Genomic DNA, 576716 nt, shown 5'->3' on the forward strand with positions numbered 1-576716 from the left:
TAGGTTTGAGCACTCTTTGAGTATTTGATATTGCAGTTTCATACATCCCCATCACACACCATGTCGGAGTCCATAATACTTATGTATTAACTTCTTTTTGGATGTTCCTGTTCCTACCAAAGTCAATTCACTCCTATTGACTTGCCTGGAAATTAGACATCAGACTGAGTGCAAAGCCAGTGGATGTAATGAGAGAACATGCAGCGGGAAGGTGATGTCCTTGATACTCTCTTCAGTTAGCAATGATTTTTAAAGTGCAGCATTAAGGAAAGACATACTTGATAGCTGAAAGCTCAGAACAGAAATGGAGCATCAGCACTTGGGTCGGATGAGAGCGTAAGAAAGAAATGATAAGAAATCAAGGCACAAGTATAATGATTCACACTGGATTACGAAGCAGTCTCACTGCCCAGAGAGCTTCCACCTGCTAACGAAGAACCCTCTTACGCCAAGATTCAGAGTGGAAAGACTGATTGCTTCACTCTGATCAGGGTGTCAGGGGCAGACAATTGGTGCTACAAAAAGCAATGGCAGCCTTTTTTACTTTGCTGTTTAATGCCACAGAAACACACTGCCCGAGCACTTGTAGGGAGAGGCACTAAAGGGAGATCATCCATCAGCAGCCCTGTCCCTCCCATAAGGCCACAAGGGTTTCTGCTGCCCCACTGACCATATAATTTAGTCTAGTGCTCATTTTGTGGCTGCATTTAAACCACTTGGGGCCTGACACTAAACCTACTTCTCCTGTAAGGACTAAGCAAGATGGTGGAGGCTTAGGATAACTCCAAAAGCCTTCCTTACTCCGTAAACTGCTATAAACTGTTATACAGATCAAGCAGAGCAGGGAACAGTGGAGGGGTGTAAAATTAAAAGGCCAGGAGACAGTGAAAAGGCTGATGCAGTTAGGAATGCTTCAGTATTCCTGGTTTCCTGGGGTGTTGATGAAGGACGACGGCATCAGTGGCTGAAATAGAAATATTTTTAGCGGTGCTAAGGTAGCATGCCAATGACTTGGAAATTGTGGATTAAAAAAGTAAGATGTGTATACTCTTTATAATTCATTATTATTAATCTTTAGCACTCTTGGAGGTGGTTTATTAGCATTAATACCATCATAAGAGTGTGCCTATGGGAGCATAATCCTCTTTTTGCTGAACTAAAAGGCAACAACGTCCTCTAAACTCAGCGGTGACATGATCTAGACCTACAGAAAGTGGTCATCTGCACCAAAGTGCAAGACTTTGGAACCTATTGGATTATTTTAGATCTCCAGAGGGGGATTATTTAATTTCAGAGATCCCTTTGATGCGTCAGTTTGGAGATTTGAAAGGGCAATATTTTCATATACCTCTTCTGATGCTGAGCATCTGCAGTGGTGAGCTAATCCGACCAAATCCTTCTGAAAGTTCTTGTTGAGGAACCCATAGAAGATGGGATTGACACACGTTGAGATCATGGCCACGAGGTGGCATATTGTAAATGCTAGATTATGATTACAGCTCATTAGTGCCTCGTAGTTCCAGTCAAAAACAACATTGAACACATTGAGAGGCAACCAGCAAGCTGCAAAAGTCGCAACAATTGATATCAACATCACGTTAATCCTTTTGTTTTCACTCAGTCTGTTCTCATTCTCTCTCATCCTGTCTATTTTCCCGTGTCTCCTTCGAAGACATACAAATATCCTGAGATAGCAGATAAATATAAACCCCAGGGGGAAGCAGTACTGGAAAACCAGCAGACTAGTGGTAAAAATGAGTCTTTCTGTAACTGATGGCCATGCTTCAATACAAGCAACTTTGTTCTTGTAGAAATCACTATGGAAAGACAAGTGTTTGAAGGGTTCATCAGTTAATTGGTGAAATACTAAAAAAGGAATGGATATTACAAGGGAAAACCCCCAGATGAAAAGAATTCCCCAGTAAGCATGTGAAACATTAGGCTTCCAGCCACGGGGGTTCACAATTAACTGATATCTCTCAATAGCAATCAGTACAAGTGAGAAAATGGAGACTGTGACAGATACACTTTGTATGAAGGAACTTATTTTACACATAGCTTCCCCAAATATCCAGTAGTCCATTAAGGTATATGCAACTGTGACAGGAATACACATGATACAGATCAAGACATCTGATAAAGAGAGGTTAGCAATCAAAATATTGGTGACGTTTTGAGCTTCTTTCCTTCTTTTTATTATAACAATCAGGCAAAGATTTCCAAAAAGCCCCACTATTGTAACTAATGTGTAGGCTGTAATAAGCAAGGATTCTGCAAGGAAGGAGGGCTGGCATGTATCAAAATTCAAGAACTGAGAATAGCTGATGTTGGAGATGGTCTGATTAGCCAGAATCTTGCTGGGGTCCTGAATGGCTTTATCCATCATGAAGCATTTCCCGTCCTGTGAACAAAACCTAGTATTATTTAGAATGTACTTTGTATGAAGCTTTCCAAGGCGATGATTAACGTGTCTCTTGTTGCAGTTGATGCCCTTTTCTTGTTAGTTAGTTTAGTTTAGTTAGTTTTCAGCAAATCTAATTACAGCACTGGAGAAGCCAGTGGTTGGGTATTAGTGGTTTTGTGCATATAGATGAGTGGAGGTTGATGCAGGTTCTGCACTGACAGTGTTACTGATTGTGACATATAGAAACAGCAATGATAGCTCTGATTAAACTTGTGTGAACATTTTGATACAAATCCTCTTTTACAACTGTCGACAAACTTTGCTTTTCAAAAGACAATATTTGAAGATCTGTGTCAGCCAAAGACTTAGCAAGGTTTAAGGAATTCCAATGAGGATAATCTGTTGCTTTTCCATTATCAAGAAAGAAGAATTGGGTTCTGCCATCATGTTGCTGGCTTAGGCATCACACTTATATTGTCTCTAGAACTAGAAAGTGATGTGAGCTAAAATCCCAACTCCCTCTGGCTTAATCAAAATGACGTCTGATTTAGCTTATGGGATATTCAACACCCCAATGAATTACATATTTAAAGGAGTCTCCTGTTCTGCTTGTGTATTACAGGTAGTATGTCCTCTTTCCTCAATGTAATCTGAGAAACATGTAAAGCAAACAGGTATCACATCAGCTACACACACAATTATTGCCATATCAGTAGCTGCCAAAGGCTGTCTCATTTCCCTGCACACCATTCACTGTTGTACAAGTTTGACATATGAGACCCCCAACATTTCCTGCAAGGTGTACTCAGGAGACACACGGTTGATTCCTCTTTCAGTTCACACTTGAACATGTGTCAAGCAACAATTCTGATATTAGTACAATTCTGTTGTTATGAAACTACTATTAATGGGAAGAATTAGGTTCAGCAGAGTATCTCAGTGGGTTTCAATTTCTCACTGAGGAAAGAAGTTACTCTTAAATGAAAGGCTCACCAGCTTTCTGGCCAGAAAGAGGTTGTTTCCAACCTGGGAAAGGAAAAAAGAAGGGTGTAAAGCATTACTTTTGAAATTGAAACAAGGGATAAGTATGTTCTATACATCCGCCTTTCAAAACTCAACTGTAACTCACCTTAATTCCTTTTTGAAGTAGGAATTACTGGGAAACTAGCTGGCAGGAGCTCATTCTTCACCCCTAGTAATTAATAAATGCCATAGTGTTGAGAGCCTGTGGAGAAAGGAGGAGGAAGAAGCAATAGGAATGCAATAGGAATGCACAAAAAGAAGGGGTAGGTGGATGTTTTATTATTACTAGAAATAATCTGCTTAGGTGTAGAAGATTTATCAACCTTTTAATAGAAATTATTAATTATTTCTAATTATTTTATCTAATTAATTTAATATATTATTAAATTAATCTATTGATTTTAATAGATTAATAGATCAGGGGACTGAAGCACCTCCCATATGAAGATAGGCTGAGGAAGTTGGGGCTGTTCAACCTGGAGAAGAGAAGGCTGCGTGGAGACCTCATAGCAGCCTTCCAGTATCTGAAGGGGGCCTATAGGGATGCTGGGGAGGGACTCCTCATTAGGGACTGTAGTGACAGGACAAGGGGTAACGGGTTAAAACTGAAACAGGGGAAGTTTAGATTGGATATAAGGAGGAAATTCTTTCCTGTGAGGGTGGTGAGGCACTGGAATGGGTTGCCCAGGGAGGCTGTGAATGCTCCATCCCTGGCAGTGTTCAAGGCCAGGTTGGACGAAGGCTTGGGTGAGATGGTTTAGTGTGAGGTGTCCCTGCCCATGGCAGGGGGGTTGGAACTTGATGATCTCAAGGTCCTTTCCAACCCAAACTATTCTGTGATTCTATGATTCTGTGATTAATTAATAGTAATTAAATTCCTTATTTAATCACTAAGGAATAAAAGATGTTTGGTTGCTTGCATGAGGTTAAACACCAAATCCAGGGTTAAACTGGCAACTATGATTCTCTAACCATTTACCCCCAGGCATTGAAAGAATATTCCAGCCAGAGTTATATCCTGGACTGCTTTATCCTGATACTTTTGCAAAAGAAGTATCCAAACCAACACAAGCAACTTTGGAGCATCTATTACCACTCTCATTCTGATTGAAATATACTTTTTAAGTAGAGTAGTCATGTTGAGGTGAGAAGTGGCTGTAGATTTACATGTGGTTTACATGTGGACCTGATGTTCCCTGATGTGACTTTGTGGTCAGGGGCAAACATTAAGCCTAAGTCCCCCTAAATAACCCACTCATCATGGCCACAGCTATATTGAGGGCATGGCACAAAACCTGTACAGACATGCTGCAAAAGCTGTTGAAGTCCAGTGCCTTAGAGAAACTTTGTAGTCCCTTGCAGGTGCCCCTGCTCCAATAGGACAAGCACAAGAGCTATGTACCCTACAGCATGTCCACCAGCTTGCAAAACCTCTCCTCCTAATGAATCCGTAAGAAATGAAAGGGACTCTGAAGCCAGCACAGTCACAGCCTGGAGAAACCAATGCTGTGGCTGGGCAACAGCATCTTCAGGTGATACTTATCCTATAATCCACTTTTCCCTGGAGCAGCACTAATTGCCTGGCTGGACCTATCAGCAGACAGAAGGATGCATGTGCTGGAAGGATAAGAGGTCGACTAGTGGTAAATGTCACCCTGATGAGCTTTACAGCCACTTCAGATGTGTGAGGGTCTAAAATCTGGCTGCTTTATCCCAAGGGAGATCTTTCTTTTTGGTATTCACCTGACTTGCACAGATCTGAGCCCTGCCCTTTGACGAAAGATCAGGTGTCAGCAGGGGACCTGGCTTGGAAGCAAGACAGCTTCAAAGACAAGCTCTGCTCTTCCCTGCTTTCTATGAGAGCAGGAGAAGCTGTGGGGACCCAAAGGACACGAGGCTGAGCCAGGTTTGTAATATTTTATGCACTATTTGCTATGCCTGCTTATTTATCTCTGGTTGCATAAGACGGTTTGATGGGAAGTGCTGAGTGTCCTCTCCCAATAACTCAGTGTGGGTGTGGGGCTTCTTTGGCACTTTCCATCGTTAGGGAAATGGTAGGTAGAGCTGCCTTCTGATCAGTTCAACCAGTGGATCAGCTTTAGGCACACTCATCATCTACACTGTCTCAGCAAAAAGCTCAATTTCATGTCACTGTTTGGTTTGTGCTGTGAGCTAAAAGTGTAGCTTTAGTACATGTCATCCTGCAAGGCAATTTAAACATTTCTTTGGTAATAAAACTATAACACTTGTCCTGTTTAAAAATCTGGAGTATTCACAGCATTAGGTAAATAAGTTACACAAGTACTTACTGCAGCATGATGAACTATATTGTAATACATACTGGCATTGGTTTAAGCTATTAAATATTAGTGGAATCAGTATCCTTGAACCACAACTACAGCTGATATCAGAGCCGGATTGTTTAATAAGAGAACCAATTACTTCCATCCATAATCCATGCATTTGGATAAAGATTCCTTACTATACTAAGAGTATATGATGAGGAAATGATAAAATTAACCTACTTGTTTCATTCCTCTGGATGCAGAAACATTACTGAAACATGCATAAGCAAAAGGAAGTTAAAAACAGTGTCTAAAATTCAAATGAGTTTTTAAAGTCTTTCTTTGCTAAGTATTTCCTTACCTATGTTAAAGATGCATAGCCCCATCCCTTCAGAGTGGCCAGTGAATATTTCAGTTGCAAACATCATCTGTTTATTCAGTTCCAAAGTGGTGCACAGATAAAATGTGGAGGAGATTTTCTATTCAGTTTTAAATACAGGATGTACAGACTACGACAATCCTTCAAAAGCTGTATTTCAGTAACTTTTGCCACAGTTGCATGGATTTTCTGACTTCTTACCTGATGCAAAATTCAAGTCAAATCCACACTGCCTTTAACAATTGATCTTTTCCCGTTTTGAGTTGATTACCAAGCCAGCACACACATCTCCTTTGTGCTTGAAAGAATCTGAAGCAAAGCCATCTGCTGCTAAAGCAATACTTAAACTCTCCTTTCTTCTCTTCCTGAAACAATCCACACTTCCACTATTTCCAGCTGCGACTGAATCCACCGGTCTGTTGGGAGGCTGCTGAGGAATAAACCAGGCTCTGGAATCCAGGAAGAGGCGAACAGCAATGAGCAGGGAGGAGAAAGGACCAGGAGTCACGGGGATGGATTTTCCTCCACCGTGTGGCTTCCCTCCACCCTGTCAAACACCTTATCTTGCAATTTCATTTTCAATTATCTTATCTGCTCCGCAGTGCAAATGTTTTCCCTGTGCTGGATTTCATACGTAAACATCTGCAGATGGCTTATTGCTTTCTTAACTGAGGGAGATAGGAAAACACAGTAAGCTGCCTGGAAAGGCATAATAAATGTATTATTTGCTCTATTGCAATTAAGATAAACGTATTTTCATTATAAATTGCTATTTTAGCTTATACTCCAGAGATATAAAAATCTTCCTGAAAAGCGAAGCATTGAATATTACACTAGCACATACTGAAAAGGGGCTTTATTATTATCAGTTTTTCCAGTAAAAGCCCAGTACAGCTTTTATAGTCCCTTGTTTATAAAAAGCAGCATTTAACATTTCCTTATTAAATATTTAGAGTGAATGTTTATGGGACAGGAAAGGAACTGTTTTATTCTTAGGATGTGCTATTTGGTACATTGCGTTTAAACTTTTGAATTCCTACCTGGGTCCTCTTAACCCCCAGTATCTCAGTCTCATATGAACCACCCTGTGGCTCTCCAGTACTAGGAAAGGTAGAAAATAGTCCAGAGTTAGAATGTGTTTGTGTAGGACAGACTCAGGAAAACTAGATGAGAATTCCCTATTAAATTAGAGAAGTAGGAACCTGCAGACAAAGCGTTTGAGAGTACTTGAGTCTGCCTCACTGGGTCTTGGGTGTTTTTTGATGGGATGATTTTGAAAAGCAGTAGGATTTGGGGGATGAATGAGACTGATGCTGTATCTAAAGTGCAGGTAAGAGCTTATTACCCCAAAATATTGTTAGTTGTCATGCTATTGTATTTGTAGAATATAGAGGTGGAGGGAGCCTCTGAGATCAGATGAACCTCCCGCTTCTAGGATGTTTGTATCTATTCATGCTGTGTTTGTCTAAAGTGTTTTTAAACATCTGTGGTAATCTGAAATTAGGTATTCAAGTGCCTGATTTAAATGTTAGGAAGACATTGCCCCTAAAATTTCCTTTGCTTTAGGCCATTGCTTTATATTCAGAAAATCTAACCAAAATGCTACAATCCAGCAATGTGAATGGACTTTCCTAATACATTTCTAGCACTTGCTGGTTTTGATTATGTCAAAAATACTGGAACAACAAAGCTTTTCCAATGTGCTTCAGAATTTCTGCTTCTGGTTGCAGTGTAACCCAGGAAGTTAATCAGGACCTAAACGTGCAACATCTTAGGTACACATCAGAACCAGCCATAAAAATGTGTTATCTGTTTATAAAGGAAATAAATTGGGAAAATTAGAAGATGTTCTGATTCTATTTATAAATGTCAAACAAAGGGCAGGCTGTTTATTTATAGACTTCTGTTTCTAATATAACACTGCATGCAGTCCTCCTTCTGTGGGAAGACTGAAGTGTTTAACATGTGAACCCCTTGGTTTTACAGGCATGTCAATGTGCTGCGTTCTGTGGCTTTAATTCTGTTGTAACCTGGTGTGAATTAGGCCACATCTGACATCAGAGGCTTGTGGGTGTAGCTGCTCTTGGTCTGTTTATGCCTGATGTCAAAGGTATGTATGCAAAGTGGAATCTATAGCCAGGTAGGAAGGGATCAGGGTATATTGTTTTCAGGTAAATGCTGTAGTGCCTGTTTGTAAAACAGGCTGATGGCCAGCAGAATTGTGTTTGCTTTATATAAATGATGAGGTTATTTCTAAATTGCTCAGTATTAAATGATGAAAAAATAGCCTTTATCAGTAGACTCTGATAACCGACTGGGAGGCAGGACTGCAGCTGCAATGGGAAGCAAACTTTATACGTAACCTGATAACAAAAAGTTAAAATATGTTGCAGATAAGGCTGCAATTGGCTTGGCAATGTCCAGTGTAAATTTAGAAACTCTGCCTTTGTGGGATTTCAGTAGTTCAGAGATGGCTCGACCACAGGAAATGGTAGCAGTTGTGGTATGATTTTTTAAGAGTTTTATTAGGGATTTCTATCGCAGTTTGCAAAGCAAACAAGTGAATAGGAAACCTCAAAACAGTGTGCTGATTGTCGCTATACTGAATGCCAATCATGAAATTGATTATCACCTTAGCACAATCATTGCAATAAAAGCCTGATCCTAAAAGCTTGCCAGGCATGATATTCATATAGAAATCAATTGGAACATCTTTTACAAGCATCTGGTTGTACAGCAGCTCGAGGCATGACCTCTGCTTGTGTAAATGTTCCCAAGCCAGTTTTAAACCAGGTAGCAATTAACCGTTACAAGCACAGAGCTCGGGGCACTATCATCTAAACCAGCCAGCTGATAGTAAACAGGGTTCACATCTCATCTTGGTTGCAGTGGAGGTGTGCTATCACTCTGGCTTCCAGGCTCCGGCATACAGACTGTGGGCAGTGTGGAAAGTCAGGGTAAGTGATGGTGTACTTTAAGTTTGTAACTTTTGTTGTGTTGGCAGCAGCCTGTTGGTGAAAAAATTCTCTAAGATGCAAGTCCTTTTGCTTTGGCATTTACATGATTCCTTGCTGAGCAGGAATCGTTGCTGATGGCTGGCTACTCTTGGCACAGCTCCCTTCTTCAGAAAGCAAGGTTTAGTAGAGATGTATACATATGATTTCTCAGCTTCCTAGGTGTAAGAGTTCTTTAATAGCAGTTTGGCTAAGAGCTGGCTCAGTGACCCTTAACATCTGTGAAGGATCTGGAATAGTTCTTCCTCATAACTACTATTCTTTATAGCACTTCAAAGAGGCACAGAGAAAGAAGCAAGAATAATTGGGAATCTCTTACGTTAGTGTCAGATGTGCTAGATGGTGTCAATAAAGTAAGATAATATGTTATGATGGAGGAAAACCACATCCCTTTCTCACATTCCTGTTTGATGGAGAGATCAACTCCCTATTAAGTGTCTTCAGTAAATGGGTTATAATTTGACCAAACTAGCAATATCTGAATGCCAGCTATGTACACACAGTAAATTTTTCTCCAAAGATCACATGGATGAAGAAGGATTGATATCTGTGTGTAAGTGGGTGCACTGCTCCATAATTTGGAAGTTTTTTTCCTAATTGGAAAAGATAACAAAAATCACTTGGTTTCACTACCTGGAGCTTAATTTTCACTCCATGGTATTGCATAGCTCTAAAGAACAGCTTTGCAATATCCTTAAGGCTTTATTCTGGTCCATATATCTCAATTTAGGTCATTCCTACAATGAAAAGTCAACTGTTTGAAAATGTGCTTTAACTTTAAATGAGTTACTTATAACAGCATATTCATTTAAAACATTATATTATGCTATGAGATTTCAGCTGGCACACAGTTGAGATGAAGATTGATACACTCTGGCTGGAAGGTTAGCATCTTTATTTCTGGAGTCAGCCAAGTTACTTTTCTTACTGAAAACTAGATAAGATGTGAGTAATTGTAATAGGAGTGTGACAGCATTAATTCATATTGTATAATAGTTTCCACTGTCCAAACCCTGATTCAATCCTTTGTAGCTCTCTAGAACTTCTCCAGCTGATGTTTCCCAGGAGTGATCTCTGCCAAAGAATGAATTATTTCAATAGCTCATAGATTTTGGAGAAATATGATAATTTGTATCTCTTATTTTTTATTCTACAGTCTTTTTCCAACAACACAGTGAGCACCAAACCCTGCTCTTCTCATGACACAGCATCTTTCACTGTCCTAATGGTTAGTGAAGGAATATTTAACTAATCAAAAGGGTTTTCCTGTTAATCTCAGTCTGTTTCAATTTCCCTTCGTGTTTCAAACTGTAATGACAGTTTTGATTTTCTGAATGAAAAATATGAATTCTAGATTGCTGTTTTGTATCTAGAAAGCCTGGCTTTTATGCACCTAGTTCTAAAACTTCTTGAATAGCAGGGATATCTTACAGCTAGTTTCAGGTACTTCATAGCATAACTCTTCTTGCTGTTTGCAAACAAAGCTAAATATCAGTCATGCAGCAGCACCACAAAAAAAAACCAAAACAAACAGCCCACCCTACAGAGGCTCTGTGGAACAAAAAATAGATGGGACCTAGGAATAAACAAGGGAAAAAAAGCAACTAGATTTTAAGTGGAAAATATATAAAGCAAGATTTGCAGATGAAAAAATACCAGAGCATGGCTGAGATCATTGCTGGCTCCAGGTCTTCCTTTGGCAAAACTTATGATCCTGGTCTGCCTTGGACTAAGATACAGTGAAAGATGTACCCTCTCACATCTGTCCCAGCATTGTGTGCCCCTTTGATCCTTTACAAGAAGCTTGACTTTTGAGATGCAGTTTTGCTGTCTTACTTTCATCCTATCACTGCAAATTATGACCTGATCTTATATGAACTTTTAGGGAAGAGAAGAAAGGAAATCATCAATTATGACAGAAAAGTGAAGAGATGAAAGAGGAAAAGAGAAATTGAGCTTCAGAGAGGAGAGGAGAGAGGCAGGATTTAAGGGAAAACCGTACCGTAAATCCAAAGAAAGAGATGTGAATTCAGTTCTCTGATGTCTTTCTTCTTCACCCTTCACAAAGGTGTGCTCCTCTCTTTCAGCACACTCCCCCTACAAAGGGCTCAGGGAAGGCTTTGTTCAGTAAGATGATCTTTTGAAACTACTTACTGAGAAATAGCTCCTGTGAGTTGTTCTGTAGTTACTCTTTTTCCTGCAGAATATCTTACATTGTATTAAGCAAATAAAAGAAAGGGGTAATGGTTTATTCCTCATCTGAATTTGCACTAGGTAGAAATCTTTATCCTGAAGAGTCTCATATTCAAACTTTAGGTAGCAAAGGACTATCTAGTTTCCTCTCAGTGCATGTTCAATCTTTTTCAATTAAAAGCCTCTCCCAGCCAGTGCTAATTCATGATAGCCTCAAAAGTGAGATCACGGGTTGGTGTTTATGTGGATACAAGTGCAATCGGCAGAACAGAGAGAAAGATAAACCTATTGCCAAAAAAGCAAGAGCTCTCTCAAGGATTGTTTTATCTCTTTTAAGTTCTTCAGACTTTTAGCTAAAGCCAGGGGCCAGGATGGGGAAGTCGGTGGTGCTGCTGCATGTTTTATTGAATATGTCTTCCTATGAATTGCAAAATCACTCTCTGCCTGAGGGGATGATTTAGGTAGGAGGGAGGCTTCTACAAGTCTAGTAATAGCTGTTTGAAATGATGAGATTAAAAATCCTTGCCTGAAATTGTGTGGATCTCGGAGTGATCTGGATAATTATGGTTGAATCTGCTCTATTTCCAGCCATTTCCACCTGTGTATATTTAGAAAAATCAAGATGAAATCTATATCAATGATAATGTTATTACAGACTGTTGAAAGGTAAAACCAGACCTAAATCTAGAGCATTGCACTATACTAACAAAACATACAAGAAGTCCAGTTGATAAACTTTAATTGTTTTGAAAGAGTGAGTCAATACTTGATTATGGAAGCCAGCCACACTGATATAGAGTAGATTAGAGAGGTTGAAGCAAATTAAAAGCATATGACTTTGTGTTTATACAAGGGTTTAGGTAATTAAAATATTACTTCCTTAATAATTGATTTTGTATCAGCTTTTACTAAACAGTATATGATATAACAGGAAAGGGACAGTATATGATATCCCCTGGAAAGGGACTGTTCAGCTGCCTGTTTTATGATCTCTTGAGCAGTAATGCCCTCCTGTGGACTCTAGGTAGTATGATTTCTGCTGGAATAATTGGAATATTTTATGCATAAAAATGATGTGGGTTTCCTCCCAATACTCCAACGCCAACTAAGGTATCCCTAGAAGCCATTTAACACCATGTATTATTTGGCCAGAGCCTCTTATTTGAGAAACACATTTTCTTTAGGTGATCACACAGGTGGAGCTTTTACCTGTGTTAGAAACTTAAACTGCTTATACAATGAGTTTTTATTCTGTAGGTTGCTATCACAATGGAAACAATATAATGCTGTGACTGCCCTGTCAGGAGGGAAAGGCATGTATTTCCTTTTCAATGGTGTGTGCCTGAGATATTTTAAATACATATTATGAATTTACTCGTATGTAGTTAAAAGTAGATTGAATATGTGGTGGAGAAACTGCTGTAGCTGTTGGAGTGTTGTCTGTTTTAGCAGACTTGTCACATCCCACATGCCCAGTGTGAGACTCATTCTTTGGTTCTGCACTCACGCTGCAGTACCCGTTATAGCCCACTCTTGCAGCGGCTCACGCAGCTGTAGAGGGAAAAGGCACATTTCAGGAGCACGTAAAGGCACATAGTTCATAGAAACGTGTACAACAACGACCTGGCATGCTGACTGGGTGAATGAATCCAACAGAAACTGGAGAGGATTGGTTGGAGGCTCTGTGGTGGCTCAGGTGAGCTGCTATGAAGGTCTGTGGGATATATGCAGGAGAAACTCCTGTTTAGCTGTCTGGGAAGCCCTGCATTGCTGAAGCCTGGTGGTATGTGCCAGGGCACATGTACATGTGCAGTGAGCTTGGCCCTTTGAGTGTGGGGACTGAACGCGATTTTCAGTGAGTACATGAACTACATGAGGTCACTTACACGGTAGCTGGGAAGGGGTAGTGGACAGGAGGACACCAGGTCAAGCAGACCTTGGCTGTTCTGTAGAATCAGAGGAGACATTTCTATCTGCAAGACATGGGTATATGTATTTTAGAGGTGTTTTCCTTTCATTAAATCAACCAGTCAGAGCTCAAACAGAAAAGGGAGTAGTTGGGCTATGTTTTATACTTTTATTGTGCCAGTGTTTTGCTCACATCTTTAAGACCCTCATCTTCTGCTGAAAGTAGTGACTTTCTTTGATCTCTTCCCTGCCCTACTTGTCTGTCTTGCATTCAGGGAGAGAAAGTGAGTCATAAAGAAGTGTTCTGTTCTCTCTGCTACCCACTGAGGCCAGAATTAGCTCCTCTTAATGTTTCTTCCTTTTCGCTGTAAATTATTAAGTGTCTGTAAAACTCTCATGGGTTATTTTCACTATGAAACAGATATTAATTTATCTTGGGAAGGGCCACACCGTTTTTTACAATAAATGGCAGGCAAAATGTAGTTTTGTATTTCCTGTAATTGTGTGGAGCTTGCAGGTGGCCTCTGGTAGGGAGGTCTTTGGGTCCTTTTTAATAGAGTGGGATTTGTTTGTTTTAAACCCACAAATATTCCAGTGCCATTATGGACATATTATCTTCTCTAAAAGTAGATAAAATTATCATGTCCACGCATGGAGATAAATGGATCTAAACACATGACATCTTTCCCTGTAAGTGGCTGTCACACACAGACATTTAATATTCTTGTCATATTAATAAGTTACTCTTAATACCTGGCTATAAAAGAATTCAATATAAGAAAAATCAGATTACTCTACTGCAAGCATTAATCCTAGTGGTTAATGGTAATCACAGCTTCTTAGCCTGAAGCATGAAAGCTTGGCCAGCTGATAGAAATGAGTACAGATTCCACCAGCAGTGTTAATCTCTGGTATTGACACCACCTGAAGAGGAATAAAGAAGAATTTTTGTGCTGAAATGTTCAGTCTCTCTGGACTTCACCTGGGGCTGTAGTTAACTACCCTTGCAGTGCAGCCAACGTTACGCTTGTGTCTGTGTCTGTGAGTCTCTAAGGGTGCCTTTCCACAGGAGATGATCTGATCCATGGGGGTGTTGCAGTTTTGCTTCCTTTCCATTCTGCCAGCACCAGCACTCGTGGGATCATGCAAAAAGCTGCTGCAGAAAGCTGAGGCAGCTGAACCTGAGCCCTTCTTCGTGATAAAGTATTTTTGGCTGTCTCGGTTCCCTGAAGTGCATCCCTGTGTGATGCACACATCCCTGCTTGTGAAGCACAAGCATCAGGGCTGGCACACGGGAGAAGGGCGGCAATGCCAGCACAGTCAGTTCAGGCAACTGTGGAGCTACATCCCGAAACAAATCCATAACAATCGGGTCGGAAGGGTCAGAATATTCAGTCCAGGGGGTCTGACAATCATCTTTTATTAACCCATTCCCCAAACCCTCTGAACCTTGAACACTGCCAGGGATGGGGCAGCCACAGCTCCTCTGGTCACCCTGTGCCAGCGCCTCAGCACCCTCACAGGGAAGAGCTTCTGCCTAAGAGCTCATCTCAGTCTCCCCTCTGGCAGGTTGAAGCCGTTCCCCTTGGCCTGTCCCTACAGGCCCTTGTTCAAAGCCCACCCCCAATGTATTTGATTATGTGGTTATCTTTTCAAACAGTGTCTAAATAGAAACTTATCTCATCGTGGCCATAATGAACAAAGGAAGAAGCTACCTGAGGAGGCTGTGAAATTGCCTTCGCTGAGGGGTTTAGAAGCAGGTTAGACAATGCCCTGTGACGAGGACTCCGTTAACATGAGCTTCAGGCACCATGTGGTGCAGGAGCCCCTTCAAGGAAAGAAAAAATCACCACAAAAACGTTCTTTTCTCCTAGATAATTTCCAACATAAACCTCAGCGGGTGTAAGACCAAAACAAATCCTGTTTCTGGGGGAGGAAAAACAATCACTGTGATGAAAATGGTGCCGCGGTCTTCAAGCTCTGCTTAAGGTACTATTAAAGTGTATACATGTAAAAGGAAATGCATTTCACTACTAGTCACATTAGGAGGTATTTAGAGAAAATACCTCATTTTTGGAGCTATGGAGAGATTTAAGGGTGAGAGGAGGAGGCAGTGCTGGGGTTGGAAACAGTAGCAGGGAAAGCCAAAGAAGCTGCCTGAGGCAACAGACTGGGTGCTGAGGGATTGAGCCAGCTTGTGCCCAGGCAGCCAGGACCGCCAGCGGCATCCTGGTGTGTACCAGCACCAGTGCGGCAGCAGGGTCAGGGCAGGGATGGTGCCCCTGTGCTGGGCACTGGTGAGGCTGCACCTTGAATCCTGTGCTCAGTTCTGGGCCCCTCACTGCGAGATAGACTTTGAGGTGCTGGAGCGGGGCCAGAGAAGGGAATGGAGCTGGTGCAGGGCCTGGAGCACAAGTGTGATGGGGAAGGGCTGAGGGAGCTGGGGGTTCAGTCTGGGGAAGAGAAGGCTTAGGGGGAACCTGATCGCTCCCTGCAACTGCCTGAGAGGAGGATGGAGCCAGGAGGGGTCAATCTCTGCTCCCAAGGAACAACTGAGTGGTAGAACGAGAGGAAATGGACCTCAAGCTGCATCAGGGCAGGGTTAGACTGGAAATTAGGCAGTTTCTTCAGTGAAGGACAGCACTGAAAACCATGTGGATGTGGTGCTTAGTGGCACTGGTTAGTGGTGGACTTGATACCTTGAAGGTCTTTTCTGACCGCATTGATTCTATGTTGGAAAGCGGGACACGGGCACAAATGAGTGAAGAGCGGCCAACCAACGCTAGGAGGGAGCAGACAGCAGCTGGACAAAACCGGGTGGATAAAACCCCCGACGAGAGGCGTCGCTGCCCGTCAGGAACGTACGGCCCTGGGATGCCGCGCTGCTGGGGAAGGTGCGAGGCAGGGGCGGAGAAGGGAACGCGGCCGGCAGGGGCGGAGAAGGGAACGCGGCCATGAGGTAAGAACAGCGCTGGGGCCGGGACCGGGGCAGCGCTGTAACGCCGTTCCGTGAGGCGGCGGGTAACGGCCAGCGTTTCAAACGGCAAGAGTTTCAAACGGCCAGCGCTTCAAACGGCCAGCGTTTCAAACGGCCAGCGTTTCAAACGCTCCCGCGCTAGCCGCCCGCGGACCACCCCCCCCCCCCAACAACCACCCGCTGGGCGGGGCCGCGGGGGAGAAAAGCGCGCGGCGGAGCCGGAGCGCGCCCATTGGCTGACGTCCGCGGGCAGGACGCGCTGGCGCAGCCCCCGCCCCGCCCCTCCTTTCGGCTCGCACAGGAGGTACCGGCCGCCACATCGCGATCCTATTGGCTGCCCGCCTCGTCCGTCACGGTCCAACCCCCGGGCTTTTTGCCGACGCGCGGCGGAGGTCGCGCCCTCTGATTAGCGGTCGAGCTCGTCGATCGCTGCCGAAGGCCCCGCCCCTGAAAGGTGAGTGGAGGACGGCTCCGGCTGCGCGCTCTGATTGGCTGTGCGGGCGCGGGGGGCGTGCGCGGCGGCAGCCGGGTGGGCGGGGCTCCCAGCGGCCCCTTTGTGTGGGCACCAGTGGCCGGCCGAGCTGTGGAGGAGCAGCCGCCGCCATTTTGTGCGTGTCTGTGTTTTGCCCCCTCCCCACCCCCCGTCCCGGAGGAGCGGCGGCAGCCGGGACGCCCCTGTCTCTTCTGCTGGTCAGGTGAGGCGAAGCGAAGGCGTTGGAGCCAGGCGGAGGGAGTCATCGCCGGCGGCTGCCGCAGCCGTGAGGTAGCGCCGTTTGCAGTAAGCGAGGGGGACGAAGCGGCAAGACGGAGAAGGGGGGGAAAAAACCGTCAGAGCTGCCCCCCGACAGGAGGAGGAGTCTCGGCGCCAGGCCCAGGCGCAGCCCCGGCACCGGCGGCAGCATGGAGAACTCGCAGCTATGCAAGCTGTTCATTGGCGGCCTCAACGTGCAGACCACGGAGGCCGGGCTGCGGGAGCACTTCGCGGCCTACGGCACCCTCACCGACTGCGTGGTCGTGCTCAACCCGCAGACCAAGCGCTCCCGCTGCTTCGGCTTCGTCACCTACTCGGCGGTAGAGGAGGCCGATGCCGCCATGGCCGCGTCGCCCCACGCGGTGGACGGGAACGCGGTGGAGCTGAAGCGGGCCGTGTCCCGGGAGGACTCGGCCAAACCGGGGGCTCACGCTAAGGTGAAGAAGCTCTTTGTGGGCGGCCTCAAAGGGGACGTAGGCGAAGGGGACCTGGTGCAGCATTTCAGCCAGTTCGGCCCGGTGGAGAAGGCGGAGATTATCGCCGACAAACAGAGCGGGAAAAAGCGCGGCTTCGGCTTCGTCTATTTCCAGAACCACGATGCCGCCGACAAGGCGGCCGTGGTCAAGTTCCACCCGATCCAGGGCCACCGAGTGGAGGTGAAGAAGGCTGTGCCCAAGGAGGACATCCAGTCGGGCGGGGGAGGCGGCGGTTCTAGGCCTTCCCGGGGCGGCAGAGGCGGAGGAAGGGGCCGGGGCGGCGGCGGATCCGGCAACCGGGATCACAACGGTCTTTCCAAAGGCGGCGGCGGTTACAATAGCTACGGCGGTTACGGTGGAGGAGGAGGTGGCGGCGGTGGCGGTTACGGCTCCTATGGCAGCGGTTCCTACGGCGGTGGCGGCGGAGGGGGAGGCGGCGACTACGGCAACGGGTACGGCGGGTTCGGCAGCTACAGCCAGCATCAGTCCTCCTACGGCCCCATGAAGAGCGGCGGAGGAGGTGGAGGAGGGGGCGGCAGCTGGGGGGGCCGCAGTAACAGTGGACCGTACAGAGGAGGCTATGGTGGGGGAGGCTACGGGGGCGGCTCTTTCTGAGCTGGAGCGCCTATACCCATTGGGGGTGGCGTGGAAAGCCTTCCCTTTGATACGGGGCAGCTTCTAAATGGTTTCTCCCCTCGTTCGCCGAAGGGCATCTCCTTTTAAATGTCTCCCAGCTGTGGGAGCAGCTCCTAAATGCCCCCTGAGGGTCGCCTCTGCTGCCTGTGCCACTTCTTTCTCTCTGAAGATGGACTGGGCCACACATACACATACTTTGTGTTACAGTCATTGATGGACTCTATTTTTTTATTATTACTTGGACCTTGGTCGTTTTTATACTAGCAACGAAAAATGTCTTGTTTTAATTTGTTTTGGTTTTTTTTTTGGGATGGGGGGGGGGACGTACCGGGTGGGAGTTGTTTTGTTGATCTGGAGTAAAAACTGGGAAGGGTTATGGGGGAATTTCCTTTGTTATAAGGACTCGATACCTGGCTCCTACATTTTTTTCTACAAAACCTACTCGGATCCCATGACTGAAATTAACATTTCTGTAAAGGAGGAAAAAAAAAATCGTTTTTACGTTTTTTATTTTTTAAATAAATCACTGTGTTCATTGACCTTTACATGTCTAATTATTTTTCCTAGGATCCATTCCGTACGGTTTGAAGGCTTTTGTAGGTTTGAAGCAAGCGTTCCTCTGATTTCAAAGCTCTGTGTACCTAGAGTAAATATTTTCTTGCCAGTAAAGGTCCTAACTGACTTTTTTGCTACCCCCTGCTAGTGGATTCATTGGCTTTCAGGCGCTCGACAGAGAAATTTTTGAAGTACTAACCCGTGGATGTCCGTTTTTAAATCCCTTGTTCTCCCCCCGTTTGTGTGCATCCACCATCTTGTACTGGGCGGTTTGACGTGCTGACATGGTTGGTCAAGTTTTTCTATAGGACTTTTTTCCATCAACGTATGTACTGTGTAGTTTTGAAGAAATAGTTTGTGTTAAGCATGTGCTTCATTCATATGAAATGTTCCGAATTTCCTATTGCTTAGTTTCAGGTCCTCTTCTCGGTTTGTCTGTGTATGATTCCTTCCAGGAAAGGGTCGACATTTATCCCGTCTTAAACGCGTACTTGTTTTCATAGTACCGGGTTAACAGACTTTTCACTCTGAACTATTGTCCTTCGTTAAAGTTCCCCAGGAATCTTTCGCAGCACCATCTACCGACAGGATGGCAGCCCCCTTGCTGCAGGCTTCGTTACAGCAGGAGGAAAAGTGGTTTGCTAACGATTGTACTAGACTTTGGAAAGGTATTTCATGCCACTAGATGACTGGTGTCGAATGCAGTGACATCCGCATGTGAATAAAGATGGGCTCCATGAGTACAAACTGGAAAAGGAATGGATTTGCAATGCCTGCCTCAGCACCTATTCTTTTCTTTCCTTCGATTTTTAATAATGACAATTGCCCATGTTTCAAAATGGTAATCTAAACTATGTGGGCAAAGTGCTGTGATAAGTGAGCCAGCAAAGTGTACCAGCAATGTAGGTGCCCGTTGTAAAGCAAAAACTCTCTGTGTAGTCTGCTTGATTAACAAATGTATATTTGTAGCCCTTTCACGCAATAGAATTGGAAGTTTGTTGTTTATTAAAAAGCATAATGTTTTAGGGGAAAACTGCCTTCCTGCATAGAAATAGAGAATAGCAAACGTTTATGGGTTTATGGATATCAAATAAAGATTTGAATTCCTTATATACTTGAGTGAGAGTATGTATGATACGGGGCACGGACTCAAAAACTACGAAGTTATTTTGCCTTCAGGTTTCTAAGCACTTAGTCTTTAATGCTGATGTTTTTTGGGACTGCATCTTAAAAGCTGATTGTTTTGCTTTGTTCCAGATAATGCAAGATACTAGGCATGTAATTCCCACTGATTCCAGTGGACAATTCAAATTCTAGGGATTTGTGCTTCTGGGCTGAAGGATTTAACGTGGAATGTCAAGGTACTGTCAGTCTTTGATGTCAGTCTGACTGATGCTGATTTTGGTTGAAGTTAGTCTTTCTGTTGCTATTAGGAGTAAAACTAGCATCATCTTGATTACCTGTGTAAGCTTAAATAAGCAGGGCAACCTTTTGGTATCGGGGTTTAAACCAAGATCTGTTTCTTCTTGAGTCTGATCATTTGTGTTTCTTACAGTGAAACCGGTTTGCTTTGGCTTTGCTTTTATAAATACGTTCCAAGGAACTTGCAGGTTGCAATTATATTGTTATATTTTTATCTTGAAAGCTTGTTTTGCTTCTGTGAACCAGTTATCACTGATAGGTTGTTGAAAATGCAAGTGGTTTCAGAGAATTGTTTGTAAAACACTGCAGGTGCCAGCTCTTGTCGGTGGGCAGCTTCAGGTGCTTGGTTTTATTTCAGTTCACTGGGCTTTTTACTTTACCTTTGGACTTTAAAACTATGTTGGACAGTCATCCTTGGACTTGAAGCATGTCTTGTTGTAGCTGAAGCGAACTGTGGAGTTCTAGGTCTTGTGTTGTTTTGGGCAAACCATTTGGTCCCTTGCAGTGGTGAATTGTTTTCACCTTATAAAGGGCGAGCTTGGTTTTGAATGAGATAGATGCACTTATGTGATGTGGCTTGTCATTAGACTTGGGAAGGTAAAGATTTGTCACCAGCTTTGTTATTCTCACGTGTTATATGCCATGAAAGAATATGTTGGTACTAGAAATAAGTAGGTTTTTAAAAAAATGGCTTTATGTGTAAAATCTGATAGTTTGGCCAAGCTATAGCTTGCGTTTGATAACTGTTGTACTGAAGCATGCTGTCTGATGTTCTGTCTGTATGTGATAATCCTCTTGTAGGACTAATGTCTTCCTGAATGCAAGTAGGTCCCAGAAATTGCACCTATGTTAGGCGGTTTGCTACCTAATTTCTCCCTCAAAAGATTGTTATCTGTTTAACAGTGTTGTGGTGAGTGCCTTGATTAGCTGGGACTTGCTGTGCTCTGACCTCTTGTGTCTTGGGAGCAAGAAGTTCTTTGTGACAATACAGGTAACATTGGAAAGGCTCATTAAATGCCTGTTAAGTAATGGCTAGAATGTACCATGGAATATATAAAGAGATACAGATTTATACTGGATAGCATTAAAGACACAGGGGCTTTAAGACTCAGTGGATATAAACCTGTTTCTAGTACAGTTCTTAATAAACAGAAGAGATTGCTGATAAAGCCTTGCTTACGTATTTAATGGTATTAAGTAACTTTCTGACCTCTGAGTGGATTTGTCTGCGTAGAGGTGCACAGGAAGAACTAAGGTGAAATAAAGTATATAGATGGCATGTAAATAAGTCTGGGACTGTGTACTAGGATGGTCGTGGAGGTAGAAATAATGTAATGTTAGTTGCTGTTTGGCAGTTTGTAGTTTAGTTTTGAAGTATGTGAAATGAGCTCAGTAATTTAATTACCTTCTGTTCAGGAATGAACGCTGGGTTGTGGTTTCACCTGGGAGAAATAGGAAGTGAGAGCAACTAATTTACTTTCAGCAGTTAATAATGAGAGTAGAAGTGCAGCAGTTTTCTTAAAGCACAGTTTTCCTTTTATAATCTGTGAGCAAGAGGAAATTCCCCAAACCAAAGCTTTTCAGAGACTGTATTATTGTAGTTTTATCTTGTGAGTTGTGATGCGCACAATTGTTTAACAGTAATGGGTGTTCATGTCTACTGTTAATTTGTTCTTGATTCTGCTCTTTGTGTGACTTGTAAATTTTATTTGGCTAATGAAACTAGCCTAACATCCAGTTTTAATCATCCCGATGACTACTGCATTACAAAGAAACATGCTGAACACACCTGTACATGTAGTGAATTGATACCAGTACAGATCAGTGGCTGCACCTCTCCCTTGTTTTAATGTTAGGGGATGAGAAGGTAGTTCAGAACAGCAGTAACAGCTCAAACAGCTTCAACCACAGTCAATCTCAGTGGGTCACTGTATTACAGTTGTGGCAGACTTGCAAAATAAGCTGTGCCTTACCCTGCAGGCTTGTGCGGACAGTCTTCACCCTTCAGAATTGAGCAAGCTGTAGGGTTTGTTTTGGGTGTTGAAATAGTTGTCAGTGGTGCAGCTGCAGTGCTGGCTCTACGAACAGGAGTTCAGACCTGCGGGAGGCTAGCGTGGTGTGAAGCAGCGGTGCTGACCGGAGCGGTGCTTGATCTGTGCTGTCAGACACTTTGTGTTTAGACTTCACCATCAGTGAAGCTGAAATACTGGAGATGGTTAAAGATGTAATTCAGGTCCTCAGATGCTTTATGGTGTTCTTCCTCCTCCCCCTTGGATCCCCTTCTCTAAAGCAAATTTTGCTTTCATTTAGCATTGCAAGACCTAAGTGCATAGTATAGGGCAGAACATTGGTTTATTATCCTGTCCCGTCAGCTGATGCTATTGTCACACTCTATTGGCATTCCTGTTGCTGCTGGAAAGGGTTTGAGCCCGAGTGGTGCTGGGGACCCCAACCTCCCCTTCAAGTCTGAAAATAGAGCAGATTCTTTGTAATACATACCTCAATGTTCTTCCTGAAATACAAGGTTGGTTTAAATTGTTAATCTCTGTAAATTAAAACTGAAGGGCACGTTCCTGATAGGCACACAATGCATGTGAATGTGGTGTGCTTTGTGAGAATGGGATTTGGCTCCTACAGTCTGTGAGATGCTGGTTTTCTATCAGAAGGCAGCTTATCCAAACTGTTTAAAAGGGGTTGTTTGTCCTGTTGTAGCTATTATGGATCAGTGTTTATCACATAACCAACAGTTTGTACCACATTTATGTGGCATGCCTTGTTATGGACCTCTAGTTCCTATGCAATTTAATATGAAGATGGCACTTCCAGTAAGTTTTTTCAGACACCTTGGATTAATATTAGGTGCTTGCAAGTGTAACCCCCCAAAATACACTCTCACCTTAGCCAGAGGTGTGATGTACAAAACGACAGGTTGTTTAATATTTGTGGCATAACTGATGCTGTGATCTGGTGTGTGCACCCCTTAAAGATGAGCTTTCTGCTTGTTACTTGTTTCTTATTTCTTAAATGAATAAAACAGTTCCATTCCTGCTTCTCTTGGAAAGGTGTTTCACAATGCAAGCACACTGCAAGGAGTTCAGAGCCAGCCTCAACAAGCACTATTTGCTTTTGTTAATGGGCTTTTCCTAGGTCTCATGTTGAAGCATTACTACTCTGTTTCTTCTGGTATGTGTGTGTGTGCGTGTATGTGCACACATACCTTCACTTCCATTTCAATGATCATTTATTTGTACTGTAACAAAAGTACTATAATTGATGGGTGTCAGATGTGAATTTCTTATACCGAGATGAAAGTCTCTGCTATATATCTTTACCTAGGAATTTTCTATCATTTACCTCTATCCTAGGACTTGGAAAGGGCTGATGGAGTTGGGTGCGTTCTTCCTTGATGTTCCTTTGACTAATCCTAGTCTTTCTGCCACCTTTTCTTCTAGAACTCCTCCTTTTCTGTTATATGTATCTATAAAGGGACGGAAATACATCATCACATTTGAACTGATACCTCTTTTTTCATATGGCTCCAAAACTTTTAATAATATCTATATTCCCCTTAAAAACATGGGAAAATAGGTAGTGAGAACACTGAAAGAGCAAGGGCTGCAAAGTTGTAGTTTGGTACAGAAGAAACATTCTTCAGATTCTTGTATTTCCCATAGTTCTCCTATATACTGAATAGTCTGAATAGTTGAAAAGATGGAACTCCTCAGATCTAGGCTGTAGCAAAAAAAAAGGCAGAAAAAATAAAGTTCAAGCACTGTTCTCTGCCCTTGATTTAACGTTTGCAGTAGGAGCCCTGAGCTAAAAGGTGCAACAGTGTTTTCCCAAGTACCTTCTCAGTGTCACTTGTTTTTTTGGTTAAAAGTCTGCTAGGCAAAGCTGTGGTGTTGCCTAGTGCTGTTACAGAGAGCATCAAGCTTAGAGCATGGGCTATTCTCAGATTGTCAGCCGTCCAAGTCACCAAAGCTCCTTAACTTTGAAAACTAGGTGTCAGGCCCAGTCAGACTAATAATGCCATCTGTGTGAGGCAGCTGGATATTAACCCTCTTAGCTTGATGCATACAGTTCCATTCCCGAATGCTTTCACAAATGGAAAATACACAGATTTGGAAGGAACAGCTCTTCCTCAAAAAAAAACCTCCATCAAAAATCCCAAACTCCACTTGCTATATATAGTTTTGATACATATTCCATTCATTAAACTACTATTAATAGTTACTCTCCATGTGTAATGCAGTAAGGAATTGATGCCAATTTAAAAAGGGATTTAGTTTCTCTCTGGAAATGTGTCAAGATGCGCATTTCCTCACTACCATCAAAGTACAAATCACTGATGAACATTGCAGAACAATTCCTTAGAAGCAGAAAGGGTCTGAAAATACTTCAGTTATTCAAATGCTACTGTATAGCATGGATTTCCCAAGTAGTTTGTCTCGCAGAAACCCTGTTTTCATTGGGAATGCTGTTTTGAAGTGAAAGACATCTGAAAATATGGTGTTAGTCTGTAACCTAGACAATAGAAAGGATAGATGTCATCTCAGTCTCTTCTTTGTTTCTGTAAGTCTTGCTTTCTGTTCATTTACAATGGGCTTTTGCTCTCCACAAGATGCTGAAGGGAGCACAGTCACTGCAGGCACTGTCTGGGAAGAAGGAAGATCAGGAGTCCAGTCCCTGTTTCCAGCATAGACTTGGATTAAAGCAATGCTGGATGAAATGTGCAAGTAGGGCTTGGGACTGCAAACTTTTTACTTGTTCTCTTTTTCTGTGGATCAATATCTTGTTTTCTTCACTTCACGCTAACAGTTTCAGTGGAAAGCCTCCCTCTCCCAACCACACACCCTGATGAACAAATTACAACAACATGGGCAGGGCATGGCCCTGGGGGGGAGGCTGTGCTTACCTGGCTGTTGGATATAATCACAGCCCTGTCAGCTCTCTTTTGAAACAGTTTATTCCCATTTCATGCTCCAGATCCTCTCCCTCCTCAAAAGGGATGTCCTCTGGATTTGGGCTCACTGACTGCTACCTGGCTGGGTTGCAGAGTGGTGAATCAACCTCACTAGGTAACAAATTTGGCCAAAGTCCATCACTGTGTGGTTTCATTTGGGCTTCCTTAATTGTATCCTTTCCACCACTGTTGGAATAATGATGCTCCATTTACTGGAGGGAGCTGCTCCGAGTCCTGCCTTATTACAAGTTCAGGACTTCTCCCCTGGAGATCACTACAGGATAGGGTGGTTGTAGCTGTAACGGCTAATGCTTCTTCCATAGGGTATTTAGCAAAGTGTGTTCTGCCAGCCCAGTAAGGCTCACTTTCTACTGTTATTTGCATGGAGATATATGTATCCTCCTGAAAAAGAGATCCCCAGGGGGTTTCAAGCCTTTGCAGGAAGTAACCATGAACGACTCACTGTGCCTTTTCCCCTTTAGGCCCACTGGTCCGTTATTTTCTTCAATTTTAATTGCAGGCAAGTGATTTTTTTCTGTAATTATATCATTTAGAAGTTGCTATTGGAGTTTTCTTTTACACACCCAGCACCAGGTAGAATCTGGGCTCCTGCTTTACTTTTAACGCCTCTTCGAGGCATGAGCTTGGTGGTGGATCCATACCATGTGTGTTTTGGAAATGTTAGGTTTGTATGTAGCTGGTGGCAACAGGGAGCTCTTGTTTTTGGTGTGCTGGAAGGGAGTTGGGAAACGTCACCTTTGGAGGGAAGACTGGGAAAGGAAGAGCTGGGCTTCTTCCAAAGGCCAGAGGTGTTGCAATGAGCTAGTGCCACATGCTCTGTGATGCCTTCTCAAAGTGTGTTTTCTTCCCCCCTCTACAGGGTGCGCTTCTGTGTGGAGAGAAAGGGAAAGCTGAGCTTTGAAAAGCACACCCCAAAAGTCCAGTAAGTGAAGAGAAACCCGAGCTGAGCCCCTGATGTACAGTTCCCACTCTGAATATGCGATGAAGATTGAGGAGAAAAGGGTGTTTGCCCAGAAAATACCAAGCAGGATAATGAAGGACAACCTGTTACCTGCAAGGAGGACTTGCTGCATGAGCCAGCTTTTCTGCTCGGGTAAAATGTGAGTGCAGAAACTATCTTGCCTGAATTTTTGTGTGGCAGCTGTGTGATTTACTCATTTGCCTTAATGTTGCAGCATGTAGTGTTGCGATACCATGGTGATGGACGGTGTTTCTTTTGCAGAGAACAAAACGTGGAATGTTTTAAAAGATTTGAAGAAGAGAGTGAGGCAATGAGTGTACAAGGAGTAATAGTAAAGAGGCTTGGACTGAGGTGGCGAGATCCTGTGTGGGAATAGGTTGGTTTATGCTGGTCTCTCAGAGTAACACTATAGAGATATTAAGCCATACAACATCTTTATGAAGCATATGGATAGTTGCCCCTTATTATAGAAGGTAATAGTGGAAGCATTAAGAGATATAAAGAATCACATTAAAATGATATTTCAACACTTAAGCAATGCAAAATGTCCCACTTTTTGGACCATAACCTAAACTTTTTCTCAAGTCCATGTGTTGAGCCTATAACAAGAGCTGTACGCTTCCAGGAGGTGCAAAATGGGAGGCAAAACTGAGGACTCATGAGGCAGAGGGAGTTGGGAGTATTTAAGGCATCCAAGCACCAGCCTTTGCCATTGTTCCAGTGCCCACAGCAGTTGGTTCCACAGCTTTCTTCCTGAATGTTAATTTTGCCTTTTGAGAAATTCCAAACCATAAAATCTCTCATCAAGTTTCTGATGAAAACGTAGTATGAGTGCAGGTCAGGAAGTCTGTGCTGCTGACGTGGCTGGCTGCGGGTGATATCAATTGCTTGTGCTACAGAGTAAGAGGAGGAGCAGGAAAACCATCCTCAGCTGCTCTGTCACTGATGTGTAGGTGAGCAGTAGGATAGCTGGGGTGAAGATGGCCAGGTGGTGTTATTCTAAAGGTGGTAACGTTATGGAATTTGGGGTAAACCCATTATTTTTATAGGAAAGGTGCTGTATGTTGGAGACTAAAGGAAAATGTGTTTCACAAACTCCAGCAGACGTGTGGAAGTGGAACATGTACCAGCAGAGGGCAACAGCCCCAGAGGCTGGAGGTGCTGCTAGCTTCTGCAGCATCTCGGCCTGCAGAGCTGGGCCCTGGTGGGGTAGAGTGGGGGCTCCAGCCCACTCCCCTCTACAAACCACACACTTCAGAAAGCAGTGCTTCGGTGGAGTCTCTTACCTCTTAAGCTTCAGCTGCCAGAACATCACTGATCCCAGCTCTGGGAAGATCCCTACCTACAAGGTCTCTTTGAGCTTCCTTCTGAGCCTTGTAGTAACTTGAATCCCTGTGAGTTGCTTCAGTAGCTAAACTTTAGCTGCTGTTTTGATTTTGTGAAGTGAAAGCAATATGGCATGCTCTAAATCCTAGCAGTGGTTGGGCAGCAGATACCCTCAGGACTTCTCTGCCAAGGCACCTTGTGCTCTGGGTCTGCTGGGAGACAGAGCAGTACCCGAGTACCACCTAAAAGTGACTCCAGTTAGCCACCAAGATACCAAGACATCTATTTCAGTTGATACTTTTCACTGGTTTTCTTACATTAATTGCTTTAGCGGAGCTTTCCCCAGAAAACATTGTCTAACTAGAGATCTATCTAAATGAATATTTATTCATTAGAATCACAGAACAAGTTTAGTTGGAAGAGACTCCTGGAGGTAATCTGGTTCAAACACCCCTCAAAGCAGGACCAACTTCAAGGTTACATCAGGCTGGTCACTCAAAGATGTATTTTTCTGGTTACTGCTGAAGCGGGTGAGGTTGACAGTGTGTTGCCTGAGTGCATCGGTGCTCTTCACAGAATAAAGTCCTCAGAAACACTCGATGTGCTTTACTTACAACCTCAGGGTTAAACCAGACTTCAGGCTAGGAGATAGTTTTGGATCAGATTGGCAAGGATTGTTTAAATTCCTTCCTTTACTGGCATTTTTATTGAAGAAATTCCTTGCAGTTGTAGGGACATTGGCAGTGCTTTGATCTCTCCTCTCCCTGCAGCTTGTAGAATTGGGGTTTGGTCTTTCACTGTAGATCTGAAGGTTGTCACAGGAGTCTGGAAGGGTTTTGGTGGGCCAAGGGCTGGTGGTACTGGCTGGAAGGGGCATTCTGTGCACCTTTCCACTCTGAGCATTGGTTCAATGGCTGTCAGTGATTGAAGGCAGAGTAGATGTAGGAGGAATTTGGGCTGCTCGGGACTAGGCGTTTTTGAAAGAGACTGGAAAAATTCCACCCATCAGGTGTTACTAATTCCTTTTAGTTGGATGCTTTTCCAAGATACCAATCCTTGCATTTAAAAACAAACAAGGAATTTTTGCACTGGGGTTGTTACACAGTCATGATGAGTTTGCAATAATCTCTGATTACTGAAAGATGCTTTTGTCCTATTCCAGCAAGGAATATTGACTGGTTTGCTCATCTGACCCTGGGATTTACCTTTCCATGGCTGCTGTTGCCATTTATACAGTCCACTGGCACATGTGCTGGTGGGGTGAAGCATGTGCTGGTTGTGTCAGGACCTGCTCTTGTATCTGGACTTATGTATCCTGGAGGGCTTACTCATTGGAAACAAGCTCTAGTCCTCGTTTTCTAGGTGAATTCTATTATTTTTAATAGTTTTTCTTTGGTTGGAACACTTGTGCTTTGCAGTTTTGCATGTTGTGCATCAAGAGATGACTGAATGGACACTGGGGAACTACTTGGGGATCTGGACATCTTAAACTGATTGTTTAACAGGATTCCCAAAAGGAAAATGCAGTAATTTAGGCTGAATTCTGATGGATTACACAGAAGGACAGCAAGATTTTTATCAACTGGGGAACTGGAAGCTAGATCCTACTTTCCGCAGTGGGACTAGGGAAACCTTGGTGTGGTTGGGACCTTCAGCAGGTCCAAGCATCACCAGGCCTCTCCTGCTGCTGCCCTGTGCATGGGCTTGACTGGAGATTTTCAGTCTGCTAAAATCCTATCCAAGGCCTGAAATCATTAGGGGCCATTCAGCTCATCCACCATCTCCACAGAGGCTAGCTCTTGAGTTGAGGAGGAGACAGCACTGATTTAAGGATGAGGATCAACAGCAGAAAGATGGATGGATGGGTCTGGAGAACAAGTGTGATGAGGAACGGCTGTGGGAACTGTTGGTGTTTAGCCTGGTGAAAAGAGGGCCTCTTCAATTACCTGAAAGGAGCTTGTAGTGAGGTGGAGTTGGTCTCTTCTCCCAAGTAACAAGTGATAGGACAAGAGGAAACAGCCTTAAGCTGCGCCAGGGGAGGTTTAGATTGGATAGTAGGAAAAATGTCTTCACTGAGATGCTGCTTAGGTATTGGAACATAGGTATTGGAAGAGGCTGCCCAGGGCAGTGGTGGAGTCACCATCCCTGGAAGTGTTCAAAAAGTGTGTAGATGAGCTCCTTAGTGCCATGGGTTAGTGATGGCCTTGGCAGCGCTGGGGAGCGGTTGGACTTGATGATCTTAAAGATCTTTTCCAACCCGGTTGATTCTATGGATGGATGGATGTGTGCTGGAAGGACCAGAGCTGCTTCCCCCCGGGTGTCAGCTCTGTCCCGCGGCGCTGCCCGCTGTGTTCCCGCTCTGTCCCTCGCTAGAAGGGCTCGGGGCGGTGCTTTGACCCGTTTTGTCCCCCGCTGCCGCAGCCGGGGTCGTGCCCGCGGCGTTAAGCGGAGCCGGGGCCGGGAGGGCGCTCTGGGGGCCGGGCCGGGCGGTGCGGAGCGGAGCAGAGCGTCCTGCCCTGTCCTCCCTCCCTTCCCTCCGCCGCTGCCGTTGCTCGGAGACGGTCGCAGCTCACCGGGGGAGGCGGCTGCGCGGCGGCGGGGGGCGGTGCGGCTGCAGCGGCGCTGGTGGCGGTGGCTGCGGCGGGGAGCGCCGGGATCGCAGCGCTCCGCTCCCGCAGTAAGCGGCCCGGGGCGGGGCGGCCGCTCGCAGCCATGCGGGGCCCGGAGCGCTGAGCCTGCCCCGCCGCCCGCCCCGGCCCCGGCCCCGGCCCTGGCCCCTCCGCGCCGCACGATGGAGGAGGAGAGGTGGGTACCGCGGCGGGGCTTTGTGTCCGCGGCTCGGAGGGGAGCCGTTCCCTGGGGATGGGGATGGAGCTCCCAGGGACGCGGCTTGCGGGGATACCCCCCCCATCTCCGACCCACTCCTGCCCGCTTGCAGAAGCACCTTCAGCGATGCGCGCTGCCCTTCCATGGCTGGATGTTGCACTGTCATGGTGACAGGCTGCTTCGAACCGTATCCGCACAGCGGAGGAGCGGAGAGGAGAGGTTTTCCCTTTGGATGTGTTAGATGGGAATAACGAGATGGGTGAGAGGCTGCTCGGGGGCTGTTTGCGGTCTGGTGCGCTGCAGGGTCGACAGGACATGCCTCGCAAAGGCTTGTATCTGCTTTGCGTGTACCTGGAACTGACTTGGGCATTCAGCTGGGGATGTTCCCATTGATATTTGCTGCGGGTTTAAGTCATGAATGAAACCGGGTAACGTCTGTGGAGCCTTCAGGGATCGATTTACCTGTCTGTGTACGTGGAGGCTGTCCGCGGGTGCTACAACAGGCAGGAGGGGATCCCGTGTCTCCCTCGCATGGGAGCTGGGCCACGTAGACTTTATTCCCTGCAAGGCAGCTGTTTTGCTCCAAAAGCTGTATGCGGAAGGGCTCGCAGAGTCTACCTGATGTGTAAAAGAGGTTATTGTTATTCATGGACTTCATAGATGCCAGAGGGACATTGGGTGTTTCGGCTCTGCCTTCATTCTTCCTCCCCTCTGTCGGGCAGCCTTTCTCTCGCTTATACAGCGTCAAACTAAACATGAAGCTGGCTGGGGTTTGGGATTTTGGTGTTTCTTTACAAAACAGGATATGCCGAGTGCTTCCTTTTGTGCTGGTGACCTTACAGGGGGTGGGGGAACAGAGAGGGGGGCTCGACCTGCTGGTAGTGCTAATGGCCAGGGCTTGGCAGAAGTTTTGTTTAAATATGATCCATTGGAAAATCAAACAGGGGTCAACCTCCAAATTCTGGGAATGTTCCCTCTGCTGAAGGAAAACACTGGCAGCAGCCAGTGGGAGCTGCTTTGCAAGCCCCGAAGGGCAGTTTTCTACCCTTATGTGACCCAAAGGTTGGAATTGTTTGTGTATTTCATGTGCAAAACAAAGCTTTCAGCCTGCCGTGTCCCTCTTTAAATGACACTGTAGGGCTTCGGCTTCCCGTAAGGGTGTGAATGGCATCTCTGGATATTAATCCAGATAGCAATTAATTTCAAGTAATAGCTTGTCATGCTTGATACTAGCCCATGGAATGGATTTTCCTTCCTTTATACATATATAAATGAGCCTAGTGTTTGAGGAAGTGGAGCAAGGCTGTTTTGATGCCCCAGGTTGGGATCATCCCTGGCACTATTACTTATTACCTTTATATTCTGGTTACCAGCAATGGTCTTATTTTGACTGGAGGCCTTTAGCTGGGAAAAAGTCATTGGGAAAGTACCTGGACTGTTTTGCTTCATCCTTTTTCCCCAGACCATCTGTTTTTAGGACAGGAAGGACCATCCCCATCAGCACATTCTCTGCCTCTGGAAGTGAGGAATGATTACCCAAATTGCTGCTTGCATTTCTAGTTTTCAGGAAGGGGAAGGCGGCCCTGAACTGGTTGTGGGCAGTAGTAATGTGGCTGGAAATACTCACCTGCTTTGTGGTGCGAAAGGGCACGTTGTGTGGCTCTGTGCTGGGGCTGCTTTGTCTGCTCTGAGCAAGCCTGGGAGGAGGAGGTGTTAAAATGACCTTGATGTGTGAGCACCGTGGGTTGGTTTTGTTGTTTTGTACCTTTGCTTCATATTTCAACTCAGATGTGTGTCATGCAGATTAAACCTCAAATTTTGCTCTGTGGCGTTCACAACAGCACAGTTCCCTCTGGTTTTTAATGTTGCTGCTTTGCCCATTTTTGTAGCGGGTGAGGAACACGTTGTTGATGCTCACATCACCTCTGACACTGGTCCTGAGCCTGCCCGGACTCAAATATCCTGATAACCTGCACATCCGAGTGGTTCAGTGGTATCATGTGCCCATGTCACTGCACATGGGCAGCAGCAGCAGCTGGGGACAAGGGGAATTTAACCTAAAACATCCACATTTGGCAAGAAATAATTTCAGAATCCTGTTTTCCATTTACTGTGCTGATGGGGGCTTTCATTTTATGGAGAAATTACAGAAGGTGTGTAATCAGACTCTGATTCTGAATGTGCAAGATGTATTGGAGCTTCAATAGGAAAACAACCGTGGAATGCTGGTTTTTGGGGTTAAAAAATCAAAGTGCTTGTAATTTTAACTTTGAGAAATACAATATTTGGCCTTGAAAGCAAATGGTATTCTTGTATTTGAGTTATTCTGTGTTGTTTCCATTACTAGTCAGCAAAGCCTTTTCTCCTCAGTAGTTCCTGAGGTCTGTTTTTCCCCTGAGGTCTCCTTTGATATGAATATCCTTTTTGGGGGCTGTTGTGTACCAATTGTGTGTTTTTCTTAGCTGATCTCTCCATGTTGATGGAGGCACTGAAAAAAGTCAACAAAATAAGCAAATAATATTGCTATTAAAAAGCCCATAATCCTTTCCATTCTGCTTCCTCCCATATTTTTAATGAGAATATGTTTCTCTGAAATCCTTCCCAAATCCATCTCAGGCTTTGGATTCCTTCAGTCATGTTTTTTTTACTGTCTCTGTTTATACCTAAAGGGAAATGCAGAAACTGAGATTTTTAGGAAGAAGCCATTACACTGACACCTCTTACTGTGTCTGCCTGACTTGAGAAATAGAACTGTTGGGCACAATATATTTGCACCATGATTTTGGCCATGGATTCTAAACAGAGGGTTGTGCCAGTTAAGGTAAAATGATTTTTCATGTGCAAATACTAAATATTTTAGTCTCCATTTATTTTAGTAGAAGCATTTAAGTTTTGATCGCTAGTAGATGCTATTGGGCGTCTATCAAATTTATAGATCAAAGCTATGTCAAACCTCTCAGATACTGAACATTAACATTTTAAGGGTGATCATTGTAACATATCCCACAAAGAAGCTCCATTTGCTTCGAGAATTTACAGTCAACATGTCACTTTTAAGTCCACACAAGGAGATGAATTGCCTGTGAGGTGTTGGATTGCTTGTCATGAGAGAGGGCAGGTCACTGAGCCCTGACAGTGTGATGGGACCTGTGATGGGACAGGAGAGCAGATCCCAGCCTGTGCCGTGCAGTCAAGAGATGAGAGCAGCTCTCAGAGACCTCCCCAGTGCTGCTGATTGGCATGAGGCTGAGCTGGACATGCTCCACCATCTCTCCAGTGTAAGAAGGACTGAAGGAGAGCACGTCTGAGATCTTCCCCTTCTTTAGGGTGAACTCCTGGCTTGCATAAAGCCAGTGGTAGGATTGGTTTTGTCAGAGCTGGGATTTTTGTTCCTGGGGTTTACTAGCTCCGTGCACAGCGATAATCTTGCCAGGGGACAGTTTAGCTCTAAGGAAGGCTTTTATTCTTTCACGTAATCTACAAAGACATCTGTAATTACTGCTGGTAACTAAGGCAACCCAATTTTATAGCTGGTACATGCGTGCAGCACAGCCACGGGTTATGGGGTTTAAAATACCTTTCTGCTGGTTGGTATGTGGCCATGCTCAGGCAGGAGCTGTGAGCTGAGCCCTGCTAGTGGGTGTTGGAGAGGAGGAACATGGTTTGAGCAGTGATTAGCTTCTCTGGCTTAGCTGGGGCCTCTCAAATCAGGGTTCTTCCTGGGGGACAGCGTTGAAAGGCTGTGCAGGAGGTGGCGGTGGGGTTGGTGCTCTTTGAAAGGCAGAGCCTCTTTGCTTATTTTAGGAGAATCCTGCTGTGTCCCTAATGAGGATGTTCATCTAGCCCAGGGAAATGAAATCATTTGTCCATTTGCTCAGTGCATGGCCTCAGATAGCCCAGGAATAGAACAAATAGCTGGTGGCAGCTTGCTTGAGCGTCCTGCTGGTGCGGTAGGACGTCAGCCAGGCAAATGTGAAGGTGCTGGGGGAAAAGTCTCCTTGGTCATGGGGTGCAGGAGCTCTGGTCCAGCACATCTGGGTGTTGTCAGCTGGTACCTTTGATCAGAGGACCCTTTTCCTCCTTTGCTTTGCTCCATTAATATAATAACAGCATAATAACTGTAATAATTCTTAGTGTTGTGGGGGAGAACCCCTGTGCAATGCACTGGTTCGGTCTTCTCAGAGGTAGTTTTTGCTTTTGCAGGTTGAATTTTTCTTGGAGCATTTGGGTTCTTGCATTTCGCCATTGGAAATATGTTGGTGATCTCTGACAGTGCGGGCTTGGGGGTGTGAAATCTTTCTCCCAGATATACTCATCCTCTGCCCATTACTGGAAGGCAGCTCTGTGGAAGCTGAGTCAACTCAGAGATGAGTTAAAGGCTCTTGGCCATTGGTTTTTCAGATGTGTTTTTTATGAGTCATATGGAAAAAGACCTCTAAATAGCTTAACTTGGGGTTTTCTTAACAAAGTTCTTAACCAGACAATCCGCAGTATTTTCTTATGGTGAGCCTGTGGTGGAGTGGGGAATCCACCCTGCTAATAGAGCTGAGCCTGTCTCTGGTAGGAGGCTTTTTAGGAAGAACTGTTTGATCTTTCTCAGGAATTCTGAAACGAGGTTTTTGCTTTTAAAATACACAAACATTGGTGTAAACTGGACAGATGTTGGTGGAGTGGGGGCTTTATGAAGGCTTGTTGATCTGACATTTACTTTGGTGTTCACTGAAACTTACCATGTCCGTTGAATTGCATCTTTTGCCAGTGGTAAAGTTTGGACCTAATCATTGGTCCCTGGCACTGGAGGGCTAATAAATACATAAATCTCAGCGGTATGCTTTCCACTGTTAAGGAATCCCTGTGATTTTTGTGCATCATTTGATGATGGATCCTGTAGGTCTGTCTTTGATTGTGATGGCAGCAGTGTTTGGTGGCGGAGGGGCTGTCCCGCCTGCAGTGATGGGTAGAGCTGTCACAGCTGCTGCCTTTCGCTTTCACTTTCCTATTTTGGGTTTCTTTCTGTTTTGGTTGTTTTGTTTGCTTCCTGTGCGTGCTTTGGCTTTGGAGACTGAAAGCTCAATGAAGTCACTTGTGCTTCCACAGCTTCATCTTTCACCCCTTGGCTCCGGTATGCTGTAAGGGTATACACTGGGGTGTTTAACGCTGTGGTCAAACTTCACTTGGTCTGAGATTTCAACCAGGGCTTTTGATAGATCCAACACTGAGGTGTACCTGAATTTGGGGTGTCCCTGGAGCAAGGAGACTCTTTCACTGTGATGTGCAGACCTGAGTGCTGCTGCTGCTGCTCTGTGCTTATGAATGCTGCTGGCCATACATACGGCACAGAATGAGTTCGGCTTTCCTCAGTGATAGAAGAGCTGGTTGTGTCATTGCCTGGTGCAGTCCCTTGAATACTGAACATTTATCACGAGGTACTCTTCTTCCTGAGGTTTTTTCCCTTTCAATCCAGCCATGCTACACTAATTGGATGACGATTATAACAGAGCCTGGGAAGTTGTCTCCCGCACTGGGACATGTGCTGAGTGATGCTGTGCTCAGCCTTGCGGCTTCACTTACCACTGAAAATACTTCACTTGCTCAGCAAAGTGAAAGAATTGGACTTGGCTGGTGGTTGGCATTAACCTTTGTGTCGGGCACAAAGCTGGAGGCCACTCAGTCTGCAGGCGTGTATTCAAGCTGCGTGCAGCTTTGCTGCTATTCAGTGGCTTGCTTCTAAGGAGGAGGACAGTGCAACCCGCTGAGGACAGCTAGGGGCAAAGAGCTTTGTGTGGTCTCAGGGGACACGGTGCTGGTCATGGGGTCTAGTGTTCAGCAAGGGCTTCACACCCTGTGAAGGTGTAAATTGTGAATAATTGTGTGTTTTTCAAAGGAAAAATGGATAGATACACATGTGCATGCATAGAGGCTGGAAGGCTGTTCTGGGGGAAGATTCTTCCACACCTCTCTGGCTTTGAATCCTTCTTCAGACATCATCTTCTGGTCACTGGTAGAACCATGGCGCTGGGCTGCCCAGGCTGTTGGTTTAACCTGATTCAGCCTTTTTTTTACTGTGATACAAGCCCAGCCAAAAAGGTGGTAGGGGGGAAGGGACAGATGTGAAGCTGAGGGAGACTGTATTGGAAGGGGTTACCTCCTGAGGTCTGCCTTTGCCTGAGGTCTGCTTTTGAGATGGACAGCCTTGCTTGGCTTGCCTTGTTTGTGTTTGCCTGCTGGCAGGTTGGAGGGGTGAGCTGTGGGTTCAAGCAGAGCAGGGACCTGGCTCTAAATGCTGCTGTTTTCATAGGCAGAAACCTTTAGCTCTGAGTGATTTCTCACACTTAGATCAGGGAGGTAGAGATATTGACCCGATGTCAATTCCATATAAAGAGCCAGTGCTCCCAACAAAGCAATGAGGACACGTATGTGCCTTAGGCACCTGTTGGCCTGGTTAAGCACAGCGCATAACTGGGTGCCTCTGGTTTGACATTACCTATATAACTGGTGGTTCTGGTAGGCAGGTCTGGTTTAATGATTCCTTCTATACATTTTAGTGGCACTAAACAGACCTGTTTCTAAAATGGAAATGGAATGTGGCTCTGTAATGCTTGGGAAGCTGTGCAGGGAGTTTTAATGGTCCTTTTCTACTTGCCTCTATAGAGGACGATACAAGTCATGTATTGTGTGCTGGCATTTTTCAGATGGGACTTTAAAGACTAGACTTCTCTTTCTCTGTATGGATGTTAAAGTATCCGTGGTACCCTGGTAGTTCCCAGTGCTGAAGTCTCTTTCTATTCAGTGAGGTAATTATGTCCTGGCTTGAATTTCAACTTATACTGCTTTCCTGGCCTGAAGCCTGTGAGGCTGGGCTTTGTCCTCAAGTGTTTGGCACTTTCTCCTTTTCTTCCCTGCTGACTGAAATGTGGGCTGGGTTGGCTTTTGATATCCATACAGAAGTAGCTGTGTTTTGTGATGCTCTTCATATGGTGAACCTGAGCTGACTAACAAACATCCGAGGAACTCTGTGTATAACACCCTGTGCTGCAGTTTTATGATACTTCTTTTTTTTTAAGTGTCACTGAATCAAACTTTCTGCTCCTTTTTTTTGTCCGTGTTTTCAGCGTTAAGCAGAGTTCCCGATCCTCCGAGACAGCTGAAGATGAAAAGGGCCAGTGCACAGTGACAGTCAACCCCTCTCACATGAGAAAAGCATTCAAGGTCATGAATGAATTGCGAAGGTATACTTTTGACTTAATGGACACCCTCTTTGGCTTAGCAGAAATGTGTTGATTGGGACAGAAAGGCTCCTGGGAGACTTAAAAGCAAATATTCTGTGCCATCTTTGTCACTAATGGTTGCAGGCAGGCAATTAACCAACAAGTAGGAAGAGACAGCTAAAATATAGTGGTGGGTTGTTCTTCCCAATCTCAGACCTCTCTATCAGCAGAAGGTAGCCAGCTATGGCTCAAAAACATTAGCTGAGCAATAGCTTTCATTTGCAGATGACAATTCATTTAGTCTTTTCCATTACTTACAGCAAATTCAGCTGTAAAGGATGTTCTTAGCTAATGGTCTGAAAACCAATAATAGCACATTACAAACATTAAGACACCTCCGCGTAATTACAGACCAAAGATTATGAATGTTCTTACTCTCTTTAACTGGCAGCGTCGCTCAGTCTGGGCTCAGCACTCCAAAAGAGGGGGTGTAAAAAAGGCAACAACTCAGGAGGAATGTCAGCTCTCACCTGCAGGTTGAAAACCCCTGATACTGGTTAAAAGAGAGCACCTTTGGTCTCTGCACAGCTACATGGGCACAGGGGGATGGAGCTGAAGAGCATCAGCAAGCAGAGTCTTCAAGATCCACTGTTACCGCATCAGCAGTGTGGTTGGTGGCATTGGTTGAACCTGAGCTGTGTCTTGGCTGTTGTTATCCCATGCACCACCTAGAAGTTCAGTGGGCATTTCTCAGACTAGTTCATTTGAGTCCTTTACCATTCAAATAGAGACTTAGAAACACAAGTTTTAAAGAATTCCTGTGGGAAGTACGTGTCATACACATGGATGTATGTGCTCCCACACGATCCAGGTGGTATGATGAAAGCAGATAACATCCTTTACTCTTCCTGCATGCTCAAAGTATTTGAGCTGTAAGAACCACCTCTCTTCTGTGGATTAAGTAGTTTCCCCATATATATGGTCTCTGGTGTGGAGAAGGCTTAGGAATGTCTTCTTCCACAGATGCCTGACAGTGATTCTTGGTTGCATAGGAACAGAAAATGGAAATAACCTTCCCTTGTAACAATTGCATGGAGTGGAGTATGACATTTCTTGTTAAATTAACATCCCTCTAGTCCTTTCTTGGTCCTAAAAGCAAAGGATCTGAAAATAGAGGTTTGTGCAGCTATATTCAGGAATCTATTGTGCTGCTTTTATTCCTTTGTTAATGGAAGTGTAGTGGGAATAGCTGGAGAGGGTCAATATTTCCTAGTGCCTGTAGTTAACCAGATCTTGTGCAATACAGCAGTGGTAAAACATGTCTATTGTATGTGTGTTGAGGTTGTGATCCATTAAGCTGCCAACCGTGTTAACAGCTACCTTGAATAATAGTGCCTCCATTCACATGCATGCAGAAATCTCATACAGAGGGTCTAGGAAAACCTTGCTAAGCCTTTAATCTCTTTGCTATATAGTATCATAGAACTGTTTAGGTTGGAAAAGACCTTTAGGATAGTTGAGTCCAATTGTTAACCCAGCACTGCCAAATCCACCACTTAAACCATGTCCCCATGTGCTACTTGTGTTGCTCACTTGAAATTTTTAGCTTTCAAATGTAGATGAAATTAATTTCGTGAGTGGTGCTTTAGATAACTGTAGTCCAAAGAGGAATTGGGCAGAGCACTGTTTGCATAAGCTGAAGGAAATGAGGAAGCCTCCATTAAGAGGTTGTTAAAGGGCTCCCCTCATTGTCATGACCCCTTCCAAACTGGGGTGAATGTAGAGCACAGACTGCCAGTTCCTACTTTCTTCCTGTTTTTCAACTATAACCCTCCATTTCACATATGTTTTATTCATGTATTCCAGTATATGGAGAAGAGGAAACATACCAAGTCCATTAGAAGCTCTGTGTTTATTTGATACACAGTTTCCTAAAGACAAAGTGCAGTGTGGTGATAAGCATTTCTGAAGAGAAGGCAACATCTAGATTCACAGACCCTGCTCCTTTTTCAGGCTTGACATTTGAAAAGAACACCCTCATTTTGCATTTGTATGCTCACACATCTTAAACCAACTTATGGGGAGGCTGAGCACTTCGAGCTGTTGGCATCTCCAGAGCCCTGTGCAAACATTAACTAATGAATCCTCAAAGGACATACGTGGGGTAGCAGAAAAGGTCAGTAGTTAATGAAGTGACTTTTCCAAAGCTGCACAAGGAGTCGCTGGGGGAGCTCAGAACTTTTTTGGTTTCTGTTTGGAAACCAGTTCTTTATCCCAGTGACTCTTTAATCCCAGACTAATTCATGTGGTAAACCAAGTCCTCAGGCCCATGGATAAACACCAGTGACTGACATCTCCTCACTGAGGCAGCCTCTGCAGTGGCTGGTGCCAGGAGATGTTTTGGTGGTCATGTTCTTCAGGGACAAACATGTAAGGAAGTACAGAAATACCTCAGTGTTCCCACTCTATCTTTCTCCTATGGAAGGATGAAAGCACTTGCATGGATGTTTCTTGTCTTATAGATCTAGTAGAGCATGGCTTCATATAGTGCCCCAAACTCTTAGGCTTTTCTGTGTCTTCTCCAAGCCGCACTTGTTTGAGGGGTGGAAGGAGCCCCTTCCCCATCCATTCTTTGGGCAGCATATATAGTTTGGCTTCCAGATTGATTTATTTTGTTCTGGGAAAAGCAGAGCCACAGGCAGGGCTGCAGACTAAAAGATTCATGCTTTGCTTTGTGTGCAGACACTGATAAGACCTGATAGCTGAAGGATTAGGGGACCTTCTACTGGGATTTGGCAGAAGCTCAGGTGCCTTGTCTGTAACAGCAGGTCTTCTGCTTGCTTTTTCAGGCTGCACTGATGTAGCTTTCTGCCTGACCAGCAGTTCTGAAATGACCTTTGTCTTTCCTGGTGTTCTTCCAGCAAACGGCTCCTGTGTGACGTGGTGATTGTGGCTGAAACTGTGGAGATGGAAGCGCACCGCGTGGTGCTTGCGGCCTGCAGCCCTTACTTCTGTGCGATGTTTACAGGTACTCTTCTTGACACCACACACTGTACCCGGGTTTAATGGGCCATTGCAAATGCAGGGGCTTCTGGCTGTGTCTCTGACAGGAGCTGAGCACGGGCAGTAGGCATGGCCTGCAGGGAAGGGGTTTTCTTAAGGAAGAAGTAGTATATGGTTAGGTCTGCAGCTTGCTGCCCTCGCTGGGTGATGCTGGTCATCCTTGACTAATTCCTTGAGGCATGGTGCATGGGTGTGGGGTGAGTAGGTAGCATGTGAGTCACAGCAAGGTTACTATGAGGTTTGGCCCACTGCTTTTGGGGTTGGTTTTTCCCTCCTTAACAAGACCTTGGGTCATGAAAACTCATCATTAACATCAAGCACGTGTGCAGTGCCCTAAATGCTCATGGTGCACATCAAAGGAGTAGCTGGCACAGGAGTTGTAGTTTGAAGGCTCAGCGTTGCTGATGCTGATTTGCAGTCACAGATGTTTAATCTCCCATGGCACTGTTTGCTGTTGCCCGAAATAACACCGTTGTTCTCTGGATCCCAGTGTGTTTTGGCAGCCTGATCTATTTTGGTAGCGCAACTTCAGTGTGAAGGGAAGAAGAGGACAAAATTCTTGCTCTGATCGCCTGATCCCTATAGCAGGTTACTTTGGAGGCAGTGCCCAGATGTGAGGCAGTGAGAAAAGCCATGCTAGTCCCAAAGCAGGGCAGGGACCAGCTTATTTAAATCATTCTAGCATTCTAGCATCCTTCTGTTGCACTCCTTTCCAGGAGCTGACTTAACCAAATACAAAGAAATGCTTGTACGCTCCATGGGATGGTTGTTACCATGAGGTTTGAGTTTTGTCCCTGTTTCATGTCCCTTTGCCTGTGGTCTGGGAGTTCCTTCTTCCTTTTAAAAAGCCTTGTGATTAGCTAGACCTTGGTTTATTTGCTTTGCTGGATGCAGAGCACAGTGTTTTGGGTGCTGAGGTGCTGGCACAGGGTGCCCAGAGAAGCTGTGGCTGCCCCATCCCTGGCAGTGTTCAAGGCCAGGTTGGACACAGGGGCTTGGAGCAACCTGCTCTAGTGGAAGGTGTCCCTGCCTGTGACAGGGGGTTGGAACTGGAGGAGCTTTAAGGTCCCTTAAAGCAAATGCTGCTCAGAGGTGACTGTTGGTGCACGGCACCTTGAGGAAGACCTGCGAGTGCTTGTGATGCTCCTTCCTGATGAGAAGTTTAGGAAAGAAAAGTGATTGTCAAACCCCTCTGCTCCTTAGAGGTCACCCTATAGGGAAGGTGGTGGTGTGGGGCTGCTTGTGTTTCCATGCAGGAATTCTCCGGGCTGTGTAATCCCTCACGCTGTGAGTTAAACAGTAATCAGCTAACCACCATCATGTGGCTGGCTCTGCAGCAGCCCTGGGCTGGGTGACAGCTGGTCCCTGGGGGCTGTGGGTCACACAAAGACCAGTTCTCCCTTTGCTTTTGGTCTGGTCCCAGGTTTCTAAGGTGCTAATCTCTCTGTTGTAAAGACAGAATGCATGATGTTCTTCCAGTTGTGTGGTGGTTCACTCTCTGGAGGGGGATATTATAAAGTCACAGCTTGAGTAGTGGTTGGTTGTCAGGCCTTGGTTGTTTGGAGTTTGTTTCTGCACATCAGCCAAGCAAAACAGTGGCTTGGGGCAGCCACACCACATGGGTGTTTGCAGGATGGGCAGGAGCTGCTTGTGCACACTCTGTCTGCACCAGAGGAGCCAGTTTGTGGGGGCACATGGAGCTGGAGGGCCCCTGGCAATGCCAACAGCAGCATGGTAGTGAGTGATCAGTGTAAAGCTGTGAACAGTGAGAAACAGACTGAGACCTTCAGCTCATCCCTCTTTGCCTGATGCTTGCTCTATGTGCCCTGTCCCTGTAAGTGGCCTGACTTGGGACTCATAACCTTGGGGGTCTTTCCTAAACTATCTAGTGTCCTTTGGTCAGCTAGTCCACTTTGAAATAGCTTTGGGAAGTCTGATAAGCAGGCACATGTTCCATTTGTATCTTAGACTGCTGAAGGAGAGATAGCACCCAGCACTTCCTCATTGAGTGTCCCTTCCCATACAAGCTTTCTAAGAGCATTTTGGATGGTGGCAGCTCCTCATTGGCACCATTCTCTGGGGATGATTTGGGACAGTAATTTCTGTCCATTTAGAAGAAAACCCAGTCATTTCAGAAAGGAGAACAGATACTTCAGTGGTGCTGCCAGGACTGCTCCTGCGAGATACCCAGGGGAGCTTCAGCAGTGCTGAAGAAGGAAGCAGAAATCTCCCTTGTAGGTCTTGTGTGCTGCTTCGGAGCGCTCGTGCCATGCATGAGAGCCTGTGGTTTTGTTATCCAGTGCACTCGTGTGCTCCTTCAGCATATCTCTGACTTGGGGAACAACAAAAGCTGTAGAAAGCAGGGAAGCCTCTCTGGTGCACAGTCCGTAGGAGGCAGGGCAGGCTGCTGTGCAGAGTAAACAAGGCACTGTGGGCTGCTGTGGTTTTGACTGTGGTTTATCTTGTGACAAGGCAGGAGAGCTCTGCGCACTCCCTGCCCTCATGAGCAGAGGGGAATGGAGAAAGCACTGCAGGGTGTTGAGGGTGATGCATGGAAGGCCTTGTCTTTACAAGGGGCTGGTGTTTGCAGTCTGTCCCCTAAAGAGGGTCTGTTTGGAGCCACTCTGCCTGTTTACCTGCTTTGCTCCCTCCTACCCTGCTCCTTGTGTCTGCCTGACTGCAGCAGTGTGGGGTCAGGGTCTGTGCAGTGCCTGGTGCAGGGCAGCCCTTATGTATGAGATGGTGCTAGTGCCTTGAATTACTCTGTAATTAAGGTGTCAGGTAAGGTTTGAGTCTTGAGGTGAGACATCCTGCAGGGTGGGTTTTGTGGGCTTTAAAGTGTGGGTGCTTTTTCCTGAAGGGGTGTAGGATAAGATGCCCAAATGGACCCACCATTTCGCTGCCCTCAGCCATGCTTCAGAGGCTGCATTTGCCTTGGGTCTGTGTCTGGAGAAGGGTCAGCTTGTTGCCTGCTCCTCTTGTGCACCGACCCCTACCTTGATTCACTTCTGTCTTCAGGTTCTTCCTTACTCCACAGCATTACCTTGGGTGATATGGTTTAGTGTGAGGTGTCCCTGCCCATGGCAGGGGGGTTGGAACTTGATGATCTTAAGGTCCTTTCCAACCCTAACTATTCTATGATTCTATGATTACAGACATGCCCAGAACAGCTCCCTCAGACAAGTGGCAGGCACTTGATCACACCAGTGTGGCTGGAGGGGCTGGATCCTATCCAACCATGAAGCCCAGCACATGAGACTCCCTTTCCTCATGGTGTGCAGGGCTGTTACCAGAGCAGAGGAGGCTGTTAGCATGCAGGGCCAGCAGCTTGCTGGTGGGTGTGGGAGCCCACACAGCCTTTATTTTTGTTGCCTGTATCACATGAACACTGCAAAGACAGATGATGTTATCGGATCGGTCCCTCCAGGCTGTTTCTGTGTTGGGCTCTGCATGCTCCAAGCCTGCCCTTGGCCCCCGGGGTCCTGGTGACGGGGCTCCAACTACTCCATGTGTCCCAAGGTGGGTGCTCCACAGGCATCTCCAGCTCTGTGGGGGCTGATGGGGACTAGCCTGTTCTCAGAAGCCCCCTCTCATCTCTGGAGATGTTTGGGGTTTTTTTGGGGAGGAAGGAAGGGAGTGAAGGCGATGACATTTTATCAACTAGGGTCCTACCTGCTTTGAAGGCCTCCCAGATGTAGGTCACTGATCCCTTTGTACTTGTGCATTGGTATTCATGAACTTCTCTGGATAACTTTTTACTGTTTAATTTTAAAAATTGAATTTGGGGCAAATATTATTTGAGTCAACATTTCCCTTGGGATGTTGTTGGCTCTGCTAATACTTATGCTCTTGACCCCACTCCTGTTATTTACCTCCTTATTGGCATAAGTGAAGCCTGCAAAGGTCAGTTTCCAGGATCCAGATTTTGCTCAAGCTTGGACCCCCTTTAGCATCTGACTGCTGTGCACTTAATGTGCCATGGCCACGTCTTGTCACACACTGTGCTGAGATGTAGGCTGTAATTGCCTCTCCCATCGGCTGCAGGAACTACTTTTCCTCTTAATCCCACAACAGCAGTGAGTCACCAGGTTTCTTAGAGCAGTGATTATTCATGCCCAGGGTTAAGAGTTGACATTGCTTCGTGCTCTCCTTTGTTTAGCTTTGTTCTTTCACTTACCCATTTCTTTCTGCTTGGGAGTTGGTTCTTTCTTTTCTGTGGTTCCTCAAGATCTCGGTGATTAAAACCTGGGTGAGGTCACTGTGTGCGTGGATGCTGGAGAAGCCCTGCTGAGCTCCTTCTCCTCCTCCACACAGTTTGCTTTTGTTCCTGTGACGTGCTCCTGTTACGCATGGGGTATGTGTGTATGGTGCCTGCACTGCGCATTGACCGTAACAGCAATGGGGAAGGTGTGCATAAAGCACGGGTTCATGTAGAGGCTTTTACACAGATCTGGGTTTTACTTGTATATTCATAGGGGAAATTATTGCTCTAGTTCTGTGCTAATTACATATTTTAAGTTATATATTTGGAGGAACGGTGCAGTTTGGCTCCAAAGGTTGCTTTGCTTCTGAGGTGTGAGGTTGGGAAGGCGAGAGGTGAGAAATACAGCTTCCTGCAGAGATGCTTTGCGTGGGGTGTAGCTGTGTGGACAGGTTACAGCAGGGTAGATTAGGAGAGGAGCTTGCAGTGCACTGCGTGTAACCACTAGCATGTGTGCTTGGTGCTCTTTCTAAAGAGAGCCTAATGCTGCCTTGCTTTTGTTGTAGGGTATACCTCAAAGCACCCTAATTTAGCTGTTGCAGCTTACTTATCTACCCATCTTATCTACCCATCCATATATATTAAATATATAAAAAAATATATCTATATATATTAAAAGCCCTTCTAAGATTTGCCCACACTCTCTTTGACTCTGTCTCTGTGCTGAGATGTGGTTGAGGGTTTTGGTCGTACTGGGAGTTTTTTAGTCCCTATGTGTGTTTGAATGCAGGTGAGCCATGGCAGGTTTTTTTCTGGTAAGAAATAGAGCTCGTTGCATTTATTGACTTATTTTACACTAGTGTCTTCAAATGTTGAGGTGCTTTTTAGGTAGCATTAGGAGGGTTCTGGGAATCTCATTGGCTGTCCTATGATGGTCATAGATAGTGCCAGTGTCTTTTAGTCAGATACCGGGACAATGTGCTGGATGTGTGGGGAAGCATAGTTCTGCATAGAGGTCCTGCAAAGCAAGCTATAACTGTCTTTTTGCAATGAATTTCAGGAGACATGTCTGAAAGTAAAGCCAAGAAGATTGAGATAAAAGATGTTGATGGGCAGACCCTGCGGAAGCTCATTGACTACATCTACACTGCCGAGATCGAGGTCACAGAGGAGAACGTGCAGGTAGGTCTGGTTCAGCATGGAGACCGAAGTGTAAAGCTTGAAACTCAAAGACACAGGTCCTTTTGGGGGTGAGTGATCTCTTCAGCTGTAGAAAGTAGAAGGCTGAGCTTGGAAAGAGCTACTTCAAGCCTCTGTTTAGTCTTGAGGCACTTTGCTGCTTTCCCCACGCTTAAGTCATGTTGCATTTAGCTTTTGTATTGAGCTTTTATAACAAGAGCAGGCATTTGCCTTCCAAGAAGCTGTGCTGACTTGTGGGTCAGTCTGTCGAAGGTCAGAACACACTCAAACAAGCAGTGAGTCAAATGCTGTTTTAAGGTCATGGCAGAGGAATCTGGCTGTTAGTTTTTGAATCCTTCTGGGTAGTTTGAGTTGTTTGGCAGAGCTTTGAGTCAACCACACTGTTCAGATGAGGCATTCTTCCTTTTTTCTTTGGTGTATGTGTGTGTACTCAGTCTTGAATTTCTTTGAGGTAAATATTTGTCCAGAAGTGGAAAGAGTAATTGAAAGGCAGCCTACAGATAAAGTGGGGTGCTCAGGAAGAGAACGTTTTGCTGCATCACGTGGCTGTGGCTGCTGGTAAAGCTTTTTCTTTGACTCTGCTTGTATTTGTGGTAAGAAAACGGCTGTGTACTTAGGCACTGATTTCTGGAAGGGGTGCTGGGTGCTCGTGTGGGGATGTGCTTTTTGGTTGGTCTTCTTTGTTTGCAAGTGGCAGTTTGGATCTCTGTGACTTGGATGTTGGTCAGTGTCAGTGATGCTGGAGAGATGAACAATATTGCATTCTGTTGACCTAATTAACATGGCAAAATTAGACTGGCTCTGCTCGAAATGAGGTTGTTGCTGTGGATGGGACATGCTCTTCTGCTCTAGTCCTCTAGGGAGGGTTCAGGTTCTTGCTGATCTGTTGCTCCTCCTGCAGAATTTGGACAAAACCCTCCGCTATGTCCACTCTGCAGCCTAAGCCCTGGGCCATCTTTCATGACCTAACTCTGTTGGTGCTTTTCTTGCCCCTTCCACCCTCCAGTTTTATAAACTTGGCTTTCTGGCACGCTCTTAACCTGACAGTTATCACATTGGAAGAACTGTAGCCTCTGTTTGCCCTATGATGAGGCTGAGGACGAGCAGCAAGGAGACTTTCAGGGTGCCATTACATCAAAGAAGCTGAGGTTCATACACAGCTGTGTGGGTCGCTTGGACTAGCTTTCTGCTGTGTAGCCCATGCTTAATTACAGTGTGTAGCCAGGGTCATCAGGAGCTGAGATACATTACTTTGATGGGAAACTGGGATAGAGTTCCTTGGACCTCTGGGATCTTCCATTACTGGAGGAAAAATGTCATTTACACACTCTGAAACTGGTCTATTTTTCTGTGGGAAACGTGCAGACTATATCCATGTGCTTTCTGAAACGTACGCTTCCTTCCATGCTGCTGGTTGTTAGGTGGCCCAGGAGCACCCACACAGCACGTGGGGTGTGCCATCTGCTGAGCTGGCCCCAGTTGGTTTGCTGAATGAAGCTCACTTGAAGTGACTGCACGTGCTCTGGCTGCTTTCCCATGGGAGCATTTCAGTGCTTGAGTGCAGCTTTACCTGGTATAAGCAGTGCTGTGTGAGCTGGAGCAGGCTGCAGAGCCCAGTCCTGCTCTGTGCTGGCAGCATCCCTCTGCCCAGAAGGTCTTTGAAGCAGTCCAGATGTTACCTCTGCTGAACAACTGGAAAGCTATCTATCTTAGTAAAACCTAACCAAAGCCTGCCTTCTGTTTCTTAGGGGTTGCAAAGAGTTAAAGCAAGAGTCCTGTCTATATTCTGGCTTTCATCTCTCAGACAGTAAGATAAAACAATGTGAGTTTGGTGGATACTAAGGTTTGGGCATAACATTTTTTGCCCAATAAGTAAAGTAGGTCCTTTTACTGCAGGATTTATTTAAATGACTACTCTGTGAGTAACTTTTTAGGCTGGAGGTAAATTAATCCCTGGGAGCTAAGAGATGAAGCTGATCTCATGCAAGATTAACTGACTAGTTTAAATTTTATGAAGTGTTAAAAATGTCCATGCTGCAGATGTTTGATGGAATTTAATATATTTTTGGTGATGAAACCAATAGTTTAAAGAGAAATTTCCATCCTGTCTCTGGGTGGTTTACCCCTGAACAGAATTCCATACTGGAAAGATGCCTCTGTAGTGCCTGTCTGCATTGCTTCAGCAATGCTGGAGCATGGCGAGACTTTGTTTTCTGAGCAGGTATCTCTTGAGGTCTGCTGTTGCCGTGTCATGCACACTGATTTCTAGCAGGGCAAGGGTGCATTTTTAAAGGGACTCTTCAGGCTTCCTCAGCAGCTGCAAGAATGAGTTTCTGGATGTAGGTGCCAGGTAATTTCATTGTAGAAACTACAAGAAAAAAGATTGCTAAATGGCATTAGCTGAACAGATGCAGCCGAGCTACCCAGACATGTGAATGCATAAAAGACAGTATCTTGTCAAGGGAGCAAACCAGAACGAAAGCAGAATTGAAATGAGAAAAAGATGAGCAGTGAAGGAACAAGGAGTGCAGCAATGAGTGTTCCCAAGCGTGCTCCAGTGCTGAGCAGCGCCCAGCACTTCGCAAGAAGCCTTTTTGCGGTATTTTTGTTGTTTCTTTTCTAATAGAAACCTAGGGTATTTTTTGCTTTTATAAGCCTGAAACGGTGCTCAGGAAGTGAGACTCTTTCTCTAAGCATGTATTTTTGTAGCTGATTGTAATTTCATTGCACAAAGCTTGCTTTTTGTTTTTAAGTAAGGAAGGATGTGTGTACAAGGGGCCAAGCTGACCAGTCAGTTCCAGTCATCGTCTGGGTAGTGAATTACTGGAGGGGTTCATGCAATTCCTCCTCAACAGGATGCCCCAAGTGTGAATGTAAAGGGGGATTTTCAGTCCACCTTGGCTCCTTGAAGGAGAGCACTGAGCCCACGTGGCAGCAGATACCCCCTTCTAACCCCATTAGGGGTATGTGGGTGAGAAACCTGCTTTTTATGCATTGGAACCTCATTTTTAGAGTGGGATTTCAAGGCAGTATAGATTGCAGTAGTAGGAGGGCTGAGGGATGATGAGTGAGAGAGAAGCTTCTGTGCCGAGCAGTGTTTTGCCTCTGAACACACATTTGGGATTTAACTTCCCACGTGTTTGGAAGGTGTGGAGCAGAGGAAGGACTTCTGTCTTCCATTGCAGTCGTGGTGTAGCCTCAGAAAAACTCTTCCTGGGATTTCTTTTGCTGCTGCCTTCTGTTGCTCCTCTTCCGTTGCACCTCACATCAAGGCTGGTTGTAAAGATTCAGATGAGTGACAAAAAGATGTCATTCATTTGAAGGTGGAGCTGGATGAATTTATTTGGAAGACAGTTGTGCAGGGAGGAAAACTGAAGGGAGCAACTTGGGGAAGTTCACAGATGCTCATGTGCAGCCCTGGTTGGCTTTGATGGAAACAGTACACACATGCTCCTGCTCCCTACCTGTATTGTGTAGCTGGCTCTTGTCACGTACTTGTCCCTTGAACTTTTCGGTTAGGTCTTGATTTTGCAGCTGAACTGGCTGTATTGCTGCTTGCTTTCCAATGCTCCTATCAAACCTGCCAGCTCAGTGAGTAGCTGAGTGAAGGGGAGGTTTGTGAGGAGCCCCCTTGTCCTGTGAAGACACTTGTATCTCTGGGTGTAGACAGTGAATACTCTCCTCAGGGTGTCCCATCCCTCCTTACTGTTAGCCCTTAATTACCTGCAGGCAGCCTGAGAATTATCCTCCCAGTTAAGAGAGACACTACCATTGGGGTTGTAATGATTCCTTGGGAAAAGGCCTGATTAACCTGATTCCACAGTGAAATCCTTAGGAATGAGGTGCAGCATACCACGTGTGTGATGTGTCCTTGTGTATTACCACAACTGGAGACATGGCTTATATAGATGGAATGAAATCTGAAATCAGTTGTCTGTAGGATATTGAAACTGTCAGCTCTGCAGACATAGTAATTGTGATGAAAAATGGCTTGAGAAAGGAGGAAAAAGCTTTGCTAGAAGCTGTAGCATTTCCTTTTCAGAAGTGTACTTCTGCACCTCAGCTTTCCCTAGGGACTTGGGACTTCACAACAAGGAAGGAGAGTGTCTGTGGCAGATGGAGTTTGGATGATAAAGCGGATAAGTGAGTCAGTTCACTCCAAAAGCTGCAACTATAGTAGGTGCAAGCCCAGGATGAGGTAGAGTGCCTTCCAGCTCAGCTATAGGAGGTGCAATAAATTGTCCTCCCTGGAGAAAAAGCTCTTTGCCATGCATCGTCCTCCTGGACTGCTGGAGAGCTCTGGTCAACAGCAGCACTGACTTCTCCGAGGTGTTACAGCAGTTGGTTTGGGCTGGCCTAGACCTGTGGAAAGTCTTTTAAATTGGATTGCCCTAAGAGAAAGATGAGGAGAAACTTGTGGATGTGGCACCAGAGGATTGTGCTGTGTCTGAGGGATGTGTCTTCAGTTTTATCTCACTGTTAACCAAGCGATGGTCTGTCTGCTCTCTGTGGTGAAGATGGAGAAGGCAGATCAGGAGGAAGTTGCTAGTGGCTCCCCTGTTTTCTCTCTCACCTCTGTATCCCTTTTCCTTCTCATGCCTGCTCCTGGGGAGGTTTTGGTCCCTGGTCTGTCACACATGCCTCTGCCTGGACTGTTTCACCCCAGGTGGAACAATTAAGAAGCAGCATTGTTGTTTACCCTCTGCACTGCCTGGTAGCAGCTGGGGAGCGATACAGCCCAATTGCCTTCCTTGCACTGAAAAGCCACACCACAGTAATGTGTCATTTTCTCTCTGCTGCTTGTACAGTTCAGAGCTGTTCATTTGAAACTGAGTATTTAACCTGCTCTGCAAACACAAATTGTGCTTGTTTCTCTGGTCACAGATTCCCTTGGGAAGGTGCTTGGGAGCTGTTTGGACAGATGTGCAGTCCCAGCTGTGGCCCTGGATGTGCTGCTGACATTACAGCCACTACTTTGATTTGCCTTCCAATTTGACTAGATTTTCAAAGCTGCTTTTAAGCTTTAATACATCCCCTACCTTGGGGATGCTCCCAAGGCAAGGATGCTCCTTTCCCAGTTTCGCATAGGAGGAATGGTGCGGGTTAACTTTTGGCTAAGGTTACCTGGAACTAACTCCAGTCTGAAATCCAGCATTAATGCCCTGCCTATTGAATAAACTTTATAGCAACTCAGAGCACTTTTGGATGAAAGATGTTTGTAGTTCAGAGACACCAAAGGTTCATGAAAGCATTTGTTTGCACAGCCAGTGTTGTGTCAAACTTGAGATTGGTACAGTCTGTAGGTGTGAGAGCACAGTGGGTGAACTAGATGGTTATGGGAAATATATTTATATATATATTCATATATATATATACACACACACCCCATAGATATGGTTCTGGACATAACTTATTTAGCAAAGAAGTCAATCTCAGTAGTAATAGCAGATAATTTTGGCATCGTATCAGAAGCTGATTGGGTTTTGGTGCAGGTGCTGATCTGGTAGAGAAGCCAGCTCCCTGTAAATCATGAACAGCAGCTGGAGTTCAAATATTAAGAGCCAAATCCAGACCCAAGTGAGTAACTTTCCGGGATATTCATGGCGTTGCAGTTTGGTCCTGCTGCATGTTTAGGCAGGGCATTTCCTCTTGTTATTTCTAAAGGAAACAGACTTTGTGCTAGAGGATATCCTTTGCTTGCTTTTCGCCTTCCCTGGTAAAAACAAGAGGAGTGGTGAGATGTTCAGCTGGGAAGTAAGAAAGAGAAGATCCACTCATCTCTCAATGAGCTATTTATATAGCCTACTTCTGAAAAGTAATACATGATAATACCCTTTCCTAATAACTGCAGTGGTGTAAGGCTCCTCCTATGCTGCCCTCTCAAGCCAGCATGAGGCTGTAATAGCAGCACTAGGATGTCCAAGGGGCTATAGCATGTGGGTATTAGTGATGGTGGTGAGTACCATCACAGCTGCCTGGTTTAGAAGCAATATCCCAAAACACTCGATGTAAGCAGCCTCCTGGATTTGCAGGCATGAGCCCTGGATGGACAGGGTTTGCATGGGGGAAGCTCTGCCTGGTGTGTGGCCAGAGATGGTTTGCAGGGAGCCTGACTTCTTCATCCACAGCCCTTATACAGCTCAAGTGCTCACCTTTCTGCTGATATAGAGATGGTTCAGGTAGATAGAAAGTGGTTCACAGCTAGGTTTCAAGACTACTAGAGCATTGCTATCTTGATTTGATCAAACCCACACACTAATCTCCCTGTGGCATCAAGTGGCTCTGGCCCAAACAGGCTCCCAGATTAATTGATTTCTCTTCTGGTTTTATTGCTGCCCCTTGGGGTGGCTGCTTGGCAGCAGGCAGACACTGTACAACTGCTCTGGAGCTGGAATGAGTCAGGGGCCGAGGAAGGACTTGGGGCAGGTTGTGAGCATCCTGCCTTGATGCGGAACGGCGCTGTGGGGCAGGTGAGCAGGGGCAGGGAAGGGGGTCTCTTTTTCCCTTCCCTGCCATGGAGACCCAGGAGGTGAATGCTCGTAACCTGCTTGTTTTGTTTAACAGACACTTGAGTCAGGAATAATTTTCCAGATATCTGTGCTCAGATGGTGAGCACAGATGCCCAGTTGGAAGGACATGTGTGAAACAGCCAGAGCCATGGAAGAGCTGGGATAAGACACGTCTGCAGTTGCTGTACGACATAAGAGGAAGTAGCTGATGTCACAGGCTGTAACATCCCGACCAACTCTATTTTCTACTTCCTGCCCTGCTCACTGACCTCAAAGGTGTTTTTTTTCCAGCAGATATCACATTCCTGATGCACTTCTGGCTCCCTTTTTGGCACTCAGTTTTGTAGATACAAAGCAGTACCTCATTTACAGATGCAGTCATGAGCCACAAGTGTCACAGCGTTTACTGTGAGTGAAAAAGATGACTGTTGATTTGAATAGCTGGCCCCTGAAAGCTTTGCTGTCACCAAAACCTACTTGAGCTTCTGTGAACTCTCTCTCTTACGTAGCAGTTTGGGCACCCTGCTCACAAGCCAATATGGTTTTGTTGGAAATAAGAAAGTTGAAGGTTTTGAGGAGTGCTGGGCTGCTCTGGGCTTTGAATGAGATGGTAATGCATCAAATATATATTATAATATCTATGTGCAGGACCTGCTTGCAGCAAAGCCAGAAATTCAGGTGCATCCATGTTTTCTTACATCTTGTTCTCTCTTTACCTGCCTTGAGGTCTCATGGGGAGAAGATGTGAGAAGAGCTCTGCTTTTAGCCCAGCTGGGATAGCTGTTTCCATCTCTCAGAGCATGGATGGGGATCTTTTGCATATGGATACTGTGAAGACTTTAACCTTCCTTGTACCCTGCAGAGATGTGTCCCCATCTGACAGGGAATTGCATCTAATTTGTGCTATCTGTGAATCAAGCTTTCTTTGTTGCTAACTCATTCCCCTTTCTTGCCTCTGCAGGTTTTGTTGCCAGCTGCTAGTTTATTGCAATTGATGGACGTCAGGAAAAACTGCTGTGATTTTCTTCAGTCCCAGCTGCATCCCACAAACTGCCTTGGAATCCGAGCTTTTGCCGATGTGCACGCGTGCACCGAACTGCTGCAGCAGGCGAATGCCTATGCAGGTGAGGGGAGGGTCATCTGTTTATTAAGTTAAACCTGCTTCTAGGTACAACAGCTTGTAGGTTGAGCAGGAGCAGCACATCCTGGTTGGTTTCTTCATGCTTCTGCTATGAGGACAGGGAAAGGAATTCTTTATTGGGTTGTAGACTTGTAGCTTTCTGTGGTGCTGCAAGTTATGGAATGTGGTTTGGTCACATGGGAGCACCTAAGGAGGTAAAAACCCCACTGATCCTCTGGATCCCAGCCCACAAAATAGTTCCCTAATATGTTCCTAGTAAGCTCTTTGGCTGCCTGTTCAACAGCAATGTTGGCATGCTGGTGTCCTCCCTGTGAGAAAAGTAGGCAGTGCTGGGGATTTGTGCATTCTAGGAGTAAATGGCATTGGGCAGAGTGAAATCCCACCTGGAGCACTCAGCTAAAATTTCCCTGTAGTGTGAGCCTCTGATCTGTGGAGCAATGGGCACTTACCCCAGGGGGTGGATAGGCTCTTGTTTCCTTGAGAGTGGATGTGCTTGTCTGCAGTAAGTATGTGCAGGCAGTGGCTTTCAGCATTTCTCCTCTGTTGTAAATACAAAGCTCTTCCAAGCAGCCCCATGCTCTTAATTCCCAGCGCTTCCCAGTCTCCTCTGGCAGAGCTGCCCTTGACCTCTGCTTGGGAGAAGCTGGTTTGTTTTCTGCTTTTCTGTCTATTTGAATAGGGAAAAATACACCTGCAGTCCCCAAGCACCTGCAGCATGTTTCTTGGTCCAGTTTTGTCCTTAATGGGACCATAAGTAGGCTCAGTGGAATAAAAACGTGCCCACCGAGTCCTCCCTTATTCTGCTGCAAATAAAAGTAAAACCTTTTCAACTGCTCAGGCTGTATTATCCCCTGGAGGAAAAGGTACCCTGGAAGGAATGGTTAATTGTATAAAGGCTTGCTTGTAATATCTCATTATCCTTCCTTCCAGGCCCTGTTTAATCTTTAACCCAACAAGCAGCGCATTCACTGTATATTTATTTGGTTGTTTGGCAATTAGAAAGTCTGCTTTGTTGTTTTATTGGCCTTCATGAGTCCCAGTTAGTACAACAGCCCATGTAATGTTAATGGAACTCCATTAATAAAAATGCCATTAAAATTCTTTTCACTGTTGTTTATGTAACAGAGTTAAACCAAGACAGAAGTCCCCACGCTCAAGGGTCCATGTGTGCCTGAGCTCAGTGTCTTGAGAAATGCTTAGTTCTGGCCACTGGATAACTTGACGAGGTGGAGGAGCCTTCTCGATGCAGGCACAAGTTACTGTATTAAAATCAGTAAATATTTTTACTTGCTTCCAACTAATAACAAGAGATCAGTCTTTCTACTGCCAGATGCTGGTCCAGAATGAATAGGAGATTGTGTCCAGAAGTCAGAGTGCATCCAGCTTGCTGTGTGGGGAGCATTTCCTGCTTCTCAAACACTTAAGGCCAGAAGACTTCGTTAGGTCTTATTTCCAGCCTAATAGAGTGTTACACATCATCCAGATACTGCTATTTTTAGTCAGAGCCTTTGGCTTAGCTGTGATGTGTTGGCCTCCATCTGACCAAGTGGGGTTCATGGTTGGTGCCCTCAGTACCAGCGCTGGTGAGGAGTTGTTCAGGTGTGATCTCCAAAGAGCTCCTCTCATGCCAGCTTGTGTCCCTGTGGTGCTGCTTTTTGGCAGGCTAAAGACTTTGCAGATGTAAAAACTAGAGGCAGATCTTGCTGCTGAGGGAGCTGTTTGGATAAATGAGCCTGAGCCTCTTGAAAGCTGAAGGATTAAAGCTTTAGTAAAGCATTTTCAGACAGTGTGTCTGAGATTCATATTTCTGTATTTCAACCGAAGATAAATGCGACTCAGCTAACGGCAGGTGAGATTAAATTGGCATGTATATGTAACACATTCTTGCAGAGCTAAAACTGACTGCAACTGCCTAACAGTGATTTTTTTTTTTTTTTTTTACCTGGAAATTGCTTTTTAGAAGCAATTCTTTCCTAGTGCCCTGTGGCTAGATGGGAAGCTTGCCAGACTTGATGAGTCTTTTTGGCCCTATATTGAAATCAGTCATAGTTCTCCCAGTTTGGGATTATAAGCAGTGATGTGTATTTTGTGGCTCCCAAAGTTAGAGCATGTAGGGATTTAGAAGCCAAAAGGGAGAAAAAGGGATCTGTTCAGTTGCAGACTTCAGTGGAAAGCAAGAGATGCTGGGGAAGATGGGTGCTGGGGGTTTGGAGCAGGAGAAAGGTTGAATTTACACATTTGGGGAAAGAAGTTAAAGGTGGAAGGAGAGAGATACTGATCCCATACTGATTTAGCGGGATACCCTTGGATCTTTCACTATTTGCTGCTGAGTGTAAGCACCAAACTTTGGCTAATTCATGTTAAAGATGGCCTTTCCTTTGAATACCTACAAATACAAGGACCTGGAGTCTCTCATCCAGGTTTGAGCAGGTCTAGTTCTGTTTAACTCATTGAAGTGGGCAAGAACTGAATTTCAATGTGGCCGGGTTATGTGCCACTTCAGAAAGGCATCATCTCTTCTCAACTACCACTTCTAAATCCTATTTGTCACTTTGCAAAGGTACTTGGAAGGTACTTGGTGGCTTTGCAGAAAGCTCAGTTCCCATCTCGTGTCATTTGTGAAAGTGTCTCCTGGGGCTTGTGTTACTTGCAATAACATCCCATTTCTTTAACCTGCTCTGAGGCTGTTTAGTGTTTCTGTGCCACCATGCAGCTGCAGCAGCGTGTTGCTTGTCTCTGGTGCTCAGAGCTGTGACAGCAGCAGCTCTCTGAATGCTGTAATCCTTCAGTTGACTTGGAACATGGATTTCATTATAATTTTCTGTTCCCACTTCTCGTTTGTTGAACAGAGCAGCACTTCCCTGAGGTGATGCTGGGAGAAGAATTTCTTAGCCTTAGTCTGGACCAGGTTTGCAGTTTAATATCAAGTGACAAGCTCACAGTCTCCTCTGAAGAAAAGGTACAGTAAATTGTATAGCAACACTCAATGTAAGAATGCCTGAATGCTTCTAGATCTTACACCAGGAACTGTTCTCATGTTATGCTCTTTAGGGGCTATTTTCCAACAGACTGCATGGAAAGGAAAACTAAAAATAATGTGAATCCTAAACCCACATAAAAATGACCTTCACTTGGTTGTTCTTTGCAGGAAGTAATGATTTTCAGATCCATATCACTTCCAAAAGCCCTGGGGGCCAGAGCAGAATACCTTCCCTCTCTGGAAAACTAGGAACCTCCCATCTGCTCTTGTGTAAATCTCTTGTTACCTGCTGTAAAACCCCCCCAGAGGGTGAATTTCATTAGGTCAGGGAGCAATATTGGCTTCTGTTGCATGTCAGGCAAACTAAAGGAGGCCAACCAAGAGGGAAGGAAGGAAACATTTTCTAGCATCATCACTATTTTTAATGGCAGATGGGAGAAATAGGGCACAGTTTGATGTTATTTTGTGGTTGAAACGTTCAGCACACCTTGGGTAGCCTGTAGTTCTGGGAAGGAGGGTGATCAGTGGTTACAGCACTTGGTGAACACCGGGTCCACCCCCTTTCTTTTCAGTGGGCTTCTTGCATGACCTGTAGCAGGTTTGTGGTAGAGATGTGTGCCTCAAGCCCTTCAGCTCACCTCCAAATTGTCACTGTGAGGAGATGGACTCTTGTGGGAGGCTACAGGAGAGCTTGAGGATTATGGGGCTTGTAACTTCAGGACCCTTGTTGGATGCCTGTGGGATGAGGCTGGCCCTGTGTGTACTTGATAGTGTGTGCACCCATCCTGCTCAGCCCCTCTGGGAGCAGGCAAGAAGATGCTTGGACCCATAGGGACCACAAAGCTTGCCAGAAAACCCACACTACATGAGGGCAAGTGCAGTGATGCTTCATTCACATCCTGAGCCAGCAAAGTCAGGGCCTTCAGGAGTGTATTTCAACTGGTGTATGTCGTGGTGGGATGCTGTGAGGTGCCACAGAGGCAGGGCCAAAAAGGGAAAAAACAAATGGCATGAACTCAGAGCAGAATCGTTTTGCATGAGCTAAGCAAGCTGCAAAGGGAAGTGCAAGTTTGGTAACCAGTCTTCCCAGTGCTGTGCAGCATTGTTAAAAAGCTTTTATTGGCCTTGTGCCCAGAGAAATCAAAGTACCTACTCCCTCATCTGAGCTTTATGCAATCAAACCCAGTATTTCTTTAGCTGATTGTAAAAGCTAAGAATGCAAGGCGCAGGAAGGAAATGTAAGCATAAAGCTTCATGTTCAGAATAACAGATATGAATAACAGGAGGGAGGCAGAGAATGGGGTTGGAACATAAACATGAAATATGTGCTGGAGTCCAAAGAAGTGCTGAAAATTGAGGGCAGAATCATAGGATGCTGTTTTATTTTAGCTTCACAAGAGACAAGCAGTTTCCCTGACCTTTATTCTTCCTATCTGCTAGTGTATGGTATATATTATAAAAATTAAATGGGTATATCTATAAAGGTGTATGTGTGTGTGTATATCTATGCATATACACATATCTATGTATATACATGTGATGGATAGGCAACTATTTTAAGCAACAAGATGTACGTGGATAAATACTTCAAACACCTGAGAGCTAAATTGCCACAGCCAGATTCCACAAGAGGCTTTCTGGTTCCTGTCCTTACCATGTCTCTCACATGTGCTGCAGCTTGCGAGCCAGAGCGTTGCCATCTCTGGGTCACTGGGAAGTGCTATAGCTGAGTCCTGCCAGGGCCAGAAGGCAACAAGGCCACAGAAGGAAGTATTGCCCTTAAAATGCTTTAAGCCTTCTGTGCCCAAGAGCTTGTGTGTTCTCCCCTTCCTCTGCTACCCTCAACTAATACCAATTGGCCTGATAACATATATTCCTTATCTGCACAAATTTTGGCATACTTGTATCCCTAGTCCATCAGAACTACAAAAATTCTCTGCTACCACAGCAAAATGATTTAGTGTGAGGTGTCCCTGCCCATGGCAGGGGGGTTGGAACTAGATGATCTTAAGGTCCTTTCTAACCCTACCTATTCTATGATTCTATGATTCAATCCATGTTAATTGTGAAACGATGACATTTCCCTGTTACTCAAAGGTTACTCTCCTTTCTCTCCCCCTTGCTGTTGCCAGCCTCTGCAGCTGCACAGGCCCTTTCAGCCCAGGGCACAGGTCTATTTTGGTGCCTGCCTGCTCTTTTTGCTCTAGCTGAGTACTTTGAAGACAGCTTTATCGGTGCTTTCTGCACCTGACCTAATTGGCTCTTTCATTATAGCAGCGTACACAAGCAAGGAAAAACTACAGAAAATGGTGTTTATTCCTATTTGTTAATGGTGTGTGAAAAGGAAGGACTTCAGACCTTGGGAAAGGGCTCCTGCCAACTGAGTACAGTGAGAAAAGACATTTTTAAAAGGGTTGGGATATTTGGATTGGGGATTTAACACAGACTCCTGCAATTGACTCGTTGTCTCATGCTGTAGAAGCTGATGCACAGTTTAGTCCTCCTGGGATTATCTAACAGCTGGATTTTTGGCTGAAGAGACTGGGACAACATCTGGCCTTGCTGTTTGCTTACGTATTGTGCAGAAAGGGGGTATTCCAGGCTTTTAAGTTTCCATAGAGTGGAAAATCTGCTTCTCCTAAGTTTGGGACTGCTCCTGCATCCAGGCAGGTGCCAGCCACTAACCCAGCCCATGCCTCTTAATGAAGCCAGGTGGGAAGCTGCTTCCTCCCATCCCAGCCTGGCAGCAAGTCTTGCACGGCTGGAAAACCCCATGTCCTAGGGGAGCAGCAGCTGCTTCGGGTCTGCAGTGGGCACAGCAGTAGTGGAAACAGATGTGGCCTTTAAATAGACATGTTGCTGTCTTGGATTAAGATTTTCTCCACCCCTTCTCATAAACTTAGGAATTGGAGCCAATGGAAGGTGCCAGAATCTGATTTTTTACAAATCTGTGTTATTTTTAGCCGGGTGACATCAGTGTGTGCCTAACCCAGGAGCAGCCTCCAGCACTGAGAAAAAAGTTTATTCCTTGTGCACATTTGCTTTACTTTCCTTTAAGACTTGTTCCATGTCATCCTGGTCGGTAACTGGGTACATCCCAGTCCTGTGCCCTGTTCTGTGGCTCAGCATTTGTGCAGAAGAGGTTAATGAAAAGCCTGTTTGCTGACTGAACATTGGCTTTTATGCTCCTTCCACACTGATCTGCAATTAAAAATCTCACAACGATGTGGTTTCTACTTTAAATGCCTCATAGCCAAAGTGAAATGGTTTGTTTGTTTTCATTTTAGAATAGGTTCTGCGGTAGTTATTTTCCTCTGCAATTGCTGGGGTTTGATTACACAGATCCCTGTTGCTCATCGCAGTGTCCTGAATTCCAAACAGTTCAGCAGGAGCATTTGTTGGCATAGGAAATGAGGCTGGTGCTTTACTGCTTCTTTATAGTATAGCCTAAGAGGAAGAAACCCCTTTCTGCTCAGCCTCTCCTTTGTGGGAGGATGCTGCCTCCTGCAGACTACATTTGCCAGCAGCAACTGGGGACCAGGAGATCGTGCCCTCAGTTCTGGGTGATTTTGTCAAGTTAGTGACCTTGGACCAAACAAAATGGTTTCTTGGGGAGGGATGGGAGGGATGGAAAGAAAGGGGAAAAATACCTGTGCATGTTGGCCTGATCTGTCAACCAGAGGGAAGCTGAACCAAGGGCGCTTGCTGAGTGTGCTGGGGTTGAAGAGCCAGCAATGCTTTTTGGGGGTGCTACAGGAGTGGGCTGTGCTCAGCCCCCCATCAGTAACCAGGTAGTGAGAGCACATGGTGAGGGAATTTTGCCTCTTGATATGAGTTAAAGGTTAGAATTTAATTCTCTATGGGGAAACCCCAGTGCAATGATCCAGATCCTGTTGTGCAGCATCAAGGCTGCACCAGCCCCTCTCCTTGCCTTGCTGGATGTTTTAGGAAGCCTTTCCTGCTCCCAGTGACGTTTTTAGGCCTTTCTTCTGGAAGGAGTGAGGCTCATAGTTACATAAACACATGCATATTCATGCAGGAGCCCATGTAGGACACTTCTGGCTGTTCACTGCACAGGGCTCTGCATGGCTTCTGCTGCATGGGGCTGTTCATGGTCATGGACTCCAAGTTTGGATGCTTATCTGAACCGGTTGGATCTGGGAGTACAACTACATTTTGGTTCAGACCAGAACTCCAGCATGCCCTTGTTTCCTGCATATTTTTAGCAGTGAAATGCATCCAGCCCAGAGGCAGGGGCTTTTCTGTGCATGGAGAACTTGTCCTGGAGGCTTCTTGGGTGTTGGGTAGGGGGACAAAACTGGTGCAGTGATTAAATGTGATGGCGAGTGTAGTGTTTTACCGTGTGGCCAGACTCCTTTGGGAAGGGAGCTCTCTGTTATCAGGAGTAATTGTTGTGGCTGATTTAATGAGAAATGTCCAGTGCAAATGTCAACAGGCTCATTAAGTTTCCTGGCTGCCTTCCAGTACTAATGTCCAAGAGGTATATGATTGTCCTGGACACACGCTTAACTTTGAGAGTGGTGCAGCACATCAAGATATGAAGTTGCTGATTAATACACATGGTCAGCTCACCCCTTCACTGCTGTGGTGCTTGTGCTCTGTTCATAGTCATGACTTTTTCATCTGTTTGATAGAGATCTTGCACCTCCTTTGCTTGATAACTTAAAATCTCAACGCTTCTGGGTTTGGGTAGGTGACTGTGCAGCTGGTTCTCTCTTCTCTGTTTAATTGTGCTTTATCTGTGTAGGTCTTTGAAGCAGTTATTTCTTGGATAAACTATGAGAAGGAATCTCGCTTAGAACACATGGCTAAACTGATGGAGCACGTTCGCCTGCCCCTTTTGCCCAGAGATTATCTCGTACAGGTTAGTCTAATAACTCTAATACTTGCACTTGAGCTGCGTGGTAACTCTTCAATCAATGGCTTGGTGTTTGTGTCTGAGATGGGTAATTTGGCATGTCGCTGAGTCAGTAAACAGAGGAATAAAAGGAAAACTGGGTGAACTCTGAAATCAGTGTGTGTGTGCAGAAACCTTGTAGTAAATGTGACCTGTGCTCTGCCAGGCAGTGCTGAGAGTGGAGCTCCTGCCTCTCTTGGTAGAAGCATTTAGAAGATAATATCTTGGGATTCTGCACCAAGCTGGTGCTGTTACTTGAGCAGTTTTTCCCCTAATGCACAGGTAAATTTAGCTTTATCAAAACACATTTTGTGATAATTTTGGCTTAAGATGTGTTCTGTGCTTAGAGATGGGTTGTGTTAGTGGCAGGTGAGATGCTCACTGATGTAGTTGGACTTAGAGATTGTTCTTGGCAAGTTAATTCCTGGGATCTGGGCCTTAATAATGAGCTGCAAATCCCCAAAGAAGGGGTTGGCGTACAGGCTCTTTGGCTACTGTGCTTTTATCATGTGTCTAAACAGCCAATAGAGTTGAAATAAAATGAACCCACTGTGGGGTTTTTTTCTTTCCTCAATATGTTCTGATAGAGTAAAAGATATTGCCTCTCCTTAGAAATTCTGGCTCAAATAAAAGAAATTACCTGGTTTTGTACCCAGATTCCTGGTGAATTCTGCTCTGCAGGGATAAATGTTTGGCAAAGGGTGGTAAAATTGAGGGAACATTGCTGCTTGTGAGTGATACTGAAGCTTGGATTTACTGCTTGTGTTTCTTTGGGAAGAGGTGGAAGTCTCCTTGTGACCTGTGCCACCAGGTACTTCAGTTTAAATGATCTTTCATGTGTGTGAATGTTCTCAGACAGTTGAAGAAGAAGCTTTAATCAAGAATAACAATACCTGTAAAGACTTCCTTATCGAAGCCATGAAATATCATTTGCTTCCTCTGGATCAAAGGCAACTGATCAAGAATCCCAGAACAAAGCCGAGGACTCCCGTTAGCCTGCCAAAGGTAAGATGGGTTTGTTGCTTTCTGTCACCTCACACTGTTACTGGTGGCATTTTCTGTCTTTGAAAGGAGCTGGCATTCTTACATCTCACTAACTCCATGATAATCCTTTGAAGTGTTTTACTCCCTCTTCTGGTACTGCCTGTGCCCACCGAGGATACATAATTGAGTTGGATGAACTGAGTTAAAGCCTCAGGAGAAGCAATATCTCTGCTCCCAGGGGCAAAGGGCTGCTCCTCAAACATGTTGTCAGCTACAGCTGGTTTTGTGAGTAGCTTGAGAATCACTGACCCGTGGAGTGGCAGCGGGCAGCTGCCTGTAGTGCTCAAAGGGTTTCTGCTGGCTTGTAAGCACTATTGTGGAGCCCTGCTGAGGAGGGTCACGGTAGGTGTCTTTCCTTTTCCTGTATCCATAATCAGAAGCCAGGAAAGCAGGAAACAACAGCACCCAGACCTGTGGGCAGGAAGTCTGAAGCAGATTTTAATAGACTCAAAGCAGCTACTGAATAAATAATCCTTGTTATTTATTCCCTGCAATGACTCTGCACGTGTGTGATGCTCTGTCCACTGCTTTATTAGTGAATTAAAAATGACAACAGAAGCTGTTTTCCCTGTGCCCCAGACATAAACACAGTTTGGCACAGTGTCCGTCAACAGACTGTTGCTGGAGTTATTAATAAGCATTTTGGAGATTGTAAGACATCAAAACCACAGTGGGTTTGTGAGATAGTGTGTGAGATCTGTGCAATGAGGGGCTGTTAAGATGTTTAGATGTTGGACTGTCCATTGAGAAATTGTCCTTCTGCAGAGTGTGTTGGCATGCTTTTTCTGCTGTCTGCTTGCTGGTGCTGAGAGGAAGTTGGTAGAACATAGCTTTGGGGTATCATGAAGGGCTGTTGTGACCCTTGTTGAAGGACTAAAGTAGCTAAGAATAAAGCAAACAGTGAACCAATGAGTTCAGAGGTTCTCAACATCTACAGCATGACCTACAAGTACAAACTCAAACCTTCTGCAGGTCTCCCTTCTTTTTAGCTGTAAAGAAAGAGAAGGTGATGATCTTCAGTAATCCTGTTACTGAGAGACTTTCATGTGGTCTGTTGGTCCTGCTGGTGAGGGATTAGCATTAATTCTGTAATCATGCAAAGCTTTCCATGGAAGGCTGTTACACAACTCGGAGTCAGGCTGCTAATTTAGACTCACTTTGCTTCCTAATGTCATGTTCTCATCGTTGTAGATCAAAGAGCTGCTATTTTCAGGCTCTTCACATGCTTCAAATTGCTGTCTAGCTCTGTGCTTTACAACAGCCCAGACTGGAGTTGAGCTTGTTACCCGGGTGATCTCAAGTGACAATCTTTTATCCCCTCAGCTACTCACAGCTGCCTCGCAGAGGTTAAAGCCAGTTTCCCATCTACTCTTTGACTATATCTAAAGCCCTGTTATCTTGCTTCTAGCTCATTGGCCTGGTAAAAACCAGACTGTCTTGAGCAGTGTTTGCTCCTCCTGATGTGCTGAGATAAGGGGAGCAAATGCTCCCTCTTGATAGCCATGGAGGGTTGAAGGAAACAGGGCTGTTCAGAACAAAGTGCAGGTCAGTCTGTTTGTAGGTGCAGGTGATTTGGATGTGTGGTTGGTTGGTTTGCAGTGCCCAGCTGGGGCTCAGCAGTGATGCTGAGTGCAGGTTCCTGGGACCACTGCAAGTCAGCAATTCCATGGGGAGTTTGTCCCTGTCATGCAGACAGGGCAGATTTGGGAAGAACCACACTGCGTACTGTCCACATCTTCTCACTTTTCCAGTGTCCCCATTTGCCAGTGAGGGAATGGAGTCTGGGGCTGGGTGAACCTTTGGCCTGACCAGAGCAGTTCTTTCATTCCAGAGATGGTCTTTGGTCACCTTCACATAGATCTTCTCTGTTTATAATGAATTTGGGACTTAATTACTGGGTTTGCATCAGTACATATTGCAACCAGAAGCCTTAATGAAGCTGACAAATTACTTCCTTCAGCAGCCCAGCACCCTGGGTGTTAATAGTCCTGGTGATTCCCTGGAGTGTCATCTCCCTGCAGGTGGCAATACAGCTGTCAGGCTTTATTTGCTAAGTGGCATCGATTGTTTTTAGCACCACCATAGAGGTAATGACTAAACACTGTGCTGGCTGTGGGAATTACACTGGGATCTGCTTCACTTATAAATACTTATGCAGGGAACCTTGCATGTACCATGGTGCCAAAGCGGTTTTGTGTTTCCTGGGGAAATAGTGCACGTTGCCCCCATTGGAAATGGTAAAGAAGGTTTAATGGGGCTGCTGTATTTAGTGTGCATTAAATTGGAGATAGCTTTTTCCCTCTTGGAATACAAGTGACTGAAATAGGTATTGCTGCAGAAGCTTGTAGTAGGCCTGCAGCATGTTTTTAGCTTCTTGTCTTCCCTCTCCAGGTGATGATTGTAGTGGGTGGGCAAGCACCCAAAGCCATTCGCAGTGTGGAGTGCTATGATTTTGAGGAGGAGCGGTGGGATCAGGTTGCTGAGCTTCCCTCCCGGAGATGCAGAGCAGGTAATGAGAACTTTTGCTGCAACCTTCTTTGTTTTTCGTTGTGCAGCTCTTCAGCACTGGATACAGGTCCCTCAGTCATCCCTCAACCAGCTTTCCTTGCTGGTTTCCTAGTGAAAATCAAAGGAGCTGAGTCAGTCCCTCCGAGTGCTGAGGAGTGGGTGATGGAGATTTGTAAGTTGAGAGTGCTCCCCTGAAGACATCTGACAGGGCTGCGAATGTGGATCACCATCTGGTGTTCCCTGTGCCCCAGAAAATTACTCATTCAGGTGTGAAATGCATCTGTGCCTTATGATGCCATTTATTTATGTGCATTTCACCTTCTATATGACACATATGTTTGATCATACTAGGTTCCAATGCTCTTAACCTGCAGAAGAGGCCAAGGATGTGCCATGGTTCTGCTTCTCCTCCTTTCTTACGCACTCCGACAGAGGTCTGATGACACTCACTTCCCAAACTGTTTGTAAAACCTCTGTAAAGTCCTTCTCCTCTTTTCTCAGGTGTGGTGTTTATGGCTGGCAATGTTTATGCTGTCGGGGGCTTCAATGGCTCTTTAAGGGTACGGACGGTTGACGTGTACGATGGCGTGAAGGACCAGTGGACATCCATAGCCAGCATGCAGGAAAGACGAAGCACCTTAGGCGCAGCCGTGCTCAATGATCTCCTGTATGCAGTGGGCGGCTTTGATGGCAGCACTGGTAGGTGATGGGGCAAAAACCAGGCAGTGCCTGACCTGACAAATGTGTTCAGAGACCCCTGCAGAGCCTTAGTGAGATTCCTGCCCCCTTCCTCTATGATTTGTAGAGAAAGAGCCAGGGATTGGGTTTACTGCATGTTGTAACTAACCACGTGCGTGTTCTGACCCATCAGTAGTTGGCAGGGAATCTCACTCTAGTGTTCTTCTTTAGTGATACAGCTTCTTCAGTCTCATTCTCTGTGTGAATATGCTTTTTATGGACTGAAAGGGGATTTTTTCCTTGTTTTAGTTATATTTTTCATAGCAACACGTATAAAATGCCAGCGTGGCACCTTGTGGGGTATGTGTGGCTGGGATTTTTCTTGGCATAACTGCATGTTTAAATTCACACCTCTGCCTCTGCTCTAGAGCTTTGCCACTTGGTTAAGCCCTAAATTATCTCAGCTGGTGATGAGTACAATTGCAACAGGGTTTGGGGGTAGTTTCTAAACCTCTGCATGGACATTTTGTAATGCTTGAAAGGATGGAGGACTTCTGGGCTTGGTATCTGAACTCTGCTCCATCTTGGTGTCCCCAGCACATTGCAGGGGCCATGGGGTAACTATTTCCAGCTGCTGAAGTGGCGTTGACACATTGGTGCCAGCCTGAAAGACAAGGGATTAGAGAATTGGGTTACAGGAGTGTGGGGGGAATTAGGGGCTTGGGAGGAGGTGGAAGGCAGATGAAAGTGCAACACCAATCTTTTTTTCTTCTCTTTTTTTTTAATTAGAAAACCTGTGTATCCCCTTTTTAACTAGGTCTGGCATCAGTTGAGGCCTATAGCTATAAAACCAATGAGTGGTTTTTTGTGGCTCCCATGAACACAAGAAGAAGCAGTGTTGGAGTTGGAGTTGTGGAGGGTAAGAAAATCAGCAGCCATGTCCATCAAGCAAATGTTACTGTCTCAAAGGGAAGCCTGAAAGGTTGAGTGCAATAGGAGGGGACTGCAGGGACTGTTCTCTAGACTTGTTGGTAAAGATTTATTTTATATGATGTAATTGCTGCAGCTTTTCCCATTCTCTTCTTTATCTTAATGAAAAATCATGTGTACCTTTCCAAGAGCCTCAGACCCATATCAGCCCAGCCCATGCCTCCTGTGAATGCCATTAGGTGTGTGCAGGATTCTTTCAATCCATATTCTTCCTGGGCAGCTTCTGGCTGGTGAAGGCCAGTGGTCGCGTGTAGTGTATGTTGGTGCCATCAGGAAAGAATAGGTTTAAATAGAAACCTTTTCTTCCTTTAGCACAATTGCTTCTGAAGCAAGTGAAAGGGGTTTTCGACCTTGTCTTTAACATGGCATATACCAGTTTGCAATTAGTACAGTGCAGAGCAGCTGCTGGCAAGAGCCTTGTTATAAACTGCAGTTTGAAGTGGTTTGGTTTGACCTGTTTGTATGGGGAATACCTGAAGTGTGCTTATGTGTATATGTGAGAAGAAGGAGGGAGATAAAGTCAGAGTAAATAGTGGTGGTTGTGCTAAATTTACATGTTTATTTCACAAGCATCTCCTTCAAAACTGGCCCATGAGTGAAGTGCTGGGCTGCTGGGAGTCAGTGGGATTTGCTGAAGGGATTTGAATGAGAACAAATACCATGTGTGCTCGTGAGAGATGCTTTTCTATGGACACTTTTTCTACTGGAAACATGAAATCCTTTCCCTTTGCTTTGTTTGAAAGAGCAAATAAGCGTTGCACATGTTGGAGTCCATGAGAAAAAATAATGAGAGCATGTGATGGGGAGAAGAGTTGATCATGTTGTAGGGAACAAGCTGCAGCTTGTTCATCTGAATGTGATAAAGATAGATCTGATATCTGTGGGTACTGAAAACATCTAATGCTTGATGTCAGCCAGGGAGCTTTATCTTGTCTTGCCTGGTCTGGCACTCTTGCCTTGATTCATTAACTAACGCCAGGTGGGTTGAACCAACAGCACAAATAAGAGTTTGAAATGTTTTAAGAGGCAGGAAGATGCAGAAGGAGCACAGTCACAAACCTGATCCTTGCAGACCTCTCCTAGTGATCACAGTGTGAGGAGGCTGTAAGTGGATCCGAGGGAGAAAGAAAAGAGCTGGCCTCTTCTTGGAGCTTGTAAACACCAAGGAAACAGGAGGATGCAAAAGTGTAGGACTGTAGATGATAACTGCTGGTGGGAGTCTTGTGTGTATGCAAAGAATTGCATAGCTCATTTGTGGCCAGGCTCTGCTGATGTGGGTTGAAAATTGGTCTTATTCGTGGGTTTTGTACAAAAAATGGTGTTAGAATTTTCCTGCCTATTTGTTGAACTTTGTTAATGGCTGTTTGTTGTAATGAGGCCTGGTTTTGAACCAGAACGCCTTTGTGCTAGGTACTGTGATAAAGAAGCACAGAGAAACTCCTCTGCCCAAGGAGTTTACTGCCTAAATGCAAAACAAGCTGATAGACGATACAGGGAGGCAAGGTGAGAGTATCAGAAAGGCCTGTGAAAAGAGAACATGGTGAAGCATCAGCCTTGTTTCATATATGGCGTAGTAGTTCCATAATACCTGATGGAGACCAGAGAAGCACGTTAGTTGTATATTATTCAGCTTTCCTTGAGCTGAGGGTAGGGAGGGACAAATACCCCATGCTGTGAGGGTTATCTTCTGTGTTGTGATCACTTGGCACAAGTGCACCAGCTGGCCTCAGTTGTGCTAGCAGCATTGGTTGCTTTGGATTTGGCCCAGGTTCTTCAAGATCACGTCTAGGTTTCCATGCAGGTATTAGATTAACATATGAGGCTGTTGCATGTTTATTGCTCATGTGATACAGTCATTAATGTACAGTATCGACCTTTGACAGCACATCTTGCCTGAGCAGGAGGAAATGCTCGATCAGCTTTGATGTTACCTCTTCTCCTGGGCCAACAAGTCATTTGGAAAACCCTCTGGGCTTTTGGCTTCTAATTAAGCTGTTGTGTTGTTTCTTTGTCTTAGTTGACAGCTTTAATAGATTTAAATACAGTCATGTGAGTCTACTTCAGATCCTTCCGCTAGGATGTTCCCCAGGCATCCCAGCAGGTTTAGGCATGTGTCCCAGGGCTTCTGTCAACCAGGATCTGTCCTCACCTGGAGCTGTGAGGCGTGATGGTAACATACATCAGTTGTAGCTGTAGTGCTGATGCCAACGTGTGTCTCTTCCAGGGAAGCTCTATGCCGTGGGGGGATACGACGGAGCATCCCGTCAGTGCCTTAGTACCGTCGAGCAGTACAACCCGGCCACCAACGAATGGACCTACGTAGCTGACATGAGCACTCGGCGCAGCGGGGCAGGTACTGGCTCCAAGATGTGTTCTTAAAGGCAGATGATCACTGGGTTCTCCTCTGCTCATGGAAAGGAATGAGAAGGGTGTTTCGGCATTGCAGGGCTGGCAAGTGCAACCTGTTATTACCATCCTTTTCCCATGAGAGGAAAAACCATAACTGCTTGGAAGATGTGTGCTGCTCTCCTGACTTGGTTAAAATCTTGCCAAATTGAAATGAATTTCTCGATTAATGAAATGATGTTCAGTGTTTCCAAGTAGCCTTGCTAACAGGTGCAGCTCACTTACAAGCTAAAAATCAGCTTTCCAAATTGCCAGCTGCATGCTCAGCTGGGGACTGGAAAGCCAAGCTGCACCTCCTTCTCTGCTGTCGTTTAGGGGATGTCAGGTGGGTTTTCCCTTTGGATCTTCTCTGCAAGCATCCGGTGGGTGCTTTGCAGCACAAAGCACATCTGCACTGGGTGGTGTGCTGGTCTAGCCAAGGTAACAGAAATAATCTCAGGTTGTCCCTGCTGAGCTAGTTTTTAGTGTACCTTTTGCTGGCAAGAATTGGTTATTAAAGGAAAGGACAGGTTAAAAAAGAGTTATATTCTAATCTTGATGGTTTCTTATTTACTATGTGACGTTAGACTAGGTAAGCTCTAGTCCTTTCTGTGGCTGTTCCTGTCTGAAAGAGATAAAAACTTTTATCCATTGCATTTAAAATGATCTTCAGACATGTACGGTCCTGTAGCTCAGTGTGTGCAGAGGGTCCTTCCTGATGCCAAGGCTTGGAGTTCTCATTGTACAGTACCTAAAGCGGCAGTTGCCAGAAGATGGCCAAGCCTGGGGGCTGAGATGACCCTGCAGGTTAAGCTGTGGTGGGAATTCCTTTCTGAACTGGGCAGCTGGGAGGCTGCTCTCCACACATGGTCTTTCTTTCCTCACTCTAATACCTTTTCCATAACTCCAGGAGAGGCAAATACGATCACACACTGCTGGTTTGAATTCAGTTGAAGAGGTTTTTAGTATTTGCTCGATGCTTAAACCAAGCTCAGTGTTAGCTTATAGGAGAACACAATGAATATCTCGTGTTGTTGACAGCGTGTTGAAGCACAGCAAAACAGCTTGTGCCTGTAAATGGATTTTAGTGAACTGTCATTGTTTGAAACACTGAGTGCTGCTTTGCAAGTACATCCCCATGTGGCAAGTCCAGTATTAGGGAATTTGTACTCACCTGCCAAATAGCCTTGCAATTCTCTGTTTCCAACCTGAAAGCTGAGCTCCTCAGGTTGTGGTTGTCACCCAGATGCCCCTCCAGCAGTCTGTGGGGAGGGGACAGCCCGGTGCCACTCATTCCCAGTGATGCTGCAGCACGTGTCTATTGTACCCCTCCATCGCTGAACCCGTGCTCAGTGTTGGCATTGCCATCCCGATGCTGACATCTAGTGGAGGTGAGGACGGGTGTCCTCAGTTCTCTGGAGTGATCCCAAACCTGGAATTAGGAATCAGGCTAAAAGCAAAGGGCTGCATGGCAGAAAAGAGCAGGCAGGTGGAAACAAGGTGGGGTGGGATGCAGTGGTCAGGGATGCAAAGGGAAGAAAGAACGAGTCAGTCCGAAGAGGTTGAACAAAGGAAGTGTTGTGGGACTAGGCCTGATCTCAGGTAACATCTACCTGAGAAGGGGCACAGCCCTGGAAGACAGGACATCTGCCAGGGGTTACTGTGCAGGTCTGCTATGGTGGCAGTCATGAGTGGGGAGTTGACCACATGCTGGGTGATCTTGAGGTGCATGAGGCCCATGTTTTGGATATGCCTTGGAGAGGCCAAGGCGATACCCAATAGAAGAACCAGGGCTGTGCAACCCTTTGCCCTGTACACTTGGCTAATGCTGGGCTCTGCTTGGCAGGTGTTGGTGTTCTCAGTGGGCTGCTGTATGCTACCGGGGGGCACGATGGTCCCTTAGTAAGGAAGAGCGTGGAAGTCTATGATCCAGGAACAAACACGTGGAAGCAAGTAGCAGACATGAATATGTGTAGAAGAAATGCAGGTAACCACAATAAGCTGTTCTGTGGTGTTTGGTTCAGTTATCTGTGTGGGTTTTGATGTGACTAATGTGCTAGTGACGTAAGTGATCAGTGTTGTAAGCGATGAAAGTGGAAGATGAGGGATCTGCTGGGGGATGAATCAGAACATAGCAGGTGATGTGCTGTGGGAGATGAGTTAGCCCGTATCTAACCATCTGCACTCTGCTTTGAGGTGTGTGTGCGGTGAATGGGCTCCTCTACGTGGTGGGAGGAGATGATGGGTCCTGCAATTTGGCCTCGGTGGAATACTACAACCCCATCACGGACAAGTGGACGTTATTACCAACCAGCATGAGCACGGGGAGAAGTTATGCAGGTAAATAGTCAGTGGGAGAGCTGGTAATGGCTGGGGTCATTCATAAACTTGAGAGCTGTCCCTCTTGAAGCTTTGATCTTACATTTTGGTATGGTTTATGTTGTTTTCAGAAGAGGAAGCTTTCATAGAGATAGTAGACACCTCTCTGCAGGCTTGTTGTTGGTCTTCGGCTTTGCAGGAGGACCTTAACCACATCACAACCCAGGAGCTTCTCCTGTGATAACTGTGTCTGTCTGTCCATCCTTACAACAGGTGTGGCTGTGATTCACAAACCCTTGTGACACACAATCAAGCCAGTGCGAGAAGCAGAAGTGAAGTGGATCCAGCTGGGCGGTGTTGGGAAGACGACTGATCTCTGACTTGACCCATCTCATTGCTGTTAACGTCTTAGCATGACCACTGATAGGTTCCAAACATCATCTGCTCTGCGGTGGATCACGTAGCAAAGCGAAAATCCCTCTGGGGACATGTTCCATGCTAGACACGAGGTGTTGCTTGTTATCTGTGGTGCAATCAACTGTTCTTCTCAATGGCTAGTGTCCTGAGATAGACACCGTGCTTGAACTGCAGGCACTGAGTTTCTTGTGTGAAACAAAACTGCTACGATCGGGCACGTGAGTAAAAATGAACATTCTGGGTTTCTTCACTACTGATGCTCCGTGCACAATATCTTGTTGAACTACTTACTGTGCCTGGAGGGTGGACTTCACTACTGGGAGCGGAAGCTTCTGAGTACCAGCTGAGAAAAGCAGTCAGCAGAAATGAACTGGAACAGGGTGCTCTGGCTTGAGTGTGCCGCTGTCTCAGTCATACGTTTGTATATGCCCCTGGACTACTGTATGTATCCCTGAAATGCTTGTCGTGTGGTGGAAATAAATACCATGTGATTTTTCTACTTGCCATGAATGCTGTTTGCTGTACGTGGTGGGACCTGCTGGGCAGTGCCTTCCCTGGGGCTGAACCACACAAAACTTGGCAACCCCACAAAACCCGTGCTGCTCTGATGGGGTTTATTGCTCCTGTGAAACAAATGTTGCTTGGATAAGAAAGTATTCCCAACCCATGTATTTCAGCTGTGCTGAAAGCCCCAGTTCTAGCTCTGTCCAGCATCTCAATGCCATTTCATAATAGAGCATTTAAATGTTAAAAGAAATACCTTATGGTGCCATTAATGTAAAGACATTGCATACAGTGAGAGCCCTCTGTCACCCAAGCAGGGATTAATGAGCCAAGCAAAATACCTGCAGTGTTTTAATGCTTCCAGAGATGGAGATTAACTAATCACTGTCACTGTAATTGCTATTTTTATCTTGCCCATACTGAAGGTGTTCCTCTATTAGTATGAAGAATTTGTAAGATTATTGATACCAGACAAATCTAAATCCAGCTGTAAGGCAGCTATCTTACCTCCCAGATTCTTAGAGCTTTCTGTTTGAGATATTTGACTTTAAAATACATTTCTGTGTCATCTTGTGAGCTTTGGCATGCTTCAGCAAACAGGGGTGGACTCCCAAAAGACTCCCCAGCTAAAGGGACCTAATGGATATTTTCTCTCCTCTTTTCTTGTTGATCTTTTGTTTTCAGCTGAGGCTTTTTGTAGTGGGCAGCTGGCCTGCAGGGCCAAATCTGTCTCTGTTAGTGCTGAGCCCCAGCACCTACAAGTGATGTTCTGCTGGTTTCTTTCTCCATAGATCTGCTATCAGCAGGATTCCATGTGGCCTTCTACAGGAAAAGAGAAAAATACTGATTTATTTTGGAGGGATCTAAGGCTGCATCACCTTGTGCAGCTTTTGCAGAGGAGTGGGTTACTTCTGTAAATAAATACACTTTTAGTTGACATGGTCCTTGTAAGATGGGTGCCTGTGGAGGAAACAGCACCTGCTTTGCTGTGTCAGCTCCCACAGAGGGGGCTGACCTTCATGGGGAGCATTAGGTATCATCCATCTGCTCCTGTTTGGATGCTCTTGTTGCTACAAACAAAAGCAAACTGTCCAAAGAAATGGCAGTTTTATTCTTGATGTCTTCCCTTCCATTGTATGTCAGCTCAGAGGTCTTGAAAATAATAATAATTAAAGAAAATTAGTCTCTTCTGTAATACCCTTTAAATTTTGCTTTGGATTCTACACTCTGCAGTGGAATGTGCCAAAGCAGTAGTGTGACATGCTGCTCTTTTACGAGGTGGAGCTTGCTGTAAAAGCTGTTGAGGCTGGTAGGAACGTGTCCCTGACTGCAGCTGCCTTCAGGTCGGAGTCCTGAGATGCATCTTTACAGTGACATAACAAGGTGATGCCTTGTTTTTGGGCTGACTCAAATTCACTGCCCCAAAAGCAAACACCAAAAGGTGTTTCCATTTCATGCAGCCCACTGGAATAGAGGCTAAAATGAGACAGGCAAAATGTTTTGGTCAGAGTTAGCCTCTCTTAGTCTGACATGACAAGGGTCAAGGGCAGTCATGCATTTGGGCACACATGGCCCTCATATAGGGAATGTAAACCTGAATAGTTACTCTATAGCCCAACTACAGCTCAGTAGTTTGGAAGTTACCAGCTAACCTTCTCACAGTTGTGGCATCATGGGAGCAAAGGCAAATATCCAGAGGCTAAGAGATAAAAGCTTGCAGTTAGTACTAGAGAGATGCAAGTCTGAAATCTGCCCTATTTGTCAGGTGTGAAAGGTGGATGTGCTGCTGAAGGCTGGATAATTTCCCCCAGTGCTGTACATCTCTTTATAAGCCTTCCTTGCCTATAAGGAAAAAAGGGTTTTGGTGTTTTTCTGCTATTGTAAGATGGCATTTTCTGCCCATTGCTGGCCTAGACCTGTGGCTTGCTGGACAGGGCTGGGCTCAGAGCCCTTGCTAAGGGTGATCGAGGCTGTTCCTGGCTGCAGCTAGTTCTTGATGGCAAATGACACGTTTCTTCCTCTCCTTCACAAACGTTGCAGTGTTATGCAAGTCAAGTGACCTCGTTTTCCAGCTATGCAATACGAACAACCATAACTTGTGATGAACCAGCTGTTATCCCCTCCCCTCCTTGAGATGCTTTTTGAATTTGTCTGTCTTTGGCGTGTGGTTTCATGTTTGTATTGTTACTTCTGAGCACCTGAGCCAGCTCCTTTACAGATTGCCTTTTTCTAGGACTGAAAACGCAGCATTAGTGATAACAAATCTCACTGTAAATATTTTTATAAGACAATTTGAAATAACTTTTTGATTGCTTTTTATGGTCATCAACGACGCTTCCGTTCAATCCTGGATCCAGTTCTTACACCCAGTGCAGTTTTTGCTGGACGTGATGGAGGTATGAATCTGTTTTCTGCACAGCAAATCACATGTTGTAACTAAGAGCTGGGATAGCTCTGATGTTGATGTTAGAAGGACAGCATTGGGCTTGACATTGTAGGATAAATTGAACTCCATTACCTCGGCCACCTGTAAGCTCTTAGGTTATCAGTTATTTTACCACCATTTCAATGCTCTGATTTAATTTTCTCGTGCCATGTGATTGTTTCCTGGTCAGCTTGGTGGACAAGCTGTCTTTTGGTGGTTTGGTTTCTCAGCTCCAGTGCGGTGCTGCTGGAGGATGGAGGATGCCACGCACACAACAGTGATTGTGCAACCCCTCTCCCAGGGTGCCAAAACCAGTGTAACTATTGCAGGAGGTGTTGTAAAAGCTTTATAAACCAAGCTCAGGCTCCTTCCCCTCAGTGGTCCTTTGTGAATATGAAGGCTTTCCTCAGCTCTCTCCTGATGCTGGGTCTTTTTGGGGGTCACCATGTGCTGATCCCCTGTGGGATCCCAGCCTTGGTTTTCCCAAAGCTGACTTTGCTCTTGAGGAGGAAGCATCCCCAGGGATGTGCCCCCACAAAACCAACAGCATCCATGAGGGGATGCATACCACTGGGTTTGCAATCCAGCCTCGTGTGTTAAAGCAGGACAGATTCGCTTCAAGTGATCTGTTTAAACGAGTTTGAATCAAGTCCATCTTTTCCATTTGTGCCTAATAGATAAATTGGGGGTGATTAAAACCATTTTTCGGTTCCTTCAGTTAAGCCAAATCCTTTTTTTGTCCAGATGTGTACAGCACTGTAATTACCATAAATACACTTGGCAGCATTTGCATGGCACCACCATGAGAGCTTAGTCCTGTTCTCTCGTTCGCAGTGTTTGGAGACCAAACTCCTTAATACCCAGCGAGGTGTGATGTTTGTCAAGCTAACGTGATGGTTCAACAGATAAATACAGCTTCTTTTAACCTTTGGGATCTGTTACTAATAAACTGTATCAAAAGCAGTTGCCCCCTTAGCTTAACATCATGCCCCCAAATCACATTCCCATGAGCGTAAGTTGTTGCTCAAAGCTACGGTGTTTGGGAGTGTGCTCGACAGGATAGGCTGGAAATAAGTTAATTCACTCCTTTTCTCTGCCTTCATCTTTGTTTATGGGTCTATAAATTATTTTCCTCTACAATGACAATAAATATTGAGAGATTTTATTTGTATATTTTCTGTATGAAACCCTCTGAAGGGTAATGAATGATTGTGAAATGATTTACCTGGGTGTGAAATCTTTGCTCCTGTAAAGCAGACTCGGTGGGTTCAGTTCCTGACACTATAACAGAATGAATTGACTGTTTTAAGCTTATTTTCTTAATTAAAGACTTTTTTTGCATGAGTGTGAAGGACCAAGGACTCTGCAAAGCAATTCTTGTGACAACTCTCTTGTCCAGTGCGACGAATGACTCGAGAGCCAGTCTTCACTGACATATTTATATTAGCAAAGGAAATCATGTTGTAGTTCCCCATTCTTTAATTTGAATAAAAACTGGACTAATGAAATCTGTCTGGGTTTGTCATGGTTTTGTCAGCTTCATCCTTCCCCTTGCCTCTTTTTCCCCACCTCTTTAATAGAATCATAGAATCATAGAATAGTTTGGGTTGGAAAGGACCTTAAGATTGTCCAGTTCCAACCCCCCTGCCATGGGCAGGGACACCTCACACTAAACCATCTCACCCAGGGCCTCGTCCAACCTGGTCTTGAGCACTGCCAGGGATGGAGCATTCACAACCTCCCTGGGCAACCCATTCCAGTGCCTCAGCACCCTCACAGGAAAGAATTTCCTCCTTAGATCCAATCTAAACTTCCCCTGTTTCAGTTTTAACCCGTTACCCCTTGTCCTGTCACTGCAGTCCCTAATGAAGAGTCCCTCCCCAGCATCCCTATAGGCCCCCTTCAGATACTGGAAGGCTGCTCTGAGGTCTCCACGCAGCCTTCTCTTCTCCAGGCTGAACAGCCCCAACTTCCTCAGCCTGTCTTCATACAGGAGGTGCTCCAGTCCCCTGATCATCCTCGTGGCCTCCTCTGGACTTGTTCCAACAGTTCCATGTCCTTTTTATGCTGAGGACACCAGAACTGCACACAATGCTCCAGGTGAGGTCTCACAAGAGCAGAGCAGAGGGGCAGGATCACCTCCTTCGACCTGCTGGTCATGCTCCTTTGGATGCAGCCCAGGATACGGTTGGCTTTCTGGGCAGCAAGTACAAACACTGGATTTACTTGGTGTCCTTTGGAGTCGGACAGCAGGACTCACACATGCTGATGCTGGAGGAGATGCTGCCCTGGTGTTCTCCTGGTGTCTGTGATGCTCCTTTCCCAAGGGAAGTTTAAGGCCATTTGGCTGCTGGGATGCAGGAGAAGAGTGTTTCTCTTCGGGATGGAAAAGCCCTTGGTTAGGGGCAGCAATGGCAGAAGAGAGAAAACATGAAAAAGAAGCCCCATGGGCTCGATATTTCTTAATAACACCATAAAGTAACACATTTCCTGCACCACTGCGAAGATGAACACACTTAACCAGTAACACTTCTTTTTGTCTTACGCTTACCCCTCACAGTGATTAATGGCATTGCTTCATATAATGTTATTCTGCGCCATAAACAAGCACAGAATCACTTGACTACTCAGTGACACGGAATATGCTGAGGAATTTGCCAAAGTGATTAATGTTAACGTTCTTGTTCAGCAAATTGAATGAGATTTAATTGGCACAGCTGCTGAAGCTCGGTGCGTTTGATTTGTCCTTGATTTACAAACTATGTGATCGTGAGCCTTCTCCTCTTCCTTTCATTGCCAACCGCCGCAGCCTCCGCTAAGCATCCTGCTCAGTGAATTACAGGTCTTAAAACATTAAGTGTCTCTGTTTTCAATCAGTCAAACTCCTGAAGAGGCCCTTTAAATGATGCACAATGCCTGTCCCAAAGACCTGATCTGCTTCTTTAGAGCATAAGAGGTTTAAATGTTGTTTTCAATGTCCTTCTTGTACTTCTTTGCATTATACTCTTTCTAGAATGTTCTCTCACCCAGTGGTGAGTTTGTCTCACTGGCTGAATGCTGAAATACAATTTAAATCATGTTCTTGAAGTCAGAGTTGTTTTGGGGCAGAAATTCCTTTATTTAAGACTTTATTGGTACTTATTTAAGACTTTACGTGATACTTGGTAAGGATCTTTAAGCACAAGCAGTTTCTGCTGCTGAGTCCCTGCCTTCTGCACAGGCAACACCAGAAAGGCTGTACTGGCTTATAAGACATTGTAATTGCATTAGAGCCCAATGTATGTGCCGCTGGCTTCTTTCCTCTCTAATTTTCCCCTGGGAAAGAGCATCTCTGTTCCTCATCTTGCTCCATGCAGCTCAGCTTCCCTGAATCTACCTAAAGGAATTACTGGGCCCTGGTTTTCTGACAGAGGAGCAGGGGAAGGCACACACAGGCAGCAAATTTTGGTTCAATTTACTCGCAACCAAATCTCCTCCTGGTGCCCCATTCCTGTAATTTTCCCACCTGGAATGTTTTGCCTACTGTGTGTATTGTAAAACAGAGCTCAGGTGTGGATCATAGCATCACAGAATGGTTTGGCTTGGAAATGACCTTAAGATCATCCAGTTCCAACTCCCAAAGGAATGAGACGAAGCTTCCAGCTTTGCAAGGGCTCCTGTGCTTGCAAAGTCACCTTGCTGATGTGTGTGGGAGCTCAGCCAGTGCCCTTCCAGCTGGAGCTATGGGCACCTCAGCCAGATTAGAGCTCAGGTCTTGGTGACTGGGAAACATTGGATGCAGTCCCCATCCAACCTGGCTGGAGCCCTTGCCAAGTTACCCTGGGACTGGGTTTTGTGTTCATGACAGGTTTGCTGTTTTCTGATGGAAACTGCAGTATTTGTAGAGCTGCAGCCTTCCAGACAGCTCCAATTTAATGCAGAATTGATAATGCTGCTTACCTGCGAAAGGCAAGGTTAATAAGCTATCCATCTGCATGTTACCGGGTTACTTTTAAGTGCAATAACATATATAAAGCATGTAATCACACGTGCTTTAATGTGTTGCTGTAGCTGTTGCATCCCAGGGCATGCATCATGCGCCAGCGTTAGGGCTTTGACCCAGTGCCCAGAAATCCCCAAGGCAGCTGCATGGACCTAAAGTGTTCACAGACCTTGGTTAGTGGAAAAAATGCTGTTGATGAGCTGCAGCTAATCTGTGGATTAATGGAAAACAGCCTGGGACATGGAATTTGTGGTTACCTGGAAAGGGGATCCTGATAAAATCACTCCAGGAGCGGTAGATTTTGTCTAAATGGACTTTCCAAGCTCAGGCCAGGTTTGAGGGTTTAAATGGCTGGGGGCTCTTACACTAAACGAGTTTCCAAGGTTTTAGGACCTCTCTCTACCACCTGATGTTGTAAATATTTTCTCAGTCCTAACCCATGTGTATCTAATTAGACACAAACCCACACCAAGCAGGGGTGGTCAGCCCCTTAAGGGGAGACCTGAGAGCAGCTCCAGTGCCTAAAGGGGCTGCAGGAAACCTGGAGAGGGGCTTTGGACAAGGGCCTGTAGGGACAGGCCAAGGGGAATGGCTTTAACCTGCCAGAGGGGAGACTGAGATGAGCTCTTAGGCAGAAGCTCTTCCCTGTGAGGGTGCTGAGGCGCTGGCACAGGGTGCCCAGAGAAGCTGTGGCTGCCCCATCCCTGGCAGTGTTCAAGGGCAGGTTGGATGGGGTCGGAGCACCCTGCTCTAGTGGAAGGTGTCTCTGGATGGGCTTTAAGGTCCCTTCAACCCAAACCATTGAGCGACGATTCTATTTCACGCTTAGTTAATCCCAGTGTTTATCAATATACAGGTTGACACAAACTCCAAGAACAAAAGATCGCATCATCGCTGTGAAAGGGGCCATTCAGCATGATGTGAAGACAGAGCCTTGGAGCATTGGTCCTGTAACTTGGGATGGCTGCAGCTATAACTGCCCCTGTGGTTATTGGGACCAAGCAGGGACTGCGGTTGCTTTGCTTAGGGAGCTACCTTAAAAATAAAAGGGTGGGTGGGGGGGAACCAGGTGAAGGCAAATTACTGAAACCACGAACACCTGGTTGATGCCTTCACCTTAATTGTGACCAACGGCTCCGGCTGCAGGTGCTGACCGCTTCACTTGCACCCGTTTTCACCCCTCTTTCCCTGGCTGCTCTCTGCGGGGCAGTTTGACTGCTTCATCCGGGTTAACTTTAGCTTTTTCTTGGTAAGGAATGCATTTTACTCCTTGCTGGTCCCAGCTCTCCTTTAGGGGAGCAGTTTCTGTGCAAGCCGCTGTGGTGGAAGTCATGGAGAGCAGTGCGGAGCGTGAAGGGGATGCACCAGAGCGGGCGTTGTGCTGCCTGTGGCTAGAGGAGAGGACGTGTAAAGTGGGGATGAAGCCGCAGGAGACGTGGTACGTACAAAAGGGCTGCGAGCTCTTAGCACGGGGTAATGCGGGGTTCACGGGTGGCTTGTTGCTTGGGTAAGAGTGAATGCAAGCCCCTCTCGGTGCAAATGAGGTGTCAGGCACTGTGCAGAGGGTGGGGGTATTTGTGCAAGGTCACAAGTCTTAGGTTTTCTCTGCTGCGCTTTCCCTCTACATCCCTAATAACTTATGCTGGGAGAATAAGCATTGGGACTACTTTAAGCATGGAGGATGTTTTCCCCCAGGGAGGTGACGCATGGAGGATACACAACCACAGACCCTCTCTTTGCTTAACCTGGCCTTGGAGCTGTGTGTTTTCCTGAATGGCTATTTTGCATTTAACTGCTTCCAGCGCTTAACACGCTTGTTTATAGCAAAACATTGCACCTCCTGTGCTGAGTGGAGCAACACAGGGCTCCCTGCTGTAATCTTGGTGGTGCTGAAGCATTGACTGCAGCCACGATGCTGCTGCTGAGGGGCTCCAGCTTGTTTGCAGGTGGGAGCCTTGGCTCTGGTTCCCATGGGGCTGTCCCAGCGTGGGTGATGTATTGGTGTTATAGCACTCTGTTTGCTGACACAGGGTTTCTGAGTACGTAGTCCTGAATGATACATCAAGAGATGCTGCTCTTCCGCTTGGCTTCCAGGGTGCTATTTGTTATTACCTTTGTTCTTTCCCCCTGCTTCAGCACTTCCTCTTTGTTCCCTGTGTGCACATGGAGTCAGTGGTGCCCAGCCCTGCAGCTGGGACGGCATTGTGGCTCCAAAGGGGTGTCACCACACTAGTGACAGAGGGGATTCAGGGCTGATGTCCTTGTTCACAGGCCCCTAGGCTATAGGAAACAAGTGTCAGCCTAAGAGGTGATGCAGCAAAAGGCAGAGGTAGGGAAGCGCAGCTGAGAGCAGAGATGCTATCTTCACAGGAGGATATATAGCGATTATAAGAGATTTATCAGGTTGCCACTTGTGCAGGGAGGAGAGGGAGGATAATTCCCATCTGGGTTGTGAAAAATGATTCTTTCCTTAAGACCAAAGTCAATTTATCTTTTTCCTAGGCTGAAGGTGGCATTGAACTTCAGGAGCTATAAAGCGTGTAGGCATCGAACTTGCACAGAAAACAAACCTTAAACCCTTATCCTTGAGCAGACCTGAATTTGGGAAGGGGGATCTGTGTGGGTCTTTTAGGTGCAAGAAAGATGCTTCAGTTGGTTCCTGGAGCAAAGGCAAGCTTCTGATGCTAACAAGTGACAAAGTACTTTGCCTGCCCCTAAGTCCATGGTCAAACCAGTACCTTAATGCTTGCAGTCTGCAGTGTGAATCCATAGTTTTCAGCAGAAGCGCTGTGACCCAAACCCGCACCATGAATAAGTGTTAGCAGAAAACACTGCAGTGAAGATAGCTGCTCCTGTGATGAAGAGCTCTCCTGGGCTGACACACAGGGTAATACACAGCAAATGGTGTCTGCAAGGCATGCATCTGGTTAGAGTCCGTGGGGAGCACTGGGTACCGCTATCTTCCTCTCCTCCCTGCTCCCCTGAGTGTGAACATTACTGGGTAATGGCTCATTGGAGTTTTAGTAAATAGGTGCTTTCTGGAATACCGATTTTTGCCGTTTCCAAAGGCTGAGAGAAATAATTGCCCATTCCCAGCTCAGCTGTGCTCTGGAATGCCATCTACCGTTCATTGCCAATTTGTTATGATTGCACCTTAAATTCATGAGGAAGGTTATGGGTAGAAGGTCTTGTGATGCATTAATCTGTGTGTGAATTAGATGAGTATGTGCAATTATGAAGCAGCCCAAGCATTGAGCAGTATAACAGAAGGGAGAAACACAGACCTGTTAATTGTGGTAGTAACTGCAGGGGGGAGTAAAGCAGGTGAATTTGCTCATCTTTGATAGCTTCGAGGAGCAGGCAGTACCATGGATGCACACAGTCCCAGCTGTAAGGGGGTGTTGAAGTCCTCTGAATAGTAGATGTAGCCTAAAATGAACGCTGGTAGAGGGGAAGTGGGGATTCTCATAGTGAGATTTTCACTTCTCCTGTTGCTCTTCCTAAGTTTCAGGCTTGTAATAATGTCTGGTTTTGGGGAATTTGGTGGTTTAATGAATATGCTTTATTGTCTTGAGTTCTGAAATGAAGAAATAGGGTTTTTTTTTGCTTCAATAAAAACAGACAGGAGTTGCTTGGTTTCCAGTGCCCTCCAGCACTTAGGGAAGCTTTGGTCTCTATCACAGTGACTTTAACATTGCAACTGTTAATTTCTCCTATGCAGCAACCACTTAAGAATAATTAACCCAAACTATCTGCCTCTGTTTTCTGTGTGTTTAATGACTGTGGATTGGTATGTTTGATAGCTGTTAATATGGCAAGCAAATAGAAAGTCCTAAAAATGAACAGTATAAAGTCGAAAACAGCATCAGCTTCCTCCTGACTCCAGCAGCAGAAATAAAGGCTTCCCTTTGCCACAGCTGGTGCCTATCCAGGGATAACGCAGGTTTTCCCAGGTGTGTGCCTGAAGATATTGGATATAATCAGAAACCTTCCCCAGGACTTTCTCTCCGTGCTTTTATTGTAATCCCTATGCGTGTTTTTCCCCTTACCCGGTTAATTCCGCAGTTACTGGTGCGTGCAGTGATTTGTGTCGGCGCAGGGTAAGGGTCTGTTTCCTCTCATGCTCTCAGGGCGCAACCATCCCCAGTCAGAGGGAGAATCACTTCGGCACGAAACCTCTTTGCATCAGTGGCAGGGGATGGAAGCTGTGCCGGTGACCCCATGGGTTTGAGCGTTCGGATGTGCCATGCAGAGCCGCAGACTCTGGGGGTCAGCACAGCCAAATAAATGAGCTCAAGCCTGGCTGGCAAGAGCCATTGGCAACAGGGTGTCCCCCTGGAAATAGCGTTATAATACATAAAATAGAGTACAGGAGCGCTGCTCAAACAGTGCGGCTTCAGAACACAGGCTCCTGTGCTCCGTTTGCACATAGATTGGGATAAAAGGTGCTGTAATACAAACCTTTCCTGCTCTGTTTTTAGCTTCAGCCGTAGCTGAGCCTCTCATTTGATGGCATGCGTTAAAAATAACCTGTGGACAAGAAGCTGGAGTACTTAAAGTGCATTTTTTAAGCCATGTAGTTTGTCATCTCTCTTCTGGTGTGAGGAGCCTGATGGGGCAGGGAGCTGAGACACAGCTGATGGGATGGGGAGCCTTTGAATTGATCTTGGGGGCAAAACCTGTGCACTGGGAGGGTTATAGCCTTGGTTAAGCTAATAGTGACTACCTGTGAACTCTTAGGGTGCCATTTACCCCTCTTTACAGTCTGATTCTCTGCTAAGTGTTAATCCAAAACTCAAAGCAGAAGTTATCCCTTATTGATGGGGGTGGAAACGGGGAGCATGAGGCTGCCTTCTTATCTGCAGGACTGAATCCTGCCAAAGGTTGTGGTGTCCCTTGGGTGCAGGGGACAAGGACCTGGACACTCGGGGGCAGTGGTTGATCCGTGACCCTGTGCTGGAGCAGCAAAATGGGATTGAGCCCCCAAAGGTGCAGGCACTGGAAGATGTTGGTCATAGGGACCTGCAGGGAACCTGCTGGTCTGAACAGGGTTTGGGGGCCCTCCTTCTCCTGTTGTGTGTGTCATCTGCACAAGGTTTTATGATGAATGTATCTAGTGTGTATATAAAGGGATATTAGCTGCTTTGAAGGGAGATGGGAGGTGAAAGATGCACACCCCACCGGTCCTTACGGTGCCTTGAAGGAGAAGGGTTTGGCTTCTGAAATCCGCATCTTTTTGCAGTTAGCTCATTTTATAATTGCCATTTAAACAAACCAGAGACAGGTTCCTCTAATTTTGCTCTCCCTAGACAATACCTTTCTCCTTCAGTTTGGCCTCCTGCTTTTAATGAGAGATTGCCTGGATTCGATGCCAAGTAAACGTAAAAGCAACAGGCAAACCCAAGATGGGATACTTGATAAATGTTACCATTACGTTGATTTAGAACTGATTGAGCCCTTTCACTTGTGTATTTTTCCCTTGCCATTTTTATTCTTACGAAGCTACAACTGATTCCCCAAATCTCATGATTTATGGATGGGATTATTAATGGAACATGATCTCTCCGTGGTGTCTTGAGGGAATTACAAACTTCTTGAAGCTCTTTTTGCCCTTTGGGGAAGGCAAGCAGCTTGACTTGGGCAAGCCAATGTGGAATGAAATGTAACTTGCTCTGTTTGATCACCTTAAAATACCCTCTAAGCTGTTTGGGGCATTTGAGTTTCAGATTTGGACAGACTAACAGCTGACAATTTGTCTCATAACCTTTGCTAGATCCAGCTTTAATTAACTGACATTTTAATGGTCCCTAAGTGGTCACTGGCTTCAATTTAATTTAATTTGCTGGGCATGATTCTGCTCCTATCAAGCCCGTAGCCAAGCTCGTGTTCTCATCCCTGCTGCAGCAGTGCCAGCTGGCTATCAGTCACTCACAGGTGTCGTTAAGAGCTGGTCCAAAGCCCAGGTGTAAGCAGTGTAAGGATGGTGGGAGGCTTCACAAGTTCTCTATGTGAATCTGTAAATAATTGGGAAGTTAGGATTTATTTCTTAAAGGCAAATTCCCTGTTGGAGTTGTGTCAGGTATAGGATGGTGCCTGGAGGGGTGCCTGCTGTGGGGATGGGGACTCTGATGCACATCAGCACACTCGTCCCTAACTCCGTTTAATATTACCCCAAACCAGTGATGAAAACCCACAAAAAGACACTAAGAACGTTCTGGTTTGTAACTGTGCAAATGTCTGAGGTTGGCTTTCTAAAGGGACACAGGGGAAAATCATCATATCCCGGTGCTGAGGCACCTTTGAGCTGCTCAATCCTTGCTGTGTTGAGGGGATCCGTCTTCAGAAATAAATATTGTTTGAATATTCTCTCTTCTCTAAACCACGTGTGATAAAGTAATAACTACAAATCTCCCTTTTGTTACATATATTTTTGGTTCCACTTTGCACCCTGTATCTGAGCTCCAACCCTGGAAGACAGGCCAGAGAAATACTCGCACCCTCTTTTCTAGAGCAAATCATATTTGTCCTGTTGAATGAAGCTGTCTGTAGCTTAAAAGTACACAAGAGATGTGCAGAGCATAAGCTGTACAAATGTTAGCACTTGAGTTTGAGCCTCTATTAAATATGGCTACATGCATTTGCATGTGTATTTACTGAATTCCTTCCTTTCACCCAATATATTCAGTATGCCAGGGGAACGCTTCCCTTGCTGGCAGGTCAGCTGCATCGCTTCTCACCCACAAGTGGTGCATCAATCTCTATGGGTTGCCAAAGATGTTGGTTTACTAAGGAGCTGAAATGCTGTGTTTATACCCTAAAATTAGCAATCTAGGGAAAGGAATCCCTGTGTTTGATAACTCAGCTGGTCACTGGGGCTCGAGCTGGAATGTGTAAAGTTGGTTTTATAACCTGTATACTTGCTCTTCATGGCCAGAGTACAGAAATGTTCTATAATGCTGTGAACTGGTTTGATACGGTCATATAGTGCCTTTTTGTTCTGATGGTGCTGTATGGGAGTTTATACTGCAGTAGGTCCAGACTATCCATTTTCACACTGTAATTCCTTAAGGGCATGGTTAGCATCTGGGTGAAGTTTACCTCTGTCTTGGGAGGGTGGAGAATCCTGTCTCAACCGTGTTCTGCAAGCAGGTGCTATTCAGTGTTTTAAAGATAAATGGTGTCACACCCCATTTTAATCTCATAGCTATAATGAATGGTAATTTGGTGATCTTACCCTGGGAGCCTTGGGAAGACTGAGCCAACCTGGATGTGATGACTTTGCTGTGTCTGGATTCATCACCTGAGTCACTCAGAGATGGTTTCTTTTGAGCTTGTGACCTTGACAGCTGGTTTCCATCCTTCTCTTCCCTGCTGTGTGATTGACTCATCTCTCAGCCTCCTTCCACAGGGGTTTAGGGTTTATCTAACCCAGCAGGAATGGAACTGGGATACAGAGGAATCGCAAACAACCTGGCAGCATAAGGCCCTGCCAAGAACAACTATGGAATAAAGAAGACAAGTCTGATTACAACCCCCTAATGCTTATAGGGCTAACCCTTGCAAATAGGAGGATTAGTGAGCTCAGCTACTGACAGGTAGTGATTCAGCAAGTGAAACTCTTATCCCAGGGGCAAGACCAACTCCAGCAGCAGATCCAGATGTGCAGGCAGGAGGAGGATGCTCATCCAGCCATGCCCTGACAAAGCCCCCTCAGGGTCTGCCTCAAGGCCATTCCCTATGCTCAGCATGCACTGAAATGACAATGAAATAATTAAGTGTTAGTTTTCTTCCTTTAAATTGAACTGTTACCTCTATGCATCAAGGATTTAAAGGAACAAAATATCTTCTCGATCCTTTTGGTGCAATGTTGCTGCCACAAACCTGCCAGCAGAGGATGGGAAACACTCTGCCAATGTTGTGAACTCTGCCAATATCCTGAATGCTGCTAAATGTTGGCTCTAACCATGCAGTGTTTTAGCACACAGAGCCTGAAATTAATGAGTCTGATGATAATGAAGGTATAACTGAACAAGATGAGCATGAGGCTCAGAGGCTAATCATCAAGTAATTCAAGTGGGGCTGCAATTATAAGATTAAGGCTTGTGTGATAACATTGTTTACCTTTCTATAAACCAAAATCCAATACTTAATAAAGCAACAACAAATTAAGTTAGAGGAGAGTAAAATATAAAGGGTTCCCCCTCCCCGCTCCTCATCTCTCACAAGGCAGGTAAATGTAGCTGTATTTGTTGTTCAGAGAAGCCTGGCATTTCTGCAACCTGAAATACAGAAGAAAGATGCTGGAGACCCTTAGGGGATGTGGGGATCTCTCCAAGGCTGATGAATGCATGGTCTCTAGTGGTTGTATTACCTCTTGTGCAGGGCACAACAGGCAGCCGTGGTGGAGAACCCAGGCAGGAGCTTCCTGGATTTTAGTAAAGCCAGGAATGTCTTCACTGATGGCAACTTAACCCCAGTGCACTGGAGTGAAGCATTGCAAACGCAGTCCTGCTCTCTGTATTCTCTGCCTGTACCCAGGAGCTTCTGTAAGCAGCAGGTCTTGGAAATGAAAGAATTTCTTGGTCACTGTCATTCATCTGCAGGCTCGCTCACATGTACGAGGAGGTTTTTATTCCTGGTGTTACCTAGCTTCTGCTGGTTGATAGGCAAATGGCTCGTCTGACCTGTACTGGCACAGTAAATCACATCTCAAAGCAGGTGACAGGTAAATCCAGAGGCTTTTTGAAGGCTGGAGGAGATCCTTGAGGTCGGCACATCCCACATTCTCCAGCTCTTTTGGCCCTGTGAAAAAGGCAAAGTTAAAGCAGCAAATTCCCAGCTGTGCCCTGGCTCCTGCTCCCTTCCCTCCGAGCCAGTGCTGCTCCATGCTGTGCTCTGCACCATTGCCCTCTTCAGCCCCCCAGACGGGGCGCCAGGAGTGCTCAGAGAGGACCAGGGCAGCCTGGGGACCCCTGGCCATGTAGCTCTCGGGGGGAGAGTGGGTGCCTTTTGCTTGCAGCTATGCTGTAAGCGTCAAAGCCTGGCTTGCTGCAGTGATGCTAGGCTATGGTCCTAACTCTGGTACCCACTGCTACATGGGCTGGAGCTGTAGATAAGGAAGGCTTGGGCAGGAGTGATGCAGGTCATGCTCTGTGGGCTTCAGAGGAAGCACATCTGAGTTCAGATGGTCCATGGATGCTTTAGGGTGGGTAGTGAGTGTGGGTATCTTGCCAGGTAGAGACCTGACATATGTAAAGAACATAAAGGATGAGTGTTTTGCAGGTTGGAGCACATAATTAATGACTGATGGAGCAATAGGCTATTTCATATGATAGAGGAAAGAGTTTTTAGCAAGGCTGCTTGATCTGTGTGTGCACCTCCTGGTCATTCTCTCTGCCAGCACGCTTTCAGAGCAGATCATCCCAAATATGCCAGATGCTGTCATGCTTCACAGCACTGGTCACCCTGGTGAGGAAGATGGAGTGAGAGAGACAGGGACCAGCTCATTTTGCCTGAAGGGAGGTCATAGTCATACATTGAAGGGAAGGAAGAAAGACCAGACTTAGACAGATGAGGTCAATACACAGAAAAAGATGCGAGGAGAACATCTAGGTGTATGTGAAACATTTCCAAGGGATATAAAGGAGGAAAAAGAGAGATAGGGTGGTGCAAGCAATATCCTGTCTGTTTCTGAAAGAAACCAAAAGTAGGGCAAGAGCGAAGGTGTCTGAAAGCAGTGAGTTTGTGAGAGAAAGACTCAGCAAAAGAGAAGAAATTGAGTCATGCAACATAAAAGGTAGTGGTCTGGAAGCAGCTGCCTCAATGTGGGCTGTCCCTGGAAGCACTGGGGATGCAGGTTTGGTACCTGAGCTGTGAATGAGGAGGAAATCTCCATGCAGTTTCAATTCCTAAGAGCTCACGCTTCAGCTAATTTCACAGCGGTGGGAGAGCCATTTAGGGTGTAATGGAAATACAGTTCTGCAGGCTGGCAGTTCCGAGGTTCGGAATACAGTCACCGTGCCTGTGACACAGGGTTAGTCAAGGGTTATTTTGCCTCGAGACTGAAACCATCAGGAGACTGAGGGATTTCCCACCACAAGATGGCATCAATCATGCAGCGAAGGAAGGAAAGCTTAAAGAAAGGAGCTGGGGCTGGAGGCAGAGTGGGTTCGGAATAAAAACAACGTCTTAAAATTAACAGCAGGCTGGTACAAAACAAGCATTTGTCACACAAGCGTCTCTTGGAAAATTGTATTATCGAGGAGCGTAGTTTGGATGCATGAAATGCAATTACCGCTCACCAGATTAGCCCGTGCAGCTGCTGAGTGGCATGAACAACATCATGCTTGCAAATGCTTCTCTGCTGTCTGTGCGTGCCAGATCGAAGCGGGTTTATGTTTCCCTCATTGGCCTCCTAAAGCCTATCAGTTGTTTGCTGTAAGCTAACAACAATATTTACCCTTCTCTAATACTCATCTAATGCGTTCCAAAGGTCTTTAGTGCAGTTTGTTTTATGGAAGTCCTCGTTTAGGTGCTTGATGCTTCGCATATATATGTGGGTTTCTTTTCCAATCCTTTTTCCGAGCTTCCTTTGGACTCTGTGTGGCCTTGTAAAGTTTGTGCAAAGTACAAATCCACCTAAACAGTCGCGTTGCCTCATAAATCTCTGTGAACAGTCACCCCCTGAACTGAGATTTATGTTAATCGAGGTCATTTTGCAGTTACTATTGCAAATCTAGTAGTCATCTACTAGTAACCCCAGTATACCTGGGTACTTCTTGGTCTTTTCTTAGAGATGTCAAGTTGTGTTTTTTATGTTGGTTTGGCTTTGATTAAGAAAGGTTCCTAAAATCCACTTTTGCACTCTACATATGTGTTATTTTCTAAGAGGAAGAGGCTCTCTACAGCATCCCAGTATGGCCACGCTCTACACAAAGAGCTAAAAATATCTCATTCCTTCTGCTCTTAATGATTTATATCTCCCTCTTTTTTTGCTGATTTGGTTTTAAAAGCAACAGTTATCAAAATGTCATGCTAGAGACTAACTCGCCATGTGTCAAGATTACAGCCAGGCGTTTGGAGATTTATCAAGTGCTAACCGTAGGTTCTCCTTCGTTGTGTTTTACAACTTAGAGCTGCCGAAGGCTTCTTTCTTTCAACTGTTGTGTTTCTTTGGCTTTCATAGGACTCACAGAACTAATGTCTTGTTTTCTTCTTTCAACAAAAAGTAACGGGCTTTAAAGTCTTTACTGTGTGCTTGTGATAGAATAGGAGTGTAAGATAGTGAATGGTAGTAGCCCTTCCAGTCTAATCAGCCAACATCTATGGCCCAAGCAAAGTATAAAGCAGTGCTGAGCTTCTGTTTGGTTGCATGCTCTTTTGTTCCTCTTGCAGCTATCCGTTTATTTCTGAAGCATAAGTGCTTTGTGAGCACACATTATAACAATGATGGTTGTGCTTGATCTTGCATGTACTTCACGCATGGAAACTCCCCTGAAGTCGATGGGTATTTGAGCTAGCAGGCTTCCAAGCCTGGCCTGCAATTGCTATTGACAGCAACATTCAGACTCTTAAAAGACAAACCCAAAAGATATGGCTTGGCTTGATCTATGTCTTCAACGTGGCTGATACCGGAGAGTTAAAGAAGATTAGACTGAGGCAGAGATGAGGAAGGGCTCTTTCAGAGCAGCCTCTCTCTACAACAGCTACGCCCTGGCTCCTTAGTTCTATCTCGATGGGCTCTGCCAGATTTGCTAGGTTAGCTCTTCCAAAGAGCCAGGAGGTGACTGCTTCCACAGAGCAGCCCTGATGTTAATGGAGGAGGGAGTTATGTTTGTACTCTGAGAGCAGCCAGGGCTGAGACATCGGGAGGGGATTTTCTGCTATCCCCATCATGTTTTAGCTCTTTGCTTTTTCAAGTGGAGGGAGCATCAAAGCAGTGACCATGTCTGTGCCTTGAGAACTGCCTGCTGTAACCCTTGCCCTTTTCCCACTAGGACTTGATTAGCTGTCCCACAACAGACATCATGGGGTATCATGGTATCATCTGCATTTCCCTGCAGTGAGCTTTACGCCAGGTATTCCAGGTCATATCATTCCCAAATAGTGATGGTTTTGGCTCTTCACTGGCAGGGCAGGATTGTGCCATGCTAGGGAAAACCAGGTCTTTCTCACCTCCATCAGCACAGTGGCTGGGGAGTTATTGTCCAGTTTTCCCTCTTTCTGCGGAATCTGAGGGGGGTTTAGAGTTATGGATGCTTCTGTTAACCTGCAGTTGTGAATCCCCCATGGTGTTGTCTGGGTTTCAGTATGCTGGCCAGTAGCGCTTACTTGGGAGAAGAGAATGTTCATTTCTGCTGTCTGTTCTCTTTCCTGCAAGCAGAAACCTTGCTTTTAATTTTGCACTGCCCCAGGAGGCAGGTCTTTGTCTTTTGGTCTCAGAATTATTTGACAACTCGTGTTTCCAGCTTTCTGTTTGAAATGTGCTGGGAGTAGTCCTGTGATTTTGCCTTCAATAATACCTTCCTTTCATAATCCGTTTTAACTTCTTAATCATGAAGGTGTAGCGTATCTTTATAGACTTTCTCCCTCCACGTGTCCACTCAATGGATTTTTACCCTTCTTAGTTCAAGGCACTTTTTAATTAATCCTTCATCAGTTTATTTGGAACATTGATTCCTTCTGCTTTTTCAGAAAAGGAGATAAGAAAAGAAGAAAAGCAAACCATAGAATTGCAACCTTGGCTCCTCTGGCATCGAAGTCCTGGCATCTCTGGCAGGAAACCCTCAGGTCTCCAGAGCCTGGTGTCTGACAGCAGCTCCTCCAGCAGCTTTGCACATGTTTTACACATACTTTAGGAGAGATTTTGCTTTATTTCTGCAGGATTACAGCTATTGCACAACCTTGTGTTTCATGGCATGGCAACTCATTGGGTTTTAGTGGAATGCTTTACTAGTGCCGGTAGTGAAGGCAGAGTGCAAAGGCTCGTGCCCCTGACCCTGTGTATAGCTTTATGTGTCCCTTCTGATTAAGAAGCACTTGATGGAGAATGTGTCTCAACATCTACCATGGGTTTTCTGGCAGTGTAGAGCCTTCACCTGCCAATCCCCTACTCTAAGAAATGCATTTTTGTATTTACTTCATGCAATTCTCACATTGGGACTGAGCATGGTATAAAGCAGGGCAGGGAATTTGGCTCTTCCCTCTTTCAGTGTTCAGCCTCTCTTATTTTAACTCCACTTGCATAGCTACACCCTCATACATAGTGTATCCCTAAAACTGTACGCAGGCTTGAGCTGGCTGAATGTGGTCCCCTGAGTTAGAATCAATGGTACTTGCAACCTAATAATCTAATGAGCTTGTCCCCCTGTATGGAAGATGCTGGGGGTATGGGAATGAACCTCCTCCAGTCTTGGGGAAGTGAATCAGCACATTCAGAGTAGTGGGAGGATTTCTGGAAGTGTTTCTGGGTTTCAGAGAGGAAGAGAAGAGGCATCATTAAGCTTCAACAGTGCAGTCTGAGCACTGTCATGTGCAGGGAAAGCAAAGAGGCATCTGGATGCTGAGGGAGAGGATCCAGGGTCAGAGTCCAAGCAAGGCAGAAGCCCAGGTTTGAAACCAGAGGAACCACATGGAGCTGCTTATCTAGAAATGAAAGTAATACTGAATCAGCTGTAATTCTAAGGATTTGAACCCAAGTGTAATTAAAAGTTCAGTTGGATTCAGACAGAGGTTTTTGGGCTGGCATGTTGCTATAGCGTGTTGTTTGCATTGCAATCCTGTATTCAGTGAACATCATCTGCAGTCATCATAATACCTGCAATTCTTTAATGTTTTTAACAATCACAAACACGCCTTTAAAGCCTTCAGAGCCAGGGTTTTGTGTTCTGCAGTGCTGTACCCTGATGCTGCTCTTTGGGTGTGATGAGGGTAGCATGGATGGTGTAGGTACCACGGTCACCAAGCAGCACACCCAGAAGCTCCCTCAGAAACTGGAGGAGAAGGGCTAACGGATCCATCTCTGCTAACCCCTCGCTAGCACCCTGTTTTGCTGAAGAGAGTGTTGCTCTGGTAGAATTGCTGTGATGTTTTCCTCTGTCACATGGGGAAGGAAAGCTTTTTCATCTAACAAGAGGATGTTTCCTTGCTAATCAGCAAGGGGCTGGGTCAGCCTCTAAATTCTTGGTACTGACTTAGAGAGAGAGATAGGCATATGTTTGTGATGATTCTATGCCAGCATCATTTAGTAATGGGATTGTTGGCAATAGCTGTTATTGGGAATTTTCCCTGTATTAATTTAAACTGAGATTCATCAAATGAAATTCAACCGAAGGACGAGGCACTCTGAGTTCAGCACCTTTCCTCTCCTTCCTTTGCCCCTGCTCCCAGTCCCACATATAACCTGTCTCTGAGGTCCAAGATCAGCTACCCTGCTGCAGCACAGCAAAACCTTCTCTGTTTGTGAGAACAAAAGCTGCAGCAAGCCCCGAGCAGTCCCCTCAGACTGGCAGCATGCACACAACAGGAAACAGATGCTGGTATTTTTTGTAAACCCAAAACCTAATTATGCTTGGAGCAGTCCCACAGGTCTGGGGGAGAAAAAAACCCAACCTGATTTATGGATTCCAGTCATTGCTGCTGGGTTTTAAAGCAGCAGGATATGTTTTCCAGTGATGCTCCCTCTCCTTGACCTTAGGAAAGCAGGCAGGAGCATTACCTGAGGAGGAATGGTGGTGTGTTTGGTGCCTTCCCACTTCAGGGTTGTGTGTTGGGGCTCTCCATATCACCAGTGGGAAGCTGAATTCTCATTAAGGCATAAAACAGGGACCCTGGTGTTTAGAAGACATGAAGGTGTGGATCAACAGGTTCATTTAGTAAATGGTTAGGGCTGATAAAGTGGCTTCTGAAGTGCTTTCAAGGATATCTGTCATATTGCAACGTCAGACTCCGATGTGAGTCTGCACAGCTGCTTGTTTTTGCTGTTTCTTAGCAGGTACGTCTTGTTTTCATTTATACTGAACAGATACTTTATTCTTATCACAGTATCAGCCCTGCAAGCCTGCATTGCTGGACAGCCTTGACCCTTTCTGATCCAGGCTTCCAGGGACTCAGATCTGGATCTGATGCATGTAAAGAATGCAGCTGTGCTCTATGGTGTTGGACAACGGAGAGATGTGACAGCCTGTAGAAAAGCTCATTTGAGTTGTATTTGCAACATACATTAGCAATAAGTAGAAATTAAAATAGAATCATAGAATGGTCCCTTCTGGGAGGAGATGAGGTAAAGGAATGTGGAAATAGGGCTCCCTGGGGTAGCTGGGGGGTGTCCCTGTGCGCTGGGGAGCTCTGTAAGCTACCAGGATGGCCTGGGCAACTCGTCCAGCACAGGGAGGGTGCACCCGGAGGCCTGACAACAGCTTTTGACATCAGGTCTTTTGGCAGAAACATCTATTCCTTTGGAGGGATTTCAGGCCCATGGTAGCTGAAGTCACACTAGTGACTACTTACTAGAAGAATTGACTGAGGCAGGGACTTGGGTTTCAGAGAGTGATGCGAGTTTGTAGAGCTCTGGCTGGGGTTAATGGATGCTCCATGCTGATTGAAAACCTGCTTGCTGGGGGCTTGTTTGCCTGGGTGAGCTGTGTGCATTCAGCTATATCTGCAGTATAGCAAACTGTGGTTTGGATGAGAGCATGCTTTTGAAGTGAGTCCTCCAATTGTCCCCACTTCTTGTGCCTTGGTTTGCACTGCAGAGGTGTCTCTGAGTGCACAGAGCAGATTCTTCCAAACGAACCCCACTGGAGTGTGTAGAGGGAATATGGTCCAATGCTAATGTGTATTTGGACAAGGGCCTGTGGCATCTGTAGTTTGGCCATTAGCCCCCAGGACCAGCAGTCTGGTGCTGCACATCCCACCATGGAACACTGCATTAGGTACAGCCTTGGCACGGCTGCAGGAAAGCTAATGCTGAGAAAACAGTTGGACAGAACAGGATCAGTCTTTCGAGTACCCTGCCATGATTTGTTACAGCTAAGTCCTTTCAGCAAATCCTTAAGGTTTTCAGCAGCCATAAGCTTTTTATAGCAAATCAGATTTTTGCACCCATCTGCTTGACTGGTTATAACATACATCTCTCAGGCTGGCTTGTTACGTCTTGTCGGTATTAAAAAGAAAACCCACAATGTGCAGTGGAGTATTCATCTGCATCTGCTTTTGATGACTTATGCCTCTTGCAGATGAACACAAATAGCCAGGAAAATCAGTTTGCATGTGAAATCCCAAAGACAAAAGACTCGAGCACAACAAAGCAACAGGTTAGAATGTTGAAAACGTCAAAGCAGGCTGACCAGAATTGCTGCTCCTAGTCAAGCATTCTGGTGCACTGAAGAACAGATGGAAATTGATAGTAAGCTGCCTGGTTTTTAGGGGTGCCAGGCATCCACCAGTCTTGTCAGGGTGATGTGCCGGACTTTCAGCATCTGTATGCAGCAGTATTGATCTGAGCCTTCACTGAGGGATAAGGAGTGTTAATTAATTTTCCTCATTTCCTCTGAAGCCAGCTAATTAAAGAAATGTCTTCTTGATGGTGATTTTGGCAAGCTAAATCTGTGGTTTGTGTGCTGTGAACATGAGGAGAACAGTTTGCCATCAAGGGTTGCAGGCAGTGGCAGTGCATAGGTACTCACTCAGCAGTGCTCTGCTTACTGCTCCCTCCTACTTGGTTATTGACATTTACATTGCTTCTGTGCCTTGTAGGTATTTTGGATGGATTCAGTGTTCACAGCTACAAAGGGTCTGAAGCCTTTTTTGCCATCAGAATCTAGCAGCATAGCTGCAGTACAGTCACATCAGATTTAGGAGATCTCAACACTGGTGCGAGATAAAGCCCAGACATAGACATATAACATAGAGCCCCAAACAGATTTGCTGCTAAGTCCCACTGTGTTCCACAAACATACAGATTTCTCCAGTTTAAGGTACAGAAAGGATACATCTGCCTTTCTGACCAGTGCAGTGCAAATTGGGAAGAGCCTGGGTTTGGTTTGCTGTGGCTTGGTTAAACTATGTGCCTCATCTGCAGGTGATAGTTGATATTAACATCTCCTCCAGCATGTGTGTGAGTTTTGGACCATTTGAAGTGGAAAACTTCTGATGCTCCACTGCAGTTTATTGAAAAACCCTATTTCCATGAGGCAATGAAATCAACTAAATGAAGGATTCATGTTAAAACCTCTTTCTTCTCCGTCCCCATCATTGTCTAAGAGGGAAATTTGGAGGAATTTGAGCAAAACATGGTCTAGAAGTGTATGGCTTTGGGCTAGCTGCCAGCAGCCATGCTTCAAAGCTCATCACCTGTAGGCTGAATAAACACTAAAGAGGGAGACTGCCACATAGAACGTGTTATCTTTGAAGGGGGAATACACGTTGCAGCATAACCTGCTCCTTCCACAGGGCCTTTCAGGCTGCTCGGCTGTTATGAGCTTTTTATATCAAGTCAAATTTCTTCACCCATCTGCTTGTCTGCTTATGAAAATGTATCCCTCTGGTGCACTTGTTACATTTCATTACTGTTAAGTAAAATAAAAAGTCAACATACCTTGCCCATTGGTTTAGTCATCTGTATCCGTTCCCGATGAACTGCATCGCCTATAAAAGGAACACAGATGCTCTGGATGTAAATATCACCCCTTGTTACAGCTTCCAGGCCTCTAATAACAAAATCAACTTCATTAATGATGAGGATAAAGGTAACGCACACCAAATGGAACAGCCACACTGGGCAGCTTTCCAAGTGGAAATATGATGGATACGTGATGCAGATGTTGTCTTTCATGAACAATTAAATTTCCCTTGATTGCACCCTCTTGAGAAGGAAGACTAGAGAAAGAATCAATGTTATTAATAGTCAGCTTTGTTTCTGGTTGCTTAAGTGCCTTTACTAAGGTAAGATTCAGTAAAAGAATGGAAATGTTAGGCAGAACCTTGCTTAGGCCTCGGGTATTTTGTATATCAAATCTTGCGCTGTAACAATCACTCGCACTCCCTTTGTAATGCTGTTGGGTTGGTCTTCTCCTCAAGGCAGGGGGGAAGTGGCACAACAGCCCTGATCTCCAGGGACAGCTCAATAGCCTGGCCTAATTTTATCTCATTGTTGTTAAGGTCTTAAAAATTAAGAGTGCGTTTGACTGCGCTGCACATAAACAGTCAGCCCCAGTGGGGAAGTTTAAAATGTCCACTGCATCGTATTAGCGGTCATCTGAGTAGTGCTCAGTGCTCTCTGATCCCTGATCTGCAGCCTCCTGAATGTAATTCAGTTTGTACACGTGCAGGCGCATAGAGGCAGAGGGAATTGTAAGAGGCTCTTAGCCTCAGGTTCATCATGTGTTAAAAACCAGCTCTTATTTGTTGTAAAGACAATGTCTAGAGTCTGGTACAGTATCATGCCAAGGAATAACACATAGCTAGAAAAACTCTACCTTAGATTAAATACTAATCCCATCCCCTTTCCTTTTTCTTTTCTCTATCCTTGTTTCTAATCATTTTGGGGGTTTCCAGGCTCACTTGCTCAAGGTTAAAAGGGCTCCATTCCATTCTGGCTTGCTTTCTGTACCTTTCCATCAGCTTAATGGTTCTTGGTTTTCTTTTCTTTCTTTTGCTTGAATTTCCTTAGCTGGTTGATGGCTAAAGTGGATTAAGAAGGCACTAATACCCACTCGCACTGGCTTCAGAGCCCACTTTATGTGATTGTGTTCATCGTCCTTACTCTTTCTTGTCATCTTATTTGGAAATGGTGCTCTCTCCATCCAGAGCTGGTTTGCAGCTAATCAGCTGCCATGCTTCTGTGGTTGGTAAAGTGATTCCTATGGGTATTTAGTTTGAAAAGCATAGTGGTTTTCCTTCAGTAGAGGGGATACTGTGTGAATGCAAGATGATGCTGCATATTCCTTATCTTGTAAGGAAAAGCCTATCAAAAGGAGCATGACCAGCAGGTAGAAGGAGGTGATCCTGCCCCTCTGCTCTGCTCTTGTGAGACCTCACCTGGAGCATTGTGTGCAGTTCTGGTGTCCTCAACATAAAAAGGACATGGAACTGTTGGAACAAGTCCAGAGGAGGCCACGAGGATGATCAGGGACTGGAGCACCTCCTGTATGAAGACAGGCTGAGGAAGTTGGGGCTGTTCAGCCTGGAGAAGAGAAGGCTGCATGGAGACCTCAGAGCAGCCTTCCAGTATCTGAAGGGAGCCTGCAGATATGCTGGAGAGGGACTCTTCATTAGAGACTGTAGTGACAGGACAAGGGGTAATGGGTTCCAACTTAAACAGGGGAAGTTTAGATTGGATGTAAGGAGGAAATTCTTTCCTGTGAGGGTGGTGAGGCACTGGAATGGATTCCCCAAGGAAGTTGTGAATGCTCCATCCCTGGCAGTGCTCAAGACCAGGTTAGACAGAGCCTTGGGTGATGTGGTTTAGTGCAGGATTTCCCTGCCCATGGCAGGGGGGTTGGAACTGGATGATCTTAAGGTCCTTTCCAACCCTAACTATCTATGATCCCATGTGCATGATCCAGGCATTTAGGTGCTGCTCATGGGACACTGAGTTTATAGCTGGATTTATAGTAAGGTTCTTAGCCAAGTCTGTGGGCAGCACCTCACACCTTATAACCAGGCAGCACTAAAAGTCAGTACTACAATATGTAAACTTACCCACCCTCCCCTAAAAGACCCCAGTTTTTCATTCAAATAGGTCTACCACGATAACATAATAAAACCATGGCCTCTTCATAAGCAGGTGATGCTGCAGTCCTGCTCTGTGATGTATTCTGGTACAGTTGCTCTCTTTCTGCAGGGGATATCTTAGAAAGCTCTGACTGCTCTGTCTGTTTATTTATAGGATCAGGCTTAATGTAGTGTGCATGAAGAAAATGTTTATTTATAGGATTGTGACTAATGTAGTGTGTGCATTCTACATCAGTAAACATTAATGAATATCCCTCTGCGTGAGGCTGAATAAGCGCCTTGACTGTCGCACCGCTCCCACATGAGAAGGCTTGGGTGCTGCAGCGGTGACATGAGGCAATTCTGGCTCCATCACAGGACCGCATGTACCATACCCATTAGGGAGGCCAGGAGCCAATGTTCCCATCACGAATAACGACTTGGCATACTGAAATGTTTATTGAGATTAGCCAGGGGTGACATTAAACCTGGGGGATGGCACTGAGAGAACAGAACCCCTTTTTTCCATGCAGAGCCCTTCAGATTTAAGATATTTTCAAGTGCTTGATAAATAATTGAAATCCTGAGCGTTTGGGGACTAAGTCACCAATTCTAGCAGTTGTTATGTAATGAGGTGGAAAACAGTGAAAGATCTGAAAGATGCATCATAAACAATGATAACGTAGCATAGCCACCCAGTCCCTCCACCTCAACCCAGTCCTTGCTGTATTTGCCTATGGGCAGCAGATGACCGGAATCTGTGCTGTGTGTGCAGAGCCCAAAGGGGCAGCTGAGAACAAGAATTCACCATGTTTTCTAGGCACAAGGGTCCTACTTGTGGCTCCTCGCCTCTGAAGACCTTGAAGCACTTGCTTAAGAGCAAGTGTAACCTCTTTGACAGAGTAAAGAACTGCAGTATGAACTGCAAGAGCCAAGTCAGCATCATGGTGTTCTTGTTTTTAACTATTTATTGTAACCTACCTGCTTTGCCATTTATCTGCTTTCATTTCCTCTGCTAGTGGCTGCAGTGTGTTTAAAACCAGATGTGCTAGGATGTGCTTCCATGGGATGTCCAGCATGTGCAAAGGCTGCAGGCCAAGAGTAACTGCTCTCTACCCTGGGAAACACTTGGGAGGTGTGAAGGCACTGCTCACCTCCAGTTTCAGAGATTTGAAAGGTTTTTCTCCCATCCTTCTTGCAGTTCCTCTCTGGGTACACTGAGGTATGCATGCAGGATAACCTAGCCATGAAAGATGCAAAAAACCCACAAAAATTTGCTCAAAAAATGAAAACGAGATGTGAAAAATAACCACAAAACAAAGAAAACTCATCATGATGTATCTCCAGGCAACAAGCTTTTCCTGCAGGTGCTTTTTAGTCTGGTTGAAGAGCAAGCCCAAGGGAGTTGCCTCTTTGGATCTGGATCCTGCTTGGAAAGGTTATGTTTTCTGGTGCAAGAACCCAAAAGGAGAGAAAGTGGCAATGTTTGTCCTTCATGGTCTTTACAATACAGTGAACTCTTTGATCCTTCCTGAGAAGGGTGGCCAGAAGCATCAGCTTTTGGGGCAGTTTTATTTCAGTGCCGTTGAGCAGGGCATCACTTGCCACAGCTCTGTGTAACACCAGTGTTAGCAGATGTAGAGCGTGCATACAGAGCTGGTTTGCCAAGCCTTTTACAGCATCTTTGTTTTGGCAGTGCAGGAAAAAGAAATTACAAAAGGTGCAGAGACCTGCATGGGAATGTGAATAAAACACCACAGAGCACAGTTACATTCTTCACTTGCATCAGATCCAGAGAACCACAATAAGGCACAAAGGTCTCATCCGAAACGGCATCCCCCTGAGCTCAGCACCCCCCTGTTATCACAGTGCAATGTAAATGCCTGTGCAGGATTGGCACCTGAAGGCTGCCAGCCCCCAGGCAGGAGCTGCTGTCGGAGCTCTTCCTCAGCTTTCTTTTGCCCTGACAGCTCCTTGGCTGTCCTACATGTTTGAGCTCCTTAAGCAGGTCTGTGCACAGCTCCTGCAAGTTCATCTCGATGCAGGAGCAGCTCTGCACGCTTCCCTTGTCTGCTTGGGCTGTCGTGCACGGGCTCTGTGCTGGTAGGATGTGCAGTGATAGCGTGAAACCTGCTGACAGTCCTGCCTCCGAACCACGTCATGCAGGTGATGAACAAGCTTTCCCAGTAACGCTTCACTGTGCTTGCCGGGCTGTCTGCACAGAGAGAGGTGGGGAAAGAGAGGGCAATAGGGACTGATCTTGGAAGACAGGGACACGTGCTGTGTTTGACATACTGAACTGATGTATTCGTGCAGCAGATAGTGGCTGAGGGAACCCCATCAGATCCTCTCCGGCTTAAAGGGAGAAGCATCTTTGTCTGTAGGTTGTATGTGACCTTGGGGTACCACCTGCAAAGGTGTCTGCACGGCAGATGCAGTCTGTGGTGATAGATGCATCCTTTTACGGGGCTTTAAGCCGTACCTTGCTCTGCCTTGTTCCTGCTTCTTCCTTGCTCCCTCCCAACCTGTTGCATTATTGCTAAACCCTCCCAGGTATGGAATGGTGAAGGGCCTTGCTCTGCAGCCGGTTCTCCTGGCACTTCCTTCCTTCAGAGCCCTGGAATTTAAAGGGGACAGATTGTGCTGGGAAAGTAGTTCTTGTCCCTGGCCACGGTCTGGGAGCTAAGATGGGGAGCTTCCTGCAGGCAACTTTATTGGATAACCCGGCAAGAGCAAAAGCTCCCAGGCAGGGAGTGGGCTGCTTGGGAGCCCCACAAGAGCTCCTTCCTGGGCTTCTGTGGAACGTCACCATGCTGCCTGCTTCCCCATTAATATTTGATCAAGCAGTAGAAGGAAGTTTCCCTTTGAAGTTATAGCAAATCAGCTTCTGATTATGGCATTAAAATAACGGCAGTTTTGCTTGGAGGGGGGAAAAGGAGGCAGGCAGCACGGCTGTAAATACTGTATTGGAGCAGTTAATCGCTTTAGGAATAAGCAAGTGCTACCAAGTAGAAATTTACTTTCTGTGGCCCCTAAAGCTGACCCTGCAACAGCTCTGATCTTGCTAGTTCCTTCTTTCACCCTTTCGGATCCTAATACAAAGCCTTGAGGGAGCACTTCGGGTACCAAATACTGTGGTACCATAAAAAAGAACGTTTTCAGGATGGTGTTAGCTGGGAACAGAGGCAGGTACAAACATCCTGGGCTTACACCTAACTTTTTCCATCAGTTACTGTAATATGAGAAAATGTGCATGTATCTTTGTTGTGTAGTTACTGCTGGTCAGGCTAAAAGCTTGTCTGGGAGAAAAATCTCTTTCCTAGTGGACATTAAGGAAAGCACTTTGTCTGGTAGGCATAATAAAAGCTGACCAGCAGAGAGTGTTGTAAAGATGAAAAGTGCTGTAAATGTGTCACTACCTGTTATATGGTTTATATGAGAGATTTGTAGCCGTTGAGACAAGGTGCCCATAGGAAGTACATTGGGAATTTGGGAAAGGGGATTGCACTTACAAGAGGATTGGACATCCAGATCCCGGTGTAATCCTTCCCATGAAACACTTTGCTGAAATCTCTGTTATCAGCAGCAAGGCAGTACAATCTAAATGCAGGTACATTTGATCTATAGGGTTATCTCTGTTTCTATGATCAAAACAGGTCTCAGCAAGGCAGTTCAGGTGTAATCACAGAGAGGGAGTCAGGAAACCTCTTTTCACTCTCTGGATCAGTGCAAACGTCATTACCAAGACTAAGCATAAGTTTGACTTATTTGCTTGAATAGGCAGAAAAATACTTAGAATTACTTTCATAAAAATGAGTAGTCCAGGCAGTGTTTTGCAACGAAATCTCTTTTGATGGCTTTGGCTGAACAGAAAACTTCATGCTGATCAGCTGATGGCAAGTTTAATTTCATCTCATTTCCCCTCGGGAGGCCTTGTCTGCCCCATTTCATTCTCTGCAATTTGTTCATTTGGGAAGGACTCCTTTTTGTCATTGTTTTTTCTGACTACATGCTTGTGGAGCTGCTGGCATGACCTCGAGTGGATCTGTCACTAATGACTATCTCATAAACTGCTAATGAAGACATGGTCTGAGCAGGCACTGGAAAGTGCATGGGTGCCTCAGACACAGTGCTGTTCTCCTGCTCCTTTACTCAGCCCAAGTGAGACCTCTGCTCTATCCTGGCTGTCTTCAGCATCATTCTGGGGAGAAAAAACAATGTCATTATGCAGATTTCACATATATCTTCAAAGGCCTCTGATGTTTAGAGTTAAAACCTTGGCCTGTCTTATCCCTTCTTATATCTATAATAAATTATAATACCCATAATAAAAACGAAGAAGGTAATCCTTGAAGTTAATAGCTTAAGGAATCCATAATAATTCTAGATGCCACAATTTGCTTTCTGCTTTCAGATTTGGCTTAGTAAACTGTGTACCTTCAGCTTCTCTGCTAAAAAATAGCCAGAAGATCCCCTTTGAAGTGATGGGCTCTTTTATGGCTTTTTATCTGCTAATAGTATTTATAATCTAATGGAGAACAACTTTCCAAATCTGTTTGAAATATTTCCAAGCTGCTTATCATGATGGAGCATTATCAGCCAGCACTAATCCACATTAGCCAAGGGTTGGATTTCAATTAATAGTTGCAATATTTAAGTTTATTTAGCTAAAGCGTTTGCATTGGTGTGGCATTCAGAAAGCCAGCAAGCAGCTGTATAGATTTCTTCTTGTAACTTTGAACCAATTTTGTAAATTGTGTATAAAAATTAGCCTTTTTATATATATTTTATTTTAAAGTTTTTAAATCCAGGAGGCTCTGAAGAGAAACAAGGCAAATATTTCCTTGGTACCCAATCTTCTTCTGTTTCCTTTTCAAACCTTGATAGAAAGAAATAGCATGAAATCCCTGTACTGCCTTGTGTGTTCATGGTCAGACTTGCCCTGGTGGTAACAAACCTAAGCCAGGCAGAAGTGACAACGTGCAGATCAGAAAGTACATTTCACAACTGCCATCGGGCTGAGTTCAAAGCAGTTCCTTTCACCGTTTCATCCTCTAAATTACTTGAACAGGATTCCCTCAGCCTCCTGGCCTCTCCGTGCATATTGCACGAGTGCCCCGCAGTATGAAACACAAATAAACATCAAAGCAGGGAAAGAATTTGACTTCCTCATCTTTTTGCATGTGTCTCTTCTATACATGTGTGTATATATATAATTCCTGAAGTAGCCTGTGGCTCATATTAAAGTGCCAGTGTTTGAAATGAAGTGACAGTGATTTTTCTTCCTGGAAAAATAGGAAACTTCTAAAGTGACGTGCTCAGATCCTCAAGCCTAAAAAGCATACAATAAAAGAGTGGAGACCTCCTTCCATGGAACAAGCCTGAGCTAAAAAGGAAGATTTTCATAGTTTTACAGTTTTTCTTCATCTTTCTGCTATGGGCAGGACCTTAACAGCTTCCCTGGGGAGCAGATGGATGAGAGGGAGAAGTGCCTGTAGGTCTTTTGCAGTTGTCTGCCTTTTCCCTCTCACACTCTTAATTTTGGGTGGTATCTTTACGTCCCACCAGTACCTGATGCAGGACCTGGGCAATATTTCTTCTTTCAGGGTGGTCGTGGTTTGGAAACAGGCAGCAGTGGGATAAGAGGGAATGTTTCATTCCAAGGGGGTATCCGCAAGTGGTGTTTTTACAGAAATGGTGCTTTAAAAGGAAAACATAGAGGAAAACTGGGGAAAAAAGTGCCCTCCTATGCTGAGAGGCTGTGAGGGTTTGGAGCAAGGGTGAGCACAGCAGGGGTTATTCCAGCCTTCCCTCTCGCTAGGCTCACTCCCCATTAACCCACTCACTCTTGCTCCTGGCATCATTATAGAGGGTTTGAGATGTGAGGGGTGGTTATTGTGCATTTGTGCACTGCAGGAAAAATGGAGAGCATTAGGTACCATGTTGCCTCCTGAGGTGCCCAAAGTAGTTATTAGGCAATTGCTGTGGAAAAGGGACTTCTTGGTAAGTTTCTCCTGAGTGGAAGAGCCACGGGGTTGCATTTGTTCCCCATGGGAAGCCAGCAATCAGTTGCTGAGGTTGTTTTTTGCCTTTGGATACATTTGGTCTGTGTTTGCATTTCTCTGTCACCATTTCAGTCCATGTATTTCACAGAATCCTAGAATGGTTTGGGTCGGAAGGGGCCTTAAAGTTCATCCAGTCCCAACCTGTGCCATGGGCAGGGACACCTTCCACTAGAGCAGCTTGCTCCAAGCCCCATCCAACCTGGCCTTGAACTCTGCCTGGGATGGGGCGGCCACAGCTTTGTCTTCTAGGGTTGTGAGTGTGTGAGAAAGCCCAAGTGCCTGTGAACCATCCGTGTCCATTTACCTGGTGCCTGCCAAGCAGTGTGTCCTATTGTTCACTGCCAGATGCGCATCTCACCTCTTGCTACTTCTTGTGTGTCCCCACAGCCCAGTTTGAAACCTTCTAATGTAGAAGGATGAGCCTGGGACTGACCCCGAGCTCTGTTAGCACTTGAGCGGAGATGGGATGTGGCACCCTGTCACTCCATCTCCTACCCTGGATAATCCAGGCTGGCTGCAGCAGGGTGCAAAGCCTCTGGCTCACCCGCAGACAGACAGTGATGGTGTCAGCATGAACGCTGCTGCTTCAGCATCCGCTCAGATCCCGTCGCTTAATGGCCATCACATTTGTCTAATGCTGCTCAGGGGTGTGTGTTTGCTTGCCCATCACTTTGATCATCAGCGAAATGACACCTCAAAAGCATGCAACTCTCCCACAAAGGCACCTTGAGAAGGGGGCACTCAGTGAGCCATCATGCTCCTCACAGTCCCATTTTCACTTGCTTGTCTGCTGCAGTGGTTTGGGCTATGCCCTTCTGTGGCAGGACACAGACCTGACCCGAGGCTTTGTATCCCTGCCGGCTCACACGTATCCCCTCCTTCGCTCCACGCACAGCTCCTGACTAGCAACAGCTTCGATGTTTTCTGGCTAGGGTAGCACAGAGTCATCTAACTCTAGGTGTTTCATTACTTGAATTGCCCTGGGGAAATACAGTGCTTAATGGCTTTGTGTCACTTGGTCTAGTGGTCTCCTCTTGGGCTGTGTAACGTGACTTATAGAAACGGTGTTGAATTTGCAGCCTACTACAGTTTTTCCTTGTCCTGCTGGGGCTTGCTCTTTCCATTGCTCACCAGTTTGCAGGAGGCACCAAGCTGCTGCTCTGGCGAGGAGGATGGAGCCATTCTAGCAGCACGAGTTACTGGCCCTGTCCTCCTCCTTCCCTCCCACCTTCCTACACGACAGAGTACATGGCTGCTTCCCACAAGCAACTACAAGTCATTGCAGTGTAACAGCTCTGGTAAAGAACAGCTTGTGATACTCTGCTTTTCAGCTTAGCTTATTTGCTTGTTTACTCACTAATATTTTAGCTTCAGCAACTCTCAATGATATCTCGGTTATTGGCAGGAATGAGCAGGATTTGACTCATTGGCTTTCCAGAATAAGCTTGTTTGCTTTTGTATATGTTATCTGTGTGTGTATGTGTATGTATATATATATATATGTATATAAAATCTGAATTTAAAGAACCAACCATTTATAACAAATTTATATAGCATAATGCAAGCTATGTGGTCAGTCTAAAGTCAGCATATATCTTTATGCAAACTCAACCAGAGGACTCCCTCCAGAGGTCCTTTGTTCCCTGTAGATGGTAGATACCTTCAGGCCCAGATATCTGCAGGAGAAACTGTCAGAAGCATCATCTGACATTTGCTGATTGACATACTCCAAATGCCCAGGTTATTCTGCCCTCAAAGTCCATTCAACCAGTAAAAGGCAATTATGACTCCAGTCCAACTCCTGTTGGCACGAGCAGAGCTGAGAAGGGAGGTTCATCCGGAGGGGGTAAGGATGGAGCAGCTCATACTCAGCCTTCCCTGGGTGCTGCCAAAGGCTGATGGCTCCTCTGTGACAGTGGGTAGTGCTTACCCAGTAAAGCTGTTCATCACAGAGCGGTGCTGAGGGCTGTTCCCCCTTTCTCTTAGCCCTGTAGCCATCCTCCTTTTCTCTCCATAGATGTGTCCTCTCATGTACCCTTTGAGAGCACACTGGTTCTCTCCAGTGGAGGACTATGGGTTCTGCCTCCATCTGCAGCCCACTACAGCAGTCACCTTCCTATACAGTTTAGTTTCATCTTATACTACTGAGAACATGTTGTTACGTGAACTTCTTTTCCAAATACACTCTAGAAACAGTGATTTCTAGGAATCCAGAGACCGTCATGGGTTTGCTGTGCCTCATGCAATGCACAATGCTGGTGGGATTCAGTTAGGGAAATTATGAAAGCTGCAAAGAATGGTTCAGCTAAAATGAAGGTGTTCTCTTGGTAGCATTGTGTGTTCCTCACAGCTTTGTATGCTAGTTATAGCAATATATTTGGCAACACAGATTAAATACACTCTCCTTGCAAGACTCAGATTTGGAGCTGGAAAAACCAAGGTATCTGCACGTCTGGGTGCAGCTGCACATTGAATGCTGAGATTGCATTTGTGTGTGGGTTTCTTGAATTCTTTTAGGGGAAATCCAACCTTTTATGTTCAAGTTGTCTTTGTGTATTCCAAGGATGCCATTTCTCTCTGAATTTGCAGTTTGAAAACAGAAGCTTTCAACCCTTATTTGATTGCTTCTACAGTGGCTTTGAGTCCACCTCTTGTTTTCTCCTCCACTCCACTCACCACCTGGGTATGGCAGCCCTGCTCCCGGGGGTGTTTTCAGCTGAGCCATGGGCAAGCAAAGGCAGTTTACCTGTGACTGAAGCTAATGTGGCTCTGGGAGCAAGGGAGTCCCTTTGCATCCAGGGTTGCTACAACTACTACAGCCATGCTCCTTCTGCTGCCTCTAATCCTGGCAGACAGTGAGGGGGATGGAAGAATGGGTGGAGGTGTGAGTTGTAAATCAGCGGGGCATCCTACAGGCTGTCACCTTGGGCTCACAGCATGTGTGAGGAGCGATAAGGACATTCCTTTCCCAGTCACAGTACTTCTTTTTACTTCTGGTTTGATTTAACCTGAAAATGTGCAAAGGGATCTGCAGGCTTAAAAGGTGGGAGGGCAATGTTGGTCCACGCTGCTGTTTTATGCTGAGCTGGGTGGTTTCAACAGCCAGAATCCCTACACCAATCTCTAGGGGTTTGGGGAGTTCACAAAGAGTAAAGATTAGAGATTTCATACCTGCTTAGGAGAACCTTTGCCATCAAAAGCCAAAGGGAATTATGGTCCTCAGTGTAGAAAAATTCCACTCTGAATCAGATCTAGATTTTTGGCTGTGACCATGCCATTAATAAAAATTAAAACCGAGGGAAGCTTTTTTTCTCCTTTGCATCTCTTATATAAAATTCCTACACAATTTCTTCTTTAATAATAATAAACTTTTTTACTCCAGAGATTTCTCAAGGCTCTGGTCTAGTTACCAGCTTCAGACTTTAGTGAGGTTCAAATCTTGTGCTGAGCTCCTCATCCTAAACAAGTCTATTGTCAGCCATCACTCAAGCCCCTGATTTCTCCCTTGACTTAAAAATTACACACACAGCCCTCATACCCCCCCATTTCTTTTAGCACGCTTTGCACTTTTCATCTCATTTTCTGGTTCTCTTGAGCTTTAAGAGTATTCTGGGAAATAACAAGAGAAAAGACAAAGAGTTGATTTAGTGCTCAGGAAACATCAGAGGGAGATTTGTGCATGTGATTAGAATTTATTCTCTCCTTATGTAGCCGAGGGTTTGATGTAATAGCTAAGAACATACATGGCAGAAGCTGCTGAAGAAGCCTTTTCAATGTTGACAGATTATGAATTTCAAATTAGCAACTGCAAGACATAGCTCAAGCATTTTTAATAGGGTGGAGAGGGATTTCTTACCAGTGTAGGTATGACTGCAGTCAATAGGTACAAATCCATGGCATATGGTTGCAAGGAATTCTAGGTGTGACAGAAACATCCCAAGAAAGGCAATGGGGAGAAGTGTTTGGGAAAAGGAGAGATTATTCAGCAATTAAAGAATTTTCCCCTCTTGTTTTGTTTGGCATAAACCCCATTCTGCTTGGGCTGGGAGCAGTGAGTGGCTACAGCACCATAAAGCTGAGTTCTGGCTTGGGTCAGCGACCCCTGAAGCATCTTCTGGGCTCCTGTCTATGAGACAGGGAGGTTGGAAAAGCTGAGCTGCTTTGATGTCCAGATTGCGGCGTGCGAGTGTTGTTATTACATTGGGAAGGAAAGACCTCATTAGTCTACCATGAACCAAATCAAAGACACAGAAGAAAGGAAGTCAGTCAAGGGTGATGGGAATTAGAAAGAGAAGCAAAACCCTGGGTATTTGGAAGAGGAAGGCATCTCTGTTTGAACAGACAGCCTTGTAAGAAAGTGATATAAAAATAATGTGCTTCCTAACATGACATTGCAACAACATAAGGTTGGAATAAATCTTGAGATGACTTATTGGAGAGAATATAGAGTAAAGCTTGATCCAATTGTTTGTGTATAACAAATGAAAGAACATGTAGGAAAATGGAGTTGTGTTGTAGAAAAAGTATGTTACAGAAGGAAAACAGACATGTGGTTCCAGTTCAGCAAAGCCTGTAAGTGATGCTTTCATCTCTCTTGCTGCTGAACACAAGGGGACTTTGTAATGAGGTAGCAGGAAAGAAGGTGCAGAGTCAGACCTTAGACCTGCTGAAAATTGAGGAGTTGGATGGATCAAAGGGACTGAAGATGCCCAAGGGACACAGTCACTTCTCACTGGCTTCAGTGGAGACCAAGCAGCTGTGGCTCATGTGCCAGCTCCAGCACCTTCCAGGGTTTGCACCTGGGCAAGCACTTAGTGATTCCCAAAGGGAGATGAGAGCAAGTAACACGTCACTGCCTTCTAAGTTATACTATTGAAGCATACCTGAATTGGCTAACAAATGAGAACCTCAAAAGTATTTTGAAAAGTGCTGTTGATTCTTGGTTTTGATGGCAATGATAGCAGCAGAATCTGAGCAGTTAATCAAACACACTGAAGTGAGATACTGTTAGCAAAGTACAGTGGTGTTGTGTCAAGATTTATGTATGGTAGGGAAAAAACAAAAGAGAGAGAGAGTATAGCAAGGCAGATGAACTGTCAGACCTAAAACGTGTCGTCATTGTGGAAGCAGCTGAGAAAAGTCAATAGAAGACAATTGACTTTAGATAAATTGCCAAAAACATGTCAGCACTTGAGGTTAAGAGAAAGGTCTCTTAACAATGGAAATGTATCGTTTGCCTCGATGAAAGTCTGTTAAGATTATTAGTAATGCATTGATAGGAAGTTTATAGAGCAGCTTTGAAAATGAATGATGAAAGGGAAATGGCAAGGAGCAGCCCTGCCAGAGGTAGAAGAGCTACTGTTCTGTAGCAAAATGACCTCTGACAGGGAGGGAAAAATGGAAAGCAAGGAAAGGAAATAGATTTTTCTTGATTTCTACCTTTTTATGATCACAAAATGCTTTGACATGGAGCGCAACGTCTTATAAATGTGTAATTCCTAAAACAGAGAAACCACTATGAGAGTTGAGGTATACAAATGACTACTCTGGCAAATATAGTGCTTGTAGGTCCAAAGACTCATTTTGCAGTCTTTGCTCATAGTGGTGGCTGTTTATTCATGTGAATTGTCAATTTGCTTATTTCCACGTGCTATGAAAAGAGCGAGAAGAAAAACTGAGTTTTAGAATGTTTTCATTCAATCAGCCCTGGGGTGCTGCAATGCACTACAGGGATCCAGGAGCAGCATACAGAAATCTTGGGTGGCTGAGGTTTGGGAGGTTGTGGGTACACATCAAATCAGAGCCCTCTTTAACTCTTCAGAAACCAGTTTTGGGAGGATGCCCTTCGTGGCATTCACTGCTTCTGCCAAGCAGTGCTGAAAGCAGGATTTGATGTTAAAATGGTCCAGACAGTTGTGTGGGTGCTGTGAATACATTGGGTTGGTGGAGGGAGAGTTGAAACAATTGTTCTGCTTTGAAAAGAACTATGGAAAGGGTGTAAGTACTCTTATACCAGTGCCTGAGCTTCAACAGCAGCAGGAAAGCTCCTTATAGGCAGGTTCTTCTTATGCTTTCCTCTGTAATACAGAGATGGGGTGCTAACCTGAGGAGACAGCCTGTGTCTATCAACATGCTGATCCTGGTATCCACAGTTGCTTGGGTTTAAATTCCTTGAAGCTAATAAAGTGGGATATCGGGTTTGCTTTGCATCCATTTGAAGGAGATCTGCGTGCAGAGTGAAATATGACGGTCGAAGGACTTTAGCTTGGTATGATTTATTTAACTCATGAAAAATGCAAGGAGATTGAATTATATTGGCACTATATATCATAGTGCTGGGTGAAAAATTAAGATGGATTAGTGGAATTTAAGTGACTAGTTTCTCACTTAACTTGCATTATGATTAGCCCAGCAGTGTGCTCTGCCATGAACATGAACAAGGAAGCAGCAGGCAGGTTGCCCAAGCGCTTTAGGAACTCCAGACTAAACGGAGTTCCTAAAGCTCCAGACTAAGTAAAATATGCAGAGATGTGTGGCTGTTACAGAGTCAGGACTTGTCTGTGTTTGGTGATATCAGACTGGATAGAGTGGCAGGAAAAATTAAGAACGAGGGTTTCCAGTAGGGAGAAGAGCGTTTGGGAAACTTCAAGGGTTTTGTTCAAGCCTGAGGAACAAAGGTGAGACAAATTGCAGGATAAGAGGAAACTTAAAGAGTGTTCTCTGAAATACTGTAATTTGTCAGTAACAGCAGAAGGGCAGGGACAATTCCAGTAATCAGCAAGAGAGGAAGAATTCTTAAGGAAACCATCAAGAGCCCTGTTCCTGCAAAGGTTTTCTGCTTAATAATAAAAATCAGGGAAGAAAAATGAAGTAATTAGCAGGCATTGTGTTTAAGGTTATTTTCTAATCCTAATTTTCAGATCTATATTTTTATTCGTTTTTTAAGTACTTTCGTGTCCCTCTCCTAAAGGGCAATATGCTTGAATAAAGATAATTTGAATCTGTATTAATTGCATTCTAGGATTTTTTTAACCAATGTTTTCCTATGCAACTTTTCATGAAACATGTTTTAATTCCCAATTCAAGTCTTCAATTTGTAATTTAATATTATAGTCCATTAGCTTTACAATACCTAATTTTGTCCTCACTCCTTGTGCCATGTTTGACTCAGTGGATGCAGTTTCAGGTTTCTATGCACGGTGAAGTGATGACAGAATGGTGTAGCTCCCAGTAAAGCACGGCGGGATGGTGCTGTGCTTTGTCTCTCTGGGCTTTTCACCTGGTGCTTGCAACATGCTCACACTGCAGAGCATCAAGGCCAGGTTTTAAAGGAGTTCTTGAAAACGTCACATAAGATGCAACTGAAAGAATTACTGATTCAAAGGTTATGGGTAGGAAAGAGCGGTCCAAGAGAAAACTACATCATGTTTGAAATGTAGACTAAGTGGCTTAAGAGGGCAAAATTTAATTAAATGCCTGGAGCCAGCCTGAACTGTCGGGAATAAATCTAAATTAAATATGATTACAAAGTGATCTAATAGAATGAGATAAGTTATAAATAAATTAGACCTAGCTTGCGTGACAGCAACAAATCAACAGAAAGTCCTTGGGTGTAGATCAGTCCTGGTACATTTTTATGACACAGATCAAAATAGGATGCGAATTCCTGACTGTGCAGCAGAAAGGAGCCTATAAACATGATTGACAAATCTGCCAACAAAAGTTGAGTCTGTGCAGGGCAGAGATGGATCGTGCAGAGGTTTCTCTGTAACGTTGCTGAGTGGTTATAAAGTATTATAGGCTGGGTTGCTGCTCTGCTTCGTGTAATAGTAGAAACGGTGGTAGATTTAAATGGAGAAGATACAGATATTTGATGTCTTCCCATAGCACACTTCATGGGTTTACCTTATTTTCTGCCAGGGAAACATGGCTTGTGACGGTGAAGATAAGCTGGGAGAAGTAGTCTACTAATTGGAATACCCTTTGTGATTAAGCCAGGTCACAATTAACAGCGTAATCCAAGGATCTGATCACTGATAAAACCATTTTACAGCATGTTTGTGTGTTACGAGAAGCAAACTCTAATTAACTTGTAGCTGTTGCTTGAGTAGAGCCAATAAATAAATTAAGATGAGGTTGGCTGCTTAGCAAATTGTATCAGCAGAAAGACAAACCGAATCAAAAGACACCTCTTCGATGACAAACATCAGTGTTATTACAGCTGGCAAGAGCCCATTCTTCCCCAATTACAACAGCCTCAAAGAGGATTCCAAGTCTCCTGTTATAAAAGAAATAAGCTTAGAAAAGGGAATATTGGTACGCAACAAAACACACCAATTCTTGTTTTTTGGCATATTTGCCTTTGAATACTTGTGTGTTGTTTATTATTCCTTTTAGCACAGTGACATACGGTGCGTTTAGGGGAGAGAAGCATGTAGAAAGCAGACCCAAGGGAAAAAGTAGCAGTGAAATCAAATCTGGCTCTATCAGTTGGTGTTTTGAAAGGAAAGGATGAACACAGGAAATGGCAGGAGTGTCAGGAGGCAGGTGAGGCTGCCCATGGAGTAGCAGTCTCATGGGATAACAGCGTGTGACTGTCTGATGCTGTATGGCAGAATTTGATGGTAACAGACCAGTTACTCCTGAACAGACGTCAGCATCAAAAAGTAGCATTTTTGCTAAAGTCTTCTTGGTGGGCTTTGAAGGAAGCCAGAGGCAGGGTAGCCTGGAGTGCTGAGTGCTTCAAAATCATCCTTCAGTGTCAGGAGCAAGGGGTGTTGCAGGGCTGCAGACTCTCTTTAGTGGTACCACGTGTTGTGCAATGGAAGAGAGGATCTTGTTCTCTGTTAGCAAAGGGAAGCTAAAAGTGTTTCTGAGATAAAGATGGAATCTGTTTTGAAGGTGGAAGAAAAAAATATAATCCCCTTTCTTTGGTCTGGAAATGTCACGTTGCTCATGGGAATCTGTACCATGGCCCTTAGGGCAGTGTAGAGGTGCCTGTCACCTTCTTACCACTCCCAATATCCCAATCTGGGTGGTTTTCTTAGCCTGAGCAGTACAGCACAGTTATTCATCAATTCACTGTGATGAATTAGAGAGTTGATGGGGAGAACCAGACCCTACCTTTCTCTCTAAACTTCATCATAAACAAGGTCAGATTTGTTGTGAAATCATGGTTCTTACAGCCTGCATTTCATTAATGAACATACAACCTATTGCAGCAGCTGATGATCAGCAAAATAAGACTGTCATGAGCTGCCTCTTTCTTTTGGGTAAAAGCATGATGTTGCCTTTTTATTTTCTAGTCCTTATCTTGCTTTTTTTAGTACAGTGTGAACAGATGCTGGCATGGAAAAACATGACGGTATCCTGAATCAGCAGTCATAGGTTTAAGAATGAATTGGACTTCTGTGGGAAATTTATGAGGCTTAGAAACAGAATTATAATGTTGGTGGATAAAATATAGAGGAATATAACCTTGCACAGGGAAGATGAAGCAGTCTTCTTCCTGCTCTTATGCCTACTTTTCAAAGTTGACTCTGTACAATCTCAAACAACAATTTCCTGGCCATCCTTTCAGTTATTATTGCTCTTATTTAAGACCTATCTCCATTTTGCTCTGCCCCTGCCTCTCCCATGCCCTCAGCAACTGGATGTTCTTGTGGCAGTGTTGCAGGAATAACATCCATAGCTGTCTTTAGTGGTAGAGGCTAGTGAGAGATGAGCATTTTCCAATGAGGGTTATAACTCGGTGTCTTCTGCAGGAGGACAGGAGGGGAGTCAAGAGAGCTGGAGTCAGCAGCTGCTGTGTTGTTTCCCTTCCCTAAGACTAGCTGATGCTTTGATCTGAGCAGGAAGAAGTATCTTTGGAGAAAAGGCTTCACAAATCACACCCCTATAGCATTAAGTAGGTTGTAGCCTTGGGACCTGAATTTATCCAATAAGTGTGACTTGATTTGTGCTTTTCTTGCTCAGCTCCTCTTATTTTAAACACCAGGCTCAGCCCTGAGTAGGTCAATGCTGCTTTGCTGGGGGGTTATGCTCTAGCCATGTGGCTGAGCATGATGGTGGGATGCCCTGCAGGAAATACAGGTGGAAGCATCTCTCTGGACCAGCGGGAGGTGCAGGGCTGGCCCCAGGCAGAGCTCACTGATATCAGTGCTTTATAGCAGCCACTGCTTCTGATATAATCCTGTTCTCTCTCGCCTGCAAACTCTAGAGCCAAGCTGAGCAAATAGCTCATTTATCTGACAAATGCAGCCTTTTTCTCTGTATGAGTGTCCTCAAGTCAGCCGCAATTTGAATTTACGCTGCGGCTGGCTGTTAGATGGGTGAAATTTGGAACTGGAGCTGTGGTTTGGTGGTTGCTGGCAGGAGCACAGCCTCTGCTGCTCAGCCGCTCCAGTTCCTTTGCTACCGTGGGGCTGCAGATTTAGAGCTCGCTTTAGGAGCTGGGTGAGTGCATTTTCAGGAATATTTGATTAAATCTCAGTTACATGAACACCTGAGGAGAGAAGGTACAGAAGGGCCACAAACGCAGTCAATACCAGCTCATTCAAACAAACATTTCCTGAGCCACCTGGGGACCTTTGTTATTGCTTTTGTATTGGAATCCCTCTCCTGACGCAGCCTTATTTGTTAAAGATATCCATACATGAAAAGTGCACTGCAAATACACTGGGTCAGATTTAGAGCTGACTTTGCTGCCCTGCTTCATCTGGGGATTTGTCCTCTTTGAAGTTAGAGGGCAGCTGTTCCTGGTCCGAATGCAGCAAAACACATTCATAGGTTGGATGTTAAATGAATTTACTTACAGGGCATTAGTCATTCCCACCATCTCTAGTAACTAATGCCCCTGGTCCAGTTAACTATCCTTAATTCAAACCCAGAGAAAAGCCAGGATAAGTAATTGTTTGTTGTTGTCATCTTAATTTTGGAGCTCAGCTCAATCTGTTTGCTTGTCTCATAGATCTAATAATTACTTTATTTGATATCCTTGCCCTGGTCTGTAATCATTCTGTAGTTTCATTAAAGAGAACAGGATATCAAGATAAATCAGTCATCCTTTTCTCCTCATCAAGGGGCAAGTTCTTTCTCCTGCAGAGGAAGAAGTTCTTTATCACTCAGAATCATAGAATCATAGAATAGTTTGGGTTGGAAAGGACCTTAAGATCATCCAGCTCCAACCCCCCTGCCATGGGCAGGGACACCTCACACTAAACCATCTCACCCAAGGCCTCGTCCAGCCTGGTCTTGAACACTGCCAGGGATGGAGCATTCACAGTCTCCCTGGGCAACCTATTCCAGTGCCTCACCACCCTAACAGGAAAGAATTTCCTCCTTATATCCAATCTGAACTTCCCATGTTTAAGTTTTAACTTACTTCAGTTTATTTTCATTTAACTTCATTACATCTTGGGTTCCCACTGAACTGCCATCAACTCCCTTGGCTTGGGTGCAGAAGTTGGCGTATTGGGCAGTGCTGGGTTTACAGTTGGGCTTGATGATCTTAAAGGTCTTTTCCAATCTAAGCGATTCTACGATCCTAAGAAACTGCTGCACGTGTTGTCAGAAGAAGCTGTAGCTGCTGCCTCCCCTAAAAATAGCAATATTTTGCTGTGGTAGAGCCCTGACCCTTTATAAACCAAAGGGCACAGTCAGAGCCTTGTGCACCCTGCTCTTACTGGTGCTGGAGGGAAGGGTGCTCAGTTACTGCCATTGCCCACCTCCAACAGGGCTGTGGCTGCTGGTGTTGCTCAGTGCTGGCCAAGACTTGGCAGCAACTCTAATTTTGGGCTTGATTTCCATTTTTATTACTGCTGCACTTAAAAAAGAATGAAGAAGTCGTTTCGATCAGTGTTCACATCCACGTCTCCAGTGTTAGCCATGACCTAACATGCCATGTTTTGCTGTTGCAGCACCCAGGTGAAATTGCATTTCTTAATAAGGAAACTCAGCTACACAGAGTTTGGAAGGTGCTCTACAGAAATGTAATAACTGCTTGTTCACCTGTCAAAGTCGAAAGCAAGCTCGGCTGTTGCTTTGAGCACAGTTTTTGCTGCTGCGGCACCATATTAGACTTGGATTTAATATGAAATAAATAAGAATTCATGAAAAAGGCAGCTCCTTTTTACAGCGTTAAATGGGTTTTGAATACTGCACTGAACTGACAGAAACGGCACTGAAGGCAGTGATTGCACAGGCTGTAGACCTTTAGACTGCGTTTGAAAAGGATTTAAATGCAGTCTAAAGTTGGCTTTCAAATAGGGGTGTGTTTTCCTACCCTTTCCTGCCCCACACTCCCCCCCCCCCCAAAATCATGAATATAAACTCAAGTACCTTGGGAAAGTTTTGGCATAAACACACGTAAATTTAGAACCTCTTTAAAGGGATATTCTCAAGTATGTTGCTTTAAATAGCTTTCAACATCTTTGTTCGCTTCTCTCGCTTGCACAATTTGCAGAAGTGCAAAACCATAATCCTGATTGACCCTTAAAGGCTTTTCCCATTTAGCAAACGTCGGGTTTTGTGTGTTTCTACTAGAGCTTGAAATTAGCAGAACCGTGCTGATAATTAAAACATAAATGATCATAGCAGTAGGCTTTTCATATGTAGATCACTTGATATAAACATCTCAGTAGCCACTACGTATCATTTGTATTTGCAGATCAAAATGGAGGGAAACTTGCTTAATTCAGGTTTTTTATTGGTTAAGGAAAAAAAACCCACGATAAAAGATGCATAAATCAGTGGGATGAAATACTTGGGTCCTTTTTTCCATTGGAATTATTGCCTTTCTGCTGGTGACTCTCTTGGCAAGGGTTTGGGGAGGAGAGGGTAGGCAGCACCTCTCTCCTGCTGCCAGTATTAGATTGGGATGGTAAAGCAGAAGAATGGGAAGAGGCTGCTCTCACCCTTGGCACCCCATGGAAAGGCTTCACATCAGCTGTCCTGGTGCTGTCACTTCACAGCATTCCTGCTGCGTGCCGAGCACAAATACCTTTTACTTTTCCAGCATGAACATTTGTACCTGCCTTGCTGCCTCCCTGCGCTCTTGCCAGCATGAGAGACTCTGCCCTGGCCAGGCAGGATAACTTCTGCTGGTTTCTAAGGCAACCATCACCAGCGCATCCATTCGGACACATTTCAGGGAGCAGAAAGAAATCGAGCCCACACCCAAACTCCTCCTGCTTTTCCAGATCTGGGTATCAGAACATCATGCAGTAGTGTGTGTGTGCACACACATCTCTGTTGTTTGAGCATCTTCAGGAGACCACTCCACATGTGTGTAGTGGTGTCTTAAAGATACTCAGAGAGAGGGGAAAGTAAATATACTGAAAATAGGCATTATCGGTTAAAAAGTGAACAAAAATGAAGTTTTTAGGCATGTGGACAGACAGCTTGTCATCATCCACTGAATAACTCAGCTTGTCAGTATGAACTGAGAGCATCACCTTCAGGCAGATTGTCACCATCCACTGAATAACTCGGCGTGTCAGTATGATCTGAGAGCATCACCCTCCCTATAACTAGGGAAAAACCCATGATGGGATGAGGAGTTCCAGAGCTGAATCCTTTTATTTGCTTTGTACAGGAAACTGCACCTTTGGGTGCTCATAAGTAGCATTGGCTCCACCTGTGTTCAGAGACATGCACTTGCATACAGGCTGTGTGGGGTGGGCACATTGTGTCCAAGTGACACCATTGAGGGTTGTGTGAGATTATGAACTTCAAGATTAAGAGGTTGAAGTTTTTAAGAGTAATGCTTAAGCAGCAACAGCTCTCAGGTTTGATCAGGAATCAGTTTTAGGATGAATTTAAGCCAAGGAGGTGTGAAACCTGATGCTAAAAGAGTGGATGATTTCTTGGTACATGTGCCTGTATCCAGAGATACGGCAGAGGCACAACCACAGAGATGCAGATGGCATTGCTTTGTAGGGTCCCTGCTGGAGATTTTAGGTGTGAGTCAGGTTGGGAATGATGTTCGCTCTGCTTTGGCAGTTCATTGCAGTGAGAAGCATTAAAGTTTTGTACGTAAAAATTTAAGTGACTCAATGAGCCCATTAAAATTAAAAGAAAAAGAATTTAGTTTAACAAAGCAATCTTTATTCAAAATAAGTGAGCTAAGGTGACCTTCTGTCCTGTTGTTTTGCTTCATTTCTTTAGGAAGAAAGTACTTGACTGCTTTTTATAGTGGAAGATGACAATACATAAAACTTCCCAACGACTCTTCCAGAAACACAAGCATTGGAGGAGTAAAGAAAGGAAAGAAAAAATCTACTGGGTTGTGAGTGCCCTGCTGCTTTCTGAGGCAAGCAGTGAGATTCTTGGCTGTAAGCAATAAGGTTTTACCCTCTTTTGCAGCCATCCTGCTGCTCGATGTGTTGTACCCCAATGACAAGCAGAGCACTGCAGGGCAGGCGAGCTGGAGCCTGGCTGCTCTCCCATGGCCATAGTCCAAAGTCAGCGGGTGCCTTCAATGGAGCATATGGGCAAGGGGTGAGTGTGTGACAGTCCCTTGTCTGGAGGGAGAGCTGGTGCTGCTGGCACGGTTGGCTTCAATGAGGGGCTGGATGAACTCACTGCATGCCGCAAGGACTGTGTGTGCCGCTGGGGAAGGTCACCGGGGATGAAGCCCTGTATTGGTTGTACCCTTGTACCTCGAATAGAGGTTAAAGGAAACATTTTGTACCATATGAAGTGAATATTGATTTCCCAAAGCCAGCTGGGAACTGCACTAAAGCTACGATTTCTTTTACTGAGATAGTGTCACTTTTTTGTCCTTTGGAAATCTGATTTTAAGGGCCATGGTGCTTATTTAAGCAAGCTCTCTGCAGTCTTTAGTGGTTAAGTGGTTAGCTTTCCATTTTTGTGAGCGATTGAAATAAGAGTATAATTTTAATGTTCCCTGTTGCACCACCCACCAGTTCTGTGTCTATAAGATTTCATTATCTTTAATGATAGAATAAAAAAAAAAGCCCAAACCCTAAGTGCGATAATGCGGTGATGGTAGAAAGGGAGTAACTCAAAGCAGCTCTGAGCACTCCTGTTGTTAATGCACTCCATATGACGCCTTGTCTTTAGTAATTCAGACAGCAAACTTGCAAGATTCATTTGATCTATTTTGATACCTCAAAGACCAGTATTACAGGACTCTGTGTGCAGACCTCTGCGGATGGGGATAATTCTGGCTTTCACTTGCTATGCTTGCATACACTGACATAATAGGTATGTATGTCAATAAGCAGATACGTGGTTGAGAAGATCAAATGACTGTGATTGAGCTCTTGCAGAAAATGCTAGGCTAAATAGCATGGATGTAGGTCTTCAAAAAGACAGGGAGGTACCACAAGTGTATACAGTGGTATAAATTAAGAGCTATAGACCCGATCTTACCCCAGGCTATTAACCAGAAGTGATGCCTCTGATTCATAACTTACCAGGGCACAAATGCTGACTTCTTCTTTCTCAATACATGGTTTATTCAGCAGTCCAAGGCGACTACAAAGTTATCGCATTCTCTCATGCATCTCCTTGCAGATAAGGCTTTGTCATTACTGATATTCAATACTTGATACAGCCTTGCCTTGAAATTGTCTGGCCCTGTCACAGAACCCTCACAGCTCTCCTTGCGCTGTGACCATTCTCTAAAGAAGATGATCATCTGTAGTTTATTTTTACAACGGAATTATTGTGAGTGGGGATCACAGTTTTGCAGGGCTGATTTAACTTGTTTTCTTGTTTCAAGGACAGATATAATCCTATATTTACAAAGTAATTACATGGTCCTTCATGTCTAATACTTGGTCTGTTTGTGGAAGCTATCCATCAAATTGTTAAATGAATGGTTACCCTTTACAACTTCGTGTAGCAGGTAAAGAGTCCTCCAGACTTGTGCAGTACTAAATACAGCTTTATCCCAATAGCAGATGCTGTTTAAAGTCACCAAAAGTTTTGCTATATTTTATATATATATATATATATATATATATATATATATATATATAATACACACATACTTATACACATAATTATTCTCTCTATTGTTTTTCTTTGAAATCAGTTCCGGTGCATAAGTATTAACTGGACTTTGAGCTTTCTCAATAACTGATGTACTGAGGAAGGTTACGTCTAAAACCAGGGACTAGAAAACAATGGTTTTACAACCCCCTGAAGTAGCCCCATCACTCGTGCCTGTCCCGAAAAGCCCAAAGCTTTGGCCAACTGTTTAGAACATTCAAAATAATGATAACGATTTTTCATTCATTTAGCAAAAAGAGGGAGAAAATGGATGAGGGAAACTGAAGTGACCTTTTGCGGCAAGCAGGAATGTGCCAATATTGAAACACAATTATCTGGAGTGCCTGTGGGTACCAGCTTCCTGTTGATAACCTGTGGTGCTAATTATCTGCAAGAATTCAGGGCAGATATTTGTGACTTGAATTAATTGGCTCTCGGGAAAGACAGAGCTTGCAGAGGCTATCGACAAGGAGCAACACAGAATAGCAAGATGGAAAAGATGCTTGTGATGAAGGTGAGGCCTTTTGGTTCTGGTTTCCATCATTCTCCTCTACATGTGTGGTTGTGCTGCAGCCCGAGTGGCTCAGCCAGTCTGTGAGATACCGCGTTTTGTTGCTCTCCTTTAACCTTTCCAGGGATTAGAAATGTGATTTGGCAGCTTTTTCACCTTTCTGTCCCTCCGTAGCCTTGCAGACCTGTGGGGCAGAGGCAAGGTGGCCAGTTAATCAAAATACAATGTACTGAAAAGGTCAAAACAGTAGAAAAGACTCAATATATTTTCTAGAATGGGAGGCATTAATATTCTGTGTCTTCATAGACCGCGGTGTAATGTCAAGGACTGCAACAGCTGAGCAGAAAATAGGAAAAAGGCGATAGATTCCCTTGACAAAGGTTTTAATTAGAATGAATAATGGTATTAAATTAACTAGTGGGTGTTTTGCATGTCTCAGTTTGGAAGATACACAGAGCTATGTGGAGTGGCTCAGAGGATACTTTGTTTTGCAAAAACCCCAATAATTTGCACAGTGCATAAAATCAGCACCTTTGCTTTTGGAGAAAGAAGTGCCCACTGATTTTAGTGGGATGAGGTGCCCAATGCAATTCTATGCCTAAGCCTTCCTTGCTCATCTTCTATAGCTGAGCTAATCTGCACGTACCCTGGTGAAGAAATAAATTGGTGTTAGAGTTTAAAAGAGATTAGAGGGGATCCGGTTTTGCATAGAGCTTGGTGCCTACTGGGGTGTTAAGAAGCCAGCAAACTTTTGTGAGGGCTTGAATCCTGCTGCCCCTGAGCCCTGGAAGATGATGCTTAATCCAGGGAAACTTGCAAAGCTGATCTTCATTGCCATGCCCAAAAAGCAGCTTGGTTACTTCCACATAGCCACTGAAGGTGTGCTTTAAGCTTTAGAAAGGCTCTGTTTCCCACAGCTCGGACCCTGTGAGGATAGCCAATATCCACACACCGTGATGGCAAACCGAGGGTACTTACTAAGGTACCTCCATCTGCTTAGTTAATGCAACCTGACCATGTCCTTAGCGATATTCCCAAGGTCACACAGCCAGCCCAAGCCAGGACAAGGCTGAGGGTGTGCTGATGCACTCTTTCTGACCTGTGGCTCCTCCAAAGAGGTGTGTTTTGGCTCCCATTCTCCCAAGGAGCCTCTTTTCCCCTCTCAGGGACTCAGCTGGTTGAGCAGCAGCACTCAGGCAGGCAGCCTGACCTTTTCTCCTGCCCTGGTGACAGATGTTCCCTGCAGACATGTCAGAATAGGTTCTTTTTACTTCCTGTCTCCTTTTCAGGGTGTCTTTTTATTGATTAATCCAGGCAGGTAAATCTGAGCCTAAAGTAATTACTTTCTCTTTGTTTCATAAGGTCCTTGGGCCCAATATATTTTAAATGGCTTTCCTCCCCTTTAATGGCTATCAAATGGTGTCCATCATTTCTCTTCAGTGACACTGTTGGCTGGTTACAGCTGGTTCAGACAATTCTGGGCAAACAGGCCTTTTAAAGACAATTAACATTCAAAAAGGTCAGTTATCCTTGCAGGTCTGCATGCTGATGCTCAGCTGTGAGTAAGCGAGTTTAGCTACTCTTTATTATAAGCGCAGCCAAATCCATTTGTAACAATCCCACACAGGTATGGCTTTCACTGCACAGTGTATGGGCACTGAGCTTTTGATTCTTATTCCATCTCTTCCACCACCAAACTGCTCAGTTACTTGGTGCCTGTAGACTGCTTACAAATCTCAGCTTCTCCTTCTGCCTCCTGCCTGCCCACCCCAGCACTCACCTCCTCAGTGTAATATTTGCATTTCCTTGTCCCCTGACAGCATAGAAGAATGTTTAATTAGAGCTTTTGGAGCTCTAAGATATGAATCTACTCCCTTGCTCATCTTGGCCTACCTCCATGCTCCTTGATGAAAAGCACTTGCTCCTGTCCTGCACATTTATCAGCTCCTTCCAGCTGTGATTTATAGGGAACACGTACCCAAAGGAAATGTCTTTGAAGGTCAGGTGGGAAGAGCTGTTTCAGCTTGTCAGCGTAAGCAATAGTTAATACATGACTTCCACATGCTTTCCAACGTGTGTGTGTGTGTATATATGTACACACATATACAATATATTTTATGTATACATACATGTGCATATCAATATATAGGCATGAGTACCATCATTAATCCATTAAGGTGTGAAAGATGCATCGGTGCTTTCCGGACCTGGAGCTGCTGTGAGGGGAGTTGTGTGTGTTCTTGTGATACAGCTTCTTTACCAGAATATATTTAAGCAATTGCAAGGCCTGGAGATGGTGATCAGATGGTAGGGGAGTTTTGCAGATACTGTCTTTCTATTTTGGCAGAAGAAAATGGTCTGGTCTATTTTATTGCACTTTTAAATGAGATTGAGACAGATAAAGATTTAACCCAAACTGCTGAGGTGAAAGAGTCCCAAGGCTGACTATGGACAAAGCAGCTTTCCTGGAGAATGAGTGCTTGTATAGTTGTGTGTCTGAAAGTGCCCATTAGAAAAGCAAATGAAAGCACTTTCTGAATGCATGTCCTCCTACAGACTGAACCTGAATTGGGGATTTTCTTTCTTGAGAAAGCTGTGTCTGAAAACAGATGTGGTTTTCAGCTCTAGCTGCAAGGGTAGTTCATTAACACTGAACTTCTGAGCTCCATTATTCCAGTGTTACATGTTCATCTGCCAGATATTTGTCAAAGCAGGCTTCCCTGTGGACAAGAAAAGCAAAGGGAAAATGCAATTGTTAACAAGGATCACAGGTTCTGGCCAGCAGTTAGGTATCACCATGTCTGCCCTGTCTTTGAATTCCTTACCTTTTGGTGCTTCGCTTTTGTTAATTCTCATCATTCTGCATCCATACATATCATGGCATGCATCAGCAGAGGCATCTTGGGAACAAGCAAACCTTGTGGAGGTAATGGGTATATCAGGAGTGAGCAGCTTACTGATAGTCAAATGGCTGTAATCATGATTCTTAATACCTGGGTTTCTGGGTTTGGGTGGTATGTAAATGATAAAATGAGGGACAAAAAAGTTTTTGACCAAAACAAGCCCTTTATCTCTTCTACTTCTGTCACTTTTGAGAAGATGAAGCCACATCCTGCCCCACCATGGGTGCTGAAACCACAGCCCTGAGGTCAGCCCCCAGCCTGCAGCTCAGCATGGGGCTTTGGCAACTTTTTCTATTGGGGTTGTGAAGAAATGCTGCCTCTGCTGAAGCTGCATGCCTTGCCAGATCATAGCACAGGGCTCGAGGGGTTTCGATTTTGGGGCATCCAGGTGGTCCCAGCAATGGTGAGTGTCACAGGGAGGGATGGTCGTTTGAGAAAGAGATGTGGGATTTGTTTTACTTCACACGACAGAGCAAACCCATGGAAACACGCAATCTCAGCCCATTTATACCCGCTGTCTTTATTTAAACTCCTGCGAGAGGTGATCATTCAAAGCTGCTCAATTGCACTGATGACTTTGGGGAAGTCACTGCCGGCACCAGCCTGGACACTGCCGGACAATATGTTACAGCAGGAGTAGGTGTCAGTTCTCCAGTTTCGTTACTGCTGATGGTTATTACTGTCTCGTAGGAACCTCCCTCCCACTGATGGCTAACCGATGAGCTTGGCATTGCTCCGGAAGAAGCTGTAGGTCAGGAGTAAAACTGCAACAATTAGCACGTTTGCCTTTTGCGCCAAATATCGCAGCGTTATTTCCCCACCTCCTCCCCAAATAGTCTGCTTATTGAATTGTTACTTTTCTGACACCAACAGATGGTTCCTCGTGGCTGGCATCTGTAATATTTGGGAACAGATTGATGAAATTGGTAATGACCGGTTTCTGCAGCAGATGGCTTATAGGCAGGTTTTGGTGTAAACTGACAACTCTGCTTTTAAGGAGAAGTTCCCAATGAACTCACACATTACAGCTACGATTACAACGTTATTTAGACCCTGAAAAATGGATCTAAGCTTAGCATAAGTGCAGTGTAGTGTCTAAGACAAAGGTTAACAAAGACTGATTAGATAATTAGCATGGCTTTATTAGCTTTTCATCACAGCTGCACAATGTTCATACATAAACACGCCCTGCCTAAAACTGCAGCGATGATGTTTTAATATTTATTATGGAGATAGGCGAGAACTCAGTTTATGCTAGAAAATATAGCGGCCTAAGGTCTGCAAACCTCATCTAACAGAAAACTGCACAGCAAAACCATAGCACAGCATGAGCGAGCCCCATGCTGTGGTGGGATGCAAACAGGCTGCCTGCAGCAGTGGCCTTTCAAACCTGCTCGCACCCGTGTAAGTGCAGCACTATTGCACTTCCCAGTGTAGACAGGCCTGGGGTGTTGCTGTGGCTACAGAATTGCTCTTGTGTGTTGGTCCTCTGCTCACCAACAAGGCTCTCCACAGCCTTTCAGACAGCTGGGATGCGCCCATCTTGCCTTTTTGGATAGCAAATGTAAGAACATCCTTGTGGTGTGGTGGGGCTGCTGCTTTGACAAGGGATTTTGTAGCTTCCATGTCATGAAAGGAGTCCAGGTTTTCAGCACCTTGGCATCTGAGATGGTGCTTGCTGAGCCCTCCAACATCTCTGTGCAGTGCAATGCCAGGCTGGGGTAGCTCCTGGGTTTGATGGCATCATCTCATGTCCTGTGTCAGAGCGTATGCTCTTTTGCTTTGATCACCTATGCTTTGGGTGAAGATTGATTTACTTCACTTGTGCTCCTGTCTCGTCGGTTTATCACCCGTGCTTTAGCTGGCCACAGAGAATGGCTTTGGGCAGACTGTTGGCTAAGATTAGTGCCAAAGCCCCAAAGCACAGGCAGAGAGAGTGCTGCTCTTAATATGAGCTAGTTTGGAAAGGCATCATTCAAGTGACACGTGCAGGAGAACAGCAATGCCCAGCACACTTGTGTTGGAGATCTTTCCCATGCCTGGCACATTGCTTCATCCTCTCCAAAACTGCTGAGCCATTTGCTGTCCTCCCTGTGTTTGTCGCCAATCACTGCAACAACTCAAGGACTTTTGACGCTGGGAAACAAATATTCAGAGCTTGCTTGGACACCTCAATCTGTGCTGAAGCCCTGAGGTCAAACGTGCTGGAACTGTGAGGCCAGTCAATGAAGATGCATGCAGTGCACACTCCTCGTAAACTCACCTGCCTAAAGAAGTCCCATCAGGGTTGCCTTGGGTAGATAGGCACAGGGATGACTCTTCAGAAGGACTGTATTTGCATCTTCACTGGTAAAGTTGTTGATTGCTACCCTGATGTTTTTCTGCAATGAGAGAAGTGAGGTATCATAGGGGGTACAACCACAGGAGGAATTCAGCTTTCTCTTGGTACATTTGGCACCGTGGGTAGATTTTGTTTATTCCCTGCAACTGTATTTTTAAATCCAAGCACTCTTCCTGTAGGCAAAATTGGAATAGTTTAACTAAAATGGGTGAAAAGCCAAATAAAACTGTAGCAAGATCCCTTAGGGAATAGCAGTTTAACTGAAATCAGTTCCTTTGGTTGAATTGGACAAAGAGACTTTAAGACTGAGCTGCATTAATTTAAGCAGGTAGTTCTGGAAATACGTGTTTTGTTGGTGTTTTACAATGCAGAAGCGCAGTTAAAACCCTCTGAGCTCTCTGTCCTGCAGAGCTGAGCATCTTTACTCTTCTTCCCAAGAGAAATCACTTTTAATTTGTTTCTTCCTAATTTTCTTCCTTTTTTGAATAGAAAAATGTGTTCTCCAAGCAGCTGCAGAGGTTCAGGTGGCTGGGGATGGTGTTAGGGTCTCGCAGGGATAAAGCCCCAAAACTCCTTTTTTTCTGAGTGGCAATTTCTCAGAGCTTGCCTTAAAATCTCAGCTCTGGTTTTAATACAGGTGTTGTGATTGATGTGCAGTTTTCATCGGGTTTGAGTAAATCTGAGGACTTGATATCAACCTGAAATTGCATTGGTAAACACAGAATTGGATTTGGCTGCAGCTCTTTGCACCCACGATCAGATTGTGGGAAATAGTTGTCCACCAACTGAAAATGCAACATTAAAATTCCTGAAGCCCTTTAATCCTTTTTGTTCTTATTTTCTTTCCCTGATATGAGGTTCCTTCAGCGTAGGAAAGCCAAACCCCTGCGCAATACAAACGTAACAAACTGCTAAGGTTGGTTTATTTTACATAAATGCTGCTTTCACCGTCTTCCCTAGATTACTTTCAGTGCAAATCACTGCTGCTTGAATGTGCAGTGCTTATAATGATTCAAAAGCTATTATGGCTTCTGCTCCAAGGGATGATCTACTTCTGTAGCAATGCCCAGAGAAATGTTCTGCTTCCTAATTGTTGCTCAAAGGCAGCTAATTTGCTCTTTTTCTGGTGTCAGGAAAAATGAGGCATGCTTGCTTTGGTTTTTTATTTATCTGGATTACTTGGGCTAAGCAGAGATAGGGATAGGGTGATTGGTAAGAACGGAAGGATCTGCAGGTCTTAGCTGCAGGCTTCTCCCTTAGCATCCCTGTGCTGTCATTGGGGATATTTGGGGTCTCTTCTTATAGTGAAAGGAAGGCTGGGGCATTTCTGCCCTGCTGTTTGCAGCTCAGAGGCTTGGGTTCGGGTCTGGGTCCATCCTCCTAAGCATGAGAAGTTCCATCCTGGGACTGCTGGAGTTTACTCCTGTTGTTATTCTTTCTTACGGGTTCTGGCTTCCCACACGCTCGGGAAGGTGTTTTTAGCACTCATTTACCCTTGGTGGTGTTTGCTGAGATGTATTCCTGGTGCTAAAGACAAGTCTTTCCCCAGTCCAGTATCTTTTTGATCAGGCTTTAAGCAAGTCTTGTTTTATCTGAGCTACTGTGTGTCTCAGCATCTCCCCACTACTGATCAGACACTGCAGTTGTGGTGAGTGACCTACCGCACATCATCACCACAGAATGAGGAGACATTTGCTGCCAGTGAGCTATGAGGCAGCTTGTTCTTCAGTTTGATGGAGGTAAGATAATCCCATACAAGCATGAACTGGAAACCAACCAGGATACTGAGTGTATTCTTATTTTCATTGTAAAGATGGGAGAACACCCATGGTATTTGACAAGGTTTATGAGCCAATGATCTAATATCATCTTTGTGGTATAGGATTAAATGCTGACTAAGGTGCTTCTTCTTCTTCCCTTGTTTTAAGTGCACAGTTCTTTCTGTCCCTATCACATGTCAGGCTCCCAGGCAATGGGAACTCATGCCAAGAGGCAGTGGAAAACTCGGGTTGATTTTTAGGAAGAACAAAGGAACTTCTGCCAGTAATCACCTCCTGGTGTAGAAATAAAGGAAATCAAAGGCTTGCCTGGAGCATCAGTGAGGATTTTCCACACTTGGTCTTTTAAAGGAAAAATACAGTGAAAAAAGGCACAGGGAAAACATACTAGGAAACTTTCAGAAATAAAATATGGGCTGAAACCTGTGGCTTATGCACAGTGTTATCGGGTCTTGGGTAGCCTTGTGATCATATAGGTACAGGTAGTGGCATGCATTTATCACACACTGATACATCCCAATGAAGTTTTGTGTGGGTGCTCTCTCCCCACAGTCACTGGTACCACAGGAGGTTTGAGTCACAGCAAAATACCAACAGGAAAGTGCATAAACTCTACCACATCAGAAACTGGAGCTTCAATAAAAACTTGAGGCTTGCTGCTGTAATGAATATTGAACTGTATTCTGGGCTCCTAATAGACACTGTAAAAGGGGGCATATTAAAAGGGCAGCCAGTTCCTATTACATTCAGCAGATTCAGGGACTGTTTTCTGGCTATTGCAATGAATAAGAAAAATGAAATATTCATTCTATTTTCCTATTTGCTTTCTCTAACCTCCCGAGTTCCCAGGGCGCTGTGGAACTGACGTGCATCTCTGAGTGATAGTGGCAAGAAAGCAGCTGAAAGTCATTTTTGAATTGCTCTAAGTGTAAGATTTACAATTGGAGAAACCCTGTGAGGAGCACTGGTTTTGTTAGTGAAGGAATTTATGGGTTTAATATGCAAATGGTAAGTAGCAGCCCAGCAAAATAGAGTGGATCTCAACAGGAAGCTTGCCTACATTTGACTGCAGGCTGAGGTCCCAGGCAGATCGCATTTGGGCTTGTAACACCACGGTGGAGGAACTCACATCACCAAAGGTTTTAGGGACAAATTTCTTGCTGGAAGAAGCTGGCATTGTGGAATATGTTGCTAGAGTGGCAGTTCCAGTGTAAAAGTTCAAGAGACATTGGGTGGGAGCCAGCTTTTCGGTGTTTATTAGTAGAGCACTGATTTCTTTCCGCCTCTGTAATTGTCTGGGTAGGAACCAGCCATCTCCTGGGATGTTTATTCCAGTAGAAAATGTGTTCACATCCAGAGCCAAAAGGACTTGGGTAATAACAACTTATCCTGGTAATTCTGATTTCTGTTTTTCAGATACTGCTGGCACACAGCTGCTGAAGGGGCAGGAAAAAAAGACACTTTTTCCTCCCCAGTGCCTGTGACATGCACAATCAATAGATGCTATTGGCTGCACTTAGAGTGTGTCAAAAAGGGATTTGCTTTAGAACTATTGGGGCAGTGGTGCTTAATAAGCAGTTGATTATTAAGGGAGGTTACTGATGAGTAACAGCTATTAGGTATCTATGCAAATCTTGATCTGTGTGTGAAATGTGATTCACAAGCACTGAAATCTTTCTTTAAAGCCCTCACTTTAAAGCCTCAGTTGCACCTTTCAGGGTTGTACCAAGGCACCCAGCCATCCTTTCAGCACTCCCTGGTTAGTGTTTGCCACCGGCTGATGGATGCTGTCCTGCAAGAGTTAAAAGGACCTTTGAGGGACAAGTCCTGGCTACAAGGGATGTAGCAGGGCTCTGCCCCTTTTCCAATCACCAGTTCCCATGTGCTCTCACTCATCTGCACTCTATGGCACTTGCAGGTGGGGCTCTGGGAGAGATAGCAAACTGGTGTGCAAAAACTGCCTTTCAGATTTGGATAAATGCAGATGTTGTGTTTGGGACATACAAATAAGGGTTCTCTGGCTGATGCTGACGAATGGCTGCAGCAGGTTGCTGCTCCACAAAGCTTAGTCCCCCCCATGTTCCACTGCTGATGGCTGAAAACATGGGCGAGCACCACAGAAACACCCGGGTGTTCACTGCCCACCCCTCGTGAAGGTTACATGGGCTCAACATCGTGTTGGCATTGACCTCCTTTAGGTGCCCTTCATCCTCTTCCGTTCCTCACATCCTATTGCTTCCTCCAGTGGAGTTGCTCCTCACTGCCCTCTCCTGTCTCCACCTGCATCTTGGCTTTATTTGGTTTATGTATCTATATTTTACTGGTTTGGCTCCATCATTTTATCTTTTGGGACTGCATTTAGTACTGTTTTGCTTCTTTCATGTTCCCTGTGTCTTGAATTGCTCAGTATATCACCAAATACCATCCCGTCACTCTTTACCGTACTCATTTACTGCTGCTTCAGGCTGTGGCTCCATCTAAACAAGCAGGTGGATAAATTACCTGGAGGGCTCACATTGCACCTCCCATGATCCATGGACAGTGCTGCAAGTCATGTTTTCTGTGGATGTGGAATGATCTTTTCCCACTATGGGCTGTGGGATAATAAAGGAGGTGCTTACAACAGAGTGGGCTTAAGGTGACAGGAAACAGGGAGTGATTTACGCACTCTGCTTTTATTTGTAACTTGTCACTTCTCTTCTGGGGAAAAAGAAGAGTGTTTTGAAATCCATTTCTGGATCGTGGAGTGAAGGGTCCAACCCAAGTTTTGACTTAATGATCCCATGACCTGACACAATGTGACAAGAAGAGCAAAATGACAAATTACCCTTTAAAATGTGTGCAAGTGTCACTGAGTGTAAATTGGGCACAGAAATTGATTTCATGGTATTTGCCTCCTACTTCGAGCTAACAGCCTGAGCAACTTATTCAATAGAGTGTGTGTAATTTGAGGCACCTACATCTCTCCCCAGACGTGCAAAGTACCCAGTGTATTTTGTACACAGCAGCCCTACATCCTCGCTTTTGGGAACTAGCATGTTGCTGCTGCCCATGACCAGCACCATTATCAAAACAGGGCAAAAATGCGTATTTACCCTTGACAAAATTTGCATCACTGTGTCCATTTTCAAAAAAAACCCCGAAGATTCATGGAAAACATTTATTTTTTAAAGGTTTTCAGGTGGAAGCAGTAATTTTTATGGTGTAATACTCTAGGGTTCAGACCTGGCATCCAGGCGATGGTTGCATCAAGGTGAAGCAGCTAAGAAAATTCTAACACCTGCATTTCCAGAACTATGTATTTTTCCTTTCTTGATCTCAGCACCTGAAATAATTTGACTCTGAGATTCCAGAAAACAGGAAGCACCATCCTCAGTCACACACCTCCTCTGCTTGTGTGCCTACCCAGTAGGTGATACTGAACTAGAAAAGACTTTAGGGCTTTGCTGTGTAGTTACCTTCAAGCACAGATGATGTTTGTGTTGTGGTGTTACAGCAATCACAGCAGAGCAGCAGCTTTAATTGCCAGGCTCTCTGTGAAGCGTGCCATAACTCCCTGGGCAGAATCTGATGTCGTGGCAAATGTGAATAGGTTGTCTTAAGTAGATAAAGTAGGTTATACGTTTTTAAAAGGCAAAGGGGGTTTTCATTTGCTAAACAGTTTTCCTGTTTTCAGCCATGTAAGAGGATTTTCATCATGCAAACTGGATCCTAAAACACCAGCCCCTCACATTCCGAATTTATCTCTGTAACCATAATAAAATCTTCGTTTTTGCTCCATTTAACACAGCAGGTTTAAACAGCTATTTAGAATGACAAGGATAAATCTCAGTTCGCTATTCATAAAATAGGTCAAATGTATTAAAAAAAGACCCTGCTTTAATGTGACTTAATCACCAGATACTAACTTTGTGTTATGAAATACTCAGATTTCTTTGGAGGAGAGCAGCTTAGGAGTGAAAACTTCTACAGCAGTGCTGCCTCACCCGTGGTACTCAGAGTGACAAGCACAGATGACTGCAGACACATCTTTGTCCTTTCTGTGTGACCTACAGAAGCTCTCTTATGTTCCTGAAATAAATTATCTGGGGCAGAAACAGATGGTTTTGGGGTTTGGGGTCACAACTTGTGGCTCTCACTGTACCTGGGGGTTGTTCCATTGCACTGATGCAGCCAAGAGCTGTCAGTGCCAGAGACCTGCAGCACTTTCCTCTAGCTGTGTCTAAGCAGGTGCTTAATTCAGAGCATCTCATTGATTCTATGCAGATCTGAAAAACACTTGTGCAATAAAGTACATCACACTGTTGGCTCAAACAAGAGCTCACGCCTGGCTCCGAGAGGCATCAAAATCACAGTCACATGGAGTAAGCTGACAGCAGTTTCAGCTGAATATGTGTGATATTGCTATTTAGGAAGTAAATTTATCCATTCTGTTTTGGAAATATAGCAAGTGCACCAAGAGCAGCTATTTGCCCTTCGCCTGAAATGCAATGAAGCACTGTCACTGTTTGCTGGATGGTCGTTCTTGTTTTCTTTTGTTTTAAAGAACTTCATTCTACATTTGAGTTCTGGGGATGCAGTGATCCCCTTCATCAACAGCACAGCCTCCCCATCCCATAGCTACAGCTGTAGGAACCTTATCGTTGAATGCACTTGTTACCCAGCGTCCAAGGGTTGTGCTTGGGATGAGGTGCTGGGAAGTCACAGGGATGGGCTGAGATAAATGAGCGTGAACATGGCAATTGAATTTCCAGCCGCCTTCACAGTTGTGGACATGCACAAATGGAACTGATGGAGTTTCTTTTGCCTGCTAAAGGAAGCATGAAACGCATTATTTTATGCCCAAAGTTTTTAGCAGAGCCATGAGGGACTTCTAATTAGGGAGCTAATGTGCACTTTGCCAGTGATTAGGTAAACACATTTTTGTGTTATTTATAATAGCTTCCATCACACGGATTCAACTCATTACAAAAGCTTCCCTTGTAGAAGCCATTTACAATTGTAATTCCAATTATTTTTTGATAACTCAGACACATTTTTCCTCCTATTCATCAGCAAGCAGAAAGTTAATCCATTCATTACCACACTGAATGGCTGATTTGAAACCAACCATGGATTACAAAGGCTGAAGGTGAAAAAACCAGGACGTTGCTGTGCAGGAAGTTGGGAGGGGGAAAATAGCTGTAAAAATACCCCAACACCACATTACTGTAAAGTATCAATCATTGAAGAAACTCAGTGGTCCATCTGCAGCTTGAACACTCTGGTGTTGAATGAGCTCTTTTGCAATGGAAGTAGCAGAAAGTCAGGGTCGTGTTTGCCCAAAATATCCTCCCCGAAATTTCTGCAGCTTAAAGAAACCTGTTCGATGGGCATAAACCAGGTAATGTCAAACCCCCATTGACTCGTGTCGAGGCTAAAATGAACTTGGATACAAAGAAAAGTCATAGCTTGTGTTTGAAAACACTGGGTGCAGTGAAATACAAACAGCCCGCTGGTCTATTTTGCTCTCTCCACACTCTGCCATGGGATGGGGCTGCTGTTTCCCAGCCCATGGCTGGCTGGGACCATGAGCTCCTGCCTGGGACGTGCAGGGCAGGAGGTAGAATCATAGAATAGTTAGGGTTGGAAAGGACCTTAAGAGCATCCAGTTCCAACCCCCCTGCCATGGGCAGGGACACCTCACACTAAACCATGGCACCCAAGGCTCTGTCCAAGATGTCCTTGGCTGTTTCCCTCTTGGAACAGAAATGCTTTTGGTCGAGTTGGTTTTGCACCAATCTGAAGGGAAGTAGGGAGAGCACCCTAAGGATGCTGGAGGATGGCACTCATTGCCATTGCATCCCAGAGGCATACCCCAAATTCCACAGCAGTCTGTTGGAAAGTATAGGCATCTGTCATGGGATAGCACTGCCTTTAAAAATATTAGCTTTAACACAAAACATTAAAGGAGCAAAGGTTCAAGGTCCTTCATAAGCACTGCGGGATGACAGCAAATCTTCTGATCCAAAAACTACAGGTTAGTCCTCCCTGCTGGGCACCTCCTTAAGTTATGCGCCTTCAGTAGAGCTGCACTGATTTACAGCTTAGCCAAGGAGCAAATGCATTTCTTTTAACCTAAAAGGCCTTTTATTTTTAATGTATCCAATCTAGGAATTAAACATCCTATCTGATCTCCCATTTGTAATTTTATTACCCAGCGCTGTAAAACACATACAGCCTTTTCCCCCTAAAAGTGATTATGCTCTTTGTTATGCAGTCATCTCAAATCCTACCAAATTCGCTTCCAGCTCCCAGTTTAGTATACCAAACTCCACATTTAGAGCCCTATAAAACTACTTTCTTGAATTCAGTGTGAAAGGCTTTGATTTCAGTACATAAATACTTAAGGAATGTATTCTTATTACCTCTTCTCCAAATAGTTATTTAAATACATTTTTTGGAAGACAGTTTCAGCCCTCATAAATGAATTGCTGCCTAAAAATGGGTTTGACAAGCCACGAATGCCTCATTTAGGTCAGAAGATGCAAAATGTTTTAGTTTTGAAATACACCTTGCAAGGCAGCCGTGTGTCTTTTGAAGATGCAAATCCAGAAGGTCCATCTCAGCCTGGTTTTCTTAGCTGGGCAAAGCTGACAAGTGACATTTGGGAACCATCTGTCCTGACACCTTGGAAAAGGCTTTGCAGGGAGCAAGGCAGAGGCAGGGATGAAGAAGGGGGATGTGAAGGATGTTACCTGTGAACACAGTGGGGGCATATTTGACCTTTCGGTCCTTTAAAGACATAGCCTTTAATCTGGCTGTCCTTTTATTGCAGCCACTGTTACCAACACTACTGATGTGCTCCAAATACATGCTCAGCAAGGAAAAATGAGAGGACAACAAAGTGTGAGCGCTCAGCTGCTTCTCTGAGGGCACCAAACTCATTCAGCAGCCTTCACCTTTCCTGCACATAAGAAATGCTTCAATGACCACCTATTGTCTTACCCTCCTGAACCCTTTTGGGTACCCCCGCCTCTCCTAGCTGGCTCTTTCTAAATCAGTCTGAAGATGAGTGCCCGGTTATTGGTACTGTGCTGTTGTGTTAACTGCAGCTTTTGCTGAGACAGACCCTGATTTGCTTTCAGCAGCTTAACAGTCAGACACAGTTGCTTTAGACCTGGTTAACACAAATCCTCCCTTGCAGCCTTGCTGGACTGAACAAATCAGATCATGGGGACAGGATGCTCCGAGGCTGTAAGGGTTCAATGACAAAAACATGGTGGAAAGTTGGTCTAGGAGGTGCAGCGGAGAAACCACAGTGAATTTCTGCTGAATATTGGGCCTCAGAGCCCAGGGATGAAAAGATTTCCTCTAGGCCTAGGTCACTGCTGAGCTGGCACTGCTGTATATATTGTTCCGTTCCCATCAGACTACTTGCTCCTTTCCTGCCATGTCTCTGAAACCAAGCCTCTGAGCTGAAGCAGGGGCTCATTTTTCTTCCTTTCTTCTTTGCTCACCCTGCTCTGGTGGTGGGATGAAACTAAAACCGGGAGGGAGATCAGCTCTGTCACAGCTTGGGGGTGCAGACCGGTAACTTCAGGTTGGATGCTGCTGGGTATTGCCTGGGGATTCTAGGATCATGACAGATTTCATGGTAGAGAGCCAGAGCTCAGACTGGCTCATCCCTGGCAGCTTAATGAGCATGGAGAGGAGGCAAAAAGTAGATCAGCACAGCTGAAGTGTTTTCCAGCATATCCTCTGCATTGAGCTATGGTCTGGAGCGCTATAAAGCAATGGATGCATTAAAGTATTGTGATGGCTTACAAAGGCGTGGGTAGCAGCACTTGCCAAGCTCTGGGCCTGGGATGGAGACCACTAAGAGAGCAAATACCAGCAAATGTGTTTGTCATCTCTTCAGCTTTTTGGAGAGCCACATCCACAGGAAAGGCCAGGCTGCCTTAGTAAATGAACAAACACAGGTAACAAGTCCTGAAGCAAAGCACGTTGGATGACTTCCGTGGAGGAGGTTAGGAGGGTTTGTGCTTTTCTGCACTCATCGCTGCAGAGCTGATCCTCCTGCCTGAGCATGGAAACCTGTAAAGCTCCAAAAGCTAAATCTAGACAGCAGGAAAAAGATGTTCCCTGCTGTTAATAAGCAAAGGGACCAAGGAGGCTGGAGCAGAGGGAATGCACTTAACAGCCCCACCTGACCAGGCAGCCTCCTCATGGCAGCACTTTGTTGGGAAGCATCGATTTGCTTCACAACCAAACCCAGTGATTTGCAGGCAGGGTTCTTTCATCCTCATTGTAAAGATGATTACTCTGAAGGGAGCACCGTGTCTGGGGTCTGCCAGAGCCAGCGAGGCTCAACGACCCTTTCAGCCCACTGGGGTTGCTGTGCTGGCCCCCAAAGTGACCCAGAAATGCTGGTAGGGAAATAGCACTGTGGGAGCACATATAATTTTAAGATTCTAAGACTCCCATGGGAGGAGCAAACTGCACCGAGAGCTGAACCAATGTGGACTTGATGAGCAGGTCAGCAAATGCTGCCATGTGCCATGGAATGAGCACATCGCCTATATGAGAGTGCAAGTTTCCATAGGAAAAAGCTTTGCAACTCTTTCTTCTCTGCCCTAGACTCACTGCATCTTCAGATTCTCTGCAAACATGAAAACAAACCACGGCGTCAAAAAAAATCACGCATTAGAAACAAATTATGGTCTCTAAATGCATCTTGGCGATGTAATTGATACACCGAGAGGATGTGAACTAATTGAAAAAGCAGGGGGGGACATGCAGGATAAATGGCTAAAATAGAAAGCAATGAACACGTGTAAATAAGAGCCACAATCGATAAATATAAATTATGGTGTGACAAACTGTAAATAATCAGAGCATTTCGGGCCTGAAATGCGATCCTTCTTCAGGGAGAACTTGGGTTAGTAAATCTGCAAAAGCCTTAGAGAAGGAAAGATGAGGTTATCAGGGCTCTTTGAACTGACAGATACGATGGATTAGCCCCTGGATTCATTACTCACAGACTTCACCAGCAGCGTGGAAGTAAGATGCGTTACCAGCCCACTTCCCACCTCCATCCCAATGAACAATTGATCCTGGCAGGAGTGATGCCACCAGCCTTTCTCTCACCACTACAGATAGATTAAAAAATAGGGATGGCATTTATCTTCCCTAATTTAGCCATGTAGACGAGGCTTTTGATGGTTAACTCTTGTCTCTTGATTCACTCCACTTTCCCCCTCTGTCCCTGATGTCTCAGAAAGCCTTGTGATATTCGGAAGTAAGTGGTCTCTGTTCCTAGCTTTGTCTGCAGGTGCATGCTTTCGAGGCAGTTTTTGCCCAGCATGTAGAATTTTAACCCTTCTCTTTGTTTGCAGGTCCTAAATCCTTTCCAGATTCCTGGGATTAAATTCTTATCAAGACCAGCCTATGCCAAGACACCAGTGCAAACAGGACTGCAGCCTGGATTAGGGATGAGGCTCATCCAGCCACTGCTGCAGAGCTTATAAAGCAGTCAGGTATCAGTGCTGAAAATGGACCCAGCAGTGTGGGAGGAGATTTGGAGTGGATGATGGCAGCAGTTTACACCCTGAACTCCTGGGTGACTCCTGACTTCTGAAAACCAAGGTGAGGGATGACACTTAGACCTTCATTTGCTGCCCCAGAATGTGGTTGCTTTGTCTTAGGATGGCTTTATGTCATGGCACAGAGCACAGCAGGAAGGCCCCTGCTCACCCGCCCTCCATGGGTGGACTAAATCCCTGCATGTTTGGTGAATCCCAGAGTAGTTTGGGTTGAAGGGATCTTAAAGCTCATCCATGGGCAGGGACACCTTCCACTAGAGCAGCTTGCTCCAAGCCCGTGTCCAACCTGGCCTTGAACACTGCCAGGGATGGGGCAGCCACAGCTTCTCTGGGCACCCTGTGCCAGCGCCTCAGCACTCTCACAATAAAGAATTTCTTCCTCATATCTAATCTAAATCTCCCCTCTACCACTTTAAAGCCATAGCCCCTTGTCCTGTTGCTCCCTGTCCTTGTAAAAAGCCCCTCTCCAGCTTTCTTGTCAGCCCCTTTAAGTACTGGGAGCTTCTCTAAGGTCTCCAGAGCCTTCTCTAGCAACAGCCCCAGCTGCTGTGGGTTTATGTCTAATTAGATATAAGTGGGTTTGTTTTCTAGGCAAAGATTGCCCCCCTCCACCTTGCTGCTGCTTGCAGACTGTATCACATGCTCCATATTTAGGAGCAATAAGAAGAAAAGCAATGACATTAAAATACAAACTGTTGTGGTGGCTATTCCCACAGATAATCCTATCCCCTTCAGTAGCATGGAATCTATCACTTTATGCCTTACCTCAGCTGTGACTGCTCCTGCGAAGAGACGTAGGTCACATCGTGTTGAACGCAGTGCCTTTGAGAAGAGCTCACGGTGCAGTGTTCAGGTAACAGGAGGGAAGAAGGGTGGCTTTGCCACTTCATTTTATAGCCATGCTGGCACTCACACGTGGCCAAAAGTGGTAGAAAATGTCCCTAACTAAAGCTGTCTGCGGGGTTGCAACCGCTCTGGGTGATGTGATGGCTGGGGTGTGAAGCAGGAGAGGCAGCCTTGGAGTTCACAAATGCAAGGAACTGCTGCTAGGGAAAGGGAAAAAGGGGGACAAGTTTCGAAGCTTGGAGCACAGGTGAAGACAAGGCTCACCCACCACATCCTGCATCTTTCCAGCAGCCCCATTAAGTTAATGCTGTGCCATAACTTGCACCGCAGAGCCTGGGGGAGATGGAGCAGCCGAAGAGTCCTGACTTTATCACAACCATACAAGCAATGGGCTGGGACATAGCCGTGCTCTCTGGTTTAAGAGAGGATTTCATGAGACTCAATTAGCAGTGTTATTAATTAATCAATTATGTAAAGCAGATGAGCAATCAGATCCCCCATTCTGCAGTGATTCAGCTCATTGTTAAAACTTAATTAACACCCAGGCTTGGGGACAAAATAAGGATAAAATAAAGGCAGAAAAAAACCAAACCCTACGGAAGAACCCATCAGGGGAGAATGATTTCAGCTGAGGATGGAAACTGGGCTTGAGACCAGTCAGGACGACAGCCCCGCTCTGAGAGGGTATCAGAGTTATAGTGGGTACTTTGACAACCAGCCCCATGTTTGTCTGTACCACTGCATCCAGCTGAGCCAAATTGTGCTCCTGCTTGCCAACATAAATCTATGGCAATTTCACCTGTATAACAGAACAGTGCCCACCTTCCAAAGCTGGCCGATGGCTTACGTGACGAGAGGAGTTCAGCAGATGTATTTAGTTGCACACCATCTCTTCCAGCTGTAGCAGTAAGAGTGGAGGTGAGTGCAGCATTAGTGTCATTCACAGCCACAAAAGCTTGTTGTAGTGTTGGATTCTTATGTCACTGGTACCAAAAGCAATGGGAATATCGATCTTTTGCAACAGCCCTTTGTAACTCCAAGTATCGCAGTAGCCTACATTAATCTGTGAAAACCTACATCTTGTTACAGTCTCAGCTTTCTTTAGTTTTACTTTAGGCTAGTAGTTATTTAGGTCAATTCTTTGCCAGATGTGATAAATTGAGACATCATCTGTGATGGAGCAAAGCTGTGTCTGCATGCTCCTAGTTGTAAGACGCTTACTTAAATAGATTTGCATTAACAGGATTTGTGCTATTCAGCATAGAAAACTCAGTGTCAGAAACCTGCAAGTCTCTCAGAACCTGAAAACAATGTCAGAGGTAATATGTTAACAAAGCATACAGCAGTCTGCTTCTGGACCTCTTTAAAAATATGCTCTGGGGGTGATTTTCCCCCATGTTTAAGGGCCAGATTGCAAATGCATTGCCTGGGAACGGAAATAGAGTCATGCTCCAGCAATGATTTTTATTGAGTTAACTATAGATGAGAAAAGGCAGTTGTTAGTACCTGGCAAAGACCCTGCATTCTTTACAAACTCTCTCTGCCCAACCCTTTAGTGTGGAATTGCAGGAATTTATAGTGAAACATGAAAGATGCTGATACTCAAGACCAGTAGCTGCCAGATACAGTATTTCTTCCTAAATCTGTTGTCAGCAGAGGGGTTTCTTGCACAGCTACAGCTGGGAGGGTGGCTTCATAGCCATCGAATGCACACAATTAGAGCTTTTTACATACTTCTGCCCCATTACCAGGCTGATACAGTGCTGGCAAAACCTGACTGTGCTCCTGGCCGTGCTCTTCCCTTCCTCCAGAGTGCCACAAAGTGGGTTTTTTGGTCCTAGTTTTCATGGATTCATTTCAAACAGTTACTAGATATGGCACACAGGGGACAGGGCCAGCCCAGCTTGTAGCAGGAACCAGCCTCTGCAGTTTATGGCTTGTGATGGGCTGATCCTGAACTGCTCAAATCAGTGGGAATTTTCCACTGAGGAATAGCAGGCTCTAGCCTGAAAGCAGTGGGTAGGGGTGCTGTGCCCATGCGCAGCGGGTCTGTCCCTCTGTTTTGCAGCTCACCTAAATATATATGTTTCACCATTTCCTCTTGCTTTTTTCCCCCCAACACTGCCTAAAGCCTGCTCTTCGCTCTGCCTCCTCCTCTGAAATAGATGGTCTAGTTTCAAAGATGGGAGTGCTCAGAAAGTCAAAAGCTTATTAATAGCTCTCAGCCTCCTTTTTAATCTATTCAAAAAGCCATAGAGTGTGCAAAGCTGTTGTGACATGACTTCTCTTTTTAATATCTCACCCTTTGACTGCCAGTAGTTAAGGAAAAATGAAACTAATCATCAGTGAAGGCTGTAATGCTGCTGCCTTACAGCTGGTGTGGAGCCCAGTGGGAAGTTTTATGGGAGACTCTATAAGATTCACTGTGTGTATGTGTTTGTGGATCTCACAGTGGAGGCTTTGCAGACCAAACCCAGGCAGTACAGTCATCAGCAAAATGGTGTCAGTAAGGTAAGGAAAACATTTACATACAGCAGGAAAAAAAGCCTATTTGCAAAAGGTTAATCTTGTAATTTTGTCATCTGTGCCCCTTTCAATATTGCCCTTCAATATTGCCCATACAGAGGAAATGACACTTTTAACTCTGTAATTAGAACTGTACTAATGTTGGCTGTTTAAATTAGCTAATAATATTAAAGAGGAGCTCTAATTTAATAATAGAGACATAAACCCATGTATTTCTGCGTGAGGATGGCTTCCCACCTATTATATTCAGTATAATTTTGTCTTCATTTATACTGTAGATAATGGCCACTGCAGAATGGGGCTGTGTTTACAGCATTGGACACCTTCAGAAGAGACAGGAAAACATCACACTTTGCAAACTGAGGAGGAAACAAAACTTAAGGCTCCCCCCCCAGCCAGTTCCTTAAGAATCAATCTGAATGTGATCTGAAAAGTTCTGATTTTGGTACAGTTATTACTTTCCATTTGGAAAATAAAAATGCATCTTCTTAAGAGACTTCACAGTAACCTTGCAGATGATAGCTGCCGTTGGGCAGAGGTATAAGGTATAAACCAAGTACAGAAGACCATCCATTTCCATGTACGTTGATGCAAGGCTCTGCAGCGTGCTTGATCCCCAAAGTGTAATAAAATACAGGACAGGCAATAAGGAGTCACAGACAAATTAAAATTTATTGAGACAGACGAAAATGCAACTATTCCAGACTACAGTTAAGCATTTACAGTTAACCAAAGATAGCCAAATGCTCACATTCCACTGAACTCCTTATGGAAAAAGCATTCAGAATTTACTATGCAATTCTACTTACTATGGTAGTCTACATCCATCTACAGTAGGGACATCAAACTGAAACACGTAATATTTGGATCTCTCCTTACAGATCTACACATTTAACAGTAACGGACATCAACAGCATTGAGAAAAGTATAAAAAGACCAAAACCCACCTACTGTAGAAAGGGCTTTTTGATGTATAGTAACTGTACAAAGCGGTCTATGTATGAAAGGAACTTGAATGGCATACAGAAGGGACTGCAGGAAAAGCCAACCAATGTAGGAAGCTAAGCTGGATCTGGTGGTCTGCATCAAGAGGTGACCTCAGATCTACGTCATCTGCTGCTTGAGGGGAAAAATGCTACAAAACTTCTAATATCAAAATATTCCCATGCCAGAAATGTACACTGAAACTAACAGACTAGGCTGGAGAGGCAAAGAGAAGCATTCACTAACAAACAGTGTTGCTTTAAATAGAAACTTTACATTTTTAATATAAACTGTAGAATAAATATTAAATAAACATTTCAAATGGATTAAAATAATAGCAGAGAATAGGTTAAAGAAAAAGGCAAAGAAAAGGAAGAGGATTCTTTGTGTTCACAGCAAAGACAGTAATGACCCAAAAAAAACCCAACTGTGCTGAAATCTGAACTGTAGATTTTGATTTAACAATAGTTAAAAGAAACCTAAAGCAATACCTAACAGTATTTCATAGTCTCTAATATGAAAAGAAAACGAGATTAAAAATTGGTTTGTGTCTCTAAAAGAATGGGACAACTCTGCTTTCATTTCTCACAATGAGCAAATGCTTGGAAGGTTAATGACTTGATGCAGATGGGAAGTCTTGCTTTGCAGAAAGCAAAAGCAAAAGCAAGGAATTAAATTAAGCTGGAAGCAAATTAAATCCTTTACAAAGCATGAAGAATGAAAGGGGCCTCATCTGGAAGAGCACTGGCTCTTGGTAGAATTGCTGGTTTCTTTTGAAGGAATAAAACATTGTCTTAATGCAGCTTCCCCAATGGGACACACACATACACACATGTGTATAAATGTATATCTACACACACATATACACACACAGATGCATCTATAGGCTGCAGATCCTGCAACCACTGCAGGATGCCAGTGGATCACAGAAGGGTTTTGCTATATAGCCTTGTAATATGTGGGAACTTGCTCTTAAAGCAATCTATAGTCCGAGCTGCCCTCCCAAGCATGGCAGCTCATCCGCCCTGCTCCAGCCTAAGACCCTTTACACCCTGTGGTTTGACACTACTCTCTTTAAACTCTTTGTAGTTGTACCCAACTGAGCTACTCAATAAAATGGTATTTTTCCAGTGCTGGCCCTGATGCAGAACACTTGCACAACTGAGGCAGGTAACTGAATGATTACTTGGCCTGGGGCACTGTCCTGCATCTGGGCCAGGGGGCTTAAAACATACTTGTGTGTGTGTGTTTGCCTCTGTATAAAGGGAAATGAGCTACCAGAGAGCAGCTGAACCACCCAAGGCATCTCTCGCCTGCACGGCGCTGTTTGACTGGATGCACAGCATTGAGTTGGTGAGTTTGAGAGACAGTAATTGTGTTACAGTTTTAACATAAAGACATAAACCCTTCCAGCTCTGATTTGGAATAGTTGCATGTGAGAGATTACAGGTAGGAGAGGCTCAGTGGTGTTGAGAAATGGATGGTGGTGGCATGGCTGCTCATGTAAGCTGAAGAATGGCCACATTCACTTTTAAAGGGTTATTTAACAGCTTTTCTTTAAGCATCTTGCACGTTTGCCTGTGACACAGATGGGCTGCAATCCTGGACCCTAGAGCTGCCTGCAAGGGCTTGGTTAGACAGGCTTTACCCTGGTGAGGGGCTGGCTGAAGGGATTTACTGTGTGGTCTTTGAAGTAAGGCATAGCTTCAGGATAAGCTGTTGCAAAGGGACACAGGACTGCAGAAAACAGTTGTGTGGAGAAGAAGTCCAGGCAGGAGGATGAGCATAATGCTACCGATTGTGGACTTCAGTTCTGTGTCAGGGGGAAACAGCAACCCTGTGCCTTAGGCAGGTCCTGCACAGGACAGCAGAGCTGTACCCAGAGTACGGGTTTAAGTAATAGAATACCAGAAGGCAACCAGCCAAGATGTTTGAGAAGCGACTGATGGAGTTCAAACGCTTCTCACAGAAACACACTACTTAGGGAAGCAGAAATGTTGGTTATATCTGATTTTGAAATAAATTATCAAAAGTGATAGGAAACCCACAGGGATCTGAGCAGGGCAGATCGCAGGCCACTTGCGAATGGCTGTGATGGCAGATTTTTGGGAGGATGCAGGGGCATGACACAACAGTGAACAAATTCCTCATGATTTTACACATCCTTCTGCATTAACAACAATTATGCGGGCTTGCTCTCTGCTCTGGGGTCATTGATCTAGATAAATAGGAAATGAAAGAGGAGAAACCAACTGAGCCCCTGGAACACATGGTGTCTGAAAGGAGTTCCTCTTTGTAGTGCTCTTCTGACCACGTCTGAAAGCAGACATCCTACACAGAGGGCTGAGGACCACAGCTCTTGGGCCAGTGTGTGCCTAAAACATTGTCTTCTGCCAAACACATGGTATTTTCCTGCTTTTGAGTGAATATGTAACCAGCCAAGTGTTGGCTCCATACTGTCCCCACCTCTAACCAACACTAACTCAGAGGGAAAAGGTAAATCAATCTGATTAGTTCTCTGTGTAATAAGCATGTTTTCAATTCTGCAAAATAGCTCTTAGGCAAATCAAAAGCACTGCTAAAATACTTACATCTTGCCACTTAATGCAAGAGTGGGGTTAAGGTAGCTCCTTCTGTCTCTGAAAACAGCAAAAAGAACACAAGGTCACCACAGTACATTACTGCGTCAGAACTGCAATGGGAAAGGACACAGAGAAGAATTTAATGTCAATATGCTGTGATATAACTGAAGAGCTATGAATATGTGACATGCTGAAGGGATCACAGGTTGTATTTTTAATAGTCTTTCACGTGTGTTTATTACAAGTGTGCAGCTTGTCACACTGAGCACAGGGTTATGCTTTTGAAACATGATCACCTAAAGTTGCCTTTTAAAACAGGCCAAATAAATATTAACTATTGAAATTAAAGAAATGACAGCTTATTACTTTTGATGGTTAGTGCCTGTGACAGCTTTATAACACTGGAATGAGGCACTGCTAACAGAAAATGAAGAACAGGCAGATCTATAGCATGTGAGCAGGAAGCAGAGGCTGCCTGCGCGATGTTAGTGCCACTCTTAGCGCAAATGAGTTTGGACGGAAGCTGAGGAACAGATATGGAGGTGGTTATGATGCTACAAATTCACAAAGCACTCTAAAGGAAAGGCAGATGGACTCGTTCCCTGCCTGTAGGGCTTGGCCCATTACAGCTGCAGGCTCTCAGCATCTCTTATGATCAAAGCTGTGTTCCTTAATCAAATAAAGTGTTAGTGAGCTGGTCTATGCTCTGGTGGGTGCTTTGCCTGTTGGACTCATTCTAAGAGAATGTAAAGAAGAGAAAATCCCAACAGTAGGTTTCTTTCTGGATTAAATCCCTGGTGCTGGGCTGCCAGAAGTCACTATCCAAAGCGACTTCCTCTTTACTGGAATGTAACAAACATGGACTAGAAAATGAGGCACCTACATTTCAGAAAAGAAAAACAAGTGTTTCTGATACGATCCAGGCAACAATTTATGACCCAAATTCCTTAACATGAGAAGGGTTTCTAAGCTTTGTACTGGTTCATTGAGCCCCTTCTGCAATTCTTTTTTTCACAGGATCTATCTCATAAGCTGTGCAAGTGAGGATTAAGACATGAAATGTTTTTGAAACAAAACTCATTGCCCCTGTGGATAGAACAAAAATGCCCCAAACCAAGTGAACAAAAGCTGTATTCCAAACAGTCCTTGCTGGGGAAAAAAAAGCTGTCTCCTAAATTAAATAGACTATACAAAATTAAACTCAGTGGAGAGGGAATATTTGTGCCAGGTACTCTCAGATACAATTGCAGAGATATGATATGACTTGCAATATTGTGCAAAACGTGAGTCCTCATTATGATGGGCACTACCATATATAACCAATTTCATCATCCTTATCATCGTCTTCATCTTCATCGTCTTCATTAGCTGCTCTTACATGAACCTTCACTTTCCCTTCTTTGCCTTTCTTTGCTGCTTCAGGCTCCTCTTCCAAATCATCCAACAATACAACAGATCCACCACTGCCAAAATCCCCTGAGGTTTCTTGTTCTTCTTCTGAAACAGGTGAGCAGGAAAGGTCATTCCCTCACATGATACCACATCCCTTGTTCATTACTACCCTTGTCATCCAAGCCACTATCACTTGCAACATTACTTGTAAAATTCATTGGTTTAAGTATTCATGAAACAACCTCTGAATTTAAGTTTTCATCCTGAATTGGGGATATTCACTCTGAAACATACTTGCATACAAAAACATGTATTGCCCTCCTCTTATAGACTTGACTGGAGAGCCTCAGTTTCCATACATGCAGGCCAGAAAATCATTGCTCATTTGTAAGTACTCTCATCCCATTGCAACTCTATAAACCAGGCTAAAAATATCCCACAGAATGATTCCATTTGACTGCAGAAACCAAGCTCTGCAAATGTAGCTTTTGAGCCTAACATCTGTGGTGTGATTCTGGGCATCTCAGACCTCGTAGGTTCCCCTTTCTGCAGCCACAACCATCGCTGAAGCACTGAAGGAATGCAGCTGAGCTCTTGCCTGCCTAGGTGTAAGAGCTAACGGGCGCTCTCACATGTGTAAATAACAGTGCCCTGACAGCCATTTTATTGGGCTTGGTTATTAATTTATAAAACTGTACACATTTAGGCCTTCCTTTGTCTGGAAAGACATTAATCAAGCCCCAGTAAATGTGCAATCCACAGTACACAGAACAATATATCTAATAACCGTGCCTAGCAATTCCTTAGCCTTAATTTTAGTACTTTCTTACATTCTGCAGGCTGGTAGGACAAATCTCAGGGGTTCTTTCCTGTTAACTTCTGCTGCACCCCCCAGCCCAAAGGACCAGTACGTATATACAGCCCCACTTGTAGTCTGAATAGGAAAACACAGGAGTACTTTGAACACAGGTAGTCATGTTTCCCTGTTGTCACTTTTGTTATCGTACTCCATTGTACAGCAATGGCAGGGCTTACAACAACAGTGTTAATTCCTTTGTTATCTGAGGCAAGCACATCACTACTCACCACAACTGACTGTCCCTTGCTTTCTTGAGCCAGCTATCTCATTCCCATACTTATCGACGCACCAGCATTGCCCTGTGCTGCCATGGCACTGAGTGGCTTTGTAATAACCTTCTTCATTGCACCGTGGGATGAAAGCACCTGAATAAAACATAAGGTATAATCAGTCAGGCAAGCCTCTGTAGGAGCAAGCAGGTATGTAGAGTATTATAAACTTGTCACTTATTTACAAGAAGATCTTTACAATGTTGGTAAGAAAAATACAGTGATTATCTGGTGCCTAAAAGAGGGCAGAAATTATATATGATTAAGTGTTTTCAGCTGCTCTGGCCACTGCACAGTACATAAATGTTTGTGCAGGGTGATGGCACATGGTACTAGAGATGGCTTCAGTCTGCCCCTGAATGATTGATATTCCCAAAGGGCCCCTTTCAGATTTAGCTCCTGGTTTTAAACTTTTCTTCCCTAATGGATTATTACCCTGACTTCATCAATTCTGCATTTCCCTTCCATTTGTGCTTCTTCAGTGTTTATCATATAAGTCTTTCCACAACACTGTAATTATCCCTGGAAGGTATCTGCCATCTGCTTGCTATTCATGTTAATCTCAAGCACAACTTCTGCCTTACTGAGAGCTCCTATGTATAAAAGGAGAAGTAATGCATATGCTTTACAGAGAGGGACAACAGGATATGAAATCAGTAAGTCTTTGGATTTGAAGCCCAAGATTTGTCTCACAATAAAACAAATATAGTTCAGCCTTGTAGAGTATGGTTCATCCTGGTTTCTGCAGATAGAGAAGCTCTCAGGAGAAACCTGTTTTATTGTTCCCACCATTTTTAGCAGATACAGCAAATGTACTCCAATATGAAAAGCCCTCTTGTCTGTCGAGATGAGTTAGCTTTATGCCCAGGGGAGGTCAGTACAGTCATTTCCCCTTCTTTGCCAATTGCTTCAATTTGAAACATGGCAGAACCCCACCCCTGCCCCCAAATCTCTTGTCTCAAATGATTTTGGAGAAAGTATTTTTCTCCTTTGTCAAATATAACAGTGATTCACCAGTGTAACAGTAAGTTTTTAACTAGTTCCATGCGTATAAGCATCTCTTCAGACACTTTATGTGTCAAAGAGGCTGTTTCTGCTACGTTTCTCATAGAAAAAAATGAATGAGGAGGTGCTGCCCAAATGTCATGAAATTTCCTATATAAAAGCCATAAAGTGGAAGTCAGTCAATCTCATATACACACACACATATCCATATAACATGAATCCATGAATTTCCAAACTCATCACAATACAGATCTCATCTAATGCTTGAATACCACTAATGTAGGCCTGGAAGATGAGAACAGAAACCTTTGGACATCTGCAGAAGTCTCTGAGCATTGGATCAGTTTTGGAGAGCATTTTATATCCATTATTGAGAGTATTTCAAGTAACTTCAAAGCATGAACTTATAGCAGGTTTGCTTATAGGTACCATAGTTATGTTCATCCTGATGACTACCGAAGACTCGCTATCACTACTGACAAAAAAATGGATCTAATAACACGTACACATATTTGCCTTTGCAGGTTTTTGTAAGTTAATGTGCACTGTTCAATCCTTTATCTCAATATTGATTGAGAAAGGCTTCTTCTCATATTTATGCTCATGTCCTCTCTCTGTTGAGCTCTCCAGGTGTTTATCACTATACACAACCTCTGGAGAAGTGCTTAGGTGCTGATATGGAGATGGTGCATGCCAGCATGGCTGTCCCTGGGTCACTAGAGCTACCCGGAGCATCTTGTCCAGGGAGGAATCAAAGGGGGGAACCTCAGTGGCATTACAGGGCAAGCAGGGAACGGCCTCTGCACTTTAAACCGTCTCATGCTTTCTCTTTTCCTTGGGCAATGCAACCTTTCACCTGCTTTGAAACAGGCCTTTTTCGCATAGTTTCACTGTGTTTCTTGTAAGGTATTAAAATGTTCCACACTGCCTGTAAAAGCCATAGATTTAAAAATAAATTATGGCCCAGGCTCCCTGCCAACATAACTGTGTGTGGAAAGGATTCACACTTTGGGTCACAGCGAAGAGTCGAAGGCATTTTTTCCTTCTGCATGGCAAATTTGTGCCAATTTGTATTTAACAATGAAGCTTTCAGTATTTAGCTACGCATACTAATGTCACAGTATTTGCCAGTCATTAGAGAAAAGATTACAGCATGTACTCTCCAATGTGTCAGGTGCAGGTGATAATCTGGTGAGGATAGAGAGTCACTGGGAGCAAGTGCTGTATAGTGTGATTTGTCCTGTAAATCCTACACAAATCAGCCCCTGTGTTCATTAGAAATAAACTCTGGGTGCAGGTTTTGCTATTCTGGAGCACAGCATCCGGACAACCCATTTAGTAGGAATACTTCACCCCATAATTTGGTTTGGCATCAGAGGACATATGCAGGCTTCGGAAGGAAAAAGAAGTTTTCCTCTCCAGAGGTTCTTGCACAGGTAGTGCTTCTCCACAAGCATGGAGAGGACTGCTGGGCTGGTGGACCAGTTCTACTATTAAGCACTGCAAAACGTTAGTCACTCCCCACTGAACTGCCTCAGGGTAGTGAATCCTACTTCCCCCATCTCAGCCTCATGGAGTATTTAATTCCATGCAAACTTGAACAGCACCGCTGTATCTACATCCTCTTTCTGGTCCGGACCCACATCTCTTATTTTCTTGCATCATTTCCTTATCTGTATAATACTTCGCTTCCTCACAGAACATGGGGAGAATAATTACATGCTAAAGATAGCGAGGCACACAGGTAAAAGCCTGACAGAATTAAGTGCTAGCCAGCACACAGCTCCTTGTATTAGCTATTCTATTAGCTGAATTCACAGGCCTGATAGAGAAGAAAATAGTGATGGGAGCAGAGATTCATCACCTTAGTGATGTGGGAGAAGCATTATCAGGCTGCACAGTTGTATGCTCTAGAAGTACACTCTGCAGTTAATTGTACTCTAGATAAACCTGGTAGGAAAAGATGAATAGTGCTGTTTACTTTTTAATTCAGTCCCCTGGGATGCTAGGCTCTATTTGAAAGCCTCCACATTAAATGCATCTAATGGCAATGGCTTTGAAGTACTTCGGTGCAACTGCCCTGTGTTTTGGAAAAATAGAGAGAGAACAAAATATCAAAAGTTGTCATTTTTATCAATGGATACAAGTTAACAGAAATCTTCTTCCTTTGCACTGCCCAGCCTGTAAATGCTGTGCTCTGTATGTCAGGAAAGAGAAGAATTAGGATATATTAATCTCTCTTTCAATCTTTCTTGTTGCTACAAGCCTGTTTTGAGTCACGTGTATGTTTTGGTTTCCATCTGTATGATTTTTCAGTCACTGAAGACAAAAGACAATGTTTTCCGCTGCATAAATAGCTATGAGATCAGATTAAAGTCTCACAGGCAGTGCCATTATGCAGCCAGACTTTCAAGGTAGGTGAAGCAAAGCGTTCCTCTCTATATTGTAATTTTCTAGCTTGTGGAACAACCTTATGCCTGACACTTCTTGATTTGTTGAGCTTTCCCACCTTCATCCGTCATCTTTTTTAATACAGTTAACAAGAAGTTATTTGTGGTAAGGGACCATTCTCACTGCTTTTACTTTGTCATTTTACTCCTGATATTGTGATCAGATACCACTGACGTGTGCTACAACCGCCTGAATGTTCCACTACCTGCAATATAGCCATCATTCTTCCTCGCACACCGGAACAAACCACTTATGTTTCAGCCCAGATGACATTTATTGCATATAGCAAATAACAGAAAAGCATTAAATAAATACGGGTTTGCCAAAGCTATCTGTTAAGAACTGGCCTTCTTACTCTTTTAGGTGGCTTTGAAAATCATGACACCCATGAGACAGAGAACATCGTGACTTCCATGCACTCAAACACAAATGCAAAGTACTTACTGAACGGAACACACATACAACTGAGCAATCAATCCTCCCTTCCCTCCCACAGCTATGAACAGCAGGAGCTGTAAGTCTGAAACATCTTAATCTTTATGTGAACTTGCTATGAAAGCATGATGGAATGAAACCATAGTCCCTGTAGCCTTTGGGTGTGTTTATGTATTACTTTAAATCAATGAATCCAGGTTGGGATTGTTCATAAGGTACTGCAGGTTTTGCCAAAGATGAGCTTTGCAGAAGCTCTCTTTGCAGGGTCAGTGTCAGATTAAAATCAGAGTAACCAGAGAAGCAGGCTGCAACCTGAGCAGCACTGCAGCAGAGCTGACATGCATGCTCCATGCTGCAGTAAGTGATGCTGTAAGACCCTGACGTGGGTCCTCAATGATGAGCTTGAAGCCTGGGTCTGAGGTAAGCCAGGCTCTTCAAGGATGAAATGCAGAGCTTTCTGGGAGCAGAAACAGTGATCTGTACTGGTATGCCTCATGTGATTTAGGTACACAACTGCACAAGGACAGAAGTTTCCATAAGATAGCACCACATAAACACTAGGCTACATAACACTGTGTGATTTCAGACTATGGAGTTAGCTACCTTGAATTTACTCACTTCAGCAACCTGATTTTTTTAGCAATTAAATGGGAAAATGCCGTGTGGGGATTTAACCTAATTTTAGATATCCATCAGAGCCGTGTAAGTTATGAATCAATTCAGGCTCCCAACAGTCAAGAGACAGGGGAGGCCATTATCACATCCTGCAGCATGAAGCATCCTGCAGGGCTGCCTAAAAAGAGATGATACAAATTCCCGTTTTCAAATACATGGGATATGCTGAAATATTTGTAAGGGTGAGTAGGCAAAACTGAACCCCAAGGAAATGCATGCACTGCATCAGAGCTGCAAGAAAACACAAACCCATTGTCTGTGCACCGTGGCACCTTCAGCCTCCCTTCCAACATGGAAGGCTTGAGTACCAAGCAGTCTCTGTACTTACCCTGACCTCTGAGGTGATGAAGGCAGTATTAAGCCCTGTGCAGACCAGGTTTGCATTTCTGGAGAGCTGTAAAGTAGTGCTGAACTCGTTGCCATGCTGACACCTGTTCTGTATGTTGCTATCTCATTATCTGTTTAATTTCATAGTGTCAGGCCTATACTCCATGGTGCATATTCCCGACTCAAAACATTAGTCTCTAATTGAAAAACCATTACTGCATATAAAGTTACAATAATCACAGACGTTTTAATCAGTTGAGTAAATGAATAGGAAGTAATCGAACTTACCCAACAGACTCTTCCCTCTACTTAGCTTTTGAATTCTATTCATTTCATTCTGGCAAGGAAGACCTAAAATATAATGTATAAGAATCAATTTCCAGATGGCACGGGGCAGGCTCTGCAATGACTGGCTTCACTACTGATAGGGAATGTCGACTGCTGTACACCTGGGAACGAAAGCAGCCCATATGCTGGCACTGCACTGCAAAACAAATTTATGTCATTAGCTCCACTAATTAAAAAAGAAAAAGAAGGCAACACACTGTAGTTGACAATCGTGTTTGGGGCCATTTTCATTGTGAAGCCCATTTTTCCTCCAAGCTAATATAATGTCAGCTCTTTAATTTATGATTTGCTAATGATGTCTGCATAAAAAAGTAAGTTCTTGAGGTTTTTATCAGCAACAGGGCTTGTTACTAGACTGTGGGCACTGGTGCTTACTGCTTCTTTGACTGAATGATCAAGGGATATTAATATCGCTCATCTGTGACATTAAACACTGTTACACACTGCCCTTTCACACCAGTGCTGGAGAAAAGAGCTGTTCAATGCACTTGATTGCTAATTACCAAACTATCCCTACCAGCAGGTCAATCCAACCTGAAACACAGGCCGACCCAAACAACTTCTCTTTGCCCTGCCAATCGCACAACTCACCGCCTGGCTTCTGGAAGCAGTAGCACCACTCGTTGTTCGAAAGCTTTCCATCCTTGAAGGAGTCACAGGAGTTGAAGAGAGGCTTGACACATGGCTCGTACTTATCCAGATAAATGGCACTGATCTCCGAGGGATCCAGCAGCAGGTCATAGTTCATGTCAAGTTTGTTGAACATCCAGCCTAAGGAATCCTTGCAGATTGGTAGTATGCTGGTGTCAAATCCTGTAAGAAGACAGGCACACGTCCCCGGCTGAACCCCAGCATGCTCACTGCACAAGAATCATTGCGAAGCTGAAGCCTCTATCATACATTTTTGGCTGCACTCTGAACATTGACCTGACTTGCCCGAAGCAGAACAAAAGCCTAAGACTGAACTGATTGCATTGAATTTAAAACCCAAGCACAGCCACAGCCCAGAGCACCGCTCACACGCGTTTCAGGAGCAGCGGGGTGGGAGGGCTGAGCTCCACAACCCATCACTGTAATTCAAAGTTATTTCTACTTAAAAAGTCTCATTTTTCTTCCAGTCCTCATTCCAAGTTGGCCTTGTTCCAAGAAGCTGAAATGTGATGAGAAAAGGCTTCATCCCCTATAGTTTCAAGCTAGACTACAGGCTCATTGTGGTTTAAATCCTGCTTCCCAGACCTAGTTCTAGTTCCCGGACAAAATTCTTTCTTGCTGTGCTCTCACCTTCCACCTCTCATCCCAGCTTGTCACTCTTCAAAGCCTTGCGTCCCATGGTGGACAACAAAATGCTTTGGTCTGGGTTATGAGCTATGTGGGGAAGAGAAGGGGTGAAGCATCTCTTTTGCTTGCACCACTCTGGAGAATGGCACTTCAGCTGCTCATGCTCTTGTATGCCATACCAGCACTACCCCTTCTGACAGCCTCCAGAATTGTACAGCATTACAGGATTCTGCTCTTCCAGTGCTTTGGAAACCATCATCATCATTAATTTCAATAGCCCAGATCCTTAAAAGACTGCACCAGCAGCAGTTATCAAAGAAAGACAATGTTATATATACAGATACCTACAATGTATATGAGGTATGTGTGCCAGTATTCTGCAGTCTCCACAAAACCAGTGGCATTGCCTTCTTTCATGAACATTATAAATCCATACTGCCACTGTATTTTAAAATGCTTGGTACAAACATGGGCTAGTTTGCAGGTTATCTATGATGCAAGAAAGTATATTTGTAATGCAGAGCTGATAAATAAGGATAATGGTTTCACCAAGGACATGGAAACATGCATACACTGCCTGGGGATTAAGAGGGACAGAGGTACCTGAACCATGCACCCTGGGCCCCCTGCACTCACTCTGTTCCAGCTGCCTGTGCACTGCTCATTCTGCTATGGGCCACGTGGAGCAGCCTGATGGGCTTTTTCCTTTTGCTGCATCTTTCATTGAACGAGGTCAAGCTTGGCCTTATTTGCTGCACGTGTCAAGTCCCATTTCAGGATGTTGCTTTGTTAAAGTGAAACATAAGATGCTGCTGGAATCATGCTGACAGTTTGCCCAAGCTCTGCAGCCTACCTGCTATTTTAAGTATTAACCCAAAGGAGGGCAGTGCTTTATGCTGGAAGCAGTGTTTTTTGTATGCAGCTGAAGGTTGTCAGTGACATGGAGGAACAATCAGAAGAGTTAACTAATGGGAAGGTTTATGTCATTCATAATACATGTTGCTCTAAGAAAGGAAGAAGGTAACACCGTTTGCTTGCAGCTAGAGGCAGCTGGGGCAGGAAAGAGAATTCATGCTGAACATTTCATCACATTTTTGTGCTCTTATCTCCTCTAATGTTATCTAATTGAGTTTGAGCACAGTGAGAAAGAAAAAGGCCATGTGAATAGACACAAGGAGGAAGCCTGCTTCCCTTGCTGAAGCAATTAGGACTATTGACTTCAATTATTTTATTCATCTGAAGAACGCAAGCAGGATTTGGTCACTGTGCAATCTTTTGTGAGTGAAAGATTTCATCCTTTACTTTGCCTTTACAAAGCACCAAGGAGCAGGGCATGCAGTCCTGCCTTGTGCTGGTATATGCTCTGCCTGATTCCCCACCACGGGGCAGGTTATAAGTAGTAATCAAACAGGCAGGCGTGGATCATTCAATTGCACGGTGGAGCTGGGATCGGTACATGCTTCAGCTATCCCAGTTTAACAGCTTCCAGGGGAAAACCAGCTGTGCTCCACTGGCTGCTCTTTTCCTGCACAGATCCCCTCTCCAGTGATGGTCTTTACGCCCTGTCCTGGCATTTGCTGCTTCTAAGGTGAATGACTACAAGGTGTGCTGTTCAAGTTGAGTACAGTATGTGTTGTTCAGCCCTGTCTTCAAAGGTCACCTCCTAACTGGCAAGTATCAGCACAGGGAGGAGGAGATCCTCGCATGAACTTGCCCCTGACAGTGTCTGTGGATTGTTTCCGAGTCCTGTTTTCCTCCCTGCTGAGAAGTCTTTACCTGTGTGTACAACATGCATTCAGGATACATCACCAGCATGCCCTCTGCACTGATCTGCCTGATCAGTGACCGATGGGACTACGAAGCTGCTCTGTGACACACCATCAGGGCTTGAATGCAAGAGATGACCATGAAAGGTCACTTATAAAGACAGTTATTTACATTAGTTGAAGAGCTTTTGATTGTAATTTCTTATAAACAAGGAAGCTTTCACTGGTGTGACCAAAGTTCCAGATCAGGTTTATTAAGAGGCTGAGTTATTAGTGTGGTCTGGAAGTCTTTAAATAGTACAGTGGTAGGTGTTATGGAAAGCACTTAGCTAGATGGCTGTATCAGTGAAAAGGTTAATTCTTTAGTTGTCCCTTAATATGTGGCTAAAGGTGAATAGCAGTATCTATCTTGACTTCATATTGTCTCCTGGTAAAAGCTACTGCCTGTAAAGAGCCTTTTGCAAGACTGCATCTGCAGTGGAAGAGCAGCAATCCTGAATGCTCTCGGCGCCCAGCAACAGCAATGAAAGCAAAGTGTGCCCTGAGTGTGCAACACAGGCTTTGACTTACTGTGTAACCAGGGCAGCTGATAGAATGTGGTTCTTGGAGCTCACCTTCCCCAGGAGGTCACTGTGCTCCCATCAACTCGGCAAGGCCAATTAGTTTTGAATGAATTAACTCCTATGTAGAGGCTTTTGATATACTTGCCTATAAACATGATGCAATATGCTGGATGAAATAAACCACATACTGTAGTGTAATGAATTATGTGCTATAGTCTGGACTCCTGGCAAAACAGACCTGGAATAACAGTAACCTCAGTGAGAACTTTTCTGCATCTTTCTGAGCATCAGCTCAGTGCTGCAGTGCCTACGGGGAGCAGCAGGAGAGTGCTGCAGGCTCCACATCCCCCCTGCTCTTGGCTGCTTGGCAGAGGATGCCAAAACAGATGCCAGTGTAAGTTGTGGTGGTGGTTGCTCTTGTTTGGACACCTGCTTACAAGGACCTGGACTGACACCATCATGCTCCTCATCCTGACAGCTGTTCAGCCTCCTAACAACTTCCATCCACAGCAGATCTGGAAGGAAATCAAGCCGGTGACCTACATGTAAAAGTCTCATATGCGATTAACACATAAAATGCTCCACCTCCTCTAAATTAAAATGGAATTAAATTAAAAAGAGTCTTTAAGTGGAAATCCTAATTAAAAATAAACACATCTTCCAGCACACAAAATTATTTTCCCCCTTCAAGAGCTGACTTAGATGAGCCAGCTTTCTTTCATTGAAGTGTATTACAATTAAATTAACAGGGGAATAATTAACCTGATTTCCCCCATCGCTTAAAATAGAAGAAGGAGGAGAAGAAATGTTCCCCAGAAAAAAAATCCTTTATATTGCACAGATCTCCAGTAAAAGAAAAACAACTCCCACTCCAACCAAAGAGACTATCTAGATAAAATAAGGGAATGTTAGGAATTACCAACAGGCTCAGGAGCAATTTGAATCTGATCTTACTCCCTAATTAGTTTTATTATTTCCTTATGTCAAAGCATGTCCCTGAGATGCTTCTATTATTTACTGAGGAGATTTCAATTGTACAAAGCCTGCAGAAAACTAAGTTCCTGGCCTGTGGCGCTTTGCTGGGATCCGGGAGATAGCTCATTGAAGGAAGGTTTGAGATTTCAAGCACAATGACTTGTCCTCATCCTTTTCCTTTCAGGAGAGTAAAAAAGAAGAAAAGAGTGAACTTTTCAATTCACCTGGGGGCGAACTTAATAAACTCAAAAAGCTTATTTACACTCACAGTAACATCTTGAAAATTTAATGTAGCATAAAGAAATCTCTGCTGGAACACCTTCTCTAGACAGCTGATGTGTCCAAGGCATCATAGTCATCGCATCCCACCATCTGTTCCTTTTACTGCCACAGGGGCATATCCAAAATGGATTATTTTGAGGATGTGCGTGCCTTTTAAGACTCTACGGGCATAACCAAACCAAGTTCAGTTTAATGACGTGATCAGCCCTGGTGAGAAGAGCAACACACGCAGAGCAATAAAAAAGGGCAGTGTGTACATCAGAGCTTATTTCCAGAGCTGTGTGTGTCCTTTTTGCCAGGATTCACATAAATTCCTTTTTTCAGCTTGGCTTTGTGAACTTTACTTTGAATTCTGAGCCCTGTTTAAGATGTCTTTCATTGTTAGAAATGTTTAAAGCTAGAAGAAGCCAAACACTGCTGTCCTTACCCTGTATTTTCAGTGCTACCAGAGAGACCTGGAGCTGCAGAATTTGGCGCATGCAGAGTAATTCATGCATACAGTTGCAAACTCTTCAAAAGAAAACCATGCCCAAGTTTTGTGGCATTCAAAACTGATTTAACCATCTTCACTCACAAAGTTTCATTCTTTTTAACTGACACCTAAGAAAATGTGCCAAACTAAGTCAACAGTCTAAAAATGAACATTGTCAAGATCAAGTGTTTAAGAGCATCAAGGCAGCCTTTCATATAAAAGCTGCCAGGAATCAAACTAAACTAAAAAGAGATAACACTTCCTCTGTGAATCAGAGCAAACACTGTGGAATTACCAGGAATGTTTTTCTCACTGAAATTGCTTCAGCAAAAAAGCTCAGACCCAACACCTTTAGGAACTGAATTCAGTCTTTGGCCTTTGGTAAGGTCCTCAGGAGCTCCTCACAGGTCATCTGCATGAAAAACACATTCTTTTGACAACCTGATAAAATGAGATTTCACGTGGTTCTGGGCCTGAACGACAAAGTTTTAAGTCTCTGCTGTTTCCTGCCATGAGGTCTGAATTCACGTCTTGAAGCTGTGTTTAGCTGTACATCCAGTTGAATTTTTGCACTACGGTTTGGCTTCCTCTGCACAATAATATACCTTTTCGAAGCAGCATTTAAGGAATAAGTAGGACATAGGGTTTTATAGATACTGGCTTTGTTGTAAATACTATGGAAAATAAATAAGGGACATGTGAAGAAGATCCATTTGCACAGAACATGGCTTGTTTCACCACACAGTTTTAAGATACCATTACTTGGCATTAATGAGGATTGACTACAGTTTTGAGCAATATAGCCTGTGGTATATTCTGTCTCTTTAGGAAGAGGTAATCTTAGAAGTAGCACAAAAGCAGAGTGGCTGTCTAGACATGGATCAAGAGCAAATGCCCATCCTGTTGTGCTGAGCCTGCCCTACCGCACCTTTAGCCTCTCCAGGCTCAGGCTAGAGGGGAACCAGGCAGTGGGGTCAAAAAAGCTGTAAAAGGGAGCAGTTGGCTGAATCCTTTAAATTCTGTGGTTTTGGACCCTGGCTTTAGTCAGCTTGTACCAGAGAATCAGGGCAGAGAGGTGAAGGGGAGTCACACACCTAGACAGAACTTGTGCATCTTACTTTGCAGCTCAAGAGACCACGTATTTTGGGACATACTATTTAAGATGATTAATGAATCCTCACAGAAAACAAAGTCTCATCTGCTCTCTGATGAACATGACCTCTTTTGATGCTGTTAGCTGAATCTTTCTGAATCTGTCCCTCCCTGGTGGGTAAACGACATCAAAATGAGTCATGTTGGCTTAACCCACAGAGAGTAAATGTCCTCTAAAATGTTCATTTTCTTCCTTCTTAAAAAAAACCCAACAACCAACCAAACTCAAAACATCAAAGGAAGCAAAGATGGTGTTATTAAATACCTGGGACACAACAGATTCTACCTTTCCACACTGGTTAACTATTCCACCTCCGTGGCTGTGATGTGGATGCTTTTATTATTCTTTCTCTTTTATAAAGGGCTAGCAGGAAATTGCAAAATAAAATCAAAGTGAATCTTTTCCGACATTAACATCATTTTCCCTATGCTTGTATGGCATGTTTTTGGCTCATGCCACTGACACTGGGTTAGAAAATGCTTGGCCATAAACCGAGGAGGTAAGCATATGCCACTGTCTGTCCCCAAGAAATGATTTGGATGCAGCCACATTGGCATGGAGGGTGATGGAGTTTAACTGTACAGACACGAACTAGTTAACCTCAGGGCTTAAGAAAAGTCCCTGAGCAGGTTTATTTACTAGCACAGCTGTGACCTCCATGGCCCTCAGACACAGTTATCTGCCTGATTAACTTGTAAAGGTCTCTTTGTCTCAAACTGCCAATTTTTAGAGCAGTTTGGGCCAGAAAGAGTACAGAATGACTGCATCTCAGATAGAAAAGGATGCAGCTATTTATCCACAGGATCAGGTCTCCGGCATACCTGCTCCCTTACTGGAACCTGCTTGACCTGACATTGTGGCACTAACAGCTGTGCTCAGCTCAATGCTCTCTCAGGCTGGAAAGCTGCCTCCAACACTCAGTGTTCAAAGGGAAAGGTGTTTTCTTACTGCCTTGCGCTGTCTCGGAGCTCGTTGGTTTGATGACACGATTTGCATCCTCATGGAGAGCACCAAACCAGTCTTTTAGTCGGGAAGCGAGATTCCTCAGTTCTTTGTCTGTGCAAGCTAGAAAAAGAACAAAGCACGAGGCTGAGTCAAGAGCAGCAGCAAAAGAAACCCCTTTCTTCAGATAGGCTGTTAGGAAAATACTGTTTATGGTTGTACAGTTCTTCTCATTAAGAGCTCTGAAGTAAAAGAAAAGGTTAGGGAAAAGATGAAAGTTAAAGAGAAAATGTAAGTCATTATGCATTATAAGTCGTACTCAAGTACTTCCTCGGTAGCTGATGCGATTTGTGGTGAAAGAAGCGACACAGAGAGCTACCCGCAGGTTCTCAATTAGAGCTATGTGGCTGTTTAACTTAAATGTTTTCACCTTTTAGGATTTCAGAGAAAAATATCAGTCAAGCAGATGGGGAGGAGGGACAAGCTTGCCTAGGCACACTACTTGAACAAGATGCTAGGGATTATTTATAACCACATTTGGCTTAGTAGAAGGCTATTATCACAGTCATAGGAAACACATATACTTATTTATATATGTGAAGAAGAAAACTGTTGTGTTGCTCTAGTTCTACTGCAAATGAGACTTTGCCACCTCTGAAGGTTGTCAATTCCATTTTGTTAGCTAGGTGAAACATTTTTCTTATACATTTTTATTGAGGAATACCTAATTTTCCCAGAAATTTCTGCCAAGACAATAACATCCAAAGCAAATAGTTTTAAAGAAGAAAACTGAATTAGTCACCAGTTTCTGTCAGAAAAAATATTCTTGTTTCTATATCATGTTTAGTACTTAAAATCCACATGCTCAATTCTTTCATCCCTGCTCTGCACTCATTCCACATTTTAAATGACACTTCTTGGAATATAGAGCAAGATATTATGCCATAGAGGCAGACATCCTTCACAGGGCAAGCCACAATATGTCTTCTCCAATTCACTGCACATTCTAATATTCCTCCTTCCACCTTATTGAAGAACAATCGAGTCCCACAGCTTGTCTTCCCCAGTCAAACTCACTGCTCCAATGACTGCAATGGACCCACTGATATCTTATGGCTGTGGGGAGTATTTGTTCTCACAGGAGTTTTTTTTGGGGGGATTCTGAAGTTGAAAACAGGATGTTAGGGCTTTTTCTAAGTGGACAGGTTTTTAGCATTTGGTGGGGAGAAAGATTTTCCCATTTTTCTGTAAGGCTGAGTTTGACAGGTTTTCCTATTAAAAACATGAAAATCCCACTGAGTCGATATAGCGAAAGATCAGGTCTTTAAGAAAAAAACAACAATTAATGTAAAATAACTGGAAGACAATACAATATTAACGGTAAAGTGGCTTACATTACCAAAAAAGCTTATCTCTTGATTTTCTCAACATATTTCATTCGTTTTAAACTATCTTTGCAAGTTAAGACAAGAGTGACAGGGTTTTTAAGCCCAGTTTCAGTAAGGAACATCTTATACCGCTGTTGTTCCTTGGCTGTTATTCACAAAGCCTTTTATCAGAGAAAAATCACAACAGAAGCAATAGGAGAGCAAATTCCATCCTCTTGCCTCTAACAATATCCCATCGGTATATGCTGCCTGAAGGAGCGAGGGGATAGGAAAACTCATTTTAAAAGGAATATCCTAATTCTAGACAGGCACAAATGATTTCTTCTTTTGTAGATTTAGATCCATAAAGATGTTTCTATCATGCACTAATTTCAACATGAGTTGGGTACCCAAATACATGTTAGAAGTGATGAAGATACTCTATTACATGGGAAGGGAGATGCTGTTCCTGCATCCCCTGTTGAACTGTCAGTAACCGGTTTTCACCAGGCATATTTTTTGCCACAATATGATTATTAGGCACTTACAGCAACCTGAGACCATGACAATCTTCTTTTCAGTACCTGTCTTCACAAGTGTTTCCTGGTAAGGATCAATTATGTTATTGCCTTTCACAATTAAAAGCAGGCAGAATCTTTCTTTCTGCCAAGTAGCTGTCTTGTCCTTTGAAAATCAGCTTTGCAAAGGAGAAGAAGAAAAATATGGCACATAACAAGTAGGTGTTGCTCAGCCAATACCTCATCTGTGACAGAGTACCCCTATGCTCAGAGTATTTCACAAATGTATCTCCAGTCACAGCCACGCAGAAACACAGCTTTGACTACTGATTATGTATGGAGTGGGTGAAAAAGAGGATTCAGCTGTCCAAGAAAGAAATGAGCAACATCATAGTTTTATTGTGCAAACCTGATACTTATTAAATATTCATTGTAGCACACGACAACTTTAGGAAGCCGAAGCTGGACTATGAACATCCATCCCTGCGCCTTCCAGACACCCTCATCGTGCCTTCTCTGCAGGTATACTGAGCTTCACAGTCAACAAATCTCAGGGAAATGAAATAGTACTAAAGAAAGCACCCTGTAGGGCTGTTTTCCTTGCTCAGATTTGTGTACTGACAAACAGACACCTCTAGACACCACAGAAACCTAAGTTGAGTCAAATGCTCGGAGCAATTCCATCCTGCCAGTGCAGATACCAGGCAGGAGCATGGAGCACACCCTCGCCTCCTCTCCCAGCCTCAGCATCACACAGAATGGCATTCCCCGTGAAAAACTAACATCTCTAAAAGGAATTTCACTAAGCAGTCATCTGGTTTCAACTGCATCGCCTGAGGTAATTTGAATCCATGCTTTTGAACTGCAGCAGAAAACAGGATTGAGTGCACAGCGTGGGCGGAACAGAAGTAGATTAATTAATGGTAAATCAGACTTGAATTGATTTCTCTGTACAGTCCAGCCAATCAAACATGTCAGGATCTGTAAAATGCCATTTATAATGAAGACATTATATTTTTTCACTTGTCTGTAGTGCTAGCTGCGTGGAGAACCAGCTTTTACCACACACATTCCTACTTACATCAATTCTCTGCTGTTACACAAGTGCTGCAATCCACAACCTACATCAGCTCAGTTATACCCTACGGCTGCTCAGACACAGCACCCCTACATTCTCCTGTCATTCCCTAATTATATTCCTCTTGCTTTTGATGGAGCAAAAACCAGCTTTCAGCCTCTTCTGTGCTGTAGCTTCCTCAAAGACTGCCTCATCCACTCACTCTAAGGGCAGCCTTTAGAAGTGGACCTTGCCAACTTGACAGTAAGCCCAGAACTGGAGTTTTCTGCATGCTGGAAGGTATTTTTGTGAATAACTGAGATATTCTTTAAGCATACTGCTTAAGGACGATTCAACAGTGGGTATTCTGTTGAGGTTCTCTCTCAGGACCACATTCTTCTTCACAAGAATAACTGCTTTTTCATGAGTAAAACGGGAACCAAGTGTGCTGTTAATCTGCAGTGAATAATACATGTCTTCATGAGACTTCCAGAATTTAATGCAAACTTCAGTTAAATTTCTGTTCAAGCATTTCATGCCCTCAATCTTACTTCTTCCTGCACTTTAAAATAAAGGAAGTATCATTTTACATTTTCTGTATTCAATTTCATTTTAATGCTACCACGCATGGTTAAAAAGATTCTGCCTCTTGGCTCTCTACCAACAGAACTGCATTCTATCTTATTGATTTTATTTGAACATCTTCAAAAGTCTCTGAAGTTGAGAATTTGTTTGGGACACATTATTTTAGCCACTTCAAAGCGGGTTGACATTCAGAGAGCATGAGTTTAATACAGACAGAGTGAGGCCCAGCCTCCAGCTGGGTATCCAGGAACCAGAGCACTTAATGATTTATTTCTGGTGGTAGAGCCCATTACTTACATATCAAACAATTAGGAAGCATAGCTCTGAGGAGCCCCACATCTAAGATCCTCATATATAATTTGCATTAGTATAAGTTATAAAGCATCTTTAAGAACCCTCTTCATGAAAAATGCACTGCAAATGTACCTCTTTGCTATTAATAGACTTTTCAAGTAACATTTCTTACATGAGAAGAATAGGGATGTAGAAGGAATAGATAGGATAATGGGTCTCTTGCTATGTGAAGATCCATAAGGAGAGGATACCTAAGTTGCAAACAATATGGATAGTGATATGACTTGAAGCACTTATTAAAAAATCTAGAATGAAGAGAAGCACCAAGGGAGGAACATCTCCATAGTCCCTCTCTAGCAATTGGGATGTTTAGTCAATTGCCCACAACCATTTAAAACTCCAGTGCTGTGAAAAAGACACAAATGCAAACATATGCAAGTATGCATCTTCACTTCTGTATGTATTTTCCCCAAGATAAGAGAATCTGCCTTAATTTCCTATATCTTTTTAAAAAGGGAAACCCACAAGATTTTATCATTGTTACATTATCTATGTTACCTGTCATGTTCTGCCTCAGCAGCCTTCTGATACCAGGTCCCTACTTAATATTAATTCCTAGATCTTTCACTGCTGATGTGCTTCAATGAAATTCATTCACAGCCCACAGCTTCCCTGCAGGTCAGTACTGCTGCTGTTAGGAACGGGGATGGTGAGGCAGGTTTGCTAGGTAGCATCCAGCTCATCAACCTGATCGCAGTGCACAGTGCCCTACATCTGATGTGGCGGTGGTACCACAAGCAGTAGCAGAATCTGTCACTTCTCTGAGCCGTGGCAATTTGAATGCAGGAGGAAGATCTATTTGCGGCTGGCTTCAGCCAGCATCCTCAGATCTGAACCCGCAGATGTTACGAATCATCTTGCAGAAATGATTTAACAGTGAGCCCTGAAAGTACAGATTTATTCCCAAGCGTGAAGCAATTGGTCCAACAGTTATTTGTTCCTAACAAACTGAAAGCACTGTTGCTAAATACCTATTTCCACCAAGCAGAAAACATTAATCTGACCTAATGGAAAGCCATTAGCATGCTGTAAAGGCTCAGGTTGTTATAGGCGTGATTCCATTATGGCCTTTTTAAGCCATACAGATACTAATCTATAACACTGGTGGTGAAAATTAACAGTAATATTTAATTTTGCTCTTTCAAAGAGGGACTTTCAAAAGTGCTCAGTGCCAGAACCCAACATTAAAACTGAACTTACCTGTAAACACATAAGATTAAATCAATATTGAAAGTTTTCTCACAGGGCCAGGATGGATGGGGCTTGGAGCAACCTGGTCTAGTGAAAGGTGTCCCTGCCTGTAGCCGGGGGTTGGAGCTTTAAATTCCTTTCCAACCCAAACTATTCCATGATTTTATGATCCCATCTTTACTCCAGCCTAGCAAAACAATACTGTAAAATCTCAGTTGCTAACAAAAAAGCTTTATAACTCCTACTGCAGTTAACTGCAAACAAACTTAGTACTGAGGAAGTACATTACTGCATTAATGTTTCACTTACTGCCACAATGTTCTGGTTCTGTGTGACAAGCAAGGAGCCCATACTGTACAGTAAAAAGTTACAGTGATGTATTACACTGCATTTCACAATAAGCAAGCTATGCAACCAGATTCACAGTGTAACACGTTTCATGTCATTTGACTTATCTATCTAGCATTTATCTGTTGACTTATCATAACCACTGCTATTATAATAATTCTTACAAATAGTACTACATTACCGCCAATTACATGTGGAGAGATTGGTTCTATGGGTTCAGATTATTGTTGTTCAATACTAAATAGTCTCTGAGGTAGATATTGAGGAGCAAATTCCCTATAACCTGAATGCCCAAGTGGAGCATGTGAACGGTTCAGCTGTTTCTGTACAGACTTGGAGCAGTAGGAGGGAGTGGATGCATTAATGGAAACTAGCCCTGCTTACTGCTGGGCTTGCACAGAAAACCAGCTGTATTTGTAAGACATATTAGTTGTAACAATCAGTTCAGTCATTTGTCCTGTGAGCCTGGAGGACAAATCCATTTAGTTTTGATTAAAATGTGATATAGCACAAACCTCCATGACATTGCCCAACAGCGATGTTATATTCCCCCAGCTAAAAAAAGGACAGGCATAGTTTCGACAATTCAGAAGGGAAAGAAGCCTCATTTTTGTATTTCTGAAGAGTAACATGACAGTTATAGGGTAAAACACACATTTAAAAACACCACAATAACACTATTATACAAAGTTTGACGTAAATGTATCATAGCATTGGAGCTGACAGGAGATAATGCTTATCTTTTGTACTAAGTTTTACATTATTCTTTGTGTGAAAAGAAAATGTAGCAATTTCAACAATGCTTTTTCTGACAAGCATCACTACATTTCCTCCCTTGTAGGTAAGTCAACAACTTATTTCACCCTGCTGTAATTGTGTCCATGTGTGTGGATTATCACAATGGGTTTTAAAACTAAAGTACAACAACGTAGCAGCCTTCAGGCTTCAGGGAATGGGTCTGCTCCCAGTCACGCAAAATAGAAAGTGTGTTCTAAAAACTGCTGCTGCAGGAGCTGATTTGAAAGTAAATGTGGAGATAAATTCAGCGCTGTGCTAACCCCCACTTCAAATGCAACTACACACACATGGACAGAAACATACACGTGTATACGTGACTTGTAGAGGACACCAAGTGTTTTATACGTGATATTTTGGTGATGCAATTGTGGTGATCACCACCTCCACAAATATTTCACCATTCTTGGCTGGAAGGGACAATGCTTTAATCTGTTTTGTTCACTGGGGCCTTGGGCAACTTCTTATAACAATAAAAGCATGAAGTATGATGCCAATAATCGTTTGAAGTTAGAAAGGAACGGATTGTTTACTGTAAGGAAAGGAACTGCATTCCAAACATGCCTGCCTGGTTCGATAAATTAACGGCTTTCGTTTAAAATCCCTCCTATAGTCACCAACATTTCACAACAAACTTCTGTGTGGGTCTATTTGTCGTACTGCATTTCCAGCTTTCACTGGCTATTCTTCTACAGGGCTGACACCTATGCTGATAAGCACCCCTGATCCTTCTGGCACTTGTTTTGCCTCACCTTATAAATACAGCAGCAGATGCCAAGATCCTGCAATTCAGACTTTGAGATGATTACAGGAGCAGCTGAGGGATTGGGAAGATGAAATTGGCTTTGATCAGAAGCTTCCTTAAAATGGTACATTTAAAACACAAAGCTCAGCTAAAACTGTATAAACAAAGATTGAGAGCTACAAAGCTCACTCTCTAAAGCTGTAGGCAAAGTGTACGTCTGCTTTCATTGTACTTAACACTAGTCCCTTTTCTGCTCTGGAAAGTACATCTTAGCCAGGTGTTTAAGAAGCCTTGAGGTTTATTTAAAGACATCCAAACTGTATTGATGCTGGGGGTCTGCTGGAAGGATTGTGGGAATAACACCCCTTGTGGTATTTTGTCCATGTCAGGTACAAATTCAGATGTTATCTCCTGCATGGTTCTTTGCCTCCCAAAATTCCTTTGCAAGCTCACCCTAATGTTCCCATTCAAGTTGGGTCGCATCATCTGAAAGGGGAAAGAGACAGAGTTGTATCAACTGGAAACTAAACCAGAGGAAATAAAAATGTCTGAATGGACTTTTCCATGCTGTGCTCCGGATGGAAAAGTCTTGGTAGAATCGTCATCTCTCCTCTTGCCTCCCTTCCTGTCCTCTCTACTCTGTACAGATGTCCTCGACTTGGCACACACACGTATGCACCCAGTCTTCTACCTTTAGCCGTGGCTTGTCAAGCACTGGGCAGTCATGCAAGAGGGCTGAGTTCTTCGAAAAACACTCATTTGATTTTACAGCACTGTTTAAAGCAGACCCACAGCTCACAATCTATGGTAGGTTTTCAGAGATACATGTCTTTGCTGCTAAGAGCTTAGCAGATATTGTACTATTAGGCATTTGAAATACTAAACAAACTAAGCTGGAGAAACAAAATTCATTGGGGTTAAAATGAGGGAACTGACATTTTTAGGCAAACCATAGTGTGTACATTTGAGTTTTGCCGGAATTGTTGCCTACAGACAACCTGCTGAACCTTCCCACATCCAGGAGGTTGTTTTGCTCCACTTTCTAGAGCTGATCAAAGAGATAGCTTAGATTCTGATCTTCAGTAAAACTGTTCTGAATTACAGCAGTTAGAAATAACTTGAGCTGTTGATATTAAGGGCGACTGCTCGTTTCTATGAAGAAAATGGCCCTGAGCTTGGAAGAGCAAAACTCAGGTAGCAGGATTAGTAATTTGACAGTATTTGAGAAGATATGGGCAGAGCTATTTATGTTCAGTCAGAGCAGGAAAGCAACAGCCAAGAATATAAAATAAAAGATTATATGTCGAGAAAAAAGTAAGAACACAAGATGATTTCACAGAATGCCTACGGTAAAGCGTAAGCACACGAATGCTTCTCAAAAAATAAGTTGAAAATACGGCTATATATGAAAACAAATGTAAGAGACTTCAATTTTTTATAGTTCCTTGTGCAATCACAGATGGATTTAAGCTGAATTAGGAAAAATAGCCCCAATGGCTGTAGACCATTTTTGTAAAGCGTCATAGTAAACAGGTATCTATTATTATCTGGCACTATTCTTCTAAAATACATGAGGTTTTGAGTGGTTCATAGGATAAAGCTGCTTTTTTTACATAGTCTGTTCTTTTAACACTGCTCCATCTCTGTAAGCTGCTTCAAATCTACTACTGATGAGCTCCCAGATGGCTATTGGGTTTTTTACTTGTTGTAATGAGAAAAGGTAATATTTTTTGGACTAGCAAGACCTAAATGCCAGTGTGTGCTGGACAGGTAGATGCCTATTCTGGAGGTAAATTTTGGGCTAGCCACCCTTACAGTAATGATCACTGCTGTCACCTGAAGAAACTAAGTGCAGAACATGGTAGAGAAATGCAAAATCAGCACTCTTATTATGCAGCTTATATGCATCTATCACAGAGCATTTCCAGAAGGCCAGCGAGCACAATGACTGATCTGCTTTCCCACAGGAAAAAAAAGACCCCACATCCTTCTCAGAGTCCCTGCTGTGATTTAGGATACTGCCTAAAAGCTGCAAGAGGGACCGAGGAATTTATTAGGACTCTTTCTGCCAGGACCTGGTACTCCATCATACAAAGAAAAAGGGGGAAGCAATTGAATTGATTCACTTCATTTTTTCCAGAGTCCACCATCTTTCTTCACTTCCTTGGGGACCGTTGAAAAGTGATAGATAAATCCAATTTGCCCATGCTTGAGCAGGATGGAGAGAGAGATACTCGTGAGTCAGCATATGCCAGCAGAAACTGTTTTTCCCCCTCATTAACTTTTTTGCACATCAGCTGGTCTTTATTTTATGCTGTGTATAACCTTGTGCTTATTTTCTATGTTCCCTACTGAACGTTATCACATCTGATATCACCAGGGCTTCATTAATGTAAAATGTTGTCATGTGGTGAGTTATTCTTAAATGAGAAAACATAAGAGAACCCTAGAAGAGAAAATGAGGAGCTGCTGGACCACATGGGGCTAGAAGTATTTGAAGATGTCCCACGGCAATCCTTCCAGCAAATTGTTGGGGAAACTGACTGAAATGTGCTAAGAAAGTGCAAATGAGACAACACAGCTCCCCAATGGATTGCAAAGATCCCTTGGAAGGAAATCAGAACCATCTCTGCACTACTGCACCTTGCAAAATCAAGTTATGCACAAATACCAGCGTAGTTACACAGCATTCAGGGCAATGAGACAATCAAGTGAGGGAGTCATTTTAGTACAGAAGTACAACGTATTTTGAGAACCAAATTTGAATGGATTTAAGATCTGAATAGGATTTTACTGGAAGCAGCTTTACACCAGTGCAGTGCCATTAACTTCACAGGAGTGAATAGCTATCAATACCTTAGCAAGCACACTTGTCTCGGTTGGTTCATGGATGCTCAAATGCATCACACTGACAAAGGCATTTGGAAATACGCTTCTCACAGTAGATGCCACTGCAGGTGAAAGAGATGCATCACAAGCAGGGGTTTGGCTTCTGTTTAGACAATTGTCTGCTGTGGTGTGAGCAAAAGGGGCTGTGAAAACACACCAAATAATGGGCCCATAGCTGGGTGTGAAATGAGGAAGAACTGCCTCCTTTACAGAACCAGTGGTCAGAATTTGCTTTGGATTTAAGCTGGCAGAGGCATGGAGAGGCTCAGTTTTTAACAAGCTTTGGTGCATTTGCCTGAGGTAGTTACTGATGCTTCAGCCATTATCACCTCTGCTTCTGGACTGAAGAACTGGGGAGATGCTAAAGCACAAAGCAAACTTCTACAGGATTAAGAAGAGGACAGCTAAGCTGAGCTGGGTGTCGGGGAAGGCTACAGATATCAAAGTCTCAAAACCCCACTGGCTGTTGTTTACCTACCGTGACATGTACCTCCTAGAGCCACAAAACTTCATTTAACAGTGTAAAGAAAACTATGAGATGAACATACTAATGACCAGCTGGCCACTTAGATGCTGCGGGAATCAATAACTTCAAAAAGTATGGAATGAGTAGCACAAACCTCCTCCTAATGTGTACTTTGCAGAAATGTCAATTCTTCTCTCAGCCCTTCATGAGCGTTTCTGTATTTGAAGACTTTTAGAGGGAGGATTGAGTTTTGTGCACTCAAGGATATGATTAATTGAAAAGGTCCTGATTTTGTTTTTAAATATTTGCACTATTAAAATATTTAACATTAAAAAAAAAGAAAGCAGCAAGCGAGATCAAAACCACCCTGTGGCATTATGAAAACTGTGAGCTTAGCAATTCGGAACAAGACAAAAACGGATTGTGTGAAAGGAATTTGTTGGGGTTTATTGTTAAATGACAGACTTGGAACTGCAGTTTAGAGAGGTTTGAAAGTGGCCACCCAAACAGGGTGTATTGCACTTGTAAGCCTTTGTAGAAGCAATTGTTATCATCTCCCCAGAGCACAGACAAGTCTGCGAGCAAAAAAGCAAAGCCAAGGAGAAAAGGCTGGCTGGGAAGCAGACCTCCTTTCCCAGGCTTATACGCTTACTTGCTGATGCCTTAAGCCAAAGTGAAAACAATCTGAATCTAATTTAAACTTTAGTCATTCTGCAGGAAATTAAAGAGCTGGAACTGTACCTGCTGAAAGAACGGGCGAGGAAAGAGCAATGTCCTGGGCAAGGGCCAGCAGCACTCGTTTGGATGAAGACCTAGTGTGGTTCTTCCAGACCCATCACCTGTCAGGCCTCATAAGTGCTCTTCAGAAGAATTATTTAATCAGAGCAGCCATGGATCAATGCTCCCAAAGTGTTTGCAATTAAGTAATTCTGTAACAGGTCCAGCACGGCATCCTGTAGAACTGAGGATTTGGAGCTCCACAGAAAATCCTACGCTGTGCAAACATCAGCAGCTTTCCACTGGCAGCTTTTTAATTGGGAACACTGAGGCCATGCTTTTGACAGGCTTCTCTTACACAGTACAGAGGCATCAATAGGAATTCATCCTTTAGTTACCCCAGTATCTTGCGTAGGTTTTTTCATTATCAGGCTGTCCAGTTAGTTTCTCCTATTTCAATATGTTTAGACCACACTATTAAAAATAGACTATAGGCCTGATCCTGCTTTCCCAAGGTTCTGAATTTACTTGGGTACAACTGAAAGTTGAGCCTGATTTCTCCAGGTGCAGTATACTGAAAAGACTTTTTGAATATATTATTCAGTCTCCCTCCAAAAGCAGCTTTGTGAATTTAGAATTCATTGTTCCTTTGATGCTCTTTAAAGACACAAGGATGTATTTTCACACTCTGGCCCTTCTAATTTTATTTATTTTTAATTCAGTACCGAAATTTAATGTACTTATGGATATAATACTAAAACCTATACCTGAAGCTGGATAAAGTTATCTATTAGGTCATTTAAGACTATTCTGAGTTATTTGATTTGAGGAAGCCTTAATGTTTCCCTTGTTGCTCATTTAAAAAAAAAACACTTGAGCAGGTACACAGCACTTGTAATGGGCATTAACTGAACAGTGATTTGAAGAGTAAATCTGTGGAGGCTGGAGCTCCCTAACCGGAATAAACATCTTAACAGTGACGCCAAACTACCCATTTTGTTTCTAAACACTGCCCAAGTAAAACACAACAATTATGTTCTCTATCAAATAACAAAATTTGCTTTCTTCATCTTTTCTTGTTTATAATTTCCTTCTGGCTAGCAGAAACAGTGCTGCACTGCTGGTGCTTTCACATCTTTGTTTTCAAGGCTTGGGCACCAAGGGATGCTTTTCATCTACGGAGGCAAAAGTAATTTTATTCTTGATTTCTTATCAAAAGATAAGCAGTAACAAACATGCAAAAGATTTATACAAATATGTTTTAGGAGTGTTAATATAAACCTTTATAATAATGGAGTTTCAAGGGGTAGTTCTGGGTCATATCTAGAAAAAAAGTCCTATTGAGAGATTAAGGTACCGAATTTGTTTTTTTCCCCAATAAATAGGTGTGAGAGAAAAATGCTTTGAAGGAGTTTGAGGAGAAGATGTTTGCTCAGTGGTGATGGAGGCTGGCTCACTTTTGTGGGGAGAGAGGGAAGAAATGAAACCCAGGGTAGTATGTTCTCCTGCCCTAGGGCTGTAAGCTACAGTCCTATCCATTAGAGAGGTAATTATTTACAGTCATACAGACTTGTCTTAGGTATTCTCTTTTAGCAGAAATGCCGATGTGTATTTCAACAACGAAACACAACAAAACAAACAGGATCTGAGCAAAAAAATCTGCTGATGTACTTCAGTGGTACAAACACAACTATTTAAGTATCAACATTATTTGTAATCAAAAAGTCCTGCCTTAAACTTGGCTAAACTCTGGCAGAAAGCAGACATGAATGATCTGCTGGTACACAGCTTGATAGTTTGATTACTGTTTTATCAGGACTGCTAAACAGTATGTCTTTTGTTCCATGGTGAAGGTGAACTGCATTGAAAGAATTACATTCTATATAGATAGAGTAGACTAGTTGAGATTTACTCTCACATAGATTGGAACAGCGCAGATTTCAGTTCACTGAATAGTATTTTCTTGGCTAATTGGTTGTAAAATGGGTTTGGAAGTCAACCCAACATTTTTAAAGCTACTGCAGTCAAGAGACAGTGAGTTTGTGCTCTTCTAACAGAGCCGTCCAGTGTGAGAAATGAAAACATACCCTTTTATAAGGTGTAAAGTTCTCAACTATTTGTACAAACATAACTTCCTGAAATGTTTTGTTCATTTGCTATGGCTGTAACTAAACACAAAGGAAACGCATTGACAACGTCATGAAAATCTGACAGAAGTCCCTGAGAATTGTTTATCTTATCATGTCCCTGAAACCTTCATGACAGCAACAGGAGACTGGACTGAAGTATCTATGTAACAACAGGTGAAGGACACACGCATTCACTCTTCTGCATAGCAGCCAGAATCACAGAGCTACCCCCATACAAGAAATAATGTGAGAGAAGCCTCCTTCAGTTGTCCTAAAGGCAGGCAGTAAAGAGTAAAAAACACCCTTGGATTCACATCTACCTGGCTGTATAAAGCGCTGCTGAAAGCCCAATTATTTTGATGGATACTGAGGAGAGACAAAAAAATAAGGACTTATGTAAATTTCAGTGAAAGAACTCAACGTATTTCTAAAAGCACCTCAGGAATTTACAGTAAATAATACTTTCAAAGGAAATGGTAATCATTCTGCAGTGAAAGCTTCTGGTCTTACCATCTTTACTTCAGATCGTATTAGTACTGTGCATCATTACAAGAATGTGTTCTTTGAAGCATGTGTACTCTATCTTCCTTCTATTCATCATAAATACCCTCTCTCTGAAAGTACACTCTGCCACTGTGCACACATTTTTCTTTCCAAGATTTAATTCATTTCCTAAAGAAATGTCACACAGAAATCAATCTTGCCAGTACAAGTTCACAAGGTCTGATTCATTTAACAAATGATTTCTTGACAACTGTGAGATAGAAGGTAATGGAATGTTGTTATTAAGAGCAACGTTACACACTTCCAACAGTGTATATAGAGAAGGTATATATGGAGGATGTTGATATTCGTTCATGAGCAAGTGATACATTGAGAGAAGAAAGAAGAGACTTTCCATGGTTAACGGTTGGCTTCTGGCTTCTATTCCAGCTCCCTCTTTGTACTCACAGCTAATGTTATTGCATAAATCCTGACCCTTACTGCTGCTGGTTTCACTGAAAACAACAGCATGCAGAAAAAGAGAGAAGAAAACAAGTGTCCTGTTACAGAAAAGGTAATTTTGATTGGTTTCCAAATGTAACTGGTTCTTCAGAGAAAATGTGAAAGTTCAACCAACACTGGGTACGTAGCAGCAGACCACAGCTGTGTAGTTAAGCTGGGAAATATCTAAGCAATGTTACACATGGGGATGAAATACTTCTCCTTTCCCTTCTTTCCTTTCTCTTTTTCAGTCAGTGCCAAAGCAAGATGTGTTTGCAGCTCTCCAGGCTGAACACACTTTGGATTTCTTCAATGGTGTAGATATAGATCCTTTTTATTGTCTGCTAAACAAGACGTGGAGGAAAGAACCGATTGCCTGCACTCCACATTTATCTATATATACCACAAGAATGGTGGGATCCTAGGGTGTCTCGTAAAAATAAAGAAGATTCCCCCTGAGCTGTCTTCTGCTCTCATATTCATCATGACTTGAGTGATCGAATGTGACCTTCAGCATGATGAGTACTTTGGTGTCCCCAAGTCAGGTGTTAAATCATCCAACTTTTATTTCAGTGCCTCCTGGAAGAGAACCCAAGCCCTAATGTCAGATTCTTGGCCCACTGGGACTCCTGCAAAAGACTGTTTTAACTCTTAGAAAGCAGCAATGAACCACCACTGTGCTGACTTAGAAAGCAAGCTCTGAATGAGGTCTGTCCCACCAGACTAGTCCCCAAGGGACTTCGACCCTCTGCCATATTCCTGAATCCCAGCACTGCATAGCTGAGAAGGCGGCACCTCTGACTAACCCCTCATGCTAAATGCTACGCAAACACAGGGAAAACCAGCTCATGCCTGGAAAAGTTCATGCTCAGATTTTCTTTTGGAGAAGTAAAACAAATCCTCGTTCCTTCTTTGTATTCCTGAAGGAATCGTCTGACAAAGAGCAGGAAAAGAAATTATTTCTACAGATTTGTAAAGTGCAAGAAGTGAGGAACATTTGACATGTGTCATTAAACACAGATAATACAGAAAACTTTCTGAAAACATAAAGTGGAATAGGATACAATATTTGCACAGGACTCCATACAAAAAGGGAAGGCGAGATTAAAATCTGCTCCCAGACAGATAACTTAAACCCAGAGCAATACATTCATTCCCTCTTAGTAATCAGTCTGAAAATAGGATGATTTAACCGAGACCCTCAAAACCTCTGTAACACAAAAGCAGGAAAACCTGTTGGATTCAATTGCACTGTATTGCACTGTCAAAACTGTAAAATGAAAATGCTAACTCAAGCTACAAGGCCTTTTGACTGTGTAAAAGGATTTCAGAAGTAATTAAAAAAATCTCAAGCACCCATATTTAATGAAACCAAGGCTATATATTTTCCTGTGTCAGAGCTATGTGGAAAGGAAAACCCAGGAGGATGCGAACACTGACACTGATGCACTGACAGCCAACAGTCACAAGGGAGCAGCACAAAGCATTAGTCTAAGGAATTGCTCACGGTACAGAGGTGGAGGTGATGCATCATCCTTCATCAGGACACAGCTGGAAGCGTGGAGGCAACATAACTTACCACACTGAAGTACTTAGTGGGGAGTAAGTTCAGTGCTGGGGTAGCCTGTGCTAACGTCTGTAAGCCAGAGAGCAAAAGTGCAATAAAAAGAAAGGAGCTTTTTGGGGATTTACTGCAGACATGAGAGATGTGTTATATGAGCCAACATCAGGGCGCAATAAGAGCAGGTGAATGTCTGGTAGGGTCATGGAGGGGAACCTTATGTCTGGCAGTGCCTCACAGCTTGCAAATTGGTTGCTCAGTTCCTGAGCTGACCTGCTTTTGAACAAGAAATGATTGTTTCCCCCTTTCAGTACCCTCTACACGCACTTTTTAAAAGCAGCAAGAGGAAAAGGATACACCGAGATTCTCTACACTCCATGTATACAGTAGGATGCAGTATGACTGTGTGCACAGTAACTTGAAATTCCTGAAAGCAAGTAAATCCATATTCTAGAAAATAAATGTAAAGATCAACAGGTCAAGGAAGATGAATAAATGAAGCAGCACTCACAGAGGTGAACTGAGATCTGCCCGATAGCTGTGGCTGAACACTCAGAGGTTTTTCAAGAGCTGGATTTTTTGGCTATTGTAAGAGGAAATTCAGTTATCCAGGGCTCAGAGACCCTTTTTCACCTAGTTGCTTCTGTGGGAGTTGTGTTTGTTGTATATTCACATCTTTTGTTGTATCTCAGAATAAAACATTCAATAGCTGCCGACTTGAATTCTAAAGAGCATTGTTCTATTTGTTTAGAAAATGGAAACGATACCAGCTTTTCTCTCCCCTTGCTCTCACCATTAGATCACTTTCCAGCAGTTTGGTACACTTTACTCAATTAAACAAATGGATCTTTTGTTAACTGGTGTTGCGTGGGCAAATGCTGCAGATGTGCCCAATTATGGCACTGCCCCTGTCATCAGAATAGATGTGCAAAACTCTGTTGAACAAAAGCCCTGTAGCATAGGAATCACTATGATGTCTCTCTTTTAAAAGGTAAAATAGTTTTTCATTACTTACTACAGTTCTCCAATGCCAGTGACCTCCCCACTGTCTGGAAACTCACTGAACCTCCTGGCTTGTGCCTTGGGTACCATCACAAAGCACCATCAGGATTTCCTCACCAGCTCAACATCCACATCAGTAAAGCCAGATTCATTCATTTCAATGGCCTGTGCCCAGCTGCCATCGATGCCAATTGCTTTTCCTCTATTTCTTCATCTCTCAGCTACCTTCAGTGCAGCTTTCTCAAGAATCTTGTTCTCCCGTGGCTCTGCCTCCCATGTTTTTCTGCCTGTTTTCTACTTGTCCCATTCATGCTCTCTGCAGTAATTTGGTTGAAGTCCTCTGTCCTTGCCCTTCCCATCCTCCACTAACACATACTCAGTGCAGTTTCCAACACATGAAGTGGAAGACTGAGAGATTGACTTTTTCCCCATCAAACTGAAATTTTTGTCCATGTTTCATACAACTCCTCACAAACGCCAGCTTGCCAGCTAAAGATTCCCACAGGCACAACTGATCTCATTGGTGCTTTCTAGTGGTCAGACTCCTTTGATGGTTATCTTCTCCCACCCTCTTTCTGTTACCTTTAAGTGGGGCTGTGGCTTTTCCCAGGGCTATCTCCAACTTCAGCTTTGCTCAAATTGTTTGCAAAGTCAGCAAACAATGGTTTAAAACGTGACTTTTCCAATCTCAGATGTAAGCAGCTTTCAGCAGCCTTCCTCCTGACCATTCTCACACCCTTTGCTCTGTCCCCTCTGAGTCCCACCATCTCTTCTTCATATCCTTTCAGAAAGCTTCTGTCAAGATAATTTTGCTCTGTTTCAGGAGCCCTTCCAGTTTCTATTTTACTTCTAATCATACCTCTACAAAGCCATCATTGACTTCTCTCTGTTAATGATGACAGCCTTTATTACCCCATTGCTAAATTTTGAAACACATATCTTCAACTTTTCTTGTCATACCTGTCAGAAACTCTGTAAAGACCTGCAAAGTCATGTTCAGAACACTTCTTAAAACTCAACTTTAACACGACGCTTACACAAGCCCAGACAAATACATGGCAACAAGGCTCTGAGGCACTGACTATAGGACAGCCCATACTGCTGACCTGTACTGTCACATCTTCTTCTTTGCTTTATGACAGTTGTAAACTTTTTGCTTAGAAACCATCTTTTTATTCTGCTTACATGAAACGGGCATAGCAAATACCTGATTCCTTTACTACCTTAAGCAAGTACATTGTTAAAAGAAAGTGATCTTAAAATACAGAACTTTATAACCCCTTCCAGATGTTCAAAGTATTTTGCAAAGGATAGAAAAAGAACACCATGGAATCATAGAATTTGGCACAGTGTCAGAAAGAAGCTCGCTAATTGGGATGGATGATGAGGAGATAAAGAGAAAATCCAACATTGATGGCATAATTTATTTCACTGTGAATCTGGGAAAAGCCCTAGTGGTATCAGTGAAGTTATTCCATATTTGTTTAACTGGGAGGCTGCACAGGATGGAATTCAGCCATCTGTGCTTGGCCCATCTGTACTTTACTGTACTTTTGCTGTCAAACTTTGAAGGCATTACAAGACATGCCAAGGCATACAGAATGGTAGATGACAGCACATCAATTAAGATCTGTCTCAGTTTGTCTACAGACACATTTCAAATCAAAATCACTAACTAAAACTTCCAAAGAACTCCTTGAAATTATCCCCTCATTCCTATAGTGTACATGTATTTCTACTCTTCCAATGGAAAGACATACTACCATCAGTCAATAGTTTTACATAAAAATAAGGAAATAAATAGTGCTTTAGTTAACAGAAGTAACAGAGACTTCTTTGCTTCAGATTTGTTTCCTGTGTCTCAACAGCCTAAGCCCTTAACTCTCCTATGCCACGTGTGCCGAAGCCATCCCCAAATTCCCCCTGGAATACTTCCCGTCCCACAAAACCACATGAAGCACTTGCAGGGACTTTGCTGCTGTGTGACCAGTAACAGGCCAGGCAGCCCAAGCAACTGCTGAGCCTTTCCCTTGGGTCTCTCTTTTCAGCTGATCCCTCAAGTTTGAGGAATCACAGTATCTACTACTCTGAGTTGACTTATAATGGAGAGCAGCAAACAGTGGTTGTTAACAATGCCTCCAATATATCTCAATGCAATAAAAGAAACTAGTTCTCAATACAGAAAATTCCTCTCTGTGGGCTTGTTTATTTTGATATTGGGAAAAACTGTGTTGAAGCCATTAAAGTGTAGGTGTTGAAGCTTCTTCCCCCCTCTGTGATTGCTGTGAAGAAACAGCACTTCTGCATTTAATAAGACACAGGGACAGCATGTGCAGAAGTGCTTGCAGGTTTTTGCCATTGGATGTGACCTCCTTTTGTAGAATCTTAGAGTTGGAAAAGACTTTTACATTCATCGTGTCCAACTGTTAACCCAGCACTGCCAAATCCACCACTAGACCATGTCCCCAAGTGCCACATCTTCGTGTCTTCTAAATACCTCCAGGGATGGTGACTCCTGGGCAGCCTGTTCTAACGCTTGAAAACCTTTTCGGTGAAGGTATTTTTCCTCATATCCAGTCTAAACCTCCCCTGGCACAACTTGAGACCATGTCCTCTTGTCCTGTCGTTTGTCACTTGGGAAACAAGAACAACCACCACCTTGCTATAACCTCCTGCTGTTAGTTTGTTGACTCTCAGATACATCAATGAAGGCAGCTGCAATGAATTCCTGTCTATATATTCAGAAAACACTGCAGTTAAGTATGAGTGGTCTGACACAAAGCCGTAGCAGCAGAGAAGTATGTCTACACTGCAAGGAAAGTAGTAAAACTCACTTAGCCATGAATTAACACACAATGAACAACTGACAATAATTATTTCAATACAGTGCTCCTGACCTGCTTCACCACTTCCTTCCTTTTTCTCTAATCGTATTTTTTAGAAGGTTGTGCACTTGATTTCTTAACCACAGAGGCACTTTGTAGTTTGCATTTTCCATTAATTCCCTATATAATAGTAAGTATCACTTCCCTCTGAGACAGAATTGTAAATGATTGGCGCTTTATTTTCTAATGATGGGAATGCAGACCCTGTGACTTGGGGCTCAGCGGCGCTCAGCACATCTCATGGACCTTTACTCTGATAAGACTGCTACAGAATGAGAGAATTCAGTGAAGTGTGGTGGGTGTAATTAAAATTGTGTTATGCTGCTGATCCACAGGCAGATAAATTCTATGAGCATTAAATTGCATGGGTTTGTTAGACAAAATTGGCTGTTCTTTTCCCTGTAAAAAACGACATCAATTTAAAGATGGTGAAACTATAAAATTTGAAATGAATTACAGTAGCTCACAAGTTTCTCAGGATAAACAGAGGTCTACGTACATCTCTACCGAGCGACTTAACACTTTATGCACAGCGCAGTGAAGCAGTTTAATAACAATCGTGAGCTGAAGGGATCTACATGACTGGTGGCATATTAATCCACTTTGTTCTATCCAGTCTAAACTTCTTAATGGAAAACACAGAGATTTTCTGGGAACAAATGTCACGGGTTTAAATCAAAACATTATGTTTGTGATTTTGTTATTTGCCATTCTTTGAAACAAATGTGACTAGGTGAAAATAAGCCTGGCATCAAATGTCATGGATGTGTTTGCTCTGACTGGAAAGAAAATTTCTGGCTATCTTCCGTGTGTCGTAATGGCCATATTTCATCATCGTTAGGACTCTGATCACAATATGCTCTACATGGAATATTATAAATCAAGAGCCCTGTTGACTTGTCACATGGGCTAGCAAGTTCAAGGAGAATGGCCTTTTTGGAAAAGTTACCCTTTATCGCGTTTATCAGTCTGTGAAAATCAGAGTAAAAAGTCATCTGTTACAGTCTTGTCTTTGTCTAACAAGATATTAACACATACTCTTTCACAGACAACAGCAATTACTCACAGGGCTGTAGAGATAATGGGAAGAAACTAATTGAAGGCTTTACACATGCAAGGAAATTCTTGCATTAAAATCAGATAAACTTGCACCAGGTTTTAAGCTGAAGCCACACAGTGAGTTTTTACTTAATGGGCATGACTTCATGCTGAAAAGAACATTAGCTCATACTGCGGAGTATTCTTCCCAGACTTACCTGTGAACACTGTTAATAAAGTGAATAATGTTTACTATATGATCTTTTCCTCAAGTTATTCATGTAGTTAAGATGAAGAATAAGATATAATGAAGATTTTATAAATAGGACGAAATACCAGGGCTGAAGAGTTGGAGTACCTCATACCTAAAAGGGAAGCAGATGGACATATCCTAGAGAGAATATATTTAGGAATTACTGAGCTTATGATCAGGTAGTTGGGATGAAACAAATGGATGTGGGGAAAGAACCAATCCGTATGTGCTCAGGGAGTTTGCTGGTTATGAATTTAACTCTTTGGGCGCACACGACAGATTCCGAGTATGGGAAGAGGGCAATTTTTCGCCAGACTAGGTGGCCCTGGAGCTGGGAAAGCAGCATGTGAACTGTGGAGAGAGGACAGAGGAGCGTACTGATACACAGAACTGAAGGGTGACAGGGAAGAGAGAGAGACCGAGTTGCATGGGGGGACAGAAGCACAGCTCAGGAAGGGAGATATAATAAAAGGGATGAGAAGACACAGGCTTTCTTCCTGTTTTCGTTTCATTGCCATGCCACACATTGCCTCAGATCTCATTCTCACATTGATTTTCCAACTCAAATAATCAGCTGCATCTTTATGTATAATGTCAGCAGTTCTTGAAAGAGTCCACTGAAATCCTCCATTTCCTTTTTAATTTAGACTCCCAAAGTTCCAGGAGCTAACAGTACGGAAAGATGGCACTTTAATTTTGGTAATATCAAGCAATCACATTTTTCACTTCCAAAGTTGTAACTCTGGCAACTTTTTTGTCCTTTCTTGAATATGAGAACACAAATGGGTACTTAATGCTGAAATCTGAATGCCTACCTTATCTTTTTTTGTACTGTTTTTCAGCTAAGCAGCAAATCTTGGAGGAAAGCTTCCATTCAATTCTTTCTGTTGTTCCCATTTATTTGTCTTCTGGCAGATACCTGCCAGTTCCTTAAGTATGTCATTCATTACTAGGCTTTTAAGAATCTCTTCTGCAAATCTATGTTTTTATTTTACTCTCTCTTCCCAGAATTCTTGCAGAGTATCAGTAAGAGCTTATTTACACATGAATTTATTTATGGACAGGAAAGAACACATCTGCTTCCTTCCAGAATGATTCCACATGCAGAAAAATCCAAGGCTGTATTATATTCTCAAGGAATTTGCACAAAGTTAGCAGAATAAAGTGGTTAAAAAGTGCTTTGGGGAAAAGTACCTTCATATCTTGTCTAGAACTAGGCTACATACAAACTGCATACATTTACATTCTATTCTAAAGCATGGTCGAAGCCAGGCTCAAAGTTATTGTGCTTTTTCCAAGTGCATGGACACCAACACACAGAGCCCATCAGCAGAGGAAATGAGCACTGAAGTCACTCAGGGAGCGCAACACAGAAGGAAATCTGGTTTTGCTTTGCTTGGTTTTCACCTCCAAGTCCAATTAGGAGGAGTTGTGCTGGTGGTACTTTAGAGTGATGAAGCTATTGGTTTGGCTTCTTTAAATTGACATACTGAAGCTCTTTGCTCCTTCCTGTAATTGCTGGTGTGCCAAGCACAAACTAAGACGAGAGCCAGTTCCTACCTGGGGAGTGCTCACTCCTCAAGCTGAGCGTGAACATGTCGTGAATGCTGAGAACATGAAGCAGCACAAGCCTGCAATGTTGCAGGGGTAGGTTTAGTGTAGAAAGTAATGTTTGAATCGTTTCCCATTCTTGCTACAATCATTAACATAAAATCAATTTATGTTGTGACATTTTCAGTTCTCATTATTATCTCTGTCACAAGAGGGAGGTTTTTAATCCTCCATAAAGTCTTTAAGAGACAGCCAAATAATATGCAGCAAATGCATTATACAGTTTCTAATATGACCTTTTCATGGGCTTTCAGTTTGACTGCCTGGTCACTCCTGTTCTTTAGCTGCCTCAGTAATCTGAGAGGAACAGGTGGAATGGTAAATAGTCAAAGTACTGAATCTTTAAAAGGTTAGCTTCATACTGCAAGTGACTCTTTTATAGGTTATATATACTGTGTGCATTCATATTCTGCAACCAGGTAAAAAGCAAGGAAGAAAAGCAAATGACAGACTATGACTGTTCTCATGGCAGTGATAGAAAATATTCAGGAAAGGAGTATGATGGCTGTGTGATAGGTACTGATTTTATTCTGCCAATAGTTCTCTATTTATGCAGTGGGCAACCATCTACTCCTTTGGAGATGTGGGAAACTTTAGACACCCGTCACCCTTAAAAGGTCTGAGAACCTCAAATAGAGCAGGATTCTGAAATGGAAAGCATATTATGACCCAATGTTAATCTTCTTCTTGCCATTGTGGTTTGGGACTTTTTGAGGGGTTTTCCTGTATGAAACTTTAAAAGTAATCAAAAGTGAACCTGCGTAAAGTAAGTGGCAGGTAACCCTCTTCTCTCATTCTTCAAACCATGGCACGTTCCATGCAAAGGGATCCAAGGGCGTGAAAGAAAAGAGGGGATTGCAAGTGCTGAGAGAAAACAGGGAGAAGCCAATATGTCCACTCAGAGAGCATGGAGCAAATGTGGAAGACACGACCCATCATCTGAGTTTATTGAATTAAAACTAGAGAATCTCCTTTTGACTCTCTGATGCTGCCCTGATATTACTTTCCCATAGCCAAGCACAAGATTTCCCCTGGATAAAGGAATGGGGAGACCACCTGAGAAAGGAGATCAGCTCCTGGAATGATTTTTGTACCAGTAGCAATACATTTTTCCTAAGAAGGGCTAGACAAAGAGTGTAGAGTACCATGTGTAGTGAAAACATACGCCCACAGTGCAAGAGAGGAGAAAACTCTACTTTAATGGGATTTTAGAGGGAATCCCATTATCCAGAGAGCAGCAGAGCTCTGGCTAGAAGGGGCCTTTGGGTGAGCAAGGAAGAGGTCACCTAATGAGGCACTGCTGAGCTTGTCAGAGCCTGGGTTCGAAGTTTCTGTGACGCTCTAATGGTGCATCCTAGTTATTCCTCCTAACAAAGGGGGAATAGGGGTTTTCAAGTAGTTGAAACTCATAAGCAAGTTAACTTCCTGCTCATATGCCTAGGAAGACTTTCAGAAGAGGGGGAAAACCCACAACCAACACACAGAAAAGCTCCTCTCTGTTCCCTACTAAAATGGCAATAATCTCTATTGCTTTGTAGCCTGCAAAGCAATAAAGAGCTGCTAAGATTAATTAAACTCTGAAGGGAGGCTGAAGGGTTTAATCAATCACCAGTCCTGTTTGTTGCCACTATACCACTCATTGAGATTATTATATAGCAATCTGAATTACAAAGCAAGGCATTTGTAACATAAGAAGGGCACTGCTAGTCAATTTTTGGATATCTGGTTGCAGGTATTGAGGACCTGCTTCTTCACAGTATCTGAGAGTTCACTTCATGCTGACCATCCACTGCACTCGTGGGTGCTCAGCACTTCTGCAAATGAGGCCTCAGAGTTTCAAATCAGGAACCTGGAAAATTAGAAGCAGCAGCTAGCGACCCTTCATGAACAATCTGGCTTAGGAAGATGGGCAGCATTACAGAGGGAATCAGCGCCAGGAACCGCACAGGAATTAATTTCTCCAGGGCAGCACACATCAGCTGCTCTGCCTACGTGACTCTTCTTTTCCCCTTAATGCTCTTCGCCCTTTGTAATTTGCTGCCTCTTGTGCTCTGCAGCTTTGGAGGACTGCAACATATTCTTTGGAGAAATAACTGGTGTCTCCTCTACTATGCAACCTGACATATGGCCAAACCAGGAACGCTCTGCACTGAGTGAGAAAATGATGCTATGGAATAAATAGTAGACAAATATGTAATTAAAAACTGTATCATACTGAATACAGGAAAAGGGTTGAATTAATATAATAGGAATTAATCCCATGTGAAAGATGGGCTCAGCAACCTCTCTCACTTTCAGGTGTACTTTGAAAACCAGTTATCTGGGACTGATTTCAATCATCAAAGGTTCTAAAACCACATTCAGGAAGCTTCAAAAGACACTTTCCTTCAAACAACTGAAAACATGATCTTGCATAATTCCCAGGCTGGTGACATTCAGGTGTGAGAAGAGAAGAGAAACATGATTATAAAACCTTGATTTCATGCACAAACCCTGTATTTGTTAATAGCATGTTTGCTCTTGGGTTCTAATAGTGCTTAAAATGTATCTTTAGGGCAGCTTGGGGAACACCCCCCAAATTATACATAATTCCAGTTTTCTAAGAAGGCCATTTACAGAATCCTAAGTGTATATAATAGCAATGTGATGGGTCACACTTCCTATGCATTGGTGCAAACTGAACTGCTTTAAGCTCCTGTTTTGTCAGATTTCACTTTATTTCTGTTGAAAGGAACTGAGGCCATCAAAGTGTGAATACTCCAGGACAGGTCTACCATGGATCTAAATCATGACTTTAATGTGGATTTAAAGATTGTCCAGAGGCATTAGAGCAACTGGCAACTCCCCCGTCTCGAGAACAACACTGAAAATAGGTATTTCATACAAATGCTGATTTTTGACCTCTGACAGACTTATGTGTATAGTAGAAGTCACTAATACTGAGAGAATTAAAGCCTATTTGCAGTGAAACAATCATGAAAAGACAGGAAGAAGAGTTTTCTATAACGATACTACCACTTTCTTTATACCACATATGTTAAGCAATCAAAGCACTTCAGTAAAAAAACCCATTCATTTCCTTTCATAATATGGTCAGGCATAATTTCTAGCACACAGAAGTGAGAATTGTCACTACAGCTTTTTGGAATCGTTTATCATGTGCTTCAACAGAGAGTAGCAAACTATTTCAGGAATAATCTGAATCACTGGTGTGGTTGATGCAGGAGCTGGTTGTGTCTCCTTGATATGGAAGGATGACCTGTCACAACACTGACGATGCACAGAGCAACTATGAACTATCCTTAGATTACTCCAGTGCTGAAGAAGAGAAATGGACGTTTGCTTTCATGCCCTCTTGCTGGAGCTAGCTCCATTTTGCCAAGTGACAAGGGCATGTTCTGAGACCTAGGGAGACAAACAAGTGCCTGGGGGACAGCATGCTAGGGAATAAAAGGAGATGGGATGGTCATACCGGTTGCATTTAGCCTAATGCTCTGTGATGACTGCCAATGCCCAGTGCCATTCAAGAGAATGCACAAGCCGTATCTCTCCAGAATGTTCTTCTAGCTTCCCACGATTTTATTGCTATTTAGAGCAGAGATAGATTAAAAACGTGAACAAGAGGCTAAAATGCAGATGCAATGTCTCTGATGTATGGCAGGAACTGCAAAACCTTCATGAGCATGTAGAGTTACACAAAAGCAAAGTCACTGCTGAAAGTAAATAAGACCATGGGAAGTTACTGCGCTCCTGGGGAAAAAAAAGATGACTGCTATTATTATTGTTATTATTTGGCGCAGAGTTTCTGTGCTGGAAAATGGAGTTTGGAGATGATCAAAATAATTTACAAATTGGGATTGACAAGCTGAAGCACTGAAATGTTGAAATTAAGCTCGTTCATTTCAAAGTGATGACTCGGCCTCAGAAACTGTCAGATTTCATTTTTAAAGAGGTTTTTTTAAAAGGTCTTTTTACTTTACCGCGAAGCATTGCACTCGAATCCTGCCTCTCCAGTCCAGCCAGTAAACTGAGAAATCAATTACTTGCACAGTACTGGTCTGGGGGAAACAGGCCAGAAGAGAAGACAAACATATACAAGAATCAGTGAGGAATCAAATGGAGAGGGAGAACAAATAAACATGTGGTTTAACTATAGGGCTGACAGAGCCTTACAAAAAGCTGAGTGCTATTCCTCATTTGAATTCAGAAATGAATGGGGAAAGACAGGAGAAGAAACTTTGCTGAAAGTGGAAAAATCTGGCAAGCATCACGGCCACGTCCAGAACCCAAGTACTTTGACTTGGCAAAAGGGAAGATGGTCTCTGCATGCAATATTAACACGTCTCAGCAGAAGACAGCCATTTAAGAAAGCGAGGGGGAACTTGGTCTCCAAAAGCTGGAAAGAAATGAAAAGCATGCACATGGCACAACAGGCCCTGAAGGAAGCGTCTACACAAAAGACCTGAGCAGAATTTGGAAGAGAGCCTTCTGGCAGCCCAACTGCAATGTCTTTCCATGGAGGAAAGTAATTGTTTTGGAAGGAAGCTGAGTCCTGCAAGTAAAGCAAGAGCTTTAAACCTCTGCTGGAGGCTTCCTGAAGTGTGTTATATGAATCACAGAAACTGTGTGGGCATTTATTTACCTGTGCATAAAAACCAACCCCTAAGGCAATGTGAGGTTGAATCCATTAACACCAGCAAAGTGCCTTAAGAACTTAAATAAAGGGTTTTTGATGGCAGAAAGTGTCAAAATGCCCACAATGGGCATATTGGTTAGTATGTAATAGAAACCCGAGGACATGGATTAGGAATGTATTCAAATGCATAGACTATGCTTACTTACATTAAGCTTATACAGGTTATTTGAGAAGAGTAATGAGGGAGCAAGCACTGCACACTAAATGTAATTTGTCAAGGACACGTAGCTAGGCCATATGGCATCTCTCCAACCCAACTTCTTTATGCAAAACAAATAATTTGCATACATTTGCATGTTACTAACATGAGAAAAGACTTATTAATGACATCTCACTAAGATTACATTTATTATCCTAAATTAGCGGTGAGTGACTATCCTCCTGCCTTATCTCTCTGTGTAGGCATTTACAAAGCACTTACACTGTGGCATCAATGCCACTCTTCATACTTGCTGTGATGCCTGGAATAGGTATTTAAAACTGTCATCTGTGAAATAAAGCAAGTTAAGTTTAGCTTTGTGCCTGCGTATTCTGAAGGAGGAAGTGAAGTCATTTGCAGAAGCCCAAGGCTTTCTGTTCTGTTAAAATACATTTCCTGAAAGTATCTACAACTGTTACACTATTCTAATGCCCTACAGCATTAAGACCAGCATTTGCAATAGAATGTGTACACCCAGCTCCAGTCTAAGTTTGAAACCAGACTTTTACAGCCAGTCCAACAACTTGCCCGTAAAACCATCCCACTGCCTGGATCTCTTCTGGCTATTTTCTTCTCCTCTTATTCGTTGTGACCTACAGCTAAGGACGTTTTTCACACTGCAGACCCATGGAAAAGACTCTCATAATCTTGTTAAAGGCTGGCATACTTGACTTGCAATACAGAATCCTGCATTTGTCTCCTCAGGGAAATAAACAGTTTTAAAGAGCCTTTGGATTTCTAAAATGACTTGAACAAATACAATGGCCACAAGTAGTAACCAGTGAATCGGTTTTCTGCTTCTCACAAAAATGTCTACAGTGAGGATTTTATGTGCCCTTACACTAACTCATCTACTGCTTTATTTTTTCATTGCTCACAAGTTCTCAAGGGAATCCAATTTCTCTTTCAAGCAGCAGCGACTTAAGTCAAAGCATCCAATTGCTAGAGGAGGGTTTACTTTACCTCTCATCACTGAAACCCTGCTGTGGAATACAATCTGTTTGCAGAGGAGCAAAGAGGTGAAGGACAAAAACAAATGGCAATTACTCAAAGACTGTGAAGAGCTTGGAGGCTGGTATTCTCTCGCATATGAATTAGGGTAAGAAAATACACTGGTCAAAATGTTGCCAAGGAAAACGCTCTATCACAGAGCATGGTGAAATTTGTCTTCCTGTCATCTAGAATTTGAAGCTGCAATATAATAGTATAGAATATTTGTATTTATGGCTGCTTTTTGAGAAAGACTGCATCAGTTTGTTAACTGTCCTTTAGGACAGACATTGGGCAAGGACAGGATAATATATTCACAGTTTGCACTGATAATTCCATTATTTCATGACTAAAAACTTTCTTGCTGCTCTCAATCCCTTGCCAGTGAAATAAGCTTCTGAACTTCCCCCTTGACCACAGAACCATAGAATAGTTAGGGTTGGAAAGGACCTCAAGATCACCCAGTTCCAACCCCACTGTCATGGGCAGGGACACCTCCCACTAAACCATGGCACCCCAAACTGATTTTCAATTTAAATTCACACCACACCTTTCTTAGTGATTCCACCAGTCCAAAATATAACACAGTTCATCCATACCCATGTTCCCAATCAGGCAAGGTGTTTGAAACCTGATGGCTTTTTGCAGTAAAATAAGAAAACAATCCCTCTTTAGAGTAAGGAGCTCTTGCAGAAGCTACTCTGGGTCATTCACTAGTTCTTAGAGCATGACACACAAGTCCAGGCTTGCTTAATGCATAAAATGCTTTAATGTAATTCAGTTTCCCAGGGTCAGGAGGAGGAGTTTATTTCGGAACCCCAGGTCTTAACAGCAGTGTCATGCAACATGAAATAGCACCACCACATATGAAGATGCTCTGAATTTCCTCTGGAATGCAAAGACCTGCCAATGAATCTGCTTCTCAGAAGCTTAATATATTGTTTTCACTTGCATGTCCTTTATTGTCACTCTTTTATACCTGTACTTCTATTGCACAGAGCATCTTTCCTTTATTGAGGGCTGCAGTTAATCAGGTGGTTCCATAAAACACCACATAAATTCTGTTTTATGAATTCTTTGTCATCAGAATGTAGCCAAATGCCTTGTACCCCAGGACTCAGCAGTAACACATCACCTTTGCACAGCCTTGCAAAACTGGGGTGGAAATTACAGCAGCCCAAGAACAGAAAACTCCTCACTCACCCTTACTATGGTAGCATCAGTAATGAAAGAATAGAATCTAGTGATGTTTAACAGGTCTTAAAAAGAGACAGTGAGAAAGAGAGAGAAAGAAACCCAGGCTGGGTACATGAGTGGATAAACGTTTGCAAGGTTGCCTTTGCAACGTAAGAACCTCGACAGTGTGAAATGCTGCCATGAGCTCTCATTTTCCAAATCTCCTACAAGTAGCAAATGTCTCCCCGCTGCCTCAAATTTCTCATTCATTTTACACCCCAAAATATAGAACTAAAAGAAAATCTAAAATTACCTGCAAAAATACACTCTTTTTAAAATTAATGCATACTGAACAAATTGACACAAAGCTACACTTACGCTATCATTTAAATTACTATACCAGCCTAATGCCTTCTCTGAAGTGGTTGCAACACATCTTTTCAGTAGTGCTGTAGCATTAACAGTTAGGAGATGGGACTTTGTTTTTGTACCAAGCACAAAGTGACAGGAGCAGTTTAGCTCTAGAATGAGGCAGAGAAAAGCTCTCCCTCTCCTGTTTCATCTTGAAATCATCTCTGATGAACATCTGCGACCCAAATTTACAAAAGGCTCCAGATGAGGTCTTACCAATGCCCTGCAAAGCATTAGAAATATTTCTGGAACTACTCCTCCTGATGTAACTGATGATTATTTAAGTCTTTTCACAGCTCATAGATGCTCAGAGTTATTCTGTGACCAGCTAGCACACTAAGGTCATTTGCTCCTTCAGACATTCCTAACCAAAAAGCTCTTGGATTAAAGCAGATGCTCATATTATTAGACCCCAAGTGTATAATTACACACTTTGTGCTAATGAACTTCTTCCCATCTGTATTGACCCAGTTCTCAAGGACATCCAATTGAGAACACAAAAAGGAACTTGTTTAAAGAAATGTGAAATATTGCCCAGTGTTTCTGCAACCAACTTGGTTTCATAAAAACAGAAATGGAACAAATAATACTTCCTCCCACTTGTTTCTTTATTGAAAATCTATTTTAATTATTCACTGCCTTCTGGGTAACTGCATACTCAAGTGTACTTACTGTATATGCTGTATAGCAGTCACTGTATGTCTTTCCTCCTCATACATTCAAAAATACCAAAACACTTGAAAAATATATTTGCTAATAAAAACAAACTTCACATTAAAAATTCTGATTCGAGGGTTTATTTTATGGTGGAGAATTTCTTGCTTGCTTATGGGATTTTACTAGATGGAGGAAAGTTATTCATAGACAAGCTTCATTTAACAATCTTAAATGTATAAGGTGAAGATTGGTATGATTTTCGGATGCCCAGAATGATAGTGTCAATATGTGAAATGAAAGGAAAGCCCAATGTATACTGCACAACACTGTTTAGATTTGTGCTTTTGCCAATTTCCCTTGAACTAATCCTTCTCTGCCCACCAACTATGTAATTTAGAGGTAAAGTGCTTCCTCTATGAGCCACTTCTTTCAATGCTTCTGCAGCTCAACAGGCTCAGAAGAAAGAACTGCAAATGAGGGGCTTTGCAAAGTTACACAGGCCAATTTCATAGTACTTTTGGAACTGGAATCCACTTTTTCTGGATGGGATCAGCTAGAAATAAACACTGGGTGTGATGCATCCCATAATGTTAACAAAAGATGTATTATGATTGAGAAATACTTTGGAATTCCTTTGTCATAGCAAGTTATCACAGAGATCAACAACAATGTACCATAGTTGTTTGGAAGATCATGTTGTAGACAGTTATATATGCTTTTTTCTCACTTTACAGTCCCAAATGAAACCTAATTGTGGTTGTTTCAACTAAAATGCTCAGGGAACCATTTTCCAGATCAGACTCCTCCTCCTTTTTTTCATTTTAGATTCTCCAAGAATATTTGCAACCTTTTCAAGAACTGAAAGGCTAAATCTGGATTTCAACCATGAAGGATCAATGAAGCATTCAGAACATGCAACTCAGTGCCTGAAATCACTGCGCCATGATTTTATTTTACCCAGTTTTCATTTTTCCCATTGGCAGGGATTGCCTGATAAGTGAGTACTTGCTGTTATAGAGCATACTTACAATTTAGGCAATAAGAGAATCTGCCTCTTGTCTGTGCCTGATAACTCCTAGGCCCTGACTATTGTAAACAAACTGAGAAACAAGACATGATGATATGTAAAAATACCTTCAGACAAGCAAGACAGAGCCAAGGTCATAATTTATCAAACCCAAGATTATAGTGATACCATTGACTAAAGTAGATTCTCATAAAGGAAACTGTTTTGCCCATAAACATACCCTTCTAAGCAGTTAGTCATTAAATTGTCTCACTTTGGGGAACAGATATTAGAAAACTAATTAAAACTAAGTTGGAAAATCATCATACAGTAAACAACTTGCTTGGACGTAAACTTCACTGCTTTCTACGTTACTATTAATTAGAAATCTTATAAAAGCATGTCTGAATGCTTGAAGGAAACTAGGGCTTTATAATTCAGCTCCAAATACAGATCTAACAGTCCCAAGCTCTCCAGAGAGGCTGGATACCTGCAGGGAAGGTTAAACTGCAATTCTGAGTGACCCATCACAGTCTTCAGAGTCTGAGCCTGTATCTGAAAAAACAACTGAATAACTATATGTATGTTTTAACATTTGGAACATAAAGATCCGTGGTGGTTGCCTGAAGCTTCTCTAACAGTGCCATTCAATTTTTTGTTGCAGGATATTTTAGTAAGTGTTTTCTCAGTGGATGATGGACTCTGGTCCCACAGACTTGAGCCAAATTGTTCATATTTTAGTAACCCAAATGCAGATCCTGATACTCATTCTAGTCCATCTCATCTGCTTTACAGGAAGCAGAGAACATTAATGTTGGTTTTATTTACACACACTCTATTAAATTGAATTATAAAAAATTGCAATTCTTCCAAGGAAAATGAATGTAGAAACGTCCCTGTTGGGCAGTGAAAGCTGCAATGTATGTAAGTATATATTTGGAATGAGGTGGTTCCATCTCCATTCTTGTGCACTAATAAACAGGGACTTTGAAACAGAAAAAAATCCAAACTAATTTGACACAACACTATAAAAAGTAATGAACTCACTGGAAAAATCATCTTGTCTTTAGTCCATACCCATTTACACCATTGTAAACTCAGAATAATTTTGCCAAAGGCAACTAGCCCAACATTGCTGATGGAATGATTCCAGATTCGGGCGAGTAACCAAAGATGGAATTTAGTCCCTAAGATACCGAGGGAAAAATAAACCAACAAACCAAACAACCACAAAAAGGTGTATTTGTAATTTCAGAAGTCTTATTTTCTCCTGTATTTTATTGAAAAGTTTGGGTTTCTTTTTCCCCTCACACTAAGGGTGTTTTACCTTAACACTGCAGTGATAAGCACTGTAATTTATTCCAGTGTCAGGTTCCTGGAAACTTTATTAACTTGTATTCTATGTCAGGGAAATATTCCCCCAAATGCAGAAATCAATATCCATGAGAAAAAAAAAAAACACACTACACGCAACCACTCTTATTTATTTGTTTCGGTTTATGATGAGAGAGATTTTAGTGCTCTAATTATCATTATCAGCACACAAAGACCTGCTGTTACTAGACAGTGTTTCTATTAACACAGTGTGCCACTTCAATAGCTTTCTGTTGGCAATCCAAAATCAAATTACTTCTTGTCTGAAAATTGTTACTTGCTGGCACTAAGTGTTTACCGTGTCTCTCATCTTCTAACCTTTTTTTTTTTTTGGTTAGAAAGAAAATCAATAGCCAATTTAATTTTTTGTTTAGTAAGTGTTTATGAAACTCTTGAGTACCACTGCACCAAGTACTCCCTAACTGCATTTTCTGGGTCTATACACACACCCGGGTGGCATCTGTACCCTTTGAGTATCAAAGCAGGAAGTTACCTGCAGGGGCAGTGACACAGGTCATGCCCATACTGCCCTTGGCCATGTGCCCAGCTCAGATTTGGGTTTGCTGAGTCAGGTGACTCAAATGGGGTTGTCCAGGCTGGAAACATCAGCTCTTCTCTATCTCACCCCAGTTCTGTGACTGCTGAGCATTGGGCTTGCCAACTACCCCACTTTGCTGAGTATGGCTCTGCAAGGCAACCACTACCAGCACTGGTCTAACTCCTTCCTCCACAGCTTCGTGCATGCCCCATGCTGGACCAGACCTTGCCTGCTGCAGCCCTAGAACCTCTGTATTGAACACAATGTGGAAGCGAGCAACCCGCAGCTGATGGCTTATATAGATGGGACCCACCAAATCAATTTGCTTATGTTTCCAGGGTTGTTTAGGTGGTGGGCAAGGGGTGAAACCCATGTCCACTGCTCAGCCTGAAGTAACGGTGCAGCTATAAGTGCTTATGAAAGCACAAGGACATGCCTCAGCCACAGAGAGCTGCCAGACAAGTAGCACAGCCTGAAGTTTTCTTTCATAAGATTTCAAAAGGATTTTAAAAAATGTCTACTGTTTTTAATATAATTACACCTTGGCACAGTTATTTTTATGCAGTTCCTGTCTCCTGATGCTGTCTGGGATTAGTCGTTATTTAGTGGGGATGAAGAGTTATGTCTCATGTCCTGGTTCAACCTCCAAAAAATTATGACAGGAATTCTGGCTCAACGTTATCCTATTGACGTTACCTTGTTAAAGAGATGCATTAAATGAAAGTGCAAATCCTCCTGACAGTGATGTTCCTACTACAGTCAACATCGCTTCAGGAAGTACCTGAAAGATGCAAAGTACGCTGCTTCTACCACTGCCTTTTCCTCTTTGCTGTCACTTTTGCCTCTAAAACAGAAGGCTGTTACATTTTGGAGCCTGCTGTAATTTGATCAAATCTAAGGAAGATCATGCAGAAGAAGTGACAGCTAGTCAATGGATAGTATCATCCCTAACTTGTTATCTGTCTGGGATGAGCTATGATCAATGTTTCTGTGCTAACCTTAGAGCCAGACCAAAATGCAAAATCACTTCCACAGGGGACAATTCTTTCTCCTTTCCCAGTTCATGTCAAAGCAGATACACCCGGGTGCTTTGTATGTGTAATCGTTGGAAGTAAAAAACTATTTTGATTTATACTCTCAGTAAAAAAAACACATTCAAGTATCAGGTTCTGAATTTACTCTTCAACCAAACAAGCCTTTTTGGGCAGGCAATTCTCCTGTATAGCACAGCAACTTTTGAGTTGATCTCCATGATTCCAGATGCCTCCTTGCTGCCTTCGGGGAAGTACCATACTTTAAAGAAGTGATACCTACTTATCATTAGGACAGATGTTGTTCGCCCTTATTTGCCAAAACTACCCTAGAAGATTCTGCAAGTGATTTATCTGCAAGGGTTTTGCAGTCCCTGAAACTGTTCTACATGATGACTTGTTAATTGTACACCATGGAAATTCCCTTCACCTCACTTCTGCAATAACAGCAAAGTCATTAAAAAATTTTGGATGTTTTTGAGGGTAAATTGCATTGATTAAAGATGTTTCACTGAATTTGAAGGAGAGCAGTAACTACTATTGATCACCTCATTATACTTAGCTAGCCTAGAAATCAATGCAAAGAAGATGTATGATTTGATGGGAATGTAAGTGATATAATTTCAGAGCGATATAAATAGAAGCAGTTTTAATGTTTCCAATTCAGCAACATCTATTGCTCAGCCATAAATGCTTTGGGATGATCAGCTTTTGCAAAACGGACCAGAAAGAGCCTTATATGCACTGAGCTCACGGAGAACTTCCTGCCCAGGTAATGAGTTATGAGCACCAAGCTTTGCTAAGGAGCACTCTATAGTTTGTGGACATGGTTAACTATTAACTACACAGCCACACCAACATTTCCTTCAGCAAAGAAGGAAAAGGCCTCTCAATCAAACCTCTTGAAACGGCATCACCATCTTTCTGAGCTACAGTAAAAGGATTTGCATTTAATGGGTGTTTCCCGGGCTCTTTCAAGGCTAGCTCTGCATATGAGTCTAGATAAAACACACCTTGACAGACATAGCAGATGCTATCAGGATGAAGCAGTGTAGGAATACAAAAACCAATCAGGAGAAACTGGTGGACCAAAGGAAGATGCATGTGAGGTCAAGCAGCAGAACAAAACGTCTCCAGCTACCATCACCTCACTCCTTCTTCAGGCCCTGGCAAGATCTTCATTTTGATGCTTCAGTATTGAAGCTTTTTGCTTTTGCTTCTGATAGGAGTAAGTGATGGTGATAGCATCAACGAAGAGCAAAGGTGTTTGTTCTTGCCTGCTTCTCGCTTTCTTTTAATCAAATATTAATTGGGTGCAGCCACTTCACTACTCACAGCCAGTCTCTAGCAGAAATGAAGAAAGCTAATCTTTCATCCTTTCAGGAAAGGAATAATAAAATGATCTGCTTGTGTGAAAACTTGCAGGCAAAAGAACAGTAATAAGAATTGTAATAATAATTAATTACAGATATTTACATAATAGATTTATTTGGGTGAGGGCATTTCCTCATGTAACAAATTGAAAGACTGAATTGCAGTTTTCACACAGAAAGTTTTGGATCCAAAATATCAGATCCTGCATAGTTTAGAGCTAGTAAGCCTACTCTTTCTCTTTACAGATGAAGTCCAGAAAAGGATCGTGTCAGTGTCCAGAACACACATCACTGCATTCAATGATCTTATATCTGCTCTGCATTGGAAGTTACTCTTTGGTTTGAACCAACACAGTTTCTCCTCTGTAAAACAGCAGAAAACCCCTCCTAGTTTTAATAAGGTATAATAAAAGCTTTGAAACTTTCAGCAGTCTTAATTTTTGAATGATTTTATTTTACCATTCCCAGAGTTCAAGACTCAAATAAATGGTTTAAAAATCTACCTGGAAATTCAGTATCAGGAGGAGTCTTTTTTTCAAAGCTAAAGCCACAACATGAAACATTTCCTGGCAAATCAAACCCAGGAACCAATTTCGACTTTACCATGTTCATGACTCACACTTCATCTTCATAAACTTTAAAATGATGTGCTCTGTAGTCATGAAAACCTGTGAATAGCAATTTGAAACTGAAATATTTGCTGAAAGTAGGCTTCAAAGAAAGACTTAGTTCCAAGACTTTAAATTCTTTTAGTTGTCAGTCATTCGAGGCACAAGAAGCAATACAATTCATTTGGGAAACATTTCTTTAAATGAGCTTCATGCGTTGAGTGCTGTTGTTATAAAGGAATGGAACATTACATCTTCTTATCCATCACACCCAATAGGGCTGGTAGATAAATGCTACAATTCATACCTTAAACTATACCCCAAACAAGGTAGATTCTTGCTAGAGCTTGCCAAGACCTGTTCCTGTAAGTTAAAAATGTTTTCTTGGTTCCCTTTAGAAATTTAAACAACACTCAGTGTAATGGAATATATTTGCTTCTGACTATTGACCTTACATCCCCTTATCAAGATAATGGCACTTTCTTAGAAGTTGCCCTTGGGTGTTTCTGCAAGGTCAAAAAGACACAATACACAGATAGGGATAAACCTGCTTTGAACTACTGCATCCACTCATGCTCCAGTAGTCCTGCAACCCTGATGGCAACAAATGAAGACTAATACGTTGGGAGCATAGGGCTCAGCTTCTTAGAAAACACAAAAAGTGGGTATGGTCAGAAAGAGCACGCGGCCACTGACAAACGTTTTGCATCCTGCCTGAGCTACCAAGCTGCTAACCCAGGTACAAACAAGAGTCAGGCAGGCATAGGGGAAGCTGACAGAACCACATTATTGCAACTATAAATTCACATTTGCCAGGAGATGCTCCAGTCATTGCCCAATGCTGTCTTTTTAACAGAATCAACTGCATATTCAAGGGAAAAGATCTCTTTCCTTGCCAACAGGTTCTGAAGACTAAAAGTGGCTGTTCTTCATCTGAAGTCCTTTCTTTATGAAGGGATTTTAGAAGCTTCAGCTAGTGTCAAAGTAAGTCCTGCTTGATGAGAACTCTAGTTAATGCTGCAGAGCTTTTGTAAAGAGGTACCTGAAAACCACCAGCAGACAGAACTTTATGTCTTAAATAACTTCTATCACTTAGATGCCACTAAGAGTCCCTTACCAGTCCTTTTCTTTTGTTGAAATTACAGCTTTATTCATTTTATAATATTAGATAAAAGGGCACGTATGTTCTGAAAGGGCAGCTAACCTCAGGGCAGATTACAGCTCAACCTTTTTCTCTGAGTAACCAAGCTGAAAATCAGCAGTTATCATGGAAGCATATTGTAAAGCTGGGATACTGCTGTGAATAATGAAGCATATCAAGTGTTTTGATAAACCTAAGGAGTCTAAATGGGCCTCAAAAAGCAAAGAGAAAAAGCATTAGGACTTGTCTTCTTTTCCAAAATCTTCTATTAGTACCCTCATGGAGTCTTTGTTTTCTACCTCTTAGACCCTGACTCAAAATTCCATTTAAGAAAATGAAGAACGCAATCCTGCCATCTCTTCAAAGATTTAACTTTATGGTAGACAGATTTTATTGTTCTTAGTTACCACTAAAGGTAATAATTGTGGTGCAGTTTTCTTTTGCTCGCATTTGTGTTATTTTATTAATGTTTCCCTAGCACCAGCTAGCATTATAAAAGGAATTCCAGTTTTTAAACATGATTGTTAGTCTTGATTTTCATCCTCAAAGCAGAGATGTTTTTGGGGAAGCCTAAGGAGGAGGAAGAAATACAACTTGGACACTGCAGTCTATTGTCACCTCTGAACACATAGGCTTAGACGGCTTTTCTTTGATGCTGCTGCCAATTTTATTCACAAGCATATAAAAAAAAAGGTCACAACATTTAGAGTTACAGAACTCTGGAAATTAAATGTTCCTTTACATTTTTAATTTCTGGAAGTAATTTATCATGGAATAATATTTGAATATGACTGAGTGACTGTACAAAGATTAAAGCAAACTACCTTCAAATTGGAAGTTCACAACCACACACATTTAACCTTGTTGTATAACAGGCGTAAAAAGTTTATGTGGTAGCTCCTAGAGCTGCATTTCCATTTTGCTGGAAGCATTTGCACTGTAATTCTCCTTAGTATTTTTCCACTGATATGTCTGTATAAGGCATGAGGCTTAGCTCTCTACCATTTTCTATTTCAGATTACGCTATATCTGAATGGATTTCACAAACCTGGCAACTAAAGAAGGAGCAGAAAGCAAGTCCCAACAGTCTACACAACCCTTTCATACCATGTTTTATATGAGATATCAAACTATGGATTTTTATACCAATCTGGCAATATTAACAATACTACCATACTGTAAGAGGAAAATAGAACAATTTTGTGTGAAGACTCGAGAAAACACTAAGGTACCAAGCAACCACAGGGCTAGTCAGAAGCTCCAGGTGGATAGGTCTGGAGATCCGATGACGGGGACATCACCCACGTGCTGCTACTACCAGGCTTCAGGGACTGCCTGCCATGCTCTCGTACACCACACACGTCCCCTCAGATACTAGCCAGGCTTATTTCTCCAAAGCCCGGTGATGCTACTTGTTGAGCAAATAAAGGAATCTGGCAAAAGGCAGTGCTATGGAATTTGTGTTCAGTGATTAGAATTCATAATTCTCCCATAAATATAAGGAAAGCTGGCTGGCTTCCAGACTGTAAAGGGCAGACACACACAACACCAAATCCCTTCTCAGGTGCTGCTTAAACTGCACCTGGGTGAAATTTATACTGGCATATAGAAATACTCATGTTTTCTCCTGGGAGCTCTTCTTTAAAAGCCTGACAAACTCTGAAATATTCAGTTTGAGACTCCATTAAACAGTGGGTCAAGTGAAGAGACAATGTCTGAAGAAGGGAGACTGAGGAAAGAAGTTAAAGGAAGTCTTTAACTGAGACATCACTGGCACATTCAAAAACCCAAAAGAATATTTAAGATAAAGCAACTTAGAAAGCCTGTTTGCTATTGATTTATTCTCAATACCAAACTCTTTTGTGAGCATTTCAGCACCTAATCCCAGAAAGAAACAGCGATAAAGCAAACTATTATAATGCTATTATGGTTTTGCACATACACGTATATGCACACACACAATCACTCCCAGGCCCACACAAGTATTTTGTTTATAACACTGTAGTCCGTCTCATGAGCAGTTGCTCACATACACTCTATGCAGGAGATGACTGGCCTCTCCAGCATTTTGAATGTTTCCATATATACACAATTTCCCTATTTCCCAGGTGACTGTGCTCCTCCAAGGGGGCAGAATGCTTTCTTCATGCTACACTGAAGACAGCAGAATTAAGGCATTTAATATCCTTATACCAGGGCAATGCCAGGAGCAGCAGTAGCTCAAGTTTGGCCTCTTGAAAAAGCCTTCAGGAAAGCTGCTCCCCAGATCAACCAATCCATTAAATTAATGCCTTGTTGGCTGGAGTTAAAGCTTTGAATCAAGCAAAACAAAAGCCTGGGTTTCAGAATATGTATTCCCTATCAAATTGCATTCATCAAGATAAGGGTTATTAGAAGCTTTTTTCTCTTGTGTGAATGAAATTGCAAGCTTAAAATGTCACTGAAGATTTATTAATCTGATACGCTTTCTGATAAGGGCAAAGAGATAGAAAGGGCAGAGGAAAAGAAATATTTCCTCTAGCTTGATACGGGCTACAAGAAATAGAAAATATGAATAAGGCAATTTATCAGTGGGCATACTGTAACTGAAAGAGTCAAGCCACATAAAGCAATATTACAGTTACGTATTGATTTCTGAACTTTGCCATCTAAAATACTTCATCTAAGTTTGATAGTTATGCAGAAAAATATCTGTGGTTTGCAAAAAAATGGAGTAAACCTGAATTTTCAAAGTCTAGGCTATAGAATCACTTCTTGTGTTAGAAAGTAAATGGAGATCTAACATGCAAACTGTTGCTGGGCTAGAGAATACAGTGCGTGGATCACCACCAGCAGCAGCATCACCAGTGTTTTCAGTTGAAGTGACAGGGCCTGAACTAACCAGAGGAAGTGTTGTTTAAACTTTGGCTTTCTGTTTCTGTGCCTGTTGCCATCAGAACACGTCCATAGCGGGGAGGAGTGCGAGCTAAGAGGTTCTCAACTATTTTGGGTCAAACAGACCATTGCTAAAGCTTCATCTTTTTTATACTCCATGGGATGCACAAAGCAAATACCTTTCATTGCTTAACACGAAAGAGCAAACCCCGTGTCACTGCTTTGGCTTTGTGATCTACTAAAACACACAGGAGCCCAGCAGCTGAGTTAACCCTCTTAGCACTCCTCCTAAGAAAGGCGTGACAACCCTGAACTTAAAGCAAGCTAGTGCTCCCTTTGCCCCAGATGCTCTCACCAGCACATCTGCACTCGTATTAAGAAACCACATCCATGAGTAACACCTCTTCTCTTCCAAAGGGCTTTCCCCATAGCAGGGTGGTAACACTTAGACAGAATCTGGCTGGGACACTTGCCCTGATGCTGGACTTGTAGTCAGCCTCTTTTGCAAGGACTAATTCCCTTTAGATGAGGTCACTCTGGGACAGCTTGTGCTTACTTCCTTGGGAAAGACCTGAGGGACTGAATTACCTCACCAGGCTTTCAGACATAAATAGAGAACTCACCAGAGAGCTGGCAGGGAAAATGGCCATTTGTGTTGAGACTCCAGCCTTCAGGTTTATATAACGTTGTTTGCAATGGGTTTGTTATTGAAACAATATCCTATATAAATACACATAAGTATTTAATATATATTTGACTTCTAATGATAAAATTAATAAAGATTAAAATGATAATTCAGATCCCACGTAATATACATGTGTGCCTTCAAACGGCTTCCTAGTTAACATGCAGACTATTGATGACTCTTTTTACCCTAAGAAGAGATGAGCCATCAAGTAGCATTTTTCCTTTCCTGTCTTCTTTGATGATGATTCAATATTTTCATTCAAAATATTTTCACTCAGAAATGAGATCATTAGCCAGAACTCAGGTTTCCTACGAGACTACCAAGTGGGTGTTAATTTTACAGCAGTTAAGATGTTTGAAAGCACTATGTGTTTAGGAAAGGATTAGTTGTACCTTCAGTTTTTCTCAGATGTGTTACATATAAAATCTTCTAGTTAAGAAACGTCTTCTGTTTTTCTAAGAACATAGCAGGAACCAAATAATCTGCTATAATTCCATTAGCAGCTTAACTCACCAGCCTTCTCTGTCTTGTGTTTCGAACTTTCAGGTGCTGGAAGGCAGGGGCAGGGCCCTTCGCATCGAGCTGTGATGGTTTTGCCAGTAGTACATGCATGAAACTCCAACTTGCACTAGAGTCGTTAAAAAAGCAAGAAGACATTTTGAATTAGGACCAGACATAAAAGCAGCAGCTGTGGATGAAATGAGAAATTGCATTTAGCAGTAATGACATTGGACAGATTGCAAAACTTCAGTCTATTGAAATGCCATTGTTTTTATTATTACAGATAACAATAATAGCTACTTCCTATGCAGAGTTTTGCGTGGCACTTGTAAATGTTCCTTGTAAAGTGGTGTTATTTCCTGCTTAAATATATGGAATCTACAGCACTAAAAATTAAAACAAATTCTTGCAGGTCACTTACAAGATCAGTGGCACAGCTGGGAAGAACATACAAGCCTCCAGAATCCCATGTGTTTCCTATGCTGCCTTCCTGTGTTTCAGGTGTGAAATCATGCTACCATTACTGATTTATTAGTTTGGCCTGTTGAGGAGCTGGGAGCAATGGGCTGTGTCCAAATACCATCCATGAAAAGAACACCAATCCTCACCATAGTGAGAAGCAAATCAGCTCATCAGTTGATGAGAGGTCCTTCAACATGTTAGCTTCTCTGAACAAGGGGGAAATCTTAAATGACTCCTACCAATAAACTGCTTTAACAGTTAACAGCACCACTCCTAAAAACAGCCATTCACCTTGCAGTCAACTCCAGAAATACAACCAAATTGTAAAATAAAACTGAAGAGTGAAGATTAAACCACAAGCAGTATAGTTCCCTATAGCTGCGTCTTGTAACTTTGAACCACAGAATTGTTCAAGTTGGAAAAGACTTTTAAGATCATCAAGTCCAACTGTTAACCCATCACAGCCAGGCTCACCACTAAACCATGTCCCCAGCGCCACATCTCCACTTCTCTAAATACCTCCAAGGGATTGTGACTCCACCGCTTCCCTGGGCAGTCTCTTCTAATGCCTGAGAACCCTTTTGGTGAAGAAACGTTTCCTAACATCCAATCTAAACCTCCTCTGGTGCAACCCGAGAACATTTCCTTCAGTGCCCTTCCTTGCCCACCGCTGCCCCATGCACTGTTTCCCACCATGTGGTGATGCTCCCAGTCACTGGTGCTCCCAATGGCTTCTTTTACACATGTGAGAGGCTGTCTTGGCTTGCTCCTGGCCCTGCCCAGGTCCTGTCGACCACTATGACTTGAACTGGGGCCTTCTGACACCACCCTTTGCTCCCCTGAGGTTCTCTTGGTTTGGGAAACCCCTCTGTGCACCATGCCGGAGCACTCACTGCTGATCATGCTGGCACTGGAGCCGCTCATCTCAGTGACCTGTTATTTTCCCTTCCCTAAAAGCTCAGCAGATGGGATTTACAGCACCTCTTGACAGTCACCACATTCAAACCATTTAGGGCAGCAGGACATGTGCAGTATTGGACAGATGAGACAACTCAGGAGAATTTACATTACAAAAGCATGCTGGTTAAAAGCCCTGATTTATAACATACCGACTGCTCACAGCCTTTGCTGTTTGCATTACATGTATTTTAGTGCTGACTTCCCTCTAACAGCTTTGAGCCTGTGTAAGTTGTCCTCTCTGCAGTTAGGGCCCCAAGGACGTTTTCCCCAGAGCCAACCCAGCAGCGGGGCTGCTGGAGACCAGACTAACGTGCTAATAAAATGGAGTAAAAGAAAACAGCACATGGAAGCAGGAACAAAACTGTGTGTGTGAGGCGTTCTCCTTGGCTTGATACCTGATGAGCTGAATTCCTTTAGGATTTCTGTCATCTTCAAGCACTGATTTTACCAGATCAGCATCCAAGGGCTCTTAGTGCAAGGGGGAGTTTTGCCTGCAGTGCTAAGGCTGGCACTCCTCCCTGCAGACTGCCTCCTGCCAGGGGAAACTGGAAACGCTGGGCTGTAAAATCCCTTTGATAAGGCTGAGTTTTGCTGTACATTAATTCTTGATCAATTAAAAGTAGGCCAGCATGCTTACACAGTGTGACACAACATGCTCCGAAACATGCAGCTTGTTTGAAGGCTGAAGGACACACAGTGTCAGGAGATGGCGTTATCCAGTGAGGATGCAGTGTGGGCAACTGGAGCTTGTCTAGCAACAGCCACTGATGAAAATCACAGCATCATCTTCTGTTATTTTGATACAGTGGAAGCCAAGAGAACAGAACGGGATGTTGTGACAAGATAAATGCCTCCTGCTTTGAAAGTACTGCAAATATCTTGGCTTTGCCTCTGTTTGTTTTTGTTAAAAGGGATCATCTTTGCCCAGGCTTTAATCTAGCAGCAGGAGACCATTATCCTGTGCCTACATCTGTTGACATTATCTCCTGGCCATTCTGCAGTTCAATGCACCAGAGTGGCTGCATCCTCTGTGCGATGTTCTGCCCTTCTGATTTAGGAAATGCACGGCCACCCACAAAGACATGCAAAGCTTAGCTTGCACTTTGCACTAATTTCTTGCAAGACTGAAGGGAATATAAATACTTATTATTCATCAGTTTAATACATAAATACACTCTGCACAAAACATAAATGCAAGGGAAAGCACATCAGAAGGAAAGGAAAACAGAAAGGACAACACTATCTGAGTGCACAGTCCTGATGGCAATGCCTCTTTCTGCAGCGTACTCTGATAGTCAATATGTTATTGAGAACACAGGCATAAATCTTCTTGCAGCTGAAGCTGATAATTTAATCCTTCAAAGAACATCAATTAGTTCATATTTTATTATGTATAATAAATGTAAATTATGTATCTAAGCATTAAGAATTATACTTCGTATACTTCAAATATCACCCTTTAAGATGGTAAGGCCTATTTCAAGCCTGGTTTTATGTGCACTTAAGGAAGAGCTTTATACTTAGAAGCAGCAAGGCAAGTTTTGCCTCAGCTTTATGAGTAGTAAAGCTGGCAACCAAAAAGCTCAAAATAAACCAAAAAAGAAACTGCTTTAAAAGGGCTACTTCTATCACCTGAGTGTGCAGAGCAAGGAAGGCTAAACTTGAAGATCACAACAGTACAATCACATGAGTAAACTTACATCTGTGATTAGCCACATTATTTATATTACCACCGTGCTTGTTTAAGGTGTTGGGTGTTAGTTTGTGTATGTATAGAACTGGGATGGCAGATCAGTGTTGGCGGAGAAAGATTAAAGAATTCCATTGTTTTAAATATTACATTTGGATAGTACTCATTACTTTTCAACACCTAATCACTGTATGTAACTTTTCCCCTTCCCTAAAGAAAAACAGGAAGTATATTTTCCATGTGATGGTATTCTTACTTGCTGTAATAACCTGTATGAATTGCTCAACTTTGGATTTAATGACACTGCCCAAGTCAAACTAAGTGATAGAGTCAGAATGGCCACAGATGATGTCTTGTGGAGCAATAATGAAGTTTTCGGACTGCTCAGCCACTGCATCTGCAGTCTAAAAGGAGCCTGCTGGCTTTTTCCAGACCATGAACACTGCATTTCCACTTCTGTGGAGAAAACCTACGTGCCCTCTTTCCTTTTGCCATCGTCACCTCCTTCTCACATGGAAATAAGATACAGTACTAGACAAAACATTAAATGAAGCTATGATCCAACATAAAGTCTTCCGCATCAAAGGGACATTGCAGGTGTTGCAGGTATGAATGATGAAGCTCCTTTTAGCAGTTCTACAGTGGGAAGCACTCACAGTTTGGGGCCGGACCATCTAATTTCAGGGGACTCATCTCATTGCTGGTATCAATGTATGTGCCTTGACTCTCTGCTGAGCTTTCCTCATAGCAGGACTCCCTGGGTCCTGCCAAGCCTCATATTTCTCTGCTACCTCCCTGATGTCTGAGCTGTGTTTGTTGACTATGAACCCCAAGGCCCACATAAACATCTCTAAACTGTTTTACTGCAAATGGAAAAGGAGCTCTGTTATTTGTTGCTAAACACATATGGAGATCAATAAAATATATGAGGGGAGAAACGGTTGAACATATTCATGGAAAATTCATAAATTAATTTATTCAACTAAGATGTGGGGAATTATGGCAGAGTGTGTTTTGGCTCAAGTGTTCCCTTGAGAATCCACTACTGGTATAATGATTCCCTCTTTATTGTCAGTGCATCTACAGCAGTGTGTTTTGCATAAGCATTCACATCTGAGGGAGGAAGAAAATAGCTACATAAAATTTATTCTGAGCTATTTTATTCTTGTCTGTCAGTCTCCATTCTGGAGTCCCTGCTAGAGAATAATCTGGGTATTTTCTTAATGATGGAATAAAACATTGTATCTTTCTCTGTCTTTATAATGGTTTTCAACTTTCGGCAGCCGGGTTTTGACTCACCTGCACATAAGTAATATTGTTGAGTAAGTTCCTGTAGCCTTTTACACACCTGACTAATGAATGTCTACGTGGACAGCTCAGTACAGTCTCCAGACCATATTAGTACCTTGCAGAGCTTTGAATCCTGACACAAGGTTCTCACATATTTGGTTCAAATGCATCAAGTAAGGCAGCAGTGGGGTGAAAGATTGGTGGGAGCATGTAGGAATTAGAGCACAATATACATGATGAAGATGAAGTACCATGACGTCTCCTTCTCATAAGACTGAAAATTGCAATAGGAGGTTAATTTTTATAGCAAGCTAATTAAAACCTATGTTAAAACCCTGAAATGTTACATCTTACTAATAACAGTGGCTCTAAAACTCTGTTGATGAGCAGTGTTCTTGCCTGGAAGACACTGCATCTTCTTTAGCACCCTGCAGCTTTTTACATTCCCACCAAGAATTAGTTCAGTGCAGTTTGTTTTACGGTGCATCTTTTGTTCACTCACAATATGTCTCTTCTAAACTCCACATGCAAATAACAAAAGCTCATTATTTTCTACCTTATCTTTCACTCAGTACCTGCCACCGGCAGAAGCTAAAACTTTCTGAAATTACAGCATATGTGTGTGTGTATATATATATATATATATATGACAGTTTCCTCATGTCAGAAGTTTTTGTACCTATCTGTCTCAGCAGATAATTAGAACCCATTGGAATTCAGGCACCTGTTTGAGAGGGGTTGGCTGTTTACAAGCTTTAGAGCAGTGCATGCCACCGCTTCCTTAGCTAGAACTCTTGCCAGCATTTTCTTTACATGCCTCTGTTCAGTTTTCATTAGAAGGAAAATGCCATATCTGGGACACGCTCACACCAAGAGAAAGGTTCTGTTTCTTTCCTTCAAATCCCTGAAGAAATGTTTCATGGCCCATTCCTGTTGCATCCATACATTAAAGGTTTAATGGGAATGCTCTGAACTTTTTAGGCTCTGTAAAACCTGAAAACATCTGCTCAGATAAGCTTCCTACAGCAGGGCTTCCTGCCCTGCATGTGCTCTGCTCCAGGATGGGACTGGCTTGTGTTACTGCAATGAAGGGGAGGATGGAGAATAAAATTGTTGTTTTCTATTAGAATAGTTACTAGATGAACATACAGCACTTTGTCTTTGCAATAAAAGCTGTACAAAGATAGCTTAAAAACCTGGCGCTCTAATAAGGAGCTTTGTTCTCCTTCTGAGAACACATAGCTGGTGCTGATATGAATGGGAGTTATGCATGCATACCAGTGGCAGAATAAAGTCTAATTAACACAAACAAGCTACTGTGTAAATACATATTTAGCCAGTTCTAAAATGCAGGCTAGCTGCAGCTTTGAAGCAGATGTTATAGCTGATTGGCTTTGAAATTCCCCTTTCTGCAAGAAATGACACAAAGGACCTTCTATCTCAGGTAAACAACAAATACTCAAGCAAACCTCTCCTTGCACACTTAGATGATGGGCTAGTGGGCTCATAATGTGACAGAGAACAGCTCCCAGGTGTGGGGTCAAGAAGAGACAGGTTCCAAGGCATCGCTGTTAAAGAGGTTGAACAGGTTTATGCAGCTGAATGCAGTAACACCAAAAGGTCTCACACAGCAAACCTCGGAGGGCCACAAACTGCTCTGTGCTCCATGGCTCTGCCCTCTGAAATCCTGCAGCTCTGATGAGGGACAGCTGCAGGACTTTGCTCTCAGGGCAAATTTAACCCCAGAGCAGAAGGAAAACATGAGACCCAAGTGATCTTTAAACATCTCTCTTTAAGTCAGTAGGTCACATCCTTTACATTGTCAACTGCAGAGGTCACATCATTTATACTGGCAACTGCAGATGCTCCAAGCACATAGATCAGGTCCCTAAAATTCAGCTTCTGGATTTTAGGATTTTGAAATTAACACCACTTCTTTAACTTTCAGCTCCCCCTTTTTTTGTTAGGTCTCAGCTGTATGCAGTCAATGAGTTACGTGGGTTTGACTCTTATACCAGAAGTTTAAACTGACTTGTCAATTCCAGAGCAACTGGAAAGACAGAAGGTTCATCTTCCAGGAAAAGGCACTCGGATCCTGGCCTGGGCTTCAGGAAAGAGCAAACTGAGTTGCAAAAGGCAGCTACCCTGCAATTCAGGATGCCATTAATTGCATTATTATGTGGCTCCACACTATAATTAGAACTGTGCACTCCTCAAAAAATAGGTTTCAATTTCTTGATGGGAGAAGAGCAGTAGGGGCTCCTTGTTTTCATCAGTTAAAGTCAAAGAGTTGTTTTAGAATAACAAAAAGCCTGAATGCTCAGGAGAGGGTCAGCTCTGCTCATAAGAAGAGTTCATGCCTCTTCCTCGCCTTGACATTAGCATGAGAGATCCTTACAAGAGAGGAGGTGACCATGGGGTACAAATCCTACATGCCACAGCCAGAAGAAGCAGTAGTAAAGCTGCCCAAAGAAAGAACTACAGACTTACAGAGGGGAAAGAAAAACCCCAAGTATTAAAAGCACCACTTCTCAAACTGTCTGATAGCTGACGAGTTAGTACAGGGGCTGCCTGTAGGCATGTTGAACCATTCCAGGGTTTGAATGGCAGGACTGCAAACCAAGGAAATTACCATGTAGTCATGCTACTGCAAACTGCCCTTATGGACACAGCAAAAAATCAGCTTATTTGGGGACTTGTAGACAGAGCACTGAAGGACAAAATGCTGTTTTAATACAAAACAAATTGCCCTGAGAAATAGCTGGCAATCAGATGCCATTAATTGCATCAGCTAGATGATATGGCATGTAAGGTCACAGCACTGGATACAGAAGGCAGAGGACATTCAAGGGACCATATAGTAATGCGATGTAATAGTGAAATAGGCAAACAAACAAGAAAACAGTTCTAGGCACCTAAATCTAGCATGTCATAGAGATATTAAATTTGGTTTCAGAAACAAATTTAGGTGCCAGTCTGGAAATACTTAGGCCAAGGTGTGTGGTGGGCATATCTCAGTTGGTTTATCATCTTGTAAGAAATTCAGGTGCTTATTGGGTCCAGACAGCGCTGGAACTTGACACAGAAGAGTCAATTTGTAAGCGGAAACAATCGTGCAATGCTGATTTCAGCTTTTCCTTTGCAGGCTGAAGAGACCAAGTGAAGTTAAAAGGTAAATGGAGACAAAGCACTTCTATCCCTATGAACGGACAGGGAAATAAAGACACCCATCCCTCCTCCTCCCTAAGATTTAACACAAAGTACCAGACTGTTAAATCTGCCGACCACCCTGCACATAAGGTAAGCACACCCTTGTCCTCTCCTCAACAGAGCCACTGAATTCTGGATTTGGTGACTCTATAGATAGATTTTGAGTACCAAGGCCATACCCACTCTCTGGACTGTGCCAGCTGGTTCCTTGAGCATCAGTGCAGGAGCTGGCGTGCCAAGGTGATGATGTAAAGTCACCCATTGCCAAGGTGTAGCTCTGGGTCCCAGGCAGCCCAGTTCCACAGCCTCCTCCTGCGTGCAGAGGACTCACTGCCACAGGTCGGCACTAACTTGAGTATCTCAGCAGTGCGCTTTATTGCAGGGCATAACCATGCACTATGCCTGGTAATTACTGCTAAGAACTGCCTTTAGAGGTGCTAATTCCTGAAGAATCAGAATGCAAATGCAAATGGAGGCAGCAATGCTGGCTTATTTAAAAAAAAGCAAAATATTAAAGATGTATCTTATAGCCCAGATTCTACATTCACATCCAGCAGCATTTCCTGTTGCTAAATGCCTCCTCCTTTTAATTCCTGCAGGATCTGCATGATAGCTCACTAATGATGTCTACTTTCTAGCTGCATCCAGTACACTAGCCTGCCACATCCCAAGATGTGGACCTTAAAAATCACTTTCCTACTGCGTGTTTTCTTTCATTTCTATATACATATTATTATTGCTTTTGTCTCTATGAAATCATTCTCTATTCTAACCCTTCTTAATTATGAGCTGAGATTTCATAACTAATAGCATTATTGAAAGTGGAAAGAAAAACTTGATTTTTTTTTAATAGACCAGAGCCATCTTAGCTTAAAAGTAAAGAAAATCACAGGGAAACAATTGGAGTTTTGGAATGATCGATGTTGCTTGAAACGTACTTGCCATGTAATTGAGATGCGTTCCCATTCTGCAGCCATTTACTGATCACATGAGAACAATGATTTGTCATTTTTACTTGCTTCAAATTACTAAAGGCAGTTTAATACCTCTCATGGAGATGACACATTAGATAACGTGAACATAATCAAGAGGTAACGATCTGTGTCTCTATGCACAGACAGATACTCCAGCTACCAACAAAACAACTGTCTACGTATGGCAGATTGAAGGCAATGCAAGACATTCAGATCCCCAGGCACAGGGTTTCCACCCAGACAATGATATTTCAAACAGCAATTTAACTACACCATACAACTGTATTCATCTAGATTTCAGATGAGGCAATGCTCCATCTACTCAGCCATTCTCATATCCATCTGTCCATACCTGGGCAAAAAGCAGCATCTGGTGACCACTATAAACGGGAGGCATGCTCCCTTCAGGCTTTTATGCAATTGGTATGATGGCAATATCTTAGCACCTCAAAAACCTCTCAGCCAAATCTCCCCAGTCAGTCAGTAACTGCAGTCAAATGCCTTCTGTTTGGAGATCATCCAGCCCAAACCCCCTGCTAAAGCAGGTTCACCTAGAACATGTTGCACAGGATCACATGCAGGTAGGTTTTGAGCATTTTCAGAGGAGAATCCATGACCTCTCTGGGCAGCCTGTTCCAGTGCTGTCACCCTCAAAGTTTCATGTTCAGATGGAACTACATATGGAATATTCATCATGTTCAGATGGAACTTCCTGTGTTTCAGTTTGTGCTTGTTGCCCATTATCCTGCCATTGGGTACCACTGAAAAGAGAATTCAATCTAGCAAGGGGCCATACTAAGTGCACCTTACCCTTCCTCATCGCATCCATGCATACTCTGACAGCAGACCTATATTCCTCAGTGTATGTCCCGTTTTCCATGTCCTCTAAACTTCCTTCCTCCGTTTGAGTTTGATGTATGAAATGTACAGCATCAAGTAAACTTTCAGATCTCAGAGGTTTTGTCTGTTATTTTGTATTAGTACTTACACTTCGGACTTGCTCCGCCTCTAAACAGCATCCTGCAGTACCACTGCTCTGGTTGCTCCCCGAATAGCAACAAGATTTAAGTGCTAAGAATGCCAATTTATCTTTTAATTGACTTCTCAGGATTTTTGTGAAGAATAAATCAAAACAAAAGCCAAACTGAAATCCCCAATGCTAAGAAGCACTGAAACAAAACATTTGGCAGTCACTAGCAAAGAAGCTTTAGGATGTGTTTCGGAGCATAACAACCAATGAAGAGTAAGCTGGCTTAACCTTTGAAGTTAAAGCTTTCAGCAACGCTTCTGATTTCTAAAGATGACAATAGAAACAATATGAAATATTTTAAAAGGAAAAAAAACAACCCCCAGGCCTAGTTCTATGCTCAGTGAATGGACTCGCTGTGAAATACACCCATACAAAGAAAGCAGAATTAGTCTGTTGCTCAGAAATCAAGTAACCACAGCTAATCCTTTTGCAGTATTACCCTGGTTTGGCCTTTAATAAATCTGCTTTAAATTAAAGATGTACCCAAGCCAAGAAGCAGCTCCTTTGATGTTTTAAATGGCTCAAATAAGCTGTTTGCTGGTAAAAGCTCAAAATATGAATTCTGAAACTGAAAAAAAAAAGCTAAGAGGCTGGCACCTCTCAGGAAGGTCAGAGCATTTAGGATCACAGCCTTTAAGCACCTCAAGTATTGGTGCATCTTCTGCCCATGCATAAAGAGAAAAGATCCTGGAATATAAACCTCTTGCAAGCCAGATTCCCCAAAGCAGCTAATCCCCCTGGTTTACAACCCTTATATCCCATTGCCTGGATATGGGAACAAGGACTGTTACATTTTAACTGAATGCAGACATGGAGCTTGGAATAAAGTAACTAAATTAGCGCAAACGACATTTTTATTTAAGCTTGTGTAATTACCTACGAGCTGACACAATAAACTCGAAGATTATCTTGTTTCCTCTTCCTGTCAAGAGCACAACTTTCAGCGCTTGAACTTTGGTTCATCATGTAACTGATTTTTCTCCTATTTTGACTCTGGCTGCACAAATGAGGATTTTAGAAATAACATCGGCTTTACACATAAAACATACAACAGCCAAGCTGAACTAAAGACAAACATAATGAGGTTGCCCTCAGTGCAAAGGTAACTGTAGACAGACAAGCGTATGCAATTGATGGGGGTTTAAGTTCCGTCCATCACATGCCAATTTATTTGATTTGGCAGTCACAAGTACGATCCTAATCAAGTTGGAAAAGGAGCCCTGGGATTACCATCATCAAGACTGGTAGCCTTCCCCAAAAGAACAGATACTGTGCTTGCAATCCTTCCTTACTGCTGACTTCTCTTGCAAGGTTGTTCTCTTGCTCAGTGAAAAGCATTCACTGCAGAGGGTAAATCATCAACCAGCTACAGGCGGCTCAGACTTAGTTGCTTCATGCTTTGATCATCTTGTTCAATGGAAGTTGTTGCAGCTTTAGAGGAAGGCCTGGCAAATTGTTGGACTTCTTTATAAGCTATATAAATATCCAGATGTTTGCAGGTGTCATGGTTAAGTGCAAGGAAACCACACGCTTCACTGTCCTGACTCACTCAACATGGGTAATGATGGGATAAAGCCACTTAGCCATAAACCACAGCACCCACCATCGTCAAGATGCAACCATGACATTTGCCTCCATTTTCACTTTTCCCCTCTGCCTTTCTCAGCCATATAACCTCAACCTTACAGAGTCTGAACCAGGCAGATGTACAAATCCTCTTCCCTTCAGAGTACAAAGGGCAGAACACCCCTGATCCAAAACACATTCAGCCCAGAGGCACCTGCCCTCTAGGTCCTGCTGCAGTATGAATTCATAGACAGCAGTGAATATTCCCAAAGGGGAAATTGCTTAAAGCATTTTTAATTACATTCACTGTAAAACAAATAAATACCTCAGCTTAAGACAAGCTGAATTACAACTTACTCTGGTTCCTTGTAGTCTTCTCCTGGAGCAGTACATATTATTTCCCCTCCTTGCTGCCTTCTGAATCCTCATTAACCTTTCTGTCAAGACTGCATTAAACACGTCCTGTTAATTCACCATGTTCTTTGAGAAACCTGACATGGATATGACAAATGCTTATCTAAAAACCAACCCTTCTGGTTTAATGAAGTGCACAACAAGAAACACGAAATCCTAGTTTGTAACAAGTTTGACTTCAATTTTGCTACTTCACTTAAGTTCATGTATCTGAATAGCTTCAGTATCTGTGCTTATGGGAGCAGAGGAAAAGGTCATAGACCCTGAAGAAATGTAAAGGCTTTAAGAACCTCTTCCACAGCTGAAGCACACTTCTACAGCACACTTGCCTCCTAAATAAAAAAGCTTTACAAGTAACACAAGCTGCTCTTACTCTCACACTGTAGGTCAAGGCACTAAGTTTCTCAAGAAAGTTTATAACCTTGTGGGCAACTTCTAGTGAGAAGTTGTTGCAATCTTGGTGCAACACAAGGTAAGGTGTGAACATTTCTGTTCAGGTAAGTTTTGTGAAACAGATTATTGTCCATTCTGCAAAACAGGCAGCTAACAGAGCACTGTTAATGCTCAAATAAGATCCCAAAGTACTTGACTGGTATTGATGGACTGCATCTGCCCTGCTTAGCATTTTCTGAAAGCCATTCAGTAGGACAATTATGCAATGAAAATCCCATTTATATGTCTCTTTTCATCTACAAAGGGGTCAAAGTCCTATGTATTTATAAGGGTATAAAGGCATACTTATTGCTCAAGTGCAGCCAATTCTACAGCAGGAAATACGAAATGCTCTGCACCAGCACACAACATAATTGGTTGTACAAAGGGAGCGATGATATTTAAATCCAGAGAGACAACAACACCCCATTAACCAGACCAGAGAAATAAACATACACTCTAATATAGAGGGCTTTCAGACTTGGGTTTAGTTACCAGCACTTAAACATTCACTCTACTATAGCATGACTTTAAGTCTCCTGAAAATAGCTTCGCTTTTCTTGCATACCTTCTGTGACCAAGGAAAGTAGTTCATGGGCCCTGTACACACCAACTGCTCAAAACCCCTCAGTTTTTTTTCCATTTAATAGGCCAACTTCAAATCCAACAAGTTGACATTAAAAACCCCTGTAAAACGGTGAGAAATGTCATATAGGCTGAACGCTAACAAAACTACTAATTCTTGGGAATAATGTATTCCCAGAGTCCAGCTAGCCACTGTGAAGAGGAGGTTTGAAGCATCTCTCTTCTTGTCTGTAATATAAATTAATCAAGACTTTTCACTAAAACTTAGATGTTATCACCTGCAGAACTCCAAGACTGCAGAAGATTAAAAATGTGCTCCTACAATGAGATGTATGACCTCGTAAATATTAGTAGACCTTTTGAACTGGAAAATGCCATCTACTCCAGCGTCTGTGTAATATTGCAGGACTGAGCAAAACAGAATACAAGAATGTTCCTGCTGAAGTTTACCCCCCTAGAAACCTAAATAAAACTGTAGCTCGAAGTCAAATTTGCATGCTTCAGAAGTCAATGAAAGACACTTGGAGAATGCTTTTACAATTTTAAAGAGGATTCAGCCCATTAGGCTGAGATTTTGTCCTAAAATATAAATAGCTCAAGAACCAAAAGATTTACCTAACTAAGAAATCAGTATTTCCCAAATAACCAGTTATATACCTGAGCCCTCACTTCCATTGGGAGGCATTTAATAAGGCAGTGATTACTGGTCTCCATCCCGCAGGAAAGGCATTAGTCCCTTCTCATTCTGAACACAGCCTGACCAGCCCTATGGATAAACACTCATTGCCCTTAAGCATTTTCCTCATGTCTCTGTTGCCTCATCTCAGCAGAGAGGGTTCCACCCATCAAGGTTCTGGGGAGGGGACGTGATCTGGATCATTTGGTTTAAAAATGAAATGAGAGCGGGTCAGCTGTGCTGTCAGAATGATGCTGAAGGATGACAGCCGCGTGCAGAAGTCAACCGCAGCCCTGCACATGGGATCACCAAGGAAATCTATCCCCCGAGCAGTGGGCCGATGGTTGGAAACCGGGGGAACATGACTGATCTGCACAACAACCCGGGTAGAAAAACATTTAATTTAAGAAAGATTAGATTGTGGTGACTGCCCCTGACAAGAGTGCCTGTCTAGCGAGGCCTCGAGCCTGCTAGCACTGTGCTCTAGCCAAGACCCTAAGTATATTCACAATACAGCCTGTCACCAGTGCTGCATTTCCTTGTCACTCTCTAAGAGTGACTGATTTGCCAAGATCAAGACTAAATTCATGATCAGCAGCAAGGGCACCTAACATGAATTATACAACTGGCTTTCCTTCCCAGCCTCCCGGATACGCTAAAGAAACTGTTTTCCCTGCACCCATTGTTGCTTTTTATACCCACACCATATCCTCTGTGTAACGACGTGTGACTGTTCGGCTCATCCCACTGTCTCCTCCCAGTTCCCAAAACAAAGATGATGCTCAGGAACAAGGAGGGTATTTGGCTATTATTATATGAAAGCCTGTATTAGAAAATGGACTGATATCATGGCAGTGTCTTGCGCACCAGGATAAAGTGGAAAAAAAGGTAGGATAGAGGTGGTGATGATTTTAAGTGAGTTTAGCACCAAGGAAAGTGACTGTCTGCTTAGTGTAGCTCTCAAGAGGCCGGGGCAGTGCCTGTGCAGAGAGCTCCATCTATGGAGACAGAGCAGCTCTCCATTGAAGATAATGGGGAACAGCGCAAAAGCAAGGGGATCAGGTGATGAAAGAAGGGACAGGAAAGGACCATTCCTTTCTCTTCACTTTTCCAAAAAATCATGGATACAGAAATGCAACTAAAGTCACTATACAGAAAAGCTGAATGCATAAAGAAGAGCCTGTGAAATCAAAACTGGCTTTTCACATCTCCGACAGTAGTATCCTGGGGCTGAGCAGAAGCAGGGAAATGACTGTTCATACAGAGGAAACACAAGGCTTAGAGAATATCATATTCTGGGAGGCAGCAAGTGATTCTCCTCCCAAACCCAGGATACAGCCCAAAGCCAAAGTTGTAAAGTGAAGGAGCCAGAGATGAACAAGGGACATAAAAACCCAGACAGTGCTCTCAGCTCACACAGTAGAGAAAGACGATGTCTTGAGCATATTAACAAAGCAATAAATCCCACAGAGTAATCTGCCACCCTTAAAGCACAGCATATGCTTTGTCGTGAGAGCTTCTGCCTAAGGGAAGAAGATAGTGGAGTTTCAGTGCCAGCTCACATCTCAGATTTGCTTCTAAAGGTACCTTTAAGTGGGTCACTCAATTTACTGGTAAACCTCTAGATTTGATACTGAAGTTGCACAGCATCTTCTCTAAGGAAGAATTAGATGATAAAGTTTTAGACATGGACTGGGTTTCACTCACCACATCAGTGTAGAGATAACCAGTGATAACGATGAAAGCTAGCTTTCTTCAAGCCATTTCAACTGAAATTCATAAACTCCACTGCAGACAGTTATTTGGAATTCACCAGGCTTATTCAAAGCTTTCCCAATAGAAGACCAGAACGAGAAGATTTGAGGTTGAAATACCAGGAAACTATTGCTGACTACCATTTAGATATTCTGTTACAATCACCTGCAGGGCTGTTGCCCAAGGAAACAACAGATTAATTCTTCTCATTTCATTTTTCCAACCAATACAATCACTGTTTAGTCATAGATTTGCCTGGCTGTTGCTCCAAATGATCTCCTACTACTTTGTAGTTATGATTCAGGTCTGAAAACTACTCTAATAAAAACATATGGAACCCACGAACAGAAGAAAAGCAGCTGAAATTTAGATAACAATAATACCAAATTTATCACCATAGCAGAAACATTATTCACTTTCACCTGTAAATCGACAAGAGTTTTTCACCTGTCATTCCTGAATTACAGCTATCACATCATCTAAATCCATGTATTATTCACCCTTTTCTATTATTGCAGTAATCTGAGAAAGCTGACTGAAAAAAACCCTAACAAACTTCTTATCAGGCACCAGGCTGTATTTCAACATCAGAGAGCAAATCTATGGCAAACATGTCTGGGATCACAGCGTTACCCTTGCAGTGGTGGATTAGGCACTTTTGGAGCCTCAGGTTTTGGCCCCAACAATCCTGATCACCTTTCCTGCTAATTGGAAAGTGTTAATTAAGCAAGAGAAGGAACATCTCTTATTGGATTTTCTTTGATGCTATGAGCCTTTAGCACAGATGAAAGCTGTTTGTTGCAGATTCAATTCAGATGTCTTCTGCTTAATCCTAACCTGTAGTCACAGCCATCAATTTATGTATTATTCATTTTATTAACCTAATATCTCACTCTATTTGACAGCAAAAGCTGTCTGTGTATGACCATGTCAGCTCATAACATTTCTGCTTCATAAATGCATTTTGAATTAATCTTTACATGCCCTATTTCCTATTTCCATTTCCCAAGGAACAGCTTCTTTTTCTTTTTATAGATGCTATACGGTCCTAAGAAATAGATAAGTGAACACAATAACAGTTAACTGCCCTCAACCTGCAGCCTGTAACTTTTGGCATCAGTAGGAAGGAACACTTAGAGCTGCAAGACTGGATTCAGTATCTCCAAGTAAAATCACTGCTGAAAAGAAAGTAGACAAACAACTGTGAAGACTGAAGTGTCCCCACCTAACCCCTGTGTTAAGCACCAGCATCTACAGGGTAACTTTATCAAAAGCACTGATATCCTAGCAAAGCTGAACAAGATTTCCATATAAGAACCCCAAAGAGTGACTGCCTTTGCTTGTGGAAGGTACAGTCTCACCCCACCTCTGATGTGGAGATGAAATGGCAATCCCAGTCCTGGTAAAAGTAACTGCTTGAAGCACTGAATGTGTTATTCTGGTAGCTTACAGCAGGTAAAACTAACTTCCCATTCAAAGTATGCCGCCTATGGATGTCAGCATTGACATACCCCTTGCCACCAGACATAGTGGTATATCCTATGGGAGCACAAGCCTTCACCCTGCTTAGGCCCATATTCGTATTGGGTTGACCACATTCTTTGCCTCCCAGTGCCTTCTCCTGGGCAAGTCACCTTATGGTAGCCAAACAGTACATCAGAGAGCCTGGAGGTGATGTAACTCAGCCTGGAAATAAAGGATCAGGCGTATCAGATAAATGTTCAAACTAAATACAACAAGATTTAGAACACGCTTTTAGATTTAAGGAAAAGTGTAGTCTTTAAATTACTTCTCTGGAATTTACTGGCTTAAAATGAAAGACCTTATGGCATCCCATCAAAGAGTTGTATAACTCAAAAGGGTTTTCTTTACTCAGTGTTGCCTGTGCAAGATATATTTAAGTAATAAAACCTGCTTCTGCTACTAACCCTCCTATAGAGGCTCTATGATGACAGATTTTAGTTCTGAAGATACAGAGAGGTCTCTGTACAGGCTAGCATTTCTCTTCCATTTTCCTTACAAAGGATTTTGCTGGTTATTTTCCACTATTTGCTTGTTTGAACTGAAAGGCTTTTGATACCAACTTCACAGCAGAACGTGGTCATGATGCATATCCTACGGTCCCAGGTTTGGCACCCAGCACAAAGCAGACCTTACTCCAATCTACTGCAGCACATCAGCAGAAACAGCCTTTCATTTCACTATCCCTGCAATTTAAATTGGGTACATAAGATCTGTAAATGTCTTCAGGCTTCATGCTGTATCTTACAGCATCTAGCCCCCCTGGGTGGCAGGTGCCTCTCACTTATCTGTCTATGTTAAACACAGAGACTTTGAAAGTGGAATTTCTAGCAAGTAAATGTCATTTGTGTGAAAGGCAAGATATCCCTAAAATAACTTGCAAATCTAAAGTTAAGAGGGGAAAAGTTCATTAACAAGTTGAAGCTTTGATCTACAGGAGGCTTTTAGCACTTTATCTAATCTAATTTGTATTTAATAAGACACTGCTTTTCAAACAGTGCATCTGCAATTCTCTGTAAGAACCCCCTGTGAATGAAATTAATTATTTTGTACTTTCTGCAGAGTTCAGTTTTATATCTTTTGATATTCTGCTTCAGATTTATAGATAGTCCAGATATTGCTTTTGCCTTGTAATGATGTCATTTCCACAGATAATTAATCCCATTGATTAATTCTATTTGTTACGCAGCTAAAAAGTAATAACAGTTTTTATTTGTGATCTTCCATTTACAATTCTATTTTAATTAGGTCAAAATGAGGAAGAAAGTTGCCCATAAAACCAAGAACAGGCTGTTTATTATGATCTGGGTCAAGAAGTCAAACAAGTTGTTATTTATGCACTGAATCTGAAAGTATACTTTGCTTCCACCCTCTGGTTAAGTCATATCCAAACATAACTAAAGGTTTGTGGATGCCATTTGTTTGGCAGGCAAAATGAGTGATTATAAACTCATTTTAGGTTTAAAACATCTGGGGACACAGGTAGTTTTCACATTTTCTTCTAGTATTTATTCCACTGGAGGTTCTTCTCACTCCTATGTGTTATTGCTGCCTATAAATAAGTAAAGATCACCTCCCTCCTCCGATTTACCCTCACCTTTTATCACAACTACACTCTGAAAGACACTAAAAGACAAACTAATGTCACACACTTGTGACACCAGATGTGAGGAGTCTATTCTGAGCTATTGGAGGAGTGTGCAGAAACCACACTGATGGATTGTGGTGATCCTGTTTGCCTAGTAAGTACTGGTGAAAGTAATGGAGCAAAAATAATAGGAATAGTAATTATGGGAGCCAGGCTTTCACATCCACAACAGAATGTATGACCTATCGTATTGCCTGTTTAAAGTTATTTTTACGTTTGATAAGCATTACTGTGCATTTCTGGATATATACCCTTGCCAATGCCTCCATTCGAGAACAGTTTTCCTTTCCATTGTCTCTCTGAAAACATCATCAGTTCTACTTTTACCTTAGGTCAATGTTAAAACTGAAGTGTTACGGTAAGTCTGTTTAGCAGGGTCAATAGCATTGGTCTGTGTAGATATAAATCCTACAGGTTGAGGACTGTCTTTTTGTTAACAACTTGAATTTTAAATTTAAGGGTAGGATTAATTCCAGCTTCAAGACATTTTAGAAAGACAAAGGGGGAAGATGAAAAGCATCTCAATGACTACAATTTAGCCTTGGTAATAGTCTCATCCTGTGAAGCAATACTGGAAACATTTTCTACCCTTCGTCTTTTGTTCACCTATGCCCAGCACCTATATGAAATTGTCTTTCTTGCAAGCTGAGATTTTAAAGTAGAACCTTTTCTCCCTTATTTATTTTCAGTCTTGTGGCACTGTCTGTGTGCCACCAGTCCAAGTGAGAGCAAGCCTGGACACAAAGGCTCCCCACTCACACCAGTACATCCACATTGCTACAAGCACAGCCCTGTGATAGCACGCACAGCTGTTACACAAACCTGGTCTTTGTTTGAACCACTACTGTAGCACTTTACATAAGTCTTGAGCTCAGCCAGCAGCTTTCTTCACAGCTAAGAACTTGGTATCTGCATCTGCTCAAGTTTAAGGTGCTAAGCAGTGCCCCCAACCTTTAAATGGAGCTGTACTGCAAAGGGAGAGCATTTTGCACTTCAACTGGGTGATTCGAAGAGGGAGTTGCTATTGGAAATCCAAGCCTTCAAGTCTTCAAATCAGTTTTCTACTTTAAGCATGATGGAGGAAGAGAGCTTTTATAACCGTAACAGAAATGGGGATTTACAAACATTATGCTGTGTCATCCTAAGCTAGGGAGGTGTGAGAAAGCTGTGGAAAAGACAATTCATCACATGTGAGAGGAGGACACAGCTGCTGATTAGCTAAATAAGAGCCAGATTTCATCTCTGCAGTTAGCTGGACCAATCTAACACTTCACTTACCCAAATATAACACAGAAAATGAAACCCAAAGATTCACCTACAGCGAAAACAGTACATGGCAGCAGCGAAGAGGCATTACATGATGTGATTATATGTCTGTAAGAGAAGAAATGCTATGAATTAACACAAAATATTAGACCACAGGCTAATTTCCAAGAACCACGTTCTGCAGACTGATAAACAAGAACAGGACAAAAAGAAACATTCCCTGGCTGAGTGAGCCCCATCAGCAGTTCCAGCTCACCACCCCAGGGCTCACACAGGGTGGATGTAATCTGCAGAAGACATGCCATCAAATGGGGAGGATTTGCATGCAGCTGCCATGTACTGCCCCAGGACACAAGATCTATTTGCAGAGGTCCTGCGGGGTGTGCTCTGCAAGAAGGCTGGGCAGAGCCCCAGATCACATCTGTGTCCTACAAGGTTCTCCTGTCTTTTCTATCCTACATAGGAATTGGCACTGTTATTCAAGCTGTCTCTTCCCTCTCCCCTTAAAAATACTCTGCTTTTCTATTTGCATTCTTGAACTCACTCATCTCATGAAATGCAAATGAACATAGTGCTGTGTCTTCCTCACTGAATGAAGAAAGCCATCACCATCTCCATTCAACTGCTGAAGTTTTTAAAGGCTCTTTACCCTGTCCATGCTACACGAGGAAACTTTTCTTTAAATGACATTTTGACATTCCATCCCCCCCATATCACTCATTTTAAAAAAGTCTCTTTTTTTTTGATGTGACAGTGCAGGTTACTGAAAGATTTTTGAGATGTCTGCTCAATCAACCAGCATTACTGAAATCTGAACTAGGAAACTTCCCTTTCTCCTTTATTTCCCTACCTTTTCATCAGGCTCTCCTACAAGAAAAAGTGAGTGTAGCTGGCTAGACCTAAAATGACCCACTCATGTTCTTTTCTCAGTAGGAACAGGTAACTACAATGGGAAGACAAAACTTGCATTAACAAGAAAATACCCTCCACTGTCCTACACGTGGAACAAAATCTATACCATTTTCTTTTACTAGGATTGCACTATAGCAAAGTAGAAGAATGTATTTTTTGACTGCAATCCTTTCTTCCTACATATTTCTAGCTGAAACACATTAAAACGGGTAAAAGAAAAGTATATACCATCAGAGAACAGTCCAAAGCATATGGAAACAGCAATTAATGGGTATAACTCCCTGTATGCTAAACTCTCTTCTCTGCTTTCCTTCATTTATGATGAAAATGTCACAGATGAGGGGAATGTAACTAGTTGAGCTCTCCCTTTCTGTTTTGCATAGTATTACCTTTGGGAAGAAAACCCTCAGTGAATACAATTAATTCCACTTGTATCATCTAATTGTCAGTGGCTGGGCACAGACCCAGTGTGTGTAAGCTGCTCTGCAAACAGTGAAAACAAGCCAAATTTCTCTATGAACTCATATCCCCACTATAATATTCTCAGCATTCCTATTCTTCCTTCCCACAGACTCTGTCCCAAGACCATCAGTTCTAAACCCCCTGCTGCACCCTCTGCAGTTGATAACTGCAATGTTCCCAGGTCCTCTCTACAACCCAAACTCTCTCCTGCAAAAAACAAATCCCAAACCAACAGAAAAAAAAACCAACCCCAACCTCCCCACCAAAGCACTCCCTATCTCCCCAGCAGGAACCAGCAACCTGCAAGTTATCACTGAGCGGGTTCCAGCTGACTGACAACCCCGGGTATGGATATTTTGAAGGTCCAGGCAGGTTCCGCTCCAAATTTTGCCTTAGTCTGAGTGCAAGCTCAGAGCAGTGATTTTGCTGAAAACACTGAGCTCAGACTGACATTTTCTAATTAAATGCCTTCACTCAAAAACATGCATATCGTTCTATCTGTAATATCACAGTATCTCTTCAACGCGACGCGTGTGGTATCAATGTGATTTCTTTCCAACACCAACTAAATGCATTTAATATGATGCGAGTCCTTTGTGCATGGCTATTCAAAACCCAACTTAGTTGTACATCTATACTGCACACAGTTTTTAAAACACAAGACAAGTGTTCACTTGTGCACTTCATGCCACACTGACAGCTCATTGGGTAATGTCAACCCCAAGATGCGGTTTCTAGTCTAGTTACAGTACAGGGGCACATTTGAGCATTATTCACAATATAAAGAAGATATACACATAAATCCCATAATTGTTCTTGGAAACCATGCACATTGCACCTCCAATACACTGTTTAAAAACTGTGCCCCACAGAATCATTTTAAATAACTCCTATTCTACATGGTATGAACTTGTTATCTCAAAAGTATTCCTTTGCCTGCTCTATGATGGACAAGAGGCAAGAGACAAAGAACAAGCATTATGGCTTCAGTCCCTTTAAGTTTCTAGCCTTTTCTTTTGAATGCTAAAGAATGTAAAACAGCCTGTATCATTCAAATAATCTAATTTTCCAATCCACCTTCATTAACATTGCTGGCTGAAGCCAATTACAAATGCCTTTAGGCTTACAGCCTCATAAGCATAATGTGACAGGTCAAAATCCATTGTTTGCTCCATCCATCATTACTGACACAGTAATTCAAAGTACACAACTGTCTACTCACTGCTTCTCCTTTCTCTCTGTGCACCTGCTGTAATTTTAATGTAGAAGCTTTATTAATAAAGTACATCATCTTCTGTCATTCAGTGCTGGCTTCTTCCACACATGTGAAAAGCAAAAGCCATAAGTTATGCTTTTCTTCTAGCAGTATCTAATGTTCTCTCCTTTGGGGTAATGTGCCCAAGCAAGTCACTGCTGGTGATGCGCTTCATAGAACCATAGCATAGTTAGGGTTGGAAAGGATTTTAAGGTCATCTAGTTCCAAACCCCCTGACATGGGCAGGGGCACCACACGCTAAACCATGTCACCCAAGACACTATCCAGCCTGGCCTTAAACACTGCCACAACCAATTCACAGCTTCCTTGGGAAAGCTGCTCCAGCGCCTCAGCTACAGAATAACCAACACCAGACAAAAAACCCAAAGCAAACACAAAACCCAACAACTTTTGGAGTGATCTGGACATCTAACCAAGATGTTCGCTTACGGTGTAAAACATGGCTGGATAGGCCTATGTCTCCCAGCCTGAGGATGGGCATATAACCTCAGTTTTCAAGATGTCGATGAGATGTGGTCTCATTTAATTCAGCAAGACTTCAGCACATAAATTTAAGAACACTCCCTAGGTTGTTTTTCTGAGTTTCTGGAATACTGAGCAGCCAACAGTGCCAGCGTTAAGCATTCAGACTTGTAACCACTGGCAGTAGTTACCTGCGTGCCCAAATAAAAACATTGCCTTCAACACTGAGAAACCCATAAATGGGAAGGAGAAAAATCAGTGACATTCTAAACATCTCATCCTTCCATAAGAAGTATATGTGGGTAAATCAGAAAGGCACAGGGAGCAAATGTTTCCTGCAATGTGCTGCTCTTCTTCAACATTGGTCTTTACTACGGAAAGAAAGTCAGCTTCCCCCCCTCACAAAAAACACACCCCCACCAAACAAAACCCCCCAAAAAGCCAAAAGACACCCCCTCCCCCAAAGCAGAACTCCCACAAAACACCAAAACCAGAATGAAACAGGAATCTATATTAAAACTATTTTAGAGTGCTTAAAATATGGCTGCAGATTGCCATTCAAAAAAATCACAAGTATTTATTGCTATTTGCCAATACCTTGGCAAAGAATGTTTCAGATGTGTATAACTCACCCCCCATTTCAAAGATGGCTTTTTTTTTGGGGGGGGGGGTTAATCTGGCAATAGCTGACATGAAAGTGCGAGGAGCTTCATTATCATACATCAGGTCTAATTACTAGAGACTTTCAGTGGATAAACACGAAATGAATATACCCAATTTAAGGAAGATACATTTAAGTGAATCTTAGAAATTGAATCTACTCAATTCAAATGAATGCAATAAAACCCAAACATAAACCCCACAAGACTGTATTACTTTTGTTTGACTTAGACTTCATTATCCTGTGGGAGTACTGCTGAAACTCAGTAGAGCTACCACAAAACTCTGAACTGCACTGAGAAGATGAGCTCTTTCAGTTGCTTTACAGAGCTCTATGAATGTTATTTGAGCCATTTGGGACAACTGGCTTGTAAAGAACTTCAGTGTGAGAGGAGCCTGAAAATTCACCTCTTCCTGTCGCTCAGTGATGGTGCACGTTTGTTGGAGACCTGGAGGTTATTTAATTCTGCACAGGTTCTTACATTGCATTTCCCAGCAAGGTATTTATACATCACTGCTGCAGCTACACAGTGAGAAGTTTTTATTAGGGAGAGTAAACTGTGTTTTCTCTGTACTCAAGTTACCAAACTAATAGGAAGAATGAATTGCCACTTGCAGCAACACACCTAATAGAGACATTTTACCTCAATCTTCCCCACGTTCTGGGGGCTTAACTTAATAATTAAAGCATTCAACTCTGACAAGCCTTAACTATGGTAAAACACTGGATTCTGGAACTAAAGAGAAAAATACAGATTCAGAAGCTGACAAAATATGTTAATCCCAAAGAGCCCGGGCAGTGCAAAGCCAAACTGGTTTGGACTGAGCAATGCTAAAACATGGAGAAACAACCTAAAACTATCCTTTCCCTGCTAGGCAAGGCTAGAGAAAAGAGACAAACATTGCTATACCCCAATTATACCAAGTTGCTTCTCCCATAATCGCTAAAACTTGGAGGTACAACTTCAGCTAAGTCCTGCTTTCTGTCAGGGCCTTTTGCTCACTGGCTTTAGTGGAAATCAAAGCAGTAGGAATTTTAACTGATTTCTCTTTAAGAAATTATACCAAAGAGGAACAAAACCAGGTTGTGATCCACCGAACCCTGTCCCCAGAATGTCTTCAAGATTTCCCTGTCCTGCTTTTATGTACACAAGAGATCACACCAGCTCCAGCAGAACCAAGGCAACTCCATTCTGTTTCCAACAATGACCAGGGGCTTTCACAGAGTTTTAAATAGCCAGTTTCCCACAAAATCAACATCCTCTGTATGAAAGGATTCTCCATGGGATTAAAAAGATTTCTTGGTGGGGTTTTTTTGTCAGTTTGGGTTTTTTTCTCCAAACCCTGTTTGCACAACTGTGTTAATGAAGACTTCTCTCCAAAGACTAAAGGGACAGCAACAACCAGTGTCTGAAAGAAGTATATCATGCCTTGGGCCCTAGCAATTTCTCATTAATTCATGCAATCTCAAACCTGGCAATATGACAAAGCAGCCCTTACCCTGTAAAAACTGCCCAGCGTTCTTGGTTTTACCTCTATCTCTTGAGTCACTGCAGAAGCCTCTATTCTGGCTGTTCTCATAAGTCATATTATGCCAGGTGAAAAATCTTACAAACACGTATAAATTCACAGGGCTTAGCTGGGAAGCTGCCACAGAAGTAGCCACAACGTGCAGATCACTGGTGACGTTAGTCAGGTTTTTCCCAGTTAGGATACGAAATCGGTAGAATGTTGTTTGGGACTTTGAATTTACTTTCTCACACCACTGAAAAGCAAAAGCTGCTCCAATTCAAGATAAAACTAAATGGAATTTGTAGAGAAGCTCAAAAATTTGCTGAATTCTGTGGTTATTTGAACAGAGTTCAAAAGGTGGATTTCCCAGCGCCCTCGGAGTTTAACAAAGGTTACTCTAACCAGGGGAAAGCACAGACCTCTTTGTCCTGGATTATTTGTAGCCAAAACACCCCTAGAAAGCAGCACTGGAATGAACATAGGAGACAAAAAAAGCAATTTTTTGAGTCCATTGATCTAAAAAAGATACTGTTCTTTGAGCATATGCAAAGAAACCCTCTAGAAATACATATCTTAAGAAGTTAGCATGGGTTACCAGGTACACAAGAATCATGATCTACCTTATTCCTGGATTCTCTGCTCATTCATTGAGAGAAAAATATATCAACAACAGGATGCCTTCAGGATAAATGGCACTTGATCAAATAGCATTGCTCACCTCATGCTTCAGTTCAAATAAAATGTGCAGCTGTGGTGGGCAGAGTACAAAGCTCTGTGCTTTGCCAAAGTTCATTACTTCCAGCTTGATTAGGCAAAACCAGCTTCACGCAGCTTTTTAACTGTACGACTCCAGTCTCACTGGCCCAGAGTACAGGCCGAGGAAACATCCACCTTGTTGGGAATACAACAGCCAGATGTGCCCAAATCAAAAGAGTGATCTGCAAAGGTACTTGAAATTAGGCAAATTCTAGGTCTCCCATAGTCCTGTGGGGTTCCCCTGTTAGTTCTGAGAATGAAGCCAGTGATGCTGAAAGCATCATGCCAGATGTATCGCTACAGTTAAGAACCCCACTGCAACAAAATGAATTGTAACGAAATAGGGATGAAGGTTGAAACAGGAATGAATGTTGAAACAGGAATGATATTCCTGCTGCTGGAATAAGGAAGTAGTAACAATGATGTAAAATATTTTTCCCATAGAAAAATCCATCAGAAGAGTCACATCCCAAGACCCCTCTTGATTTCCACACAAAGATATTTGAATGCTCCTTTAAAAATCCTCACCAGCTTGATCAGAAAACTTACCAATGGTGATGTCATTGCTTATATAAACACATTTGATTTAACACAGATGAAAGACAACATCACCCCCCCCGCAACCCCTAAATCATGCAAGCTTTTTTCCTCATGTCATCAGAGTAGCTCTCCCAGTATTTTACTAAGGGAAAGAGTCCAAATCTTTCCAAACTATGAATGAGGAAAATGTGACTTGATCAGCATCACAACATGGGTCAGTGGAAGAACTGGGTAGTGTAACAGATCTGCCATGGACAGGTTCAAGCCATGACAGACTATGCCAGGCCCAGACTTTGAACTCAGAGTAAAGAGTTGAATTCATAGATTAAACCTAAGAATTCATACATCAAGAACAAGAAGATGAAGAAAAAGAGGAGGGGGAGAGGAAAAACTAATTTATTCCTGTACCCCCATCAACAATCTTTAAACTTTGTGCAAGGAGCATATGCAGGAGGATAACTTAATTTTCTTCTCCACAGATTTCTTTAACCATATCCTACCTTGTCTTAATCTTCCCTTACTCCCCATGCCATACCCTCTTGCACAGATTGCCTTAATTTTCCCTTACAAAACCAAACCAAAGATGAAAGTTAATACAGAATTTAATCAAACTCCTCAGGACTGGTCTTAACGCTTTCTAAGCCTCTGCTTTGTACCTTGTTTCCCATCACAAAAGACTAAGTCATGCTTTCAATCAACCACAGTGAGGGAAAGCTGTGCAAAACCACATCTGGATGGCAGCAACCCGCACCAAAAGGACAGGTAATCCAGCCAATGACCGGATTACGGAAAACCAAACCAGGTTGCACTAAATACTCAACATTTGGATACTTTTAACAAATCCTTATTAACTGTGCTTCTCAGTACAAATTCCTCCTAATTACATGCAGCAGCACTCACACTGCACACATTTAACTACTCGTGTCATTATTTCAGTCATTATTTTCCCTCTCATTTCAAGACTGTCAGAAAATTATTTCTCTTGCACATCCCTCAACATCAAATTTGTTACCTAATGTTATGACAATAGGAGGCAATTTTCCCTTTTCAGACAAAAAGAGGCATGATCATGGCCTTAATTATTTTGCAATGATTTAATTAAACTTTGCAGAACAACAATGTACCTAATTAGAAGCATAATAATTATAGCGATGTACCTTTCCATCTTTGAAAGGACTATTAGTCATTGAGGTGGTATGTTTCAGAATTTAAGATCATCCTTATTTTCCTTTTCTGATTATTTAAGTGCAGTCATCGCCATGTTCAGGTAATTGCTTTATTAAACAGCTTAATTAAACTCCCTGTAAAACTGACAGCTACAGAGATCCTAATGTGTTGCCGACAAAAACATTAACTAATTACATAGTGCTCTTCCCAGGGCTTACTTACCTCCTAAACTTAATTCATTAGTACTTTAGCTTTGAAAACTCAGATTGCAATAGACTATGGAGATGCTTTATACTGTCAGAGTATTAAACAGAGCTGTTATGCGCAGGAAACAGCCATTTCTTTTTCATGAAGTCTTATTATATGACAGAGAACGTGGGCACTTTAAAACATTTCCATTTCAAGCAGTAGCTAGAGAGACTCAGTACAAACCTAAAGCTCATAGAGTGCAAAGATAACAGGAAAGGGTGATAGAGACTTTTTGAGGTTTTCAGAAATACAATTAAATTGTGAAAGTAAACCAAAAAATGCTAGGAACAATTGCTGGGAACAGTATGAGGACCGAGTAGATAAAGGCTGCACCTGTGTTCAGATGTTGTCAAGCACAAGCACACTGAATTATTGGTGTGACTAAAGAATCTCATTGCTCAGAAGAATTGTTTTGCCACCTGGAAAACCAAACAAGAATAAAAACCCCACTGCACACCGCAGCCAAACATCTTCATCCCCTTCAACATCAGCACTTGTGTGAAGCAAATGAAACAACTCAAGTCAACAACAGAGACAACTTTTGAAGACACTTCAGAAGAAGAACCAGGAATGTTTAATGCTTAAGGATTGATGAGATTTTTCAAGCAGTACAACTCTCACATATGAAGCTGACTCAATTTAAGATCCATCAAAGTACTCAGTATGTTGTGTCCCTTATTGTGATAGTTTAGGTGACACTTTCAGATCCCTTGTAGCACAAGATCTGGGTATGGGCTCCTCATCATTTTCAACATTTTTCCCCATTTACCTTTGTGTTGGAAACCAATACCTTTAAATATTTCTCAATGGAAGATTTGTTTTTCAGAGAAAGAGAGAACTATTCCTTTGACTCATCCTCAGGAAATTAGTTGAGAGCCTGAAGGCTTCTATGTGCAACTGAAAGATCACGTTAAAAATCCAGAGCCTCTATATCAACCAGTAAACTTAAATGGTGGCTTATGGTTTACATTTCATATTTTTCCCTATGACCCTTGTATTAGTGAGTGCTTTGGGTTGGATCACTCTGTCTAGTTTCTTGCCTCTAGGTCTACCATGTCTTCCAAGAAACAGCCAGAATTATTCTGAGATCAAGTAGCTAAATAAGAGCTTGAGATGTGTATATTTGGTTGTTTTCTCTTAATGTGAATTTCGCTGCATTTATTGACAGCCAAGTTTCAGCTGCATTTTATCACAGTCAATCATACTTCTGCTACATCCTTTTCATTCATTTTTACCTCTAACAGTTCAAAACATGTTAAGAGCAATCCCTGGTACAAACATTACTGACAGTGTTGAATGGTAGCCCCCAGTCATTAGTGAAATGCTTTGATGGTGCTCTGTCAGGCCATGAACTTTAAGCCCAAACCCCCTGCTGTGCTGGCAGGAAAAGGCAAAAATCAAACTGAGCCAGGCTGGATCAAAATGCTGGGGTGTACGTGCATGCTGGCTATCTACTCACACAGCCAATGTACCATTTCAGAAGGCTTTTTCCATTGAAATGCAGTGACCACTCTACCTTTTGTTTACAGGCTTTGCAGGAATACTGTCATTTGCCCAGAATATCATTACACATTCACCTGATGCAGAGCCAGGTATGAATACGTACATACAGATGCAAAGCAGTGCCCACACTCAAATGTCCACCTTCTTGCATTTTCACAGTCAATACTACATCATGCCACCAGCGCAGTGCCAGAAATCACATATGTCAACAGCAGTGCATGTGAAAGAGAATTGCCAAAGAAAAGCTTTGATTTTAGTGACTTAAGGGCAAGAAAGAGGGATTACAGCATCTGGGGAAAACTGCCGGTGAATTTGAGGGAAGCAGTTTATTCTGTTTATGAAAGATACCACAAACCCAAGATCATTACTGGCCATAAAAATGTTATTTGTTAGGACATTAAAATATACCATTTAGTTTTAACACTCTGTCTAAAGTATTTTCAGCTCATTTACCAAAATCTGTCTTCTGGGGGAGGCATCAATGAAGCAGAGCTTTTAGAAGAAGTTGTAGAGACAACGATGCTCTACAGGTTACGTACTCTGAGATTTACAACGTACTCTGTACAGAAAACAGTAACACCATTGCTATAAGCATCTCTCTGACATTCCATAAAGGTTAACCAGACACATACCCACTTGCTAGGACTGGATGCTACAGAAAGATTACCAATCATCATGACACTGGAGGAGCCTTCAGTCAAAAGAAGGCTTTAGAAAAAGCAACTACAAATACACAATATGACAAGTAATTGCTCCTGCAGAACAGTACTCAGAAAGCAACAAAACCCCTCATCCCCAGGCAGTGATGGAGAGCATGGAAAAGAAGTTGCTACACTTGAAAGACCAACAACACGCTGCAGTTTTCAATTGCTAGGAAAAGAGGAATTGGTAATTAAACACACAATAAAAGAAGATGAGACAAAGTGTCTTCTGAATGAATCTTTCAAGAGGCTCCTATAAACAGAGACAACTTCTGGGTGGTGCACCTTTGATAGTCACACATGTCAGGGACAGGAATTGTTTGATGTCTTAATTATAGTTGTCAAGCTTATACTGGTAGTCACAATAGTTTGGCAAATTAATGACACTCGCAGAGCTTCTTATGAGAAGCATTTGAATCTTAGGGTAAGAAATACCAAAGGTCAAAAAAGAAGACTCAGAACTAACAGATGCAGGGAAGTTGCACAGAAACGAGCTCAGTACGATGCCAGAATACGCAATGAAAGCTATTTACTATAGAGTCTTACATACTCTCAAGTGTTGAGACAAAAAAGTTGTTTTCAAAATGAGCCCAATTTTAATCCTAAGTACCGATGCTAAATTACTGCATTACATACTCCTAGAGGGTATTAAAGAGCTGCTTGTGTAACAGGCAACTTGGAGCCCTTTTTCTGCAGCCTGGATGTGCAAAGATGAGAGAGTTTCTGCTGATTTGCTCCTTTGGCTGTGGAAATCCTTCAGCCAGAACAGAAAAGAGGCCTAAATGAATTACCCATGGCAGCATCTTAATACTGTGTCCATTAATGGATGAGGAATTCAAGCTGCTCAGCTGAGAACATAATGTAGCTGCAATATCATCATCACTGTTAACATTACAGCAGAGATTTTCTTTTCCCCTTGATCATTTTATTTTCCTGGATTTTTATTTCTTTGGACATAGGGTGTATTTTTTGATTTTAACGGATAGTTTTACTGGCTGTCAAGCCTTACCTTGCATCAGGAAGTGAAGAAAACCTTAGGGGTATTCCCTAAACATAACTTCCAGTGCCTAAAGTGCTGCTTTTGCACATCTGTCTGAGACATGAAAGGCTTTATTTGCTGATGGGAGATCTGGATTGCTGAATGGCTGTGAAGTCAGTTTCTTTTATTGAGTAAAGCCCTAAGGTGGTCATATTTTCAATATAACAACAAGCCAATTTATCCCCACTGGGTTATGGGACTGTTTTACTGGTACCATACATGCTACATCTGGCACACAAGCCTATTACAACTGTGGTTTAAATGAACTGTAATATGTTATCCATGCACATCCTGGGGAAAAAATGAATTAAAATCTCCCACAAAACTACCACAGAACAATGATACTGCCAAGTTATCAGAGCATTTGGAGAGCAAACCTTAAAACCAGGAACTATCCCAAAATCCTCTTGTCTGAACAAGCCCATCTGGTCAAATGGATTTTCTGTTGTATCATCAATATTGAAAGTGTTCCACTTCATTAGCAAGAACAAGCTATTTAGAGAAACATGAATCATGAAAGTCATAAGATTCCGATGTGTCATTCTGATTTGCTGTTCCTCAAATATGCACAAACCTACATTTATCAGCACTTTTTTACACAAAAAATATTCCCAAACTGAAGTAGAACTGCTCTTTAATGCCACCTGTTAATGAAAGCTATTTCATCTTCACACTAACAGCCTGTATGATCACTACTGACAGGGTCACCAGCAGAACTCACCCTGGTAGTGTATGTGTGTCCATCAGATCCACAGACAGCGTTGCCATGCGTCACAGGGCAAGGCTTGCACTTGGCTATGTTAGCTGGCCCAGCCCAGTGCTTCTGAGCCAAGTTCCCTTTCTTTTGTCGAAGGCTGTAAAATAAGAGACACCAGGTTTATTTGAACATGCTTGTATAAGACAGAAGGAAAAAAGCTTCTCTGAATAAGTAAAGGCCAGAGCATTAATTAAAAGCTTGTAAATAAAATATAGCTGTTAAGAATGCTTCTGTAACATGGCACAGTAGAGCAGGCAATCTAAAAAGTCATCAATTGGTAGGTAGTCCTAGATTTACAATACCTGGCAGCTTCATTTTGATTTATAACTACAAATGACTTCACTTAAGAATACAGTATTTTGTTGAAGTACGCAGTGTTCCTGGTGAAGCAGGCAAGTAATCTTACATCAGGTTGTATTTAGAGACATTTTCACCAGGTTTCCTCCGAGTTACTGTTAAGATAGTGACGATTTTAAAACAAAACCCTTTGAAAAACATTGCAATTTATATTATGCCTATAAAAACCATACAAAACAACTTTGTCACTGCACGTGCCGCAGCTCTCTCCACATGCCAGCTACAGAACAGCTGTTATTCTCAGATCAATCACAATCCCCCAGGAATGCTATAAAGCAACAGGAAGCATCTCCAAATCCACAAATGCCTTTGTACCATGGGAGTGACTGCAGTTGTCCTCAAGCCATGGACCACTCAATTATTCCATTAAAAACTTCTATGAAAAGACATCTGCTCTGAAAACTTCTTGCAAAACATGTGCGTTTGATTCTGATTAATAGCTCATTTTCCTGTCATAATGATCTACTTGACTGATACACATTAAGTAATTATCACCAGCCTACTGTTTCAAGCTGATTAAAAGTTTGCTTTAGAAACCACAAGTCAATGTTACAATGCAGATTCATTTCGGCCACGTGTAACTGTTTTTCACTTGAAAGGCTTTACAAGGGAAGGCATCGCATCAGGTTTGCTGGAGACTAAGGAAAATAACTGCCATCTGTTCTTTTGCCACAGTAGAAAAAGATCGGATATAACAGTTCAGCTAGAAATACATTTCAATGTGCTGCTGAATAACTTCATCAGAGTTTGAGAAAAAAACATATACAGATATTTTTTAGAGCAATTTCACTACAGCTTGCAATTTGCCACACAATACTGACTCTGATGTAATGACACATTCAGCTGCTAACATAATAAAAAGTCTATTCTTTCATCTCAGTTCTAGTTTTCTTCACGTCTAACCTTTGTCAGTGATGAATAGCACTATTAAGAAACTTGTGTCCACAGAAGGAACCTAATCATGGTATCATAAACTATGAAAATAGAAGCCCGGTATTTAAGACTAAATTTCCTTGTTATTTTGAAGAAGTTTTCTTAATGCACAGAGCAGCTTTTCCTCTTTCAGAGGCATTCTGCCTTGCACAGTTACTGTTACACCACATGCTAAATGCTGCAGATGGGTCGTTGCTTGTCTCTGAACCCCAGATACCACTCTGCAGATGTGCTCTCTTATGCTGGGGCTTGCACAAACTACTTAAATCTTCCAGAGTCACTTTTCTGCAGCCTCCTTCCCTCCAACAATGCTTGTTACTAAAACATGATTATCTTATGCTCCATTTGGATACAGGCAGTTTTGTCTTTTCTTCTTGACAAGAAATTTCCTCATTCACTATTTATAGGCCTGTACTTCTAGAAATGCACAAGCTAAGTATCAAAACAATGTTTAATGTAGTACTGTAGGTATTGATGAGCAGAGGCTGAGAGATCTATGAAAGGTGCTGTGCTTTTGCTTTGGAGACAGCAGAAGGATGCATCACAGCACAAAGACTTTTTTACCTTTTCTGACTTTGATTTCTATGATCTCAAGAGACATACCCTTTTCTCTGGGTAAAGTTGTTAGAAGAAAGTTTTAGTCCCAGTTATAGGAGGAAAAAAAAACAGGTAAGAAATACTCAACTTGAAGTGTACAATTTAGTGCCATTGTCAAAGCCACTAGCCGCAAAACATGCGGGATGGAGATGAGCGACCGAACTAACAAGCACCTCATCAAAATTAAATGTAGATTGAAGTTCTTAGCTCAACTGATGCCTAAAAGAATCACAGGATCGTGAGGCTCTAAGTGGCAAATATGCAATACATTGTACAGCAATTCTGGACCAAACTGCATTCAGGTATTTTACACCATAATCTTAAAAGTCCACTCTGAATGTGGCTGCTTGTCCTTGTCTGCACAGCCTTACATACACCTTCCTCTTCATTTCTCTAAGAAAGATCTTGAAGGGACCTGCATTGGTCTCTTCAAGAACTATATTGCAAAGCCAGTTTCTACTGGAAGGCTCTTCTACAGCTAATAATGTTTTCCACATTCTCATCATCACTTTAAAAAGATAAAGAGAAAGCAATTTAATTTGTCCATTTCAAGCCACTTCCGCACCTCATCAAGCTTGGTGGCCCTTTCCAGCACTTTACTGAGAGGAAAAAGAGCATGCACAGCCTTAGGCCTGAGCTCTGTTCTCACTGCAGCTGCCTTGAAGCCATCAGCCAGCCAGGTGTGTAAAAGCAGAGCCTAACCCTTAAGGAGGAACTATAATGATTTCACCTGAGCTCAATTTGCAGTGTCTCACAGATGCTGAAGGAAACATTATCCCCATCCCCTTTTTAGGATCTTCGTTTGCTAATGAAAGGGAATTTATTCTCCAAAGAGAGTCATATTTAACAACAAGAACAATTCACAGTGGAGCGCATCTCAAAGCATTTCATTCTATTAAAAAGTCTGCACTTTAGAAGTGTTTCATAGAACACCTGTATCAAGGCAGGGGATTGCTGACAGAACCTGCAGCAGCCCTGACTTCCGCATGTGTGATGTGATTAGCAGCACAGCACAGGAGCCATTTTGGTTCCAAGAACCAATCTGGGTTTCTAAAATGAATACGTTCTTTTGCAGCTATGGTTTTGTCAGCAGCAATAGTGCAAAAGGCCTTTGAAGCGAGTCAAAACCAATTTCTGTCAGCTTGGCCAAGTGAGCAATAGAAGAAAGTTTTAACTGGATACCCAGATTCCACACCCCTGCCAAAAATACAGCTAAGCACCTGTTTGCCAAGGAGAGAACATCTATTTTCCAAAAGTAAACATGTATTTTTCTGGATTGGTATTTTTGAGAAGCTGGATAAGCCTTTTGGAAGCTTTTCAGTCCTATAACCCCTAACAACACATCAAACATCCAAACAAACAAATTAAAACCTAGGCAAGAATATTGGCTGCCATATGCAGCCAGCAAATCCCTTCTCAATGGAAGTGCACATTCACATAGGCTGGGAACATGTTTTGCTATGCTAATCATCTTGGTTTAGAATAAATATACCAGGAGCAAGCCAGGCCAAAGCAAATTAGGCCTTTTTTGTTTTCTCTCCTGACAATTTATCTGACTTTAATCCTGCTTTAAGACTCAGATTTGAACGGATCTGCTACAAATCATTAGAAAATAACAACTGTGCAGAAAGACCCAACCAGAAGCTCTCCACTGGGGTAAAAGTCTGCTACATTGATAAGGACAAGAGGGCCACCTATTTTCAATATTCCAGAAGCAAATAGACATGAATATCTTACGCAAGTATTTAGAGTTACAATCAACCTCCGCTTGCTTTTGCTTTCCAGACTGGATTTAAGATTTAAGGAGTAGTTAAGTCTTTCTTACGGAATTCAGCCTCTTTAATGTTTTAATGCATAAAGAAATCGCAGAGGTTTAAAACATTCGCACTTCCACGCAGGGAGAACGCACGCTGCCTCAACTTCATTACTCATTGCACAGGCATACTACTTACCACACGCTGTAAAATACGGGGAGACTACATCTGTTGTGCTTGCACAGGAGCAAGGAGAAGGCAGCAGGGTTTCCAGATGCCACCAGCCAGATGCTAGGACCATACATGTGAGCTCTGCACAGCCAGCCACAAGCACCTGCACTTCCACACAAGCCTTCCAAGCACAAAGCTTTGGCAGTGGAAAGGGAGCTCAGAAGCTGCAGGAAAAGTGGCTCCACCCAAGATTTAAAGGCTTCCAGGTGCACCCTGAGGAGCCAGAAGCTGAGCCCTAATGAGAGCTGCGATGTGCAGCTGTGGCAGCCCCAGGGATGCTAATCACTGAGCCTGGTGCCACCTGGCTGCTGGAGCAGGGATGCTGCTGGCTGAGAGCACCAGCTCCTGGCACTGAGGCTGCCTGCTGGGGGGGGGTGTCCTGAGCTCTGCCTTTGGTTCAGCAACAGTTTGTCACACCCATGGAACCACAGAATGGTTTGGGTTGGAAGGGACCTTGAGGCTCATTCAGTTCCAACCCCTTGCCACAAGCAGGGACACATTGCACTAGAGCAGGTTGCTCCAGGCAGCTAAACTGAATGGCATGTGTCACATACAACTACTTATCAGTCAAGCCCTATTGAAATAAAATTAAGGAGTTCAGTGCACCAAAGCAGGTACCAAGTATTTGTGTTTCCTCAGAAGTTGAAAGGAGCTCCGACAAAGAGGAAACTTAACTGGTTTCCTGAAGCTGGAACAATTTCACTGTGGAAAGAGTTTGAAATGTACACCCTGTACCTCCTCTATGCCTTGTGCACAGTTTGTTCTTGTCTCCCTGAAGGAAGCTTATCACACTAAAGATAAACCCAGCAGTGCCTGGCTGTTGCTAGCGTTCCTTTGCATAAGCTGTTGCTCTTGTTCTTGTGGAAAAGAAGGACAAAGCTGAAACTTGCCAGCATAAATGGCAATGCTCTCTTCTCTGTTTGCATCATTTCTGTATTCTGTTTATTAGAGCTAAGAGTTTGGCCTCATTTCTACAACCTTTCATATTTTTGATAAGAGCTGTATATACCTTGAGCCACCACCAGTCTAGATATGTGAAGAGTCTACAGATATTACCTTGAAAAACAAAAGGATGCTCAGCCTTGAAATTATTTAATATGACTCCTCATTTAATACAAACACTGGAAAATGAGAACAGCGAGATGATCAGAGTAATTCTTCTACCTGGAATTTATGCCCTCACATACAAAAAATAATAACATGCAGAGCTGCCTTGTATTTAAGCATCATCCCATTGTCCCATTGGACTTGCATCCTACCACTTGCTTTGATTTCATTATTCAAAGAAATAATTTCAACTATCTGATTGTACCAAGGCTGTTGATTACTTTCTCTTGCTGCCTTTGTATCTGCTCCCTAACAGATCTGGCTTAAAAGAGCCATATGAAATAAAAGGCCTCTGCTCACTGTATTTTTGTAGATGTGCAAAGATTCTTAATGGGGCATAGTGGCGACTGGGGACCTTCTGGCAGAATGAGGCTTGCTCAAGACTCTCCCACAGTAAATGGATATTCTACTTGCATGCATGTCATTTCAAACAATGACACTGATGAGATTATATTGGGAACTCAATCTGTTCGTTGCTGGAGAGCACCAGTAGCCACAGGACTATTTGCAGGAAGCAGGCTGGCCTCGAGATAGAGTTGGAGAGGAAGAATTTAGGGAAGTGAAAAGGAAGATCTTGACCGTTGAGGTGAAAGTGTATGAGGTGTCATTCCAATAAAATGAAAAACAGGTATTTCCAAGGAAAGAGGAAGAGGCAAACCTCTATTTCTTACCAACAGTAAGAAGGCAGCGTAAAAATAAGCATGGGGGGGAGAAACAACGTTAACAGGAGGAGCCTGTCAGTTAGGTATAGGGAAGGGTGAAAGTTTCGGTACAGCAATATGTTTTGCAAGAAAACCCCCTGACACATATTGCAGGGAAAATGTCATGAAGATTCATACATGGATCCTACTAGGTCCAGCTAGCAACTAACTCCTGGGTAAAGGGTCTTGGGATGCAAGGTGCTCAAGGTTATTCGTTCCGCAAGATGAAGGATCCTTTTCATTTTCTGTTTTCTTCTGTGTTTGAAAGGAACAGAGGGTTTGGAAAAGCTGACGTAAGATTCCAAGAACCCAGAGGGCCAGATGAACTGTAGTCTGTTAGACTGATTCGATACAACTGCTGCAGGTAACTCCTGAGATCCAGCAACACCGAGGCAAAGAACCTTCTGAATACATCCCCTTGAGCAAGGCTGCTCAAACACCAGCAAGGTCTGTGGCTAAACAGCTGTAATAGGGCATTTAAATATGGATACTCTTAAAATGCCAAGTTCTGCACAACATCAGGATCTCTCGGTACACCAGGTTTCCTTCTGAGATGTTGGTACCTGGCCTTACTTGTTCCCAGACTAACAGGATAAGATTGTTTATTAAGGTCATTAGAGAAGCACGTGGATTTCTGCATTTGGACACTTTAATACATAAAAATGGGATTTGAGAGGTCCACTCAAATTCTTGGCTAACAGATTGTTGTGCTTACAGGCAATTTATTTCGGAATCTAAATTCTTGATGATTTGCAACTTTTAGACCTAATACATATGCTCCACAGCTGCAGAGATGTGAAAACTGGCAAGATACACAAAGGCAAGGAACCAAAACAAGAAATCCACACCAACAGATGATGCTGGTGTTTTCAGGAGTCATTATGCTCTCCTGAATAAATAACACAGCTTCTAAACTCTGCGTGTTCTCATGAATTTTCATAAGAGAATTATTTTCCTTTTCATCGTTATTTTTCCACTAACATGAAAAGGAATCTCAGACACCAAACTCTGTAAAAATAAAATGAAGCGCCTTGACTTTCAAAGGAGGAGGGGAGATAGCAGGAAGTTCATAACTGAAGCCGAAATCTTCTCTACCATCCTCCTCAGTCTGGAGTAATCTTCAGCAGCCACTCTGGAGCCCTGGGCTTTGCAGGCTGTGTCAGATGCTGTAACTTGGCACAGCGTGCTTAAAGGTGAAGAGTGCAGCAAATTTAATACTTTGGTTGGCATTGGCTTTCTTTCTTTCCTTCCTTCTATGACATTTTTTTTCCCCTGCTACCAGAATACTTTTCAAGGAGATGAATGTACCTCCTCTCTGGCCAGGATCTGATTATTTTGATATTAATATATTATATTGATCACATCTGCCTCCTCCCACTGGCAGAACTTGCCAAGCTCTCTGATGAAGCTGAATTGCTGATGGCATGTGAGATTAGTCTGAGCTGTCACATTTGTTTGGGAAGGAAAGCTGATCCTCACTCACTCTGCCCTGTTTCATGCAATTAGACAGCTTCAAAATTGTTTTTGCTAAATCAGGCAGAGCAGTAATTTTCCACCATTTCCCTGCTACAGCTCATGTTTCCACTTACAATGCTGAATGCTGGGCGGCTGCGCAAACAGAAAGGTGCAAGTTACTCGGTGGAGCTAAAAATCATGGCAGGTACCTTGGCAGCATTTAATAACACCAGAAAGGTCCAACATGAGTGATGAATCCCCCAGGAGCTGCGCATAGGTAAGCTTTTAAATGGGCCTCATTCTCAGTCAAACACAGGGTTTGGTTTAACACCATCCAAACCCCAATGTCAGACGGAATTAAACTGCTGGCACGAACTAAAGGGTTCAAATAGGTGGCAGACCCACCCCGGGATCTTTATCAGCAATATGTCCTTCTACATGGTTTATAACCTGGCCTTATTTATTCCAGCAGTGGCAGCAGCAGAATCATATGCAACACATTCCTTCCTTCTCCACCCCAAAAAACCCTACTGCCTAAAAAGTGTGAGTCTGTGAGCTTTCTACAGCAAAAAGGTTCAGAAATCTTCTTGTCACTTCGCAACTGCAGGGAGAATTCAATGACTCTCCCTGAACTAAGCATCCTTAGACAGCTCAGCTGTGTTCTGCTTCACTATGTTGATTTTGCTCCTCCTAAGGCGAGTAACATGCAACCCTCACAAAACCTGACATATTGCTGGTAGGGATGAGAACGTAATGCATTTAAAAAAAATATAGAAATAATTCCTGCCCTTAAGGCACTAAACCAAACGTTCCCTTTTCAAAATGACTGCACAGGACTTCTGTTGTGTGAATACTTGCTACCATGGTACAAACAATCAGTTACAAGCTGTGCTAGCAAAATATCTGCCCCTTCTGACACATTGTATTATGAGAGGCTTATTAAATTCTCAAGAAGGCTACAGCAGATTAAGCAGTTGAGGATGTCTACAATTAGCATCGATTACCTAAGTATTCATACATGATTTCTGAATAGAATTGGCTTGTCAAACAAGACAACTGAAAGAAAGTAATCAGTCCCAAAGCCACCTCCAGAGTGTAGTCAAAATCCACTGTTCAAGGTTGGTTTAGGGAAATAATCAGAATGCAGGGATGTCAGAATGAATGTGAGTGAAATGCATGCTAGCCAAACCGGTCATAAATATTATAAGGAACTGGGTAATTTTAAAATCCCATCCTTTTTAGCATCTAAATAGGCTAATGCTCCTGTTGCTTATTCAGCACTGCTGGTTTACAGAGCTCAGTACTATGAATGTCTAAGCATTCTGCTGAATTTCTCAACATATTCAGTGCTGTCGGTCTGGTTATTTGATGCTAGAGATGGAGCTCATAATATCCATACCATTCCCAGCTTCTCAAATGAGGCCATCAAAAGCATTACCCATCTTATATCTGGCTATGTCTTAATGAAAGGTGACTAGAGCTTCAGGAAGGTCCCAAACTGATAGACAGAATTTACATAATCACATTAATTTATGATACTAACTGAATGCACATGATCCAGTCTAGAGACAGCACATGGGGAAACACACCTCCAGGTAAGATTTGAAGATGAATGCAATCGACATACTTGCAGAAACTGCAAGATATCCATTTCATGAGTTACTTCCACTGAGTTATTAAGATTTCACTTTGCTGTGACCTTGGATCATGAAGCCTAGCAACCGTGCATTACAGACCACCCATTCTTCAAATACGCAGCTCCATAGGCACCCCTACCACAAAGGCTCGAGGTACCATTGAAAAGCAATGTAGCTATGCATTTACACTTTAGAAAGCTTCAGCATTCAGTAGCAGCTTCCTCAAAAGCATATTTTGCCATGTGAAAAAGAAGACACAACCAGCAACATATTTAGATATGCAGCATAACGACACCTGGACTTCTACGGTCTTTGTAAAAACAAGAGGTGTAAATACTTTGCTGCTAAAGTATTAATCAGGAAATGGTTTAGTGCAGCTGATTTTGTTGGCTTAGTACGTGCCACCTTACTAAGTCAATCACTCATTCCCACCTGAATTTCACTTCAGCATACATTTCCCTTTGCTTATCTTGCTGTGATCAACCACATATCTACGTCCCCATCACTCTGTTTTTGTCACCTTTTGTCTTTTGTGATTTAGCTATGAAAAACTAATGGACCCAACAAGGGTCAATGTTTCTTCATCTCTAGCAATTCCTTTGGACTAAGCCAGAATTAACCATCTCACCCATAAAACGTGGCCACTGTTTTGACGATGTTCTTGTGAACTGAGCTCTACTCCTGTGAGCTCCCAAATAACTTCCTCACGATTCTATTTCAATCCCCTTCTCTCCACCATCCTCCTCACTATTGATTCCTTGTGCCCTATTATTCTTGTCATTTCATTCCACCATTTCTTTGCTGCTATGGTGGAAATCCAGGGACTGCACTATATTTTTCTCACTGCAAATTAATCCTATTCTTTTTTTCCCCTACATTGCTGCCTTTCTCCATAAAGCACTTTTCTTCTGTCAAAAGCTACTGTCTGTAATCTGCCTTCTGCCTGACTCATATCTCTCTCTCCCAGCCCTATTTGCTCAAGATCTGGTCAGCTTTTCAAAGGGGAATTTTATGAAATTGTGAAGGAATTGCAGTGCTCTTTCCTACTTGCTGCTGTATTTAACCATTTGGAATCCAATCTTTCAGCCTGACCACTATGCTCTGACCTCCTCCCAGCTAATCTCCTTTTCCTCTCACTTTCTTCCTCCTACCTCTGAAACTTTCTCCTGCTTCATTCAACCTCAAAAATGCAGTCCCATGGAGAAGCAGCTATTTCACCCACTTTTAACTATTCTTTTCACTTCTGCTAGAAAGTATCATATTAAGTATTATATTCTCTGTAGATGGTTTCTCAATATCATTTTGGTGCGTCACCTGTAATAGTCTTGTCCTTTTACCTTCTTAAGCTTGAATTCTTGCTAGTCTGAGAAACTGTGTAAGTGTCTTTCTGGTTTATCCTTCTATCTCTTTGTATTATTATTGTGATTTCTTCTTGGGAGTGTCTTGTCCATATTAGAAGTTCACAATGTCAGAACCAAGCTTCTTCTCACATGAGCTTCTCCATTTTTAGGCCACTGTTTCCCTATCATGACATTTTATCATCTGGATTTATTCTTTTAAGTATAGCCTTTCTTTCCCAGACTCAAGCCATAGTGAATTATCCTTCTCTTCTGCTTTCCACTACGTCCAAGAGGAAAATATCATGAATTTAGCTATGGTCATACATCACCTTCCAAAAATCCTTCTACATCACCTGAACAATCATTCTCACATTTTGCTTGTTTACAGTCTATTCATTAATTTTCAGTCTGTGCACTGCTTAAGATACAAAATGTACTTTTACCTTTAGACCTGCCAGAGTTCTGGGTCACTATTAAATAAAACTTTGGGTGAGGGAAGGAGATATTTGCAAAGATAGAATACAGAAAATGAGCTTGTTTCTTCCCAGAAATGGAAAGGAATTTTACACCTTCTGCATGAGCCCAATGGCTGATTAAATCCTACTCTCAGGGTCGTAGTAAAGCAGCTGTAATGCTCTACTGGTCCTTATTTTTTTCTTACCTGTTAGAATTTAGCAGAGGTGTGAACAGGTAAACTGGAGTAACCACAGCATTGAGTATCAGGAACACTGAAACCTCAGCTTGTGTTTTCTGACCAACAGTCTACAGAGTATTTATCTCATCTTGATCATGCTCCTAAGGTGTCAGTGACAGAGCTCTTCTCTACTCAGCTGTGAAGAGGGCAGGGTTTCCATTTCAACACTCAACATATTGCTGGCGTGCTGTCACAGGCTGGGTGAAACTCATTAGAGAATGAATAGCTCTTACTGTGTTTCAGCACAAGCTAGAATATAAGTTTCTGAAAGGACTGCGAACCTCAGTTACACAGCGCAGTTGAAAATGAAGCAAGAATTCCTGAACCAACAAAGGAACTGATTAAAAAAACTCCTCAGACTTGAGCTCTACTTTTGCTAAGCTAAAATATTGTTGCAAATGAAAAATTTATGCACAGATAAAACATAGGAGCTCAAGAAATTAACTATGGATGAGGTGCTAAGCAGGAATGACCGTGGTGTAATTCAATTTGGCAGTCCTGGGCTTCAGGTAAACTGGATTAGCTAAGACTAGAAAAATCTGTCAAAGGACTTGAAAGAGATTTAAAGCCCGATGGCTGACCAGAATAATGGCACATGGCATCACAATGTACAGCAATGAAGAATGGACAGACTAATTTATACAACGAAACTACAAGATGTCCTTTCTGTACAACACAGACCATCAATTTAAATGCCAATAAGGGACAAAGAAAGAATTTCTAAAGGAGAGGAAGGAAAAAGGAGAGGACACATAAGTTTCCTGTGTTTCTGTTTGGTGAGTCATCTTCTGAGCAAGGCAAGAAACTGGATGCTAGACTAGAGGAGCGGGTCTGATTCTTTATTCAGGTTTTCAACTCTTTTTAACTAACCCTGGTCTCTTGGCTTCTTAACTCATTGAAAAAAATGAACAAAACTCCCTTACATGATGCTTCACTACTAAAGGTGAATGAGTCTTCTGCTGTTGATGATCACTGGTTGTAACAACCAACTAATTAGAATGTTTGCTTTCATAAAAGAAGATGTGGTGATCAAAGCTGGAGGCTAACTCAGCAAAGCAACATTCCCAACTGCCACTCCCCATGCATATTAAATAGCATTTTCCTAGATATTATCATAATAAAGCAGTGACAGAGTTACAATAACAAAACTAGCATAAGCAAACCATATTAGGTCATACTACACCTTACATAGTATGAATGTGGGTGATATAAAGACAAATTCTCTTCAGCAGCTGCACCAATACAGATTAATACAGAAACACAGCATAGCCATAAGCTGTAACAAAGTGCACCTGAACAAGAAGAAGCCAATGCTGACTAGTTGAAATCATTCCTGGGAAATGCTGAAGGAGAAAAGAGTTAATCTTGGCAAAAGGTTTTCCTTACCCAAATTCAGAGTTATTTGCTACTTTATATTTAAACGCTTTTTGTATTAAAATGAAACTTAGACCGGAAGTTGTTAAAAAAGAAACTTCAAAATCAAACTGAAATATTTCAAGGTAAGATGAACAAAGGCCTGGAGCAATTTGGCTGCACTTTATTTTGTATCTAAACTAAAACCTCCAGATTTGTGAAGTGATAAGGAAATAGTTTCTCACCCATTGCAATAAAGAATACTAATAAACTGATTTAATGAGAGTGATTAGATCACATTTATCCTCTGTATTTTATGAAGCCTTTTGAGATTAATACAGTTGGAAAACTCAAAATTATAAGGAAAAAAAAGGTAAAATAGAAGAAAAAGTGCCAAAATTGCAACATAATCTGAAGTCTTAGGGCTGTGTTCTCCAACAGTAACTTCAGAGCAGTCAGTTTTGTATCTTTGAGGGAAATTCTAAACATCTTAAATCTGAGCGTGAGCAATGTTGTCAATAAAAAGTTGCAAAGATTTCTGTGCACAAGTGAAATAACTTTGTTCGAGTGCCTTCTCCAGAACTACTCCTTTCCAGTGGAGCATGCTACATGATGCATTTACAGATGATTGATTTACTTTGGGTCAAAACTGGGACTGAAGAAGAAAGCTCCTCTAATCCAAATCCTAACACTTGGGACAGTCCTTCCCTGACTCCCTTCAAAAGATGGCTGCACAATAAGAAGTGTAAAGTAGCACAGATTCAGTACAGAAAGAAAGATGAGAAAAACCTAAAGATGAGAATATAGATTAGGCCAGAGGGCAAATAAAGATACATAAAAATAAACAGGAGATAAAATCTATCAGTGAAAATAACTGGGATCCCAATGAGCTGCACAGCATAATTTATAAGGTATATATTTAAGATTTGCTGCACAGAATGATTTATAAGGTGTATATGTAAGATATAAGGGTATATTTTCCTTTTCCTGAAATGTAACATGATTTGGAAGTTTTACAGAGTTGTAAAAGAGCCTCAAGGTACAAAAATTGTTCATTATTTTAACGCTGCATTACGCTGGACAAGAGCATGTTTATTCAGATGTGTGAGATAACATAAGCCTTCATTAAAAGAAAAAAGAATTTCTTTTAAAATCTTCTAGGCACAGAAAAATACAAAGACTCTCAGAGAATATTTTTTACATGACAAATGAGAGAGTTAAACTCTGTTATAAGCAAAACAGTGCCGTAGTTAGATGGATCACATCACTAAGTGTTCATGAGATTGGTGAGATTATTTCTGCCGAGTCCTGCAGGTCTAGTAACAAGTCCTCAGAACACTCTGAAGCATCTGCTTTTCCTGGAAAAGTAGGAAGAGAGGTAATGATAGAAATTGCCTATTCAGTATGCACAGAGACTTCTAAGTAAAAAAGGCTAGCTAAGGGCTATTGGCAAAGTCTGCTTTGCAATAGCCTCTTATTAAAGATGCTGTTCTTCCAGAAAATGGAAAAGAAAGGAGACTGGGAATCTTTTTGGCATTTCTGAGAAGACCCAGGCAAACGATTTTATCTTTTAGAAATCATAATCCACTATGCTTCATCTCTACCATTGTAGAAATAAAATACGAAATCAGCAATGATAGATCACTTCCAAATAATGAAAAGAGGAGAGAAAATGTCTCTGGATGCTTTTCCAGGAGCAAAGCCATACTCTGTCTTTTGAGATAATAATGAAAGAAAATAATGTCTTATTTTCTGTAGGTACAAGTGGTAATTGAATCCTCAAGTCATTTGGGGTAACTATATACTATAGACTCTCTTCACAACCTAATATGAAATAAATTTGTCATACCATCAAGACAGGATGCAGTGAGTGTATCAGTCTGATTTTACTGACTTCTCAAAGCTGGAGTGAATTTTTACCCTTTTGTTAACCATATCGGTACAGACTCAGTAGAGCTCGAGTCCCAGTTGAGTGCCACCAGGCTACTGTGTGAATTTTGCATAACTAATAAAATATTCCTTGGGTCAGACATGGACAGATACTGCTTTGACAGCACAGTGACTAGGGCACTCACCTGGGCTGATGAGACCAAATCCCTTCTCTGGTTAGCACCAAGCAAAAGGACTAAAAGCTACGGACTCTTAGGGAAAGCCATAAAGAAAAGCCAATAACCACTTATCAGAAGATCCGGGAGACACTTCTAGCTGAGTGACAAGGCTCTTTTTCACATTCTACATTCAAAATGTCTTCACCATCCTGTTCACATTTCTGAGGTGAGAGACTTTCTTGTCAGGAACTGTTCTTTCCGTTCCTAGGAAACGTTTTGTAGAATTGACAGGAAAACCACTTTGTCAGAAGGCTCCAGAACATATCTACTCAGTATGGAAAGCTGAAAGCTTGTTTTCATTTTAACATTTCTGTTTCCACTTCCTCATAATGCCCCAGTGTTAAAAAACATCTCAGCAGGGAACTGAGTGCAAACTGAGACTCCAAAGGCTATGCAGATAATTTACAAAGTGAAGAGCTAATCCAAGAACATTAAGCCCCCCAGTTCTAAGTACTGTATCTAATCGCAATATCTGATTTCATAGAGGTGGCAGTTTTACACTGGCTGCAATACAAGTTTCCTTTTTCCTTTTTTTTTTTTTAATATATTAATTAGAGTAGGAAATAAATAACCCTGGAATCTGCTAGGAATTTTGACTTTTTCAATTGCTATTGTTGAACATTCGGTATTTGCAATAAATCTTACAGGATTTCCTTGTTAAAGTGGAGAACATAAATCCAATAACTGATAGCAAAATGTAGGCTGGAAAATTCTCTCTCAAGTAATTTGAAAACTTGTTAATCTTCATGCCCTTGCTATTCCACAAAGATTTAATAGCACAGATCTGTAGAAATGTTTCCTGGTAATTATGTTTCATTAATGTAACAGAATCTATCATGATACATTTGCTATTTATTTATTTATTTTAGTCAGTTCTACACTATTGCCAGTTAAGTGTCTTAGAATGAACATACAGTCCTTGATAAAAGATATACCACTGAATTTACAGATGAGAAAGGAGAATATGGAGCCTCCAAACATAAAAATGACCCCATTGGCTTCCAAATCTACAGATATGTAATTATGAGATGGGCTTTAATCAGTTGATCTATTCCTGTTGAGGAGTTCAGCATCACCTCATGGGCTGCCTGCTCAAAGCCTCCAGACCATCAGATCCACTGGGTCAAATTCTGAGAGCTGTGTGGTTCCGAAATTGCAACTCTTTAGTGTTAAGGAGCCATAAAGGGGCTTGGTATGAGATAAAATTTGATCTTTGGACTACTGGCACTGAGAATTTAGCACACACTTTCACAGCACGTGCAAAGGAGAAAGAATGAGGGGAAGAGCTCAAACCACAAGAGGGAATTTCCTTCTTTTCCTTATTGATTTTTGAAGCTCAAACATTTGATCACCTCTTCCAGTTATTAGAGAGATCACACAAGGGTTTTGCATTGGTGATACGGACTGTAATTACAACACATAGTGTTTCCTTCCTTGACTCCCTTAAAAAAGCCTGGCTGCACAGTAAGAAGCAGAAAGGTGTAACACAAAAATATCATGACTTTTTCCACCCCTCTTTTTAAAATGCAGAAGATGCTCATGGGAATGAAATCTATTATAAGACTGGTTTAAATCTAGAAACACAGGCAGTATTCATTTCAAACGTGTGCAAAGGTATTACACTTTTTGCCTAATAAGTTAATGGCACAACATTGTCTTTCTATAGTTAATTTTAAGTGGCACCATGACACCTGAACAGATATATTTAAAGAAGAGAAATATTTTGGGTTGAATTTCTATTCGTCATTAGCACTCTCCGTGTACAGAGTTTTAAACAGACTGCACTTTTGTGGCTCCTGTCCATAAATAATGTCATTTGTGGTTCATTGGTTGAATTAATCTGATATAAAATGACTAAATTGAGAATCTGTAGGTTGAGCTCTTGATGAGTTCTGGCAGAGCACTAAGCAGGCAATCATAAGCTTATTAATGAAAAGAGAAGGACAGAAATTGAATTATTAAAGAAGCAAGAAGTAAGAGATTAAAAGTTAATTTTGATAACACAGCTTGCACCAAGTAACAAAATGATTGATGCAAGAAGCTCCTTTTTACTGTTTTCATATGCTGCTTCTTTCAAGAGAGCCATTAGATGGAACTGCATGGCTGTGAAAGGGACAAAATACCTAAGAATACCTTTTTCAACTTCTTGTATTAGCTGACGTTCATGCCTTTGTTCCTAATCTAGTTTGGAACTGGCAAACTTACGTGGAAATGTCTTCAAAGTATAAGGTTTTTGCAACCTTTAAATCAAAAAAGAAAGATACTTGCTGATGCTCAGCATGGTCTTGGGTATGGCGTCATCATTTTTCCTAGTGAAGTTTTGGGACTGAAATGATGTTGAATGGGACAGGAAATTCAGCTAAACTCTGCAGAAAACCACTTCCACGATCAGAGGAGGCAGTTTCCCACCCAACAGAACCACAGACATATGGTAGAAGCTGTGAACTATCCAAGGCAAGAGACGCAACCCAAGAGTATGGCCTAGCTCATTAGACTTTTAGCCTGTTGTTATCAATGACTTTCACTAGCGCTTTAGAAGCAATAACAGAAAAATCTCAGAATTGTAATGGTAAAATATGGAACTGTTTTATCAACAATAAAGATCAGTCTTCGGTAGTTTTAAAAGTTATATATGTTAAGTCTGTATCATATTCAAGAGACATGATCGTAAGCAGCAAACTGACCAACATTAAATAAAACATATAAACTAAAGCAGTACTTTTCAGGCCTAATTTGTAAATTCTACACAAAATACATTGTTTGTAATATTCACTGCAATTGGAATATATAATCCCATTTATCAAAAGCAGATTTTAAAGTGCTGCACATTTAATACTTTCTCCAACATAATGGGATGTTGGAAAGTGAAGAAAAGCTTTAATAAAATTCCTTTGCTGTAAACATCAGTGTCGATCTTACAAAAGCAGGCCTTTTAAAAAGACTTTTCTGCTGAACACATTGATGTCCTGGGGCTTCTACAGCAAAAACCAGCAATAAATTTAGAATCTGCAGTAAACAGATTATTGTATAAATACAGAATTATTTTCAGAGCATTGGAGGTCATTTGTAAACATTAAATAATAATTTCTGATTGAATGGATTACTCAACAGATTTAAGATAGGGATAAACAGCAAAAATACAGACACATATTAAATACTATTACCAGTTTGCTTCTAGCAACCCTATGGTTAAGAAATTTAGCATACAGAAAATACAAAGAGTGTGAATCAGGAAATACACCCTTAATACATCCTTACCACAGCCCATTAAACCAAGAAATACTGTAGATTCCAAGTCCTGTGAGGATTAACGTAGACAAAGAGAAAATCAGCCAACAGCTCAAGGTGAAAAACTATGCATGGCACCTACAAGGCCAATGGTCAAATGTAGTCCTGCTGACAGGTATATGGAGAGCCTGTAGAACTGTGCTTGTCCCACATCTAAATATAGCTACCTGTTTGTCTTTTAATAATACTGATAATGATGATGTGTTAAAGTTGTTTGACAAAGCACTGAAAAGCCAAGAATTACCAAGCTACTGTGTGTGCAAAAGCTCATGTCTTCTTACAAGATGTGTACAAAGGCAGTGAGTCTATTCATTTGTTCATCATTCATTTGTTGGCAGTCTCTTGACATTTGCCAAGCAGATGACATTTATACCAATTACTGTTTTCATTGCTTGCTCACTTCAGAGTGAGCAAGAGGAGCTTTCTAAACAACAAAAAAGCCAACATCCCTTATGTCATAAACTGATCACAAGAGCCAGGAATAGACAAATGCCATAGAAGAGGTGACTGAACTTTTAACTCAGCCTTATTCCAGATACCTCAAGGGAAACAGCTTTTGGATGCTAACTTAGTTTTGGATGCTAGCTCTTGGCAAGTTGGTGAGAGCTGTATCAAGAGGCTTATATATGATCAATTCTGCAGTCAACAAAAGAACCCACTCAGACAGTAAAACCATTGAAGAACACTGTGTTGCCCTTATTTTACATTTCATATATTTAAGCTTTCCTGATGGCTTGGGTTCCCTACGAATCTGGTGCACAAAGTTAAATTCACATACTAACTTTCAGACATGCATTTTCCACCATTATACATTTAAGTTTCATATTGGTCAGATCTCAGAGCTCTAAACACTGAATTTTATATATAGTTTCTATGAAATACCCAACTAGGTATGTTGCAGTTATTTTAGTCTCCCTCCTCCTTATCCTTTTATTATCATGTTCATAAAAAAGCTTTTGCTCAGAGAAAGGTAATCTTGGCTATTGTATGTTTCTACTGAGGACAAAAGAGATATATAATGCTATGTAGAAATCCTTGAAACAGTGAATTGCACATTTATCTGCCATATGTATCAATCCAGAGATGCACAGAACATCAAAGCCAGAGCTGTTCTCCAGAAAGCTCAGCTGAAAGCCTACCTGGAATACAGACCTCCAAACTGCAGCTATTCTACCAGGGCTCATGGAAGGACAACTACGGGTTTAAAGCAGGCATGGACAGAACAGGCATTTAGAAGAGGGGATTAATATAAGAAATAAAGATTACAATCTCAAGAAGCAATGACTCAGAGGGAATATGATACCTAAAGATGTGTAAAGAGTTTAAATAGAAAGAAGACAAAGTGATAGTTTTGGGTTTCATTCCTTCACTGATCTCAGCATCAAGCCCAATAAGCTCTGCTACAAAGGAAAACTGTGACATTCAAGAGAAATGTTTTCTTTAAGAGAGCTTTCTTGTAAAAAAAAGCCTGGCAAAACCATAGGTCATGATTTCCAAATAAATACTGAGGACCCAATTAGGAAAACTCCTCATTTTAGCTGGATTCGAATAAATTTAGTCTGTATATTACCAGCTTCCTAACCAGAAAGGTTGAGATGCTAGGGGTTCTTCTAAACGGAGTAGAGGGGGCAATAAACCTTATTATCTTTAAGACAGAACTTGGCTGGCTAATGAAAAAGTTTATATGATACTGTTGCAGAGGAATTGGACTTAATGATCCAAGAAGTCACTTCTGGTCCGTTTTTATATACTTCTAAAAGCGTACAACTAGAAATACTATGAACAGGAATATTACAGTTTTCAAAGCATTTGAAAGCAGTTTTCAACCCATTCCATAATATTACCTTTATATGCACAAACTACGTTAATTAAACAGCAGAAGATAATAGGTTATTTTCTTATTCTATTCAATATAATAACTTTCTGATGATAACAAAGGTATCCAGAGGTACCGAGGTGGTTTTCAGTCAGTGCTCTGATACTGGTCTAAAAGGAATTACGCAGCAGGAGAATGTCTCAATAACCATTGTGTTTCCTTTTGTGCTCACAGCATCCTCACAGTAAAGTAGAGCACAGTAAGATAGGAGCTGCAGCATAAAAGACAATGACCTTAGCAGTAAGACATTCACCCCAGCTGCCAGGCTCTTGGTGACTGTGAATAAAATAGAGCAAATTCCCTGTTGATAGCAAGAACAAGTTCATCCATTGCTGTTGCCAAAGCAGAGATGAGGACTACACATGCTAAAATCCATTATAAAAGAGTTACACACTATCCTGTATTTTAAAATTTACTCATGTCCAATGGGAGACAGTCACCTTGCACTACTCTAATGAGCTCTAGAGCTGATGAAGCATGACTAGCAGTAAGTCACCAGCTCTGGGGAGGGAAGCGCAGAGTGCCTAATTGGTCTGGGGATGCAGAAAGTTTCACACCTAGGCTGTTGGTGACAATCTTCTACCATGGGAGGTATCTGTGCTTTGCCTGACCATACTTTAGCAAGTCTGCATTCTTCTGTGGAAGTCTGAAAATGCATGAAATGCCAAAATGCCCAGTGCAAAACTTGGGCAGTTTTTGCTTTGAGTCAGGAACCGTATTCAAATTCAGCTTTAAAGATGACTGCAGTATTTAAAAGCCAAAGAACATGGATCATTCCTTCTACATGTTTGCTAATATTCAGGGGTCTTTTACCTCTGAGTTTTGAAATACACCAGTCTACAGCATATCTACTGCTCAGGAAAGCCAGAAAGCAGCCTAAAAGGTACAGGAAGTCTTGTCTATTGAGGGGAGATACCAAAGCCAGCTTCCTCCTAATAAATGGAGGTATTTTTGTGCAGAAACTCCTGGCAGCAAGTAGGTCACTCTCATGACTCAGAACAGAACTAGCTCATCATCTTGACTGATAAAAGCTAGTCCCTCCACAGACTCTCCCTACAGTCTCTTTAGTTAAAAGCAATTTACCTTAGGCAGGATTGAAAATGAGAAATGGACCACTTGGAGAATGAGTCCTGCAGTTTACAGATTATCCTGTTCAGTAGAGTAATATCTGCTTTTAAAACCAGCGAGGGCTGTTCCAATATTATAGCATCCTTGGACTGAATCCCAGGCTGTTAAAGATGGAGACTGACTTGGAGGAGAAGTTATTGACCTTTGGGAGTTCATGCCTAGATCGTCATTTTCATAATCGAAATCTTAAAAATAACTGGAACAGGGACTAAAGGATAGAGCCAGACTCTTGTGTTGTTCTCTTTTAATATTCAGTGGTCCCCTTGAGCACTTGCAGATTGATGGGATGCCATACCACGTGCTCTCCGTCTTATTAAAAGGCAACTTAGCCCACAGAGGAAAAACAAACATTCCCAATTTCCATGTGTCTGCTGCAAAATCCAAAGCCTTTGCACTGTAGCAGAGGCATGCCTTTGGTGTCAGGCAGTCCAGAGATGAAATACTTTTAAAAGCTTTCATGTTTTCTCTAAGGACCCCCGTGCATCACTTGCACACCACTTGCACATCACACTATGTGCTGTGACCTCAAAGCCCCCCTTCTCTTTGATTTTCCTGGGTTCTCATTTATTTTTCTGGACAAACAACATGAGCTACAGTTAAACTGTGCAATGTACCATAAGTGATTAGATAGCAGAAAGAGTAATACTCTTTCAGAGTAATGCACTATAGTTTACAAATTACAAAAAGAAAAGCCATTTACTCCATCCTGTTCATGTCTAAAGCTTTCATTCACAGAGGATTAAAACAATTCTCCAAGATCCTATCAGAGGCACCCTTGGGAATAATAAGCCTAAACTTTGGCAATTTCCCCAGTACAATATATTTGTTTGGGAAAAAACCCTGATGCAACCTGTTATGTTGTTGTGTTTAATCAAATATTTCAACGCTCCTTCTTCAGAAGCAAAAATCTATGCCAGTAGATTAGAGAAATCAATGCTCGGCATTCGAGGTGGACAAAATGTTTTTCATTAAACCATTCTTTTTACTAGGGAAACCCCAGATTTAGTGACTCCAAAGCACAGTTTGCAGAGGGGTGTAAATACTGTTGTATTATTATCTGGAAAGAAAGATCCAACACAGTAGAAACGGTTTTATTTTTTCCTATAATAAAAGTAAAAAGATTTTCTTTTTGCTCTGAACTGGGCAGTTTCCTTCCCTTAATTCTGAAATATTAATAAACAAAAGAATTCCTTTGGTTCCCCTAAAGAAACCTTTAGTAAAAATTAACTCTTAACTGTGGAATTCATCCCAGAACTTGTGAAAAACTCTGCGGATGTGAAAAATGATTTTGATATTTATGTTCCCTGCATCCAGTGCACCCATTAACAATTTAATCTTCATAACAATTTTATTATAGAGCCGCATTATCCTAAATTATTGAGCTGAGTCCCACATCTCACCATTAAATTTACAGGGGACTGTTACTCCATGAAGGACTCAGTGTCCCCGAACATACTTTGACATGCTGCCTACCCAAGATGGATGAACAAACTGCGTTCCACTGCAGCACTGTTGAAAATAACTGCATTTTTCCTCAGCTAAGACTAAATAAGAATTGAAAAAACAGTATTTTTACAATAGGTTTTCCAATTCTTCTGCATAATTTTCACTGTTTTGCATCCGCCAGCTTACAGAAAAGCAACAAGACTACAGTGAAAAGGGAGAAATCACCCTATTAGGAAGGCGCATCCCTTCCCTCTTCATTTTAGCCCAAACTAAAGGAAAAGTAGGGATTTGCAGGAAAGATGGAAGTAATAAAAGCTTACTAGAAACCCTAGTTGGATAGTTTCCATGGAGAAAGTAAAGAAATGAATAAACTACACAATGGTCTTGTCCTGTTATTGTCTGGGTTCTTCTGTCTTCTACTTGTGGTAGTCCTTTCAAGAGAACTTGTACAAGCGAAACGCGCACAGTTAACACTGATAAATAAACCACCAGGAAGCTGAACAATGTTATTTTGTAAAGATCCCTCTGGGATATGTTGTTTTTTTCCTGAGTTGTACTTAAGGCACAAGTGAACAACCATTATTTTTTTTGAATCAGCATGAAAATGAACAAGGGACCAGGAAAAAGCTATGAACACAGCAAGGCTAATTGGGGAGCAAGCAGATGTTATTAGTAGATCCAAAGAGAATTAATCATCTCCCAGGTTTGGTTCTACACAACAGCTCATGCAGATTGTTCACATATTCAGGTTTTAATAAACATTACCACATAAATCATGCAGAATTAAGCATCACGAGCTTAAAATCAAGCCCACCCTCACATCTTTCAGGCCACTGAGAACGTGGGAGTCATGTTTTCAGCACAAGAAGATGTTCCCCCAGAGGAGCCTTTGGTGCTGTGCCAACCTTCATTAGCGTTTAGCAAAGCAAGCAGGAGAAAACACAGATATGCATGAGTCAGAGGAGAGCAGAACAACAGGGTTAGGGTTTATAGACCCTATGTTCATTGCAATTTAAAAGGTAGCTGTTGATCCAGTGCATAGACACTGAGGAATAACAGTGTTTAAAATCCTTGCTTATGTGCACAACTTTTCAGTAAATCCCTAAAAGCGCATTTGTTGCAGTCAAAGACTGCACTGTAAAGCTCCCAAGCACTTCTTGAAAGCAGATGGGTCACTGGCATTCCTGCAATTATTAATTTTCCTCATTAGTGAATTCCCTTTTGGATACAATATAAAACACACAAATAGCACATAGAATAGCAGTGGTGTCAAAATGCCCAGTTTCACATATGGGGACGTTTTACTGAACTTGTTTTAAACAGGGCCCAGAAATGGTGTGTCACCTGCAGGATTTATAGAGGAAGAGAGGGAGATTTGTCTGTTCATTGTGGCTAAGTGTAGGTGCCATCACTGCCACATTGGTCAGCCCTAGCTTTTGATAGGTAATTTAGAAGAACAGATGTTTTATCTGGGAACACGTCCAGATCTTCAAAAAAATCATGAGGAACTCAGTAGTGGCCTCTTGTGCCAGCAGCAACAGCCTCAACAGTAATGAAGAAATACAGAATAAAGAGCTGGATTTCTAAGTCACAGCAGAGAAGCAGTGACGTTGCTTGATTACCTTTATGAGTGACATAGGCTGCAGTGATGAACTAATTGGTGATTGAGAGTTAAATGGACTGAATAAAGCTGTAAACCCTGGACATGTTAACATGCCCGTTACATTTTCATCAATCCTCTTTTCTCATTCTGTTCCTTTCAAAAAAGCCCAGGAGTGACATCTTTCCTTCCCATCACCTGCACTCGCAACACCAGCAGAGGCAAAGGGCATCAAGCTTTAGAGGACTGCAAATGTATGAGAAATCTATGAGCGATTAACTACTGCTTTTCATGTAAAACTGAACTAATAACAACTTTTCCTCATAGATCATGTTCAAACTGAAAGGGGTTTTAATCCATACAAAAGATTCTGTAAGGCTTTATTGTTAGTCCAAGGACTATTAAGCATATAAGAAAGTACTTTGAAATTTGTCTTTTTCATACTCTTCAATCACTGCTCAGCCTTGCCTTTTCTCTTAGTGCCCTGTCCAATTTGTACTGGAAACACCTTAGAGGATGTCCTGACAAAACACTCTTATAGAGTCATAGAATGGTTGGAGTTGGAAAGGACCTTAAGGATCACCTAGTTCCAACCCCCTGCTGCACGCCGTGGGATTCTGTCTGAAACACCTCTTGGACATCTTCTCCCTTATCTTCAAGACCAGCACTGCTCACCAAGTGACTGGGGAAGGGAGGAAGAAGAGGGAAGCAGGGAACTGACCACGAGGGACCCAGGCTGCCCCTGGGAATGGGACTGCCAGAAAGCTCCTTCGGCAGCCCTGAGAGAACCCAGGACCAAACCCACCAACACTGTAAGCTGCTCTCCCATAACCCATCCCAGTGCCCTGTGAGGGGATCCCACACCCAGCACCATCATGTCCATCATGGGTAGGATCAAAGCCACTGCCCTCTGAAATATGTGACAGCCATGCTGTCAGATGTGAAAGTCTTACTGTAAAGGCATGAGACTGAAAGCCTTGGAGGCTGAGTTAGCCACCATGGAGCCAGGGTTTGAGTAAATCTAAAATAACAAGCTTCCATTTAACTCAATTTCATACACTGTTATTGTATTCCTGCAGTGATTTAAAAAGTGCATATCCCAGCACAAAGGAAACAAAACAGGAACGGCATTGCATTGTCACTGGTGAATTCAAAGTTAGCTACACTATACCTGGAAAAATCCAGCTTCCTTGTGCTGCAGCAATTCAGTGGGCCAGTTAATCAGGTGCTGCAAATCAGCGTAACTCTGTCTGGAAGCCTCAGCAATAACGCCAAGATGTTGCTCTCCAGATTACTTTTTGCTGAGCCTACATGCTTTATAAAGCCACTACAGCAAGTTGATAATGATGCATGAAATGAAAAATCCTTCTGAGCATACCCAAAAGCACTGTGGATGTGCAAAGCAATCACAATGGTGCTGTGTTCCTTGATGGCTCTTACTACACGTATGTCCACGCTAATATATCCAGGCTTTCACTGGTTTTATATAGGTGCAGCTCCACCTCTTGTAATGAATTTTACTCCTAATTAACACAGCCTTAAATATGAGTGGAGTCAGACATACAGCAGTACTCAGGTCAGGCCCAGAAAAAGGAACAGAATGTTGTGGGACTAAAGATGAAAACCATTAGTGGTGTCACTCCACTGACTCAAAGCAGCAGAGGATTTGGCCTAGTTACTTTCCTCATTGCCACGTCCACCCTCTGAGGCAAGGGTAGCTGGGTATTGTGAGAATAAAACCACTTTGGGGATGTATGTGCCACTATCCCACATCAGCAGTGGTTCTTCCAGCATTACAAAACTTGCTGGAAACTGTTTGGAGACTTTTCAAAGTAAGTTTTCAATACTTTTCTATTCATCTCCATAGACACTGTGCTACTCAAAGGTTAGCAGAAATAGCTGCAGGCAGCAGAGGGATCGTAGAGAGATCACATGAAACACAGCCTGGTTTCTGGAAAAAAAAGGAGATTCAGCTCCTCCTCTATACTATTACTCTGTACCACTTTGACCATTTTGGGGGCATTAAGTGTTGGAAATAGCTCAAAAAGCATTTGGCTCAACATCTATGGCTATATATCATAAGGACTACTATATAATGCAACTGCTTTAAATCCATCTTAACCAGAAAATGTAAGCTATATAATGCCAAAAACGTCATTAGAATGTAAGACTGCACATAGCCATACTCCTAACATCCTTCCAGGGTTCATTCCATATTGAAAACCAAAGATTAAACATACTGCCTCACGCACATTACACCATTAACTTTGTAGCATAAATCAAAGCCAGTATTTTCTTTACTGCACTGGCTTCCTCAGCCAGGTACCAGGGAGATGAGATGCAGTACTAAGTATGTGGGAATCAGATCATCCTGAATTCAGTTTGGCTTAAACACTTGCGGAACTACGATCTCTGCTGACAATGACATTTAGGGATCTGAGTTGTTACAGGCAAATTTTTGCATCCCTACAGAATAGGACAGGAAACTGGAGACAAGTCCCCAGATTTATCACTCAAATGTAATGAAAGCAAGGCAACATATTTGTCTTAAGGCACAGAGCAACCACTCAGAGATGCTCATTACAGCAGTACAGGTTTATTTGACATCTATAGGTAAATGGAGGGGCTTATTTAATAGAACAGTATCATAGAATAGTTTGGGTTGGAAAGGACCTTTAAGATCATCTAGTTCCAACCCCCCTGCCATGGGCAGGGACACCTCACACCAAACCATGCAACCCAATAGAATCATAGAATAGTTTGGGTTAATCACAGGACAGTTAGGGTTATTTCCTTGGTTTTATTCTGGATCTTGACTCACAGAGACTCTGGAGATACTCCAGATCACTTTCCTTCCTAGTTCTACTTGCTCTGCTTCCAAAATAGGGCAATGTTAGTTTGTTTTCGCTAAATTTGTTTATAAATCTCTTGATTCTTCATTGTTTGTAGCAAATTTCAACCTATGCCCAGTAGGCTTTGCTTTGTTTATTCACAGCTTCTCTCAGTGAAGTTCTGTGGTCCGATTTGGACAGCTTGGCCAATGCTTTTGACACATTAGCTATTTCATTTGCTCGTAATTCAGTCATCCAGCAATCTGATCTGGAGCTTTCTGTAATTACGTGACTCCTCAGGGAGCTGCTCCACAATGCTCCACCAACATTTGCCACTTCTTCAGCAAATTCAAGAAGATGTTTGATATATATATATAAAGAACCCCATCTTTAATAATCTTTTTTTTAATTGCTTCTAATTAAGTTATTGCAACTGTAGATGTCTCATATTTCACAATGTTTCATATTGCACATTTTCAGACTTCAAAATCTGCACAGTTACTGCTCTCTGGGAGGAGAAAACCACTCCCAGAACTGAAGGAGCATTCTGCTCTCCACACTACATGGTGCACCATATTCTAGTTCATCTTTTTGGAATCACCTCCATTATAAATAATAACTTTAAAGCAATGTTTTAAATCATGGGGTTTAATGTTCCTTTTGGAGTTTTCTCCTTTCATTTCTTTTCATCATGCTGCATGCCTATGAAGACACAAAAACCTCGACAACATGAAGTTTCCTTACCTGTGTACCAGCTGCTTGCGGCTTACGCAAATAGCAGTTTCATAGTCATGAGTGACACACACTTTATGTGGGCTGCACTTCACCTTCAAACATGGATCTTTAGATGGATCAAGGGCTATAAAAGAAAAGATACATTAAAAAAGAAAGTGAGAAATGTATATAAAGTTATCTCTTGCTTGGCAGATGACAAAGGGTTAGAATGAACACTCCCACTGCTGAGTGAATAAATGCTTTGCCATTTTATAGTATATGCTGCTGTTTTCAGACTGCATGTTAAACAGAGATCGACAGCCTGAAGACTGATTATTGAACAGTGATTTGAGTGTAACTTGGCATTCACATTAGTATTAGACATGATACTTTGGGATAAAGTTCTGGTATAATAATCATGCAGTTCATTTCCTAGAAAAGTTATGGTGGAATAAAACACAATCACAAGTAACAAAATGACTAGCATTTTAGAAGCTATCTAATAACTGACATGCAATGTGACATGCAGTCCTGCATTGGAAAGTGCAGGATACTAGGGCTTACCCTCTGGTACCCTCTTTATGGTTTTGATTAGGAAAGATCCCATGAACCTTCCTCCTGAACATACCCCTTTAGCAATCCTCTTGCTAAAATCTGGCTCACAGCCATACAGAGAAATTTCATCTTTGTGTAAGAACTGATTTTTAGATAGCTTTTTTGGGGCATTATTTTGTATGGATTTGACTTTCTGTTCCTCTACAATGTATCCTCAAATCACATTTTACTTCCTCTCTCCCTCCCCAGATAATGGGCCACTCTTGGAAACGAGCTACTTTAGTTTGGTTTTGGGGACTGTATAAAGCTCTTATTGCACATTACTATAACTGAGTTTCCCGTTTTTACAGAACCATTAGAGAAACTTTTAAAGGACACTCTTTGAAGTACAAGAAGCTTCACTTCACTATGCACCAAATCTCTTTATATGACAGCAAATGTCCTTTCATCAAGCAGAGGATTCTTCTGTTTTCCTGCCGTGCAGCTGTTTGGTGTTGGTTTAAACAGCCATAGCTACAAGTTCTCACCACATTAACACCCATTACACATTTGTGATGGGCAATTGAGCTTCAGTAGTGCATATGTATTTAGTGGAATGCCTTTGGTGCAAGACACGGGGGAAATCGTAAAAACAAAACAAAAGTGTTAAAAGCTTTTCTTTTTCAAGCCATTAAAACTGATGGAAAAGGGAGACCATGTGTTCCCTTACCATAAACAGCAAGGCATCAGCATCCCATGAGTTGCCATTAGGACAATACATAGGCACTGCGTGCGGGGCCAGGGTCGGCCCCACTGAAAAGACCAAAGGCTGTTGCCTTTTAGTGTCTTTTCCAAGACAAAACTAACAGGCTGGAGGCATAGCCCATCCCCTTCTCTTTACCTTCCCAGAACACACAGGGTAAGACCGACTTTCTTAATCCTTTTACTTTGCTCTCACTGGAGACTGAGGCAGATACATGGCAGGGATTGAAATGGTAAGCCACAATTTCCTCACCTATTCTTAAGATGCAAACCAGAGCGAGATACCCTCCTTCTGCAAAGCCTTTGATGAGTGAGCACTACTGGAGCATGAAGGGTCACCAGAGCATTGGTTGAGTGGGCTGATGAGATTCAAAGGCCACATCCACATGAAAATATGCAATGACCAGAAGTTTTGCTCGCCTGCAGCTGGCTTTGCTCTTTTACTGGAGCACATGCACGTTGTCTGCGTTTTGCTGGTGACACATCCTTGATGCAAAATGCTGCATCAACAGAAACCATTGCGCAAGTTGGCTAGGAGCCCAGGGCTAATAGCTGCCAACATTGCTGGGCTGCTGGTGAGTGCTCTCTGGCCTTGTGCTCGTAGTTTTCTGTCAGCCAGTTAGTGGGAATATGGGTTTAGCTTTGAAGGTCGATATGATTTTGTCATGAATAAGAGAAGCAAGATTTAGGCCCACCTGGTCTAGGGGACATCTTGCACAGTTTCAATACTTAGCATTAAAGAACTGTATCCACTTCAGGAATTCCTTAAGTCTTCTAAGGCAATAAAACCGCATGCAATTCTGAAGTATGTGCTCTGAAATAGCATCACACAATACACTATTGCTTAAAAAGACCCAACTTTCAAATATTTTGCAATTAAAAAATTGTGTATTGAAAACCGATTCGGAGAAAACTCCAGGAACAAACTTGCCAACAGAGTTTCAAGTTGACAAGCAGCTATTCTTTACTGCGGCGCCGGGAGACACGGGGGATAGCTCCTCCTAACGTGTGTCCCCGAATTGCTATACAGGTCATGCTTACATGGTCACTGAGCATATTACAACATTCTCCAAAAGGTTTCCGGCATGAATACAAAATGTGGTGGTCTTTAAGGGTCGTTTACTTTTCCCAACAAGCTTAATTAACATTACAGACATGGCAATCATCCTGGCCTTCTACTTATCAGTTAGTTTAACTGCTCTCATCCTGGGCATCTGCTAGTCCGGGATACTCCCCATCCCAGGTCCTGTCCTTCTATTCTGCTTTTCTCACACCTTTTGTACTGAGGCCCTGAGGGCCTGAAACTATGCCAACTACCTCCAAGCACCGCAGTTATTTTGCATTACAAAGCCATCAAACTTAACATTACTTAGAACTGATTACATTTGGTACTTTTGTGCCTCCTTGTCTCAAAACGGAAACTATTGTAGAATGGTCATCAGTTGGAAGCAAAGGGATGGGAAAAGATGTGGTTGAAATCCCAGTCACTATTTCCATTTATATAAGGCCTCCACTTCTCTCCACTTCTGTGTCTTGCTTCTAAAATCTGAAAAGAATTACCTGGCAATAACAACAAATAAAGCTCTTCCCTTCTTGCATGTTGGATGAATTATTTCATTCATGGTGGAAACGCTCATGAAGATCTTTGAGTGGAACACACTATAGAAGATCATTTATTGTTCATTACAAGCAGCCCTTACACACAGTTCAAAACCAGTAGAAGGAAGTTTATTAAATTGAAGCAAAACTGTGGGCTATGTCAGAAGGCACCCAAAAACCGCACAATGTGAATTATTATTTAAGGAGTTTTTTCCCCACTTATGCAAAATGCGTGATCCATATGCACATAAAAGGTCAAAATAGGGATTTCTATGTCTGCAAAGTTCCTCAAGATGTTAAGTAAGTTTGGAAGGTTGCCCCTCCTGCTAAGCAACACGAGCCCTAAGGAGAGCTTGTAATAAGAAACAATTTCTGGAATATGCTAATCAAAGATCCTGCTTTGTTAATCAGATTTCTACATGACTAGGAGCAGATGCTCATCATCTGCAGAAGAAAAGACCCTTGGGAATAAGATGAAATGCAACAACCGCATTTGTCATCACAGCTCTTTCTGTCCTAAAGCGATGAGTCTGAAATCTTTGACAAGGGAGAGCCAAAAGTACAAATAAATAAATGAAAGTGGGAAGAGGAGGAGTGAGGAAAAAAACACAACAAACCTGAGTTTTTTATTGTAAAGATGTTATTCTATCAGCTTGAAAAGAAAACTGCAGCCATCCTTTTTCTGTGTCAAAGAGTTTGCATACAGTTACTCGGGTTTGTCTGCACAGTAATAATAGAAATACCTTAAGCTTGGCTTTAATATGTGATATGTTTAATATTCCACTTTTTCTTTAGACTGTGAAGGTGAAATCGATGTGGTTGGTTAATCTGACCTGGCAGTAGCTGACGACTGCTCCAAAACTTTTGGAGGGGATATATGTTCAGGCAGTATTAAAATTAAAGGTTTCACATGAAGATAAATTCTTTCATGAAACCCCACTTGAGTCACTATCTTTTTGTGAGTCCAGCCTTCATATTTTCTTGTCCTGAGCTTCTCCCATGTTGATCAAATCTCTGCACAATTGGTCTCCAAGGGAAATACCCATCCCGGGAGACAGGTGGCTGAAACACAGGGAAATGCAGTACTGCACATCTCTCAGTATAATCATTTTCAGAAGCTTTTTGCCCTAGGAAAAGAAAACTTCGAATCTCTGGAGTTTTATCTCACTCAAAAACCTCACGCTTCCTCACTGCACACCTTCATGTTTCTGTCGATGACACTTGTTTTCTGGCCTACCGTCCTGGCACTCTGAGCTGTGAAGTCTCTTCCTGCCTGCCAGAGCACAAGTGAAGAAGTGTTTAGATGGACTCAAGTTTCTGCTTCATTGGCCACAACATTTCTGTAGGAAACCTGTACTCATAGGTTAGCTGATTGCACTGCAAAGGGGAAAGGGTTTCATATGTAGGCAGTGACCCAAAACCTGTGCTGGGCCCATTTGTAAAAATAGAGGTGTGGAATTAGAATTCCTGCCACTGAGAGAATAAAGACTTGCATTCCCTTTTTTTTGCCGAGTTTTTATTATGCATAGCAACCTAAATTCCCTCTTAAAGCTTTGAATCCTCTGTGGTTAACTTACAGAGATACCAGAGTAATTGGAAACAATAACCACCAGTGATTGCATCAGACCATTAGCAACCTCCTCTTGCTATGCTGTCATCTCTTTCTAAGCCCCAAAGGATTACAGACACCAGCAGCATCCCAAACCCCTTTCTCTCCCAGCTCCACAAAGGGCATCAGAGACCGTTTGCTCATGAACTGAACCTACTTTCCTCTCCCCTCCCTGTACCATTCACCAGAGGCTGTGCGTTCGCAATATAAATCAGTGTTGGACAAAGACCTAACACCAGTGGTTGAGATACTTTTCTATTACATTTCATGTTTTTATATATTACCACAATAAAAGAAGACTTACGACTTGCAGGAAACCCCTCAGTTCAGACAATGGCAATACAGGCAGAACTTGCTTTGTAAGGCTGTACCTCCATAGGCGCAGTTGTGGGTCATTGTGTTAATCATAATGGAGTACATTTATTTTTCACGCATTTGACTTTAAAAGGGTGATAACAAATAAGTACTTTCAAGGTCTTGCAGCAATGGATGTGTAATCCTGCAGAAACTGTACAACTAGTTCACAGCAAGATTTATGAGCTCGATTCTGGTTTTATGACCATTTGTTTGGGGGAAAGGAGTAATTTCCAACTCCCAGCTGCTTCGTGGAGCTGAAACAAACTACACAATCCAAAAAAATGGCATTATGTAAATATTGGGGGGGCTGTTTTCAAAACTGCCTGACAATAAGCACTATGATCACTCACTGACAAAATACTTCTGCATAACAAAATGTCAGGAGCAGTTGCTTTCATGCAATCCCCTTGGAACTGCTCTGACTATGAGAAAAGAAAAACATCTGTTGACAAAGGTATGATGAAGCGGAAAACAGGACCTGCTGCCTTTAATGCAGAGATCCTAGTGTGTATTTTAAGACAAAAGAGACTGATAATAAACCAAAGGCTCTCAATTTAATGATGCATTACATGATAGGTGTGCTGTTTAATATTATTATGTATTACTTGATTCCAGCAATATGCCACAGGCAAACATGAGAAGGAAAGCACAGCTCCTGACTGTACAAGGCATCAGCTAGGGCACAGGAATGAGAAAGCTGAGGACTGAGCTGGCCTGGGTAGGCAAGGGCCAAAGGCTGACTCTTCACTTGGCTTCCTCCCCATTCAGAGTGAAACTCAAAAGGCAGCTCATCCAAGAGGCAATGCTTCGAATTAGCATCTCATCTCCTCTTGCAGCATGGTGACAGCCAAAGAAAGTGTGATCAAAGCAGAGAGGTTGACTTGGAGGAATTTTGCTCTATGCTTCTTCGAAAACTGTTGCATAGCAAACATGCAAGAAGCCATACAGCCACCTTAAACTTGCATTAATAAAAACCTCTCCTAACACGGACCTTGACTTTTTGCTAGGAAGGGGCATGCTTTCAACACATGATAGCTAAAAACAGTTTTGGTTTTAACATTTCACTTGTTTAAAGTAAAGCATAGACCTCCCCCCAGAATTAGAGCTTCTACTAGGGGGCCTATAGGGATGCTAGGGAGGGACTCTTCATTAGGGACTGTAGTGACAGGACAAGGGGTAATGGGTTAAAACTGAAACAGGGGAAGTTTAGATTGGATATAAGGAGGAAATTCTTTCCTGTGAGGGTGGTGAGGCACTGGAATGGGTTGCCCAGGGAGGTTGTGAATGCTCCATCCCTGGCAGTGTTCAAGGCCAGGTTGGACGAAGCCTTGGGTGAGATGGTTTAGTGTGAGGTGTCCCTGCCCATGGCAGGGGGTCTGGAACTTGATGATCTTAAGGTCCTTTCCAACCCGAACTATTCTATGATTCTATGATTCTACTCAGCTTTAAAGTAGATAATTTATGTTTTTTTTTTTCTCTTAAGGTGAACATGGCCATACATATTACCTTAAAGAGCACTCAGGTGAACTTTGTTCTGCCTCTCTGTGAAAACATGACAGTTTCCAATACTCCAGTGATAAACTCCAATCAATCCATGTGCTGAGTTTAGACTGCTAGCAGAGCTTAGTCTGAGTGCAACAGGACTACCCCACTGAGCTTGTATGGACAAGACACCTATGTGAGCTTGTGATTGACTTCAGATGGTTTCTGCCTACACTCTTTCCCCAGATTTTCTTACTTTACGCCACGCTGAGTGGCTGAGACCACTGGAGTCGAGTGTCACAGTTCTGCTCAGAGCTGAGATTGTTAATTCTGGGTTTAGAAAATGTTGCTTAATAACAGATTACACTCCCCTGCCCTGTCTAAACTGCAAATAGTTACCAATGGGTTTTATTCTGCTTCTGCAAATCTCGCCAGAAATCATTCTGCTTCATTAGGGAGAAAGTTGGTGTTAGCCCTCCCCCAAGTCTAGGGGAGAACATGTCTTCGATTAGCAAGCTCAGATAATCCAAGTCTCTTTCTCTCTCGCATGCTTCCCCTCTGCATAATTACTCCGAGCAATTTGCATACAGAAATCAATTCAGCTGAAAATTAATTACCCTAAGCCTGAATGTTTCAAACATGGATGTGAATTATTTTCAGCAAATGGAATTTCTCCAGGCAGTCGAACAGCAGCATCTCAAACCGTCAGCATTTATTCCATCCCTGTGAAGTATCCTTGTATAGGTTTGCTTTGGAGGACTCTAACATTTGAGTGGCTGAAGCCATAGGTATAGTGCATAGAAACATCTATTTTAATTTTTACAGGCACTTTAGAAAACCATTTCTTACAACTGACATATAATTGCTTCTGACATTGCTAAGGGCCATCCAAGGCAAGAGATGCTTCAAAGGACTCTGCAGATTTCCTTTTTGAAGCAGAGGATAAGAACCTGAGTATTTAAATGAGTTTCTTTGACAAATGTACAGAAATCTGATGCAGTGAAAATAAGTGAAGGGAAAAAAAAGATAGCAAAGGTAAGTTAGGAAATGTGTGCTATTGGTGGATGTGATAATCAGTCACAGCCAGCAGGGTAGGTATTTGGCCAGCAGCTAGCAAAGAGACACACAAAAGACCAAAGTTATATTGCTAAGGACTCATAAGAGAAAAGCTCCTGTTCTGATTTCTGACAATGAACCTCTCTGGTTTATATCTTAAGAGACTGCAAATATATCTCAAATACTTCCCTACACTAGGACAGGTTTTAAATATCTCATATCCTCAGATATGTTTAGGGAAGACATTTGTCTTTTGAACACTTTCTTTTGAATCTGAAAAGACAAACATCCACTGGTAAGAAGCAGCTGTGGAACACAGCTGGGTACTTGCTTTGCTATTCAGCTAGCACCAGGTTCACTTCTAACTAACAATTCTCCTGCCTGCAAGGCAAAGGTTCAATGAACATACAAGTACAGAGCACTCACATGGTTCAATAAAGTCTAATCTGGCACCAGTGCCATGATGTTTCTCCCAGTTCCAAGCACTTCCATTATGTGATAATTTCTGCTCATATGTGCTATACCTGAGGGGATGTTTCTGCATACCCCGGTAAGCTAAAGGGAAAACAGACCTAAAAGACCCACAGACAGGACACTGGTCAGATGTTCCATTCAATTATCAATTCCAGGAAGTAGCGATGGCACAAAAATAACCCACTTTTCCAGGACTCACAGGGCTTTGGCATATGTTTCATGACAGCAGCTCTACAGTTTGGTTTAGAGTCCCCAAGGCCCCCGGGGTGATCCAGCCTCAAGCTTCCTGGGATAGAAGTGTAGAGCTTCAAAAGACTGCTCTAATCTTTAGCTGGTGGAACATGAGAAAATGAAGAAGCCTTTGTTCCTGCCCTGCAGGGAGGACACAGCTCTGCAGTATCTGTCTTAACAGATACTTAACAGGAGCTAAAAACTGTTTCCTTCAGTCAGCCTCAGGTCTCTGCTCCCTTTTCAAAGGAACCCTGTAACAACCCAGTCAAGCATCTCTGACAACAGGCATCCTGATGCTCACTCCAGATGATCTCCACCTTTCCAGCTTGTCACTGCTTGGCCAAAGCAGTGTGGCTCTTTCTTCAGGAAAGCCATCACTGATCTCCACTCCTGGGTGCCTCCAAGCCCAGCCCTGCCTCTCCTGGAATGAAAACTGCTCCCTTAGACTTTCAGTCACAATCTTCTAGCAAATGAGTGCGAGGAAAACAAAGAGAAAGCACCTGGATCTCCACACTGGTACAGCTGGCTAGCTGATAACTGCTTGTGCAATGACTGTCAGTCAGATCTCAGGTTTGTAAGAAGCCTAGCCTGCATTTTCCATCTCTGTGATTGAACCTGGGTCCTGCAATACTGGATGATTCCCTTAAATCTCTAGACCCTAATACCAGAGGAGGACTTCGGTTTTCTCTTCAAAAGCCAATAAGATTTTATTCTTACTGCTGCTGGGGAAATAATAAATATAAACTAGAAAGATTTAAAAATATCAAAGCCATACGACAGACTTGGTATCATTATATATATATCTATGTATATGATATTTAAGATAGCTTTGAGGTTTCTGAATGCTTGCACTTGACAATCCTGTGGCAATTTTGAAATGCCAGGTATAATTCTGCCTGTGAACTAACCTAGACCAGATCTGCTTTCTGTTACACTGCAGTGAGCTGTCATTTATTTAGTGGGATTTCATTTGATACAAATTATTTCACTCCAAGGGCAATGAAAGCAGGTTATACTTTCTTCAGAATATAATATTTTAGATTATTCATTTATAATTAAAGATACATCTTTCCCATTTCAGATTACTACAAACACCTACTTTGATTTGCCTGGGGAGAAGTCACATTCTATGTCATAAAACACTTCTGTATTAATTCTGAAGCTGCTGTGATTTATACTTTAACTGAAGCAATCATATAATGGGAAAAGAATTACAGCTATTTAATTCTGATACCAGTTTGTGATAGTGATCCCTTTTCCAACATTGATTAAAATCTATAATCAAGTGTAATACTGTGAACTGAGCAGAAAACTGAAACACTATAGAACTCCTCTGTATTTTTCACTGAGAAAAAGCTCTTACCAATCAAATTTGATTATTCCTCAACAGATATTTTATGTCATTAAATCTCCTTTGAAAACATGAACAGCAAACAGATCTTTTCGTGCTTAGTTTTTAGAGGTAATGCAGAAGCGAAAGTTCATCCCTGTTATTACTGCTTCCATCAGCAAATAGGAAAAATAAGGACCAAATGACTGTTTCTATGAATCAGTATTTCAGTACGGAAACCTAAACTTCTTTTCTAACACAGCACTATGGAGAGCCAGGCAAGCATTGAACATTCTGGATATGAATTCTCTGAAAGGCTGCCGTGTTTGCTTTATTTGTCCACAGACTGAATGTCAACTTTGTTACAGCAGCTCCCAGCCAGACACCCTGTGTAGCTTCATGTACTTGAATTTAAATGTTAAATTAGACAAGACATTGCAGCCCTGGACATGAGAAACCCTTTAGTTTTTCCATTAAGATCTTTTGCTTATTTGCTAGGATAAATGAAGCAGAATTTAGCTCCAATCATTATCCACTATTAGGTATAAAAAGTAGGATCTCATTTTATGTTTAATTAATAAGGTACAAAATGGATGGCATCCTTTGAATTGGTATGCCACAGAAGAAGTCCCAACTTTCCCCTTGCTCTTGACATTCTCAGCATCTTAGTGCATGGGCAGTGGCTGTCCTAGCCAGTGGGGAAGGAAGGATGCCCTTAGATTGTCTTCTTGTTCTATCATTGTTTCTTTTGTGACTTGGGGATAAATGAGTTAAGCCACTCTGTGCTTCCCTCTCTTGTTCAGCATTTAAAATGGAGATAGCAATAATCACTGTCTAGAAATCATGCTGGGGCTCTCAGAAGGCATCTTAGAATCCAAGCAAAGGCTGAATGATTTGTAATGTAATAATATCAAACTAGTTAAATTCTGCAGAACTAAGAGTTGTTTCATGTTCATTTGTGGCAGTCTGATTGTTGCCACGGAAACATGGGCAAAACACTTCATTTCCTACATCAACAGAGGAAGATTTGTTTCCATATTAGTTTTAGTTTGCAGTGAGCAAAACAAACACAAAGATGGGAGGCTTTTTCAAAGACTGATTTCATTCTGAAAAGACAGTTTCAGTCCTATCACATGGAAACAGCTCCTGCCAACCTGATACCACAGTGGAAAATCTTGTGAGATGGGCAGCATTCTGCAAACACTTCTGGATTAGGGATGAAACAGAAAAATCACAGACCTGTAGGTTTATAGGTAATGAATTTACTGCCTGAAGAAATCACCAGAATTAAAGTTATAGGGATTTTAGCCATGAGACATGACAAAAAAAAAAAACCTACAGAATGATTTAGGCTGAGAAAGTTGGGGCTTTTCAGCCTGGAGAAGAGAAGGCTGCGTGGAGACCTCATAGCAGCCTTCCAGTATCTGAAGGGGGCCTATAGGGATGCTGGGGAGGGACTCTTCATTAGGGACTGCAGTGACAGGACAAGGGGTAACGGGTTAAAACTTAAACAGGGGAAGTTTAGATTGGATCTAAGGAGGAAATTCTTTCCTGTGAGGGTGGTGAGGCACTGGAATGGGTTGCCCAGGGAGGTTGTGATTGCTCCATCCCTGGCAGTGTTCAAGACCAGGTTGTACGAGGCCTTGGGTGACATGGTTCAGTGGATCTTAAGGTCCTTTCCAACCCTAACTATTCTATGATTCTATGATTGCTGCTGCACTACACAAGGCTTCTACATCACCTAGAAATCTACATCACCTAGAAATGTGCAACACAAAACACATCACAAGTGTAAATTGCTGGGGGCTGGCTGGGTTAATCGATTGTTGCCTAGTGTAATTTTCATTGCTTTTGAGAGCAATTACCTAAGCAGGAAATGATGAAGTTCCTCTCTGGATAATCAATTAGTCATATAATTGGTATCTGGAAGAGGCTTAAACGGGAAATAAATGAAAGGACAAACACCTGTCCTGCCTGTTCCTAAAGTGTAGCAAATATAAACACAGCAAAGAGAATTCCTTCTTCTATCATGAGTTTAATGAAAAGAAGTGCTGGGAAAATCAGTAAATACCTAAGGACATTCCTCACTGCACAGTGCAAGAGAGAGGATGTGCACATCTCGAATGTGAAACAAGTCAAAATGAAAACTCATAAACTACAAATTCATTTTGTAAAAATTAAGTCCACTCTGCTGGCATTGACCAGCCAGCACTGGAACCCTGCCCAAAGGCAGGAATTTGGAGCCTGGGAGTTTTTAAACAATAGGAAATTGGCAATTTTTCTGCTCAGAATGAAATGAAAGGGTAAAATAAGCAGCTCATCTCAGAAGTGGAAAAAGCAGGTTTTCAAATGGGCTGGAAGATAGAAAGTGGACACAAGGAAGAGTACTAGCATTGCAATTTAGAAGTGTCTAGTGGTATGATAGCAATGAAAATATGAAGGTATAGGACTTGTATGCTCGTGCAGAACAATGCATACAGAAGGAAAAAACCCAACACAGGGGTCTTTATACAGGCTTTGTTTCTTGCTATACTTCAGTTGCTAAAGTCGCGTGGAAAGTGATGATCAACTTTTAATTCCTACAGCTCCTCTCTTGGTTTTGTGACCTGTAAATTGAGTTTTAACAACACAAGATCACCTCCGCAAAGCTGCTGCTAAAACAACACCCTTTGCAGTTGGTGTTTTATAGTTCTCTGGCAAATGCTGAAATTCGTGTCTCATTAATGCATTCCAGGGCATCTTGATACATCTTTTCCTAAGTAATTGATAGTAATTTAAACACATAGGAACAACGTTTATTGAAGGCATTAAATGGATTCACAGTTTAATTAAAATGCTTTATGTTTCTCAAAAAGTGATACATTGATGAAGATGTCAACTGACAGAGGAAAAACGCTATTTCTCTTGCCAATACTTAGCTAAAATAATCCTGAAAGGAGACGCTTTATGAAGAATTAAAGTTTGAAGAGGTCCTTGTGGATACTTGGGTAACTGTCTGGAATAACCAAAATGTTGTTTTGTCCTTTTCCTATAGAGAAAGAGTTGAGGCTGCCTCAGGCGATACAGCAGCAAATTCTGTAACCTTGTACTCAGCATGGTAGTTAAAATCCACTTCTACAACACAGCAGCAACTGTTCATAGGAGAATTGCTTGATTTCCGAAACACCTAGGCAAGAAATGCCTTGAAAAAGAGTGAGCTTCCTGAGTTATGAAGCAAGACTGAATTATTCAGGGTTCCTGATGAACATGTTACTTTTTATAAGAACAAAGATAAAACATAGAGTTCTAATAAAAAGGAACCAAGTATACCAGTATTGCTGAATAATTCAAACACAAAGTAACAATGGAATTGGAAACTGGGTTTTACTGCCTTTCAGGGACTACACATTACATTTCCAGAGACAACTTGTCTGACCTATCTCCAGACATATCTGCAGGCATTGCCCCAAGTTCAAGACAAGAATAATGTGAAGAGGAAGAAAGTGTTACAGTGGTTTGGACACAGGAGATGGGAAAGAGGAAGGACACTAGGAAACTACTGCTATAGTTCCAAATGAACTAACTTCATTCAGTTTTCATCTGAAAAGATGTAAATGCAACCTGTAACTGCCATATATCCCCTTCTAGACTTGACTGTTCCTAGTGGGTATTGAAAGCCCAGGAGGATAAGCAGTGGATCTCAGACTTGAAGGAATACCAAATAATGCCAGATTCTTTTCCACTGTAAGCAAGATCCTTGTTGAAAAATGACAGTCAGAAGATAGAAACAGTATAACTGCAACCTTAGTATTAAGGAGAAAAAAACATTTCCATTTATATAAATGTGCTGTGATGTTAAGGGAACAGAAATTGTATTTTCATCACAATTTATCCACCCCCCTGCTTCTTCTATAGAATATGCTTCGATTTTAATGAGTAAATCATTGTAGGGTGCACCACTACAAAGAGGTCTCCTCTACTGTAAGAAGAGGGCAGAACAAACCATACAGTAAGACAGATGGACAATAAGGGAGTATCTCTGCTCCTTTTTCATTCCTCCTCCCTCCCCTGTAGTGTTTGCAGTACCCCTCCGTGTTACTTGGGCTGACACTGAACTGGAAAATAAGTTTAGCTTGATTTAACCATATTCAAACATTAAAATCTGCTCAGCGAAAATGTGCTTGCCTGACATGATGACTGAATTTGCATCTATAATTTGGGCAAGATCGCTTTTCCGGCTGATTTCATAGCACTTTCCAGGATAGATTCACTGCCAGAAAACCTAACTCAAAATTTTCCTCTGCTCTAAGTCATGTCAGAACAAGGGCTGTAGACAACCTGAATATACTACGTGTGCAGGAGAGAAAAAACTAACCAAGAGCTTCCTGTCCTGTGTCTGACCATTTTCCAAGACTTTGGATATTACAGTAATTTTCTTTACAGCGATACAGAGGTGGGGAACAGCTGTACAAACCAGCAAGCCTAAGCAGCAGTTAAGTTACAGCCCAATTGACTAAATCACAAGCCTTGAAAAGAAATTGTCACATCAGCTTCTACTGTTGCCACAGAAGTAGTTGTAGTGTTCAGTACCGTTAAGTTCAGCAACAACAGAGTAAAACTGTACTTCTGCCCATAATGCTGGAGAGCCATTAGGTTGTACATCACCACCAGGAAGCAGGGAATCAGTGTTCCAGTTCAGGGTATTTAATTCAGCTACTTTCATAACCATCCTTTGCTCTTTAATACAAAGACATACACACCAAAACCCTGAAAACATTAAGAAATCATAATTAAAAGAAGTATCAGCATTTTAATGTATTATTCCATGTACATGTCTGGTATAAATGAGCTACTGGGATATATCACAAGAACTCAGATTAAACTTCAGCAACAGCCTTTGTTCTCATGTGCAAGACCTAATGAGAGAATTCCTTTCACTCTTTCTCACACAATATCAATTTCATGCCCTACAGGTTTGTAAATGGCCCACAAATCTTTGTGATTTGTCTTTTTCTGTAAAGGAAAACTACCACATCAGGTCTTTTAATGTGAGCTGACCGGTCAATAACAGTCAAGAGATATCTATTAGGCATAATAGGCTCCTTAAACATGGAAGATGCTGTATAGGACATGGCCATTAGTATATGTGTAGCCTTTACTACTGGCTCTCAGTGTTTGCTGAAGGAGGATGGTGGTGCCACTAACATTAATATCTAGACAGGGTTTTTTTAAGGGCTTGGCAAACCCTTCAGAACAGCAGGAGAAGGTGTCAAAGTGCCAATGTCATTGTTGCAGAAGAAACACCCTTTCTTCCCTCCTTTAAGTGAACTGTCTTAGCAGCTCCTCCTTGAAGTTGCCTATGAAGCTAATTAGTTTAGCAGGTTTTCAGGCTGCAGAATGATTTGAAACTCAGCATGTTCTCCTGGTAATTTGTTAGCGTGTCTAAATTTCCCATCACTTAACTGCATTTTCAGGTGGATTTCTGGATCATTTGGCTTTATACTGTAACAGGACAAAGCCAAAAGGCTGTGGCTAAAAGGGCTTTACCGACCCCTGCTATTTACTTACAGCCTGAGAAAGCAAACCAATGCAGAGCAACTTTGGCAGGCTCATGACTACAAACATGGAAGAGTGATGTGTGGTTTTACTGGCAGCGGACTAGCAGGTTTTTTAGTGAAATGAAATGATCATGTAGTCTCTCTTTTCAGTGAGTAACCTCAAGCAAGCTTTTCATCATGCTTAAAATCCCAGAGCGTTGAGTGCTGCTCCTGTAAAATGCTGTTCATCCACAGCTTCCTCTGGTGGCATTGACTGGCAGCCTCAACAACTGCCACAGAAGAGTCAACATCCATGAAGAGCCATTACCTGTATGGGAAGCACTAAGTGCCTCTACCAGAGAAAATGGAAGCCAAACATTAGGCACAGTTTGGGTCAATGACCCTATCTCTGCATGGCGTTTTGGCTCCAGTATCTTTGTAACTCAGGCTTGAAAGAGCTCTCAGAAAGAGGAGACTGGAAGAGCTAGAATCTTTAATTTTCACCCATTATGGCAGTTCCCATGTAATGAATAATTCACATCTATGTTATTTGCTTGAACTGCTGAATGCTGGGACTCACAACCACATAATTAGCTAATAAAGAATAGTGGATTTGTTGCATGCTTCATTTACCAGTTTCTCCAAATTAATGTAAAGATGACAACATGCATCCATATGGAACACATACATAAGCAATGTTGGAAGAAGAAGTCCTAAAAGCATCACATAAGTACTACTAACATCTGGGTAATGTATGTAGCTTCAAAATGGTGTTAAAATTTGTCCAGTGCTATACTTGCACATGTAGATTTGCCATGCAACACATACCATTATACTGCTGAAAGGATCCTACATCTTTCTACAGCTGGAATCAGAGATAGAGAAATGCACAACTGATCACACTGTCTTTCAGAATGGAAGCTTCTGGCTTTCCCCAAGATCATCATCTGGAAACACTTTCTTAGGTTAGGTTACACATTTAATTAGAATTACATTACCCATCAAGTTAAAAGCTTTTAGACATCTTTTACTATTTCTTTGAGATTAAGTGTGCCTGTTACCAACTTGCCTAGGTCATACCTTAGCAATATGCAAATGTACAGCACAGGCTTAGATTTAGTGGGAACAGATGGAAAGCCCTTAGGGGACTATTGCTGCCCATTAATGACATCTCAAGCTGTGCCCACACTCCCACGGCTAGGGGCTTCCTCTCCAGCACCATGAATTTTCCAAATCCAGTCAAAAAGGAATTGCAGTATTTTTATTAGAAAGGAGAAAGTGCAGTTGGTATTTTGGTAACATTTGAAAGATGTATTCAAGACATAATTTGTCTCTTGACATCAGAGATAAGGATGGAATAGGGCGTGAGGCCCTCTGTCTTCTGCCTGAAACTGATACAGGCTTTAATGGAGTTGCACTGGGGATCTGGCTTAAGTGGGCTGGCAAGAGAAGGAAACAAATGTGGAATAGCTAATGAAGCAGAATGTGAGTGAGCATCAACCAGCGTGATAGCCTGTGATGACTCTGAAATAAAGACATGTGCTCTTCTTGTAGAATTGAGAATTACAGACTCCTGAGGCAAACCTTTAGCAGGGAACACCTAATTGAATAACCCCCAGGGAATACTTCATGTCCTATGAAGAACAGAAGGCTCCCTGTATTGGTAAGTGAAAAAAGGAACAAACCTAAAAAATATTAACTAATGCCCTTGGAAATTCCATGAGAGAGAGACAAGTACTCAGAGACAAAAGTACCAGAGATTATTCTCGAGTGTTGCATCCTCTGTGGGCTCCCTGACCCCACTGCTATCTCTAGCACACACATTACTCGAGAGCTTGCAAATGCAACTGAAGTGCTACAGAAATGCTGTATTTCAGCATGCCAGAATGCTCGGGGACTTTAATCACAGGTCATCTACTTGCTGACATAAAGTAATCCTAAACCTCCCCACTGAGGGTTTGCCCAGCTCTCCTTTGCCAATTCAGCTTGCAGCCAGTTTACCTCTAGGGTACATCTTCATCTTTGAGGAGAGACTTACTCATCTCACTTCAAATAACTGAGAGGATTCAATACCCAATTAGCTTGCTGAAAATCTACCCGTTCCATAATTTTGCCAGTTGGAGTGAGTATGCGCTAAATTTACTTACCAACATCAGCTTCTTTGACTGTAACTTGCCATCTTATCTCATCAGCACTGCCTTGAAATACTGACCTGGGAAACTCATTGATGTCTTGGGAGATGATATGTGTGTGTGTGGTGGAATTTCGTTAATTAGCCACCTACCAAATTACTCCGTCATGAGGGAACAAGTATAACTGATACTACATTTCCTAGATGAGTCTGCAAACAGCACAAAGGCAAGAACAAGCATCTATAGCCCAACATGATCTTAAATCTTAGACTGCAGGATAACAATCAAATTCTGGTACAACTAAATACCTCAATGCAGTGAAAACTAGAGTTTGCAGTACTGCTCACTAGTTACTTAGAAATTAAAAACCTCATATGTCCACTACCCAGCTGAAGTCTAAGTTGCCCTTGCTGCTCCCTGATAACTAAACGAATCCTTCTGCACTATAGAAGACTACAAGCAGCACACTATTCTTTATGCTGTTTCAGTTGAGGGCTTGTAAGTTTTAGCTACTAACAGTAACTTCAAATGGATTAACCAGGTATCTGAAGATCATATGAACATATCCAGAGATTTCTATCAAGCTGAAGTGATAGGATCTTGAGTCTACAGAAAAATTAGAACTTTATTTTGGTACCACACTTATAAACAAGCACCAACAATGCCGTTCTTAGCCTTCAATTTATTATCCTGAAAATTGATCAAATGTATCACACCCACTGAAAATTCATGTGATCCAGATTAGCAGGCTGCCTAGAAAATTAGAAGGAAACAAAAGGAATAAGCTGCATTTACTGATGGGATGTCCATTAAGCAGTGTGTAGGAAATACACAGATAAAGTAGAGGGAGTGATGGTGATGACAACCCGAAGGCAGAACTCCAGTTACAGGATGCGGTCACACCAACTCTTGGTAAAGGAGTATGGGCTTGGTGAGGCATTTCAAAACTGGATTTGCAAAGCAGGCATTGAACCCATCTCGCGTGGTATCATGGCATAGATTTTAGCTGTGGCAGGTAAAACCAGATTGCTATTTTGAGAGCCCCTGAATTCATTATGTGCCTACCTGTAGCCTAGTCAATGAATACACATTTCATCATCTTGATGAACAGCATAAAGAATGATTTTCCTCATTAATACAAATTGAACTTTCATTTCCAAGCAAGTTAGATTATAAGAGGCTGTAAGAATGTGGCTAGCCTTGCCCTCCTACTCAGGATATGGCCCTAATTAACACCCCTGTGGTCAGTTTTCTAGTATTATGATTCAGAATTTTGTGTTTCAAATGTAATGTGTTTAGAACATGCAGTACCTGGAAAAGTGGAAAAATACATTGATCAGGTGTTCTTATTTTAAGAACGAGCTTTAAGGAATATGCTATTGGTGTAACACCCTGGTGAAACACAGATTACACCAACTACTGTATGTTCGTACGTATAAATGAAGCTTGTATTTTAAAAAACAAAAGACCAAGCTTGGATTCTATGGCATTGACCCTTCATGTGATAGTGATACAAGTGGAAGTTTCATCTCAGCATCTTCCTTTGCCCATCCTCTCCTGGTTTTAGCCCTCCATGACCTGCGAGTTCTGTGCATGAAGACATGGTACTGGGAAGCAATTGTAAGATGCCAGAATTTGTCATTCAAGGTTCTAAACTGTTACAGTGATGACACAGTTCATTAAAAGGTAATGAACACCAAGGACAGTATTTTAAGTGATGATGAATTTACCACAAAATGGGATCAGTTCAAACTCTTATTCAAGGTGGTTGTCTGAACCTCTGCTTTGAGGAATCTGTGGTATGGAAAAGGTATCACACACAGCTTTGGTGTGCAGGGACTGCTAATGGTGATGGGAACTGCCACATCAATAACACACTTTCAAACTAAAGCATTTTTTCTATTAGCTGAAGCAATCTGAAGTGCTTGGTATTTATTTAATCTAAAGGAGGACAAGCCCTTGTATACATTGTGTTTTACATTTCCTTACAGCCTAAATAATTCAAAGGGACAAATACAAATGTGAGGGATTCTCCATTTGAGAGGCTAAAACAAGCAATGAAAACGTTCGTATCACTTCAATCTGACTCACTCCCACTTCCATTGAAATTTAAAAATACCTCAAATTCTCCAGTGTTTGACAACTACCAGTTGGGAAATTATGTTGCTGTAGAAATGTCAAGACATAAACATACCAGGTGGGAAACCATCTCATTTAACATAGATTCCCACACTGCAGGAATCTAAAACCTACCTACTCCTCTGGCTTGTTTTTTGACAGCTATCTGAATGTGAGATGGATTGCACTCTGAAGTATCTATTTGCCTGTACCAACGAGAAACTGAATCCAGGCAATCAGATCCAGAGTAACAGATAACTAAATGCAGATAAATGACTCCCTAATGTCTATAGGGTAATGATGCACCCTATAGATATTGCAATAATCTATAGAGGGAAAAAAAGAGAGAACTTTGTCTGGCTTCCTTATTACTGAGGTAATGTTATCAAAGATATTTAATTCCTAACAAAGCTACCATGAAAATACATTAAACCAGAGGGAGTCTCACACAATTTACTTGTGAAGAATCCACTAATTCGGTCCTTCTGCTATTTCATGTTTAAAGCCTTTTCCTTAGATGGAGGCATGTTATGTTCAATTACTCATTGAAAATGTTCCTGGCTTTGAACTTAGCCTGCAAATACATCAACAGGTACCATATTTACTTATCAAAGAAGCAGTATGCTCAGTCCTGTACCTGAAATCTAAGGACCTGTCCCTGCATATCTTTTGAGTATGGTAAGCAGGATTACAGATTCCCTGTTTAGACTATAAATTACAGTGACTTTCTTAACCTGAGCTTTTATACTTCAGTTATCTATCAGAGCTGGTAGCTTGTTCTCATAGATAGAGCCTAACAATATCAGCACCTTAGGAAGGTTTTTAATTTCTTTAGTAATCCTTAAAGAACCTTATGAAATTGCTGTACCTGCACTTTAGCCCATGGGAAAATGAAAGGAAGAGGTTTATCAGTCTTGGGCGAGGAAACACGGAGAATAAAATGCAGAGCTAGGCAGAGAATTCAAGTATCTCTGGCTGCCAGTTCTGTGGCAGGTCACTGAAATATGCTTCTCTGCCATCATGAATTATCCAAATTGTATTCTGCACTATATATTTGCAAAAGTTGGAAGCTTCTGGATGCAACTGCACCTGGAAAGACCACTAGGAGAGTGGCCTCTACTGGCTATTTGAAGGATTGGTATTGACGGGATTAAAGAGAGGATTATTTGTGCTGTAGACAAGAAAAATCCCTGTATATTCATCGAAATGTGAATAGAGGCCTGAATATGACACAGTAAATCTTAGAGGAGATGCAGGCTGCACTCCTCATCTCAGAGCTCCCTCCTGATCTACTGCAGAGATGTACTGTGAAGCAATTTCAGAGCACACTACATCCTGCACTGCCAGCCAAGCGATGAATAGGATGGTTGGTACCTGCCTGGCTGCCCTGGGGCTTGGGAATAAAAAAAGTAGGACACGAAAATTTCCTGAAAAGTTTGGTGGATCTGGGGATAATTTCCACCCATAGACAGTACTCAGAAAAGGAGATGACTTACATCCACACCACACTCCCTATGACAACAAGTAACGAGGATCAGCAACTGAAAGAATTAGAATTAACAGGCCAAGTAGCATTCACATGGCATTAATAAATCATAGAGAGGTTTGGATACAATTAGCTTAATGGCCATCAGCTACAGGAAGCAATCAAAGTGAAATGCGTCGCTGAAGCCATAGAGACAGTTTACGCTATAAGAAGTACTGTGACTGCACGTGTATTTTATACTTGTGCATTTCTCACATAGAAGTTGCAAACCTGGGAAAAAAATCTTTCCCAGACGTCAATCTAAAATCAAATTCCAAACTTCCTTCTTCCTCTGTCAAGCAGGTAATGATCAAAGTGTGCTAGACAGAGAAATGTGCTTTCTGACAACTACTCTTCAAGTCAGAATTGGATCAGACAATACTAAGACTGGTAAAGCACCATGCCTAGTGACAGGCTTTATCCCTAGGAACACCTCCTTAATATGAAAGCTCATTACTTGTTGTTTCTTTCAATTTTAGACAGAAAAAAAAGATTCCACAATGGACTGAATGCTGACATAAATATTAATTCTTTCTCCTGTTGTCTTTTTATTTGTGCACTTGTTCCACATACAAAGAGTTTTTAATGGTGTGAACAGTCCTCTTTGGGAAAACAAATGGTCTAAGCGAAATGCCAAATGATTTTTAGTTTGTTGTACTAATAGCAACAAAAATGTGATTACTGCTGAAGGAGATTTGTGTTCCTCCAAATCCTTCTGATATTTATGCAAATACTCCAAAAGGCTGTGTTCTTCCCTCTGTGTAGGAAATCTTTCATACCACAGCGTAAATGCAGAGTCTATATCCCTTCCCACTGAGTAGGTTAAAGAGTTTGTCAAGCACAGTGTTAAAGCAGGGGCATCTCAAGGAACAGAGCATACACAGTAGACAGATGGAAGCAATTCAAAAGCTGCTTGAAAATTCCCAAAGCAGTAAGGGGCACATATGTATTTATTCCCTAGGCATAGGCTAGACAAGAACTGTACCAGGCTAGCTGATGTGCCCATGGAAAATACAATGATAAACACCAGGATTTTTGTACTGAGGGCCACCGGTGACATAGATCTGGGGAGATGTTTGGTATTTCCAGATCTTGTACTGCCTTAACTCCTTTGCCAAACCTTCCTGCAGGTTTATGGAGAAGGAAGCAATCTGGTTTGCCATAAAGCAGTTTCAAGCTCTCTGTGTAAACTTCCCCGCTGCTTTATTTGGTTTATTAGGCTCTGTTCTCCTGCCTCTTTGCCTGCACTGCTGTATAGTTCCATTACATCTTCACAGTAATCTGTAACAATTGAGTCTGAAGTGAGGCTATTAAGAAAAGACAAAAGCATCTTGCTTCAGAACTCTTTATAAATGAGAAACATATTCCTAATTTCATATTGGTATTGCATTTATTTCAGGCTTCTGAAGGGCTCTTATTCTCTAATCATACAAATGGATAATATATTTCCGCTTCCATTAAGCTTCTGATGTCAAATTTTTCTTCGGTATTGGGAAAATGGAATTTCTCATTATTTTCTCATATGTTCCACTGCAGATATTTGGTCTTTATTTGTAAATAAACAGAACAGTAAGTGAGGGGATAATAATGGTTTGTACAGAGAAAAAGCCTGCCTGACTATGCTACTGCCCCTCTAAGTATTCTGGATTCTACCGAAGTAAACCTTGAAAGGCTGTAATTGAAAGCCGCTACATCTGTGTCAGGCTTTACACTGATAAAAAGGGCATGATAATTAATCACTTGCCTTATTAGAAAGATATGATTCTTCACAATGACTAAAAATGACTACAAGAGCTGATAACCTGTTAACTCCACAAGAAGGCACCTTTGTGAATGTAGGAAACAATAACTGCAAGTTACGTCAGCAACAGAATACAGATGAGCTGCAGAGGAAATGGTAAGGGCAGTATTAGCATCAGGGAAGAGATTATTCAAATACAATGTACTCTAAAACCACCTTCTGCTGAATTAAAGGGACACACTAATAGCGTATGTGATTAGGTGGAAAGAAAAGCTCAACAGAAAACTAAGGCTGAACCCTTTCCTAATGATATCTTTCCAATGTTATCACATTTCTATTCCACAAATGGGCCCACAGGGCTCACTTTTGGACTATTATTTGCTTAACTAATGGTATCTTTGGTTTCAAGATACACTGCCGTTTCCTCCCTCGTCACCTTGTACCTTATCTCTATGAACCAGGTTATGCACAAGACCTGAGCAAAACACAAGACATCTGAAAAGGACCAGCTGCCTCCACACACTATATAAACCAAAAACACCTTCAGCAACATAGACTCAGAATGGTTTGGGTTGGAGAGGACCTTCAAAGCTCATCTAATCCATCTCCCCTGCAATGACAGGGACACCCTCCACTAGATCGGGTTGCCCAGAACCCATCCAGCCCAGCCTTGAATGCATTGCCCAAGCACAATGTGGGGCTGGGCACCCCAGGGCACCCCTCTGCTTGACGGATGCTTCTGGGGGTGCAAACCCCACACACTGCACTGTGTGTCTCCATGGCTGAGTGGCCAGGAGGGTCCAGGGCTGTGGCATGGGGCTGTATGGGGGGGTGTCACTGCACTATATGGGGGATCTGTGCATGGAGGGGGGCCTGTGCACAATGTGTGTGGTACAGAGGGAAATTTTGCTGTGACCTAGTGATACCCGTTCTGGTGGGTCATGACTGGTATGGAAATCCTGGATTGTTAAACACTAAATAATTACTTTTAGGTGGTTCTTTCCCTTCTCTTGATTAAACAACACGCAAGAGAAAAGAGGCCAAAGAGACAAGGGTACAGTTTGTCTGGGGGACACAGAAGCCACACATACATTTAAACGTGTGATGAAGCCCAATACCAGCCCCAGCACATGAAATCTGCCAGAAGGCTGAAAACAGGCTCAAATGAGTACTGCAGTGAAGCTCAGCATCTTAACTTGGATAACACTACCCTTAAACAACAACAAAAAACCCTTTTTTGAGTCTTTTAAACCATGGCTTGTTTTGATTTTTGAGCTGAGATTTTCAGAAATCAAGGCACTGTGACTCAGCAAAGATCCTGCTGTCTGACAGACCACACCGCAAGACTAGAATTGACGTCTGGCTCTGAGAATGCATCTTCTCAGTGTCTTCCTCTTGTACCTGGGGAAGAAATGCCTCAGGAATGTTCTTGGGGTATTAATGCCAACAAACTACTTCAGTTCACACTTTCTGCTGACTGCAACTCATTAGCCTTGCTTGCCCACCCATGCTTTATCTCCTCGTAATTTCTTACTAATTATCTTCTACATCAAAGCTTTTGGGTGGCTGTAATGCTGTAAAATCCTCTCATGAAGTACCATACTTCAAACTACATTTTATGTAACAGCAGGTTCTCAGACAGATAAAATACAGCACAAAAAATGCCCAAGTGTGAAACCACTGGAGCATTCTGTGATGCTCAGGACCCTGGCAATAATAACTGAAATATTTAAGCACCCAACTGCTGCCATTTTCTACCAGGGAGTGCATGTGTGAAGGGTGATGGACAGCACCTACCCCAAGTTAGAGTGTTAAGCCTTGATTACGGGGACTATGCGAACAGGTAACACAACTGAAAGGCAGCTTCTTGGATCCTCTTTTTCAATTCTGCATCCAAAAGCTTTGTCCAGACAGTGCTATAACAAATGTGAAGAAATCATGAAAGCGATGGTTCAAAGCTGCTTGTTCTCTGCAGCCTTTAATATCAGGCTTAGTAACCTCAAACAGACTAGGAATAGGTGGGCATGTTGCCACGCTCCTGCTACTGAAGTTATTCCAGTGTCAGCAGTGCACCACCTGCCCAAACACAGGATCCCTGCTGTTTGACAGCATGGCTGGCTCTGAAGAGCCACGCAGGCACAGGAAAACACAGAGATGACATTAAAGCAGCATCTCTGTTTCAACTGGAAAACCATCCAGACCCCATTTGCTGTTTCCTCTGTTGAGGAAGGTGGTAAACAAACACTGCAGAGAGCTCTCCCAGCACGACAGCACCGTCAACGCAACAGACTTATGCTCTACTCTGTATATTGGCTTTCATAAAGAAAGGTTTAGGATTAAGGCTGGCATCAACATTACTTGCTCTCAAGGCAAAAGCGCAGACAAGTCCTGTTGGTACAGCAGGGGGGATGTTCTCCTGGGATGTTTGAACAAGCTTTCCAGGAGTGAAGAAATATCAGATCCATGTGTGCGAGATGCTCTTCTTCAAACATGACATTTTGTGCATATAAATACAAGCTCCAATACCAGGAAAACAGTAATTCTTTGCTTGTTTTCTCAGAAGTCAAAACTTTGGCTGCTGCATGGAAATCAATACTCAGAAGTGCAAAGCAAGGTGGGTTTTTTTTTGTGCTGACCCAATCCTGAACAGAACTGCAGAATCGCTGCCATGGGAAAGTGATGAAGCTCATAACGAGGTCCCCAAAGGATTCGGCATTTATGCAGACAGAAAAAATACCTACAGCTATCACAATTAATCACACAAAGGATTAAAGGTTAAGTATTTCAAGGCTTAATCCTATATCTGCAAAAGATCAGGAGAAGACCTAATGGGAAGATCGGTGCAGCTGTGATGGATGACATGGTAGCTGTGCATGGCTTCCTTTCTGGTTCACTTGCTCTCTCTGCATATGGTGCCTACTGGCATCCCAAACCACTCACCGGCATATTCAGAATCCAGGTGTGCTTTGGCTACGGAAAGTCCTGTTTTCTCTGTTGCATTCCTGCTGGCCCTGCTGTCTGCAGCTACAGGGAATTTCTCTGGTTCTAAAGATGGTTTTGGCGTGGCCTTCAAAGGACGATGTTGTCTATGTAGCAAACCCCTGCCTATTTATTTACTGCATAATTTTAACACAGTTTTTTTCTGATGCATCTGCCTCAAGCCACTGTGACAAAAAGGACATTGGAGCAGTTTGTGTCATTTAAAAGAGAAATTCCTCTTTTTCTGTGTTGTTTTTTTTCCAACCAGATACACAATAGACCTCTGCTGACTTAAACCCCAAATAAACTGTAGCAGTGGCTGCCTTATTCACAGGGTGAGACTGAACCTTGCAGAGACAGTAAAAAAAATAGCAAGTAATGGGGGGCACTGGGCCTATAATCATTTACAAGAACAACTGGAGACCCCAGTAAGAGGTCAACAGAGCACTCAGGCATCAAACATACATGAAACAGTGAAAGAACCCCTGTCACTTGCAATGTTTGGCTAACACTAGCTTCCCATCTGTACCTAAAAGGGAGTTATTACTACTGATGTGGCAGTGCACCAGGATCTCTTCATGTTTCTATGTCACAACTGCAAGTCTTCCTATTCCCATAATCCAGTCATCCAACAAGTGAAAACCCAGGACATGCACTGCCTATTCGCAGCCATATGTGCGCTGCAGCCATTCCATCTGCAGCCTGTTCTGCATGCCAGTTAGTTTTGAGAGACTGGACTGGAAGTAGGGCCCATTAGATATCCACAGTTAATTAATAACATTCTCTTTGCCTTTTATCTTCTCTGCCTTTCATCTCTGGATGTTATGCTACAACAGATGCTGATGTACCTTTAGACACAGTGTTACAGTGGCTTAAACATAATCCCCAAATAGTTCTAAAACATACTGATGTGGGGAGAGGGGGGTTCACCTATTCAGTGAAGTTAATATTGGTAGAGTATTTAAACAAAACAGTTTCTTTTGATGTGCAGATTGGCAGATCACATAATCACTGAGCTCTCTGAAAAGCACTGCAGCATGCATATGCTCATTAGAATACAATATTGCTACTCATCTAACCACTGAGTATTATTTATACAAGGAATAAATACAGTTAACGTGAACAGTTCAGTGATTTGAACGCCTGGACGATGCGTTTGATGTATTTTGCACATGAATAAGACATGCCTTACATTTAATTTATCTAAATGTAACTGAAACTAGGCAACCTGAGCAACTGCTACAGACCACGGTTGAAACAGTTTATGGTATTGCTTGTTTGCCTTCAGTGGGATATGAACAATGTTTCTCGAAGTACAAAAGGTAATTTAATCTCAGTGTAAAGACCTACTCATGCTAAGAATCAGATACACAGTTATAAGAAAGATGCTTTAGTTAGCGTAACACTGAGATAAATCAGAGCTTGATAACATCAACTAGCATGGAATTTGCTAATGCATAAATCATGCTAAAAAATAAACCTCAGAAGAAATAACCCTCACCCCACAGGCTTCCAAGATCTTTAATACAGGATATAGAAGAAGTTCTTTCCTGTGAGGGTGGTGAGGCACTGGAATGGGTTGCCCAGGGAGGTTGTGAATGCTCCATCCCTGGCAGTGTTCAAGGCCAGGCTGGACAGAGCCTTGGGTGGCATGGTTTAGTGTGAGGTGTTCCTGCCCATGTCAGGGGGGCTGGAACTGGATGATCTTAAGGTTATTTCCAACCCAAACTATTCTATGATTCTATGAATACCTTTTTGTTGTTTTACACTGCTGCTTCTGGGTTAGCTTGGTGACATGAGAAAAAAATACTTCCTTCCCATAATTTATCCATCTTAATCCTAAACCCTTAAAGAATATTAATATGTACATATGTATATATTAATATGTACATATGTACATATACATGCATATATATATATATCAGGATAGTTAAAAATCACAAAGAAAACATGATTGTAACATCTGGTAGAAAGGGACTGGACTAATCCAGGCAGCGCTGCTCCAACCCCTCTTTACAAAGCATTTGCTAAGCAAAGCCACCCTCTTCAAAATCAAAACCCAACAACTTCGAAGCTGTAAACAGAATCCCCCAGTACCCAGCAAAACTCACATGCAAATACAGAGCCTGTGCATGCTCCTGGCAGCTGAATGAGTTCTCACAGCTAGAAATGCGGTATGATAATATATACCTAGTGTGGTTGGGGAGCTGCCTGAATTATTTGGAGTCTTATCAAGTTGTTGACCAACAAGCTCTCTGCCCTCTCAACTCCCACTCTGCTTCAGAGAGATGAAGCAGAGAGCTCAAGAGGTTTTGCAACTGATGTGCGTTGTTGTTTCTTGACTCTTTCTGTAACAGAAGAGCAAACAGGATGTGTTTCACACATTTCTGAGACACTGGGAAGAATGAGAAATGAGTCGAGATGAATTAGAAATGAGTGGATGCTTCATCCTCCATTTGTATATACACGGGTGACAAGACTGTTCTCTAACCAGGATCTTAAAATGCTGGTTGCTGCCTCCCACAGGCTGCTTACGTGCTTGTGCCCAGCTTATACCAGAGGCTGAGGATGAGGGTTTTGTTTGCTAAATCCACAGTCCAGCAGAAAGGCTGGCACCTGATGCACATTTCTGTACAAAGGAGGAAAAGAACCCGCTATTAAAATCTTGAAATTAAGTAATGGTCTCATAGCCCTAACTTATTTCATGTCTGTCATCACCACTTGACCTCTTGCTTCCTTAGACCATAGGTGTGCAGTGACGACTCTTCATCCCGCACACATGGCAAGTACCATCAATTTACTGGATGCATGATTAACTCTCTTCCCAAATTGGTTTCTTGGTAAGAGAAGCAATGACAGTAATTCTGCAGCTTTAAGCATTATAAGGGCCCAAAGCTGCCAACAGTCCTGCACATACGAAGCAGGGTTAAATTTCTTGACACACAGCTAGCAGAGCTTCACCAAATACTAGTAAGAAATTCAGTGATAATTGGTGCCCAAGGTGACATTTCTTTGCTTGCTTATGAAACTTAAGAACTGTAAAGATTAAAAGCACTGAGAAATATAAAGCAAAAATGACTGTAAATACATATATCTATATACTAACTCACGGATACATACGGCACATGATATCCTCTTCTTTTGGTGGCTTACACTATATTTTGCTTCCCATGTATTTCTGAACAAATTACATACTGGTTTTGGAGTGGAACTTATTCCACTCCAAAACCCTTTTGAGTGTTCTTGTTCCACATTGTTGAGAACAATCTCCCTATTGTGTGATGTGACAAAGCAGCTCTAGAAGACTGTAATGTTTGACAGTACCATGCTACTCAAGTATGTACAGCAAAGGACACGGGCTTTGCCCTATTGAAAGATGATGAAATGATGGTCTCAATTACGTGAGCTGATTAAGTCTCCCTTTTTAATTCACGAAATTGGAGTAGGTTGATTAATGCCATTTTGGGAACGAGAGGAAAAGACACCTACAACAAAGGAATGCCATAGTAATTGGCACTTGCAAAAACAGAGGCAGTGCTTGAAACCTACCCTGTAACACCAGCAGACACCTGGGTTTGATCATGCTGTGGAATATAAAAAGCCTTAATGATATGCTTTGACCGAGAGTAGTAAGAAAAGAGTTCTTGTGAAGGGTGCAGAGGAGGGCTAAACAAGCCTCAACTATTACCAGAGTCAGTGGGAGTTAAGGACACTTTGCATCACCAAGGAGATGTGCAGTACTTTGAAGAATCAAAGCCTATGTATTAATTATTATAACTTATAATACTGGCCTAGCTGCTACTACCGCAGCCCTAACCCTTTAATCTTTGCACCCTGCTGCAAATGACAATGCCTAAAAGCCATCTATTCCTGACTGCTTACAGGGAGGGGCTCAAGGACCTGTCCCAGTGTATCATCCCCAAACTCTTCTGTCTCCATATCTGCTGTAGCACTGTGCTGTATTATTGGCATGACTGTCACATCCAAGTCACGTAGCTACAACGTACTTCACAAATGACCCAGGGTTGTGGCTCGAGTTTCTTGTAATTTTTAAAATAGCTCCCTGAATTTCATTAAATGCCTTTGTAGAAGCTATTTCTGAGTGTAGCTGCGAAAACAGATGTCTGGAGAGTGGCATGTTACAAACCTGCAGTGAAATGACAGATCAATCTTTTTTAGAGAGATTTCTGGGGATAGGGAAAAGCCTGACTCTGTGCCAGCAAGGCAACGAGAGCTGCCCAATCAGGGCAGAAAAAGATACAGGAAATCTTTCCTGTTATACCCAGTGAGAGCCACCCCTGCCCTCATCCTCTACTCATGCAGAGAACCCTGTGGCAGGTGAGCAGATGTAGTTCTTCTGCAAGGGCAGGAGAATAGTGGAAAGGTCTGCCTGGACCTGTGCTGCCTGCGTGGGATTCAGACCAGCTCCATAAATAGGTGTCTTTCCCTGCACATGCAAAATCTGGCTTTAAGTACAGTGGGAGTGTTGATAAAACATGCGAAGAGGAAGATTCTAAAACTGTTTCTCAGACCCCATTGCTGTTGATGCTGAAACACAGAGATAAAGTACCATTACCTAGGAAATTATGGTGTCCGGTGCCATACAAGTACTATTCAGATGAGAAGGAGAAAGGGAGAGAAGGTGGGAGGCAAAGAGAAAGACAAATGGACAAGGAGAGGTAGAATAAAACAAAAGATTTAAGGAAAGGGTTTGCTAAGAGAAGTTATCGTAACCAACAATGCAGTAAAGGATGTAGCTGTTTCATGGCTTATGGAATCCCATCCCATCACTATTGTTTACACATAATTTGCCTCCAGGGATTACCCCCACACATAACAGCTCTTTGTGGTACATTCCTAATTAACATAATATTCTTTAAAGCAGCCCAATCTTCTTCCAACTCAAACACAGACTTCAGTCCTGCCAAGAGGTTCCGTACACACGTAATAGAGGTAAACTGCCCCAAGTGGAACAATGACCAATTACACTGGTATTTAAATCAGAGCAGAGGCTTGGGGTGGGTTTTTTTCAACATATAGTCAAAAATATGCCCACACCTGCATTTTTTATTCATGCACAGCTTCAACTGAACTCAAAATGTCCTGGTAAGGTCCACTGCAAACTATACACTTACACCAGGGATATGTGTGGTCTGGAGAGCACGCTCAAGAACGTACTGCAAAATTGGCCCCAGAAGGATCTCGTCAATGCAGCTGTTTAAGCAGAAATGTAAATTCTGCTCATATTCAGCAGAGAACGAAAGATGCCGCCAGTGGTAACTAGGAAACAAAGACACTTGAATAGGAGGAGGTGCAATAAGTAAAATCACAATGTCCTTCATTCAGCTCCCAAACTTAGGCGTATTTTCTTGGTTTGTTTACTTACAATGCACATAGTATGGAATAGTAATATAACTCAAGTGGCACTAAAGGATTAAATTGCAAGGGAGAGTAGCTTCAAAATCCTTTGCAAACTGAAAATTATTCAATAAAAAAGATAACACCCCTTCAATTTCTTTTCTATAGGTGGTGGCTTGGTTTTGTTGTTTTTTTTTTCCCTTCTTCAAAACAGCAATAATCTGCTGTGCAAAAACTGGTAAGGGAAAGAAGTGGGATCTTGTATTTAAGGCACTGGACTGTGTCCCCTGAAACCTGGGTTCTATCCTGAGGACACATCATACCCATAGCTACAGTAACTGAACCTCACTTCTGCACAAGTAATATTACCATTCTTGCCTACTTCTAAAATATACTTCATGAGAAAGTGCAATAGACTGTGAAGGATTCTTATATTACAGTGACAGACACCGTAAAATCATCATATGGTAATAAACTGGAAGAGTTACTAGCCAAAAAACTTTGAGTTATTGAAGGTTTCTCTGTCAGGAGGAGGACAGTCAGACATGCCTTTGGTGAAACCCTCATTTAAAAACGAAAAGGCAAATAGTTTTATTTTCTAGACAAACATAAATAACCAGACAACAGATAATAGCTTCCTTCCCCAAAACTGTTAAACTCCTTTCTCAGCCAGGAGTCTGTTTGAAAAGCTCTCTGCTGCTTCTAAAGGCCACAGTATCTGTGTTTCCATGCTGCCGATCTCCTCCTGTGCTTCTTGTTGCATGTACAACCCAGGTGGTTGCGACCCCATACATGCTTTCTAGGCACATACACATGTGCCCAGTATGAGAATTGCACCTGCATTTCTCACACTAGGCACAATGAGAGGCAGATGCTAAATATCAACTTCCACTACATTTGACCATCATTTTTTCATCATAATTGATTATTTGGTGATAGCATCTTGCTGTTGCAGTGATGGGTTGGAACACAATTTCTCTGAGAGCTACAAAAATCCACACTAAGGCGGCTTTGCAATTAAAACTAATTCAAAAGAGTCATTGCCTGAAACAGGAATGTTCTGCAGAGAGAAGATTTCAACAGTTGTCAACACAGATGGGTTTCAAGGTATAATAAAATTAATTTACAAATAAACTGATTACAAAAATCGTTATATATCATAACATAAATACAACTCTACAGTATTCTCTAATATACTGTTTGCATCATAACAAAGCAAACAAAGGGCTATCAAAACAGTGTTTTCATAGTACATATATTCTATGGGCATTTTAACTTCTTTTCCTATTGATTCATATTGTCTCTTCATAGAAATACCACTAATTTCTACCATAAATGGGTTCTGTGTGCTGTGAAATCCAGCATACACTTCAGGTTATGATTGCACAGGAGAATCACAAAAGAAGTCTGTAAAAGAGAGGCACTGCCTTGTGTTTGATAGGACAAATTAGTTCTGATGCACAGGAATAAAGAGACCATTACATACATCTTCAGAAGGCTGCTGCCTTACAAATGATCACACATTTTCCTCTCCATCAGCATCCTAATTTCCTGAAGATAACCTCATTTTATCACTAACACACTAGAAGTCCACAGTTGAAATGTGCCTCTGAGATGTATGCTGTAAACCTGCTTTCAGCTGAGATTATTGTGGCTTTTTTTCATGCTAATTGTGAGATGAATCACGATCTGGATGAACTGAGATCTTTGAAATCACCAGCACCAATGTGCTGTCAACACTGGGTCATAGGCTCTGCTAGAATCCTGTATGAATTCATCATCATTCATCCTCTAGTGACGATATTCGGCTGTGCAAATGCCTAGTGAAGCAAAAGAATTCCCTTACTGAAATCAAGAATATGTTCTGTACCCAACAGAACAGCAATGGAATACATTTAAAACAGAAAATTGATTTGTATGAGCTGCTCGAGAAGTAATATTGTTATGCAGTCAAGCCTGGACAACACTGAATGGGTGGATAAATATGTAAACTGAAACCATACAGGGTCATCACCTAATGCACATATTTTTAAAGCACATATTCACTTGCCTGAGTGCCTCAGCATCATCTGAATACATCTCTGGAACAAGCACACACATTTCTCTTCTCTTTTCATGACCACAGAACAACATCACAAGATCCAAACACACAGGGTACAAGCTCTCGGGGATGCTGCTGCATCACATTGATCTCATGGGGCTCTCCTTTATTCCTGACAGTTCCCTAGCTCCTGCAACACCTGATTTCCTCCCTCTGGGCTCTGCTCAATGGGCCAAACTTGTTTAATTCTCCATCTCTGGAGAGAGAGAGTGAACTACAATACCGATCATGCTTGCATTGCAACTCATACTCATCTCTAAATCTAATCTCTTTTCATTAGATGCTATGATGACTTAAAATCCTGTATGAGGATAAACAGGAGGCAGCAGAATGGCAGCCCTGGGGAAGGAATTCTCTCAACTCAGAGACTTCAGGAAGCTCAACACCAGAAGGCCTCTGGCTTTTTCTCTTCTGAGCCTCCTTACTTTGTAGGTCTTTTTGACTAAGTATGCTCAGAGATAAATATCTGAGCTGCACATCTTCATGAACTTTGTAGCCGAAACAAACACCAGGAGTCACAGTTACCTGACAGTAGTGGGGAAAAAAGGTTCAGATCATTCCGTGTGACTTTGGGAATAAGCATTTTTTTGTCTCATCATTAGTTTTTAATACTGATTTTGATCCTGTTAAGTGAAGTTGACACTTGATTTTTGTTCCCCTCACTGTACCAACATTTGCCAAGCACTTCTTTTCTTAAAGCAAGCCAAAATCCCACAGTTGAATTCTTTCCTCAGGAATACTTTCAACTTCATTAATTTTAATGGTCATTCAGGCTTTTCAGACACTAACTACACAGTGAAGAGGTCAGAGAAGAAAAAATCTGATTCCAAGTTAAAATCTGACACAACTGCACAAACCCAACAGAACATTTCCACTGAATGCATTTAATCTTTGCCTTTGCCTGTATGCTTTCACTATGCAGGGCACTGCCACAGCAGATTCAAATTCTGCTTATCAAAGACTCCTTTTAATTCTTTTCTGGTGTTCCCAATGCCCTGTCGCGTGCTCCTCTGACCCTCATGTGCCAAAGCTAAACTCCACAGTGAATTTTAGAGATGACTTTTCCCCTGCAGCTACTCTTCACTATTTACTTCTTTCTGTAGTGCGGCTGACATTCCCTCTAGCAGGGGCAAAGATGTTTTCCCAGGTCCTGTTTTTCTTGCTATGTGTTTCTGAAGAACATTTTAGGAAAACATACACGGAACTAAGTGGCTGTGAGATCTTACATTGCAGTCACTGCCTGCTATACAATAAAACAAGTCATCCAGAGAAATTCTCTTTCTCCTTTATATATTACAGGAACTTGAGTGTTTTTCAACCTAAAAATAAAAACCAATTCAGAAAAGAATTGAATCTACTATGAAGTAAAGCAAATAACAGGGGAGCTGTTATGCTGCCTTTATCAATTCGGGGATGGGCCTCCTGATTTTCTCATCAGGTTGCAGAAGACCTTCAGTGCTTTAGGGTTTTGTGGACAGACTCCACCACAACTCATTAAACTCTCCTCAAAGCATGAGAAAAGTTTGTGAAGACTGATGAAAAATACCATCTCTATTCATCAGACACTAAAGGGGATAAAGATACGTGACACGCTGGAAACTTGAAACTAGTTTTTACAAAGAATACCAAGATGTACAGGACTATGTGGTGATACTGTTGTCATGAATCTCACTGAAATGAACTTATTCATCCTTACCTAATTCAGCAAACCAAGAGGTTTTAAATCAAAGCTGTTACTGTAACAAGTCATGCAGACCACAAGATAGCTCTTTTTGAACAGCCGCTGATTAATCCACTAAGCCTGTGAGTAGCTATCACTAACTTCATTCTTTCAGAATAAATTAAAACATGCAACATAACCATTGCTTTTTTTCTCCCCAGATGATACCATGCTCCCAGGTTTCAGACCTCGTTGGCTGTTTTTATTATGTGCCTATTGCTTTGAGATATATATATATATATATATATACATAACCCTTAGTACTACTACTATTGTTACTTGGTAAGGTAGGCATATAGTGGCAAAAAGATGCTTCAAAGAAGCAAATGGAACACTTACGTTTAAAAATGTCAAAAGGAAACATTCTGACTTTAAGTTTCTCCTATCAGACAGCAAAACCCAACAACTTCAATGCACGAACCTCAATTTGCTTCTGTCACTTTCTCAATGAGAAAATCTCTTCCCTCCTCGACAAATCTCGCTGTCAAATGAGACTCTTGTCAAATCGGCTTCATTGGCAAATCCTGAAATCTTTGGAATCTCGCTGGACTTGTATCTATTACAATTGCTAACATGGGATTGCTTCCCCCCCTGCCTTCTCTGGGGTTTTCTTGCACTGCAGTCAGGACTTAAATCATCATGTAACTCTTTTGTCAGCTTGTCAGTCAGGTGGACAAAGGGCAGTTCTGCTTGACAAGTGTGTTATAGGCGTTCAAAATTCCATGAGCAAGGCAACAGAACAGGAACTGATAGAACACTAATAATTTCATGGAAGTTAATGTGATAATGTATATTTGCCACTAAAAATTGAAACATCATTAATGTTCTCATAAAGGCACCCAAAAGCAAAGATGTTTGCTGTGAAGTCAGACATACTTATCTGCCTTATATAACGTTAATGAGGTTTCCTGCTGCTTCTGAATTAACTTCAAGCACTCTCACTGTAATATTTGTTTATAAAGCCTTAATGTTATAGTATTTCAATTTTCTTTTATGGGGATTTTAATATTTCCCTTGCTAATACATTTAGCTTTATTAAAAAAAAACACCAAACCAAATCTCAGACAGTTCTAGCAGGATCTTTTCCAAAACCTGCTGCCAATTTCAGATTTCATCATTTGAAATTAATCTGTGTTAAAATTTGACACTGATAGCTATGTAATGTAATATATAGGCTATCCCCCAAAACCCCAGTGATTGATTGTGGCAGTGTAAAGCTCCAGCTAGATTGGATGACTGAGAAGGGGACCAGAAGGTTTAATTCATTGAGATTCAGTTAGAAGCTGTATGATGGAAGCAGAAGTAAGAGCTTACCATGACACAGTAACAGAGTTTATGCTTAGGGAGAGGTTTATGGTTTGTAAGTGCAGTAGAACACATTAAAACCCTCCCAGGTCTGCTATATGAAGACACAATTAACCCTCATTTTATCAATGAGGCAAGCGCCTTGGTAAGTACCCGAGAGCTCCTTCATTCCACACGAGACAATCCTCAAGGTCAACTTTTTGAAAAGGCTGACAACATTACAGTTCCTCAAGCTTAGGCTGGATTCCACACGCTGCAGAGGGGCAGCCCACTTCCCTGCCACCTGCCTCATGGGCAGCAGGGCTGAATGCGGTTAGACACAAGTGTCTGAATGCTCTAGGTGTTCGTAGCCCAAAAAGCAAAGCTGAGTTGAGAAGTCTGCCCTTAATTTACACTTCCAGGAAGAGTTCTGACACTCCCAAGCTGTGGATAAACAAAACAAACCACACAGAAGGCATAAATTATGACAGAATTGTTTGCATTCCACATACCCAGGACTCATCTGATTTTAAAGAAAAGCACAAGTACCTCTTAAAACCCCATCTTGGATAACAGTGAAGACCTTTTCCTAATTTGGAGCTCCTGTTTAGGTACACTCCTACTAAAAAAGAGATTGTAAAACCCTCACAGATTAAATTGATTGTATCGGGATGTACTAGAGACAAGAAAAACTAAATCACACGTTGTTTGATTTAAGAGATGGACTGGCTGCTCATAGAATCAGAGAATCATAGAATAGTTAGGGTTGGAAAGGACCTTAAGATCATCCAGTTCCAAGCCCCTGCCATGGGCAGGGACACCTCACACTAAACCGTATCACCCAAGGTCTCATCCAACCTGGCCTTGAACACTGCCAGGGATGGAGCATTCACAACCTCCCTGGGCAACCCATTCCAGTGCCTCAGCACCCTCACAGGAAAGAATTTCCTCCTTATATCCAATCTAAACTTCCCCTGTTTCAGTTTTAACCCGTTACCCCTTGTCCTGTCACTCCAGTCCCTAATGAAGAGTCCCTCCCCAGCATCCCTATAGGCCCCCTTCAGATACTGGAAGGCTGCTCTGAGGTCTCCACGCAGCCTTCTCTTCTCCAGGCTGAACAGCCCCAACTTTCTCAGCCTGTCTTCATACAGGAGGTGCTCCAGTCCCCTGATCGTCCTCGTGGCCTCCTCTGGACTTGTTCCAACAGTTCCATGTCCTTTTTATGTTGAGGACACCAGAACTGTCATCAACAGCAACCTCATACTTAAGGGCCAAAGAACTGGATATTTCCTTTGTAAATGCATGTATGAATTAAAATATTCATTAACTGTAAAGCATTCAAACTTGCTGGACAAGTAACTCAATGAAAAGTTCAGGTACTTATCAGAGGAGGTTGATTCAGAAATCTCATACATATTCAGTACTTAGATGTTTCTTAATCAACTCATCAAAACACTTGACTAATTCAATGTTGATTGCTTTCTGCAGTAGGCTGAAAGCTCTTCCAGACCTGGTTGGTGTCATTCCAAGGACTGATCATAGCTAGTTTTTAGGACTGACTTATTCTTAACAACTGCATTATCTCTAATGAAAATTCATTCATTCTTCTTATTACCTCAGAAGAAGCAGCAGCTCACTGTTGCTATCAGTTTTCTTTCCAGTTGTCTTAGCAATGGCTGATAAACTGCACACTTCTCTGTGTACATTTAAAAGTAACCAGGAAAATTAGTATCTGGGCTCTAGCTAGGACTTTCTGCACCAGAAGGTTTATATTTGCTCGAGTCAAAGACCAAAATCTTCTGTCACATATACCAAAATCTTAGGAGAAGAGGGTTCCCCTATGGGGAATCTAGACAATCATTTAAACATAAGTCTACCTTTCGAAGTTTCAGTATTAAAACAAAACAAACAATATCTATAATATAAAAGCAGTTCATTTGCCTATTACATTCATTCTGGATGGAAAAATGTAAGATGCAATCTCTTTGGTACAGCAACAAATGGATTAACAAAGAAATTTTGAGTTCACAAGAAATCAGCCTGAAGGAAAAGGTGAAAAATATTAATTCCTTCAATAACATGCTCCCAATCTGGAGGGAACTTTCTTCTAAGCAAGACATTTACACTTTAAGGACCTAGTCACATACTCTATTTGTGGCTAAACCTGCAGAGCCGGCAGCATAATTTGCTGCCACCCTGGGACTGCAGTTTTACTGTTGTCTACAATTTCAAGGACAGCTTTTTTATTTTACCTTTACTTTTACTGTAAGAGCCAGAACTCCTTCTCATTCTCAGTTATTCCAGTGTAAATTGAAAGCAAAGCCTTGAAACTCTGTAGCATTACCGTGGATTTACAGTTTTACAACTGAGAGCAGAAAAGTGCTCCTAAATATTCTAGGTTATTGTGGAATGGTTTTATAGGAGAGAAAGATATTACTTTAAGGATAAAATAGGGAAATTAATCAGAAAGGATTAAAGTCAGAAAAATCTGACACTTTCAATCACTTAAACTGCACAAGAACGAAATCAACTTGTCTTACCACAGCTGTATTACACTAATCCATTTATTTATCTTTTTCCAGAGGAAGAGGTGTAAAGTAATTGCAGAACTAGCTAGATCCCAAGAGTATATTGCTGTATAAGAAAAATAATCCACTGAGAATTTTCCCAAAGCTTTATAGAACAAACTTTACTGCTAGACAAAAATTGCTCTTTTGCAACACATTGATGTCTGCTTTCCATCAGACACGTGTCTGGTGAAGTGTAAGGATATTCTGGTGAGCACATGCTTGTTCATAGCATCATAGAATAGTTAGGGTTGGAAAGGACCTTAAGATCATCTAGTTCCAACCCCCTGCCACGGGCAGGGACACCTCACATTAAACCACATCCCCTCAGCCTTTCTGCATAGATGGGCAATGGTGACATCAACGGCTTTGTGTGATGATGGGAAGAAGCAGGCAGCAGGACAAAGAATATTGTGGGACCTCATAGAATATACCACAAAGACCAGAGGAGGAGCACAGCCTGAGTAGGATACCATGGGTTAAGTTGCTATCATCATTGTTTCTAGTAGGAGAAGGTGGAGAAAATTCATAAAGACTCCCAACATTCCTACTTCCAGCTAACCTACAGCAGAACGCTGCCATAGGAGAACCAAAGGCCAAACACTGAGGTTAAAGAGTTTTCCAAACTTTTCCAAACCTGTGCCAGTCCCTCACCACCCTCATAATAAAGAATTTCTTCCTTACATCTGCCCTGAACTTCCCCTGTTTAAGTTTTAATCCATCACCCCTTGTCCTACAGCTACAGCTCCAACTTTCTCAGCCTGTCTTTGTATGGGAGGTGCTCCGGTCCCCTGATCATCCTCATGGCTTGCTCTGGACTTGCTCCAACAGCTCCATGTCCTTCTTATGTTGAGGGCACCAGAACTACACATGGTGCTGCAAGTGGGGTCTCAAAATTTGACGTATTAACCTAGGGTATTGAAAAATATCGACAACTTAACCCTAGGAAAGTACGACAGAAAATTCATTCTTATCAGAGTATATTAAAAAAAAAACAGCCCAAGCTTCAGCAACACTTTTTTAAATCTAGATTTGTTGCATGCTTCATTTTTTTAAGCTGATGCTCCCTAAAATCTCAAAGGTTTGGTGAAAAAGAAGTCTAAGTGGTGGAAGCTGAGATAGAGTACTTTGAAATGGAAGAAAACATCTTCTCTTTCGGATTTCCTCAGACTGATAGAGCATTCTAAACTTACTTAATAGAAGCAGCAAATGGAGAATGTTAACACAGGCAGAGGATATGAAACTATTTTCACAACAATTTGTTCAGCCAAATATCAGGAGACTTAATTCCCACCTGGTGAAGAAGATTACGAAATGCTGCGTTTGACAACCTGACTAAACAGACATTACCTTGTATGAAAGGCCCTTAAAGAACTTCACATTGAAATCAGTTAAAGGAGAAGCAAAAATAAGTATTTTGAGACAGCAGCAGCATCATGGAAGTGAGAAAATACAGAGAGAACCTGAATTTCCACTGATTGTGTATTTATCAGTTTGTCTTTGCTACTAAAGAACAAAACCGCAACATGACTGATTTTAAGCTGTCTGATTTTCAGACCAATAAGAAGGTTTAGTTGAGGAGGAGAGGAGATTGAACTCCTTTAGCAGGAGGTTTAATATCTGTGGTTCCCTTCTCCAGGCTCTTTTTAAGTTGCCAATAAAGTCCTGAGAGAGTTTGTGGACTACGTAATTGAAAAGCACAGCATTACAGAAATAACATCCTATGGGCAGATGAGGACAGAAAAAAACCTTCTAAAAGGGCTAAAAATACAAAACCCCTAATTGCAGAATGCAAACCTCAATGTTACACCCTTGATTTAGTGCATATTATGATTTCTGATTTCTCATTACTGAAATGTTTGATTTTCATCTGCTCCTCCCTGTAATTTGCTGGCAAAATTTCCATGGGAAAATTGATTTGATACATACTTTTCATTTTAGAACTTGTACCTGCAGTATCATCAGACTAAATGTATTACTCCCTATAGTGACACAGTTCTCATGTTTCACTTTCTCCCCCCGCCCCCTTCATGATATTTTTAGGGAAAGACTAGTTTATATGGATAGGCATGGAGAAAGGTTTTATTTTCCTTTTTTCCTACAGTGGGACAAGATACAAACTGGTTAATCACAAGTATTTGACACATTAATTTCCTGTAATTAAATTCTCTACTGGCAATAGCAAATAAGTCCAAGGACCTGTCAGCTGTTAGAAGTCTTTCTTTGAAGCCAGGTATTTTGATGGTGCTCCCATAAAAAAAGACATGCAGTTCTATCCTCTATTTTATGCCCAACAAACACTTTCCTGCAGTTAGCATGCTCCAGATTCCTACGTATTACCTGCTGCATAAGGATATTAACATATTATACAACATGTTAATGGGAAGCTCTGTATCTCAAAACACCTTCTGTCACTTTATCTAAAAAAGCAATATTAAGCATGAATACCATAACTGGCCTATTTACTCAGCATTTTATCATACTCCCTGAAAATCTTACCAACATAAACCAGGTAAAAGTGTACTGATTATAACAAAGATCATTATGTGATCAAGTTTGTCACTCTTATTTCAGACTGCAGTCTTTTTCTACTGTTTTCTGGGGTCTTACTTTCATGCCTTCATATTACACAATGACTTATGTGCAACCTACAAGCTCTTTAACGCAATAAACTGGGAAAATCTTCCTTCTGATGATAAGAGAATGTGTTACATTTGGCACTTCGGTGGTGGTGTTTGGAGATTCTGGTATCTTTTCCATGGCTTCCTTTAGTGTCTTACTAATTAAACCCCACTGGAGCACCTGCTTCAGTAGATAATTTTGGTTCCTGTTTGTAGTCACTGAATGTATTAGTGGTTTCATGACAAATGACCCACCGGTTGACAGGTTATATGAGAAGAGATTTATTTGCTTCTGCAGCTTGTAGCTTACTTCCAAATAATTGATTTGTTTGGTGGACATATTCTGATCTTGACATGATTTCTAAGTTGTGGTTTGTGGGAGACTCTGCCCTTGCTGGATGCATTGGCTTTTGTGTGCTGCTTCTCCTTTCTGCCTGTTGCCTCCTTGACTAGTGCTGCTTGCTGTGATGCTCAAAGCAGATGTGAGCTCCTAGACACACACCTTGACAAGAAATGCTCTCACTGGACTCCAACAGAGGCCAGCCATGGAATTCTTACGCATTCAGTAATTGCATGCCAGGAGATTTCTTTGTTCCTTACAGCTTTTCCTAATTGGGTCTTAACAATTAAATTCTCATTTGGCCTCCTTATGTGCTTGGCCACTGTCATGGTTAAACTCTGTAAGGATATTTGGAATCCAATCTTCCCACATCCATACAACATCATCAGTTCTACACAGGTCCTTGCGTCCTATTAGTACTTTTTGCTTGCAGCATTGATGTCTGTCCACCTGCTAGACTAATCCCAAATGACTCCCTCCTGCATCTGTATCTGTTGGCTGATGTCCAGTATGTGGTAAACTAAATTGCTAATGTGCATTTTCCCTTCAATTTTCCCATCTGGAAGTTTGATTTCTTTTGCTGCCATTACAGCAAGAGTCCCTACGCTAGTTATTTTCCATCATTATGTTATTCTCTGCACTACACACAGGTATTCTGTTCCCTTTTATCTACTAATTGTATATTTCTATTTCCACATGAGTTTGGTTTCAATTCTTTTACCTGTTTTCCTGAATTCCCTAACTTCATGAATTATTTCTGCTCCTTTTATTCTCTTGCTCAGTATGACTCTGCTCACCAGCGTTTTTTAAATGCCCAGAGATCTTGATAGACTTTGGACAGCTTCTCTGAATGCTCATTTGATCTCCTTTGTTCTCATTACTAATCCATCAGGAATTAACTCACCTTTTAAGATTTGATAATTGCATGAGCAAATCATTCGGTACAGCTTAGCTAAATACTCCTTTAGTGTTTACTCAGGTCTGTGATTACACAGGCTGAGTACCTTGTGACATTTCTGTGGTTCCCAAATATTCCTGGAGTGCTCCTACAGCTTTTATGGATCCCTGTGTTTGCTGCTAACTGATTGCTGGTGGTCTGTGTAGCAGCGCTTCTGCTCAGGTTTTGTTTGCCTTTTCCTATAGCACCCACTGTGATCTGAAGAATATTCAACAGTAAACACATCCCGTTTCATGTCCATCTGCTCAAAGACTGGAGTGTGGTATTTTTCCATTAATACTGTTTGATCTTTGCTTTATTTGCTTATATGTACCTTTAAGAGTAGCCTCACTTTTAACGTTATGCTATCTCCTCACCATAAGAAAGAAAGATCAAAACCACGCAACGTTTAGGCTGTGTCTTTTCTCCCTAAAGTGAATTTTTCCTCTCAACTATTGCCCCTATCGATTACTACCTAATATAATTCTCCCTGCTGAAAGAAGTAAATCGCTGCTACAGAAACCCTTTTTCCAACCTCCAGCAAGTTTCCTGTGGCCCACAGAGCTGTGTTTTCAACCACCATCTGCTGGTTCTTTAATTAACTATTTACTCCTTGCAGCTCTGCTGTAATGCTCTGAATGAACGCTTCTCTGAATGTGGGGTTTGCACATACTGACAGAACAGACACCACAGCCAGAAAAGTCCACGCATTTCATCTGTCGCTGTCATGAAAGCAGCCAATTACAAATGATCTGGCAAAGCAACTTTAATCTAACCTGCTTGTCATGAATTTGTTAGGCCAAAACCATACAGTTCGAGAAAAGAATCCGTTCACTTCCAAAGCAAAATTAGGAAAGAGAACAAAATCTTCCCCAAAATCCGTAGAGGCTAATAATGCAGATTTATACCTTCATCTCTAAACATGCTGCAGCCTAAGATGAGACTGACTGTCAGATTTCACTGGATTTGCTGATTGCTCATCTCTCTGTATATAACAAAGGAAAATCTTGACTTCAGGACATAAAGTCTGCCAGGCTAGTTGACTGCATTAACTGGAGATCAATGCTAGAAATAGGAAAATTACTACAAAGGCACATGGAACCTTCCAGAGAGACTCGGAACAACCCCTTCCCAGTCCAAAATTCAGAGGTATTCTAGATGGCTAAGATGCCATTTGCACTGGATTTGGATTGGATTGGATTTGGTACCATTTGAAACAGGCACTACCATGTGTTATTGATTCAGTGCACGTATCTGCTGATCACATCACTGGAAGAGCAGACAGCGTTTCAGACTTCACCAAAATAGATGTTCCACATTATAGCACTGGTGGAACAATCAAGTTAAAAGAGGAAATTGCAGCTAAACCTGAAGTTAAAAATTTGGTTGGTTTATATTAACAACCTTAGGAAGGTTTTCTTCTTTCTCTTTGCTCTTTAGGCTCCTGCCTGTCCACCTAGATGGTGGAAGCAGGATTACTCATTCCCAAAATTCATTTTGAGGACCCTGGAATTCAGAAGGCAGAATTTTAAAGGTGTATACATGTTAATATCCATATGCAGTATGTACAATAATCATTATCATAATCTATTTAAAGTCATATTTAAAACAGAATTGCTTCCCAGAACCATTCTAGAGATGATATCACTAGAGACGATACCTTCTAGATGTGATACTTCCTAACGGTGACATCATGAAATGTGTCTTTAGCAAGTTTCAAACCAAAAGTGGCAGATAACATTTGAAAATTGGACACAGTAGACAAAGCCTCTCCTTTAACAGAGTTTTATAGGCAAATCTTTCAGCTTGGGTCATGAATTAACTAGAATGTAATTCCCACTCTCTATTCCTGCAGCAGGAATTTGACATAAACTCAGAGTTGAGTCTGTTTGATGCAAAGCTTTTTACTGCTTTACATCACTGAATCCTTAAAAATTTAAGATAAGCAACAAACAAGCCTACAGGAAAAGCTTTCATCATCTAAACAATTTGTCCAACAAGCTGCTTACAAAAAATATGGGAGTTTTATTAATAGGAACAAGGCTAATAATGTTCAAGCTGGAAAATCATTCATTCCAAATGATGCGCACAGTGGTAGGTATTAAGGTTTTTTGCAGTACAAATTCACAAAGCGTGTTTCATGAATATTAACAGGAACCTGTAAAAGCAGATGCAGTGATCTATGATGTTGGAATGGAAGTTGTCTCCAAAATCTCGTTGGTAGCTGCAAGGGGGGACTGGGGCTGATGCCACTGGTCCAGCTGGTTACACAGGTGTACAATCAGTTAGAAAACTACATTTCCTTCTCAATGGCAGGCCCTTGATAGTAAAGATAGCATTACTTGAATATAGTAACCATAGGATTTTAATCATTTGATCTCTCTGCCTTTCCAACAAATACCAACAAACAAATTTTGTGGTAGCAGCCAGTAAAGGTGTTTTTCTCTAATCACATGCAAAGTTATTTGCACTTATGGAGAGTCAGAGTAAAGTAGGCATAAACCCACTGCTGCTAACAAACCCAAACCTCGTATACCCATTTTGCACAGAGAGAGCACAACCATTTCCCAGAAGAGGATAATAAGGCCAATTGTTTATTGGTTTATCTCTACCACAATTATAGAAAGAGCTACCCAGAAACAGTAAAATCTCCATCATCCTAAATCAAGCCTGATTTAGGAGAGCAAAAAAGCAGCTCCCATAGAATATTGCATCTTTTCCTATTGACATTCCTGTTGATTTCAGTGAGAGTTGTTATCATTCAAGACTACAGATCACAGCGTCTGTCAAAATCAAGCACTTGAGTAACAATTTCCCCCCCCCCCCCCCCCATGAAGAGGTTTATGCTCTCAGGGTTCAACTGCTGAAGCATAAATAGCGAAAGGCCTATCATTTTTAGCTTAGCTAATATGATTGCATATGCATTTGTTGAATCGCTTTACTACTTATCAAAGACATTTACTACTTTGTATAAGGCTTGAAAGAATAGTTTGAGGATTTGCCAGCAACAGCTTATAAAGCAAAACAGAAGAAATTGAAGGTATTCAGAACTATTCAGCATATAAGCCTAAAACAATTGAAGGAATGTACTTCTGCACTACCTGAGAACAGCTCCTGTGCTGAAGTAGCAACTTCCACGAAGATCTGATTGAGTAATAACAGGAGAAAAAAAAAAAATCAGTGCTGTCCATACAATCTAAAATTAATATAACATAGCCTCAATTTGGGTGGACTTTGGGGAAAACATTCTGACTTCCACAAGAAATGAGTAGTGCCATGAATGCATCTAAACTTTGCTAATGAGCAAGCTAAAGGAAAATCCAAATGGCTTTTGTGACAGCTTATCTTCCATCTGTTCAAACAGCTGACCTTGGGATTCTCTAAGTGCTGCTGGGCAAACTCTCCCTCCTAGGTACAGCTTCTAACTGTAGCTGTAACTTCCATCTTGAGGAGCTCACACTTCGCAGTACATAGCTGCAGTATTTGGTCATTCTCAGATGCTTCACTGATTTAACAGAGTTAAAAGGCACAAGTTTGCAGAGAGACACCAAAACAAAGCACCTATGTCAGGTAACGACAATTTACGTAGTGGTCCTAAGCCATGCTGTGATGTCTGTTTATACTGTAGACCACTGGCTGATAGTGAAGGTCACATCAGTTCAAATCACTTCTACTCATCCAAGTGTCCCCAAGCCATTTTAAATTCACCAGCTGTAACTGAAGAAAATGGAATAAATCAATTTTCAGGTTTGCAAAAACCTGCTTCTTTTCCTGTAATGACATTTTGTACCTCTGTCCATTCAGGATTTCACAACTCATTAACAACTACTTTAAGCTTCCACAACTTTTTCCCAGTGCCAAGAAAACAATTACTAGAATACACTTTTGCTTCATGAAACAGTTTTGGATTGATAGCAGCCAAAATGCAGATGCCAGGAAAATCCTACAGCCCTTTCTCGCAAAGGAACTGTCATGGCCTCACAATTTGATTGCCTCTCTGCTGAAATATTGGGTGTGCACTTTTTAGTCCTGCATCCACCTGAACAAACAGCTCCAGCAATACCAGAGATTAATAAAATGATGAACAAAGTCAAACGGCTTAGATCTTACTCCTGTTCTGGTGACTTACTTATGTAGTCATCTCAGGTCATTCCTTATCTATTTACAAACAACTGGAATTTATCCATAGGATTTCTTTTCCCTCTACACATTGATTGTATTTATGTTTTCCCTATTTTTCATTTATTTAATCAAATCTGGAGAGACTCAAACGATCGGAAGTTTGATTAACTTTGTCACTTAAGCAATGATTTTATGGTAGGTTTGGAGCCAATCTTCGATCATATAAAATGTATTACGAGCATTACAGCTCTCCTTCAATAGAAGGCTCCTGCCAGAGCTGAAATACAAGTTAAACTGTTTAAAATCAAGGGCCCCATTATATCACTCATTTCACTGGCTACTCTCCAGGCCAACAGCCATTATTTATTCTTTTCTCTATATCACACGGTTTTAATGAAGAGAGGGGTTAATACCTACGGAATAAGCAACAACGAAAGCAAAACTCTTTCATTTCAGTGCAAAGATTTGGACTTTTGAAGAACTATAAAATGATGGTATGCCTCGCAGCAAATTTCAGTAGAACATCAGCAGTTTTTTTCCATAAGAAACCCCAGAAAACATTCCAGACTACATCAGTGGCTGCAGATCATTTTCCTGCTCTGTGAATGTAATCCATCTATTATCGTCAAAGTAAATTGGGAACTGTTTTCTTTCCAGCCCTCAACACTGTGCTTATCAGAGCTTCAAACAACGAATCAGGGAAACATTGCTGACAGATTCAGGAGGTAACTTCAAATAAAGAGTGAACTTCCACATTCAAGCAACTATAAGAGCCATTGTTAACCCTGTTGCTGATGCTGTGCAATCATTTAAATGGACTGTAATTGAATTTGAAGAGATCATCACAATACCTACCAACCACCAGTTCTTATCCTGGCTCATCCACTATCTGAAGACTCCTGAAGCAAGGAAGGTTCATCTAGCATTGTTTTCTTACCTTAGTGGGAGGCTGCAAGCGAACCGCTCAGGGACTACACAAGAACTACTGTTGGGACACCGCAACCAACAGAAATGCTACCACAAAATGTTGTTTTGAGCTCCATTGACTCTGCCGTGGGACAGGTTACACACAGCAGGGAACAGATGAAATGGGAAGAGAAGAAACTCAAGACAATTCTACTGATTTCCTTAGTAAGCAAGTTCAAGTCCCTCATTTTCAACAGTAACAAATACCCAGTGCTCACATCTATTCAGTTGAAGTAAGGCACATCAGTTAGACAATTTCCAACAACCTAAGGAACCAATTCACACTGAAAAGGATTGAAAAAAAACAACATCTTCTCACCCCTCCGTTGTGGGTTATTTTCCTGAAGGCTTACCCAAGAAATTTTTCTTCCATTTTGTCCTGAGTTACAACACACAGTAAATACACAGTAAAATACACAGTAACTATTTGAATTTGATAATTGGGTCCCAAGTTAGAAGAAATGCAAATTCTGGTTCCCTGCGTGCATTTTATTTTTATGTTTTACCTGAAATTTTAAGGGCAATGGAAAAACTGCAGCTTAGAATTGCCTCACATCCTACTGCTCGTTATAAGGCAGGAAAATCATCTGACACTAAAGAATTAAAAGCTTATCTTCTACAGCCCATTTCTGAAGCTTTAGAACACCAGGAGATACCCTTGGTGATGTGAATTTTTCCTGCACAGACCTATTTAAACTTATGTATTCATATATTCATCACTTGATGATCCGTATCTTGGCAACATATCAAACAAACAGAACTAGCCTGCCATTGCCGCTAGTTGTAGTGATACCACAACTGTATCACTAGAAAACATCCCTAATTGCCAAATTTCTATAATTTAAATAAATAAATCACAGCTATACAGCAATGTAACAAGCAAGCCATACTTTCTTTCAGCAAAGCAATACCACTTGGTCTATGTATGAATTCTATAGTGTTTGAGGTGACAGAAACCTCTAGAAGTTGTATTTGGGGTGATGAAAAGGAATTCAAGTTCACAAAGAATATTTTCTGTAATTTAAATCCATAGGTTAACCTGGAAGTGATCTGTTTCAAGAAAAAACCCACAGTATTTCTAATAACTTTTAACTAAAGAAATGACAGCAAGAACACAACTTAATGAGTGGAATCTGCCTGGAAAATAAGAGCTAAATGACTAAGAACTACTTCTAATGTCATATCTATAATAAATGAGTCAAATACCTGATAAAAGTATCTTGCAATACCTTGTACATCACTTACTACATAGCCCCACATGTTACAATGCATATGAAGCCCCTCAGTTTGAGCTGGAAGGAGTATTAAGCAGCTGTTCCTACAAAATCTTGCATAAAAACATTTCTAGCTCAATATTGCGCCTATTTAATCAGTGTTGCCATAGTATTGCTAATTCTAATGAAATCTTTATATCTTCCTCTGCAGCTTCTTTTCCATTGCTTGCTGTTTGTTGAACCCAATTTTGGGCTCATGGTCAAGATTATTTCAGCAGAGACAAAAGCCTTCTATTTATCACGCTCAGTGGTAGCTTGTGTGAGTAACCTCTGTTGGGCTTTTGAATGGAAAACCAAACAGACAGAAGCTGTAGATTCACTTGAAAGTTAAGAAAAAAAAATGAATCAAGATATGCTGGATAAAGTCCAAGTAAACTGAAGGAATACAAAGCTAGGGTTGGGAAAGACAGCAGAGTTACATGAATCAGGAATTAAAGGCTTAAACTGCTGCAGATCCAAATTCTAAGCTGCATGCTGAGTTTTGGCAACCTGACTTAGAATGAGCTAAATGAAAACACAAGTGAGCTGGAACAAACCAAAAGATGGCTTTTTGCTCTTATCATGCCCAGAATGAAACAATGATGGATTAAGAAAGCAATAATGAGGATTTGGAGAGAAAACATAGAGACACACAAACATTAGTAATGAAGGTAAAAGCATTTAGCAGGCTTAAAAATATTGGTGCACTGAGACCAAGCAGAGCAAACCCAGGCTTTACTGTCTCTAATAAAAATGTACAATGTGATTCTGTAGCTGAAATAAAATGAGAAATGGGAAGGATGTCTCTCTAATAATCCAGGCAATTCTCCTCTGAGAGATAGCAAGACGGCTACTTGTGCATATCATCAAACCGAAGCATTTCACAAAAGCAATTAGCAAGCTCTTTACTATGTTCTCTACTGGGGAAACTCACAGGGCTGAGGTGGTCACAGCACTGCTTCATCTGGGGTGCTGAACCCAATAATGAAGAATTCTGCAAAGTGCCACATGAAGCTGATGGAGTGAAGTGATGCAACAGATAAGTGAGTGTTATTAATGTCATATGTGTCTGGCCTCTGGGGTACCTCAGCCAATCAGCTGCAAGCAAAAAATAATCTGGATTTAATAATCAGCAATTCCAATTGCAGTATCCCTAATGATCTGGCTGCAAAGGACGAATGCACTTTTGTCCATTTTCCCCCTTTCAGAGCTCAGCTGCTTATAAAGAAATCAATAGCAATTTGTTATAGTGTAGTACAAGGACAGGGAAAACCTGTTGAATTGAAGTATTATTAGGACACTTCTCAATCAAAGTGCGTTCTGCACAGGATGCCGTTGCAGCTAATCATGCCTAGGTGATAGGCAGCAACACATAAAAGTTAACACAGCTCCTTCACTTTGTACTCAAAGATGCCTTCTCAGTATTTTTCAGAGGAAGGGAAAAGAGACCAAGGATGGCTATTTTCTGGGGACTGTATGAAGGACTAGAAAGGCTTTTAAAGTAAATGAAGAATGTGAATCTCAGTGAAAACTGTCACAAACTCATTGATCTGAAATCATTCTGATTTCAATGCTGCAGATTTCAGCTAAAGAGCTACAGCCTGCAGAACAAGAGACAGGCTGGGATGAGGTAAAAACTGTATGGTTACCAGAGGTACTCAACACTTGGTGATGTGAAGAATTTGGCTACAGATATGTAACTGGCACACACATTTTGACTCAAAAAAGGAGAACTGTAGGAAACCTTGTAAAATAACATCTTAGAAGCAACAGAAAAAAATTCATTCAGTCTTATTTCATGTCAGTTGTAATTAATGACTGAAAAGTCACCAAGCTTGTGTTATACACTCAGGAAAGAAAGCTGAGCAGATCATTTCTTGCTCAGTCACCTTTTTAAGGCTGACCCTACTGTCTCTGCATGCATGAAACTCCGACTGCAGTCAACAGGAGCTCTGCACAGAAAGGAAGAGGGATGCTGGATCTAGCTATTGGAAAACACAGCTTTAACTCTTAAGCCTCTGAGAGTAGATAGGTTGGGTTTTTTTAGAACTTGAATGCGTCACAATATGACTTTTATGACCACAGGCACCCAGGATCTGAACCCCACACCACTGAAATCAATGGGAATCTCTTTTATTTCCATGCTTTTTTGATTAGACTCACAGCAGTTCATTTAATACAAGATACGAAACCATTTACAAGGTTAATTTATGCCCATTTTTACCCTCTTGCACATGCTGTGCAATATATAATGCTATAAAATGGAGTGTGTTCATAATAGCCAGGCCAATTTACAACAGACTCTCAGATTCTTTTTGCAGAGGTAATATCAATTCCAGTGATACTCTTCATACCTAAAATGTTGGATATTTCAGCTACTAGTAATGCTTCTAAAATCGGAATGAACTTTTAAAGTGCATCGACTGTAACATTTATCTTTTGCTATCAATATAGGACACTGTGAACTATTTTGCTAGATAAGGCTAATAACAGCCAGCTGAACTAGAAGTGACTTTGCGGCATATAGGCGACAGGTTGTACCTTCTTGCATGTACATTATCTGATTTCAGGTCAGTCAGCTGCTATTGATGGGTAAGAAACACAGGTTATTCTGCAAAGCTGCTTGAAATAAAGTATTTAGCATTGTCCATGGGTTGAGGAGTGATAAAAAAAAGGCAAGCTAGAATTAAAACTGTGCTTAAGGAGAACGAAAACTTGGAATGCTGAGGGTTTCTCAAGACAACCCTATCAGTTGCTGCACACGTTTCTGTTCAGTTACACCTCTTTTACTTCAGTTAATAAAATTCTGCTACATAATGCTTCTTTATGGAGATTGATGGACATGTTTCATGCTAATTCCCTTTTGAGTTAGTAAGCCTTTATTTGCCATGTCATGGCAAAAATGATGGCAGGCAGCCCAGCAGAAATGCCAGTGCATACTTTATAATGCCATTAAGCTGCAAACCAAATTAAACTATTGACCAAATTAAACTGTTTACCACACATACCATCTATGCCTTGCTATCATTAAGGGCTGAAGTGACACCATATGGGTAGCAAACTGCATTTTACACAACCGACACTCAGACTTCACAGCAGAGACCATATGATAATGTGCCTGGGTGAGGAGCATTGATGTCTTTTCCCCATGCACTGAACTAGCAAGAAGAAAACTGGAAAACATATCAACAATTACTGAGATATGCTTCACTTAAGGGTATTTGCATTTTATTTTATTTACCATAATATCCTGGTTTGGAAGCCTGCTGAAACTGAGAAGCTCTAAAGCTCAAAGGATCGGCCACAAAGAATGGTCTGGTCCCTGCTGGCATAGGAACTGCAGGATCCAGTGGCACAACTGCCCACCACAGCCTCATACTGACTCCAACAGTCATGTACTATTTGCCCATAGTTCCAGCCACAGTAGTTAGTTCTCCCATAGGCAGCACAAGCACACTGCACAAAGGACACACTCTCAAATTTATGTACTGAGATACATGACTTGCATTTCTTGTTCTATGCATGTAATTTCCTCATATAAAATCTCTCTCTTGTTAAGTTTTCAACAGCTCAGTTTCTGATTAGGAAAAAAAACCCTGACAAAATCACCTTGACTTCTTGTTGTCACTTTGCCAGTACGTAGGAGCTAGTACTTTGCTCCTAATGGCCTTGATTTAGGTTCAGGCACTATCAGCAGGAAAGATGCTGAGTTGCCACCAGGGAGAAACAGGCTCCTGGTTTTGATAATCATTTTGCCAAACAGAACAAACATTAGCCTGGTTCAGCATCCTGTTCCCAAGGATCCGTGAAGCTGGTACATCTGTTCCTTTCCTATGGACTGCTGGGCAGGCTCAGACCTAAGAGAACATAGATAATACCAGGACAACTCAGAGTAATGGTTAAGCAGCCTACATCTTTCCTCAGCCCCCAGGTACCCCCAAGCAAGAGCACCCAGCCAGCATAAAACACACTAAAATGAACACAGGGAGGGAGTTTTAGTTCCTTTAATTTACATTAATCTGTCTTCACATGAGGGACTTGTTGCTAATTGGCATGATTCAGTTAAATGAGGAGGTATTCTGAGATTAAAAAACATAGATCAGCTGTTTGGATAATGGAATGGGGAGCAGACTTACAAAGCACAGAAATGAGGAAAGGAGCTGTCATGCTCTGGAGGTTACAATGAAAAATGATCCTGGGAAATGGGAGGAATGAATAAGGCAACAGTCAGTACACACAAAGCAGCACCATTACAAAGCAGAAATCAAATGAATAACCACAAAATGGGGATTGACTAGGTAGAAATAATACAAAGCAGGATCCTGGAGTATCAACAGACTGCAGGCTGAACAGGAATCAGAACTGCCAAGCTGCTGCAAAAAAGTAAACTCTTTTTGCTAGAGTGTATTAGCAGGAAAGTCTTAACTAAAAGATGGGAGATAATTATTCTGCTCTATTAAGCACCGCTGATGTCCTCGGCTGGAATATGGTTCTGTCTGGGTAAAAAGTATAAACAAGATATAGAGGATAAGAGGAGAAGATGAGGATAAGAGTTCAGGGGGGAACAGTAAAGTTGATAAAATTTTGAATATGACTTGTAAAGAAATGAAAAAAGGAAACAGATTGAACTAGTCAAGAAAGGAAAGACTCGACAAGGGAGCTGTGATATGTCTTGAAATGAGCAAATGCTTGTCATAAAGCAAGCAGTTATCCTTGAAGACTGTTCTCCGTATCTATGAAGACAGAACAAGGAACAACAGACAAATTACAGCACGGGGGTTTTGGTGAAGAGTTGGGGGGTCTTTATAAGGAATCAGACCACCTTCTTCAGAAGTTTATGGTTAGCCTGGGCAAACAATTATTAGGCCTCTATGACCTCTTTGAGACCTGTGTTGGGGCTAGGTCCAGCAGAAGGATGGGGAAGGGAAGATGAAAGCATTCCCTGCTGCCTTTTTAGCCCTGGAGGCTCAGAGGTTCTGCTAGCGAATTCCTCTCTTTGGGGAAGCAGTGGGAAAGAGCACTGCTCACCTCACTGGGAAAGAGTATGAAAAGCATGGAGCCGTGGTAAAGGTCTTGTTTCTGGTGAGCTGGTTTCATGTGGTAGAAGTTTTTGTAAGTGGAAAGAAATAATGATTTTCTGGGAACCTTCAGAGACAACCAGGAAATCTGGAGACATAAGATTCTTTCCAGTTGAACTTGACATAGTCAGGTTCACTGTCAGAGCAATCCCAGGCACAGCTACAGGTTGGGCAGAGAAGAGATTCAGAGCAGCCCAAGGAGAAGGACTTGGGGGTGTTGGCGGATGAGGAAATGAACATGAGCCGGCTTCAGTGTGCACTTGCAGCCCAGAAAGCAACCGTATCCTGGGCTGCATCAAAAGGAGCGTGACCAGCAGGTCGAAGGAGGTGATCCTGCCCCTCTACTCTGCTCTCATGAGACCTCACCTGGAGTATTGTGTGCAGTTCTGGTGTCCTCAACATAAAAAGGACATGGAACTGTTGGAACAAGTCCAGAGGAGGCCACGGGGATGATCAGGGACTGGAGCACCTCCTGTATGAAGACAGGCTGAGAAAGTTGGGGCTGTTCAGCCTGGAGAAGAGAAGGCTGCGTGGAGACCTCAGAGCAGCCTCCCAGTATCTGAAGGGGGCCTATAGGGATGCTGGGGAGGGACTCTTCATTAGGGACTGCAGTGACAGGACAAGGGGTAATGGGTTAAAACTTAAACAGGGGAAGTTTAGATTGGATATAAGGAGGAAATTCTTTCCTGTTAGGGTGGTGAGGCACTGGAATGGGTTGCCCAGGGAGGTTGTGAATGCTCCATCCCTGGTGGTGTTCAAGGCCAGGCTGGACAGAGACTTGGGTGGCATGGTTTAGTGTGAGGTGTCCCTGCCCATGGCAGGGGGGCTGGAACTGGATGATCTTAAGGTCCTTTCCAACCCTAACTATTCTATGATTCTATAATCCTCATTCTCATTTTCTTGATCATCTTTGGATACTTTAAATGTGAGACATAGAGGCTCTGGGGAATGCATGAGGGATATTTATGTGCATTTACATACAATCAGTGTATAACAGTCATATTAGGAATAATTTCTCTAGGACTAACTGCATAAACTACTCAAACCCTTCTAACAGTATCTTCTCTCATTATCTGCTTTTGTTGAAGTTTGCTATAATTCCATTGCAGGAGTACATAAAAGTAAAAACGTTACACATCTTCGCAGGACAAATTAATAAGGATATAGCCAATGTCACTATATCCATCTACAGAAAATGGCACCTTGTCAAATCTAGTGAAAGCCTAATAAAGACACACATTCTTCATTTTAGATGATGTTTGGAGTGACGATTATGGTGTAGAAGAAGAAATAAAGCTTTCTGAGAAAACATAAATGCTCTTTCACAGCCAAAGGAAAATATTAAAATAACATATTCTTTTGGCCACTCTTCTATTTCCCTGTGAGCAAAAAGGCAGTTGGAAGAATGATCATTCCCATCAGGAGGCTCTGAAAAGACATAAAATAGATTAAACTGCTCTTGTCTTTGTGTTTGAATACCGAAGCAACAAAAAGTAATTTCAGTTCAGAGAAGCTGAAGGTAAACAACAGTAATCTTCAGTTTCATTTTCATTCTGGCAGGTCTCTCCTTGCTGATGCTTTGCCCTTAATTGCTTTTCTAGTAACCTAGTTGAGCATAACTGTCTGAGGTCGTATTTAAACAAACTCACTTTGTTTTCTTAAAGCCTGCAGACCAGCTTTATTTTTCAGCCCTGGAATGTGCAGTTCTGATTTCTGTGAGTAAAAGGTCAACCTTTTCGCTCTCTTTTTAAAAACTCAGTATTCTTAGTATTACTATTTTCTGTCTCCATATAGACATGCAATATTTGACAGCAAGATTTTCAGACATGATTCCCAGTTGCCCTACATTCATGGAAGCATCTGAAAACACCTTCTAGTAGCAGCAGGTCTAGTGAAAACTCTACAGTTATTTGGAGCATGGTCCCTCTAGGATGCTTTACTGCATCCTATGTTTTACCCAAACAACAATATCTCCCCTTTTCTCCTGCAAATACTCCACAAAATCAGCCTAAAATACTCTGTAATCAGTCTAGTTGATTTTGAAGTAAATAGACTCAAAAAGAAAGCAAGCATCTGGGTTGAAATGCTGCATTGACTAAGATAAATGGCAGAATTCCCAATGACTACAAGGGGGCTGATATTTCATCCTTAGAATATATGGGCCTGTAAACTTTAAATGCTTCTGGATTACCTAGAAAAAACAGTATCAAAAAGATTCCATCAGTTTCTTCTTATTAATTCATAGAAATTACCAGTTGAAGGGAATACACAGATGCAATGATTTTTCATCTGAATGAAACACTGGATAGAATTTGCATGATCACTCTCAAAAGTTTGGGAAAAATTAACTTGGCCAAAGGAATAGCCCAATGGCACAAAGCTGAAAGAGCTAAAGGACCATCAGCATGATTAATAATGAAGCCACTAAATGGATGTGGGGCAAACAGGAGTTTTTCATCCTCAGTGATAGCTTGTGGGTGCTGATCAGTAAAGGGCAGGATGGTATGCGGCAGAGAAAAAGGGTGAAGGTGTTAAATGGTAACTGGCTTATCAGTAACTGTTTCACAGCCACCTGGAGAGGTTCCTGCCCCCTTTTTGCCCACTGGTTAGTCTGTTTGCTCCTTTCTGTTCGTTTATAATTATCTCAATAATGAACACTGATTATTAACCAGTGAATCTTGGAAGGATGATGGATGACATGGGAAAAGGAGGAATGGGAACAATTTGTGGAACTGTTTTTTTCCCCATGAATGGTTTTGCTAAAACTAAGAGGGCAGCTCTAGTAAAGAATTACAGAGCATCCGATTCATGGAGGTCACATATACATGGATTTAAACTAAAAAGGGGAGTACGGGGAAAAATAACATTTTATTATTTCAATTATATGCAGAAGGAGCTAAAACTCAGCTTATACGAGCTCATCCCCAGCTGGCATTAGAGCTGTAAAACAAAACCTTATCTCATGATTCTCAATCTAACTTTTCATGGAGTTAGGGAACAGATTCATGCACAGATGTGAAGGCTAGAATTACCCATCAGAACATCCAGTGTCACGGTCTATGTATTGTTATGAGAAAGTGCAGGAATAGTGATTTAGATAATCTTCTATAACTTTCCATGGCCGTTTTGTATTACAGAGAAGGTGCACTCTCCAGAACTGTAAGTGTAATTTCCAATTGAATTAATCGGGGTTTACTTCTGGCAGTTGTTTTTCTAATTTTCCTCTGTGAGATTAAAAATGCTTTAGCAGTCAGAGTTTTCTTTAGCATCAAAGAATTTATACTGCCCAATCCATCACCTTCCAATCTGCTTTTTTATAAACTAAACCTATCAAACAGTTTAAGTAGAAGGTGGCTGCGATGGCACTTTCCCTAACAGCTGTGCTATAAATCTGGCAGAAAGATGATGATCACAAGGGACAGATTCCTACTGGAGAGGAACACACAAACAAACCAAGTAGAAACAAAATTCACACACTTTATATCACGGTCCCAGCTTGTTCCTAACTTGTTTAAGGTGATTTGCATGTATGGGAAATACCATTTGCTACACAAGCAAATAGATTACAATCCACAAACAAGAGCTATTAATGTTAGGGAAGTAGTAATAAAAAATAACCTGCAGCTTGCAATGCATGAGGGATACGTTCTATGTATCAGTGACCGTGTTCCACAAAACCAGCAGTCTGAGGGTATCTGAAGGCAGAGATTGTCCAGTGTTTGCTAGTCTTTTATCAGCACTCTTTCCATTCAACTGATCCTCACAGGTTGCGGTTTCTGGATTGAGGACATTCTCAGGCAGCCTCCAGCTGTATCCAGAGTAGACCAATAGGTAGGACAGCATATCCATCCATTTGCTTGCCCTTGGCATGTGGAATGCATCCCTCAAGATGGCCATTGACCAAAGCTGACTGGTTTTCCCATCAGGTGTCCTGCACTTATGCCTTTATGCCAGGAAAATAGGAATTGTGCTCACTTTATGACATCGAGTTTATAGACAGCTTCTGGTGCTAAAAACATCTAATTGTTGTTCAATTGTACCTCTGTTCAAACCATTAAGAGGAAACTCTGGGGAAGAGAGGGGATGTACAGAACACATTACCTGCGTTACCTGCACAGCCTGTCTTCTACTGACCCATACTAACTGTGGCAGTCAGGACCTGACCTGAACTCTTCAGACAGGAGCAGCTGGGCACAGAAATTTCAATCACAGCATTCCTGCTCAGAGTCAGGTTTAAGCATCAGAGTTCTTCTTTGTCATATCAATGATTCACTTGCAGCGCCAAAAAAGTCAGCCCTCCATATAGCAAAGATTTTTTACCTTCCTTTCTTTTATTTAATTTGATCCAGGAGACCATACTATCTCAAATCACACAAATCAAAGCACATAAGCTAAATCATCACTAGCATTGAGTGATTCAGGGAGAGAAGTATACACACTGAACACACATAAATCATACAGGAGCGATATCCTGCAGGCATGCACAATACTTTTAAAGTTCAAAATGTAATTTATAGATGCTAAACAGTACCTAGTAATCCTCATGCTTTGTTTTATTTTTCCTATATCTACTGTCATACTGTGTAAAGGAATTCTTCTCTAATAAAATACCATAATTTAATGCACTGATGGCAATGCTGATTCAATTTTCTGCTTCCATAGGTATTTTCTAAATCCATATTATACATAAAAAAAAAATCATTGGCCCTAGGTGTAAAAATCTGTACTTCTAATCATCTATGTAGCCAGGATTAATGGTCCAGTACTAGCTGTCATGTGATAACCTGATCAATCACACCCTATCTGCACTATCCACCATAATACAGCCAACCACTAGTAAAAACATTAGCACTAAGAAAAAAAGATCTCTTGGTTCTGAGCACAGACTAAAGGATTGTTTAACAAGATGAAAGCAATGAGGACGAAATGATTTCAAACAATGTGGAAGCACCGTTAGTTTCAAACTGAAAACTGGAGATTCTGGTGAAGAGCATGAGGAATGCAAACACTGGGTTGGGTTATTTGTGGAAGATACAATCCTTGGAAAAACCCAAAGTTCACGAAAGAAATGCCCATGCTCTCTTTTGTTTTACATGCAAAAAAGTTTATATTGAAGAAAGATCAAACTTATTTTGTTCAAATGCACGTACTGGGACAAGCATGTTCCATTAGACTTACACTCTTTATGTGCCTGAGTAATTACTAGCTCAGTTTAGGAAAACCTTCCCACATTTCATGTCTGGAGCTTTATAGCAGGTGCACACATGAAATCGTATCTCAGTTCTCTGCACATTCAAAGCACATAAGCTAAGGAGGAATTACTGAAGAGGAATGACAAATCAACAGCACACACCCATGCTCGCAGTCAGGAGAGTTGGGTTTGGCATCATAGACCTTTGGAATGATGCTTAAAGAATCTCAGGTGTATGGCAAAGTCTTGATTCTGGCAATTCTGCCAACTCCATAATGCCAGCAGTCAACAAGTCCACTGGGATGGAACAGATTACAACCCTCTTCAGACCCGTAACACATCGAGTAACACATAGGGTGAAAAAGGGAGCCAAGAAGAATGTTATAGATGCAGTTTATCTGCCCTGGTCATACCCTACATTTGTTAAGAGTCCCAGTTGCATATGCAAGTTTTACTGCTGAACTGCAAATTAAGATCTCAACACACACACACTCCAATGGCCAGGTGCACCAGCAGTTAAGGAACTGGGAACCATAAAGCATCTGGCATGGTCCCTGGAAAACATATCAGCAACTCTTCATGATAGGAACCATGTTACCACTTTTATATCTTGAGAGGATGTGACAAGAATCTCTCATCTCTCATACTATCTAGTTTAACTGGAAAGAGCAGAATGTAAAAGTGCCATTTCAAATCCTACTGCGTATTATTCTTGCTCCTCTGATCCTGCCTATTTGCAATACCAGCACCATGCCCACGTACGCATAGACTGTTCCACACAGAAACACACAGACACATTATGGTTTAACCCAGCGGGCAGCTAACACCATGCAGCTGCTTGCTTGCTTCCCCTGCAGTGGGATGGGCGAGAGAATTGGGAATAAAAGTAGAATTCATGGGCGGAGATAATGACAGCTTCATAGGACAGAAAGGGAAGGGAAAACAATGATGATGATGGCAATATAAGAATTAGAATATGCAAACCAAGTGATACACAATGCAATTGCTCACCACCCACTGAATGATGCCTAGTCAGTTCCCAAGCAGCAGCCCCCAGCCAGTTTTCCTCCTCGTTTATATACTGATCATGTCATTATATAGTATGGAATATCCTTTGTGTCAGTCTGGTTGTGCCCCCTCCCAGCTTCTTTGGCTTCCCATCCTCCCCACCGGGTGGTGAAGAGCAGAAAAGGCCTCAACTCTATGTAAGCACTACTCACTAGTAACAAAAACATCAGTGAGTTATCAGCGTTATCCTAAATCCAAACCACAGCACTGTACCAGTAACCAGGAAGAAAATTAACTCTATCCCAGCTGAAACCAGTACACACATACATAGGTATACCACTGTACACAGAAGATGAGCTTCTAGTTCCTAACAACTTGGTTGCTTGGCATCTGCTGTCCTGAGTTTGAAATGACCTGTTTTGACCAGTTTGAGAGAGGCTACTAAGGCTAGTTCATCATCTATCTGTGAGGAAGAACTAACAGATCTGTGGTTAAGATGACGGTGCTGAAGGGAAATGTAACAACAAGCCTTCATATAAAGAAAAGGCCACCAAATTTAAGGTTGCACTCAATTGTCTGTCATGTCAATAGCACACAACACAAGTTTCCAATTCAAAGGTCTGAACTGCAAAAAAGGGAAGTTCAGGTTACAAATTTCTAATGGTTAAGAATTCCTGGGTAGGGTACCAGAATAAATTGCTGGGAAGACTGTGTCTTGTGCTGCAGGTCTTTAACAACACAGTGAAGAAGTGTCAGGAATGATGCAGATATGGCTGATGCTTCCTTAGGGGAAAGGGTGGATTAGCCAATTCCTTGAGAGCCTCTTGAGATAACATCACCCCGTGTCACTTCCAAAGCTTTGCAAGTTCTGTGTACCGAGGAAGTGATGAACTTAATTATTTACGTGAAGAGTCTGATAGGATGATATATCTACTAAACTAAGATTTTGCTGGATTTATAGTTTGTTCCCTGCCATTTTCATCTCTAGCAGATGAGGTGTGAAATTGCTTCAGTAGAAGGACGCAGCACATAACAGCATCAGACAGCAGAGGAACAGAACTAAGACTGTCAAACTTGGGGATCATGCTGAGCTCATCGCTGCCTCTGGATCTGGAGAGTCTTTCTTTATGGAGTACTTGCTAGAAAACTGTGGAAGTCAGAGATCTGGTGGCATGCTCATTTTTTAGGGGATGGGCCACTGATGTTTTTGCAGGCTCTTCTGTGAACTCATCCCATAGGAAATAGCACTGAATAGCAAACCCACAAAATGGAACTCATGCACAATCCTTCGGGTTCATGTGCTTTATCCGCTTTGGAGCTCCTTTCAAACCCATGGCCTCACAATACATAAGCATTTGAAAAATGAGGCCAGATACCTCAGAGACCATCAACTTATCTGCTAAAATAAATATGCCCATACACATACAAGAGACATGACAAGGCCACTGGGATACTGGTCACTACTCAGGACTCCAGCAGAATTGATGGAGTGATCTGAGGCACTGCTGTGACTATTGTGTTAAGGGAGGGCAAGAGATACGAAGGTGGATTCCTAATCCCTTAAATGTTTTAGATATTTCTACCAACATTATCAACATTGTTTTTGCACCTTTGTACTTTTATCTGGAGGAGAAGTGGGCTAAATCCATAAGCCAACATAAGCAATTCACCTAAGTTTTAAAGGGAGAAACTAATTTGGCCCAAATTTGCTCATGTATTCCCGTAATATATGATGTCTTTATGCATAGGAAAATGCAGTGATACAAATGCCCAATGGCTAGGTTCACATCAGAATGACTGAAAAAGAGAAATACCCAATAAGCATTTTCCATCCAAGTAATGCAAGTCTAAGCTGAATTTAAATCACTGTAACTTCACCAAGGAGCCTGCACATAACTGAGGGCTGAATTTGACGCTGATGCAATTCTGCCTTTGTGCTCTACCTCTTAGTAATCCATTCTAAATCTATTTGTCATACACGTCTTCCAGCTTTATAAGCTTAAAGGAATTTTTAGTAGTTCTTCTGCTCTCCCCAAACTAAAAAGAAGATGCAAAGGAATTAATGAATTAAGATTTAATGCCCAACTTTAATTGCCAAGACAGGGCAATTATATTACAATTCATTAAAATAAAATCCATTTGCCACACACATCCTCACCCTAGGCTCTTTATGTTAAAGCCACGTCACGTAAATTCACACCAATCAATGGAAAATAAGTGCTCCTACTGATTTTTATTAAAATGCTGCTTAATTCACATCTACCATAATTGAACTACAAGAGAAAACATTGTTATTAGCTCCCTACTACAGACCGTACGAAGACTTTAATGAACTTTTTCATTTAGTCAGCATGCCAAAAATTAATTTCTCAAACTAAGAGTTCTTATCACTGAGGAAATTGCCTATGTATAAAAAGGCCTCTTTTAATTATTCAGTGTCTTTAAAAAATATGCTTGTGAATATGTCAGACTTCGATAATTTCCATTTGAAACAGCTTATTGTGCCAAGGTACTGGACAACCACATGGAGATACCAAAAGAGAATTTAATGTAGACATCCCCAAAATTAATAAAATGTAATAAGAAAAAACTCTGCTCCGGACATACCTTTAAATCTTCTCTTGGCCTCTCAACTGCACAGAAAGAAATAATTTCATCTTGTGCTACCTTGCTCCAGCAACCTGCTCAAACCTCATCCTGTTCACTATTTCACTGAATACTAACTAGAAGGGAGATAAAAACTTCACATCCTAAGGTCTGGAGAGCCTGGATTCAATACTTTAATTCAAAACAATAATTTTTAATTTAAAAGCTGCATAGAGATCACAGAATTACAGTTCTTTCACAAAAGCAAGCAAAAAGACTTGTTTCTCTTTGCTAGATTGAGAGAAAAGACAGCATATTAATGGACAGGTAAAAATCAGCTATGCCAAAGGGCTGTCATACAGAAAATTCATTATTAAACTATGGGATTTTCCTCCCTCCCCCCAAGTGTTAAACATCACCTGCTGCATACTGTATTTCTACTTCTATCAACTCTATTATTTATCTCTTCCCAACTCAAAGGAAAACAGTGAAAGTGACACTATAAAAAACTTCCAGCCCCCGCAGCCTTCATCCCAGCACATCTTTCCGCTCCCATTATCTGGTGCTTTGCCACATTCTTAGCTGGGTGTTATTCAAATACTCTAGCCTTCACAAAGATGATACAGAAGCTTAGACGCGTGTGTTCCGGGAGAGTCCTGCTGGTGAAGGACATTCCCCATGGCTATTTAATGTCACACATTTCCTACAAGTTCTCTTCTTCATTTGAAAGCCTGGCAGAATTTTTTGTTCTTTAACATTACAGAAAACTTGGATAAAGCAATTTCCAAGTATCTTGTGTCACTGTAAAACTGAGTTCTGTCTCATTGGAACAGCTGTTGGTGCAAACCTGTCAACTTCAGCTGACTTGTTTTAGTAGATCACGTATGACCCATCTCTTGTTCCACACAACAGAATGAACCTTGAACAGCTTTTTGTGTCCCAGGAAGCTATACAGGCAGTCTGCTGATCATCAAGAAATGTAAACGTGTTCAGAAGTGCCCTGAACAAGCACACTGTGGGCACCAGCAATGGCACCAGCAAGTCAGTAAATGGCCAGTCACTAAGGACAGCCCCAGCCTATAACTAAGGGAACCAAAGAATTTGGAGGAAGACTTAGAGGGAAGAGACTCTAGAGGGAAGCCAAAAGAAAGACGAATGAAGGAAACTGAAACGAATCAAGGACCCTGCACCAAAACTACCACTATGAGTCCACCCAACTCTTCTGGACCACAGCATCCCTCCTGCAAAAGGAGTAGGTCATGTAATGAACTACAACAATAACCTGCCCAACTTCTCTCCTGGACTACACTCTTCCACAAGTCATGGAAGTAGTTTCAAGCATAAGATTCAGTCAATTTAAGCTTCAAAAATTGGACAGGATCCTCATAAATTTAACAATCATTGTGCTTCTGACCTCTTCTTCTCTTGGGAAGTTGAGATCACAGTGTCTAGAAGAGGTCCCCATATGTATTTTGCTCTCCTGGACAGGGTCTGTGCTATGCCTGGTTCCATCTGCCTTTAGCCTTCTGAAAGTTAATTAATCTTAGCTAGACCTCAAAGTGGCTTCCCTAATCTGAACCATTTATTTCAGTGTCTGCTACAAAGACAAGTTGACAACTACCTCAGGCTAGGCATCTGGCTTTAGAATAACTGCAGATGAGATGAAGTTAGGCAACTATGTTCTCTTTAAAATTGCAGCCTGTGAAAAGGAATTTATTTACTGGATCATTACAAAACCAATATATACCACTTGAATGCACTCCTCTTGGGCTCAAGCTCTCTGCTCTCACTAGATGGGTGGCCTCTCTCTCTTCTTTCATCTCAAACCTTTATATTTTTCCAATTTGAAAAATGCAGTGACTGACTGATACAAACAGACCTATTTCCAAAATCATATCAACAACTCCATCTGTCAAAAAATTCATCTTCAATGCAATTTCAAGAGCAGAGCTCTCCACACTAGGTGTTTGCAATAGTTCCATACATCAAACACGCTACGCACAAATGCACCGCATGGCACTAACAAGGAATACAACTTCCTATACAAAGTCAAGGGAGAGCAAAGATAAAGAAGAAAGCAAAAATCAAGATGATAAGAAATAGATAAGGAGATAAGAGCAAAGAGAAGGAAGATAAAATGTTTTGTGGGTGGTGAACACCAGCTGAAAATGATTTTTCTTTCAAGTCACAGTATACTTAATTTATTTATAAGCACTGGAAAAACTTATTTGCAGAGTCCTGTGTTGGAAAACACACTGGAAGTGCCACTTATTGAAAAAGCAGCTCAGAAGGAGAAACAAAGAACATGGGGGCCTATAAGGATGCTGGGGAGGGACACTTCATTAGGGACTGCAGCGATAGGACAAGGGGTAACGGGTTAAAACTTAAACAGGGGAAGTTTAGATTGGATATAAGGAGGAAATTCTTTCCTGTGAGCATGGCAAATGAAACCCAAATATGTTGTGAGGAAGGGGCAAGAGAATTTGGCAAGAGACCAAATGCAGTATTATTTAACTGCTCAAGAAAGCTCTGAAGGTAGAGGGGTGGCTGAACTGGAAACAAATCATAGCTTCAACTCCAGGCACCTTCTCTGAAATCATAATCCAGTTATTTCAGGCTGAGAAAGTTGGGGCTGTTCAGTCTGGAGAAGAGAAGCTGCGTGGAGACCTCAGAGCAGCCTTCCAGTATCTGAAGGGGGCCTATAGGGATGCTGGGGAGGGACTCTTCATTAGGGACTGGAGTGACAGGACAAGGGGTAACGGGTTCAAACTTAAACAGGGGAAGTTTAGATTGGATATAAGGAGGAAATTCTTTCCTGTGAGCATGGCGAGGCACTGGAATGGGTTGCCCAGGGAAGTTGTGAGTACTCCATGCCTGGTAGTGTTCAAGGGCAGGCTGGACAGAGCCTTGGGTGCCATGGTTTAGTGGGAGGTGTCCCTGTCCATGGCAGGGGGGTTGGAACTGGATGATCCTCTCCAACCCAAACCATTCTATGATTCTATAAAAATGTTCACCTAAATATCAAGTCACATTTCTTGCAGCAGAATGGTGATGAAGCTGGGAGCAGTTAGGCATGAGAACAACTAAGTACAGCCTATACTCAGCACATAGCAGTGATATATTTAGGAGTTCTACTGAGGAAGTATCTAAAGATGAAAACTAATAACTCATGATCTTTATGCTCTAAACGATCAAGACCTATGTATTTATGTTTCTGATGCTGGATCATCCACATTAAGGTCCTGCTGGTATTCTTCAAATAGGCTTGTGCTTTTCATGGCCTTACTAGAAGATGGTTTTACAAGGTTTGATTTGCATACTTTATATGGTTTGACCTGTGTAAAAGCTGTCGGCTCAACTGGACACTCAGACTGGATGTTCTCTTACCATGCTAGCTGTGGGGGATGAAGGGTTGGTGAAAGAAAAGAGAAAAACCCAAAGCAAATCCAAACCATAAGGAAATAAAGGTGAAATTGCTGAAAAACTTTCAAACTCTATCATGAATGTCAGATTTTAGGCAATACTTATGCAAAGAGGTTAGAAGAAGCAGTCTGAGTCTTAATGCACATACATGCAGAAGGACCAGACAACCTCAGTATTGCTGGAGATAGGCACTTTTCCTAACTATGATTTTTTATGTCAGCAACCTGAGAATCAACCAAGATTTCATAAAACCCCTCACATAATTAAGCAGTTTTTTCAACCACTCAAAGCTATTGAGCTTACTGAAGTAAGCAATGTGGAAGACAGTTAAGAGAGACAACCTGGAGGATGAATAAAAGCCTTTGGCTTTTGGTTGTATAAATGGCTATCAGCTGGATATTCACTGTGGTTATTCACCACCACGAAGGGGTGCTGAACAGCTTCAATTTAAAAAGAGCACTACTACTTGAAAAACTAGATGAAAATACAATGCCTTTCTAAGGGCATAGTGCAGACAATCACTTGTACCACTTGTATGTCAGGTAAATTGTAGAGAAACCCAGAGGGAGGGAGGGAAACAACAGCATTGGCACCTACAGAAGAATGGACATTTTTCAGTTCTGCCATTAATGTCAAGGATGCAAGGCAGTGATGACTGATGAAACCGAAGGTGGAAATGTTGCTTACAGAAGAAGTACACCACTATTGCACTATGCTCTCCTTTGAGACAGATAAATATAATCTGGATTTTGAAGATAAATAAGTCCTATGGGTTAGAGTGAATTCGCTGCAACTATAAAAACTATTAGTGCTAGGGTTCAGAACAGAATTAACAGTTCATGGCTACTTTTTTTTAGCTGACACCAATTCCTTAGGCAGCTTTATAGTCTGTTAAGAGAGAAGCAGACACATTTTTCTTACATATCTATTTAACACTATGAAAAGCAGGGGCTCTTCCCTTCTGCTCTGCAGACTTCTGCAGCCTGTGTCAGCAACTTTTCATTGCTTGGTTTTAAACGTGAAAGGTCATTACAAAGGTCTCCACCGAACAGAGAAACAGGTATAGATGCCGAAGCCTTCATAGCAAAGACATATTTACTCTTAAAGCCCACTACATACATTTTCTCTTTTCTTTTTTAATGCCCAGCAATTAAAGGCAAAGAGAAACTCCATGAACACACTGATGTAGCACATTAAAATAATTACAATAATCCTTACTTACACTGCATTAAAGATAGCTGTAATGTGCAATGATCCCTAGAATTGCTTATCTGTACATCCATCTATCAGAGAGCTCTGTTTATCTGTCAAGGACAAGATTGCAAGCAATTTAATTGCTCATCTTATAAATTCAAGCTATCCCAGGAACAGAGCCTACTCATAGTACAGATTTGATTCTACTGCCTTGCCTTGTGGTTTAGCAAACATAATAGTTCCAGATGTTGGGGCAGCACTTGATCTGTATGCACCCCTCTCATACAGCTAAAGAGGCAGTGCAAAAATGCACATATCTAAGGCAACAATGCTGTTTACTAATCTCCCCTAGATAAAACAGATCAAAATCAAATCCTTAAGCAGAGGTTTCAAGGAGAACAGTGGAAGTCAAATTCTGGTCTTCAGATGTGGCTTTCCTGTCCTTACACTTTAAAGACAACGTATGTAAAGCTGACAAAACCTTTAAGGAAAGCTTCTGGGCAATAGCTGACAGCATGGGCACACATCAGTGGCAAGGTGCAGTGATATACTGCAACCAGAGGACAGAGAGAAAAACCAGAACATGATGAAATGACTAAATGATGCTCACCAAACTGATATTAATTTTCAACATACTATGCTCAGAGAACTTTGTAGTGCAGGACACCTCCAAAATATGTATGAAAACTTTCCTTATTCAGCTTGCTGTGTATTGCTTGGCACCACTGTAGCTTAACATTCCAAATGACCAAAGACTGCGCGGCTAGAATGCAAGCAACCAGATTAGAGCAGAAATAGTATTTTATGCAAATATGTTTCATCTGAAGAAAGAAGAACAAGAAGAAAAATAGCTGTGATTCAATTAATGTTTTGATGACCTGGGCAATTAGGTTTATAGCAGAAAGAGATTTAATTCCTAAATACCCATGCATTGTCATGCTTTATCTAATGACTTGAAAGATAATAGTTAACTGACTTCATGAAAGTCTTTAGGATTAGATCATGACCTTTACTCCTATCTGGACAATAAAAAAAACCACCCACAAATATCCAAGTCCAAAACCATCCATAGGAAGCGCTCCTGACTCTATGTTCAAAAGCAAGATAGGGAATAGCAGTTAGAGGAAACGGGCTGCCTTTTGCCAGTCCCTGTTTATATTCATGGAGGTTTGCAAGCCTGTGACAACCATGGTTAGTACCTATCTTGCAGTTTATGGACATAACACCCAACCAGTAAGAACCTGGATTTTTTCAGGTGGTGCCAAAATGTCTGTCAAGGATACTGATTCATTTATTTATTTCTTTGCTTTGACTGGAAATCTATTTTAAGAAATACCTTCTTCAGCATTTCCTCTGTGCTTTCCATTAATCAAAACACAGTCACAGAATCACAGTGCTAGAATGGCAGCGCTGGGAAGGATGTTGATTCCATTCCCCTGCTCCACCTGTGATCAATGCGTCATTATCTGCAAGACATTTATCTGTTATGTTTCAGAACACCTTCAAAGACAAAGTGTCTACATCCTCTTAAAAACCTCTCTCCCAACACTTAACTGCTGCTGTCCTTACAAAGGCTAAAATTAATCTTCTTTGCTGTGATGTAAACAAATTGCTCCTTGTTGTCTCCACAATGGACAGAGAACAATTCCTCCGCTTTGCAATTAATTTGATGTATTTGAAAATAGGATTTGTGGGTTGCTCTGTTTTGCTGCTTTGAGGTTTTCCTGTTGTTTTGTTTTCTCCCTGCAGCAGAGGTGCTTTTCTCCTTCAGTCTTCCTTCACAGAGTATATTTTCTGCAGCTGTGATCATAACTGTTACTTTTTTCTGGGTACTTTCCATCCGATTCACACTATTCTCAAAGCCTGGGTCTCAAATCTGGACAATGTATTCCAGCCAAGGTCTTACTGGCGCTAACTGGAGCCAAAGGATTACTCATAGTTACACATGCCAGAGCAACATTTGCCTTTTTTTTTGCAGCAGAATGACATTATTGACTCATGTTCTGTTTGTAATCCACTGTAGTTCCCCCCCACCCCATTTTTCTCTGAGTTTATTATTATCAATTGTTTTCCATCCTGTTTTGTGCAGATGATTATTCTTACTTAAGAACTTTGCATCTGCCCACACTGAACTTTATCCTCTGTATTCAGACCATTTCTTGAATTTCTTGAAGTGACTGTGAATTTTATTGCTGTGCTACATATAATCAGTCTACTAAGTTCAACATCTACAATTTAATGAAATGGTGAATACTACTGCACTCAAAATAGATCCAGAAGAACCTGTGCAATTTATCCTACCAGCCTGACATAGAACCATTGACAGCTACTACCAGGATGCAGCTTACCAACTGATCTTGTATCCACTGCATAATTATTTCTTTTAGACAATATTTCTTTAACTTGCTTATAAGAGTAATGTAAGCCGATGTCAAAAGCCTTATTAAAGTCAAGATACATGATACTGCAAGCTTATCCCCGAGTCTCAAAGCCTTTAAATGTCGCAGAAGAAAATTAGTTTAGCTTGACATCCATACCAGCTTTATTCATCCCCCTGTCTTCTCAATGCTAACAAGTGTTTGCTTTAGTATTTTATTTGAGTACTGTTTTCTTTCCTTTTTGTTCAGGGTTTCAGGTTCAACTCATGGGATATCATTTCCTATTTTCTTCCTTTCTCTAACTTTAAAAACACAGATGCTGCTTGTCCTGTCCACTCTTCTACAATTTCATAAACTAACTTTTACAATTCTTTCAGCCAATTCACTCAAACCTTAAGCAATTCCAGTTGATTTGCAAACATCTAATTTACTCAAGCTTGTTCTTTCCCTAATACAGACTCTTACACTTCAGCTGGAGATATTAACTATGATAGCTACATGGTCACGGCTGACCTTTTAAGTGAACACCAAAGCAAAGGCAGGTAACAATGTTCTGGCCTTCTCAGCAATGCCATGCCTGTAAATGTCTCTCTCCACCAAGCAGTGAGCCATCATTTTTCTGGAATCTTCTCTTCCTTTTATTATATATTTTATTATATATATATATATTATATGCATTTATATATAGATATATGTTTTATTGTATATACATTTCTTATAAAGAATTGTTATTCTTAAATCCTTGGCCAAACATCTCATTTTATACTTGGCTTTCTGATTTTAGGGCTAGCATGTGCGCTCACTGAAGAGTTCAGCCTAGTTGTACATTATGTAACTTCTTGCCACTGCAGTCATGAAGAGCCTTGTCGTTAACCAAGTTCTTGCCTTCTGGATAATTTGAGTTTGTGCCTTCTATATTGAGGAAATGCCAATTATCTTGGTTCTTCTTCCTCTCGTTTCTGCCTTACATGACTTTGAATTCTCTTGCCTTTATTTGGATGTTTTTCTCTTCCTAAGAATTCTGCCGTGTACCTTTTTATGGCCACTGTCACTCTGCCTTCTACTTTTAATTCTCCACAAGAGTTTCTGTTTTTCCTTTAGAATCAAATGACAGTCTGTAATCACCTATTACCTCACAAGCATATGAACATATTTAAATAATGTGCATATTACTCTGACTGGCTAGTGATTTAAAACTCACTCTGACATGCATTATAAATCTACTGCTATACCACCCAGTATTTAAGTCAAACAATATTTCAAAGCTGGAGACTTAGTCCCAATTGGTTTGACCTTGTTACACCAGAGCACAAACCAAAGCAGCTAGTTTGAATAAGACCCTGGGGGCTCTCCTGCAGCAAATAGGAAAGCAGCTTTGCAGGCATGGGGTGTTTTTTCCCCCAGACACCTTCTTTTTAAAGGTATAGGTAGGTTTCCGAAAATAGCTCCTATATACAAAGCAAAAGGAAGGAGACTCCTGCTCGCTATGTGATGTCAGTAAGAGCAGGGTAAGGCCTCGTGGTATTGCCAGAAATGTATTTACTACAATGGGAGCCAGATGAGCATTGGGAAGCATGGATTTCCCTTTGAAAATCATGTCTGCTTCAGAACCAATAAAATTAGAGATATTAAAGCAAAGCCAGCACCATTATTGACAAAACTAACAAGTGCTCCCCAAGTGCTAATAAAATTCCAGACATGCAACCTATCGATCACTGTCTCAATTCAAAGCACATCTGCCATACACAATCACAGACAAGGCCCCCATCTCTGTCACTTCTGATGCCGTACTTAATGACAAAATTGGCTGCTTACAAGCTTATAAGGAATTTAATATTGTGCCTCTAGCATATAGAGAACCACGTGCATCTTCTTGGAGGATATAAGCAGCCATATGTGCTTGAAACGCATTGATGGAAGATAGTGTATTTCACATGCTGCATCTCAGCTAGTGTTTTCTGTTGATTCAGTTAGGATGCTTTTAAATTGTACTGATTCACTGAAGATTTACAAACATAATTCATGTGCAGTTGTCCTCTGAATAAGCCTCTAAAACTAATTCAACCACAGTCAAAAAATAAATTGCAAAATAAGTTACTCAATTGAAATCTGCCATCTGAGGCACTGTAATAGAAAACATTTATTATAAAACTAACATGTATTTGTGGCTAGAGATGTGTACGGTACTAAACAACTCTTGGAAATGAATTTATTCAGGCTTTTCTGAAAGAACATCTTAACTGGGCTAACAGAAAATTACATGTTCAAAACTAATGGCAGGTTCTATGATTTCCATCCTACATCACAGGCTTCCCATTATTATCCTTTTTGTTTTGGAAGGCTTATGAATTTCAGGCAAACTTTACTCTGCACAGCTGCAGGAGGCCTAGATTTGTCTGTTAGATACTGGAAAGATATAGGTGCAATTCAGTGCAGAAGGGGAGGAAGCATGAATACTAATACGTCCACCTCTAGATACAAAGCTTCAAATTTGACAAATCCACTTCCATGGGGCTGCTGGACTGTGAAAGTCGAGGATATGCTATGCTGGAGGCCACAATGCACTCAAAAGCAGTGTTTCCCCTTCAAAAGTGAGGGTATTTTGCCCGTTCAGACTTTCATTAGTGCTCAAGGGGAATTCTTTGAAATGACAGAGAGTTCGTGTCTGCAATTAATAATGATAGCAGAGTCTACAGCAGCATGTCTGACACTGAAGTCAGCCACTGATAGGTTCAATTCAGGCAGATGAGGGTTTCCACAGAGTACAGTGGAAGAACGATTTGGGAATTCTTTTATTCCCTGCCCAGAGCAGACAATGAAAGCCCTAAGCAGTAATATCCCCATCCAGATTTCCCACTTACTGGGGAAGAGGGCTGGAAGTAAAGACAGTGAAAATAAAGACAAAGGCTGAAAGACAAGGGGGAAAGTTCAGACTATTTCTACAGTCTTCTTGTTAACAATAACAGCAGCTCAATGCTCTAAACATTTTTGGATTTGGAGCTTATGTATCTGCAATACAAGTGCATCCCGTTAACTTCCACAGCTCCTGTGTTCTGGGCAATGGTGCTTTACAAAAAGCCATAGGGCAAGCACATTGGACACCACCCCAGGCTGCTTCCAGCAGCTTTAAACCTAACAACGTGTACTCTTACTTATGCACCTTATCAGGAAAAGTAATAACATCTCTTTGTCCATAAAATAATTTAGCACAGCTATTGAGAGGTGGCTTTTAGCAGAAATCCTCAATAACTTAGACTCATTTTTTTAGCTAACAGTTTTCACTTACAATAATACATAGTCTGAGTGAGCCAATTTTCTGGCAAGTCTGAAGAGGTGCGAAATCTCAGACACATTTCATTACCATACCAAAAATCTTTTACTTGAGAATGTTATGCTAAACTTTTTCCTTGATCCCCTCTTTTTCTTTCTCCCATGCAGATGGAGAAGACTCGGTAAGTGTGTCAAGTTCGCTGTCAAGCTCCTTAAGAACTCTCAAATGACCTTGTCAGAAGAAAAAATAAATCCTAACCCTTTGATCCATATTTTAAATTCCTGACTAACCTGCCCCTTCCACTCTGCTGCTTTGTGGCTTCTGCAGCTCTGACAGAATTGAGTTCAGTATTAATGACTAGCAATCATTTTCAGGCTATACGCTCTCCTGCCTTCTGCAGACCAAATGCCTCGTTAGCTTAGCTCTGTGGGTGAGATGCTCACCTTTGTATTGGTTTCTCCTGGGTTCAAGACAAATAAAAAGCCGGGCTTGTAGCTAGGCTAAAAATAAATTCCCATCACTCAAACGCCCTCCAAGACGCAGCTGAATCATTCAAGTTGACTTCCCTTGGAAAGGCATGTTCTGCAAAGGTACCTCGTGCGACTCTAGGGGTGGTTTCACTGCAAGTCATGTGCCAGTCTGCTTGATTATGTGGCTGGTGGCTTTCAGTGCATAATTAAATAATCCAATCTGCTGAATAAAGCTAGCTTTATGCTAGAAAAGAATATAGAGTTGGCTGGACCCAGCAGACTCTTCTATAGAAGATGGAAATAAAGCACAAGCTGAAGGCAGAACGCCGCTGATTTTCAAAACCTTTGAGTACTGCTGGGTTTTAAATCTGTTAAACATACCGAATCCTCCAGCTGCCTTCGTGAGATCACTTCTGGCAGGTAACAGCTACCCTCAGCTACTTCCAAACCCGGCCCCCATCTCCTTCATCAGGATTCTACAGTCTGGCTCCCATATAATGACTTCACAATTAGAATATTCAAACATGAGTTTTGATTTAGAATTGAGAAATAGATTTTAAACATTAAGGACTTGTAAACCTGTCTCACAAGTGGATATTCACACAAGTTAGCCTTGGCTTAATGATGCTAGACTGATTTACCCAGACAACCCAGGGAGAGAGGCAGCTGTCTGCTTTCATTCACCCACTGGAGAAGCTTTTTCTCTTCAGTCACTGTAGGAAGAACCTGGGTGCTGCGAGGTTAAAATTTGCCTTTGGGATATCTCTCGGAATAACAACTGTGTGGTGACAACAGAGCTCCTATGCATCTCGGGAACAAATCAGGGCTCCTTACTGCAGGATGTGCACAGGCTGTCTGGATACAAGAACCCAAAAGAGCATAAAATAAAAGCATTTCTATCTCCAAAATTATATAAGAGTACAGGGGACATTTAAACACCACAAAGACAAAAGGAACAACATGCAAAAAAATGTCAGGGCAGGAAGAATGGAGAACTAAAGACATTAAATTTTCCGGCAGCTTGCACTGCATAAAAGCTCTAGGATACATTCTTCTCACTGTTCATTTTTCCCTGCATGGAAAATACCAGAAATTAAATGTGTGGTGGAAAACACCTAGAAAAGATAAAATATTCCTTCCTTCCTTCATCTCAGCACTTCCTATTTAAACAGTTCTATCTATATATATACACATCTATATAGCACATACACATTCACACATGTACATATATCTATATGTATATATAGACTAAGGATATATATGAAGAATGACCTATTGACCAAATACAATCCGTTTGTAAGATTTAAATGAGGCAAAAGCAGCGCACAGCTCTCTATGCAAGGCCAAGTATCACACCCAGACTGCATTGCCCAGGCTGTCTTACAACAACCCATAGCCTCTGAGAAATTTTCCACCGAAAGAGAAATGATCCTTTATTCTGTAAGGAGACAGGAACCTTTAACAGATGTACGACTGTTTGTATCGCTTCAAGCTATCCACGTGTGATTTCAAATCTCTAAGGTGATCTGTGGTTTTGCCCAGCGTCAGACATCTCAGGAACACAAGGAAGAAGACACTTTCAAAGCAGCTCTAAATCTGTTGGCAATACTTCTTTTTCTTGCCAGGATTTACCTTTTTGTTTTTCACAGAAGGGTCACAAAGCCTCTGACAATGGTAGGAGCATAAGTTCCATTTGAAGTCAATAGGATTTGTAATCCTAGATCCCGCAAATGCCTTTGAAAATCTCTGTTGATCTATGCCTTGGCAAAAACATCCCCTTTCCCTTTCCTTTGACACTGAAGTTCCATTTCCATAAAGACAGAGAATCTACACTTTTATCTCTAACATATGTAAGCCTCCAATGATATTCCTGGGAGCTACCTACATGCAATACAAAGAGCCTGTTTGGCAAGAAAATACAGAAATAGATTCAGTAAAGTGAATTTTCAAAAGCACCTTCAGAGACTTCCAATGGGTATTTTCTTCCTAAACACTTTAGTAATTCAAGATTCAAATCTCTGATCAGCAAAGCTGCTTCCTTTTATGACTCCTGTTTGTAAAATAAATGACTGGCACAGCTCAAATTGAAATGAATAAAGGAAGCATTGTGGTTTCATCTCCTCCACTGGTCTGTCATTTATCTGGTTACTCCTTAATTTGTTTGTTCATGCCTTTCCTTCTCCTTAACTGATTGACTCTTTCTTCTCATTTGTGGTATGATTCATGAGTATCATTTCATACTATTTGATTTCTATAGATGCATAAGAACATTCTGATGTAACATGACTTGCCTTTTTTTAGGCAATTAAAAATTAGCTCAGTAACAATATTATTAGCTCAATAATTTGCTTAAGCAATTTGCTTACAGAAATACCTTTTCTGAATGTAAAATCCCAACAATTCCATACCCAGAGAGCCACTTCACATTCTGAAGGGCAAAAGAAATCTCACACTCTACTTGAATGCCACTTGATTTTGAACATGGGATTCAACAGAAGGGAGGACTGTGCGATGGATCTACAATAACTGAAATTCATTTGTATGTAGTTACCATGTAATGATCATTCCTTTCAATACAACTTTCAGATAACATCTTTGAAAACCCTTACAAATTTCAGAGCAGATGTAGATTGAAATTTATAGAATACCATTTTGAACAACATTCTAGGACACTGGCGTTCTGCAATTTAAGAGGCATGGTGTTGAATAATGAACCAAAGCTAGTCAAAGAAATCCAGGATCCTAAAAATGCCTTAAGCACTGGAAAAAGTCCACTGTCTACCTGTGATGTTACAGCTGTAATATTGCCAAATCTCCAAGCAGGAGATGTGTGAGCTCCACTGAACATTACAAATAGGAAAAATGAGCAACTGTTGAAAGCAAACAGAGAGCTAACTGACCTGCACTTTTCTGTTGTGTGGTGTTATCCTCCACAAAGCAAACAGCTGATAACTGCTTCCACCCAAGGAAAATATGTGCAACATGTAATTTTTTACTATTTGTCCTGGAAAAAATATATTCTAGAAAGCTTGAAGAAATAACGAAGGGTAAGACCCAAGTGGTGTCAGAGTGACAGATACAACAAAGAACAAAGTTAAAGTACAATATTCTGATTTTAAGACAAAACTATGGAATGCTATCAGCTTGCACTGCTTTTGTATGAGCCTTTCAGAGGATGGACTGCTGAGAGCCTTTGCACACAGTGTTTTTTACTGACAAAACATTAAGTATCCAATACAACCCACCACGCCTAGCAACGTCAGTGTTTCCACCAATATTCATCTATGGTATTAAGAACAAATGTCTCTTACCACCCCATCTGAAAAGCTTTTTGCAAGCTGTGAACATCAAGCAGAGAAAGCTTGGTAAGTTGCTATCTGAGATCTCTTTTGTCAACTGAAGTTCTTTCTCCTGACATGGATCTTGTTTCCAGTGTTATCCTGGTCGCAACAATTTGGGTGTTTATGAGTATTTTCCTGTCCTTTGGTGGCTGGCTTGGAAACTGTTGAATTACTGCTGTAACGTAACAATTCACCGCAATGAAGTGCAAAATGTCATTTGCAGAATCTATATCTGAGTCAGCAGCACATACACAACACCCCTTCCTTTGAAAAAACAGCCCTGAAATTCATACATCACAACTGGTTTCAGAGAATTAGCCCCTTGACTGTTAGGAACTGCATTAATTACATTTATGGCATTCCTTTAGGAAAGTTTTGAACATGAAAGGAAATGTATGTGAAGATACCTGTTTTAAAGCACATACGAGACCAATATTCATGGTTACAGAAAATCTTTCTAAGCATATATATTATCACTGAACATAAACTGGAAGGGATGGGGATTAAAAACATGGCTGCAAAATAGAGAGATGAGTCACACCTTTATACATAAATCACCTTGAGCTGTGACTCAATTGGGAAGGACATGTAAGTACGAATATAGCTCTTCACTAATGCATGGGACAGACGAAGGAATAAAGGCATAAATTACATAGGGACATAACAAAATAACAGAAGAGAACCATAAAATATGTACCTTGATCGAAAGGCTTGTTTGGATTCCAGTTCCTGAAATAATCATCCTAAATGGGGAGAAAAGAAAAGGAAACTCAGGAAAAATATAATCGGGTTTTTTTCAATACTATATTAAATAATTAAAGTACAAATGAATCAGCTCATCGTTTGATTCTAATATATTTAGCCCAAATCAACAGGTTGTGTCCTAAAAAGTAGTAAATACAGGTTAGAAATTGAAGAATAAAAAAAATTCCATGGATTCAGCACCCTGAATTTTTCCTCTGAATTGTTTTTTAAACTGTGCCCGTTATTATATATTCTATTATTTCATATCAATCTACAACTCCTCATATCAAAGATAAGAACATATTGTTCAGATAACATAGCATAATCTATACCATCTTGGTGTGGCAAAAGGTCAAAGTAAATCCAAAAATACTTCCATTCATTTGGACGCATGGAAATGCCACCATTGTGACTGTACAGAAACACAGCAATAACATCATAACCATTATAAAGTGCAGTAATATCCAAGAGCGCTTGCAGCGAACACTTCTGTCACTGTTCCCACTATTTCGTTTTTAAAAGCTTCTTAAATGTGATGTAAAGATATTATTCTGCTGTGAGTCTCGTGGTTCTGTTTTACATGGGTCTGACTGGACTTGAAAATGGAGAAGGCAGGAACTGTCAGAGTGCCTGAGCAAAAAGATTGTGTTGCAAACAAGTCTCCCCACAAAAAGGATGGAAAACTCTTCTGTGCGCTGGATCAATTTGTATTCTTTGTACTTAGCAAATATTTACCTGAAGGCAAAGTTCCCCCCACTTTGTATGACAGAGGAATTTAAGCCCAACTGTTGTATTTAGTTTCAGCATATTCCGTATCTCTCACTTGTGTCCCCTTTGAGAGGATGGGGTAACAACAGAGCAATGCACTTGAAGTGAGGAAGCATGGAAGATTGATACGAATGTGATATTTTTCTGCATATCGATATTAATTTCCTTTTTAATACATCCAGTATTCTATAATTCATTTGTTGAGGGCTGCCACTGAAGAGATGTCTTTATCAAGCTGTCCCTATGTTTCTTTTTCCTGTCAGGGTGGTAACTGAAAACCCAGCAGTGTAAGAGGCTGGAATTATTTCTTCCATAGGGATTTCTTTACTATTTATCTCCAGTACACTGAATTTCACATGCTTTCATGTTATCTAGCCACCCTAACCTGGAGTATCTTGGAAACTTGGAAGCCAGCATGTCATGCTTTCTGGGGCCAGAATAGCCTACAGGGCTGCTGTAGGAGAAAGGGGGACTCTCCATGCCCTTGCTGAACACCAGGAGATGCACCTCACGGCAGCGCATTCTCTCCTGAATGCTATGGACATCATGAGAAGCAGAAAGTGCCAACACTTCCAGCACGGAGAACTGTGGAATGTGCCATCCCGCTCCTCTCTGCTGCTCTGGGGGCAGGCGAGGATGGGCAAATGCTGTCTGTTATGAAGAGGCTGGATGTAATTCTGCATAAGTATCAGGAAGAAATGTGTTTTGTTTCTGCAAGCATATTGATGCTCAGTGTCTATACTGACTTCCTGGACAGTGACGATGTTCCACATTAAAAACAAAGATTATTTTTTATCATTTATTTCAGATACATCAAAAGTATCAATACTTTTTCTTCAGAAGCATGGGGTTTTGGCACCAGAAGTACAATCACAGACTTGCCTTTGAGTTCCACAGCTTTGTTAATACAAAACCCCCTCATGCTTTCACAATGCTTTGTAATTGATTATGATGTAGTGCTGAATTCACCAAGCATTAATCACTGTTCACAGTGTGTTGGGTTTTAAGCTTTTTGAGCAGAATAATTATTTTTTTCCAGCAACAAAATATTCTCTTTTTTTTCCTTGCTTACATTTTTCCCTGGGTGTTGCTTTGCTGTTGGGTTTGCAGCATCAAAAACTGTTAAATAATTCAACGCCCAACAAAGATTTCTTATGCTGGTGGCATACGGAAGCAGGTTTGAGATAAGGATTGGAAAGGGGGGGTTACCTCAATTTCAGTATCAATGGAATGTTTTACAGAAAATGCACCTTCCTCTCAAAATAACCTCCAAACCACCCATCTCTTCTGTAAACCTATTCTTCTCCTTTATGCAGACCTCTTTAGTATTCCTTTTTGAAAATAGAAACCATCTTTATTTTAGAATATGCCTGAAAGTACAGTGTAACAAAGTAGGAAACTACACAAGAAAAAGTAAGAAAAAAAAAGCCCTAAAGAGTAGAATAGAGGAGACCGTCTGGGTTTTCAATATATAAACCACATTATTATTTATAGGAGTAAATAATGACTATACATACGTTCAAGCAATATGGTCAATAGCAGTTCAAAATCACTTATACCAGTTGTACAACAGAAAATAGGGCACTAGAGTTTCACTTCAGCACTGATGCCAGCAAGAACTGCAACTGAATGGTCATGGCACTGTAAAGGTGAAATTCATGCTATAGATATGGTTGAGCAGGAAATCTATGTCTTATTTAAATACACACCTACAGCTCTGGCTTGAAGAATGGTCAGGGCTTTGTGCCAGTACTCTGCAAGGTGCTGAAAGCCATACATTAACCTGAAATGGCTTTTGTTAGGAGGAGGAATAACTCCAAATGGATACCCTCATTTCACTGCAACTTCCTCCAACAGAAGAACAGCATGCTGATGTAGCAATAACAGCACCTAAACATAACATGAATTTCCAGGTGTGCGTGTATATATACATATATATACACATATATAAATACAATCAGCTTTATTAATGACATGTAACATTCCGATTCAATAAAACACCTTCCTAACAGGCAACTGCACAGAAATCTATGTGCTGCTGAGCTTTCTACTAGGACAGATACTAATGTGCTTAAAACACCTATGCCTACAGTAGCATACAAAGGTATTACATCATCTTAATATTAACATGTTAATAAATTGATATTAACACATTAATAATTAACATATATCGACACATTTATAACAATATTAACAGTTGCTCATAAGAGTTCAAAGTATAATATGAATTATGATATGTTGCAGATACTTTTATTTACTGTACCGATATTTACAAGTTAAAAGTGAAAAACCTACCTCAACTTCCTGAATACGCAAGCATTACAAATGAGAAAAGAAAAAAGAATGAAATAAAACAATATAAAAATATGTTAACATTCATCAGTTTTCTCCTTGGCGGCCTTTTAAATGTGAAATCACTTATTTCAGACAATCTTCACCTCCAAACAAAATAATCTCTCTCTTTTCTGACCTTTCCACCTTTGCTGTCACAGCCCAGTGTTCGCCTGCTGTGCTATTAGCACGTTGCTCTTGTAGAGCATCAAGAAAAGGTATTTTCAACTCCTTTGGGCTGACAGACGAACCAGAAAGTGTTTTTCCACATATTCATGTTACGTACCTGATACAGAAGAATTATTTCTTTTTCCCTAGCTGCCTTTAAAGACTTTGACAGACTTTGAAGGGAAGGCAAAGCCAGGCACAGATCCACTTCAATACAACAGGTGACAGCAACCGAGAGGTATTTTTGATGACCAGATATTTAAAAGTATCTTTCTCCTTACATAGAATTCACACTTGGAAGGTTTTGCCTGTGGTTCAGTGAGTCAATCTTTTAATTAACTGAAGGCACTCTGCACACATAAAAGCATGCACAAAAAGAGAAGACTTGATACTGCAAACCACAGCTGGATCTGACTCCCTTAGCTTAACCCTGCGTTAGATAAATGTGATGTACTGGCTTGGCCTCTGCATGCAGCCAGGAATGAACACAAACAAACCCCAGACTCCAGGAGAATTCAATTGCAAGGCTTGGGACAGGAGCTGCTTTCTGCTTCTGTGCCTGTTCATCATGGAGAATCATTGAATCCTCCTTCAAAATTTTAGCCTCGGGACATTTAACTGAGAAATACTTTACAAGCACAGCAAATGAAAAGCAAACAAACTGCTGGACTTGGGCCTCCGTTCTGCAGTTTTATGAATTTGATTGAAGCAATCAAGAGATGAGGAGATGAAACACGTTCTGAAGGGATTTAAACCCCTTTTGCTATACCATGCACAATAAATTATTGCTTCTTAACAAGTACAAAATATTCTTTTATCATTCAATACACAGGTGTCAACTTAGATCAATATACCATCAACAAAGGCGACCAAGAACACAATCATACATTACACTAAGTATGCAAAGGGCGTATTAAAAAGCGCGTGTTTAAAAGTCCACAAAAGCTTTCTTACAGGCAAAGCTATTAAAAACATCATTCATCAGACCCCATAGACACATCAGAACTCATAGACTGGGTTCTGATTTGCAAAAGTCAAACCTCAAACTAGACCTGGGCCTGCCACAATTTCCCATTAGTCATATCAGAGACGGTAGTAGACATTGACCCTAAGAGCAGGACATTAGTGTGACTGCTCTTCTCTTAACCTCCTGTATCACTACAATACCAATACAGTTAAAAAGCTGAAATTAACAGTAAAACCAAACAGTCCTGGCCTCTTTTCCCCCACCAACTAAGAAAGTAAACAACAGCTTCTTGTTCTCCTGAAGTTTAAGCGTTTGAGTTAATCCCATTAAACCTACTCCCTTGTCGCTTATTGGTTTAGTTATTACCTAAGACTTGGTATTGTGCAAGAGTTAACGAAGCATGCTTAATTTAACACACAGGCACTCTCTATACTTATTTACTTGTCAAAGAAGCTCCTGCAAGATGCTCTTGTTTATAAATAGAGCCAAACATGAGCTAAATGGGTGCATAAATATTTATCTTTTGGTGCATTAATTAAGCTTCTAAGTTATTTGTATGAATCAAACAGAAATGAGATGCTGACTGAAAAACCCTGCACAGAAAATCCTCCCCATCACAAATCCCTCAGCCCAGGTCCTATCCTGAGGAAACTCATATACAGGGTGTAACCCCAAGGACTGTCAGATAACCTTTAGGAGGTAATCTTCCTTCCCAGCCAACAAGAGCCTAAATTTCAAAGTATCTCCAGGAGGGATGTTTATTAACACTGGTTTGCAGCCTGCTCTATGGTTAAACCTTTGACTCTCACAGAGACCAGCTGGGCACAGTGGTGATAACTAGCTCATTGCTTCGTTTCAAATGAGGAAAGATGCAGCTGCATTTTCTGCCTCTCTACCTTGCAGTGCGGAAGAGCATTCCAACACTAAGCAGCGTTACAGCACCAGCTGCTACTTGCTAAAGTCAATCTAGCCTGGATCATAAATGTCTCCCCAAGGCCTGTTGCCTCTTGTAAGCACATAGGTTGTGTCAGCAAATCCAAAGTTCTTTATTTATTTAGGAGAAGAGAAAATATTTTGCCCACCAAGTACTTTAGTGAATAAAGATTTCCCAATGGAAGCTAGTGCTCGGGGTCTGCAGTCAGGAGCTGACTCTAAACTCCTAAGCACATTAAGAGACCTCTAACTGCCTCTGAACTGGTGAGCTCTCTCTCTTCAGGGCATTCAAGGAAGCAGGGAAACGAGATGCTTTTGGTTAGTGAATTAGCAGCGCTTGTGATGGGAATGTTTCACTTTACATTTAGTAAGAGAAATCTTTGGCAAACCTAGTGCTATATTTCCCAGAAAGGCCAGGAATGCAGGGCTTGACTCAGAAAGCGAGCAACACTAACTGCTGGAATTACAAGAAACTACTCCAGACTGAAGTAGTAGCACATGTCATGAAAGGTCTGAGGATGCCAGGACCTGCCTAGAATACTGTAGCTATGTCATTAATAAAAACATAATTAAATGCTTTAGCCTAGAATGAAATGGTAGAAAGGAGTCACATTGGACTCGTATATAATGCTAAATCCATCAATACCTGTTAATTGATAACAGTATAAAATACATAAATGCATATCCAAGTAAGTGCATAGATATGCATGGCATAGAAAAGCTCCTTGACCATTACAATGTCAGGTATCCTGTAGGACTCAGATTACCATCACATCACCTTTTTGTTCAGCTACCACTAGCATGCAAAAAGGTGTCTTCTGCTTACTATGGCCCAGAATGACACTTTTTACTCATTTAAATTAAAAGAGGGGTTTTTGATTGTTTGGGGTAGTTTTGTGCTATATCAAACAAAACTTGTTAATCCTGTTTTATTGCAAGACTTCCAGAAGGTTCCACAGGCAGTAGGCAGAGCTTTCAGTATAGCCTTTCTTTACCCCCAGTCACAGTGGGTCACTGGGGGAACAAAAGATATAAAAATTAGATTTAAAAATTTGGAAAAATATTCCACAATAAATTCCCACTGAGCATACGTCAGGCAGAATATGAATTGTCAGTGCTCAGAACTCAACCAAATGGGCCTTCCAGACAGAAATCTTCCAGCTGCTCTACTGGGGTTTTGTGGATTCTTTTCACTTTTTGGGGGGAGATAGATGGATAAAAAGACAAATATAGTAAGAATTAAAAATATTTCATAAAAGCCCCAAACTGCCCTTTGGTTATCCACAAGAATGATGCCAAAGGGTATGCCTGCAACATCAAGGGTAAACAGATGTGCATTCACTCTGCTTGTGCTTCAAGCCAAATGAATGGGGGCCTGCTGGGAGCCAGAAGCTACAGAGTTGCTTTAGCACAGCACTGTGCCAACATAGGCAGCTGATATATCTGGGTGGCTGGAACAACCTACACTAGGTTGTGCTGAACCTAACAATGAAATAAACCCCTTGGTTTGACTATTCTTTGCTGGTGCTTGTAGACTAACTTTAGAAATACATCATCACTTCTGCCTGGACTATTCCTCTCATCAGTATGTGTTAAAAAGCCGCTTAGCCCTACCTAGAGGTAACTAATTCTCCCTGATTTTACTTCTGTAAAGTTTTTCACACTTCAGTATGTCCCAACATCCACACCAGGTGATGCTGCAAGCTACAATGCTCTTGCTAGCCCAGAAAGGTAGAACTCAAGAGCCTCCCAAGGTACGGGCTGCTCACCCACCCTTGTGTTGCATGTGCTGTACTGGCACAGATGCTGCAATGTCAAGGCCAGACTGAAACACAGAACATTATTTGGTTGCTTCTATTCTAAATTAACACCAGGTTCTCACCAGCTACAGTGCCTCAGCCACACAGTACTCTCTCCTCCAGCCAAGAGCTCTCCTGCCATGACCTCTTCAAAGGGCCTCCACTGTGGCTATCAGAGAGGCAGCAAACAGAGGGAGGAATTGGGACGGAGGGAAGACAGGCAGTGGAATGCTTCTGACAAGCCTGAGGATGACAGGTGGTGTAGTGATGATTTACCATCTCAGCTGAAATGATTTCCTCGGGCAATCAGATCCTGGGGCAAGCTGCAGGAAAGCTCAATAGTTCTTGACCCCTAAATCTGTGAGGTCCTACTCGCTCCAGCATTTGGTCCCAGACACTTCTGATTTCTTTGGTTGCTTCCTGATAATACTCTGATGACTTCATCCTGTTTATGCAGATCTCTCATTAACCAGAACTCCCCACCCATCTCCCTCAACAAACACTCTTAATTCAGCTTCTGAAATTTATAATCACTTATTCTCTTTGGGAGGGATGATGCAGGTGGCAAATGGGAGACAAGTAAAAGGAAGAAAGCACCAGAATTCTGGGACAAAGAGGACTAAAGCTCCACAGGGTTCAAGAGGTCCAGGTTGCAGCAGCTCTTTGTGGGCTCATTACCAAGGAGTTCCCAACCAAGTCTAGCCCAAGCAGGGTGGCACAGGGTAGCAAAGCCAAGTGCCCTCATGGGAGGCCAGAACGCAAACATATTTCAGTAAGATAAGCTGATAAAACAGTACTTGGCACTTGTACTATCTGCCATGCAATGTATATGTAAGAAAGCAAAAGTCTGCCATGGAGCATACTCAAGTCAATGGAGTTACACTGTTTTCAGAGGAGTAGGAAAATACCCCAACCGGGTTTTTATTTCTTAGCTAGAAAATACACATGACCTCTTCCCTATGAGCTCTGCACTGGTCCTCAGTTTGACCTGTGAAGAAATGCTTACATTGTGCTGCAGCTGCAGCACAGAGGACGGAAGCATCCATGGGAATCATTAACTCCCCCTTACACAAAATGAGTAGCACCCAGTCTAACAGGAAGCAAGCAGCAGAGCCACAGATTACAGAAATATCTTTCCCCTCCTTCCAGGTGGAATTCCTTAAAGCAGCATTATTTTGGACCTCTGAACTAACATTACACATGAATTAGCAACTCACTCAATCCAGTGATCCTTTATAAGGTTCCAACTAAGGCATAAAAATAACATGAGTGCCTGCTCTGGAACTGAAGGTTCACACATTGGGAACCTGGCCTAGTGCTGTTTTCTCACATGATCTTTTGCTCATTTTCCACTTAACACTACCACTGTGCCTTTTCTGAGCACTGTTATTGTGAATATGGGTGAAGAATGGCCTCCTGTAGGTTCTCGCTCTGTAGAGATTTATTGTTAATAAATCATACTCTCGATAGGTGTAATATTTAAAATCTACCTTGAAAGGAGAGCTACTAAGCTCTTTCCACATCTTAATTTTCATTCAAAGTCTCAAAATACACACTTAGAAAGCAATTCTTTATAGGCAGCCTGAAAGCCAAACACATTAAGCTTGAAGGTTATAAAGCTATTGGCAATGTTGCATCGCTTTCAGTATCCTTGTTGCTTTGAGAGTACATTTGCAGTAGCTGTTTGTGACAGATTCACTGGCCCTTTTTAGCTGAACATTTGGGGTTTGTATCTGGAGAACAACATCCACATAAAACAATCCCAACCCTACCAGTGCTTTCACATATAAGAAGTGCTTTACAGTGAATAACAACTTACATAATGATTAAATACAGAGAGTTATTTCTTGGTTTATCTTACAAGAAGTCTTCAGAAATCTGTTTTGAGTCATGTGTTGGGTTTAGAATCATCGAATCATAGAATAGTTAGGGTTGGAAAGGACCTTAAGATCATCCAGTTCCAACCCCCCTGCCATGGGCAGGGACACCTCACACTAAACCATATCACCCAGGGCTTCGTCCAACCTGGTCTTGAACACTGCCAGGCATGGAGCATTCACAACCTCCCTGGGCAACCCATTCCAGTGCCTCACCACCCTAACAGGAAAGAATTTCCTCCTTAGATCCAATCTAAACTTCCCCTGTTTAAGTTTTAACCCGTTACCCCTTGTCCTATCACTGCAGTCCCTAATGAAGAGTCCTTCCCCAGCATCCCCATAGCCCCCCTTCAGATACTGGAAGGCTGCTCTGAGGTCTCCACGCAGCCTTCTCTTCTCCAGGCTGAACAGCCCCAACTTCCTCAGCCTGTGGGTTTTTAATTTAACATTGTGGGACTAATCTCATTACGAGATAAAGAGAGAATTCCCCTAATACCAAAGTTATAAAACAAAAGTTATGAATAATATCATACTGATATTCCACTTAGATATACAAATTCCAGTGGTTAAAATGTACCGGGATACAAACAGCAGTTGAATAAAATCAACTTATCTAACTTTGAAATTCAGTGACATAATTTTCTGAGATCTATCGAGACTAGTTATTATGTCTTAATTTTTTTAAATTGCTTCTTTGAATGCATAACTAACAGACTAGAAAGAGACTGCCTGAATTACACTGAGTTATGAGCACTGATCTGTCCCTGTGAGCACGCACGCGTGTGTTTGTGTTTCATTTGTAGCTTCAAAGGATAATCAAGCTCTAAATACTGTTGAGAAAAACCTTTGCAAAAGGTGCAATCAAACGAGCCATGCTGCTGAAAACAACAACTTTGCAGCCTTAGCCAGGATTTGAAATGTCTTAGAAGTGCAGCAGGAAAACCACAGTCAGAGTGAAGAAGCCTATGAAATAACCAGCTGCTGACTGAGACAGTTGTACGTTTTCAGATCAGAAACCTTGTGAGCCATCGCAAATGTGTGGTCTCCATTCCAGATTATAATATTATTCTGTTAATTGTCTCTGGCATTTTATCCATTCTAAAAGAAAGAAAGGAACACATTGAAAACTGTTCTGCCAAACTGACAGGAAGCTTAACAGAAACAAGAGTGAAATATCTGTGGCAATTGCTGCAACAAGAAATCCTGTCCTCCCTCAAGAAAGGGCTCCTCACTTTGTTTAATCACCAGTAGTAGGTTATTTTAAATACTATCATCAGCTTATAGATGATGGTATCTAAAACCTGTGATGAGATTGTCCATAACAGTTGGGGCTGGTTGATGCAAGTGAAGCCCCTCCTGACCATGTTTTTGGTACTGACAGGCTTGCATTATGTCTATAAAGTTCCTGCAAAATCATAGGAGGTGCATGACCGTAACATTTTCCTGATGGTACCTCATTAATCTATTGAACTTTAATCTAGTAAAATAAAACAGATTATTCTTAATAATAACTAATTTCCTGTGTTGGTTGTAAAGTAACAATAACAAAAAGTTACCTTTTATAAAGGATTGGTTTTTGCGTTCTGCTTGAAGCAACTGTATGTTGGAGAGAAACAGGCTTTGTTGGAATGGTATTTCAAAAGATTTATCTTAAATAATCTAATAACAACAATAAAAGAAAAAAAAGATAAAAAAGCCAAAGAAAATAGTCCAGTTAAGACAAAGGATCACTAACGGGCAGGAATGGCTCCAGTAGGATTTAAATGCCAAGGCTGTTAGTGTCCCCAGCACAAAGGTCTCTGAATGCACTGATCCTATTTTATTTTAGCAGAAGACAGGACCTGACTGCCCAATTTGTGCACAATTTGTTCCCAAGAAGTCCACAGAACACGGTCTAAAGGCAGCTTCAGATCTGTGCTGAGTATTTTAAGCCACGAAACTCACACTAGAGTTCCAGTTACATTTGCAATGAAGATGATCTAACAGCTAAACTTGCACACCTCCGTTTGCTTGCAAGAGCCCTCTCTAGCACATCAACATCATTATTACTGGATAAAGATTTGACTTCATATGGCTGCTGCAACCATCTCAGTATCTTACCCTCAAGGAGGGAGACCCCTCACACCTTGCACAATGGGTCCAGGACTACTAATCTGAAAGTAACTGCAGTTACTACATCATTATGTCAGTTACAAATTGATATGCTAACAAACAGCACGATGTCAGCTATACTCAGACTGTATTTCCATTTTGCTCCAGAATCATGACAAACGAACGAGCAGAGATTCAAGCATGATATGCTGATGTTAGACTAGGTCAGAAACTTAGAACATCTTCTTTATGCTTTCATTGGCTCTTGATTCATCATTTAAATTCTTCATTGAGTAGACAGGGAATTTCACCCAGCACACACACCAAAACCAGTACTCAGTGTGAACACTGACACATGCTCAGAGCTTCTCGGAAAGGGATGAATTAAAAGTATTACATACATGTATTATTAAGCTTCCATAGCTGTGGTTATGATGATAAAGCAACATTCTGGTTAAGTTCTTCTGAGCAAATTGAAAAAACTAAGTGACCTTTCTTTTTTTTTACAGTAGCATGCTTCTGGATGAGGACAGACATCTGAAAGAGTCTCCTGTGGGGAGATATAATGCACTCTTGAACTTGCCAGAACATGTGCCTCTGTGAGCAGTGATAAAAGGTCAGTATGTAGCGTGGCACCGCACGGAATGAGCAATGACATGAGAAAGTAAGATGTAGCAAAACCTTATTGTATAGTCTAGGGAATCTTCTAACCAAGTGGCTATAGCTCAAGAGAATATATACCTTCCGTATCTGAAAAAGGCATTTTTGAGCTGCTATCTTGTAAACAGAAGCATGCTCCTGATTTCCACATATTACCGTTGCTCACTCTTAAAGGGATTAAATCATGAAATGGGTCTAAGCAAATCAAAATGGCATTTTAACAAAGAGTAGAACCTGAAAAAAAGAGCGCTGAGACACATTGAAGAGTACTGAAGGTCATAACGACTTCTTTGGGCACAAGAGAACATTGGAATTTTGATCAGCTGTAATTTTACACCTGAGGTCTAGTACAACTAGCTATTTAATTCTAACAACTGAGAAAATAGTTCAAACATGCAGTGTAACTAATCTCTAAACCTTAGAGATGTAAAATCAGAGGAAACATATCTTAGAGAGCAGCTGTATCTAGAGAATATAAGAATATTAAGTAAATGTGCTGAGGATCTCCAGAAACACACTGTAATTGAAGCCACCCTAAAACACAGACACACACACACATTTATTATGAATTTTACACCTCTATAAAGATTACAGTGAGTAAACCTCAACATGAATCTCTCATTCTCCAAATACTCTTCTGTTTCCTGTTCAACACCATACACATTTTATACTCTCTTTGGTTCAATGGTCTGTAATGCAAAAGGGTTTGAGGCAGATGCTTTACAACTAATCTACCCACTTGTGGGGACTTTGCTTCCTTCTGTCTTTAGTGACCCAATTAATGAACATATGCCTTAAGTGCTCTTCAAAACCAATTTTTCATGCTAAACCAAAGCATTGACTTTATTCATGAGTGTCACAAGCAGTGGAAAGCTCAGCAAGATGGGATGTTTTACTTGCAAATTAATAATGCAGATTTCTGTAATAAACACCAGTATTCACCCAAGCTAAGAGCTGAGATTTAGCGTCACCCTTCTATTTGTTCCAATACATACAAGAATGGCCTTAGAGAGGATTTCATCTTAACAGATTTAGCAAAGGAGAGATTAAAATCCACCCTCTAAGAAAAATGTCCTGAAATGGTCTCATCTCACTTTATTAAGTATTCATTGTTGGAGACAGGCACAGATTTAGCATTATTTTCACAGCACCCAAACACCATCTTTTTCCTGATTTTTAGCTCCTTTCTGCTTCCCTGCTGTTCTGGAAGGTGATTTCTTCAACTGCAGAAGTGATCTGCCTTCATTCAAAACTGCCTCCACTTACTGGGCTTGCAGCTTATTCTATCTAGTTCTGCATGGTAAATCTAAAATTCCTGCCTCAAAAAGTCATTAAACCTCAAACTAAGGTGGGGAGGCAAAGATTCATTAATCATAAATCTTCATAATTCAGGATTTTAAGACCTTCAACATCTCTTGAGTGCCTCTTCGATTTTACAGCTTTTCTCCTGAAGGTTTGTACTAACATTAAAGAAAACTGCACGATTACCTGTATATCTTTTATTTCTTTCTGCAAGGTTCAGTGGTTCTACACTTTACAAACACTGTAAAGATGTCTCGGCAATTGCTGACAACTGCAGCAGCAGAATGAGTGTTTAGTGAAGATTGTTAGCAGTTGTTTTTCTTCTCTTACTATAGCTTCACCTTTAGCATGCAACTCCCTGAAAGATTTCTCATTACCTATGTTTCTTCGCCTCGCCTCAGATTTCCTTCTTGGTTTTGCATTCACTCAGGCTAAGAACCCCTTTGCTCTCACTGAGGTGTTAAATACCCCTCAACTTCATATTGGGTTTCAGCCATTTACAATGAAATATTTTCTGTTACTGTCTTCTGTCTCCTTCCCTTTTCCATTCAAATAACTATAACTTGATCATCAGGATATGCATCCAGGTTTTGTTATTTCCTCTTACTATAGCCTTAGCCTGGAGTTTTGCCTTTCTGCAATCAACATCTCCAATGTATTCTCGCTTCCTATCTTCCACCCTGGCATTCTTCAACATGTTTTAGAACAACTCCTATTCTGCTTTCTATTTCACTCCAGCTGTCATCTAGACATAACCATGATTTTTCACTGTCTGTCCTGGCACATTTGATGGATCCTCAGTACAGTTTCTGTCTCCTATATGTCCTTGATAGCTTTAATTACTTACTTCTCTGTTTAATTTGCACTCTCTGGGATAGATTATATTCTTGGCTACATCTGTATATATCACAAGTATGTGAACAGAAATCAGCACATTTGTGCAGATGTAAAAGTGGTAGAAATGAGAGCAGAATATGGACTAAAGAATTAACACCTAATTAGTCCTATACAAATGTAACTGATTAAGAGAAAATTATTAAATGGGTGGTGGCTGGGGCAAAGAGACCGTTTTCTGTTCTCTCCACACCTCAATTCGTGATCTCTCTCTCCTGCTGTCCTGGGTATGTTGCGGCAGCATTTTCTACCAGAGGTTGCTTAGAAAGACTGGATTTTGAAGCAAAACAAGATTTTCATTTCTAAGTTAAATGTGGTTTACTTCAGAACGTGCTGGGGACATACCCTGTGCTGTAAAACCTGGGAGTGTTCCTGCACCCCTGCAGCAATCCTTGTACACCAGACTTCAGTTTCTGTGGTGTTTTGGGGTTGTTTTGCATGTTTTCTTCTTCTACAAATTGTCTATGGGGAAGTTGATGCACTGTAAGGTTGCATGGGAATGAACAAGCTGTTCATTCTGGGGATGTGCTCTTTGTGCTCACAAAACCTATAAAGTTATTCTGATAAGAACAGCTGGATGGGCTTTCCTGAGGAATTAGTTGCATTGTATGCAGACAGGACTTCAATTCACTTGAAGGATAGCCACAACTGAAATGTGCTTTGGGAAGTATTAGCAGAAACAATAACAGCTCTTCTACCAAAACACTCAAGTTCTGTTTCTCAAGCCAAGACATATGAGGCCATCTGGGCAGCCATTAGTTGTGGAATGGTTTAAAGTTTATTTCAATCGCTGCCTCTTGAGCGCGATTTTCTCTCTATAGTAATGATCCCACTCCCCACACTCGAATCAGGGATGAGCAAGTCTCAAAGTAAGATAAAGCTGTGTGTGAAGCATAACAGAACTCAAGCACAGGACAAGTGAAGTAGACTCAACTTGAAAACCACTTCAAAGAGAATGGAGAACCCATCAGGAAAAGCTATTTGCAAGCAGCTCACTTTCTCACACACTCACGCCCGCTCAGCAGCCAGGCTACAGCAAAGCAGTGAATCTCCAAGTGCTTCTGCGCTGTGTGCTCACATCTGTGCTCAAGAGAAGCTGCCAACATCAATATTGATTGTGCTGTCCAGTCCAAAACACACTATATATGTCACAGATCTGTGCCAGCTGAACCAGCCAGTACTGAATATGGGGCAAGTGCCAGAGCTCAATGGCAAGATTGTGAGAGAGGATTGTTAGGTTCTCTCAAATCTTTTTTACAAAAGAAAGACATTTTCTTTGAGCAATCCATGTTAGGGGGTGATGGGAAGGAATTTGGTTTTCAGGGGCAGTATTCTGGAAGAAAATCCATTGAATTGTTTATTTTATTAGAAGATGCCCATTTTGTTATGCTTTCAAAAACCAAACAGAAAAAGGCACACAAACACCCCACACACATACACTCTCCTCAAACCCAGACTTTTTAATATGCTCTATTTGATGTGTCTGGTTTCATTCAAACAATTAAACTTAGCATTTCAAATAACAGAGGTAAGACAAATGCAAAATACCTCAAAGGGAGGTCTTCAGGAGAGTATGCAACTTCTATCTCGACTGTCTATGTGTGTAAGAGAGGTAAGCAATGCTGCTATCTGTTCATTGGCATTTTTTACAGTCATAGTAAAAGGGAAACAGATACTGAGAAGGTTTTTCAGTTGCACTCATGCTGCCCGTTTAACACTACAGGATAGCAATGACATCAGCAAAAGTGGAATCTGATCCATGTTTCTTATATAATAGTTGGGTTTAGATCAAATACAAATTGCAGAGGTTTAGCCTTTCCATTATGTAATTTAATTGCCATCCTCTCCCTCCTTTACACACAATAAAGATAAATGCCTTTTTGGCTTCTTATTTTGTATCCTTCAGACAGACAAAGCATGGATGAACATATTAAACACTAGAGCTGTTGTGTCCTGGTGAGAGTGAGGGGATCATTTGCTTTGCTTCTTCTGACCTGCTATGGAAAACTATAGCACATTAATCATTTCTGAGCCCAGTCCCAGTGTGAGGTGGGAGCAGAGTAATTTACTGTGTCTGCATTAGGTTTTTCCCTCATCAGGCTTTTATACAGCTCAGTGGAAGAAACTAATACCTATAAACTTCACACAAATGTATTTCTGTTGAGGCTATGTTGCTCTTATTCTGAAGTGGAAATTAATAAATAAAGCTCTCTTAAACAAATATCCATCATATAACAAATCCTAAACTCATTCATGCCATAAATTTAACTAATTATAGTAGAGATGTTTCTTCCCTAATACACAACAGATCTGTAAGGACTGAGAGCACAGTGATGTTCATAATCCAGATTATGATCCAGATTAGCCAAACCAGACAGATTCATGGATATCATTAGTGGTGAAATGGATTAACCACATGCTGTTACTTTTAGAATAAACCCTCCATCTTTATTAATGATGCACTGCTCCTCTCAAGGCTGTATGAACAGCCATGACTGTATTACAGTGACAGCATTTACTTCCTTGGGTGTTGGTGATACCTTCTAGAATACAAGGATCAGGTCTGAAGACACTGCAGGGCAGCATTGCACAGGGAATGGAATGGCAATACATTCCTCCTTACTGGCATGGGTGGGCCATATTTTCACAGCTACTCGAATGTGGAAAAGGCTGAAAAGATATCAGCCCCACTCTCTGCCATTATTTTTTCCTACATCATCTCTTCACTGTCTCAGCACAAGCATTTACACAGCTAAATATGTGGTAACCTGGATCAGGAGCTACACTGATTCAAGTTTTGGGTGGGTTCTCCTTCTCTTGCCTCCTATTCCTATTTGTCTTTCACTCCCCCACTGGATCTCCTTTGGAAAGGCTAAGGACAGCTGATGCCCTGATAGTACTGAGCAGAGCAGTGCCTGGCTACTATAGGTACTCTCCAGAAGACAGAGGTGTTTGTCATTTGGTAGAGGGGCAGAACTAATAAGTGATCTCAGAGCCCTCTGCAAAACCACTACGGAGGGGAAGAAGAGCCAAGAGAGGAATTCAGCTCCCTTTCTATCTAATAAGATTCAAAACACACCACACCTGCTTCTAAGAAGGATGTTGTGTCCACTTGACTTGTGTCTGAAAGGAAGAAGAGCAGGGGGTGGCCTCCAGTGCTCTTGAGTTCTCCAACAGAAGATTCATGAGCTCAGAACAGGCAATTGTATTCTCTGTCATCATGGGTAGAATTTTTTTTCTTTACTGAAAACTATGTCTTGACTGATTATGAATAATAGTTCACTGTCCCATAGAAAAATACATAAGGCAGCACCCAGCATAGTATTTAATGTACCTAAAGGGCTAAACTCATCTATTCAATCCACTTGCTCAAGTCTCACAAAGCATCTGTAGGCAACAGCCACTGGCCTATCAATACAAGCAAACAGCAGCTTTTCTTATTGAGAACTGGCCAAAACATGCAGAAGACACCAAGGGAACCGATGCTCTATATTCCTCTGTAATTCCCTTTAACACATCATGAATTCCCACACTGCCTAAGACATGCATATGTATTATTGCTCTTCTCTACACATTTGATTCTAGTCATGCCTTGGTGATGCAGAGAGCATACTGAAGTGAACATTCAGACCCTGGAAGGTGTTACTGAACCTTTGGTTCTTACGTTGCTCATTTTGTGGGCAGGAAATTCTGACAGTGCTTGCACATCCCAACTGTGGGATACAGAGGTAAGTAATAAAACCAACACCTTTTCCAAGCAATACTTTTAAGTGCCTCAGTCTGGTTTCAGGTCACTTCTGGCTCAGATATCTTCTTTTTCATGGGAATGTCAAGGCTGCTTGCTTTAAATTCTGCAAAATCAAAAATCCCACAAACCCAACAGACCAGTTAAAGCACCATGCTCTAGAACTGCAAGTGGAAGGGAGGTCAGTGGCAGTCAACTTTGCCACCACACATCAAGAGATCTGCAACACATGCTGAGGTATACATTAGCTTGTACTTCTCTAAAAATCAGTGGAAACGGTGTGCTTGAAACCCACAGCACTGCAATGCCTATGCAACAGGTCTGGCTAAAAAGGTAGCTGGGTCTGAAGACTCATCAGAATGATAACAGTACATGGACTAACAAATCACAGAGGAAAGACCTCAAAAGGAAGAAGGTGTGTGTCTCAGCCTGCTAAACAGAACTAACAACAGTAAATACTTAGTGGGTTCAGAATGAGCTGAATCCTTGAATCCCTGCCACTTTCCATATTCACAGGTTTTTATTTTGCCTGGTGATTACACATGGTTTGTTCAGCGCTTGCTGAGAGAGAGCAGGTAATGATGCTGTAAAGGCTCAAGGCCTCATTAGACTTGCCTAAAGTTACTGAAGATTCCAACCAGGCACACTGGAAATGGGATCTTCCCCCCAACCATACGGACAATTTCCATGCCAAGTTTCAAAACTAGCAATGTTCCTGTTCAAAAAAATGCTTAGAGTATTTCCACAGAAGGATTTCTGCATACTCTACCTTTTCCAACAAATGAAACCCAAGTATGTTGTGAGGAAGGGGCAAGAGAAGTTGGCAAGAGACCAAATGCAGTATTATTTAACTGCTCAAGAAAGCTCTGAAGGTAGAGGGGTGGCTGAACTGGAAACAAATCATAGCTTCAACTCCAGGCACCTTCTCTGAAATCATAATCCAATTATTTCAGGCTGAGAAAGTTGGGGCTGTTCAGTCTGGAGAAGAGAAGGCTGCGTGGAGACCTCAGAGCAGCCTTCCAGTATCTGAAGGGGGGCTATAGGGATGCTGGGGAGGGACTCTTCATTAGGGACTGTAGTGACAGGACAAGGGGTAACGGGTTAAAACTTAAACAAGGGAACTTTAGATTGGATCTAAGGAGGAAATTCTTTCCTGTTAGGGTGCTGAGGCACTGGAATGGGTTGCCCAGGGAGGTTGTGAATGCTCCATCCCTGGCAGTGCTCAAGGCCAGGTTGGACGAGGCCTTGGGTGAGATGGTTTAGTGTGAGGTGTCCCTGCCCATGGCAGGGGAGTTGGAACTGGATGATCTTAAGGTCCTTTCCAACCCCAACTATTCTGTGATTCTATGATTCTATTTCTCATCATTCAGGCTTTCCATAAACAGACAGGACAACTATTCCTGTACTTACATAAATGTTGTCTCACCCACTGATATCTTTTCAAACCAGGAGGCACCAGTGAATGCCACCATTAGGGCAACAATATTCCATCACTGACACCAGTGCAAATTCAGAAAAGGAATGGCATTCAACTTCCTGAACACCATGGAACTGGGCTTTCTTGTGGTATCCCTATTTATTACACCTTCCTTGGAGTATAACAGACTCCCATGACTTAATCACCAGCTCTAAACACATTTTCTTTAATGCTGCTTCCCAACTTGCTTTAGCAATTTTCTGTTATTTAAAATGCTGAATGCAAGTGAAACAAATGCATGCATAAGCAAAAACAAACAACGCCACTTCCAGACATCAATACACACTGGCAAATACACAACTGTAATAATGGGCACATTATATATTCCTAATGTTTCTCATTAATCAAATCTTGTTTGTATTAGAAGAAGGAAATAACTGTATCCAAATTAACTTGCCAATATGATGGCCATTAATAATAATGGAGAGTGAAGAATCATGGAATGCAATCATGTTACCAAAGTAATAGTGGTACAAAAATAAAACATGATATAGCTGATACAAGGAGTGAAACAGTGCATTCTCAGCTCCGTATATAAAGGGTATTTTGCAGGTTCTTGTTTCTCTAATTGTAACTCCTTAGAACACTCAACAGCTCAGAGGGGCAGATACTCCACAGTGTCAGTCTTCTTCCCCACTGGTTCATCATGGAGACAGCCTGCTCCTGCACCTATAAGGTTTCCTTCTGGAACACTGCCCAGCCTTCCTAGACTCCTTTGCCCTTCAGGACATCATCTCAAGGGACTCTGTTGACCATGCTCTGAGCAAGGCAAACTCTGTCCTCCAAAATCTAGGGTAGCAGTTCTGCTGACTCCCTACTTACTTCTCTGAGAACCAAAAACTATCATGCCATGGTTGCTATGCCCCACGCAGCCTGCAGCCATCACATCACCCACAAGTCCTTCTCTGTTCACAAACAGGTCCAGCAGAGCACCTTCCCTAGTTGGCTCAGGAAGTTCTTCCACATGCTTTAGGAACCTCCTAGAATGTTTCCTCTCTACTGTATTATATTTCCAGTGGATACCTGGTAAGTTGGGAATCCCCTACGGGAGAACAAGGGCTGAAACTTTTCCCAGCTGCTTATAGAATATTTAGTCTGCCTCTTCACCCATGTTGGGTGGTCTGCAACATAAGATGCACTTCAGTTGGGTAATGGATCCTATCACCTTTGGGGGGGTACAAGCCCTAATTTCTATATGACCAGCCTTAGATGCTTCTGTGGTTTCTAACACATTAATAATCCTTGTGTAGAACATATGGAGACAACTTTCATCCATATCTTTCCTAATGTAACAAGACGATACTAAGCAGCAGAAAAAACAGCCATTTACTTTATGTAACTGGATTAAGAGTAGAAACAGACCCCATCAGGTATAAAAGAAATAATCATTTTTCACAGCTACACTAAATTTCCAGTCTAGTTTCCTAAGGATTCCCTGTTTATAAATTCCTTTGGTGTTAGTGTTTGAGTACAGGTCTTTGCCACCAAGTTCTGAATATACTGATCTTAAATCAGTGTGACAGAAGGGCAGGGCGCCTCAAAGATAACTACATCCCAACATGAGAGATGGATGAGAAAAGAGATTTTCTAACTGCCCCTAATAGAATACTAAGTGAGAGGCTGTGGTATGAACACATATATTATTCATGTGCCCAAGGCTCTATGAAAGCTGGAAATGCTTTCACATGGCACAAATGTGTGGGAAACAGAGCCTTGTTATTTTGCTGCTCAGAGAATATTTGTTCATTCCAACCTAATTATCAGTGGAGACATTGCAGACTTATCTGTATTTTCCAGTTCCACATGTGTGATTGTAAGATTTTGGCATTCGGCCTACAGCTGACAGGGGATGCAAGCAAGAGGAACAGCCTGATGCAATTGTAGGACTATTCTCCACCCTGTGACCAATTAGTCCACTTGCTATGATTTAAAAGAACCAACAAACCAAAAGACTAAAAACTGGCAAGGTTCTAGCAAGCGTGGTTATCTTAAAAAATACAATTTACAAAGCTTCTTGGGACCTAAGTGCCACTACTCACATGGCTCTCATTGGAGGTAATTCAGCATGCTCATAACACTTTCAATACAGAAGATAATTCACTTTTAGATCTTCCCTGAAGAAAACATGATTATCCCAGTTAGGAAAAAGACAACATAACTCTCCTGCACTACTCTGACACATCATAATTGACGTTTCACACCTGTATGAAAGAATATACCAGAGGTCAATACTCAAAACAGTTAGTTGGTGAAGGATCTTGACCAACTGAAGCTAAGATTTCATACAAGGCATAGGTATCACTTGCCAGGCCTGTTACTCTCTGTCTGGCTTTCATTTGTACTGTCACAGTGGGAAGCAAGAAATGAAGGAGGAAAGGGATGGCACAGAAATACAGTATCAATTCTAGACACTACGTATTAAGCAGCTGCAGGCAGCTGACAGCAAAGATAAGCAGTGTCCAAACAGGTCAGAAAAAATCATTTCTTTATAGGAACTGAAGAAGTGATTTAAAAATTGTTTTACTTTATATGAGCTGACTTCTTGTTATTGACCTGTCAAGAAGCCATGTTGCTTAGGAATTCCTGAAGGTAGAAGAAACTATAAGCATGTTTTTGTTGTTTGGGGCTTTTTTATGCCATAAAAATTAAAAAGGAGACATTTCAAAGCAGCCATTAAGAGATAGGTTTTGCCACCTTTTCACATCCCAGAACTACTCAAAAGGTAAAATGTGATTAGCACCACACAATGGCAAAAGTAAGGCAAAGATGACAACTAGCAGAGCAAAATTCCAGTACAAAAATCCAACAAAACCCCCAAAGAAAGAAAACTACATTGTGATGTTTATGCCAATAACTGAGACTGCAGGAGTCTGCAGCTTTTCTGTTTGCTTGGCTCAGCGGCTGAAGCAAAGATATGAGAATACTCGGTTAGGGTCAGCACGCAAGTGCAGCTTTATTCCCACTCATGATTAAAGGCATTCTCTGACAGGTTGCAGCCCCCTGCTCTGCCTTGGAATTGTTTATTTGCCTGCTGAATATCTTCCAATCTGCATAACATACTTAAACATTGATTTATCCAAAAGGCCAGGCAGATAACTTTTCTATTGCCAGCTGGATAGAGAAGTTGGAAGACAGCCCAAACAGACCCTAACACAGGCTTCCATTAATATGAAATGTAACACTATTAACCAAGGAGTCAGAGAATACATAGCATAAAATACGTTGCTAAATATCTCACTGTCAAGGGATATGAAGGTTAAACCTCTAGCTAGCAGAAAGATTTCAGCAGGGCACGCCACATCTTTGATTAAGTGCGTTCTGTGCTTTGAAAGAGCAGCCCTCCCGAAACAGCGCACTTTTACCGGAAGGAATGCAAACACACACTTGCCAAACAGAACATTTGCCCAAAACACAGTGCGGAAACATGCAGCTCTGTGATTACCAGAGCAGAGAAATGCCACAGTTTGCTATTCCTCTTCACAGCTTACAGAGAATAGAAGTAAAACTGTGATGTAACATGTGAGTCCAAGTTATGCCTGGAGACACGAAAACACCTCCGCTAAGCCTTCAGTACAGAGTCCACGTTAAGTACAAAAGTCATGGCAACAATGCCCCTCACAATGCAATGTTCCTTGTGCTTTTAGTCAAATAAAACCTGCTTCAAAATATCGGGTTTGAGATTACAGCTGAAACCTCATCTCCAGCGACAGCAGGCCAGCTGAGGTCATTTCAAGTTGCAGATCTCATTATTTTAACATGCACTGTCTTCTGATCAAAAATACCTCAGTGCATACGCTTGAATCCTAGATATAACATCAACAAGTTAATAACCATGTTGTCTGAAATGCCTAAACCAAAGGTTTACTGCACATTTCACTTGCTGCTGTGCATTTATACAAAACAGGAACTGCTGAGGGCCAAGTAAGGGTGTTTACCACTAGGCTAAAGCATCCTAATGTTCTTGTTTGGTCAGGAACACAGGTCCCTTTCCTGGTGGCCTGAAAACCTGCAGAATTATACCTCCTTCAGGATGTACAAATTTACCTATTACACTCCTAAATCATAATCTTTTCCCAAAGCACTGACCATGGGGACAGGGGCTCCACACATTAGGTCACGTAACAACCAGACACAAATGGTTTATTTCCCATCCTGTGCTGGGCTACGTGGATAGAAGTACACTTGTATGAATAGTGGCTCATCAGGGCACCCACTTCTACATTTTCTTGGTCTTTCTTAAAAATATGATCATGTTCTCTTACAGAGGGTTGAGATTTATAGCCTTTCGTGTCCACTATTTTTGCTTCGATCAATTTTGAATTATACAGCAAGAAAGCTCCGAGAGAACAACTTATAACAAGAGTCAGATGGTAACTGCAGTAACAGGTTTGAGCCCCTTCTTTAGCAAAGCACACAAAGGAACGTTTCGCCCTCTTCCTGGATGTCTCTAGAATTCAAGCACTGATACGGAGCACCTCACCCAGCTCTGCTGCTGGAGATCCTTTTGAAGAGCTTTAAAATAAAGTGTAATTTGTAATGATTTAAACTAATGACCTTTAATCCTGTGAAATGGGATTTAAACAGTAGAACAGACATTCCCCATCAGGAATTACACCTGGGGACCTCAGGCCCTCTCTGCTGCTCTGATTGCAGCAGGATTTGTCTTGTCCTTACTGAGTGCTTGTCCATGGTAGCTGCAGACTGAGGCTTTTTGCATAGTACATTACTTGCTTACTTTGAATCTCCTCTTGCACTAAATGTGAAGGTCAGTTCCAACACATCATTATTTCTAGGGCCCAGCTTTATATAGTTCTATGCTAAAGAGTCTGGCCCTTTATCTGGAATACCACAGGACCAAACCCTTGGGCATTTTATTCAAATGATTTTAGAAGAAAAAAAAAATATATATATATATGTATTATGTTTCTATTAGGAAAAATGCAAAATTAGAAGTCTTACCACCTTGACCTGCTTTCCAAAAATACCTTCTACTATGTGTTTGGTATATTCCCTGAGGGTACAGCCGTCCCGCAGAGGATACAATTATTGGAGAGAGGGAAGTAACATGTCCTTCCAGAGCTCCCCACAGAATTTCACCCTGTAGTTTTCCTTCTCCAAGACTTTACTGTGACCAATTATTTTGCAGCCTAAAGAACAATCCTGCCAGCTTTGAGTCCACTTTTATTCATAAACCCCTTTTCTCCCAGAAAATAAAACTCAATCCTGTATAGAACTTTGCTTAAGTGGACTGAGATTTCACCTGAACAATTTCTCATCCTTCAACAGAAGGCAACACCAATCTTATCAGCATGGTTTGGGTGCCAAGAGTTCAATTAGAATAGTTTGTAGTGGGCTGTCTTATTGAAGCTGGGTGACCCAAGGTCAGCACTGATTGCGTGTTTATTGATGTGGGTCTTTTCTTGACAGCTCTTTAGAGAAACACAAAAATAAACAGAAAGAACTACACAGAGAAAACAGCTTCAGAGAGATGCCCATAATAGGGCTGCAAAATAAGCAATTCTTAATTATACCTCATCCCCTCCAATGAACGATGTTGCTGTCGAGGGTTAGAATCTCTCTCACACATAGAGACCAAATTTTACATATAGCCCGGATTAGGCTTAGGGAATGTACTTCCTTTGTTATCTTAAAGCTTCAAAACCGTTAAAAGTTACAAATGTTAGCAGATTTCACTGGAAGGGTTGCTTTAACAATGCACTGCTTTAATATTAATAGCACTGCAAAACTAATCCTAAGAAAGTTCTTTCAGTGGTTTTCTTAATTCTGTCTAATGTGGGGTTTTTTACATGTAAAGGATAAGAATACATTTACAGCTCTTGTGAATTCCAACATAGTGACCTGTTCAGAAGTCTCAGTGTGACAATGCAACACAGATTACAAATGCCTTGTGCTTCTAAAGCAATTCTAAATTTAAGGAAAAACTCAACATCTCATTGACAAAAAAACCCCAACCAACCCATCCCCCAAAAAGGCCTCCTATCAAAAGGAAAGATATTTTTGTTTTATGGTCTAAGAGATCATCTTACAATAGGAAACATTTTTACACAGACATCATGAAATACAGGGAACAAAAATAGGAAGCAAAGCTATAGACTTATTTTAAGCTATCCATTCTGGAAACTGTGGGTTTACCATTGACTTAAAGGAGGTCAAGATTTCAGTGTGAATAACCTTTTAATACACTATGACTTTCTAATTGAGAACAGCATCCGGTTTCACAGAACTGTGCTGGAGCTTAAGAAAAAATACTTTGAGGCCATGGGTTATCAATGTGTCTCCTGACTACTCTTTCTTCTCAGCACCTTTTACCTGAGTCAGCTACTTCTAATAACAGAAATCAAAGCTCAAAATCCTTCCTGAATCAACCTCACTTGGAGAGAACACATATAAATGAATATTGGATAAACTGTAGTTAGTACATAACAGGTTATCAATGTACTCTGGATATATATAAGCATTCTAGCTCCAAAAAAATCTATTTGCCAATTAAAACTATAACAATAACTGGAGGCCTATTCCAACATAAGCACAGCAGTAGAGAGATATGTAATAACCAGTTATGCATATAACAGGGATGTTTATTCATTTATAAGAAATAAGCTATTCCAGTAATTGTTAGATACATCCTATTACAGTTTGTCTACATCTAGTCAAAGAATTACGTATTCTAAAGTGATTACACTTGAGTGAAGCCACATTCACAACCCTTAACCCCAGTGCCTGAGTACTTCTGGTGGATTTTTTTTATAATGGATACTTGGAAGCTATAACGTCTTTAGCTTTAAATTATTTGAGTGGACACTTATTTGCTGCTCCCACAATGTGGGGATGCATCAACATCCAATATCGATGTTTTGTGAAGGACAATAGAGCAGATAATGTTTAAATCTTTCTTAAAAGCAAATAACTCTGACTTGGCTAATTGTTAAGAGCAGTGATTTCAATTTAATTGAATGGAAATAAAGCAGTTAAGCATTTAAGACTTCAATAACCTTCCTAAAAATCAATGTTTCTTTTAAACTAGCTTTGTAGGCAGGCCTCAGATCTCACAGCTTTAAGGAAAACAAATTGAATAAGATTACAATACTTCATATCTTTCCTTTTCACACAAGTTCCCTAAAAATCCGTGTCTGAAAAACTGTTGAAAGAGACTTTTTTTTGGAAAACTTTCCAAACAAAGTAAAAAAAAAAAAAAAAAAAAGAAGAATCAATATGTTGCTGGGGACCAGACTGCATGGAATGATTACTGCTTGCATGCATATGTGTGGCTGTCAAAGAATGACCGATTGCCCAGATGTCCGATGGTCAAGATCAATAGTTTCTTTAAAAGGAGACAGTAGAAGGTATTGGATCCAAATAGTTTATTGGTTTGTGCTCATCCTTTTGTTTAATGGCAGCTCTCAGAGTCACCTCAACCACTATTCTTTAAGTTCACTTTCAAGTAACTTGTTCATCACATGGCCTTTTAAAAATACTCTTCAAAAGCACTATCTCCCTCTCCCATAGCTTTTAAAATATGGACCATGTTACATACTTCAGCACTTAAATCAGAGTTATGCTATAAGGAAACTTTACAATTTACTTTCAGCCTCTGAAGCTTTACCTCTGGACTTAGCTACTTGTTGGAAATGTGTTACATTTGTGGTGTTAACTATAGTCAAAAGAGCTGGTAACCTACTGCCGCCCAGGTAAACATCCAAATACCTGTGGGCCCATCTCGGAGTTGGGCCAAACTTCAGTTTACTACAGTGGTCTGGAAAACCATATTCTTCTATTATTATTTGATCATAATCCAAACAGCCATCAAGTGCAGTAGGTAGCCTTCATTGCTCCGTAGTTCATGTAGTAATGAAACACAGAGTGACTTCATTCATAATTGCCTCATAGCTGTATTTTCTAGCTTCTGGCCAATTCAGTTATTCTCTTTACAACATCCTCAGTGTCTGCCTGTCCCCTTGCTCCCAGCTCCAGTTTTGTAGGGAATATGGTTTTGCTGTAGTAAACTGGGCTGAATTCTGGTCTCAGTTACTCTGGTGAGAAAGCAAAGTGCAGAGGGCAGCCTCCTGCACACATCATATCTACACACACACGAGGGAAGCCAACAACACCAGTATGGGACCGAGTCGATGATGCCAGAGCCTGCCTCAGGCTTAGGTGGAAGCACACCACGCTCCTCACTGCAATATGATCTTTTCTGTGTGCATCAGCTGCCAAAACCGGTAAAACCTTTCAGTGACTTCTTGACAAGCTTACTTCACATTTATAATCATGTCTCAAATGCAGAATACACAACCATCATTAAAACAAAGCTAGGATTAAATATAGCGTCAGAGGCTTGTCAGATTTTTAGCTGTGAGGATTCAGCTTCATGACTTGAAACCATGGTGACTGCATGATAGACAAGCTTGTATTCTCTTGCTAGGAGAGAAATGGGTAGATTCAAGACTCACAGTACCTTACTTATGTTTATTCATCAATTGTGGAAGCGGTAGCACGAAAAGCAGAGAACATCTTGCAACTCAAAAAAAAGCTTAAGAAAAAGCAGCAGCAACTCTTAGACAGAATTTCTTTCTCCTTATCTGCTTAGGAACCACGCACACCTCCTGTTGGCACCATGCTGTACTCTCTGCATCAGTCACACATCTGAAACTGCTGCCTTCTCCACCCAGTTATTTGTTTCACACACCACCAAGAACTACCTCTGAGGTAAAGCCATGCCACTAGGTAAGGAAAGTGAAATGCCCGCTTTTCAGATCACTGTTTTACACAGCAGGCAGCAAAATACCATTATGGGAGCTGCAGCAAGCAGACATGCTGTATGTACTGCTCTGAGCAAGGAAGGCACATAGCAAACTTGATACCAGCTATTCAAACACTGCTTGCAAGTTTCCCTCATTGTCTGTGGAGAAATACAGAGTATACATGTAGCAGTTGAGAAGCTACTATTAAAGCCCCAAATTCCAGAAAAAATACCCTGTTATTGTATGTGTATCCTTATGGGCTCCTTCCCCAACATGTCCTATTTGCACTGACGTATTCTCTTTCACATTCAACATCTCATCTAGTTATTCCTTCTCAACTGTACTGCACTGTGGGTCGATAAGAGCTGCAGAACAAGTTTAGCTCTTTGGATGCCAGACAAAACATCATGTCTTTTTGCACTTCAGAAGATTTAGAATTTGATTCTATACTAAACCTCAAGTAAAGCCATCAAATTTAATGGTATGTGTTATTGCATGAGTATTATACTGTATCTATTATAGAGATCAGAATGCTGGCTTTACCCTGCTCACGTCATCTGGATATAAGCTATTTTCCTTATGCCAAGTGAACACCACAGATTGGGCTAAATTCCTCACTCGAGCTATGTTTAGTTTGTCACTTTAATTTGCCATGAATCTTTGCTGCCACAGAAATAGTAAACAGGGACTTTCATATCTGTATCAGACTGAAAACCCATCTCTTTTTCAGTCAGCCTGCTTCTCAGTTTTCAGATCTGCCTTCCTACACTGCCACAGAGCACTTGCAGCAGCACGGGGAAGGAACACATCCTTTCAGTGCCAAGGAGAGATGTTTTATATTATTTTTCAGAATAAAACAACCAGGTAACCATGGCTGCAGCTCCACTGGTATGAATTACCAATCTGTTAACACCCAAGTGGAAATACTACTTCCACCATAGGCACACTCTAACAATCAGCAGCAAGCGAGTTAGCACTTCTTAAGGCAGGTATCACCTGGAGATGAATAATGGATAAGTAGACTACTTGTGGATTCCTACTGTATACCTAAAAGCAATGCGGGATTCATTTGCCTGCCTTCTATTGCAGAGCTGGCCACAGGTGGGGTTAGGCCACACTATCTGAATAGAAAAATAAACAGACATATCTTTGCCATAGTTTGTGTTTCTATAACCCCAGCACATTATCAGCACTAGTAGCAAAAGTCAAATAAATTACCATTCATGCAAATACTCAGCACAGCAATATCATTTTCCCTCTGTGAATTTTAGAAGGTTTTATTGATCTAGAATCATATGGGTTTATGTAAATTAATTAGGGCTCATAGTAAGAGTAATACACAAAACAAAGGATGTGCCACTTCCAGAGGTTAGATTTCAATATGAAAACTTGATTTCCATGTTACTCACCTTCCTTTACTAACACTCCACTTGGCAAGAAAGCGATGCCAATATTCAGAGCTTTTTCTTTTGTCATCATTTTTATCACAATCCCATGAGAAATTTAACAGCAATGTTACTCTACTAATTTCTTCACTTTTTTTGCATACGTATTTTGTGCATACTTCATCAATATGAATAAGCAGCCAGTCCTTGGAGAAATAAGTGCTTTAGCTTCTTCAAAGTGAGTCAGACTAGCTTGGTAGTCCATCACTGTGTTACTCTAAGTGGCATATTGGCACCACTGTCAGGTGCCCTTCCTGTGTCTGGAACAAATGTCTCTCCCATCAGATAAAAGCAGTTCACTTCAACATAGGGGAAATATGCAGTGTTTATTAAAATAGTGTCAAGTATGCTCCATCAACTGCCAGAGAACAGCTTTATCATCTGAGTGACAAATACTGCTAACAGCTGCAAGGGAAAGCTACTCAGATGTTCCCGAAGGAATGCATCTTCTAGCAGTCTGTCCACTCTTGTTATGAAAACTGTCCCAGATATTTATACAGAGGACCTGGCTTTTTCCAAAGAAAAAGGCAAAGAAAAGGACAGGTAAATAACGGGAAGGCAGACAATGGGTTCTGGAAACTACCTACTATCTACTTCTTTGGCATTTTCACAGTGAAACATTTCAGATGAAATATGCTAAACAGATATTTTTATATAATTTCTTCTTGTTCCTTTCGAGTGGCCTCAGAGAGCTTTGTTGCCCATTCTGTTCTCTCAGTTTCTTGCCATTCATTTCCTTCCCACTTTGCCTCCTGCACCCCCAAAGGGCAAGTGTGGGTGGCAAAAACGAAAGCTGTCATTTCTCCGAGTCTTATTTATTGTGGAGGAGAATTTTGTTATAACTACAGTCAGTGAATTTCTACCACAAGAAGAACCAAGAACAGTGCACAAGATCAAGCACAGTTCTTGCAGATACATCAAAGGAACAAATGTTTCCTAACCATATAACTTAGTCTCTCTCAGTTTGGCACAAGGTCTAGAGACTTTCATTACTAGAGAAATAATCAGCCCCAACTATGAGGAAAACACAGAATTTGGTTCTATACTGGAGAAACTGCATATCAGAAGAAAACAGTCTGATAAAACTGTTCATTCCTATTCCACACTCTTTAACGTATAAGGAACAAATCATGAGAACAGCAGTAGTTTCTAGACGGGAACAAAAGCTGTGGTAAGAGGGAGAAGGAATCTGAGGGCACAGAAATAACTGGGGAGCTGCTTCATGAGTACCTAAGGGAACTATTACTACTACTACTAAGGTTCTCTGCACCTGTGTCCCTGCTTTTTATCCAGACCCTCAGGTAAGGTCTGGGATAGCCCTGAAACCTTCTGTTTGGTCTTAAATCAAAAAAACCCAGTAACAGTCTTTTATAACTGCAGGAGAAAACTTAATCCAACAGGGTTTTTTTCAGAAAGACTGAAGGAAAGAACAAGTTTCAATGAGAATGAGACTCAAAAATCCCCCCCCCCCGTAATTAAGACTGATGAATTCTAAACTAGGTAAAGAGTGAAGTGATCTGGGATCCTAACAATCAGTTCTAGCTCTTTTCACCTTCATCTTATTTCAGTCAGGTAACAGTTGAAATCAGTGCAATCAATAAAAATTTCATGTCTGTATAACGTCCCATAACAGCAGAGTCTTCCTCTTTCACATTTAATTGAACATATATACTGACTGATTATTTTCTTTGTCAAATGTTTAGGAGTTTTCAAACTCCTAAACCAGTTGCATGTACAGAACAATAGCATCAGAAATCTGCTTTCATCGGGCCAGACTTGTATAATGAATTTTAGGTGCTGAGATACATTTTAATTTAGTACAATTCCAAAAGAGAGCATCGCTGCCAAATCTGCATCAATTTCTTAAATAAAATCGAATTCATGAGCTTGAGTTAATAAACAGGAAGGGAGTTGGTGACAGACGGAGGAAGCTTCATGCTAACAGAAGACAGCATGTCAAGAACCCATCAAACCTCAGCTGATTGTAGCTGAAGCAGTGCTATGTATTCCAGCCCTGTATAGGAGCGGGAGGGCAAATGAAGTGGTTATATCTAGACAGATAAGGAAACCAAGGTGCAAAGCTGGCAATGTATTTCACAAGGTCACCCAGCAGGTCAACATAGTTGAGAAAACAACCCATATATCCTGGTCCTGTCCCCCCATTAGGCTGTCTACCCAGAATATGCATCTCGCACAAAAGCATCCTCTTCCACTCTCTTCCTCCTATAATTCTGTTTAACGACCTGCAACAGTTAAAGCTTATGTAATTCTCTCTAATATTTACAGCCTCTGGTTAACACAATTGCAACCTATTAAAGTGTGTTATAACCTCACAAAAGAATAAGCTTGTACAAAAAACCTCCTCAGCTTAGTATCCCTAAATCTTAACAAGGAAATGTAATTGTTTGTGGTAGATTTCCATCTCTTCAAAGCATAAAAGAGCCAAACATCAGACAGCTATATTTCAGAAGGTAGACACACCAAGATGGAGTAAGGCTCCTGCAGCATGAATAAGATGAGGGTCAGGGACCCCAGGCACAGTGCTGGAGCTGAAGCACAGAGAACAGAAGCCAGCCGCAGAACACACAGCATGTATGTGATGCAGCAGCCTTGCAAGCATCCAAATTAAGTAATAATATTACTACGCAGCACAAGCTCAGTATGAAACACTCAACATTGTGAATCTACTTTCTGTTCAAAACCCTAACAATAAAGCTAAATTGCAAAGGACCTTAAAAGTTAACAAATCCAGTGTTGTGCAAATTAAGATATTCAAGAGCTGCAGAAACAGGGCAAAAAGTGTGAGTTACCCCCACTTTCTTATGTTCCATTTTTATCTAAGTGAACAAGGATGCTTATACCAGCCTCCTCTCAGATCATAGGAGCAAAGACAAAGCAAAACAGTTAAAGAGCTACGTTCCAAGACAACCAAGTCTTGACATGTTAAAGCCAGCCTACTCCTGAACATTAATGAACAGCCAGCACAGAGATGCTGAGAACTGTTCTGACATGTTGACCAAACAACCTGCCATTAAAGAAGGGGCAGATACATTCAAAGTCTGCAGCATTTCAAAGGACAGCACTGGATCACATGCACTATGAGAGGGTAGGAATAGCCAGAACATCCTATCTTGAGGGAAAACTAACCCGCAGTTCGCTGGGAATACAGCATACACACAAGAAAAGGTAGCACCCATGGGCTGGGAGAAAAGAGACTTAACTCTTGACTTCACAAAGTCGTGTGGTTAACACCCCAGCAGTATCTCCTTTTTCATTCCTTCAGAGACTTGTCATCATTAGCTTCTAGCCATAAGGATCTGAATCTGATTACTCTGAAAATCCTGAAGGACAAGGCACTGTATGGTTCAGTGAACACAATTCAATGAAGGACCATTTAATACGCCCCTAGATGTGAAAATGTTTGAGAAGCAGAACTTAATTCACTACAGAAGATGGGTAAACCAGAAACCATGTGAGTCAGAGCGGGCCCATTTACACTGCAATTACGGAGATATATCTAACCTTGAAATTCTAAGTGTGTTATTCCACATTCCTTCTACTTTACTTGCTTCCCACTGCCACCACTGCATCTTACTTGTTAATCTGACTGTATTTTGGGGCTTGTTTTTTCAACATGTATTGGTTAGATGTATCACAGATGGCTCTCAATTTGTTATCTTCTATATGGTTTTACCTTCTCAGTCCCTGCCGATTATGTTCCCTGCTAATTATGTTCCCAGCTTTAGTTGAATATGCAGCTTCTTCTGCTCAGTGCTGTCTGAAAACTTCACTGATATCCTCTTCACCTATTTGCTGGTTCTTTACTAAAGAAAAAGGGTTTCCTCTCACTCTCTGAAGCTCCCCACATCACCTTCTGCACTCCGCCTTCAAGAAACTTGTGTCTTGACCAGCCTTATTTAATAGATTTTCCTAATGAGAGATGGCAAAATCCCAAATAAAATACTCCAACAAAATATATCTGTCTTCCAAATGATGAATTCCTAATGTACTTATCATGTAATATCTAGGCTCCTATTACAATAATGAGAAAAAACAACTTTGTTGCCACTTCAGGGTTCTGTTCTCTGTCCTGGTCACAAGCCACATATACATAAACCTAGTCTCAGATCTGTGTACACAAGGAAAGACACTTTGCCTGGCTATTTTATAACCTCCCTTCTTGCAGGAAGGTCAGTGTATGAAGAAGAGCCTCCCGCTGTGCTCTTAGCTTAATTACAAAGAGTGAAGAATAAGTTGATGGATGACCTTCTCATGAGATCACTCATTGCTTGGCCTCCATGAGCTTCATAAAGGATGGGGGAAAACTGTAGTAATTCATAAAAGGAGGAACTTAAGACTTCTGTGAAAGGCAAAACCAGTTTTAAACTGCAAAACCTCGTGACAGCACTTGAGAACTTTCAAATCTGCTTTTATTCGTAAAGGTCCAAAGCTGACCCTGTTTTTTCCTCATCATTTTGTGATTTTCTTCCTTTTACATTTCTAATTAGTAACTAAATTGTTTTCATTTCCCCTAATAGCCTGTTCTTTCCCCCAAACTCAATGCAGTTGTCTGCGTGGGAAACACAACCGTCTGGACTGGAGCACCACAACTCAGTGGGCTGCAGAAGCAGGTTTACATGGATTTGCCTTAGAGTAGTACTTCCACTGAAAAGATAATTGTGGAACTGCACAAACCCTTCACCTCAACAAGTCAGATCAAGGACTCCAGGCAGACATGCTATATCCAAGCTGATACTTTATAGACTGGCTGGCTCTCACTTGTCTGTCTCAATACAGCTTGGATATGAAATCCCACCCTGTTAATCAACAAGAGCTCTGTGGAAAGAGATACCTTCCTGAAAAACAGATTTTGCTTTGAATGAACTTGTACTTTTCAAGAAGGAAATGTTCAAAAACCCCAAACTACTTAGCTATGCAGCTAGTCATAAGAGGAGGTAACTTCAGGTATTTTTTTTCCCCTAATTATCTGAAGCCCTCAGCTTATTCCATCATTAGAAAAAGGTAACACAATTTGTCATTTAATCACTTGGATTCATTCTTCCATGTAAGCCTTTTCTATTTATATATGCATCAAATTTTGATGGCAAAAACCTTACAGTAGATTTGAGCTGTTAGCAAAGCTCAGAAATAATACTGTATGATGATCCAAATGAAAAATAACCCCAAGTTAAAATCCATAATAAAATATGTTTCATTTAACACACTTCTACCCGCCACACAGATAAAAGAAATATGTAACCTAACGGGTCAAACTCTCCCAAAACTACCTTTCCCTTGTACAAACTGTGTTCTTCAGATTAGAATGACTCTTTCCCCTGATGGTTTTTCAACTTCAACATACATTCGTTTTTTCTTCCCTATGGTATATTTTTATGTCACTGCTAAATTTACCTGCAAGTGAAGAAAAGGGTTTCCTTCCATTTGCTTTCTATATACAGCCACCAATCAGAACATGTTAATATGCTTTTGCAGATCTTTTTCAAGAAACTTTGCTAGGGTAGATTAGGCACTTAAACCATATTTTTTTCCTGCATCTCCTGCCACATATCTAGCTACCCTGAAGTCCAATTTAATAGGCACTCAGTGATACCATTAAATGACCATAAATCCCACAGTATAGGAAAATATAGGATGGCTTTTTCAGGTATCACTTCTGCAACTGAAGCCTGAGAAAATTCTCTCAGGAGCCAGTTGGTCTCAAAGGAAGGGTACTGAAACTGAATTGCCTAGGGAGTCTTTTGTGTGAGTTATAAATGAGAAATACTTGTTGGGGAAATTCTGTTTAAAATGATCAGCCTTATTATCAGGGGAGCATATAAGTCTATAGGAAAATAGCACATTAGATCCACTTCAGAAAGATGCACTTCCCATACTCTTTCTCAGCCGCATCAGGACTTGAGATGCAAAGGAGAATATACGAGGCCACACAGCCTGAAACTCTCCAACAATGTTGGAGGAACAGGAGAAAAGCAACAAGAATTAAAACAGACCAAATTAAGCACACGTAGGTGGATTACATTAACACTTTCTGACATATCAATAGGTTCTATTTTTTGATGGTGGTGGTATTTTTTATTCTATAAAAACCCTGAATAGCATGACTGGCTTGCAGGTGCACGTAGTTTAAAACAGCTGGAACAGGAGCTGAAAAGCAAGTCAGGTTTTCACGGGGGCCGAGGGGAACTATTCTGTTGAAAATGCTGGGCCTCTCATTCCCTCCTCATAGTTTTCAATCTGAGGACACATTTCCACATGAACAGGTTTCCCAAGAGCACCATCACACCCAAACTTGCACTGAAACATTAAGGGGAAAGAAAAACCAAAGACCAACAACAAACACCTACCTACTCTTCAGTAAATGTAGATTAGATGTAACAGTAAGCAATAACCCAGCACACAGGATAGCTTAAGATGCACCCGATCTTCACAACCAAGTGTTAGCCGTGTACAATGCTTTATAATGTTTATTACTTTCAAAATGCAGCTTTCCCTGCCTACTCCCTCAAGAAACAAAGATCAAGAAAATAGCACCTGCCATTTTGTCACTGATTCTCTTTAGGAAACTCTGCACTTTATTAATCTCTGTCAAGCATTTGGAAGCAGACATTCATACATCCCAACAACTGAATCCAACTCCACAGGCGGTGCCAATTCTTCTCCAGCACCAGGGTGACACGCTGCACTGCTCATAGGTCATCCAATCAGAAGTGAAATTAAGAACTGCCAGACCTATTAAAATTTAAGCTATCCACCTGAATGAAGTGTGCTGCACACACCACGGGGGAATTGGGGTACTAAACGTGCACTGCAACATCTAGAAGCCTGACTTGAAACTCATTCCGACTTAAAGGTTTCCATTTTAATGAACTTGTTTCTGTTTACACAGCAGCATTTTGCTTTGCCATCACAGCACAGCATGGGAAAGTACAGCAGGATAAGCAAACAGAGATCTCTAGTCATGCAATTTAATGTAAGAATAGAGATAATATGGAGCTATATATTGCCCTTACATACAGGCATACAGCTCCAGTGGCTTTTTCTGCTGGGGTGGGGTTTAAGTCAATGGGTATTTTGAACTTAAAGGTCAGAAGGTGGGTCAGAGTCATAACTGGATAAATGTTCACAACCAGAAATTAACTCAGACTTCCTCATTCTTCACAGAGCATGCAGAGAAGATACAGTTTTGCTAACAGAGGACAAAAGAGGCTTGTAGAAAGAAAACCCAGCACCTGAAGCACTGCTGACACCATCTGACCCATATGTTGATCATGAAGAAGCCAAAAGCCTTCTCAGTAGCTCCAAAAAAAACCCACTGGCAGCTATGGGCTGCAGTGAGGGAAGAAACAGGCCTAAAAATGGAGGCAAATGAATTTACAGTCTGCATCTTTCTTTGTAGCTCTCCTGCCTCAGCACAGCCAAAGGTCAATCTCTTCAGCAGACAACGATTAAAAGCAGAAGCTTTTGTCTTTTCAATAGCCTTAGTGAATGATTTTGCTTGAGAGCAATCTCTGATGCTAGGAGAGGATTTAACTGCAGCTATGCCGGCAGCTACAGATTCTCTCTTTAACCTGATTCTTCTTTTTTTCTTTATTAGTTGTTCTTTATCTGTTTATTGGCCCAGGGAATACAAGGTTGGAATTGAATAAGAAACCCAAGGGAGTTTCAGTCTCAGTCAATGCCATTTTCTTCTCTTTAGAGGCCAAGCACAAACCCAATTGATCTCCAGAGTTCCTTAAGACCTCATCCACCTATGAAACCATATTCATCATCTTCATCCCTACATTCTTCTCACCTAACACACTGGTCCTTAAGTCCTACAGCCTATGTTTTTTTCCCCAAAATTAATGAGACACAAGAAACCTCAGTAACGTCTTTTTTAAAGTGCAGCAAAACATATAGAAACAGCTTTTACGTACGTATATGTCACATTTAGTGCGCATAACAAGAGGACGTGGGGAATACAATTAAGAGGGAATTAAGCAGTAGAAGGAAATTTAAGTGAACCAGAAGCCATATTAAGTTGTTCACGGACCCTGAATCCTTCAATGGGCCTTTGGAATTGATCCAGGAGCAGAAGCTGGGGAATTAACAGGAACGTGGAAACAGCAAGCAAATGAACAGCACTAAAGGAAACACCTGCTGACTTTGGGAATGGAAGAAACCAGCTACTGTGCCCTCTCAAGAAACCCCATAACATGTGCAGTCCACAGGTAAGGTAAGAAAGTCTTCACAAGACTAATGCAGAGAAATGTGTTTATATTCATGTAAATAAGACAAGAGCTGAATCCCTGAAACACAGGATTCTCCAGATGTGCTCTTACCTTCACTGACATTGCAAAAAACAGAGAAAAAGGGACAAGCACATTGCCTGTCGTCATCCTGCAGCTATAGAGACCTCTTCATAATACGCTTTATCTAAGCGCCACCTACACTTCAGTTGCACAAAACCCATCCATCCAGCTTAAATTAGAGTTTCCATGGAAGACTTTGCTGATTAAGCTCAAACAAACTCCAGGGCAATTGATGGCTTGGCTTTGCGAGCGAGGATTTGGGAAGGGCTTTAACCACGCTTACTACAAGCACGATGACCAAGGGCATGTAGGCAATTAATGTACATACTAAAAGCTTTAGGCCTTTGCTAGGGCAATCAGGCATACTGATGTTTTAGCTACTCCAAACAAGCATGAACCCCCTACCATCACTTTGACATTTGAGACAGACTACAGGTAGTATCACTGCCTGTTCTTTAAATGATGATTTTAGTTGGCCACAGATTTTTTTTTTCTCCCCATCACCTTTTGACTTCACACACAGTTCTGGATGGAGCCTTCCATCATTGGCACATTTGTCATGCGGTCTCCAAGCCTGGTCCTGCACTGATATGCTGTGACTGCCTGGAACGGATGGGCTAATGCAAATACCACAGGATTTGGTTCTGTGACATCTGTAAACACCTTGTCTTCAGCAACTGGGTATTCCCTCCTTGCTCTCTTCAAATGTTTGCTTAATCAGAACACTTAGTCAAAATCTATGAGATTTTAAGTTTATTAATGTAAAAATCTCTCTCCAGCTCAGTTTATATCACATCATAATTTACTGCATTTTAAGCATGATCAACTATTATTCATGCAATCAGAAATGTTTTCCTGATTGCATTTATACAGTTTTCAAACATGTATTATAACTGACCTTATTAAATATGCTGAAGCACCACTTACACAAAATCACACAAAAGCACAGTTCCTCCACTGAACCTTCAAGTAGCACTTAGAACCATGAATCAGTGCTAATTACTTCACATTCATCATCTCTGAAATTACAGGATGGGCAAGAGTTCTCAAACAAACAGCTGTGTAGGTCACAGCTTGGAAACAACTTACTGGGCAACTTATTTGCTCCCCACCCACTCTCAGTCTTTTTTTTAGTCATCATCACCTGTGTATCTACTCAGAATCCAAATATGGTCCATCAAAATACAGTAAAATAAAGTTATGACTTCACCATCTGCAACCTGAAGTTCAGGTTCTAAACAGAGCCATGGACTTTATATGCCAGAATCATAGAATCATTAGGGTTGGAAAGGACCTTAAGATCATCCAGTTCCAACCCCCCTGCCGTGGGCAGGGACACCTTACGCTAAACCATATCACCCAAGGCCTTGTCCAACCCTGAGACTGCAGGTATTCTCGGTAATTTATTGTGTGCCAAACAGTCTAATGTCATGATTTTATGTGTGTTTATTCTGAGATAAAGCGATTCATTTAACATTTGTATGTTCAATAAAAACCAAAAGGAAGAAAAGTCAACAAATTCTTTAGAAACACATGCTGAGGTTTCTTCAGTAGGCAGAAATAAATTATAGAACTTGACTGCCCACAACTTTCATCCTTGTACAGTCAATGACCCTTTCAAAACACTTGCCACAAACATCCTTCAAATTCAATCACAGAGTGTTTTAAAACTGCTTTTACTAAAGTGTGAAGTGGTTCCATGTAATTGTGTCTCCCAACTGCTAGCTATTAAGGTCACCCCATGCTGACTCCCAGCAGAGACATTCTGAATTATATATCTTCTAAGTGACATCAGTTTACATCAGGAAAGAATGTGGTCCACAGCTGGGGTGGTGCTCGGTTGGGTTTTAAATATATCAGTATTCATACAGCACTTGAATATTATTTATGAAGTGAATGCTTGAGAACTACAACTGGGGACATTTACTTGAGCATCTAATCAACAACTGGCCTTTGGAAATCAAGATGTGCAGAAAGACGGCGGTGTTAGTAGATGGAAAGAAAAGAAATAAATAATAACCACCCTAGAAATAACCTTTCAGACAGTAAAGACATGCTGTCATTGCCTGAAGGCTGTGCCCAAGTCTGAGAAATCAAATACGTGGATGTCAGGGTGATGTACAAAGATGTTGATTTGAGAGATGGAGCACCAGCCACTCATTTTCTCATTAAATGGCACACAGGAGTCTAAGAACTTCTACTAATCATAGTCCCACAGAGCAACTATTCTTTTCCCTTTCCTTAACAAGCAAGGCAATCATGAAAGACTTTGGTGAGAACAGTGCTTGGAGAACACAGAGATGGTCTGTACAAGGTGCCACCCTTCCTTTTGACAAGGGGCTAGGACAGGAAATAAAAAGGTACACCCTATCACGATGGGCTGACTACTGACACACATTTCTCCATAGGAATCTTTCTGGATTTTACAGTGCACAAAGAATAGAGGTAGAGAAAAACTGAACACTCTTATGCAGTGTATTTCAACTGTGTCCCCTGTACCAGTCCCTTATACTTGGGGTGGACTGAGCATTGCTACAGATGCATGAAGACAGTATCAGAGGCAGGGTGAAGCAGCTTCCTCCTTCTGAGCAGCTTAATTTCTCTTTATGCTGCACTGCTGTCTGAAAGCTCCATCTGTTTTGGGGCTGAAACTGTAAGGTGGTGATACTAAGTCTGGAATACTTAGTCAAGCTATTAACTCCCTATACAGATCCACCCGAGCCTCAGCTATTCCTGAAAGAAGTATCATTTACTTTTGCCCCAAAAATCCCTCCCTTCTTTTCTTTGCTGCCAAACCAAGAGGAGCTGGCACATACCACAGCTGCCACCAGCACCACTACAGATTCCTGTCAAGATGTGTTCTCCTTGCTTCCAGAGGTTTACTCATCTCCTTAAAGACACCAGCTTTCTTTCCAGAAACTTGCACAATTCAGGAAGAAGCATATTTACTAACTCATCTGTGATAGTGAAGAAAAAAACCCAACAACTTGTCCCTTTTCTCTGCTGGCAAAAAAGGACAGAATGAGAGGAGATGAGTCTGTGGTGCGAGTCCAAGAGAAGATGACTATCTTAATAAAGATACTTGTAAATAGAGAGCTATAATCACAAGTGAAGTACAATGGCAGTGAGGGGGAAGCTGAATGGGGCTCAGAAAGCTAATTTTACTTTTGCTTCCTCCCTTTTGCTTCAGTTCTTCCTGATTTAGCAAATGGGGAAGTGGAAAGGCACTTTGGAATGGACTGGTGAGGAGCAAGACTTTAAAACTGGGGATTACTATTCTGCCTTAAGATTAGAAGTAAAACTTGGCTTAAAATGATGAAACATTAAGTTGATTGACAGAGTTATTAATATTCCCACACTACTGTGACTTACATAATGTGATACGTGGCCCTTCTTGCAAAGTAGGAGAATGCTGCACGTCTGATTTATCTTCCTAAATCATTTTATCTTTAGCTCTAACAGCAATGCAAACTACCCAAGAGCAATAAAACCAGGCCTGAATGGTACTGAATTCTCACTTCTAAGACAATTTGATAATCAGATGCACGTCTGTTTAAATGGCAATGAACATCATGTAACTAATGCTAACAGGGCTATAAAAGGAACAGAAAAGCAAAAGGTGAGGAATGAGAACAAATTCAAAGCAAGAGGGAGCTGAAGAGGAATAAACCAAATGGCAAGAGATGTTAAAAAACTTGAGAGAGAAGAGAATTCTACTTTGAAATGTTGGCTCTGTTGGTGGCACTTAATAAAGAATACACCAGGATAATACGCTGCAAGTAAAATAAAGACACCAGGGTTCATAAAATGCATCTTTTTTTTGGCATTTTGCTGAAATGGTGAAGTCACCGGTGCATTAAGAGAGGCTTTAAATGAGTGATGCCATCTTCCTCCATCACATATAAACCCATTATATTCTTTTCAGCAATAATGAAATTCCTCTTGTAATTATTCTTCCTCACTCCTGAGTTTCTGTCTATGAAAAGTGTCCCTGAAGAAACAAAGCCAAAGCCGAGTTTTGCCTTCATCACCTTTGGCAATGACAAAGCATTCACCTCGGTAATATTTTCCTAGCAAAGTTCATTTTAGATTAAGTTAATAACCATAAACAGTTATGTATTCTGTCCTCAGGAAATATGGAGAGAATATAATAAGCTGCTTCAAAGTTGGGGGATGTTTTTTCCCCCTCAAACTGCAATATGCTTAAAATGATGCACAGTTAGACTGGTTGGAAATTCTTCATCAAAGCACACAACCAAACAAAAAACTCCTTTGATTGAAAGGAATATTTTCGACAGTACGCTGCTTCTTAAGGACAAGATCTGCTGTACTTAAAAAATGGGAACGTTCTGGTTTGCCAGAGCATTTGGAAGAAATCTTTCTTAGAGAAGAAAAAAGTTTTAGTTTTTACAGAAAGAAAAAGAAGAATATATTTCACTTGGTTCTAAACATTAATGAAAACAAGGTTTAATGGTTGGAAAGATGATGATGAGGAAACTCTACTGAGACTTTACTGAGAGGTCCTTATCACATAAGGAAAACACTGCCAAAAGTATAATTACTTGCCACAGTTCAAAGGAGACTGCATAGCCATGGTATAATGAGGAATTTTTTTTAGTAATCTCTAAGAGAATGTATTAAGAACTCTTCCACTGACATGTTTTCAGTTTTTAAGGGTAAGGGCAGAAGAATGATTCAGTAACAAATATTTAAGGCCAATGACACTGTAAAGACTTGGCATACCTAGACCAAGCTCTTTTGAGCAAAAATGCTCCATTATTCCATAGTTATGAAGCTTCTACACAGTATGGACTTATTCCCATTAGCTCTAACACTTCCTGTAACAGACAGACAATGCATAGGAAGTAAAAGAATTCCAGGTGTTTTCTGTATAAATTCTAGGTATTCACTGCCTAAGAGGCTTTTATAGAACATTTATTTTTAGTGGCTCTATAAGCTGTCTTCTGGATTGTGTTGGGTCCTACCATGGATTCTGCAGAGCAAAAAGCTTTGCTCATCCTTTTGCCCAAGTTACTTGAAAATTTTGCACAAAAATAGTCACAAAAAACATCAGAATGCCTTAAATACTAAAAACGCATTTCAAATTAAGGGAAAGGGCTGATTTAGATCTATGGCATCATCTCCGAACCATGTGGCAAGGCACTGAAAATGGACACAAAACAGCTGTCCATTTACTTTGATTTTATCACAATGGAAGTTGGCTTGCTGAAGCTGACAGGCTAAAATTTAGTTCAGGACCAGGCTTATACACAAATGGTTTTGATGAAAGGGATGAACTAAGAATGAATGAAGCCAACTATAATAATCACAGCCCAATTTGAAAGGCAGCCTGATGAGCCTGGCACAACAAGGTCATTTGCTTTCTCCAAAGTATCAGAGTTCAGAATTTTAATAAGGGAAAAGTCCTGTTTCTTCCTCCTGCACTGATGCCTTTAAGTTCTCCAAGTGCCAGTAAGAAAATGTTTCACACATACAGTAATGAAATATGTTGTTTTATATAATTACCAGAAATTTCATAGATCTAATTTTCTGCTCTATTAAATAGTGTCATGATTATTCAAAACCCAAAGTATTTCATGAGTCTGCATTTTCCAGATTTGCATAAAATCTTACTGTTAAAGTTCTTGAGCTACAAGAGACGCTCTGGACGGTAAGTTTTAGTTGTGGAAGGTCTATAGGCCCTGATGTGTCAACAACTTTCATAATTTTACTTATAAATTGCAGATAATCATCATAGAACAGTTTGGGTTGGAAGGGTCCTTAAAGCTCATCCAGTTCCAAACCCCTGCCACGGGCAGGGACACCTTCCACTAGAGCAGGCTGCTCCAAGCCCCTGTGTCCAACCTGGCCTTGAACAGTTGCAGGAATGGGGCAGCCACAGCTTCTCTAGGCAACATGCCAACATGCTGGTTGTATTTTAACAATTCACAGTATGTCTATGACAAAACATTTTCTACATTTTTAATTAAAAACCGTCACCATTTCCACAGGAGACGACCTTTGCTGATTACAAGGTTTTCAGTGAAGAACTGAGCAGAGTAAGGCACAGAGGAGGTTGTTAATTGACCTGTAAACCTAACCCCTAAGCAATAATCAAACAAGAAAAGAAGAAGGTAGGAAAAAAGTCCAAGAACTCAATTGTTTCTTTAATGCAGTTTATGGCACTGACTCTGGCTTCTGGCTTTCAACCTACTGGCAGGCTTGATGTTCTTTCCCAAAACATACCTTGTTGTTCCTATACATTTCACACCAGTGGCCAGCTCAGTTCACAGCTCCCTTGGCCTGTCCAGGTCCCACACTGCCCTGCTGCAGCTTGTTCCCATCATGGTACAGTGAGGAAAGGATGGTACCTAAAAGTCTTCACTGTGGAGCACCAGGGCAGAGGGTACACTCAAACCAAGCCGCTACTGTCTACTACACGGCATGCTTCCCCCTACACTTTCACAGATTCTCAGTAACTTACCAAGCTGCTTAAGTTAGGTTTTGTGAAACTGAGAAAATGGTAACAGGTTTAGCACTAAAGGTCTTTATATTCATGCCTCCTCCTTAGTATTCTTCTGATCACTCCTAATGCTAAGCTATGAACCCTCACACAGGAATGACACTCGCAAGCATCCCATCAAGCTTTCCCTTACTAGAACTTGCTCTCACAAAAGGAAGGTTCATTTAGAAAAAGACTATGAACACCTAAGGAAATATCTCACAATTCTTAAGTAAGAGACCCAGACACTCTACAGAAACAACTTTGTAAAGCAATGTAAAAAAGGTAATTTCTCCATATTCCACTTTCTCTAACCTGAAGGCAGGTGTCTGAAGCGAGACTTAGAACTGCAAAGTCTGTGATTTAAGTTATAATTGGAGATCTAAATACAGAACTCTAGGTAACTGCTCAGAAGAGGGGAAAAGAAAAACAAGAACTCCAGCAGCTCTTCCAGTGCTTTAATACATGCACTGGAAGTGCACGTATGAAACTAAATAAATAAGAGGAGGGCACAGGACCTCGACCTCACAGCTTAACAATTCCTATCACAGAATTCCGAGCCCTGTGTTGCAAAAGAAACGGAATAGGAATTGTGTCTAAGAAAAAAAAAAAAACAAACCCAAACCAAACATCCCTCCTCCCCCACAAAACAAACCAAAAATAACAAAAAAACACTGCAACCTGACATGGCAAGGAAGAAACCTAACACACAGTGCTAGTCCAGAAGCATGGCTCTTGTTAAATTCAAGAGCTTTGGTTTTGCAGACCTCAGCAGGAAGCTAATATCAGCCTTTCATCACAACAAAGATGCACTGTGCATTTGAAATGGTTTTCATTACCCTGAATGTATGTTAATCTCCTTAAACATAAAACATATCAAACAAACAGATTCATCCTTACCTCAAAGACAGAGAATACCCAGAGTATACGAGAAAGTGTTTCTGAGGCTTTAACGTATGAGAAGAGAGACTTAATGTTCAAAAGGTGCTGCTAAGATGGCAGAGTCTTTTTATGCTTACTTCTTATGAAGCTGTTTGCAGGGCAAAAAGCTTTCTTTGCAATGGTTCCTAAGAGCTGAGGATGCCTCAGAATTTTTCAACCCTGTAATAACACATGGGAAGGAAATTATTTAGTGCTTCGTTTTTTTTCAGCTCCTCATTTCCCTCATTCTATTAATCCCCTCTTATGTATGACACGACTGCAAGACCCCCATTTAGACAGCCAAATGAAGCCCAAGAGTTTTGGCAGACAGACATATCAGTCATTTGTGCTTGACACATTTCAAGTGGGATAGTTCCTTTCAAGTTTTGCTCCTTCGGAGGACTCGGCAAATGAGTGTTTTTTTACACTATTTGGATCTTATTAACTGCACTTAATAAGCAGAAATAATGTTACTAAAAAGGACAATTCCTTTGGGTAAAATGTGCCAAACCAAACACTATCATCTCTACCACTTAGCGTGTTATTCTTTAATGAACTGTACACACCTTTGATATTGATACCAGGCTTCAAGTCATGTTACATCACTTTTAACAGTCATATTTTCCTTCAAAAAAGGCACACTATCCATCATATGGTAGTGTCACTTGTGCCTCCAAAACTCCTACTGAAGTCAGGAAGACTTGGCAATGATCAAGGCCTAGCAACTATGCACATGTTGGCTTTACCTTTGTTTATGCCAACAGGCATAGTAAGAAGGTTTAGGTGCCCAGCTTCTATAGGGAAAACCTGCATGAGGTTATGGCTCAAAGAAACCAGGTCCTTTATCCAAGCAGATAGGGCTGAATGCCATGCTTTCTTCAGTAGGAAAAAACTACTACTGCTGACTCAGGGACATCCTTTCCTTCTTGAAACTCAATGAAACCACAGATTAAAGGTATGCCTCTACACAATGTAAGTAGCAAATTCAGGTAGGAAAGCTTCTTAACTTTATCTACTACACTTGGTGTAGTAACCTTAACACCAAAGTAACTTGAAAATGCCTATGGAAGACATGGAACCTGTTTTCCTTTGTTGATTAGTTTGGACACGTGCACACAAAGGAGAAATCAATTTTATTGGCCATGTGGCAGTTTCCTGAGTGAACTGGCATAGAGCAAAGAAAACCTTTAACCATTGTAGGAGAGAGGGAGATTCCAAAGGCCCTTAGGAGTCCTAGAGTAGGAACAGAGACACTGGATATAGTAACTTCTGATGATCAGAGGCTGTAGCCTGCTCTGTATTTCTGCAGCATCCTCAGGTTTACTCTTCTACCCTGTTATGGGAATACTCTACACCCTGTGGAGCTTGCAGCAATATGCCTATACTCAACTAGCAGTTTTCTAAATTGCCCATTGAAGAAGACACCACAAGGTTGTTTTATACTTTGCATGTAGCAATTACATCAACATTTCAAGTTTAATTACAAGGAAGATAAATGCACTTTCAGACATACTGCACAGAAGCTTCCGTGCCATTCTACTGGAAAAACATGCAAATTACTTCAGCTTTCTTGCTGGGCTCTAACAAGATCCTACTTTTAAGAACCTACTTTACATATATATACACACACCCCTCTTAGGTAATTTCACAAGGACTTCTTAATTATTCACCTGCACCTTCTTTTCTCAATTCCAGAGGAAGATTTAAGAGGGACCATAATGATGATCCACAGCAAGAAGACTGGGCTGGTAAGTCACTTCTCAAGAGCTGCCACTGAAATCTGGATTAATTGAGAACAGATCTCCAAATTGCCTCTAGCCCCATGGAAATACACACAATGAGACTAACCAGCTTGTCCAGTTTACTGCATCAGCTAAATTCGGTACTCAACATATTCATTGCAAAAAAAAAAAAACAACCCAGATTTCACTTATAAATGGCTACAGACCACTTGTAAACACAGCAGAACCACAGTTAATTATATTACTCTATAATTCTAGGTTAACATTCTTCATCTGTTATCAATGATGTTTATTTGGACATAAATGTTCTAACACTGTTTTTCCAGAAACCACTCTAACAAACTGTTGGAGCTGTCAGTACAGCTCCATTCATCTTCAGTCAGCAGACAGGTTATCAGGAATGTTATGCACTGAATGTGCTATACACCTCGTGTGTTACCCTAATATTATTTTTGTAATTTACTTTCAAACCACTTTGCCTCACACAGCTTTAATGTCAACAAGCCAACCCTATTTCAGTCCATTTTAACTAAACCACAAATGCACAGAAATATTCATCCACGCTTTATGCTCTTAGTGAGAAATATTCCAGTTGTTTCAGGTGGAATTTCTGTTCAGATAAGATTATTTTTTAAGAAAAGCATAACCCAAAATATTCTTCTGCACTTACTGTGATGTAGTATGATCAGCATGCAATAAAGGACAATACAATCAAGTTGTTGTCTTCTCTTGTATCCTAGCAGCCAAATGAAGGCCAGAAGCAGTGAATGTAGAAAAAAAGATTAACTAGAATAGACTGAGGTTTGTATTTCTCAATCTCTGAGGCAGCAAGTCTTCTAAGCATATCACTGGGAAGTGGTGCAGTCACCATTCCTGGTGGGATTTAAAAGACGTGTAGATGTGGTGCTTAAGGACATGGTTTAGTGGTGGGCTTGGCAGTGCTGGGTTAACAGTTGGACTCAAAGGCCTTTTCCAACCTGGTTGTAAATGTCTCAATTGCAACAGCAACTGGTTACAGCTCTACTAAAATTCAGCCACTAGAAAACACGAAATCTCCATTCTATGGGTCACTAGAGAAGACATTTCTGGGGTGTTGATCTGAAACTGCACAAGATCAGAGTCATCACAGTCAGCACATTTATGGAATACAGGGGAAAATTTGCTTCCCTGGCATTTAACTGTCTCCCTCCTTCTGACATGCTGTAAAACTTAGCAGAATATAACCCATAACAGACATAAGCGGTATTTCACCAACTGGACTGCAATGCTTGCTGGACACACACTAAGCAACCCTTGTGCTCTTAGAACACCACTACAACCTCCACAAAGTCCTCATTATGGGAAGAAGTGGGAAAGTTCAGTTAAAATGCCAAAGCAGGACACATACAGAAGATACAAAACATCTTTCCACAGAACAAATGAAGCAGTCTTCTATCAGCATGGGGTTCTTTTATCTGCAGTATGCACAAACTTCTTAAGAATAAAGCAATGCCTCCTACCCCAGTTATGGTTTCACTGAAACAGATTTATTTTTAGAAAGAGCTGAAAAAAAAAATATCACTGAAATCAATTTCTTTTTTTTCCCTCTCTTCAAATTTTTCTACTCAGAAACTGAACTAGAAGATTCACCTCTGCCACTTAAACCGACCCTGAGAAGCACTGAGCATCCTTAATTACAAAACATAACAAGATTTACAATTATTCTGCTTTCCTAGATTAAGTTTATTGAAATGCAGTGCAACAGCAGCAAATGATCCATGGAGAAGTCATTATGGAAAAATGTAAGGACAATAAACTGCTCATGAAGAGAGTGGACTCAGTTACTGGTTCAGCCTGCTCTTCTGAACAATACCTGAATAAATCTACAGGCTCTCTATTGTCTACACCCCCAGCTGCAAACTAGGATAAACGATTCTGTAACTCAAAAAAAAACCTTACAACAATGAAATCCATTACTTACAGTCATTCAGACGATACAATGAAAAACAACACAAGAAAGAAATCTTCTAATACCCTCAAACCAGTGCCCTTAACTGCCAGAGAACAGATCATTCCCTTCACATTGTCATTACACCTAAACCTGATGACTAACCTATTCATTCTGTTCAGCTCCCCAGTAAATTTGGGATTTCTCCCTTGGGCAGATTAGTTTGAGGCTGTAATATCCTCAGAACTGTGAGGTCTCAAAAGTCTGCTGTAAAAACTGCCCTTTCAAAGATGACATTCTTGTCCTGCTGTACCTGTATCAATCGTACCATGGCTAGCAGTAATGCTGTTGACAGCTGCCTGAGCACAGAGCCCAGTACTCTCAACATCTGACCTGTTAGAAAGCCTCTCTTTGATCTCCACATTGCTCTTAAGTAAACTATTTAAACTATTGATTCTCTTTCCCACAATCCGATTTTATTTAAACTGAAAATTTAAGAGAACCAAATAACTCTATTGACCATGGAAAGGTTTGCATTTGTTACGCTGGAAAAAAAAAGGCTAGGTTCTGGTGGGCAACCCGCATTCATTTTAATAATTCGCTTGTCATCATGCATAGCACTTTTAAAAAGATTTAGATTTATATAATTGCAGCAGGCAAAAAAATAGGAAAGTGCACAGAGCTTTTACAGAGACATTCAAAGGCTATTCAAGATGTTGAAGAGCTGCATTTTGAATGATTTTTACAAGTGCTTTCTGTCTTTCATCCATTACCTTCAGCATTAAGTAACTGTCAGCTTTTCCAAGACTGTTCACAGGGGTAGAGATGATACTTATATGACTTAAAGAGTCTACTGAGGCACATCTCTTGAATGTGGAAGAGGAAATAACCCAGGGGGATATTTCAGTGTGTTATGACACATGGAAATTAATCCAAAATGCAGAATATTTTGAGTAATATTTTCTAGTATACTTCTAATATAGTGCTTTAAAAATACATCTATTTCTACTAAAAAAAAAAAAAAAAAATCTAAATTCTGTTTCACACATGTATCTTCTGTTTGGTTTACAGTAACTATCACAGGTCCTAGGATTCAAGTGTTGGGACATGTACAGAACAGTCACTGCAACCAAAGACAACTTAGAGAGAAGATAGAGCAGGAAGCTTCAAACTGTGAACCAGATGGCTCCCTGAGAAGCCTCCCCCTCAAATTTTCCTCCAAGTTATTCTGCCCATTTAGAATGAGGTTTCCCTGTCAAAATAGCAGAGTTTGGAAATATGCATTGTGAAATCAAAGCAAAACTTCTGGAGAAATACAACAAAGTGTCTTTTGTCTTCAGGGAATTCCCTTCCCACCTGGTACAGCAGTGCCAGCCTGTTAAGGGTAGTACTGAAACGTTTCTTTCAGATTATGCAACACAACTCCTCCTCAAAGGTTGTGGGTTTGGTGTTGGGTGATTTTAACTGTTACAGGACATTGCTTCACACCTAGACCTGACATAGTGTGAGGCAGGAGGTTGGAACTAAGTGATCTTAAGGTCCTTTCTAACCCAAACCATTCTGTGATTCTATCATACATTTGATAACAGAGAAGGAGAAGATAACAAACTTTTTCAACATAGCCTTCCCCAAATGTCCTCTGATTATCATCACAAGGACCATTTACTAAGACTTCTGCAAAAGATCTGCAAATTGTTTGCTTCCAGATATAGCAACCCCACCATCGCATAAAAAATATTGTATGTATCAGAAGACAGTACTTTCAGCATTACTAACTCCAAACATTCACAGAGTAAAAAAGAAGCTACTAAAAAATAGAAAGAATAGTTATTCAAAAGAAATAAAAAGATTATAGCATTAAGATAGATAAATGTGTGAGCCTTATAGCTTCTGAGTGGTAGGTTCTTAACTTCTTCTATGCAGTCCTGAAAAGCATGAAAGATGAGATTCAGATATAACTAAATAACTCTAAAAATAGGGCATTAAAAATAAAGGAATAGGACACTAACAAGAAACTACCTCCTGCAAGTGCCTGGTGTTCTTACATACCATATTGTGTCTTTGGGCTCTCCAACTGGCTCTATGCAAATAATACATCTCCAAAAGCACAGCAAATAGTTTTAGATACACTCCTCTGAGGCAGAGCATAAACCTCAAAGTCAAACCACCTGACCTGTGCACCCACTGGCTTAGTTTGATTTAACTTTGGAATCTCTGAAACGTCCTTGGTTGTGCGATGAATCATGCTCAAATGTGCATTTTCATTTGCACACACTGCTCTATGCTAATTCTTTTCCAGCCTTCTCTAGAAGAACTTCAGAATGGCTGTTTCTGACTGTTCAATTTAATTTACATTGGACCACTATCAAATCATTTTTGCATTTAATCTTTACTTTATGAATACAAACATATCCCCAGACATTCAAATAAACTGATTTTGGAACACACCAGAACAAGGATTTTCAAGAGAAGTATTCTAAACTGTTACTTTTAAAATGTGGTTTTCTTTTCAGGGGGAATTTGACAGATTAAAATAATTTGTTAAAGAACATGGAATGTCCTAATAAGCAGTACACTACTTTGTAAATGCCATTCTGCACATTAGAAAACCAAATCTCCAAAATTCTCAGCAGCAACTGCATAGACTGGATTGTGGAACTCTACTTACTAGACAAAAGGGGGGCTCAATCTGTTCAAAACTTACTTTCAAGTTCATTATGTCAGAAAATTGTTCTTCATGAAGCATTTAAAGCAAAACTCCTGTCACATTGATGAAAATAAGGAAAAAAAAAAATACATTTGTAATTCTTCCTCTCCAGATGGTGTAGGAAGATGGAACATAACCAGAAAGCTGCATATTTACAAAGCACATGAACCAAAAGATTATAACATTAATGAATTCGTTTTTTCACAGTCCTTTTCTTAATAATGTATTTTTTTCCAACCCAGCTTCTCATTTCTGATTCATTCTTTTAATTCTTCAGAAATCCGTAAAATGCCAAAGATCTTATTTTATTTTCAAAAAAAAAAATGGCATTACCATATAAATGAGGAAAAGCCAGCAGGTATAATCTTTTATTTTAGGATGAAATGAAGTATTATCTGAACAAAGTTGTTACCTAATATGCCCAGTAAGTAGCTTGATCATGGACAATGCCTTCAAATTAACAACAGCTCATATAACAATATTACAAAGGATAAGAAGTGACAGTGAAAAATGGCGTGGACCAGACATTTCATTTTCAGATCCTAAGTGAATAATATTTACCCTCTATGGTAAGGGTGTGCTTTGCCCTCCAAATCCATGTTCTCCTTAGAGCAATGCATTGTCCCTTGAAGTGCCTTCTCCAGTCTGTACTTCGATATGCAGAGAGTCCTACTAACAACTTACTATTGCCACTGGCTTCTCCACATATGCAGTGGTTTTAGCTCAGTATTTCTGGGCATACTCAGGTACTTGCTTCTTCCTTCAGTCTGCACATGGATATCATGAATCTGGCATCTTGGAGCTAAAGATAAGGTTGTCAGATGGCAATTTGCACTTCAGCTCTCAATATTTGAACCCCATACCTCATATAATGCCATTTCCCTCTGCGCTGTAGTGTGGAAAATAAAGCATATTTTTATATGTCAAGTTCCTGTGTAGACTTCCAATCAGGAACCCCAAGGGTCACTAGGGTATGACAGAGAAAAGAATGCTCTACTCCTACCCTCTTCCAAATATTTCCTTCTGTGGCCTGCTTGTTTAAGGTATCTTTACTAGTGGAGAGGGAAGGCCACATTCTCTCACATTTCCCACTGGAGATTTACATTTCTTTGTCCTCTTTTGCAAAGCAACTAGATTATTTATCTGTCAAACAGAAGGTCACTACTGCATATTAAAGATCAAGATTTATTAGAATCCTAACTTGGCACCCATCTCTTCCATGCTGCCGACTGCCTCTCGAATACACCAGCTGCATTCATTTATATTCTGTAAAATCTACAAAGCACTTTAGCCACTACTTAGGGACAATTATGTCAGATGATAGATAGACATGAAGCTCCGTGGGATCCACAACTGTTTCTCAAATAGAAAGAAAATCCCAAAACAAGGCAGATTTACACAACTGTTATCTTTTGAGGACACACAGAACAGAGCTCCCACCTTGTGCAGGATGTTAAATGCTCATTAAATACTCCTGCTTATTCATAAAGGATTTAGATGTTGTGGAAACTTTAAGAACACATGTGTGTGCTGTAATCCCAATGCCCAAGAAAGGAAGAGAGGGGGGAAAAGACCAATCAGTTATAGCAAAAGAATCGATGGAATAATTCAGAAGGTCTGTGAAGAATGCTTAGCAGAAAAAGCAAGAATAAAAGCACACATAACTTGAATGAATCCAAGTGATATCTTCTGCAGCCACAGCAAATGGGGACACGGTTTAACACCTTTGGAATATCCACGAGTTTTAACTTTTTCATGTGTACTGTACTAGTCTTACACTTAGTGGATCTTCTATGAGTTTACATTTCCCCAAACCAAAACGAATAGCTCCTGCTCTGAGATTTTACCCAGGAGCTGGATGTTTTGGTGTCTTTCATGTCTTGAAACACCCTTAATTATCAATGCTGAAAATTTTTGGCTGTCTACAGACTATAATCAAAATATTGAATACAGCAGTATCTGAAGAATTGCACATGGAGTTGGATTAGAAAAGTTACAACTTTGCAACCAAAAGACATCAACTTGGTAAGATTTGGTGCCATTTTAACAAGAAAAGTCTTGTCCCATTCAGAACTGTATGTTACTTTAGCTTACAGTATTGAAAGATCATGTATCGGAAGATACCTGAATATTGACATGAAAGGTAGGATCCATCCATGTTAGCTGTCTACGTTTCCTTTAGTCAATAGGCAGGAGCAGGCACCATTCATCTCATTCTAACACAGACAACCAAATTAGGTTAGATGAACCACATCCCAGGATTAATTGTCTGCTTCACTCCAGTGGCTGCAAAATGAGTCTAGCCAGTTGGTTGAAATACAACTATAGTGTAGCTAGCTCGAGTTAGATGAGATGTATCACATTTAAGTGTATCTATTGCTCTGTTAAAGCATGAAAGATCACCAGCCTGGCAGAATTCTATAATGAAAAATCAAGACTGAAATACCACTGCACTGCTTACTTAGCAGTACGGACACTGATGCCAGTTCACGTGGAGCAGGATTTTCACTACCCCTTCATGACTTGCTCCCTTAAAGTAAGATCTGTCCTCCCCTTCCAAAAAAAAATTTAATAGTTTATAGGTGACTTTGCCATGCTGAGCCAACATATGGTACTTCAGTTTAATCATGCAGGTGTTCCTGCTGAACCCTGATTGTTTCTGCTCACTGTGGAATGATGAACGGGGAACAGAATAATGAGAAGCAAGTATGGAAAGGAAAGGTCAGGGAAAAGTCCCAGCACTTGCAGCACCTGAGATTTTAGCTTACAGAAAAAAGTGAATTCCGCAGAGTTAGTCATTCACACCACGAGGAAACCGTTTCCTACAGCCCTTCTAAAGAACGTATGGGGTGACAGCACAGTGATCTTTGCAAGCCTCACAAACACTGGTATGTCCATCTGTACGGTCCCTACAGGAATAGCAAGTAACACTGTTCCCACTCCAAAGGGGTTTGGGCAGTAAGCTGGGGTATGCAGTAACTGAGTGATGTCAGCCGTGCACGAAACCTGAAGGGACATGAAATAAAAGCTGGTTTTCTAAATCCCAGACTTGCACCACCCTTGATGGATCCATGCTTCCTCTGCCATGTGGTCACACTCGGAACATTGCATTGAAATGCCTGCGTATTTATCTTCTTTGTGAAAAGATCCACCCTAAAGGCTCCAAGACAGTGGGATAGACTTCTCTATGCTGATGTGATGGATGGCTTTAACACAGTACATGTGACACCTGTAGCTGCTACTCCAGCCCTTAGATTAAAGCTGTGCTACCCTGACCTGCACTGATATTCTTCACTCCAGTTACAGGTAAGGCAGGTAGATCTTACCTACAGCCTAGTTTCAAATTGCTGTACAGGCTGATTAATCAGGTTGTATGTGGGAGAAACTGATTTCACTTAGATAGAAAACTCGGTAACACAGTAGCAGCTGTGTTGTACATAAAACAGCATGACTAGGCATGCATCTGTGGGTACATAAGAGCTAAAATAACACCCTTTAGCTTGCGCTATAGAAATCAAATCAAGTCACCAGATGATATGACTAATATTATAATGAGGTATTTATATTTATTTGTTATTTATAAGGTATTGTGAACTAAAAGCAGTGCACTGCAGTATGGGAAACAAAAAAGAAAACCCAGAACTTGAATGAACTCAGGTTTTCCCTCATTCAAATTAAGATATTTATCGTTTATTTTTAACCCATTTTCCATCTTCAGATGTATTGAAAGCGAGACAGAAACATTATAGAGCATACCTGATGAGTTAGTGTGCAGATTCAAGTCCTGCACTGACTCAGATATGAAAGCAGATGCATGTCTCTGTACACATCAGACAAGCAGTATCACAGTAGTGTGGCAACTTATTCCTCTGCTCTTTTCTGATCCCTTTTAAGAGCCATTTATTTTTCCTGGTTTGCAATAACATTTAGCAATTCTCACACTCCTAACACAAGGATTTGAGAAAGATATCCTCAGCTGCACAAGTTACTTAGCTGCAACCACACACAACAGAATGTGCTCCTTTAGGAGCCTGTGACCAGGGTTTAAAGTGACTGGTATCTTCTTAAACAGTTCTATTTGCTACTAAATAGAACAAAACCTTATAGAACATCATTTCAGAATATAACAACTCAGTTCATCTAAACTTCTGCTTCTCTGCTACCCAGCAAAGCTATAGGAACAGGGTTAATTTACAGTCTTTTAGGACACTGAGTGCTCCTGTGACTACGACTTCTCTCAGCAAGCGAATCTCTCACTAAGCCTGTCAGGGTTCACACCATTACCTTTGCCCAACGAACCGTGCTGGAAAGCACTCGTTTTGCCTTACCTTCAGTCCCATCAGTCACCCAAAGAGCCACGTGTGAGCCGTCTTCCACGAAAATGCCATCGTTTGGCAGCTAAGCTCTGTAAAGGCACAGACGGGCTGCTAGAGCCCGCATCCCGACACATCTGCATGTGTCTGCCCCTTCACCTGCCATGAGCGCTACCCGAGCTGCCCACAGACAGTGCCATTTCATCAACACTTGAGAAGTTTCGAATTTGTTCCTTTATTTCCCAGTGGAATAAAATTCCTAAATATTTGAAAGCTCTTGTCAAAGTACAACTTCACCATGATGGCTGTTTTCCAGCCGGGAAAATAAACGGAACTGAAACGTTTTCAGTGCTCCTTTATCACAGAGCTCGGGAGCTTGGGAAACGGCCACACTTGAAAATGGGGCATTTCAAAGGTGCTCATGCAACATTTGGTGGTTCAAAACAAATGCTGATTTTGACAAAAGTGCTCTGAACAGTACTATTCATGACAGAGGAATCCATGCAAACGACTGTGTGGGGAGAAGCCTATTGTGTGTTTGCCACCCACTAATGTTTCTGTATTCAGGCAAGTTTTCAATTGCTAAAGAAGTAATTTACATTAAGCTGATTTAAAAATAATAAAGAGCCTTTAAATCCTTAGGGAAAAGCATGTTATGAGTGTTGAAGAGAGAAGGGAGCTGCCTCCTGCCTGAAAGTGGCTGGGTAGCTGAATGTGAAGAACATACCCAGAAATATGATGGATCCCGATAAACCAAAGCAAGTATGTAGAGCCTTTTAAATCTGCTTGAGAATTCATTAGTTATTCTATATTAACAATTGTGGCAGGTTTCCTTTTCCCCTTCACTGTCACGCAATTCTTATTTACACTGCCTGCGCTTTAATGCAACTTTGCATTGCCAGAGCAGCCAAAAGAGGCCTCAGAGTAAGGGACAGTTCAGCACCACAGCCATGTAATTTTTCTTCACTGTCTTACTTCTCTGCAGATCTACATTCTGCAAACCTGATTTTCTATGTGGGTCTTCAACTTCTTATCCCCTTATTACTGTGCTCTAAGTATCTTGTTTTCCCAGTCAGAATGGCTTTATGTGTTAGAATAAACCACCTATCAGCTGTTGCGTGCTTCTCAGATCATGCAGAGTGCAACAACCATGTCCTCTGATATTTTCAGCACTCTTCCACATGCACCCTTTGCTTAACTTCCTTTCTGATGACATGTCATTTAAAAAGGTTAAACTGGGACGTCAAAGCAAGTTTTCAAAGGATTTCAAATGCCAGCTGTCCTTGAAATCAAATCTTTTTCTAGCAGTTGTGAGCAACAAGTGGAAAAGAAGGGCAATGGGAAAATACAGTGAATTCCAGGCTCATTTACATGTAGACATTTTTTTTCCTGTAATGTTTTGTTCAACATGCCTACTGTGAAAACAGAACCATGGGGAAACTGATCCAAATTTGAAACACTACTGCTGGATTTTCCCTTTAGAACAGGATTGCAAGAATTGTCCCAACATCCAGGTAGACATATTAGCATCATTAAAATATAGAGAATTATACAAGAATTGAAAGAATAAGACCAATAAGCAGGATACATTTATTTTGCCCCTCTCTAGCTATTAATATCAGAAGAACGAAGAAACAAAGGCTGAGAACCCCAAAACACTCTCTTCTATTTGTATTTTTGCACACTATTTTTGAGGATCACCTCGGAGGATATGGAGCAGGGGTATTATTTTTAAAGCCTACTTATAATCCATGGGTATTCCCGCTCAAGGAGTAACCAGAAACAAAACCTTGAGGCTTAGGAGTTAAACAGAATCTTTTCTTCCTTGCCTCATTTGCTGAACCAGCTTGAAACGGTTACATAAAGATGATGCAAATCTCTGTCTTTCAGAGAAATCTGAAAGAGCAGTACTACTACTGCATAAAGAGTAAGAAACACAACACCCTAATACTTAAAAGCCATATTTTACATAAGCATCACGCTTAGAAAATGACAGCCACATCCACCGAGAAAAAACTCCACATCTCAACTCCCACAAAGCACAGCTCAGCAGGAATCACATGCATCACAACCGCTCATGCAACCACTCAGCAAGGACAACAAATTTCAGCTATAAGGGACCATAAATAGTTTATGAAGCCTCTGCTTCCTTTTCTTCTCCCCCCAGAAAAAGGAAGAAATACCGCTCATGGGTCCTCTAGAGCTGTTTTCCAGTGCCACTTTCTGTAACAGAAAGTTATGTTTCCATCAGTCACATCTATCCACACTTACAACGCTGAAGTAGTCAATGCCACCTGGCTTTGATTTGGCAGTTATAAAACACTAAGAGGAGAAACACCACCCCAAATTTGTTTGGTTGAACATATCAGTATCTGGACACAAATCATAGACTCACCATACCCTTCAGGTGAGAAGGGACCACAGGAGGTCTCTGGTCCAACCTCTAAGCTAAAGCACAAATACACAGCTGTTTTCATCTGGGTGTTACTGAATGCCCAATAGGCACACAGAAACAGGTAATTTTTTAGATGAGTCTGTGATACGCAGCAAACTTTTGGGACTGCCCTAATTTTCCATTACTTTCAAAAATATGCCTTGCAGTCATTTGTTCTAAGCCTGGTTCTGGCCATATAGGCTCAATTATCTCGGTACTGGCTCCTAACAGGAGTCAGAAACTGCCACTTACTTCTTTGAGATGTTTACCCCAGTTCCAATGAACAGGATCTCCCTGGTCTTTCTAGCTGCGAAGGTACTCTTTATGAACGACCTGGGAAGTAAGTATGTTCTGAAATACACAGGAAAATGGCACAGGCTGCTCAGAAGATAGGGCAATGTTTATACAGTGCTCTGGGGCATTTCCATGTCACAGGCTCCTTTTTGATATAAGCCAGCCCACGGAATTGACTTTTACCTATTTCACTGAAGGCAATAGCAGAATTTTCTAATATTGAGGATACATGGGACAACTCCTCTTCCAACTGGCCCATTATGCTTTATCATGAACAGTATTGTCAACTTATGGCTTGTTCAGGTGCAACACAATGTCTTACTTAATCCAAGAGAGTAACATTTATTTCTAATGCTTTTATTGATCTTCATTTTTTGTTATTTGCCTGAATGCTGTAAAAAACATGGTATAAGCAAACCAGCCTAATGCTAAGAACATGCCAAAAGTCTTAATATACTACATTAAATCAACCATGTTGATCAATATTTTCCTTTTAGCCAGTGGTGGAAAAACATCCAGTTACCTTTCAGAAACTTCTGTAACAAGTCATTAGGATTAAGAGATACAGAGTTGACTATAATGGATGTTCTTTTCAGGCCAGTGACCATCATCTTTTTTTATGCTTTCAAAAGGCTTTCATATTATCACTTAAGTGATGCTACTTGCCAGGTGACATACATATGAATTTTGATGATGCCCTTTTTCAATGCTAACAGAAAGTCCATGTTAATCAGAAAAAAATTATCTACGTGATTCCAGAAAAGTCACAAATATGCAACAATAATAAAGCACATTACAATTTCAGGAACACAGAGTCTTTGAGTTTTCTGAGCCCCAGAAAAAATACCTGGTTTACTTAATTCTGCACATACAGAATTATTGGAGTTATATCAGCAGACTATTGGCTAATAGCCAGGCCTGATTCATCATAACAGTATTGCAGTATTACTCTTTGTGATTCCATTAATTGCATTATTTCAGTGAAGTTACACTGGCTTAAAGCAATGACAGTGAATTAGGCTGACAGTACATGAATTTATTCTGTAGACTGGCTTGTATAGAACTCTGTGGGATGCAAAGAAACACGGCTAGAATTTGAGTTATTTGTATGAATAATTAAAGAGAATACTAAAAAAGTGATCATAAATCATTAAGTAAATGCAACAAGAGGAAAGAAGGAGTATTACACTTAAGAACTACCCCAAAATGTAACAGTTGATTTTCAGCAAAAGCTACTACTCAATGGGTATGCAAACTCACTCACTGTACAATGACCCAGTCTTTGTCAGCTCCATAAATCACAATAGATCACATATAACATATTTTAGGTATACAAAGAATTAAATGACACCTTGAAAGACAAATAATCTCAAGTTTAGAAATGTGGAAACTCATAACATATATATGGAAACTTATGAATCATACCCAATCCCCAGTGGTAATAACAGATTAAGGCTTAATTCATTAATCACTGGAAAAGACAGTAGTGTTATAGAAGAGATGGGTTAGGACTGCTGCATTAATGTTTGCTATGGTGTGAGATTAATGTGTGGCCTACACAATAAGAAGCTGGCCAGTGATACTGCCATTTATAAAACAGAACCTTCTTTCTGTCTTCACCTTTTTATTCAACAGCCTGGCCTAGAAATGAAAGCTATAAAGCATGGTGTTTTTTTTCTGATCCCACAGCATCTTTGGTTTGCTCACAAGTCACAAAACTAGAGTCACAATGCTAACTTTCAATGTTTTAAGCAGTATCTTGCCAAGGTACCAGTGTAATATTAGCTTTCATCAGTCAGACACAGTTTCCCCCAACAGACACTGGAAGAGCGTTCCGAGTGTTTTAGTGGCAATTCTAGAACTGGTCAGTAACTGTTTCTGTATCTGCAGCATTTCTTAACTTGTTCCAATCCCTTCTTTAATACCTATTTGACATGCTCCCCACACTTAAGTTTCCATTACAGCAAGGGATTTGTAATAAACAGCTGATAAATATATTTCCCATAGGAATCACTGAAAATCTTTCATCACTTGACAGAATTTCCACGTGAATGGTACCACACAAGTGCAGTGGCTTTCAGTAAGTGAAAAACAAAATCATTAATTGCAGTTGCATGAAGAACATACGCCAAAAAAAAAAGTGATATTTGGCTGTCCTAAATTTGCTTGCAGCTGGGTGAGCTAAGCCTCAAGTAGCAGCAGGCTGAAAGAACTAGGCAGGGCAGCTAGAGCAGGAGCACGCTGCAGAGACCCAAATTCTATTATTGGCTCTGCCCTTCACCCAGCAAAATGTCAAAACCTAAAGTTACATCATCCCTCTGCTTCAGATTCCTGAAGGGGAAATGCACTTTGTGACTGCAGAGAAAGCATGAGCTATATGAGTAATGGTTTCCAACGTCATTAAAGGTGTTGAGTACATTTTTACTGCTGTGGACACATTAAGACACCTTTACATCACACGAACGGTGAGAAAGCCTTGTGGTCCTATCCAAGAATGGCATCGAGAGCCTGATTTTCTACTGACTCATGTAGTTAAGGGGAAGGGGGCATCACCTCAAGTTAGTAAAAGAAAATCTGGTCCCAGTTTTTGTATTTCATGGAACGGCTTCATTGAAAATATCAGTGTTGAATTAAAATACTCCTTAGTCTCTAATGTCAGTGCTTGACCAACCAAATTCCAATCTTCTGCAGACTTCTGTGCTTTAATCTTGTTATTTGCAATGATAAGAACTTAAACATCATAAGACAGGAAGTCATAGAAATCTGGAGATCAAATTATCAGCCAAGAGGTTTCAAAAAGATAAGTAGATTACATATGGAAGGGGTTTGCTTGCCTTTTAAAACATTTATAGCATCTTACTTACATTTTCAACTATTTCCCAAAACTTTGAGGATTGAAACAAAAACAAAATCTAGATGAGCTGATCTGCTTCCAAGAGTTGCTTATACCCAAGATCCAAGACATTCAGATACTTGCTAAAACATACAAGAATGATTTTAAGCTAAATTTATCTCTCACATTCAGATGACAAAGTCCAGTTAAGGTGTGCTTCATTCAGTATCCAAATTCTGACTCAACAGGCTGTGAGGCAGGACTTGCCATGTAACAAAACGACCACAAGAGTCCTGCAAGGTACCAAGTCTGTAGGATGCTCCCATCTTCCTCTCTCCTTGCATAGCAATAACAATTAACCTGATCACACAGAACATTGAAAGTATCATGAACAGCCGAGTGCTAACTTAGTCTCGGAAGCTCCCTTGCTCTGTGATGTAGACCTGCAAGCTCCCAAAGGCAGAGGTACAAGCACACTTGGCCTTGACTGGATGCAGACAGGAGGTCATGGAGCCAGCAGCTGACAGAAGTCAGGCAACTCCACTCAACCTCTTGCAGCAGGGTTAGCCTACACCTTGTGGCTGTGCTTTGATCTCAAACACAGCCAGAGGGACTTCATCCAGAACACATTGTGTAAACTTACCATCTGCCAGGCACTAGAGCTCAGATGTCTTAGGCAGCAACTGCCATACAGTGAAACCCCCAGATCGCATATGGATCTCTACTCGCAGGACTTCATAGATAACTACTGAAAAACCTTGAAAACTACAGAAACAACCCTTGAACCAGAGACTGAAACGCAGGCATCACCCTTCCAGGTATTACCTATGCTGCGGTTTGGATTTCCTTTATTTTTTAACTGCTTTTAATGAATCAGAGATTGTCATCTAGTGACCTGCATTTAGAAACTCGAGTCTTGGCACAAGCCTGTAATGCTTTGGGATGAATCCAACTCAGCTTATATATGGGCCACAATAGCTCTGTTTCTCCATTTCTTCCTCTCCCAGACCACAGTTATTTCAGCTGCTTTGATAAAGGAGTAATAAGAGGTTTTAGGGAAAACATCTAAAATTTAACTGAAGAGAAAAAGAGGCTATGATACATCAGAAAAAGACATAAAAAAAACGTGAATCTATGGCAAAAAGTAATTCAGACTGTACCCAATTATATAAAATTATTTTCCAAGTTCTAATAGCTATAAATGAGGAAACAATTCATGAAAAATTCCAATTACAAAAAGGAATTATCTGCTCTGCAGCAAGTAGTTTGGTGGCATTTATAATACACAAGAAATCATGACGCTTAATTATTTGAATTTACCAGTGCTACAGATGCTGCACTGAAATCTAATTGAACAGATCCAGTAAGACTTACAGATGGCAGGCTACAAATAGGGAATTTGCTGATCCATACATTGTTCTAAAAGGAATTAATAATGACCTCTAAATAAAATTAGAATCAATTTTAACATGTTACACCCTGAAAATACATTGCAAATAAGGCACATATTTTCACCTTGATTTAACATCCTTAAATCTATCATGATGAAAAGGGTGATATTTTCCTTGGTCTCAGAATATTGCTGCAGGAGCTATCAATTTTGTGTTGCCTTTTTTACACACTACAAAAGGCGTATCTCTTGCACTGAGATTTTGTCCAGCAACAAGAAAAGGAAGGTTCTCTTTACAACAGACTGTGTCTTCCCTTTCCTTCTGCCCCTTTTTCCGCGTTCTTAAGATTCTCAACTGATCCAGTACAAAAGGGGGGCACAGGTTTTAGTGAAGTCCAAAGATCCCTCTGGGACTTCCTCCGTCTTTTGAGCTTCCCAGATAAATAATTTTTTCCACTATCCACAACTGTAATGAATTAACAGAAAATCATAGCGACTTTGCAAAGTCATCACACAGTGATGAAACAGATTTTTCCATAGGAGAGACAAGGTAGAGTGGCTGCATTCCTGGCAGGTTTCCATTTGTCATGGCTACTCCAAAAAGCATGGCAGAGGGGAAAAAATAAAAAACTTCCTAGATTTTCCAGAATCACTTTGCAAAGAATTCACAATCCATCAGAATTTTCTGAAGGGTTCTTACATGTGTGCATGGATAGAGGGACAAATAATGCTCTGTATTAATTCTTCAAACTAGATCTAGCATTTTCCAAATCCTATTCTCTCTAGTGGGTGCCAGTGAAATTTCCATCTTCCATTAGGTACATCCAGCGCTAGTAAATGTCACTTACTAAGAATAACATATAGAATAACATCTACTTCTAGTTCCATGTTCTGTCACGATGCAAAATGGGGGATTCAAAACCACACACCCACGCCCAAAATAAGAACTCCCAAGACCAAACCACCCAAAGAAAACAACCCCCAAGCAAACCAACAGAACAACAAAACAAACAACCCCAAACAAACCCGAACAAGAACAAAACCAAAACCAAGAACGGAGAAGTGGCTGGTAGCGATGGCTTGCAAATTTTAGCCCTTGAATAACATGGGTCATTGCCTGAACAATTCCAGACACCAGCAGAGCACTCAGGGTTGAATGCAAACTGAATATTCATTTTCTCACTCTCAAGCCTGTCTAAATACTACCACTTACCCAAAATCCTTTGAAAATGAAAGTAACTTTGTTGGTCTTTTGAAATGTAGTTCCATTTACTGAACCCTTGTGCTCAGAGCTGTGTCTTGCCAATCTGTGTCTGATTAAGAAAAATTACTACAGCTTTTCTGCTCTCCTCCTGCAGTTCCATAAGCTTACAAAACTCTTGCTGCAGGAGTTATATTTCTCTTCAGCTACAGGTTGTGGCAAATTACTTGGAACATTGCTTCTTATTATGCCATGAATTTGTATTGCTGATGCATTTGCTTTTCTGTCGTAATATGCAGTACCACAAACAGTCTTTTGGCAGCAGTTTGCATCTCTCCAGTGATTTTTAGACAGTATTTTTATTCAGATTAACTAACTACATTTATGCTATATTTATATTAACTTATTCTTTAATTGCTCCATTTGGTGCCTCTAACATGAACACACTATATGCCTTGAGTATGGCAAGATTTTATCTAGATGGAAGTTTGTGGCTCAGGACCAAATCTCTTGGATAAATTCTTTCGCCACCCCCGATGCTTCAGCCAGAGACATACTCAAAAGAAGAGATACAATCAGACTCTCCTTACATACCACACATCTCCAGACTGATGCAATGCTCTGCTGGACTAGAACAAGGCATTACAGGCACAGAACCATATCCTTGCTGACCTGGCACAGAACAGCCTCAGCATCAAGGGCATATCAAGGACACTTTGAGTCTTTACCCTGTAACTTGCACTAAGCAATACTTGGATCTTGCTTCTGCTCTGTTTATTGCTGTTCTTTTCATTATCTTCATTAAAAGCTGGCTCTAGTTAAGTGGCTGCTATATCTTTCTAGCTGCATGGCAATAAAGGCAAAATAGATCAATTATTTGTGACATGCCACTCCCTGCTGCAGAACTGAAAAATACGTAGCATATTAATCAGCATGATGTTAAAGATTCCTGAGCACTAGAAAACAGGTAAGTAGATGAGTCTGAATGCTTTGACACGGAGTATCTCTAGCATTTACTGTCGAATCAAAGTAAAACTCATTAGGCTGTAGAGGGTAAGAGCTGTTTTACTGTGTATGCCCCATTTCCTGTTGCAGGATACTCAGTGACTAGCACAAGGCCAGACATGAAAGGTATCTCTTCCGACTGCTACAAAGCCTTGGCAATGACACAGTCAACGACCACATCGATGCATCATGTAACGTTTGGATCCGGCCTCAAAGCAGAAGCAAAATGAAGATGAAAAAACCCTCCCAAAGAAAAGTTTTTCATGAAAAATTTGTCACAAAGAATGCTATTTCCTCTCAAGGTCAACAAGTACTCTGTATGTCACACTAACAGCGACAAACTTTTCAATGAATTCTCACTGGAAACAGCCTGTGAAACTTCCCATCTCCTGTTTTACTGAGAAGCCTTTTTGTGACAAGTCCAGCAGCATTTAGCCTCTCAGGTAACTGGACTTGCAGTAAGTATGAGTCAGACAGAGACCTCCATTCTGGCTTCCCAGTCACATACAACAAAATCCTACCTCCAGCAGCAGTGATTAACTACAATAGGGGAACTGGCTCTTGGACCCTGGAAGTCAACAGTGATGACTTTTGACCCTATGGGAAAGCAACCCAGTTCCTTCTGTCTTAGGCTATAGGTGATTTCTCCTTGCACACCTTTGTGGCTGTAAAATATGAGCTGAATCTTGGTTTTAGAGAAGAAATTCACATTGCAAGAACCCAATTTTACTTCGCAATAATGAGGCATTTCTCTTCCATTACCTGTTTCTAGAGCAGCACTGTCTAGACTCCTGCCAGGATTCACTCTACACCACCATCTTCAGCAATCACAAATGTGTCAGCTGCCCTGAAGACAAGCTCTACCATTCACCAATATGGAGAGCCATGCTAATGACAAAACAACTCTTGAATGGCTTTAAATTACTTAGCTTGATTGATGCTATCAGGAAAAGGATTCTGCTTTTATAGGGCTATGCTAAATTCAGGGAGAGATTTGCCAGGGTGATAATCATCTCTGAAATAAGTAACAAAGGACTTTTCAGTAACTTATGAAAGAAGCAGAAGGAACTGTATGAAACTGGAGCTCTCTGTGAGGTGTGAATTACAACTCCTACATCTAAACTCATCTACCCCTCCTCAGTGCCATGGGAAAACATGCATCACCACATCAGGTGATACTGCTTCCTCTTAGTGCTATCACCTGGAGAAGTCAATGCTCATTAATAATCAAGGATGTTTACAATTGCTCAATTATCATAGAATCATAGAATAGTTAGGATTGGAAAGGACCTTAAGATCATCTAGTCCAACCCCCCAATTATATGTAATTGCATTCAATTTCTCAACTAGAGAGCAAGGGACAGCACACATTCATGTATATATAGGAAAAGGCCAACAAAAGGCACACTAAAGACTTAATCACTACTCAGTTTTTATGAGGTCTGCTGTTTAATTTCATCAAGGCTTGCTGACTTCAGCATTCGTTCAGCAGGAGACAGTGGTTCAGCTCCAATTCTTCTGGACTCTCAACAGATGGCCAGCATTTCCTGCCTACCTGTAACTGTTCCTCAAAAGACTGGAAGAAATACAGGATCTCTCTGAAAAATACAGGCATTTTTCCACAGACCTCATGAAAAGCAGGCCAGATCAGAGACCAGCCTTTGCATTGTACTGTTCTGGAATGTCCTGCTTTACCTGCCAATTCACATCAAAAGCATTTTCATCTGAAGTGATGATTCACCCTTTTAGGTGTGAACTGTGCAACACCCGAGACATTCACATGTTTCTAGATAGAGTGAGAGAACACACTCACAACCCACTCCTACTGCTGGATTTAGCTGCTGAATTCTGGACCAATGGAGTTACTGGCTCAGGAGATTCTTTAAGCATGCAGTACCTAAACTAGCTGTCACAGCAATCCTGCATCACACCGTGGAAAGAAATGGTGCAAGTCAGCACAAACAACATGTGCTAGAGTAAAATAACTGCAGATGACAATGGCTGTTATTTTCTTGCTACCTTTTCCAAAGGCACAGAAGTCCTTCAGCATCCCTTAAAGGCACCACAGGTAAACAGAAAGCGAGTTAAAAAACCCTATGTAATTAACTACCTGGTTTTAACTTACTCTAAACATGTACAGGTAAGTAGCCATGTTTGATAGAAAAGTAATTGTTGCCACACAATCATGTGATAAAAAGTTATTTCCATTATCATCCAGAATAATACATAACAGATACCACAGAAGAGTCTCCATGGCAAAAGAAAATCCATAGGAGGATCCTTTCACATGCAGGAAATATTTCCCAGTAACCAACAGCAGGGCACTGTATAATGGGAATGTCACTCACACCCTCTAATCTGATGCTTAATGGTGATTTATTTACAGCAAAACCCCACAAAGCACAATGACCAAGTGTATAACAAATCAATAGCAACCTTAAATCAAGGAGTAATTACATGGAAGGTAAAGAAAAAAGAGAAACCAAAACAGTGAGGTGTTTCCAAATACCACAGCATCATTCGTGAATGTCAATGCAAAGACTTCATAAATTACTAAGTAGCAAGGCTATTTTGAAATAGGGATCCAAACTAGAGCAAGTATAATGCAACCCATGGAGGTGGATCCAGTTAAGAACAGTAAGTGAGAAGCAGCCACTTCTGTTCATTCTCTTAACATGATCCTTCCCCTTCCCTAAGGCTGCCAGCCTCTAATAAAATCAATGTGCTGCTGCTTTGGAGACATCTACCAGACTGCATTACACAGCATAACACTTGGAGTCCATTCAATCAACAGCGGACAGTGCCACATTTTATTCTGTCCCAAAACAGTGTATTTATTTCTTCTCTTATCATCCTCCCTTGCTGCTCATGTCCAGTACAAGTGAATTAATGCTTTCTGATTGTAAACTTCTCACTGCTACATTATTTTGCTCAAAAGCTGAAATCAAATACAACACTGTTGTCCAAATGTAGCCATTTCAGTCACATTGGCAAGCTCCTGTCGCTGCCCACACTTTGTTACTGCGGGTAAGAGAACATACAGAGCACAAAAAGAAAACCTAAGCAAGGGATTTTGTTTTAAGCCCTCTCACACGAATTTCCAGGAAACACAAGAATGAAAACATGGGAGTTTTACTCAGCTTTTTATTTTGTAGGTCTTTTTAATGTTATTTTTTCAGTCATATCTTCAACAACATAAGGACATAACAGTATATTTGCACATTTCCCACAGCAAAAGTTCATGAGAATTACTATTTATATGAATCACTGCCATCACAAAATTACTTTTGAGGAATATACCCTACACACCTGAATGTATATAGTTTTATTTATAAGAAGAAGAATAGGATATGCTTTTACTGTATATACCTGAGTACAAAACAACTTAAGGAAACCTGGATGCAAAGCTTCAAATCTGCCATAAAACCTCTTCCCAGGAAAACTTGGGAGGTCACTATGAAGAATACCAGTAGATCATTCAAACTCTGGCTTTAGCAGTCTCATCCAGTTGGTACACAAACTGAAGCAGTACAAAGTACTAAATTTGGAGCACTTTGGATGGGTTGTCAGACGAAATGCTAGCAGTAGAATCTGCCACATCAAATGCAGTATTACAGGGAATAAAATCAATAGAGAAGACTGCCTGTATCTGAAACTACTCTCAACTACAGCACCAGAAAAGCCACAGACTGAGTAGAAATACCAGAACTCCCTTATATTATGGCTGCACATTTAAACAGATTAAAGCTGATAAATCATAATCCCCCTCATCCTCTTACACAGTCAGCAACAGTCTAGACAAAGCAAGACCTCAAGGGGGTAGTTCAGGATTTGAGTTCTCAAAGGAGAAGAAAACAAGTTCCATGCTAATCATTTCAATCATACCTTGCAGTAAACCAACCAACAGCTCTTCTACTGAGGCACTGTGACAAGCACAGCAGTAACAAAGTGAGTAGTCTGGAAGCACCTATACTCCTAATTCCATCTTTTGTGCACATTCTGCATTCTAACAGAGCTGTTTCATAGGTGGAGTATAAAACACAGAGGAATAAAGATGCTGCTCAACAGTCCAAATTGAAAAATAACAATGAAGATTGAGTTTAAAAATTAAAGAATTAAAGATTGGCTTTTCAATCTTTGGTGTAAATCAGCTTCAATAACTTCTTGGAGGCTGCCTACTAAGAAAATAATTTAGATTCCAGTTGGTGTTTCATTCTGACCTGCTATAACTCCTTAGTAAAACTACGTGTTCTGGGCTACTGCATGTTGAAAGTGTTCCAGAAAGGCATTTCAATTGAATCATGTGAAAATTAACCATAATACAGAGCGATATCTTGAATAATTCCAGCCAGCAAAGGACCTAATGGAGGAGATGAAAGAATAGAGAAAAATGAAACAGGAAATTAAGAGAGAAAAAAAGGTACTGGAAGCAGAACACAGGGGCAAAGGAATACAGAGAAACACACACTAATAGTTAAAAGAAAGGATGAAGAATAGTACTAAATTGCTTGACTTCTCTGAAAGGTATCGGTATCACTTTGAGTGTGTGTTCCCCTCTCCATTCATGTTATACTGAAGCACAGAAATCCGTGCTCCTACAGTCCTGCTTCTGATGGTCCCTCTCAGTTCTGGCTGGTACATAACTTCTGAGGAATGCTTGAGCTCTACAGGGGTGGCTGCCATTAATGGATGAGAAACAGCAACTCTGGATGAAAAGGTAATGAGTTTATCATCCAATGTTATAACTGGAGGGGACTATTGATCTTCATACCTATTTAGAACCATGGCATTAAAACCAACAAAACTACAAAAATAAAGCAGCTTATTCTATCAGTTGACAGCTTCAAATTGACCTTTAGCTAAAATCCAATTTTAAAACTGTTGTTCTAAAAGGAAGAAAAAGGAAAATATCACAATTACCAACATCTGGAACTGAGAAACATCTGTCTCTTGATAGTGATTTGACCAAGGCAGGCAACTAAGAACTACCAGTAACAGCTCAGCGAGAAGTCAGCAATCACAGCAGCAAGGCATGTGCTAAATAGAAGTTCTGCTACTGAACAATTTCTAAAGGCCACTTCCAATAGTTTGCCTGTGTTCTGCCTTGAAAAGTATTTTTGTGCCTACCTCTCTAATTTTTTAATTAAGGTTACTGACTTTCATAGTGAAATAAAGAAACATTTAAGAAAAAATAGGCTTTTTGATGGGATTATTTTCTTCTCTTTGGAAGGGAAGATGCTTTAAATTAATCTACGAGGTTTAACATTTTCATGGGGAAAACATGACCCTACTAAAGGTAAACGTGACTTGACTTCAGTGGGTCCACAATTTCAACCTCGAACAGCAGGCACTTCAAAACTACAAATAAGTAACACTTTTAAGTGGCTAAAAATTGCAAAACATTGTGAGAGGATCAAGTTCAGGAATAAGCATTTGATTTTGATCAGCAACAGAGGGAAGAGCGCTGCGCATCAGATGTAGAAGCTTTCTACCACAAAACAAGAGCTAAGATGACCATTAAGGTCAGTTTAGTTTTGTTTAAAGTAAAAGCTTCAGAGCACCAAGATGTCACCAGACTTCTCAAAAATAATGGCAAATCTCTCCCAGTGGCTAATATTCAGCCCTGCCAGAATTGAACAACACTGAAATCGGGAAAGAAAATACCTTCACTTTGGTGTCCTGAAATGGACCTATAATCAAAACCATTGAAGTGGGTTCATAGAGAGGCATCAATCCCACTAAATAAGAAGGCAAGCTCAACTTTAAAAATAGCTAGGTTTCAAAATATGCCTGATCTCATAAAATAAATTTTATACATTTTGTGATCCCACCAACTAAAAGACAAATTGGCACATTCTGTATCTGCTACAAGACCCGGTCATTTATTTGGAACTGTCAGTAGTTTATAGTGTTTCATTGCAGGTCTGCCTGCAGCCTTCCAGCCTCACACAGTGATTTTGTCAGATACCAACCCCTGCAGGGTCAGCTTGGGTTAACTCATGTGTGTAAGACCAGCTGCTACATTTTACCCTGCAGATAGCTGCATTTTAAAGGCAGGTAAAGCATTTCAGTTTTATGAAATCTTAAGAATAAGTCAGTCACTAGAAGATTTTCCCAAATACCATTTGTAGGATTCAAAGATATCTATTCTTTTAATAACGTCTTTATGACTTTATGGCATCAGCGTATGGCCACCACAACACACACACAATTTCTGATTTATTATAATCAAAGTCATCCTATAAGGACTGAGTGACTAAATTACAGAAACATGGAGCTTTCCAGTGAAAGCAAACAGATACTGAAATTTGCAACCATGCAACTACATACTGGGGTTCAAACCACTAGCTAACCATATGCATCCCTAAATATAAGTCCTGCAAATAGCTATGGAAGACCCCAATTTGGAGTATGCACACTAGTCCCCCGAGATCTTAATCATTACTCTTGCAAAGATGAACACAAATATTTGCAGATTTGGAAACTCTTATGCATTTTCTCTACATATTTAACAAAATTATTTGTTGACAAATATGTTAGTTGCCAAAATTCATAAAAATGTATAAAGCCAAAGCTGGCTTTCCTTTCCCCAATTCCCCCTCCTGAAGCAGCACTGTACAGAAGCACGAATGGAATAGAAGAGATAGATTTGCTGCAAGTAAGCTGATTATAAAACTTCAGTTGATGTTACCTATTGCTATACCTTATTATATCATACACAAGGCAAAATTGTACAAAAAATTCAGAAGGCAACTGAATGGAAAGATAACTTCTTACTAGTATTATCAGCCAAGCGAGCACAAAAGAAAGACATTATATACTTTTTTTACTTTGAAATGTAAGAAGCCCTATTGCTTCAACAGCTACTGGGGTCACAAAAAGTCTCCTGGTTGTTTTGGGTCTAAATACAACTGTAAAAATAAGCACACATTAAAATTGTTGGACAATCAGAACTCCCTTGGGGAGAACGGAAACATGACTGAGGTTTATCCCTGTGGGTACATGATGTGTATACAGCTGAAGTGGAAGGATACCAATAACTTGTGCAGATTTTCTTCCAGAAAAATGGAGCGGGACTTAAAGGGGTAGTGGTATCCCTCACACTTCAGTTTCTCAAGCTGTCAGGGAAACTGTTTTGACAGGTAAGTGACCAGGTAAGCTGAAACTCTGATTTTCCATGCAGAAGGGTAAGAGAACCTTGGGGGGTTATTATGAATTTCTGAAATATGCTGAAATGGTATCTTCAATCTGAACATGATAAAGCTTTATCAGGGTGAGCGCTTCACAACTTCATTATAAACAACAATTTGTTTGAAGCTTTAGGCACAGTATTGAAAACACAACATACCCATGCTGTCTGCTTAGTACTTCTGGCTATAGAAGTTAGTTAACATAATATTGACTTAATGAAAAGAAAGCATTTTAATTCTGTAGCAGTTCAGGTAATAATGGTATGGCTACAGTTTTCTTGAAATAGAATGACACTTATAAATTATATTAATTTCTGTAGCACCTATAAAACACTGAACACTCAGTATGAAGTGTTAACCTTGGGTTTCAAACAGGTCTCGCGTAATGCAACTTGCTTTATACAATACCTTTATTCCCCACATTAAATGAACAAAGCTGCTTTATGTCGGTGTGTGTCCTTTGTGAAGTCTTCCAAGAGGCTCTGTGCAATTTCTTTTCAGGGCAGACAAAAATTACACTTGTTAATGATCTCCTGTCTAAGAGAAAAATTCATGTTCTTAACTACAGCTTGAAACTTGCTAGAAAAATTGTACTGATCTGGGAGCTATACACCACTGCCTCAGGAATGCAAACTCTTCCTAATCCGATATCTATATACCACTTCTTCAGGAAGTCTTCTGGACAAATGTTATGCTAAAACATTTATTTAGGGGCGAACAACAGGGATGCCTGCACAGGGCCTCACGGAGATTGTGCACAAGTGCAAAAAAAAAAAAAGGATTTCGGGATGATGGATGGTCTGAAGTGGAAGATTTCTGTAACGCTTTTTCAGTAGCAGTTTATAGCCATTACCACAGCAGACTGCTTCATTGTAATTTTCCATGTGAAAGGAGGCAAAAAGAAAACAAACCAACAAACCACTCTCCCCTTCACTGGACAAGTGAGTCAAGTATAAAAATACTCCCAAGCAAATGACAGCTTTTTAGTTCATCTTTACATTTAACAATGACAGCTGTTTGCATGACTCAGATGCATGATTCAGCTGGTGTTGTCCTCTCAGCTCACTAAGAAAGAAGGGAAGGAGGGAAGCAGTTTATTTTTAAGTGCGCCTTGCTAACAACATTTTGATGAGAAACCCTTTAAAATGCTTTCCTTCCTTGAGAGAGGAGGTCTTGCTTAAAGTCAGCTTCGGAGATAAATAAGAGTAGATAGATGGCTTTCAGGGAATCTGGAGACAAAGCAGGAAGCTTTAAAGAACATACTTTGAAAAGAGGGTGATGACACTGTAGGTGCTCAGTCAAGCTGTAAGCAAAAGCCAAGAGTCAAATCCCTGTTTGAAAAGGGCTGCAGAGACCTGCAGTTTTGATAGTTCTGAAACAGCATAATCTCGTGGCTTATTAATTATTGGAGAATCCAGACTCTCAGCAGACTGTTCTTCCTCCCCCATGGCCATGACAGCTTTAAAGGCTGTTCAAATTAGTCAAGAGACAAGCTGGACAAGTGAACAATTCCAAGCAGATGTTTTCTCACAGAGAGCTTTCAGAGATATTTCCTCTATTTCTCTTGTCATTCAAAATGGATCCAGACTTAGATGCTGCAATCCCAGATGCTTTAATTCTAAGATCTCCTTATCTAGGGATAACCAAAGCATTTTATGAACTAAAACTCTTTCAGGAAGCACATCACCTATCCCTATATTGTTGATGAGTATTTCTAATACAGGATTTTCAATATCAATACAGGGATTCCAAAGGAAGAGAGCATTGCCTGAAGGATAGTCTATATTAGTAAAAGGCCTTTTCAGAAATACCAGCTTAACCTTGAATTGAGCAGGAAAGTTATCCTCTATGTTTTTCAGAGACACTTGGGCCTAAAATGTTCACCGAATGGGCAAAAGTGAAAGAACAGGTCACCAGAATGAAAAATAAAGAGCAGTTAATTGTTTTGACTTTCTCTAGACCACACTTCAAAATAGAGGTAGGAAACATCCACTTTTCATTCTCAAAGACACTTTTTGTGCTTTAGTAACGCATTAGAATTCATATCTCCAGAAATGATGAAAGTTTGGCCTCTGGTATCAGAGTCTATTATTTGCACAAGAGAGTTCAACGTGTGATAAGTGATTCCCTCACAGTCCAGCTCACTGCTGAGTACAGCAAAGGAACAGACGGAATACCAGTGATTTCTGACAGGAAACTAAAACACTATCAGAATCATACAATATGCCTACTTCAGTTGATAGCAAGGACAACAGTACCAAAACCAGCTTGTTTTGCTCCTGAATATATCTTTGATGACAAAGAAGCTCTTAGAGAACAAAGTCAATTAATTCTACAGATGACATCTTTCTAAAATGTGCATGAAGAGTCCTGAAACATTTTTGATGAAAAATACTACAGATTTTTCAGTGAGAATAAACACAAAACTTATCCAAGCAGCCTTGTATTTAGGTTTAAAACTCTACACCTTAGACAATGGTTTGAATTAATCACCTTTAAGTGTGAAGAGTTTTCACGCAAGTTATCTGCCAGAGACAGTTTTTATCTGGGTTTGTTTCATCTGTTTGTTTCAGCCTCAGGGGGGTTTTACCCTCAGAATCTCATTTAATAGAGACACAAGTGCTTCAGAATGTCAGAACTTCTGAAATACTTGAAAATGCCAGTGGATGCTTTCCACTCGGGTCCCAAGCACATTAGGACTCCTCTCCCAGAGCAGCCATCCTACTCAGTGGAGACAAGCAGAAAAATCGCAGTGCTCTCCCGCAATAGAATCGTCAGGAGTGAGAAATGATTTAGTGGCGCAGTCAACTTATGTGCTGTCATACCCAGGCCAGGCATCAATCCTCTCCTGGGCACCAGTCTAGGAGCCTTGCCAGTTGTACAGGGATGAAAGCAGCATCAGTTGGATATTCTCTTTAATGCTGGCTGGGAGTTTGCCATTTCATTTGTTGAATGAGGCCAGCCATAACTTAGTCTGGCATTTTCTTATTGTTTTTATTATCCAAATTACAGCGATAGCTCCCACAGCTTCCCTTTCAGAATTTACCATAAATCTTTGACACATGATCTAAGGTCTATCTCTGGAAAACAGCCTTCTGTTCCTTATATTCACTAGGGTATAAACCAGACACATTGATTTTTTAATCTCTGAAATTTTGCTTTGCTTTTCAGAAAATGAAAGCTAAAATAAAAATAAAACCATTTATGAAACACAAATGATAAGGCTGAAATGAAGGAGGAGCTATTCCTGTAGTGCTCTAGCTGTTGCTGTTTGTGTATTGTGTGCATGTGAAAGCAAAACATAATAGAAGGGCCCTTGATGAAACACAGAATTGAAATCAGTGTCAGATTTACATGAAGTGATGAACTAGAAGACATGGATGAAAGGTTAGGTGGTTGCTGTGTTCTATTCAGGAATACAAAGGAAATCACTATACATCACCTACCTATGTGTTTTCTGTACACAGGGCCAGTAAAAAGGGATTTGTAGTGCTCAGAAATGGTAAGCAAGCAAAGGCCTAGCACTGCTGCTGACATATGTAAAGGAGGTGGGAGGAGAAAGAGTTGTATGATTACAGCAGGGTGCAAATGTGACATGGTTTTAGTTAACACTGCATTTGCCTTGCCAGAAAGCTCAGGAATGCACTCTATAAACAGTGTTTTGGAACAACAGTGAGCAACAACTTGCATTTTCCTTCCCCCCAAAAGAAACACTCCCTAGGCAGCAAATGAAAATCTGCTTTACAAAATTCCTTTTTTATGTGCCCTCCTGTCATTCCTCCAAATTGTTAACAATAAGCTGTTTACTTCCTGTCGTTGGATTTCATGTGGTTTTCTATAGCACCACACCAGGCATATTTTTCATGTTGTACTGCTGAGCAGAGTAACTTAATGACCCTTCTACAAAGGACCAGTCAGGTGTCCAACTCTCACTACCTTCTTGTGGTACATCCCTCATTCTTTCTCAGAGTATATGCAGCAAGTCAATGAACAGTCCTAAGTACTACTCTGTCAGTGGTACTGGAAGAGTGGGCTAGGTGGTCTTCATTGCTTCCCCATCACATTAGTGCAAGTTATAGTCTACCTGAAAGGAACAATTCTGTAACTCAGCAGGGAGTAGTAAGCCCTGCCATTATAGGGAATACTTCAGCCTTTTAAGGCAGTTAAATTGCAAGTAGCACAGCTGCAAAAACTTCAGATCCTGGGTGATGAGTCATTTGGTCTTGCTATTCCATACTTTCAGCAATTAAGAAACATCTTCTGAAGCCACAAACATGCACCTAAGAGCCACTGATGTGGTGCTCAGGAATCACGATGAGAAAAGGAGTCTTCAAAACTCACTGACCTAGCTTCAATGACAAGGGAAGGAGTAGAACTCTTCTGAGCAAAGTTTCTATGACGCACTGGCTCCAGTGGCTGTAATAAGCTAAATAATTTCTGAAAACTCTTGATCAAAGAAGTGTTTCTGACTACAGTTTGAAACAGGTCAGGCTTAGTTCTTTCATAGGGCAAATGAAGTTAAATTGTGTTTGTAGCTCTTGTAGCTGAATGCCAAGATGACTAAAATGCTGTTGGCAAAGAACATGATGGTCGTGACCATTTTGATAATCTCTAAATTTAAAATACTTCAGGTAACATAGTAAAGGCTGTTCCTGAGCCCAGACTGGTTTTATGAGGTCTGTAAGAGGAAAGGGAAAGCACACAGGGCCCATGAGAAGTCAAACTCTGTGCAAGTGCTGTTCTTCCAATAAACGTAGCTGACATTTGTTTCTAGTACAAGCAAAACACTCTTATCAAGACCAGCATACTGAGAAAGCACAGAGATGGTCAACTAAAAAGTACCCCATACTGACACAGATGTCTTAATTTAGTTCTACTGCTGACCACAGCAAGTGGTAATAAAGATTAATTATTTGTATTATAAAGTTTGTACTGGTCAGCAGCCCTTGCAAAGATGACAGTCCCCAGTGAGTTGGCTTCTGCATGAACACACACATAGAAGTGTTTCCACCCCAAGAAGTTTCTGATGTAAATACATTCAAGAATTCAAAATAATAAGCACAAGCAATTCATTCAATCTTGTTGATGAAGAAACCGGTGCAGTAGGAAACTTTCATTTTCATACTGGAAAAATTCTGAATCAGTTTTACATGGAAATTGGCTATTAGAACGATGCCGAGGCAAACACAAACCTACGTGTTTATCCTGTGAATTACTTACTGTGAGGAGATACAGGGAGGTTTTGATGGGAAAAGAAAATACATTTCACAACAAATTTAAATTTATAGTTGAGCATATGGAAAAAAATAGAAGCTATTGAAGATTGTTTCATTGGCTATTAAAGATGCTGCACAAAACATTTTGTACATAAAGGCAACGACATCGGTTTTCACAGAAATATTTTATGTCTATATCCATAGAGTCTGCAGGGAGAAAGAGTGATATAAAATAGTTTCACAGACTAGGAGAACAGTTAATTCAGTGGGACCTGAAGGTAAATACAGGTCATCTTACAGAGATAAACATATCAACATGGATTCATTTATCTTTTAACAAAAAAAAAAAGGAAAGAGAAAAAAGAAAATGTGATCTTGACTAGCTTGGATGCTCACAATAATCCATCCAGCTCCTTTGGGATATAGAATGCCATATTTTTACTCTACTGATGGAAACCACATTTAGAGCATTTTTCTCTTTAGCAACCTTCTGTTCTCCTCCTTGCTCCTGCCTCTCCTTATAACCAAATATTTTAGGGATTTGACTTTAGAGAATGGAATCATGCAACTAATCAATCAGCCTTTACATCCAAGATCTCATCATTCTGAACAGAACCTCATACAAATCGTAGTGATTGTGCCTGCAGGGCTACCACTGCTTTCTCAACAGATTACATGGACCAAAAGAAACCACTTTGTTTTGCCCTCTGGCTTTCTATGTGAAACAAGTGTCATGGTGAAATGCTGACAAAATCCTCCCATGTTTTCTAGCTTTGAAAAATTGCAGCCCAACGCTAATGTTGGAACCACACAGCAAAATATATGTGTGTGTGGGGGGGTTATTTGTTTTGTTGTTTGGGTTTATTTTTTTAATAAGCTACAGTACATTATTTCCAAAATTTAAGCAGAGAACAGAATTGTTCCCTCTGTGCCAAAAAAAGGACAGGGGAAAGAAGCAACCTTATGGGCATTTTGTTATATTTACCCTATATATGAATGTATAAGTAACAGGTTTCAGCTATGGGGGACAATAAAGGTTATATCCATCCTTGTGCAGCATGAGACCAGCATCCAGGAAATTGTTTGAAATTCCCCATGTTTTCCATGCTTTATATACGTCCTACACACTGAATTACACTATTACAAATTCTATCCTTACTTTACTCCTGCACCACTGTATTGAAGCACCATCCAAGGAAACAGAGCAAACTGCTTCCCAAATAAGCTTGCAGCAGCACATGAGCACTCAGTGGATGCACTGTTTTAAACCAGGCTTTTGCCATCTGTTCCCTTGCTAATTATGAATGCTACAGATAGCCACAACTACACTGGAAGGAAAAAAGTGATTAAAGCATACATATTCTTTCCACAACGCATCTTTGTTGTTTATCTCAACAGCAACGCCACCCACGACACAACACACAAGTCACACAGTAGGAAGACCACATAAGGGCAGATGTTTATGGCTTCTCATCTGGCCACAGGCCAGCAGTGATTGCTTGAAGTCCAAAATGTATTGTGTAAACTCAGCAAGAGAATCCTTACAACTCTGCCCAGAATCACAAACATTTCTTAGGTAGAGCTTACCAGTAGTTTTGCTGACAAGAACACTTGCTGCCCATGTCAGGATCATGCAGAATACTGATCAGCAGCTAACTAACCTTCTGTTGCATACCCTCTAAATCTCCTTCTGCTCTCCTCTCCCTCTGACTATCATCAACCCACCATTCTGAGATCCTCTCTAATGAAGCAGAACATGGTTTTTCTTCTAATAGAAGGTGTCACTGGCAATGGCAGGGTGTTGGAACTAGATAATCTTTAATGTCTCTTCCAACCCAAGCCATGCTATGATTCTGTGATTCCTTATCTACCTCCTTCCCATTCTGTCTTTACAAATTGATTACCTAGACACACAGAAACACATGTCATGTTATTCATCTTCTCTTTCTTCCAAGCATTTTTTAATGAGGGGAGGTTCCTGGGCTATAGAAAAGATGGTTCCAGCCACGATTTCTCACCTGACAGAGCATGTCTCCATCTCAGCCAGGATTCCTCTGGCTGGATCCACTAAATTATCCAGCATTCATTTGCCTCTGACACAGATTGTATGGTTGGGGGGTTTTGTTGTTTGGGAGGTTTTGTTGTTGTCAGGTTTTAGTTTGTTTCTCTGTTTTGTTTTTTTCATTTTGTTTTGGGTTGTCTTTTTCCCCTCATTTGCTTGCACCTGTAGTTTCTCTTTTTAAGGAAAGACTGAGGAAAACACATTTATTCCATCATTGCAGTTTCAGTAACTCCTAATTTCAGGAAGCTTCAGCTTTAAAAATCAGCCATGCCCTAAGGCTTCAGGTTAGTATCTTATTTTATGTCTATGTATCTCCTAATTGAGTTCAAATGTTATAGACAATCTTGCATCACTCTGGATGGAAGACATCAACTGCACCATCCTCGATATATCAGTAATGGTTTCACAATAATGGAGGTAGGTTTCAAAATTGCTTACTGTTTGCAGCTTCTTTCATTGCTAATGAAAGCTGCAGCCATACTGAGCACATGCCACATCTATCTCTGTACACTGCCCTGCTATAACAGAATATTACTTCTTGATTACACAGGGCCATATTCTGCCATTAAACCACAGATGGAGCATCTCAACAGAAACTAATGAGGAAGTTCTGCAGTTACTTAAAAAAATCCTGATAGCAGAATATGGACCATAAGAAGTTGCTTGGATATTTTTCCTTCACATACAGAGATGAGACTATTCATGATGGCAGATGCTGCTTTAGAAGTGGAAGTTTCGATATATTTTAAAATGGTTCTGAAATTGTTTATCTTTTCATGAATGCTCACAAATTGTCTATTTATACCCATTAAAGTTTCTTGTACTGGTGTTCAGTCTTCTTTTCTGTTTTACAAGGCATTGCACCTCAACAGGAAATGACTACTCACAATCTCTAACAGCACTGTCTCTGGGAAAGAAAGATTACCTTTCATCTCAGGTTATAAGAAGTTCATTACAAGCCACAAAATCTTTGCTCTGCCAATCATTTTAGCATTTAAGATAAGATATACGCATAAATCACAAAGCACCTCTTCATGCTTCAGGCTTTATAGAAAGAAAAGGAGACCCAATAGAAAAACAGATATTTGTGTCACGTAAGAATCCACATTTCAGTCTAAATTGCCTCATATTGCAGTGAAAATAAACCATTAAGCATCTTGTTATATCAGACTTTGTTACGTAGCATGAATAGACTAATAAATCTGTGGCCACTGATCTGAATTACTATATACTTCCCTATGAGGAAATATAGCTGGTTTACCAGTTTCCCTCATGTTGTAGAACTGCACTTACATGCATGACTGAAAGTTGTGCAGTATTTTTTTCAGTTTATTTTATTTTTACTCTAATTAAATGCAGCATAATTTCTTTTTGGATGCTGTTGTCCGAGTGAACAATAATGTGGAGATTCGTGGTTGTGTTTACGGAACATGGCAAACAATTCTGTATTTAAATCGCTAATTATCCTGTGCCTATAGATATCCTTACTGAATGCAGCACTCCGGCGTTCTATTGTGTGAAACAATTTCTTTTTTAGCCCCATGAAACAAGTTTTGAAAAGCTCAGTTGATCTATAAATCCAAACAGTCACCAGTCTCACCAGCTGTAGTTTAACATAAAACAAGACACTGGAAATCTGCTTTGCCTAATATCTCTGCTTTAACAGGAAATAGCTAGTCCCCCTTCAATATGATGTCAAACTAGAGGTGTACCTACCTCACACTACATAAGTAAGTAGATAAATAGATAAATAATGCCTGGCTAGCATCAAAAAGATTAGTTAGCCTGGCTTCACTTAGAAATAAATAAATTTATCTCTTCTATACCTTGAGTGAAGTTTATGCTAGCAAACAAGAAATGACTTTGACTCTATAAACAGTGTTGTCAGATACTGGCACGCATACTCAAAGGAAGAACAGAGATCTACTTAGCTTTGTCTTTCTGTATTCCAACCCAGTGCATAGCTCAGTAGAGGAGCACTGCTCTGGGACTTACACGACATAACATTTGTTGATGGATCTGGCATTAGCTTGATTGATAACTCCGAGCTAACTTTATCCTCTGCTTCTACATCTGTCTAATCTAGATATACATCTCTTTATGCCTAACCTCATCAGAGCAGTGCTCTGAGCGCAGCAATGAATGTCCCAGTAGGGGGCTGTTGCCATACCAGGCGTAGTGTACGGGTTCAGCACTGGACAGCTCCGAGCCCCACTTGGCAGCCCCGGTCTTGCAATGCCCCGCCGCCTGCAGCAGGGTCAGTACCGGCGCCTACACAGACACTAAAGCACGAATAGAGTCGTCCTGGAAATCAGTATTCAGACTCGTATCATCAAACAAGAGATGACAAAACTTTCCGATTCTCTAAAAGTGATCTTTATTAACATTTATCGATTGCAATCAAATACTACCAAGACCCTCAACATCCCTAGCACACACAGAAACGCTGCCCTAAAAACATCTTCCACTCACTGGAACTACAATTGTCAGCTTCCCTCCCGCTCCATTCTCTAAAAACCTCAGCCTCTCCCTGCCCAGTTCCAGTGACTGCAACTGCCTCTACCTCAATCTCCTGTTTGGGTTCAAGCTCTCTGACTGCTACAACTTGAAGAGAAAGGCAGGGAGGACAGTAAACAAATTCTAGAAGACAGTGCTGAAATAAACTTCTGAACAGCCAAACAAACTCAGGGAAGGAAGGACGAAGACAGGTCTCCAAGCTAAAAAGCACATACAAACTATTCACAGAATATGCTGTGCAGTTTCACACGGAATTTGTATACACAGCTGGATTTCCTGACTAGGCAGTTTATAGAATCATAGAATAGTTAAGGTTGGAAAGGACCTTAAGATCACCCAGTTCCAACCTCCCTGCCATGGGCAGGGACACCTCATACTAAACCATGCCACCCAAGGCCTCATCCAACCTGGTCTTGAACACTGCCAGGGATGGAGCATTCACAGCCTCCCTGGGCAACCCATTCCAGTGCCTCACCACCCTCACAGGAAAGAATTTCCTCCTTAGATCCAATCTAAACTTCCCCTGTTTCAGTTTGAACCCATTACCCCTTGTCCTATCACTACAGTCCCTAACGAAGAGTCCCTCCCCAGCATCCCTATAGGCCCCTTTCAGATACTGGAAGGCTGCTCTGAGGTCTCCACGCAGCCTTCTCTTCTCCAGGCTGAACAGCCCCAACTTTCTCAGCCTGTCTTCATATGGGAGGTGCTCCAGTCCCCTGATCATCCTTGTGGCCTCCTCTGGACTTGTTCCAACACTTCCATGTCCTTTTTATGTTGAGGACACCAGAACTGCACACAGTACTCCAAGTGAGGTCTCACAAGAGCAGAGTAAAGGGGCAGGATCACCTCCTTCGACCTGCTGGTCACGCTCCTTTGGATGCAGCCCAGGATACGGTTGGCTTTCTGGGCTGCGAGTGCACACTGCATAGACAGACAAGTGCCACTGCCTCTATCAATCCCAGTGCCAGTCAGAATTCAACTGTATGCCGTGATCTATTGAAACCTTTTTTCAAAAACCAATCTGAATATAGTTACTGTAACCGTAATTTTTAATAAAGTATTTTTCTATCTGCCCAGGAGAAAGCAATCAGTGAAGTGGATTTATGACATCAAGTTCATTAAGAGGACAGCTACGATCACAGAATTAATTGATGCCCTTTATACCCATTTAATGAGAATGATTTTCTGTTAGCCTGGATTACAAACCAAACTATAGAAGTGACACATAAAGACCAATCAACTCCCTGCCAAAACCTCCATTCAGTAGCTTAGTAATTTATCTGTAAAGTGAATTTTGAATCTTATCTTGGCCTTTAAATGCATTAGAAGTTAGATGTTCAGTCCAAATGCATTTAGCTGCCAACCCACAGCAGAAAATCCACCAATGATAACTGCTGGAGTTACCTGCCCGATGACAGACTAACACAGAGTTACAACTTGGTAAACTGGCAGGAATAAGCCCCTATGCAAAGCTGGCACTGAGTTAAATGTCAGAAGTACAGAAATCCACACTTAAGGCAGCAGCATTACCTTAACTTTGTTCTGTTCCAACTCTGCTTTGTTGTTTTGCTTGAAATCTGTAACATGTACTTTGTAGATGTTTGATTTTCAGATAGTTTGATGGAGCTGGCCAGACACCTGACCCTTCAGCCTTTTCCAATTACACAGTGTCCTCCAAAAGCCAAAGAGAGCTGTTTAATTTAACTGTTCTTTCATGTATAGTTGTTCTTTGTCTAAGAGAACAGGAAGATGAGGAATATGAGAATCAAACTCAGGCCTCACAAAGGTCTTTGAGAATTTGGTCATGAGCTTCAACATAACCAAGACTTCACTACAGCTTTTAGAGTAATCTCATTTTTGGTTACACAGGGAAAGACATAATCAAACATCTGTTTATTCAAGGGCTGCTATCTAAAAGAAAAGAGTTTTCATATCCTAGATGTAATATTTGACCTCCATTTCCCTTATTAAGTCCTAGCTGCTGAAAAAGCAGCTCAGTTGCCTGACCCCCATTTCAGACAGTCTCATATTTTATCCTCAAAAAATGCACACATTGTTGAAGACTGAAATGGGCTGAAACTATAGATTTCTAGCCTCCTGGTTAAAACCATCAGTGTAGAGCAAACAGCTAAATATCTGAAACAAAAAAGAAGGGCAATAAGCTCCCTGATGTTCAAAACACAGTATCATAACTAAGCTTTCCCTTTTGGTACTTGAGAATAACAAGCCTGATTTTCTTAACCCTAAGCCTAGGCAATTTACCTGAAACAAATCTGATATTATTTACCCATGGAAACTTGAGCCTGATAACAGTTGTTACAAACACATCCAAACTCAGCCTCCGCAGACTATTTTTAACCCACCCATTTTCTATCACACCGGCATGGTTTGACATGACACATGGCTCATTTGTGAAGGGCTTTTTTCCCTCCTTTTTGCTTTTAAAAGAGTGAGTTTTGATAAATATATAACCAAAAGCTATCCCACTACTGTGTGCCAGGTCTTGATTTGCTGGGCTTTTTCTGCTCCTCCTCTCCCCCCAGGCACTGACACTGCAATACATCAAAACTTGCTCTTCTACTATTTTTATTCTTTTAACCACTGATCGAGAAACAAAATATTTCTCTTTTGTCCTTGCAAAGGTGCAGCATGCTCTTCACATCATTGTATTTCCTATAATTCCCATTGCAATTCTTAAAACATACATTCCCCATCCAGAAAAGTAACAGAAGACTCGCTTCCCAGGAATCTGACAAAATTACAGATTAAATTTGTAATAAAGTGAGCCCCTACAGACAACAAATTCTATAAAACAGTGGGGTAGGGAAACAGTAAAATATAGGAATAGTTACTTAAAAAAAAAAAAACAAAACTATAAAACATCTTAATGAAAACTTTATCATGGATATTATTTGTGACTGCAGTCTACAGAAAGTGAGGAAAATATTCAAGTTGTTATTTGAAACATGAAATACAGAAACTACACACTGGTTTTGGGTGACCTATTTAGCTTTGGAGTCTTGGGTAATTCCTAGGGAACCTGGATAAGTGTCAGTTAATTACAAAAAGCTGGCCCTCTGTACCTTCCAAGTTAATTATTCTGACATAAATGCCATTACTTTTCCCCTTGTCCACTGCAGAAGGAAAGTGTGAACTTTGAGAAGGGCATTTTTAATAAGCATATCTGTTTGGAAGAAAATGATAATGAGTTACACATGCACAATCTTATGTTCTGCTATTCTTTCAAACTTCACTCAAATACATCTCAGCTCTACTTTTCAATCACGTTTATATGCCAGCCTTGTCCCTCTGTTGAGTAAGAACTGGAGTAAGAGACAACCTACGCCAAGAGTGTCTGGGTAGTTATAAATCACATTTCAACTCTGTTGTACTTCTGTCCACTAGAATCCATACACACTATCTTCACCTTCAATTAAACCTCAAGGTGGGCTTGGAATGATAAATCTCATGAGAAATAAGCCTGAGGTGCCTGTGTTCCATCACATAACCCCACCACTTTGCTGAGTGTATCCATTACCCAGCAAATAGGTGTTGAAGTGCACTGCAATCTTCTTCACTGCTACATAATTAGCAGGGCCTGAATGGTTTCTCAAGGAATGTACGTATTGAATGTGCTTATTACTGAATCACAGAAAAACCTGCACTTAGGTTCGAAGTGAAGAAAGTAGAAAATGTGATGTTCTGGTAATAAATTGTTAGCAGAAAAATATTTCATTCCACCTGCAGACCTAAATACAACATAGAAAAATAAAATGCAATCCCAAACGATGATCTAGCATATCAGGTGGTATCTGGTGGTCTTTGGCAGCAAGAGCACATTGAAGGCAGGTATAATAGGAAAGAGACAGCAGAAGGAACATAGTCTATATAAATGAACTGTTAGCTCAAAAATCCCAAAGGATCAGAGGATCCTTGGGTATCACAGGTCAGGTTCCACCACTCTAGAAGCTGTATGGGTAGGCAGCAAGACAACCATCTGCAAGGGGCTTCAAACTTAATGAACAGACACAAGTGATACAAGCCTGCAGAGCCTCTAGAATCAACAAATCCAGGTTATTTCATTACAGTTTACTATATCATGACCTTTTTTGTTAAAATACAAGCTACATATTGAAACTGAAGTGCTCATTAAGATAAGTTTTTAAAACGTAACTATGGGTGGACTAATATTTTTGTCAAAAATTATCTACTTATTTCTTTACCTCAGCTTCACACTAAGCAGATTTTGCTGTACCTCTCTTCTGAAGCAAATCTACTCTTATGCAATTAGCTTTGACAAGTAACCTAATATAGCGTATTATTTTAAAACAAGCTCTTTTCCCCTGTGATGCTGGAAGGCCTTTGTTTCACCAACTCCAGAAAATTTCTTTCTTGAATTTCAGTAATCCAAAGTGCTCATAACATTTGTAATTAAGTATTCTCTCCTATAAATTGTACAATTTTATGTCCTCAACAGAAGCAGAAATCTTTCATTTTATACACTCCTACAATATATTTGCTCTCCTCAGAGTAGCATTACTTTCATTACTTAGAATAACTCTGCAAATCAATGAAAGTACACAGGTTTTCCTTCTCATCTATTTCAAGCTGAGCTGTCAGGACCCAGAATAAATTCATGTTAGCTCTCAATTCCATGACCTTCTACTTTGTACTTCTAAATTTCATTTCATTTCTATTACTTGAGTTCCCAAGGTCTTCCAATTCTGCCTGCTTGGTATTCCAACCCTTCTCAGTGCTGGTCATGTTTTCCAACATTCTGTTATCAAGTTTCACTACCACATTTCCAATTTAGGGCTAAACAAATCAGACAAAGGTAAGCACAACAGGGAAAGCAGTGAAGAAGTGTGAAGAGCCAGCCCAAAATCCAACAATCCATCAGTGACAGGGCTAAGAGCTGGGGGACCTGTATTGTTCCAGGCTTGCATTTGCTTTACCACCTCATTCTGCGCTTCAGAGCAGGCATGAGGAGAAACTCATAGGCTCAGAAAGGTGATGTGCATAAATAACTGACAAAATTGTCTCTTCAGTGGATTGTATCGGTGGATGGTAACCTATGACCTCCCTGAGAAATCTGGTATCTAATGTAATCTCCTTTATATATAACTATTCACAATGCTGATAGTTATATATCTATAGTTATATAGAGATAGATAGCTGTATATATCCACAATATATATATTTTTATATATATAATTATATATATTTATATCTGTATAGATAGATAATTATATATATCTATCCACAATAAATTCTGAGAAACATAGACACACAGATGATGACATTTCATGCCTTGCTTCTTAGACATGCACAGTCTCAGTGCATCTCCAGGCATATAACACATGGTGGTTTTAACATGATAGCCTGGACTGAAACTCTTTAAGCAATAAAATTTAGAGAAACAGCTTAGTTAATGCTCAGAATGTGGTCTGGCAGCCTGCCATGCATGAGCATCACTGAAACCAGAGTTCATGCCAAGATTCTTAGCTTTCAACTTCACAGAAATTCCTTCTATAGTTTATACTAGATATCGTCCAAGTTCATTTAACTTTTTTCCTTCCTTTGTGCAGTTTAATTCAAAGCTAGTTGAACTTACTACCTTTTTATAGATAAGCATTAATAATATAATAGTTATAAGTCCAAGTAGAAGTAATAGAATTAGTCTGTTCATATAATTTTGATTAAAGACAGGCCTAGCACTAAGAGGACACTTATTCCATGTCTCCTGTGCCAAACCTCTGTGAACACAACGATAAGCTGCTCTGTGACCTATTACAATTACCTGTATGGCTACTCACATAATAAGTGTTTTCTGAGACTTATAGGAATTCACTTCACATTGAGGAGTCAAATTTGTGCTGAAGATCCTCTTAAGCCAAAGAATCTTTCTCAACAGATTTGACTGAAAGATCAAGGCCTTAATATTTGTGCTCATGATATCAAAAGGTCTAATTTGATCCTCATATCCCTGATGTCTGCTTTCCCAAGCCTGAAATCTGTGCAAAGGAAATAGCTGCAGGTCCTTCCAACCTTGCCTATTTTTCCTCCTTTTCTAGCAATTACTATACTGAATTAGACACTTACTAAACTAGACCTAGTCAGTTACTCAAGTAAATAGCAAGCCACATTCCGCAATAATACTGAATTAGGTGAATAATACAGTTCGGAGGAAGAGAAATACCATTCTCCCTAGCTATAAAATAGGAATTAAGGCAGAGCTAGGATTTTGTCAATGGTCACATAGAAAGTCCATGGCAGACAAGGAAAACAGGGCAGAAGACAGACAGGAATATTGAGTTCAGATGGCACTGAAAGCCTGTTAATACATTAGACATTTAGACCATCATTGATACTAGACAGCACACAAGATTTTCAACAGCATGTGCTTCACAACAGATCAGTCACATTGGTCTCAACATACTTTTACAGGCTCTGGTGTTTTTAAAAACAGAGCACTTGAACATTCTACAAATTGTATCCCAATCATGTAAAAAGACTGTATTGTAAAGTATTGTTTCAAACAGATCTCTCGAGGCCTTTTGGAAGTGTTGACAGGTCATCATTTCACACTATGAAATTCAGAGACTTAAAAATTTAGCCTGATTATGTGGATGTAATGCAGACATCCAATGAGGTGTACTTCTGTGCTCTCTTTTCCCAGAAAAGTAATGACTGCTGGGCCATTAAGTGCAACTACCATGCTGTCTTCACCCAAAAGAAATATGGGTCATAGTAAAAAAAAAAAAAAAGATCAATAGCTGTCTTCTCAAATGAGGCCATGTTGGACCACAGCTCAAGAAGGCTGGCCAACCAATTGATTTTGAACAGAAGAACTGAAAAAGTTCAGAGAAGACCAATTTAAAATTTTTTATTCAATTATATTTCATCTGTAAAATAATTATCAAGTACTGCAACGTTATGACAAATTTATAGGCACATGTTTATGCTGCATGCAAATAGAGTTTAAAGTCACCACATCCAAACGAGTCAAATCTCAGCTCCGTATGCACAAGTGTTTCTTCTACTGTACATAAAGACACAGTTATGTAAATATTTGTGCAATTTTATTTATATAATACAGCAACAATTCAGAAAGCTACTGAAGGTAATCATGATAATGACTGCAACCTTGCTTTTGCTGATTTACAGGGTATGAACTAAGCCACCTGCTCTGCAGTAGCTGTAGTGTCAGACCCCAGAAGGATTTAACTGAAACATTACTTCTATACCCCAGGCTCCTGTGCAAAGCCTGTATCAAGAGCCTCATCTAGTAACAATGTCTGGTATGTATAGCTACAGTTTGGGAACTAAGGGAAGATGGGAAGAGAGTTTCCCTGCAATTCAACAATTATGAATGAAATGCTAGTCTATCTACCCCATACACACCAGTTAATGCTATTATGCTGCATTTCATCAGGCAGTCTTTTAACAATCTATCTCCAACAACATAGCCATGAAGCAAGGACCAATTTTCTTCTAATGGCATGCAAGAAGGGTGCTGTCTCTGTTACACCTATTACCTTGGCAGCAGCTCTACCCATGCATGTCATCATCTGTGGACACAGAACCTCTCAGAAGATTATGATACAATAAATTACTTTGGTTGAAGGCAAGTTATTATGAGCTTAATTACATGTGCAAGCTTTTTATACCTTCACTTTGGAAAAAGCTTAGCAGGAGTTTATTGGTAGTCTCTGTTAATTTCCCCCATAAAATATTTAATGGACAATCATATGCATTGGTAGCATGCTAGCTTTAAAGTAATTAAATAGAACCATAAAGATGGCTGGGTAGAAAGATACCTAAACATGAACTTTATACCATTTGCTTTTGCTCATCAGAGAACTGGTTAAGAGATCTGGGGGGTTCTTTACTGCAGAAAGGATGATTTTATGAGGAAAAAGTTTTGAGGCTTTACAGTTTTGGTTAGCATTTTCAGAAAGCCTAAAAAAAAGCATTTTCAGTTCTGAAACATTAAAACATGACAGAGGAAATCTTCACAAACATCTTCCACAGGAAGAGGAACCATTTCTCTGACAATTGCACTTGGGAGATTGGGGGAAGAGAATGAGAAACTGCAAGGCCTCCAGGTTTCAAAAAAGAACTTTAAGCTCAATAAGAGAGATTAATACAAGTCCTTAGTTTGAAAGAAGACTATTGAAGATGTCCCTTGCTATACATTTATCCCTTGCCATAAATCTGTCCCTAGTTAAAAGTGTTTTCAGATTGTCAGGCCTTCATTCAATGCACCATTTTCAAGTGCTGCTGAATTCAAGTTGTACATAGAAATTAACAAGTAAAATCCTTAACCTGCACTCCTCAGGAGTCTAAACCAGATATTGACAGAGATTCCCTTGCTACCTCCTAAAAATCTATGAAACCATATTAATTGTAAAATCCCCTTAATAAAATAGTAGTTACTGTACAAGCACAAGCTTTTCCAGATATCTATTATATGAGAACTTCAGCCACCCCAGTAGGTAGATGTCATCTCAGTGACTGCACAGAAATATACATTCTGATGTATCTGTTGATACCATTCTTAAGGCCCTACTTTGTTACACTGAGATTGAAAGCAGCATGATTTCTCAGACACAGAGATGACTACAGCTAGAGAAAAATAGAGAATAAGCTAGGCAGAGATAGGTCACATTTAACTGTAATACTCTGACTTCTTTGCAAGGCAAGATACACTGTTTACACCACAGAAACAAACGCGTAACACCAGAGCTTCCTAAACATACGAATTCTCACAGAGTAGCACCAGGACTGCTGACCAGCTCTACTCTGCTTTCCCACTGTCACACTGCAGCCACAGCGCACAAACCCCATGCAATAAAGAACACTTAACCTCCGTATGCTCATGATTAATGTTAACAGCAACGATTCCTTCACTCAGTCTTCGGCAGACCGAAGCAGGGTTTTCTATCTGCGCTCTAAGACAAGCTTTTCAACATACAGACAACACACGCCTCACCAGGAGCACCGTAAATGTTACATTTACCATGAGCATTGCATTTCCTTTCCCCCGCTCCCTGTCTTAATGTACACAACTGTATTTAAACTAGAGGAATTCAAGAATTCATTTTAAGCCTCATTGGTCTGCTTTGTACAGATATAAGTCGTAACACATCTTGAAGAGACCCCTGTTTTCCAGGCTATAAAAAAAACCGAGTCAAAGCACTGCTTCCTCCAACCCTATACCAAAGATCTCCATGAGCAGAATTGACAATAAAATGTTTTCCACCAGATTTGCAGGCAAAAGGAGCTTCCCTGTTTACCACCTTGTGGCCTGAAGTGGTAACTATTCCTTTCTTACACACATACCGCTTCATCATTTTACATTTAAGTGCCTTCTTTAGCAGCAAGCACAGAAACTTCACTCAAAGTTCCTCCTCAAAGGAGGCCATATGCTCTCAGTGAGACTGACACGAGCCCGAACTGCCCCAGTCCATGGGGTAATCGAGAACGTCTGGCTTCCAAACAGTTCTGAACATTCCCCATACAAGCACCAACCGGTTGCCGAAGCCGCAGTCCTCTACCCACCGCTTCTAAAAGCCAGCAGCCACCCATTGAAACGATGCTGCGCCCAAACGAAACGAACAAGAAGCATGCTGTAAACGAAGTACTTACATCCCTGAATTTGTTCCAGTACTTGTCTCTATCATACTGCGAAACGGTGCTCAGCCATTTGTCGTTGTCCAGGAAATTGCCATGATTGCTGCTACTCGTGATGATTTCAGGATGCCGGCTCTCCACTTGCAGGAAGCACCAGGCAGCGATCACCAGCACCCCCGACATCTGCAAGGAGAGGAGCGGAGCGGGCAGGGAAGTTCAGAGCGGACTCAAGCTCAGGCTCGTCTCCCCTCACGACCCTCGCCAACTTCTGCCTGCGGAGCTGCCCAGACCCGCCCAGCCTGGAGGGGCGGGAGCAGCAACACCGGTACAACAATAAAGGTAAAACCGGTCACCTGCGGCCAGGCAGAAACCAGGCAGGGGCAAACAGCGCTGTGAATCCTCAGCGCAGCCTCCCGCCCAGCGCTGCCGGCGCGAAGTTTGGCTGCGAGGGCGGAGAAGAAGCCCTTACCTCCAGGCAGTGCCACCGGCCGCGGCTGCGAGCACCGTGCGCTCCTCTTCTTCCTCCTTCCCGTCTTTTGTGCGGGTCGGAGCGGCACCGAACCCCGCGGAGGCTCCTTCAGCGGCTCCGGCGGTACCGCGCGTGTGTGCGCGGCGAGGCGGGCGGGCGGCAGCGGCCGAGGTCTGGCTCCATCTACCTGCGGCGCTGAGGCAGCGCAGGGGCGGAGCGCGCTCGAGCGCCCGCCTGAGGGAGAGGCGGCTGTAACGGTCGCTCTAACGGTCACCCTAACGGTCACTCTAACGGTCGCTCTAACGGTCACTCACGGTCGCTCTAAAGGTCACGCTAACGGTCAATCTAACGGTCACTCTAACGGTCGCTCTAACGGTCATCCTAACGGTCACTCACGGTCGCTCTAAAGGTCACTCTAACGGTCGCCCTAACGGTCACTCTAACGGTCAATCTAACGGTCGCTGTGTGAGCTGAAGGGGCCGCGGGGCCGGGGCACGTTGTGTGTCTGTGAGGAAGGGTGGGATCGCCCCTTCGGAGAGGGGGCTTCGCTACTGCTGCAGCCTGACGAGTTACGGAGCTGTAAAACTGGCTATAAAAACGTGAAAACAGCAACAAATGTCAGCTTTTATAAGCCCTGGGAGGACGTAGAATCAGAGAATCACAGCATTGTTTGGGTTAGAAGGGACCTTAAAGCTCATCAGTTCCCACCCCTGCCATGGGCAGGGACACCTCACACTAAACCACGCCACCCAAGGCGTGTCCAACCTGGCCTTGAACACTGTCAGGGATGGGGCAGCCACAGCTTCTCTGGGCACCCTGTGCCAGCACCTCAGCACCCTCGCAATAAAGATGTTTTTCCTAATATCTAATCTAAATCTGCTTTTTGTCAGTTAAACACCATTTCCCATTGTCCTATCACTGCCTGCCCTTGCCAAAAGCTCCTCTCCAGATTCCTTGTTGGCCCCTTTTGGCACTGGAAACTACCCAATAATATGACTGCCTTGAGTCAATGGTTTTACTATTTACAAAAGTAACGACATTCCAAAGGCTCAGAAGTCATCCCAGGTTTCGTTATTCCATTTGACAAGGAGGCCTCCTCCCTTGGCCAACCCATCCCATGCCATGGAGGGGTTTCTGCCCCATGAAGTAAGGCACTGCCCAGGCCAGCTGAGGGGTGCCAGGGAAAGACATCTTCCATTTTAAAAACAGGAAGGAGGCAGATGAGGGGAGCTACATAGAGCCATAGAATAGTTAGGGTTGGAAAGGACCTTAAGATCATCCAGTTCCAACCCCCCTGCCATGGGCAGGGACACCTCACACTAAATACTGGTCTGGGAATGAGGGGGAAAGGAGGAGATGTTCTCCAGTGAGAAAGGGGAAGATCTCCATTGTCAACTGAGGAGGGGGGAAACAGGGCTGGGCAATTTCACACACCACGTTTTCCAGACAGACACATCAGATATTCCTTTAGTAACATAGAAAAGGGTCATGTTTATTCAGTTTTTACTGCAGTATCTGAGCACTGAACTCAATATACAGTTCTGCTCCTAGATCTGATTTTAATCCTAAATACTGCATAACCACATAAAAGCCTCTGGGACTGGAGAAAGCAATGAGGTTCTATTAATTTTGATAGCAGAGAACGAGCACATTTGTACGTAAGCATCCCACATTGTTTTCTCTACTTGGTGTGCATAGAATCTAATGAAAGCTACATGCCAACAGGAAGGCAAACTATAACCCAATAAAAGCAACAAATAGAAGAAATCCAAACCAAAGCCCTGCAGATTTGGATGTAAATCCAGATCCAAATGCCCTGTTCCATCTTCCCTTCTGTACTGGGTTGTACCATTCTTCTGGTGGTGGTCCAGGGTAGTTATGCCTCTCAAATACCTCTCAGTTGTGCACGGATGTTTCTATGAAACTGTTAGCTTCAGTGACAAATAAGGTTTCTTTAACTTCTGCCTGTCAGGGTGAGTGAACACAAGCTTCCTCCTTTCTTACTTAGATTAACAGAGTACTGTGCAGTTTATTCTGTATGGGCCTTTTCTGTAAGGCTTTTAACAACAGAGAATTTGTCTTCTCCGCACAGGCATTAAAGATCTTGCACCATCTTCAATCTCACAGTGAAGAGATTTCCCTTGTGATCTTACAGAAATCTATTGCCATTCAGCAGTATGCAGCTTCATTTGACTCATGTGTTTCACCCCAGACATTGCTGCCTTTCAGCACAGCCACATACAAACCACGTTACCTGCTAAATTTGGGAGGGGTTTTATGCACAAGGAACTACATCAGTGCTGCTGCTTTTGCATAGAGGCACTGATACTTTCTCAATCCCACTGGAGGTCAGACAAATTTAATCCCCCCTTGACCATTCAACTCATGAATTGCCAGGCCAGGCTGGCAAAAAGCAGCAGAACACGGTTTCCCCCAAACCCCATAAGAGTTCTACCCATTACATATGCATAGCAGCAGTTAGTTCATCCCTGTGAAACACACTTATTAGCACAATAAACCAGGTTCAGTCCTTCAGTGGCTTCAGTAGACTTCGTTCAGGGTGAAGCAGGCTGATACGCTTGCCAGTCAAAGACCCTAATGATAACAGAAACATTGTATGTAAAGTGACTAATTACATTTTTACTTGTAGCATATTTGTGTCAGAAATGTGTCTTCATTTATTTAATTACTTCATAATCCCATATTCAACACATGGCTAATCTTTCTTGATCCAGTAAAACACAGGCTTCTCTTTCTTGATCCAGTAAAACACAGGCTTCTTGTTTAATCCTGATAGCGATCTCCATCACCTCCGCACTGTTTATCACCCGTGACTAGAATTGAAACACCCTTGTCGGCTGTTTTTTTTAAATCTCTGGACAGTGCTAAATTGCCTCTAATTCTGATCCAAGAATATAATATTAGAGATCTCTCTGTAGTGGATGACTCAACTATTTGATATTTTGGATATAAAAGGCTCCTTTGTTCCAAGTTAGAACAATGACTGAAGAGCTAAAACCCACTTTTCTTATGTGTGCCTGCAGCTGTAAAAGGTGCCACGGTATTGATTTTGGATATTACTTGATAATTCACTTCAACTGTATAAATCATTTGGTCAGAAGTTGTAATTACAGCCCAGCCAGCTTCTCCACGCTGTAGCCTGTCTGTGTTCATTCTAGAAGCAGAACCTCCTGGTGCAGAAAGCATTTTACACACACAGGAATGAAAGGCCAGATCTCCAGCTAAATTTCCCATGCAGAGGAATGTTACAGTTGTCATAATAGGTCGCTCTGGGACTTTCAGTTAACAGAAAAAGCCTTCAGCACCAGTCTTGCAGGCAACAAAACTGAAGCACATTTATCTTTCCCCCTGACCAAAACAAAGATGCCTGGAGCATCAAGTCAGCCACTCTTGTTCTCCCTAAAGCTGCACCGAGCTTGTTCCCATCATAGCCAGTAGCCAGCAGCTGTGTACCCAGCAGTGTAAGGTCAGTAGTAATAGCACATAAGCATTGTTATGTGAAGGATTTTACTTCCCCCTGGTTATACTTGGCAGTGAGAATCACTTCATGGTTGCTTCCACAGTTCTTGAGGCAGTGGCTGCAGCCTTTGTAGTAGAGCCTTGAAAATCTTCTGCAGACTTTTATTGATGGTTTTTCCCCTCCTCTTGTGAGGCACAATTCCACTGACTTCATTTTTTAATACATTCACTCAGGAAAGAAAATCTTTACAGTAACAAATGTTTAAAGTATGTTTCTGTACTTTACCATGTACCAGAGTCTTTCACTACTGGATTAGGAAAATTCAATCTTGTAATTTAACTGGATTTAAAAATATATCACTAAAAGGGTACCTGCAGTGGGACAGACCTTTATTTAAGATCCCTTTGTATCTTCCATATACTGCTGTGTCCTTTTAATAGACAGGGGGTTTATTTCCTCCAGCAATTCTCAGAACTGCAAATTCAGCTTTGTCAGCTCTGCCGGGCAATTGTGCAGAAAAAAAGCTAGTTTAACCTGTGCAATAAGTGCTTGTTGGCACATACAAAGTTCCCCAGTTATTTGTTCATTTTACAACAGACCGTAATTCCTCTTCTTTAAAAATACTACAGATACAGGTTCTGATTTGACCGCTTGATTCACCTCCGCTCCTGGCCTCTCCTCTATACAACATCCACATTTTATGACGGCAGTGCCTGGAACTTTGCAAGAATTTGCTAAATGCTTGCAAGCAGAAGCACTGTAAGTATGCCACATGGCAGGAAAACTATGGGTTTCTAGTGGCCAAAGTGGTGCCGGCTGCTGTGGAGACGTCGCAGTTGGTGCAATCCCCTGTGTTCTCATCCTTTCTGAAGCACTTAACACCAGTGTCAGTGGTTTCAGTGTAAGAGAAAAGATCCACTGACCTGGAAAGATCCTACAACATGTTCTGCTGGTGTGTATTAGTTATAATATCCCAGATTAAAGTGAATCCAAATACTAACAAGTCCTGGTCAAAGTAAAAGCTGAACACAGTTTAGGGTAGAGAGGTATAAGAAACAAAACTAAAGCAAAAGAACAGTGAAAACAATAAATAAAGTGACTTAGCACTTCCAGAAGTCAGAGGTGTATTTCAGGACTGAGCTTTTCCCACCTTGCAAAGCTATCTTGCCCACAGGTGTCTAGAAGAGAAAAATACATCAAAAAGACTTGTGTTCACATAAAGCATATAATCAAATACAAGGTTACACTTAAAATGAGGGATGAGATTCAGGCAGGTATTCATGATGTTTAACTTTTGCCTTATGAGGCTAAGCCTCAATTTCCTCTGTCATAAGGAAAAAGGAACAAGTCCCTCTGAATGATGCCGCAGAGCAGAAGCCTATCCTAGCTGCTGTGGATTGTTTTCTGAAGGATGCTGTTGACTCCAGAAAGAGCCTACAAACCAGAGACACACTAGGTAAAAGCCAGGCCTTGTGAATACTGTCCCCAGAACCTGCAGGCTAACATAAAGAAATAACTTTACTCACATGAATCAGTCTATTCAGACCAGAACATACATCAGTTTAAAGACTAAATGTTTAATGGGAAGATAATCCCTGCATATTTGACAAATGGTTTCACGTTATCTTTCTAGCGGATATGGTGATCATGACAAAAGTAATTTTATGGCATTTCACAAAATACCTTGTAAAATGGCAACCTTATTTTACAGTGGCTTTTATTGCTACTGGAACTTTTACTAGGAATTGCATCACAAAAGTCAGTTAACATAAATATTGCAGTAAAGAGCTCTCATCATTTTACACCAGTTAATTCTACAAATGCAGCCTTCATTTTCAGATGGAAAAGGTCATTAGAATTAGATTTGTCCTTAGAATTCATACTTAGCTGGGACGAAACACTGGGATGAAGTTCTGTAGCTCTGTTCAGCCTGGAAAATACTGTCCCAACAGTAGCCATTGACAAGCAGCCTTAGAGAGTCACCTTAAACCTTCCCTGTAATATATGAACAGAAACAGAGATTTGGAGATTAACATGTGGAATACTAAACGGTTTTGTTCAGTATTTACCAGAGTAAGATCCTGTTTTGAACAACTGAGATAACACAACACCGACCAATAATAAACAACACCATTTACATCAATAGTCAGAGTTCAGAAAATAAATTTGCATGGAAGAGGGAGCACCATCAATGGCTGAACTACAAAAATGAAATTTGCATTCATATAAATGTGAAAGAAGTTTCAAGTGTGTTTGTTCTTTCCCCATGTTCCCCTTTTCTTCTTGTTAAACTTCCTCAATTTTCCCCATTTTTGCTATTCTTTTTCAGTTCTCTCAGATACGATCTTATGCAGTCATTGCATTTTGAGGTCTTTATGGATCCTCATGATAATTTCTTCCATTCTTCCAAGGAAGTTGTGTATGCTTCATCCCTGGCAGTGTTCAAGGCCAGATTGGACAGAGCCTTGGGTGCCGTGGTTTAGTGTGAGGTGTCCCTGCTCATGGCAGGGGGGTTGGAACTGAATGATCTTAAGGTCCTTTCCAGCCCTAAGTATTTTCTGATTCTTCCTTCCATTTGCCATCATCTACTTACTTTACTTCAGTCTTCCCATCCCCCTTTTCCCTTGCTCATATGAACACACACTCAGATCCTTATAGAAGCAGCAGCTTTCCTGGAGATTACGGAACCAGTCTGGAAGCAGTGCTGCCTGATGGACAAAGAGTTCCAGAACATCTTGCAGCTCCAGAGGCCAGGCTTGGCACCAGCCCAGTTTCATACGGCTAACATCAGATCTGAATTTGCTGAGTAGCGTGAAAACAACAAGATCTGGGGATTTATTGGCTCTCACTAAACCTTCTTTTCATTAAAGCAAATAAAACAAAAGTATTGATGTCTGTAGATGAGGACAATAAAGATGAGCCACAGAGGAGCTGTAATGGTTTGCATACTCATAAACCTTTCTCAGCCTTTGTGCTTCAATGTTTTCCTGTGGGGGATGATGTTGGGAATGTGCTGGAATGCAATACATTCAGGTAATGTAGAGAAACAATTTTATTTCTCCCTGCTGCTACATTTTAGGCATGAAGCTTAAGCTCTCTAGAGAAGCTGATGATTCTCTTTGCCAATAACTTGAATCCTTATGGAAAACCAAATGCTATCTCACACAATCACTGAATCCCTTGAAGTCAGTGTGCATAAGATGAAGTGTTTGGGTAGGGAGGGAGGAGAAGCATTAGCTATGGCAATACCTGAAAGAGAGGTAAAAGGTGGGAGATGGGGTCACCTGATTCTCAGAGTTAGCTTCAGGCCTTGGTATACCAAAGCTGACTGACAAAAATATGACCATTGGTTCAGATCTGCTACAAGACTGCATCACTGTACCTGTCCAGCACGGTCACTGCTCAAGTACAGCAGGGGCAGACCTTGACCCAGCTCCACAGTCCTCCTGCTGTAAACGATCAGCTCAGTCTCATGTACTTCAAGTGGGTCCTCACACCAGAGACAGCAATCTATGAAGTGTGGTGGTCAGAAAATGGACAGAAGAAGAATTCCAAACTTCTTCCCCTACTTTAAGCAATTGCTGAAATGTCTATGATAAAATCAAAATAAAATAACCCCCAAACCCTCATAATCCTCTTAGGGGCAGGAATTATAAAGGAGGAAAATGCTTTACCCACAGCGAGAGTCTCTAGAAACGTGGAGAATGCAAAACTTGCCCTTGTATCAGCAGGCATGGAGACTGGCAGAAAGGAAGGCAGGCAGACAGTAGCTTTATTTCTCACAGTAAGCGATTCTGAAGTCCTCGATGTGTTTTCAGTTAGCTCTGCCCAAATTTGAAAGTGTTTTAAAGGAATGTAAGTATTACTTCACTCTGCATAGAAATCAAAGATGAGTGTTGAGTTTTAAATTCAATGTACAAAACGAATAGAAGAATTTGTTCATGTTCTAATGCAGCTCAAGGTCTTGCAATTCCAAGGTGTGTGGGAGGAAATGAATCCACCAAGAGAGGAGGAAACCAGCTTAGAAGTGGGAACAAAGCTCTGGAAGAGAAACTGCAGAAGATCCAGAATTCACCCTGGCCAAAGCAATCAGAACCTGCTAAATAAAATTCCTGCTACAGGGAAGTTTATGGAAGGTGGGCAGTGCTTTGATTCCATAGGGAGTAGAGATAATTTCAAGAAATTATGCCTGTGGCCAGGGATATATACAGAACTAAATGTCAAAGTCCACGCAGAAAACAGTACATGGGGTAGCATACTGTGCCATGTATTTGAGCCAATGCCTGGAAAGCAAAGCAATAATGGCAAAAGCTTATATAATTCCATATGCCCTAGAAGAGCATGTGCTGCATCAAAAACCATGACTGTCATTAGCAGCTCAGAAAGATTCTTCATAGAAGCAGCAGATGGACTATTTGCCTGAGAGGAGCTGAGATGTAGTAATTTAGGTTGGGTTTGGGTGTACAAGCCAATGGAATGCCCAAAATAGTATTCTTAGGATAAAAAAAAAAGTAGAAAGAAAAATAAACCAAACAGAATAAAGTGAGTGCGGCTCAGGGCGTTTTAGTGAGGAGCTCACACATTCTCTTAAGAGGGTTAATCAAATCTGCAGGGACATGAGAAAAGCTACAGATTACATTTGCCTCAAGGGAAAATAAGCTGATTGTTTGATTCCTGCTCTTGACGATGCCAAGTCACTGCAAAAGGAAAGAAACCAAACTAAGTAAGGAGGAGATGCAAGTGTCTTCCGGGGGGATAGAGGAGGTATTGCAGAACACAGAAAAACCTATGAAAGTTCCTTTTCCTTTAAGGCAGAGATTTAAAAAAAGGACAAGCTAAAAATCAACAGATGTGCTTATTACTTTATCCCAAGGGAAGTATTCCCTTGAGATGGGAAAACGTAGAACTTTTCCTTATGATTAGAGTCAAAGTAACCGCATAAACTTTTCACCAAGGGGCAGAAGTCCTTGAAACAATACACCTTTCTTCCTCGTGCACCATCATCCTCTGCAGGTCTGTAGGGAGGGAAACAAAATATAAGCAGACAAGATGACTTCTGAGACTTTGCAGATTGTTAGATCACTCCTTGAAGTCTTCCCAACCCTATGCTTTTGATTCCTCATTCTTGTATGTTCAACATCTCTTCCAGGAAAGATCTTTTTCCATCCTTCCTGAGGTGGGGTTTTTGGTGGAAAAAATAACTTTCTTTTGATGAAACAAAAGACATGGAGGGCAAACCCACACTACTGATATAAAATTTCCAGGCAGCTTTGGGCATAATGAGAGCTACCAAACTTAAAGGACCCACTGTTGCCTAAATCTTGGAAAATAAACTGTTGATTAATTTGGTATTACTGCAAATATAATTAAGTAGATTTCATGCAGTAGAAACAATAAATGAGACAATGAGAGAAGCTAATAGAGTCAGGAAGATCATCTGCTGACACCATGAATATATTCCTCCAACACAAAAAAGGACAGAATAAGAATTTCTTGAATTAATCAACTTCAGAAAGGTATTTAATATTACTTCTGAAGGTTACGATGGAGATGGAATTTAACTCTGCATCACAGTTTAATCCAGACATTTCTGTTTGCAGGTAAGAGAGCTGTATTGCACATGTAAGTACAAGTTAGCCCAGCTGAAAACCAGATGGTCTGTCTTACAGAGCACAGGCTGCTCACGCCAACACCTCTAAGAACAGTTCTGCTCTGTCTTGACCCAGTTTTGATCTGGCAAATCTATTTTAACTTGTCAACCATGCCAAACTTACACTGATTTTGAGTCTGGGACTCAAAATAACAGAAAGTAAACCAAGCTTGCCATAGATATTTTTTCAGACAGACTAGTCAGTTCTTTGAACTCTGGAGACCATTATGTCTGCAAAAACGTAATAGCAATATGCTCACGTAGAAAGGAATTTTTCACCTCAGTCAAAGGTTTAACATTTTTTTTAAGTACTTTAGTGTCCTGGGTTCAGCAGTAGCAGTCATTTTTCTCCTTGGTAGCTGGTGCAGTGCAGTGTTTTGACTTTTGGCCTGGGAACAGAGCTGATAACAATGATGTTTTGGTCTGGCCAAGGACTTTGTGAGCCTCATGCTCTGCCAGGGAGGAGGGGAAGCCAGGAGGAAGCAGAGATAGGACAGCTGACCTAAACTGACCAAAGAGGTATTCCATACCACAGCACGTCATTCCCAGGATGTAATGGAGAGCTACCCGGGAGGGCTGGGAGACTGCAGGGTTGGAGGAGGCATCGGTCGGTGCTTGGTCGGGCTGGGGGGGGTGAGTTATCGGTTGGCTGGTGGTGAGGTGTTGTATTCTCTTCCCTTGTTATTTCCTCTATCATTATTATTGGTGGTAACAGCAGTGATTTGTGTTATACCTTAGTTACTAAACTGTTCTTATCTCAACCCGTGGGAGTTGCATTCTTTTCGATTCTCCTCTCTGTCCCTCCGGGAGTAGGGGGAGGGCAAAAAAAGAGGGAGAAAAGGGGAGGGGGAGTGAGTGAACAAGCTGTCTGGCTGTGTTTAACCCATGATATTTAGGATCCTAAAGTCAGCTCAAACTGAGGGTAGACAACTTATTACCATTGCCAGAGGATCTGGCAAATAACCTGCTGAGAAGATTATTTTCCCTCGTCTACAAGCACAGGATTCTTGGTTGCAGACACACACGCTGGAGCATTTGACAGAAGCACAACTGAGAAAAGTGCTGAGCTTGGTTATATATGAGTTTTTCTAAATCCACATCACAAAACCAGCCTGTCTGACCTCAGGTGAAGTACAAACTGCAAGTTCCAAAGCTACAGCTGAGATCCCCCTGAAGAAAGAAATTAATGCTATTAGCATAAGTCAGGTCTGCATGTTCCTGGCCCAGGCACTTTTAAAAATGAGATTATTAAACGGTTAAAGGGGCAAAGATAGTGATCCCCCAAGGCTTCATAGAAAGTGTGTGAAGATATACACAAAGGTGACTTTAGACATTGAGAAGTCTAAGAAAAGGTCTGAATCCTGGCTTCAAATGAAGCATGAGCTATTAAATATTGTCACCTAGGCCAGCAATAGAGACCACACTGAGTGAAAGAGCACATTAAGAGACAATCACCATTGCACTGATGTCACATAAAAAGAATTGCCTGTCCTCTGCTATCCTCTCCAATAAAAGGATTTAACAACAATGACTAGAAACAGCTATATCATAGTTACATTGCTCTCTGTCTCTCTCAGCCGCTTTCCTAAAGGATATACAATTAAATAGACAATCCTGTGTCTCAATATATTCTTCTAGATATGTAAATACTGACAAGCCTAATAGGCTGCTTATTATGTGTGATTTTTAAGCCGTTAATTTGAAATGCATCTTTGGACTCCTGACCACTCATCATTTATAGTCCAAAGTGTTGCTGGAAGAAAGTGTGAAAAGAACAAAGAACCTGCTCAGACAGACTGAAGCTGTTTCCAGACTTCACATTAAAATTAACAACTAGTTTTAGCAAAACATAGACCATCACTTGCTGCTGGTTTTTTTCCAACAGAAAACTGAAAACGTGCTGCCTGGATGTTCAAAACTAAAGCTGCATTCATCAGAGACACAGAGCGAAAAAGGCATAAGAAGGTATAAAACCAGCAATGTGGTTTGGGTTCCACATTTTTCTCACAGCTCATGCTCAAGACTTAGAGCTCTGTCTCCAAGTCTCTGAAAGGATATAAGGGCACCAAAACCTGAGTCTTTCTGGCTTACTGTGATAATTCTATTTTCCTTATTAGGGATGACTGCAAATTGTTGTGTTCCCTGTGAAATACAAGGAGTATATAATTAAGACCAGATGTTTACATCCAGGTTTATGGCTAATAAATACACAGTGACAGGGAAGCATGTGAAGTACAATTGCGCAAGAGAAAAATGTTTTTTAAGGTCATACGGAAAAGCACCAAGTAATGAATTTTCCTCAACTGGGTAATAAAAATACAACTCCTTCCCTCTTTAAAAAAAAATAAATACAAACCATCCTTTCAACCAGTGGGACACATGTAACAGAGATACACTGTCATCACAGCATAAGACCATGTGTTATCACGGACAAACCATGACTTTCAGCATTTATAAATAAAGAGAAGGAATAAAATGAGATAAAATACACAGAATAAGCAAAATTTCTGCTGAGATAATTGAATGATTACTCAAAAACACTAAGAATTTTATTTTAAACAGGATGTCTAGAAGGGCAACTAGACCAAGGCCAAAGGTTAGTCAAGCATTAGAGACAGTGAGAAGTGCCTGGTGAGCAGACAAGCAAAAAGAAGCAAGTCTGAATGTTAGAAGTGTCTTATTTAACCCTTTTTCAATTTCCTTGTAAAAGGAATGCACAGCCTAGTACTGAAGTCTATATAAGACACTAAATGTGGAAGGATCAGTAGGAAATGAAATACGAAGAAGTTGCAATCTGAAGTTTTACACTGATGAAGGCAAACAGAAAAAAACCTCCGAAAACCTCAAGAATATGGAGTGTTTTTTTTTAATTTTACGAAAAAAAAAAAAGTCCTTTGGGAAAATGATACATAATTTATATTCTCTACTCATTTAAGCAACTTGTGCACTTCTAAAACACAAAGTACAGATTCTTGGAAGTGCCTTTGATTAAAGTTCCTCACATCAGCTGTGTGTTACAACACGGATACTAGATTCTTTGATGGAGACTAACAGAGCATAAGCAAAAATAATTCAGAGGAGATGTCAACAAATTAACACCTTCTCTGGATCCTGTTAGAAATTTCGAATTAAAGTCATATTACAGATTTAGTTTAGAAAACCATCTTGCAGAAGTGTGAGATAATGAAAATGAATCAATTCATATTCTCTTGGGCTCAGTTTTTGGAGTTTTAAGACATGTCATAATTCCACGGAAGTGAAGAAGGGCCTGGTGGTGGTACCAGACAACAATTATTCCAAGACCTAGGCCTACAGTAACCACAGAAAAATCACTTCATTCTCTCTTGCACTGGTGTAGCAGGGCCTGGGGAAGGATAGAGACAGGAGAGACTCTGGCTTAATAAATACAGAATGAATATAAATAAGTATTGCCTAGCACTAAGATCTAATAGACTGTGCAGTGAACTCCCAAAGGATACATTGCTTGAGACTTAAGAACAGGGTGATTAAGGCATTGGGTAATATACCTAGGCAAGCTACCCCACAGTGGCACAGGAATGGTCTAGAAGACAAAACATGTAACTTCTAACAACTTCAAGGCATGGAATTCCATTCCCAGCAGCCTTTCAGAAAAGTCCAGAGAGGCAAGGTTATTTCCTACGTACATAAAATTCATGTATGGGAATCAGAAATTCCTGTATTCAGCATATAAATACACACAGTCGTGTGATCTTAATACAGGCTATAAATAAACAGTGACAGAGATGCTTAAGTTACACACACAGTAGCTGACAAGGTATTGCCTTCAACAGTTCTGAATGCAAAACAGGAGATGGCTGCTCGGTATTATATTCTTTTCGATTTTTTATTTTTTTCTATATTCTTTAAGGGTTGAACTACTTTTGCAATTTATTTCCTCCTAGCATTAAACAGTACCAAGGGTGAATTTACATCTGAACCTTAATCTAAATGGACTTTCTCAGCAATTAAAATGTGTGTTTAAAATAAAAAGTTTTAATATTTTGACATTCAAAAGACAAGTAAAGGTTTTCACTGATTATAAGTAGAAAGAGGAAATAATGTATTATTCAAGCTCCAGAGCTTGCTTAATGCAAGATCAATTTTGTTAAGTGTTGCTTAGCAATGGATTATGAGTGCAGGTGCTGAATATTAATGCGGGATGGGTATGGCAGCAATGCCTGTGAAAGTACACTTTAAGAAGGAAAGGATTTTCCCAGTGAATCACAATGCATACCTGCAGAGTTCCATAAACAAAGAGAGCTCGCATCTCCTCTTGCACCACTTATTGGTTACCAAGCCACATAGCAGGAACTTTTAGATCATCTTTGTTGTTTTCCAGGTATGTACCCAAAATGTTGAGCGTCTGCTCAGCCAAAACCCAAAACCTGAGGCAGCAGCAAAACTTTACAATAGCATGGTATTAAGTCAAAGCAATGGGACCAGGTTTGGGTAAATAGTTTTCCAGAGGATGTGAAACTTTCTTGTGATATTGAGGATTTACAATCTGCAACATCGAGTTGTTTATATCTGTCATATATCTAAGACTTTCATCTTCTCATAGACAGTTGTGGCTAGTTCACCCTTATAATCAGAGCAAAGACCTTACTGCTTGGCATTTAGCTGCTTTTGTTGTTGCTATAAAAGAAAGTACCCATCACCTTATGCAGAAAAATCCTGTCTCCTATTTTACCCTGTGTTTTATTTTCATATGGTCTGTAGAAGAGATAACAAGCGCGACAGGCTACGCTGTGAGAATGATGGACTACGGGAAAGAAACAGAAGGGTAAGAGCAATGGAGCCAAAGATATGTTTTGCGCCTGAAATAGAATTTTTAAGGTGGGTTTACTTTGATTAAGATTCCTTGCCCAAACTGCCTCATGCATCTAAAGACAGTCTACTCTGACAACACTTTAACAAAGCGCTAACAATGCTGCTTTGTTCTAAATATATACCCCTCTATATTTAAGGTTGAAGAACAGTGTTTAATGTAGATTGGAACTTTTAACAACAGCTTTAGCAAACCCTAAAGATGACAGAATGCCATTTTGACCTTTAACATGGGATATATTCTGTTGCTTTACTTCAATTTCTTGATTTTTTTAATGGAATTGAAACAGAAGAAACATTTTTATGCTATACTATCATTAAAAACTCCTGCATGTTCATTCTAAACCCTGATTTTGTTGTATAACATTTTTCTGTCACTTCACTGACTCAATCATAAAGGATGAAGCTCACTAAAATCTTTGTTCTGGAAGTTATCAAATTTCCTAGCATCTGTCTACATGACATTTTGGGGACTTTGATGTTATTTTTTCTATGTCTATCTCTGCTAAAGATGTAAATTTATGAGAAAGTACTTATTTGACTCTACTTTCCATGCAACTTGGGAAATACTACTTGCGTATTTTTCTCCCCTCAGACTCAGCTTTATTTACTACATCTCATTTTCTTTAAATGTGGCTTTAAATGAAGTACAGATTGGTTTTGCGTATGCCTTTGGGGAACTGAGGAGAAAAATCTATGTGTATGTAGATGTGTGATTGTTGATCCTCAGACCACTTTCAACTAATAATTAGACCGTAAACTTTTCAGGGCAAGGGCAGCTTTATGCTCTACATCTGTTGCAGCAATGGGATCCAGTAGCTGACTGCTATCTTCAGCCATAACATTAAAAATAATTACTGGTGTTTATTTTATAACATCAACCAGGGATTTCAGAGTTCATACATAAAATATGAGATAGTCCTTGCCAAAGCCCTAATAGCAGAAGTGAGTACAGCAATAATCATGACCTTGTAAGTAAACTTAGAGGCAACTTCTGTTTTCTGTCTTTTGGATATTTCTTATTTTCCTTTAGAGCTCTTGCCATCTTTGTAGTAACTTTGTTCCTTAGCAGGAGGGAGAAGTACTTGCCCTTTTATTTCAGAAACATTTTACTAAGGTTGAATATCAGAGAAGCATGATACAAGATCTTAACCCAACCATTAGTGACTTCTTTCTTCCAAGTTCAGCTGACAGCTTAAATGTTAAGTAACTCGCACTCAGAAATACAATAAAAGCCTTCAGAGACAGCTTCAGAGAAACCTTATTCCTCAAGATCAGGATGTTCTGACTCCTCAGGTCTCAGATAAGTGGCAGAAAACCTGCCAGCCTGTTTATTCATGCAGTTTTCTTGATTGGCAAACCCTAGATAACATTTATTTTCTCTTCCATTCTCATGAGCTTACATATGGGTCTTCTCTTTTGTTTTAAAGAAAGCTGCTTTCATTCACAGTTACTTTCGAGATTTACCTTCAATTGAAGTCCTTGCTTAGGTTATGATTTCCTTTTGTCTTATATCACAGGAAGAAAGTGGAATGCTGTGTCAGTCTACAATACAAGAGTGAAAATTTTGCTAAGGAACTGGCTACAGTGGGCATGTTCAGGGCTCTCTAATGAATGAGTTAGATATGTTCAGCTGTGTCCAAGGCTTGCAAGGGTAGGTACTTGAATAATTCTTTCATGAAAGGTTATTTTGGTGCAGGCAACATGGTCCACGCAACAACTGTTGTCTGCAATAACCAACAGGAGCCCAAGTTTCATGATCTTGCTTCCTCCCTGCCACGTGTAAGGTACTCAAAGCATCTTGTGACTTTCTTCACTGCATTCCCTGCACACTCACAGCACACAACTGTGTATTCACCCAGCACTTATCAAGCACCTCCCATACCCACATATGCACTAACTTCCTGAATGACAAAGCTTTTCTGTGAAATGAACAACTCCCTGAACCACTGTTCCTATCTTCAAAATTCAGCTGTGCTGCATAGTTTAGTATTCCCCATCTCCTGTCTTCAGCCCCAACAATAATTGCTGTGATGTAGCTATGGATGATAAATCTAATGAAAATGGGTCAAAGCAATTGCTGAATGTAAGTATGGGCAGGGCTGTGCATTTACAAAGAAAAGCGGTCAGGCCTGACTCTAGAATTCATGTTTACAGTGTACAATCTTATTCATGAAAACAGCCTGCCTGAAGTCACTAAAGTCTTTATCATAAATATTGCTCACTAGACATGAATATGAATAGCAGGTTCCAAAATGATGTGATTATTCTCCTCGATAAAATTTTCCTGGAAATGTATCTAGGTAGCTGAGATAGGGTGAAAAAATCAATCTCTGAAGCAAGAAAATGCTGCAATGACCTTTAATTATGTGCCAAGTTAAGACTGTGTCACATTGAATTTGCACATAATCAGACTAGATTGCAAAATCTAGCCCATTATTCAGTCTATAGTCTATAACAATTATGTTTAGGATTTGATCCCGGTATATTAGATACATCTATTTCATGGCATGCATTGACCACAGAGGACAAGAACATGGCTTTCACTTCATTACAGAGAGATGCCAGGATTCCCTCATCCCAGTCTGTGCTTTGATGGCTTTTCAGTCATTGCTGTAACTGTGTGTACAAGCAACTCGAGGAACTGGCTTAAGGCATTAACAATTCAACTCTGCTGTATTTGCATAGAAGGCAAACCAAATTCTCTTCCCTTTCATGCATTCTTTCTATGAACTGTGCTTGAAGGAAAAAGTCTTATTTACATTTGTGTATGTTTTCCTTTTTTTCCTGTATCAGGACTGTAAGCTGGTTGTCACTGCCGTTTCTCACCCCCAAAGCAGTGTTCTATTTTATCTGATGAATTCTGATGTCACATATGTTGCTGCATCAAATGCCCTTCCACTAACATGTAAAGGCCATACGTAATAGTTTTTGGCTGTTTTTTTCACTTTTTGTCTTTTCAGATGGAGAATCACACATGTATTTTGTTAGCCAACTCTTTTTAAATTTCCTATCGTTTACACGGTTGGAGTGTCCGTTTCTATGTGTATACATCAGACCTAGCAGCAGAAACAGGTGTACTTTGCACAGAAATTGAGGAAGCTTTTGAGTCCTCTGGTGGAGGCAGATCCAGTGTCAGACTGGCTAATGAGAAAAGGTGTCTAATTACCCACATAAATCACATACGATATGCTGGCACACCTGCCTTATGTCAGAGCAGAGATACAGCCTTTTCCTCAATCATGTCCAAATCTACAGTGGTTCTTTAACAGCAAGGAGGAAGTATTAAGTAATCCTTCACCAAGTCATCGTGTCTTCATCAAAGCTTCAAGAGAAGGGAACAAGCTAAATCCCAGCAACACTGTTTAGTGGAAAGGCTTTTATAAATCAGATCCACCACTGTGCAAATACAGGTCCGGTAACTTACAACTGACCCTTGAACTAATGAGGGCTAATTCAGGAAAAAACTCTCCTCTACTACAAGAATGCTTTTTCTGTTAAAGGATGAGGTTTAGGAGACTCTCATTACCCCTGCGCAATGCTGCTGCTGAAGGAAAAGGTGCAAGCAACTAGGCTGGCTGCTTACAGCGAGAAAAAAAGTGCTTCCTCTCTTGAAGTGCACAAGCCATCTATTATTCTATTATTCCAGGCTGGATCATCAGCTAGTGTAAGAAGACACCATGCATAATTAAAATCAATAGTGGTATGTTGATTTACTTCTGCTAAGAATCTAGTTCTCTACTTCAAGTGTCCAAATCCTAGGTAGAACTAGGAGGTAATTTAGATAAGAAACACCAACTATACTAAAAGCTGACAACTGATTTCTGGGGAAAGATATGCAGAGCTTTCCTAAAGGATGGCTCACAAGGTGTGGGATGATAGAAATGCTCTATTGCTTATAAGAATCTGTTTCCTTAGAAAGTAAGTGAATCAAGAGGAGGGAACATGATGAAACTTAGTGATAGGCAAAATTCAGAAAGGTAAAATTAAAAGGAATAAGAGTAAATATTTCCAGTGGCTACAGTAAGTGAACACGGAATAGTCTTGCTAAGGATAATGGTAAAGATATGCAGCCACAATACCATGAAACGAGATGCAGACGAGTCTGAAAATATTCCATCTACACTCAAGTTTAATGGGATTTTTTTGCCTTCCTTTTATCATGTGGGAGTTTAATGTGATACAGTATTTTACTTACATTATATTATGCTAAGCAGTAAGAACAGATGATAATCTGTTGAAAGGGCATTGATCTGTTTTTTCTTGGATTCTTTTACAGACCAAGTGTGTGGTTAAGCTATGTGGCCCTAGAGAGGACACAGAGATAAGTATTGCCTAATGCCCATTAATCTCCCTTTGTATAGCTGCTTCATCGCCATTGTTAAACAAGGTGAATTATTAGAAGGTGAGGGGGCACACTGTCTTGTACTAAATGGAGGGGTGTAAACCCAGTAGCAGGATTCTTTCAGCAGACATCCAAAATGTTGAACTGTATTTGTTCGAAAGCTTGAGCAGAACATACAACAGTCTGAATTTCAGGGAATGGTGCAGGTGCTGAGGAAAGGGAAGGAAAAGTCTTAGCATTTGCTTATGTATCTCCAACAGCGCCCTACCATTCCGGTAGGGAGAAAACACAGACAGAGTGTACTATCTCTCCTCAAGCCCATGGCTCCCTGCTGCTACTTCTCCTCAGAATGAAACCTGGATTAGAGTGATAAAGAAGAGGATATAAAGCCACAGAAGCATTGTAATTAAACAGTTGAAGCGGCACGGTCTGAACGGCTGTGGCAACTGTGTTTTCATGCTGGCAAGCATGGAGTTAAACAGAAAGGACCAATTATAGAGATGGGCAAAAGTTTGAAGGAAAAAAAGCTTAAAAACATAAATTGAGATTGTGCTGGAAGTGGTGAGATAAAAGCAAGATGAGCACTGGGCTATATAAATGCAGCAGTTACTTGAAACAGAATGCCTGAGAGTGATTTATTAAAATTGGGCTTTTATTATAAAAAGCGGGGGCTTATTTAATGAGTATTCCTCCTAAAGACTCGAAGTGTCCTCTGTCCATGCAGCCTGCATTCCAAGAACTGTTGCTATGGGCTGAACTCAATTTAGCACATGCTTTTTGGGTGGTGAGTGGATGTGAAAAGGATTCAGCAACACAAATCTGGCTGTGTTCTGAATGGGAAATGAACTTCTGTGAAAGATCTTGCAAACGTCAACTACAGCTGCACAATCCTGATAGAGCCAGACAAGAGAGGATGACCTATTTGCGTCTAGCTGAACTTTGCATTCGTCTTTTGATCACAAGCAATGAAACCTGCAGCAATACACCCGATAAGAAGATGTAAGGGAGTGAGACCCTCTATATTTTGTCATCTTTATATGCTATTTAACCTAGGATTTTAACTTAAAGAGTTTTCTCTTACCAAAATGTTTAACAGCAGAAAATACTGTATGCTTAGGAAATTTTTAATCATTAGTATGATCAAGAAAAGTTTGAACACTGCAGGCAGAAGGTTAGAAAGGCCATGGATTGTAATGCAAATTTCATTGTTCAGATACTCAGAAAGAGACATCATTTCTCTAAAAAGGAAAAAAAACCAAAACAGATCCCATCATTATCTGGATAAGTGGCACAACACAGGATCATGAACAAGACAGTTTGCAAAAGTGCCTGTCATCTGTTTGCTCTAAGTATTTGTGTCCTCCAGTATTTTTTGTGTGTTCCTTTGACAGGAGATAATACTGTTCTATTGCCTTATATGCAGATTGCAGATTATTATTATTGCAGATATTCCACCCCTAACCATTCTGTGATTAAGATCCAGGTTTAAAGAGCATGTTTACTGAAATGCCTCATGCTGAACATAATCTGACAGCATCTGATGACGTTCTAGCTCTAATTCAAATCTCTCCCCAGTAGAGAAGTTCTGAGACCTATCATAAATGGCACCATTTCAGTCAAAACATCACTACAGGAAAGACAGGGCAGGATCTTTTATATGGGTCCAGTGCACAAGATACACCATAGCAGGGTTTCAAAAGATGCTCTTTATGCAGTCTGTCATTAACAAAGCAAACACCAGGTCTGGTATTGTCTAGAACCACCTGTTAAAATAATTAAAGTAAAAATTGAGTTGTTTAAGTATTTTTGTCAATGATTCAGATTTAATTTTTAGACTTCCAGGTATTTTCATCACCGTTTGCTCCTTTCCCCTCATACAGGAGCTCTCAGTACATATATCACATCTTCCCTTTGTCAGAAGGTGCACCTAGTTCACCTAATAAGGCAACAAAAGACTGTCTGAGGCTTTTTTCTCACCATTCTGGTTATTATTTACTTAGTCAGTAGGGTCTGGTGCTTATTGACATTACAGTCTCTTTTTGACCTCAGGCCCACATTCTAATCAACTCTTGTTATGGTCAAATAAGCGGCTAGAGGCAGTTCCTCCTAAAATTCATTGGTTTTAGATCAGTTTCTATATAAGCAAAGCTCCTGCATCAGCACTCACAGGAAGATTATTTCAGCAGCTAAGTTGTTATGGAGCTGGTGTATTGCTTCCTCATCAAGTGTCACAAATTCAGAATTACTGCATTGGCCAAAAGAGTCAGGTAGGAAACTAAGAGTGCTGCAGAGCTTGCTTAGCTTGCTTCATCAGGCCCTGTACCACTCTTGAACCTGACTCTCACCCTGGAGCTATCAGGTAGTTTTCCCCAGCTTTTACCTTGAACAGATGAAATTCTCCTGTCCAATTACTCCAGCATTTATGAGATGTCCCGTATGGAATGAGCCCCAAAGAGTACAACATAACACACTATCTGAAATCAACAAGTATCAACATTAAAGCAGTATACAACCAAAGACCTGTATATATATATTTTGGAGACCTCATAGCAGCCTTCCAGTATCTGAAGGGGGGCTATAGGGATGCTGGGGAGGGACTCTTCATTAGGGACTGCAGTGACAGGACAAGGGGTAACGGGTTAGAACCGAAAGAGGGGAAGTTTAGATTGGATGTAAGGAGGAAATTCTTTCCTGTTAGGGTGGTGAGGCACTGGAATGGGTTTCCCAGGGAGGTTGTGAATGCTCCATCCCTGGCAGTGTTCAAGGCCAGGTTGGACGAGGCCTTGGGTGCCATGGTTTAGTGTGAGGTGTCCCTGCCCATGGCAGGGGGGTTGGAACTGGATGATTTTAAGGTCCTTTCCAACCCTAACTATTCTATGATTCTATGAGACTGCATGCACTATTCACTTTTCCCTTCTCCTCAGAGCAGTGCAGAGATTCTTTCCCTTGTGGGCTTTCTAGCTTGATCTTTTAATCTTTTCTGTGCCAAGTCCTATAAAACACAGTCTGGATCCGCTGCATTGTCTAAGTCAAATTGTTTTCATAAGTCACCCATCAGCTCATAAGTATTTTTGTTAGCTATTCAAGGTAGTCGCATTCATGATCATTAAAACAGCATTCTGTGTAATAACCGCATTATGTTGTCATAATCTGTTATACTTTTGAGCATACACCCATCTCAGAGTTAACATACCTGAAGATATTGTCTGTAAGGCAGGTACATCTCAGTGTTTAGACCAGTAAAGAGGCTCTTAAATTTGGTACTTGTGTCTTCTTATGCATGAAATTGTACTGAATTTCTCTCATATACATATAACAAGGAGAACAAACACATTCACTGGAATTTTAAGTAACTGCATTCACTAAAGTTAACTTATGGAAATCAAACCCACACAGCACTGGGGAAAAAGTCAAATTCTGAGAATTTCAAATCAAAAGAAGATCCCTGTATTAGGATTCTGCTGGAAGAATTCAGTTGTGAGAACAGAACAAAGAAGCTCCTGCCTGAGAAAACAAGTGGCACAAAAGCATTTTGCAAGATAATTTGGTCACCCAGAAGCAGACTTTTACCTGAATCAGAATGGTTTACTGCACATGTATTAAAGCACAGCCTAGATGCCAGCTCAGAAATGTCCATGTTAAGAAACAGAAGGGCATGAGATAATGAAGTGAAGGTCAGCAAGTTGAACCTCTAAGAAGTAGGCAGAAGACAGCAATCAATTGTAGCAAAAGCAGAGTGAGAGGAGTTAGGGAAGCCTGGCTTGGACCCTCCCAACAAGAGGGACAACATAAAAGAAAGGAAATAAACCTTCCAAGTGTCATGCAGGGAGATCACTGACTGAAAGCGCCATTTGCTTTTCACATAACTCAGTGCACAAGTACATGAGGTGGCTTAAAGAGAAAGGATGTGTCGTTAGTAGGTATGAGCATCAGTGAACAAGCTTGGTACTATCTGTACCTGTGACCTGAGCCTCTGATCTGGCTTTTATGGCTCTCCTGACGCACCTTTCCTGAGCCCAACAATCCAGAGAGAGCTAGCCATGCCAACTGTGGACTTGGGACTTCCCTCCCAGCTGAGCTTGGTGTCACACTATAGAACTGTTACTCTTCTTCTCTTTGAGCTCAAAGTCAACACAAGGATCTTAATTCATCCGTCATTTAACCAACCCTTTCTGACTTGTGGTTACTGGGACCCACTGAACAGTCTTGAGTGAGATGTAGTGGAATGAGACAGCCTGCAGGACTCATTCATGCTACACAGACACCAAGCCTACAAATTACCCAAAGGCTCTGGCTCACTCTGACTCTAGAAGCAGCAAACTGAAATGATATGAGATAGGATATGGTTACCAAAGGGTGGAAAGGGATAAAGGTGGAGGATAAAAGAGGACACATGTCTGAACTAAAATGTACAAGGAAGGTGTATCCTTTAATCTCTAAGCTTTGTTTTTCCTGTGTGTAGCATGGAAATAACCATGTCAATGATAGGCAAAGCTGCTGGGAGCATGCACATTCTGTTCCATGGCAGCTTTCAAGATTAGACAGTTTTATTTCACAGTAAGCAGAAACAGGACCAAAGCCCTGTAAAAGCTATGATGAAAAAAGCAGTGTCAAAGTATTCAGTTGCTGATCAAAACCTGAATGTTTCACCTGTGGACAGTATATAAATGCAGTTTTCCAGTAGGGCTTGTCTTTTTTGTAAGTGACTATTAAATTCCTGGCTTCTTTAATCACAGTATAGGTTGGGTTTTTCTCTTTTCTCCTATAGTACACAATAATCTGTTGGAAGAGGAACCCATATCTTTCCCTTGGCATCTCAGGGTGATCAGGTTTCCCTTAGAGCTATTTTTCCTTCCCATAGCACAGCTCTCCCTCCATTCTGTACTATGCAGGGTTTCTGTCATGTATAGATGTTGTTTTCTACATGGATTCTTTTAACAGAACATGGTTTGCCACACTGGGACAGGTTACTCAGCACCCGTGTGCACAGCCATGAGAACCAGTGAATTTACTTATCCATTCTATATACGTGTCTGCAGCGTGGCACAGCAGGCAGTATATTCCTAGCTATGGGGTAGCAAAGGTGCTTTGAAATAGGAGCCACCTGCAGGGTCATGGTGTGAACTGACCTGGTACCTGCTGGAAAGCTTGAAGCAAAGGAAGGAATTGCAGAGTCTCGGTAGTGCAAACAAGCCAGTTGTTTCCTCAGGAATGTGCAAATCTTGATTAGGAAAAGAAAGCAATCAGGCAGTGCACCCACAGTTAACAGGCTCTGGCTATTTGGAAAGTTATAAATATTCTTGGGCAGTTTCAAAAGCACAAGAAGTTTTGCTTTGTTAGGGTTACTGTTGTGCACATATTGCAAAGGCATCAAAAAGAAAGTGGCCTGGTATGGTTTCTTAGAGCTGAATTATTTACATGAAAGGCTTGTGATTATTAGATCCTTACTCTATAATCAAAAGACTCTTTACAGTGTTATGAAACAAAATGCTTTCACAGAGTGTATAAGTCATTCCTGTATTTTATCTTTATACCCCATCTCCTTTAATCTCATAGCATGATGTGGACATCAGACGAATCTACAAGCTTTTTAGTTCTGAAGAAACAGTGCCTAGAAAAAAATATCTGTCTGTGATGATGTGCATATTAGAAGAAGAAAGATATACTGATGTAGAACTTTTTGACCATTTCCCTTGTTTTGCAACTATTTCGTCTCCATTTCTAAAGAGTGATATAACACAGTACAGAAATATAACTTGAACCTGTGTTAGCTGAACTAACAAAGTTAGTTTTTCATCTAGTATTCCTTGACATACTTCCCAAAAGTATAGCACAGATGAGTTGTACAGCTGAAGGCTGATGGTCATCATTAGAACAGCAGCATTTTGATCATAGAATCATAGAATAGTTAGGATTGGAAAGGACCTTAAGATCATCCAGTTCCAACCCCCCTGCCATGGGCAGGGATACTTCACACTAAACCACACCACCCAAAGCTTCGTCTAAGCTGGCCTTGAACACTGCGAGGGATGGAGCAATCACAACCTCCCTGGGAAACCCATTCCAGTGCCTCACCACCCTAATGGGAAAGAACTTCTTCCTTACATCCAATCTAAACTTCCCCTCTTTCAGTTTTAACCCGTTACCCCTTGTCCTGTCACTACAGTCCCTAATGAAGAGTCCCTCCCCACCATCATCGTGATGACTGATCCTCATTTGACATCAGTCCAAATACTCAGAGAAATGTGGCAAACATTAAAAAACATCAACCTAAAGCATTTGGTTTTCAACTAACTTATGTGATCAGAAATCAGAGAGAGGTTCTGAGAAGCAAACTGAGAGTCCTTAGCTTGCTCCTAGGATGTGACACCCAAATCTGTAGGACTTTGCATCATCTTGGTTTGTATTTTACAATATTTTCCTCCTCCTCATGCACCATTGTAAGGTCTCTTATTCTGCAATATTCACAGTACTGCATAGTTCACATGCAGACTGAATGTGAGCAAATCCAAACCATAAACTAGAAGAAGGAATTTGACCATCCAAACACTTGACCTTCTGAAATGAAATCTCTTTGGCTGGAGTACTGGAAGCTCAGAATATACTCACTTTCAAGGCACAGCTTTTGATGGCTTTACATAGAGCCTGCATGCAGATGTAGAGGTTTAGTCTTCATGAAGGAACATGTCTGAATTCTCAGGTGGCACAGCCTGTATCTTAGAGAATCTCCTACTGTTGGTCAGTGTCTGAAAGTTTATTGTATGGCTACCCAGAAGCAGAGCTGAATTATCTTCTTTTTTAATGTAGAGTAATAATACATTGAGGTTTTTCTGAATCTTGGAAGCTGTCAGAAAACCCTTTCACACTTGGTCAAAACAAATCATTTTATGCAGGATAGCTAAGACGTATAGTGTGAGTACTCAGAAGTTTTGCTTTTGTTTTAGCCTTTTGTCACAAGATGTGACAATTTACTATAGAACATTTACTTGAGTATTAAACAGATACATTTGTTGTGACAAACAGTATAGGGAAGCTTTTGTTAAACTGGGACACCCCTATGTTGGAGTGTTGTGGTTTGGGAGTTTTTAAAGCATTTTCTGAGCTTTCTGAATTGAATGAAAGTCTGCTTTGTTCCTCGCCTGCAGAGTCATACGGCTGTAGATCTTGTTTGCACATTTGTCATCTTATATATGACAACTGCAAAGAGTTTTTTAATATCTAATGAATCATATCGTGAGTGATGGCTCTGATGAATTACCAGGAAGTTGAGTTTCTGAATATGTAAAGGAACAGGATGGAATGTCTTCTGTCATATATGTTTGCAGGGGCGATTGCTCAGTGGCTGTTTCCAGGTTTTGTCTGCAGGTATTTGCATTTTAAGGAAGTGAGTGTCCACCATCAGTCAACATGTCAGCTGCAGCAAGAAATATTTGTATGCATTGTTTTGTGGTGATAACTAAAGGGAACATTTGGGATTGCATTTATTTAAAATTGTCTTCTGTTGAAGGGAATGTTGACAACTGCTTTGGATGCAGCCAGGCTAACGTTATGGTGCTCAGAATGTCACAAGTTTCATTCACGTTGCAATCACGGCAAGTGCTTAGTAGAACAGGAGGGTGTTATATTCTCTGCCAGTGTCCTGGGTTCAGCCTGTCCTGTCTGCCTGGTTTTAAACCACGACAGCCAGCAAAGGTGAAGGCACCAATAAAATAATTTCCCTGGTCCAAAAGACAATCGAAAACCTTTCCTGAATAGTAGCACTTCCAATGCCGAGATATTTCTGCTCACTCCTTTCACAGTGAATGAAATGGTCCCTTTCTATGTAGCTGAACCACTGACTGGTTACTAACAAGGGAAAGCAATTTTCACATCCTGGTTCTTTCATGGGTACAGAGGTAACTCCTTAACATTTCTATTCATCTTATATTTAATTTTCTTCTGTCAGAAACAGAAGCTCAACACAGTTTGGAATTTTAACATTTTAACATGTTCTGAAAAACTGTTATCACCAGTTTAATGGGTTTCGCTGTAGAAGGTCTCAAACAGGCAAAGAGACTATTAAGACTGAGCATAAAGACTGTTTTTCATTCCTCCAACAGTATGATTCACTTCAAACTCATGTTTGAGACTCCCTGAAACAGCATTTCATAAGTTGGTTTATCTTTGAGGAATAAAAGCTACTTGTTACTAAGCTGCCCTTCAAGAAGAAGAAAAGAATTAAATGGGCTGTGCTAAAACAGAAAGACATTTGAATTTAAAGAGTCCATTTTAGCCTTAAAAGCCTTCAGACTCCAACATTTTGCTTGCCATTCTCAGAAAAATCTAGGGTTACTGCAGCAGGTGTCTGCTTCAACACATAACCTCTATTATCAGTGGGAGAACCATAGTTAACTTCAGTGTGAAAAGGATCCCACCTTCTTCAGTAACCAACTTGCTGAAAGAGAGGGGTGAAAAAACTGAGGAGTTATTCTTGCTATATTTCAGCCTCGTTCGATGTTTTAAGTAGAACTACCTGTTCCTTGGCATAAGTGCAATCTGCCATATCTCATCTGAGTCCCAGACAGCGTATCTGCATTTGCAATGTAAGGTGGGCTTATGGTAAGCTTTGTTGACTTACAGTAGGCTTCTTGTAGCAGACAGTCATCTGGATCAGGCAGCTGGAACTCTCCAGTTGCCTACTTGAGGAGTCACTTGAACTCATTTGAATGAAGTTTTTACATTCCTCCCTGCACATGTGGTAATAAAAACGGAAACAGAAGGATATAGATCTAATTTTCCAAAAATTCCTTTTCATGCACCTTGTAAATCTGAATTCAGCAAGCAGAGTGATTCTGAATGCTACAGCATGGATAACAGATCTCAAACACCTCAAAAGCTTGCAACTGGGATGCCTGTGGCTGAGTCAAGCACATTCTTTCTCTTTCCTATTACAATAGAAATATAATAGCTCACCAATGGATACATATCCAGAGGTTAAACTAAAATTCTCAAGTTTACCTGGGGCATCCCACTGAAGTAATCATCCCAATGTGTTAGTTAACTTTGCTTAGTACCATTAAAGAACTATATAGTTTCTGTTCATCCACGGAATCAAGACTATTTTTTACTTATTTGACTACAAAGGCTCATGCAATGACTCCCCAGAGATGTTTTATGGGAGGGACTGGTCTAGATGAAGATATCCCTGCTCATCGCAGGAGGGTTGGTCTAGATGATCTTTGAAGGTCCTTCACAACCCAAACTATGCTATGATTCTATGACTCAAACAAATTAATCTTAGCCAGGTGGTTTAGATTGGACCAATGTTTATTTTGGGGACAATAAAGCAAAGAAACATGAATTTGGACTCAGAAAAGAGATTAGGATTCTGCTTTTGGACCTGAAGCATTTGTTCCCTTTATACAGGCAAAAAGTTTGAGCCTAACTTAGTGAGACTCAGATATTATTGGTGAGCTTTTCTGCTCTCAGCAGCACATACAAACACTAAGTTGTGAAATATTGCTCTTCCTTCCCTATCCAGCTCCTTCATACCAGAAAAAAAGCATAATTAATCAAGTATCTGTCTTTGTATACAGAACCCATTATCATCTTTAGGAATAATTACTCCCCTAGAAGTGATTTTGTAAATAGTAATATGTGTTACTTGGCAAATAGATGTGCTGTCTCAGCAAATTTATTCCAAGCAACAGCAACCCAAGAAAGAACTGCAGGTATCTGTCAGTCAGCCAAGGACAAGCGAAAAACACATAAATGATAAACAGTGCCTATAGCATGTTTTAATACACCATCACTGCTTAATCTGAAAGCCTGCTAAGTTTCATATAGAATATTCAAATTTCAAAATACAGTAAGAAGTCTGTGTTAGGTACTAGAAGTCTATCAAGTAGGAATCAAACAAGTATGGTCATTATGGTCAATTCAGACAAAGCAAATGGAAATGCTCAAGCTTACATGCTTTGAACCAGTCTCCTGGAGAGCATCTTCAGGTACACGCTTAGGAAGATGCTTCGCTTTACATCTTCAGCAGATCTGAGACTGGAATACCAGGAAAAGTCAGGTTTCATAATGCAAATGTCTGTAAGTTGTTATAGTAATTCAGTCCATCCAAAATGGGAAAACAGCCCCTGCTGTTCATTGCAAGACTCTCACGATTCCCAAATGAAGCACTGATCAGACCATCAATAGCCCTCCTGGTATTTTGCCCGTCAACCAAACACTAGGTGAAAGACTGGACATCAGCTGCTGCACAGACCAGATCAGAAAGCAAGGTCCAGTTTGCGTGGGTGTGACTTTACCAATCCTGAAAGTGCAGAATCTTGATTAGCTCTGGAATTTGATGGTCTCTTCCTCTTTGAGAAAATACCATGGGATTTAGATCTGAATGTTTCGTTTTGCACCTTTCTGTCTTTTCGAGGTAGGCTTTATTACTCCTGGGTTTGTGTTTCTTTGTTGAAGATTTAGGATTTTAGATTTTGTTCCTGTTCACATGGCTGGAAACACTCTAGCTAATTATTTTTGAAAGAAGCTTTTCTGCTTCACCTCTTTTAAATGGACTTTCTAGAAAAAAAAAAAGGAATGCAAAATAAAAAAGAGCAAATACTGGGGATCCAATCTGGCTCCTGTTTGTCAGCAATCTGTCTCATTTGTATAGAAGGCTAGAGGAGACAGTAATAATCCAATCTACCCCCCTTCCTCCCCTGCAAAAGTGGCTAAAAACCACTGCAAAAGAAGGAATGATTGGTGGGAAATCCATTAATCTATTTTAAGAAAGGAAGAGATAGGGTAACACTGAATAGTCAACAAAACAGAAGTCAAATTGAAACAGTTCCCTGGAGGTTCTATTGAAAAGTTTCCTTCAGATAATACTCCTCAAAGACCCATTTTACTCTGTAAATACAAGAACGTTTCACCTCTTCCTGTATCGCTGGGATGCATCTATAACTGTCAAGGCCATGACTGCAATAGAATTTACCCAGACCTGCGCTGGGTTAATGCCAAGTAGCTCAGGTGCCGGTAGCAATCCAGCTGGGAGAATAGGGCTAGATACTAAATTCTTCATGATATTACAGCTGGTACAGACTCCCACAATACCACAGCCAGCCCACTTCTGGTATTACAGCTACAGTTAACACTAGTCTGACCATACTGCAGCCCAGACTTTGTATTTTAGGTAGATCTATGTGGGAGAAGGACACATCCAGGAATGCAGACCTGCTTAGGGCATCTGCCTGTGTGGAGACACCACATCTGTGTGGCTTGCAGAGCTGTGGTTATCTGTTAGTCTCCCTTGTGCCAGTTATTTCAGCTCTGATCCAATTCTTACTGAGAAATAGGAAGGCTTATTACTGATTGCAATGGGGAAAAGTGAAGATAAGTTTTACAAGTTTAAAGATTTCTAAGGAATGTTTTCCTCGCTAACCTATTTACCCTGCTCAAAGTGCAGGGGAATTAGTGGAGTTCTCTGTGTTGCCTTCAGGTGGGATCTTTTATGAAGCTGAACTTGATGGGATATCAAAGCCAAATCTGGATAGCTTTTCACAGGTGAGAGGTAGCACCCTTCTCCAAAGATGAGAACACCTGGGAAAGTCCAAGCTCGATGACATGTTAACTAATGACCTTCTAACAATGGCAACATGCTGAAGAAAAAGCCAGGGAAAGTAAACAGATTATGGCTGAATATTTTTGCATCAGTCAAAACAGCAGATACAAGAGCTTTATGCTCAACACGACTTTACACATCAACTAGTCTTTGCTGGGAAAATGACAACAATGTCATTTCAATAAAGCAGAACACTCATTAGTACCTTAGCACCATGATATTTACCTACCAAGTCAGAAGGCAAGCTTAAAGTAGGGATTATTTGGAAATAGCTGAGCTGAAATAGTGTCTCTTTTATTACCTCCACGACAGGACTTCCTGTTCTGCACAGACGGCTTTGTCAGTTCCACTCTAACAGAGCTTTTCTTCCAGCTCTGCAGCAACCCATCTGCCAGGGTTATTGTACTTTTGTCACAACGAAAATAATGTTTCTTTTCCCAGGCACAGCAACAGATAACTATTTTTTAAAGCTAGCTCCTCATTTTTAATTATAATGTATTTCCTAACCTAACACCCTGGAAAAGCTGCAGGAGTAATGAAAGATAATGCAGCTTTATATGCAGCGAGTGTAAATACACATTATTCACTCTTAAGAAGCAAACAAAAGTCAAAAAAATTACATTGAAAAGCAAACAATGGCTCTTCTTAATAAATCTATGTCTTCTTCAGCAAGGAATATTGTGTTTATTAGAAAATCACAGTTCTCAAGTAAAAAGGGATGTCTCACACAATTCCTTTTGTTCCACATTTTGCCTCTGTTATAGCCTCATAAGAAAATACTTGAATAATTTAATGGGATTTTTTTTTCACATTGTGTACTTACTTTTCAAAAAGAGCATAAAACAGGGTAACAGTAAAGTCAAAATAACATCACATACACCATCTGGAACATCAAATTCCAGAATTTGGAAGCTTTAACAAAACTATTTGCCCTGCTGCAATCTGTGGAAAACACCACCAAAAAAATGATCCAGTTACAGAAAGATCATGAGACAGACCTCATTCCAGGGGTTCCAACACCACATAGTCTGCAATGGAAAACCCTTTAGGTCCTTTCCCACTCTGGTTGTGTGCCCATGCAAACCAGCCCTGTGAGGATCCCAAAGAGTCCCAAAGCCACCTTCTGCTGATGGATGGTATTGAACTGCCTGTAGGAATACCCTTGTAACAAAGCCAACTTTTAGTCATTCACAAATACTCATTTTGTACATTTAAAGCCTTGTCCAAATCTGTAGAGCTTGGTAGTCCCAAATCTGGCCCCCTCTAGTCCTTGCTCCCTTTACTTCCAGGGCCTTAATTTCACTTTCTGCTAGCGATAAGAAACAGTGACTATTTCAGATGGGATCCAGCCTGGGGATGCAAAAGCCTCTCTTCACAGTTTTCCAGCACTCAGACCTTTAAATTCACTTAACAAATAACTGCATGGCCTTACTACCAGCTCTCCCCCTTCTTCCTGGGAAGCTATTTTAGATGCTGTTTCTAATTGCCTCCTTCAGCATAAGTGAAAGGTGTAATTAGATGTTCATCCCTGAGCTGTAGCCACGCAGGCTGTGTGTTTTGCAGCATATACCCTGGCAGGAATGGTCTCCCCTGGACATTAGTCAAAGTATTATTATTAGTTATTAGTCAAAGTATAACTCCTTGCTATCTCTTGATGACTAGAGAGGTTATGTAGCGTGTAGAGAATCTGATCTAAACATCTACATTAATTAATTCCCTAAAGCAGCTGTGCACAGAGAAAACAATCTCATAGTACACTGGGAAGAAAGAAAAGCCCAGTTATATAAAATACGTTTCCTTAAATTTACCACTCAAACATGCAACTGCAACTTATCAATTGCATTTCTAGCGGTTTGAATTTGCAATAAAGGACTTTTAAGACATAGAAACAAATTAATATACTTTCCAACTACCCAAATCTCAACTGACACACGCCCTCTGGGTAGGATGAGACCCCAGTCACCATGACCTAGTATTTTGTGCAGGAAGTAATTCTGATGGGTGTTTTATGCTGCTCAGGCACTCTCCTCATTAAACAACTGGAAAAACAGGTTCATATCCCAGCTATACACCAGCCACCTGAGAGGGCAAGTTTTTCAGGTTGATGAAAAAATGACAAGTGACCTGAAAAGCTTCCTTCCAGTGATTCTCCTCTATAACAATAGCCTCAAAGCAGAGAGCCATAGGTACTACAGTGCTGGCAAAGGGACGTATAACATACGCCTCATTTGCAAACAAAACCAATCTTTAGTCAGCCAGTCACCTTTAGCAGGTAATTTATAAACTAACTTGATATGACAGTTGAAATATTGCTCTCAATTTTCTGCAGTGTCTTCAGCATTTCTGATCAACCAAGGTAAATCTTGATGGCAGAAAAATAGAGACCATCCTTGCTGAGATCTGTACTTCTATTTCATCCTTCATACTGGGTTGGTCAATAATGGAAGAGGTGATTCGCCTTCAGTTGGCTCAGTTCTTTTGAGCTGTATTCCTAGGAACAACTCTGTGCACTTAAATCTCACGATTTGTGTGAGCAAGAACCAAAGTACTACAAAATGCAGGTTTTTTTCTAGGGTGACAATACAGGTATTGGATCCTTGTGCAACATTATGATATTTACTGTATGTGAAAACTATGTTTTCATATACTGCTCCTGAACTACTGCAATTCAAAACTCTATTTGACACAGACCTTAATTAGTCTATAATATTAGTATAAATGTCTATAAAATATAAATATATAGATAAAATATATATTTATATATATAAAATATAAATATCTATAAAATCAGAATCTTAATCAGACTATAATATTGGTATCTGTATGCTCTCCCTTCTGAACTGGTTTACTGACTGAGCTCCTTATTTATTAATATGCTTGAGAAGGACAGGACTTCCCCACTTTAAAGACAAAAAATGACTGAGAGAGTGAGACACTAGGAATCAGATTATGGAAGTTTTTACACTTGCAAAGAAAGGAGCCTAATAGGGATTTTCATGAATACTTAAGAAACTTCTTTGATTCCTAGGGGACTTAAATCCATTTCTCTGGGGACATCTCTGCAGGAGCTCATCTGAGCTCTTTCTTCCCTCTGGCCAGCAAGATGAGAGGCTGCTGAGGGTCAGAAGCCAGGCTGCTACTCTAAGCACAGCACTCTGCCCCCGCTGAGAGCCAGGATATATCTCTTTAGTCTCAGCTTCAAAGCTAGCCTGTATTTGGGTCTGCCTGAACCCTGTGGGTAGATGCTCCCTAAATCCTTGTCACTGAGCCACCCACTTATAACCAAGCTCTGAAGTGAGCCTTCCACAGCTGAAAACCCAGAGAGACATCTCTGTAGACTGCAACATGCAGAGAATAACTTGACCCTTAGGTCTTCTACCTCTAGCTAATTGTAAGTCTGTCACATACCACAGTGTTTTAATGTAAGGTTTCAGTGCTCTATTCAAAAAACAGAAACATTCTGTAAAATTCAAATTAGCCTTTGGATGCAGTACTTGGGTACAGTGACCCCTGACATCGGTGAAGACCTCTGATCCTAACCAAGTCATGGATACAGCACAGCTGACTGCAGGAAATCACTGCAGTCTTTAGTTAACTCCAAGTAATTTAGAGCAAGACCTATTTCATTTTAATCTGCACAATTTAGGCTGCTGATGTTTTCCTGTGGACAATGTGATCTGTTCTCTGATATTATGATACAACCTGTTGAACTTGCCTGCTCAGCCCTTTCTTTTGTCACGTCCGGAGTAACTACAGCTAAACAGAACACAAAGCCCCCCCCTTAAGATCAGGGTTCCACTTCAGTTGGCTGATGGCACTGGAAGCTGCAAATGCAGAGACCTGTTGTCCTTGTGGAATTTATTATGTGAAAGAAAGCTTATGGATGGTAAATTTAACCAACAGAGTGAGAACCTTACGCATGCACAAAAAAGACTGTCTTTGACAGAGTATAGCTCCGTTTAACAATAAATTAAATAAGGCTTTTAGAGATATTGAGTTCTCTGTGTGGGGAGATAAAGGTATTAATTTTCTGGACCATTTTTTGGACAAAGGAGGAGTTCTGCTTTGTCTTTGCAGACACACTCTATCCCTCAGAGACTCTCATGCAATAACCAAGCATGACAAGCAGTGGAACTTTACTGTGTGTCTACTGGTGAAGCCTGCACGAATTCAAAACGCAGAATCGAATGGAAAGTGCTGCGAGCTTCCTGTGTGATGGCCAAACAGCAAACAGGCTTCTCAGCACTCTGCTACGTCCCAGGAGGTTTTCTTTCTACAGTTCACTACACTATTTCGCTAAAGCACATCCCAATAAGTTGAGGGGTTACACACACACGTACATAAACCCCTCTGCACTGAGTGGGGAGACTGAGGAATCTCCTTGAATTTACAAGAGCTGCACAAACCCAAGTTAATGTCTGCAACTGGTGCTCTGCCAGTCTTGGTTTCTTTACATCCTAAGGAATAATGTGTTTTTTTCAGCTTCTGAATTTCCCCAGCTCCCAGAAAAGGAAACAACTTTAAATCCATCATTAACCACCCTTTGGCAACAGCTGGATCCTTGATGCCTCATCAAAAGCTTTGACAGCATCTGCCACTGATGGATGTGAAACTGCATAAACTTTTCTGTATTTACTATTTACCTACAGAATGACTCAAGATGCAAAGCTGTATTTTAGCATTTAGCTGGTGCTTGTCCAGTCTTCTGCTTGATACTCCTCTCTTCTCCCTCTTTCCCTGTACATACGAATAGTTACAACACTTACTTGTTGTTACTTGCAGATGAAATCCAACTCATTTCAAACAGAACAGTATGTGAACTTATTTTGTCTCAGCATGCAATGGCTTCTGCAGCCATCTATTCAGCACTGACTTTTTTCAATTCCTTACAGTTATTGAAAAGAAGAGACCACATCCAAACAATCACAGGTTGGTCCCTTTTCAAGGAATTTCATGTTTTCATGTCTTGAAAATAGACTGCAGCTGACGCTGGGCATCCACAGTCACATATGTGCCTGTGAAAGGGATGTCACAGAGAGAAATGGGTCGATAAGACTCACTGCTGACCTGCAGCTGATTTCTGTGAGAGCAAGGCTCTTCAAAAACTTTCAGCTAAAGACTTCAGAGTTCTATAAAGGCCACCTGGAAAACAAAGCAGAATAAAAACCCAGCAGACTTCTCAGTGGGAAGAGAGTTTGGGGAGTATGAGAAACCTTTACTGGAAATTATCAGTGCAAGCAGGCAGTAGTTGCTAAGGCTGCATTTGGCCTTAGGCTGATTTAATGTCTATCTGTGCTACACAGGGTGGCCTCAAGCTAAATGACTCACCTGCAGCCTCACAAGAAGAGGTGGTTTATGGGAAACATGATGGAGGAGGAGAAAGAGAACTTCCCATGTGTAGCTAAATATTTAGGCAGACTCAGGTGTTAACCTAAGGCATGCTTTTGGTCTGTGAGATGAAGAGCGTGAGGAGGACACAGAAATTACTTTAGAAAAGGAAATCTTGCACTGTTTCTCAGAAAAGCAAGGTGTAGGGTTCTAATTGTCTGTGCTTGCAACATTTCTTGGGCTTTAAGATATTTCATGCTTCCCTTTAAAGCTGGGATTCACAAACCCCTCGATGATGATGACCAGTCTTAGCTAGCATTATTTTTAAATGCAGATTTCTATTTTCTACACTGCTTAGTTACCCCATACCAGCAACTTCTAATAGCTCAGAAAACTGAAAGACAACCCAATTGGATCTAATTTAAAATGCTTTGGGTTTTTTAAATGCCCAAATGTCTTGCAGTTTTGGGGAGGTTGATTCCCAAATTATTTTAGAAGTTATCCTTTGTATGGCTTCAATCATAAAATGGACAAGAAGAGAGATTCAGTATAAGAGAAGCAGATGCTGGACCAAAAGAAGGTAAAGAGCATCCCCATATCAGACAGTCTGGGTGAAGAAGCAGGGGCAGTGAATTGGAACTACCTTTCTGTTATACAAGAGTCCAATGTGAACCTTGTTAACAGAGTTCCTTATTCTGGTGCTCTTTCTAATCACCCATGCTGCTTCCTCTGGAGTACACAGTACAGAAAACTGTTCCAATAGCACTCAAGACCTTAGAGGATAAAAATCTCTTCTCCTGAACCCTGTTACTCAGTACTAATGCTCAGTGGAAAAGAAGCGATTAAAAGAGCTTCATGATGATTCTATCATTACAAATGAAAGGGCAGCGGTAGAGAGATAACTCATGTATTTGTTTTCTTCTTCCATCTGTTCCCAATTGATGCAAGTATATTAACATTAATGGAGCTACTCCTGGTATGCCTCAGTGCAGCTGAGCGAGAGCTAGTTCTTTATCTTTCTGAGACCTCTAATACCATCTTTTGGAGACCTCTAACACCATCTTTTGGAGACCTCTAACACCATCTTTTGGGATCTTGGCTGTAGAGTCTTTGGTCATTAAAACATCATGAGATTAAACCCGATACAGCGCAATGATGTCTCCAGCTGATCACCCTTCAGAAGTTGTTTTATTGAAGGCAACTGAGGCCTCTGCATTGTCAATAATCAACAGTAAAAAAGCCAACCTTTTAAACCAAGTAGTAGAAGAAGCAATGGATGTATTTTCATTTTAAGTGTTTCTGTGACTTCCTATGAGACCTGCATTTTATTTGGGCTTGAAACTGTTCACCTTTCAGGGAAGATCTGGCTGCAGGACAGATTTCCACTTGGTGGTTCTATCTTAAGATAACTTGGTTTGAAAAAGGATTTGGTGATCTAGGGTTAGATCAGGCTTACTTATACACTTGAAACAAATAATCAGTTTTATTACTAGCATGCTGAATCAGAAGAACACCGCATGTCTGATCCATATGAGAAGGCACACTTGCTTTACAGTAGCTGTAAATAGGAATTGGTCATTATAAGCAGTCAGAAACAGGTACTGTGAGTGAAGTATTCTTTTCCTGCTTCACAAAATTATAAGAGGTGGTGTTTCAAAGGTTAGTATTAGATTCGTTAGAAAAGCCATGATGTAAATCCTACCAGAAGGAGGGCTGCACTGACAGAGTACCCTACAGTTTTTGAAGTCCCTTTTTGATTTGGCCTAAAACATCGTGCATCATTCATAAAGAGCTTTGAGATGTTTGCTTACAGAAAAGGCCATACATAACTGCACAGGACCAACATAAACAAGCTGACTCATTTTTGACATCCGTGACTTCTGCTAAGGAAATCATTAGTGTTCAGGCTGGGAGAGTGTAATTTGCTAAGACATTATAAGTCTGTACAATAACAGCAGCAACCTTTAAATCACTAAATATTTGCAGAACTTCTAGCAAATATACTCTTCTGGCTACAGTGATTACCTACCTACTGAAATGTTTGCATACTTGCCTGTTTTTAGTATCACCCTTTGTCTGCTCAGTGTAATACAATGTTAAGTCATTTTTCAGTGTAATCTTGTAAAGGACAATTGCTGTTTGAGCTACAGCAGCTAAACCTGAGCTTAATTACAGACAGGAAAAAAATAGAAAGGCAGCCCAGGGTTGAACAAGAAAGAACTCATGGGAATGTTTGCTCTTAGAGTGACTGTCACATTGGTAACTGAGAGGGGCTTCAAGGTTGGCTTCAAGGTGAGATCCTCAACACTTCCTGAAGAGGAATCGTGTGAGGTGGGTCCTGCCTGCAGCTGGATTGTGCTTGGCTCATCATCAAGCTGTCAGCATAGTCACACAAGTGAAACAGCAGACATAGGTGGAAGGAAAGAATATCTACATGTGTGGCTTCTCTTGAAGGCTCCTTTCCAGAGCTGTGCAAGTTTTGATGTTTATTTGGTCTTGCTTTCCCAAATCCAACTTCACCTGAATGCTTGTTCTCCTCTATATGGGTTACAGGAGGTAGCAGCACAACTCTCATCCTTCAGCAGCTTACAGAGCTGTTGCAAACAGGAAGAGGAGCTCTGTGGAGCTTTCTTCAATGTATTTTCTGTTATAGCAACACTATGGACACTTTGAAGGGTGGGTTAAATGACAGAGTCCCACTTATCAAAACCTATTACTTGACACGCATGGACTCAAAAAGTTTAGATTTTTGCTTTTTGCATACAGCTGTGATTATGCCTTTTGAGTTTGTTTTTGAGATTGGTGGACAGTAACATTTTGGTGCAAAATGATCAATTTTGACATTCTCAGAGCATAATTTACTGTTCAAAGTACTGCAATATAAAATGTTATGCCAATACTTGCCATAATTTTGAACCTTGTACAGCTGCTAACACAGGCATAAAGTGGATATTAAATCCTATTTTTTGGGCATCTAACTACTTTCATAACATTGAAATGCAGAGATTTTTGCCTCTGTTACTGGTGCATTAAGAGTTTTCATGCACATTTATTCTGCTAAAACATTTTTGCATGCTTCTTACATGTGCAAGCTCTTTTCACTCTTCATTCTACCTCTTATTACCACTACTGACATGCAGTTTTCTTTAGCTTGTCAAATGGTATATCTGAACACAGGGTTCTTTATCAGTTATACCACGCAAAGGGAGAATAAGAGATTGATAATGATACAACAGTTAGAATTTTTTGATTCATAATTCAGTACAGCTTTTGGTTCATGACCGCATGCGTGTCTGAAAACATTATTCACTTATAAAATGCTTGGGGATAATGTTAATGTAAAGGACTGGAACCATGGTATAAATGTAGACTGAATTCCCATCAAGTGATCTCATTGTATTTTAGAAGTAACACAATTTTACCTTCATTTAAAAACATGCCTTCATCTAACACCTGCACATAGAAGGTTTCAGTGTTATCACCCTTAAAGAGACTGTCCCTGATGCTGCTTTTCTGCCCATGATTTATAGCAGTCTGTGTTACAGATGTCTTATCCAGGAGACATATATGCCAGAACAACAGTATCAAATCCTAAAGCAGTGATGAGATATACTGATGATGATGTATAACTTGCATCAAAATAAATGACTCAGTAAGCAACAGAATACCCCCAAAACTCTGAATATTTAAAAGAAATTAAATATATGGCTTGGTAGAAAGCCAGCAAAGGGACATACTTACCAGTGAGAACAGATACAGTGTACAGAAACCAGAAATGACATAGTTAATATTCACTTGTAATTTTACCCTATAAGTTACCTTCAAATCAACTGCTTTCCAAACAAGAAACTTAGCTAAAGCACCACAGCAGGACTCAAATAGCAGAGATATCATAAACTGCTTTCTTTCTTATCCCTTTTGTTTCCCTTGTGTTACAGTGCAGTGTCCTTCTGCTCAGTGAAACATCTTGTGACATAAGAGAGTCTTTAGGAGCAATACAACCTTTCCACTGTGCCTCCAGATGTGCCTGCTGAGCCCTGTGTGTATTGGACTGGTTTGGCAACGATGCTGGTAACACACTCAATCCTCTTGTTCTGAGGATACTTCAAACCCAAGTTTGCTCTGAGCATTAAATGGGCCTGGAGATGAAAAAGAGTCTGAGTTTCCTTGGAGGAAGGCCAACTGACTATTAAGGATGGCACTGGATATCCACAGCAGTGTTCCTGATCTTGTCCTTTTATCTAGCATCCCATAATACAAAAGGATCTCTTTCTGGAAGCTATCTTGCTGTTTGTGAATGTATTAGAAATGCTGGTTAAACAGCTTCCCTTCTTTCTCCCAGCTCAATTTACTTCATCCCTATTTTTAAAGCAGTTTGAAAAGCCGCTCAATGGCATCAACCTCAAGTAAAAGATTTAGCCTAAGGCTGCACAAATAGCACATGCTCAGAGTACCCAAATGACTTAAACACTACCATAGTACAAAACATGGGCAAAAAGCTGAAGGTCAGTAAGAACCAGGTGTATTGGAGCAGCCCTGTGCTGTCAGCATCAGATGGTGAAGGGAGGTGTGTGTTCCCACATCATGCAATGCCAGATGACAACACCATCTCCTATCTATCTCACTCATAACTCACAACTGGGTCATTCAGTTTGGATTTCTTTCCATACAAAAATCCACAAGTACAAAACCAAGTCACGAAGGAAAACACCCCCTTTTTGTTGGAGCAAAATGTAGAAATACATGAGTATTCCTTCAGAAATGTTGACCTTTGCTTTGATTCAGATTCAGAGTAAAATCCCATTTCAGATGATTGCAGTCTCTAATGAGACAGAACTGCTGTCCTCTTCACAGCTCCTTGCAGCTGCTTCAACAAGTCATTATGCTTGATGGCAACACTTTTGAAAAAGGCAGGTTGAAAACCCACAGTACTTCTCTCCCCAAGCTGGCACCATTTATGATTAAAAAACAGTCTTTCAACAAGCTCAGTAGTTTAGCATTTATTAAAATCTAGAGATCAATGGTTTTTCTCAACACGTAATGCCTCCGGGTATCATACACCAGCCGAAAATAGAAGAATTCCTATAAGCTGTGTGCTTAATACTCAAACGAAAATCTTAACCTTTCAGGAGAAAAAGCCAGCCTGGTTTCTCCCACCCCAGCTTCTCAGCTTTCCTCCAGAATCCACTTAATCATATTTTGAAATCTAATAGCTTTTAGGAGCGATAACACTATTCTAGGTTTCAGCCCTGGAAAGGAATGAATTATTCTAACCTTTAACAAGAGTGAATGAGAAGGGTGATTAATTTGTGAGGGTCTCTGAGGTTGGAGATAAAATCCGAGCTCCCTTGAAGTCTACAGTTTCAGCTCCTACTGAGATTGCACAGCCAGGATTGCATTCCGGCTATCATTACGCTTCGTACAATAAGCAGCCTGGAACTACGGTATCACCAAATAACCTGTCCCCGCACACAGAAAGAAATGAATAGTTGTAGGATGCATATTGAATAGGAGTTAAGAGCTTAACAGAAATGGGGAAAGGTTCCAGTCTTAAGTTCTGCAACAGATCAGAATAGATTATCCCCATGGTTCTGGTTTTAGATGTAACCCATGAACAGAAGGATCTACTCATACAAGAGTCCCTGGAGGGTTAGAGTACAAGCACTATTGAACTCCCATAGCAGCAGAACAAATAATATGCAAATAGCCACTTTGAAACCTTGCTCTGATACATGTTTTCATTCCCACCAAAGGGCACTTCTCAGTAGAGGCTTTGATCCGGCAGGCTTTGGCGATAACTTTGATTATTCCTTTTCTTAGTAAATAGTTCTGATCTTGGCAGTAACCTGAAATTGCCTTCACTTGGCTGTAAAGTTTCCATCACTTCAGTGTCTGCATTACAGAACACTTATAAGGAATGTGAGCTGGGAAGGAAGAGGAGGGAGAGGGCTGGGGAGAACCCAGTGTGGAGCAGAGGGATGGTTTGGTGCTGTGTTTCTTCTTTGTTCTGAGCCTGGGTCTCAGAGAAAGGTGCTGAGTTACAGAAAACTCAAATCACTCTTAAACCACAAACTCTCAGGAATAGAATCAAGGGTCCCATTTTTAGCACTGAGCTATTTTCTGGTGTGTTGGTGACTGTAGCCAACATTTTGCTTTGCATATTGTGGTTTGTTTCTTCTATGTAGCACAATTATGCAATAAGGTTCTGGTATTTTTCCTATTCAAGTCACTAGAAATTTATGACTGGCTTAGAGAACAGGAGGGAGCCCTTAATTATAGATATCCAAACCTGTCACCTGTTTTACTTACTGAGATAGCTCCTGGAATAAATCTGTTTGTCTCTGTTTCAGATATATCTTTAACCTTTGCATCTCATTTTGATCCTTCCTGTTTATGTCTGGGTTGGAGAATTGCTGCGTCTTTGAATGAGCTTCTTTAAAACCCAGAATTGTCAGAATTTTTAAGAGTGGAGAAGACAGGAAGATCATCCAACAAAATGATTTTAACAGCTTTAAAAAGAAAATTCTAAACCAAAGGGAAGCTAGTACAGAAGGGAACACTTTGATGCATGTAGGAAAATGCAAGTGATGGGCAGTGTTATATCATACAATCATAGAATAGTTAGGGTTGGAAAGGACCTTAAGATCATCCAGTTCCAACCCCCCTGCCATGGGCAGGGACACCTCACACTAAACCATCTCACCCAAGGCCTCGACCAACCTGGTCTTGAGCACTGCCAGGGATGGAGCATTCACAACCTCCCTGGGCAACCCATTCCAGTGCCTCACCACCCTCACAGGAAAGAATTTCCTCCTTATATCCAATCTAAACTTCCCCTGTTTAAGTTTTAACCCGTTACCCCTTGTCCTATCACTACAGTCCCTAATGAAGAGTCCCTCTCCAGCATCCCTATAGGCCCCCTTCAGATACTGGAAGGCTGCTATGAGGTCTCCACACAGCCTTCTCTTCTCCAGGCTGAACAGCCCCAACTTCCTCAGCCTGTCTTCATACAGGAGGTGCTCCAGCCCCTGATCATCCTCATGGCCCTGCTCTGGACTTATTCCAACAGTTCCATGTCTTTTGTATGTCGAGGACACCAGAACTGTACACAGTATTCCAAGTGAGGTTTCACAAGAGCAGAGTAGAGGGGCAGGATCACCTCCTTCGACCTGCTGGTCACGCTTCTTTTAATGCAGCCCAGGATACGCTTGCTTTCTGGGCTGCGAGCACACACTGCCAGCTCAGGTTCATTTCCTCATCGACCAGCACCCCCAAGTCATATCAGGATATCAGCATGGATATATCTTCTCCTTGAAACTCACACATGACACTGTAATCAGTTTGCACACATTTCACTTGTAAACAAAGCGTCATAGCAACCTGTGTATCAGTTAGAGCCATGTAAGCAAGCCTACAGACACTGCTACTGGAGAAGCATTTTTAGGTTTTTTAGGCTTCTTTTCTCTTTAAGAAGAGTGCATTTAAGAGTTTGGAATTATCATATGCCATTAATTCAATGAATTATTCATAAAACATTCAATTATTTAAAAATCATCATTTATTTTGAAATGTATTTAACTTTTTGGTGCTACAAAAAAGTTCAAGTCTGAACCACCCCAGAGGATACAGCAACTCTTTCTTTCAGTCCAGCAGCTCTGCAGTTTCTAGACCTAATACCCTACAGAATATAAAATGTCACAGCAGATTGGAATGGCTTCAAGCCTTTCTTTTTCCCCTGCAAGCAGTAATAACTATCAAAGAATCACAGGATAAGAGGATGCAAATATGCCAAATACCCGTCTCGCTTCATACTGCCCATTTCTCTAGATTTTTGCTTGGGTTGACTCAACTCAAGGTCTCATCTGGGAAACATCAGACTTCAGGACTGTGAAATTTGGCTCCTGGAGCTTCACTGTGGGAAGGACCTAACGCATTGCCCATGAAGTGTGCTCTGTTATGGTTTTAATACAGATTTGCTAAATTATTCAGCATCAGTGGGAGATGAGGTGTGGTGAGCAGGCAAGCGCAAGAGGCAATCCACACAGGCATTATGCATTATTGCTGCAGACTGAGGAGAGCACTGTTGGCTCATTACTTCGTATCTGTGTTGTTAATCTTAGATGCTCACTTGTTCTGTGATCCCACCAGGTTTCCATTTAACACTGCCCTCTTTAATATTCTTTTTCCCAGCTTGTTTTCTCTGGAACGCTGCTGCTCTCTACCTTTCAAAAGCTTCTTGCATCCATCTTTCTCTCACAAGTGCCTTCTTCAAACACTGCACTGATTTCCTCTCTAAGTTAAACTGGAAACACACTATCCAGGAGTAAGGGCATTGAGCCTGCTTAGGAAGATGCTGCCATATAGAAGTAACCGTTCCAAGACTTGTGGATGGCCTTGTGAAGGAGCCTGCAGCTGCATGGGGAAGGCAGGAGGTGCTGCAGGAGAGGGCACTGCTGTGAGACCCCCCCACCAAGAGCCCAGGGACACAGGAGAGCCTGCACACAGATGTTACCCGCTCAGGTGAGGATGCTCGTGTCAGTCACACTGAGGGCTGAGAGGGTGAAAGAAATGGTAACCCCAGGGAAATCAGGGATTTCAGAGCAAATGAGGTTTGTATGGGAAATCTGACATGGCTAAACACTCCTCATCCTCCAGAACAGGGGTTAGAGTTTTTGTCTCAAAATAAAGGTACAGCCTCTGGTAAATCACCCTTTAAATATAACATTTGGGTAAGAAAGGTCTGAGGCTTGGCTACCTCATTAAAGGAACAGCTCAAAAACGAGTGCAGGGCTGTGGTTATGACACTTATTGCCCTACCAGGATGGATACAGTTCTCTCCCCCCTGCAAACCTAAGGAAATGCTCCCCTTTGCAACTTTCTGTGTTCAAAGTTATGGTGATGACTTGGAAATCGCTGGGATCTAAAGGCATTTGATCAATGAACTGACTTTCATTTCACAGATCTAAAGGCAACTTCAGAAGCCTGAACTTTGGAGAGGGGGGTTGTCCTTTCATGCAACCAGATTTGTCAGCAAGGAACAGCTCTTTGATCTGGATCACTTTGCAAAGGCTTCTCCTGACCTTTCCTCCCACACACACGCATCTCCTGGGACATGGGTTCAGCAGAGGCTTCAGATTCAGTTCATATTGTTGTGCCTTTCTTGAGAGTTCAACCTCCTTTTGAATGAACAGTCTGAGAACAAAATTCAGCTTTCCTTACTACCTTCCTTGGGAAGACAAGTTCAGGTGTTTGTATTTGATATATGATTGCTTATTCCTTTAGATACAAAGAAATTTGTAATTAGAACTACATTGTGCAGCTCTTACCAGTGTTTGACAGTGTCCTCTGGCCTGAGTTGGGGCAAATGGGGGGAGGACTCCTTGATAGAGGAGAAGGGTCTTGGGTGAGTGGTCTCCTCACCTAGGAGGAGAACATCCTCTGTATACAGGAGACCACTGACCTCCATCCCTGGCTGAGCTGTGTAGTGCTAAACATGTTATGAAAAGGGAAGTGAAACTGGGACCAAGTGCTTAAAGATGGGGAGCCCCTGCTTTATTCATTTGAAACAGAGCATTAGCTAGAGCCCTATTTGCCCAGCACTTCGTGAACAGATTGATTCAGAATCTAGGACACAGATTTATTTGTCACTGTCTGGACCTGACATGACCAAGAACAATGAACACTTGTATTAATCATTACACTAATGTGTAAACGCTACTGAGCAATGGCTCCCAGTTACTTGCCCAAATGAAACGAGGGTCTGCTTGCAAGTGGCAGATCTGGGCAGAGACATGAACAGAATCATAGAGTCACAAAATAGTGAGGGTTGGAAATGACCTTAACATCATCCAGTTCCAACCCCCCTGCCATGGGCAGGGACACCTCACACTAAACCATGCCACCCAAGGCCTCATCCAACCTGGCCTTGAACACTGCCAGGGATGGAGCATTCACAACCTCCCTGGGCAACCCATTCCAGTGCCTCACCACCCTCACAGGAAAGAATTTCCTCCTTATATCCAATCTAAACTTCCCCTGTTTCAGTTTTAACCCGTTATTTCTTGTCCTGTCACTACAGTCCCTAATGAAGAGTCCTTCCCCATAGAAAGAGAAAAAAGAAATAGAAAAAGCCGTTAGCAACTTGAAGTCTTAAGGCGGTCAACAGTGCCCTCTTTTGGGGTTTTTCTGAATTTCCTCCAGTAAAACTCATTTCAAACGTTCGGGCTGTAAACTCTTTTTGCCTTTGTCACTCTTTTTATGCTTAGAAAGGATGACGTGCAAAACTAAGCGGCATCTGGGAGACAAAACCATTCTAAAACAGTGTTCAAATTGTTACCTTCAATATTAGGTACTGGATGTCAGACAGACTACCCAGATCTCTGGATCACAGTCCAGCTTCTTTGTACTTATTTGTAGCACATATTAAGAATGAAAAGAATTCTTATTGGAAATGAGTTCTGCCTTGTGTGGAGAGAAAAAAACCCAACATGGAACAGCAGCATCAAGATTAATGTTTGATCTGTAATAAGGCATTCTGGTGATGGATTGGCTGTTCTGAAATACATGGAAACACTGTGAAACACAGCTGGAGTATTTCATATGAAGAACCAGCATGAAGACATTGTTGTTTTGAAGGCTGTGATGTTGTAGCTCAAGCAGCCTGGATACAACCGCACTAGCACAAGTTGGCTGTAGCAGCTCCAGTGCTCACAGACATGAAGTCACTGTCTATGTGCTGGGGGGAGCCAGAGAAGGTATAATATATGCCTCCTGGATGCTTGCCCTGCAGTGATATCTCTGGTTACATCCTGACTTGCCTTCCCTTTGGCACTACGCACCTCTCCCTGAACATCCTCCTTCAGACAGACTTAATTGCCTCTGTTTTTCCCCCAAAGCTGCCTGTGCAGACACATGGTGCTTGGAAGCCGGGTGGGAATGGCTGAGGCTCCCGAGGAGGTTGACAAGCAATTAGCTGAGGGCCCGTGTGCTGCAGAGGCAGTGATCGGTGCTGGTGATCTGTTCAGATTCTTGTTCCCTCAACTGCTGTGAAGGAGCACAAATTGCTGTTCTCACAGGACCGTTGTTCGCTGACAGGAGCAAATAAGGTGTGTCTTTAGCAAAACCCTATGATCTGTTTGCCTGCTCATGATAAAAGCAAGTGGTATGGCCGGGCTAAGTCGCAGATTATAGAGATTTCTCGCAGTTGACTTTGCTTTAAGAGGACAAATCCAATCCCTGTTCTGCAAAGGAGAGATCAGGCAGTCCCAGGGTGCACTTTCAACTCCCCTGTAGCCCAGCCTTTGTCTCAAACACCACTTAGAATTTAAGACAGTTTAAGGTAGAAAACTGAGTTCAGTAATAAGGAAATTTTATAACCACTCATGCCTTTGGAATTTTCAGGGTTGTGGGAACCCTTCTCAACCTCCTCTATTAGTTAGAAATTTATCCAACTGCAAATGCATCCAAGGTACTCTTAGCACTGACTAGATGGAAGGAAAACAACAGTTTAGTTTAGGCCTGACCAAAAGAATTTCCCCCCCTTCACTAGCACCTCTTTCTATAGCACACCTTTTTCCTACTGTTTTTAATACAAATGTTACCCCCAAAAGAACTGCACTACACATGAACAGTTTTCCCCAGTATAAATTCCCGTCCCATAAACAGAAGGTAACAAGGTAATTTTTAAAGAATTTATATATGAGTTTTCATATGTTTTGAACTCTTGTAAAGAACTAAGAGATTAAAACATCCATCAAAGTCAGCAGCATATATGGCCAATGGATTCAGTCTCCTGATCATCACTGGGGAGCAGCCTGTGGGATGAAATGCTGGTGCCAGACATGACATATAACAGCATATCTAATGACTATGAAAGTTAAAACATGGTGCTGCTTCTGCTCTAAGCAGCTTTCACATTGCAAGTAGGAGGAGGGGATTATTTTTAGCTCCAGGTATTATACAGAGACATTAAATCCTGATGTTCGAGGGGACAGAACATGATTAGCTAAAAGCCAGACACGGGTGTTCTTGTAATGACAGCTATCATACTACGTGTCACTTCCAAATGGAAGCGTGGCTAAAAATACACAGCAATGGGATAAAAATATACTGTGCAAAAATGACAGAGCTAATGAAACAGGAAAAACATACCTGCTAAGACACTGTCATATTTCTACAGCAGCACGGAATTGTCTTAATCTGGCAATGAAGGATCATTCCCTTCAATAGAGCTCTATGATGACTCTAAAGATGACATCAATGCTCTGCAGAGGGGCTTTTTAATGGAGGTGGTAGGGCTGCAGGGTGGCATTACAGCTCTGGAACACACCCTAGGAACCAGCTGGTTTTAACTCTACACCCTACAGGTTTCTCTGCAGCCTGTGGCAATGAGCTTGACACAATCAAATCAAGACTCACACAAATACTGCTTGTGCTCACACACTAACCTGTGAGCAAGCACAGCTACTGAGGCAGACGTAACAGCACAAGGTCTTTACAAGTACGTTAGTGACCATATGAGACTTGACAGGTGGCAATATCCATGCATTTACATGTATCACCCAGTAAGACAGTGCTATTTAATTCATGAAGTTTTTTTCCCCAAAGGAATTAAGAAATCCCTCGTTGGATAAACTCAGAGGTGTGAAGTTGTGCTCATTTTTCTCAGCTACTGAGGACGTTCTTTGCCAGGAGAGTGCGCATCTGCCCCGTGGGACTGGGAGAGCTGCTTCCATCAAATCTCTCCATATACAAGCTCGGCAGTAGAGGGCACCAGCATCCCGCTCAGACAGAAAAGATGAGCGCAGAAATCCCTCGTCGTTTTCAGTGGGCAGGGGCAAAATATTGCAAAGGAAATAGTAATAGGAAAATAATCAAACTCCATTGTATCTGACACGAGAAACTCTTGATGCACACATGTGTAACCCACAGCCAGCGACCGGGGCTCTGGGGATGCACTTTGTACCAGAGTGAATGAAGAGAGAAGATTCAGGGTATCTGAGGGATGCTGTCCGCTTACCCTTCTTATGAGTTTCAGTGTTTAGAGCAGGACAATTTCCCCAGTTCTGAAAGGCCTTCATAACAAACACATTATGGAAAAGAACAGGTACAGCGGGAGCTGGTACAACAATGTATATTTAATCAAACTAGGATTTTAGCACCTCAAGCATGAAACGGCAGCAAATTTGTTCCTGCTTGCTCCTGTTTGTTACTTGACATAACAAGCACTGGGAAATGCTCTGCTTCCAAGCACCTCTTCCAAGGTGACATTTCATTCATCACTCAAACTCCCAGTTTTGCCATATCCTAAGCTGCCTGTACTTCAAGAATTGTCCTTCACCAGGTCCTTTTCCTGCCGCAGAGATTAATAGAAAAGCACAACCATGATGCCACTGAGTGCTCTAAGCTTCCTTATCCTTTGCTTGGACCCATCGACTCTCTGCCTCAAGCCATACAGCTCTAGATGAAATGGCTGTCCCCTAGACATGATAGACATGGAGTAACTGGGGAGGTTTTCAAGGTGCTCTGGTAAGTACCAGAGAGATCAAAAAGGCTCTCATGCACTGAATCAAGTGACAGGCAGGAGAAAACTGGACAAGTCCTGCAAGAGCTAAGTCATGCACCCAGCTATTAACAGTGTCATGGTAGTGGTGATGTTACTAACCAGTGACCTTTGTGGAGCAGAGCTTTGCATCTACAACTCTGGAGATGCAAAGCAGTTGGTCTGTGCCCTTCGCTTCTCTCACAAGGCCCCACTGTGCCCAGAAGGACCTCACAAGCTGGTCAGCAGCATCAATCCCTGTGGGATCCTCTCCAGAACTCACATCCACCTCTTCAAAGCCCAGGGCCCAGAGACAGTCCCAGCCATTAATGTAGAGATTTCAGAGCAGGATACTGGGATGGCATTTGCTGCTTTCCAAATATCCAAAGCACTCCATGAGCAATTATAGCCTAAAGTGCAGTTATTGCCTCAGGTTAAGATGCAAAGCCATACACCTTTTCTATTCTCTCTCTATAGGCAAGACCTTCCTATACCCTCCTTTTCTGCCAGTGAGACCAAGAATACAACCCACAAAAGGAGGACAATACAGAGGTGCTTGTCACATTACAGTTAGAATGAATATGTTATGTTCTGGGAAAAAAAATAGAGGTGTATTAGTTATACAGAGCTGAAAATATGCACAGGCAAATAGGTCACACATTCATTTCAGTTCTTTGATTAAGAATCAAATGAATTGATGCATTCCCATTAATCTAAAGAAATATTTAAATGTGTTTCAATCAATAATTTGTGAGCAGCTTACACAGAACCTGTTGAAAATAGATGCTGTTGCCACCTGGAAGGGCAGAATCAGTGACCTTTACCCAATTATTTAGATTACTTTGGACTATTTGAAAGTAAATGATAAGAAATTTCATTACAATCAGAAGTGTTCTGCTTCCCTCTATTCATTCAATATTCAACTTCGGCACAAAACACAATTAATATTCTCCTTCTGAATTAGAGGATCTTTAATAATACATCAAATTATTCCTTAGGGTTCACTGAAAACTCATGGCATGTACAATGGTTTTCTTCAATGCTCATTTACACAAAGCAGCGCACTGATTACCCAGGCACGGACGGACTGTCATGGTTAACCCCAGCCAGCAAGTAAGTACCACACAGCCACTCGCTCATCCACTCCTTCCCTTGTGAAACCAGAAAAAGGTAAAACTTGTAGGCTGAAATAAGTTTAATAAATAAAATGAATTAAAATATAATAATAATATAATAAAATAATAATAGTGGTTTTTTTTAAAAGGGAAAGCTGTAAACCCCATGAAAGACAAGTGATGCACAACACAACTGCTCACCACCCACTGACTGATACCCAGCCCATCCCCAAGCAACAATATGTGGTTCCCAGCCAACTCTCCCCAGTTTTTACACAAAGCATGACGTGCTGTGGTATGAAATATCCCTTCACTATGCTTGAAATATCAGGGATATTTTAGAATCTCTGAATATCCCAGCTGGGGTCAGGTTCCCGGCTCTGCTCCCTCCTCTCTTTTTCTGTCTCTCCTCACTGGTTGAACATGGGGAACTGAAAAGTTCTTGTTGCTCAGTAAGTGCTACTGAGCAACAACTAAAACATTGCTGTGTTATCTACATTGTTCTCAGACTGAAGCCAAAACATAGCACTGCACCAGATACTAAGAATAAAATAAGCTCTATCCCAGCCAAAACCAGGACACTGAACTTTACAGCTTTACAAGTGAAGGTCTTGCACTTAATTGCCTTCAGTCACACCATGGTCTTAATTGTGGTGGTCAGTGCATATCAGCCTGGGGCCTCTTCAGTGAATGAAATCAAGATGGTTCTTAAAAATTCTGGAGGTGTCTTAGGAAAAGTAATTCCTTCTTGCAGATAATATATCCATCTAAAGTGCTTTCTCATCCCTTTTATACAGGAACTAGACGTGGTAGGTGACTGAGCAGTGCCCAGTGGGTTGCACTGTTGCCCTCTTGTCTGACCTCAACTTCATACATAGAAACCTCTTTTTGAGCAATACAATGGTTGTTAAATAACAAAACACCCTTTCAAGAGCCTATGACATCATTGCAGTTAAGAAAATCTTTTGATGTATAGAAAGCATTGATAATGATTTTATTTTCTACTATCATGCTTAAGACTAAAGCATAAACTGGTTATGAACCCTGGATAAGTGGATTCCTGGCAGAGTATCACTGAATCAGTTTTGCTGTAGCTCAGCATTTTTGACACACACAATACTGCTAACAAGTCAATCTTTCATTTCTTGGACATGACTGTCATTCCTGTCTCAGGCCTGGAAGGGGCAGTGACAAAATGGTGTGAGATGCTTTAGCTGATTGTTTCCTCTTGCCAGTGAATACAGAAACAGTGGTTCCACAACTGTTATCAAAGGAGATGATCAAGCCAAGCCAATACATGCCTCCTTGGTTGTTTTTTTCCCTCCCTTGCCCTGTTTTCTGGAAGAGATGTGATTATGGTGTTGTTCTTTCTGCCTTTTCTAGATGACACAGTAACAAAATGCCCTCTGCCCTTTCCCATGTGCAACCTCCTATTCAGGAAACAACACTTACATGGTTTTATATCCAGAGCAGATAAATAGTACTCACACTCTCTAACTGAGCTGTATGAAGCTAGAAGTGATTTAGGACTGTTATATTCAGCTCAGAGACTGCACTGTTAGAGCAGCATAACACTATCAGCAGGGGGCCCAGGGCTAGAAGGCTTCTGGGTTAAACTGCAGCAGTTTGGGGACAGTGATTTGTGCAGCACATATGAATGCTGGAGCTCCTTTTGCTGCAGGTTCCCGAGAGAGAGATCAGCTGTAAAGGATAATCACCTGCCAGCGCTCTCCAAAGCTTCCTGGTGCAGAGCTGCTTGAGAGACGTGAGCTATGGGAAAAGGGAGCTCCCTATTTACTGAAAGAGCAATAATGCCTTGAGAGGGGTGGGAATGGCATCCTGCAAGTCTCAGTACTGCGCTTATGAGTATGTACAGACCTCAGGGTCCAGCATGTGTGCACCAGCCTGCAAGCCTACAGTCCTCCTTTATTTCTGCAGTATTTTAGCTGGAAGTGTTACATAGAAATATTGCCATCTTTGCAGATGCACTGGAGTTGGCAATAAGGGAAAGTTATAGCTGCACCTTTCCTTGGATTTCTTGAAAGACAGACAGCAAAGTTATTTATATCCCAGCTCTAAGCCTGCACATTTCCAGAATCTTTCATATTTTGTTCCAGCTTTGAGCTACCCTTTATCTCCATTTTTCCATCCTCATGGTATTTCTTAGATTTGCTGGATTGTCATGGATATTTGCTCTTTCTCAGCTGTAATTATCACCTTTCCTAGACTTTTAGTGGCTCTCTGCTGTATATTAGCCATGCTAAAAAGACACAAGCAAATTGTTTATAAACCACACAGTGGGGGCGTGATATTAAGGTGCATTTTAGGTTTAATAGCAATACCAGAACAAAGAATTAATCGTATAACTTGATATTACCTGTATCACCTTGCACTGCAGAACAGAGAGATGAGCAATTCTTCCAAAGGGGTACTTTCTAGTAAAGTGACAACATAGGGAACCCTGCATAGAATGAGATTAAGGTTTTAAATGTATAATCTTCAGGCAGCCTTTGCTTGAGTCTCAGTAAGTTCCACACAAGCTCCTGGACAGACATTACCAGACCTGTTAGCATATCATTACTTCACTGTGTGAACATTAAATCAGGAATCTTTCTATTTTTACATTTGTTGTTTACTTCTTGATGAGCTTTTGCTTCTTTCTCCAGGATTCCAGAGGCTCGGGCAAGCTTTGAATACCAAAACCTCTCCAGAAACATCATGTGGTTTTTCATGTTTCTTGGTAAGTTTTGAGGACAGGACTGGCTGCATGGTGTGAAATAGGAAGGTTAAAGCTGCCCAGGTTTGAGGAACAAGATATTTAAGGGAGAGGAGGATCACAAAAAGATGAAAAATGGAGTCATTTATTCTTATTCTCCTTTAAGAAGAATGATACCTAAAGACTACAATTAATCTTTAAGTCTATCTTGATTTATCTGCCCATCCTTTATCAATAAGAGCATCTTGTCTTCTATTAATAAAAGTGAAAGTCTATATTCTTTGTAAACTAATCTATAATTCCTGTCACTGTGATGCTTGGATGAATTGCTGTTGGCATGAATTAGCCAGGAGCATGTATGAGCATTTGTTTAAAAAGACCCCTAATAAACAAAACCCAACCACCTCTCTCACCATGCAATGAAATCATGCTGCAGTTCACTTTCTCTATGCCTTTAGCCTTCATGCTCTGCTTTCTTCTCCCTCAAATGAGTCATGTGTGACAAAGATGCTGCTATCCCCAGAGATAACAAGTCTCTGCGAGTTCTGTGAGAATGGACACAGCCAAGAAGAGAACAGAGTTGTTAACGCCTCTGCTAGGGAAAGAGCGCAGCAGAAGCCATCCTTCTTGGGGATCAGAAAGCCAAATGAGAGGCTTTCAAGCATCCAATGCCAAGACAAAGAGAATCGCTACTGAGTTCATATCAGAGAGCTCACTCCTCAGGCATGGGTGGTTTTCTTTATTTGCTGGATAGTTTCTGATGTCTACAAAGGGGATGAAATTATGTTGAAGCTTTGGTTAAATTCTGCTAAGAAGAAAAGACTTGCTCTGCCTGGGTCAGCCTAGCAGAGTGCTGGAGCCTTCCCTGCGCAGCAATCAATAGATCCAATCCCTTGATGGAAAGCTCTTTAACAGTGGCTTTCCTCTCAGAACTGTTGCCCAGGGCTGTCTTGGCACTACTGTAACGTCCATCATTAGAGAAAGGGAGTGTCCACTTCTGAACCTCAGAGAAGAAATTAAAGTGTCCAAAGTGGAGCAACACTGCCCATAGGCACAACCAAGAGCCCAGCTGACACACTTTAACTGTACCTGGGCAAGCACCATTGAGCTGCAATTAAAGATGTTCCCCTTCATAAGGCATTTTGCTGCTAGCAGTCATGGGAAGTTATTCCACATACCTCAGCTTTAAATCCTATAGGCAGTGTAAGGGGTCTGCGCAGAGATGAAGGGCTGGTTCTGGAGGAGCTCAGCCCAACTGATTTGCAGAGATGAGGTTTATTGAGCTTTATTCTCACCTGTGGGAGTGGGAAGAGTACTGCAGAGCTGGGCATATCTGTGTTTCACTACCTGGAAAGAGCATCCCTTGTAAATCCCTTCCTTGAAGGAAGCAGTGATCAGCACATTTCTGCTTCTCCAGACACCCAGAGTTGCTCCTCAAACTCATACCTGGCAGGGAGGACTGTCTGGGGCAAGGTGTCGGAGGGTCAGAGGCCAAAAAGTGAAAGAATTTGATACACTTGCCCTATGGAGCAAGTGCATCTGCCTTGTTCATTTCTACCTCATATACATCTTAGTGCACAAAGAGCTTGATTTTTAAGTTTCACAGCATTAAGCAATCAAGTTTCACAGCTGATTTCAGATTCCAAGGGATGTTCTAATTCCTGAGACACAAAAGCACATCACCTCTCACGAGGAGCAGGGGACATCTCAAATAGCTCAGTTTTCCTCAGTACCATAAAGGCATAACAATATCCAGGACTCCTCCCCTGTAGCAGGCTCAGAGGTGCCTCAGCCATGCTTACTGCTCTGTGTTCATTAGACACTCTGACACTGAAGCTTTGAATAGCATCTGCTTTTCCTGACAGGATACCATGTACTCGTCACCCAAAAACAGACACGGTTTTACATTGCTCATGGGAGGGTAAGCAAGCAAAGAAGAGAAACTCTGCCAGTGCTCATAGCACACCCCTGCTCTTTCACCCAGTTTCTAGCCTGGTGAACTGCCAGAGGACTGAAAGGAAACTGGGAGACATGCAAAGAGTGAGGGGGAGAAGGGAATTAGCACAAAGCTAATCCTATTGGACTCCACAAGAAGAAATCATTGCCTGCATTAGCAGAGACACTGGCAGAATATACCAAGAGAAACAGCCAATTTGACCTCATGTCTGCTGAAGCACCACGTTGGGTTTGGGTTCAGACTAATTCCTACATCTTCACTCTTCAGTCTCTGCTTGCTCACCCTCCTTCTTCAAAAGAGGCTGACAGCAACGACCTAAGTACACACTGGGGTGTATGATATTTTGATGGAACATAAAGCCTACTGGTCAAGTAGTACAAATTAATTTAATTCATGGATTTTAATTTACTTCCTACCAAATGATTTTTTGCATCCCAGCAATAATGACTGTCATCATCATTTCAACCTTTTGGTTCAGCTCCCTGAACCATCTGTAAATCAAATCAGTTATTGTCACAAAATGCATGTGCTGATTATTTGATTAGCTCCCTATAAAGGCACTGTCATTCCCTTCAACTATAACTTCTTAAAGCAAAGCTTGGCTACATGTGCAGCTTGCCTTTCTACCCATCACTGGGGCTCAGCTCCAGCCTTGGCTCTCTGCTTCACTGCATCAGGCCAGCAGGTCATTACAGTGCTCTTGGCCGAGCACTGATGGGTACTTGAGGGCATTATCCCCTATGGCTATCGCTATTTAGGCTAGTCCTAGCTGGTTTACAAGCACTGCAACTGGTAAACTCTGCACATTCCTACTAGAAAACAGATCCTCAGGCACCAGGTTGCAGTGATGAACACACCCTTTGGAGAGTCTGTACCAGGGAGAGAGCCGGGGTGCTTTAGCAGCATCTTTAAGCTCTCAGCCTGGCTTTCTTTGCTATTACCATGAGGATTATTACTCAGTCAGGCCCTGAACACAAAGCTGCACCCATGTAGAGTTCACCCCTGTTTGGGCTCAAGCCAGGAGGGAAGCTGGTTGGTGTAAACAATGATCTAGAAAAAAACTGAGGGGGTTTTCAAAGGAATTGTGGTTTTCAAATGATAAGTGAAGTTAACACAGGCTTTGCTGGTGATTTTCCTGCACATGATATGTACAGCTGTCTGCCAGTGAAATAAAACCCAGTTTTATTCCTTTTTGAAGTGTTCGGTATGTCTTTTCCCAGTTGAGACGTTCTGCCTAAAGAAGCACAGTCGGAACCCTTCCATTTGAATTGCCCTGACTAACTTCAGTCTGCTGACATCTCCAGGTCTCGTGGCAAATATAAATTATATCCAAGGTCTGTACACTTTGTTCCTGGTACAGCCTAAGACACATTTGCTGGCATGGAAACCTCTTCTCTCTTTCTCTGCATTCTTTACCAGGCAGCACACTACCGCTGTGTATCAATTCACAAAGTGTTTCAGCACTTAAAATTGATTTCTATTCAAGCTTCCTTAAAACCCAAGGAAGTACATTGCCAAGTTGTAATGGACACTCTACAGATTCCCAGCTCTGGCTGCCAGTTGGTTTGCAAGACTTTGGAGTAGTTTAAATAGGATAGCAGTGAAGGAAATTGTCCTTTGCATCAAACCAGGATGATTTGCATGAAAAAGTGTGTCTTAAAGGTTAACCAGGGCATCACTATAGGGATTTAATTTGTCTGTTGCTCTGTAGAATGCAACCTGCATTTTATTAAGGTAGACCTTTATATCAATACATTAAATAATGGTTCTTTTTTTCTTGTGTCATAGCTGAAAAAGCAGCCAGAAAACATCAGAGCATGTTTGTGTTACAGGGTAAGGTCCTAGACCCTGTCTTTTGACACCAGGTTGGTTAATATTACATTACACATTTGCAAATAGCTAATAACTTCATTAGTTTAGGGGTGTTGCATCTTTTCTATTTTCCTGTATAGTATAAAGTGCACTTAAAAGCTCTACAACTGTGATTAAAATCATGACAAGGAATGCCTACCAATTGCAACCCTTACAATGCTGCTTCTTTTAGCATGCATTTACCTTGGTGAACCTTACAGCTACATCTACAAAGATGACAAAGAACATCATAGGTTTTCACTTTTCTTTTTGGCAGGTACAATGTTCTGCTTCGGGGAGATGCTGAAATATCTTCATTGCATTGCTCATTCCCAGAGCTCGACGCATAAAAGCACAAATTACAAAACTCAGCTGCATTTAGCTACAACATTTCTAAGGCTCTTGAACTTTTCAAGTAATGCAGGCCTGATTTACAGTTTTCTGTAAAAGTCAAGCAGCATTTCAAGGTTTCATGTGCACGTGCCACCAGTGAAACGATCCTATTTTTATTCCAGTTCGTATCCTTTTTGTCACATTTGGACCCTGATTATAAGAACATCTATCTGTGTTATCTAGTCCAACATCATGAGAATCCAAGGAAACATTCACCCAAATCTCTCTGCAGCTTTGCACCTTTCGTTTTCAGATACCTTTTAAAGTTCATTTACTTTGGGGATCCATCCCTGGAGGTACTCAAGGCCAGGCTGGATGTGGCTCTGGGCAGCATCCATCCTCATCTAGTTCAAGATGTCCCTGCTCATTGCTGGACTAGGTGACCTTTGAGGGTCCCTTCCAACACAAACTATTCTAAGACCCTATTATCACTATGCCTTTCTTCCATGACCTCTTGATGCAAAACAGACACAAGACACCTGCTCTATTAGTAAGAACCCTGAGCTCTACTCATTCTTTCCCCAGGGGCCAGATTTCCTTAGCATTTCTACAAGCTCAGTTAACAGTGCTGACCTCCCACTGGAACTACTTCCAGATTGCACCGATATTGTTTGTGGTTCCAGTCTTTGCAGTATTCATCTGTAGATTTATGGGTTAACTTTTAAAGGAGCAAAAAACCCAACAGTCTGCCAAGCTGCTGCTGACAATACACACAAAATAGTGAGATTAATAACTCATTGGCATCTTCCTAGTTGTTTCTCCCAAGTGTATCCTGGACTTTATGTCCCCGTCACAGTGTACTTAGCACCCTGCAATAAAACAAAAGGCTCCTGTTTCCTTTCACTTTGGTCCCAGTAGATGGCATAATAGACGTCTAACTACCAAAATACCACTTTATCGTAGTGTAACGTAAATCTGGGTCAAGCTCATGTTCTTCCAAGGAACTGAAATCTTCCTGAAATATTTCTCCCCGAGAACTTCTCCTGCATTAGTGTAGTTCTGTGATTTTTTTAATCAAAATCATGTTTTACAGTGAAACATCTCTAACAGACTCCAGTTGTGAGCTGTTCTGCTTTATAAACTGTGTTCCCTCCATCTGAACTCTGATATAAAACAGCTCCAGGTACAGTATTAAATTGAAAACATAAATCATACTAACAAAGCTCTTTAGTTCAAATGTGTTTGGATTTTTCTTCTCCAGCTTCGATACCTCCTAATGCAGCATTTATAGGAAAACTCTGTTCTCAAAGAACCTAAAATATGTAATAGACAGAAATCTCAGTTCTTTATGTAGAAGAAAATTATGGCAGTGTGACCTATGCAAGAGGCTAAAGAATATAAAAGAAGAAAAGTGGCACTTACGGTAGGAAGGAAACGGGGCAGGCTGCAGGCTACTTCTTTTCTACATTCATTTGAGCATCCCAATAGCTTTAAGTAATAATTAATTCCTTGTATTAGAAAATGGCTTTTTCTAAATTGGTAACTGGATGCTGAATAAATGGAGTATGTACTAAGCATGCAATTATTTCATTTAGCTAATTCCCTTAAGTGGAAATAACTGTGTGCATGTGCCTTTTTAGAGTGACATCCTCAGAGGTCACTTGCTAAAATAATTGGTTTAAACAATTTATCCTTAAACACTCCCGGTACCCTGCTCAAAGCAGTATCTTAGGATCCCCTGGTAGTAATCCTTCTGGTGCCACTCCAGCAGGAAGAGCTGGGTGGATGAGGAGATGCACTGGCTGCCTGCTCTGCTCACCAGCACCTAACTTCAGCTGAGGTGCTAGTAGAGTCTTCTGACCAATCCATATTACTAAAGGCTATTGAATGTCCTCATCTTAGCACGCTTCTATCACAGAAGAGTGTATTTTATCAACTGATGTTTCTCCAAGTAACTTGAGTGTTCACTAAAGCACAGATTTTGGAGAAACTTCTAATGTTCATGACAAGACCCTGATTTAAAAGAGAGGATGAAGCATCACTATCCTCAACACGTTGTTCCAGCACCTAATCATGCACACTGATAAAAATATCCATCACATTTCTAAATTGGGTTTGTTTGGTTTCAGGTTCCAGTCACTGACTCTTCTGATCCCTTTCTCCTAGATTAAAGACTACCAGGGGAGATATAGCTTTGGTAATCATATTCCCTCTTGTCTCCTGTATTAAATGGAAAGAGACTTTGTAGAAGGTTTTGTCCAATATCAACCTGATTTTGCTGCTCTTCCCTATAACCACTTCAGGTTTTGAATGTCCTGTTTGCAACACAGACAACAATAACACAATACACAGCAGTCAAAATCTTCATGCATTAATACAGTTTTCACACAGTAAATCTTAATTTTCACTTATATCCAAATGTTTTGTCCTAATCCAGTGCATCCACAGGGCCTTAAAAATCAATATTTGTAAAATCTTGAAAGTAAATACAACTGTTAATACCTGTTGTAAATTTTTCCTCTTTGTTATGAATCTACATTTTTATGCTATCATCATACCACCAATTTCCTTTCCTGTGGACAGTTCATCTTTGCTTATCATAACAGGAAGTCTAAATTTCCCTTCTGCTGTTTCTTTACTACATTAGAAAACATTCAGCTTTTGCAGTTAGAATAGTGATGCCATTAATCACATCTTACTAGTGCATGCAGATGATTCCCACTATATCACATAGGAACCAGAAGTCCTCACAGTTAGTATGTTTCCACGTTGGAAATACAGAACTCAATATTCATCCCTGGCTGTTATGCAGGGACTGTTTGCAGCATGGCTGGAAACGCAGCGCAACAGTGAACATCCAATTGTTTTATAAGGTATAAATTGAGAAGAAGCAATAATAGACTCTTTAGAGAATATGCAATGAAAATTAGCACTTAGAAGCTTCTTACAGAGGCTATCAGCTGTGGGGGGGGGGGTTAATTAGGGAAGAGTTAGGCTAAGAAGCATGGTGGTTTTATTCCTCAGTGAGGTTGAGCCACCTGCTGCAGTAAACTCACACTGGTTATAAGCTTTCAGTTGGCATTCTCCATAACCCCCGAGTACAAAGCCAACAGCCTTTCAGTATCAAAAGCAGGGAAAGAAGAGAAGCAAACACAGGCAAGTGATTGCTGGGGTCAGCCTGGCTCTGCACTGGGTTTTCCTAACAGCTCCAGGAATACAAGCACACAGCAAGGAGCAGCCCTCTGTTACCTACAGATGCAATAGGCAAATTCTGCAGAAGATCAGAGGCACCTTAAAATCATTCTCCAGAGTGCAATTAAAACTGTTCTCTGGCTTTTACCCCAATATATGTAATGGTCAGAGCCCAAACTTCAAAACAAACTATCCAAATGATGAAGATACATTATTAACAAGGACATTTGTAGGTGCACATAATAGCTAGAGGGTAAATGTACATGCAAGAGAGCAAGAAATTGTTAATGCTGTTTTGGTAAGATCTTTTACATCTTTCTTTTCAAGGAGTCCTTCCAGAGAGGTAGAAAATTTATTCTTGACACTAACTGGAAGCTGTCCTGGCACGTTACAGGAACGATAGGAAGAGCTGCTGTGTGAATATTCAACATATGCTTAGAACAACAGGCAGCGCTGCCAAAAGTATTAACGAATCTTGAGCCCAATAGTACACTGTGCGGTGAGATTAATGATCTGGGATACAATATCATCTTTCTGAGGAAGTAAAGAAGCATTGGAGTATGAATGAAAAAGAATGGCAGCATTTGCATAAACCCTGCTCAGGCTCTAACTCACCCTGGGTCAAGGTTTCAGTAGTTTGGAAGCACCTACAGATGCAGATCCTCTATTTATTCCTCCTCCTTTCCTATCAGCAAGGTCAGACCCCAGTGAGCCCTTCGTTTAATGCTTGCCGAACCATTCTCAACATGATTGCAAAATACACAAACAAGCTCAACAGAAAATGCCCATCCTGAAGAAACTGTTGTTAACTCCTTGTTTAAAATTTGAGTTTAGTTTCCATCATATAATCCTTATATTTGTGTTTTTCTGGCTAAGGATATTAAATGTACAAGCATATACACTGGGTTTAGCTGTAAGTGGTTTTGGGTTATTACAGTGTTTATGCTAGGAGATGCCATACTCATACCCGTATACGGCTAGAAGGAACTGTAGACCCAGATGTTTCTGGCTCACACTATGTTCAATAACAACACATGCAAGCCCTTGTCACATCATGGCAAAGCAGCTGGCTTTAGAGGCAAATCTCAAAAATAGAATGATACAGCCAAAACCAGAGCAAGAGATGGGATCCTGAGTATTTTCTGTCTCACCAACAAAACATGCTATACAAAATACAAGGTGCACAGGAACCACATGCACCACTGATTATTCAGGGCACGCAGCGATTTGGTACTGTTTGTAACACATGGATTGCTAATTCCTGTATAATACCACTTACAGTGGTCACAGCTTGATGCTCCCAAGCAATTATAACCAACATCAGGGAGATCCCACTGTAGACACCACATGTCCATACCAGCTGCCCAGGTGGAATACTGCTGCCAGTAGAACACCAATTCCTTTAAAATATCTTTTTCCCAGCTTAAAAACATCACAAAGTTACAAAATCAAGAAAAAATAGTGGTGCATGTAACAAGATACAGCTTATTTCTATGTCTTTGCTGATAGAAAGGAACCAGAAGGATTATAAATGTCTTCCTTTAAATTACCTGGAAGTCAGGATGAATTGAGAGAGGTTTCTTACATGCTTTATCCTGGAGCTATTTCTGTTCACTATCCTCAGCTGAAGTGACTGTGCATCTCTTAACTTCTTAGCCTTTTAACTTTTTGTTGAGAGGCTTGGGCCTATAAATAGTTACATCCAAGTTAATATTGTGCTTCAGGCCATGGCAGAAGGATCCCTTTGAAGGGCTGGACCTGAAAACTGCCTTGTTGCAAAGAGCATCTAAATTAGTTCATGCTCCTTGTTGCCAGTTTGGATGGGGCTTGGAGGAGCCTGCTCTAGTGGAACGCATCCCTGCCTGTCGCAGGGGGTTGGAACCGAATGAGCTCTAAGGTCCCTTCAACCCAAACCATTCCACAACTCCATTAAGCCACACAGCCAGGGGCAGGTGAAACTGGAGCATCGATTCCTTCCCAGCCACCTCAGTTGAGAGAGAAACTGATTTTATCTCTCTCAGGGCAGCACTAAATAGTGAGCCTGTCAGTTGAAGACACATCCCATTATGAGATAACTGGTATAACAGGGAGGGGGAACCTGGTACTTATATTGGCACAGGTTTAAGTATCCTCACGTAACCTCTTGGGCACCAAGCCTTGGCTGTGCTGGCTTCTCCAGCTGCCCATCCTATCTCCAATGATTATGACAGAGAGAAAGGTAGTCACCAAAAGCAATCAGGGTCCAACTCTAATTATGCAGCACCCATACTGTGGGTACTGCAAGGGAAAAAATTCTCCTTTATTTTCTGCATATTCTTGTGCTGTTCCCATTAGCCTGGTCCTTTGTCTTGAAATCTCTGTTTTTATTCCATCACTGCCAGTGAAAATGGATGCAGAAGAAAACCACTAATCCAAATATTTCCCCAAATATCAAGAAAACTAAAATCTGGATCGAGCTTTGCTACCTCAGGCCCTTTATTAAATGCTAATTATTCTCGTTAAAAGTAGTATACTAAAGACTGAACCTCAGCCATACTACTGACTTGATCAAGCCTCCTGCTGAACAAAGCTATAAATGTTACTATAAATATTAATGAAGTTCATGTAAATAACATCTCCCACAGTGCTGGTGCTGCTGCTACACAGGTAGAGTGTGCAAGAGATTTATTTATTTTCCTAGGGAGGTGGTCCACTTCTCTATTGCAGGGAAAAGAAAGAGCCATGCAGAAGTACAGTTTGTACCTAGGAGTGAGGGATAGGCTGAGTCATCAGCAAGGCCTAAACCGTGGTGCTGTTAAAGCAACTTGGCTCTGTATACCATGCATGGTTTAGTTTGCAGAAACAAAAGATTGCCACCTTGCCCGTAGCAGAAGCCTAATGTGGATGCTACTTCTCATGACTAATTTAACACCAGAAAGCCCCTTTCAAGCAAGGAATGATTTATTTTGCAGTGGTACCTGTGCAGCTGTACGAATCAGAGGGATCTCTACCCATGAAGGATGGTGCTGTCTCAGCAGAGGAAGGATGTAGCCAAGCCAGCAGGGACTGGCAGACTGCAGCATCAAGTGAGCTGGTGTTCAGCCCATGCAGTGCTCCTGTGCCATGGGAGAGGTCAAGGTGGCTCTTAGCTACAGCCTCTGCTCTGCCTAGAAATAGGCAAAACATCCTTATTTCTTTAACAAACCACCACCCCTTGAAAACAGCTTTTGGCACAAACAATGACAGAGTTGGGTGGATGGTCAAGAGTGCCTTGCCTTTTCCAATCCAGCCAGTCCCTTGTGAGGCCCCGTGATGATGCCAAGGTCAGAGAGGGTGACAAGTTTCTGCCTCGAGGTGTGCTCCCTCAGCTGCTCCATGGCAGGATGGCATCAGTGGGCAGCTGGCAAAGTCCCAGGGTTATCTCATGAAATCATAATGGGGCTGCAGATCAAGGAAGTCATATAACTCAGTGACAAGAAACTTAATGCAGAGTGAAGGGTGCCTAGAGGTTTTCCAGAACACTGAATTCAGCACAATTAAGACCTCTAAAAGGGAAGATACAGGCCAGCAGCTCTTATTCCGTTTCCTATTCTTTGAGCAGACAACTGCTCCTGGGAAGATTTTCACATCCTCTTTCGGATCTGCTCCATACAAAGGGGCAACCTTCCACATGTCTCTAACCCCGATGCTGCCCAAGAGGTCACTGAAGTCATGCTGCACTTGCCAGCAGGAGTTTTCCTACATGACCGAGGCAGTTCCTGCGTTATTCATGCTGTGATTTTTATGTTTTATTTATAATTGTACTTTGCCCCATTTATAAGGCTCAGGATGAGAGAACAAGGTCTCTCCAGGAAAGGAGAAAGTGGGAAGTTGAAGAGAAAACCCCATCAATAGCTCATAATGATAAGACCGCTCTGAACTATGCTCCCCAAGGGAGAGAAATGGCTACAAAACTTCACTCTTGTTTTATTTTTCCATTTGAAAAGTCTGAAGCTAGGACTCAGCAGTAGGGGGGAAATATTCAGGAGCACGATATAGAACTTACCTACATGCCTCCTATGCACGTCACTGATGTGTCTTATTTTGGGACCTAGAAAATGTGCATATATGCAGGAAGGATAAGGAACAATTAGTATGATGATTGCCAAGAAATCAGAAGCCAGGCTCATGAATGACAGTCGAGGTGCGCAAAGAGCTGAAGTGTCAGCACAAGGCACGACAACAAGTAGTAACAGTCATTTGTTAGTCAGTGTTGATTCAGTTTTTCATAGCCTCATGGCCAGCATACCCCTGCAAGAAGATGGACTGAAAAACCAGAGTATTCCTGACTACGGGTAACTCTGGGACTTGTTTTTCCTTGCATAAGAAGAAGGAAAAATTACTTGACCCTGAACTGTTACTCCTTGCACAGTGGGGATGCAACTTGCAATGAGAGTTCTCTGGTACTGTCACACTTGGCATGAGCACTTCATCCCTCTGGGAATGTCACCTACAGGCAACTATGCAGCAGCTTCCTCTGTGTTCCCCCCCCCTTGCCCTTTAATTGTTGGAATCCTCAGCAGAACACAAACCTCTCTACCTACGGCTCTTGTGCAGTGGACTGGCACAGGGTCAGAGGAGCTCACATCTGATGTGACCTTCCTTCCACGTTTGTTGATTTGTGGAGATGCTGCTTTTAGTCTTTCCCCTGTTGTGTATGAAGGAGGGATGATTTCTTTTACCCCCTACGCCATGGTACGGTGCCATAACAGACTCTGCTGTCGCTATCTATTAGCAGAGTCTGAATTATTGTATTTCCTGGAATCTGGAGAGAACAAATATAGGTGGCAGACAGGACTGATTTCTGAAACACACTTTTCTTCCTCTTAATCAGAGCTGTGAATGTGGCTGTGCCTGATTAGCTACAGCTCAGACACCTTCATGTCTGAGCAGCTGGAGCAGCAGCCAGTGAATGTGAACTCACCCCCCTGCTGCCCACAGCCCTGTCAGATGAACCTGTCTTCACACTCTGCAATAGCGCGGGGGTACTTCACTGGATGCTCTTGAGACCTCTTGCCAAAACCTGCCAAATCCATTTTCTATCTCCCTAGATGGATTCTTTGAGTGAAGAGCAGGCATTTCTTTCAGGGACAGGAGCTATGCGCTGTGTAAAAGATTGCTGCTGTGCCTGTCTAGAAATAAGTGCTTCGAAGGAGAAGTAAAAAGATTCGTGAAAGCTAGAGTGAATCTTGCTGCTAAATCACCGCTAGCTGAAGTACAGGTATTGAAGGTGGCTTTAGTTCAGAAGGCAAATAAGGAAAAAAACTAGAAAGAGGACTAAAATACTATTGTAGGATAATTACCTGAAAGTACTGATCACATTCATCCCAAGTTCTAACCATTATGGATAGGTATAAGAGGAAAGACTCTCCAAGATGTGTCAATCTGGTACAGCCCTGGAATAAAAGAGCCAGGACAGAAATACAGCAGCAACAGAAAACTGCAGTGGTGTTAGTTCTGCACTCGCCCCTTTTGCAGAGCTCTGCAATTGCCAATTTATTCCAGGATTACATATATAAAATGGACTGTGCAAAAGCTAAAAGTATTGGGCATGATGTGCTTATAACTAATGACTACCAAAGCTGAAGTGTGAGTAATTGCAGGTGAGATGGGAACACCTGACTCTGCTAAACACATGGTCATCCAATGGCGTAACACAGCACACTGCAGACACCCTGCCCACACCTATGTCCTCAGCTGTTTGGTCCATGACAACAACCACAACCCTAATCCATGATATTTGGCCTTTAATTGTGCTCTTTAATTGATGAGCTTTCCCAGGTTACATCTTCCTTGTGCTGAGATGCGCTTTCCTGTACCTTGACTGTGGTGAGTGGGAATCATCATGTTAGAGGTGACCCACTCTCCTCTCACACTCCTCAGGCAGTGCTCAGAGGCTCATGCTCCATATCTGTACATACCCCTCCTGCTGCCCATCACATCAAACAGGAATGGGAGGCTTTTCCCTTCTCATTCCTTTGCAGATCTTGATGCCTCTTAACCCTGGTTCACACAGACGCCATTGCAATAGCAACTGTGCTGTCTGTACCCCAAATGCATGTTTAAGTCCTTGTGAGGCATAACCACCCTTCCCACCAAGCTGACATTGCACCTGGGCAGGTTTTGGGTGACAAACACATAAGCAGTTCGTGCAACCATGCAACATCTATGGAAATAAAACCAGGGGAATCCGAGGGGTGCACAGCTGCTTACACCAGTTTCAACAGACACTGACCATGAAATCACAGCACTGCAATGAAGCCTCCTCACATATCAAACCTTATCCTTCCGGTAGACCAGGAGTTAGGAAATGCACTTTTCACGCATATACAGATCTAATTAATGCATGCAGCTCACTGCAGACCTTTGATTAAGATCAAGCAAAACAGCAACCAATTAATATGGATTAGGATGAGCTATCTAGCATTCCAGTCTTGTTTTGAAAGGATACCTTGACACCAGATTAATGGGACATTAATGCATTTCTTGTAGTCTTCACAGAGCAAAACTCGCAATGGTGTCCATTGGAGCTAGGCTGATTGCTAGAGCAACCTCTTTCTCCTTAATGAACTGCAAAGTCCACTACCAGACAGGGGAAACCAAACCCAGAAGTCCAGTTGATTAACTTCCCAATTTATGCTAAGCAAATTTCTTATCCATCATGTGTAAGATATTCTGCAAGGTGCTGAGAGGGCACCACTAAATTTCGACCTTGAATTCACCCATCTGAGGCAGGAGATCATCTCATTTGATGCTGATTAGCATGTAAAAAACTCCACAGTGCTGAGAACCAGACTATTGGAGGGTTTTACACATCTCAGCTTAGTGTACATTTGTGTGCCTTTCCTTCAAATCCAGGCCTGAGTGATGCTCCGCAGCTGACTTGTCCTGCTCTGGGGGAAATCTGCAATGTCAGAGCGGTTGGCTTGGGTGTAACAGTGATGTAAAGTCAAAACACACAGCCTTTTGTCAGCAGAAACTCACAATACTGTCAGAGCAATGGGTGGCCATAATAGGTTCACAACACAGTGGCAATAACTGTGCAATCCTTCCAGTGCTGTTATCATCATTACCTTCTATATAAAACACTAAAACAGAACGTTGTGTCTTATACTTGGAAACACACAATGTCACAGTAAGAAAAATCCCTGCCCCACTTTAAAATAAGGAAAGAGGAAGACACAAGCTTTCTAAAAACAAGGGTGTTTGGAACATAGGTAACAGAAAAAGGTAGTTTGTGTACTGTGATACATTTTATAGATATGTATATACATATACAAAGCTTAAGCACAAGAATTAAATTACAATGCCTTTACATTTTGCTATTAAAATGAAATGTGCAACTGAAGTTGCTTTCAAGACGGCCTGGGTTGCTCCTCCTCTGGCCAGACAAAATACAGCGGGAGCAAATACCAGGAAGTTCCTGATAGAAGAGGAAAAAGAGGTGGGCACATGAAAATAAGCCATTGTAGTAGGCTATAAGCCTTCTGGCCAGATAGTTACCTGGCTTGGGAAATTATATGTATTAAAACCCTGTTCTGAGCTCCTAGGGTTCAGAGATGTTTAACCCCAACCTTCGGGTTTGGGTCAGAGTTTTGCTTTAGTTTATCATTTCCAGGTGGAAGATACCAGTAACTCAGTCAAACAAAAGCCCTTGGTGCTCTCTCCTGTGGGAATTCAAGTAATAAACAAACATTAGAGGAGCTGCTGCAGTATTTCTCTGTAATAGGTTTTGGCAGATGGACCCGTTTCTCCAGAGGAAAGCACCTCTTGCCCAGGTTATCATGAGACACAAGTTTTGCTCTCCCGTTCTAATATGCCCAGGAGCAGTCTGAATCACTGAGAGTGTATTTTTACCACTGAAAAACTTTAGCAACTGTCCAAGCTTGTTTCAGGAAGAGGCACTCACAAGGAGCTCAGAAACCTTCAGCCTGTGAAACAAGCCCAGACTAATACAATGCGCGTTGTGTTTGTGAGGGTAAGAGGAATGCAAACTGTGACAGCTTACTTCACAGCTTAGAAAATTAGATTCTCTTTTAGTTCACAGAGTTGCTGCTGCAGAAGTGGGTGTTATTTTAACAGGTGAAATAACCCAGTGTGAGGACAAAGCTCAGTTCCATGTTTGGAGCAGAGTTACAACCCCAACCTTTGACAGTTGCCAGGCACTCAGAGCACTGCACACCTTGAATAGGGATCCCAAGATCTTTAAAACTTAAGTTCTACCCCGTGCAAGCCCAGAGAATAACTGCTGGGTTCCCTCCCTCCCCATACTTTCAAGTGAAGGAACCAACTAGCTGTGCAAATGAGAAGAAAAATCAAGTTGCGCTGTCAGAGGGAAGCAAGTAGTGGCTTACTGGCACTGCTTGCTATTAGGAAACGAAGCCATCATGAACAGTTAAAACTCCATGAGTTATAATGCTTTGAGTACATTTTAAATAGTCTTTTTCCACTCCAACATCTTAACCTGTCCTGTGTTTAACCACCTAGAACACTACTGCAAGTGCTTTGTTCCGCTACAGTAGTTTGTGTTGGGTAATTTGTTATCACTGTCAATGATGGCTCTATTAGCATGTTACAAGGGATGGCATAAAGCTAAGGGAAGATTCTGAAGTCCTGCTAGACTACTGCTTTAGTGAGAAACATTTACAAGACTGGTACTCATGCATATAATCGGTATCGTTATCTCTTTACTGGGTAGATGCAAAATTCAATAATGTCTTTATAATGGTTCTAACAGATCTCACTTATTTCCACAGAAAATTAGCATGGATATTCTATTATATTAAGGGAATAGGGACAGCAAGATAATCTGACAAAAAGGCTGCCTCTAACTGATGAAAACTAATAAGAATAATCTAAGGACACAATATTCAGTTAATTACATTTTCTTCTTTTTAAAAGAAAAACATGCCTTTTTACTGCTTTGCGTTGGCTCCCTGATAAATCAACATGGTTATGAATGATTCCATCCAGGAAGAATAGAACTAATCCACTGGAAATATTGAAAAACCTCATCCTAGAAGTGAATGCCTCACCTTGCATTATGAACTGCACCCCCCTCTTCCTTCAGTTTTAGGTAAGATGCCAAAGGCACCAGCTAGAACAGGGAAGAATTTGATAGCCCTGAATGCTGGCAGGTGCTGGAGGGGACAGCCTCCACTGCAGTACAGCTGAGGAGGACAAGCATGGGCAGGGCATTTATATGTCCTGGGGACACATGGATAGTTGTCACACATGTCTCCAGGCTGCTAACACAGAAACCCTTCAGGACAACTGAATGCTCTTCAGGATGGAGAAAAACCAGAAGTGATTCTTGAAGTCATCTCAGCAAACCCATACTGAGCTGTTCCAAGCACCAAAGTGCCTTTTCTTTGGGAAGATGCATTGCAGGGTTAAAAACCACAAGGGAAGAGCTCCCATTTCTCATTCTCCTAGAACTGCAAATATTAACTCTGGAATTACTTTTACTATGGTGATGTGATGGGAAAGGAGGGACTGTATTATAAGAATATTAAATAGACTATGTCTATTACAGACAATTAATAATGTATACAGTGCTTGCAACATTCATGTAACTATAGGTTTATAATTCTTCAAGATGAGGACCAACGACAGCATTGATTTTTATTACTGAGTGAAGAGGAAGAAATTCCTTGGAGGGTTTAATCCAGTATTTTTTTGGCTTGCTGAAATTTTAAATGCACCAAAAGGGCAAATTTGAAATCAAAATGCTTCTTAGGAATGAGGCATTTTGAAGTCCTGAGTTCTTTTTGTCAGAGAGCAAAGATTATACACCCAGAGCTCTCCTCAGAGATGTGCTGGCTGTTATTTGCAATGACTGGAAACTGCTGTGAACATCCCTTTGGGCAGCAGCAGCACATAGTTCTCAGGAATAGGTGGAAGCTGAAATGGGCTCATTATTTCCACAAAGAAGTATGCATGCACTTTCCATGAGTGGGGAACAGGAGCTGAGCTGTTGGAGGGCACTTTTTTCCCCTCCATAAGAGTTTGTCCTGGTGCTTCCAAATTACCTTTTGACTACTCAATCTATTTTTATTTATGAAGACTATAAATGAAAGGTTAAAGCCTTAGAAATCACCCAGCTTTCCTCTGGCTAAATACAGTCATTTGGGAATGGATACACACGTGTTGCAGCCCACTGGAAATCTGCACTAAAGGACAGTGCTTTCTCCTCAGCTTTCCCCATCCATCTTCTCTCCTGCACCACCTCCTGCTTCATTAATCATTGTTTTGCAAAGGAGATTCTTCTGCTCAGCATGTCCAGAGCGGGCAGGATGAGACATCTGTTGCAGGCAGCAGTAGCAGGTCACCTCCCCACCTTCGAGCCCATCTGCCTCCGAGAGCTGTAGCTACACTGAGGCATCACTGATGCCAGTATAAGGTGAAAACGAAACACCAGGAGGGACAATTTCAGGCCACTGAGCTAAGTTTTAATCATGTATCTCCCACTAATGTCAGAAGAAATTACATGGCTAAATCCCTGCAAGCTGTTTCGAATATCTGGTAGTTAATTTTACAGTTATTGCTGGGGCAGAGAAAGAGGACAGCCCACTGGCACATGCAGTGATTAACAGAGACTGGCAGGACTGAAAGAGATTAGTGACTGAAAAACACATCCCAGGCCATTATTTCCCCACCTGAAGGATAACGATGCTTTTGGCACGCAATGTGTTACTGTCACCCCCAGTATGTCAGAGCCTGTACTATGTCCATACTCCAACCCTGCTCCCCTCCAGGGAAGGATACGGACACAGGTTGTTGCCTCAAACACTGGGACAGCTCATTGCCAGGCCAAGTAACTGCCTTTAACAACAGCCTCTGCTTTACTGACCTAATTGTTGGTGACAGAAGCACCGCTATCTCTGTTAGTATTCACAAGCAGGACTCAACACAGCATCCTTGCTCTCTCCATCACCCAAACCAGCTCCACCAACTGGCTGAACTGCTGGCACACCTTTTGTCTGAGGCATCCCTCCATTTCTGGAAAGAGCAGGGAATAGAAACGCTCCCACAACCCCTGGCAGGCACAGCACAGGCACCTGTGGAGGTGCAATAGGGATGCAATAATGCCCACTTTTCATCTTGATAATAAACATTACCTGCAGACAATAGCTTCTTCTAGCAATTGTGAGGGCAGCTGAGACTATGCCAGTCAGACTGGCAAAATTGGACACGGAGTATTTGGGAAAACTTCAGGATTATTGTGGAATGAATTGATGGTGGCAACCAGCTGGTTTTAGATTAGCTCAGGTTAGACTGGGAAAAAGGAAGACATAGAATTGGCAGGTATTAAAGCAGAGAGAAATCTAGATTTATGATATATAATAACTGAAACATCTTTGGTTGGTATGCCTTCAAATATCCTTAACTATTTATTACTAAATTGGAAGCCCCTGACATGAAAGTGAAATGAGCCATCTCTTGCATTTATCGTTGAATTTATTGCATTTCTGAGGATCCCTTCAATTCCATCACTCAACTTTTTAACACCGAGCATGATATTAGAGTCACTGCTTGAAGTTCAGGTCTTGACATGTTTTTATCTCTGACCACTATAAATCTGCACTAGATATTTCTGATCATAACACTGAACTTCTACATCAGATACTTTCATTTTCTCTACCTAGAAAGAGATGATGACTGTCCCTTCATGTATTACTACCATAGTGAGGCATATATTGGCAGAGAACTAGATAGCAACATACTATCAATTTTAAGGAACCATGGAACATAAATCCAACCTGTAATGGGCTTTATCAATATGAAAGTTACACTCAGCTGCTGCCCCTGTATCCCAGAAGCAGCTTGCAAACAGAGACCTCTTTGCTCTTGCTTCTTACCTAAAACTACAACAGAATCCCTTTTCACTTTAAAAAACCCAAAAGGGAAAAAAAAAACACAAAAAGGAAAAAAAAAATAATCAAAACCAAATGAAAACCCCCATAATTCAAAAAGCATTTGAATAATAAAATGCAATGCCTTAAGGAAATTCATACATAACGATGGTGATGTTCAGAGGGGGGGAAAAAGTGCTTTGAAAATCCAAGTAACTAATATAATGGGCAAGAAAACAAAATATAATCTTGAAAGTGCCTTCCATGAATTAGCTTTCATTTGCAAGTGGTACAATTAACAAAATACCAGTAAGCTGCAGAAACAGTGACTATTACATGGCTACCACTAGGAAGCAACTATTTTTGGTCTCTGAGAAGTAAGAAGTCCCCCCAGCATTTAGCATCACTTCTTTTTTTCCTAAGGAAGATATTAGAGACTTAAAATAGTTAAATATCTTCTAGGAGCAGGCAATGAAACCTAAAACTTCCTGGCTTCACCTTCCAAACATTCCTCATGCTTATGGAAAGCAATACCTGACTTTTCAAGGGGTTCATTCCAGAAGAAAGTGGTTTAATACTGATATGTTTGAAGGTTTTCATTAAAGTCCAAGTTCTGCAATGACTTAAGAATGAGGATAATTTTATGCCATGTAAGCAGACAACACATGCACTTTTATATATTATTAGCGTGAAAGTATTTGCAGGATCAAATCACAAGATAAGGATTAGACAAGCTGAGTGTTTGCTTTTGGGCCCACAAACCAATGGACAAACCCACTAAAATCAGGAACGCTCTCACTTGTTCCTTCCCATCAATGCTAACGGTGATGTAATTGGGTTCGCACATATGAGAGAAGTGAATTTGGCTGTAGATACGAATCTTAATGTCTTCCAAGGAAAATCAGTGATGGAGAAAACCCAAGCAGAGCTTTTCACACATTTTTCAACTGAGATAAAGTGGTGAAGTTCACAATATTTACTTTGCTGGTTTTGTGCCAATTAGACAAAACACAAGGATGAACCCATTGCAGATTATGTTTTTCAACACTCACTGCTGAAAGCATTTAATTAATCATTCCCTTGGGGTCAATAAACATCTGAGTTTATCCAGAACTGATGGCTGAATCTGTTGGTTTGATCTGGCATTTTTACCTTGTACATGTGGCTCTTGCTATGGACTAGGACCACCTCAGTAATGTGATAGTAAGTTCATAGAATAATTGCACCAAGAGCAGGTGAAAGCTACCATTGTTTGTTTTAAACAGTGATGGAGTTCATTAGATCTTTTTTCTGTAAAGGGAAGTAAAGAGCATCTGAGAAGTATTAATGGTATTTTTTCTAGCTGAAATAAAGATAATCCACAAGACTACTTTCCTGTTTGCAAAGGGATGCTCTGAATGGAGATTTTTCCCCCCCCCCCCCCCCCCCTCCACTTTTTAGAGGTATAAAAACCTTCAAGAGAAGGAAAACACATTGCCAAAACTGAAGCTTTTTGTGAATTATTATGAGAAAATAGAAGTGGTTGATCATCTGTCATCAGGCTTATAAAGAAAGAAAAGAACAAAGTGAATTAAACCATAAGATTTTGGCATTTGAGACTTCACATTGAGGCATGAGCCCTTTATTTCTCCTGGTGCCAGTTTTTTCCTGAGATAGCAGCCAGCTTTGCATCCGATAAACATACCTCATATCGCACAGATGATGTTTTCTGGTAAAGCAAATTCAGTCAGGCTTGGCTTAGTGCTAATGTAAATTGGCTACATGAAATGTTGTTTCAATGTGGAACTAATCCAATCGGCTGGAAGTTATAAGAAATTCTTTCATAAGAGGGATTATTTCCTATTCTTCTTCATAGAGATTAGGCCACAAGGTGGGAACTGGACAGTCTTGATGTTATTCCAGTTGTTACCACTTTGGTTTTCTGGTGTTCCTTAGCAAATAAGCAAATGCAGCACCATAGAGCATGAAGGTTTGGCAGGCACTAGAATAGCTTTTAATGCTGGAAGTAAAACAAAGGTAATGATAATCAGCTGTTTTAAACACCTCACATACCAAACCTGTCCAATGGTGTCATCAGATAATTTCTCCCATGTGTCCACTGTGGTGGAGCTGGGAGCATAATTCTAGACCTCAGGAACTAGGAAAAGATAAGAACACATGAAAGCATTGAGGAAAGCAGAAGGTTACAGGTATGTGCACTGAGAAGGCAACCACAAGTTGCCTACTTAGACTTTTACTTTAGAAAAATCACAGTTGTAACCAAGAATGAGTATTTGTGGGGTAGGTGGACTTCTCACGTGACAGATCTTCCCTATTATTTATGCATAGAATACCACTTTTTCAAGTTAAGGAGAACAAGATCACGCTACCAAATGGGCCGAGTCCTCCCAGGAGACATACATGCCTTATATTACCCAACCATTCCCAACAAGGTGGGTGTCACCAGCCTGGAATTTATTGCACAACCTACAGGATCCCAGAAAGAGATGAGCTTCCCAGATATCCTGGTATTCTTTCAGCATGAACAAAAAGATACTTCTAATGAGAGATGCCAGGTGCCAACATCAGGCGATTACTGGTTATAAAACTATTAGTGTGGAAAAGCGTCCTGTCTTTGTGTAGCTTGTTGTTAAATGACCCACTGTGAGTGCATCATTTGTCATCATACAAAACCAGTCTTTGTTACTTGAAACAAAGCTTAGACTTTTAGTATTCACCAAGAATGAAACCGTGCACTAAGAGGATTTTAATTTGAGGCACTTGATGATGTGGCTTTTGCTTTTCAAGCATGTCATACGATGCACTGGAAAACCCTGTATCTGGGAGCATTTTTCCACTAATGTACAATAACCTCTTAAATAAGAGGAAAGATTGATCTCTCTCCTCCCATACATTAACATCTCACTCTATTGGACTGAGAAGACTTATAGAACAGAGACCTTCTGACAATACCATGAATTATTTAGCTGCTGGGGTGCAACACATTTATTAGATTGTAATTGGTTTGCTTTTGCCAAAAGGAAGCTGTTTGTCACCACCACCTTTGCATTAGCACAAAGTTCATTGCACCGGTGTTTTAAAGAGACCTACATCTGCTTTGAACTGCTTCACTTCTGCTTTGTTCTAATGGTGCTTGAAACAATAAGAACTGGATAGTCCCATCAGCTGCTGGTAGCCACAAAAATGTAAATACGTATTTGGGTTCTATTAAAGAATATTCAACAAAACAAAAATAGAAAATCATGAGCAGCATTCAGATGGATTCACAGTCCAATAAGCAAGCCAAAGCTAACAGCCAGGTAATTTTCTGCTGAGAATCCACTGCTGATCCAAAGTTAAATGGATTCAGCTACAAATCAGGTTACTAATGAGCTCTGAGCACTTACTCAGGATCACAGGAGCAGTGAGCTCATACTGCATGAGACTGAAGATAACTAATGCTGAGAAAGCACACTGGAGAAAGGAGTCTTTTTCCTTAGGTGTTATCTGTTTTATAAAGTAACTCCTTATTTTTATGGTGGGGTATATACAGACATGTATTGAACACATGCAGCACCCCTGAGCATTAGAAACGAGACACCGATCTGCACAGAACCCTCAATTTTATTTCTCTATTTTAAACCATAAAATGTCTATTCAGACAGTTATAGCACGTGGCTGGTTCACGTTCCAGAATGCTCGCTCCCTTTTCACATTTAATATGCTGAAACATATGCACAATCACGCTGAGCAGAGTAATTGGAAATTAAACAGACAAAATTACTCGTAACAGCAATATTTTACATTCAAATGAGTTCCATAACATATGGCATTTATGACCTAGTCTAATAGAACATTTGGTAGTTGCTTTCTTTCTATACTGCTGGTATAGAAGCAGGTGCTTTCTTTCTATACTGCTGGACCTGCTAATGCAGACATCTTGCTCAGACACTATTCAGAGAAGGGTGCAGGCACATCACAGTCATCTTCAGTGACTACAAAACTGATTTCTCACACTTGAGATGGGATGGAAGTTTACCCCAAAGAGTGACCCAGAACATGGGGTTGCTGTTATTATGGGATGTAACTTCCCCAAATGAGAAACTCACTGAAACCAGTCTTGGACAACTCACTATTTCATGCCTTTTCCTGCAATATCATAAGCAGAAATATCTATTTAAGAAGAAGTTGTCAACAACTAATGTGTTCTGTAAGTAATGATTTATCTTTCCTTCTTTGTATGCCTCAATATACATGCAAAGTTGCTTGTTCTAGAGATCATTCAAACAGGTTTCTTGTAATTAAGAACATTTGTATATACACACCTTGCATATATTAAGGAAGATACTAGTAAAAGAAATATCTACTTTCACATGTATAGCCAAAGATCACTTAAAAATGTATTGGAGGAGACAGTAGAGCTGTCTATTATATTGTGAATAGCTTTGGGGTATTAGGGATTGCATCAAATGGTCAGGTTATTGATTGCATTCCCCAGTGTTTGGGATCACAATTTCACTCTGCATACAGAGTAACACAGCCAGGATTACTGGGGGAAGGGCCATGATTTTAGGTTCCTGGATCTCATGGGCATGTAGGAATCAAACTAGAGTATTAATTACTTTCCCCTTTAGTGACAGGTAGCATTCCTCAGTCATTTGTTGCTTCATTTTTCTAATGCTGTTTGACCTATTTGTGGTAAACTCTTGAACAGTAATTCTTCTTGGCTGGGAAACAATGAGACGTAGAGTAGAAAACTGATGTTCTTTGTTACAGCTATTTTCAACCTGTCTGACAGCAATAGGAATTCAATTACAGTCCTCCAGTGGCAATAAGCTCCGTGCACTAGATCTTAATTGTTCAACCATTAGTTTGCAATTTGCATTTGTACTGTAGTGACAGCTGACTGTTTCCATCAGTAGCAGACATTTATATTCACAAATAAACAAATACATCAGTACACGTAGCTCAGCAAGGAAACTTTCTATAATGATAACCCCAGTTTATTTACTTAAAATATTGCAGTAATTCGCAGCTCTGGAGTCTGAGCTTTTCTGTGCTGTTACAAACTAGAGACACAACTGTGCATTCTGAGGGGTAGTTATGTTTAGTATCCCTGTTGTTCACATTTTGATTCCTTCCTCTCTTAAAGAAACCAAATGAAAAGGTTTCTGGTTTAGACAGGTATGATTTGAACACTACAGTTTTGAAACATGCATGTTATAGATTCACACAGAGACAAGTGTGCATTTATGAGGGTGCAAACAAACCCTTTATCTTTTGTATGGGGATAGTCCCAGTATGCAAGTCAAATAGGCATAGGGATGTGTGAAACTTCTCCTAGCACAAAGCCTTTCTTTCTTAGGCAACAGAAGTCAGTTTCCTTTTCTGTATGCACTTGAAGATCGCAAGTCTTGTTCTGGAAGTGTGATATTCCTGCACAGCAGTAAGGAACCCATGCATTCCTTCATAAAGGAAAGCAACACAAGGGAGAGGTGAGGGCAGATAAGGAGCAGCATTGGTGCAGCCTGTTTAGAGGGAGCGAGCATGGGCACATCTGCAATACAGATGAGGGTCCCTTTCTGTTGGTGCATCTACTTGCAGGCCCTTTCTGCCAGATTATCATGGTTAGTATAAGGACAGTTTAATAACCAAAATATAATAATTGTAATGAAAAGGAAGACAACAAAAAGAAATAAAACCCAACAGACAAGTGATGTGCAATACAACTGCTCACCACCTGCTGACCTATACCCAGCCTGGCCAACTTCCCACAGTTTCTATATCAAGCATGACATTCTGTAGCATGGAATACCCTTTTGTTCTCTTTGGCTAGTTCAGGTCAGGTGTCCTGTCTTTGCTCCCTCTCAGCTTCCTATGCCCCTCCTTGCCAGCAGGACACAAGACACTGAAGTCCTTGATCAGGGTAAGTGCTACTGAACAACAATTAAAACATCAGTGTGTTATCAGCATTATCCTCATACTAAATCCAAAAACACGGCACTGACCAGCTGCTAGAAACAAAATTAACTATCCCAGCCAAAGCCAGAACGCAAATGAAGCGCATCTTCCTACTGGTGTGCTCATACCAGCACTCACAGTAACCTCAGCTATGTTATTAAAAGCATTAACTCAATAGCTCGTGGCCTTCACCCAGCCCCATCACCCTCCAAGCACCACTTTACAATCATTGCCAAAAAGAGAGGTGTTACTAGGGCATGTAAAGCGGACATCACTCCAGCACAGGTACAAGCTAGCAGCATGAAAGAACTCTGCGACAGCAATAAGGGACATTAAGGACTGAGAAAGTAAGAGGTCAAGACTGAAATTTAGTAACTGAGCAACAGGAGGGAATTGGGCAAAATACCTGCTCTTGCATCACCTTCGTGTGGCAACTTGCATCAATCTTCACCACTTGTTGGTTTTAAAAACATCCTATTAAGAGCCAGGAATAACAATAACAGCTTGATGTTGTGCCCCGCAGGCAGCTGCCTCACCATGATGCATTACTGCTGCCTCTCACTCCGCAAGTCACTTCAGGGTATGGATAACAAGAAGACCATTTCATGGGAGCAGATATTGGAGACTTCTGTTCAGGGCTAAATATCCTTTTCCTTCCATAAATGTAACCTAGGCTGAGACTAGCAGCCTTGAGATCTTATCTAGCATAAGCCTCTCAGCCTAAAGACGCAATGTGCTTTACCTGTCTCTAAGGAATAATTCTGGTGGTGTTCAAATTGGTGTGTCCAGGGTGGAGCCTGCTCATGACAGCCCTTCAGAAGAGAACTTCCACTTCATTATAGTTTTCCTTGTGGACACCATTTCAGTTCTTGGTATTTGTGTCAGATACGCTCTCTGGCATCCTAAATCTAAGGAGCAATTTGTTACTGTCAGTTTTTATTTCATGGGAAAACACTGTACCTGCAATAGTAGGAAAAGAACACCAGGAACATTTTAGATTAATTTTACTTTTCACTCTTAGGCTACATAAAACCATTATTTTGATTCAGGAATCAACCTGCTTGAATTGTTTAAGCTGAGCCACAGCAGCCGAGCCTTCATCAGTACAAACAGGAGCTGCAGCCCTGCTTCAGAAATGTTAAGAGTTTAGCTTATTCATATGCCTGTTTTGTTTCAAAGACTTGACAACCTGCAGCACTAAGCCAGCACTGATTTCTAAGGCCCAAACCCTAGCGTGCATTACGGGATCATCCTTATCCTAACCCAAATTTTAATTAGGTTAAGGGAATTCAGCTAAATCAGCAAATGGGAGCAGTGAACTGAGGTACCAGCTGTATTTTCAGGGAAACTTCTTTCTTATAGAAAAGAGGAAATTCAGTTCATAAATGCCAAGTAGATCACAGCCCAGACCCTGCTGCTGGAGAGAAATAAATCAGTCACAAGTATATTGTACAGAATGAAAAAGACTAAACCACCAAAAAAACCAAACTACCAGTATTTACCTGGGTACAGAATAGACAGACATCCAGGTAACTGTTTTAGGTTGCAGGCTATAGTGGGAAAATGTTCTTGACTGTAGTAATTACATTGTCAGCATCCCCATAGTTCTTTCCTTACAAAGGCAGCACAGATGCAAGTCTTTATGAATGGAACAAGCAGCCTTTCAGCTTGGCAATAAGATGCTGTATAAACAACATTGAAGAGCGCTGCAAGAGAATTCAAAGCAGTAAAATGTGCTGTTTTGATCTATATAACCACTTTGAAAAGGGTAAGTCTCCATCAACCCAAGGTATGTGACATGTCAGATGTTACTGTCAGCTCTCAGCTGCCTGCCCTAAGCCTGATAACAGCAAGGAGTTGTAATCAGTGTGCTGACAGAGATATTACAAGCCATAAGCTCTGCAAATCAATGAAGCATGTACCCTTTAAGCCATTCTGGTGCAGTAACATCAAGTATTATTTCAGGTGTTATTACAGCTTTGTATGCAATATTTATTCAGACTGATTTTGTATGACAAGCCTTATAAGCACTTGTCCCAACCTCAAAATACGCAATCGGTGTTATTACTGAAAAGAAACACAAAGCCTGGTTGGATTGGCTTTATGCTCCTTAATCATAACTCTTATCTCCTTCCTGCTAGAAAAAACACAAACCAACCCCCCCCAATAGCCTAACCCAGGGTTACTGTTTAAGACAGATCTTGTACCTGTATTTTCTTCATTGCAGGAATATTGCTCTGCTTGACTGAGCATCAAGCACTTATTCCAGTGAGCTTTGACTGCAGAGCACACTATCATGATTCATCATGCATTTGTGTTTACTAAATTTTATAAATAGTGGAAAATAGACCACAAATGATGCTTTATGTTTAAATCACTGTTTTGTCTGGCCAAAAATGTCTCTAGAGTAGTAGTGCTAGAATAGCTACATGGCTTTCCCTTTATACAGCAAACTTACATTGACCAGACAGTAAATCTCTCAACTGATACAGGTGCAACAAAGAATAAGATGTTCCAGACTTCAGAAAAAGAGACAGATTTCACAGTCTTTAAGCAGAGCAGAGCTCCTCTATGCAGAGCAGCACTAAAGGCACATGGTCTGACCTTCCCAGGCTAGCAGGAACAAGAAGAGATCAGCTAGACTGTCTTATTTGAATGAATTATAACTCAACAGTAAACCACTTTCTAAACATGAGTTCTGCTTCACCTGCCACATTGCAATGCCAAAGTGAGGCCCCGTTTGCCATGGCAGCTTGAGGTTTCACTCCAGGCATGGTCCCTGCCCAGCATGGAAGCCTGCAGAATGATCCACAGGCAGCTTCTGCCTGCTTCTTCCAGGCAGCTCACCGATCCCTCAGGGATATGCTGATGCAGGAGCAGACAGCACCAGCATGCAAGAAGATGCTCATGTTGTATTTTTGCTTTCCTTCCTCTTTATAAATATACACATGGACAAATCCCTAAACCTTCAATGGGAACTTGAGGAGCTCAGAGGGGGATGTCAGCCTTTTTCACCATCCAGGTAGCTTATTTTTCCTTTGCTCCCCATGTGGATTGCAGAGTGCTCTGCTGTCTACCCCTCTTGTCAGGGCACTGCTGACATGCTGGTGTGATACCCAGGGAGAGGAGACGATAATGGACCCACCACAGCATAGGCACCCATCACAGGCCATGACAGGGAGCTCCATAGCCACCTGCCAAACATGTGCCTGAAGACTGGCCTGTTAGAGCACCACAGAAGCGGTTCAGTTAAATGCCACCATTTCAATGTAACCATGTCATAGCCCACTCAAAGCCCTTCAAGGAAAGGGCCAAATCCAAATGCTCATCAGGAGTTTCCTCTGAATGGTTTTACTAAGCCCTCACTGTTTGGCTGCACTCATTTTACTGAGGTCCTCTGCTCTCCCTTGCTTCACGCAGGAAGAGATAGTTCCACAGGCAGCAGCAGAAGTCCCCCAGGAGCAAAGGACTCCTAGAATTCTTCTCCACCATCTCCCTCTCCAATGCAGCAAAACCAACTTGCTTGCAAAAAGAACCCAGCCATGGAGCAGGCTGGTCACTGTAAGAGTCTACGGCACTGTGCTCTGCTATCAGATTCCTCCTTGGGAAGGGAAAGGGAAAAATAAAGTCACTCAAGAAACAGCTTTGTCAGTTCGGAGATAGTTTGTACAAAAGGTTTGCATCTACTGTGGATGTATTTGCCAATTACAGTGCAGTACACTGAGGGATTTAGCCTTCAGAAAAGATACAATGAAGAATAATTTTAATACTGCATAAAAGGCATGCTTTTATGTTACTTGTTAAAGCAGTAGCTGAACACTGAAATACAGATCTCTCTTCCAGGTAAAGAAAACTGTTCATTATACGTGCCATTGGGCATCCTACCTAAAGGAATTTCTTGTTTCCTGACAGACCCAGCACTTTACCTCTCACCTGAGGTTTGGTTTAGTGCCTTCCTGTCTACTTCTGCTTTTTGGTTCAGTGGTTTCAGCTGACCATAAAGAATCATACCTGGCTCCATTCCAAGCATTTCCTGTACAATTTCCAAAGGCTTGGATCAAAGCCCTTTTAAACAAGAGGAGAAGCTGTTGCCACTTGCCAGGTTTTAGTTAGGCTATAAGGCTATTACACACAAGCTAATCGAACAACCTAGAGGTGACTGCAGGTCACTTGCTGTTTCTTTTTCCCCTGGAGGTCACAGCAACTCCACTTTTAACATTAGAATCTCAGACAAAAGATTCTGACGTGACTACAAGAAGTGAACTCCAGTTCACGGCAAGCCTGCATAGCTGTTTAGTCATTTTTAGTGCCTGTTACATTGAAGATCACTACCATGCTATCAATTTGTTGGTCTCTTTCACAGAAAGGTTGCTTACGTTGCTCTTCCATTTATAAAACGAGACCATTTATTGAGCTTTTAGCAGAGTTCTGGCATTAAAATGCTGTAGCATACATGAAAATGTGTGATCAAAGGAGTCCAGCTCCTGCTAACATTTCTTTTCTTCTAATCTTCCATCCTCAGGCAAAAAACCTGGATGAACAGATAAGTTGGTCCCATGAGGTGAATGGGACTTCAGTAACAAAGCTTATGCTACTTACACTGCTACTCATTCAGATTTTTTTGTGTGATTGAAGAAACAGGAGATTTTACTTGCTTCCAGCATTCACTCACAGAATAAAGAAAAGATTACGCCCCATTTGCTTTTCCTTTTGGAATGTAGGAAAAGCATCAATACTAACTCCTGAAATACTTTACAGGGGAAAAGATGAAGAGGGAGGAAAAAGTTTTATTTCACTCTGTATAGATTAAGATAAGCCAGAAAAATACAGCAAGGCAGTCCTGGATAGCAATTTTGATGTATTTGAATACGTAGCTTAAAAAAGTCAATGAAAACTTGTTCACAAACAACATCTGATGCACTCGAATAGCACATGTACCAATGTGGCCTTGTGGCCGTTTCCCAAGTAACAGGAAGATAAACACTTTAGGTACCTCTTTGCATCCTTCTGATCCTAACAGACCTGAAAAATAGTCCAGAAATTATGACTTGTTTTTTGAGAAACACCTAGAAGTTTTAATGCTTTTTTAAAGGAGGCACAGGAGACAGCATCATTGGACTTCAAATCCCTGCCAACAGCTCTAATGAATAAATACATGCCTTTTTGCTGTTACCATACCAACCTGAGCCAAGGGTGGTATCCTTTTATTCTACAGACAAACATGCAGAAAACCCCTCTTTACTGAAAATAATTGAGTATTCTACTACCTAGGTGAAAATGCCCACAAATGAGTTGCATGAAGCTTGTTTGAAGAGGAAAGCATTGAAGTGGGGTTTGTGGGTGTGTAAAGATTTATGGTCAGCCTTTGGTTTCTGACACTGGAGCACTTGAGAAGCCAGGAATGAGCCTCACCTCCTGCCCAGTGGCTCTCCACTGGCTCAGACTCAGCCTCCAGACTGCAATAACCACCCAAAGCAAAATAAACAGCAAAACTATAAGGTAAAATAACTCATGTGTGGGACAGAACACTCAGTTCCACCTTTGGCATAGGAACAGTCCAGAGTCTACCCCACTAATTTCAATAGGCAGGCAGACTTACCACAGCCCATTTAAACTACCAGGAGGTGTATTCAAGGGACACTTTGCAGGTAAAAAGTGTCTATAAGCATATATATATATAAGGTATTTGTATACACATGTCTACATGTATATACATTACCCAACCAACTCCTTGAACAGAAAAGCCTCTGTGTCTCTCTGCATGCTACAGGCTGCAGGAGTGAGCTGTGACCCATTGGGAGGGAGAGTAGAGTTCTGCCAATGTTCTCAATAGCTTTCTGGCTCAGCAGGTTTATTCTCTGAAGTTTCATCTGTATTATTTCAGTATTCTCTGCCGCACACCACCAGGGAGGTACAGGCATCTCTCACTAGTGTGAAAGGTTTGACCTAAGCACAGATCCTGCAAATCCATGCTTTTTGCAGTGGCAGCCCTGCCTCTCTTAACACAAGCTGCAGACAAGCCAGCTCTAGTCGAGCATTTCAAACCCTCCTCAGGTGATAAAGTAAAATAGTTCTTATGATGGGAGAAAAGGAGCTGCAGCCCCTGGGGATGTACCCCAAGAGCTGTTAGCCAGCTGCCAGATACTATCAGCTTCAGCTGAACCTGAACCCAGCAGTTTCTTCCTCCTGGGGGTAGTGTCTTGGGAAAACAAAAAGCCAACTCTTTCTTCCAGGCTCAGATTATCTGATTGCAAGGGGAGCTGCTGCTGTAAGAGGATTTGCGCTAATTACATTGCATATCATATAAAACAGTGATCAGAAAATAATAGACTCGAAAGCTAGAAGGTTAATGTGCACACCGATTCCCAACCTCTCACTACCCTGAACTCCCACGTAGAAAAATGCAGTCAGGGTGCCTAGTAAAGACACAAACCATAATTACTTTATGAAAGTGGTTACCTGGCAAATGAAGTGCTGAAAGAATTGCCTTCCACACTCATTTAAATAGCCAGTAAAATAAATAGCAAGATCAACAACCACAAAACTCCGTCTTCTTGTTGCAATTGAAAAACCTGAGACAGAATCCAGCCATAATTTGTTCCTAGCAATCACGGGGATGATTGCAGTCTGCCTGCTTTAGTGGGCAGACCAGCTCATTCCTATGCAGCAGGTGTAGGGGAACATTTCCTACATATATTCACTTTAACCTGCTGCAAACACATTATAGTCATACAGGTTACAGACTCATGTTCTTTTCAGCTCAGTGAGCACACATTAGCTTCTGAAATTGGAAATGCACTTGGTTTAAGTGAAGAGTATGGGTTAAAAGAAATACATCTCTACCAGCTTTATCAAAGTGCATCCCACGATGGAAACACACACTGCTCTGGTGGCAGAGTTTGACTCTATGTGATTTTATAGCTCTATGTAACAGAGACATCTATGAGAAGAAACTGCATCCCTGTGGGAACGTGCAGGGTCAAGAGAAGATGTGATAAAAGCCTACTCCCTTTACAGCAGTCTGAGAAAAGCCATTTTAGCCACTGCATCAAAGGAAAAAAATACATTCCCTTTTCCAGCAGGGGCTCAGGATGTAAGTACATGGAGAGGCTTGCCTGCATTGAACCCACAGGTCTCCCCCTCAGTCCCAGGAGCAGAGCTAGTTCAAACAACCCCTATGAGCGAGTCTCAGATTGCTTTTGAAACACATCCAAATACCAAAACAGCAGTGAGAAATCCAAATCTCCAATTTCCAACAACATAAAACTTATTAAGATACTATAAAACATTAAAATCATCCAGCTTCAGATTTGCTTTGCTTGTGCTCCCACACACCTTGAAAAAAACTATGAGAAATAACCTCTTTTGATGATGTCAAATTAAAACATGCAACATAACCAGAAAATTCCTTCAAAACCCTCTACTCCTGGATACAAGATGATTCTCATAAGACATTTTAAATCAATCTGACAAGCATCACCTATACTGCATGTATATATATATATCCCTGGGGTGACCATCCTGCTTCTCTCACACAAGAACATTCTCGTTCCCTTCTCAGTCTATGGAGAAGCAGGAGCAGTTATTGAAACGCTGACCTAACTGAAAACAGCGGCAGCTCTGCCATCTGACCTTATTGCAGTCACTTGTTTTCCTTGCTTTAACATTTACTAGGATTACACCAAGCTGATTTTAATGGAAAGGATAACACTTGCGCTGTTGGAAGGATCCGCTCCCTTAACATCGTAAATTACCTTGCTGTTCCTCAGACACGTACATTGCTCCACCAAGGCACAGACGAACACCTATGTACTTTGGGGAGGCATTCAGGAAGTTTTTCCATTTCTTCCCCTTTTTCACTTGGTTTCCAAGTTGTGCGTGAGTAATTACACAGTGCCCATAGGGATAAAAGCTCCTTGGAGGACGTTCATTAGCAATTGGGAAGGGGGAGGTGGAAAACGACTACAAAAAGCACTCTGCTGTTTTCCCCCATATGACTGTTATTGTATTGAGGTTTATGCCATAAAGTAGAAACAAAAGGTACAGTAGAAAACATGTTGTATTAGGACAAAAGATGCTGCATCCCACCTTCAGCTCTGCATTGACTCATGTTACTCTGAGGCCACATAATCTCAGCCTAAATGGATCTCCCACTGCTGGATTGTGTCTACATGAGGAATTCTTATGCCCACATTGGATCTAAAACCCAGGGAAGCACACAAATCAAAGCAGAGTCAGTGTCCTTGAGGAACAATGAAACACAAGTATTTTTAGAGCTGAGTCCAAAATGTACTGCCATTTTAATCTTGGTTTGAAACCTGTCCATGTCATACAATTTAAACCAAGCCAGAAAGACATCATGTACCTATGAAACTCACCATGAAGGCAGAGGAGCAGGACTAACAAGGCAGAGGCTTTATGAAGTTTGCCAGCCCTACATTTGCAGCTAAAATCCACCAGATGGCTCAGTGAAAATTCCAGCCCAGGAATGCTGATTTCAGACTTGCAGGGTTTAACATTTATTCCACAGGAAGACAAGACATGAAAGGCCCATGCAAACACACAGCACTGCTTCCCCAAATGCCACACATGCCTGCTTGCCATGGTGACACTGCTAAAAGTACATAACAATATAGAGCTTTACAGATCTATCCCTGGTACCATAAACTCCTGCTTTGAAGCTATTTACACAGAACCTCCACCCTTGATAAAGAGCCCATTTTAGGAAGTATGTAGGGAGAAAAGAACCCTGGAGTACCCATTTCCCAATGGGAATTATCCTGACTAAACAATATATGCAAGTGATTCTTCACAATTGTAGCTTAATAAGAACTGGGGGTTCAACAACTGTTAAAGAAACTTCCATAATTTAGGTGTGGGAACTTTCCCTCACTGTCAAGAAAACTTCATGGAAGAGCAGCATTCCCACAGGCAAGCAGTGAAGAGCACTTTGCTTACAGATACTTAAGAATATGATTTTACAGTGACTATCAGCAGGTTTGCAGAGCGTGGTTTTGAGTCCCAGAGCCAGTAGCAAAGCCAACAGCCTGAAAGGAAGGCAGAGCCTGTCTTCCTGCAAAACAGACAGGACAGACAGAATGAAGGATTGATGCACAGAAGGGATTAGTCTGTTGATAGCTTTTGAACAGCAAGTAATCTCACTTGGCTGCAAGGAATAGAATAGAACAGAATAGAAATACCGAGTGAGGAAAAGACTACGAGATGGCATTTAAGAGTTAGGGTAGAGCCCGCATGGACTTTTGTCTATTGGGCTTGATGGACACTTAAGTAGTCCAATTCTTCATTCGATGGGACAGCTGTAGGGAAACATGTATTACTCAAATGGAGAAAGAGACTGCTTAGGGCGTTCTAAAAAGGGTGTTGAATGGAGAAGCAGAAAAACATGTAAACTGGAAGAAAAATCATTGCACCAGGGTAGACTTCCTAACAGCAGCCTGTCCAAGTAGTGAATAGGTGGCAGCTCTGCCCCTAAAAGCTGTTCTGCAAAACCCAGAAAACAAGGCATGAAAATACCCTGCACCAGTAATGGAAAAAGACATGCTCCTCGACCAAACACATCCTATAACTACCCCTGCTTGTTTTCCTCATCCTGGCTACAAAATACCTACTTCTGTAAGCAAGTCTTATACTTACCTTTAATGGTCCTGTTATCATAAAAGCAAAACTTGCTTTTATTTTCTCTTTCCTAGCTACAGACAAGCCCTTGCAGTTATAATGAATGAGTGTTTTTGTTCAAGGTGTGTTTTATTGATCAGCCGCTTTATTCAAGAGCATCATCAGAAACTCATCTACTTATTATTTTCAGCTTCATAAGTTATCTTAACACTCTCCCCTAGGTACTAGCCCTTCCTCAGGCATGTCTGTCATTCCTGTCAAGAGTACTTCCAATTAATTGGCAAGAGAACCAAGGAAGCACTGACTTTGTGGAAAAACAACATTGGCATGAATTTGTGAATTGCACTAGAGATATATGAAATAATGAACAGCAAAACAGAGGTAAATTGGTGCTTCTTGCACCAGGCTGTGTGAGCATGGGCACAGTCTACAGGAAGTTGAATTTAACACTAAAAGAAAACATTGAAAAGACTGAGTACATTACATACTGCTGAATTAGACTGAAGGACTCATACACACATCACAATAGTGAGGGCAGAAGTCTGCAGAGATTGCAAGCATTATGTAGTATCAACTAAATGGAGCAAAACCACCAGGGTTTATCTACTCTGGGAACAGATACACTATATTTTATTTGGTTTACACAGTTGCAGTGAGCATAATGAGCGGCTTATTAAACGCTGTGTTATAAAATACAAGCAGGGCCACACAAATTCATTCAACTACCATTCCCAAGGAAAACACACACCCTGAACATGCAACCAAGTCAATACTATTACACTCAGTAATATTTACCGTAGTCCTTAAGACTGAGGTCTAGTTGAAGACATGACCACAAGCCAAAGTTCAATGCTTATCTTAGTATGCCAGCTCCTGCAGACATAAGGCAGAGCCCCATTAAGACTAAATGACTGGGTAGAGCCCCTGAGCTTGCTGGCATGGACATCATCTCCATGAGCCAGGGATGAAGCTGGGACCAGCCTCCTGCTCTTCTCCTTTGCAGCCAACAGTCCTAACAAACCCTACAGTGGCAGAGACCAACACATCCCAGAAAAGCAGCAGTAGGGAGGGTAGGAGTGCAGCAGCAATAGCTTTTAATGCTAGCTTGCATCACATTTATTTTCTGCCTGACTCGGGCTCCTGCAGCTAACCCATGTTTGAAAATGCCACTCTGACTCCTGGTGACAGGTTCAAAATGCCAGACCAGAGCTCAGCCCTGGCCCTGCTGCCTCAGCTCTGCTCCATTGCTCCACTTGGAAAGGGGAAGAGGCAACTCAGCACAACTTCACACATAAGGCAACATCTTACTTTTGATGCTAGCTTTCATCTAAAAAACACAAATGCAAGTTACCCCCACTTCATGACCATTTACTATCAAGGATTTCAGTAAGTGCTATGAATATTTGCTGGTTCTACTCAGATATTATGGCTGTTACACTTCACATGTTAAAACATCCAAATACTTAAATACAGCTAAAAACACTTGCAAGGGTAATTGAAAACCAACCTGGAGCTATATTCACTGATTCCTATTGAAGCATTTGCAGAATGCCTAAAAAACACAAGCTATAAGAGATAAAACAAGCTTTTTGAGTCTCTAGAGTGAGATCTGTTCAGGTTTCTAGGTTCATGTTTAACCATAAAGAGTATTATTTTAATGGAAACAGATATTTACACTTAAAAGCATGCCTTCCAGAGGTGAGCTTTGAGAAAGCAATAAGACTTTTCAGTGACAGCAACACTAGAAGAAAATGCATGCGTCATATGCCCATGTTCTTACTCTTAACTGTGGATAATCTACTACTGACTATTGGAATAGCTGGAAAGGAAGGAGTAACCAGTTTATCTGCAGAGCAATTGCTGTACTTGCTAACATGATATATTGCAAGAACTGTGATAAAAACCATAAATGCAAAAGGGAGAAATAAAAAAGCAAAGAAAGTACGGTAGATACCATCTAAACAGGGGAACTTTTAAGCCAGGAAATGCTCTTTTATACGCATCTGTGTATTTTGATTAGAAAGATCTATTGAATTTTCCTGTTTTCACATTCACACTTGGGGGGGGGGGGGGTCAAGACATTTTTTGGCATAAGATAATATACATTTGCATAAAATAAACCTGGGATGTCACTGCTGTGAAGCCTGCATCACACCAGCATAGGAAGCCACCCCTCTAAAACACTTGATGGATGATAACACACAAGATGGTTGACAGCTGGATAACAATCTTTTTCTTGTGCAGCATCACTGTATCATCACCAGCTGCTTTGTGAAGTCGCTTTTAGAGCTGGCTATGCATTACAAATGTTGTAATGCTTCTCAGGCTGTTAATCCTGTGATTTATTTACCAACCTGAGCATCATCAATGAACGCTGGAACATATTGTTTTGAGAATTTAATGTCTATCTATGACTATGAATATTTCCCCCACTAAACCTATAAAGTTAGTGAAAAAGAAAACAAGAAACACCTTTTGTAATGTTCATTTTGCAGGAAACTTTTAGGATGGCCCAATATAGGAATGTTATGCCATTTAATTTTATCCCCAATTTATGTTGGCTCCAGCAGCTCTCATACACCTTCCTGCACCAGAGAACAGCAAGATGAGAACACAAGACCGTGAGGTACCTCTCTTACATTAAAAATCCTGTTGGGAAGCCTCATTCCTCAAAACCTTTTTCTTCTTTTAAAAATCCAGTTGAACTTAACTGACCAACAAGATGGGTGGCTTTAACAGCTCCATGCAGGACTCCTGTGATCACCCATAGGAACAAGGCAGCATCCTCCTCCCCACACCAGCCCCTGTCTTCAAGCCAAAGATACTTTTGTGTTTAAGACATCACACCTTAGCTTGTTCAGCAGCAGCTTCCAATTGCTTAAGCACAGAAGTAGCAGTGCCCAAATGCCTTTACTGCCATTTTATTCCTTAACACAACTTTTTGCTTCCCTAAAGCTCCATTTTTGGCGCAAAAAACACAATGAAAGGCTGAAATTAAGCCAGGCTCCAATTTCTTCATTCACTCCCTTGAGAAACCCAGGCATTCACACAGACTGAAACTAACAAGAAAGCACCTGATAGATTTTCATTTTCATCATTAATCAACATTCCTCATTAAGCTTAAATGCATGCTCTCACCTTAGAAATACGCAAAAGACTGCACACAGTCTTCAGCAATACTGAAAGCATTTCCAAACACCAGGCACAAGAGTAAACCATCTTTTCCTTTAAGTGAAAAACACATTTGGGCTTCTGCTGATGCTTGCCATAATTCAGGAACATTTAAGGTCTACAACGTACGGTACATTAACACCCATGAGGGCCTGCAGAGCTAAGAAAATTTGGCATCTAGTTTGATAATTTGTCAAATTACATTGTCACATTACTTACTGTCCTCCCACAACACTTTCAAATTGAGTCTGATAAGGCTTTTGCTTCAAAGCAGCGCTTTTAGCTACTGCTTCCTAATGGGAGAGAACGCCAAACCAGCACATTGGAAGAGGGATGCCTTATTCTACAGTAAGTTCTCTGTGAAGACCAAAAACCCTTCATACTAAACTGAGGCATTATTAAAATACAAATCAGGATAAATCACTTTTTAAGGAGAGGAAATTCAAGAGTGTCTAAATCAGAAGAAAAAGTGTTCCCAACCAACAGGAGCTTGCTTACCCAGCTCATGCAAGCAGAACAGTGTCTCCAGGCTCAGTAACATACTGAGCATCCTCCGTCACTTAAAAGCAAGCCCTTCAACAAAGCCTACTTCCTCTGCTTTAGAAACAACATCACGCAACTACCAACACCCAGACAAAAATACCCACAAGCCCTCCTCAGGACACCTGAGTTGCCACTATTAGTCACAGGTGTCTTTATTTTCTCCTGTGGATGAGCTGGGGGGTTGTAGATTGTTTCTTGCAAGTTAAGGTTAATGGAAGTATTTAAAAGCTGTGTTTTTATGTGTGTAATGTGCTCAAAGAAGTGTTGGAAAGTGTTTTGGGAACTGTATGTAAAAGATAGGTCCAAGCTTCTTAGACTGCCCATGCTGAGACTTCAGAAGGTTTATCAAGTAGAAGAATAGGGCAATGTGGTTATTCTGAAGAAGAAACGTGCTCTTTTAGTAGAAATTGAGCATTGAATGGTTTAGTCCTCCTGTGCCTCAGTACTGATGCTGCCATGTGGTTAACGAACACAAGAGCATCCATGGTACAGCTTTGAGAGGTTATTTAGAAACCCACTAATCTGCAGAAGAGCTTCTACTTTGAAGGAATACAAAAAATATTAGGGCATATAAGCTTATAACTAAACACAGACTATTCCCCTTTGAAAACTCCATGGCACAACAGTCAATAGGCCAGCATACTACAGTATCGCAAATGGCCACTCCAAAATGTAAAGGTAAGGTGTTATTCCTACAGATCCTTGAAGCTGATTGAAAAATAAAGAAGTCTGTGATTTTACAGTTATTATAGGGAAGAGGGTCCTGGGGCAGGAAAAGCTTTTTGGAGGGTGGCATGTGAATTGGAGGCATTTTCTAAGCTGCAACAGCCTGCTCAGTAGCTGCACCTGCCAAGTAATCAAGTCCTGATGTGCTTTCAGTAACCAGTGTAGCAGCTCCTTTGGAGACTGCACATGTGGCTGCAGAAAAGGAAATGATAGCTGAAAATTAGGCTGGAAAGTGACATTATTCTTTATGACCTAATTCAACAAAGCATTTAAAGATATTTTTAACTCCCAATACTTAATCTTTTAATTAAGTATGTGATTAAGTATTGTGTTGTGTCTAATTTGAGCTATCTGACTCTATCTCATAATTAAATAGCACCTCTAAAAAGGGGCTGGGATACAAAGGATTTTGTTACAGTTTTGATGTTTGGGGTTTTTCTGTAGCAGAGGGGATTTTGCTGGAGAGATTGGGAGGATGATAAACTGCAATAAAAGCATATAAAAGAATAATTGAATTAAGCTTTCTGTGCCTCACAGGAAATTATCAGAAAGGTTTTCCTACTGAGTTTACTGTATATTTAGAGTCTACAATACTGCTTTCCCATTCCTTACCTACTGAAGCAAACCAAGATACTCAGCTCTAGGCTTTTCACACTGTGTTCTTCCGGTATTGCTAATGCAGTAAAGCTCAATGGCACACGGAGTACCCAAAGCCTGAGCCCACTCTGTCTCTGGCTGACTGACAGGCACAGGGAACCTGTGGGGTTGGTATTTTCCTGATGTACAATTAGAGCCAGCAGGCTGGAAACAGATGGTTATGCCCTGCTAAAACTACTAGAATGAGTTGTAAACAATTTCCATCCAATCTATGTTTTGCTTCTGTGCTCAAAAAGAAAAGGAAAAACTGGAACAGAGCCCAAATCAGGCTCTTTTACAGTGTTTCCAAGTATTTTCTTCATTGCAATTGCATCCAGGCTATCGTCCCCTGCAGATCTTGAGAGGGGGGAAAACGCAGTATTTACCCAGAGGCAATTACAAGTAATAAAGCCAGTCCTGTTTCTGGGCAGGGTAGAAATCCTTGCTTCTACATTAGAAACTATTCAAAGCTGAGAGTGCAGTTAGCTTTCCTTTTCTCACATTGCCTTTATGATGAACTCAACCAGATTTATGGTTTTAGTAACAAAACTGTCAAGTTATTACCAAGAAAGGTAGAAGGTGGAGAAATGCAATTCTAATGTATTCTCTTGACCCAAATTCACCAGGACAATATATTCATCTAACTTGTAATGTAGTATAAAGTAAATTACACTAAAGCACAAGCTTAAATACTGTTTCCTGACTGATCAGGCAGGAGCTACAAGAAAGGAAAGGTGTGAAATACATACAGGAATGTCATCTAGCATAAACATGACTGCCTTTTGAAAAGCTTTCAACTCAGTCAACTTCTGATTGCTGCTTCTTTAATTGCCTTAATTGGGCTCTTTCCCTTGGTGTATATTGGTGTCTTTCCCAGCTGCCAAGGAAAGTAAAGCTTGTCATCTTCCTGTGAGCAAATGTTTATCTTGTGCTGCCCCAGAGCACATTGGTTTTCTTTAGTTCCCTTTTTTTTCCCTTTTCTGATGGTTACTCTCCCTGTCCTTGATTGTTTTATGATTTCATTTTCTACATGAGGTACAGTGAATGGCAACATGGCAGTATTTTTGGTCTTAGTAGTACAAATGTGGAGGAAAATCCACTGTAATTGAAGCAAAAGTTCCAAAATGCCTTTTAGACAAGCAGCTTTTTACCATTGTTTTTTATATATTCAAGATAAGAGGAAACTAATGTGATAGTTGCTACAGTTTAGAAATTGCCGTGTTAAAGTATCAAATACTAGTGTTTTAACATGTAACTAGTTGAGTTTTAGCTATAGAAACATATGTAATTTCCAGTATAAAGAACATACATTAATCTCTTCAAAGCCTCCCCTATAGCAGAATGGTTGCCTAACTTTGAAAGGAGATACTGGGAAAACAGTGGTAGAATTAATTGTCTGTGGCTCGATCCTCACACATTCTGTCCAGCTTCACTTGTTTGGTGGATGAAAAGGTGAAGAGCTGAGACTGACAGTGGGTGCAGTTCCATCAGTCACCTTTTTCTCTGAAAGCTGAACTAAAAGCATTTTCTGAAAGACCCATTCCTACAGCAGTGGTGTGGGCAGAATGCAGCAGTGCAGGCCTGCAAGTCCCAGAGAATTAAAACATCACAGTTTTTTGTACACTCATTGTAATGCATCCCATTGAAATGCAAGGGGCCCTGCCTGGAAAATGCACCTTTGGAGGTTTAAAGCCTAGTAGTGTGCCTGTGAGTCAAAGATGTCCAACTTCCTCCTTTCTGTGCTCTTTATAGAGGTATATAATCAGAAAGTAACATCATGCTTTACTTGAACAGGCTGCTCAGGGAAGTGATGGAGTCCCCATCCCTGGAGGTATTAAAAGACATGAAGATGAGGTGCTTAAGGACATGGGTTAGTGGTGGACTTGGCAGTGCTGGGTTAAGGACTGGATCTGATGACCTTAAAGGTCTTTTCCAACCTGAATGATTCTATATTTTGCTGAAGTCTGCCAGAGGCTTCCAATCCCTAGAAACTCTTTTCTGGGGCATCTCCAAATGTATAAGCACGTGGAGACATTAATTAGTGTAAAAGCTTTACTTGCAAAACAAGGGATACTTAAACTCTGTACCAATAGTCTCTTGTTTTAGATCCTTCACCATTAATCAGTTATAGAGCTATTTTATTAAGCACTAAGGCATTTTGGGTCCATTTCAAGCAGCAGAAGCAAAACTAGAAGGCAGTCTTCAAGAAAATAACTTTCAATATGTAGGGTTTAATTCTTCATTGTATTGTATGAAATTTTGGCAATAATCTGTATATGTAACCATGTTTAGGTTAAAAATCCTCATGTTAAAAGACTTCAGCTCTAATTATTATTAATATTAAATATCCAGAAAAGCTCATACAAATAAATAATGTGATTTCTCCACAAAATTAAAAACGAACCCATAGCACTTGGACTATTTCAGTCAGTTCAGAATTAATGCCCGGCTTCATTTTTATTTTTACCTAAAATTAACCAAGTGTTTTTCCCCTCTCCATATTTTGCTGCTTTTCCTGTTATATAACATGTTTTTTGCTGGCTAAAAATCTTCCTCATCCTCCTCTGCACAAATTCAAAGGAAGGTTTGTGCTCTACACAGGGAGCTGTTGATCCTCACGGGACAGTTCTCTATTGCTGTGTGGTATATAGTGATGTGTTGGGAGTTACAAAAGCTGTTGTATCCTTGGGAGCACACAGCCTGAAGTGAAGAACACAGTCATTTCAAGAAGTGAGGAGGGTGTCTTACTCTTACAGCCAGCCCTGAAGGTCTGTGCAGGTCTCAGACCTGATGGTCCCGTTCTCACCTCCATCCACCCAACTTCTGACTCACCCACTGCACCTTCTGTTAATTCCTGCTCTCATCCTGATCTGCTGCTAGTGACAGCTCTGGCAAACCTGAGCCACCGAAGGATCCCATGACTGAGATCAAATTCCAGCATTCATTCACCAAGCTGGGCAGCCCTGGGCTCCGGTCTTTTCTTCCCTCCCTTGCAGCTATAGCAAATTTCACATCAATCCAGGCCCTTGATTTGGTATCGCGTCTTGCAAGAAAGAGGTGTTTCCATAGAACCACACAATCCCAGACTGGTTTGGGTTGGAAGGGACCATAAAGCTCATCCAGTTCCAATCCCTTGCCATGGGCAGGGACACCTTCCACTAGAGCAGGTTGCTCCAAGCCCCATCCAACCTGGCCTTGACCATCGTCTGCAATGGGACATTTTTAAGTAGTCTTTTTTCTTATTACCCTCTCAAAAGCAGAGGGTGGTTCCCAGAAATAGAACATTCTCCTCCATAGACCTTTGGGTTTTGGTGTTTTTTTTCCTTTTTTGTGTGACTTTGAGACCAATCTTCACAGTTTTCTTCAGCATCATCAATACTGCTTAACCAGCTGCTCTGCGTTTGAACCATTCAGCTGTTACCCAACACTGTGCTGTTTCTCATTTTTAGAGGCTGTTTGAGCATTAGTTTCACATAAACATTTCTAGTGTTTAATGGTTGTTTCAAAAAGCAAAGGATGCTTGTTGAATATTTCCACTATTTTTTTCCTTCCTGCTTTTGTCTGGCGCTTACCCAGCCAAGCCTTTCACGAGGCAGAGCACTGGGAATCAGTCCCTGTGATGAATCACCCTGTCTTGCAATGCTCGAAAGTCCTTCTATACCATTAAATCAGGCTGATGATCCAGATTTTCTGATATATGGTTCTGTGCTTCAGCTGAAAATAGGTGAAGTCAATAAAGTTATCCCAGGCCTACAGTATAAGTGAAGGTGACATAAGCTGGAGTTGAAATCAAGATGCTTGACACTGTGTTCTTCCAGCATCTGTGGTATAACAAGTTTTCTTCTACTGTACTCACGCTGGAGAGGAAAATAAAGTGTAAAGAATAAACATGAGGAATTAGGAACTACAGTAACAACAAATATCCATGCTGTCTATTATAGTCAAGAGAACACCTGAGAGGGATGGAGATGGAATTGCACACACTTGTGGTTCTGCAATACAAATTTGGAGGGTGTTTAATTTTTACCTTACAACCTGTGTCAGTTTGCTGATTGATATTAGAGACTACCTTGACAGGCTGCTTTCTGCATGGCCACTTTGGTCTCTGGGTTTATTCTTCCTGTGCCTCAAATTGCAGAGGATCAGTACACAGCTTTGTTTGGGTTCAGTTAAACTGTCAGTGAGACAAATGGGATTACAGCTGAGAGAAACCCCAAACTTATGCATTGAGGAGAAAACAAAATATGTATCTTTAAAAAGAGCAGAGACTCTTGAAGTTCACATAAAAATAGCCCCTGAGCAGCAGCAGACCAGGAAGCCTATTGTGCAGAAATAACATAACGGTGATTTCCAATTTTAAGTCTTCAATGAAATAACTGATATAGCAGCTTAAAGGAGGAGTATGCACTTTGCTCTAAGTAATTTATTTCTTCTTCTACCTACAGTTCCTACATTTCCAAAGAAGAGTGTGTGTTTGCTCGAACACCACATCCGTGTTTGTGTGTAAGAAGTGGTTGGAGCTTTGGACTGTTCTGCTTGCAGACTTCATGGCACGCTGCGAAAAGTGGTCACGAGATCTTCAGTCTGGAATTGGAAGAATTGCATGAGATAAAACATTAATGTTGTTCTAACTTCATTTTCTCAGGTTTCTGAGATTATAACTTAAAATGACAGGTTTACACCTGTGAAAGTACACCGAGCTCTAGTGAGCACACAGGCACTTTCGTGCTCCTAAACAGTCACAAGCTATTTGCAAGGAGACAGCAAGGTTTGCTCATGGCGCATGGTGAGGAGAAGCAGAGATGCTTGTCTGCAGCCCTTGGAGGGGAGAGAGCAGTTAGTGATACAAAACAGAGTGGCCTGAAAAGCCCATGAATCAGTGGTAGAAGCTGCTCCTCAAAAGCAACAGACTGCTGGGGTACCTGGTGCCTTTTACTGCTTCCCAGGCTGTGAGGCCACATTGCAGGGAAATGTTGCATCTATTCTATTCTGTTTGCATTACATTTAATACAATCATATTAACAAATAGCTGGGACTTATTCTATACTTGCTCTAAAATTAACCTCTGAGCTGGTCAGTTTTATCATTGCTTTTATGATACATCTTTACCAGTCATCCTGCAGAACACATCACTGCTGGAACTGCTGAGAGGATTGTTTTCAAGAATTAAGAAAGATGGGCATGGGAAGAAATCAGCTGCTAAAAGGTGAGGCCTGAAGAGGAATGTACTAATGAAACATCTGAGGAGTCACTTCAGCTGGAGTGGTTTTCTCTCCAAAGAAACAAGTATTCTCTTGAGAAAACAGATGATGAGCAGTTAAAAAGAAATATAGCTCATCTCCTTTTGTGACAGTTTTATTCCTAGTATGGTCCCCTTCCAAGCAATTTTCAGGAGCTTTTGCATTTTATGGAACAAAGATATAATTTTGAAGCAGGCAGAAGTATAAGAAATGGTAAAAATGAATGGAGTTCTTTTATGATTATGCCATATACATGAAATACAAACAGTAAATATCCCACCGCTCTGAGAAGGCTGTGTTCTGCAAAAGGGCATGCCATCCTATTAATCCACACGCTCCTCTCTCACAGACAGGGGTTTGTGCTCGCAGTATGTGACTAAAATAAATGACATCAGATCAATAGTTTCCACGTTTTTGCTGCTTAAACAACTGAGTTTCATCAAGTTCCACTTTACACACGGGGGAAACAAAGGGCAAAAAAGCTCAGAGGAGGAAAGGAACAGAGCAAAGTGGGCAGAAACATCAGGAGCAGGTTGCCTTCATACCTGCCATGTAAGTGCTTGAGGCAGGATGGACCCACTGGGAACTGCACCCACTCCTCCTCCCTTCGACGCTGGGATGAACATCATTGGAAATATAGTTCCTATGAGCTTCCATTTCACCCCATGGGGTTGAAGATCCAGGCAGACTTCCCTTTGGGAGCAGTGAGGATTTAAGCTGCAAACTAGAAGGAAAATAAGGGAAAATAAGAGCTCAGCCTGTCCTGCATATGGGCAATGTCTGTGGTGGTTATAGAGAGAGCTGCCCAGGGATGATCCTTGTCTGGATCTGTGTCTGAATCCATGCCTATGGGAGGGTGTTAGCTCTCATGGGCGGAAATAGCACATGCATGTACTGGAGAGTGACTACAAGAGTAGTCATGTTATGGATCTTTGTGGATGTCATTTGTTTCCTCAGTGTGGTCCCTCAGGAAATAGTGTGGGCTGAGACAGGCCTTCCTTAGGCTATCCTAAAGTGGACGACTTAGGTTTAATACATCTGTCAAAGAGAACTTGACTCTTAAATGCCTATAACAGAGAATCTTTCAAAAATCATGTTAATGATGTTCTGAACTTCAGGAGAGAAGGTCCTTACCTTTGGCACAAAAGGTCTCACAGGAAGGTGGTGCTGAATGTGAGCCATTTCTTCTTGAGAAACATCCTGCTCTGCACAAAAGGCCAATCAGCAGCAAAGGAGGAGAGAAAATACTCTTTCCTCTCACCCTATTTCATCTGCTTATAGAGGACAGTTGCTGCATATGGCCTTTTTGATCATACACCTTGGTAGATTCAAACTGGTAGGGTCAAAAATAATCTGATGCAGAAAGATTCGATGCTGTGAAATTAATTAAGGCTTTGTCTTATCTGCAGCTGCACAATCCTGGTGAGATTTTGCAGCCCTTTTTTGTTAATCTGACACAAGTGTAGATGAAATACTGGGCTTTCTCCTTTCACACTGATTATAGGTAATAGCAAGAAAAATGCAGCTTCTGACATACTTTTGCGGGAGCCTGGGAACAGTTGATTGACAGGACAAGTTACTGGAAACAAATTATATACTGCAAATGAGGTTTCTCCTTGGCTTTACACATCACTACGGCAGGTTTTCCCTGAATTAAAAAGAGAATAAATCACATTGTATGGGTATCGAGACAAAGAAGAAATTGGAAATAAAAATCTTTGAAAAGCATGAGCGGAAAGACAAATAGCCTTGAAAATAGATTGGTAAAATCCATTATGCTTTTTTTCCAGCTGAGCTCTGTATATCTTCCTTAGAGTAATAACTGATATACAAGCCAACACAACAACAGCAAGTAGCAACAATAATAATTCTTCTCCGTTGTACCTTAAATGCAGAAGTGGGGCGGTTTTGAAAGAAACACAATAAAACAGGATTGCAATTATACTGGTTTTTATGACTAAGTGGAGTTAACAGGAAAAAACTACTGCTATTTCCTTAGCAAGAGATAAGGACAGAAAAGGGACTACAAAACTCAAGCTTAATCAGTGGATGAGCATATGATTAGGAATAGGAACTGAAGGTCTCATACTGATTCTGAGTTTCTGTTTGACATAATAGGGGTTCACATGGGATTCTACTGTTCCGCAGCAAGGTTGTTATTTTCAGGAGAGAAAACAGAAACCTGTTAAAAGCAAGGTATTACATAGCACTACTTCAGATTAATTTATAGGCATTTTAGAGAGTGGGAATACTAGCTGATAAGAGAGAGCAGTGATGAGCAATATGCAGCGCTTTGGTTGGCCATGGATGTGCACATATACAGTAACTTTCCAGTTTCCAAAGAAAAAGAGACCCAGGTTATTTCTGACAGTCATGAAAAACACAAGTAAGGAAATAAAAACTAGTAGGAATAATAAAAATAGCTTTTCTTTGGTTTTATCATATACCTATTGTTTGCTTGCTTTGCTGAAGGACCACCACACAATCTAGAGGCAACAGGCTGTCTTTTGTGTGGATGGATAGCTATGTTTTGTTTCTTTTCTTGTTCTCTGTGTGAGAATGCCTCTCAAAATATGCTGGTAAGCTGCAAATATATACACCGCAGCTATAGGGATTGGATTTCCTGTATGGTCTGCCTGAGTCTTAGGGCAATTCAGCCTGGGACTTTTTGGAAGGCATTTTGAAACTGATACCAATAGCGAGAAAATCCCAGTGGGTGTTCACTTCAGCAGATCTTGAATCTGAGAACTGTGATTTAGTGTTTGAATGGCAGATTTAAGGGACTGAATGAGACTCAGACTGTGGCTCTACTGATAAAGCTATGCTGTGCGTGCATCAATTCAGCTCAGGATAATGATTGCTCCTTTAGATATATATTAGTATTTTGCCACTGAGGTACTACTCTGATTTTCTCTGTTCTTTACCTGCGTTAGACAATTAAACAGAGGCACTTCATGCTCATGGATTAAGTTATTGTGACTTTTTTTGTTCACTTTTCACTGCCTTTCATTTATATTCTTCCTCCTTTTGCACCGTTCTGCTTGGGCACCTAATTCCCATCCTTTCTGGAGCTTCTGGCCACTGTTCTCTTTATCTCACTCCTTTTCACAGTCCTTACTCATTTTGTGGTGCTGATTGTACTTCATTAATAACTATTCCACACAATGTCCCCTTTCTAGCCTCTTCCCACAACATAAAATCACTATTAATCAGTCTGTCTGTGATACTCATTATTCATAAACAGATGCATGCCATAGCACTGAGAACAGACTATCTATCTTGCTTAAGACCATCCTAGATCTTAAAAAAAGAAAGATAACAGTGCAACATGCTCAAGGCTTTGAAAAACAAGGGAAAGAGAGGAAAACCAGATCATCATATGAGCTTTCTATTCAGAAGCCTCATCTCGATATTGACAGTCAAAACCATGCAGTGGCCAGAGGATAAGAGAAAAAATATCCTGTTTCTTTCTTTTGAAACAATGTCAGGTTCCTATATTCAACAACATTCAGTTTTGGTCTTTACTTTCCATGCCTTCAGCAGTCTTGAAGCACAGATAAGATAAAAAAAATCATGTTATTGTGCAGAATGTGATCTAGTGTGAGTGAAAAGCAGATTAAAAACAGAGGCAACTCTTGTACCCACAGAAAATTAAAAGGAAATGAAGGTTGCTTGTAGGCTTGGAAGCAATAGCTTGTTTTCTCCATCTTGCATTTGTTTTCTCAATCTCACTTTACTACACCTCCACTCCTGTAACTAAGTATATAATTTATATAGACAAACTTTATATACCTCATTGCACAAATGATACACTCCAGAACTCTTAATACTTTAGTACTATAAAAGTAACTGAAAAAGAGTTATTCACTCAGAAATGGACTTTTGCAGTCAGAAAGGCCTGTGTGTGACTTCAAGGTTAAGGCTTTCAGTGTCAATTGTTGTTATATGGATTTAGCTAAGTTCCTTTTAACAATGGGGTTACCCCTGAGTTTAGTACTGCTTCTCATCAAGGATCTAGCAGAAGACCCTGAGGTTCTGGGGCAAGCTCTTGCATTTTGAGGTTTGGTGTGGACCTGTCTTTGAGCCATAAACCCTATTCTTAGTAAATTCTTTCAAAATCCAAATCTGAATCACCTGCCTCTGGAAGGCATGTAGTGATTGGTAGCCTTGGTGAACCAAGCCTTGATGAGGGGCTTTGCTCTTCCAAACTCTTCACCTGGTGGGGATTGGGGTCAAGGTTGTGTCTGTTCCCTGTTCCTCTTCAAAGCCCCCAAGTGAGGAGCTGCTGTGTTGCTCCTTGAACACTAAGAAAATACATATAGATGCAGCAGATTGTGCTTTCTCAGGTAATGATCTGACCTGAAAATCTTTGCTTTTGTGATAGAAGGATTTGGCCAGTGTCTGAAGGATGATAAGGTATTGACCACTGAAGGGCAGGTGATGTGTAAGATTTCAAGTAACAGTGTTGTTTGGTCTTGTATTGTTTATCAATGTGAACAAAGGCTGTTTCAGTAACTGAGTTAAATTGCCTGTTTCAAATGTATTTGTTTTACTTAGAAGAGGTGGGATGTATAAGGATTCTTATTTTACTGAAGTGATGGGTGAAAAGAGGAAAATCTTACCATAAAGTGGATTAGGCTGAAGTTCTTTGCATATGTACAGGCATTAATTGAATACCTGGAGCAAAATTATGCTTAACACTGTTGTTGCATGACCTTTTTAATGAGGGGAAAAAATGTGTTTGCTGATGTTGGTGCTGAATAATCAATGCTGAAAATTGGAAAAACCTTATGACCAAATTAATCTACTTTATTACCTGTCTTTGCTTAGTTATTGTTGAACAGTTCGTTATGAATCTTGCTTGACTGAAGTAATAACAAATAAAGGTAAGACAGTGCTAGAAGACTCTGAAGGACTTAATATTATAGTATTTACAGTCTTTGGTTATAAACTGTAACTTCACATGAAATAGAATACTTTATATATTTGAAATCCCTGAATTTTGCAGTGTTATTGCCATTCATAAACAATGAGTATTGTTCCTCACTTGTTATATTCTCTGTCATTGATTAACTTGAGATGGTGGTTCTTTAATTATGAAGCCTCACAAATTCTTAATACCCTTGAATAAGGAAATATCTCTTGTCGTCCTTGGAGCAATTTGTTTTGACAAAGTTGATGAATTTTCCCAAGTTATATGTGTGGTGAATTATATGTGTTTACTTCTCATAAAATGTTTGAGTATTTTCATCTCTCTCTCCTTGTTCCTGGTCAATTTTCATTTGGGTTTTCTCTATCTAAATTCACACAACTGTTGCTATGTTGTCCTCTGGCAGAAAAGCTCCTCCAGTGATTACAGTAAAATCTCAGGGTCTGATATTACCGTCAGCCTTTCTGTGACAACATATTTTCTTTAAAGCATCAAAAAGTGAGAGCTGACTGTTTTTGGCCTGAGAGTACAGGAGTTGGCTTTGTAATACTTGGCTCAATTGTTCTTTGTGTTAAAAATCGCACAGCACAACTGTACAGCTTGTCTTAATAGGTAAAGGTACTCTACGTGGCACGTTATCCATGTTTTCTGTTGGAAAAAAAGCTATTGCAACATATCCCTGTTACTTCTAATAATCTCTCCTCTCTGAAAGAAACTTGTTCAGATATATTTTCCAGGTATTGATTTATATTCCTTGCATTATTTCTGCCACAAGTTTGCATTTACAGGTAAGTTTTATGTCTTCCTTGTAAAAAAAACCCTGTTATCGTTCCTTCTGTAGCCAGAAATGGAAAGCCAAACTTAAGTTTCCAATACTAAATTTAATCATTACTAGTCCCAGTTTCTTTAGAATAGCTTATTTCTAACAACATGGCTCTAGACCAAGTCACGGAACTACTGTCCCTGGCAATTACAAACTCATTTCTCACCCTGCTTCAACCAGATTGTAGTTTTCAAAGTCAAAAAGGTGTTTTAGAAACACCTTTGATCTGCAGGGATGAGAAAATGGAAACTCAATTAGATGTATCTCAGAGAGGATTTTCTTGGTCTGGGAAATGACAGCAGCCAGACCCTGTGGTTTTACATAGCATTAACTGTGTATTTAACTAAAATTAAGAAGCATATACTTAGGTCATCTAGTTTAGGACTTAAAAACAGGAGGAAAAAAGAGGAAAAAGAGTAAATACAACTGTTTGTTTGTAAAAAACCAGGAATTATCCAGGTTTCATGCTGAAAATACTCTCAGTAATTCTTGCACACAGATCACTGTATACACTGTATGTGTATGTTTTAGATTTGAAGAAAAGCAAATAGGCTCAGGTAAAATGCTGCATTGTTCCCTTAAAATCTCTCCCCAGCTCTCTCTGGTTCTGCACTGGTCTTCTTAATGCTTCCCATGGAGCATATTGCTAGGGAATTGAGAGCTGCAGCAGTCCCTGTGAGCTGGTGGAGCAGCAACAAATGCTTTACTTGGGTAATTCCAGAGCTAACCTGCTTAGCACAGAGAGCTGAAAATGAGTTGTGAACGGAGAGATGTTGATTGAAATGTCAAAGTACTTGGAGCCCTGCGGAGCTCCGGCAGAAGAGGCTTTTGCAGCAGAGGATTGTTTTGATAGAGGAGTCCCACTGTGTGAATTTGCAGCTATACCTTGGGATGAGTAGCCCCATATTAGAGCCTTCAAAATGATCTCACTGCTCAGATCCTATGACATTAGCAGAGAGTATTGATCTGAAGCCAAATTGTTCTTCCTAACTACAAATGTGCTCTTAAAATCAATACATTTATATGAAGCGATTGGCCTGTTTTGTGAGCTCTGAAGTCCATTCAGGAAAGAGGGCCATGATTCTTGCACTCGGAACAAGTTCAAATGCAGAAGTGAAGTAGCACATACAGCAGAAGGCAGGGGCATTATATGCAGCAGAAAGAAAAACAAACAGAGCTGATGTCTCTTTGGGATTGGTGGTGCAGCTAATAAAACCAAAGATCTGGGGAATGTACTGTGTCTGCTTTCTAAAAAGGTAACTAAAACTGTTGATGTGCTGAATTTGCTGCAGTGACCCTGAATAATGCAATCAATTGGGGGTTTGATCTTCCAGCTGAATCTGCTCTTTGCAGCGAAACTTAAAAATGTGTTTTCTTCGTTTCTTTTGAAATTAAAAATGGAAGCAATCTTGACATTGATCCAATAAGGGATATAAACATGCGTATGCATTTTCTTGCATGGTGGTTGATTGAGATGGGGATCCAGGAAATAGTTTGTTATATCTGCACTGAGGAGTTGGAATCGCACTTTGTGTTCATCTTCTCTTTGATTTATAGAAAATGATGAACTCAGTGCTTATGGAAGGAAGAATAAATGAATGCATTTAGTTTATTTGTCTGGGGCTCTTTCACCCCTGCATATTGAGGTACTAGCTATAGCAGGCAGTTCTGCTTCCACCAAGAGCATGCAGAAAAGTCTGTATTTGAAGCTTTATGCTTTCTGTTCAGAAAGAAGGCATCTTCCCTGAGGAAAAGGAAGCAGTCTTGGGGGTCAGAAAAGGAGGGCTCACATCCTATTGAGACATCAGGTGTTTTAGGGATTTGAGGAGGAACTGCAGTCTACATGTTCCTACCATCTCTCTGCATGCCTGCAAGCAAGGTGATAGGGTGAGCAGTGATACAGCTGTTGGTAGCTGCTCTCCAGCTGTGGCCCTTTATCCTCTGAAGGACCTTGGTTATCAGAAGGTGCTGCTGAAAAGAGGGTTGTGTGTGCCTAACCATACCATGAGGTGAGCAAAGTGTCTGTGTCAGCAGTGTGTGCTGGTCCCTGATGTCTCACGGCTCTTGCATGTCTGTGAAAAAGGGAAGGTGTTGAAGGAGGTGTTTGGGCTCTCCAGACGGGCTCCCTGTTCATGCCATGCAGTGGAACAGTAGTTTGCATGTGTAGCAGGAGGGGTGGGTACAAACAAGCCCATTTCCATATTCACCTCTGGTTGATAGAAACAGCTGGGGCTCTAAATTGCTCAGAGTGATGTGTGTGCATGGCTTCACAGTCCAAAGTTAGGGTGAACTCGAAGTTTTCCATAAACTCATTTCTCAGGTCAGGTTATGGGGCTTCTTCAACATCATTTGAACTCCAGGAAAATTCATTACTTACCTGACTGCCCAAGCTGCAAGCTATCACCATAACAAATTCTTCTGAACCTGGCACCTCAGCTACCAGTGCTCAGGAGGAATGAGCTATTATTTTTCATATAGTTTCAATTTGGCACTCAAGGAAAACTTGATAACAAGCTAATAGCAACTTGCTGGAGGAAAGGCTCAGTCGCAGGAATGAAAATGTGAATTACAGATGCAAAACCTAACTGTAGACTTTCAGCTTTGCTCTCGCTAGTATATGGGTGGAAAAGCCCGTGCCTCTGCAAATTATACTGGCATCTTGTCAGCAACTTAGAACCTAGGCTTACTTTAGATAAAATGGGGAAAGCAGAAGTTGCTCTTTCACATACAGAAGCATCTCCTGTCCAGGGCACAGACCCTAGCACACAGCTCCCCATCTTTAGACCCTACGAAATTCATTTCACCCAAATGAATGCATCCAGTTTGAAACTTGAATTGGAAAACAAAGAGTTGGTCGTATATTTCTGGATCTCTCTTAGGCTTTGTCTTAGGCTCTCTTATTAGGCTTTGTCTGCCTTTAAATGCTTCTGATAAGCTACAGGAAACATGAGCCCACTCCTGCCTTCCTCATATCACATCTTGTTGCAGTGAAAGATCTCTAAGCTTTGGGCTTAGCTTGGCAATGAGATATGCCCCAGTTTGGATGCTTTTCTCAAGTCATCCAAACATCCTGCATCAGCCAAAATTTACTTCAGAACTCTTGAAAGCAGGCTGTCTCATGAGCTTGCTAATGTTTCTGGCTTCCAGACGGACTGGAAATGCCATGGAAACAACACTTATGGCAGTCCTGCTCCCAGCTGCTCCCAGCACTCAACATTTGAGAGATAAAAAAATGACAGATTAATCAAAACCAAACTTTTCCAAGCTCAGCAGAGATTTGGGTGTGGGTTTAGTGAATTCTACCTTTCCCCGTGTCTTTTTCATTTAGGAAGTGGTGCCCACACAGAGTTACTCAGATTTGGAGATTCAGTAGTGTTCAGTGCTGGCCTAAATCTGTTTGCTTTAAAGGTAGTGGGTAGAGTTTGGATTTCAGTGGGAGTTGCATATTGAAACTCTTGCTCTGACAACATTGTTGATCAAAGGCACTTCCACCCTGTGTTTTAGTGCTCCCAAAGCAATGTACATGGATGATAACAGTTTCACTGCACTGCCTGCTGCATGGGCTCTTTAGAGGAGAACACAGAAATCAAGCAGTTCTGGCTGCTTAAACCTGTCAAGGGTTTTGCCTGCTATTGGCATTGAAGAGAGGAAATTAAGGCACTGAGAATTTGTCATAACTCTTGAGAACCTGCAAGCTGAGCTGTACTTCATCGAACTGCAGGTTGCTTAGAACTTGAGAAACACATCAGGGCACAAATAAACCTAGATTATGGAAGTTTAAATGGGTTTTCAAGGCAAAGCAAAGTGAAGAGCAATCTATTTGATGAGTACTGTGTGATTCTTTAAAATCCATGTGAAAGTTGCTTGTTTCTCCACTAGAGCTTTCTGCTTCCCACACACCTTGCACTGATCTTGGTAGCATGGAACTGGCATCAACTTTAAGCAGAGCAGTGTAACTTGCACCTAGTTGAGAAATCTGTAATCTCGGCTGGCATGAGGAAGATGGGAGATAAATGGGAATGTCTGTTCAAAAACCAACAGGGAATACTTCAGATGTGGGGCAACACTTAAGTAGAATCAGGGCAATGCTAAGGGTAGGATCTTTCCAGTACCTTGGCACAAGCAGAAGCAGCATGAGCTCATGCATCTTCCCTGACTTCTGTGGGATTACTCTGGTTTGCCACAGCTGTGAACCTGTTACGCCAAAGATACCTTTATGTTCTATGGAGAATGAAAATATCATGCTTTCAGGCACTGTGACCTGCCAGAAAGTGCTTTATAACCTGAGGATGTTTTTTGTGAGGATACTGGGAAGCTGGCACTCATGTAAATCAAATGCTTTGTGCTATGAATGGTTCCAGTGGTGTTTGGGAAGGAGTTGGGATGCTGTAAGTGAGAACCCTGCGTGGGTTTGGTAGAAGCCGCACACACTAGATCCTGCTGACCCAGGATAACTTGTTTGACTGACTCTCCAAGCAGGAATTCTGGATTAGACCCTATTGTGCTGTGCAGCTCCATACCACTTGCGTTGCTGAGGCCTTTAGCCATCCGCATGGTACATCATGACCCAAGGTGCAGTTCTTCTTTCATACTTATTTGGCATAAGGCTTGCTATTCCAACCTGAACATCCACCTCTGCTCGTTCAGGGTGTCATGTTAAGAGAAATAATTTGTAGCAATGACAGAAAAGCTTTTACAACTGATTGATGTTGAAATGATTTAAATAGCTTAAATGATAGAATCATTGAATAGTTTGGGTTGAAAGTGACCTTAAAGATCATCTAACTCCAACCCCACTGTCGCAGCAGGGGCACCTTCCGCTAGACTATGTGAATATCGGGTTGAAAGGAAACTGAGGATTTGGGGCAGAAAATGTTAGGTAGTAAACACTACCTGAGTTACCTAAACATTTAAGTTTTATGAATAATAAATAAAACTGGGTCTGAACAACCTTTGCCTCACTTCTTGCCCACCATTTCTAAGAATGGATTTGTGTAATATTTGCTTGCTCATAGAATTCAGAAGTCAGGGTACCTTAACGGAGACCTTTGCTGTACACTAGATTTACATCTTTGTTTTGTTGCTTATGATGCCAGTATTCATGACATATAAGACCTGACTTTCAGCTTAGGGTGAACTACATGAATGAAAATTACATTCCAAATGCAATTTTGATTATACAAGGGCTTTTTTTTTCCTTTTGTGATGTCATATTTTCCAGAAAGGTTATATTTACTTTCAAAATGCTAATTCATTTTCTCAATTGAATAAAAAGTCTTGGAAACATTTGTATGTAAATTTCAGTGGGAAAGGTCATGAGAGTTTGTCAAAATATACAGTTCTGCACTCAGCTTACATTTATTATACTTTCATGTTTCTTTTTAACCACAAACATCATATGGACGGAGAAGGAGGAATGAAGCATTCATGGTATGATATTATAGATCATTAATTATAATGATGTGATGTTATCCTGCATTTTGGAGCTGGGTTTGTTCTCTTAGAGCAGCACATTTCAGTCTTCAAGAATAAATGTGCAGAATCCTGCTTGGCACTGTTGCAGGCGTGATCTGTCTTGCAGACTGGTGCCCATATGCTGTTGGAGAACTAACAAATTCCTTGAATCAAACAGTTGTCAATAATTCAGGAATTGCAGTAAACATAGAAATTAGTTTCAGTTGATGCAGTTCTGAGGTGTCCAAGCTGTATAATGATACATTCATTTATGCTAGAAAGATTTGGGTGACTTTTTGTCATCCGAAATATGAGAATTGCTAAAAACATATGATCACTGCTTCAGGGTTGGGGTTTTTTAACAGTAATTTGAGCTGATACTGCTGAATCACATAAAGACCTTGTAATCTCATTCCAGTCCACCTAACTCCTGAACATGTGTGTAGTGCAGAGGATAAGTGAGGCTGACTCTCTGCGACTGCTTATCTGCTGAACCCTGAGGTTATGAAATGCCAAATCACAGCCAGAGTGCTTAGTACCTTGAGAGATCTGGTCCTTCACCCCAAGGATGTTACAGCACAGAACTGCAAGTGCTGCAACTGTGATTTTGTTGGTTTGTTCTGGTTTTTTAAGGCCACCGTTGGTATTCTCAAAACGTCTACTCTTGAAGCTTTTTCAATACCTCCAGGCTCTCTCCTGCAGTTTTGCAGGGAGGTGATTAGTTACAGCAACTGGAAAGGGCATGGAGATTTATTCAGGCATGGAGTCAAGAAGTGCAAATGTCAAAAAAAAGAAGTTGAAAAAAGTAAATGTAAGAACAGTCCAAAAGAGAGCAGCCATGGTAACAAGTCTGCAGTACCATGTATTCTGCAAACACCATCCTGGGGGGTGATACCTTCTGGAATTTGATATGGATCCATAAGCTGCTTTCTCTCTGACTGTGTTGCAGATAAAAGCTATAATGCAGAATGGATTTAGGGAAATGTCTCTGCCCAGTGTATGTGATGGTTAATGACTGAGATGGAATCTAATTTGATTAAGTTCTTACAGTTATATTTTTGGGAGATTTACATAAAAGTGAATGGAGAGATCAAAAAGCCACAGGTCCGTTATATGTGAAAGCTCTCATGCTTCAGGTTGCTATCAGGAGAAGCACTGTTTCTGAAGGGAACTTGATGTTGTTCACCCTTGCTAAGCACCTCTGAAAAGAATGATGCCTTCTGAGGTATATAACAGTGACTGTGAGAGCAAACTTTGCTGTTCTTAACCACAACTTCCATATAATTGATCCTCACAGGGCATGGGTCATGCTGTCTTCAGAAACCGTGTATGGTACATGGGGAAAAAAATCGTGCTGTTTAGTCTGCAATTAATTCATTTAAATAGACTTTTTTCTTTAAACCATATTTCATTATTTTACAGACAGATTGACTGGTTAATTGTTGGCAAACTCAGTGTGTGCTGTGTGGGAGGGTGTGTTTCTGCAAAGAGGTTTGGTTTAAATACTAAATTCCAAAGCAATTTTCACAGGAGGAAAGCAAATAAACCATATGCGAACTCACTGCCTCAGCTGACTTAACTTTTGTGGGTATATGAAGCTGAACTAACAACAAAAGTGTTTCTTATGGACAATGCTGAGCAGTGTTGTACTGTGTGTTCAGGAGACGAGAAAGGCAGAGTCTTCGTGGACACAGCCCATGAACCCTGTTTTAATGGCCTGTTCTTCATTGGGAGCTAGCAACGTCTCCCTACCTCCTTCATCTCATCCACATCAGTAGCTCCCCATCTGACAAGGCTGCACATGGTCTAACTCACTGCAAGGTCAGGTTTCCTGTCTCAAACACCAGCTCTTGGTATTCTGGGTGCTATCTTGACGTCCAAGAGCAGTAGAGGTCTTCAGTGCATCTCCATAGCAGATCAGGAGGTAGATATTTTCCAACATCAATTTAACATAGAAGTTTAAGGAATGTTTACCCTGTTCTGCTGCATGGATGCTGAAATCTCTGGCTGTTTCTGCTACACATTCATTATTCTGCCATTTCCTATTTATGTAGTTTATTCCATCTTCTGCCATCTGGGCTTACAAACTTACTCTGTCAGCATTTGCAGCTATGAAGACAGGTAAGAATTTGAGGTCTTTTGCTTTCTTGTGCAAAGCAAAGGTGTCCGAGACATGAATTTTTAATCATTTTCTCAATCTTTGCCAAACTGAAATATTTTTAGTCTGTGTGAAACCCTGCATCTGCAATGTCACCCAAGCAGGAACAGGGAGCACAGTGGTGGAATCGGACATACCTAAACAAAGCCATGGACCGCTAATGCACACAGATGCAGTGATGAGAGTTTTTAGCCTAAAATTAGAAATTCATTTTGTACTGTGGTGTTATTGCTTGCATGATTTGAATTGATTTGAAGTCCGTACTTAAATATATACAATATTTAGCACTGCAAAACTGAGTAGAAAAACCTGAATTTAAAGAATGAGAGGTAGAGATGTAAGGTGCAAGTGCAGTACTCTGGTGTAACTGGGAATATCTGCAGCCTGTGAAAAGCCATAGTGACAGAAAGAAACTCCTAAGAAGACAGTGTTTGTTTGTAGTATTAGTCATGTTTCATTATGTTTCATTAAATAGATCTATAGTGAAAATCGAGGATAAACTTTTCATGTTTGTTTTGATGCTGTGTTTATGAAAGCACAACTGAAGCAACTGGAGCATGAGAATATGTGGGATTTTAAACTTATGAGGTGCTTAACTCTAACACGAGGTTTTTCTTGTGAGCTAGAAGGTATTTCCATATTTCACTGCTACTATTAAGCAGTTCTGACAATCAATCCAGCAGGACAATATTGGAATCCTTCATATGGAATTTCAACAGTTCAGAGTTAGCTGGGTCAGGAAGCAGATCGTTTCTGAACATATGATTGTTTCATTGTTCTTATAATGGCCATTTCTAGACTCTTTACAGCTCTGAAATCCATCCTTTTGTTTCAGAGGTGCTAGGATGTAATCCCTTAAAACATTTGGATGGTGTGTGTGCCTGTTGAAGCCATAGAGAATCATTATCTTGAAGTCTTGCTTGAGATTCTACACTGAAATGGCAGATTTCTGCTGTATTGAACCACATCTTCCTGCAGATTAAAGGTGCACAACAATAGTTTTATTTTTTGCCTCTACTTGCACAGCAAATGGAAACCTCTTTGAGTGTGAATGAAGTGTATCCCCCATGTAGCTCCACTTTTGTGTTCTTCGAATTCCCAAGAACTTTGAGTTGTTAAGATTTCAGACTTTATGGCTAGGAGAATCAGGGAGAGTCAAATCCTGTGGAAGTTTAGTGGAAAACATGACTTTTAGGCTTAAAACCAATAAATAATTTTGAATACACTGATAGATGCAGTTTGGGATTACTTTTTTTCAGGAACAAATTGGCCTTGATACCTTTGTATAGCTGCTGACAAAGTACAAGTTAAGCTCAAGTGACAGGTAGTTTCTTTTAATCTTTCCAACACTGTGCTTGTTGCAGTGATGTTTGAGCTGGGGAGGAGCAGATCACACTAGTCTTTCTGTAGTCCCAGAACAGAAGAGTCTCAGAACTTCATCTCACGTCTTGTGTTCAGGTGGCAGTAAAAGATCAAATTATCAGCTTCCAATTCATGTGACAAAGTTTATGCCTTATAAAATCACTTTTCGTAAAAGATTTCATTAGGTGTTGCGTTCTCTGCCTCTTGGGCTCATGACCTGGTGTTGAGCAGTGATTGTAAATGAAATCCTTGTCTTTGTGTCATCACATTGCAGTAGGTACATCATTGACTCTATGGTGCTTTTTTCTGTAGTCACAAATAATGGGAAGGATGTTTGTGTGCAGCTAAGGAAAAAACTATACAGGAAGGCAGGAAAGGAGGTGGCATTGGTGCAAAGAGAAGCAAAATCAAACTATGTTTGAAAGGGTTACAGATGATCAGTCTGCTCCTGTTTTTTGTATTTCTGGGTTTGCAAAGGACTTGATATCTCTCTCCTGGACACTGAGCATGTTTTTCTGGTCTAATTGCTACACAGGGCTGGTAACTGTACCTGGATTTATGTCTGCAAATAGTTTCAATGCCATGAGTCCTACTGGAGTTTTGAATGGGTCATACCATCGACTCTAGTTGGAGACACCACTGCTTAAAACTCAGTTCTCCTAAAAGCAGCAGAAAAGGCGTTAGGAAACAAATAGTGTAGCTATTTTTTTGTAAGATTGAAAGCAAAGAGCAAAAGTCAAGGCCAGAGGGATGTTTAGAATGACCAATGTGATCAATAACTTCTTTGCTCTGCTTTGTTGCCTTGCTAAATTGTTTTAAGATGTTTCCTAATCCTGTCATCTAGGTTTAGCATGCAATTCACCTTACAGACAAGGAATTTTCCACTACTGCCGAGCACTGGGAGAGCAGTTGGCTGAGGGCTGGGAAAGGCAGCAGGGAGAGTGCAGTGTGTGGCACCATCCTCAGAGCCAGGACCTCTTTGGGGAGGGGAGGGTTCACTAATCCCTGACAAATAGTTTGAATTGCCTTGGAAGGGCACCAGTCATGCCATTAAGATGAAGATAAGTATAGATGCTTAGTGCTAATCTGGTAAAATCTCTGATCCTGGAAAAAGAGAAGAGGAAAAAATCAGTGGAACTGAGGTGAAATTCTAGTTGGGGTTCAGTGCACAATCTCACATCTGAAGTGCCCTTCTGAAAGCAGCTCCTGGTCTTGTGTGGATGGAAAGCTCTTCATTAAGTTTTCTTCCAAATACTGCATAAAATGAGCTATGTGAGGATACCGTAATTTTGCTCTAATTTAACACTTGCATTCCCTTGACTATCCTGAGTCCTGCAGTTTAGTGTGATGATAATGTTTTAGGAAGTGCTTTAGAGGTGGCAAGATAGGCAGGGATTTATTGGCAGATAGATTTTGTATCCCTTGGCATCAGTTGGTGTCCCTGCACAGTAAGTGATGGGCTTCTTGGCTGTGCTGTGTCCTTCTGTTTCTTGTCCATCCCCACTTGATACTCCCTTCCCTTCAGGGCTAAACAGATGTTGTCACTTCAGATGCCAAATGAAAAAAGTGGGTCCAAGAGGAAAGTAAAAATTGGAAAACTCCTTCATTTTGATAGCCAAAAATAACTTTTTGAGGCTCTTTTTTTTCTGTTGCTGTTTTCTTTGCATTTAGCTAAAATGCTTCTTCTTGATCTCCCAAAAGCTTGATTTGGAGACAAGCAAAATCCGTTGTTCTGTTCTTACTTTTGTGGATTGAAGTCTTCTGACCTTTTTTCTTCCTTCTTCTTGTTCAAGTTTTAAAGTGTTTTCAGTTTGAGGCTTGTGAAACGCAGCCTTTTCAAACCACTGGAGACAAAAGCCCCCTATTCCTTTTATAAAGTTATGTCTTTGATACAAAAAGGTGCACTGAATCTCCCCCATTTTAACTTGAAGTTACTCTCAGCCTCCCTGAAAAAGCAGCTTTTATTTTTCTACCATTTTGAACCCTAAGACCTGTAGTGCTGTGAGCTCTGTACACAATAACAAAAATAATAATAATAACCCCCCAACCAAACAAAATTAACACCTTTTTGAAGGTTTAACTTTTTCTCACTGTCTAGATTTGTGCTGCTGAGCAACTAGGACAAAACAGAGATAGCTCAGAGTTTGCTACGTATACACTACAAATGCAGTAGGTGAAGGGGAAATCTGGATGCTGCAGGTGGTGAGCTTTGACCTCTAACTGCAGCTCTGAATACACATTATGATTCAAAAGATATCACCAAACGCTTACAGTGGCAGTACCTCTGCAAGGCTTTTTCATGCTATCTTCAGGTAGCTGCTAGAAAGCACTTAGTTCACACTTACTCTGACCCTCTGTCTAGTTATGACTCTGCAAGAAGAATAGTTGGATCTTATTTAGCCTTTGGCAAATGAATGTGTACAAGAGCATTACAAGGAAAATACAGCTTTTTCCTGTGAGATTGCTGCTCTGAATGAAAATAACCTCTGCTGAAGAGAGCATCTGCAAAGAGAACCACAGAGATTATCAGAGCCGAGAATCTGTTTTCCGAGTCATTATATTGTTGCTCAGAATACAAACAGCAAACTGGCCTGCTGGTGCTTGACTTTGACTTCGTTCATTACAGGATGCTACTGGACTATTCTTGGAAACGCTGCAAGTCCATTGAAGGGTTAAAACGCACCATGAGCGTCCAGCCGTGGTTTCCAAAGCAGATAGACTGCTTTTGCTTTCCCCCACCTAACAAGAGCATGATGCTGGTTTGTGGGTGACAGTGCAGGAGGTGCGCTGGCCCTCAGCTGGCCCCACTGCTTTGTACGAACCTTAGGTACTTCCCACAGGCTGGTTTCTGATGGGTGAGAGCTGATGTGGGAGAGCACTTGGAATCTGGAAGCTGAAAGCTCAACAAATCCAAACCAAATGAAAAACCTTTGGGGACACAGAGCTAGGAGGAAGCAGGTGTGAGAGCTCTCACTTCTTCTGCACATTGACTTCCTTAGTTGATAGCCGCTTCCAAAACACAGCGTTGAAAGTGCTTCATTGGGTATGAACTTGGGCTTTCTGGGTACAAGCTTAACACACAAATCCCTTCTTCTTTATCCTGATGGAACTGCAGCATTTCCTTCCCCTCCCACTTGTGTTCTTTTAATTCAGCAGCTATGTGGTAGAGCTGCCAGATCTGGCCTTTAGGGCTCTGTGGAATGCTCTAGCTAGTAGTAGTAGTTCAGTAGCGTTGCTGTATACTGCATAATGAGCTGTACTTTTATGGGAATGAATGTACATTTCAAACATAATAATTCAGAGAAAAATGGGGTTTTTTACATTTCTTTTGTTGTAAACGCAGCCATTCTCTTTGTATTTGCAATTTTGGTCTTAACACAGTAATAACAACTTCAACAAGAGCAACAAAAAATGCTGCTTTACTCCATTCTAAGGGAAATATAAAGTTATAAGCATGAAATGAAAGCTGTCTTGGCCAATCTCTCAGCCAGAATAAACTCCAGAGCTGAAAGAAGATGAGTGAATTACAACTTATATTCCAATTTCCTCACAGTCTTCACCCACATGATTAAAATCAAAACAATCTTCTCAAGAAATGTAGGGGTTTTTCCAGTAAATGGCAAGGATTCACACTGTGAAAAGGGCAATTGGCTACTGCAGTAAGGTATTACTGTATGTGTTAGAAATTACAGTTAGTTTGGCTTCTTACTTGAAGCTTATACTTGTTTATTAGTTAAGCAGTCAGTACATTTAAAGCATTTATAGTATTCTACCTGATGTACCTAATGTTAAGCTTTGTTCTAAAAACAGTGATTATGCAGAGATACATCAGAAAAACTGTGCCATCTCCATCAGCTTTCTTACCCCCTCTGAGATGAAGGCACATCCCTGCCTGAAACTCCTGTTTGCCTACGTATTAAGGATTAAACTTACTGTACATAGTCAGATGTACCATGGTCAGCTTGATTTTGTAATTGAATTCCCTCAGATCCATTTTTTTCCTGCTCATTACCCCATGAAAATTAGTGGGAGTTAACATACAATAAGCTCAATAGACTAACAACATAGCGCTTGAAATGCTCTGCAACACTTAGTTTGGACCTGCGCTTGAGAGCACAAGAGCTAATATTTTCCTTTGTAACAGTGCTCAGGGAAGCAGAGATGAAGTATCAGGATTCACTATTTGGATGCCATAAAACGGAGATGAAAAGATAAACAGGTCTTTGTAGAAAATACTTGGGGTGATAACATACTAGTTTAACAATATTAGTCATAGAACATTCACATGGGTATTTGTTGTTTGGAAGGCTTTCCTTAATCTTTGACTATATAAGCATAAGTTACACATGGAAGGAGGCAGCTGCATCAAGGGATAAAGCAATATAGATGACCTACGTGATAGTGAAGGGTTGAGATAAGCAGTTTGTATCTTCACCAGGAGTTCATGGAGAAGTACAGAAACCATCTGCATCCTAAATCATTCTGTACAACTCTACACAGCAGTTACTCCGTCCAAGCTCTTCTTCAATCCTGTGTGTGGTATTATTGATCAGAATCCCTCGCTCAGCTCAGGAAGTATTGGATGTCCCACTTTCTTCAGAATCAGTCTGGAAACCTTCCCAGGGACGCATCTGCTCCTGTAATTTGTTACCTAGATGAAGAATGTGTGAAGAAAATTAGGGCTGGAATGAACTTTAAACATCCTAAATTGATGCTGTGGTGGTAGGAAATGTGTGTAAAACAAGTGGAACAACCCCCAGCAGATGTTTTGCTTTTAACCCTAAACTGTAACTGATGACATGTACAGGGGACCAGGCTGTGCTGCAGAAACAGTCCCTACTTTCGAAGATTTGTGTCTGATGGAAGTGTTCTTCCATGGGTGCTATTTGGAAGATTATCAGTTACATTAAGGGGAAGTACTTGTCTATATGAAGGAAGGCTTCACCAGGGTTTGTTTTGTATTTTACTTTCAATTCTATATGTTGCATACAAACAGAAACCAGCTTCCTGCAATTTCAGAGCATCTTCTACTTAGTATAGCCAGGGTACTTAGTAACAGTTAAATATACTATGGTATAAACTAAATGGTGTATGTTTCAGTATTGAAGAAATAATTTACTTGCCTGGGACTTTCTCTACTGTTCCCTTTGTCCTGTTATCTTCTACACTTTCATTTGGGAAGAGTCCCATTTAGGTTCCTCTATAGGTCTAGCTCATCTGAACGTCTTCTGAGTCAAAGAAGATTGCATCTTCTCTCCTGAGCCTTTGCAGCACAGTGCAAGAAACACTTAAATTAGCTCTGCTTTTATTCCCAACTCAGAGCTCACTTGCTTACTCCTGCACTGCTGCCATCCAACCTGTCTTTCAAGAGTCCCTAGTGGCACTGACAGCCCTGGGTGACTTGGTGGCAGGGAGCAGATCTGTGATAGATGCAATAACCCTCAACCAGCTGACTTGAGCATTAAATCTAGCTGTGGTATGGACTGCAAACTTACTCTAAGAAGCAGCAGAAATAACCCAGTGGGAGCCTGTACCTGGTTTTATAGGCCCATTGCCAAGGTATCATTTGAGCTTGGGCTCATCTGGAGTGACTTGCTCCAGTCTGTGAGGCAGTCAGTGGTCAGATTGTGGCCAGAAATTTATATGCCTTGTGATCTTGTTGCTTTGCTCTGTCAAGACCTTTTCTTAGTAGCACATATGAGAGCAGTTCTGCTGAAATTCTGCCTATTCCCTATGAGGACATATATTGGTTCCCTCTCCCTTACTTTCCCTGTCTCAAAGTGTTCCACTCATTTCCAGTCCTATAACCAGCTGGCTCCTGCTTACCTGTAAATCACTGCCCTCCCAGAATTATCTTCTCTGGTTCTCTTTTCAGCCTATCTATCAGGAGCTGCTTTGAGCAAAGAGCAATGTGCTTGTTTCGAGGAGGAAATACATGAAATATACACTTTAGATAGCTTTTTGCTCTCTTTTCTTGGTGGTTACTGGCATGAAACCAGGATTATTGCAAATAAAACCTGGAACCTGTCTGTTTATGGCTTGCTCCTGGCTGCGTCAAGTATAGAGCGTATGAAATTCCTGTCACTTTTTTCTGTAACATCAGCTACCGATATTAAAAAAAGATCTTGGCAAGAGTTAAGATGCTCTGATGCATTTAAAAGAGCAAAAAAAGGTTGTTTTTATATTCTTCTTTTTTTCCTGTCCAGCTCGGGAAGAGGATCCTTAAAATCAGTTTCCACTTCAAATGATCATGGCTATATACTTGTAAGTGTATAGTCTGGTCTGGAGTAACTGATGTGGGGAAGCGTCAATTTGTTTGCAAATGCAGCTGCTGCTGTTGAATACAGTGAAATCTTGAAGGGAAATCAGTGTAATTGTGACCTTATTTATTTACTTTTTCTGCAAACCAGATTTTTCTCATAGCACTGCACAGCCATTAGAAACAAGAGAATTTAATCCCTTTTTCATTACCTAGACTGTGTGTGTGGCGAAAGGGAATTGCATTGCAAGGCAAGAAAGTGGTGTGACTAGTTACAAACCTATAATCAAGTTCTAGAATATTAAAGCAGTTCTATGTGTTTTCCACCTCCGTGACCTCAAGAATCAGTTCAGGTTAGTGCTGTTTGACAGAAGAGATCCATTCAAGCTCAGCTTCCCCAGAAAATCTTGGAGCTACACTAAATGTTTCTCCCCAACAGATTTTGGGAGTGGACTGTCTTAATAGCAATGGTAGCTGGGGCACTGTTACTGCACATATACTGGAGTCTTCAACCTGTATTTTCAGCAATAGAGTTACAACACATTAAATGGTGTTTTCACAAATGAAGCGCTGTTGTAACAACAAGTAGGCTCCATAACCTTGACCTGCCTTACCATGAACATATGCCATGTAATATGATATTTTTTGAGTGGACAGTATTGGCAAAGAGGAAGTGTTATTTGCTTGCCCTTGGAAACTGTGTTTTCACCTGACATATTTTTATGCGAATTTTAGTCTGTTTCAGTTTTATTTGGTGATTTACCTTAAAATGGCACCTTTTCTGCTCTTCATCCTGTAACAAGTACTTTGCAGTAGCACCCACAGCTGTAGCTGCAAATGAAAAGCAGACCAAATGTGCCCAGTTTCTTGTTTCTGCAACAAAGGCTGAGAATGCACAGAAATGCCTTTATTCAAATTGCCATGTTCAGGGCTTGTTTCTGTTTTCTTGCCCTGAAGTGCTACTTCCATTTTCACTTTTCTGCTTGAGTGAGAAGATGACTGATGTGAAGGTGGGCAGTGGTGCAACAAGGGTTGGCATCTTGGAAAACTATTTATTTGCCATGTAACTGCACAGAAAACTTTCAAACACAATTTTATTGTAGGAAAGCAAAGATATGAACACTAAAAAATATTTATATCAGTCACCTAAATCCTGGGTCCAGCTGATGGTTTGATATTGCTATGCTCGTGAATAACAGTCTCTAGTGTGTGCATTGCATCAGCTCTGTCACATTCATCTGCCATCCTGCCTGGGTGAGCTCCAGATGTGGATTGCCTGGATTTAAGGACTTCCATCTCCCTTTGTTTCGCAGTATTTCTTGCTACTTGGTGAGGGAAGGGCTTAGCCTCTGGAGACCCTCTCCCTGTCCACTGCTGCAGCTACATCCCCTTCCTATAGAAATGCAAAGCCAAAACAGGAGAATAGGCAGAAGGCTGCAAACTCCTAATCCCTGCCTCTGGAAGCAGTGTCTAGGCAATATACCCAATTTTCACTCATGCTGCCTGGGTAATCCAAAGGTGGATCATGATCTACCTTGTGCCTTCTGGAAAAACCATGCTATGGGCATCTCTAGTCTCTTCTCACATTTAAAATGTGTCTTGAGGTGGTAAGAAAAATACCTCTCTCTTAGGTTTCTAGACCATTGCCTCTTACAGATTTAATCTCAGCACCTCCACCCTGAAAAATTATTTAAACTTATGTTCTTACTGCTTTAAAGTAATACATCATATACATAATAGGGCATCAAGCTAGAAAAATATTACACAAAGAAAACAGAATAGCCTTAATTGAGCAATTTAGTATTTGTCTAGTCAGTGTGATTAACTCTTGTCCCTGTAAGCCCCTGAAATGATAGCACTAACAAATATTGCAAGGCATTTTCAAATCAAATGAAATGTTCCTTTGATTACATTAAAGATAACACGTTTTAGAACTATTCCTGCAGGAGCTGTTCCTCACCAGTGACAGCACTGATCAATTTGCCTTATCTTTCCCTGCAGAAGCAGTCTTTGAGTTTCCTTGAGTCATCGTTTGATCAAAGTGCATTTGCAATAGGGCTATTTAAGTGGTCTGAGTCGTCATCTTAATGTAAAGGTCCTAAGGGAAAGAAGAATGAGACTGTGCTTATGCATAGGGTAAGGAATTGATTTGAGTATGTGGATAATTACATGCAGGTAGGAAAAAGCAAAAAGGTTGGGGTGGTGGGAACATACCCTGCTCTTAAAAGGCTTGATAAAGAGCTGTTTGGATTGTTATGTTTCCAAGAAAACCAGATCAGGACTAGTCATCAGTGCTCTCCACAGGTGTGTGCAGGAGAAGAATGACCCCTGGATAACAAGGGCAGGACAGAGAAGTCAAGTGCTCTTGTTTCTTCCACAATTCATGGTGTAAAATCTCCTCCAAAGGAGGAAACCAGCAGTAGCATTGCCAGGGCTGGTCTGGTGAGCTGTGAAGGCACGGTTGGTTTGTACTCCCATACCCATGGTTGTTTTGTACTTCCATACCCACCCTTGGTTCACCAGAGGAAGCTCTGCAGTCCTCTGGGAGGATTTGACCAGAGAAGCAGTAGCCAATTTCCTGATTTCCTTGTGTTTATTCTTTTGTAAGCTGTTCCTCCAGTATTCCATAGATTCCTAGCAAATGCCATTTTATGTATTTTTATAATGAAATACTTTCCTTTTAAGAGAAAAGCTCTTTAAAAGGGCTTGAAATGTTTCCAGAGATTGCATAATTTACCAAATTAAAGAATTTAAAGTGGTTGCTAGCAGTTGGTCAGGAACATTAGCTCTTGCTTTGTTCTTCAGTGTTGGATGCTGAGGTTTTGATGCATTTCTGTGAAAACTTTTGTTCTAATAAATTTCCTTAAAATTAAACTTTATGAATTAAAGAGAGTTTCCTTATTAAGATGCACCTTCTGAAGCAGCTCAGTCAGCAGTCTTTACTGTATTTGTAAATTTTGTTATCCATAAATAAAATTGAGAGCAACTTCAAAGGATGAAAATTAGTATTAAATTATTATTAGCATAATTTCTTAACACAGATGTTGTGTAGCATTCTGTTGGGTTTGATGGCAAAATTAAGAAAGGATGCAACTTGTGCACAGAGCAAACCAACCAAAACCTGAAAATCCAAACAACTGCCCCGAAAAGCTTTAAACCCTTTTTGGTTTCCACTGAGGTTTTTCCCTCCTGGCCTTCCTCAGAAACTGTTACCTGAGCAATAACTCAGCTTAGGAATCTTTTCCTTTCTAGTAAGTAGATAAGGGTGCCTTTTTCCAATTGAAAACCTGTAAGTCAAAGAGCAGTATCCTGAATTATGGGATGTCTGAATAGGCATGCTACACGTGTTTTGAAACTTGTGGTCATGCAGAGCAAGAGTTCACTCACTGCAGGTCTGCACTATCTTATTTAGACATTTGCCTTTTCCCAGATTCAACTACATGTAAGCAAGATGCTCATTGTAAGAGTAAGCATATATAGTATACAGATGTATAAATATGTATATGTGTGTATATATATATGCACACACAGGCTTTTTCAAAGGAGAATAATATATCCTTGTTGTTTATGTAATTCCAGTGCTAGCTGCAAGGACAGGAATTTGTTGTCTCCTACCAATGTTTCCAGATGCCCCCAATCCACTGGCATGGGACCACAGTCCAAAGTGGGTGATGCCTTCTCTATTAAGTGAGCTGAAACAGGAATCCAATCTCGTAACAGCCCTTTTCAGAAGGAAAATAATCTAGTCGTCCCAATTACTGTCATTAAATACTGCAATGAAATGTCAGCATCTTTCTGCTGGGAAAAGAAAAATCATTTAAATCATATTCAGGTAAAATAAGGCAAGTTGGTCTGATATGAGCTGTCAGGTTACTTCAAAGCACAAAGGACTTCCTAGTAATAAAGCACATTGAACAGAACACAAGTATAGAATTTAAGATGCAAAATAAAAGCCTTTAACAACTCTTTACAGCTTCGCTTTAAATTTACAGACAGTTTGGGGATGAGAAGCTCAGTATTAAGACTGAAGCTTGGCAGACACCAAGGATTTGAAATCTAAAGCTTGAAATTCTCATAAATCTTTCCATTAAGCTCTTTGACAAGTTCCAGAAAATCAGGCATTGGATCTGCTCCTCTTTATGTGCTACCTGACAGTAGCTAATGAAAGTGTCCTGCTTCCTCAGAGGTATATAAGAAATGTAAATAGTTTTGAGACTTCTCTAATTTGCACATCATATTTACTGATGTATATTTCAGTTTTGTACATTTATGCTAAATGAGCATTATGGCTTGGGGGGGAAGCCTGTAAAATCCTACGCTGTGCTTTATATATATGCTTTCTGGTGCAAGTCTACCTCATTATTAATACTCTCTAACATTATTCAATATAATATTCAAGATCCCCAAGAGCAGGAAAAACTGCACATTGTGAACACGAGAGCAATTTGTTCACTAACTTTGGCTTCCTCGTGCTATTTAAACAAATAGCAAGCTTCAAGCATGAGTAATCCTGATGCCTTGGTAAATAAGGAAAAGGAGGGAGGAATATGTGAATTTAAGATTAAGTATGCATTCTTCTTGATGTATATGTTGTGTCTCATTAATTCCTATCTGTACTTGCAGACTACAACATAGATGACATTTTGATCATCAGATGCTGCCTTGTGACAAGAAATAGCACATTCTCCCCCAGATGTGTTACTCTGTGGTACAGAAAGGCTGAAAGAGCTGAGGTTGAACAGGAATAACTCAATCACCTTGAATATTGCAATGCAGCATTTGAGTGATCATGATGAAAGGATACACTGAAAATTCCTGTGGGGAAACGGGTTTACAATGGGCTGCTGCTTCATAACTTACAGCATCTCATGTATTTCTTCTATCCCTTCCACACAGGGTATATTTTCACCATTGCTACCTGGATATAAGGAGCAGAGAGGGCTTTTTCCCCTATAACTCATTGAATTTCAATTTTTATACTGAAATTTTCCAAGTTACTCATGGGATTTTCCTGATGGAATTTAGTCATGTAGTTCCTCTTAAATTACAAAGTAACTCCCCTGAGTCACTGAATGACTTTCCAAATCACAGGCTTGATGCTCTAAAATAAGTAATGATTTCGCTCAGTTTTGGTTCATCAGCATCCCATACAGCATATACTTTTCTTACCTAAAAAAGGCAAATCAGATTTGCTTTCCTCTATGGGCAGAATTCTAGAAGGCAGATTTCCTTCACAAGATATGACATGGTGCATTGGAAAAGCTTGCATAATGAAAGCAGTAAATAGAACAAACGGGACTGGCTGCTGGGCTTTGCTGTTAGGCATGCATCCCCCATTTCTAATGCAGTATGGGTGCACAGAGCAAGAAGCAATTGCATGCTGCTAAGATGACAACATGGCAACAATGTCTCTTCATAGAATTTTACCCTATAAGTTCCTTATTTAGATTATAGTCAGCCATAATTGTAATAGAACAGTAAACAAAAGTAGAATTAATATAATTAAAGCTGTATTTATAATCCTTGTAGAGGTGAAGGTATTTTCAGTGACTGTGACTTATTTCAGTGGCAGTTGCAACATTCCGATTAACATTCCGGTTTTATTCCTATATTCAGGCAGATAAAGACAGTTTGGAGTAGATGCTGTTTCCAGGTTGTTTGTTACTTCTGTTAGAGTTTAAGATGTGCTATGTTATGTGGCTTATTATCTTTCCTTACATGAACAGTCCCCACTGGTCTCATTGGGATTGCTTTTAAGAGTCATGGGATAAATAATCAAGTATTCCTGGTATTATATATCCAGCCCCATCTCTACAAAGGTCAACAGGACTTTGGTACATCTCTGACACATACACAGGCAACACTCCAATCAGGTTAATTTGTATTGTGTTAATTTTTGTTTATCGATGTTATTACAACTAAAGCAGAAGTAAAATTTGAAGAGGAATTTCCATGAATGAAATACTTCTATAGGAGGGGAAAAGAAGTGTAAGTAGAAAACATGTAAAACAGAATGAGAAACCCAAAATCCAGAGTTTTGATGTCAAATAGACACTGACGATTAAACACCACAATATTAAAACCCTGCCTTTGTTCATACAAAAAGTACAGCTGAATGAGTGAGAGCAATTAAAAGGTAAATTATAAAGTATTTTTCTATTTACATAGTTTTGCTACACTATGAAAACTTACTATATATCTAGTGATTTCATTCAAATAGTAAAATTCTCCCAGATTATGGGCAATATTATTGCATTTCTGTACTGCTATGGCTTTTGGGGTTGGATGCCTTAATGTATTCTGATACAAAGCAATTCATTCTGTTTTTTAATGAAAGCAATTTATACAACAGTGCCTAAACCTGCTCCCATAGAAATGGGAGAGAATATTCTCCTTGCTTCAATACAAAAGGGATCGAGCCTTCACAATGTTATGCATCTGGGGATCATAGACATTTCCATAAAACCTCTTATTTTTCTATGTGCTTGGGTAAATGAAGAATAGAAAGACAATCTTCATGCTTAAATGGAAAACTAGTAGAGACATATCAATTCAGTTGTGTAAGTAGTGGACAACATTTCTTCCAAACAGTCAGTAAGCAGAAAAGTGGGATAAAAGCTGAATTGGTAAAGGTTGCATAGAAAAGAGCATACAGTATCAAAAACATGCTTTGCAAAGCAGCTGTGTGGGGAAATAAATGTATATCCAAGTAAGCCAATAAAAGGCTGACTGAATACAAAGTACTGATTATCTTATGCCATTACAGACTAAAGAGAGTCTCAAATCCCCCTCTGTGCCCTTCCTTCATGTAAGGGATTGTGTCTTAAGTGCATTAGAACCGGAGGTGTCAGCTCACCTGGACTGGCACAGGACAAGCATCACTTGGGGAAAACTTCTGTCAGTGTTTCCTACCAGGAGATGTAAAGCTTATTAGTGACTATGCTGTTATATATCAGTGGCTCACATCTTTGAGTAAAATCCTAAAAAGCAAATCAAAGGGATGGAGACATGGGATATACAAGGCTTGAGTAAAGAGTCTGGGATGTGTGCATTGAACTGAGCGTTCGGTGGTCTTTTCTGAGCCTACATGGGATATTCAGCTGTCTGGTGTTGTTCAGTCTGTGTAGGCTGTGAAAATGGTTTGTTTCCTTCAAGAACTCAGGAGACATTTCAGACTTTAAGGGCTTGAGTAGAATGGAACAGAAGGGAATGAGTGCTAAGATGGCAAACTTCAGCCAAGCAACCGAAGTCTTCCCTCTGTTCAATGTTACTTATCCAGTAACAGACCAAATCATTTTTTTCTACATTATCTGCTTGTTTCCTGAATTTATATGGTGGGAAAAAAGTTGTTTTCCAGCACTGAGGAATCACAATAACTTGATATATTCCCTCACCAAAATGTCATATATTCTCCCATCCTGCAATTAATCTTGTAAAAGAGCAAACAATGACATGGAATTAATCAGCTGCTGTGACAAAAAGATTGTGATGGAAAGATGAGCCCAGCTAAAATTAATTTCATGAGTGACAGCTTGAAGCCTAAACAAGTGGAAAACACAGCGCAAATTGTACTTAGCTTCAAGAAAGGGATTTTAATGAGAAATGCAATGGCACCACAATACTAATCGTTATAAAAACAAGATCTACCTTGTGAATATCCCCCATATTCCTGTGTTTTCCCTTCTCTTGTGCAACACAGTGGAGGGGAGCAAAGACTGTGCTCAATCAGTCCCCCAGAGCAAGCCACAGAGGTGAAGTGCTGGTGCATTTTGGGGAGCATTTGAGTGGATTTGTGCTCACGTGCAAGTGACTGAGGCGATGTCCTTTGGCAAAGGCTGTAGGATTACTGAAAATAGGAAATGATTGAACTTTTCATGTATTCTCTGTTCCTTACTAGACACAAGATATCAGTGAGCTGTCTTTGTCTGTCACACACTGACAGCTGAGCAGAGAAACCTCATGTAGGCATCATTCTGCAGCTGCAGACAGGACAAGCATCAGGGAAATCACATAAATATCAGCTGGTGCTTAGACCCTTAAGTGTTAGTTCCTGCCTGTAATACAGCGGCTGCCATCACCTTGTTCTATTTAGGGATGTTCAGCTTTGGAAGTTTTGTTTATTTGGGTTTCTTTTTTTGGTGTGAGGTTTTTAGAGCTGAAAAGTTTCTGTGTTGCTTATTTCCTTGCACCTTCAGAGCCAACTGCACCTTCCCAAAACATGCACGCTTTCCTGTATTGCCAGGATCCATAGCCGTCAAGGAGGAATCTGATTACTCCTCCCACAGGTTACTGCCTCAAGGGAAATTAACCCTCCCCTGATGCAGCTGAATCTTATCTTGGGTACCATAAGGGGTGGGCAGATCCCAGCTATTTCTCATGCTCTGCTCAGCAGTAGTTTATCTGTCTTTGCCCCTGCCAAATGATGGAAATACTGATTTCATAGCAATGAAATGCTATCTTTACTTTTCTTTGGAAGTGTTCTTAAAATATCACTGTGGGTTTTTCATCTTCCAAAGTTTAAAAGCTTGGCTGACATGTACAAGGATGCAGTTTTGGTCAAGGTAACTTCCTAACTTTTCCATTTTTGAGGTTAAAAATGCTGGTTCATTGGAGTTCCTTTGCTGCTTCAGTTTATTACATGTTGAAGTGTAAAGCTGCTAACTATTTAAGTAGTTGTAGTGATGATGATAAAGTGATTTCTCTTGGTTTCCAAACGTGCTTCAGAATTTGTGAAGACTTCTACAAACCCAAGCCCACAAATTCCTTATGAAGGCAGTAAGCTGTCTTTAAGTTTTGTGTAGGTTAGATTCATTCTTTGAAAAACACGTGGTAAAAGTACTATGAAAAGAAATCTATAGTTTTAAAAGTCTTTAGGAATAATGAAGTACTTCACTCTGATAAAATGTGATTGATTGGCTCAAAGAAGGCTTGCTGTCTCAGACAGAAGCTGTATCTTCAGCTGATTAATGATCATGTATTTTTCTATGGTTCTATAGAATGGTAAAAACTGCACTAAAAATGGACCTTAATATGGAGGTGAAAATAAATGCCTGAGATGTGAGATACATATTAACAGTGAATATACTGAATCTTAGTCTCCTTTTTTGCTTTCCTGATCCAAATCCTAAGGAGTCTAAAAATTGAGATAATCTAGTAGATAATAAAACAAAATATGACACATGGAATGATAGGGCTGACTCCCATGCAACACCCTACTTAAGCTACTGAGGTTTTACTGACTTCAAAAGAGGTCCCTCTTGGGTGCTGCTGGCAGAACAGGGTTTGTAATCAGTTCTGTGCATCTTCAGCATTCTCCCTTCATTTCTTGGCATATTCTTGTTTCCATTGCATCTTTGCAGCCTTTGGGAGCCATGTTTCATGCATACAATTAAGTGACAAAATCTATTCCTTACCCACCTAAGGTGAGATGAGCCGTTATAAAACCATTTCTGAATAAATCAGTCATCATCGTGCTGTATTCAGCTCCTGATCCTTAAACCCAGAAATCTGGGAGAAAAATGAGATACAGCAAACCAGTGTCCTCCTCCCTCCCTGCCTAAATTTTAATTTATTTATTTTAACAAAAATCACTGTAATTATACAAAAAAAGTTTGTCAAAACAGCAAATGTACTGTGGTTGTTGAGCATCTAATGATGTATAATTTCTTTATCTGAGAGTTATTTTTTCCCTTCAAGTCTGCTCTATTGCAGGCAAGTTGATTCCAGTTACTTCAAATGCTCCCTGTAGGTCATGTTTTCCACATCTACAGTCATCCACCCTTTTCATTTTAATGTTAAAGAATTGAGAGATGTGAAACAGTAAGTTGAAACCAATAGAGCCTCAGCTGACTTAACCTCAACCCCTAGTTAAAGCTGGGTAAAATGAAATAGTTACTTCTTGTATCTGCCAAGGAGCATTTCAGTTTACACGTCAATATAGTGTTATTCTTTTTCTCCACGGGCATATGTATGATATGAGCCAAATTCCTACCTTCTCAGTTACTTCAAATATTTCACAAGATGGGTATCTTTTCCTGTTCTTCTCTGATCCTGGAGTTCATGTGCTGACACTCTTTGAAGACCATGATCTCAACCAAACATACCTCAGTTTGCTTATTTTTACCAGAATTCAAGTCCTTTTATTTTCACTGTTACTTTCTTTTTATGTATATTTTATTAACATCCTTATTTTAGTTGCACTGCTCAGACTACGACAACGTAACAAAAGCTTTTTGTTAAGAGACAAGAACCCTCTCTTTTTAATTGAGTGTAATTGCAGGAAAATGCACTCGATTGAATGCAGCTCTTCAAGACCAAGGCTGCCTCTAGACTCTCTCACCATAAATAACCTGGCCTGTGAGCTGCAATAGCTCATCTTTTCCCCGGTGTCTCTCCCAGGGGATACAGCTGCACAGTGACATCTGCAGCTAAGCTCATCACACTGTGCACTGAGGTTGAACAGTAATGAAGCTGGGAGAAAGCTGAACTTTTCAGTCTCTATCATACATTGTGGATCGGTAAGGAGTAAGGCCAATGATACCAAAATGGGGAGATAGCTATGAAGTTAAATCCGTGAGGATGGGTTCTAAAGCCTTCAGTTACAACAAAATAAAAACTCCAGCAGAAGTAATTTAAATAACTTCTGGAATGGAGAACGAATTCCAGGGTGACTGAAATTTGAGTTGAGTTTCTACATTTAAGCTTCTCTCTGGTTTGTAAAATCACTTCTCGGCACAAAAGAGTAGCAGATGTGATTATAATTTCCCTGTGACTGTTCCACCAGTTGTACTGATTTATCTGTCTCTTCCTTCTACTGGATTTTGCTCCCGTAATTTTATTTTTGGAAATAAAGAGGTGTAATCAATTAAGAAATTCTTATCTTTGATAATTTCTGCAAACTCCTCTCAGAATTATACCTCAGGTTTACTTTGAAGCTATTTCAGTTCACTTTGAAGCTGTAGTTTTTCAGACCTTTCTAGAATTCATCAATAGTCAGACAGAAGTATGTATATGGTATCTGGGCTGGCAGCTCAGGACAGCCATTGCAAGCATGTTCTGATCCTCTGAAAGCTTTGAGGGTTACCAGCTGGCTCAGCAGTGACTACCGCCTTCTAGTCAATCCTCACAGCACCAGCTCTGATAGTGCCCTTGGCAGCAAGAAGCTGGAAGAAAGCATGATCAGAACAAGATGACCAACTGACTTTGAAGAAAAAAGATACTGTTCACTGTGCATAACCCACAAAACCTCAGGACAATGCAGCTGTAGATCCCCTGTCACTTCAGCAGTGTCAGTATTTTGGGAGGAAGAAGGGAGAGAAAGAATTGGGAGACCCCAGAGGAGAAGGAGAAGCATCTGCTGCTCCTACCCCTTGTGACCCTGGCATATGGACCATCATGAGTACTGTACTTTCTGTTTTGCTTTTCAACACATATTTGAGACCTCTGGGGTTCTCCTTGCACCAATATGCTGTGGATGCACAGCTGTACATGTCTTCTGTAACAGATGTGCTCTCCAGATGTCCCTGGGATTTAAATGGAAGTATATGCGGAGTGGCAGCCAGCTACACCCAGCTCCAGCAGAAGAGGATGTTGTTCCAAGGGCTTGCCTTGGTGTTGGCTTCAACTCATTGCTCTTCTGCTGTCATTGAAACAGACTGGAAGGTTCTGGAAAAGAGAGACTTTTCCTCACAGTGTCCATAGAAGCCTAAACATATCCAAAACACTGGTCATCACTAAGCTATGCTAATGCAAGTATTGGATGGCTCAAGTCCGACAGCTAGTTATAGGATGACATGATAGTGGTTGAGCACAGCGTAATTCGTCAGTCCTTTTTGTTTGTCCAGCCTATTAATATTTATGTCTCCTGACCAAGTCTCATTTCTTAGTTATGTTTTTCCATGTATTTTCTGTCTCCTTTATTCAGTATTTCTCCATCTACCCTAGTCTAGCAGGACATGGTAATGGCTTTTGCACATAGGATATGGACGTTTTGAGGATGAGAGCAGTTGAATAGAGGAACCAGAATGATAACTGCTGGAGTTCTCTGTCGTTTTCTTACAAATGCCTTACCTTTGTATAATTCAGAGCTTTCTCTGGCTGCTCTTTTTAATATCTCTATGATTGTTGTGATTGATATAACTACTGATGTAAGGACTGAAAGATCATCCCTAATAGGTTTTAGGAGTGTGTGTTGTGTAGCTGTAGAGCCTAAATTGCTCAGTTGTAGAACTGAGTGTTGCTGGCTGCAGGTTTAATGTGCTTGGTAAGGTTTTGAGATTTTGGGGTAACATTGCTGCTTTTTTGGACAATATACTCATAGTTGGTGAACAATGATGCAGAATAATTAAAAGAGCTAGTAGCATATGTTCTTTTTCTCAAGCCAAGGAACTTAATTGTGCATCATTTTTCTGCATCTGCCATGAGATCGTAGGTGCTGACTCTTTTGGGCTCTTAGATATTATGCTTCATGTAAACTTCAGTAATTAGCTGAGTATGAAAGTATCCTTTGGCAAAAAAAAAAAAAACAATATGTAGCTAATACTTTGCTTAAATTTCACCCACACCTCATTTTGAGAACTTAACTGGTGTTTATGCATGTTCTGACCTCTGTATTAGGGGTGAGGAGCAGACAATTTCTCATGTGCCAGGAAATTGTTCTTTGTCTCAGATGAACAAATTCCCATATACATATTCCTGAATGAATAAGACAGCGTGCAAGAAGTAATAAATTATAATCCCAAGTACATCTTTATTTTATTGTTCTTTTCTTGTTGTTCCTCTAGCTTCTCCTTTTTTCATAACAACAGTAAACTTAATTGTTTACTTGCAATAGAAGTAATAGAAGAAAGATAAGAGAAGAAAAAAGCACCACATAATCCCCAAAGCTCACACACCTTCAGTTCAGAATGTCAGCACTGCAGACAGACTGAAGATGGGTGAAGCAAGCAGCTGGGAGTTTAAGGTTTTGACTTGTTAGGGTGTGATTTTAACATGAGATGACCCACATTCTTCTTGTGTCTAAATGCACCAATAGTATAAACAAAAATACAATGAAAACATCCTTCTAGCCCAGAAATAGTTTAGTGGGATCACTTTGACTTATGATTGCTGTTCTGTTTGTCGTTGTTGCAAGTCCCCATCAACCAGCCACTCTTTCTGCTGGACTGTTTTTCATGTCAATCATCTGCTAACAGCAGCAGACTCGCATTTTAAACAGTGGGTCTTTAGTGATCAGAAATCTTTATCTTCAAAACACTTACCTTTTAAATCACCATCATGGAAAGGATGGGGGGGGAGAAAGAAGCTTATTTTCCAATTTTTTTCTCCAAAAGCTTGTCTTTCATGCATAAAGCCTCTGGAAGGGAAGGCATCATTAACACAGCATCAAAGAATCCAGAGAAAGAATAACCTTTCCTCAAAGCCAGGGTGGCTATTTAATGAACAATTCACTTAACTTTTAGCCACCTTCTTTCAGATGAAGAGCAATAGAAATGCATGTCAAAGAAACCAATCATGGTAAAAATCTCTGTTCAACAGGCAGAGTCTAATAGAAAGAGATGATAGTACAAAGGACTGAGAAAAAAAAAGCAGCTCTTCTTTCTTCTTCTCTTTTTTTGCAAGCACAAAGGTAAGTGCATGGCAATCAGATGATTTTAATGAACAATCCAGTTGTTTGGCCTGGGTGGTATAATTCCAGATGCAATCTATAGAAGCTGCTTGAACATGAACTGGTTCCTAAAACAATATTCACTCCTCTGGCAGGAGCACACTGCTAGCTGTCAAGGCAGTCCTGCAGTGGATCTGTCTTCTCTAGAGGGTGCAGGCAAAGACGTGTGAGAGAGCAGTTGCCAGGTTTGACTGTTTTTTCCTCCACACACGTTGCAGGCCCTCAGTTTTATAACAGTGTTCAGGACCTGCCTGGTTTTGAGTGAGAAGTTCTGTCTGTGTTCAATATAACGCCTATGGTGATTAGAAAAATGCCCACGCTTTGGAGCTAAAAATTCTACTGTGTGTAATCAAAATCATACGCGAATACAGAGGCATGACGGGATCTTTTTGGTTACCCTTAATAGCTTATTTTGGGGATGTCTGTGTGCCTGGTGTGATGTGGATGTGGGAGACAGAAGACCACTGGTAGGAGTAATCAAATGTGCTGTTACAAAGTGATTCAACTGATAAGTACACAGAAAATCTTTAATACTCATCTTACTACTGCATAGTTTCACTGGTTGGAGAAGTCATTTTGAAAGGCTGCTTTTAGCAAACATATCGTAAAATTCCAGGCAAGTTTTGAGCAAGTCAGGATTTGTGGAGAGTGTTTGCTGTTAATCGCTCTCCTTCCCCCCCTCATTTGTCATTACTTTTGAGGACGTATTAGGAAATTCAGGTTTCAAACTGGTTTTGTCCCCAGAGTGGCTGCTTTTCTCTTCTTTCCATCATCAAAATCCAAACAAACATAGGCAAAACCTGAACATTTATGCAATCATTCCAGTATTTTCTCAGAAGCAAAGTCTGGAAAATCGCTCTCTATGTAGAGAAGTTGAGAGGACTTCAGTGTTTGAGGAGCATCTATATTGTTGACAGTAATTATAATGTTCCTTTTTTCTCCCTGGTAGTTCTATTATTTGCAATGTTACTTCTTATGAAATAAATTACTCCCCTTGTAAAGAGATGCAGATCTACTAACTAGGCCTGGGGAAGTGAAGCAAAAATCTTATTCATCACTTCAAACAGCTCACAGAAAAGTATGGAAATAATAACAATTTGGAAAATTAAAGTGATTTCCATGGTTAGTACTTTGTGTGTACTTTGGGCTGTGACTATAAGAGCTTATGTTGGACTCTAATGAGAAATTTATAGTTGTATACCTGAATCCAACAGATTAAATATAGGTATTAGATGTTGCCTGGATTGTTGTACTCGATTCTCATTGGCTGCAAAAGCCGTATTTTCAGCACTCTCAGTAGTTCAGTTCTGAAAGAGCCTTTCTCTGCTGGACCTGCATATGAAGAGCACTCTAAACGTTTTAAGGTGCTGAGCTTCTCACTCTCACTGCTGCCTGTGTTGAGGTATTAGATTTGGAAAGAATTGGCACCTTTATGTGCCATAATGCACTGGCCTAGCTCTGCAGCCTGTACCCGATGGTGACAGGAACATCCGATGAGTCCTATGAGGTACTCCTAGGATATTGTTTCTAAAGGATGTTTAGCTTGTTGTTGTTGTTGTTATTATTATTATTATATTTGCCTGTCTTTTTCCAGTCAGGGTTCTGGTTTGACTGTTCTTCCTCACTGATAATCTCAAACATAGCACAGTACAGCAAATGCAGATTTCAGTTCTTTGCCTTTAAAGGTATACCCTCAGATTTCCAGCTGGGAAACTAGGGATTGATCTGTGACATTTTATTGATACAGTAATCAGAAATAATTAAAAGTAAGTCATGAATAAAACCATAAACCCTGCAATAAAAATATGTTTTATCCATTTTATCTAGCCTTTTATCAAAATGATAATGCTTTGTCTGATTTGAAATGTTAACTGTGTACCATAGGTAAAGGATCAAGGGGAACTGTATGTGCATGAAAGAGTGGCTTGGGATATGACGCATGACCTGCATTTCCCAGCTGTGTGTGGCGCTGGGCTGTCAAAGCAGCTCACAGGTTTCAGATGAGAGCTCCTTGTACAGATGAGAGCTCTAACGAGACCACATTCTCCCACCTTCCATCTCTTCTGTGTTCAACTCAAGCAAATGCATTTTGCTTTCTGATGATAAAATCCAGCTATATTTATATATCTGCAATTTCTCTTGTATTTTTCTTACTCTGTTTCTGTAGTCATCAGTTAAGAAAATCCTGTATTAAAGCTGTTCGGTCCCTTTCCTAATGAGAACTACTAAAGTCAATTTACTTGGCTTAACATGAACTTGCGTGATTGTCTTGGCAAGGGGAAGAACTAAAATTCACAGCCCTACTGGTCTCTTGAATAGAAAAGACAACACCTGCTGAAAAATGTTTTAGTCTAAGCACATGAATGCTGGATATGATGGATGTTGACAGACAGATGTGAGTGAACAAGGTAATTGGAAGATATTTGTCAGCATGATAGGGTTGATCTTCACATCCCAATAGGCAGACTTTGATCAAGACTTCTTAAAAGCCTTAAGAGGAGGAAAAAAAGGGGGGTTTAAGAATAAACAGTGAGGTGATCTATCAGATTTGAGGGGCTTTAAGTAAGGAAGAAGTATGGTGAGAAAGATGGCGATGTGCTTTCTAAAATTGGGCACACAGATGATGGAAGGAAGGCTTGTGGATGGTTTATAGCTGTGTGAACTGCTAAGTGTTGGATGGGTGAGCTAGTGGTCAGAAATCAGTTCATGTGAGTACAGCTTGAAGTGAGGAAGGCAGTATAACATGTGAAAATAGAGATGTTACAGCCACCAGGCCATGCAAGGAAAAAGATCTGTGTGTACAATTCAGAATGGACAAAAAAAATGATTTTAATATATTTTTCATCTCTTTTGTAACAGAGATGAAAACTTGAAAAAGAACTTTTAGCCTTAGGAAAGCTAGGAAAACCTTTATTTCTTGTAAAACATCTGTTTCCAGTTTGGAACCTTTATTCCATGGTTTCTTCTCTACCCATTTTTACTTATGCAGAAGATTTTGCAAAAGTATTCCAGCTACCTAGGACATATAATGCAATGCCCTAGGAGCCATACCAATGTCTCTCTCTTTTAAAGTAAGCCAATGTGTCTGTATGCCCATCCAGAAATACCCTTACCAAGCTTTGCAGGAAGGATTTCCTGCTGTGACAGAAGAGATGAGAAAGGATAGTAGCTTCTCTTTTTGCATAACAAATTCTTTGGCTCCAGTTTAAGAAGAGTTCCTCCGTCTGCCTTAGCATGCAGTGAGGTCTAAAAGGGCAGTTCATGCTGTGGACAAGCCACGCATTTCTAAATGATCAGTGGCTGAAAGCTTTGGTGTCCTTGAGAAGGACCACCTCAGTTAGCTACAGAAAACCATGCTAATGTGAAAGTTATGTGTCAAGTTTAACTTTTATTTCTACCTTTGCTAGAGCTGGCTTTTGCCATAGTCAGGCATCAAAAATACTTCAAGTGTTATGTTGTACTAATACAATAATTACACCTTCAAGAAAGATGTGTGTGAAAACTTCAACATTCAGAAACACATTTAAGGGTGGTGGCTATATAATGCTGTGGCATTCTCATATTTGTTATGTAGAGCTCTTCTTCTAACACATACTTTTATGAAATAATTTGTATGAGTCAGTCTTACATTTATCTCACAGGGACTTGGATTTTTTTGGATCTGGACAGTGTCATTCAGCAGTGTATTTTTGCAGTGAGTGTTTCTATTTCTATTTTAAGCCAGTTTTAATTTCCTTCTTGGCTATATTTAAAAGGAGTCTCTTACTACAGTCCATTTCTCCAGAGCAACTTGATGGATATAGCTTTTGTAACATTGCATACATTAGAAATATTTTTCTGTCTATTACTTAGTGTAGCTAAGTGTCTCTAACTTGTGTTGAGGAATAAAAAAAAACAACTTTGGAGCCAATTCTTTCACTTGCAAGTAATTTACTGTGAGTTGTTTTGCTTTGTTGGATCCAGAGTCAGCTTCCAATATGGCAAGAGAGAATTAATAATTTAAAGAGAAACATGTATTGCTGAAATTATTAATATATAATTATATAATAAATGTATATAAATATATTTTTACTTAGCTCCTCATTTTAGCTTCAGATCTTGCTGGTGCTGTTGTATGGCAACTAGAACAGTCTTGTCAGAATTTCTTCTGCATTAGACGTATTGGAAGGGTTGACTTCCAATTTGGGAGCACTGGGTTGCAAAGTCAAGCAACATATTTAGTAAATGCTTTAGGCACTAGTAAATGCCTTAAGGCAGTGCCATATTCCATGCAAGCCCTATAATCCAGCCTGGAATTGGACAGGGACCTTTGAACAAGGTCGCTGTCTCCTTTCATACACAGGTTGAATAGTAATTAAGGCAGAAACAGAGAGAAAATAAAAGCAAAGTCTTCTCTGAGGGTTCTGTGACTGGAAGTGGAGCCCCAAAAGGGTGTTTCTGCTGCTGGCTGTGTCAGTCTGCCCGATGCATGATGCTGGGAGGAGTGGGGACACGTCTGCGCCTGGGGAGGCTGAAGTGAGATTACAGGAACAGCTTCATTAAACTCTTTTGTGTGTTTGTCCTCATAGTTTCTCTGTATGCAATTTCCTATATTGGTTTATAATAAGGAACAGTTTTCATGTCTGCTGCACTACAAACTCCTCCATCTATCAATGACTCACCTGGCAGTGCAGCACAAAGAAACAGCCTGCATTAAAAATGTTTTTGTATATAGAGCTGAAAGTACTGCTGATGTTTGAAACTATCCCATCATGAGAGATTTTTTTCTCCTCTTTTCTTTGACTGTCTTACATTATCAATACTAATCTTTTAGGAATCCAAAAAATAACCCCTAAAGGAGAAAATTAAAGCTTTTTTTTTTAGTACAGGAGGAATGAAGCAAAGTTTACTGCTCTTTCAATTGCCGTCACATAGTCTGTTACTATGCGGCTGCTGATTGTCCCTGCTCTCCGTAAACGATGTGAGCTGCAGTCATAGTTAGTTCAATTAATTTCCATAGCCCCATTTGTGGCTGTTATCTGTCTCACAAGGAAAAGCCACCAATTCTGACACCATTTAATTTGCTTTTATTAGACTACAATAGTAGAAATGGGTGCTTATGTGTGGATTTGATTATACAGAAAATTAATGGTTTTTTACACTTTCAATAAATATGAATGGTTGCCCAAAACTTCTCATTTTATTGCTGCCTTCCTTGGGCTCAGTCAGGCTCCCTTTGAAATTGGTTGAATTTCATTCAAGGCGGCAAGTAAGATGAAAGCCCTTTTCCCTTTGCTTTTTTCACTCTTTCGTTTAAGGTGACTACATGAGCATCAGGCATATACCTAGCACAGAAACCACAGTCCTACCGCCGATGTCTTACACAAGTCAAATCCTATTGTGTACATCCAATTACTATGAAAATCAAAACCCTGCTACTAGAAGCTTTCACAGTTCATTTTTCAACTTCAAATAATACACTTGGGGTGTATGAACTCTTGCTCCTTATGTATTATTAAATCATTCCTTTAAAACTTCTTTCCCTGATGGCCAGGTTAAGGCACACATAAATAATAGCAAATGATCACTGTATAATATAATTAAAGTAGGAAGTAAGTGCAAACAAAGCTTTTAAGTTTCCTACTAAGTGACAGTACATCTTGCAGAATCTCACCCACTGCATTCAGGGTATTAAAAGGTGTCCTGTTGTATCAGATATGGATATTTCCAGTTGCAAGGGGATAGCTGCCACTCAGATCTATTCTAATGGAAGCGTGGCCAGAAAAATCCAAGCTCCAACATGGTTAATGCACTTGAAAGGAAGAAATACTATGCTTGGAGGCCATAGGCATTTGTTCTTTTCATTGTGTAGTTGCTTTGTAAAGGATAGCCAAGGTTATACCAGGACTTTGTAGAAACTTTGTTTTAGCACCTGGGATGCAACTGGTTTTTGCGCTGTAACTTGGTTACTGTGGCTGCACGAGGATCCTGTAGTTCCACTGCATGGCAATGTACCTCTGGCAAGCATTAAATGCCACTATTTCAGGCTCTACATCTCCAGGTTGCTTTTCTTGGTATATTTATCTCCATGACTAGACTGAGACACGCCAGACACCGTGGCTGGGGCATTCTCCTGCTGTCACTGAACAGCAAACTGAATATTCCTCATGTTTTGTACAAAGCGTGTGGGAGGCAGGAACAGCATAAATGACAAATCAGGTTTATTAAAGCAGAGGCTGACGTTGGTGGCAAACTGTATTAAATCCTGTCAGGAAGAAGCTTTGTAAATTACCATGTCAGATGTTGGTCTCTCTTGCCATGCAGAGAAGTCACGTGGGGCATAAATTTTGGGCTAGGATTCAGCAGGAATGGGGCTGTTTGATTTTTCAATAGAGTCAGAGAGCTCCCCCGGTAATCAAGAATGCACCATAATGATCTTGCAGCCTTATGACATGAAGGTGTTGTCTTCTCTCTGCTACCCAGCCTGATCCTGGAGGGTCTTAGCTCACAGGAGAAGGGATCAATGGGGAAACTCTGAGAAAACCTTCTTATTAACCCCAAACTTCTTATGGAGATGCATCAGTTCTGACATGATTTCCCTTGCAATGTTTTTTAAAGCAAGATGTGGCTGAATATTGCCCGCTTCAGGTGTGAGGGTTTCAGACAGTTGGGGTTGGATCTGTGTCCTGCTGGGATGCTGGCCCTCCTCCCTTTCCTCAGCAGCCCACTTAAATAGCAATGCAGCTTAACATGGGTCTAACAGGAGGTTCATCTCCCCATATGTTCTCCCCAGGTGCTCATCAGGACTGTGTTTTGGGTTGCTGTATGTGTGAAGCAAGGAGCTGGGGATGACAGGAAGTCATCCCTAGTGTTTGTGTGAAAGCCAGGGAGGTTCCCGGTCTCCTTTCTATCATGTTATTCACTAAAAACTTCCCTTCCGCAGGAGAACCTTTAATAAGGTAGCTTTTTAATAAGAAATTAAGTAACACTAAGAAAGATACAGAATTCAAGCCGCCTTATAGCTTTAGAGATGCTACCTGGTATCAACTCAGTTAAACATCACTGTACCAAAAAAGCCCCCATGAAAGCCCCCTTAGTTTTAGAAACTAAAAGGTCTGTCTCTTCTATTTAGTTAAACATAAAACACAAAACTGCAGTGGAGCATTCTTTAAACGTTCCCATTGCCCTGGTGGTGCTCAACATGATGGGGAAATTGAAAGGAAATGAAATGCTAATTATACCTAAAAACAGCAGCATCTGTTCCAGCTGCATAACCTCACTTGTCTGGCTGTCAATAAAATGTCAAACCTCTAAACAGACAAGTCTAGTATTGCTGAAAACAAACTTGCCCTAAAATTGTAAATAGAGCAAAACTCTTTTAGTTCTGAGCAGTAATTGTATTTTGGAGCTTCTGATACCTTTGCTGGGAACCAGGAGAGCAGAAGGACAGGTACTGCTTAAACAAGACGGGAAAGAACAAACATCATTAGTCACTGAGGAGCATGTATTGCACTGGAAACTGTCATGGACTTGTCCAAGTTCATCTTACATCATGGGTATTGTCAATTATAGGTAATCCTTGGTAATTAAGTATTGATCTCCTTTGCTTCTTCTGTATAGAAACAGGAAAAAAATCTGTCCCCATGCAGCTGCTCCTGCTCAGATTATCATTTTAAAAGGCACAGTTCATTTGACTGGCACTCCTTCTGTGTTGGTAGTTAGATGCAACTCCCTGTGGGTCAGCTGTACCTTTCCAGCTGTAAATGTAGGTCAGCAGACTGCGTTATCCATAAAGGCACAAGTCTTCACACACCACTTCACAGCGTGTTGCATTTGTCTTGTAAGAAAGCTCATTTTGCTGGAGCAGAGTGGTCCAGCTGCTCTTGTGACATTAACATACCTAGCAGCCCTTTCTATATCTATCCTGGACCACCTATGTTACCAACCCCACCATGATACATCCACTGCCAACGTTCTGTGTGGTGTGACCACGACATCACCATGGCTGGTGACTGTCGCTAGTGCTGCATCACAGTGACGTGGCTGTTGCCTTTCACCATTCAAATGAGAAGAAATAGTTAATTAGAACTTAAAGACATGTCTAACGACAAACCTTCACCCACAAGTGGCTGGAAATATATAAGGAAATATGTATTGACTGTGGGGGTGACTGAGCACTGGCACAGAGAGGTTGTGGTGTCTCCATCCTTGGAGATATAGAGAAGGTATCTGGACATGGGCCTGGGCAAACAGCTCTAGGTGGCCTTGCTTGAGCAGCAGGGTTAATCTCTAAGGTCCCATCCAATCTCAACCAGCTTTTTATTCTGTGTGTTCAAAATGTACGACTGAAAATGAACGTAGCCGTCTTTATGAAAACATTTTTCATTAACTGCATAGTTGTGACTTGTCTACCTTGGCTTTCATTAACTGCATAGTTGTGACTTGTCTACCTTGGGTTTGGGCCTCTTGTTTGGTCACCTGAGAAGTTTCTTTGCTTTCAGTCAAGGCTGTTGCTGAACTATTTATATGAGTCTTTAGCCCTGAGTTACCTCTGGAGGCAGCTTGTTTCTGTCCTCGCTGCCTGACTTGTACACTCCTGACTGCCTCCAGCACAGGCTGTGGGATAGTACATCCTAGAAAAAATCCTCTTGTCACTTGTCACTGTAATCACAGTTTAAGAGGAATCTGAATTTCATGTTCTTGGGAATCTCTGCGTGTTTTCAAAGGGATATTTTAAAAGGGACATTTTGTTTTGCTGTTACTTTTTTCCTCTTAGTTTGAAGTACCATTAAGAAGCCTCCTGCAGTTTTGCCTGTGTAAATACTGCTGTTGGTTTATAGGAACCATTGTGTCCTATAATCAATTTATTTACCTTTTGAAACATGATTAGGAAACTGCAGGGGCTTTTTTTTTTTTTTTCCCTTTAAAGCACTTGTATTTTTTCCTTTAAAGCACTTAATTATTTTCCCTTAAGAAATCCATTGGCTCACACGTAACACCCCATATCTTTATATCTATCCTCTTTTAGCAGGCATGCTGCTTTCTCCTTCATTAGATAACTACTTCACCTTCTCCAAAATACCCATGTGCCAATAGGAAAAGTCCTATTTGGATTTTTGGAGCATTTGCTTGCTTCTGCAGAGGGTCTCGTGTAGCTTCTCCTGCCCTCTTTCCTCTGTTCCAATCATTTTGCATTGACACAAACTCACCAGCAGCACTTAAGTTCTAAACAAAATAAGCTCTAGAAGGGAACAGTTTGCTTTTTCTTAGGCAACACATAATTATCCACTCCTCGTTTCATAGCAAATTTGTTTTCCTATTAAGCTTACAAGGGACTGCAGCTGTAGCTTTCCCTTCAATCTCCAAAAAATCCTCCAGTGCTGGATTTACTATCTGGTCATTTTAGCAAAATGATTTAAAGCAAAAAATCACCACGTTGCCATATCTGGAAACTGCCTCCCTGTGTTTATCCACCTACACAGGGATGGCTCCTCTATTGTCACAGACTGTCCATTCTGCTTACTGTAAATGAAGAGCTGGTTCTATACCTAACACAGCAGGTACTGAAGTGCATTGATTTTGGTCTCAGGAAGGTAATGAGGTTATAGTAGTGGTGTTTGGGATTCCCCTTGCTGAGTAAGAAGATGAAGTACGCAGACAAGCTGCTAGGGAGGCTGCATGTTTGCTAAGGATTTCTGTTCAAAGACAGGAACTGGCTTTGCAGCTACCTTTACCCTAACAGACCCAAATTTGATGCAACAAGGATTTTGCCAGTGCTGCAAAAACATTTCTGTTTGAATCCTGTTTATTTTCGCCTTCAGCAGACTGAAACAATCTCAATCTCTGTGTTTTTATAAGGAAAAAAATTTTCTTTTGTTATTTCTTTCTGTACCCTAAACAGAATGACAAAAAAAGACTTACTTTGAAGAAAACCAAACAACCTTTCTTGTTTAATTCATTATTCAAAGTGAATGGGGATAAAAGATTTTCACCCTTCTCATAGTTAAAGCAGCAGGCTGGAGGAGCAGATCACATACTTTCTGAATACTGAAAGAAATGTGAAAGTCTGAAGTGGCCACAGTGGCCTCTGTCTGTACAAATTACTCAGGTTTGGTTTAGATAAAACCACTCCTTCTTCCTGAAGAAAAGCCCATGGTTTTGAAAAGCTGGTGTATTTCCTCAGTGGGAGCCTGAGCTTGACCCTCAGCTCTACCTTCTAAAGCTTGCCATGCCAGCCTGTTAGCAAAGGAAGCACTAGACCCTTTGACTGTGGTTAGCCTCTTCCAGAATAAGCATGAAAATAACATTTACTGAATATGCACTGGTCAGAAAACGTGAATCAAAATACAGGAATTTGTCTCTAGTTATCAACTCGGTATCTTTATTAAGGAGGTGGACAGGAAAGCCTCAGGAGGAGCATCATTCACACTGTCTTTAGGCGCTGTGGATAATCAACCTCAAGGGAAGCCCTGTAAACTCAGTTGTCTTTCTACCTATTGGGTTTAGGTTTATTTTAGACCTTTGGTGACATCCTGGTGCCACTAAGCCAGAGATACTGCTGAATAGTCCCCGTGGCTTCCTATGTACTGCAACAGACAAACAAACCCACACGTTATCTGTCCCGTGAGAATTTGCTTAAACTCCTGAACTGGTGGAAGAAGTAATGATAGATTTCCATCAGAACTTTGGAAAAGACAGATTTCTCTCCTTTCCCATTATCACCTTGATAAATCTCTTTAAGATGCACCTTCTTGCTCTTCCAAGTTTCTCAGAAGAACAGTATGAGACAAATGGCTTTCATGAATCATCTCTTATTGACAGGACTATTTGTGTTTTGGGGAGATGAGGTCTTTCTGTCCAGCTTTCAAAGCTGGTTGCAGACTGAATATATGTACAGCAAAAATTTGCAGAATATTCTTCTACTGCTTTAAGATGCATATATACAAATAAAACCCCAAAACCCTAATCATAGAAAGCTGACTTAATTAATGCTATAGTTTGAACCTCAGACACAGACTTGGTCTTAATACCATGAAGCCTCTCCTAAACACTGGGATGAGTGCCAGTTGCTTCACTCAAATTACACCACTGATGAAATGAGCCTTTTTACAGTGATGTTGCTGACATGGTTGATGTTTTCTAAATGATGGTTCCATCCAAGTCTGTGAGTATGACTCCAAGAGCAAGAGAAGCATTGGCTCCCGGTTGCACACCGGCCGTGTTAGGATGTGCTATACTGAAAGCTGTGCTATAACATCAGGTTAATCTCTGCCACCCCCAAAATGCTGAGTTGTTCTCTTGTTTATTAGAAGATACCAATATAAATTAATCTGGCTTCATATGAAACTTTACTGATTCTCAGGGACATTGTCACAAAACTTGCAGTGATCACAGACAGAGAGCAAACAAGCTTTGTAAAGACTGGGGAAATCTGACCTGCCTGTTTGTTTAAGTGATCATTGGAAAGAGGATTTACATTCAATAATCCTTATTCCAGTCACCACCATGAAACTATAACAATAGATAAATCATCATCAACCTTGTTGATGTTATTCATTAAGCAAAGTACTTATTTGCTGCTGGTTGGGATGAAAGGAAAGTAGAATAACAAGGTTTCCTGCTCCTACGGTTAGTTGGGTCTCACTTTTCTAGATCTGAGTCAGCATTTTTTCTGGCACAGCATGAAAGAGTGATGAGTCATTGACCATTGGCTTTAATAAGAAGGATTGAAAGCAGTTTGAGATTTAAAGTTCAGTGTCAGGACAGAGGAAGATTTAGGGTGAGATTATTATATTTCAGGGAAAAGCTTCTAAACTGATCTGAAGTTTTGGAACAAAAACCAAGGCACAAAAGAACTGTCAGGCTTGATTTGGGTCAAGTAGACAATAGGAGAGTGAATTACCTTGTGCCAAACCCCCTAAATATTGTGTTCTGGAGTTACAGAAGATTAAAGGTATGTCTACATCTGGTGAATAAATTTGTTTCTACCATTAGGCAATTGTTAACTCTCCAAATGTAGGAACATTTTGCTGCATGGATGCATACAGAACAATCATCTTGTGGCACATCTTCTGGCTGGGTATCACCTATTAGGGGTTTAAACAACTTATGAATAGTAGTTTATATCTCTAAAAGTGGGATTTGTCCTTTCAGACTCAGATGTCTGTAACTACACCTGAAATATAACTGTCTGTATTAATTTCTTGCCAGGAGGAGAGTGGGTATGTTGAGAACAGATTTGAGTCATCTAAAGAAAACATATCTCACCGCAGGAGTGCTTATTTCTTTCCTTTGACAGCAAAGATAGACTGTATTTCCAGCTAAGATTGTCATTACATCTCTGCTCTGTAAACCCCTGAAGTTAGGTAAGATGAATCTCACCCCTAGAAAGAAAGTAGAGATTTACTCTCTGGCAGACAGCTTCTCATGCAGAAAGAAATGGTGGAAAGGCAAAGCTCAAGCTGAATTGTGAGGGGTCAATGGAAGCTCCTTTCAGTAGGTAGAAAAGGCAGAAGGATGACCTGTTGTGGGTAATTCCTGGAGAATCTCAGTTAATGGAGTTGCAGTTTAATTAAACCTCACCCTTCGTAGCTTGCCTGGCTTGTTTGTCTTGAACAGTAAGTGGAGGAGGGAGGTAAAATAATACAAACTCTAACAGGTAAGTGGTCTATTCACATAACAAGTGTGAACTTTGCAGTGGTACCATCAGCAGTGATGTCAGGCTGGAGAGGAAAGGGGGTTTCCTACCGTGGTTTTAGTTTACAAGGAATGGGAATAGCCTGGTCAGGAGTGCATTTATTTGTAACCACAAAGAAAAGAGCCAAAATTGGCTAAAAGCACTGACTGAAAGTTTAAGTATTTCCATTCCAAAAAGTCTGCACAGAGTCAGGCTGTCATCTGCCTGACCTATGGTTGAGTCAAAGGAATCTTCTTTCATTTTTTGCTGCTCCTACCACACCTGCATCCCTCCACTAACCTGCTTGTTTTGTCCTGTACCTGATCTCTGAGTCCAAGCCGAATGGTGTAAGAAAGGAAAAGTAGGGACACAGAGAACACTGTTTCAGTGATCCCATCTTTTTCCCCAAATAAATATCTAGTTAAAAAAGAAGAAAATGTTCTCTTACCTATGTGCTTTAGCTGGTACCATTGCTTTCTAAAGTGCAAGGAAGGCTACATATAGTAGAGAGATTAAGTAACCACAGATGTGTTCTGGAAAGAATTACCATGTGGGGATGAGCACCTAACATACTGCCTTACACTCAGCATGCAATACACTGTAGTAATGATGCTTGAAAATTCTTTTAGTGTCATAGTCAATCCTCTTTTGCTCAAAATATTTACTTAATTCTTACCTAACACCAACGGAGACAAAGTTACAGCTCAGTCGCCTCATGCAGGATTAAATGTCACCGCTGATTATTACACAGATTAAAAATCAGGCTGAGAAGCCTGAAGTGTTTATCATGCCAGTTAGGTTCACAAAAGATATGATGCGCAATCCAAAATGTGAAAGGGCAAGATTTTCAGCACTTTTTGAAAGGTATGTGATGTTTTTTACCATTTTCTTGTGATAATGTGGCATGAATGGTCTGTCTCTGCTGTTCATAAATCTGATTTTTTTGTATCCTTCCTTGCAAAATAGGAGCACACCAAGTATAGCTGTAAGTGAAATACAGCTGTACTTGACATGGTGGAATGAAAGACCTATTTTCCCTGACTCTCAAAGGTGACAGTATTGACATTTTGTTTTTCTCTTGAAACAAAGCATGCAGTTTCAAGGATGCTCAGTTGCTGGTGCCTTTAAAATAAAGTGCATTTCAAATGCTCTGAGGGAGTCATTCAAAAAGCTCATTTTCCAGAATAGTAAACAGCAAGCAATATGTGCTCTAGGCACATGAAGAAAACACAGTACATCACGGGTAGTTTAATGCATTTGAATAGAAACTTATTTGAAGTCAATTGGCATACACACTGATTTAGTGCAATGCATGCCCTGGCCTAGCAATATTACTTGGATTACATTGGTCCCCTGTTGAACTGATGTTGAAGGAATCTGAAGAGTATTTAACCCCTTAATCCCCAGGTTGCTAGATAGATTCTGAGGCTGCTCTGATTTGGTTTGCTCGGGTACCAAGCAAGAGCCCCAGTGATAATATCAGTGTGTAGGTGATCATGACTTTTTAGAACGGCAAAATTTGCCACCTAATATTCCTGAGTAGAGGTGTGCAAAGCAGTTTCTGAACTGTTATGGTAAAGTTAAATAACTCCCTGTGCTGAATCTGACACTTCACAACTCTGACAGTACCCTGCAGCACATTGGAATATGTGCTTCAGGTTCATTCTGCACATTGCCTGTACTAAATCCATCATGAAACCATGAATGATGAGAAAGAAATAGAGATGGTAATATCAATACTTCAGGGCATGACATTGCTGGGTGCAATCCTGGTTTGCAACAGGTAGGGGTAAAGATGCTCTGATTAAGGTTGCGACTTCTTAATCCGAATATCCTACTTGTTATGAGCTTATAACTCCTATCTCTGAGCTCACTTCATTTAGCAGGGACTGCACTGATGGTGATAAAAGAGACCTTATATAATTTAAGTATTGTGTACAGTACAAAAGGAAGACGAGCTCTATTCCTTTCTTGCGTCTCTCCTATCCAAGACTGAGGAAACAAAGGCAGTAGCCAAACTAGAAATAGGTGCTTGAGAAAGGCAATTAATTGACTGTTAGCCTTCAAAAAGACATCTAATGAGAATTTATTATCTGTAGTATTTCATTTACAGCATATAATAGAATTTAATGTTGGAAGCCAGATATCTTGTATCTAACACTGATAACTATTTAAATTAGTCTCTAGATTAATGTTTATGTAATATCTTCATACTGTGGGTGTTTTTCAGACAGATAGGAGGTTATCTTGCTGGACAAATAAACTTGTCCTTGGAAGAAAAAATAGACTTTGTTGAATAAGGGAATACACCCAGAAAGGTATTTATCGCTGTAAATTTTCTCTCAGGGTGGTTTTTATCACTGAAAGTAAGGAATTTGTTA

The 576716-nt window shown here is 41.5% G+C and overlaps 4 protein-coding genes and 4 long non-coding RNA genes across 12 annotated transcripts; 3 read left to right on the forward strand and 5 right to left on the reverse strand.

Annotated features, from left to right (window-relative positions):
* Positions 1-723: 723 nt before the first annotated feature.
* On the reverse strand, positions 724-3762 carry LOC134173713 (neuropeptide Y receptor type 6-like). 2 transcript variants are annotated; one of them, XM_062638035.1, is made up of 3 exons: positions 3534-3762; positions 3398-3430; positions 724-2401 (listed from the first exon to the last, which is right to left on the reverse strand). In XM_062638035.1, exon 3 carries the CDS (start codon positions 2384-2386, stop codon positions 1262-1264), a length of 1125 nt encoding a protein of 374 aa, XP_062494019.1. In that variant the 5' UTR covers positions 2387-2401; positions 3398-3430; positions 3534-3762; the 3' UTR covers positions 724-1261. The 2 variants fall into 2 exon arrangements, with proteins under 2 accessions (XP_062494019.1, XP_062494020.1); XM_062638036.1 differs by having other exon boundaries at positions 3385-3430.
* A 531-nt stretch (positions 3763-4293) lies between these two features.
* On the forward strand, positions 4294-7056 carry LOC134173715 (uncharacterized). Its single transcript, XR_009968369.1, has 2 exons — positions 4294-5333; positions 6488-7056. It is a non-coding gene; the product is annotated as an uncharacterized LOC134173715 (long non-coding RNA).
* LOC134173714 (uncharacterized) lies at positions 5604-7348 on the reverse strand. Its single transcript, XR_009968368.1, has 3 exons — positions 7132-7348; positions 6074-6759; positions 5604-5983 (listed from the first exon to the last, which is right to left on the reverse strand). It is a non-coding gene; the product is annotated as an uncharacterized LOC134173714 (long non-coding RNA).
* Positions 7349-11480: 4132 nt separating this feature from the next.
* Positions 11481-12745, reverse strand: LOC134173716 (uncharacterized). The gene is made up of 2 exons (XR_009968370.1): positions 12674-12745; positions 11481-11896 (listed from the first exon to the last, which is right to left on the reverse strand). It is a non-coding gene; the product is annotated as an uncharacterized LOC134173716 (long non-coding RNA).
* A 3993-nt stretch (positions 12746-16738) lies between these two features.
* Positions 16739-19715, forward strand: HNRNPA0 (heterogeneous nuclear ribonucleoprotein A0). Its single transcript, XM_062638038.1, has one exon. It carries the CDS (start codon positions 17084-17086, stop codon positions 18023-18025), a length of 942 nt encoding a protein of 313 aa, XP_062494022.1. The 5' UTR covers positions 16739-17083; the 3' UTR covers positions 18026-19715.
* A 6172-nt stretch (positions 19716-25887) lies between these two features.
* KLHL3 (kelch like family member 3) lies at positions 25888-76118 on the forward strand. Of its 4 annotated transcripts, none has more exons than XM_062638040.1 (15): positions 25888-26100; positions 37233-37349; positions 40250-40356; positions 45653-45774; positions 53263-53425; positions 56292-56401; positions 61191-61307; positions 62196-62345; positions 64776-64893; positions 65394-65591; positions 66388-66489; positions 68785-68913; positions 70792-70932; positions 71142-71285; positions 71538-76118. In XM_062638040.1, the coding sequence occupies exons 2-15, from the start codon at positions 37312-37314 to the stop codon at positions 71564-71566; spliced, it is 1668 nt and encodes a 555-aa protein (XP_062494024.1). In that variant the 5' UTR covers positions 25888-26100; positions 37233-37311; the 3' UTR covers positions 71567-76118. The 4 variants fall into 4 exon arrangements, with proteins under 4 accessions (XP_062494024.1, XP_062494025.1, XP_062494023.1 ...); XM_062638039.1 differs by lacking the exon at positions 25888-26100 and adding an exon at positions 29890-30099; XM_062638041.1 differs by lacking the exons at positions 25888-26100; positions 66388-66489 and adding an exon at positions 29887-30099.
* A 65414-nt stretch (positions 76119-141532) lies between these two features.
* On the reverse strand, positions 141533-429478 carry SPOCK1 (SPARC (osteonectin), cwcv and kazal like domains proteoglycan 1). Its single transcript, XM_062638044.1, has 11 exons — positions 429309-429478; positions 428855-429022; positions 337372-337417; positions 260051-260165; positions 232835-232967; positions 201408-201522; positions 159644-159760; positions 152798-153019; positions 152147-152209; positions 146924-147061; positions 141533-145942 (listed from the first exon to the last, which is right to left on the reverse strand). The coding sequence occupies exons 2-11, from the start codon at positions 429020-429022 to the stop codon at positions 145752-145754; spliced, it is 1308 nt and encodes a 435-aa protein (XP_062494028.1). The 5' UTR covers positions 429309-429478; the 3' UTR covers positions 141533-145751.
* An 83556-nt stretch (positions 429479-513034) lies between these two features.
* LOC134173798 (uncharacterized) lies at positions 513035-515595 on the reverse strand. Its single transcript, XR_009968403.1, has 3 exons — positions 515455-515595; positions 515165-515275; positions 513035-513342 (listed from the first exon to the last, which is right to left on the reverse strand). It is a non-coding gene; the product is annotated as an uncharacterized LOC134173798 (long non-coding RNA).
* Between the last annotated feature and the right edge of the window lie 61121 nt (positions 515596-576716).

This window comes from Pezoporus occidentalis, unplaced genomic scaffold (genome assembly GCF_034315485.1).
Source record: "Pezoporus occidentalis ecotype Australia unplaced genomic scaffold, CSIRO_AGI_Poc_V1 ctg55, whole genome shotgun sequence".
Classification (NCBI taxonomy): Eukaryota; Metazoa; Chordata; class Aves; order Psittaciformes; family Psittacidae; genus Pezoporus; species Pezoporus occidentalis.

What these genes read in the sequence shown, in the direction of transcription:
- LOC134173713 (XM_062638035.1), bottom strand. Translation starts at nt 2,386, where the DNA reads ATGATGGATAAAGCCATTCAGGACCCCAGCAAGATTCTGGCTAATCAG.
- HNRNPA0 (XM_062638038.1), top strand. Translation starts at nt 17,084, where the DNA reads ATGGAGAACTCGCAGCTATGCAAGCTGTTCATTGGCGGCCTCAACGTG.
- KLHL3 (XM_062638039.1), top strand. An exon ending in CTCCCGTTAGCCTGCCAAAG is followed by an intron (nt 62,346 to 64,775) that starts GTAAGATGGGTT and finishes TTCCCTCTCCAG; the next exon opens with GTGATGATTGTAGTGGGTGG. An exon ending in CTCCCGGAGATGCAGAGCAG is followed by an intron (nt 64,894 to 65,393) that starts GTAATGAGAACT and finishes CTCTTTTCTCAG; the next exon opens with GTGTGGTGTTTATGGCTGGC.
- SPOCK1 (XM_062638044.1), bottom strand. Translation starts at nt 429,022, where the DNA reads ATGTCGGGGGTGCTGGTGATCGCTGCCTGGTGCTTCCTGCAAGTGGAG. An exon ending in CTCCGAGACAGCGCAAGGCA is followed by an intron (nt 153,020 to 159,643) that starts GTAAGAAAACAC and finishes GTCTTCTTACAG; the next exon opens with GATTTGACACCAGCATACTA. An exon ending in CTGCTTCCAGAAGCCAGGCG is followed by an intron (nt 152,210 to 152,797) that starts GTGAGTTGTGCG and finishes ATTATATTTTAG; the next exon opens with GTCTTCCTTGCCAGAATGAA.